This window comes from Phyllobates terribilis, unplaced genomic scaffold (genome assembly GCF_046119375.1).
Source record: "Phyllobates terribilis strain yellow unplaced genomic scaffold, ASM4611937v1 Scaffold_2__4_contigs__length_985480577, whole genome shotgun sequence".
Taxonomy (NCBI): domain Eukaryota; kingdom Metazoa; phylum Chordata; class Amphibia; order Anura; family Dendrobatidae; genus Phyllobates; species Phyllobates terribilis.
In genome coordinates, this window is record NW_027362762.1 from 16976535 (window position 1) to 17553250 (window position 576716).

At 45.3% G+C, this 576716-nt stretch overlaps 6 protein-coding genes across 16 annotated transcripts; 2 read left to right on the forward strand and 4 right to left on the reverse strand.

The window, feature by feature from the left end:
* Positions 1–15163: 15163 nt before the first annotated feature.
* On the forward strand, positions 15164–39957 carry LOC141248968 (ecto-ADP-ribosyltransferase 5-like). Its single transcript, XM_073669513.1, has 5 exons — positions 15164–15249; positions 28851–28941; positions 32592–33306; positions 33600–33644; positions 39667–39957. Exons 2-5 carry the CDS (start codon positions 28876–28878, stop codon positions 39696–39698), a joined length of 858 nt encoding a protein of 285 aa, XP_073525614.1. The 5' UTR covers positions 15164–15249; positions 28851–28875; the 3' UTR covers positions 39699–39957.
* A 16284-nt stretch (positions 39958–56241) lies between these two features.
* LOC141189265 (ecto-ADP-ribosyltransferase 5-like) lies at positions 56242–142173 on the forward strand. 4 transcript variants are annotated; one of them, XM_073661131.1, is made up of 5 exons: positions 56242–56572; positions 131031–131109; positions 135748–136465; positions 141256–141309; positions 141466–142173. In XM_073661131.1, exons 2-5 carry the CDS (start codon positions 131047–131049, stop codon positions 141543–141545), a joined length of 915 nt encoding a protein of 304 aa, XP_073517232.1. In that variant the 5' UTR covers positions 56242–56572; positions 131031–131046; the 3' UTR covers positions 141546–142173. The 4 variants fall into 4 exon arrangements, with proteins under 4 accessions (XP_073517232.1, XP_073517233.1, XP_073517231.1 ...); XM_073661132.1 differs by lacking the exon at positions 56242–56572 and adding an exon at positions 96449–96538; XM_073661130.1 differs by lacking the exon at positions 56242–56572 and adding an exon at positions 120171–120309.
* A 2741-nt stretch (positions 142174–144914) lies between these two features.
* Positions 144915–213858, reverse strand: LOC141189311 (ecto-ADP-ribosyltransferase 5-like). 5 transcript variants are annotated; one of them, XM_073661135.1, is made up of 7 exons: positions 211070–213858; positions 154890–154975; positions 153277–153386; positions 150362–151079; positions 146415–146447; positions 145609–145662; positions 144915–145506 (listed from the first exon to the last, which is right to left on the reverse strand). In XM_073661135.1, the coding sequence occupies exons 2-6, from the start codon at positions 154960–154962 to the stop codon at positions 145655–145657; spliced, it is 942 nt and encodes a 313-aa protein (XP_073517236.1). In that variant the 5' UTR covers positions 154963–154975; positions 211070–213858; the 3' UTR covers positions 144915–145506; positions 145609–145654. The 5 variants fall into 5 exon arrangements, with proteins under 5 accessions (XP_073517236.1, XP_073517234.1, XP_073517235.1 ...); XM_073661133.1 differs by having other exon boundaries at positions 211053–213853; XM_073661134.1 differs by having other exon boundaries at positions 211083–213850.
* A 7199-nt stretch (positions 213859–221057) lies between these two features.
* Positions 221058–260541, reverse strand: LOC141189368 (ecto-ADP-ribosyltransferase 5-like). The gene is made up of 7 exons (XM_073661138.1): positions 260386–260541; positions 239325–239374; positions 234915–235614; positions 229529–229561; positions 223297–223527; positions 223077–223211; positions 221058–221462 (listed from the first exon to the last, which is right to left on the reverse strand). The coding sequence occupies exons 2-7, from the start codon at positions 239370–239372 to the stop codon at positions 221380–221382; spliced, it is 1230 nt and encodes a 409-aa protein (XP_073517239.1). The 5' UTR covers positions 239373–239374; positions 260386–260541; the 3' UTR covers positions 221058–221379.
* Positions 260542–283746: 23205 nt separating this feature from the next.
* Positions 283747–470231, reverse strand: LOC141248978 (ecto-ADP-ribosyltransferase 5-like). 4 transcript variants are annotated; one of them, XM_073669516.1, is made up of 5 exons: positions 470084–470231; positions 468599–468695; positions 327985–328681; positions 325779–325811; positions 283747–284404 (listed from the first exon to the last, which is right to left on the reverse strand). In XM_073669516.1, the coding sequence occupies exons 2-5, from the start codon at positions 468644–468646 to the stop codon at positions 284316–284318; spliced, it is 867 nt and encodes a 288-aa protein (XP_073525617.1). In that variant the 5' UTR covers positions 468647–468695; positions 470084–470231; the 3' UTR covers positions 283747–284315. The 4 variants fall into 4 exon arrangements, with proteins under 4 accessions (XP_073525617.1, XP_073525616.1, XP_073525615.1 ...); XM_073669514.1 differs by lacking the exon at positions 283747–284404 and adding an exon at positions 324492–325589; XM_073669517.1 differs by lacking the exon at positions 283747–284404 and adding an exon at positions 325430–325596.
* Positions 470232–551871: 81640 nt separating this feature from the next.
* On the reverse strand, positions 551872–568936 carry LOC141243585 (ecto-ADP-ribosyltransferase 5-like). The gene is made up of 4 exons (XM_073668935.1): positions 568880–568936; positions 566951–567632; positions 561050–561082; positions 551872–551966 (listed from the first exon to the last, which is right to left on the reverse strand). Exons 1-4 carry the CDS (start codon positions 568934–568936, stop codon positions 551872–551874), a joined length of 867 nt encoding a protein of 288 aa, XP_073525036.1.
* Positions 568937–576716: the final 7780 nt, after the last annotated feature.

Here is a 576716-nt window from a genome sequence, read left to right on the forward strand (position 1 = left end):
CCGATACGGCCGCTCCTGCTGCACTTTCCTATGGCGGATTCTACCTTTCCCACACCCCCCACCCCACTGGCAAGCATGGAGGAATAGGTTTCCTCCTATCAGCTAGCTGCTCCTTCACCCAAATCCCACTGCCGCCCTCCATTACTCTCCCCTCTTTTGAGGTGCACTGTGCGCGCATCTACTCCCCCTCCAACCGGCTGTCATTTACCGGCCCCCAGGATCAACCACCACCTTCTTTGACCACTTCACCATCTGGCTACTTCATTTCCTCTGCTTTGATATCCCCACTATCCTCATGGGTGACTTCAACATCCCCATTGACACTTCCCTCTCAGCTGTCTCTAAGCTTCTATACCTCACTTCCTCCTTCAGCCTTAATCAGTGGTCTTCCACACCCACCCACAAAGACGGCCACACACTGGACCTCATCTTCACCTGCCTCTGTTCCCTATCTAACCTCTCTAACTCACCTCTCCCTCTTTCTGACCACAACCTACTTACATTCTCTATCCTCTCCTCTCCAGGTCTACAATCCCCACTCCACAAACTTGCATATCCTCGCAGAAATCTAAACACCTTGACCTACACTCACTCTCTGAATCCCTTCTCTCTCTTACAGACATAAGTTCATTACATGATGCAGATGTTGCTGCCACTTTATATAACACCACAACAGCTGCTGCTCTCGATTCGGTCGCCCCCCTCACACATACCAAAGCTCACACAATCAACAGACAACCCTGGCACACCAGGATAACTAAAGAACTGCAACGGGCCTCCAGGGTTTCTGACCAAAGATGGAAAAGGTCCCATTCCAATGAGCACTTCATCGCATTCAAACAGTCCCTCACTACCTTCAAGTCCACACTCACTGCAGCAAAACAAACATACTTCTCATCTCTCATATCCTCCCTGTCTCACAACCCTAAACAGCTATTCAACACATTCAATTCTTTCCTTTGTCCCTCAGCACCTCCTCCCTCTCCACTTATTTCAGCCGAAGACTTTGCCTCATTCTTCAAGCAGAAGATTGACACCATCAGACAAAGCTTTTACCTAAAGCCCCAACATACCCTCCCCACACCTACTCGATCCTCCTCCAAAACAAGCTTCTCCACCACGGAAGATCAACTTTCCTCTTTAGTTTCCAAATCACACCTCACCACCTGTAAACTTGACCCAATCCCATCCCACCTCATCCCAAACCTTACCACTATCTTCATCCCACCCCTAGCCCACCTTTTCAACCTGTCATTAACAACTGGTATCTTCCCCTCATGCTTCAAACATGCCTCGATCACACCCATCCTCAAAAAGCCCTCCCTTGACCCATCCCCTCTGAATAGCTATCGCCCCATATCACTTCTCCCCTTTGCCTCAAAACTACTGGAACAACACATCCATTCTGAGTTGTCCTTCCACCTCTCCTCCTGTCCCTCTTTGACCGTTTACAATCTGGCTTCCGACCGCATCATTCTACTGAAACTGCACTGACTAAAGTCACCAACGACCTATTAACCGCCAAATCCAAGCGACCCTACTCTGTCCTCCTCCTCCTGGACCTGTCATCTGCCTTCGACACAGTAGGCCATTCCCTCTTACTACAGATTCTCTCATATCTCTGCATCACAGACTTGGCCCTATCCTGAATCTCCTCATACCTAACAGACAGGACATTCAGTGTCTCCCACTCACGCACCACCTCCTCATCTCGCCCCCTATCTGTCGGTGTCCCCCAAGGTTCAGTTCTAGGACCCCTGCTCTTCTCCATCTACACCTTTGATCTGGGACAGCTCATAGTCTCACGGCTTTCATTATCACCTCTATGCTGATGACAGACAGATCTACCTCTCTGGACCCGATATCTCCTCCCTACTAACCAAAATCCCACAATGTCTGTCCGCTATTTCATCCTTCTCTGCTAGATTTCTAAAACTTAACATGGACAAAACAGAATTCATCTTCTTTCCGCCATCTCATTCAACCCCCCCAACTGACCTATCAATGTCAATGGCTGCCCACTCTCCCCAGTCCCTCAAGCTCTCTGCCTTGGGGTAACCCTGGACTCTGATCTCTCCTTCACACCACATATCCAAGCCCTTTCCACTTACTGCCGACTCCAACTCAGAAATATCTCCCGGATCCGCACATTCCTCAGCAAAGACAATGCAAAAACACCAGTGCACGCCCTCATCATCTCCCGCCTCGACTACTACAACCTCCTGCTCTGTGGCCTCCCTTCCAACACTCTCGCACCTCTCCAATCCATCCTAAACTCTGCTGCCCGACTAATCCACCTGTCCCCCCGCTATTCCCCGGCCTCTCCTCTCTGTCAATCCCTTCACTGGCTCCCTATTGCCCAGAGACTCCAGTTCAAAACCCTAACCATGACATACAAAGCCATTCACAACCTGTCTCCTCCATATATCGGTGACCTAGTCTCCCGGTACTTACCTGCACGCAGCCTCCGATCCTCACAAGATCTCCTTCTCTACTCCCCTCTTATCTCCTCCTCCCACAATCGCATATAAGATTTCTCCCGTGCTTCCCCCCTACTCTGGAACTCTCTACCCCAACATATCAGACTCTCGCCTACCGTGGAAACCTTCAAAAGGAACCTGAAGACCCACCTCTTCCGACAAGCCTACAACCTGCAGCAACCTTCGCTCCACCACACCGCTGCACGACCAACTCTACCCTCACCTACTGTATCCTCACCCATCCCCTGTAGACTGTGAGCCCTCGCGGGCAGGGTCCTCTCTCCACCATACCGCAGCACGACCAGCTCTACCCTCACCTACTGTATCCTCACCCATCCCCTGTAGACTGTGAGCCCTCGCGGGCAGGGTCCTCTCTCCTCCTGTACCAGTCGCCGACTCGTTTTGTTCAAGATTATTGTAATTGTTTTTGCTATGTATATCCCTATTTCACATGTAAAGCGCCATGGAATAAATGGCGCTATAATAATAGTAATAATAATAACTCTCTGAGGGTATTTAAGGACACAGTCAGGAAGTGCTGATTAACAGCACAAAAGTTGAGGATACCTCAGAGTCGTAAAAAGAAAGGTATAATCCCCAAGCAAGGTAAGGATCACCACTGGGTCCTAAAGAGAGAGGAATCGTAACAGGATCAGGGAGATGTTTGTAAAGCCAAATGCACCCACCTTATACAGCTGGACACCGTCTGTCAACCCTGACACACCCGTGACACCTATGTACTATAATATACTTTAATACTACACCCTATGTACAAGAATATAACTACTATAATACTGCTCCCTATGTACAAGAATATAACTACTATAATACTGCCCCCTATGTACAAGAATATAACTACTATAATACTGCTCCCTATGTACAAGAATATAACTACTATAATACTGCCCCCTATGTACAAGAATATAACTACTATAATACTGCCCCCTATGTACAAAATATAACTACTATAATACTGCTCCTATGTACAAGATTATAACTACTATAATACTGCTCCTATGTACAAGAATATAACTACTATAATACTGCCCCCTATGTACAAGAATATAACTACTATAATACTGCTCCCTATGTACAAGAATATAACTACTATAATACTGCCCCTATGTACAAGAATATAACTACTATAATACTGCTCCCTATGTACAAGAATATAACTACAATGATACTGCTCCTATGTACAAGAATATAACTACTATAATACTGCCCCTATGTACAAGAATATAACTACTATAATACTGCCCCCTATGTACAAGAATATAACTACTATAATACTGCCCCCTATGTACAAGAATATAACTACTATAATACTGCTCCCTATGTACAAGAATATAACTACTATAATACTGCCGCTATGTACAAGAATATAACTACTATAATACTGCCCCCTATGTATAAGAATATAACTACTATAATACTGCTCCTATGTACAAGAATATAACTACTATAATACTGCCCCCTATGTATAAGAATATAACTACTATAATACTGCTCCTATGTACAAGAATATAACTACTATAATACTGCCCCCTATGTACAAGAATATAACTACTATAATACTGCTCCCTATGTACAAGAATATAACTACTATAATACTGCCCCCTATGTACAAGAATATAACTACTATAATACTGCCCCCTATGTACAAAATATAACTACTATAATACTGCTCCTATGTACAAGATTATAACTACTATAATACTGCCCCTATGTACAAGATTATAACTACTATAATACTGCTCCTATGTACAAGAATATAACTACTATAATACTGCCCCCTATGTACAAGAATATAACTACTATAATACTGCTCCCTATGTACAAGAATATAACTACTATAATACTGCCCCTATGTACAAGAATATAACTACTATAATACTGCTCCCTATGTACAAGAATATAACTACAATAATACTGCTCCTATGTACAATAATATAACTACTATAATACTGCCCCTATGTACAAGAATATAACTACTATAATACTGCCCCCTATGTACAAGAATATAACTACTATAATACTGCCCCCTATGTACAAGAATATAACTACTATAATACTGCTCCCTATGTACAAGAATATAACTACTATAATACTGCCGCTATGTACAAGAATATAACTACTATAATACTGCCCCCTATGTATAAGAATATAACTACTATAATACTGCTCCTATGTACAAGATTATAACTACTATAATACTGCCCCTATGTACAAGATTATAACTACTATAATACTGCTCCTATGTACAAGAATATAACTACTATAATACTGCCCCCTATGTACAAGAATATAACTACTATAATACTGCTCCCTATGTACAAGAATATAACTACTATAATACTGCCCCTATGTACAAGAATATAACTACTATAATACTGCTCCCTATGTACAAGAATATAACTACAATAATACTGCTCCTATGTACAAGAATATAACTACTATAATACTGCCCCTATGTACAAGAATATAACTACTATAATACTGCCCCCTATGTACAAGAATATAACTACTATAATACTGCCCCCTATGTACAAGAATATAACTACTATAATACTGCCCCCTATGTACAAGAATATAACTACTATAATACTGCCCCCTATGTACAAGAATATAACTACTATAATACTGCTCCTATGTATAAGAATATTACTACTATAATACTGCTCCTATGTACAAGAATATAACTACTATAATACTGCCCCCTATGTACAAGAATATAACTACTATAATACTGCCCCCTATGTACAAGAATATAACTACTATAATACTGCCCCCTATGTACAAGAATATAACTACTATAATACTGCCCCCTATGTACAAGAATATAACTACTATAATACTGCTCCCTATGTACAAGAATATAACTACTATAATACTGCTCCTATGTATAAGAATATAACTACTATAACACTGCCCCCTATGTACAAGAATATAACTACTATAATACTGCCCCTATGTACAAGAATATAACTACTATAATACTGCCCCTATGTATGAGAATATAACTACTATAATACTGCCCCTATGTACAAGATTATAACTACTATAATACTGCCACTATGTACAAGAATATAACTACTATAATACTGCCGCTATGTACAAGAATATAACTACTATAATACTGCTCCTATGCATAAGAATATTACTACTATAACACTGCCCCCTATGTACAAGAATATAACTACTATAATACTGCCCCTATGTACAAGAATATAACTACTATAATACTGCCCCTATGTACAAGAATATAACTACTATAATACTGCCCCCTATGTACAAGAATATAACTACTATAATACTGCCCCCTATGTACAAGAATATAACTACTATAATACTGCCCCCTATGTACAAGAATATAACTACTATAACACTGCCCCCTATGTACAAGAATATAACTACTATAATACTGCTCCTATGTACAAGAATATAACTACTATAACACTGCCCCCTATGTACAAGAATATAACTACTATAATACTGCCCCCTATGTACAAGAATATAACTACTATAATACTGCCCCTATGTACAATAATATACCTACTATAATACTGCTCCTATGTACAAGAATATAACTACTATAATACTGCTCCTATGTACAAGAATATAACTACTATAATACTGCCCCCGTGTACAAGAATATAACTACTATAATACTGCCCCCTATGTACAAGAATATAACTACTATAATACTGCCCCTATGTACAAGAATATAACTGCTATAATACTGCTCCTATGTACAAGAATATAACTACTATAATACTGCCCCCGTGTACAAGAATATAACTACTATAATGATCTTTTTATTTAAAACTGACAACCAAATATTACAGAATAATTACATTAAAATCACAAAATAATAAATATTAAAGAAAATAAATACTGTGCTGTTACATCACTTACACAATAATATTAGATAACGTTGATAAATCCCGCCACATGAATGTTCCTCCAGTTCACATTACCTGAGTTAATCTTTATGTCCTTCTTATACACTGACTTGAGACTTTCCAGGATCTTATACCTGACACTATCACAGGACAGGACCTCCTTATTGATGAGCAGGCAGCACCGTGCACACCACAGATGATAGATGGTCACCACATTTATTACATATAGTGAGCTTCGGTTATACGCCCTGAGCTCAGGCTGGAAGTCTCCGTACAGCAGCTGACCATACGACTGTCCCACCAGGTGCGGTAACTTTAGGGACAAGGACACACACTCCCATACCTGCATACTGAAGGGACACTCTAGAAGCAGATGCTCCATAGTCTCCTGTATACGGGGACACACTAGAAGCAGATGCTCCATAGTCTCCTGTATACGGGGACACTCTTCTCTAGGACAGGATCTGTCTGATACATTCCTGCACTTTAGGTTATCTCTGACGTACATCTTACCATGGAGCCCCAGCCACGCCACATCTCTCATATGAGGGGGAACTCTGGGATCTAGTACGTTTTTTGCAGCCTGTTTTACATCTAGACTTGGGGCGCCCCTCAATTGAACATGAACACTAAACTGAGATGACAGCACGTTCTTATACAACTCCTTCCTACTGAGCTGCCTGACGTCCTCATACAGGATCCTCCATCTAATAACCTTACTTATTACATGGACACCATACCAAGAAACATTATTCTTTAGTCGGCCTGAGATTCTCTTGATGGGGTCCCCTACCGACCACACGGACACAAACTGCTGGATCTGGCTCTTAAACAAACAAGACCATGGCGTCTTCTCTGAATTCTTACAAAAAGAGAAATTCTTCATAAGAAACATGAGATTAAAGAAGAGCTCAGGACAGGGCATGGAGAGACCACCCTCCTTATGGGGGAGATAGACAATGTTTCTCCTGACCACATTCACTCTGTTACCCCACAAGAAGTGAAAGAAGACATTGGTAAGTCTGGGGAGTAACGCATCGGGCACAGGGAACACCACACTGATATAGAGGAAGAGCGGGAGCAGGAAGGTCTTCAGCAGGCGGACCTTCTCCAGATACGTCAGCTTCCAGTGTCTCCAGCTCTGCACCTTCTGCTCACACACCACCAGCTTCTCTTCCCAGTTCACCTTCCCATCATCTACAGCTCCAAACACTACTCCCAAAATCTTTATCTGACCCTGAACTGTTCTGAAGGGCACAGAGAAGACATCACTGTCACCCCCCAACCACAACGCCTCGCTCTTCTCCATGTTCACAGAGGAGTTAGACACATTGGAGAAGGCTGTCATCTCCTGCTGTAGAGCCGTACAGTCTTCTCTAGAAGACACCACCACCGACACGTCATCCGCATAGGCGCAGAACTTTACATCCTCCACTGTACTCTGCAGGCAACACCTCAGCCCTGTGAAACCTCTATGATCCTGCACTTTTCTGAGGAAAGGATCCAGACTAAAGACATACAACAATGGGCTGAGAGGACAGCCCTGCCTCACCCCTGACATGATCCTGAAGGGCTCAGCCAAGTGACCATTAATCAGCGGCAGGCTTACAGCCTCCTTATACACAACCTGCAGCCACTGCACAAACCGCACCGGGAGGCCATAGTGTAACAACACCTGGTACAGGTAGTCATGATGGACTCTATCAAAGGCTTTACTCTGGTCTAAGCCCACAATATACGCCCCCACATTGTGCTGCTTAATGTACGTCACAGCTTCTCTCACCAGCAGCAATGAGTCCTCTATCGTCCGACCCTTCACACCACACGTCTGGTTGGCGATGATCAGCTCACCCGCCACCTCACTCAGCCGATAATACAAGATCTTGGCCAGGATTTTATAGTCAGTGTTTAGCAAAGACAGTGGACGCCAGTTCTTTACATCTTTTAGATTTCCCTTCTTTGCTAAGAGAACCAGAACAGATCTATACTGGGACTGTAGGAGCTTCCCTGCAGAGAGGCAATCATTATAGACCTGCACCAGGTCCGGAGCCAACAAGTCCCTGAACTCTTTGTAAAACTCGCTGGTCAGGCCGTCCAGTCCTGGGCTCTTGTTGGCCTTTAAGGAGTCAATGCTCCTCTTCACCTCATCCTCAGTTATGGGATCGGCCATACTATCTGCCTGCACCAGGTCTAACATTGGTAGGGACACCCCCTTCAGATAAGCTTTAATGTCATCCTTATTAATATGAGCCCCTTTATACAGATCTCTATAATAATCCCCAATGATCCTGTGGACTTTCTCCGGCTCTGACTGCTCCACCCCATTCCCATCTAACAAGCCAGTGATCAGCTTCTTACTAACCCTGTTCTTACAGGCAATAAAGGGATCTGGGTTATGGACGCCCCAACTATCAAACTGTCCCTCCGCCTTGAGAGACTTGAGGCGATCGTACTGCAGCTCCCTCATCCGCTGCTTTATATGGCTGACGCTCCGTCCGTCCACCTCCTCACCACCATTCATCCTGCTGTATAGCCGGCTGAGGTGCAGTCTCAGGGCTGTGTATCTCATATAATCCATATTACTACGTCTCCTGGCTGATCGTATAATAAACTGCTTGATGTCACTCTTCATGATCTCCCACCACTCAGCTGTGTCATCACACATACACTGGGTGGTCCTACGTTCATTATAGAATGTGGTGAAGGCCTCTCTGAACCGAGGATCTTGGACTACAGAGCTGTTCACCTTCCAGTACCCCTTTCCACAGACCACAGCTTGGGCCAGATCCAGCGTCACACTCACCATACAATGGTCCGAATACTCCAGGGGGCTGATCCTGTACTGAGAGCATCTCACCTCCCTCTTTATATACACCCGGTCTATCCTACTGGCATTACCACCCTTATGGTAAGTGTACGTCTTACTGGTATGATGAGACCCATAGGGGTCTACTAGGTGGGCCTGCTGGACTATATTATTAAGGAACGTCTCATCATATCTTAGTTGCTTATGACTGCTGGATCTGTCCACATTACAGGACACATTATTAAAGTCCCCACACAATATAAATACTTTAGATGTAAAGCAATATGGTTTCATGTGGTCAAATAGTTCCCTCCGCTCTTTCCTGGTCTGCGGAGCATAAATGTTTATCGCTCTATAATGGATGGAGTCCAATGTAAAGTCCAGCATCAGACAGCGACCCGGACAGATCTCCAGGACTCTGTCCACCTGGACATTCATGGTATTAAAGAGGACCCCCACACCGTCATTTCTCTCCAGACCGAAGGACCAGTATGACGGCCCAAGTCTCCAGTCTCTCTTGGCTGCATACACATGAGCATTGCTCTTCAGATACGTCTCCTGCAAGAAGAAGACGTCAGCTCTCTCGTCAGATAAACGCTGGTAAATCGCCTGCCGCCGGCTCACAGTCCTCACACTGTTCACATTAATGGAGCTTATTCTCAGCTGCATCCTGATCACTTGGACTTTTTAGTCTTCTTCCTCCTTCCACTGCTGTCACCTGTAGTGCCCCATCTCTTTGTGGACACGGGAGGGTCAGGATCCCCCTCATCAGAGACGTTTTCGAGGACGCATGAAGGACTTTGCTCCATTTGTGACTCTTCATCTTGGTCTTCTCCCAGCACATTGTAACGTCCAGGACTTATCGCCAGCACTGGAGGCTCAGAGGTTTTCTGTACTGTTGTGACTTTTCTGGTGGGATCCACAGATGCATTTTTTCTTTTTACGGTCACAAAGCCTTCCTCATCCACACTGGACAGTGCAGGCGGACTAACTGCTTCCACAGATGTACTGGGCTGATGTTTGGATGGTTTGGTGACAGGCTTTCTGGACACCTTAGGCCTCTCTTTAACAACTGGCGTTTTAGGCCCTACTTTAGTGGCTGATCGAAGCTTAGGTCTTATTATATTGGCTGATGGCGGTTTAGGTCTTTCTTTAGTGGCTGGTGGGCCTTTAGGTGGTTCTTCAGTGGCTGGTGGTCCTAGTAGTGCAGCATCCGTTAGTACCTCAGACTCTGGAGCAGGTTCACTGATACTGTGACTTCTGTCCTCATCCATACCAGCTTCTGGGACATCAGAACCTCTGGTGACATCTTCCTGAATAACTTCTGAGGAGGTCTGGCCATTATATTTATTGGGTTCTGCATGCCGGCAATCCCGGAACGTATGCCCTGGTTCTGAGCACAGATTACAGATGACGGCTCCTGTGCATTTGTCCTTTGTATGACCTGACTGTCCACATAATGAGCATGTGATACGAGAGCAGTTTATGGCGAGATGCCGGCCCCCACATCTATGGCACAGACGTGGCTGACCAGGGTAGTAGCAGATCCCCCTCTCTGAGCCCAGGTAGAAGGAGTGCGGCAGATGTCTGGTCACACCGCTCTCTTGTATCAGCTGGATTTTCAGTGTATATCCTCCATTCCATATCTGCTCCTCATCATAGATCTTGTCAGGATGACTTCTCACTATGCACTGCCGGTTCAGCCAGTGCTGCAGATCCGCCACCGCCACCACCTCAGACTGGAACAGGACAGTGGCCGTTATCTCCTGCGGCTTAGACAGCTGGATACAATGGAGGTGATCCCAGATCTCATCTTCTCTGGTGTCATTATAGATGTTCCAGAACAAATCCAGATCGCACTGGAGCTTAAAGCTGATGTCATAGATCCTGCTGGATGGGATATGGATCAGAGCGTAGACCTCAGACGCATTGAACTTCATGAAGTCTTTTAGGAGAACTTTCCCAATGTAAATTCTGGATGGGATGTTCTCCTCTGGTCCTGTGTATTTTATCCTGACTGCGTTTCTCCTCTGAGGCGGGGGGTTCACTGGTCTGGTGACATTAGAGAACAGTCTCCTGAACTGATGGTCAGCAGATGGGTCAGTGCCGGAGCTTTCACCAGCCGCAGGTGGATCAGTGCTGGAAATCTCCACCGCTGCTGGAGGATTAGTGCTGGAGCTCTCCCTAGCTCCATGATTACTGACACCTCACTGTGCTGCAACAACACCCAGATCTACTACTGATTGCTGCACAGTATTGTCTCTATTCACTGACATGGATGGTTGAGAGTCCATTACCACTGCAGTGTGGTCTCCATCCGCTGACATACATGACATAGAGTCCATCACCACTGATTGCTGCACAGTATTATCTCCAGTCACTGACATGGAGGGTTCAGAGTCCATTATAATATTTGTATTATCTGTTGCAGACAGACATTCACTAGCACCAGTGAGCGGGGTCTCACTCACAGCGCTGAGGGGGGTCTCACTGACAGTATCAGTACAGGGTGCACTTTCTTTCTCACTCTCAGCAGCTGAGCTCACTTCATTGCTGCATAGAGAGGTCACTGCAGTTAACCCCTCGTTTGCTGGCACACTTTCCTCTGCAGCACTTTCTGGTGTCTCGGACCCCTCACATTGTGCCCCTGATATCAGCGCTGCACTTCTCACTGGGCTTCCTTGCTCCACAATGCTGTACACAGTTTTATATTTAATGTCCTTATTCCCAATAAAGCGTTTTCTGCTCACAGTCTGGGCTCTGGATTCTTTTCTTTTCTCTTTAGCCCAAGTCTCCTTTCTGGGCGCAGAGTTTAAACCTTTCTCCAGTTTTTCTTTCCTGATCAGCAGCTCTCGGCTGCAATCATCCAGACACTCGCACTTCATCAGCTTTACCTTAGGATCAGTCTCTTTCTTAATTTCTTCTTTTAGTTTGCTGATTTGCAATTCCAGCTTAAATATACTTTGCCTTGTAACTTTAGCATTTAATCCTCCAATATAACAAGCAGGTTTAGAAGACTCACCAGCCACCATCTCCAGCTTTCCATTACCATCAGGTGCAGGCTGCAGGCCAGACTCCAGACCAGGGGCTTTCCCTGGATCATCAGCCCAGCTCCCCTCCCCTCCACCTGGGTCAGAAGCCTCCGCCCTGCTGAGAGCTCTCAAGCACACGTCTATCCTCTCCTATGGACAAGAATAGAACTACTATAATACTGTCCCCTAGGTACAAGAATATAACTACTATAATACTGCTCCTATATACAAGAATATAACTACTATAATACTGCCCCCGATGTACAAGAATATACTATAATACTGCTCCTATATACAAAAATATAACTACTATAATACTGCTCCTATGTCCAAGAATATAACTACTATAATACTGCCCCTATGTACAAGAATATAACTACTATAATACTGCTGCTATGTACAAGAATATAACTACTATACTACTGCCCCCTATATACAAGAATATAACTACTATAATACTGCCCCTATGTACAAGAATATAACTACTATAATACTGCTCCTATGTACAAGAATATAACTACTATAATACTGCTCCTATGTACAAGAATATAACTACTATAATACTGCCCCTATGTACAAGAATATAACTACTATAATACTGCCCCTATATACAAGAGTATAACTACTATAATACTACCCCTATGTACAAAAATATAACTACTATAATACTGCTCCTATGTACAAGATTATAACTACTATAATACTGCCCCTATGAACAAGAATATAACTACTATAATACTGCCCCCTATGTACAAGAATATAACTACTATAATACTGCTCCTATGTACAAGATTATAACTACTATAATACTGCCCCTATGAACAAGAATATAACTACTATAATACTGCTCCCTATATACAAGAGTATAACTACTATAATACTGCCCCTATGTACAAGAATATAACTACTATAATACTGCTCCTATGTACAAGAATATAACTACTATAATACTGCTCCTATGTACAAGAATATAACTACTATAATACTGCCCCTATGTACAAGAATATAACTACTATAATACTGCCCCTATGTACAAGAATATTACTACTATAATACTGCTCCTTATGTACAAGAATATAACTACTATAATACTGCCCCGATGTACAAGAATATATCTACTATAATACTGCTCCTATGTACAAGAATATAACTACTATAATACTGCTCCCTATGTACAAGAATATAACTACTATAATACTGCCCCTATGTACAAGAATATAACTACTATAATACTGCCCCCTATGTACAAGAATATAACTACTATAATACTGCTCCTATGTACAAGAATATAACTACTATAATACTGCTCCTATGTACAAGAATATAACTACTATAATACTGCTCCCTACATACAAGAATATAACTACTATAATACTGCCCCTATGTACAAGAATATAACTACTATAATACTGCTCCCTACATACAAGAATATAACTACTATAATACTGCTCCTATGTCCAAGAATATAACTACTATAATACTGCTCCTATGTACAAGAATATAACTACTATAATACTGCTCCTATGTACAAGAATATAACTACTATAATACTGCCCCTATGTACAAGAATATAACTACTATAATACTGCCCCTATGTACAAGAATATTACTACTATAATACTGCTCCTTATGTACAAGAATATAACTACTATAATACTGCCCCGATGTACAAGAATATATCTACTATAATACTGCTCCTATGTACAAGAATATAACTACTATAATACTGCTCCCTATGTACAAGAATATAACTACTATAATACTGCCCCTATGTACAAGAATATAACTACTATAATACTGCCCCCTATGTACAAGAATATAACTACTATAATACTGCTCCTATGTACAAGAATATAACTACTATAATACTGCTCCTATGTACAAGAATATAACTACTATAATACTGCTCCCTACATACAAGAATATAACTACTATAATACTGCCCCTATGTACAAGAATATAACTACTATAATACTGCTCCCTATGTACAAGAATATAACTACTATAATACTGCTCCTATGTACAAGAATATAACTACTATAATACTGCCCCCTATGTACAAGAATATAACTACTATAATACTGCTCCCTATGTACAAGAATATAACTACTATAATACTGCTCCCTATGTACAAGAATATAACTATTATAATACTGCCCCCTATGTGCAAGAATATAACTACTATAATACTGCCCCTATGTACAAGAATATAACTACTATAATACTGCTCCCTATGTACAAGAATATAACTACTATAATACTGCTCCTATGTACAAGAATATAACTATTATAATACTGCCCCCTATGTACAAGAATATAACTACTATAATACTGCCCCCTGTGTACAAGAATATAACTACTATAATACTGCTCCCTATGTACAAGAATATAACTACTATAATACTGCTCCCTATGTACGAGAATATAACTACTATAATACTGCCCCCTATGTACAAGAATATAACTACTATAATACTGCTCCCTATGTACAAGAATATAACTACTATAATACTGCCCCTATGTACAAGAATATAACTAATATAATACTGCTCCCTATGTACAAGAATATAACTACTATAATACTGCCCCTATGTACAAGAATATAACTACTATAATACAGCCCCTATGTACAAGAATATAACTACTATAATACTGCTCCTATGTATAAGAATATAACTACTATAATACTGCTCCCTATGTACAAGAATATAACTACTATAATACAGCCCCTATGTACAAGAATATAACTGCTATAATACGGCTCCTATGTACAAGAATATAACTACTATAATACTGCCCCTATATACTAGAATATAACTACTATAATACTGCTCCTATGTATAAGAATATAACTACTATACTGCTCCTATCTTCCCCATATGCCTTATTAGGTAGCAGGTTATGGGTTGTTCTTATTGTGACCCTTCGATGCTGTATATTGTGGTTGATGACAGTCTCATCAGACTGACACTACGGTAGAGAGAGTCACTAGAGTCGCAGGTGATACACTGAAGTCTGCTGCAACTGTAAGTACTATTCACTGCTGTGCTGCTGACTGATCATAGAGGGGAATGACGAAAGCTTCTGTACAGGACCATGTTCACATGTGGTAGTCCCCGGTGTCATGTATATGGAGTGCATCAGGATAGATAATTATATATTTCTATGTATACCTGAGTATATATAAATATACATACATTACACTCATATACTGTATGTTGTATATCTACATAACTGTGCAGGGATGTATATTGTTAGGTATAAGTGTATATATATAGATGTACATGAGGATGATTTTATAAATGTGTATATACAGTGGGTGAAGTATTAACACGTCACCAATTTTCTATGTAAATATAAAGGTGCTATTGACATGGAATTCTCCGCAGATGTCGGCAACAACCCATCCAATCCACACCGGCGAAGAAATCATTAATAAATGTCTATAATTTATGTGTAATAATGAGTGTTAAGGATGGGGGATTTGATGGCAGTTTACAATCCTCCAGCATGTGTGGCCGGATACCTGGCTTATCAGGAGGACTAGCCTTCTCATCTTCATCACCCCTTACACCTCATGAACAAATGTCGTACTGCAACATCTCTTAAATGTTGTGCCTTGTGTCTTGTAATATTGTGTCTTGTGTCTTGTAATATTGCCTGACAAAGGAGCCTCTGTGCTCTGAAAGCTTGCATAGATATTTTTTTTCCTGGTTAGCCAATAAAGGTATCGCTCTGAGAATACTTTTGGGCATAAAAGCATTTACATAGATTTTTCTAGCTATCACGGTACCACAATATAACCTTATAACTTTGCATTGTACATCAGCTTCTAAGAAGAAACTCACACCCCCACCAGCTTAGCTAGTATCCACAAGGGGTCTTCCTGTGTAACTGTTTTGTCAAGTCAGATAACTCCATATTCTTATGAAATCTTATCGTGCATCCTAGCCATACACCGGTTACATTTTCAAGATCTCTGGAATGGGCCGAACGCCTTCCAGGGTCTCGATCCGTTATAGCACCCGGGGGTGGAGAGAAACATGGAAAAGCTAGTACGAGCCAGGTAGCGAAGCCATGCTTGGTCTAAATGTGTAGCAGGGGTCCGGCCGTATCCAATGGTGCTAGGACCGTCCAGTAAGGAGTTATGATCTTTCATAGGTTTTGGGAGCTGTAGCTACAAACCTCCAGGGGAGGGAGATAAGGACCTTCCCGGGGGCAGTAAAGGGTGTGACCAACCAAGGGGATAAGGTCTTGGGTAAGGCCATGTGCTCTCTCTCGGTCATGCTTGCTGTTCTCTTTGAAAGTGGTGGTTGTGTCGAGTAACGTGCTGTGAAGGAATTAGGGACCAGCCGGCAGCCCATGCCCCTGCGGCCCAACACACATATGGTCTAACATCAAACCGGGAATTGACATGATTCATCTGCTTATATCTTTTGTACCACTATTTGTATTCGCATATTTAACCATTGTATACATATTATCATTGTGTATATAGTGTATTGTCTAGTGTGCCCTTAAGGCGATTAAATATACAATTTAACCTTGGGCTTCTCTTTTATCTCGATACACGAATCACACTTCCGCATTCTCAGATTAACCTTACATGCTACCGGGGCTGGTTTCTGACACGCTATAATCCCGTTAACAGACCGGGCTTATATCGAACGAGGAATTGGTGGCAGTTCTACCAGGCTGACCAGGCGCTGTTTCACTGGTACTAGTGAAAGGGGCCTCTCAGCCTGTCAGGGTTGTGGGCGAGTGTGGTGCCACGTCAGTGACTGTGTGGGCCACATTCTCTCACTCTCCATGCCTCCCTGGGCCCGTGTGGACAGGGGATGTCTGTGTTAAGCTGTACCACACTGCATTCCTGGTTCCTGACACCCCTGTCCACAGCAGATATACCTTGAAAAAGACCTTTGGGGCCGAAACGTTGGTTAATTTCTTCTGCTTTGCCATATGGGGTTGAAATAAAAATTCACGTTGCATAATTCTTTGGTGTGCCGAAGTTCTTCCTACATTTATATTTTCACTGAAATGCTGGAGATTTTTATAGAAAAATATTCCTGGCTGTATTGATGCAGACACTATGGGAATCACAAACAAAGAACGGCCTTCATCTTTCAGAGCAGGTTGACAGGCAACCCGTCAACACATCGTGCCTGTCACCCACATGCCTACTCAGCTATATATGTATGACAGGAGACACGTAGAGTATAAATGGCATAAAACAAATTTTTATTTAATACATGATTAAAATCTAATCAACAAAGTCATATAATATCACAGTATATATTATCCGTCACAATACAGAGTGAAATATAACGTGCAAACAGGCCATCACACCCCTAGAAGCAAACACAAAGTATGGACCCTAGTAGATGTTTAGCACGACCGGCGGACCGCTGGTATTTATATTACTCACTAGTGTGTGTAATTGCCACATCATAGAGATCAACAGAGGTTCCGCTTACCGGCTAATATCACAGGGAAACGTAGAGGGGTTAGAATTGGATCATCACCTGGCCAGGAGGGAGCCCCGACGCGCGTTTCGCCGCTGAAGCTGCAGGCTTTCTCAAGAGGCATGCATGGGAATCACGCAGCGGCGGTGACTGATATGTTCCCTTTAAGGTTATTTAAACCTTCGCCATGTGCATTACTATAAAGTCCATCAAAATCCACAGCTTTCTCCATTCACTTCTTTGGCAGTCACGGAAACACCAATTTCCATAGAAGGGAATGGAGCGAGTCTTGCACTCACATCTCCATTCATTGACTGCTCTGCCCGTCCCTCATTGACCCCTCACCTGCAATCCCCCGGGGATGATTGTGATGAAATCCTCTAGTTCTATGACCCGTGTTAATTTCTTGTTCTGATGTATCTGATCCTTAAATAAAAAGGGGAACTTCTCATAAATCTGAATTTAGTAACGCAGTCACCAGAGCGCGTAATAAGGAACGGTTTACTGATCACCCCCTACATCTACACTGCACCACTATGGTGGTCGAGACATCTGACATTAAACATTGTCTTCTAATAGAGACATGCGAGCACTAAAATACTCGGATGCTCGTTACTCGAATCGAGCAATTTCTAATGCTCGGGTGCTCGTTTCGAGTAACGAGTATTATAGGAGTCAATGGGAAATGCTGAATGGAAGGAGGACAGCATGGGGAAGACCCCTGGAAGCATCTCTGGCTCCCAGATCGCTGCTGAGAACAATGCTGTCACACTTTTACTCCACTTTAAGGAGTGACAATAAAACATTCAAAATTGACGAGAAATTGGAGTTTACAGGAAAAAAAATATTAAGAAACATTGTTTCCTGTATAATGACTTGTGTATATAAGGCAAAATGTAAAAAATGTTTTAAAAAAAATGATAATTTAAGTAAACCAAAATTGAATTCTTTATTAAAAAATAGGAAATGTTAGTGTAATTTATGAAGGAAGCAAAAAGTGCCAAAAATTAGTGACTCAGAGGGACTCAGATACACCCTGTAAATTTTTCACTCTTTGTTTCATTGCAGCCATTTGGTAAATTCTAAAAAGTTCATTTTTTTCTCATTAGAGTCCACTCTGCACCCCATCTTCACTGAAAAAAACAGAAATGTAGAAATGTTTGCAAATTTATTAAAAAAGAAAAACTGAAATATCACACGGTCATAAGTATTCAGACCCTTTGCTCAGTATTGAGTAGAAGCCCCTTTTGAGCTAGTACAGCCATGAGTCTTCTTGGGAATGATACAACAAGTTTTTCACTGCTGGATTTGGGGATCCTCTGCCATTCTTCCTTGCGGATCCTCTCCAGTTCCGTCAGGTTGGATGGTGAACGTTGGTGGACGGCCATTTTCAGGTCTCTCCAGAGATGCTCCATTGGGTTTAGGTCAGGGCTCTGGCTGGGCCGGTCAAGAATGGTCACAGAGTTGTTCTGAAGCCACTCCTCTGTTATTTTAGCTGTGTGCTTAGGGTCATTCTCTTGTTGGAAGGTGAACCTTCGGCCAAGTCTGAGGTCCAGAGCACTCTGGAAGAGGTTTTCATCCAGGATATCTCTGTACTTGGCCACATTCATGTTTCCTTCAATTGCAACCAGTCGTTCTGTCCCTGCCGCTGAAAAACACCCTCATAGCATGATGCTGCCACCACCATGTTTCACTGTTGGGATTGTATTGGGCATGTGATGAGCAGTGCCTGGTTTTCTCCACACATACCGCTTGGAATTATCACCAAAAAGTTTTATCTTCGTCTCATCAGACCAGAGAATCTTATTTCTCATAGTCTGGGAGTCCTTCATGTGTTTTTGAGCAAACTCTATGCAGGCTTTCATATGTCTTGCCCTGAGGAGAGGCTTCCGTCGGGCCACTCTGCCATAAAGGCCAGACTGATCGAGGGCTGCAGTGATAGTTGACTTTGTGGAACTTTCTCCCATCGCCCTACTGCATCTCTGGAGCTCAGCCACAGTGATCTTGGGGTTCTTCTTTACCTCTCTCACCAAGGCTCTTCTCCCACAGTTGCTCTGTTTGGCTGGACGGCCAGGTCTAGAAGACTTCTGGTGGTCCCAAGCTTCTTCCATTTAAGGATTATGGAGGCCACTGTGCTCTTAGGAACCTTGAGTAATGCAGACAGTCTTTTGTAACCTTGGACAGATCTGTGCCTTGCCACAATTCTGTCTCTGAGCTCCTTGGGCAGTTCCTTTGAGCTCATGATTCTCATTTGGTCTGACATGCACTGTGAGCTGTGAGGTCTTATATAGACTGGTGTGTGCCTTTCCAAATCAAGTCCTATCAGTTTAATTAAACACAGCTGGACTCCAATGAAGGAGTAGAACCATCTCAAGGAGGATCACAAGGAAATGGACAGCATGTGACTTAAATATGAGTGTCCGAGCAAAGGGTATGAATATTTATGACCATGTGATATTCAGTTTTTCTTTTTTAATAAATTTGCAAAAATTTCTACATTATTGTTTTTTTTTCAGTCAAGATGGGGCGCAGAGTGGACTTTAATGAGAAAAAATGAACTTTTTAGAATTTACCAAATGGCTGCAATGAAACAAAGAGTGAAAAATGTAAAGGGGTCTGAATACTTTCCGTACTCACTGTAAAGGAGAGCCTCATTCATATTCTGCTACAACTGTCATGTAGTGGTACTCCTAGACTCATAAAGGCTATGCATTAAGTGCAAGTCCTGCCAAAAGTACAAGCAGGGTCATCCGTGCACCCTTGAAGGCACCAACTGGAGTGCTTCATTTAAATATTGTAAGCAAAGTGTAGTTGTGGTACTACTACACTCATAAAGGATTTCCAGAAAGTACAAAGCCAGTAAAAAATTCTAAGGAATGTAATACAGTAATCCTCTTCAGGTGTCCGCTTCTCCTCCTTCATCCTTGTGAGGCTGGGGGGACTGCCGCCACCTGCTTCCTGGAGCCCAATTTCCAGGTGCCTGGGCTGTAAGTGACCCGAGTTTGTGTAGCTCCGAAGCCCCTGACATGTAGAAATGAGCGACAGCCCCCTGTGTCAACTGCTCCCGCATAGGAGGTGGGGAACTCCAATGACAGTACGATCTCTCAGGGGTGGTAGTCCCTTCTCGATCCGCCTCGAGGAATCTCTCCCGGGCCCGTTCATTTCTCAGAAAGGGTTCATCCTTCTCCCTTCCTTCTGCCATCACGCACACCTCATACCAGCTATGTTGCCCCTCCATTTTGACGAATGTGACGCTGGTTCCAGCCGTCAGCTCTTGCACCCTTCAAGGCAAGTGTTTAATTTCCACTGCCTGCTGGTTGAACGAGATGTGATGACGGGTCGCAAACTCTTTGATGCATCCCCTTCTCTACTGCCAGTCTTACATAAAGACTTTCCCCTAGGATGCCAACAGTTGGTATCTTGTGACTAGCTGGCCCAATAGCATTTCTCCAGTTCTGCCTGGTCCAGGCTTGCCTACTTCTCTCTTCCGACCAGCCTAGGCCCCGCAGTTCGCTCACTAGTTGCTGGTTCTCCTGTCTGCAGTCCGCAAAAACCCCAGTGGTGAAGGCTGCAGCCTGGGTTCGGGCCTTGGTAGTTCTGGTAAAGGGGCCGGTTCCAGACCACAGGCTCCTGCCACTCCCGATGTCGTGCCAGCTTGGTCTGGCTCCGATGTTGCCATGGCGCCTACTAAGCACGTTACATTGTATGGCTTACTATACTAATTCAATCCAGAAATTTTTTGGAACACTTTTTTGGAGTGTTATATACCAATTAAAAAATACCCCAGAACACTTTATACTGTATGGATGAGCAATATAATGGCGAAAAATTTTTGAAATTTTTTTAGAGGATTGTACACCAACAAAATGTACCCGAGAACACAGAATACTTTGTGGGTGAGCAATATAAAAACAATACATTTTTAAGCAAGTTTTTTGAAGGTTATATACCAACGAAATGTACCACGGAATAGTGTATTGGTGACAAATTTAACCCAGCAAAAATTATTTACACTTTTTTGGAGTGTTATATGCCACAGAAATGAACCACAAACCACGTAATACTGTATGTGGGAGAAATTTAACCCGGCAAAAAATTTTTAACACATTTTTGGAGCTTTACATACCACCAAAATGTGCCAATAACCACGTTAAACTGTATGGACGACAAATCGAATCCAAAAATAAAATGTTGAACATAAATATTTTGTAAGTGTAGTTTTATGTACTTCTACTCTCATAAAGGATTTGAATAAAGTGCAAAGCCAGGCAAAAATTATAAGGAGGGTCATCCATAGACCCCTGAAAGGCAACAACTGGCGGCCCTCATTCAGGTATTGAATATTAAAAACACTTCATGTGTTGCTGTCATCTGGTGGTGTGGGATAATCCAGGCTTTATTCATTTTTATGAGAAAGAGCCTGTCAGCATTCTCTGTTGACAGCCAAAAGCGCCTGTCTGTTATGACCCCCCCCCCCCCCTCCGGCGGCACTAAAAACTCGCTCAGACAAGATGCTAGCAGCAGAGCAGCACAACACCTTCAAGGCATAGAGGGACAGCTCATGTCAGGTGTCCAGCTTTGAGACCCAATAGTTGAAAGTCGCAGCGGAATTAGGGAGCATGCAGGTTTGGTCGGCCAGGTATTGCTTGACCATCTTTGAAAACTTTTCCCTCCTTGTCAAAAATACCTGGTCATCAGGCCCTGGATGCTGGAAGGGTGTCATGAAATTGGCCCAGGCCTTTGGTAGTGAACTCCTGTCTCTGCTGTACTTGGTGTGTGTCTCCCTCGCCTATACTCCTTGGTTGGGCAAAGAAGCTTGCCCCTTGTCTCTAGCATTGTCTGATGGTAATTTTTTCAACATATTTTGCACAATGGCCTTCTGGTATAGCACCATTTTAGAAGACCTCTCCCCCTCAGGAAGAAGAGATGCACAGTTCTCCTTGTGGCATGGGTCTAGCAGGGTGAACAACCAGTACTTTTTTTTGGTCAAGATGAATGTAACGCTAGGATCAAGGGGAAAGGCAGCGGTACATAAAGTTGGCCATATGTGCCAAGCTTCCTACAGCCAACACTTCCCTGTCTCCACCAGGATGACGACTCTCCATCTAATCATCCACCTCCCCCTCCCTCTCTTCCTCCTCATTCCCATCCTTAGCCCATCCACATAGAAGAGACGGGCCGAAGGTTGTGTGGGTACTAGCCTCTGTTGCGCTAGCCACCAGATCCTGTTCCTCCTCCTCTTCTTCAGCCTCCACCTCCTCATTGTTACCCAATCCATGCTGAGCAGATGAGATGAGGCTGGGCTGGGTAGAATCTCTGTCTTATGTCTTCTTCCATCTCCACCTGGTCCACATGCATAGCTTCATGTTTAATTGTGAGTAGTGACTGTATCAGTGGGCAGAGAAGCGGGATCGTTGCGCTGATGATGGTGTCATCACTGCTCACCATCTTTGTGGTGTCCTCAAAGTCTTGGAGAACCGCACAAATGTCAGACATCCATGCCCACTCTTCAGTTGTTATGTGCGGAGGCTGACCAAAATACCGACAGTCATGTTGGAGCTGGTATTCCATAACTGGCCTCTGCTGCTCTCAAAGCCTTGCAAGCATGTGCAATGTGGAGTTCCAGCGCGTGGTCACGTCGCACACCAGTTGGTGAGCTGGCACTTGCATGTGCTGCTGCAGCACTGCCAGAGCGGTGGCAGCTGTAGCCGACTTGTGGAAATGGGCACTGACGGGACGTACCTTCACCAGAAGCTCTGGCAAATATGGGTAGGTTTTCAGAAACCGCTGAACTACCAAGTTGAGCACATGGGCCAAGCATGGTACATGTGTGAGCTTGCCAAGCCTCACAGCCGCCACCAGGTTACAGCCATTATCACACACGACTATGCCTGGTTGGAGGTTCAGCGGGGAGAGCCACAGATCTGTTTAGTCTGTTATTCCTTTAAGTAACTCTGCCGCGGTGTGCGGTTTGTCTCCTAGACAAATTATCTTCAGCAGAGCCTGTTGCCGCTTCACTGAGGCAGTGCTGCAGAGCTTCCAGCTTCCGCTGATGTGGACAACAAGCTCTGAGATAGCACATCGGAAATGGAGGATGAGGAGGAGGAGCAGGGGGTGCAGGAACTGGTGGAGGAGGTGTAGGAAACCCTGATAGAGTTAGGGCCAGCAATTCTTGGCATCAGGACCACTTGTGCTGTGCCAGGGTGGGACCTGGCCCCGCCTTCCACAATGTTCATCCAGTGTGCCATCAGAGAAATGTAGCATCCCTGACCACAAGCGCTTGTCAACGTGCCGATTGTTAAGTGGATAATCCCAGTGAGTGCGTTAGTAAGGGCACCGGTGATTTTCCTGGACACCTGCTGCTACAAGGCAGGGACGCCACACTGAGAGAAAAAATAGCGGCTGGGGACCGAGACTGAGTACCAAGGGACGGCTGCGCCATGAATCTGCGGAAATCATCTGTGTCTACCAGCCTAAATGGCGACGTTTCAACTGCAAACAGCATGCAAATGTGCCTGATTTGCGTTTAGGCCTGTGGGTAGGTGGCTGAAAACTTTCTTTTTCGTTCCAAGGCTTGGTAGGGTCAGCTAAATGCTGTGCTGGGACAAGGATTTGGAAGTGCCTGATGATGATGATGATGCCTCAGAATGTGCAAGGACAGGTGCCGGGAAGGAGGCATCTGTGCCAGTGTCATGGACAGGGGATTGGGAAGCACCTAGCACAGGGGAAGAGGTAGTGGTGTCACCCACTGGCACCTATCGTGGACCCAGGCATTTGGCTCACCGAGTTGGGTGCTTAGATGACATGTGCCTGATCATGCTGGTGGTGGTTAGGCTCTTAATGTTCAGGCCCCTGCTGATCTTGGCATGGCACAGGTTTCAAATGGCCATTTTGTTTGTCTCAGAACTCTCTTTAAAAAAGTCCCAGACTGGGGAACACCTAACTCTTTGACGGAGAAATTCATGAGTGTCGGTGCTCTGCGGAACAGTTTCCGGCCTTCTCCTCTGGTCACCCCACTGACTCTTCAAGAAGTTCTCTTGAAGTTTATTTTTAATAAAAGAAAAAGATTGATCAGATACAGCAGTCAAAGCGTTTTTTGTGCGTTTAATATCACCGTAATGTAACAGAAAGCATGCAAAAGTATATGGATGACAAATTAAATCTAGAAAAATGTTTCAACGCTTTTTTGGAGTGTTGTATACTACCGAAATGTACCACAAAGCACGTAATTCTATAATACAAAAGAACCGGAGTATAAATCCAAATAGAATACATAGGCAATAATACATAATTTAAAGATAATTCATGATAAACCATTCAGATCAGGTGTTAAACAATATATAGTGTCTACAAATACATACAAATCTGGTTTGGGAAGAGCACATCTAAATGAATACAATTTACAAGTGCCAGTGCACACAGTATTAAATCACAGACGCTGCTCAGTCCTAAGTCAGTGCAAAAATATCATATATTATATACATGGACCACAGCAATCACAGAGCAGGCTCTTACCCATAGTGTATCAGTGTGGGACACCACCGCAGCAGCCCCAACGCGCGTTTCGTGTTGGCTTCCTCGGGGGGGCTGTGGCATGCTGTGTGTCAAACCACTATACATAAGGCTCATCCAGGTAAGCTAAATTGCAATCTGCATACATAATTACATCCCCACGCATGTGCAATATTCCTCTTCCTCCATAGCGCTGTTTGTATTTGGCGCATGCGCGGGGCTTGCCGCATCAGGCCTGGCATCACTTCTGGCTTCCAACGCAACATGGTGGGTGGGAAACCCCTGTGACGTCACCAAAGCCCACCGTGTCATGTGATTGTCGCCGCAAGAGATGATGCCGATGATGCCGCGCACCAGGCATGCGCACTCATATTAGATAAGGGCACATTTAAGGGCAAACAAGATTTTTCTACCTTATGCGCTCTATGGTGTCTCACAGCAGTATCTAAGGGACATGGGTAAGTATAGTGATCCATAATAAGTGTCCGAAGACAAAGTGCCAAGTGCTAAATAAAGTGACAGTGAAAACCAATTATACTATCAACTATGACATATTATATGCAAAGTGACAAGCGCAGACATATACAATTAAATAACGTAATACAATAGGTAAATAAATGAAAACAATGATAGTGACTGTGACGATACAGCTTAAAATATTTATCAGCCAGACGTTTAGATTTGTTAATCCAAGAGAAATACATTATTATCTTTGTGTTGACTTCTATTGGTCAGTGAAACAATGAATGTTTGCTAATTATGTTGATTAACCTTTGTGGATCCTGTGGCTCATTGACTCACAAGACAGGAGGACAAACTAAGCAAATTCATAAAATGCTCAAACAATGAGACATGAGGCTGCCCTTTCCCCCCAACCTGTGGATGTATACTTAAAAAGGACATATGCTTCTGTACCAGGGGAGACTTTACAAGGAGATTGGAAAGAGACTTTACAAGGAGAATCAAAGATCAGACTTTCTGAGATCATCAGCTTGGAAGGATGACTTTATCCAAAGAGACACAGATTTGGATTCTACATGATTCTAGCCTAAGAGTATAGAATCACCCTGACTGGAAAGATCCGAATCTGCTCCATTGACCATCAGAGAGACCATGGATACATTTGGGGAGACCAGGTTGGGACGATGAAGTCACCTGGCCCCAAGGATATGTTGTTTGGGGTTGCCAGGAGGGACCCTCCAGTTGCCTGGAATCCATGGAGACATTCAGAGAAGCCAGATTGGGACTAGCCGGTCATCTGGCTCCATTGAAACTCTCGGAGAGGCCAGGGTGGGACTCTCGGGTCTCCTTGCCTTGTACCTCGATGGACTTCTAGCTTCCTAAGCTTGCTGCTTCCTCCTCTCTGTGGGGGCCCGCCCAAAGCAGGGAATCACTGGTTGAGGTAGTTGGCCCTGGAAGTCCCAAAGTCGCAGCTGTTCTATACCAGGCAGGCGGAGAAGGAAGGGTGAGACTGTAATTTTGCACCATCTTGGGTATTTGCTGGGACTGTTCTGTGTATTTATTGTCCGCTTTGTGGGTCAGTAAAGTATTGCCACACTGTTTTACCCGCACCCTGTGTTGTCTGAGTAGCGTTACGCCCACGGAAGACCCCGGGTCTTCACAGTGACAAACTAAATATATATGTCAATTAATTAAATAAATAATATATTACATATATCCCAAACAATACAAGATAGACCCATGTGAAGTATACTGAAGACAGTTGGAAATGCTCTCCCTTATACTATATGACTGTATGATGATTTTGGCAGGAGGATCATTGATGGTGAGTTTCATAAAATGGATAGTGGGGATGTGCCAAATCAAAGAATCAAATATCATGAAAAAAAGCAGATAAAAAGTAACGATACAAAAGACACAAATCAAAAAAATAAATATCATAAGTATGGAGCAAAGCTAAGATGGTGTCATGGCGCCAGGACTGTGATCCACCTGCACTCCCTCTGTGCTAGAAGTGGTTTAACATCTTTGCCTCTTATTCCTGTATGCACCCCATCAATCCCCCAGATCTTCAGCTCGTTAGGATTACGTTTCTGATGCAACCTGAACATTTTGTGCCGCCATTATGTCCCTAACAGCCGTCATCAGTGGCACTTGTCAGAGATGTTTAGTTAGTTTAGGGTCAGTCCTGAGCACCGACCAGTGTTTTTGAAAAATTCCAGACATAGTATCCGACTGATGGTGATATGTGGATATAAATCTTATAGCATTATCACCGGATGTCTTTTTGTGGGATGATAGGAGATCATTCCTACTATTTTTCTGGCTCTTGTATATCCTTTCCTGATATTTCTCTTGCTATAACCTCGCTCCCTGAATCTGTCCCCAATGTCCACCGCCTGGTTTTCATATCATTTATCCAATGTACTGTACATATCGTCCGAGCGCGGAGGAATTGACCAACGGGAACAACTTATTGCTGAATTAAGATGTGCAGAAGAGACATGTAACACCGCGTTGACCAAAGTCTCCTTCCGGAATAGATCAGTATGAATTGATCCATCATTTTGTACACTTCATTTAATGTCCAAAAAAATGACCTCTCCCGAGGGTGACTTATACATGTGAGCCTTATAATGGAGTCATCACAGTTCAATCCTGACATAAAAATGTTCAAATCATGGGCGGAGCTCTGACAAAAAAAGAAAACATCATCAATATAATGAAACCATCCAAGGATTTGGGGAGCGACATGTCCGTCATCCCAAAAAAATGCTCCTTTCCCAATGAGCTAAAAACAAATTTGCATAAGGAGGTGCGCATGCCGTTCCCATGGCGGTGCCATGCTTCTGCAAAAAGAAACGATCCATAAATGTAAAAATATTATGTATCAAGATGAACACCAACAACTGCAACACAAGGCGCCCCAAGTCAGCTGGACTCCAAATAAAATTGGGTCGCCTTCAATCCGTCCTTATGACGGATACTAGTGTATAATGATTCAACATCTGCTGTTACCAGCAGCATGTCTGATTCTAAGTGAGTCCCGTCCGGGTGTCTCAGGACGTCCGTCGTGTCCCTGACATAAGAGGGCAACGTTTCAACCGGTGGGCTTAGATAATGCTCAATGAATTTACGTATAGGGTCGCATAGCTGAGGATTCTCCACACTGCTGAGAATTCTGCACACAATGCAGGCATGTTCTCAGCTATACAGCACCGGATAGTCAGTCTCCCTCTTCCTCTGGCAGCTTACAGTATATTACTTCTTACTTCCCTTAAATCTTGTCAGCTATACTGCCACATAATGCACCAGTTCTAGGCTGAAACAATCTTCTACTTCCTCTGGTACCAGACAATATTGACTCTTCTTAGTTCCCCTGCCATGTACTGCTGAAGCTGTGGACATAATCAGTCTCCCTCTCCTTCTGGCAGCTGACAGTATAGTTTCATCTTACTTGCCTTGCAGAAGTTCTATCTTACTTGCCCTCAAAACAAACAGCATTGAGGATGGAAAGTCAAAAAGTCTAAAAGTCCCAAAACTTAAAAATCAAGTTGGCATTTACCTTCCAACTCCTCCGTGTTTGCAGTAATGGAAACTATCAGTAAGGAGGCAGATATGTATTCCTTATGGGAGTGGTTATAGTGACATCTTCCCTGTGATATTATTTTTGATCTTTTTTATTTAATCAGATCTTTGAAGATTTCCGCCGTCAGCATGAGCCATCAGGTGGTGCGCAGTGTCACCGTCCTCTTTGCCTTTGCCATGATGGTCACATTTCTGGTAAGTTCTTAAGTGCTTTACTCTTCTTGTTCTTGTCTGTAAGAAATCAGAAGGTCCTGCCCAACCATCTATATCCAGGCCTGGTAGATATCAAGACCGTTCTGCTATTTAGTCCTTCATGATGGCCACATAAAACATCTGGTGGTAAATGTACCGCAGGGGACGCCCTTGTGGCTACAGAGAGGTTGGTTACATCCCACATTTAATTGTATGGCCTGGACCCACAAAGAGCTTCTCCTCTCCAAGGAGGTGACAACCAGGGTGACACTTTGCTTGAATTTATACCGGTGGCCAAAGCCTTTCAGTTTTTGTGGTAGGAGATGTTTTTTATCGAGCCCATTGTGGGAAGAAGGAAGACTCTATTGAAGGACAATTAGCAGATGTAAGACGGGCTTAAAATGTGGAATAAGTGGGAGCGCTACGGGTCAGATATTCACCCCTTTACATTAGTGCAGACCTAAATGGTTAGACGGATAACCTACTCTGGGATGGCAGAAGGAATCTGGTGTACACAGGTAACAATGAAAAGTCCTCTCTCCCGTAGAGGCAATGCGCCTAGTGGTTTCATCAATCATACGTAGGGCAGCGACTTAGTTTGAATAGAAGTAACAGTTTGACAGTAACAACGCAGGCTGACGGTGACGATAGTAGTCAGGCACATTCCCAGTCTTCATCCTCACTCCTCAGCAGCTTCTCTCTCTTTATTATCTCACTTTTCATTGGCGTGTCTCTTATCTTGGCACACTCTTCAGCAGTTTATCTCTCTTCTGGAACACTTCTCAGTAGCTCTTCTCTCTCTTTTTGCTCACTCATCAGTACCTTCTCTTTCTTCTAGAGTACCCCTCATAAATGCTTTTCACTCCTTGTAACACTTCTCAGCTGCTTCTCTCTTGTGACATACTCCTCTGCAGATTCTCTCTTTTCCGACATACACCTCTGAAGTCTTCTAACTTTTCTGATGTTTTCCTCATCAGCTTTTATCTCTTTTTGCTTACACCTCATCAGCCCCTCTCTCTTCTTTCTCACTCATCATCAGCCCCTCTCTCTTCTTGCTCACTCATCATCAGCCCCTCTCTCTTCTTGCTCACTCATCATCAGCCCCTCTCTCTTCTTGCTCACTCATCATCAGCCCCTCTCTCTTCTTGCTCACTCATCATCAGCCCCTCTCTCTTCTTGCTCACTCCTCATCAGTCCATCTCTCTTCTTGCTCACTCATCATCAGTCCATCTCTCTTCTTGCTCACTCCTCATCCGCCCCTCTCTTTTCTTGCTCACTCCTCATCAGTCCATCTCTCTTCTTGCTCACTCCTCATCAGCCCCTCTCTCTTCTTGCTCACGCCTCATCAGTCCATCTCTCTTCTTGCTCACTTCTCATCCGCCCCTCTCTCTTTTTGCTCACTCCTCATCATCAGTCCCTCTCTCTTCTGGCTCACTCCTCATCAGCTACTCTCTCGTCTTGCTCACTCCTCAGCAGCTTCTCTCTTCTATAATGCTCCTCGGCAGCTTAGCACACGGTCTTCCGTGGGGATAATACTACTCAAACAACAAAGGGTGAGGATAAAACACGGTGGCAATACTTTAATGAACCACCATATGGACAATAAACACATAGAACAGTCCCAGCAAATACCCAAGTTGGTACAGCCTTACAAAGTCTCCCCCTTCCGCTGGCCCACCTGGGATAGAGCAGCTGTGACTTTGTGACTTCCAGGGCCAACTACCTCAACCAGTGGCCCCCGGCTTCTGGTGGGCCCCCACAGAGAGAAGGTAGCGGAAAGCTTAGGAAGCTAGCAGTCCATTGAAGTAAAAGGTAAGGAGACCCCACAGAGAGAAGGTAGCGGCAAGCTTAGGAAGCTAACAGTCTATCGAGGTACAAGGCAAGGAGACCCGAGGGTCCCACCCTGGCCTCTCTGAGAGTTTCCATGAAGCCAGATGACCGACTGGTTCTAATCTGGCTTCTCCGAATGTCTCCATGGGTTCCAGGTGACCGGAGGGTCCCACCTGGCAACCCCAAACAACATATCCATGGGGCCAGGTGACTTCATTGTCCCAACCCAGTCTCCCCAAATGTATCCATGTTCTCTCTGATGGTCAATGGAGCAGATCTGTATCTTTCCAGTCAGGGCCATTCACCCTTAGGCTGGAATCATGTGGAATCCAAATCTGTATCTCTTTGGCTAAAGCCATGCTTCCAAGCTGATGGTCTAAGAGATTCTGATCTTTGAGTCTCCTTGTCAAGTCTCTTGCCAATTTCTGTTTCAAATCTCTGCTTGCTACAGAGGCACATGTCCCTTAAAATAGTTACAGTTGTCCTTTCAAGTGCACATTCACAGGTAAGAGGCTAGGGAGGGCATTACTCACAGGTCTCAGGTTTCATTGTTTGAGCTAATATATTTACATAGTTGGTATAAGAGGGGGCTCTTGTAAATAAACATCTAGCTAGCTTAATAAAATAAATTAACAAACACCATTGTTTCCAAACGAAGAGAAGTCAACATTCAGTTTTATACAAATAGTATGACCTTCTTGACCAGCCACAGAAATACACATACATTTACAAGTCAACATAAACACAATAGTGTATTTCTCTTGGATTAACAAACGTATCGTCTGTCTGATTAAGATTATAAGCTGTATCGTCACACACACACTCTAAGTCTGGTCACAGTCTTACTCAATAATCTCTTTCTGCCAGCAATATCCTGTAATTGTTTACAGTGCAGTTTTGTAGCTTAATATTACAGTTACCACATAGATAGTTTTGTGCATCAGCCAACAGATTTCCTCTTGTGTGGCTGCTCCACACCCCTCGTACGTAACTAATTTTTACTCTCTGTCAGATAGTGAGTGTTACTCTCCCCTACTTTCTAGTTAGCTATTACTCAGTATTTTCTACTAGGCTCCACAGCTTCTCCTTCTGCCTGTGGCTCTGTCTGTATATCTCTATGTAGCTTTACTAATGGGAAATTAAACCTTTTAGGCTACTTGCAATTCTCCCAGGAGGCTTAGACGCATGTATGGCGCTGACCTCATTGACTCATGATTTACCATATGACCAGCAATTCTTTTTTTACTGCTTAGAGAAATGATAAAGCCCATGGTTACGGCCACCCACTAGGAGTTGATATAGGTAAATCCTGCTTTATTTTGCTTTACTGGGCTTCACGAAAGGTTGAAGGAGGATAGATTTAAGGAGTGATGTTGACAAGCCTCTTAAATAATTAGGATAGGGCAATTTAATTGATGAAATTGTTTTCCATCCGCGGGGACAAGGAAAGACTTAATATTGCAAACAATAGGCAAGAGAATGTGTGATTATTCACTCGGGGAGGCACCTGTCTCACTCTCCGGCCACGTTATCCCTCTCGTTAACGGTGAGCTGGTGTTTCTGCACCCAGGACAGCAATCAGGGATGCCTGAAAATGTTCACACTTCTTTCCACCTGTTAGTGGCGCTGTTTCTTGCTTGACTAATGCCACCCCTTCACTTTCTGCTGTTGAAGATCTTTATCTTTATACAGTAACTTTATTACACTTCCTTCTCTTCTTCTTCTTTAGCTACTTGATGTGGTCTTGGTCGTAGGTTTCTTCTCGGCTTCACGAACTCATAGAGCTTTACCCGTTTTCCGTACTGATTTTCACATTTTTACAGGAAGATGCTGTGGTTGAAACATTGGACCTGGCCGAACAAGCTTTCGATGACCAATACTTGGGGTGCACAAGGGAAATGGAAAGAAAACTTGAAGAAAATAATGTTCTTGATGCCGAAAACAGGAAAAACGAGAAATTTAAGGAAGCTTGGGAAGCCGCCAAAATCTTTTGGATATTGAGGAAGAACAATCTAAAGGCCAAACTTCCTCCAGGATTTAAAGATAATCATGGGATCGCCCTACTGGCCTACACAGGCTTCATGAGAAAAGACTTTAACGACGCGGTGAAAACAGCAGGAAGGTCCTACAGCAGTTACAAGGACAACTTTGACTTCAAGTGGCTCCACTTTTACATCACCTCGGCTCTTCATCTGCTGTCTGAGAGTCATCGTCACACTCATGAAAAGGTCTACGGCGGAATCGATGAAGATATCGTGGTGCAACCAAATAGGAGAAGCTTCGTCAAGTTTGGCCACTTCTTCTATACATCGTTATGTGAGAGGAAAGCAAAAGTCATGGGCAATAAGTCATTATTAATCTTCTTTAATTATACCGGGGTCAATATTGAAGACTTTGCTTTCAATTCCTGCGAACAAGAGGTCCTGATTCCGGGATACGAGGTGTTCAGTCTTTCTCCGGTGATTGAGCGAAAAAAGTATTTCGAGATGAAATCTTCAAAAACATTCTGCAGCAATTTCAACTGTGCATACATTACCGGTAGGTGCGGCCTTTTTATAGGTCTTAAAGGGGTTGTCTTCTTTAGAACACCCAAAGTCAGATACCTTCTTAGGACCTTCTTTAATTCAGGACCTCCATCTAGCATCTCTATCTCGTGAGGACCTGTGCATTACAAAAATTATCATAGACCCTCAATATAGACCCTCAATATAGACCCTCAATATAGACCCTCAATATAGACTGTGAAAGGAACGATGGGGAAGCAGCAGACACGTGCATAATGATGTAGCCGTTTGCTATTCTGCTGATGTTTCTTGGTCTTATTTCTTTAGGAGAGAAATCCGTTCTATCCGTCCAGGAATGTATCACCGATGCAGGTAAGAGACCGATCGCTAAAAACAATTGAAACTAAGCAAAAACATGGCAACTTTAAAGGAAAAGAGGGAGAGATATATTTTTTTAATATTAACCTCTTCACCCCCAGGCGATTTTCTCTTTTTTTCTTTTTCTTTTTGTTTTTTCCTTCTCTTCTTCCAAGAGCCCATAACTTTTTTTTTTACATTACTGTCAATATGGCCGTGTGAGGGCTCGTTTTTTTAGGTGGGACAAGTGCTACTTTTGAATAACACCATTCATTTTACCATATACTGTACTGGGAAAAAAAATCCAAATGTGTTGAAATTGCAAAAAAAAAAGTGCAATTTCACAATTCAATATATAAATACATATATATTTTTATCTACCATGTTCACTATATGGTAAAACTAATGCGGTAATAAGATTCCCCGGGTCAGTACGAGTACGCAGAGACCAAACATGTATAGTTTTTTTTATTTAGGTGATTTAAAAAAATGTGGAAATTTGTAAAAAAAAAATTATATATTTTTGCTTTTGTCGTAATTTTCGTAACGTTTTCAGTTTTTGGGGTCTGGGGCCGGGCGAGGGATTATTTTTTGCGCTCTGGGCTGATGATACTATTTGGAGGTAGATAGGATGTTTTGATTTACAGGGAGGAAAAGTCTGACCTTGTGAACTGCTTAGTGGAAAGAGCTGGCGGTTCCAGCAGCACAGTGTATTTAAGGAGAATCAGTTACCTCTTCTGAGGTGTCTGTCTTAATAAATTTGTTCGGCGAATGATCGCCAGTTTCAAATTCGGCACGAATATGGCACATTCGGATTCGTGTTCGGGTTATCGAGCTTTTGCGCAAAAATCGGCAAAAGTCGGCCCCGAACATGAACATCCCTGGTTTCCCACACTGTCATCTGCGTGACAGTGCGGGAATCAGGGCCTGTGACCAGCGGTAAAAAGCTTACCGCCGGTGACAGGCGCCACCTGATGGGGCTACTACCCCCATCATCCGGAGCCTGCTGTCTCAGCACTGCCCAATGGCCGCTGATGGGAGAAGTAATCTCTCGTTCTCATCAGCGTGCTCGCGCGGTGAAAGTACAAAAAAAAAAAAAAGGGAAAATAAATATTTAAATAAAAATAATCACTTACCTGCACCTTGACGCCAATGTTCTCATCCCCTGTAAAAAAGAAAAAAACACCATATACTCACCTGTGGCCGTGTCTGTATTGAAAAACGTTGTAAACCTTTACTATGCGGTTAGTAATGGGGGCGACTTATAGATGCATCTCCATCACTAACCTGAACCCCCGACCCCATTACCCCACTCGTCACTGCTACACCGCAGTGGGAAGAGCAGAGGATAAGCGCCAGATTTGGGGCATCTTATGGATGCGCCGTTTCTGAGTCCGCTGAGGGCTGGTGTTATTAGCCTTGGAGGGGGCTAGTATCCATGGCCCCTTCCCTGGCTATTAATATCAGCCCAGAGCTGTCTGTTTAGCCTTTGCTGCTTAGATTTTTAGGGGGACCCTATGTCAAATTGTTGGGGTCTCCCTGTAATTTAACCAGTAAAGGCTGAGCAAATAGCTGTGAGCTGTTATTAATAGCCAGGGAACATGTTTGGCTAATTGCGGCAAAAACGCAGGCAATAACATCCATCAAAATCGCAGTAAAATCTCAGCAAAAAACTCAATATGTGAACATAGCCCTATTCTGCAAAAAAACATACAAAGCATCTTGATGCTTTTTTATGATCTTTGTTTTTGCCGCGATTTTGATGCATTTTATTGCCTGCGTTTTTGCCACTGTTTTTCCGCAATTTTACCACAATTAGATGCATGTTGTTGCCTCCGTTTTTGCAGCAGTTTTACCGCGATTTTGATGCATTTTATTGCCTATATTGTTGCCGCGGTTTTACCGTGATTTTACCGCAATTTTGATGCATTTTATTGGCTGTATTTTTGTCGTTGTTTTACTGTGATTTTACCATGATTTGATGCATGTTATTGCCCTGCATTTTTGCCGCGGTTTTACTGCGTTTTTGATGCGTTTTATTGCCTGTGTTTTTGCTGCAGTTTTACTGTGATTTTACCATGATTTGATCCATGTTATTGCCTGCATTTTTGCTGTGGTTTTACCACGATTTTACCGTGATTTTGATGCATTTTATTGCCTGTGTTTTTCCCACGGTTTTGCCGCTGTTTCACTGCGATTTTACCGCTATTTTAGAGTATGTGCACATGATCGATATTCGCTGTGGATTGGATTCAGCGCACTTGCACTAAGTGCAAACGGCAGCGTCCAGATCTTACACAATAGTGGATGGGATTTCAAGAAATCCCATGTCCACTATGCGTCTCCGTGCACCTGCGGATCACCCTCGAAAACTGACATGCAGCGCGTCTTTCCAGACCGCAGCATGTCAATTTCTCCTGCGGAGATGCACTGTAATGTATAGGATGCAGTGAATCCGCACGGTTCAATAAACACATGCGGATTCACCGACGTGCAGCGCTTTGGATTCAGCCTAAAGTATGCAAAGCGCTGCCAATATCGACCGTGTGCACATAGCCTTAGCGCGATTTTGATGCGTTTTTTCAGTGCATTCAATGCACAGAGAATTGACATGCTGAAGATTATTTTCTATTTTGGCTTTTGGTGCATTTTTGCTGCGTTTTTCACCCATTGAATGCACTGAAAAAAATGCAGGCAGAAAACTCTGCAAAAACGCACAGAGAATTGACATGCTGATGATTATTTTCTGCACCAAATCTGCAAGTCAAAAAATACTTAACGTGTCCATGACACATTTCTCATTCACTTTGCTGCAGAGTTTCTGGTGCATTTTTTGCATGCGTTTTTGCACAGCAATGAATGGTTTTTGGAGCTAAACAAAGATATTTGAAAAAAGAAACGTGGGACATCGCTTTAAGGGTATGTTCACACCATCAGGAGCCGCTGCGGGTTTGACGCTGTGTGCTTATGCAACGTCAAACCCGCAGCGTCCAGATGTTACAGCATAGTGGATGGGATTTGTAGAAATCCCATGTCCACTATGCGTTCATCTGTGCCTGCGGGTCACCCACGGACACGGACATGCATCGCGTCTTTCCAGACTGCACCTTTTCAATTTCTCTTGCGGAGTCGCTAGTTTCTGCAAGAGAAATCTGATCAGTACAATGTATTGAATGCGGTGAATCCGCATGGTTCAATGAACACATGAAATTTACCTGTGTTCAATAGAACGCAGTGATTTGGACACAGCATAAAGAATACTGCGTCCAAAACACTGCTCGTCCGGATCGTGTGCACATACCCTAACCCTTGGATTACATCGGACCAGGGGTGAGTATTTTCGCTGCGTCCGAAACGCTGTGTTCTAATGCTGCACTTGATTCGTCAGTACATGTGGAACCACCGCATGTAATGACATTTCAATCGGTCAAAATCTCCGCTACAGAAATTGACATGCTGCAGGTGAGTTTACGCAGCATAAAAAAAACAAACACAGTGGACATGGGATTTCTTATAAATGAAATAAAATGAAGAATTAAATAAAAAAAATGGCATGGGCTTTTCATAACCAGCAGAGGGAAAGCCGACTGCTGGGGGTTGATATTAGGAGTCGGGGAAGGGACCATTAGCCAAAGATGTTCCCTGGTTATTAATAACAGCTCACAGCTGTTTGCTTAGCCTTTACTGGCTAAATTACAGGGGGACCCCAGAAAAAAAATGATGTAGAGTCCCCCTATAAAATCTAACCAGCAAAGGCTAAGCAGACAGCTGTGAGCTGATATTAACAGCCAGGGAAGGGGCCATGGATCCTGGCCCCCTCTAAGGCTAATAACATCAGCCTTCAACGGACCCAGAAACAGTGCATCCATAAGATGCGCCAATTCTGGTGCTTAGTCTCCGCTCTTCCCACTGCCGTGTAGCGTTGGCGAGTGGGGTAATAGGGCTGGGGTTCATGTCACACCTTGTATTGGCGGCTGACGTGAAGCCCAGGTTAGTAATGGAGAGGCGTCTATAAGACGCTCCCATTACTAACCGCATAGTAAAGGTTTATGACATTTTTCAACAAAGACATGGCCAGAATAAAGTATTTTATTGAAATAAAATTCCACACGGTTTTAATAATTTTTTTTGTTACTCTCTTAGTCCCCGACGCCCTTGTTCTCCTGTTAAAAATAAAAATAAAAAACAACCATATCCCTCACCTGTCCGCCGTCGTAACGTAATCCAGATTGTCCCACGGCGATCCGGTTCACTTTTACAGCAGGAACATCAGCAATCACTGATGTGACTGCTATAGAAGACAGCACTGTACACTGACAGGAGTGTAATTACTCCTGTCAGTGTATAGTGCTGCGCTGCAAGGGTGAGGTTACCGGAGTGCAACTGATGATCATCTGAGAGCTCCGGGGATCTCACTTACATTAGTGCTGTATGGGAAAATTCCCACACTGTACTAATGCCTTAAGTGAGATCACCGGAGCTCTCAGCTGATCATCAGCTGTTTGCACTCCGGTGAGTAAGAAGTAATCTCCCATCAGCGGCGCTTGGGCAGTGGGTGTACTGTGACAGCAGACGCTGGATGATGGGGGTAGTAGCCCCATCAGCCCGCACCTTTTTACCGCTGGTGACTGTCACTGTTGCGGGGAACACGCTGACAGTTATTACCGCCGATCACAGGCCTTGATTCTCACGCTGTCACGCACATGACAGTGTAGGAAACCAGGGATGTTATTTATTCGCTGAATATCAAAATATTCGCTCATCTCTAGTTATGTCTCCACCGACATCTGACCCCCAGGTCTCTTCTACACGTCCCCACACTTGGTGCATACTGGTCGACCTCACTTGGCTATGTATACAGGTTTTTCTTCACCTCTTCCCACAAGTGTTGGATTGGGTTGAGGTTTGGGGACTGCGGGGGCCGATCCAGCACCTCTACTTCATTGTCAATGAACCATTTCTTCAGCAATCTCGTCGTATGCTTCGGGTCATTGTCCTGCTGGAACACTATGTCGTACTTTTCATACTCCTAGTACTCGAGTGTACGAAGTAACTCATCTTGTAAGATACTCACATATAGCTCAGCATCGAGACCATCAATTCTGGTCAAGTATCCAACTGTGGATATGAAACAACCCAATATCATCAGGCTTCTTCCACCGAACTTGACAGTTCCTTCAATTTCTCTATCCGTTGCCCCTTTTTCCCTTGCTTATTCTTGACCCATTTGCACCCATCAGAGCCTCGTCTATTGACTTTTGTCTCATTGCTCCAAATCACCTGTTTCCAATCTTCAACCATCCACTTTTCGTCCATTTTTGCAAACTCGAGCTGACACTTCTTATGACTATATTGAAGTCGAGCCTTCTTCATCTTTTTTGGGGCCTCCATTCCAGCCTTGTGTAACGTGTGTCGCATGGTGCTCACATGGACGTCTATGATCTCACTATTACGAAGCATACGAGCCTCCTCCGCTGCCGTGTTTGTGGCACCATAACTGATAGACCTTGTGACGAGCCGACTTGTTGAGTCCGATATCTTGCCTGGACGTCCACTTCTTGGCTTTTGAATGAATGGATGGATGGACTTCTTTTCATATTCTTCCAGCTGTCATGACCTCACATGATTCAGTTTGGCAATTTTCTTGGCCGAGAGACCGCTATCGATGAGCTGGATGATGGTTCTTCTCTTTTCTTGGGAAATCTTCTTCATGGCGGCTCCTCAATTCAAACCAGTGACCTCTCACTTGGGAATCAACCTTATTAGACACTGAGCTATTAGGAAATGTGAGAACAGGTTGCAGTTTGCAGTATAAAAGGAAGAAAAAGATTTTTCCACCTCCAGGAGCAAAACAGTAGAAATGCAGAGACAGGACGAGAATCTGCAGAATTAATCATATGCTGAATAGCTGCAAGTCACATTTATTACAGGATCAATTACAAGTTTACTACATTTAAGGCACCAAAGACTTAACATTTACTCAGTTTTTATGTCTGGACACCTGGGGATAATCATTTGCATACTTTTATTTTCACAGATCCCCACGGGAGGAGACACGGTCTGAAGTAATCAAGCATCTACTTGTGGTTACACAAAGATATATATATATATATATATATATATATATATATATATATATATATTACTCATCAACTTTACCGGCTTTATAATACATTAAAGACAAGAGAATCTGAGTCCAAGAGTGAGAATATATCCGCTACATCATTCAGAAGAAATAAAAATACGTGATGTAGTACTGCCCCCTATGTACAAGAATATAACTCCTATAATACTGCTCCTATGTGCAAGAATATAACTCCTATAATACTGCCCCCTATGTACAAGAATATAACTCCTATAATACTGCTCCTATGTGCAAGAATATAACTCCTATGATACTGCTCCTATGTACAAGAATATAACTACTATAATACTGCCCCTATGTACAAGAATATAACTACTATAATACTGCCCCCTATGTACAAGAATATAACTACTATAATACTGCTCCTATGTACAAGAATATAACTACTATAATACTGCTCCCTATGTACAAGAATATAACTACAGTAATACTGCTCCCTATGTACAAGAATATAACTACTATAATACTGCCCCTATGTACAAGAATATAACTACTATAATACTGCCCCTATGTACAAGAATATAACTACTATAATACTGCCCCCTATGTACAAGAATATAACTGCTATAATACTGCCCTCTATGTACAAGATTATAACTACTATAATACTGCCCCCTATGTACAAGAATATAACTACTATAATACTGCCCCCTATGTACAAGAATATAACTACTATAATACTGCTCCTATGTACAAGAATATAACTACTATAATACTGCCCCTATGTACAAGAATATAACTACTATAATACTGCCCCCTATGTACAAGAATATAACTGCTATAATACTGCCCTCTATGTACAAGATTATAACTACTATAATACTGCCCCCTATGTACAAGAATATAACTACTATAATACTGCTCCTATGTACAAGATTATAACTACTATAATACTGCTCCTATGTACAAGAATATATCTACTATAATACTGCTCCTATATACAAGAATATAACAACTATAATACTGCCCCCTATGTACAAGAATATAACTACTATAATACTGCCCCTATGTACAAGAATATAACTGCTATAATACTGGCCCCTATGTACAAGAATATAACTACTATAATACTGCCCCCTATGTACAAGCATATAACTACTATAATACTGCCCCCTATGTACAAGAATATAACTGCTATAATTATGCCCCTATGTATAAGAATATAACTACTATAATACTGCCCCTATGTATAAGAATATAACTACTATAATACTGCCCCTATGTACAAGAATATAACTGCTATAATACTGCCCCTATGTATAAGAATATAACTACTATAATACTGCCCCCTATGTACAAGAATATAACTACTATAATACTGCCCCCTATGTACAAGAATATAACTACTATAATACTGCTCCTATGTGCAAGAATATAACTACTATACTACTGCCCCCTATGTACAAGAATATAACTACTATAATACTGCTCCTATGTACAAGAATATAACTACTATAATACTGCTCCTATGTACAAGAATATAACTACTATAATACTGCCCCCTATGTACAAGAATATAACTACTATAATACTGCTCCTATGTACAAGAATATAACTACTATAATACAGGTCCTATGTACAAAAATATAACTACTATAATACAGGTCCTATGTACAAGAATATAACTACTATAATACTGCCCCCTATGTACAAGAATATAACTACTATAATACTGCTCCTATGTGCAAGAATATAACTACTATAATACTGCCCCCTATGTACAAGAATATAACTACTATAATACTGCTCCTATGTACAAGAATATAACTACTATAATACTGCTCATATGTACAAGAATATAACTACTATAATACTGCTCCTATGTACAGGAATATAACTACTATAATACTGCTCCCTATGTACAAGAATATAACTACTATAATACTGCCCCTATGTACAAGAATATAACTACTATAATACTGCTCCTATGTACAAGAATATAACTACTATAATACTGCCCCTATGTACAAGAATATAACTACTATAATACTGCTCCTATGTACAAGAATATAACTACTATAATACTGCTCCTATGTACAAGAATATAACTACTATAATACTGCCCCTATGTACAAGAATATAACTACTATAATACTGCTCCTATGTACAAGAATATAACTATTATAATACTGCCCCTATGTACAAGAATATAACTACTATAATACTGCTCCTATATACAAGAATATAACTATTATAATACTGCCCCTATGTATAAGAGTGCAGAGATTCTTGCATTTTTGTATCTTCCCGTAGTTTTAGTATATGTGACGGAGGGGCTTCTTGTAGTTACTCCTTTTTCCTCTTTAAGTGGCTGAACAATATATAACACATAAAAAACTTACTTTCTTGAATCTTCATATAAAATGATATAAGCGGGGCGGTCGCAGGGTTCTATGTTACGACTGAGATCATCCAGCCACTGTTCTGCGTTTATAATGTTTACTAGATGGTGGCCCGATTCTAATGCATCGGGTATTCTAGAATAGGTATGCGGCCGACAGGGCGCAATCAGCAGAGCGGTGTTTAAATTTGGCGCCAAAATCGCTGATTGGTCACTTTTGCCGGCCTCGACCAATCTCCAAAACGGTGTTAAAATTTGGCGGCTATATCGCAGATTGGTCACGGCCGGCGGTCGCGACTAATCAGCAGAGCGGGGTTTAAATTTGGCGCCAATAATGCTGATTGGTTGCGGCCGGCGGTCGCAACCAATCAGAAGAGCGTTATTTAAATTTGGCGCCAATAATGGTGATTGGTCACGGCCGGGACCAATCAGCAGAGCGGTGTTTAAATTTGGCGCCAATAATGCTGATTATTTGCGACTGGTAAACGCGACCAATCAGCATAGCGGTGTTTAAATTTGGCGCCAATATCGCTGATTGGTCGCAGCCGGCCACCGCGACAAATCAGTAGAGCTATGTTTAAATTTGGAGCCAAAATCGCTGATTGCTCGAGGCCGGCAACCGCGACCAGTCAGCAAAGCGGTGTTAAAATTTGGCGCCTATATCGCAGATTGGTCACGGCCAGCGGTCGCGACTAATCAGCAGAGCGGCGTTTAAATTTGGCGCCAATAATACTGATTGGTCACGGCCAGCGAACGCGACCAATCAGCAGAGCGGGGTTTAAATTTGGCACCTATATCGCAGATTGGTCACGGCCGGCGGTCGCGACCAATCAGCAGAGCGGTGTTTACATTTGGCGCCAAAATCGCTGATTGGTCGCGGCCGGCAACTGTGACCAATCAGCAAAGCGGTGTTGAAATTTGGCGACTATATTGCTGATTGGTCACGGCCGATGGTCGCGACTAATCAACAGAGCGGGGTTTAAATTTTGCGCCAATAATGCTGATTGGTCACGTTCGCTGGCCGTGACCAATCAGCGGAGCGGGGTTTAAATTTTGCGCCAATAATGCTGATTGGTCACGTTCGCTGGCCGTGACCAATCAGCGGAGCGGGGTTTAAATTTTGTGGCAATAATGGTGATTGGTCACGGCCGGCAATTTGGCGCCAACAATGCTGATTAGTCGCGGCCGGCAACCGCGACCAATCAGCAGAGCGGGGTTTAAATTTGGCGCCAATAATGCTGATTGGTCGCAATCACCGGCCGCGACCAATCATCAGAGCGGTGTTTAAATTTGGCACCAAAATCGCTGATTGGTCGCGGCTGGCAACCGCGACCAATCAGCAGAGCGGGGTTTAAATTTGGCGCCAATACTGCTGATTGGTCATGGCCGGCAACCGCAACCAATTAGCAGAGCGGTGTTTAAATTTTGCGCCAATATTGCTGATTGGTCGCGGACGGCAACTGTGACCAATCAGCAGAGCGGGGTTTAAATATGGCTCCAATACTGCTGATTGGTCGCGGTTGCCGGCCGCAACCAATTAGCAGAGCGGGGTTTAAATTTGGCGCCAATCTCGCTGATTGGTCGCGGCTGGAGTCCGCGACCAATCAGCAGAGCGTTGTTTAAATTTGGCGCCAATCTCGCTGATTGGACGCGTCTAGCGTCCGCGACCAATCAGCAGAGCGTTGTTTAAATTTGGCGCCAAGCTCACTGATTGGTCGCGGCTGGCGTCCGCGACCAATCATCACAGTAGTGTTTAAATGTGGCGGCAAGATCGGTGATTGGTCGCGGCCGCTATTTAAGTGTGGCGCCCAAATCGGTGATTGGTCGCGGGCAGCGGCCGCGACCAATCAGCTGAGCGGTGTTTAACTTTAGCGCCAAGATCACTGATTGGTCGCGTGCGGAGAGCGCGACCAATCAGCGAATCGTATTGGTGAGGAGAGGGGAGCGGAATCGTATTACTGAGGACCGGGGAGCGCCGCTGCCTGTGCGGATACTTCTGCTGCGAGAAGCCGGGACATGAGCGACTGCTCGCAGCAGAAGTATCCGGACCCGCAGCGCCGCTCCCCGGTCCTCCCTTCACACCCTAGCCGCTGATGTCCCCACAGTATCCGCATGGTGTTACTAAGGTCCGGACATTTGTGTTAAAAATCGCTGATTGGTCGCTGGCGCTGCCCGGGACCAATCACCGATTTGGGCGCCAAATTTAAATATCGTCCGCGACCAATCACCGATCTTGGCTCCACATTTAAACACCGCTGTGCTGATTGGTCGCCGAAGCTGGGCGCGACCAATTATCGATTTTGGTGCCACATTTAAATATCGTCCGCGCCCAATCAGTACAGCAGTGTTTAAATGTGGAGCCAAGATCGGTGATTGGTCGCGGCCGATATTTAAATTTGGCGCCAAAATCGGTGATTGGTCGCGGGCAGCGTCCACGACCAATCAGCACAGTCACAGTAGTGTTTAACTTTTGCGGCAAGATCAGTGATTGGTCGCGGGCCAAGACCGCGACCAATCACCAATTTGTGCGGCACATTTAAATAGCGGCCGCGACCAATTAGATGTCAGCGCCGCTCCCCGGTCCTCCCTCGACACGCTGCCCGCGACCAATCACCGATTTGGGCGCCAAATTTAAATATCGGCCGCGACCAATCACCGATCTTGGCTCCACATTTAAACACCGCTGTGCTGATTGGTCGCGGACGCTATTTAAATGTGGCGCCAAAATCGATGATTGGTCGCGCCCAGCGACCAATCAGCACAACGGCGTTTAAATTTGCTGCCCATCTCACTGATTGGTCGCGGTGGCCGGCCGCGAATAATCAGCAGAGCGGCGTTTAAATTTGCCGCCCATCTCGCTGATTGGTCACGGCCGGCCACCGCGACCAATCAGAAGAGCGGCGTTTAAATTTGCCGCCCATCTCGCTGATTGGTCGCGGTCGTGGGCCCGGGAGCGGCGCTGCTTTTGCGGCTCCGTATTAGCGAGGACCGGGGAGCGGCGCTGCCTGTGCGGCTCCTTCTGCTGCGAGAAGCCGGGAGAGGAGCGGCTACTCGCAGCAGAAGCATCCCGACCGGCGGCGCCGCTCCCCGGTCCTCCGTTCACACTTGCTGTCGGGAGATCAGCGGGCCAAGCCGCTGATCTTCCGACGTTAGCCGCATGGAGGTCAGCGGCGCCGGTCGGGGTAGCTGTGCTGCTAGCGCCGCTCATCTCCCCGCTGCATCGCCGCTGACCTCCGTCCGGCAGATGAGCCGCTAACAGCCGCCATCTTTTTTCAGAAATCCCGCGGCGCTGATTGGCCGCTGCCGGACCAATGAGCGATGCGGGATTTCCTGGACAGACAGACGGGATAAGACAATTATATATATAGATATGAAGATTCAGGAAGATACGTTTTTTATTCGTTATATGTTTCTTTATCTTCTTTGAATGTTTCTTCGGTGGAGCGATTAGACTGCGGCGGCTTTTGAATATACGACATCATGGTTCCATTTTCCATTGAGACTTCTATCTTCTCTTGCAGTGGGTATATCTGCCTAAATGTATATTCATATAGTGAGAATCAGTATATAGGGGGCGCTCCGCCCGGCTGTACATGTCTCTATACCATGAGGGAGGGGCCCAGACTTCTCTGACTTTATTATATTCTGCTCTGCACTTTCTTACTTTTTGATAAATATAAAATATGTTTTTCTTTAGTTTTCCAGTGACACACGACTGATGCTTTATACTGCAGCTGCTTTCTTCTTGTATTACACATTGTTTGCTGTTATGAAATAAAGTTTTATACCCATGATGTGGATGTTTACAGGATTTTGTGTGTGGGGGGTATTACATGTTTGGGGTTTTTTTTGGATTGTTAGCGGGGTCCCGTATCAGAAGATTGCACGTGCCCCTGGGTATTTGCTCGGAGTTCAGCTTTCCATTTGCTTTCCCAGCTGCAGTCTATGACTTCGCACCCCCCGTAGACCTCACTTATTAGGGTGTGGGGGACCTCATTCTCCACTTGTCTGGCCTCTTTAATTTGATGTAACTCTCTACACCTCAGATAATTAGGAGCGCAGGGAACCATTTGTCCCGCAACCGCTTGTCCCATCCCAATATTAAATTTCATGTTGCCCTCGAGGTCGTGTTTGCAGCGCTGCTCTGGAACTCTGTTCGCTGCGTCACAGTCAGTACACACTACTTGGCAGAGGCACTCACGTCAGTTTTACTAGTCATCTGGCTAACTAACCTGAAGAGTTCAAAAATTACCCCCAAATTAGTTCACCATAACATGCCCCATGTGCGACGCCAACCTGTGTCCTATCTCTTCAGACCTCTCCTCCTCTAACAGCAGATTTACATGAAATTTACACAATTAGGCAAATAAATAGTAGTCTAGATGCACATCCGTATATGTATTCATAGACACAAGCACATACGCTATATACTCCACACACATTACACACATACAGTGCAGACATACACCGTCCGTGCAGGTCACTTGGGCACTGCCTCCATCACGCAGCAGTGGCCATTACTCATCCCATAAATGAGAAGAAAACATCAGCAGAATGAGGAGGAGGAGGCGGAGGACACCCAGCAGACAGCGAGCCCCCTGCGGACTGGCTGATCTGCTCTCAGCCCGCCTTGTGGACAGCTTGCCCCTCCCTCCTGATCCCGATTGAACACTAGTTACAACAGCAGGAGGAAGCGCTGGCTGTTGTAATGTAAAAGAAGGACCTGAGGTTAGAGAGCAAAGTTCCAGGCTGCAGAAATAATCTGACAAAAAATAAATGGCCACAGCTTTGTTTATATCCTCATGGCTACAGTTATCTTTGTAGGAGACAGAGAATGCAGTAAATGCTCATACAGCCCCCACCATACAGCAGCCACAGGGCGGCATGCTACGGATGGACTTCTACCAAAGCCAGGATACTACAGGGGCACCAATGACCCTACTGAAGACCCTCACTTTGGTGCTTATCCACTGTGTCCCTCCCCATAGTAAATTACCAGCGGACAGACTTCTAAAAAGGAAACCCCCCGCTAAAGACCACGCAATGAAAGGTAGCCAATAAGTTTCATAGTGGGGATAGTGTCAAAGCTGACTCTCCAGAAACATGGAATCCAGGGAGGAGACCAGTAACCAACCAGGAAAGAGGTGGCATAAGGCAGAGTGTCATAGGTGTAATTGTAAAATCTATAAAGCCATCTCATAGTTCTCATAGTTAATTATAACTTGGAAAGGGAACAAAAGCTAGCACTCTAAGACACTCCACATAAGCCCGGAACAGCGGAGACCCCCCGCATGTCAATAGGTAATTAAAGTGGGTTATCTGATGGACTGCAGACAGAAACCCAAAGCACAGCTTGCAGAAGAATTTGGGAGGTGACAGATTCATGGCTTGCCTATATTCAGAGAACTGCAAGCAGACTGTTTGAGTCCGGACTCCAGTTATGAATATTGGGGTTTTTGTGAACAGCCTAGGTTCTACAGTATTGGGAGACATATTTTCAGCGCCATGACAAATGAAACATTTATTTACATCACTGTGTGGTCTGTGCAAGAGCGCCAAATTAATATCGGATAGAGGGTTAACATTATATATGCCATGTTTCCTATCTATGGAAAATTAAAATCATGATAGGAAATATGGCATAAATATCCCCCACCTAGGACCTCCAGGGGCAAAGATATCCTGAAATTTGGGGATCCCATAATTTTCTAAAGACCTAGCCACATCCCACAACCAGCCCCCATATGAGCTCACTGAGGAGAGTTATGTGGGCATAACCTTTATCTAAAAAAAAAATCAGAGTTTAATAATAATAATGTTTATATAGCGCCAACATAATCCACAGCGCTTTACAAACATTATCATCACTATCCCCATTGGGGCTCACAATCTACATTCCCTATCAGTATGTCTTTTGGAGTGTGGGAGGAAACCCATGCAAATACGGGGAGAACGTACAAACTCCTTGCAGATGTTGTCCTTGGTGGGATTTGAACCCAGGACTCCAGCACTGCAAGGCTGCAATTCTAACCACTGAGCCACCATGCTGAGAGTTTGAGTTTTTGTCTTTGTCAGTCCTGGAAGACACAGTTCACTGTGGTTCTGTACCATTTCCCTAAAAGGAGTTCTTCCCTCCACTACGATCTACGCCATTTCCGTGACACAGGTTTAGTACTTTTCTTTTGTTATTAATTTTTATTTTATGTAATTGTATATATTGTATTGTTTTTGTTCACATTTTGTAACATCTTTGTATAGTTTTTATAAACACTGCCTTTCTTTCCGAATTAAATATATCAATGTAATAGCTCTGTTCCTCTTGCTCTGTAAACCGCAGCCCTGAAGCCATATGCTACCTGTAACAAGTGTCCAATCGGCCTGTATAAACGATTGGTTGTGTCAGCAAGTTCCTTTTTTTTATTGTGGAGCTGGCAGTGACCATACAGGGCTATATATACTGTATATATTCCATGCTTTGAAATTGGATGAGTATATACTATACACTCACTGTGAGTTCTCCAATAACCAGCCTAGTGGTAAAAACAGACGCGGCCTCGTCCATCACTTGTCAGTCAATTGCGTAATTGCCCTGATGATTGGAGGCGGAGGAGTGTTGGTTCTTGACAAATTGGTACAAGCTGGGAGGTCTGTAGGATACCCCTGGTTCAGTAATTCCTGACACAGAGTGTTCAAGAACATCGATGGATCTGTATCAGGAACTGGTAGACTTTGCCACTCACATAGTTTACAGGTGAAACATCTTTATTTTACATGCATCGTCATAAAAACTTGTGATAAAAACCATTTCACATTCATTGTTAGAGTCCTGAGTAGAAAATCTTACTACTCACCCCCACTTCTAGTTATCTTTGATGGTGGCACGTAGATACTTTAACTATGCTATGTTTGTGTGACTGTCTTCTACTGGAAATATACTGATATATACCTGATGACGGCGATGGACCATCCTTGAAACACATAGTCCATTAAAATTTTCATCCTACCAGGATCCGGCTTGTCTCCTCCTTGCAACGCCCGGATGATACCGCTCTTTTCCATTCCATTGTATGTCTTCTACTGGCATGAAACAGTAACCTCTATTCTCCAAGTACGTTCCAAGGAGTTTGGTCATATATGCAAATGTTGATCACATGAAGTCTTATGACCTAGCGGCAAATGGTCAAGTTGCCAAACAGGAGTTTTTGTGAAGGCTAAGAGGCAACAGATTTGAACAGAGTTGTAAAATTGATTTACAGCAACGAGCTAACACCAGTGACACTGTTTTTGTATTTATGACAGTCTGCTGGCAAGCACTTCAACAGCACTCCCTTCCGACAGACATAGTTTATTTGTGTACTTCACAGAGCAGCATAGCAAAAATCCACAGTGCTAGCCATGGTGCCTTTTCACTGTCAACTCTTCAGTATGGCAACATGCATGTTACAGTCACGCTGCCGCTCATCCTGATCACTGAATGTGAATACTACAATTAGCATTATCTTCAGACTGGGGAACGCAGCAGTCCACTGTCTCTATTGGTCCCTGGAGTCTTGTGATGGCAGGTGCATCTGTGACCATAACATAACTAATGTCCCCTGTGGCAGAGAAGTCAACAGCAATCACCAACAATCCCAATTTTGTCAGGACAGTCCGGTGAACTGGAGATAAAAGGGTATGAATCAGGTAAGAATGGTCATCAATCATCATTCTACTTGAAATCATCCTACCAGCAAAATAGGTGTAATGCTTACCCTAAGGGCTGTTTCACACGTCCATGTGCCTGGTGCGTGTGGTGCCAGTTTCCACATTTACTGGAGACACTGATACACAAAGACCCATTCAAATCTATGTGTCTGTGCACATGTCAGTGTGTTTCCACGGACCATGTATCCATGTGCTCCACACACTGACATGTCTGTTTACACGCTGCACAGTCCTCAAAATGTCCCACACTGAACATACGGATGACATCTGTGTGTCATCAGTGTGACATGTACCGGCGCCTGGGAATCAGTGTACAGTTAGCGCTGTTCCCAAGCGCCGGGTGCTGAACGCTGACCTCATCATTGTCCCTTGCTTGTGCAGTAATCAGCATGAGCAAGGGACAATGTTGGGAGTAGTAGTGTCTGCTCCTGCAGTGTCCATGTGTAAAAATAAGAATAAAATAATAAAATCCATATACTCACCTGTCCGGTCTGGAGATGTCCCCTGCTGTAATCCTCTGACTGCTGACACCGAGGAGGCGGGGAGAATGACTTGCTCCAGTGAGCAGGCCACGGAGCTGCGCTGAGCTCAGGAGCAGTGTCCTGTCACTCAGTGAGCTCCGCTCAGGACAGGGCCCCGCTTGCTGGAGCGACTCATTCTCCCCGGCATGAGCAGTCAGATGGATTACAGCAGGGGACATCTTTGGACAAGTGAGTATAAGGATTTTATTATTTTATTCTTATTTTTAAACATGGAAACTGCGGGAGCAGACTACTACTCCCAACATTGTCCCTTTCTCGTGCTGATCACAGTGCGATCAAGGGACAATGATGAGGGAAGCGTTCAGCACCCGGCACTTGGGAACAGCGCTAACTGTACACTGATTCCCAGGCGCTGGTACGTGTGCTCCTGATGTGGCACACGGGCGGCACACAGTTGCTACACATGGACACGGATATCTCTGGTATGGGTTTTTCCAGTACTGGAAAAATCAGGATGTGTGATACTGGCCTAAAAGGAAACGTCATACACCTAAAAACAACGACTCACTCTACAGTGCGTTTCTCCACCTCAAGCCGTAAAATAGCTTCATAGATGTAAAATGGCAAAATGTTATGGCCAATCGACTGAGAGAAGCCAAAAAATTCTGACCTGGACAGCTCGGGTCATATTTCTGGGAAAGCTAACCCACCGGGGCACGATACTTATTGTGACATTACCCGGCTGAAATGGAAGGCCAAAAAAATGATGAAAGAGGAGAAAAATTGAGAGAAAGAGACAAGAAAAAGATTCCAAAAAGTTCTCTACCTACTGGTCCAAATTGTGGAGGGCGCAGACCACTAAATACTGTGGCCCCGATTAATCAAGGTCGGCGTTTTTCACGGGGTGAGGCGTGAAGTGGTGTGAGCCTCCGTTGGACTGGGGTAGATTTGTGGCATAAGGTATGCCACCGCTCCTCTTGAATTTGATGAGCGGGGAGTCACGAGGGTCACGATCCTCCATCCTGCTCCTGTCCCAGTTCCACCAGCATTGTCAGAGGTGGCCAAGCATGACGTGAAAATGCCATAAGTCACAATTTTATTTTGTAGCCTGCGTTGTGAGACATTTTGGATCTTTTAAAGCTTTTTACATGAGTTTTTCGGCATAAAAGTATTAATGAATTAGAACCAATGTGTCTTAGGATACATGTGGCAGAGGGGTCTTTTGGCATCTGAAGGCTCCAGGTTTGGGGGATGCAACAATGTGACTGTAAATCCTAATAAGATAAGATAAGATATACTTTATTTATCCCGGAGGAAATTGCGGTATCACAGCAGCAGAACACAGATCTCGAACATGACACATATGATAACATAACATTTGGAATGCTTTAGACATTGCTTTTCAGACATTTGTTAAACACCCCCATAGCTGTTGGAACAAACGATCTTCTGTATTTTTCCTTTTTACACCTTAGTTGTATTAGGCGATTGCTGAATGTGCTCTTCTGTTTCGCAAACAGTTCATAAAGCGGGTGTGTGTTGTTGCCCATTATAGCTCTGCACTTCTTCTTAATCCTATCCTCTACCACCTCTTCAAAAGTCCCAAGCTGTAGGCCCACTGTCGCGCTAGCCTTCTTTATAAGTTTGTTGAGCTTGTTGGCGTCAGCAACACGCACACTGTTACCCCAGCAAATTATTGCCGCAAAGGTGGCACTAGCCACAATGGATTGGTAGAACACCTCAAGCATTTTGCCACACACATTAAAAGACCTTAACTTCCTTAGGAAGTACAATCTACTCATCCCCTTCTTGTAGACCTTCTCCATGTGGCACTTCCAGTCTAGCTTGCTATCCAGGTAAACCCCCAAATATTTGAAACTGTCCACCATCTCCACATCCTGACCGTCAATGGTAACAGGTAGGCATACCTTCTTGCACCTTCCATAGCTCATCACCAACTCCCTGGTTTTCTTAACATTTAGTTCTAGATGGTTAGCCTGGCACCATACTACAAAGTCCGCAACCACCCTTCTATATTCCTCTTCATCCCGGTCCTTCCCAATACCGCCAACTATCACAGAGTCATCCGAGTACTTCTGGAGGTGACAACGGTCTGATTTATACTGAAAGTCAGCTGTGTACAATGTAAAGAGGAATGGCGACAGCACTGTTCCTTTCGGGGCTCCGACACTGCTCAGTACACTATCTGATGTAGCCGTCCCCCACCTAACAAACTGTGGCCTATCCGACAGGTAGTCAATTATCCAATTCACAAGTCCCTCATCCACCGCCATTTTAATCAACTTTCCACGCAGTAAGAGTGGCTGTAATGTGTTGAACGCACTAGAGAAATCAAAGAACAAAGCACGCACAGTGGTTCCATCATTGTCCAAAAAGGAATGTACTGTTTGTAGCAGAGACTCTACAGCATCGTCCACCCCCAGTCCCTGCCGGTACGCAAACTGAAGAGCATCAGTATGCGCCATCACCCTCGGACACAAGTGAGCAAGTACTATTCTCTCCAAGGACTTCATCGCATGCGATGTTAAGGCCACCGGTCTATAGTCCCCCGGGGAAGCCGGGAAGGTAGTCTTGGGAACCGGCACCAGGCAGGAAGTCTTCCATAGCACTGGTACTCTCTTTGATTGTAAGCTCTGGTTAAAGAGATGCTGGAAGACAGTACACAACTGATTTGCACACACTCTGAGGACATGTGGACTGAGACCGTCAGGCCCTGCTGCTTTGCCAATGGCCAGCTTACTAAACTGGTCCCTCACGTCATTTTTGGAGACCGAGAAATGATCTATTTCACCCCCTGTTAATTTAGCTAGTTGTTCCCCGGCCTCCTCCCCCTTCCCTGCTGCTACCGCACCTTTATTGCTGAATCTATTGAAGAACTCATTCATTTCATTAGACATTCTAAGTCCACCACCCCCCTGCTCCGACCTTGCCTTAAACCCAGTCACTAGCTTCATTCCAGCCCACACCTCTCTGGAGCTTTTTTGTGCAAATTGATTTTCTAATTTAACTCTGAATGCCTCACGGGCAATCTTAATTTTCCCCTTTAGGTCTCGCTGTATAATTTTCAATGCCTCCTTGTCCTTCCTTTTAAAAGCCAGTTTTTTCATGTTTAGTAAATGTTTCAACTCTTTTGTAATCCATGGCTTATTGTTTGCATAACACCGAATCTCTTGAACAGGTACTACTATGTCCATACAGAAGTTGATGTAATCAGTAACTCTGCCAGTAATCTCATTAACATCACAATTCTCTTTCATGGTACACAACACCTCCCAGTCTGTACAATCAAAGCAGTCTTGTAACGCCTCCTCTGCAGCTGGACACCACTTCCTTATCTTTTTAATTGTCAATGGTTGTTTGCGGACGTCTGGTTGGTAAGCAGGAGACAATAGTATGAGGTTGTGGTCAGATTTCCCCAGGGGAGGTAATGCAGCCGATGAATAAGCATTCTTAACATTAGCAAAGAGGAGATCCAGTGTGTTGTTGTCCCGTGTAGGACATTTGACATATTGATAGAACTTTGGTATTGCAGATGAGATCTTTACTCGATTGAAATCCCCAGAAATTACAGTTAGAGAGTTTGGGTGTTTAGTCTGAAGCCGGGCCATCACCCCTGACAACACATCCCCAGCAGCCTCTGGGTTCGCAGATGGTGGTATATACATCACAACTACAATAACAAGAGTGAATTCTCTAGGCAGATAGTAAGGCCTGAGGCCCACTGCTAACAGTTCAATATTTGGACAGCAATGTTTCTCCTTAACAGTTACATGCCCCTGATTGCACCATCTGTTGTTAATGTAGAGTATCACTCCTCCACCTTTTTTCTTGCCGCATCTAACTCTCTCTCTATCAGCCCGAACCATTTGAAACCCTGGTACCGAGACACATGAATCTGGGACCTCCTCATGCAGCCAGGTTTCTGTAAAGCACATGAGACTGCATTCCCTAAACTCCTTCTGGGTCTTACTCAGAGCCAGCAGTTCATCCGACTTATTTCCCAGCGATCGTACGTTACCCATGATAAAGGATGGGATCACTGGTTTAAACCTTCTCCTCCAGGACTTGATCTTCTTGCCTGCTCTGCAGCCTCTGAAAGGTCTCCTTATTTCCCGTGGAACATTCAGTATTGCCACTGCTGGAGAAGACTTTATCCTGCGCAGTTCCAGAAGACGATCCCTAGAATACACTGCTCGTTTAGCAACAGACCTAGGGTCCACCATCCCGTCATTGTTTCCACCCGTCACACCAGTCCTCTCCATGGCAGATCGTATGCAGTGACCTCCACCATTCACATATGGCTGTATCCCTGTCACAGGCTGTGGCTAGCAGCATGCATCCTTCAGTAGCATTAGCGGAGATGGTCCGTATTGCGTGCCCCAGAGTGTCTGTACCTGCAGGAGACTTGTAAGTGGTGGAAGAAGATCCAGGTGCAGATCTCGTGCTGTGTGCCCAGCAGCAGTTGATAGTGTGGGAAGTGTTGTATCTTCCATCCACAATATACGAGTATACAGGAACGTTGCAATCCAAAGAAGGTAATAAAATAATAAAATAAAATAACTGTAACAAAACTGTAACTGAAATAAAGTAGAAGCTTCTGCTGCTGCAATGGGCTGCCAGTAGTCCGGCGCCGTATTGTCTCCACAATCTAGCAGAGAGGCAGACAGGCATGTCCACACCCTCCGGAGTCAGAAAGTGAATGTTATGTATGTAATATGTAAATACTCGGGTGGAAAAACACCTTTTAGGTGATCAGGACTATCAACCAGTGGTGCAAATGTGGCGCCCCTGCGGGTTCAGTCGCCACAGAGGTACTGCATCTCACCAAGAGGTGTGGTACCCCACTCTCAGGTAAGGATGGAGTACTGCCCGGGACCCACACACCCGCATCCAACACACTCCACCTCAGTAGGGAAGGGCGAGATTGCTCCTAAGGGAGAGCACAGTCCCTGGTCCCTAGCTGGAAGGTGGAACCATATAGTGGGTGTGGGTGGAGGAAGCAGATCAGGGGAGCACCGTCAGTGTAGTAGTATAAAAGAGAGGGTGGAAGGTTCTAGAGAGAGTTCAGTCAGAGGAGAGAGAGTTGGGAGTAGGAGCTCTGCTCAGGAGAGAGAGGAGAGCGGGCCTGGTTAAAGAGGTCCAGGAGAGAGAGGACAGGAGCAGAGGGAAGGCTCCAGAATCAGTGGGGATCCCAGGGGCATGGCGAGTGCAGGAAGCCATCCGTGCGCCCGAATCTACACGGACGTGGAGGGATCAGGCCGCAGAGGGGACCGGCCCCTAAACTAGTGGAGAATAATCAGGCTCAGCTAGATAACCGGAGGCTGCTGTATTTTCAAGGTGCAGTAGCCAACCACCACGATTATATCACCGAAAAGGTGGCCGCATAGGGTCCAGGGGACTGCAGGTCGCCCGACAAGATCCGAGGCTACCGGCTTGGGACACTGCTTGTGAGGCGCAGGGCAGGAGGGTGAGAGCCAGCGCAGGAAGACAACCGAGGAAGGCACATAGAACGGGGTCTCGCTTAAGTACTCCTGAGGTACTTGAGAGATTGCTGGATCCCTTCCCTGGTGAACGCAGGTCGACGTGGGAGGTTACACACTGGCCCTGGTATCCTGGAGAATTGAACAACTGTGAGTAAACCTTGAAGAGTGCACCCCACTGTGTCCTGAAATTATTATCTGCGCCATCCCCTGCACTACACTGCACAGCAACATCTACCTCATTAATCATCACTATCCTGCCCTGGAGCTAAGCTCTATGTGTGGAGAGCTGAACCAACTCTGCTGCATCACCATCAGCTCCAGAGGATCTGCTCCGCAGCGGCGGCCCCATATAGCCACATACCACAGGCAGTGTCACGAACATTATCTCTAAAAACTTTATTCCCCTTTTACTTTCCTCTTTTATTGACCGCCCTGGGTCACGGACCGGGTCACTGCCACCGTGACATCCCCCCAGCATCGACCGGCCCGGCTACAGAGTACCCCACGGCCCAGGGGGCGCGTCACAAACACATTAGACAACCAGTTTCCTGCACAGACTGTCCAACCACAGGCGGCAGTTTAGCGCCGTCACCCATGCGTCTCGGGGAGCAGCAGGGTTGTGGAAGTGGCTATTGCTGTGACCCAGCAAGTTACATCATAGTGACTGAGTCAGATCAGACGTGAGCAGCAGCAGAGACGACCGCGCTCCACCGGGAGGAAAGAGGGGAAAGTCATCAGCGTCCTGTGCACCGAAGTCTGCTGCATCTGTAAGTCTCATCCACTGCTGCACTGTGTGACCCTACAGTCAGGACTGTAATATATGGGGGATGTTATAGGGCTGGGAGAGACTTGTAATGCACACTATGTACTGTAAATATATGGCACACACCACATACAGTATATACACTGTATATCCACAGACGTATATTGTCACGGGCTCTGGTGTAAATCTTCATCATCTGTCCAGTTTGTGCAAATGAGCGATCATTGTCACCTTGTAGACCCCGTCCGTCTTAGCGTTAATGTATTCGGGGGTCTTTGGTTTACGTGGCTGCAGCCTTAGTGCACTATGCACCACATAGACATATCACCAGGATATCCCATAACTACCAGAGGGACACATGGACGTCCTCTGGGGGCTCCAATCTCCAGGGGGGTCCCATGATCTCTGTACACAGCCATGGAGAGGTGTCTGTGCACCAGGAGGACCAGGGGTCCGGAATGAAGGGTGACGGGTGAGAAATATTAAGAAAAAAAAAAGTTTTATTTCCTCTGGAACTTTCTCGGTTCTCTTGTTGAGATTTTACTAAAACAGAAACATCAGAATCAGAAATATTACAAGATATCACACGGAGGGGCTTCAGGGGCCTGGTAACAAATCTCCATACGGAAGAAATCCTCAAATCATATCTAAACACCTAGAGACATCCCCCAGCAGGGGGCGTACATGGAAATCATGGCGCCCCAGAGCAGACGTCCTAATGTCCCCTTCCCCCCAAAAAATAATATTCATCCGGGTCAAAGAAGAACAGATCTCACAAAGTAACTTTACCCCTATTAAAGTCCCTTAGTGTTCACTATGCACTAAAATACCCCATTCATGGCCCCATAAAGTATGACGCCAACAAGTCTGCCCCTCAAACACAGTAAGATACCCCCACGGTGGATACACCCACAGTGTCCCCTTCACAAAGTATGGTAACCCTACAATGACCCCAATACAGTGTGATGGCCCCGACACAGCCCTAAACAGTATAGTGGCCCCCACAACTCTCCACACAACACTGTATAATGGCCCCCCACATTATAATGGCCCCCACTAACCCTCCATACAGTATAGTGGCCCCCACAACCCTCCACACAACACTGTATAATGGCCCCCCACATTATAATGGCCCCCACTAACCCTCCATACAGTATAGTGGCCCCCACAACCCTCCACACAACACTGTATAATGGCCCCCCACATTATAATGGCCCCCACTAACCCTCCATACAGTATAGTGGCCCCCACAACCCTCCACACAACACTGTATAATGGCCCCCCACATTATAATGGCCCCCACTAACCCTCCATACAGTATAATGATCCCACACAGCCCTCCAAGCAGTATAATGGGCCTAACATAGCTCTCCAAACAATATTATTGGCCCCCACATAGCCCCCCAAATAGTATGATGGCCCCCCACAATGAACTAAGGTAAGAAAAATACTTACCTTTTCCCGTTGCCCCGCTACTCCGATCACTGCAGCATGTATCTCTGTACACAGGGAGCTCCCCCTAGTGGTGGCTGCAGTCAGAATCTTATCATGTTTCTCTGTATACAGGGAGCTCCCCCTAGTGGTGGCTGCAGACAGAATCTTATCACGTATCTCTGTACACAGGGAGCTCCCCCTAGTGGTGACTGCAGACAGGATATTATCATGTATCTCTGTATACAATGAGCTCCCCCTAGTGGTGGCTGCAGACAGAATCTTATCATGTATCTCTGTATACAGGGAGCCCCCCTAGTGGTGACTGCAGACAGGATCTTATCATGTATCTCTGTATGCAGGGAGCTCCCCCTAGTGGTGGCTGCAGACAGAATCTTATGTATCTCTGTATACAGGGAGCTCCCCCTAGTGGTGGCTGAAGACCGAATATTATCATGTATCTCTGTATACAGGGAGCTCCCCCTAGTGGTGACTGCAGACAGAATCTTATCATGTATCTCTATATACAGGGAGCTCCCCCTAGTGGTGACTGCAGACAGAATCTTATCATGTATCTCTGTATACAGGGAGCTCCCCCTAGTGGTGACTGCAGACAGAATCTTATCATGTATCTCTGTATACAGGGAGCTCCCCCTAGTGGTGGCTGCAGACAGAATCTTATCATGTATCTTTGTATACAGGAAGCTCCCCCTAGTGGTGACTGCAGACAGGATCTTATCATGTATCTCTGTATACAGGGAGCTCCCCCTAGTGGTGACTGCAGACAGAATCTTATCATGTATCTCTGTATACAGGGAGCTCCCCCTAGTGGTGGCTGCAGACAGAATCTCATCATGTACCTCTGTATACAGGGAGCTCCTCCTAGTGGTGGCTGCAGACAGAATCTTATCATGTATCTCTGCATACAGGGAGCTCCCCCTAGTGGTGGCTGCAGACAGAATCTTATCATGTATCTCTGTATACAGGGAGCTCCCCCTAGTGGTGGCTGCAGACAGAATCTTATCATGTATCTTTGTATACAGGAAGCTCCCCCTAGTGGTGACTGCAGACAGGATCTTATCATGTATCTCTGTATACAGGGAGCTCCCCCTAGTGGTGACTGCAGACAGAATCTTATCATGTATCTCTGTATACAGGGAGCTCCCCCTAGTGGTGGCTGCAGACAGAATCTCATCATGTACCTCTGTATACAGGGAGCTCCTCCTAGTGGTGGCTGCAGACAGAATCTTATCATGTATCTCTGCATACAGGGAGCTCCCCCTAGTGGTGGCTGCAGACAGAACCTTATCATGTATCTCTGTATACAGGTAGCTCCTCCTAGTGGTGGCTGCAGACAGGATCTTATCATGTATCTCTGCATACAGGGAGCTCCCCCTAGTGATGGCTGCAGACAGAATCTTATCATGTATCTCTAAATGTGAGGTTATTTCTTGTAGGATTAAAATTGTGCTGCTTTTGATTGACAAAGGCCCTGATCCACCAGGAGTGGTAATTTTCTCCTTGGTCTTGATAAGGGGGGAAAGTGCAGTTAGGAGCTCCTGATTCATGAGGAGATGCAATGCCTCTACATGAATATGGTGTTTCTGACAAGTGGCATGCGGCACTCCAGAAATGTTACTCCTGTCCCTTACTGGAATGAGATTTCTGGCGCGGGGAACATCTATACCATGAACGCCATTAATTAGACAAGATGTGGCGCCCCAGATGTGTCCCCGTCTCAACCTTTTTAGCGGAGCTGAGAGACGCTGGCGTGAAATTGTCAAAACTCGAAGTTGCACCAAAGGTTTGTGACTTTTCTAAGACAATTTATGGCAGAAATTTTGGCAAGTTTGCTTAGATGAATCGGGCACAAGAGTTGAAATTGCCGCGAACCCCATTGTGACCAGGGCGTCCTTATAAATGCTCTATCCAAACCAAACTGGCGGAAAGTTGTTTTCCACGGCCCTCAATAAATGTGTAGCCTGCAGTATGGGGGGACAGACCCTCCACTGAGTCCTTGGGTATTGCAGCTCCTCTAATGACGGGGACGGGGTTAGGGGTAAAGAAGACATTTGTGCAAAAAGTGAAGGTTCAGAGCAAGCAGCCACAGAACTGCAGACATGTAGCAAGCAGGGGGTGTCAGCTGTCATCTGACTGCAGCAGCGGACCATCATCCGACCATGACCGACGTGAGCCTCAATGGGGTGGATGAGCCTGTAGAAGGTCTTATAGTCCCCGTTAACCCCTCACCCCCTGGTACGATGCTAGTGAAATCGCTGTAAGAGGACGTTCTGTGACCTGCGTTACATTCCGGTTCTGATAAATCCATCGTTACATAGTGACGCCGTCACCGGCATGTACAATGTCCTATGTTGATATGTCAGATCTTTACAGATGACATCATAATGAATTGTATTTTTAAAGGGAAGTGATTCAAAGGTTTATGATTTTCTATATTTGAGATTGCGAGATCTTATTCTATTTACTCACGACTTCAAAATACTTTAATAACCAACATAAGAGCAGAATGACGCAATGAGATGACTGTCGGCCGAGCGTCTGTCCGGGATCCGCCGCTTCACTAACAGCCGTCACGTCTGAACGTTCCTTAAAATAAACATAAACATAAACAGTCCGGACTCCAAGTCACAGATTATAATCATAAGAAAGTGCGAAGAAACATCACAAGCAAACGATGAAATATGTCAGAAAACAAATCATCATTTATAAAGGTTCACTCATCAAATCACATACCCAACAATATTATATATACAAATGATTGACAGCACGCGAATATCTCCTACATGATGAGCAGCATTATAGGAGTTATATTCTTGTACATAGGGGGCAGTATTATAGTAGTTATATTCTTGTACATAGGGGGCAGTATTATAGTAGTTATATTCTTGTAAATAGGAGCAGTATTATAGTAGTTATATTCTTGTACATAGGGGGCAGTATTATAGTAGTTATATTCTTGTACATAGGGGGCAGTATTATAGTAGTTATATTCTTGTAAATAGGAGCAGTATTATAGTAGTTATATTCTTGTACATAGGGGGCAGTATTATAGTAGTTATATTCTTGTACATAGGGGCAGTATTATAGTAGTTATATTCTTGTACATAGGGGGCAGTATTATAGTAGTTATATTCTTGTACATAGGGGGCAGTATTATAGTAGTTATATTCTTGTAAATAGGAGCAGTATTATAGTAGTTATATTCTTGTACATAGGGGGCAGTATTATAGTAGTTATATTCTTGTACATAGGAGCAGTATTATAGTAGTTATATTCTCGTACATAGGGGGCAGTGTTATAGTAGTTATATTCTTGTACATAGGGGCAGTGTTATAGTAGTTATAATCTTGTACATAGGGGCAGTATTATAGGAGTTATATTCTTGTACATAGGGGCAGTATTATAGTAGTTATATTCTTGTACATAGGGAGCAGTATTATAGTAGTTATAATCTTGTACATAGGGGGCAGTATTATAGTAGTTATAATCTTGTACATAGGGGGCAGTATTATAGTAGTTATAATCTTGTACATAGGGGGCAGTATTATAGTAGTTATATTCTTGTACATAGGGGGCAGTATTATAGTAGTTATATTCTTGTACATAGGGAGCAGTATTATAGTAGTTATATTCTTGTACATAGGGAGCAGTATTATAGTAGTTATATTCTTGTACATAGGGGCAGTATTATAGTAGTTATATTCTTGTACATAGGGGGCAGTATTATAGTAGTTATATTCTCGTACATAGGGGACAGTGTTATAGTAGTTATATTCTTGTACATAGGGGCAGTGTTATAGTAGTTATAATCTTGTACATAGGGGCAGTATTATAGGAGTTATATTCTTGTACATAGGGGGCAGTGTTATAGTAGTTATATTCTTGTACATAGGGAGCAGTATTATAGTAGTTATAATCTTGTACATAGGGGGCAGTACTATAGTAGTTATAATCTTGTACATAGGGGGCAGTATTATAGTAGTTATATTCTTGTACATAGGGGGCAGTATTATAGTAGTTATATTCTTGTACATAGGGGGCAATATTATAGTAGTTATATTCTTGTACATAGGGAGCAGTATTATAGTAGTTATATTCTTGTACATAGGGAGCAGTATTATAGTAGTTATATTCTTGTACATAGGGGCAGTATTATAGTAGTTATATTCTTGTACATAGGGAGCAGTATTATAGTAGTTATATTCTTGTACATAGGGGGCAGTATTATAGTAGTTATATTCTTGTACATAGGAGCAGTATTATAGTAGTTATATTCTTGTACATAGGGAGCAGTATTATAGTAGTTATATTCTTGTACATAGGGAGCAGTATTATAGTAGTTATATTCTTGTACATAAGGAGCAGTATTATAGTAGTTATATTCTTGTACATAGGGAGCAGTTTTATAGTAGTTATATTCTTGTACATAGGGGGCAGTATTATAGTAGTTATATTCTTGTACATAGGAGCAGTATTATAGTAGTTATATTCTTGTACATAGGGGCAGTATTATAATAGTTATATTCTTGTACATAGTGGGCAGTATTATAGTAGTTATATTCTTGTACATAGGGAGCAGTATTACAGTAGTTATATTCTTGTACATAGGGAGCAGTATTATAGTAGTTATATTCTTGTACATAGGGAGCAGTTTTATAGTAGTTATATTCTTGTACATAGGGGGCAGTATTATAGTAGTTATATTCTTGTACATAGGGAGCAGTATTACAGTAGTTATATTCTTGTACATAGGGGGCAGTATTATAGTAGTTATATTCTTGTACATAGGGGGCAGTATTATAGTAGTTATATTCTTGTACATAGGGGCAGTATTACAGTAGTTATATTCTTGTACATAGGGGGCAGTATTATAGTAGTTATATTCTTGTACATAGGAGCAGTATTATAGTAGTTATATTCTTGTACATAGGGAGCAGTATTATAGTAGTTATATTCTTGTACATAGGGAGCAGTATTATAGTAGTTATATTCTTGTACATAGGGAGCAGTATTATAGTAGTTATATTCTTGTACATAGGGGGCAGTATTATAGTAGTTATATTCTTGTACATAGGGAGCAGTATTATAGTAGTTATATTCTTGTACATAGGGAGCAGTTTTATAGTAGTTATATTCTTGTACATAGGGAGCAGTTTTATAGTAGTTATATTCTTGTACATAGGGGGCAGTATTATAGTAGTTATATTCTTGTACATAGGGGGCAGTATTATAGTAGTTATATTCTTGTACATAGGGGGCAGTATTATAGTAGTTATATTCTTGTACATAGGGGGCAGTATTATAGTAGTTATATTCTTGTACATAGGGAGCAGTATTATAGTAGTTATATTCTTGTACATAGGGAGCAGTATTATAGTAGTTATATTCTTGTACATAGGGGCAGTATTACAGTAGTTATATTCTTGTACATAGTGGGCAGTATTACAGTAGTTATATTCTTGTACATAGGGGGCAGTATTATAGTAGTTATATTCTTGTACATAGGGGGCAGTATTATAGTAGTTATATTCTTGTACATAGGGGGCAGTATTATAGTAGTTATATTCTTCTACATAGGAGCAGTATTATAGTAGTTATATTCTTGTACATAGGGGGCAGTATTATAGTAGTTATATTCTTGTACATAGGGAGAAGTATTATAGTAGTTATATTCTTGTACATAGGGGGCAGTATTATAGTAGTTATATTCTTGTACATAGGAGGCAGTATTATAGTAGTTATATTCTTGTATATAGGAGCAGTATTATAGTAGTTATATTCTTGTACAAAGGGAGCAGTATTATAGTAGTTATATTCTTGTACATAGGGAGCAGTATTATAGTAGTTATATTCTTGTACATAGGGAGCAGTATTATAGTAGTTATATTCTTGTACATAGGGAGCAGTTTTATAGTAGTTATATTCTTGTACATAGGGGGCAGTATTATAGTAGTTATATTCTTGTACATAGGGGGCAGCATTATAGTAGTTATATTCTTGTACATAGGAGCAGTATTATAGTAGTTATATTCTTGTACATAGGGGCAGTATTATAGTAGTTATATTCTTGTACATAGTGGGCAGTATTACAGTAGTTATATTCTTGTACATAGGAGCAGTATTATAGTAGTTATATTCTTGTACAAAGGGAGCAGTATTATAGTAGTTATATTCTTGTACATAGGGGGCAGCATTATAGTAGTTATATTCTTGTACATAGGAGCAGTATTATAGTACTTATATTCTTGTACATAGGGGCAGTATTATAGTAGTTATATTCTTGTACATAGTGGGCAGTATTACAGTAGTTATATTCTTGTACATAGGAGCAGTATTATAGTAGTTATATTCTTGTACAAAGGGAGCAGTATTATAGTAGTTATATTCTTGTACATAGGGAGCAGTATTATAGTAGTTATATTCTTGTACATAGGGAGCAGTATTATAGTAGTTATATTCTTGTACATAGGGAGCAGTTTTATAGTAGTTATATTCTTGTACATAGGGGGCAGTATTATAGTAGTTATATTCTTGTACATAGGGGGCAGCATTATAGTAGTTATATTCTTGTACATAGGAGCAGTATTATAGTAGTTATATTCTTGTACATAGGGGGCAGTATTATAGTAGTTATATTCTTGTACATAGGGGCAGTATTATAGTAGTTATATTCTTGTACATAGGGGGCAGTATTATAGTAGTTATATTCTTGTACATAGGGGGCAGTATTATAGTAGTTATATTCTTGTACATAGGGGGCAGTATTATAGTAGTTATATTCTTGTACATAGGGGGCAGTATTATAGTAGTTATATTCTTGTACATAGGGAGCAGTATTACAGTAGTTATATTCTTGTACATAGGGGCAGTATTACAGTAGTTATATTCTTGTACATAGGGGGCAGTATTATAGTAGTTATATTCTTGTACATAGGGGGCAGTATTATAGTAGTTATATTCTTGTACACAGGGGGCAGTATTATAGTAGATATATTCTTGTATATAGGGGGCAGTATTATAGCAGTTATATTCTTGTACATAGGGGCAGTATTATAGTAGTTATATTCTTGTACATAGGGGGCAGTATTATAGTAGTTATATTCTTGTACATAGGGGGCAGTATTATAGTAGTTATATTCTTGTACATAGGGAGCAGTATTTCAGTAGTTATATTCTTGTACATAGGGGCAGTATTACAGTAGTTATATTCTTGTACATAGGGGCAGTATTACAGTAGTTATATTCTTGTACATAGGGGGCAGTATTATAGTAGTTATATTCTTGTACATAGGGGGCAGTATTATAGTAGTTATATTCTTGTACATAGGGGGCAGTATTATAGTAGTTATATTCTTCTACATAGGAGCAGCATTATAGTAGTTATATTCTTGTACATAGGAGCAGTATTATAGTAGTTATATTCTTGTACATAGGGGCAGTATTATAGTAGTTATATTCTTGTACATAGTGGGCAGTATTACAGTAGTTATATTCTTGTACATAGGAGCAGTATTATAGTAGTTATATTCTTGTACATAGGGAGCAGTATTATAGTAGTTATATTCTTGTACATAGGGGGCAGTATTATAGTAGTTATATTCTTGTACATAGGGGGCAGTATTATAGTACTATATATTCTTGTACATAGGGGACAGTATTATAGTAGTTATATTCTTGTACATAGGGGGCAGTATTATAGTAGTTATATTCTTGTACATAGGGGGCAGTATTATAGTAGTTATATTCTTCTACATAGGGGCAGTATTATAGTAGTTATATTCTTGTACATAGGGGGCAGTATTATAGTAGTTATATTCTTGTACATAGGGGGCAGTATTATAGTAGTTATATTCTTCTACATAGGGGCAGTATTATAGTAGTTATATTCTTATATATAGGAGCAGTATTATAGTAGTTATATTCTTGTATATAGGAGCAGTATTATAGTAGTTATAGTCCTGTACATAGGGGGCAGTATTATAGTAGTTATATTCTTGTACATAGGAGCAGTATTATAGTAGTTATATTCTTATATATAGGAGCAGTATTATAGTAGTTATATTCTTGTACATAGGAGCAGTATTATAGTAGTTATATTCTTGTACATAGGGAGCAGTATTATAGTAGTTATATTCTTGTACATAGGGAGCAGTATTATAGTAGTTATATTCTTGTACATAAGGAGCAGTATTATAGTAGTTATATTCTTGTACATAGGGAGCAGTTTTATAGTAGTTATATTCTTGTACATAGGGGGCAGTATTATAGTAGTTATATTCTTGTACATAGGAGCAGTATTATAGTAGTTATATTCTTGTACATAGGGGCAGTATTATAATAGTTATATTCTTGTACATAGTGGGCAGTATTATAGTAGTTATATTCTTGTACATAGGGAGCAGTATTACAGTAGTTATATTCTTGTACATAGGGAGCAGTATTATAGTAGTTATATTCTTGTACATAGGGAGCAGTTTTATAGTAGTTATATTCTTGTACATAGGGGGCAGTATTATAGTAGTTATATTCTTGTACATAGGGAGCAGTATTACAGTAGTTATATTCTTGTACATAGGGGGCAGTATTATAGTAGTTATATTCTTGTACATAGGGGGCAGTATTATAGTAGTTATATTCTTGTACATAGGGGCAGTATTACAGTAGTTATATTCTTGTACATAGGGGGCAGTATTATAGTAGTTATATTCTTGTACATAGGAGCAGTATTATAGTAGTTATATTCTTGTACATAGGGAGCAGTATTATAGTAGTTATATTCTTGTACATAGGGAGCAGTATTATAGTAGTTATATTCTTGTACATAGGGAGCAGTATTATAGTAGTTATATTCTTGTACATAGGGGGCAGTATTATAGTAGTTATATTCTTGTACATAGGGAGCAGTATTATAGTAGTTATATTCTTGTACATAGGGAGCAGTTTTATAGTAGTTATATTCTTGTACATAGGGAGCAGTTTTATAGTAGTTATATTCTTGTACATAGGGGGCAGTATTATAGTAGTTATATTCTTGTACATAGGGGGCAGTATTATAGTAGTTATATTCTTGTACATAGGGGGCAGTATTATAGTAGTTATATTCTTGTACATAGGGGGCAGTATTATAGTAGTTATATTCTTGTACATAGGGAGCAGTATTATAGTAGTTATATTCTTGTACATAGGGAGCAGTATTATAGTAGTTATATTCTTGTACATAGGGGCAGTATTACAGTAGTTATATTCTTGTACATAGTGGGCAGTATTACAGTAGTTATATTCTTGTACATAGGGGGCAGTATTATAGTAGTTATATTCTTGTACATAGGAGGCAGTATTATAGTAGTTATATTCTTGTATATAGGAGCAGTATTATAGTAGTTATATTCTTGTACAAAGGGAGCAGTATTATAGTAGTTATATTCTTGTACATAGGGAGCAGTATTATAGTAGTTATATTCTTGTACATAGGGAGCAGTATTATAGTAGTTATATTCTTGTACATAGGGAGCAGTTTTATAGTAGTTATATTCTTGTACAGAGGGGGCAGTATTATAGTAGTTATATTCTTGTACATAGGGGGCAGCATTATAGTAGTTATATTCTTGTACATAGGAGCAGTATTATAGTAGTTATATTCTTGTACATAGGGGCAGTATTATAGTAGTTATATTCTTGTACATAGTGGGCAGTATTACAGTAGTTATATTCTTGTACATAGGAGCAGTATTATAGTAGTTATATTCTTGTACAAAGGGAGCAGTATTATAGTAGTTATATTCTTGTACATAGGGGGCAGCATTATAGTAGTTATATTCTTGTACATAGGAGCAGTATTATAGTACTTATATTCTTGTACATAGGGGCAGTATTATAGTAGTTATATTCTTGTACATAGTGGGCAGTATTACAGTAGTTATATTCTTGTACATAGGAGCAGTATTATAGTAGTTATATTCTTGTACAAAGGGAGCAGTATTATAGTAGTTATATTCTTGTACATAGGGAGCAGTATTATAGTAGTTATATTCTTGTACATAGGGAGCAGTATTATAGTAGTTATATTCTTGTACATAGGGAGCAGTTTTATAGTAGTTATATTCTTGTACATAGGGGGCAGTATTATAGTAGTTATATTCTTGTACATAGGGGGCAGCATTATAGTAGTTATATTCTTGTACATAGGAGCAGTATTATAGTAGTTATATTCTTGTACATAGGGGGCAGTATTATAGTAGTTATATTCTTGTACATAGGGGCAGTATTATAGTAGTTATATTCTTGTACATAGGGGGCAGTATTATAGTAGTTATATTCTTGTACATAGGGGGCAGTATTATAGTAGTTATATTCTTGTACATAGGGGGCAGTATTATAGTAGTTATATTCTTGTACATAGGGGGCAGTATTATAGTAGTTATATTCTTGTACATAGGGAGCAGTATTACAGTAGTTATATTCTTGTACATAGGGGCAGTATTACAGTAGTTATATTCTTGTACATAGGGGGCAGTATTATAGTAGTTATATTCTTGTACATAGGGGGCAGTATTATAGTAGTTATATTCTTGTACACAGGGGGCAGTATTATAGTAGATATATTCTTGTATATAGGGGGCAGTATTATAGCAGTTATATTCTTGTACATAGGGGCAGTATTATAGTAGTTATATTCTTGTACATAGGGGGCAGTATTATAGTAGTTATATTCTTGTACATAGGGGGCAGTATTATAGTAGTTATATTCTTGTACATAGGGAGCAGTATTTCAGTAGTTATATTCTTGTACATAGGGGCAGTATTACAGTAGTTATATTCTTGTACATAGGGGCAGTATTACAGTAGTTATATTCTTGTACATAGGGGGCAGTATTATAGTAGTTATATTCTTGTACATAGGGGGCAGTATTATAGTAGTTATATTCTTGTACATAGGGGGCAGTATTATAGTAGTTATATTCTTCTACATAGGAGCAGCATTATAGTAGTTATATTCTTGTACATAGGAGCAGTATTATAGTAGTTATATTCTTGTACATAGGGGCAGTATTATAGTAGTTATATTCTTGTACATAGTGGGCAGTATTACAGTAGTTATATTCTTGTACATAGGAGCAGTATTATAGTAGTTATATTCTTGTACATAGGGAGCAGTATTATAGTAGTTATATTCTTGTACATAGGGGGCAGTATTATAGTAGTTATATTCTTGTACATAGGGGGCAGTATTATAGTACTATATATTCTTGTACATAGGGGACAGTATTATAGTAGTTATATTCTTGTACATAGGGGGCAGTATTATAGTAGTTATATTCTTGTACATAGGGGGCAGTATTATAGTAGTTATATTCTTCTACATAGGGGCAGTATTATAGTAGTTATATTCTTGTACATAGGGGGCAGTATTATAGTAGTTATATTCTTGTACATAGGGGGCAGTATTATAGTAGTTATATTCTTCTACATAGGGGCAGTATTATAGTAGTTATATTCTTATATATAGGAGCAGTATTATAGTAGTTATATTCTTGTATATAGGAGCAGTATTATAGTAGTTATAGTCCTGTACATAGGGGGCAGTATTATAGTAGTTATATTCTTGTACATAGGAGCAGTATTATAGTAGTTATATTCTTATATATAGGAACAGTATTATAGTAGTTATATTCTTATATATAGGAGCAGTATTATAGGAGTTATATTCGTATATATAGGAGCAGTATTACAGTAGTTATATTCTTGTACATAGGGGCAGTATTATAGTAGTTATATTCTTCTACATAGGGGCAGTATTATAGTAGTTATATGCTTGTACATAGGGTGCAGTATTATAGTAGTTATATTCTTGTACATAGGGGGCAGTATTATAGTAGTTATATTCTTGTACATAGGAGCAGTATTATAGTAGTTATATTCTTGTACATAGGGAGCAGTATTACAGTAGTTATATTCTTGTACATAGGGGCAGTATTACAGTAGTTATATTCTTGTACATAGGGGGCAGTATTATAGTAGTTATATTCTTGTACATAGGGGGCAGTATTATAGTAGTTATATTCTTGTACACAGGGGGCAGTATTATAGTAGATATATTCTTGTATATAGGGGGCAGTATTATAGCAGTTATATTCTTGTACATAGGGGCAGTATTATAGTAGTTATATTCTTGTACATAGGGGGCAGTATTATAGTAGTTATATTCTTGTACATAGGGGGCAGTATTATAGTAGTTATATTCTTGTACATAGGGAGCAGTATTTCAGTAGTTATATTCTTGTACATAGGGGCAGTATTACAGTAGTTATATTCTTGTACATAGGGGCAGTATTACAGTAGTTATATTCTTGTACATAGGGGGCAGTATTATAGTAGTTATATTCTTGTACATAGGGGGCAGTATTATAGTAGTTATATTCTTGTACATAGGGGGCAGTATTATAGTAGTTATATTCTTCTACATAGGAGCAGCATTATAGTAGTTATATTCTTGTACATAGGAGCAGTATTATAGTAGTTATATTCTTGTACATAGGGGCAGTATTATAGTAGTTATATTCTTGTACATAGTGGGCAGTATTACAGTAGTTATATTCTTGTACATAGGAGCAGTATTATAGTAGTTATATTCTTGTACATAGGGAGCAGTATTATAGTAGTTATATTCTTGTACATAGGGGGCAGTATTATAGTAGTTATATTCTTGTACATAGGGGGCAGTATTATAGTACTATATATTCTTGTACATAGGGGACAGTATTATAGTAGTTATATTCTTGTACATAGGGGGCAGTATTATAGTAGTTATATTCTTGTACATAGGGGGCAGTATTATAGTAGTTATATTCTTCTACATAGGGGCAGTATTATAGTAGTTATATTCTTGTACATAGGGGGCAGTATTATAGTAGTTATATTCTTGTACATAGGGGGCAGTATTATAGTAGTTATATTCTTCTACATAGGGGCAGTATTATAGTAGTTATATTCTTATATATAGGAGCAGTATTATAGTAGTTATATTCTTGTATATAGGAGCAGTATTATAGTAGTTATAGTCCTGTACATAGGGGGCAGTATTATAGTAGTTATATTCTTGTACATAGGAGCAGTATTATAGTAGTTATATTCTTATATATAGGAGCAGTATTATAGTAGTTATATTCTTATATATAGGAGCAGTATTATAGGAGTTATATTCGTATATATAGGAGCAGTATTACAGTAGTTATATTCTTGTACATAGGGGCAGTATTATAGTAGTTATATTCTTCTACATAGGGGCAGTATTATAGTAGTTATATGCTTGTACATAGGGTGCAGTATTATAGTAGTTATATTCTTGTACATAGGGGGCAGTATTATAGTAGTTATATTCTTGTACATAGGAGCAGTATTATAGTAGTTATATTCTTGTACATAGGAGCAGTATTATAGTAGTTATATTCTTATATATAGGAGCAGTATTATAGTAGTTATATTCTTGTACATAGGGGTAGTATTATAGTAGCTATATTCTTGTACATAGGGGCAGTATTATAGTAGTTATATTCTTGTACATAGGGGGCAGTATTATAGTAGTTATATTCTTCTACATAGGAGCAGCATTATAGTAGTTATATTCTTGTACATAGGAGCAGTATTATAGTAGTTATATTCTTGTACATAGGGGCAGTATTATAGTAGTTATATTCTTGTACATAGTGGGCAGTATTACAGTAGTTATATTCTTGTACATAGGAGCAGTATTATAGTAGTTATATTCTTGTACATAGGGAGCAGTATTATAGTAGTTATATTCTTGTACATAGGGGGCAGTATTATAGTAGTTATATTCTTGTACATAGGGGGCAGTATTATAGTACTATATATTCTTGTACATAGGGGACAGTATTATAGTAGTTATATTCTTGTACATAGGGGGCAGTATTATAGTAGTTATATTCTTGTACATAGGGGGCAGTATTATAGTAGTTATATTCTTCTACATAGGGGCAGTATTATAGTAGTTATATTCTTGTACATAGGGGGCAGTATTATAGTAGTTATATTCTTGTACATAGGGGGCAGTATTATAGTAGTTATATTCTTCTACATAGGGGCAGTATTATAGTAGTTATATTCTTATATATAGGAGCAGTATTATAGTAGTTATATTCTTGTATATAGGAGCAGTATTATAGTAGTTATAGTCCTGTACATAGGGGGCAGTATTATAGTAGTTATATTCTTGTACATAGGAGCAGTATTATAGTAGTTATATTCTTATATATAGGAGCAGTATTATAGTAGTTATATTCTTGTATATAGGAGCAGTATTATAGTAGTTATAGTCCTGTACATAGGGGGCAGTATTATAGTAGTTATATTCTTGTACATAGGAGCAGTATTATAGTAGTTATATTCTTATATATAGGAGCAGTATTATAGTAGTTATATTCTTATATATAGGAGCAGTATTATAGGAGTTATATTCGTATATATAGGAGCAGTATTACAGTAGTTATATTCTTGTACATAGGGGCAGTATTATAGTAGTTATATTCTTCTACATAGGGGCAGTATTATAGTAGTTATATGCTTGTACATAGGGTGCAGTATTATAGTAGTTATATTCTTGTACATAGGGGGCAGTATTATAGTAGTTATATTCTTGTACATAGGAGCAGTATTATAGTAGTTATATTCTTGTACATAGGAGCAGTATTATAGTAGTTATATTCTTATATATAGGAGCAGTATTATAGTAGTTATATTCTTGTACATAGGGGTAGTATTATAGTAGCTATATTCTTGTACATAGGGGCAGTATTATAGTAGTTATATTGTTGTACATAGGCGGCAGTATTATAGTAGTTATATTCTTGTACATAGGGGCCAGTATTATAGTAGTTATATTCTTGTACATAGAAGCAGTATTATAGTAGTTATATTCTTGTACATAGGCGGCAGTATTATAGTAGTTATATTCTTGTACATAGGGGCAGTATTATAGTAGTTATATTCTTGTACATAGGCGGCAGTATTATAGTAGTTATATTCTTGTACATAGGGGGCAGTATTATAGTAGTTATGTTCTTGTACATAGGGGGCAGTATTATAGTAGTTATATTCTTGTACATAGGAGGCAGTATTATAGTAGTTATATTCTTGTACATAGGGAACAGTATTATAGTAGTTATATTCTTGTATATAGGGGCAGTATTATAGTAGTTATATTCTTGTACATAGGGGGCAGTATTATAGTAGTTATATTCTTGTACATAGGGGCAGTATTATAGTAGAAATATTCTTCTACATAGGGAGCAGTATTATAGTAGTTATAATCTTGTACATAGGGGGCAGTATTATAGTAGTTATATTCTTGTACATAGGGGGCAGTATTATAGTAGTTATATTCTTGTACATAGGGGGCAGTATTATAGTAGTTATATTCTTGTACATAGGGGTAGTATTATAGTAGCTATATTCTTGTACATAGGGGTAGTATTATAGTAGCTATATTCTTGTACATAGTGGGCAGTATTATAGTAGTTCTATTCTTGTACATAGAAGCAGTATTATAGTAGTTATATTCTTGTACTTAGGCGGCAGTATTATAGTAGTTATATTCTTGTACATAGGCGGCAGTATTATAGTAGTTATATTCTTGTACATAGGGGGCAGTATTATAGTAGTTATATTCTTGTACATAGGGGGCAGTATTATAGTAGTTATATTCTTGTACATAGGGGCAGTATTATAGTAGTTATATTCTTGTACATAGGGAGAAGCATCATAGTAGTTATATTCTTGTATATAAGAGCAGTATTATAGTAGTTATATTCTTGTACATAGGAGCAGTATTATAGTAGTTATATTCTTGTACATAGGGGCAGTATTATAGTAGTTATATTCTTGTACATAGGAGCAGTATTATAGTAGTTATATTCTTGTACATAGGTGCAGTATTATAGTAGTTATATTCTTGTACATAGGAGGCATTATAGTAGTTATATTCTTGTACATAGGTGCAGTATTATAGTAGTTATATTCTTGTACATAGGAGCAGTATTATAGTAGTTATATTCTCGTACATAGGGGATGCATTATAGTAGTTATATTCTTGTACATAGGGGGCAGTATTATAGTAGTTATATTCTTGTACATAGGAGGCAGTATTATAGTAGTTATATTCTTGTACATAGGGGGCAGTATTATAGTAGTTATATTCTTGTACATAGGGGGCAGTATTATAGGAGTTATATTCTTGTACATAGGGGGCAGTATTATAGGAGTTATATTCTTGTACATAGGGGCAGTATTATAGTAGTTATATTCTTGTACATAGGGTGCAGTATTATAGTAGTTATATTCTTGTACATAGGGGGCAGTATTATAGTAGTTATATTCTTGTACATAGGGGCAGTATTATAGTAGCTATATTCTTGTACATAGGGAGCAGTATTATAGTAGTTATATTCTTGTACATAGGGGGCAGTATTATAGTAGTTATATTCTTGTACATAGGGGCAGTATTATTGTAGTTATATTCTTGTACATAGGGGCAGTATTATAGTAGTTATATTCTTGTACATAGGGGGCCGTATTATAGTAGTTATATTCTTGTACATAGGGAGCAGTATTATAGTAGTTATATTCTTGTACATAGGGAGCAGTATTATAGTAGTTATATTCTTGTACATAGGAGCAGTATTATAGTAGTTATATTCTTGTACATAGGCGGCAGTATTATAGTAGTTATATTCTTGTACATAGGGGGCAGTATTATAGTAGTTATGTTCTTGTACATAGGGGGCAGTATTATAGTAGTTATGTTCTTGTACATAGGGGGCAGTATTATAGTAGTTATATTCTTGTACATATGGGGCAGTATTATAGTAGTTATATTCTTGTACATAGGAGCAGTATTATAGTAGTTATATTCTTGTACATAGGGGCAGTATTATAGTAGTTATATTCTTGTACATAGGGAGCAGTATTATAGTAGTTATATTCTTGTACATAGGGAGCAGTATTATAGTAGTTATATTCTTGTACATAGGATCAGTATTATTGTAGTTATATTCTTGTACATAGGGGGCAGTATTATAGTAGTTATATTCTTGTACATATGGGGCAGTATTATAGTAGTTATATTCTTGTACATAGGAGCAGTATTATAGTAGTTATATTCTTGTACATAGGGGGCAGTATTATAGTAGTTATATTCTTGTACATAGGGAGCAGTATTATAGTAGTTATATTCTTGTACATAGGGAGCAGTATTATAGTAGTTATATTCTTGTACATAGGATCAGTATTATTGTAGTTATATTCTTGTACATAGGGGGCAGTATTATAGTAGTTATATTCTTGTACATAGGGAGCAGTATTATAGTAGTTATATTCTTGTACATAGGGAGCAGTATTATAGTAGTTATATTCTTGTACATAGGAGCAGTATTATAGTAGTTATATTCTTATATATAAGGGGCAGTATTATAGTAGTTATATTCTTGTACATAGGGGGCAGTATTATAGTAGTTATATTCTTGTACATAGGGGGCAGTATTATAGTAGTTATATTCTTGTACATAGGAGCAGTATTATAGTAGTTATATTCTTATATATAAGGGGCAGTATTATAGTAGTTATATTCTTTTACATAGGGGGCAGTATTATAGGAGTTATATTCTTGTACATAGGGGCAGTATTATAGTAGTTATATTCTTGTACATAGGAGCAGTAATATAGTAGTTATATTCTTGTTCATAGGAGCAGTATTATATTAGTTATATTCTTGTACATAGGGGGCAGTATTATAGTAGTTATATTCTTGTACATAGGGGGCAGTATTATAGTAGTTATATTCTTATATATAAGGGGCAGTAATATAGTAGTTATATTCTTTTACATAGGGGGCAGTATTATAGTAGTTATATTCTTGTACATAGGGGACAGTATTATAGTAGTTATATTCTTATACATAGGGGGCAGTATTATAGGAGTTATATTCTTGTACATAGGGAGCAGTATTATAGTAGTTATATTCTTGAACATAGGGGCAGTATTATAGTAGTTATATTCTTGTACATAGGGAGAAGTATTATAGTAGTTATATTCTTGTACATAAGAGCAGTATTATAGTAGTTATATTCTTGTACATAGGAGCAGTATTATAGTAGTTATATTCTTGTACATAGGGGCAGTATTGTAGTAGTTATATTCTTGTTGTAGCGCCGGCATCCCTGCCCTCTGCTAGGCAGGGACGCTGTTCCCCTCACCTCTCTGCTCCGTGCCCGGCATCCTCCTCCCGCTCTGCTGGCAGCGCGCGCTCCTTCCCGGCCACTGTGCTTAGGGCGCGCGCGCTCTCCCTCCCTCTTAAAGGGGCCGCGCGCGCCGTCCTAAGGAGTCCCCGGCCAATGGCCGGAGGACTTCACCATATATAAGGCACCTCCTCCAAAATGGAGGTGCCCGAGCAATGTTGTTGCACTGTTCACTACTCTGCTTCAGCCCTCAGGTCCCGTTGCCAGATACCTGCCAGATTCCTGCCAGCTTGCTGTCTTGTTCCTGCCTGATATTCTGCTACCTGCCTGCTAGCCTGAGGTCCGACGGTCTGCCTTACTACTCCTGTCAGTCTGTCTATGGACCAGCTTGCCCGCTCACCTGAGAGCGCACATCTGCTACCTGCCTGCTAGCCTACCTGGAGGCTCTGCCGTCACGTGCTGTGACCACCTGCCTGTCCAGTGACTCCTGCCCGCTCACCTGGGAGCGCTCATCTGCTGCCTGTCTGCTAGCCTACCTGGAGGCTCTGCCATCACGTGCTGTGACCACCCGCCTGTCCAGAGACTTCTGCCCGCTCACCTGGGAGCGCTCATCTGCCGCCTGTCTGTTGGTCTTCCTGGAGGCTCCGCCGTCACATGCTGTGACCACCCGTTTATCCAGAGACTCTCGCCTGCTCACCTGGGAGCTCACGTCTACCATCAGCCGCCACAGGTCGTACCAACCCTTTACCCAGAGACTGCCCCGGTCACTTGCCGTGACCATCTGCCCGTTCACCCAGAGACTGCCCCGGTCACTTGCCGTGACCATCTGCCCGTTCATCCAGAGACTGCCCCGGTCACTTGCCGTGACCTCCTGCCCGTTCTTCTAGAGACTGTCCCGGTCACCTGCTGTGACTGCCTGCCTGGTCGCCACCCGCTCCCTTACAAGGACCGCCCCCTTGTATAGTAGCTCAGAGGTTCCGCCTCCCAGACCCGTTACAGTTTGCTCGGGCAATGGAACCCGGTGGCACCCAAGCTCCCTCGCTCTCGGACCTGTGTCATGAACTGTCCTGTCAGAGGTCCCAAGAGGAGTCCATCCTGGGTCACCTGCGGAATGTCAATTCTCGCCTGGACACTCTGACTTCTCCGCCAGCAACCTCCGCCAGTGCCATGACTCGCAATCCGGCAGCTCCGCTGTCCACTAATACCATGATATCCTACCCCGGACCCCGGCTTTCTGCACCTCCTCGCTTCGGAGGCGACTCCGCCCAGGCTCGGGGCTTCATAAATCAGTGCACCCTGCACTTTGAACTCCTGTCCCACCAGTTTAACTCCGACCGGGCCAAAATTGCCTTCATCATGTCCCATCTCACCGGGGAGGCCCTGGCCTGGCTAAATCCTCTATGGGAGAGAGGAGACCCCTTGGTGTCCGACTTGCCTGCCTTTCTCATGGCTTTCCGGAAAGTCTTCGACGAACCCGGACGGAAGACCTCATCCGCATCATCACTGCTACGCCTCCGTCAGGGAAGTCTCACCGTGGGACAATATGCCATACGGTTCCGTACCCTTGCCTCGGAGCTGGCCTGGGATAACGACGCTCTGGTATCCGTCTTCTGGGAGGGTCTGTCCGGCCGTATTAAAGATGAACTTGCCGGTCGGGACATTCCTACCACTCTCGATGACCTAATAACTCTTGCCACCCGGATTGACCTACGGTTCCAGGAGCGTGCCAAAGAGGTCACCCGTGAGAGGAGGTTTCCACGTCTAGCTCCTACTTTTCAGAAATCCGTCTCTCCCCAGGTACACTCTCCTGAGCCTATGCAGGTCGACCAGACCAAGATGGTCAAAACCCGTCAGGACTTACGCCGTGCCGAGGGGAGCTGCTTCTACTGTGGCAGTAAGGAGCACCGGATCCGTGCCTGCCCGGAGAGGTCGGGAAACGCCTGTGTCTAGGTTCGCTCAGAGAGGTCGACCTAGACAAGAACAAATCCTCTCCATCTCTGCTGCTGTCAGTCTCAATCGTCTGCGGGGAGAACCGTTATTTCGAACTAGCCCAACTTGACTCTGGAGCAGCCGGGAATCTTATTTCACAGTCCCTGGTAGAGAAATACCGCATCCCCACCAAACCTCTGGCTGTACCCTTGTCTGTTGCTGCCGTGGATGGGGGTCTCTTACCACGCCCCATCCAACTCATCACCGAATCCATTACTCTGCAGGTGGGAATGCTGCATTCTGAGAGTATCTCCTTTCATGTTCTGCCTGGACTCTCTCACGCCCTCTTGCTAGGTCTACCTTGGCTCCAGAGACATGCACCCGTGCTTGACTGGCAGACTGGAGAAGTCCTTCGCTGGGGACAGGACTGCCATAAGACCTGTCTGGTTCCCGTCCATCCTTCTCCTACCCCAGCTAATCTACCTGGACTTCCGATTCCTTATTGGTCTTATGCTGATGTCTTTAATAAAAAGGAGGCAGAGACACTACCCCCTCATAGACCATACGACTGCCCTATCGACCTGTTACCTGGTACTACTCCTCCCCGTGGGCGTATTTATCCATTATCCGCTGCTGAGACCCGGTCGATGTCCGAATATATTGAGGAGAATCTGGCCAGGGGATTCATCCGGAAATCTACCTCCCCGGCGGGAGCAGGCTTCTTTTTCGTCAAAAAGAAGGACGGCTCTCTCCGTCCCTGTATAGACTATAGAGGCCTTAACCAGATCACGGTGAAGAATAAGTACCCCCTTCAGCTCATTCCGGAGTTATTTGATCGTCTGAGGGGGGCTAGAATCTTCACCAAACTGGACCTCCGTGGGGCGTACAACCTGGTTCGTATCCGTCAGGGGGATGAATGGAAGACGGCATTCAACACCCGGGACGGCCACTATGAATATCTGGTAATGCCCTTTGGTCTCTGTAACGCTCCTGCCGTCTTTCAAGAGTTGGTCAATGACATCTTCCGGGACCTTCTCTACTCCTGCGTAGTGGTGTACCTGGACGACATCTTGGTCTTCTCTCCGGATCTCCAGACTCACCGGAGGGACGTTCGTCAGGTCCTGCTCAGGCTCAGGCAGAATCACCTCTTCGCTAAATACGAGAAGTGCCTCTTTGAGCAGACCTCGCTTCCGTTTTTGGGCTACATTATTTCTCAGACCGGCCTACGAATGGATCCAGAGAAACTGTCTGCCATCGAGAAATGGCCTCGACCGGAGGGGTTGAAGGCCATTCAGCGGTTCCTGGGCTTCGCCAACTACTACCGCCTCTTCATACCGCACTTCTCTTCCCGGACTGCCCCAATTTCCGCGCTCACCCGTAAGGGTACTAATCCCAAAGAGTGGCCGCCCGAAGCAGAGGAGGCCTTTCTTTCCTTAAAACAGGCCTTCTCTTCCACCCCGGTGCTGCATCGCCCGGACGGCAACAAGCAGTTCTTCCTGGAAGTTGACGCCTCCTCCTCTGGAGCCGGAGCGGTACTTACTCAAAAATCATCTTCCGGGAGGATGGTAACTTGCGGCTTCTTCTCTAAACTCTTCTCCTCCTCAGAGCGCAATTATTCCATAGGAGACCGAGAGTTATTGGCCATCAAACTGGCATTGGAGGAGTGGCGTTACCTGCTCGAGGGGGCTCTTCACCCGGTAATAATTTACACTGACCACAAGAACTTGGCTTACCTCCAGCATGCCCAGAGACTTAACCCGCGCCAAGCCCGGTGGTCCTTGTTTTTTGCTCGCTTTGATTTTGTTCTTCATTTTCGCCCGGCTGACAAAAACGTCAAGGCGGACGCCTTGTCTCGATCCTTTCTGGTGTCTGATCTCGAGGAAGATCCGAAACACATCATCGATCCCGCCAGAGTAATGCAGGTGGCTCCCGTGAGTCTAAATCGTCTCCCTCCCGGAAAGACGTTCATATCAGTACCTGATCGGGAGAAGATCCTTCACTGGGGGTCACTCGTCTAAACTGGCTGGCCACGCCGGTCAGAAAAAGACCCTCCAGCTTATTACCCGGCACTACTGGTGGCCTACCCTGCACAAGGACGTAATAGACTTTGTTTCTGCCTGTGTGTCCTGCGCCCGCAACAAGGTTCCGAGACATCTGCCAGCCGGTCGCCTCCTTCCGCTTTCTGTACCTGCTGCCCCCTGGCAGCATATAGCAATGGACTTTATAACTGACCTCCCAGTCTCTGCCGGTTGTACGGTCAATTGGGTGGTCGCTGACCGCTTCTCCAAGATGGCTCATTTCGTTCCCCTGCCAGGCCTCCCGTCTGCACCCGAGCTAGCTAAAGACTTTATTCGTCACATCTTTCGTCTTCATGGCCTGCCCCTCCACATCGTGTCGGATCGTGGGGTACAGTTCACCTCACGCTTCTGGAGAGCCACTTGTAAACTGCTAGACATCACCCTGGACTTCTCTTCCGCTTACCACCCACAGTCCAATGGTCAAGTGGAACGGATCAATCAGAACCTGACCAGTTACCTACGGCACTTCGTTAATGCCCATCATTCAGACTGGGTGGATCTCCTACCATGGGCCGAGTTCTCTTATAACAATCACGAGAGCGAATCCTCCTCCAAATCCCCGTTTTTTGTAGTCTTCGGTCAGCATCCTCGGATTCCTTTTCCTGTCTCCACCTCTGTGGACAACCCGGCTGCGGAATCTCTCGTTAGCAAATTTTCCTCCATTTGGGAGAGTACCCGATCCGCACTCCTTCAGTCGTCCGAACGGATGAAAAGACACGCTGACAAAAAACGCCTGGATCCTCCACAATTTCGTCCTGGAGATAAAGTCTGGCTCTCATCTAAATATGTCCGACTCAAAATACCTTCTTACAAGTTAGGGCCTCGGTTCATCGGTCCTCTGGAGGTCATCAGTCAGATCAACCCGGTGGCCTATAAATTGAAACTCCCGGCCAACTTACGGATCCCTAACTCCTTCCATGTATCTCTCCTCAAACCTGTGGTACTTAACTCTTTTTCCAAGTCTACAGGTACGCCTCCTGCTCCGGTTTCTGCTGAGGACGAGTTTGAGGTAGAGAACATTCTTGCCACCAAAAGGGTAAGAGGAAAGACCTTTTTTCTAGTAGATTGGAAGGGGTTTGGTCCTGAGGAGAGAACGTGGGAGCCCCGGGAGAACATCCATGCCCCGCTCATCCTTGCTAAATTTCTGTCTGGCCTAAAAAAGGGGGGGCCTAAAGGGGGGGTACTGTAGCGCCGGCGTCCCTGCCCTCTGCTAGGCAGGGACGCTGTTCCCCTCACCTCTCTGCTCCGTGCCCGGCGTCCTCCTCCCGCTCTGCTGGCAGCGCGCGCTCCTTCCCGGCCACTGTGCTTAGGGCGCGCGCGCGCTCTCCCTCCCTCTTAAAGGGGCCGCGCGCGCCGTCCTAAGGAGTCCCTGGCCAATGGCCGGAGGACTTCACCATATATAAGGCACCTCCTCCAAAATGGAGGTGCCCAAGCAATGTTGTTGCACTGTTCACAACTCTGCTTCAGCCCTCAGGTCCCGTTGCCAGTTACCTGCCAGATACCTGCCAGATTCCTGCCAGCTTGCTGTCTTATTCCTGCCTGATATTCTGCTACCTGCCTGCTAGCCTGAGGTCCGACGGTCTGCCTTACTACTCCTGTCAGTCTGTCTAAGGACCAGCTTGCCCGCTCACCTGGGAGCGCACATCAACTACCTGCCTGCTTGCCTGAGGTCCGACGGTCTGCCTTCCAACTCTTGTCAGTCTGTCTATGGACCAGCTTGCCCGCTCACCTGAGAGCGCACATCTGCTACCTGCCTGCTAGCCTACCTGGAGGCTCTGCCGTCACGTGCTGTGACCACCTGCCTGTCCAGAGACTTCTGCCCGCTCACCTGGGAGCGCTCATCTGCCGCCTGTCTGTTGGTCTTCCTGGAGGCTCCGCCGTCACATGCTGTGACCACCCGTTTATCCAGAGACTCTCGCCTGCTCACCTGGGAGCTCACGTCTACCATCAGCCGCCACAGGTCGTACCAACCCTTTACCCAGAGACTGCCCCGGTCACTTGCCGTGACCATCTGCCCGTTCACCCAGAGACTGCCCCGGTCACTTGCCGTGACCATCTGCCCGTTCACCCAGAGACTGCCCCGGTCACTTGCCGTGACCATCTGCCCGTTCATCCAGAGACTGCCCCGGTCACTTGCCGTGACCTCCTGCCCGTTCTTCTAGAGACTGTCCCGGTCACCTGCTGTGACTGCCTGCCTGGTCGCCACCCGCTCCCTTACAAGGACCGCCCCCTTGTATAGTAGCTCAGAGGTTCCGCCTCCCAGACCCGTTACACTTGTACATAGGAGCAGTATTATAGTAGTTATAATCTTGTACATAGGGAGCAGTATTATAGTAGTTATATTCTTGCACATAGGGGGCAGTATTATAGTAGTTATATTCTTGTACATAGGAGCAGTATTATAGTAGTTATATTCTTGTACATAGAGGCAGTATTATAGTAGTTATATTCTTGTACATAGGTGCAGTATTATAGTAGTTATATTCTTGTACATAGGAGCAGTATTATAGGAGTTATATTCTCGTACATAGGGGAAGTATTATAGTAGTTATATTCTTGTATATAGGGGGCAGTATTATAGTAGTTATATTCTTGTACATAGGAGGCAGTATTATAGTAGTTATATTCTTGTACATAGGAGGCAGTATTATAGTAGTTATATTCTTGTACATAGGGGGCAGTATTTTAGTAGTTATATTCTTGTACATAGGGGGCAGTATTATAGGAGTTATATTCTTGTACATAGGGGGCAGTATTATAGTAGTTATATTCTTGTACATAGGGGGCAGTATTATAGGAGTTATATTCTTGTACATAGGGGGCAATTTTTATTATAAAAACCAAACAAATACAAAAGATTAACAAAATTCCTGCAGTAATACAAAACTAGATTCACTTGAATTGTACATACATTCGTTACATCTCTAGATTATACAGATAAAGTCAATATAAAGAGTCCACACCTGTGGTTGGAAAAATGAAAAATAAACACTTTGTAAAAGGAAACCATCATATTTCAGCACAGTTACACATCGTTCCATAACTTTACACTTTTCTGACTCTTCCTAATTTCTCATGATTTTATCTGGGCTTGGACATTGTCTGGGTGACAGCTCATAGATCTGAGTCGGAGTCATCCTGTCCACCACCGGTCTCCATACCAGTCTCTACCTGAGTGCCCACAGGTAAGGGCTTCCGCTTTGGCGGGGGACAGTCCTCTACATCCCTATCACACTCTGCGTCTATTTTTTTAAGTTCATCCTCAAAATCCCCGTTAGACAGAACATCAAACCTATTAGACACGACCATTACTCCTGCAGAACTCTGGACCTTCCTCCTGGCACTCTGGCTAGTGTCATGCTCCTCCTCAGGTTTACGGGAGGTCTTGTCCTTTTTCTTCCTTTTACTCAGATTATTGCTATTTCCTTCAGATACAGATGGTAATACTGAAGTAGCGCCTTCCTGTGACTGCTGCTCCTGAGGGACGACCTCCATGCTCCCCTGTGCCCCCGCTGAGCACGGCAGCTCTGGTGGTACCTGAGTGGACCCCTGGTGGACCTCTGACAATAAAGCCTCCTCCTCCAGAATCTCTGCCCCTGCCACCAAATCCTCATCAGGAAAGTCCTTACAGATGTTGTGCCAGGCGTCTGGACAGTCCCGGTGAGGGTGGCCGATCTTACCACAGAGGTTGCACCTGATGTTCTGACAGTCTGCAGCTACATGGCCGACTTCCCCGCACAGGCTGCACTTCACCACTGTACAGGTATTCGCCAGGTGACCCGCCTTGCCACATTTGAAGTGACGCGCCCCTGGGCCTGTGTCGTGCTGCGATGCGCACGCGGGAGCTTACCCGGAGCCGGATCTCTTGAGGGTTGTAGTCTCGTGGCGGCGACCCGGTCCGTGCCCAGGGAGTCAAACTGAGCGGCGATGTACTAGCAGTAGATGGTTGGTGACTACGCCACCCGTTGAATACAGCTATGGAGCTGCCGCTGCAGGGCAGACCGCTGAGGCCGGTGGGAGGATAGTGCAGCGTGGATGGTATAACCCCCAACGGGAGGGGTATGGCCTCAGGGCAGCCGACGTGGATGATGGGGGTAGCAGGAACCACTCAGAGACGGTGCGGTGTAGTTCAGGGTCTTTACTGGTGACAAAGAAAGACCCTCCCGGAGTACTTGCTAGTGATAGGGGCCTGGTCAGTCCTTGAGCAGATGGGATTTCCCCTGGCCAGGCGGAGTTGTAGGCCTTCCCAACTAACTGTACTCTTCTGGCTACCTTGCTAGAGGCGGGAATAAGTAGCCCACGTCCCTGAGTGTACCGTGTGGTGCTCACCCGTATGGCCGGTGACTCGGGGCCTTCTAATGGCTTCCGCTCCACGATGGCGGTGCTGGTCCCACGCGTGTGACCGTGCCTTCGGGCTTCTGGGCCAGAGGACCTGAAATCCTCTGCCGGACGGTTTCTGCTGCTGGGTAGGAGTTAGTCCCCACAGCCTCGGACTCCGGGTCCGGTTAGAAATCTCCTCAGTCAGGGCGAGCTCTGCAGCTGCCAGCCCCTGACTCGTTGTAACACTGCTCCCCACAGAGCTCCTGATGTTTCTTGCTATGCTGCTTCTCTTCTCTACTCTTGTTCTGTCTTCTTTCTCACTCACTCTGCCTCAGCCCCGGGTTTATATAGGGGAAGTCCTTCCCCTCCCAAGACTGGGCAGGAGGTGTGGCATGCACAGGATCCCTGACCAAAGGACCTCCCACCTGCTCTCAGACGTAATATCTCTATCACTGTGGCAACCAGACCCCTGGGGTGTCACATTCCCCCCTAGTGAAATTTAGTACTCCGGGACTAAACATATTTTTTTTTTTTTTTTTTTTTTTAGAAAAACATAACAAGGTATAACAATAACAATACAATAAGAAAAACACATAAGATGGTTACGGCGTGTCCGCAACCGGGTGCAGTTTTGAAAAGCAAGGTGTCCATTTCACCAAAACAGGGAGACGTAACCAGGTAGGGGCCTGTCCTGCCCCGAGTCCTTAACAGTCTTTAGTCCATCCTGGGTTACGCTCCAACTATGTACAAGGATTCCCGGTAAATCCACCAAGGACTCCTAAAAAGAACTAGAAACACAAAATTATACACAAGCAACTATAAACAAGTAAACATTATAAGATAGCTTAAACATTTAGATCCTCCAACGTGCGGGTAGCTGGCCTCTAGTGGCCCTAGTGGACCTACGGAGCTGACTGTCTGGCCCTGAACTACAGGGTGTAGGAGCTGTCAAGGGTAAACTGGGCAGCTGTCTATGGGCCCTCTGGCTCACTAGGGGTATGGCAGGCTCACTATAAGCAGAGGGTTGATTTTCCGGGTCTGCTTGTGTAGAGTCTTCTGCCTCCTGGACTGGCTGTTCTTCCTGCTCTACCGGTTGCTCCGTAGGTTCTTGGGATGATGGTTGGAGGAAGGTGAGTACGGGTACCACAACTGCACCATTGACTTGAGTCCAAGACCGAGGGAAGTCCCCGAGCACGGTACTAACCATATCTTCCCTTTCCTCTACGGGTCGATGGTCTTCTTGTTCCTCTTCAGGGTTCCTCAGTTGTTCGGGACACTTCTTCAGGTGGTCCCGGGATACAATGGCTGTGGTTTCCCCTCCGTCTTTACTGATGGTACAGACCTTCGGGTTTTCGTGGCTTGAGGGCAGTATGGTGTACGGGTCCTTCTCCCACTGGTCGTCCAACTTGTGGAGCCGTCTCTTCCTCTTCAAGACCTGCTCTCCGGGTACCAGGGAAACAGCGGGAGCATACTGGTTGTAAGTTTTCTCTTGTCTTTCCCTAGCCTGACAGAGACTTCGCTCCACGCTCTCCTGTACTCTCCGGTACTGCTGCTGCCTCTCTGTGTCCCAGTCTGTTTCTGGTGAAGTGTCCTCGGGTGTCAGGACTCCCATTTCCAGGTCAACAGGTAACTTACCAGGTCTTGCCCTCATTAGGTAAGCCGGGGTACAGTTGGTGGACCCTACCGGAATGTGGTTGTATAGGTCCACCAGATCGGGCAACTTTTCAGGCCACAGACTGCGTTCTTCCAGGGGCAACGTTTTTAGAAGATCCATTACCACCTGGTTCATTTTTTCACAAAGTCCATTAGTCTGTGGATGGTAGGGTGTCGTCCTTATCTTCCGGCAGCCATACAGATTGCAGAATTCCTGGAAGACCTCCGCTTCAAAGGCAGGTCCCTGGTCCGTCAGCACTTGGTCCGGGTACCCGTGTGGACGGCAAAAGTGCTGCTGGAAGGCTCTAGCTGCTGTTTGAGCCGTTAAGTCCTTGACGGGGACGACAACCAGAAACCGGGAGTAATGATCCACAATGGTTAACGCGTAGACGTAGCCACTTCTGCTTGGGGTCAGTTTTACATGATCCAAGGCTACCAGTTCCAACGGTTGCCGGGTGACGATGGACTGCAGGGGAGTCTTCTGGCTGGCGCGGTCCTTCCTTCTCAGGTTGCACGGGCCACAGTCTCTGCACCACTTCTCAATGGTTCCCCTCATGCCTACCCAGTGGAATCGCTCGCGCAGCAGGAACTCCAGCTTCTTCCACCCGAAGTGTCCAGCTCCGTCGTGGTATGCCTCCATCACCATGGCTGCGTCTCTTCGTGGCACCACTACTTGCCAGAGTAATTCATGCGTCCGGGAGTTAACCATTCTGCGGCACAACTTCCCTTTGTAAAGGAACAGTCGACTCTTCTCTGCCCATAGTTGTTTGGCTTCCTCCGGAGCGTCTGGTTCAAGGCGAGCCTCCGGCCGAGTCAGCATCTCCTTCACCAGTCGGACGGCAGGGTCGCTGTCTTGCGTTTCCGCCCAGTTGTAGTGAGGTAAGGGGTTCAACGTAGCAGCCTGCTTACTCCTTACCCGGTGGGAATACTGGATAGTCCCATGACGGTGGAACGCAGGGAGTTCAATTTCCTCCAGTCCCTCCGGATCTTCTCCTTCGTCCGGCAGGTTGGGCATCCTGGACAGGGCGTCCGCGTTAGTATTGGAGCGCCCTGCCCGGTATTTGATTATGAACTCGTAGTTGGACAGACGGGCCATCCACCTCTGCTCCAGGGCACCGAGTCTTGCCGTGTCCAGGTGTGTCAACGGGTTGTTATCCGTGTACACGGTGAACCGGGAAGAAGCAAGGTAATGCTTAAAGCACTCAGTGACTGCCCATACCACGGCCAGGAACTCTAGCTTAAATGAGCTATAATTCTCGGGGTTCCTTTCGGTGGGTCGCAGTTTTCGGCTGGCGTAGGCGATTACTCGTTCTTTCCCCTGCTGGATCTGGGACAGTACGGCTCCTAGCCCGATGTTACTGGCGTCGGTGTAGAGGATGAAGGGCTGGCTATAATCAGGGTACGCCAAGATTTCATCCCCCGTGAGGGCCATCTTCAGCTGGCGGAAGGACTCTTCTTCTAGCTCTTCCCATTTGAAGGGCGGCTTCTGGTTCTTGGCCTTCCGGGACTGGCCTATCAGGAGGTCCTGCATAGGCGCTGCCTTTTTGGTGAAACCGGGAATAAACCTTCGGTAGTAGCCTACCAACCCGAGGAACTGCCGCACTTCTTTTACGCTGGAGGGGCTTGGCCATCCCTTAATTGCGGTGATCTTATCGGGGTCGGGAGCCACTCCATCAGCGCTCACCACGTGTCCCAGGTACTGCACCTTTGGTTTCAGGAGGTGACACTTGGAGGGTTTCACCTTTAGGCCGTAACTTGCCAGAGCTTCGAACACCTCCGCCAGGTGTTTCAGGTGGTCCTCATAAGTTTTGGAGTATACGATGACATCGTCCAGGTACAACAGGACCGTCTCGAAGTTTCTGTGGCCCAGACAGCACTCCATTAATCGTTGGAAGGTTCCTGGGGCGTTGCAGAGTCCGAACGGCATGCAGGTGAACTCGCTAAGTCCCATCGGGGTGGTGAATGCGGTCTTCTCCCGGTCCGCCTCTGCTACAGGAACCTGCCAGTACCCGCTAGTGAGATCCAAGGTAGAGAAGAAGTTAGCAGACCTTAAAGCAGCCAATGACTCCTCTATCCTTGGTAAGGGGTACGCATCCTTGTGTGTGATACGGTTGATTTTCCGGTAATCTACACACATCCTCATGGTGTTGTCTTTCTTTTTGACTAAAACTAGCGGGGCTGCCCAGGGGCTACAGCTATCCCGGATTACCCCAGCCTCCTTCATGTCTCTAAGCATCCCCTTGGCGTGCTGGTAATGTGCAGGGGGTACGGGTCAATACCTCTCTTTTATGGGAGGATGATCTCCCGTGGGGATGCGGTGTTCTACCCCCTTGACTCGCCCGAAGTCTAACGGGTGTTTACTAAACACTCTCTCATACTCTTGAACCACCCGGTAGACTCCCTGTTTCTGGTGGGAGGGAGTGGAGTCAGTTCCCAAGTGTAGTTGCTGACACCAATCCTCCATTACTTTCTTAGAGCCGTTACCTTCCTCCGGGTGAGATGGAGGCAAGGGTTCCACAGACTGTATAGAGTTTTGGTTGATGGTATATAATTTTGCTAGCGTGGCATACCGGGGCAGGTACACTTCCCTCTCCCCGATATTGATTATGCGAACGGGCACCCTCCCATGGCGTACATTGACCACCCCCCGTGCTGTCAAAATGGTGGGCCTACTGTCTGAGTAAACTGGTTCTACCATTGCCTGGTAATCTCTACCTCTCAGACCAATAGCTGCCCGGCACCAAATCATCATTTCACTTTTTGGGGGCATGGCAATAGGGAAAGGGTCACACATTCTTACGCTACCAATCTCACCGCCGGAGAGTTCCACCTGTTGCCGTCGCATCAGTGCCTGGATCTCTTTCTGGAGCACTCGCTGCTCGCCGGAGCTGGCGTTCTTGGCAACCTGCTGTAGAAGGAAAATCACCTCTGCAAGACAATTCTCAATTACATTAGTTCCTAGAGTTATTTTTGGGTGGCTCTCATGTTTGTCAATGTCTACAATGATCAGTCCCTGTGCTGCCAGTTCGACTCTACCGATTTTGATGGTCACCTCTTTAAATCCGATTTGTGGCACGGGCTGGCCATTGCTGGCGATGATACTCAAGTCGTCGTCAGGGTAGCGGGTAATATCCGAGTCATTCCAGTACTGCTTAAAGAGCACGTACGGGATGGTGGTGACCTGTGACCCGGTGTCCAGTAGGGCACTCATGGGAATGCCATCCAGTACCACAGGCAAGACTGGACGTCCTCCCACATATCTGTCGCGCCAGTTCGATGGGCCTGGTGATCTTTTTCCTGGGGGTTGGCCCTCTACCCCAGGTTGTGCCCGTTTAAAGAACAGTACCTTTCCATATGTCCGGGTTGATTGCAGCGGCGGCAGATGGGTCGTCCGTCCTCGCTGTATCGGTCACTGGGTCTTCCTCTGGCCGGTGGGGTCCTCCTTGGTCGACGCCACGGGATGTCCTCCGGTCCGGATGCCAGCTGGATCTTCCCTGGGGTGGAAACCTGTAAAGACTGCACAGTTCGGGTTAGCGCAGCAACGCTCTTAGCTAGCTCTTGGACCTGATGGCGTAGGTCTGGAGCCGGGTCATTGTCCAAAGCCTGCGCATCAGCTCCCACAGGCCCTGCCGACAAGGGCGCCGCCTCCTGGTGGTAAGTGATAGCTGGGCGCCTGTGGGTCACAACGCCACCCGGTGCCGGTTCTCGGAGCACCCGGATGGCTCTGTCCTTGAACTGTGCAAAGTCTAGATGGGGATCCTGTAAGGCCATTGCCCGCAATTGGGTTCGGTGGGCATTGCAATATAAACCCTCTATAAATTGTTCAGTCAACAGCCTGTCCTCGTTTCCCACCCCATCAGGGTCGGTCTGCTTTATGGCCCTCAGGGCCTCTTGTAGGTTTAGTGCATAGTCCCTTATACTCTCATGCGCTCGCTGCTTGCACCCGTAGAATCTAAGCTTAATCTCGGCTGAGGTGCGGGTATCAAAGGTGTCCTTCAGCCGGGTTAGTATCCCTGCGACAGTCTTCCTCCCAGGTGGCCAGGATTTTACTTCCCTTTTGGCTGCCCCCGTTAGTTGGGCCACCAGGATGCTCACTTTTTGCTCTTCTGTGAGGGGGTACACCTGGAAGAGGCTATCCAGCTTTTCTCTAAAGTCATGCAGGGTATGTGACTCCCCTGAGTACTGGGGTAGCCAAGCTGCTCCCGGGATATAGGGCATGGTGAAGGGCATAACTGCAGCAGCGGTGGCGCTGGCGGGGGTTGAGGCAGTGAAGCTCTCCTCCGTATCCGACATCTTCCTCCCCCCTAGTGGACCGTGGCCTACCATGCGATGATCCTGTTCCGTAGGCCGCGGCTCCGCAGTGGATCGTCAGGGTTGAGGACCTTCCGTCGCGCTCCGGTGACGTCGGCGTCTGCTGGGCTCCTTCCAGGACCTTACGCAACGTCCGGACGTGAGGCGGGGCTTCAGTTCTCGCGCGCTTTCGGAGTCCACGCCCCTCTTCTTCCCGCGCGGCGTCCTCAAGATGGCGTCCAATGGCGGGAAAACTCCACGGATGGCGGGAAGAAGGTCGAAGATGGCGCCGGATGGCGGGAAGAAGGTAGAAGATGGCGCCGGATGGCGGGAAACCTCCACGGATAGCGGGAATCTTCACCACTGGTAAGTTTGAACAGTCTTTGCTTTTCAGGCACGCAGTACCCGGTGGTTGCGGGCACGAGATCCTGCCGACTACGCCAAAGTTGACGCGCCCCTGGGCCTGTGTCGCGCTGCGATGCGCACGCGGGAGCTTACCCGGAGCCGGATCTCTTGAGGGTTGTAGTCTCGTGGCGGCGACCCGGTCCGTGCCCAGGGAGTCAAACTGAGCGGCGATGTACTAGCAGTAGATGGTTGGTGACTACGCCACCCGTTGAATGCAGCTATGGAGCTGCCGCTGCAGGGCAGACCGCTGAGGCCGGTGGGAGGATAGTGCAGCGTGGATGGTATAACCCCCAACGGGAGGGGTATGGCCTCAGGGCAGCCGACGTGGATGATGGGGGTAGCAGGAACCACTCAGAGACGGTGCGGTGTAGTTCAGGGTCTTTACTGGTGACAAAGAAAGACCCTCCCGGAGTACTTGCTAGTGATAGGGGCCTGGTCAGTCCTTGAGCAGATGGGATTTCCCCTGGCCAGGCGGAGTTGTAGGCCTTCCCAACTAACTGTACTCTTCTGGCTACCTTGCTAGAGGCGGGAATAAGTAGCCCACGTCCCTGAGTGTACCGTGTGGTGCTCACCCGTATGGCCGGTGACTCGGGGCCTTCTAATGGCTTCCGCTCCACGATGGCGGTGCTGGTCCCACGCGTGTGACCGTGCCTTCGGGCTTCTGGGCCAGAGGACCTGAAATCCTCTGCCGGACGGTTTCTGCTGCTGGGTAGGAGTTAGTCCCCACAGCCTCGGACTCCGGGTCCGGTTAGAAATCTCCTCAGTCAGGGCGAGCTCTGCAGCTGCCAGCCCCTGACTCGTTGTAACACTGCTCCCCACAGAGCTCCTGATGTTTCTTGCTATGCTGCTTCTCTTCTCTACTCTTGTTCTGTCTTCTTTCTCACTCACTCTGCCTCAGCCCCGGGTTTATATAGGGGAAGTCCTTCCCCTCCCAAGACTGGGCAGGAGGTGTGGCATGCACAGGATCCCTGACCAAAGGACCTCCCACCTGCTCTCAGACGTAATATCTCTATCACTGTGGCAACCAGACCCCTGGGGTGTCACAGAAGCACTTTCGGGGCTGGCCGGGATAGAAACATACACCCTTCTCCCTCCCAATAAAGAAGGAGTTGGGTAGGTGGGCAGTGATGTTATTACACTGGCGCAGCTTCACCAGGACCTTCCACCCACCCGTCCAGATGCCATCGTTATCTCTGCTTCTGGTGAGGTCAGAGACGAGGTCGCAATGCCTCCGGAGCCACACCACAATGTCCTGCGGGGGAACAGACTCATTCCAGAAGATGACATTAACCGTAACCGTATCTGGCTTAGAGATGGGAATAAAACTGAACTTACTCCAGCCCTCAGCGTCTCTGAACTTGGGGAAATTGGCCCAGAATCTGTCCAGATCAGACATGAGCTTAAAGCTGACATCATATCCCTGTCTGTCTGGTAGATTAATTACCGCCCAGATGTTAACTGGCGCAAACCCCATCTGCTGGCACAGGAGCTCCCTGACCACAAACCTCCTGTCGGGCAGATCCTCCTTGGCACCTCTGTGCCTGAAACGCACGACGTTCCTCCGTTTAAACGCCTGGCCGGTATAATTAGCGCCAGAGGTAAAGGACGGAGCGCCACGGCTCCAGGCATTACTGGGGGGAACTTGCGGGGTCACACTGGGCTAACTGACAGGGTGAGGGTCTGCTGCAGGGGGACCTTGTGTGCTTGGAATCAAAGGAGGAAAATCACAGACATTATCATGCACATTGTTATCATCAACATCAATGTCATTATCATACTGCGCCATGTCCACCACAGATTCTGTGCTCCCTCCAGCCCCCGACCCCACAGATACAGTATGATTATCCCCAGCATGAGAGCCCTGCTGGGCACCAACAGAAACTAATGACACGTGTCCACTGTCCGGCTGCTGTGCTGGGCATCCTGGGACTTGTAGTACCACCATTGTACCCTGCACTCCATGCTCCTGCTTGGAACCTGCCGCAGGCTGTTGCGGCTCCTGGTGCAGTCCCTTTTGGAACAAGAAGCTTGCGGGTTGCAGCACTGGCCGCACCGGCTTCTGGGGCCCACCTGGGACAATATCTGGCTGAGAATCAGCAGAGTACGGCAGATTGAACATAAACGGTTTCTGGTTCCTGTAAGTCTCTGCCAGGGGCCCCATCCTCTCAAACACACAGTCTATGTCCTTCACCACATTTGCCAGCTCTACCCCCATTGAGTTCAGCTTCCGGTCATACACGGTGTGATCCCCGGGATCCTCAGCCTTTACTTTATATACACAGTCTATTGATACCTGTATTAGCTGCTTCTGCTGCTGTAACACACCCAACCTCTCCACCAGTCCTGGGATGTCCTCTGCAATCTGCAGCCCTGCTGCACATGGAGTCTCCTGGGATCCTGCCTTCAGCGAGCTCTCTGGCTGCTTGGACCTAGATGCCTCCTTGGTTTTCACCACCGTTGGTTTCGTGGCTCCAGGCTCCACAGCACTATTACTGCAGCCACCTGACTGCGACCTCGTGCGTCCAGAGCGCGCCATGCTGGTCACCACGTGCTTCTGCTGCAGGTTCTTCTGGAGGGTCTGTCTCTCCAGAGATGTCCTCCTCTGCCGGCTTGGAGTGAGCTGCACACCTGAGGCTGGTGATGGGATCTGCCTCACCTCCTGGCCAACAAGCTGCTTTCCTCCATTCAGCTTCCCAGCAGTAGATTCCTTCTGGATCTTTCCTAATTGCACTTCACTCTGCTTGCCTTGGCTGGCCGACTGCTTTACTGCGACCTTCTTACATACGACCATGGCTTTTCCTTCTTCCTTTACTTTACTCACTTTGACAACTTCATCTTTCTTCTTGCTGCTGCTGTTACTTCCATTCGGAGCTTTCTTCTCCTCAGAGATCGCTTTGGGATTTGCATCCACATTAGAAAGAGCTTGGGAGTTTCCTCCCAGTGTAGGCCTGGAAGCCTGGGCCTTGCTTGGAGAGCTTACCCGCCCAGGGAGGCCCCTCCCCGATCTTGCTCCAGACATCAGGAGAACCACTGACACACGTCCTCACAGCTAGGAGGCAGTATTATAGTAGTTATATTCTTGTACATAGGGTGCAGTATTATAGTAGTTATATTCTTGTACATAGGGGGCAGTATTATAGTAGTTATATTCTTGTACATAGGGGCAGTATTATAGTAGTTATATTCTTGTACATAGGGGGCAGTATTATAGTAGCTATATTCTTGTACATAGGGGGCAGTATTATAGTAGTTATATTCTTGTACATAGGGAGCAGTATTATAGTAGCTATATTCTTGTACATAGGGAGCAGTATTATAGTAGTTATATTCTTGTATATAGGGGGCAGTATTATAGTAGTTATATTCTTGTACATAGGGAGCAGTATTATAGTAGCTATATTCTTGTACATAGGGAGCAGTATTATAGTAGCTATATTCTTGTACATAGGGAGCAGTATTATAGTAGTTATATTCTTGTACATAGGGGGCAGTATTATAGTAGTTATATTCTTGTACATAGGGGGCAGTGTTATAGTAGTTATATTCTTGTACATAGGGGGCAGTATTATAGTAGTTATATTCTTGTACATAGGAGCAGTATTATAGTAGTTATATTCTTGTACATAGGGGCAGTATTATAGTAGTTATATTCTTGTACATAGGGGCAGTATTATAGTAGTTATATTCTTGTACATAGGGAGCAGTATTATAGTAGCTATATTCTTGTACATAGGGAGCAGTATTATAGTAGTTATATTCTTGTACATAGGGAGCAGTATTATAGTAGCTATATTCTTGTACATAGGGAGCAGTATTATAGTAGTTATATTCTTGTACATAGGGAGCAGTATTATAGTAGTTATATTCTTGTACATAGGGGGCAGTATTATAGTAGTTATATTCTTGTACATAGGGAGCAGTATTATAGTAGCTATATTCTTGTACATAGGGAGCAGTATTATAGTAGCTATATTCTTGTACATAGGGAGCAGTATTATAGTAGTTATATTCTTGTACATAGGGGGCAGTATTATAGTAGTTATATTCTTGTACATAGGGGGCAGTGTTATAGTAGTTATATTCTTGTACATAGGGGGCAGTATTATAGTAGTTATATTCTTGTACATAGGAGCAGTATTATAGTAGTTATATTCTTGTACATAGGGAGCAGTATTATAGTAGCTATATTCTTGTACATAGGGAGCAGTATTATAGTAGTTATATTCTTGTACATAGGGGGCAGTATTATAGTAGTTATATTCTTGTACATAGGGGGCAGTGTTATAGTAGTTATATTCTTGTACATAGGGGGCAGTATTATAGTAGTTATATTCTTGTACATAGGAGCAGTATTATAGTAGTTATATTCTTGTACATAGGGGCAGTATTATAGTAGTTATATTCTTGTACATAGGGGCAGTATTATAGTAGTTATATTCTTGTACATAGGAGCAGTATTATAGTAGTTATATTCTTGTACATAGGGGCCGTATTATAGTAGTTATATTCTTGTACATAGGATCAGTATTATTGTAGTTATATTCTTGTACATAAGGGGCAGTATTATAGTAGTTATATTCTTATATATAAGGGGCAGTATTATAGTAGTTATATTCTTGTACATAGGGGGCAGTATTATAGTAGTTATATTCTTGTACATAGGAGCAGTATTATAGTAGTTATATTCTTGTACATAGGGGCAGTATTATAGTAGTTATATTCTTGTACATAGGGGCAGTATTATAGTAGTTATATTCTTGTACATAGGAGCAGTATTATAGTAGTTATATTCTTGTACATAGGGGCCGTATTATAGTAGTTATATTCTTGTACATAGGATCAGTATTATTGTAGTTATATTCTTGTACATAGGGGGCAGTATTATAGTAGTTATATTCTTATATATAAGGGGCAGTATTATAGTAGTTATATTCTTGTACATAGGGGGCAGTATTATAGTAGTTATATTCTTGTACATAGGGGGCAGTATTATAGTAGTTATATTCTTGTACATAGGAGCAGTATTATAGTAGTTATATTCTTGTACATAGGGGGCAGTATTATAGTAGTTATATTCTTGTACATAGGGGCAGTATTATAGTAGTTATATTCTTGTACATAGGGGCAGTATTATAGTAGTTATATTCTTGTACATAGGGGGCAGTATTATAGTAGTTATATTCTTGTACATAGGGGCAGTATTATAGTAGTTATATTCTTGTACATAGGGGGCAGTATTATAGTAGTTATATTCTTGTACATAGGAGCAGTATTATAGTAGTTATATTCTTGTACATAGGGGGCAGTATTATAGTAGTTATATTTTTGTACATAGGAGCAGTATTATAGTAGTTATATTCTTATATATAAGGGGCAGTATTATAGTAGTTATATTCTTATATATAAGGGGCAGTATTATAGTAGTTCTATTCTTGTCCATAGGAGAGGATAGACGTGTGCTTGAGAGCTCTCAGCAGGGCGGAGGCTTCTGACCCAGGTGGAGGGGAGGGGAGCTGGGCTGATGATCCAGGGAAAGCCCCTGGTCTGGAGTCTGGCCTGCACCTGATGGTAATGGAAAGCTGGAGATGGTGGCTGGTGAGTCTTCTAAACCTGCTTGTTATGTTGGAGGATTAAATGCTAAAGTAACAAGGGAAAGTATATTTAAGCTGGAATAGCAAATCAGCAAACTAAAAGAAGAAATTAAGAAAGAGACTGATCCTAAGGTAAAGCTGATGAAGTGCGAGTGTCTGGATGATTGCAGCCGAGAGCTGCTGATCAGGAAAGAAAAACTGGAGAAAGGTTTAATCTCTGCGCCCAGAAAGGAGACTTGGGCTAAAGAGAAAAGAAAAGAATCCAGAGCCCAGACTGTGAGCAGAGAACGCTTCATAGGGAATAAGGACATTAAATATAAAGCTGTGTACAGCATTGTGGAGCAAGGAAGCCCAGTGAGAAGTGCAGCGCTGATATCAGGGGCACAATGTGAGGGGTCCGAGACACCAGAAAGTGCTGCAGAGGAAAGTGTGCCAGCAAACGAGGGGTTAACTGCAGTGACCTCTCTATGCAGCAATGAAGTGAGCTCAGCTGCTGAGAGTGAGAAAGAAAGTGCACCCTGTACTGATACTGTGAGTGAGACCCCCCTCAGCGCTGTGAGTGAGACCCCGCTCACTGGTGCTAGTGAATGTCTGTCTGCAACAGATAATACAAATATTATAATGGACTCTGAGCCCTCCATGTCAGTGACTGGAGACAATACTGTGCAGCAATCAGTGGTGATGGACTCTATGTCATGTGTGTCAGTGGATGGAGACCACACTGCAGGGGTAATGGACTCTGAGCCCTCCATGTCAGTGACTGGAGATAATACTGTGCAGCAATCAGTGGTGATGGACTCAATGTCATGTATGTCAGTGGATGGAGACCACACTGCAGGGGTAATGGACTCTGAGCCCTCCATGTCAGTGACTGGAGATAATACTGTGCAGCAATCAGTGGTGATGGACTCTATGTCATGTATGTCAGCGGATGGAGACCACACTGCAGTGGTAATGGACTCTCAACCCTCCATGTCAGTGAATAGAGACAATACTGTGCAGCAATCAGTAGTAGATCTGGGTGTTGTTGCAGCACAGTCAGGTGTCAGTAATCATGGAGCTAGGGAGAGCTCCAGCACTAATCCTCCAGCAGTGGTGGAGATCTCCAGCACTGATCCACCTGCGGCTGGTGAAAGCTCCGGCACTGACCCATCTGCGGCTGGTGAAAGCTCCGGCACTGACCCATCTGCTGACCATCAGTTCAGGAGACTGTTCTCTAATGTCACCAGACCAGTGAACCCCCCGCCTCAGAGGAGAAACGCAGTCAGGATAAAATACACAGGACCAGAGGAGAACATCCCATCCAGAATTTACATTGGGAAAGTTCTCCTAAAAGACTTCATGAAGTTCAATGCGTCTGAGATCTACGCTCTGATCCATATCCCATCCAGCAGGATCTATGACATCAGCTTTAAGCTCCAGTGCGATCTGGATTTGTTCTGGAACATCTATAATGACACCAGAGAAGATGAGATCTGGGATCACCTCCATTGTATCCAGCTGTCTAAGCCGCAGGAGATAACGGCCACTGTCCTGTTCCAGTCTGAGGTGGTGGCGGTGGCGGATCTGCAGCACTGGCTGAACCGGCAGTGCATAGTGAGAAGTCATCCTGACAAGATCTATGATGAGGAGCAGATATGGAATGGAGGATATACACTGAAAATCCAGCTGATACAAGAGAGCGGTGTGACCAGATATCTGCCGCACTCCTTCTACCTGGGCTCAGAGAGGGGGATCTGCTACTACCCTGGTCAGCCACGTCTGTGCCATAGATGTGGGGGCCGGCATCTCGCCATAAACTGCTCTCGTATCACATGCTCATTATGTGGACAGTCAGGTCATACAAAGGACAAATGCACAGGACCCGTCATCTGTAATCTGTGCTCAGAACCAGGGCATACGTTCCGGGATTGCCGGCATGCAGAACACAATAAATATAATGGCCAGACCTCCTCAGAAGTTATTCAGGAAGATGTCACCAGAGGTTCTGATGTCCCAGAAGCTGGTATAGATGAGGACAGAAGTCACAGTATCAGTGAACCTGCTCCAGAGTCTGAGGTACTAACGGATGCTGCACTACTAGGACCACCAGCCACTGAAGAACCACCTAAAGGCCCACCAGCCACTAAAGAAAGACCTAAACCGCCATCAGCCAATATAATAAGACCTAAGCTTCGATCAGCCACTAAAGTAGGGCCTAAAATGCCAGTTGTTAAAGAGAGGCCTAAGGTGTCCAGAAAGCCTGTCACCAAACCATCCAAACATCAGCCCAGTACATCTGTGGAAGCAGTTAGTCCGCCTGCACTGTCCAGTGTGGATGAGGAAGGCTTTGTGACCGTAAAAAGAAAAAATGCATCTGTGGATCCCACCAGAAAAGTCACAACAGTACAGAAAACCTCTGAGCCTCCAGTGCTGGCGATAAGTCCTGGACGTTACAATGTGCTGGGAGAAGACCAAGATGAAGAGGCACAAATGGAGCAAAGTCCTTCATGCGTCCTCGAAAACGTCTCTAATGAGGGGGATCCTGACCCTCCCGTGTCCACAAAGAGATGGGGCACTACAGGTGACAGCAGTGGAAGGAGGAAGATGACCAAAAAGTCTAAGTGATCAGGATGCGGCTGAGTATAAACTCCATTAATGTGAACAGTGTGAGGACTGCGAGCCGGCGGCAGGCGATTTACCAGCGTCTGTCTGACGAGAGAGCTGACGTCTTCTTCTTGCAGGAGACGTATTTGAAGAGCAATGCTCATGTGTATGCAGCCAAGAGAGACTGGAGACTTGGGCCGTCATACTGGTCCTTCGGCCTGGAGAGAAATGACGGTGTGGGGGTCCTCTTTAATACCATGAATGTCCAGGTGGACAGAGTCCTGGAGATCTGTCCGGGTCGCTGTCTGATGCTGGACTTTACATTGGACTCCATCCATTATAGAGCGATAAACATTTATGCTCCGCAAACCAGGAAAGAGCGGAGGGAACTATTTGACCACATGAAACCATATTGCTTTACATCTAAAGTATTTATATTGTGTGGGGACTTTAATAATGTGTCCTGTAATGTGGACAGCTCCAGCAGTCATAAGCAACTAAGATATGATGAGACGTTCCTTAATAATATAGTCCAGCAGGCCCACCTAGTAGACCCCTATGGGTCTCATCATACCAGTAAGACGTACACTTACCATAAGGGTGGTAATGCCAGTAGGATAGACCGGGTGTATATAAAGAGGGAGGTGAGATGCTCTCAGTACAGGATCAGCCCCCTGGAGTATTCGGACCATTGTATGGTGAGTGTGACGCTGGATCTGGCCCAAGCTGTGGTCTGTGGAAAGGGGTACTGGAAGGTGAACAGCTCTGTGGTCCAAGATCCTCGGTTCAGAGAGGCCTTCACCACATTCTATAATGAACGTAGGACCACCCAGTGTATGTGTGATGACACAGCTGAGTGGTGGGAGATCATGAAGAGTGACATCAAGCAGTTTATTATACGAGCAGCCAGGAGACGTAGTAATATGGATTATATGAGATACACAGCCCTGAGACTGCACCTCAGCCGGCTATACAGCAGGATGAATGGTGGTGAGGAGGTGGACGGACGGAGCGTCAGCCATATAAAGCAGCGGATGAGGGAGCTGCAGTACGATCGCCTCAAGTCTCTCAAGGCGGAGGGACAGTTTGATAGTTGGGGCGTCCATAACCCAGATCCCTTTATTGCCTGTAAGAACAGGGTTAGTAAGAAGCTGATCACTGGCTTGTTAGATGAGAATGGGGTGGAGCAGTCAGAGCCGGAGAAAGTCCACAGGATCATTGGGGATTATTATAGAGATCTGTATAAAGGGGCTCATATTAATAAGGATGACATTAAAGCTTATCTGAAGGGGGTGTCCCTACCAACGTTAGACCTGGTGCAGGCAGATAGTATGGCCGATCCCATAACTGAGGGTGAGGTGAAGAGGAGCATTGACTCCTTAAAGGCCAACAAGAGCCCAGGACTGGACGGCCTGACCAGCGAGTTTTACAAAGAGTTCAGGGACTTGTTGGCTCCGGACCTGGTGCAGGTCTATAATGATTGCCTCTCTGCAGGGAAGCTCCTACAGTCCCAGTATAGATCTGTTCTGGTTCTCTTAGCAAAGAAGGGAAATCTAAAAGATGTAAAGAACTGGCGTCCACTGTCTTTGCTAAACACTGACTATAAAATCCTGGCCAAGATCTTGTATTATCGGCTGAGTGAGGTGGCGGGTGAGCTGATCATCGCCAACCAGACGTGTGGTGTGAAGGGTCGGACGATAGAGGACTCATTGCTGCTGGTGAGAGAAGCTGTGACATACATTAAGCAGCACAATGTGGGGGCGTATATTGTGGGCTTAGACCAGAGTAAAGCCTTTGATAGAGTCCATCATGACTACTTGTACCAGGTGTTGTTACACTATGGCCTCCCGGTGCGGTTTGTGCAGTGGCTGCAGGTTGTGTATAAGGAGGCTGTAAGCCTGCCGCTGATTAATGGTCACTTGGCCGAGCCCTTCAGGATCATGTCAGGGGTGAGGCAGGGCTGTCTTCTCAGCCCATTGTTGTATGTCTTTAGTCTGGATCCTTTCCTCAGAAAAGTGCAGGATCATAGAGGTTTCACAGGGCTGAGGTGTTGCCTGCAGAGTACAGTGGAGGATGTAAAGTTCTGCGCCTATGCGGATGACGTGTCGGTGGTGGTGTCTTCTAGAGATGACTGTGCAGCTCTACAGCAGGAGATGACAGCCTTCTCCAATGTGTCTAACTCCTCTGTGAACATGGAGAAGAGTGAGGCGTTGTGGTTGGGGGGTGACAGTGATGTCTTCTCTGTGCCCTTCAGAACAGTTCAGGGTCAGATAAAGATTTTGGAAGTAGTGTTTGGAGCTGTAGATGATGGGAAGGTGAACTGGGAGGAGAAGCTGGTGGTGTGTGAGCAGAAGGTGCAGAGCTGGAGACACTGGAAGCTGACGTATCTGGAGAAGGTCCGCCTGCTGAAGACCTTCTTGCTCCCGCTCTTCCTCTATATCAGTGTGGTGTTCCCGGTGCCCGATGTGTTACTCCCCAGACTTACCAATGTCTTCTTTCACTTCTTGTGGGGTAACAGAGTGAATGTGGTCAGGAGAAACATTGTCTATCTCCCCCATAAGGAGGGTGGTCTCTCCATGCCCTGTCCTGAGCTCTTCTTTAATCTCATGTTTCTTATGAAGAATTTCTCTTTTTGTAAGAATTCAGAGAAGACGCCATGGTCTTGTTTGTTTAAGAGCCAGATCCAGCAGTTTGTGTTCGTGTGGTCGGTAGGGGACCCCATCAAGAGAATCTCAGGCCGACTAAAGAATAATGTTTCTTGGTATGGTGTCCATGTAATAAGTAAGGTTATTAGATGGAGGATCCTGTATGAGGACGTCAGGCAGCTCAGTAGGAAGGAGTTGTATAAGAACGTGCTGTCATCTCACTTTAGTGTCCATGTTCAATTGAGGGGCGCCCCAAGTCTAGATGTAAAACAGGCTGCAAAAAACGTACTAGATCCCAGAGTTCCCCCTCATATGAGAGACGTGGCGTGGCTGGGGCTCCATGGTAAGATGTACGTCAGAGATAACCTAAAGTGCAGGAATGCATCAGACAGATCCTGTCCTAGAGAAGAGTGTCCCCGTATACAGGAGACTATGGAGCATCTGCTTCTAGAGTGTCCCTTCAGTATGCAGGTATGGGAGTGTGTGTCCTTGTCCCTAAAGTTACCGCACCTGGTGGGACAGTCGTATGGTCAGCTGCTGTACGGAGACTTCCAGCCTGAGCTCAGGGCGTATAACCGAAGCTCACTATATGTAATAAATGTGGTGACCATCTATCATCTGTGGTGTGCACGGTGCTGCCTGCTCATCAATAAGGAGGTCCTGTCCTGTGATAGTGTCAGGTATAAGATCCTGGAAAGTCTCAAGTCAGTGTATAAGAAGGACATAAAGATGAACTCAGGTAATGTGAACTGGAGGAACATTCATGTGGCGGGATTTATCAACGTTATCTAATATTATTGTGTAAGTGATGTAACAACACAGTATTTATTTTCTTTAATATTTATTATTTTGTGATTTTAATGTAATTATTCTGTAATATTTGGTTGTCAGTTTTAAATAAAAAGATCATTATAGTAGTTATATTCTTGTACATAGGGAGCAGTATTATAGTAGTTATATTCTTGTATATAGGGGCAGTATTATAGTAGTTATATTCTTGTACATAGGAGCAGTATTATAGTAGTTATATTCTTGTACATAGGGGCAGTATTATAGTAGTTATATTCTTGTACATAGGAGCAGTATTATAGTAGTTATATTCTTGTACATAGGGAGCAGTTTTATAGTAGTTATATTCTTGTACATAGGGGGCAGTATTATAGTAGTTATATTCTTCTACATAGGGGTAGTATTATAGTAGTTATATTCTTGTACATAGGGGTAGTATTATAGTAGCTATATTCTTGTACATAGGGGGCAGTATTATAGTAGTTATATTCTTGTACATAGAAGCGGTATTATAGTAGTTATATTCTTGTACATAGAAGCAGTATTATAGTAGTTATATTCTTGTACATAGGGGCAGTATTATAGTAGTTATATTCTTGTACATAGGGGGCAGTATTATAGTAGTTATATTCTTGTACATAGGGGGCAGTATTATAGTAGTTATATTCTTGTACATAGGGAGCAGTATTATAGTAGTTATATTCTTGTATATAGGGGCAGTATTATAGTAGTTATATTCTTGTACATAGGAGCAGTATTATAGTAGTTATATTCTTGTACATAAGAGCAGTATTATAGTAGTTATATTCTTGTACATAGGGGCAGTATTATAGTAGTTATATTCTTGTACATAGGAGCAGTATTATAGTAGTTATATTCTTGTACATAGGAGCAGTATTATAGTAGTTATATTCTTGTACATAGGGAGCAGTATTATAGTAGTTATATTCTTGTACATAGGGGGCAGTATTATAGTAGTTATATTCTTCTACATAGGGGTAGTATTATAGTAGTTATATTCTTGTACATAGGGGTAGTATTATAGTAGCTATATTCTTGTACATAGGGGGCAGTATTATAGTAGTTATATTCTTGTACATAGAAGCAGTATTATAGTAGTTATATTCTTGTACATAGAAGCAATATTATAGTAGTTATATTCTTGTACATAGGGGCAGTATTATAGTAGTTATATTCTTGTACATAGGGGGCAGTATTATAGTAGTTATATTCTTGTACATAGGGGGCAGTATTATAGTAGTTATATTCTTGTACATAGGGAGCAGTATTATAGTAGTTATATTCTTGTATATAGGGGCAGTATTATAGTAGTTATATTCTTGTACATAGGGGGCAGTATTATAGTAGTTATATTCTTGTACATAGGGGCAGTATTATAGTAGTTATATTCTTGTACATAGGGAGCAGTATTATATTAGTCATATTCTTGTACATGGGGGGCAGTATTATAGTAGTTATATTCTTGTACATAGGAGCAGTATTATAGTAGTTGTATTATAGTAGTTATATTCTTGTACATAGGGGGCAGTATTATAGGAGTTATATTCTTGTACATAGGGGGCAGTATTATAGGAGTTATATTCTTGTACATAGGGGTAGTATTATAGTAGTTATATTCTTGTACATAGGGGGCAGTATTATAGTAGTTATATTCTTGTACATAGGGGGCAGTATTATAGTAGTTATATTCTTGTACATAGGGGCAGTATTAGAGTAGTTATATTCTTCTACATAGGGGTAGTATTATAGTAGTTATATTCTTGTACATAGGGGTAGTATTATAGTAGCTATATTCTTGTACATAGGGGGCAGTATTATAGTAGTTATATTCTTGTACATAGAAGCGGTATTATAGTAGTTATATTCTTGTACATAGAAGCAGTATTATAGTAGTTATATTCTTGTACATAGGGGCAGTATTATAGTAGTTATATTCTTGTACATAGGGGGCAGTATTATAGTAGTTATATTCTTGTACATAGGGGGCAGTATTATAGTAGTTATATTCTTGTACATAGGGAGCAGTATTATAGTAGTTATATTCTTGTATATAGGGGCAGTATTATAGTAGTTATATTCTTGTACATAGGAGCAGTATTATAGTAGTTATATTCTTGTACATAAGAGCAGTATTATAGTAGTTATATTCTTGTACATAGGGGCAGTATTATAGTAGTTATATTCTTGTACATAGGAGCAGTATTATAGTAGTTATATTCTTGTACATAGGAGCAGTATTATAGTAGTTATATTCTTGTACATAGGGAGCAGTATTCTAGTAGTTATATTCTTGTACATAGGGGGCAGTATTATAGTAGTTATATTCTTCTACATAGGGGTAGTATTATAGTAGTTATATTCTTGTACATAGGGGTAGTATTATAGTAGCTATATTCTTGTACATAGGGGGCAGTATTATAGTAGTTATATTCTTGTACATAGAAGCAGTATTATAGTAGTTATATTCTTGTACATAGAAGCAATATTATAGTAGTTATATTCTTGTACATAGGGGCAGTATTATAGTAGTTATATTCTTGTACATAGGGGGCAGTATTATAGTAGTTATATTCTTGTACATAGGGGGCAGTATTATAGTAGTTATATTCTTGTACATAGGGAGCAGTATTATAGTAGTTATATTCTTGTATATAGGGGCAGTATTATAGTAGTTATATTCTTGTACATAGGGGGCAGTATTATAGTAGTTATATTCTTGTACATAGGGGCAGTATTATAGTAGTTATATTCTTGTACATAGGGAGCAGTATTATATTAGTCATATTCTTGTACATGGGGGGCAGTATTATAGTAGTTATATTCTTGTACATAGGAGCAGTATTATAGTAGTTGTATTATAGTAGTTATATTCTTGTACATAGGGGGCAGTATTATAGGAGTTATATTCTTGTACATAGGGGGCAGTATTATAGGAGTTATATTCTTGTACATAGGGGTAGTATTATAGTAGTTATATTCTTGTACATAGGGGGCAGTATTATAGTAGTTATATTCTTGTACATAGGGGGCAGTATTATAGTAGTTATATTCTTGTACATAGGGGCAGTATTAGAGTAGTTATATTCTTGTACATAGGGAGCAGTATTATAGTAGTTATATTCTTGTACATAGGGGGCAGTATTATAGTAGTTATATTCTTGTACATAGGGGCAGTGTCATAGTAGTTATATTCTTGTACATAGGGGGCAGTATTATAGTAGTTATATTCTTGTACATAGGAGCAGTATTATCGTAGTTATATTCTTGTACATAGGGGCAGTATTATAGTAGTTATATTCTTGTACATAGGGAGCAGTATTATAGTAGTTATATTCTTGTATATAGGGAGCAGTATTATAGTAGTTATATTCTTGTACATAGGAGCAGTATTATAGTAGTTATATTCTTGTACATAGGGGCAGTATTATAGTAGTTATATTCTTGTACATAGGGAGCAGTATTATAGTAGTTATATTCTTGTATATAGGGAGCAGTATTATAGTAGTTATATTCTTGTACATAGGAGCAGTATTATAGTAGTTATATTCTTGTACATAGGGGCAGTATTATAGTAGTTATATTCTTGTACATAGGAGCAGTATAATAGTAGTTATATTCTTGTACATAGGAGCAGTATTATAGTAGTTATATTCTTGTACATAGGGGGCAGTATTATAGTAGTTATATTCTTGTACATAGGGAGCAGTTTTATAGTAGTTATATTCTTGTACATAGGGGGCAGTATTATAGTAGTTATATTCTTGTACATAGGGGGCAGTATTATAGTAGTTATATTCTTGTACATAGGGGCAGTATTATAGTAGTTATATTCTTGTACATGGGGGGCAGTATTATAGTAGTTATATTCTTGTACATAGGAGCAGTATTATAGTAGTTATATTATATATAAGGGGCAGTATTATAGTAGTTATATTCTTGTACATAGGGGGCAGTATTATAGGAGTTATATTCTTATACATAGGGGGCAGTATTATAGGAGTTATATTCTTGTACATAGGGGTAGTATTATAGTAGTTATATTCTTGTACATAGGGTGCAGTATTATAGTAGTTATATTCTTGTACATAGGGGGCAGTATTATAGTAGTTATATTCTTGTACTTAGGCGGCAGTATTATAGTAGTTATATTCTTGCACATAGGGGCAGTATTATAGTAGTTATATTCTTGTACATAGGCGGCAGTATTATAGTAGTTATATTCTTGTACATAGAGGACAGTATTATAGTAGTTATATTCTTGTACATAGGGGGCAGTATTATAGTAGTTATATTCTTGTACATAGGGGCAGTATTATACTAGTTATATTCTTGTACATAGGGGGCAGTATTATAGTAGTTATATTCTTGTACATAGGGAGCAGTATTATAGTAGTTATATTCTTGTATATAGGGGCAGTATTATAGTAGCTATATTCTTGTACATAGGGAGCAGTATTATAGTAGTTATATTCTTGTACATAGGGGTCCGTATTATAGTAGTTATATTCTTGTACATAGGGAGCAGTATTATAGTAGTTATATTCTTGTACATAGGGAGCAGTATTATAGTAGTTATATTCTTGTACATAGGAGCAGTATTATAGTAGTTATATTCTTATATATAAGGGGCAGTATTATAGTAGTTATATTCTTGTACATAGGGGGCAGTATTATAGTAGTTATATTCTTGTACATAGGGGGCAGTATTATAGTAGTTATATTCTTGTACATAGGGGGCAGTATTATAGTAGTTATATTCTTGTACATAGGAGCAGTATTATAGTAGTTATATTCTTGTACATAGGGGGCAGTATTATAGTAGTTATATTCTTGTACATAGGGAGCAGTATTATAGTAGTTATATTCTTGTACATAGGGAGCAGTATTATAGTAGTTATATTCTTGTACATAGGATCAGTATTATTGTAGTTATATTCTTGTACATAGGGGGCAGTATTATAGTAGTTATATTCTTGTACATAGGGAGCAGTATTATAGTAGTTATATTCTTGTACATAGGGAGCAGTATTATAGTAGTTATATTCTTGTACATAGGAGCAGTATTATAGTAGTTATATTCTTATATATAAGGGGCAGTATTATAGTAGTTATATTCTTGTACATAGGAGGCAGTATTATAGTAGTTATATTCTTGTACATAGGTGCAGTATTATAGTAGTTATATTCTTGTACATAGGAGCAGTATTATAGTTGTTATATTCTCGTACATAGGGGAAGTATTATAGTAGTTATATTCTTGTACATAGGGGGCAGTATTATAGTAGTCATATTCTTGTACATAGGAGGCAGTATTATAGTAGTTATATTCTTGTACATAGGGGGCAGTATTATAGGAGTTATATTCTTGTACATAGGGGCAGTATTATAGTAGTTATATTCTTGTACATAGGGTGCAGTATTATAGTAGTTATATTCTTGTACATAGGGGGCAGTATTATAGTAGCTATATTCTTGTACATAGGGGCAGTATTATAGTAGCTATATTCTTGTACATAGGGAGCAGTATTATAGTAGTTATATTCTTGTACATAGGGGGCAGTATTATAGTAGTTATATTCTTGTACATAGGGGGCAGTGTTATAGTAGTTATATTCTTGTACATAGGGGGCAGTATTATAGTAGTTATATTCCTGTACATAGGAGCAGTATTATAGTAGTTATATTCTTGTACATAGGGGCAGTATTATAGTAGTTATATTCTTGTACATAGGGGCAGTATTATAGTAGTTATATTCTTGTACATAGGGAGCAGTGTTATAGTAGTTATATTCTTGTACATAGGGAGCAGTGTTATAGTAGTTATATTCTTGTACATAGGAGCAGTATTATAGTAGTTATATTATATATAAGGGGCAGTATTATAGTAGTTATATTCTTATATATAAGGGGCAGTATTATAGTATTTATATTCTTGTACATAGGGGGCAGTATTATAGTAGTTATATTCTTGTACATAGGGGGCAGTATTATAGTAGTTATATTCTTGTACATAGGGGGCAGTATTATAGTAGTTATATTCTTGTACATAGGGGGCAGTATTATAGTAGTTATATTCTTGTACATAGGATCAGTATTATTGTAGTTATATTCTTGTACATAGGGAGCAGTGTTATAGTAGTTATATTCTTGTACATAGGGAGCAGTATTATAGTAGTTATATTCTTGTACATAGGGAGCAGTATTATAGTAGTTATATTCTTGTACATAGGAGCAGTATTATAGTAGTTATATTCTTATATATAAGGGGCAGTATTATAGTAGTTATATTCTTGTACATAGGGGGCAGTATTATAGTAGTTATATTCTTGTACATAGGGAGCAGTATTACAGTAGTTATATTCTTTTACATAGGGGGCAGTATTATAGTAGTTATATTCTTGTACATAGGGGGCAGTGTTATAGTAGTTATATTCTTGTACATAGGGGGCAGTATTATAGTAGTTATATTCTTGTACATAGGAGCAGAATTATAGTAGTTATATTCTTGTACATAGGGGCAGTATTATAGTAGTTATATTCTTGTACATAGGGGCAGTATTATAGTAGTTATATTCTTGTACATAGGGGTCCGTATCATAGTAGTTATATTCTTGTACATAAGGGTCCGTATTATAGTAGTTATATTCTTGTACATAGGGAGCAGTATTATAGTAGTTATATTCTTGTACATAGGAGCAGTATTATAGTAGTTATATTCTTATATATAAGGGGCAGTATTATAGTAGTTATATTCTTGTACATAGGGGGCAGTATTATAGTAGTTATATTCTTGTACATAGGGGGCAGTATTATAGTAGTTATATTCTTGTACATAGGGGGCAGTATTATAGTAGTTATATTCTTGTACATAGGAGCAGTATTATAGTAGTTATATTCTTGTACATAGGGGGCAGTATTATAGTAGTTATATTCTTGTACATAGGGAGCAGTATTATAGTAGTTATATTCTTGTACATAGGGAGCAGTATTATAGTAGTTATATTCTTGTACATAGGGAGCAGTATTATAGTAGTTATATTCTTGTACATAGGGGGCAGTATTATAGTAGTTATATTCTTGTACATAGGGAGCAGTGTTATAGTAGTTATATTCTTGTACATAGGGAGCAGTATTATAGTAGTTATATTCTTGTACATAGGGAGCAGTATTATAGTAGTTATATTCTTGTACATAGGAGCAGTATTATAGTAGTTATATTCTTATATATAAGGGGCAGTATTATAGTAGTTATATTCTTGTACATAGGGGGCAGTATTATAGGAGTTATATTCTTGTACATAGGGGGCAGTATTATAGGAGTTATATTCTTGTATATAGGGGCAGTATTATAGTAGTTATATTCTTGTACATAGGGTGCAGTATTATAATAGTTATATTCTTGTACATAGGGGGCAGTATTATAGGAGTTATATTCTTGTACATAGGGGGCAGTATTATAGGAGTTATATTCTTGTATATAGGGGCAGTATTATAGTAGTTATATTCTTGTACATAGGGTGCAGTATTATAGTAGTTATATTCTTGTACATAGGGGGCAGTATTATAGGAGTTATATTCTTGTACATAGGGGGCAGTATTATAGGAGTTATATTCTTGTATATAGGGGCAGTATTATAGTAGTTATATTCTTGTACATAGGGTGCAGTATTATAGTAGTTATATTCTTGTACATAGGGGGCAGTATTATAGTAGTTATATTCTTGTACATAGGGGCAGTATTATAGTAGTTATATTCTTGTACATAGGGAGCAGTATTATAGTAGTTATATTCTTGTACATAGGGGGCAGTATTATAGTAGTTATATTCTTGTACATAGGGGGCAGTATTATAGTAGTTATATTCTTGTACATAGGGGGCAGTGTTATAGTAGTTATATTCTTGTACATAGGGGGCAGTATTATAGTAGTTATATTCTTGTACATAGGCGCAGTATTATAGTAGTTATATTCTTTTACATAGGGGCAGTATTATAGTAGTTATATTCTTGTACATATGGGGCCGTATTACAGTAGTTATATTCTTGTACATAGGGAGCAGTATTATAGTAGTTATATTGTTGCACATAGGGAGCAGTAATATAGTAGTTATATTCTTGTACATAGGAGCAGTATTATAGTAGTTATTTTCTTATATATAAGGGGCAGTATTATAGTAGTTATATTCTTGTACATAGGGGGCAGTATTATAGTAGTTATATTCTTGTACATAGGGGGCAGTATTATAGTAGTTATATTCTTGTACATAGGAGCAGTATTATAGTAGTTATATTCTTGTACATAGGGGGCAGTATTATAGTAGTTATATTCTTGTACATAGGGAGCAGTATTATAGTAGCTATATTCTTGTACATAGGGAGCAGTATTATAGTAGTTATATTCTTGTACATATGGAGCAGTATTATAGTAGTTATATTCTTGTACATATGGAGCAGTATTATAGTAGTTATATTCTTGTACATAGGAGCAGTATTATAGTAGTTATATTCTTATATATAAGGGGCAGTATTATAGTAGTTTTATTCTTGTACATAGGGGGCAGTATTATCGTAGTTATATTCTTGTACATAGGGGGCAGTATTATAGTAGTTATATTCTTGTACATAGGAGCAGTATTATAGTAGTCATATTCTTGTACATAGGGGGCAGTATTATAGTAGTTATATTCTTGTACATAGGGAGCAGTATTATAGTAGGTATATTCTTGTACATAGGGAGCAGTATTATAGTAGTTATATTCTTGTACATAGGGAGCAGTATTATAGTAGTTATATTCCTGTACATAGGGGGCAGTATTATAGTAGTTATATTCTTGTACATAGGGGGCAGTATTATAGTATTTCTATTCTTGTACATAGGAGCAGTATTATAGTAGTTATATTCTTATATATAAGGGGCAGTATTATAGTAGTTATATTCTTGTACATAGGATCAGTATTATTGTAGTTATATTCTTGTACATAGGGGGCAGTATTATAGTAGTTATATTCTTGTACATAGGGGGTAGTATTATAGTAGTAATATTCTTGTACATAGGAGCAGTATTATAGTAGTTATATTCTTATATATAAGGAGCAGTATTATAGTAGTTATATTCTTGTACATAGGATCAGTATTATTGTAGTTATATTCTTGTACATAGGGGCAGTATTATAGCAGTTATATTCTTGTACATAGGGAGCAGTGTTATAGTAGTTATATTCTTGTACATAGGGAGCAGTATTATAGTAGTTATACTCTTGTATATAGGAGCAGTATTATGGTAGTTATATTCTTATATATAAGGGGCAGTATTATAGTAGTTATATTCTTGTACATAGGAGCAGTATTATAGTAGTTATATATATTCTTGTACATACGGGGCAGTATTATAGTAGTTATATTCTTGTACATAGGAGCAGTATTATAGTAGCTATATTCTTATATATAAGGGGCAGTATTATAGTAGTTATATTCTTGTACATAGGGGCAGTATTATAGTAGTTATTTTCTTGTACATAGGGGCAGTATTATAGTAGTTATATTCTTGTACATAGTGGGCAGTATTACAGTAGTTATATTCTTGCACATAGGAGCAGTATTATAGTAGTAATATTCTTGTACATAGGGAGCAGTATTATAGTAGTTATATTCTTGTACATAGGGGGCAGTATTATAGTAGTTATATTCTTGTACATAGGGGGCAGTATTATAGTAGTTATATTCTTGTACATAGGGGTCAGTATTATAGTAGTTATATTCTTCTACATAGGGGAAGTATTTTAGTAGTTATATTCTTGTACATATGGGTAGTATTATAGTAGCTATATTCTTGTACATAGGGGGCAGTATTATAGTAGTTATATTTTTGTACATAGGGGCAGTATTATAGTAGTTATATTCTTGTACATAGAAGCAGTATTATAGTAGTTATATTCTTGTACATAGGCGGCAGTATTATAGTAGTTATATTCTTGTACATAGGGGCAGTATTATAGTAGTTATATTCTTGTACATAGGGGTAGTATTATAGTAGTTATATTCTTGTACATAGGGGCAGTATTATAGTAGCTATATTCTTGTACATAGGGGCAGTATTATAGTAGCTATATTCTTGTACATAGGGGCAGTATTATAGTAGTTATATTCTTGTACATAGAAGCAGCATTATAGTAGTTATATTCTTGTACATAGGGGCAGTATTATAGTAGTTATATTCTTGTACATAGGAGGCAGTATTATTGTAGTTATATTCTTGTACATAGGAGCAGTATTATAGTAGTTATATTCTCGTACATAGGGGAAGTATTATAGTAGTTATATTCTTGTACATAGGGGGCAGTATTATAGTAGTTATATTCTTGTACATAGGAGGCAGTATTATAGTAGTTATATTCTTGTAGATAGGGGGCAGTATTATAGTAGTTATATTCTTGTACATAGGGGGCAGTATTATAGGAGTTATATTCTTGTACATATTGGGCAGTATTATAGGAGTTATATTCTTGTACATAGGGGCAGTATTATAGGAGTTATATTCTTGTACATAGGGGGCAGTATTATAGGAGTTATATTCTTGTACATAGGATGCAGTATTATAGTAGTTATATTCTTGTACATAGGGTGCAGTATTATAGTAGTTATATTCTTGTACATAGGGGGCAGTATTATAGTAGTTATATTCTTGTACATAGGGAGCAGTATTATAGTAGTTATATTCTTGTACATAGGGGGCAGTATTATAGTAGTTATATTCTTGTACATAGGGGGCAGTATTATAGTAGTTATATTCTTGTACATAGGGGGCAGTATTATAGTAGTTATATTCTTGTACATAGGGGGCAGTATTATAGTAGTTATATTCTTGTACATAGGAGCAGTATTATAGTAGTTATATTCTTGTACATAGGGGCAGTATTATAGTAGTTATATTCTTGTACATAGGGGGCAGTATTATAGTAGTTATATTCTTGTACATAGGAGGCAGTATTATAGTAGTTATATTCTTGTAGATAGGGGGCAGTATTATAGTAGTTATATTCTTGTACATAGGGGGCAGTATTATAGGAGTTATATTCTTGTACATAGGGAACAGTATTATAGTAGTTATATTCTTGTACATAGGAGCAGTATTATAGTAGTTATATTCTCGTACATAGGGGAAGTATTATAGTAGTTATATTCTTGTACATAGGGGGCAGTATTATAGTAGTTATATTCTTGTACATAGGAGGCAGTATTATAGTAGTTATATTCTTGTAGATAGGGGGCAGTATTATAGTAGTTATATTCTTGTACATAGGGGGCAGTATTATAGGAGTTATATTCTTGTACATAGGAGCAGTATTATAGTAGTTATATTCTTATATATAAGGGGCAGTATTATAGTAGTTATATTCTTGTACATAGGGGGCAGTATTATAGTAGTTATATTCTTGTACATAGGGGCAGTATTATAGTAGTTATATTCTTGTACATAGGGGCAGTATTATAGTAGTTATATTCTTGTACATAGGAGCAGTATTATAGTAGTTATATTCTTGTACATAGGGGGCAGTATTATAGTAGCTATATTCTTGTACATAGGGAGCAGTATTATAGTAGTTATATTCTTGTACATAGGGAGCAGTATTATAGTAGTTATATTCTTGTACATAGGATCAGTATTATAGTAGTTATATTCTTATACATAGGGAGCAGTATTATAGTAGTTATATTCTTGTACATAGGGGCAGTATTATAGTAGTTATATTCTTGTACATAGGGAGCAGTATTATAGTAGTTATATTCTTGTACATAGGGAGCAGTATTATAGTAGTTATATTCTTGTACATAGGGAGCAGTATTATAGTAGTTATATTCTTGTACATAGGAGCAGTATTATAGTAGTTATATTCTTATATATAAGGGGCAGTATTATAGTAGTTATATTCTTGTACATTGGGGGCAGTATTATAGGAGTTATATTCTTGTACATAGGGGCAGTATTATAGTAGTTATATTCTTGTACATAGGGAGCAGTATTATAGTAGTTATATTCTTGCACATAGGGAGCAGTATTATAGTAGTTATATTCTTGCACATAGGGAGCAGTATTATAGTAGTTATATTCTTGTACATAGGAGCAGTATTATAGCAGTTATATTCTTGTACATAAGAGCAGTATTATAGTAGTTATATTCTTGTACATAGGGGGCCGTATTATAGTAGTTATATTCTTGTACATAGGGGGCCGCATTATAGTAGTTATATTCTTGTACATAGGGAGCAGTATTATAGTAGTTATATTCTTGTACATATGGAGCAGTATTATAGTAGTTATATTCTTGTACATAGGAGCAGTATTATAGTAGTTATATTCTTATATATAAGGGTCAGTATTATAGTAGTTATATTCTTGTACATAGGGGGCAGTATTATAGTAGTTATATTCTTGTACATAGGGGGCAGTATTATAGTAGTTATATTCTTGTACATAGGGGGCAGTATTATAGTAGTTATATTCTTGTACATAGGAGCAGTATTATAGTAGTTTTATTCCTGTACATAGGGGGCAGTATTATAGTAGTTATATTCTTGTACATAGGGGGCAGTATTATAGTAGTTATATTCTTGTACATAGGAGCACTATTATAGTAGTTATATTCTTATATATAAGGGGCAGTATTATAGTAGTTATATTCTTGTACATAGGGGGCAGTATTATAGTAGTTATATTCTTGTACATAGGGGGCAGTATTATAGTAGTTATATTCTTGTACATAGGAGCAGTATTATAGTAGTTATATATATTCTTGTACATAGGGGGCAGTATTATAGTAGTTATATTCTTGTACATAGGAGCAGTATTATAGTAGTTATATTCTTATATATAAGGGGCAGTATTATAGTAGTTATATTCTTGTACATAGGGCAGTATTATAGTAGTTATATTCTTGTACATAGGGAGCAGTATTATAGTAGTTATATTCTTGTACATAGGGAGCAGTATTATAGTAGTTATAGTCTTGTACATAGGGGCAGTATTATAGTAGTTATATTCTTGTACATAGGGAGCATTATTATAGTAGTTATATTCTTGTACATAGGAGCAGTATTATAGTAGTTATATTCTTGTACATAGGGAGCAGTATTATAGTAGTTATATTCTTGTACATAGGAGCAGTATTATAGTAGTTATATTCTTATATATAAGGGGCAGTATTATAGTAGTTATATTCTTGTACATAGGGGGCAGTATTATAGTAGTTATATTCTTGTACATAGGGGGCAGTATTATAGTAGTTATATTCTTGTACATAGGAGCAGTATTATAGCAGTTATATATATTCTTGCACATAGGGGACAGTATTATAGTAGTTATATTCTTGTACATAGGGAGCAGTATTATAGTAGCTATATTCTTGTACATAAGGAGCAGTATTATAGTAGCTATATTCTTGTACATAGGGGGCAGTATAATAGCAGTTATATTCTTGTACATAGGGAGGAGTATTATAGTAGTTATATTCTTGTACATATAGGGCAGTATTATAGTAGTTATATTCTTGTACATAGGAGCAGTATTATAGTAGTTTTATTCCTGTACATAGGGGGCAGTATTATAGTAGTTATATTCTTGTACATAGGGGGCAGTATTATAGTAGTTATATTCTTGTACATAGGAGCACTATTATAGTAGTTATATTCTTATATATAAGGGGCAGTATTATAGTAGTTATATTCTTGTACATAGGGGGCAGTATTATAGTAGTTATATTCTTGTACATAGGAGCAGTATTATAGTAGTTATATTCTTATATATAAGGGGCAGTATTATAGTAGTTATATTCTTGTACATAGGGGGCAGTATTATAGTAGTTATATTCTTGTACATAGGGGGCAGTATTATAGTAGTTATATTCTTTTACATAGGAGCAGTATTATAGCAGTTATATATATTCTTGTACATAGGGGACAGTATTATAGTAGTTATATTCTTGTACATAGGGAGCAGTATTATAGTAGCTATATTCTTGTACATAAGGAGCAGTATTATAGTAGCTATATTCTTGTACATAGGGGGCAGTATAATAGCAGTTATATTCTTGTACATAGGGAGGAGTATTATAGTAGTTATATTCTTGTACATAGGGGGCAGTATTATAGTAGTTATATTCTTGTACATAGGAGCAGTATTATAGTAGTTTTATTCCTGTACATAGGGGGCAGTATTATAGTAGTTATATTCTTGTACATAGGGGGCAGTATTATAGTAGTTATATTCTTGTACATAGGAGCACTATTATAGTAGTTATATTCTTATATATAAGGGGCAGTATTATAGTAGTTATATTCTTGTACATAGGGGGCAGTATTATAGTAGTTATATTCTTGTACATAGGGGGCAGTATTATAGTAGTTATATTCTTGTACATAGGAGCAGTATTATAGTAGTTATATATATTCTTGTACATAGGGAGCATTATTATAGTAGTTATAGTCTTGTACATAGGGGCAGTATTATAGTAGTTATATTCTTGTACATAGGGAGCAGTATTATAGTAGTTATAGTCTTGTACATAGGGGCAGTATTATAGTAGTTATATTCTTGTACATAGGAAGCAGTATTATAGTAGTTATATTCTTATACATAGGGAGCAGTATTATAGTAGTTATATTCTTGTACATAGGAGCAGTATTATAGTAGTTATAGTCTTGTACATAGGGGCAGTATTATAGTAGTTATATTCTTGTACATAGGGAGCAGTATTATAGTAGTTATATTCTTGTACATAGGGAGCAGTATTATAGTAGTTATATTCTTGTACATAGGAGCAGTATTATAGTAGTTATATTCTTATATATAAGGGGCAGTATTATAGTAGTTATATTCTTGTACATAGGGGCAGTATTATAGTAGTTATATTCTTGTACATAGGGGGCAGTATTATAGTAGTTATATTCTTGTACATAGGAGCAGTATTATAGCAGTTATATATATTCTTGTACATAGGGGACAGTATTATAGTAGTTATATTCTTGTACATAGGGAGCAGTATTATAGTAGCTATATTCTTGTACATAAGGAGCAGTATTATAGTAGCTATATTCTTGTACATAGGGGGCAGTATAATAGCAGTTATATTCTTGTACATAGGGAGGAGTATTATAGTAGTTATATTCTTGTACATAGGGGACAGTATTATAGTAGTTATATTCTTGTACATAGGGGGCAGTATTATAGTAGTTATATTCTTGTACATAGAGGACAGTATTATAGTAGTTATATTCTTGTACATAGGAGCAGTATTATAGTAGTTATATTCTTGTACATAGGGGGCAGTATTATAGTAGTTATATTCTTGTACATAGGGGGAATTATTATAGTAGTTATATTCTTGTACATAGGAGCAGTATTATAGTAGTTATATTCTTGTACATAGGAGCAGTATTATAGTAGTTATATTCTTATATATAAGGGGCAGTATTATAGTAGTTATATTCTTGTAGATTGGGAGCAGTATTATAGTAGTTATATTCTTGTACATAGGATCAGTATTATTGTAGTGATATTCTTGTACATAGGGGGCAGTGTTATAGTAGTTATATTATTGTACATAGGGGGCAGTATTATAGTAGTCATATTCTTACAAAGTACAGACCAAAAGTTTGGACACACCTTCTCATTTAAAGACTTTTCTGTATTTTCCTGACTATGAAAATTGTACATTCACACTGAAGGCATCAAAACTATGAATTACCACATGTGGAATTATATACTTAACAAAAAAGTGTGAAACAACTGAATTATGTCTTATATTCTAGGTTTTTCACAGTAGCCATCTTTTAGCTTTGATGACTGCTTTGCACACTCTTGGCATTCTCTTGATGAGCTTCAAGAGGTAGTCACCGGAAATGGTCTTCCAACAATCTTGAAAGAGTTCCCAGAGATGCTTAGTGTTCTGCACACGCCCGGACTGACTGGCGTGTGCCTGATTAGTGATCCCACTGTGCCATGAATCAGAAAGTGCCTGGAGGGGCGTAACTAAGTATCAACCCGATCTGACCCAGGTTGCACGCCGGCTACTACGCCGTGCACCAGGGAGGAACCGAGCAGAGGGACCAGGTGCCACTCCAGGTCAGACCCCGGACACGGCTGTTGACCCACACCGGGGAATACAGGAACAGGCAGGTTAGAGCACAGGCTGGGGTAGGGTCCAGTACAGACTAGGAAACGGGTTCAGAGCCGCAGATGCGATAATCAAGCAGAGTAAAGCGAAAACGCAGGTGCGGTGGACAAGGCTGAGCAGAGCGAAACTGCAGGTGAGGTGGACAAGGCTGAGCAGAGCGAAACCGCAGGTGCGGTGGACAAGGCAGAGCAAAGCGAAACCGCAGGTGCGGTGGACAAGGCTGAGCAGAGCAAAACCGCAGAAGCGGTGGACAAGGCTGAGAAGAGCGAAACCGCAGGCGCGGTGGACAAAGCAGAGCAGAGTGAAACCGCAGATGCGGTGGACAAGGCTGAGCAGAGCGAAACCGCAGATGCGGTGGACAAGGCTGAGCAGAGCGAAACCACAGATGCGGTGGACAAGGCTGAGCAGAGCAAAACCGCAGATGCGGTGGACAAGGCTGAGCAGAGCAAAACCGCAGATGCGGTGGACAAGGCTGAGCAGAGCGAAACCACAGATGCGGTGGACAAGGCTGAGCAGAGCAAAACCGCAGGCTCGGTGGACAAAGCAGAGCGAAACCGCAGGCGCGGTGGACAAAGTAGAGCAGGCAGGAACCACCGGAGCGGTAAGTAAGGCAGAGCAAAGATAAACCGCCAAAGCGGTGAGCAATGCAGAGCAGAGGGGACAGGGCTCTGTTCACACGGAACAGACTGGAAGGGAAAGGCAGAACCAGATACACACGAGGTACTTGCAAAGAAGTAGCGAGTGGACTCCAAACTCACAAACAGAAGTACAGCAACAATGAGTAGGAGATAGGTGCAGGTTCAGACTCTGCAGAAAAAGAGAGGAAACGGACATAGAGACAAAACAGGTAACAGGTTAAGAGACAGTTCAGACAGGAACTGTTACTGCAACGAAATACAAGAACGAGCCTAGATATAGACAAGCGCTGGTTCAGACACTGCAGAAATAGGGAAGATACGGACATAAAGACAAAACAGGTAAGAGGCTTGGAGACAGTTCAGACAGGAACTGTTACTGCTGCGAAATACAGGAACGAGCCTGGGTATGCAGACCCCAGAAAGGCGGGACGAACAGGCTAGGAGCGTGTTCAGACTGGCCTGGAAATACAGCCTCCAGGAAGGCGGACAGACAGGCAAGAAAACACAGATAACAGATCCAGGTATGCGGCCCCTAGAAGGCGGGACGAACAGGCTAGGGGCGTGTTCAGACTGGCCTGGAAATACAGCCTCCAGGAAGGCGGACAGACAACAGGCTAGGAGATAGTTCAGACAGGACCTGGCACTTCAGAGGAAAGAAACCCACTGAATGAACAAGTTGTTCAGGCACCAGCTTCCATGTGAAGCTGGTGTAAATATCCAGTGACAGACAGCAATAGGCTGAGGACGCATTACGGGTGTGCCCACAGCAGCTACAAGCAACAGGAAGTAACCGGGCCGCCGCCCTAAGCAGTCAGAACAGAGACAAACAGACAGCATGAATAGAAGCCAGGCTAGCAGACTGGACTGAAGATCAAGCTTGCGATCTTGCATGGTGAGAGATGGTGCACCATGCAAGCCCGCCACCAGGTATGTTACAGTACCCCCCCCCCCCCTTACGCCTTCTCTTCTTCAAGCCTGCAAGAGTGTTCCGCAGAGAATTGGGGGGCCAATCCTTCTCTTCAAGAGGATTACCACTTCTGTCCACTAGAGGAAACTAAACTGGTCTCATCATCTTGGTAACTAGGATGCTTCCTCCCATTAAGCCATCCTCCGCAACGGATGAAGTGGGTGAAGTACCAGGTACAGGGTGTAAGAAAGTCTCAGTCCATTTGTTATCAGGTAGCACCCTGGAGGGTTCAGGAGACAACTGGAGGTCCTCCGCCTGGTAGAAAGGGTGCAGAGACTCGGGGGTAATCACTGCTTCGGGGTACACTTGGTCAAGCTCACTGGACGAAGTGAGCGAGGTATCAGGTACAGGGTGAAGGAAAGTCTCTCTCCATTTATTATCAGGTAGCACCCCGGAGGATTCAGGAGGCAACTGGAGGTCCTCTGCCTGGTTGGAGGGGTGCAGAGACTTGGGGGTATCCACTGACTCGATGGACACAAGGCCAAATTTATTAGAGATTTAGGGTCCATGCTTTGGGACCATCCTCAAACTGGTTTCAGAGATGACATGTCTGTGAGGCGGGACGGTACCTGAAGCCAGATCATTGGTACAATCGTCGAGACTGTGTGGGGACATTGCCTCCGCTTCTCTTCCTTCGGAGACTTCAGCGCACAGCGAGTCAGCGACTAGCAGATCTGGTGAAGAAGAAGAAGACATTGCTGACTGTCCTGAAGATATGGGGACTGGACACCCCTTGTACCTTAGCAGTCCCCCAGGATACACCATGCAGGATCTCCAGACCTGAGCGGGCACTAGATCTCTCGGCTCTGGACGACTTGTGGGTAAACCAGTCAGCATCTGAAAGGAAAGCTTCTTCAAATGTAATGCTCCAATCTGGAGCTTAATTTGTACAGACATCTTTTGACTGTTTCTGAGTAGCGCTCGTCCTTCTGCTGACAATGCCCAAACCGGCTTCTGGAGTTTTCGGATGGGAATCAGACACTGACTCTTCATGGCTTTAAGCCCGAAACTTCCGATTAATCCGAGACTTTTACTTGCCACGGAGACAGTCATGGTCATCTGTGGAGAGGAAACACTAACGCCCAGGGCAGCCTCTCCTACAGGCCTCATGTCTTGGGATTCTCCAACCTTCATAGATTCCATGCGGGTAGCTGCTTCCACAGGCTGGGAAACAGGAGGTCTTTGGGAGGACAGAACCTGGCGTGATGGCTTGCCTCTACGCCTAGCACGTCTGGACTGCCTCTTGAGGTTGGGAAGAGAAGTATTCTGTGGAGCGTAGTCATCCTGTGAGAATTCTGGTTGGGCAGTAGTCTCTTCAGGCTGGAGAACTGGTGAGTTACCCACACACATTACCCATCGGGGCTGCTCCGGGATATTGGGAAGGGAAGCTTTAGCAGAGGTTTCAGGATTGGGGTCTCCAAAGACCATTAGAAAGGCCACCAGGAAGGCCTGCAGGTCAAGGACGATAGGATCCCATGCTTCCCATAGGGGGGTGATCCATTTCAAGGCATCACCCGCTAGGTAGGATAACATAAATGCCACTTTAGACCAATCGGTAGGAAAATAGAGAGGGTAGAACTTGAAATGCAGCATGCATTGCTCCACAAACGTACGACTTTGTTTATGATCCCCATAGTACCGTGGTGGATCCGCAGGAATGAGTGCTGCTAGATCCATTTGGGCTGGTGCATAAATCGCCTGGGTGATAGCTTGAGAAAAAAATTTTTTTCTTGGTACACATATTCGCCAGACAAGGATTCAAAATGTCTCTGAGAGCGAAAGGCCATGGGGCTCAACGGGAGCCATGGCCTGAGCAAACTGTTATGCACACGCCCGGACTGACTGGCGTGTGCGTGATTAGTGATCCCACTGTGCCATGAATCAGAGAGTGCCTGGAGGGGCGTAACTAAGTATCAACCCGATCCGACCCAGGTCGCACGCCGGCTACTATGCCGTGCACCAGGGAGGAACCGAGCAGAGGGACCAGGTGCCACTCCAGGTCAGACCCCGGACACGGCTGTTGACTCACACCGGGGAATACAGGAACAGGCAGGTTAGAGCACAGGCTGGGGTAGGGTCCAGTACAGACTGGGAGACGGGTTCAGAGCCGCGGATGCGTTAATCAAGCAGAGTAAAGCGAAACCGCAGGTGCGGTGGACAAGGCTGAGCAGAGCGAAACCGCAGGTGCGGATTGACAATGCTGAGCAGAGCGAAACCGCAGGTGCGGTGGACAAGGCTGAGCAGAGCAAAACTGCAGGTGCGATGGACAATGCTGAGCAGAGCGAAACCGCAGGTGCGGATTGACAATGCTGAGCAGAGCGAAACCGCAGGTGCGGTGGACAAAGCAGAGCAGAGCGAAACCGCAGGTGCGGTGGACAAAGCAGAGCAGAGCGAAACCGCAGGCGCGGTGGACAAAGCAGAGCAGAGCGAAACTGCAGATGCGGTGGACAAGGCTGAGCAGAGCGAAACCACAGAAGCGGTGGACAAGGCAGCAGAGCAGAGCGAAACCGCAGATGCGGTGGACAAAGCAGAGCAGAGCGAAACCGCAGGCGCGATGGACAAAGTAGAGCAGAGCGAAACTGCAGATGCGGTGGACAAGGTTGAGCAGAGCGAAACCGCAGATGCGGTGGACAAGGCAGAGCAGAGCGAAACCGCAGATGCGGTGGACAAGGCAGAGCAGAGCGAAACCGCAGATGCGGTGGACAAGGCTGAGCAGAGCGAAACCGCAGATGCGGTGGACAAGGCTGAGCAGAGCGAAACCGCAGATGCGGTGGACAAGGCTGAGCAGAGCGAAACCACAGATGCGGTGGACAAGGCAGAGCAGAGCAAAACCGCAGGCACGGTGGACAAAGCAGAGTGAAACCGCAGGCGCGGTGGACAAAGTAGAGCAGGCAGGAACCGCCGGAGCTGTAAGTAAGGCAGAGCAAAGATAAACCGTCAAAGCGATGAGCAAGGCAGAGCAGAGGGGACAGGGCTCTGTTCACACGGAACAGACTGGAAGGGAAAGGCAGAACCAGATACACACGAGGTACTTGCAAAGAAGTAGCGAGTGGACTCCAAACTCACAAACAGAAGTACAGCGACAACGAGTAGAAGATAGGTGCAGGTTCAGACTCTGAAGAAAAAGAGAGAATACGGACATAGAGACAAAACAGGTAACAGGTTAAGAGACAGTTCAGACAGGAACTGTTACTGCAATGAAATACAAGAACGAGCCTAGGTATAGCCAAGTGCTGGTTCAGACACTGCAGAAAAAGGGAAGATACGGACATAAAGACAAAACAGGTAAGAGGCTAGGAGACAGTTCAGACAGGTACTGTTACTGCTGTGAAATACAGGAACGAGCCTGGGTATGCGGACCCCAGAAAGGCGGGACGAACAAGCTAGGAGCGTGTTCAGACTGGCCTAGAAATACAGCCTCCAGGAAGGCGGACAGACAGGCAAGAAAACACAGATAACAGATCTAGGTATGCGGCCCCTAGAAGGTGGGACGAACAGGCCTCCAGGAAGGCGGACAGACAACAGGCTAGGAGATAGTTCAGACAGGACCTGGCACTTCAGAGTAAAGAAACCCACTGAAGGAACAAGTTGCTCAGGCACCAGCTTCCATGTGAAGCTGGTTTAAATATCCAGTGACAGACTGCAATAGGCTGAGGATGCATTAGGGGTGTGCCCACAGCAGCTACAAGAAACTGTTAGAACCTTGCTCTTAAGTTTTTTTTCCTTTGCTGGTCACATGACCTTGTTGGCCTAATTAATCCTGCTCCGCCCTTCTGGCTTTGCTGGACTTCATTGTATAACTACTTTCTAGCTAGCCTGTGCTCTGTATCTAACTCTGTTAGTTTGCTTGGTCTACGGACCTCTATGTTCTATATATTTTGTTTGTTCGTCTGTCTGCTACTATTTCTGTTAGGAGGTGTCCCATTTTCCTCCCAGTCCTTAGTACTTGTAGGGATTCCTTCCCCACATCTATAGGTCTCCGTACAGACTAGCTTAGGACTTTAGCAGGTCTGATCGCAGGATCAGGTTCCCTGTTACATCGTAGGGATTCAGCTGAGTTCTATCGTAGGGACAGATCTCCTCTCTTTCCTTAGCTCTGGTAGCAGAACATAACAGAAACAGGAAGTAACCGGGCCGCCGCCCTAAGCAGCCAGAACAGAGACAAACAGACAGCATGAATAGAAGCCAGGCTAGCAGACTGGACTGAAGATCAAGTTTGCGATCTTGCATGGTGAGAGATGGTGCACCATGCAAGCCCGCCACCAGGTATGTTACAGTACCCCCCGCCCCCCTTACGCCTTCTCTTCTTCAAGCCTGCAAGAGTGTTCCGCAGAGAATTGGGGGGCCAATCCTTCTCTTCAAGAGGATTACCACTTCTGTCCACTAGAGGAAACGAAACTGGTCTCATCATCTTGGTAACTAGGATGCTTCCTCCCATCAAGCCATCCTCCGCAACGGATGAAGTGGGTGAAGTACCAGGTACAGGGTGTAAGAAAGTCTCAGTCCATTTGTTATCAGGTAGCACCCTGGAGGGTTCAGGAGACAACTGGAGGTCCTCCTCCTGGTAGAAGCACTTGTTGGCCCTTTTGCCTTCACTCTGCGGTCCAGCTCACCCCAAACCATCTCGATTGGGTTCAGGTCTGGTGTCTGTGGAGGCCAGGTCATCTCGCATAGCACCCCATCACTCTCCTTCTTGGTCAAATAGCCCTTACACAGCCTGGAGGTGTGTTTGGGGTCATTGTCCTGTTGAAAAATAAATGATGGTCCAACTAAATGCAAACCGGATGGAATAGCATGCCGCTGCAAGATGCTGTGGTAGCCATGCTGGTTCAATATGCCTTCAATTTTGAATAAATCCCCAACAGTGTCACCAGCAAAGCCCCCCCACACCATCACACCTCCTCCTCCATGCTTCACGGTGGGAACCAGGCATGTAGAGTCCATCCGTTCACCTTTTCTGCGTCGCACAAAGACACGGTGGTTGGAACCAAAGATCTCAAATTTGGACTCATCAGACCAAAGCACAGATTTCCACTGGTCTAACTAATGTCCATTCCTTGTGTTCTTTAGCCCAAACAAGTCTCTTCTGCTTGTTGCCTGTCCTTAGCAGTGGTTTCCTAGCAGCTATTTTACCATGAAGGCCTGCTGCACAAAGTCTCCTCTTAACAGTTGTTGTAGAGATGTGTCTGCTGCTAGAACTCTGTGTGGCATTGACCTGGTCTCTAATCTGAGCTGCTGTTAACCTGTGATTTCTGAGGCTGGTGACTCGGATAAACTTATCCTCAGAAGCAGAGGTGACTCTTGGTCTTCCTTTCCTGGGGCGGTCCTCATGTGACCCGGTTTCTTTGTAGCGCTTGATGGTTTTTGCAACTGCACTTGGGGACACTTTCAAAGTTTTCCCAATTTTTCGCACTGACTGACCTTCATTTCTTAAAGTAATGATGGCCACTCATTTTTCTTTACTTAGCTGCTTTTTTCTTGCCATAATACAAATTCTAACAGTCTATTCAGTAGGACTATCGGCTGTGTATCCACCAGACTTCTGCACAACACAAATGATGGTCCCAACCCCATTTATAAGGCAAGAAATCCCACTTATTAAACCTGACAGGGCACACCTGTGAAGTGAAGACCATTTCCGGTGACTACCTCTTGAAGCTCATCAAGAGAATGCCAAGAGTGCAAAGCAGTCATCAAAGCAAAAGGTGGCTACTGTGAAGAACCTAGAATATAAGACATATTTTCAGTTGTTTCACACTTTTTTGTTAAGTATATAATTCCACATGTGGTAATTCATAGTTTTGATGCCTTCAGTGTGAATGTACAATTTTCAAAGTCATGAAAATACAGAAAAATCTTTAAATGAGAAGGTGTGTCCAAACATTTGGTCTGTACTGTACATAGGGGCAGTATTATAGTAGTTATATTCTTGTACATAGGGGCAGTATTGTAGTAGTTATATTCTTGTACATAGGAGCAGTATTATAGTAGTTATATTCTTGTACATAGGGAGCAGTATTATAGTAGTTATATTCTTGTACATAGGGAGCAGTATTATAGTAGTTATATTCTTGTACATAGGTGCAGTATTATAGTAGTTATATTCTTGTACATAGGGAGCAGTATTATAGTAGTTATATTCTTGTACATAGGGAGCAGTATTATAGTAGTTATATTCTTGTACATAGGTGCAGTATTATAGTAGTTATATTCTTGTACATAGGGAGCAGTATTATAGTAGTTATATTCTTGTACATAGGGAGCAGTATTATAGTAGTTATATTCTTGTACATAGGTGCAGTATTATAGTAGTTATATTCTTGTACATAGGGAGCAGTATTATAGTAGTTATATTCTTGTACATAGGTGCAGTATTATAGTAGTTATATTCTTGTACATAGGGGCAGTATTATAGTAGTTATATTCTTGTACATAGGTGCAGTATTATAGTAGTTATATTCTTGTACATAGGGAGCAGTATTATAGTAGTTATATTCTTGTACATAGGTGCAGTATTATAGTAGTTATATTCTTGTACATAGGGGCAGTATTATAGTAGTTATATTCTTGTACATAGGGGCAGTATTATAGTAGTTATATTCTTGTACATAGGAGCAGTATTATAGTAGTTATATTCTTGTACATAGGGGCAGTATTATAGTAGTTATATTCTTGTACATAGGGGCAGTATTATAGTAGTTATATTCTTGTACATAGGGGGCAGTATTATAGTAGTTATAATGTTGTACATAGGGGGCAGTATTATAGTAGTTATAATCTTGTACATAGGGGGCAGTATTATGGTAGTTATATTCTTGTACATAGGGGGCAGTATTATAGTAGTTATATTCTTGTACATAGGAGCAGTATTATAGTAGTTATATTCTTGTACATAGGGGGCAGTATTATAGTAATATTCTTGTACATAGGAGCAGTATTATAGTTGTTATATTCTTGTACATAGGGGGCAGTATTATAGTAGTTATATTCTTGTACATAGGGGGCAGTATTATAGTAGTTATATTCTTCTATATAGGGGGCAGTATTATAGTAGTTATATTCTTGTACATAGGGATCAGTATTATAGTAGTTATATTCTTGTACATAGGGGGCAGTATTATAGTAGTTATATTCTTGTACATAGGAGCAGTATTATAGCAGTTATATTCTTGTACATAGGGGCAGTATTATAGTAGTTATATTCTTGTATATAGGAGCAGTATTATAGTAGTTATATTCTTGTACATAGGGGGCAGTATTATAGTAGTTATATTCTTGTACATAGGGGGCAGTATTATAGTAGTTATATTCTTATACATAGGGGACAGTATTATAGTAGTTATATTCTTGTACATAGGGGCAGTATTATAGTAGTTATATTCTTGTACATAGGGGGCAGTATTATAGTAGTTATATTCTTGTACATAGGAGCAGTATTATAGTAGTTATATTCTTGTACATAGGGACAGTATTATACTAGTTATATTCTTGTACATAGGAGCAGTATTATAGTAGTTATATTCTTGTATATAGGGGGCAGTATTATAGGAGTTATATTCTTGTACATAGGGGCAGTATTATAGTAGTTATCTTCTTGTACATAGGGGCAGTATTATACTAGTTATATTCTTGTACATAGGAGCAGTATTATAGTAGTTATATTCTTGTACATAGGGGGCAGTATTATAGTAGTTATATTCTTGTACATAGGAGCAGTATTATAGTAGTTATATTCTTGTACATAGGAGCAGTATTATAGTAGTTATATTCTTGTATATAGGAGCAGTATTATAGTAGTTATATTCTTGTATATAGGAGCAGTATTATAGTAGTTATATTCTTGTACATAGGGGCAGTATTATAGTAGTTATATTCTTGTACATAGGAGCAGTATTATAGTAGTTATATTCTTGTACATAGGGGGCAGTATTATAGTAGTTATATTCTTGTACATAGGAGCAGTATTATAGTAGTTTTATTCTTGTATATAGGAGCAGTATTATAGTAGTTATATTCTTGTACATAGGAGCAGTATTATAGTAGTTATATTCTTGTATATAGGAGCAGTATTATAGTAGTTATATTCTTGTATATAGGAGCAGTATTATAGTAGTTATATTCTTGTACATAGGGGTCAGTATTATAGTAGTTATATTCTTGTACATAGGGAGCAGTATTATAGTAGTTTTATTCTTGTATATAGGAGCAGTATTATAGTAGTTATATTCTTGTACATAGGAGCAGTATTATAGTAGTTATATTCTTGTATATAGGAGCAGTATTATAGTAGTTATATTCTTGTATATAGGAGCAGTATTATAGTAGTTATATTCTTGTACATAGGGGTCAGTATTATAGTAGTTATATTCTTGTACATAGGGAGCAGTATTATAGTAGTTATATTCTTGTACATAGGAGCAGTATTATAGTAGTTATATTCTTGTACATAGGGGGCAGTATTATAGTAGTTATATTCTTGTACATAGGGGCAGTATTATAGTAGTTATATTCTTGTACATAGGGGGCAGTATTATAGTAGTTATATTCTTGTACATAGGGGCAGTATTATAGTAGTTATATTCTTGTACATGGGGAGCAGTATTATAGTAGTTATATTCTTGTACATAGGGAGCAGTATTATAGTAGTTATATTCTTGTACATAGGGGCAGTTTTATAGTAGTTATATTCTTGTACATAGGAGCAGTATTATAGTAGTTATATTCTTGTACATAGAGTCAGTATTATAGTAGTTATATTCTTGTACATAGTGGGCAGTATTATAGTAGTTATATTCTTGTACATAGGGGGCAGTATTATAGTAGTTATATTCTTGTACATAGGAGCAGTATTATAGTAGTTATATTCTTGTACATAGGAGCAGTATTATAGTAGTTATATTCTTGTACATAGAGTCAGTATTATAGTAGTTATATTCTTGTACATAGTGGGCAGTATTATAGTAGTTATATTCTTGTACATAGGGGGCAGTATTATAGTAGTTATATTCTTGTACATAGGGGGCAGTATTATAGCAGTTATATTCTTGTATATAGGGGCAGTATTATAGTAGTAATATTATTGTATATAGGAGCAGTATTATAGTAGTTATATTCTTGTACATAGGGGGCAGTATTATAGTAGTTATATTCTTGTACATAGGGGCAGTATTATAGTAGTTATATTCTTGTACATAGGAGCCGTATTATAGTAGTTATATTCTTGTACATAGGGGGCAGTATTATAGTAGTTATATTCTTGTACATAGGGGGCAGTATTATAGTAGTTATATTCTTGTACATGGGGAGCAGTATTATAGTAGTTATATTCTTGTACATAGGGGGCAGTATTATAGTAGTTATATTCTTGTACATAGGAGCAGTATTATAGTAGTTATATTCTTGTACATAGCGGCAGTATTATAGTAGTTATATTCTTGTATATAGGGGCAGTATTATAGTAGTAATATTATTGTATATAGGAGCAGTATTATAGTAGTTATATTCTTGTATATAGGCGGCAGTATTATAGTAGTTATATTCTTGTACATAGGGGGCAGTATTATAGTAGTTATATTCTTGTACATAGGGGCAGTATTATAGTAGTAATATTATTGTATATAGGAGCAGTATTATAGTAGTTATATTCATGTACATAGGGGGCAGTATTATAGTAGTTATATTCTTGTACATAGGAGCAGTATTATAGTAGTTATATTCTTGTACATAGTGGGCAGTATTATAGTAGTTATATTCTTGTACATAGGGGGCAGTATTATAGTAGTTATATTCTTGTACATAGGGGGCAGTATTATAGCAGTTATATTCTTGTATATAGGGACAGTATTATAGTAGTAATATTATTGTATATAGGAGCAGTATTATAGTAGTTATATTCTTGTACATAGGGGCCGTATTATAGTAGTTATATTCTTGTACATAGGAGCCGTATTATGGTAGTTATATTCTTGTACATAGGGGGCAGTATTATAGTAGTTATATTCTTGTACATAGGGGCAGTATTATAGTAGTTATATTCTTGTACATAGGAGCCGTATTATAGTAGTTATATTCTTGTACATAGGAGCCGTATTATAGTAGTTATATTCTTGTATATAGGGGCAGTATTATAGTAGTAATATTATTGTATATAGGAGCAGTATTATAGTAGTTATATTCTTGTACATAGGGGCAGTATTATAGTAGTTTTATTCTTCTATATAGGGGGCAGTATTATAGTAGTTATATTCTTGTACATAGGAGCAGTATTATAGTAGTTATATTCATGTACATAGGGGCAGTATTATAGTAGTTATATTCTTGTATATAGGGAGCAGTATTATAGTAGTTATATTCTTGTACATAGAAGCAATATTATAGTAGTTATATTCTTGTACATAGGGGGCAATATTATAGTAGTTATATTCATGTACATAGGGGGCAGTATTATAGTAGTTATATTCTTGTGTATAGGGGGCAGTATTATAGTAGTAAATAATATGTGCAAACATGAAGTTTTCTTCTTGATACGACATTTAGGAAACTTCGTTTGTTGCGATGAATAAGTATCAGGATTGAAACATATAATGATTTTTTCTGCTTACAGCAGTGGTTACAGTTACTTCTTCTGATGTTATTGTTCATATTGATGATAATTATCTTTTTTTTTGATCGGATCTCTTAGGTTTGCGTCAGTCAGGATGAGCCATCGGGTGGGCAGTGTGACCGTCCTCTTCGTCTTCGCCATGATGGTTACATTTCAGGTAGGTCTTGTGCTTTTAGGAACAGAACATGAAGGACTTTGTATAAATGGTTTCCTTCTCATTGACCTTCCTTATCTGTAGACGAATGTATAAAGTAAGACCCCGCTCTTTCTATGAGTTATACAACTAATGTATCACCCTTCACTGGAAGCACAAACGAGGGATATGGGCATCTGTTTTTCACCGTTTCATTAGTAGAACAGTGAAGACGTACTGGGACATTGAGAAGAGACCAACCTCCGAAATAATTAAGTATCGAGTAAAGACTGGAATAAAGTCGATGGCTCCTTACCCCGACTCTTTTACCAGCCCACAACTCCTTTACTCCATGGCACAAGTCAACTCACATTACGATTTCAGAAAGCTGAAACAAGACTGGATAGAGATGATAGTAGACACGGAGGACTATAAACACCCTCAGTCTACTTTGTCCCCTCCCCAGTCCTTCCAGTAAGTTCCAGATATAAGTCAGAAAACAATGCAGATATACCATATTGCAACATTCAGTCTTATGAACGACTTATTGTTTATCTCAACTTTATAAAGTTCCTTTAGAAACATCAGGAACCATAATTTCCCGTTGTTGTAGTCACACTGGTCTTTGTATCTGCAGTTCTCGAGATCCCTCAGCTTCTTCTTTTCCTCTTCTTCTTGGAATCAAAATACTTGGGTATTTCATCTTTGTCCTAATCTGACGGCCATATAATATACAGTGGGTACGGAAAGTATTCAGACCCCTTTACATTTTTCACTCTTTGTTTCATTGCAGCCATTTGGTAAATTCTATAAAGTTCATTTTTTTCTCCTTACAGTACACTCTGCACCCCATCTGGACTGAAAAAAAAACAAATGTAGAAATTTTTGCAAATTTATTAAAAAAAAAGAAAAACTGAAATCTCACATGGTCATAAGTATTCAGACCCTTTGCTCAGTATTGAGTAGAAGCCCCTTTTGAGCTAGTACAGCCATGAGCCTTCTTGGGAATGATGCAACAAGTTCTTCACCCCTGGATTTGGGGGTCCTCTGCCATTCTTCCTTGCAGATCCTCTCCAGTGCCGTCAGGTTGGATGGTGAACGTTGGTGGACGGCCATTTTCAGGTTTCTCCAGAGATGCTCAATTGGGTTTAGGTCAGGGCTCTGGCTGGGCCAGTCAAGAATGGTCACAGAGTTGTTCTGAAGTCCCTCCTCTGTTATTTTAGCTGTGTGCTTAGGATCATTGTCTTGTTGGAAGGTGAACCTTCGGCCAAGTCTGAGGTCCAGAGCACTCTGGAAGAGGTTTTCATCCAGAATATCTCTGTACTTGGCCACATTCATGTTTCCTTCAATTGCAACCAGTCATCCTGTCCCTGCAGCTGAAAAACACCCCAATAGCATGATGCTGCCACCACCATGTTTCACTGTTGGGATTGTATTGGGCAGGAGATGAGCAGTGCCTGGTTTTCTCCACACATACCGCTTAGAATTATAACCAAAAAGTTCTATCCTCGTCTCATCAGACCAGAGAATCTTATTTCTCATAGTCTGGGAGTCCTTCATGTGTTTTTGAGCAAACTCTATGCGGGCTTTCATATATCTTGCACTGAGGAGAGGCTTCCATAGGACCACTCTGCCATAAAGGCCCAACTCGTGGAGGGCTGCAGTGATAGTTGAATTTTGGAACTTTCTCCCATCTCCCTACTGCATCTCTGGAGCTCAGCCACAGTGATCTTGGGGTTCTTCTTTACCTTTCTCACCAAATCTCTTCTCCCACGATTGCTCAGTTTGGCTGGACGGCCAGGTCTAGGAAGACTTCTGGTGGTCCCAAACTTCTTCTATTTAAGGATTATGGACGCAACTGTGCTCTTAGGAACCTTGAGTAATGCAGAAATTCTTCTGTAACCTTGGCCAGATCTGTGCCTTACCACAATTCTGTCTCTGAGCTCCTTGGGCAGTTCCTTTGAGCTCATGATTGTCATTTGGTCTGACATGCACTGTGAGCTGTGAGGTCTTATATAGACAGGTGTGTGCCTTTCCAAATCAAGTCCTATCAGTTTAATTAACCACAGCTGGACTCCAATGAAGGAGTAGAACCATCTCAAGGAGGATCACAAGGAAATGGACAGCATGTGACTTAAATATCAGTGTCTGAGCAAAGGGTCTGAATACTTATGACCATGTGATATTTCAGTTTTTCTTTTTTCATAAATTTGCAAAAATTTCTACATTTCTGTTTTTTTTTCAGTGAAGATGGGGTGCAGAGTGGACTTTAATGTGAAAAAAAAAAGAACTTTTTAGAATTTACCAAATGGCTGCAATGAAACAAAGAGTGAAAAATTGAAAGTGGTCTGAATACTTTCCGTACCCACTGTATATCCGTGCGGTCTCTGCCCAAACAGAGTACAGTCCTTTCCCACCAGTCTCGGTATCACTTTCAGCCTGAGCTCAAGCAGCTCCAAACAGAAGTGTTCAACTCCGGCCACAGTTCTCACTGAATAGGCTGCAGCTTCCACACGGTTCTCTGCAGCTCCAACACACAGACTGCTCAACTTTCCTAGCTGACCCGTACAGTCTCCATTCAGAGAGAGACCCTGGGATGTCTCTCTCCCAGCTACAGCTCACATTTTTGGCTGGTCCCTCACCAGCAGCACACTCGACTCTGCTCAACATCCAGCATCCAATGTAGTGCTAGGATTTAACCTTATTCTACATGGTTTTGCTACATAGCTCCCCTCTGCCTGAAGCCAGCCTTGCGCACTGCTCTGCAGACACACGGCCTCACGCACTGCTCTGCAGACACACGGCCTCACGCACTGCTCTGCAGACACATGGCCTCACACACTGCTCTGCAGACACACGGCCTCACGCACTGCTCTGCAGACTCACGGCCTCATACACTGCTCTACAGACACATGGCCTCACGCACTGCTCTGCAGACACACGGCCTCACGCACCGCTCTGCAGACACATGGCCTCACGCACCGCTCAGCAGACACACGGCCTCACGCACCGCTCTGCAGACACACGTCCTCATGCTCCGCTCTGCAGACACACGGTCTCACGCACCGCTCTGCAGACACACGGCCTCACGCACTGCTCTGCAGACTCACGGCCTCACACACTGCTCTACAGACACATGGCCTCACGCACCGCTCTGCAGACACACGGCCTCACGCTCCGCTCTGCAGACACACGGCCTCACGCACCGCTCTGCAGACAGACTCAACAGACTCATTGGGATTTACCTGCGTGATGGGACGCAGCGTTTTGGAGGCAGGAAGAATACTCTGCTGTATCCTGATCATAGACTAAGTCCCAGAATAAAGGAAAGTCGTGATCAATAACAATAGCAAGTCCTGACCTCTCCCACTTGGTGGACAGGGAACCACCGTCTGCGCATGTCCACCTGGGCCATGGGATAGTTCTTGGTGTCGCAATGGATACACCTTACCCCCACCCTCTTCCCTGGGGTTAGTACATGCGGCAGTGTGGTCCCTACCAGGGTCACCAGACTCCCTGAGTCCTGAAGTCCCATCACTTGGACCCCGTTAACTCTCACCTGGTATTCCTGAGGCCCCTTGCCAGGATGAGGAACAGCACTGCAAATGGGGAAGACGAAGTAGCAGCAGCGCCGGCCTACGCTGCAGTCCATCGGTTCTGGGACTTGGTCAGTTCCGCCATCTCTCTGTACCGTGGTGCTATGTGAACCTCCCCCTTGCATTGTGGATCCTGGTTCTCCTTAGCCGCACCAGCAACGCCGTGACACCACAGCAATGTCACCTTCCAGGAGTCTGCTCCTCCATGCTTCAGACTGTGCTCACAATGCTGCCGCTGCCTTTACCCAGGATATTCAGTTTTTACACTGCATCGCTCGTGCTCGCTGGGACTTCACACCCGCATCTCATCCACCAATTGTAGGGATTCACGCTCTCAGATAGGCAGTGGGTAGTGTTCACACAGGCAATGTGGTTTGGTCTAAACAGGTGTAGTTTTATTGCTTTCATAAAACTCCAAGGAATTAAAAATAAAACCAGCCTCTTCCCAACACAAAAGTATCACAGCAAATAAGCAGTTTATTCAGCAGCACATATGTCAGGGTGGGCTCCGCCCAACAGAGTACTGTCTCCCACCAGTCTCATTATCCCCTTCATCCTGAGCTCAAGCAGCTTCCAGCGCTAAGCAGAAGTGTTCAACTCCAGGCACAGTTCACATTGAACAGGCTGCAGCTTCCACAAGGTTCTCTGCAGCTCCAACACACAGACTGCCCTGCTTTCCTAGCTGACCCGTGCAGTCTCCATCCAAAGAGAGACCCGACTTCTCTGTCTCCCAGCTATAGCTCACATTATTACTGGTCACTCACCAGCAGCACACTCGACTCTGCTTAACATCCATCAAACTGACACTCCTAGTGAACATGGGCCCTGATTCTTAGTTAAATTTAGGTTCATCTAATTAAGATGCAGTGCTAGGGTTTAACCCTGTACTACCTGACTTTTCTATGTTGTGTTCTTAGGTTTCCAATTCAACTATAGAACTTTTTTGGGTTTTCTCCTCAGTCTTCTTCAGCTGCTTGATGTGGTTGTGATCGTAGGTTGCTTCTGGTCTGCACAGATTCATAGAGCCTCAGTCATTTTCTTTACTGGTGTTCATGTTTTTTTCCAGAAAGATGTTGTGGTTGAAACCTTGGACCTGCTAGAGCAAGCATTCGATGACCAATATTTGGGATGCAAAAGGGAAATGGAAAGAAAACTGGTAAAAAACAATGTACTTGAATCTGAGATCAGCAAAAGTAAGAAATTGAAAAGAGCCTGGGAAGAAGCCAATCAAATATGGATGCTCAAGAAGAACGAATTAAGGGACAAACTTCCTCTTAGTTTTAAAGATGATCACGGAATCGCTCTCCTGACCTACACAGGTTTCATCAGAGAAGACTTCAACAACGCGGTGAAATTGGCAGGACAGTCCTATACCAGTTATATGGATGACTTTGGCTTCAAGTGGCTCCACTTTTATGTCACCTCGGCTCTTCAGCTCCTGTCTGAGAGTGAGCTGTTCAAGCAGAACACAATCTACAGTGGAATCGATGAGAATATCGAGGTGCCACCAAATGGAAGCATCAATGTCAAGTTTGGCCACTTCTTATATACATCGTTAGATGAGAATGAAGCAACAGTCATGGGCAATGAGTCATTGTTAATCATCAGAGAATATCCTGGGGTCAGTGTAGAAGACTTTTCTCAATTCTCCTTTGAACGAGAGGTCCTGGTCCCGGGGTATGAGGTGTTCACTCTCTCGCTAGCAACTGTTGGATCGAACTTCAATTTCGAGCTTGAAACGACAAGAAGATTCTGCAGCAATTTTAACTGTGCCTACATTAATGGTGGGTACTGCCTTCAGCACTGCTGCTTTGTCACTACATCATGGTTGTTATCTGGTAATGCACAACAGCTCCCTTTAACTTCAGTAGGTGTTCAGCTGCAGTACCCGAGACCGGTCACTACACATAAGCTGTGTTACTTTTAGTGGCTGCCAGACTAGGAAACGGCTTCTCCGCTTTAGTGCTGCGTGTGGGACCACTAATATTCTCAGGCTTGGACTGGCCCACCGTAGAACAGGAGAATCCTCCGGTAGGCCGCTGTGAAGGAGTGCTAATGAGCAATGCTATTATACTTAATTCACAATTTGCAGAAAAAAGGTAGAATCTAATCATTCATTAAACAAGCTATCCAAACCAATATTACATAGAAGCAAAAGTAAATTTGTGGACCAGGTCAGGTTATTTTTGCATGTAGCTGCACAGTCGGTCCCAAGAATCAATGTTACTGGTGGGCCGGTGCCAACCCAGCCTAACACTGCCTATATTTAATATTAATCATCAATATCTAAGCTTTGGATAAAACCTTTAATATTCCATAATTCTTATGGTGAAGGCCAAGAAGAACTGAAGTGAACATCTAGGGTTCTTGGCGGTTGTAACACTGGTAATCCGCTCACGAAATGTGCTGGGCGCAATGTTGGATATTTCTCTTGTTTTGGGACCAATAATATGGATCAGCCATATCTATAATTTATAAGATGAATTCTGCTACAATATATGGACCATGCCCCGATTCATTAAGAATTATATATTACACACCAGTCCACTGTCCTAAAAGTGGGAGCATCTGTCCAGAGCTGGCGTCAAATACCAAAACTTTCAACATTCTTGGAAAATTTGAGTTGCACCAAAATTTGGTGATATTTCAAGCAGTTTTATGCCAAAATCATGTCAAACAGTGCCTGATGAAAAGACCCCTTAGCCTTCAAAGTAAAATCTAGGTATGTACAACCCCTGGCAAAAAATTCTTGAATCACCGGGCTCGGAGGATGTGCATTCAGTTGTTTAATGTTGTTGAAAAAAAGCAGATCACAGACATGGCACAAAACTAAAGTAATTTCAAATGGCAACTTTATGGCTTTAAGAAACACTAAAATAAATCAAGATTAAAAATGTGGTACTCAGTAAGGGTAATTTTTTTCAGACCAAGCAGAGGGAAAAAATTATGGAATCACTCAATTCTGAGGAAAAAATTCTGGAATCACCCTGTAAATTTTCATTTCCAAAACTAACACCCGCATCAAATTAGATCTGCTTACACTCTCGCCCGGACTAACTGGCATGAGCGTGGTTAGTGATCCCACGGGACCATGAACCGAGGAGTGCCTGGAGGGGCGTGACTAAGTATCAACTCGGTCCGACCAAGGTCGCAAGGCGGCTCAGTCGACTCCGTGAACCAGGGAGGAACTGAGCAGAGGGACCAGGTGCTACTCCAGGTCAGACCCCTGTCACAGCTGTTGACCCACACTGGGGAATGCAGGAACGGGCAGGCACAGCCGGTATGCAGACAGGTAAGTACTGGCAGGCACGGCTGGTATGCAGACAGGTGGGTGCTGGCAGGCACGGCTGGTATGCAGACAGGCGGTTGCTGGCAGGCACAGCTGGTATGCTGACTGGCAGATACTGGCTGGTACGAACGCAGGCTGGATAGGGACCAGTACAGACTGGGATACAGGAACAGAGCTGCAGGAGCGGTGGACTAGCAGAGCGCAGGCGCGGAGGACAAGCGGAGCAGAGCAGAGCGAAACCGCAGGTGCGGTGGACAAGCAGAGCAGAGCGAAACCGCAGATGCGGTGAACAAGCAGAGCGAAACCGCAGATGCGTTGAACAAGCAGAGCAAAACCGCAGGTGCGGTAGACAAGCAGAGCAGAGCGAAACCGCAGGTGCGGTGGACAAGCAGAGCAGAGCGAAACCGCAGGTGCGGTGGACAAGCAGAGCAGAGCGAAACCGCAGGTGCGATGAACAAGCAGAGCAGAGCGAAACCACAGATGCGGTGAACAAGCAGAGCAGAGCGAAACCGCAGGTGCGGTGAACGAGCAGAGCGAAACCGCAGGTGCGGTAAACAAGCAGAGCAGAGCGAAACCACAGGTTCGGTGAACAAGCAGAGCAGAGCGAAACCACAGGTGCGTTAGACAAGCAGAGCAGAGCGAAACCGCAGGTGCGGTGGACAAGCAGAGCAGAGCAAAACAGCAGGTGCGGTGGACAAGCAGGGCAGAGCGAAACCGTAGGTGCAGTGGACAAGCAGAGCAGAACAGAGCAGAAGGTGCAGGCAGACAGGACAGGGCTCTGTTCACATGGAACAGGCTGGAAAATAAAGGAAGATGGTTACAACGCAGGAGGTAGATACGGAGGCAGGGAAACGGGACAAGCAGAACCAGATACACACAAGGTACTTACTATGAAGTAGTGAGTGGACACAAAACTCACAAACAGAAGTACAGAGATAACGAGTTGGAGTTAGGTGCAGGTTCAGACACTGCAGGAAAGGGGAAGGTACGGACATAGAGACAAATAGGTAATGGACTAGGGCACAGTTCAGACAGGAACTGAACCTGGAGCAAGATACAGGAACGAGCCTGGGAACTCAGCCCCCAGGGTGGCGGAAACAGACTAGAAGTCACAGATACAGGTAACGGGCCTGGGTATACAGCCCCCAGGGTGTCGGAACAGACGAGAAGTCATAGATACAGGTAACAGGCCTGGGTATACAGCCCCCAGGGTGGCGGAACAAACTAGAAGTCATAGGTACAGGTAACAGGCCTGGGTATACAGCCCCCAGGGTGGCAGAACAGACTAGAAGTCACAGATACAGGTAATGGGCCTGGGTATACAGCCCCCAGGGTGGCTTAAACAGACAAGAGACAGGACCTGGCAACTCAGTTGCACAGAACACACTGAAACAAAGTGTTGCTCAGGCCCCTTCTACTGGGTGGAGGGGGTTTAAGTATCCAGTGACTCACAACAATAGGCTGGGGACGCATTAGGAGTGCCACACTGTAACTATAAGAATCAGGCAGTAACCGCGCGGCCGCCCTAAGCAATCAGACAAGAGACACAGCAGGTACTGGAGCAAAGTGTGAAGCCTGGACTGATAGGTAAGATGGCGGTCTTGCATGGTGGGAGGTGGTAAGCCATGTCAGCACACCGCCAGGGATGTTACACAAACAACATGGGAAGGTTGTTAAAGGCAAACATACTGGTAGACCAAGGAAGACATCAAAGCGTCAAGACCGGAAACTTAAAGCAACATGTCTCCAAAACAGGAAATGCACAACAAAACAAATGAGGAATGAATGGGAGGAGACTGGAGTCAATGTCTGTGACCGAACTGTAAGAAACTGCCTAAAGGAAATGGGATTTACATACAGAAAAGCTAAACATAAGCCATCATTAACACCTAAACAGAAAAAAACAAGGTTACAATGGGCTGAGGAAAAGCAATCGTGGACTGTGGATGACTGGATGAAAGTCATATTCAGTGATGAATCGCGAATCTGCATTGGGCAAGGTGATGATGCTGGAACTTTTGTTTGGTGCCGTTCCAATGAGATTTATAAAGATGACTGCATGAAGAGAACAAGCAAATTTCCACAGTCATTGATGATATGGGGCTGCATGTCAGGTAAAGGCACTGGGGAGATGGCTGTCATTACATCTTCAATAAATGCCCGAGTTTACATTGATACTTTGGACAGTTTTCTTATCCCATCAATTGAAAGGATGTTTGGGGATGATGACATCATTTCTCAAGATGATAATGCATCCTGCCATAGAGCAAAAACTGTGAAAACATTCCTTGAAAGAAGACACATAAGGTCAATGTCATGGCCTGCGAATAGTCTGCATCTCAATCCAATTGAAATTCTTTGGTGGAAGTTGAAGAAAATGGTCCATGACAAGGCTCCAACCTGCAAAGCTGATCTGGCAACAGCAATCAGAGACAGTTGGAGCCAGATTGATGAAGAGTACTGTTTGTCACTCATTAAGTCCATGCCTCAGAGACTGCAAGCTGTTATTAAAGCCAGAGGTGGTGCAACAAAATACGAGTGATGTATTGGAGTGTTCTTTTGTGTGTTTGTTTTTCATGATTCCTTAATTTTTTCCTCAGAATTGAGTGATTCCATAATTTTTTCCCTCTGCTTGGTCTGAAAAAAAAATACCCTTACTGAGTACCACATTTTTAATCTTGATTTCTTTTAGTGTTTCTTAAAGCCATAAAGTTGCCATTTGAAATGACTTTAGTTTTGTGCCATGTCTGTGATCTGCTTTTTTTTCAACAACATTAAACAACTGAATGAACATCCTCCGAGCCCGGTGATTCCATAATTTTTGCCAGGGTTTCTAGTAACGCCAAATAACCAAACTCTGTTGCTAGAAGCCAAGAGCGAGGAAGTTTAGGGAGTAAGGAGAACATTCATTCAAAATTCTGACTAATCACTCTACTATTTTGGCATCTTGGGGTTTCGTTCGGGATTCCAGAACCTCAGGTGATGACAATGAAGTGTGACATCATCATCACAGGATGTTCCGCAGGGGATGGATCGGCCATCGCGGGAGGGAATGTGGGAATTTCTAGCCTAACGCTGAGTCCGGGGCTGTGAGGAGCTCGCACACAATCCGGCAATGGGGAACTAATTGTGCAATGCAATAATGCTGGATGGTAAAAGATCAGAACAACAACTGTAACTAAGGAAATTAATGAAGTGCAAATATCGGAGCCTCCGATTGTCCGCAGCGTTCAGCTCTCAGTGGATTCTGTCCATCTCTGAATGTTTTCTGTTTCTTTTCTCTAGGAGAGAACTCCAAAATATCTGTCCAATCTGTCCACAAATGTATGAGCGCTGCAGGTAAGAGGCAACACAACTAAATGCACGACAGATGAAGACAATTATATAACAGTTTTCTTTATGTAATAGCTCTAGTCCTTTCCCATCTTGTTTTGACCTTTTCTATATGTCAGGACACCTGCAACTAATCATTTGCATATACATTTATTTCTGCAGCTTCCGCCGACAGGATGCACGGCCTCGTCTACATTGGTCTTCTCATCTTTATCCTTCTGGTTGTGGTTACTCCTTTGTAATTCATCATTCATTACAAGATGCTACCGTCATACACATGAACAAGCACCAACAGTGTATCATACTTATACGCAATAATTAGAAATAAGAGTCTACAGGCTGCAATGAAATCTGAAACGGAGAACACAAGACTCCAAAAGCAGGAATATACAGGAATATAACTATAATACTGCCCCCTATGTACAAGAATATAACTACTATTATACTGCTCCTATGTACAAGAATATAACTACTATAATACTGCCCCCTATGTACAAGAATATAACTACTATAATACTGCTCCTATATACAAGAATATAACTACTATAATACTGCCCCTATGTACAAGAATATAACTACTATAATACTGCCCCCTATATACAAGAATATAACTACTATAATACTGCCCCTATGTACAAGAATATAACTACTATAATACTGCTCCTATGTAGAAGAATATAACTACTATAATACTGTCCCCTATGTACAAGAATATAACTACTATAATACTGCTCCTATGTACAAGAATATAACTACTATAATACTGCCCCTATGTACAAGAATATAACTACTATAATACTGCTCCTATGTACAAGAATATAACTACTATAATACTGCTCCTATGTACAAGAATATAACTACTATAATACTGCCCCCTATATACAAGAATATAACTACTATAATACTGCTGCTATGTACAAGAATATAACTACTATAATACTGCTCCTATATACAAGAATATAACTACTATAATACTGCCCCTATGTACAAGAATATAACTACTATAATACTGCCCCTATGTACAAGAATATAACTACTATAATACTGCCCCTATGTACAAGAATATAACTACTATAATACTGCCCCCTATATAGAAGAATATAACTACTATAATACAGCCCCTATGTACAAGAATATAACTACTATAATACTGCCCCCTATGTACAAGAATATAACTACTATAATACTGCCCCCTATATACAAGAATATAACTACTATAATACTGCCCCTTATGTACAAGAATATAACTACTATAATACAGCCCCTATGTACAAGAATATAACTACTATAATACTGCCCCCTATATACAAGAATATAACTACTATAATACTGCCCCCTATGTACAAGAATATAACTACTATAATATTGCCCCCTATGTACAAGAATATAACTACTATAATACTGCCCCCTATGTACAAGAATATAACTGCTATAATACTGCTCCTATGTACAAGAATATAACTACTATAATACTGCCCCCTATATACAAGAATATAACTACTATAATACTGCCCCCTATGTACAAGAATATAACTACTATAATACTGCCCCTTGTGTACAAGAATACAACTACTATAATACTGCCCCCTATATACAAGAATATAACTACTATAATACTGCCCCCTATGTACAAGAATATAACTACTATAATATTGCCCCCTATGTACAAGAATATGACTACTATAACACTGCTCCTATGTACAAGAATATAACTGCTATAATACTGCCCCCTATGTACAAGAATATAACTACTATAATACTGCCCCCTATGTACAAGAATATAACTACTATAATACTGCCCCTATATACAAGAATATAACTACTATAATACTGCCCCCTATGTACAAGAATATAACTACTATAATACTGCCCCTATATACAAGAATATAACTACTATAATACTGCCCCTATGTGCAGGAATATAACTACTATAATACTGTCCCTATGTACAAGAATATAACTACTATAATACTGTCCCTATGTACAAGAATATAACTACTATAATACTGCTCCTTCCGTATCACATACAACCCCTATATGCTCAGTCACTCTAGGTATAGGGTGTATGATGGAGGCCTGAGTGGATTTTTTTCCTGGTTTCTGTTTTATTTTTAGTACTGGGTTCAGTTTTGTTGGAATGATGGAGAATCAATTTAGATGTATATTTATATTATGTGAGCAAGTTTAACGTGATGCTCCAACTTAATATTCTGGCCTCCTAGAGCTTAGGTGTCTGTGATCATGGATCTTACTGATACCGAAAACAGAAAGCTCCGAACTCCCGCCACAGATTTAGATGATTTTGTTCCATGTTGGAGGAGCTTATATGTTTGTTGTTTTTTTTTTATTTTGTTTTGAGCTTCTCATAAAAATGTTTTATAAAAAGATCCAAAAAATAAAATATATTTTGGTAATGACTTATGCTTTATACTTCAGCTGCTTTCTAGTTGTTGTATACATTGTCCTTATTAAAAAAGGTTCTTTTTTACGAACGATTCTGATTTCTTTGAGGTGTCTGAGGCTTATTATTCATTGTGTCTAATGTCCAAATGTTGAAAGACAGTAGGTGAAGGTGGTAGTGTACACTGAGGGCGACTCTTCCGGACTCTTCCCTGGCACATCTCACACTTTTTCTTAGTTTCGCCCTCTCCACACAGTTATCATTTGCATTATTTTTCCTATGTATTTGCATTTAAATATATCTGTTTGAGATATTTTTATTGCTTGCAACTTTATATCAATAGAATTTCTTATAAATTGTTAATATTTTCAGAAATCCATAAAGAGAGTAAAAAAAAAAAAACAGCTGGATCAAAAAAGTGATATCTTATGACTAATCCCTATTATTATGGGTATTACTAAGACACTCAGAAAAAGAGAAGAAAAAGTAGGGGTTGGGTACACACCCATTGCGGTTCCACTTCCTGCATAATGATACTGGAATTCAATGATAAACACATTAATATCATTGAAACTGTGATCAAGGGGATGCAGAAAAGTAAGGAAGAAACAATATCACAAATGTATCAATATCAAACTCTTTCTATCCTGAGGTTCTTTCATATTATGTGATGTATTTGAAAGATATGTCAATCAATGATATAATATCATAGGTCCTGATATGAGAGCTAAAAAGCTGTCCTATAGAGAAATAAAACATGTTCTCATCTCATCATATATTTTTCCCAATATGCTAAAATATCATGAAAAACATTTACTTTATGGTGCACAAGTTCACAGATCTAGACTAACAGCTACTGAGCAAAGGGTGTAACCACTGCACTGCATAGGGTTAATAATAATAATCTTTTTATTTATATAGCGCTTTACAAATTCAGACAATTTACAGACATTATGGGCACTATATAATAAAAATGATAATAATAATATAGCGCCAAGATATTCCTCAGCACTTTACAAATCAGAAGTTAGCTGAGAATTAGTCAGTGAGTTCCCCCTGAAGGAGAGTATGTAGCTCTTTTATCTCTCTTTTTCTGAGCCTCTCACCTGATTTATGACCACAGACCACATCAAAGCTGAATAAGTCGGGAAATAAAAAGCCTGTAAAAAACAAACGGAGCCAGATATTTAATAAAACCAAATTACAAAAATTATTTTTAAGCCCAAATGTATTCATTATGGAAACAAAATATAATCAACATCTTTCCACATCTCCAGAGACATTTACATTTTATTATTATTACTATTGTCACCATCAGCTTCCACAGCTCATCAGCTTCCACAGCTCATCAGCTTCCACAGCTCTGTATATAATTTAACATAGTGCTTACACTATGAGGCGGAAAGTGAGCTCTTCTTCACAGAAATCACCAGGGGACCGTCTTGTGACAGTAATAGCACCCATCCCTGCACCGGACCGGCACTAGTGGTCAGTGACGGAGCCCCGGATGCTCCTGGTGCTGCGCACCATGCTCCCATCTCTGCACAGTATGGGGGGCCTCCAGCCTCAGATGGAAGAACAGTTGGTCCTCTATAATCTGAGAGCTGTCAGGGTGACTATATCTTTAATGATCCAGGCTAATTCTTGCTCCCTGGGTCCCAGTTTCCTCCTGTTCTCTGGAGGTCATGGTGGATCTGCTCCTCCACCGTCTGATCTCCTGGGTTCAGTGGAGTCTCCTCTGCTCTGAGGTCACGTATGAAAGATCCTGGAGAAAACTCTGCCTGAGCCGACACTTCAGGGAACTGGAACAAAGTGACAAAATAAATCTATAGATCTGTAATATTTTTATACCATCCAGCATATAGATACAATATATACAAATACTGTTATATACAGATACTGACCATCATATACATAATCCGCTGTGAGCCAAGCTCTGGAATCGATCCATCAAGTTTCTGAAAACAGATAACAAGCATTTGATACACTGCCCAAATAATAGTGCCATACCGTGCAGACAAAGTGTCATAATTCTACCATAGAGCGCATATATGCAGTGTGTATAGAACTGTGCCATAACGTGCAGAAAAATACTGCCATAGAACACATACATACAGTGTGCATAGAATTGTGCTATATCATGCAGTGTCATAATACTGCCATAGAGCGCATACATACAGTGTGTATAGAATTGTGCTATATCATGCAAAGTGTCATAATACTGCCATAGAGCGCATATATGCAGTGTGTATAGAATAATGCCATAACGTGCTGACAAAGTGTTATAATTCTACCATAGAGCACATACGTACAGTGTGTATAGAATTGTGCCATATCATGCAGTTATAATTCTGCCAGAGAGTGCATACATACAGTGTATATAGAATAGTGCCATAACGTACAGAAAAAAGTGTCATAATACTGCCATAGAGCACATACATAGTGTGTATAGAATTGTGCTATATCATACAGTGTCATAATACTGCCATAGAGCGCATACATACAGTGTGTGTATAGAATAGTGCCATACTGTGCAGACAAAGTGTCCTACCGGGCTTAGATACTGTTATATAGTCCCTCATATAGTAGATCTCTACTTTTCTCATGTACTAGATTTATACAGTGCAGATATAGTAGATCTATACAGTGCGCATGTAATACACCTATATAGATTGTATATAGAGTAGATTTATAAAGATGAGTTTCTTACCAGATCTGCACACCGGGAAATCTCTCTTCTCGTCTGAAAGACAAAATTCACAATGAGCGGGAAACATTCACGTGTTCTCCGTAAGAGTTCTGAATCTGTGGTCTCTCCTGTCCGCTCTCTGGGTTACTGTCACAAGCGTCGGCCTTATTATTATTATTTATGCTACTCATTTATACAGCAGCATTAATTCCGCAGCACTTTACAGACATCATCACTGTCCCCATCGGGGCTCACAATCTAGATTCCCTATCGTTCGATGGAGTGTGGGAGGAAACCGGAGAACCCGGAGGAAACCCAGGCAAACACGGGGAGAACATACAAACTCCTGGCAGATGTCGTCCTTTATGGGATTTGAAACCAGCATCCCAGCGCTGCAAGTCTTCAGTGCTAACCACTGATCCACCATACAGTGCTAAGTTACAGTGCTAACCTATACACAGCGGGAGGCCTAGCGGCACCATCTATACACAGCGGGAGGCCTCACGGCGCCATCTATACACAGCAGGAGGCCTCACGGCACCATCTATACACAGCGAGGGCTGCGCGGCGCCATCTATACACAGCGGGAAGCTGCACGGCGCCATCTATACACAGCAGGAGGCCGCACGGCGCCATCTATACACAGCAGGAGGCCGCACGGCACCATCTATACACAGCGGGAGGCCTCACGGCGCCATCTATACACAGCGGGAGGCCTCACGGCGCCATCTATACACAGCAGGAGGCCGCACGGCACCATCTATACACAGCGGGAGGCCTCACGGCGCCATCTATACACAGCGGGAGGCCTAGCGGCGCCATTTATACACAGCGGGAGGCCTCATGGCGCCATCTATACACAGCAGGAGGCTGCACGGCGACATCTATACACAGCGGGAGGCTGCACGGCGCCATCTATACACAGCAGGAGGCTGCATGGCACCATCTATACACAGCGGGAGGCCTCACGGCGCCATCTATACACAGTGGGAGGCCTCACGGCGGCATCTATACACAGCGGGTGGCTGCACGGCGCCATCTATACACAGCGGGAGGCTGCACGGTGCCATCTATACACAGCGGGAGGCCTCATGGCGCCATCTATACACAGCGGGAGGCCGCTCAATGCCATCTATACACAGCAGGGGGCCGCACAATGTCATCTATACACAGCGGGAGGCCGCACGGCGCCATCTATACACAGCAGGGGGCCGCACGCTGCCATCTATACACAGCGGGAGGCCGCACAATGCCATCTATACACAGCAGGGGGCCGCACGATGCCAGCTATACACAGCGGGAGCCTGCACAGCGCCATCTGTACACAGCAGGAGGCCGCACGGCGCCATCTACACACAGCGGGAGGCTGCACGGCACCATCTATACACAGCGGGAGGCCGCACGGCACCTCCCCCTCCAGAGACAGCAAGAGGCCGCACGGCGCCATCTATACTCAGCAGCAGGCCGCACGCAGTCACGCACGCACACAAATATATACAGACATATACATACACGCATAAACACATTTGAAACACAAAAATACTTATAAACAGACATCACACAATGATATCTGCCTACACACACACACACACACACACACACACACATACACGCACACACTCACTCTCACACATACACACACACACACACACACACTCACACTCACACTCACCATCCCCCGGCTCTGCTCCAGTGGTCCTGCTCCCGGCTCCAGTGGTCCTGCTCTTTTCCGATGCAGCACTGCAGGCCGGGTGCGCACTGCGTGACGTCACAGCTATGAGACACGGCGGCGCACAGGGCCGTGTCTCCTAGCAGTGACGCAGCCGGGCCAGCACACAGGGAAGTTAACTGCTGCAGTGCTAGCCCGGCCGAAGAAGAAGCAGCGGCCGTGCGCCGCTGCTGGGGTAGCGGTCCGGGGGCCCCCTCGCCACTGTCTGCCCGACAATAATGAGGACAATCTGGCCATAGACACCCCGGAGCCCCAGGCCCCCTGGAGGTTCGGGGCTCCGGGCGATAGCCCAGATCGTCCTCATTATAATCCGCCTATGGTGCTAACCACTGAGCCACCGGGCTGAACCTTGACATGTGTTTGATGGTGCACCAAATGTTATGAAATTTGTGTATTTTTGCCATTTCTTGCTATATTTCTGTGATCATGACACAGCACTGTGGCTGATGATAATGACGTCACCGGCTGTGAAATCAGAGTGGGAGTCAAGTTCTATAGAAAGTGTGAGTTGTAGTCAGTAGAAATGTACGGACTTCAATGATGGCTTAAATAAATATATCGTATGTGTCATAGAGAAAGATTAAAATCCATTAGGCATCTCCAGGGAGGGGGCATTCACATCCCCCTAACACAGAACATCAGGGACAAAGAGATTACACTCCTTGAAGTAGAATTACAGTTAACATATGTGGTAAAGGAAATTAGTGATAGCTAAGAAGTGACAAAACCAAGGCAGCATGGTGGCTCAGTGGTTAGCACTGTCCGGTGGCTCAGTGGTTAGCATTGTTGCTTTGCAGCACTGGGGTCCCGGATTCAAATCCCACCAGAACAACATCTGCAAAGAGTTTGTATGTTCTCCCCGTGTTTGCATTCGTTTCCTCCGGGTTCTCCGGTTTCCTCCCACACTCCAAAGACATACTGATAGGGAATGTAGATTGTGAGCCCCAATGGGGACAGTGCCGATAATGTCTGTAAAGCGCTGTGGAATTAATGTACAATAATTAAATAAACTAATTAAAATTCCTCTTAAAGCTAGAGGCTCCTTCTTAAAGCCCAGATGCTTGAAACAGGATATCTAGTGTGGGAAACAGACACAGAGTATAAGGTTTGTAGAGTGAAAAGGCAGAAGCTGCAATGATGAAAGAATCTGTTGTAGACAGCTGTCTCCGATGGTCAGATATGAATATTGGGGTTTGTATCGATCTGATATTGATGGGCCATACATTTTCAACTTCAGGACTAATGGGGGAAGAATATGCATATTTTTTCATAACTGTGAGACATGCCAATCATCCCCAAATTAATAGTGACCAGATCACTGACAACAGCAATGCCACATTTCCTATCTTTGAAAAGTTAAAATCACGATAAAAATATAACGTTGATATCGAACTCCTCTGATTGTCAAGAGTGAAGATATCGTGAATGTTGGGAATATCATAACTTTTGGAAACTGAAGCCACATCCCATGACCAGCCCTGTTATGATTCATTAAAGGTAAGTGTGTGCGTTTAACTCAGGAGATAATGAAAAGCACGAACTGGGTCTGGATTATTGTCAGTCCCTGGAGGTGCAGCTAACTGCGGTTCTGTCCATTTTCTTCTGGAGTGCCCCCCTCCATGAATCTGAAGACATAGCTGTCAGGTTGAGTACATTTCTTTCGTTATTGCTTTTTATTTTATGTAACTGTATATTCTGTATTGTTTGTCCCCTTTGTAATATATTTTGTATATTTTTAGAAACACTGCCTATCGTAAGTGTATATACTATGCGTTCACTGTTAGTTCTCCAATAACTGGCCTAGTAGTGGAAACAGCCTGCGGCCTCCTCCGTTACTCGTCAGTCGATTGCGTAATTTTCCTGACGATAGGGGGCAGCAGAGGGCTGTTTATGACAAAAAGGTAACAGCAGGGTGGTTTAGTGCAACCACCCGACTGTGATAATTTGACAGTTTGGAAAAATGTTGTGGTCAGAGTCAGAAGTGTTGCTCGGCGGACTGGAGATCATGTTTAGTAGAAGCTTTCTCTGGAGCCATATAAATCCCCATATAAGGTGGGAAGGTCTCCAGAATGGCAGATACAAGGTAAGTTATTCTCTTTAAAAGATGTAGAGGCCATGCGATTGGTCAAAAGTTGATCAAAGTTTTGCTTCAAGATACTATACAGTGGACAACCACAGTACCTTCTCTCTATGATGGACACACACGGATACATCTTTATAAATGGACTTGGACACTTACCTCCTAAGTACGTGCAGTTGAAGTGACTGCACATCTCACACATAGTGTCCAAAATATAAACATTCCCGCTTTTCTCCACAAATCGGAATTTCTCAGCCACCGGGATCAGAACTTCCTGCTCCTTGGGGAAAAAGGAGATTCGGTGGATGTCGACTCCAAAGCAGGTTGTCATCTCAAAGAACAGTCCCCCGGAATATTCTTTGGCTACTTCTATATTCCGAGAGGAAGAAGTGAATCTCCCGAACCTCAGGTCCACCTCCTCTGACACCTGCAGAGAGATATCTGTGCCCCTGTAGACTTTATAGGTCTTGGTTAGTCTTTTTGAGTTCTTCCTCAGCACCTGCAAGGCTCGGGTCAAGTAGAAGTGTAGAGCCTTATAATGGAAGTCCTCCATGTAGTGCAGTCTAGACCTTCCAGCCCCGGTCACATTCTCGTTGAGTTCTTTATAGATTGGGCTTCCCTCCGGCCAGTCTGTGGTGTAGACGATGATGGCTATCCCAAACTCATCCATAAAGCCACTAGGAAGACGAACTGAGCTCTTCATCTTATTCCACTGCACTGCCGCTCGTTCCCATGCCAAACCAAAGGCCAAGTTGAAGGACTGTTCCCAAGTTAAAATTTTTGGCATGAGATCCTTCTCATATTGATCAGAGCATCCGATGTACTGGTCATCAAATGAGTTTGGGCTGAAGTCCAGAATCTGTTGCTTACACTTCATCTAAAATGAACAAGAAGGAGATGACATGTGAAGACATATTTACTAGAGAGAAAGACTATAGAGAATGGAGGTCACAGCACAGAGGAGGCCATACTTTGAAAAATAGCGGGCATGATAAAGGAGAATAGAAGTCAAAGCATGAAGAGTGGAGGTCACAGCATGGACAGCAGAGTCCATATTATGGAAAATAGCATGAATTGAGACTAGAGGCTAAAGTTTGGAGATTGCAGGAGAATGAAGACTGAAGGTCGTAGTATGGAGAGTGGATTTCATGGTACGTAGAGTGGATGTCATGATATGGAGAGTGGATGTCATTGTATGGAGAGCGGAAGTCATAGTATGAAGAATGGAGGTCATAGTATGGAGAGTGGATGTCAGGATATGGAGAGTGGAGGTTATAGCACGGAGAGTGGAGGTCATGGTATGGAGAGTGGATGACATGGTATGGAGAGTGGAGGTCATGGTACGGAGAGTGGATGTCATGGTATGGAGAGTGGAGGTTATAGCACGGAGAGTGGAGGTCATGGTATGGAGAGTGGAGGTCATGGTATGGAGTGTGGATGTCATGGTATGGAGAGTGGATGTCATGGTATGGAGAGTGGATGTCATGGTATGGAGAGTGGAGGTGATGGTATGGAGAGTGGATGTCATAGTATGGAGAGTGGAGGCTATAGCACGGAGTGGAGGTCATGGTATGGAGAGTGGAGGTCATAGTATGGAGAGTGGATGTCATGGCATGGAGAGTGGATGTCATGGTATGTAGAGTGGAGGTTATAGCACGGAGAGTGGAGGTTATGGTATGGAGAATGGAGGTCATGGTATAGAGAGTGGATGTCATGGCATGGAGAGTGGATGTCATGGTATGGAGAGTGGAGGTTATAGCACGGAGAGTGGAGGTCATGGTATGGAGAGTGGAGGTCATAGTATGGAGAGTGGATGTCATGATATAGAGAGTGGAGGTCATAGTACGGAAAGTGGAGGTCATGGTATGGAGAGTGGATGTCATGGCATGGAGAGTGGATGTCATGGTATGGAGAGGGGAGGTTATAGCACAGAGAGTGGAGGTCATGGTATGGAGAGTGGAGGTCATGATATGGAGAGTGGAGGTCATGGTATGGAGAGTGGATGTCATGATATGGAGAGTGGAGGTTATAGCACGGAGTGTGGAGGTCATGGTATGGAGAGTGGATGTCATGGTATGGAGAGTGGATGTCATGGTATGAAGAATGGAGGTCATAGTATGGAGAGTGGATGTCATGATATGGAGAGTGGATGTCATGGTATGGAGAGTGGAGGTTATAGCACGGAGTATGGAGGTCATGGTATGGAGAGTGGAGGTCATAGTATGGAGAGTGGATGTCATGATATGGAGAGTGGAGGTCATAGCACGGAAAGTGGAGGTCATGGTATGGAGAGTGGAGGTCATAGTATGGAGACTGGAGGTCATAACATGGAGAATGGAGCTCATAGCATTCCGACTTTAGACCATGGAAAGGAAAAGAGAGTACATAGCATGGAGAGTACAGAAAACAACATTGAAAATAGAAGCCAAAGAATGTACCTTGGAGACTAAAGCATGGAGATAGGAGACCATATCATGGAGAGTGGAGGCCACAGCATGGGAAATAGAAGTCATTGCATGAATAACCGAGGCTGAAGTATAGGGAATGGAAGTCAAAGCATGGAAAGTGGAGCCCATATCACGGAGAGTGGAGGCCACAGTTATGTCAACTACTATCCACCTTTCCTATGTGTGGTGCCAATAGGGGGCAGCATCTTTGAAATGCTCGTCTCTGAAACAGTGTGTAGTAGATCTTAGGTGAATATATAATCCCGGGCAGGATCATTTCCCCCGTCCTGACTGGGCTGTATTTACCTCCATGTTAATGCAGCACCCAGAGCTCCTTCCGTGTCCCATGCTGTACATCATAGATAGGACAATGCTCAGTAAGCTAATTGAGGTGATGTAACGGTGCGCTGAATTCTTGGCCACACCGAGGGTGCACTGAAGCCCCATCATTGACATATGAAATACATTTTTTTGCCAATTAAACCACTAGAAGCTCTAGTGCAGGTATGGATTGTGTAGGGGCTGAGTCCTGTATACGCCTTAATTTTGTACTTTGGCTGTAGACTTCTGATACCTTGGACTAATCTCATACAAGTTGTCCCCATGACAGGTCAGACATTACTTTACCGGTGTCAGGAAGTTGAACTTTTCCGCTGTTGTTTGTCTTCCTGCGTTTTTCTTGTTTTTCTTCCAACTTGTTTGTCCAGAAATCTGGTTTCCGTCTTCTTCATAACTATCTGCAGGATGAGATCAGGACACGGCTGGTGCTACAACATTCAACGTGTGATGCCGGCCATAATACCACCCTACAGCCAAGGGGAGAACTAGAACGTCTGGGCCCCACAGCAAGCGTTGGATCGGGGCCCCTCTGAGCATTAATATTTAACTGTTATGGGAGATATAATTTATCGGACACAAAGACAAAGCCAGGCATCTGACAACAATGCCTCCCATGCCCTGCAGATGTACACAATGTCCTGACCCTGACTGGTGCCCTCTGTGCCAGCCTGCCTCCACCAGCTTCATATCATGGACCCTATAGCAATCTCTATGGCTGATTAAATGGTCCTTAAAGGAGTTCTCCAAAAATGAGATAAAATGGCATGCATGGTATAATTCAAACTGCAGCCCCTCCTAGTCAGGTGTCAGAACGGCTGCAGACTGATGACATACAGCTCCCGAGACGTGTGCGTCACCTGAAAAGAGCTATATCACACATATACTGTAAAGTAGGGGGTGCTGAAGCGGAAAACAACGAGAAAGGCAATAGCGCCGAAACGCGCGTCGGGGAAGTATGCATCGTGCAGGTTCTCAGTCTCCCACCTAGGTAATTATGCTTGACTTTTGATTATGTGAGACAGTAAGGATAGGGATGTTCACCCCCGAGATATGGCTGTTTACAATATACAGACGTTTTTTCATGGTGTCCCTTCACATTTGCTATAGTCTCCTAAGTATTTGACCATGGGGAAGAAGGTAGTTGTGAGACGAGATACCTGCATCTCATGTGTTACCTGCCTGTTTTTATCTGTGTTTTAATCATTTGTATGTTGATTTGATACTCATTTGTCTCCCTGGACATTCTGCTCTATTTTCTACTTTGTATGTAAAGAATCTTTTTTGAATAAAGTTTATACATGTTTTTCACATTATGGCCATGTGATCGTTGTTTTCTGCTTCGGCACCCCCTAGTTTATAGTTTTTCAACGATTGGCCACCTATATATCTAGTGAGTGGGTTGCAGCATGGATGGTCCATGCTTACTCCATTTGATACATATATTTATATTGTGCAACTCTAAACTCTGCTCTAATTCACATCTTTGCACACATATACTGTGTCAGGAGCATGGCTGTGATATGTGAAGAAATATGTTTCAACCCACGAGGAGATCTTAAGCTTCATTCTCCTCCTCTGACAGTCTGGCAGCTTTATAGCAGTGCACGAGGACTGACGGCACCCCACTAAAAAGCAAAGAAACATTGAGGAGGATGAAGCTGGAGATGACCCCTCAGTGAGGTGTGCTCAGTTAGGAAGAGATATATTTCTCCACATATCACATCCATCCTCCAACCGGTGACTGAGGTAAGATACCGCTCAGGCCTCGGGAGCTGTATGTCTTCAGTCTGCAGCCCGTACTGACACATGACTTGGGGGGGCTGCAGTTTAATAATATCAGGGACTATTTCATCTCATCGACCATAGAAACAAATGGTAAAAGATACTGAACGCAGACTCACCTGTAGAGATCCCTGCAAAGTCCAGACACAAAGACACGGAGGCGACAAACAGAACGTTCATCGTGTAATACATTCTACAGAGACATCTATGGAGACAAATAATCAAAATAATCTACGAACTCACAACCTGAGAATCCAGGAGAAACATCTCTAATACAACAAAGAGATTCTGTATCAGGTCTGGAGAGATTAGGAGATTAGGGACGAGATGTATGGAGAGGTTATAGTGCCATCAAAAAGTTTCATACCCGTGAACCTTTCCACATTTTTTCACCTTACACCCACAAACTTAAATGTATTTTATTGGGATTTTATGTGATACAACACAAAGTAACAAGTATTTGTGACGTGTAAAGGAAATGACAAGAGGCTTTCTAAGTACTTTACAAATAAAAAATTGTGACTTACATTAGTATTCAGCCCCCTGTAGTCTGATGCTCCTAAAAAAATCCAGAGTGACTATTAACCTCCAGAAGTCACATAATTGGTACATTGTGTTCACCTGGGTGTGATTTCTCCTCTGTATAACTACAGCTGTTCTGTGAAGGCCTCAGATGTTTATGTGAGAACATTAGAGATCAAACAGGATCATGAAAACCAAGGAGCCCACCAGACAGGTCAGGGATAAAGCTCAAAATCAAGGAGCCCACCAGACAGGTCAGGGATAAAGCTCAAAATCAAGGAGCCCACCAGACAGGTCAGGGATAAAGCTCAAAACCAATGAGCCCACCAGACAGGTCAGGGATAAAGCTGAAAACCAAGGAGCCCACCAGACAGGTCAGGGATAAAGTTGTGGGGAAGAGGAAAGCAGGGTTAGGTTATAGAAAATAGCTCAAGCCCTGAACATCTCATGGAGCACTGTTCAATCCATCATCCAAAAATGCAAGGCGTATTGCACAGTTGCAAACCTACCAAGGCATGGCCGTCCACCTAACCTGACATCCCAAGCAAGGAGAGCACTAATTAGAGAAGAAGCCAAGAGGCCCATGGTCACTGGAGGAGCTGCAGATCCACAGCTCAGGGGGGGGAATCTGTCCACAGGACAACTATTAGTTGTATACTCCACAAATCTGGCTTTTATGGAAGAGTGGAGAGTAGAAAGACATTTTTGAAAGCCATAAGAAGTCCTGTTTGCAGTTTCCAAAAAGCCATGTAGGGGACACAGCAAGGATGTGGAGGAAGAAGGGGCTCTGGTGAGAGGAGATCAAATCAGAACTTTTTGGGCTAAATGCAAAACACTATGTTTGCCGGAAGCCTAACACTGCACATGACACTGAAATCACCATCCCCTCCATCACACATGGTGGTGGCAGCATTCCTGCTGTGGGGAGGCTTTTCTTCATCAGGGGTCAGAGGTGATGAGAAGATGGATGGAGCTAAATACAGAACAATCCTGGAGGGAAACCTGTTAGAAGCTGCAGAAGACCTGAGACCGGGGTGTAGGTTCACCTTCCAGCAGGACAACGACCCTCAACATCCTGCAGAGCCACAATGGAGGGTTTAGATCAGAGCATATTCCTGTGTGTGAACGGTGCAGTCACAGTTCAGACCCAAATCCCAGAGAATCTGTGACAAGACAGGAAAATCACTGATCACAGACGTCTCCATCTGATCACTGAGCGAGAGCGAGGGGGCAAAGCTGGAGAGACAGACCCCAAAAGACTGCAGAGAAAGCTGGAGAGACAGACCCTAAAAGACTGCAGAGAAAGCTGTGAGAGACAGACCCTAAAAGACAGGACCAGAGAAAGGTGGAGAGACAGACCCCAAAAGACTGTAGCAGAGAAAGGTGGGAGAGACAGACCCCAAAAGACTGCAGCAGAGAAAGGTGGGAGAGACAGACCCCAAAAGACTGCAACAGTAATTACAGTGAGAGGTGGTCCTACAAAGTGTTCACTCAGGTTAAGTGCACACTGAGCGTTTTTTTCCACGCGGAAATGCACCAAAAACGCTATGTAATCCGTCTGCCAGCTAATGCAATGGCAATCCTGATGCCATTGCATTAAAATACACAGCATGTCCATTTTTTATAGTGTTTCTGCAGCGAAAAAACGCTCAAAGACTGATACCCAGGCCGGGGAAGAAGACTACCTCTCCCATCATCCGACCGCTGCTCCCGCTGATAACAGCGATAGTGACGCGACTGAGGGGAGCAGTAGTCTCCTCAGCCGGCGTCTGTGTGCGGTGAAAAAAAAATAGCAAAAATCAATATTAAAGTAAAAAACACCTTTTTCCTTACATGTCCGGCGTCCCGCCATCCTTCTGATGTCCCCCGGCGATGTGATCATCCCGGCGGACGGCAGTACACTGCCGGGAGTGTGCTTGCTCCCGGCAGTGTACATCACTGCGGTGCCGGATGAGGTCACTCGAGTTCATCAGCTGGAGATCAGCTGAGAGCTCCGGGACCTCAGTTTACGGCACCGTTTCTGCATGGGAACGTTCTCACAAATGTTCCCACGTACCACTGATGCAGTACGAGGTCACCGGGGCTGATCAGCTGATGAACCCAAGTGACCTCACTCCTGCAGCCAAGCAATGTACACTGATAGGAGTGATTTTACACTGCTGTCAGTTTACATTGCTGACTTCTACAGCAGTCCCATCAGTGATTGATGTGGCTGCTGTAGAAGTGACCCGGATCGCCAAGGAACAATCTGGATTACATCATGATGGCGGACAGGTGAGGGATATGGTTGTTTTTCATTTCTGTTTTTTTTCAGGAGACGAGGGTGTCGGAGATTGAGAGCACAATAAAAAAAATATTAAAACCATGTGTCATTTTATTTCAATTAAATACTTTATTCTGCCCGTGTCTTTATTGAAAAAGCATTGAAAACTTTACTATGGGGTTAGTAATGGGGGCGTCTTATAGATGTCAACTGCCAATACAAGGCTGACATGAAGCCCAACCCCATTACCTCACTCGCCACCGCTACACCGCAGTGGGAAGAGCGGAGGCTAAGCACCAGATTTGGCGCAACTTATGGATGCTCCATTTCTGGGTCCGCTGAAGGGTGATATTATTTGCGAAGGGGGCTAGTATCCATGGCCCCTTCCCTGGCTATTAATTTCAGCCCGCAGCTGTCTGTTTAGCCTTTTCTGGTTAGATTTTATAGGGGGACCCTACGTCAATTTTTTTCTGGGGTCCCCCTGTAATCTAGCCAATAAAGGCTAAGCTAACAGATGTGGGCTGTTATTAATAACCAGGGAACATTTTTGGCTAATGGCCTCTTCCCCAGCTACCAATATCAGCTTCCAGCAGTCGGCTTTCCCTCTGCTGGTTATAAAAATGACACAGGAGCCCACGCCATTTTTTTTTTTTACATTTTTTAGGCTATGTGCCCATGATCCGAATGTAGCAGCGCTTTGAACACGGCATGTTTTTGCTGCGTCCAAAACGCTGTGTTCTATTGAACGCAGGTAAATCCACATGTGTTCACTTAACCATGTGGATTTACCACAGTCAATACAATCTAGTGGTCAGATTTATGTTGCGGAGGCTAGCGACTCTGCTAGAGAATTTGACATGTTGCGGTCCTGAAAGACACGCTGCATGTCAGTGCCATGGGTGATCCGCAGCCTCAGATGCACGCATAGCGGACATGGGATTTCTAGAGACCCCATCCACTATGCTGTAACATCCGCTGCGGGTTCAACGCTGAATAAACATGCATATTCAAACCCGCAGCAGCTCCTGACCGTGGCCACGTACCCAACCACGCTAGTCTCCGCTGCAGATTTTGACCGTTTGAAATGTCATTATATGCTGTGGATCCGCATGTATTGACAACAAAAGTGCGGCATTAGAACACAGCGTTTTGGACGCAGCGAAAATGTGCTTCCAAAGTGCTGCTTGTTGCTGTTCGTGGGGACGTAGTGGCTAACGAAACAGCTGTGAGCTGTTATTAATGGCCAGGGAACATGTTTGCCTAATGGCACCTTCCTAGGCTAAAAATAGCAGCTCTCAGCTGACCCAGAAACGACTTGAATGGAAATGCTAATGAGACTGGGTGTATGGGATTAGCTGATACCTAGCCCTTTTGTTTGGTGATGACAAGGTGTCAATCAGACCCTTTCATTACTAAAAGCTAGTTAAAGTAAAGTAAAGCGATAAATAAACACACACACCAGTGTTATCACTTTATTTGAAATACAACAGACACATTCTTTAATCATATAAATTAACCAATATACTCACCCCAGGTCTGATGGTAATCCAAAGGTTGAAGCAATGTCCCACGTTTCTTTTTTCAAATATCTTTATTTAGGACCAAAAAGAATTCATTGATGTCCAAAAATGCATCCAAAAAACGCATTGAAAAATGCATCCAAAAAACGCATTAAAAAATGCATAAAAAAACGCATAAAAAATGGCCAAAATCGTGGCAAAATGCACACTTTTTTCCGCAGCATTTTTCCTGCCAAGATATGTAGAAACGCTGCAGAAATTTCTGCATTCAAATCCTGAACGTGCGCACATAGCCTCACGGGGGCTGAATACAAATGCACCTCACAATTTTCAGATTTATATTTGTAAAATATTTAGTAAACATTGTATCATTCCCTTTACACTTCACAAATACTTGTTACTTTGTATTTGTGTCATATAAAATCCAAATAAAATACATTTAAGTTTGTGGTTATAATGTGAAACAATGTGGAAAAGTTCAGGAGTTGTGAACACTTTTACAAGGCGCTGTATTCACTGGAGATTATGTGTGGGGCATTGTGTCAGTCGGGCTCCTCCTCTGCGATCCTCACTGTTCTGACTCCGGGTTTGTAGGAATCACTTGATAATGTGGGGATGTTGTTGCTGGATCAGCTCTGGTGACTTTGATGATCGGGGTATATATGTGTATATCTATATACAGGATCTGGGTATATATGTGTATATCTATATACAGGATCTGGGTATATATGTGTATATCTATATACAGGATCTGGGTATATATGTGTATATCTATATACAGGATCTGGGTATATATGTGTATATCTATATACAGGATCTGGGTATATATGTGTATATCTATATACGGGATCTGGGTATATATGTGTATATCTATATACAGGATCTGCGTATATATGTGTATATCTATATACAGGATCTGGGTATATATGTGTATATCTATATACAGGATCTGGGTATATATGTGTATATCTATATACAGGATCTGGGTATATATGTGTATATCTATATACAGGATCTGGGTATATATGTGTATATCTATATACGGGATCTGGGTATATATGTGTATATCTATATACAGGATCTGGGTATATATGTGTATATCTATATACAGGATCTGGGTATATATGTGTATATCTATATACAGGATCTGGGTATATATGTGTATATCTATATACAGGATCTGGGTATATATGTGTATATCTATATACAGGATCTGGGTATATATGTGTATATCTATATACAGGATCTGGGTATATATGAGTATATCTATATACAGGATCTGGGTATATATGTGTATATCTATATACGGGATCTGGGTATATATGTGTATATCTATATACGGGATCTGGGTATATATGTGTATATCTATATACGGGATCTGGGTATATATGTGTATATCTATATATGGGATCTGGGTATATATGTGTATATCTATATACGGGATCTGGGTATATATGTGTATATCTATATATGGGATCTGGGTATATATGTGTATATCTATATATGGGATCTGGGTATATATGTGTATATCTATATATGGGATCTGGGTATATATGTGTTTATCTATATACGGGATCAGGGTATATATGTGTATATCTATATACAGGATCAGGGTATATGTGTATATCTATATACAGGATCTGGGTCTATATGCGTATATCTATATACAGGATCTGGGTATATATGTGTATATCTATATACAGGATCTGGGTATATATGTGTATATCTATATACAGGATCTGGGTATATATGGGTATATCTATATACAGGATCTGGGTATATATGTGTATATCTATATACAGGATCTGGGTATATATGTGTATATCTATATACAGGATCTGGGTATATATGTGTATATCTATATACAGGATCTGGGTATATATGTGTATATCTATATACAGGATCTGGGTATATATGTGTATATCTATATACAGGATCTGGGTATATATGTGTATATCTATATACAGGATCTGGGTATATATGAGTATATCTATATACGGGATCTGGGTATATATGTGTATATCTATATACGGGATCTGGGTATATATGTGTATATCTATATACGGGATCTGGGTATATATGTGTATATCTAAATACGGGATCTGGGTATATATGTGTATATCTATATATGGGATCTGGGTATATATGTGTATATCTATATACGGGATCTGGGTATATATGTGTATATCTATATATGGGATCTGGGTATATATGTGTATATCTATATACGGGATCTGGGTATATATGTGTATATCTATATATGGGATCTGGGTATATATGTGTATATCTATATATGGGATCTGGGTATATATGTGTATATCTATATACGGGATCTGGGTATATATGTGTATATCTATATACGGGATCTGGGTATATATGTGTATATCTATATACGGGATCTGGGTATATATGTGTATATCTATATACGGGATCTGGGTATATATGTGTATATCTATATACGGGATCTGGGTATATATGTGTATATCTATATACGGGATCTGGGTATATATGTGTATATCTATATACGGGATCTGGGTATATATGTGTATATCTATATACGGGATCTGGGTATATATGTGTATATCTATATACGGGATCTGGGTATATATGTGTATATCTATATACGGGATCTGGGTATATATGTGTATATCTATATACGGGATCTGGGTATATATGTGTATATCTATATACGGGATCTGGGTATATATGTGTATATCTATATATGGGATCTGGGTATATATGTGTATATCTATATATGGGATCTGGGTATATATGTGTATATCTATATACGGGATCTGGGTATATATGTGTATATCTATATACGGGATCTGGGTATATATGTGTATATCTATATACGGGATCTGGGTATATATGTGTATATCTATATACGGGATCTGGGTATATATGTGTATATCTATATACGGGATCTGGGTATATATGTGTATATCTATATACGGGATCTGGGTATATATGTGTATATCTATATACGGGATCTGGGTATATATGTGTATATCTATATACGGGATCTGGGTATATATGTGTATATCTATATACGGGATCTGGGTATATATGTGTATATCTATATATGGGATCTGGGTATATATGTGTATATCTATATATGGGATCTGGGCAGGGTCGGTCTGGGCTGGCGGGATACCGGGAAATTTCCCGGTGGGCCCCGCCCCCTGCTGCAGAGTAGAGGGGGGAGAAGAGAACAAAAAAAAATCCTGCGGTTTTAAGGGGCACGGGCCCTTTAAAAGCGCAGGCACAGTGTATGCAGGGACGCTTGCACGCAGCGTTCATTACCTGAACCACCGCGGCGCACGTCCCAGTGAAGCAGCTGAAGCTGCGTGTCTCCCTTCGCCGGCCGGCGTATGATGTCATCGTCATGCGCCTGCTGTGAAGGAGGCGCGCAACTCAGGAGAAGGAGGACACCGCACGGGATCGCAGGAAGGTAAGAGGTGTGTGTGTGTAATGGTCTGGACACACAAGGCGGGGGCCAGCAGGACACACAAGGCGGGGGCCAGCAGGACACACAAAGGGGGGGCCCAGCTGGACAGACACACAAGGGGGGTAGCCCTGGCTGGACACGCAAGGGGGGGAGCCCTGGCTGGACACGCAAGGGGGGGAGCCTTGGCTGGACACGCAAGGGGGGGGCCCTGGCTGGACACGCAAGTGGGGGAGCCTTGGCTGGACACGCAAGGGGGGGAGCCTTGGCTGGACACGCAAGGGGGGGGCCCTGGCTGGACACGCAAGGGGGGGAGCCTTGGCTGGACACGCAAGGGGGGAACCCTGGCTGGACACGCAAGGGAGGGGAGCCCTGGCTGGACACACAAGGGGGAACCAAGGTGGACCCAGGCAACGGGGGGTGGGCAGGATGGGTATATGGGGGGCAGGCTGGACACATGGAGGCCAGGATGGATATATGGGGGGCAGGATGGATATATGGGGGGCTAGGATGAATATGTGGGGGGGGCGGGCTCGATACACATGGGCTAGCATAAATATATGGAGGGGCACGCTGGATATATGGGGGGTGTCAGGATGGATATATGCAGGGGGTAAGGGCAGTATGGATATATGAGGGGAGAGGCTGGACACATGGAGGCCAGGATGAATATGTAGAGGGCAGGCTGGACACATGGAGGATATATGGGGGGGACATATGGGGGCGCAGGCTGGAAACATGGAGGCAAGGATGGATATGTGGGGGGGCAGACTGGCACATGGGAGGGCTAGGATGGGTATATGGGAGGGGGCAGGCTCGATACACATGTGCTAGGATAAATATATGGAGGGGTCACACTAGACAAATGGTGGCCAGAAGGGACATATGGGGGTGCCTGGCTAGACAAGGGACTTAATTACTGTTTGGGAGCCAGATTGAGGAACATACTTTATTAGTTTATGGTGACCAGTGGGGAACATTATTACTTTAGATTCCAATTATTATTACATTATTACTTCTGTAATATAATTTACTTTTTAGGAAATTGTTTTCCATGGGATGGGACAATAGAGGGCTCCTGTTACTGTGCAGGACGGCACTATGTTGCTTTTTTTCTTCAACTGGTGTAGTGTAGAGGTCGGGGGGGGAAAGTGGGAATATTCTCTAGAAGAGATCAGTTATTGATAACTGTGTGTTATTTTCTGCAGAGATGATTCCTGGCTGGAAGAAGTGATGGCTGTCTGTGCTAGATGAAGAAGAAAAGCGAAGATGAAGGACTTCACCTAGAGACGTCACTGGTGAGTCCGTGTGTTACATGTACACTTACACTACACACGTGGTCAAAATTGTTGGTCCCCCTCGTTTAATGAAAGAAAAACCCACAATGGTCACAGAAATAACTTCAATCTGATAAATTACAAATTTTTGAAAATGAAGAGATGAAGGTCAGACATTGATTTTCTGCTTCCACAGAATTTAAAAAAAAATTAACCTCATGAAATCGGCCTGGACAGAAATGATGGTTCTTCTTCTTCTTATCTTAATATTTTGTTGAACCTTTTGAGGCAATCACTGCGATCAGACGATTCCTGTAACTGTCAATGAGACTTCAGCACCTCTCGACAGGTATTTTGGAGACTCCTCATGAGTAAACTGCTCCAGTTGCCTCGTGTTTGAAGGTTGCCTTTTCCAGAATGTTTCAGCTCTTTCCAAAGATGCTCCATAGGATTTAGGTCAGGGCTCATAGAAGCCACTTCAGAATAGTCCAATGTTTTCCTCTTAGCCATTCTTGGGTGTTTTTAGCTGTGTGTGTTTTGGGTCATTATCCTGTTGCAAGACCTGCGACTGAGACCAAGCTTTCTGACACTGGGCAGCACATTTCTCTCTAGAATCCCTTGATAGTCTTGAGATTTCATTGTACCCTGCACAGATTCAAGACACCCTGTACCAGATGCAGCAAACCAGCCCTAGAACATAACAGAGCCTCCACCATGTTTCACAGTAGGGACAGTGTTCTTTTCTTGATATGCTTCATTTTTCCATCTGTGAACATAGAGCTGATGTGCCTTGCCAAAAACTTCAATTTTTGTCTCATCTGTCCATAGTACATTCTCCCAGAAGCTTTGTGGCTTGTCAACATGTAGTTTGGCAAATTCCAGTCTGGCTTTTTTACTATTTTTTTTTTCAACAATGGTGTTCTCCTTGGTCGTCTTACATGAAGTTCACTTTGGATCAAACAACGGTGGATAGTACGATCTGACACTGATGTTCCTTGAGCTTGAAGTTCACCTTTAATCTCTTTAGAAGTTATTCTGGGCTCTTTTGTTACCATTCATATTATCCGTCTCTTTGATTTGTCATCAATTTTCCTCCTGCACCCACGTCCAGGGAGGTTGGCTACAGTCCCATGGATCTTAAATTTCTGAATAATATGTGCACCTGTAGTCACAGAAACATCAAGCTGCTTGGAGATGGTCTTATAACCTTTACCTTTTAACATGCTTTTCTATAATTTTCTTTCTAATCTCCTGAGACAGCTCTTTCCTTTGCTTCTTCTGGTCCATGTTGAGTGTGGTACACACCATGTCACCAAACAACACAGTGAGTATCTGGAGCCCTATATACAGCACAGTGAGTATCTGTAGCTCTATATACAGCACAGTGAGTATCTGTAGCTCTATATACAAGCACAGTGAGTATCTGTAGCCCTATATACAGGCACAGTGAGTATCTGTAGCCCTATATACAGGCACAGTGAGTATCTGTAGCTCTATATACAGCACAGTGAGTATCTGTAGCTCTATATACAGGCACAGTGAGTATCTGTAGCCCTATATACAGGCACAGTGAGTATCTGTAGCTCTATATACAGCACAGTGAGTATCTGTAGCTCTATATACAAGCACAGTGAGTATCTGTAGCCCTATATACAAGCACAGTGAGTATCTGTAGCCCTATATACAGGCACAGTGAGTATCTGTAACCCTATATACAGGCACAGTGAATATCTGTAACCCTATATACAGGCACAGTGAGTATCTGTAACCCTATATACAGGCACAGTGAGTATCTGTAGCCCTATATACAGGCACAGTGAGTATCTGCAGCCCTATATATAGCACAGTGAGTATCTGTAGCCCTATATACAGCACAGTGAGTATCTGTAACCCTATATACAGGCACAGTGAATATCTGTAACCCTATATACAGGCACAGTGAGTATCTGCAGCCCTATATATAGCACAGTGAGTATCTGTAACCCTATATACAGGCACAGTGAGTATCTGGAGCCCTATATACAGGCACAGTGAGTATCTGTAACCCTATATACAGGCACAGTGAATATCTGTAACCCTATATACAGGCACAGTGAGTATCTGTAGCCCTATATACAGGCACAGTGAGTATCTGCAGCCCTATATATAGCACAGTGAGTATCTGTAGTCCTATATACAGGCCCACTGACTGATTACAAGATTGTAGACACCTGTGATGCTAATTAGTGGACACAACTTTATTTAACATGTCCCTTTTGTCACATTATTTTCAGGGGTACCATCATTTCTGTCCAGGCCGATTTCATGAGTTAAATTTTTTTTTTAAATTCAGTGGAAGCAGAAAAGCAATGTCTGACTTTCATTTGTTCATTTTCATAGATTTTTAATTTATTATTACTTTTGTCAGATTCAAGTTATTTCTGTGACCATTGTGGGTTTTTCTTTCATTAAACGAGGGGTACCAACAATTCTGACCTCGTGTGTATATAGTATATACAGAACTCCTGTGTATGTCACTGGTGATCACTATATTATGTATACACTATATACAGAGCTTCTGTGTATAATGTCACTTGTGACCACTGTATTACCTGTGCACTATATACAGAGCTCCAGTGTATAATGTCACTGGTGATCACTGTATTACCTGTACACTGACACTATATACAGAGCTCCTGTGTATAATGTCACTGGTGATCCCTGTATTACCTGTACACTATACACTATATACAGAGCTCCTGTGTATAATGTCACTGGTGACCACTGTATTACCTGTACACTATATACAGAGCTCCTGTGTATAATGTCACTGGTGACCACTGTATTATCTGTACACTATATACAGAGCTCCTGTGTATAATGTCACTGGTGACCACTGTATTACCTGTGCAATATATACAGAGCTCCTGTGTATAATGTCACTGGTGACCACTGTATTACCTGTGCACTATACACTATGTACAGAGCTCCTGTGTATAATGTCACTGGTGACCACTGTATTACCTGTGCACTATACACTATGTACAGAGCTCCTGTGTATAATGTCACTGGTGACCACTGTATTACCTGTACACTATATACAGAGCTCCTGTGTATAATGTCACTGGTGACCACTGTAATACCTGTACACTAAATACAGAGATCCAGTGTATAATGTCACTGGTGATCACTGTATTACCTGTACACTGACACTCTATACAGAGCTCCTGTGTATAATGTCACTGGTGAACCCTGTATTACCTGTACACTGACACTATATACTGAGCTCCAGTGTATAATGTCACTGGTGGTCACTGTATTACCTGTACACTGTACACTATATACAGAGCTCCTGTGTATAATGTCACTGGTGATCCCTGTATTACCTGTACACTGACACTATATACAGAGCTCCTGTGTATAATGTCACTGGTGATCCCTGTATTACCTGTACACTGACACTATATACAGAGCTCCTGTGTATAATGTCACTGGTGGTAATAACAGTGTTGTTAGTATTGTGGTTTGTATTCATGATCAGTATTGTAGTATTTGGTCACTTTGGGGTGGTAATATGTGGTCTGGTCATGGTGTGGCCGTATTTGTTCCTTGTATGTAGTATTATTCGGTCACTATGTGGTGGTAATATGTGATCTAGTCATGGTGTGGCGATATTTGTCTCTTTTGTATGTGGTATTATTGGTGTTGATATAGTGGACTGTGTTGTGTATGGCAGTCATTTTGTTCTTGCTGATATTAACTAGGAAAATATTTTTTTCCATTAGGCCACAGCCCCACCATCAGTATTCGGTCAGTATTTTTTCTCAGGAGTAGCTGCCAAAACCAGGAGTGGGTGATAAATATGTAGCACCCTGAGGATTCGGCTGCTACAGGGGTATTGCACCTCAACCCAGAGGTGTGATATTCCACTCCCGGGTAAGGATGGAGTGTGGAACTGAGCCCAGAAAGCTGCATGCACTATACACATCCCATTTCCGAGGAGCAGACCAACGGTACTCCCACTTAGAAATGTGCAGGTACGACCGAGTCTGTTCCTGGCTGGAGTGGGAGGGGGGTGGAACATCCCAGTAGTGTAGGGGCAGATAGGGGGAGCAGCCTGGGTAAAGATAGGAGCTCATTGGGTGCTGGTCACCTGAGCTCACACATAGAGGGTGTATATAAGGTGGGCACCATCAAAGATCAGGGTCAGTCAGTCTTTGCAGAGGAGTCAGTCTGTCAGAGCAAGAAGCAGAGAAGCCCCAGAGAGAGAGAGAGTGGAGCAGAGAAGGAAAGACCCAGAGGAGACAAAGAGAGGACTCTGAGAACCCAAATTCAATCCCCGGGTGAAGAGTCGGCAATAGGGTACCGGATCCCAAACTGGTGGGGGCAAAAGCACACCCTAGCCAGAGACCGGAGGCCGTGGGCAGCGTCTGCCACGGCCACCCACCACATCCACCCCGAAGGCAAACCACGTGGAGGGTCAGGGAACCCAAGGCCAAGGGTGTCCCAACAGAAGGCCCGAGGGAGCTGGACCTAGGTGGATCACTAGTGGGGACGGCCAGAGGAAAGGACAGAAGGAGAGCTCAGGGTCACGCTCCGGACTTGTTTGGGGGTTTGCTGAATCCAGGACCTGGTGGACGCAGCACGGCTCGGGTGGTCACTTGAAGCTGGAGTGACCGGAACATCAGCAGTGAGTAAATACCCTAAACTGCACAACCCGACTCTGTCTTCATTTAACATCTATGCTGCACCACCACAACCCCCATCCTCTGCACCTGACCCCCTGAGGCTATACCCCACCCGTTGGGGGTTATACTATCAAAAGCTGCACCAACACCATCAGCCTCAGCGGACCCTGCTGCAGCGGCGGCCATAGTGACCGCAATACAACGGGTGGCGTAGTCGACATTAAGAACTTAATAACATCTGTAGGACTGCCACATACTCTGAGCTTGACACCCTGGGCACGGACCGGGTCACAGCCACTCGGAAGACTACAACTCCCATCTGATCCGGCTCCGGATATTCCCCTAAAGAATATGGCCCAGGGGGTGCGTCAACTTTGGCGTAGTCGGCAGGATTACGTGCCCGCAACAACCGGGTACTGCGTGCCTGAAGAAAAGAACGAGTTTACCTCAAAAAGAAGTCTCCTGCCGGTTCCGGAGGGTCCCCGCCATCGGACTCCATCACAGGTCGATTCCAGCCGGTTGTCCGCCATTAACAGCGTTTTCCCGCCATCTGCAGAGTTTCCCGCCACTGGGAGACGATTCCCGCCATTTCCAAAGGTTTCCCGCCTTGGAAGAGCGGACGCCATTATGGGCGTGCCAGAGGGTGGCAAGAGGCCACCTCCCATCGTGGGCCAGGACCGAAAATGGCGCCAAAAGTGGAAACCGCCCCCACCAACAGAGACTGTGATGCTAGAGGTGTCTGTCAGCGTGAAAGAACTGCCCCTGGAGCTGACAATCACCAAGTGGCCCCGGGACCGCCCTCGAAGTGGGAGGACTGAGAACAAGAGAGCAAAGATGGGTGTCGCTTGGAGCAGTCTGGAGCGAGCGCACCCGGAGGCAAGACGCCTGGAGAAGAGTATCGGAGGAGCTTACCCGGAGATGGCGAGAAAGCAGAGCAGCACCGGCCCGTTGGCCAGGAGCCTGCTAGAAACAGAGGAGGGAGAGCAGAGCAGCACCGGCCCGCTGGCCAGGAGCCTGCTGGAGACAACAGAAGGAGAGCAGAGCAGCACCGACCCGTTGGTCAGGAGCCTGCTGGAAGCAACGACCCCACTAGGCCTAGTGGAGGTCCTAGCACAGCTTCCCCGAGACCGGGAGTGTGCACAGACCGCTCTGGAGGGCCTCGCAAGGAGGATGGCCCGGGTGCAGCGAGAGACGTTGGCGGAGTGGAGCCGTGAGATGGCCCAGCAGACCGAGACCTGTCAGCGGAGCACGCCACCCGAGACGAGGAGACAGACCGCCTCTGAGGATGGCGCGGGAGGACTGAAGGCCGGAGACGGCGCCGAGAAGGGAGCCGAACGAAGGGAGGCAGGTAAAGGGGACGTCTATACCCCAAACCGGGAAACCGCGTACCTGCCCCAGCTCCCCGTCGCAGAGCCCGAAGTCTATCCTGCCGTGCCCGTCGCTGCAACGTCACCGCCGCAGACTAGGCCTCAAACGGGAGCCGCGACCCCTGTGACGTCACACGCCTCGACCCCGAGCGTGACCAAGCAGGAAGTACCACCAGCCTGGTCGCAAGGCCTAGTACCCCCGGGCGCCGCAATACCAACAGCGCCCCCTACCTCCGCGGAGCCACCGGCCTGGTCGCAGGGCCAAGTAGCCCAGGGCGCCGCCGTCCTTACGGTGCCCTTCACCTTCCAGATACCCCAGGCCTGGCCGCAAGGCCCGGGCAACCCGGGCGCTAACACCACCGCGCCCATAAGACCAAGAGTGCCGCATCTGGGAGAGGACCTGTTTATCCAACACACGTGCCCGGATGGGCAGCCTTTCATCTGGCCCCAGGAATATCATGAACTGGAACGGCAGAGGAAGGCTGGGGCCATGTGTGCACCCCTGATCCCGGCTCCAAAGCCCGTAAAGAGGATCTCGCCCCCGCTAGAAGAGACCCAGTTTGAGTGGGACCCCACCGGAGAAGATCTCATGGGGTTCACTCAGGAGACTCGGGCAGCTGCAGCGGAGCGTGCTGAGTGCTGCCGCCAACAACTCGAGGTCTTCGAGAAGGAGCGGAGAGAGAGGCGGGTCCGGGAACAACAAGCCCAGATAAGGAGCGCGGAGCAGAAGAGCCGGGCCAGGAGGAGTCCCCGTGCAGCTCATGGTCCCCCTTCCACCGGGACTGTGATCAAGTTTAATATGCAGCACGGGTGGGGCTTCATCCGAGACCACCGCACCCCAGGCGACGTCTTCGTGACCAGGAGAGACGTTGAGTCCCACCTACCGGAGGGACACAGAGGTCGTGACCTTTACATCGGGGACGAGGTCACCTTTACCCGGCACAAGTGTGCCAAAGGACCCTACGCCCTCCATGTGCATCGCCTGACGGAGGAAGAGCTGCGGTGTGAGGAAGAGCAAGAGGACCCGGACGGGTCTGAAGATAAAGGTAACCACAAAGAAAGAGCAGGAGGACGTCGTCGTTGAGTACGGCAGAGTAGAAGCTGTATATAGTTACCCGTAGGGGTACCAAAGAAACTGTTGCTAATATAGTCCCCGTTGGGACCAGCAAGTGTGAACTGTTTACCCGTTTATCCCTTAAATCCCACTGACCGAGGACTGAGAGCGGTCATTCCTCCCTAATGCCTGGCCGAGGACTGAGAGCGGCCATATCCCTTGTATATAGTTGCGCTTCCTAAAGCGCCCCCTACCGGTTTTATAGGAAACTGTTGTTTTTACTACAAGAGAGACTGTTGCACTTTTCCCGGGCACACGTTGCACAGTGTCTGGAGGAGGAACTAGAAGCAAGAAAAGTCTACAAGAATGTTTTATATGAAAAGTTTTATTGATATATATATATAATGTGTTATATGATGTTTTATATGTTTATGCAAAAATTGTATGTTTTGGTGTTTCATATCTTACAGCCCGAGGACGTGCTGTGGTTTACCAGGGGGGAATGTAGCACCCTGAGGATTCGGCTGCTACAGGGGTATTGCACCTCAACCCAGAGGTGTGATATTCCACTCCCGGGTAAGGATGGAGTGTGGAACTGAGCCCAGAAAGCTGCATGCACTACACACATCCCATTTCCGAGGAGCAGACCAACGGTACTCCCACTTAGAAATGTGCAGGTACGACCGAGTCTGTTCCTGGCTGGAGTGGGAGGGGGGTGGTACATCCCAGTAGTGTAGGGGCAGATAGGGGGAGCAGCCTGGGTAAAGTTAGGAGCTCATTGGGTGCTGGTCACCTGAGCTCACACATAGAGGGTGTATATAAGGTGGGCACCATCAAAGATCAGGGTCAGTCAGTCTTTGCAGAGGAGTCAGTCTGTCAGAGCAAGAAGCAGAGAAGCCCCAGAGAGAGAGAGAGTGGAGCAGAGAAGGAAAGACCCAGAGGAGACAAAGAGAGGACTCTGAGAACCCAAATTCAATCCCCGGGTGAAGAGTCGGCAATAGGGTACCGGATCCCAAACTGGTGGGGGCAAAAGCACACCCTAGCCAGAGACCGGAGGCCGTGGGCAGCGTCTGCCACGGCCACCCACCACATCCACCCCGAAGGCATACCACGTGGAGGGTCAGGGAACCCAAGGCCAAGGGTGTCCCAACAGAAGGCCCGAGGGAGCTGGACCTAGGTGGATCACTAGTGGGGACGGCCAGAGGAAAGGACAGAAGGAGAGCTCAGGGTCACGCTCCGGACTTGTTTGGGGGTTTGCTGAATCCAGGACCTGGTGGACGCAGCACGGCTCGGGTGGTCACTTGAAGCTGGAGTGACCGGAACATCAGCAGTGAGTAAATACCCTAAACTGCACAACCCGACTCTGTCTTCATTTAACATCTATGCTGCACCACCACAACCCCCATCCTCTGCACCTGACCCCCTGAGGCTATACCCCACCCGTTGGGGGTTATACTATCAAAAGCTGCACCAACACCATCAGCCTCAGCGGACCCTGCTGCAGCGGCGGCCATAGTGACCGCAATACAACGGGTGGCGTAGTCGACATTAAGAACTTAATAACATCTGTAGGACTGCCACATACTCTGAGCTTGACACCCTGGGCACGGACCGGGTCACAGCCACTCGGAAGACTACAACTCCCATCTGATCCGGCTCCGGATATTCCCCTAAAGAATATGGCCCAGGGGGTGCGTCAAATACAGAATTGGTGACTTGTTTCTATTATACCTTTTCTCTGATTGTTCCTCACCTGGTTTTGGCTCCTGAGAAAAAACACTGACCGAATACTGATAGTGTGGCCGCAGCCTTAGAGATTAAATACTTGGACCAGAGCGGCAGAGATGCACTTACAGGGGTTCTCTGGTGAAAACAAGTAATCACCTCTCCACAGGATCAGTGATGATATTGATTGGTGGGGGTCTGACTGCTGGGACACAATCAGCAGAATGTGGAGCTTTTCTCCCCATTAGACTGGAGCGACATGTGAGATGCGACCACTGATCCAGTCATTCCCTCAGTGACTGTGAGCGCTGCTCTTTTTTGGAAGCTGCATTTTAAAATGGGGATAAGTGTCCTGTCAGGGATGAAACTTCCCCATTCTTCTGATAGGCGCGTTTTCCAATGTTCGGACCCAAACGATCAATAAGTGATCACCGATCCTGTGGATCCCATGGATCGGTGATAACTTGTTTTAACCAAAGAAGCCCTTTAATGCAAACTACCGTAATTGTACATCCCAGTTATAGTGTCGCACAGTAGATGTGCAGGAGCCGCCAGTCAATGCTCCACTATAACAGGGAGAGCGGATAACAGATATTTGCATATGGCTGTAGGTGGGCCCCTAGAGTCAGTTCTCCCTGTGGGCCCCAGACACCCCAGTCCGACCCTGGATCTGGGTATATATGTGTATATCTATATACGGGATCAGGGTATATATGTGTATATCTACAGTACAGACCAAAAGTTTGGACACACCTTCTCATTTAAAGATTTTTCTGTATTTTCATGACTTTGAAAATTGTACATTCACACTGAAGGCATCAAAACTATGAATTACCACATGTGGAATTATATACTTAACAAAAAAGTGTGAAACAACTGAAAATATGTCTTATATTCTAGGTTCTTCACAGTAGCCACCTTTTGCTTTGATGACTGCTTTGCACACTCTTGGCATTCTCTTGATGAGCTTCAAGAGGTATTCACCGGAAATGGTCTTCCAACAATCTTGAAGGAGTTCCCAGAGATGCTTAGCACTTGTTGGCCCTTTTGCCTTCACTCTTTGGTCCAGCTCACCCCAAACCATCTCGATTGGGTTCAGGTCTGGTGACTGTGGAGGCCAGGTCATCTGGCGTAGCCCCCCATCACTCTCCTTCTTGGTCAAATAGCCCTTACACAGCCTGGAGGTGTGTTTGGGGTCATTGTCCTGTTGAAAAATAAATGATGGTCCAACTAAACGCAAAATGGATGGAATAGCATGCCGCTGCAAGATGCTGTGGTAGTCATGCTGGTTCAGTATGCCTTCAATTTTGAATAAATCCCCAACAATGTCACCAGCAAAGAACCCCCACACCATCACACCTCCTCCTCCATGCTTCACGGTGGGAACCAGGCATGTAGAGTCCATCCCTTCACCTTTTCTGTGTCGCACAAAGACACGGTGGTTGGAACCAAAGATCTCAAATTTGGACTCATCAGACCAAAGCACAGATTTCCATTGGTCTAATGTCCATTCCTTGTGTTCTTTAGCCCAAACAAGTCTCTTCTGCTTGTTGCCTGTCCTTAGCAGTGGTTTCCTAGCAGCTATTTTACCATGAAGACCTGCTGCACAAAGTCTCCTCTTAACAGTTGTTGTAGAGATGTGTCTGCTGCTAGAACTCTGTGTGGCAATGACCTGGTCTCTAATCTGAGCTGCTGTTAACCTGCGATTTCTGAGGCTGGTGACTCGGATAAACTTATCCTCAGAAGCAGAGGTGACTCTTGGTCTTCCTTTCCTGGGGCGGTCCTCATGTGACCCGGTTTCTTTGTAGCTCTTGATGGTTTTTGCAACTGCACTTGGGGACACTTTCAAAGTTTGCCCAATTTTTCGGACTGACCGACCTTCATTTCCTAAAGTAATGATGGCCACTCGTTTTTCTTTACTTAGCTGCTTTTTTCTTGCCATAATACAAAATCTAACAGTATATTCAGGAGGACTATCAGCTGTGTATCCACCAGACTTCTGCACAACACAACTGATGGTCCCAACCCCATTTATAAGGCAAGAAATCCCACTTATTAAACCTGACAGGGCACACCTGTCAAGTGAAAACCATTTCGGGTGACTACCTCTTGAAGCTCATCAACAGAATGCCAAGAGTGTGCAAAGCAGTCATCAAAGCAAAAGGTGGCTACTGTGAAGAACCTAGAATATAAGACATATTTTCAGTTGTTTCACACTTTTTTGTTAAGTATATAATTCCACATGTGGTAATTCATAGTTTTGATGCCTTCAGTGTGAATGTACAATTTTCAAAGTCATGAAAATACAGAAAAATCTTTAAATGAGAAGGTGTGTCCAAACTTTTGGTCTGTACTGTATATACGGGATCAGGGTATATATGTGTATATCTATATACAGGATCTGGGTATATATGTGTATATCTATATACAGGATCTGGGTATATATGTGTATATCTATATACAGGATCTGGGTATATATGTGTATATCTATATACAGGATCTGGGTATATATGTGTATATCTATATACAGGATCTGGGTATATATGTGTATATCTATATACAGGATCTGGGTATATATGTGTATATCTATATACAGGATCTGGGTATATATGTGTATATCTATATACAGGATCTGGGTATATATGTGTATATCTATATACAGGATCTGGGTATATATGTGTATATCTATATACGGGATCTGGGTATATATGTGTATATCTATATATGGGATCGGGGTATATATGTGTATATCTATATACAGGATCTCGGTATATATGTGTATATCTATATACGGGATGGGTGTATATATGTGTTTATCTATAAACAGGATCTGGGTATATATGCGTATATCTATATACGGGATCGAGGTATATATGTGTATATCTATATACGGGATCAGGGTATATATGTGTATATCTATATACAGGATCTGGGTATATATGTGTATATCTATATACGGGATCTGGGTACATATGTGTATATCTATATACGGGATCAGGGTATATATGTGTATATCTATATACGGGATCTGGGTATATATGTGTATATCTATATACAGGATCTGGGTATATATGTGTATATCTATATACGGGATCAGGGTATATATGTGTATATCTATATACAGGATCTGGGTATATATGTGTATATCTATATACGGGATCAGGGTATATATGTGTATATCTATATACAGGATCTGGGTATATATGTGTATATCTATATACGGGATCTGGGTATATATGGGTATATCTATATACAGGATCTGGGTATATATCTGTATATCAATATACAGGATCTGGGTATATATGTGTATATCTATATACAGGATCTGGGTATATATGTGTATATCAATATACAGGATCTGGGTATATATGTGTATATCTATATACGGGATCTGGGTATATATGTGTATATCTATATACAGGATCTGGGAATATATGTGTATATCTATATACGGGATCAGGGTATATATGTGTATATCTATATACAGGATCTGGGTATATATGTGTATATCTATATACGGGATCAGGGTATATATGTGTATATATATATACAGGATCTGGGTATATATGTGTATATCTATATACGGGATCGAGGTATATATGTGTATATCTATATACGGGATCGGGGTATATATGTGTATATCTATATACAGGATCTCGGTATATATGTGTATATCTATATACGGGATGGGTGTATATATGTGTTTATCTATAAACAGGATCTGGGTATATATGGGTATATCTATATACGGGATCGAGGTATATATGTGTATATCTATATACGGGATCAAGGTATATATGTGTATATCTATATACGGGATCTGGGTATATATGTGTATATCTATATACAGGATCTGGGTATATATGTGTATATCTATATACAGGATCTGGGTATATATGTGTATATCTATATACAGGATCTGGGTATATATGTGTATATCTATATACGGGATCTGGGTATATATCTGTATATCAATATACAGGATCTGGGTATATATGTGTATATCTATATACAGGATCTGGGTATATATGTGTATATCAATATACAGGATCTGGGTATATATGTGTATATCAATATACAGGATCTGGGTATATATGTGTATATCTATATACAGGATCTGGGTATATATGTGTATATCTATATACGGGATTGGGGTATATATGTGTATATCTATATACAGGATCTGGGTATATATGTGTATATCTATATACAGGATCTCGGTATATATGTGTATATCTATATACAGGATCTCGATATATATGTGTTTATCTATAAACAGGATCTGGGTATATATGCGTATATCTATATACGGGATCGAGGTATATATGCGTATATCTATATACGGGATCAGGGTATATATGTGTATATTTATATACAGGATCTGGGTATATATGTGTATATCTATATACGGGATTGAGGTATATATGTGTATATCTAGATACGGGATCTGGGTATATATGTGTATATCTATATACAGGATCTGGGTATATATGTGTATATCTATATACGGGATCTCGGTATATATGTGTATATCTATATACGGGATGGGTGTATATATGTGTTTATCTATAAACAGGATCAGGGTATATATGCGTATATCTATATACGGGATCAAGGTATATATGTGTATATATACGGGATCAGGGTATATATGTGTTTATCTATAAACAGGATCAGGGTATATATGCGTATATCTATATACGGGATCGAGGTATATATGTGTATATCTATATACGGAATCAGGGTATATATGTGTATATCTATATACAGGATCTGGGTATATATGTGTATATCTATATACGGGATCGAGATATATATGTGTATATCTATATACAGGATCTGGGTATATATGTGTATATATATATATATACAGGATCTGGGTATATATGTGTATATCTATATACAGGATCTGGGTATATATGTGTATATCTATATACAGGATCTGGGTATATATGTGTATATCTATATACGGGATCGAGATATATATGTGTATATCTATATACGGGATCAGGGTATATATGTGTATATCTATATACGGGATCTGGGTATATATGTGTATATCTATATACAGGATCTGGGTATATATGTGTATATCTATATACAGGATCGAGGTATATATGTGTATATATATATACGGGATCAGGGTATATATGTGTATATCTATATAAAGGATCTGGGTCTATATGCGTATATCTATATACAGGATCTGGGTATATATGTGTTTATCTATATACGGGATCTGGGTATATATGCGTATATCTATATACGGGATCTGGGTATATATGCGTATATCTATATACAGGATCTGGGTATATATGTGTATATCTATATACGGGATCTGGGTATATATGTGTATATCTATATACAGGATCTGGGTATATATGTGTATATCTATATACGGGATCTGGGTATATATGTGTATATCTATATACAGGATCTGGGTATATATGTGTATATCTATATATGGGATCTGGGTATATATGTGTATATCTATATACGGGATCAGGGTATATATGTTTATATCTATATACAGGATCAGGGTATATGTGTATATCTATATACGGGATCTGGGTATATATGCGTATATCTATATACGGGATCGAGGTATATATGCGTATATCTATATACGGGATCGAGGTATATATGTGTATATCTATATACGGGATCAGGGTATATATGTGTATATCTATATACAGGATCTGGGTATATATGTGTATATCTATATACGGGATCGAGGTATATATGTGTATATCTATATACGGGATCAGGGTATATATGTGTATATCTATATACAGGATCTGGGTATATATGTGTATATCTATACACAGGATCTGGGTATATATGTGTATATCTATATACGGGATCTGGGTATATATGTGTATATCTATATACGGGATCGGGGTATATATGTGTATATCTATATACAGGATCTCGGTATATATGTGTATATCTATATACGGGATGGGTGTATATATGTGTTTATCTATAAACAGGATCTGGGTATATATGCGTATATCTATATACGGGATCGAGGTATATATGTGTATATCTATATACGGGATCAGGGTATATATGTGTATATCTATATACAGGATCTGGGTATATATGTGTATATCTATATACGGGATCTGGGTATATATGTGTATATCTATATACGGGATCAGGGTATATATGTGTATATCTATATACGGGATCTGGGTATATATGTGTATATCTATATACAGGATCTGGGTATATATGTGTATATCTATATACGGGATCAGGGTATATATGTGTATATCTACAGTACAGACCAAAAGTTTGGACACACCTTCTCATTTAAAGATTTTTCTGTATTTTCTTGACTATGAAAATTGTACATTCACACTGAAGGCATCAAAACTATGAATTACCACATGTGGAATTATATACTTAACAAAAAAGTGTGAAACAACTGAAAATATGTCTTATATTTTAGGTTCTTCACAGTAGCCACCTTTTGCTTTGATGACTGCTTTGCACATTCTTGGCATTCTCTTGATGAGCTTCAAGAGGTAGCCACCGGAAATGGTCTTCCAACAATCTTGAAGGAGTTCCCAGAGATGCTTAGCACTTGTTGGCCCTTTTGCCTTCACTCTTTGGTCCAGCTCACCCCAAACCATCTCGATTGGGTTCAGGTCTGGTGACTGTGGAGGCCAGGTCATCTGGCGTAGCCCCCCATCACTCTCCTTCTTGGTCAAATATCCCTTACACAGCCTGGAGGTGTTTGGGGTCATTGCCCTGTTGAAAAATAAATGATGGTCCAACTAAACGCAAACCGGATGGAATAGCATGCCGCTGCAAGATGCTGTGGTAGCCATGTTAGTTCAGTATGCCTTCAATTTTGAATAAATTCCCAACAGTGTCACCAGCAAAGCACCCCCCACACCATCACACCTCCTCCTCCATGCTTCACGGAGGGAACCAGGCATGTAGAGTCCATCCGTTCACCTTTTCTGCGTCGCACAAAGACACGGTGGTTGGAACCAAAGATCTCAAATTTGGACTCATCAGACTAAAGCACAGATTTCCACTGGTCTAATGTCCATTCCTTGTGTTCTTTAGCCCAAACAAGTCTCTTCTGCTTGTTGCCTGTCCTTAGCAGTGGTTTCCTAGCAGCTATTTTACCATGAAGACCTGCTGCACAAAGTCTCCTCTTAACAGTTGTTGTAGAGATGTGTCTGCTGCTAGAACTCTGTGTGGCATTGACCTGGTCTCTAATCTGAGCTGCTGTTAACCTGCGATTTCTGAGGCTGGTGACTCGGATAAACTTATCCTCAGAAGCAGAGGTGACTCTTGGTCTTCCTTTCCTGGGGCGGTCCTCATGTGAGCCAGTTTCTTTGTAGCGCTTGATGGTTTTTGCAACTGCACTTGGGGACACTTTCAAAGTTTTCCCAATTTTTCGGACTGACTGATCTTCATTTCTTAAAGTAATGATGGCCACTCGTTTTTCTTTACTTAGCTGCTTTTTTCTTGCCATAATACAAATTCTAACAGTCTATTCAGTAGGACTATCAGCTGTGTATCCCACCTGACTTCTGCACAACACAACTGATGGTCCCAACACCATTTATAAGGCAAGAAATCCCACTTATTAAACCTGACAGGGCACACCTGTGAAGTGAAAACCATTTCCGGTGACTACCTCTTGAAGCTCATCAACAGAATGCCAAGAGTGTGCACAGCAGTCATCAAAGCAAAAGGTGGCTACTGTGAAGAACCTAGAATATAAGACATATTTTCAGTTGTTTCACACTTTTTTGTTAAGTATATAATTCCACATGTGGTAATTCATAGTTTTGATGCCTTCAGTGTGAATGTACAATTTTCAAAGTCATGAAAATACAGAAAAATCTTTAAATGAGAAGGTGTGTCCAAACTTTTGGTCTGTACTGTATATACAGGATCTGGGTATATATGTGTATATCTATATACGGGAACAGGGTATATATGTGTATATCTATATACAGGATCTGGGTATATATGTGTATATCTATATACGGGATCTGGGTATATATGGGTATATCTATATACAGGATCTGGGTATATATCTGTATATCAATATACAGGATCTGGGTATATATGTGTATATTTATATACAGGATCTGGGTATATATGTGTATATCAATATACAGGATCTGGGTATATATGTGTATATCTATATACGGGATCTGTGTATATATTGTAACATACCTGGCGGCGTCCTTGCATAGTGGTCCATCTCCCACTGTGCAGGAGCGCGCACTTGATCTCCTGTCCAGAATGTCTCTCTGGCTTCCCTCCATGCTGTCTGTTTGTGTCTGTCTCTGCTGCTTAAGGGCGGCGCCCGATCACTTCCTGCTTTTTGTACCTGCTGTGGGTCACACCCCTTGTGCGTCCTCAGCCTATTGCTGTCTGACACTTGGTATATAGCTCAGCAGCTCCCTTCTATCCCTGCCTGAGCATAGTGTTTCCTTCAGTGTGTGCTTGCACTCTGAAGGTGCCAGGTCCCGTCTTTGTTTCCTTGTCTGCCTTTCCTGGAGGCTGTATTTCCAGGCCTGTCTGAACTTAGTCCTGTATGTCTCCTGCTTTGCGGTATCAGCTCCCGTGTCTGAACTGTGTCCTGTATGTCTCCTGCTTTGCGGTATCAGCTCCCGTGTCTGAACTGAGTCCTGTATGTCTCCTGCTTTGCGGTATTAGTTCCCGTGTCTGAACTGAGTCCTTTCTGTGTATCTTGTCTGTCCTGTCTGAACACACTCCTAGCCTGTTCCTCCCGCCTTCTAGGGGCCGATTACCTAGACCCGCTCCTGTATCTTGTCTGTCCTGTCTGAACACGCTCCTTGCCTGTTCATCCCGCCTCTCTGGGGGCAGTATTCCCAGACCCGCTCCTGTATCCCGCTGCAGTGTCGGTCTCCTCCGTACACTCAGTTCCAGTCTGAACTCTCTCCTATCCTTTACCTGTTTTGCCTCTATGTCCGTTCCCTTCCTTTTCTGCAGAGTCTGAACTCGTACCTAACTCCTGCCTGTTGTCTCTGTACTCCCGTTTGTGAGTTTGTGGTCCACTCGCTACTTCACTGCAAGTACCCTGTGGGTGTCTGGCTCTGTCTTTCCCTTCCTGTCTGTTCCGTGTGAACAGAGTCCTGTCCTGCCCTGCTTCTGCCCGCTGCTCCGGCAGTCCTGTCCTGCCCTGCTTCTGCCTGCTGCTCCGGCAGTCCTGTCCTGCCCTGCTTCTGCCCGCTGCTCCGGCAGTCCTGTCCTGCCCTGCTTCTGCCCGCTGCTCCGGCAGTCCTGTCCTGCCCTGCCTGTACCCCTCTGCCTGTAATGTTCCTGAGTCCCAGTGTGTACTGGGCCCTATCCCGCCTGTGTTCCTACCTGCTAGTGCCTCCCTGTCTGCACTCTAGCTGTGCTTGCCTGTACCCCCCCTGCCTGCTTACCCGCCTGCCTGCATACCAGTCGTGCCTGCCTATACCCACCAGTCTGTGTGCCAGCCTACCAGTCTGTTCCTGTATTCCCCTGTGTGGGTCAACAGCCGTGTCCGGGGTCTGTCCTGGAGTAGCACCTGGTCCCTCTGCTCGGTTCCTCCTTGGTGCACTGGCGTCGTATGCCGTCGTGCGACCCTGGTCGGATCGGGTGAATACCTAGTTACGCCCCTCCAGGCATTCACTCTCCGGCACGGTCCAGTGGAATCACTACCAATCACACGCACACGCCGCTTAGCCCGGGCGTGTGCATAACAGCATGCTCAGGCCATGGTTCCCGTTGAGCCCCACGGCCTTCGCCCTCTGAGAAGTTTTCCAGCGAATATATGCATTAAAATAAATAAATAAATTTTTTTTCTCTTAGCTGAGTTCCAGGCGAAATTACGCACCGTCCAGATGGATCTATCAGCTCTCGTTCCTGCGGATCCGCCACGTTACTATGGGGATCCAAGACAGTGTCGTGCATTTGTGGAGCAATGCATGCTACACTTTAAGGCCTACCCTCTCTATTTTCCTTCCGATTGGGCTAAAGTGGCCTTTATTATGTCTTACCTGGTGGGTGATGCCTTGGAATGGATCAACCCCCTATATGAAACACAGGATCCGATCCTCCGGGACCTAATGGCCTTCCTGGTGGCCTTTCTAATGGTCTTCGATGATCCTAACCCGGAGGCTCCTGCTGAAGCTTCACCTCCCAATATCCCGGAGCAGCCCCGATGGGTAATGTGTGTGGGTAGCGCAATAGTCCTCCAGCTCAATGAGACTACTGCCCACCCAGAATCCTCACAGGGTGACTACGCTTTCCGGAATACTTCTCTCAACCTCAAGAGGCAGTCCAGATGTGCTAGACTTAGAGGCAAGCCGTCACGCCAGGGTCTGTCCTCCCTGAGACCTCCTGACCCCAACCTTGAAGTCCCTACTGAAGCTTCATCTCCCTGTATCCCGGAGAAACCCCAATGGGTAATGTGCGTGGGTAGTGCACCAGTTCTCCTGCCCGAAGAGACTTCTGCCCATCCAGACTCCACACAGGAGAACTTCCTGCACCCGGCATCAGATGCTTCTCTCTCTTTAACCGGTGTGCATGTCCAAGGATGCTCCAAAGCTGTGGTTACCTCTGAGTCTGTGCACCTCTACTAACTGGCGGAGGATCCCCTGTTGCCTCCTGAATCCTCCGGGATACCACTCGATGACAAATGGAGAGAGACTTCTCTACACCCGGTACTCAATACTTTGTCCGCTTCGTCCTGTGAGCCTGACAATGGGTACCCCAAAGTGGTAGTTACTCCCGAGTCTCTACACCCCTCCGACCAGGCGGAGGACCTCCAGTTGTGTTCAGAACCCTTCGGGGTGCCACCTGGTGGTGAATGGACAGAGACTTTCCTATACTCGGTACCCGATACCTCGCCTGCTTCCTCCAGTGAGTCCAACCTAGTGTACTCCGAAGCAGAGGTTACTCCCGAGTCTCTACACCCCTCCGACCAGGCGGAGGACCTCCAGTTGTGTTCAGAACCCTTCGGGGTGCCACCTGGTGGTGAATGGACAGAGACTTTCCTATACTCGGTACCCGATACCTCGCCTGCTTCCTCCAGTGAGTCCGACCTAGTGTACTCTGAAGCAGTTGTTTTCTCTGAGCCTCTGCACTCTTCTGACCCGGCGGAGGACCTCCAGTTGTTTCCTGAATCCTCCGGGGTACCACCAGATAACAAAGAGACAGTGACTTTTCCTCATTATGTACCTGATAACCCGTCTATTTTTTCCTGTGAGCTTGACAAGATGTACCTCGAAGCAGAGATTACCCTCAAGTCTCTGTCCCCCTCCAACCCAGTGAACGACTGGTCCTCGAATTCCCTGCGGAAGATTCTGGCAGGCCTGAAGAAGAGGGGGCGTAAGGGGGGAGGTACTGTAACATACCTGGCGGCGTCCTTGCATAGTGGTCCATCTCCCACTGTGCAGGAGCGCGCACTTGATCTCCTGTCCAGAATGTCTCTCTGGCTTCCCTCCATGCTGTCTGTTTATGTCTGTCTCTGCTGCTTAAGGGCGGCGCCCGATCACTTCCTGCTTTTTGTACCTGCTGTGGGTCACACCCCTTGTGCGTCCTCAGCCTATTGCTGTCTGACACTTGGTATATAGCTCAGCAGCTCCCTTCTATCCCTGCCTGAGCATAGTGTTTCCTTCAGTGTGTGCTTGCACTCTGAAGGTGCCAGGTCCCGTCTTTGTTTCCTTGTCTGCCTTTCCTGGAGGCTGTATTTCCAGGCCTGTCTGAACTTAGTCCTGTATGTCTCCTGCTTTGCGGTATCAGCTCCCGTGTCTGAACTGAGTCCTGTATGTCTCCTGCTTTGCGGTATTAGTTCCCGTGTCTGAACTGAGTCCTTTCTGTGTATCTTGTCTGTCCTGTCTGAACACGCTCCTAGCCTGTTCCTCCCGCCTTCTAGGGGCCGATTACCTAGACCCGCTCCTGTATCTTGTCTGTCCTGTCTGAACACGCTCCTTGCCTGTTCGTCCCGCCTCTCTGGGGGCAGTATTCCCAGACCCGCTCCTGTATCCCGCTGCAGTGTCGGTCTCCTCCGTACACTCAGTTCCAGTCTGAACTCTCTCCTATCCTTTACCTGTTTTGCCTCTATGTCCGTTCCCTTCCTTTTTCTGCAGAGTCTGAACTCGTACCTAACTCCTGCCTGTTGTCTCTGTACTCCCGTTTGTGAGTTTGTGGTCCACTCGCTACTTCACTGCAAGTACCCTGTGGGTGTCTGGCTCTGTCTTTCCCTTCCTGTCTGTTCCGTGTGAACAGAGTCCTGTCCTGCCCTGCTTCTGCCCGCTGCTCCGGCAGTCCTGTCCTGCCCTGCTTCTGCCCGCTGCTCCGGCAGTCCTGTCCTGCCCTGCTTCTGCCCGCTGCTCCGGCAGTCCTGTCCTGCCCTGCTTCTGCCCGCTGCTCCGGCAGTCCTGTCCTGCCCTGCCTGTACCCCTCTGCCTGTAATGTTCCTGAGTCCCAGTGTGTACTGGGCCCTATCCCGCCTGTGTTCCTACCTGCTAGTGCCTCCCTGTCTGCACTCTAGCTGTGCTTGCCTGTACCCCCCCTGCCTGCTTACCCGCCTGCCTGCATACCAGTCGTGCCTGCCTATACCCACCAGTCTGTGTGCCAGCCTACCAGTCTGTTCCTGTATTCCCCTGTGTGGGTCAACAGCCGTGTCCGGGGTCTGTCCTGGAGTAGCACCTGGTCCCTCTGCTCGGTTCCTCCTTGGTGCACTGGCGTCGTATGCCGTCGTGCGACCCTGGTCGGATCGGGTGAATACCTAGTTACGCCCCTCCAGGCATTCACTCTCCGGCACGGTCCAGTGGAATCACTACCAATCACACGCACACGCCGCTTAGCCCGGGCGTGTGCATAACATATATGTGTATATCTATATACGGGATCAGGGTATATATGTGTATAAATATATACAGGATCTGGGTATATATGTGTATATCTATATACGGGATCAGGGTATATATGTGTATATCTATATACGGGATCGAGGTATATATGTGTATATCTATATACGGGATCGGGGTATATATGTGTATATCTATATACAGGATCTCGGTATATATGTGTATATCTATATACGGGATCGAGGTATATATGTGTATATCTATATACGGGATCAAGGTATATATGTGTATATCTATATACGGGATCTGGGTATATATGTGTATATCTATATACGGGATCTGGGTATATATGTGTATATCTATATACAGGATCTGGGTATATATGTGTATATCTATATACAGGATCTGGGTATATATGTGTATATCTATATACAGGATCTGGGTATATATGTGTATATCTATATACGGGATCTGGGTATATATCTGTATATCAATATACAGGATCTGGGTATATATGTGTATATCTATATACAGGATCTGGGTATATATGTGTATATCAATATACAGGATCTGGGTATATATGTGTATATCAATATACAGGATCTGGGTATATATGTGTATATCTATATACAGGATCTGGGTATATATGTGTATATCTATATACGGGATCGGGGTATATATGTGTATATCTATATACAGGATCTGGGTATATATGTGTATATCTATATACAGGATCTCGGTATATATGTGTATATCTATATACAGGATCTCAATATATATGTGTTTATCTATAAACAGGATCTGGGTATATATGCGTATATCTATATACGGGATCGAGGTATATATGCGTATATCTATATATGGGATCGAGGTATATATGCGTATATCTATATACGGGATCAGGGTATATATGTGTATATCTATATATAGGATCTGGGTATATATGTGTATATCTATATACGGGATTGAGGTATATATGTGTATATCTAGATACGGGATCTGGGTATATATGTGTATATCTATATACAGGATCTGGGTATATATGTGTATATCTATATACGGGATCTCGGTATATATGTGTATATCTATATACGGGATGGGTGTATATATGTGTTTATCTATAAACAGGATCAGGGTATATATGCGTATATCTATATACGGGATCAAGGTATATATGTGTATATATACGGGATCAGGGTATATATGTGTTTATCTATAAACAGGATCAGGGTATACATGCGTATATCTATATACGGGATCGAGGTATATATGTGTATATCTATATACGGGATCAGGGTATATATGTGTATATCTATATACAGGATCTGGGTATATATGTGTATATCTATATACGGGATCGAGATATATATGTGTATATCTATATACAGGATCTGGGTATATATGTGTATATATATATATATATATATATATATATACAGGATCTGGGTATATATGTGTATATCTATATACAGGATCTGGGTATATATGTGTATATCTATATACAGGATCTGGGTATATATGTGTATATCTATATACAGGATCGAGGTATATATGTGTATATATATATACGGGATCAGGGTATATATGTGTATATCTATATACAGGATCTGGGTCTATATGCGTATATCTATATACAGGATCTGGGTATATATGTGTTTATCTATATACGGGATCTGGGTATATATGCGTATATCTATATACGGGATCTGGGTATATATGCGTATATCTATATACAGGATCTGGGTATATATGTGTATATCTATATACGGGATCTGGGTATATATGTGTATATCTATATACAGGATCTGGGTATATATGTGTATATCTATATACAGGATCTGGGTATATATGTGTATATATATATACGGGATCTGGGTATATATGTGTATATCTATATACAGGATCTGGGTATATATGTGTATATCTATATATGGGATCTGGGTATATATGTGTATATCTATATACGGGATCAGGGTATATATGTTTATATCTATATACAGGATCAGGGTATATGTGTATATCTATATACGGGATCTGGGTATATATGCGTATATCTATATACGGGATCGAGGTATATATGCGTATATCTATATACGGGATCGAGGTATATATGTGTATATCTATATACGGGATCAGGGTATATATGTGTATATCTATATACAGGATCTGGGTATATATGTGTATATCTATATACGGGATCGAGGTATATATGTGTATATCTATATACGGGATCAGGGTATATATGTGTATATTTATATACAGGATCTGGGTATATATGTGTATATCTATACACAGGATCTGGGTATATATGTGTATATCTATATACGGGATCTGGGTATATATGTGTATATCTATATACGGGATCGGGGTATATATGTGTATATCTATATACAGGATCTCGGTATATATGTGTATATCTATATACGGGATGGGTGTATACATGTGTTTATCTATAAACAGGATCTGGGTATATATGCGTATATCTATATACGGGATCGAGGTATAAATGTGTATATCTATATACGGGATCAGGGTATATATGTGTATATCTATATACAGGATCTGGGTATATATGTGTATATCTATATACAGGATCTGGGTATATATGTGTATATCTATATACGGGATCAGGGTATATATGTGTATATCTATATACAGGATCTGGGTATATATGTGTATATCTATATACGGGATCTGGGTATATATGGGTATATCTATATACAGGATCTGGGTATATATCTGTATATCAATATACAGGATCTGGGTATATATGTGTATATCTATATACAGGATCTGGGTATATATGTGTATATCAATATACAGGATCTGGGTATATATGTGTATATCTATATACGGGATCTGGGTATATATGTGTATATCTATATACAGGATCTGGGAATATATGTGTATATCTATATACGGGATCAGGGTATATATGTGTATATCTATATACAGGATCTGGGTATATATGTGTATATCTATATACGGGATCAGGGTATATATGTGTATATATATATATACAGGATCTGGGTATATATGTTTATATCTATATACGGGATCAGGGTATATATGTGTATATTTATATACGGGATCGAGGTATATATGTGTATATCTATATACGGGATCGGGGTATATATGTGTATATCTATATACAGGATCTCGGTATATATGTGTATATCTATATACGGGATTGGTGTATATATGTGTTTATCTATAAACAGGATCTGAGTATATATGGGTATATCTATATACGGGATCGAGGTATATATGTGTATATCTATATACGGGATCAAGGTATATATGTGTATATCTATATACGGGATCTGGGTATATATGTGTATATCTATATACGGGATCTGGGTATATATGTGTATATCTATATACAGGATCTGGGTATATATGTGTATATCTATATACAGGATCTGGGTATATATGTGTATATCTATATACAGGATCTGGGTATATATGTGTATATCTATATACGGGATCTGGGTATATATCTGTATATCAATATACAGGATCTGGGTATATATGTGTATATCTATATACAGGATCTGGGTATATATGTGTATATCAATATACAGGATCTGGGTATATATGTGTATATCAATATAAAGGATCTGGGTATATATGTGTATATCTATATACAGGATCTGGGTATATATGTGTATATCTATATACGGGATCAGGGTATATATGTGTATATCTATATACAGGATCTGGGTATATATGTGTATATCTATATACAGGATCTCGGTATATATGTGTATATCTATATACAGGATCTGGGTATATATGTGTATATCTATATACAGGATCTCGATATATATGTGTTTATCTATAAACAGGATCTGGGTATATATGCGTATATCTATATACGGGATCGAGGTATATATGCGTATATCTATATACGGGATCGAGGTATATATGCGTATATCTATATACGGGATCAGGGTATAAATGTGTATATCTATATACAGGATCTGGGTATATATGTGTATATCTATATACGGGATTGAGGTATATATGTGTATATCTAGATACGGGATCTGGGTATATATGTGTATATCTATATACAGGATCTGGGTATATATGTGTATATCTATATACGGGATCTCGGTATATATGTGTATATCTATATACGGGATGGGTGTATATATGTGTTTATCTATAAACAGGATCAGGGTATATATGCATATATCTATAAACGGGATCAAGGTATATATGTGTATATATACGGGATCAGGGTATATATGTGTTTATCTATAAACAGGATCAGGGTATATATGCATATATCTATATACGGGATCGAGGTATATATGTGTATATCTATATACGGGATCAGGGTATATATGTGTATATCTATATACAGGATCTGGGTATATATGTGTATATCTATATACGGGATCGAGATATATATGTGTATATCTATATACAGGATCTGGGTATATATGTGTATATATATATATATATATATACAGGATCTGGGTATATATGTGTATATATATATATATATATATACAGGATCTGGGTATATATGTGTATATCTATATACAGGATCTGGGTATATATGTGTATATCTATATACGGGATCGAGATATATATGTGTATATCTATATACGGGATCAGGGTATATATGTGTATATCTATATACGGGATCTGGGTATATATGTGTATATCTATATACAGGATCTGGGTATATATGTGTATATCTATATACAGGATCGAGGTATATATGTGTATATATATATACAGGATCAGGGTATATATGTGTATATCTATATACAGGATCTGGGTCTATATGCGTATATCTATATACAGGATCTGGGTATATATGTGTTTATCTATATACGGGATCTGGGTATATATGCGTATATCAATATACGGATTCTGGGTATATATGCGTATATCTATATACAGGATCTGGGTATATATGTGTATATCTATATACGGGATCTGGGTATATATGTGTATATCTATATACAGGATCTGGGTATATATGTGTATATCTATATACAGGATCTGGGTATATATGTGTATATCTATATACGGGATCTGGGTATATATGTGTATATCTATATACAGGATCTGGGTATATATGTGTATATCTATATATGGGATCTGGCTATATATGTGTATATCTATATACGGAATCAGGGTATATATGTTTATATCTATATACAGGATCAGGGTATATGTGTATATCTATATACGGGATCTGGGTATATATGCGTATATCTATATACGGGATCGAGGTATATATGCGTATATCTATATACGGGATCGAGGTATATATGTGTATATCTATATACGGGATCAGGGTATATATGTGTATATCTATATACAGGATCTGGGTATATATGTGTATATCTATATACGGGATCGAGGTATATATGTGTATATCTATATACGGGATCAGGGTATATATGTGTATATCTATATACAGGATCTGGGTATATATGTGTATATCTATATACAGGATCTGGGTATATATGTGTATATCTATATACGGGATGGGTGTATATATGTGTTTATCTATAAACAGGATCTGGGTATATATGCGTATATCTATATACGGGATCGAGGTATATATGTGTATATCTATATACGGGATCAGGGTATATATGTGTATATCTATATACAGGATCTGGGTATATATGTGTATATCTATATACGGGATCTCGGTATATATGTGTATATCTACATACGGGATGGGTGTATATATGTGTTTATCTATAAACAGGATCTGGGTATATATGTGTATATCTATATACAGGATCTCGGTATATATGTGTATATCTACATACGGGATCTGGGTATATATGTGTTTATCTATAAACAGGATCTCGGTTTATATGTGTATATCTATATACGGGATCTGGGTATATATGTGTATATCTATATACAGGATCTGGGTATATATGTGTATATATATATATATATACAGGATCTGGGTATATATGTGTATATCTATATACAGGATCTGGGTATATATGTGTATATCTATATACAGGATCTGGGTATATATGTGTATATCTATATACGGGATCGAGATATATATGTGTATATCTATATACGGGATCAGGGTATATATGTGTATATCTATATACGGGATCTGGGTATATATGTGTATATCTATATACAGGATCTGGGTATATATGTGTATATCTATATACAGGATCGAGGTATATATGTGTATATATATATACGGGATCAGGGTATATATGTGTATATCTATATACAGGATCTGGGTCTATATGCGTATATCTATATACAGGATCTGGGTATATATGTGTTTATCTATATACGGGATCTGGGCATATATGCGTATATCTATATACGGGATCTGGGTATATATGCGTATATCTATATACAGGATCTGGGTATATATGTGTATATCTATATACGGGATCTGGGTATATATGTGCATATCTATATACAGGATCTGGGTATATATGTGTATATCTATATACAGGATCTGGGTATATATGTGTATATCTATATACGGGATCTGGGTATATATGTGTATATCTATATACAGGATCTGGGTATATATGTGTATATCTATATATGGGATCTGGGTATATATGTGTATATCTATATACGGGATCAGGGTATATATGTTTATATCTATATACAGGATCAGGGTATATGTGTATATCTATATACGGGATCTGGGTATATATGCGTATATCTATATACGGGATCGAGGTATATATGCGTATATCTATATACGGGATCGAGGTATATATGTGTATATCTATATACGGGATCAGGGTATATATGTGTATATCTATATACAGGATCTGGGTATATATGTGTATATCTATATACGGGATCGAGGTATATATGTGTATATCTATATACGGGATCAGGGTATATATGTGTATATCTATATACAGGATCTGGTTATATATGTGTATATCTATATACAGGATCTGGGTATATATGTGTATATCTATATACGGGATGGGTGTATATATGTGTTTATCTATAAACAGGATCTGGGTATATATGCGTATATCTATATACGGGATTGAGGTATATATGTGTATATCTATATACGGGATCAGGGTATATATGTGTATATCTGTATACAGGATCTGGGTATATATGTGTATATCTATATACGGGATCTCGGTATATATGTGTATATCTACATACGGGATGGGTGTATATATGTGTTTATCTATAAACAGGATCTGGGTATATATGTGTATATCTATATACAGGATCTCGGTATATATGTGTATATCTACATACGGGATCTGGGTATATATGTGTTTATCTATAAACAGGATCTCGGTTTATATGTGTATATCTATATACGGGATCGGGGTATATATGTGTATATCTATATACAGGATCTGGGTATATATGTGTATATCTATATACAGGATCTCGGTATATATGTGTTTATCTGTAAACAGGATCTGGGTATATATGTGTATATCTATATACGGGATCAGGGTATATATGTGTATATCTATATACAGGATCTGGGTATATATGTGTATATCTATATACAGGATCAGGGTATATATGTGTATATCTATATACGGGATCAGGTATATATGTGTATATCTATATACGGGATCAGGGTATATATGTGTATATCTATATACAGGATCTGGGTATATATGTGTATATCTATATACAGGATCTGGGTATATATGTGTATATCTATATACGGGATCAGGGTATATATGTGTATATCTATATACAGGATCTGGGTATATATGTGTATATCTATATACGGGATCTGGGTATATATGTGTATATCTATATACAGGATCTGGGTATATATGTGTATATCTATATACGGGATCAGGGTATATATGTGTATATCTATATACAGGATCTGGGTATATATGTGTATATCTATATACGGGATCGAGGTATATATGTGTATATCTATATACGGGATCAGGGTATATATGTGTATATTTATATACAGGATCTGGGTATATATGTGTATATCTATATACAGGATCTGGGTATATATGTGTATATCTATATACGGGATCTGGGTATATATGTGTATATCTATATACAGGATCTGGGTATATATGTGTATATCTATATACAGGATCAGGGTATATATGTGTATATCTATATACAGGATCTGGGTATATATGTGTATATCTATATACAGGATCTGGGTATATATGTGTATATCTATATACAAGATCTGGGTATATATGTGTATATCTATATACAGGATCAGGGTATATATGTGTATATCTATATACAGGATCTGGGTATATATGTTTATATCTATATACAGGATCTGGGTATATATGCGTATATCTATATACGGGATCGAGGTATATATGTGTATATCTATATACGGGATCTGGGTATATATGTGTATATCTATATACAGGATCTGGGTATATATGTGTATATCTATATACGGGATCGAGGTATATATGTGTATATCTATATACGGGATCAGGGTATATATGTGTATATCTATATACAGGATCAGGGTATATGTGTATATCTATATACAGGATCTGGGTCTATATGCGTATATCTATATACAGGATCTGGGTATATATGTGTTTATCTATATACAGGATCTGGGTATATGTGTATATCTATATACGGGATCTGGGTATATATGCGTATATCTATATACAGGATCTGGGTATATATGCGTATATCTATATATGGGATCTGGGTATATATGTGTATATCTATATACAGGATCTGTGTATATATGTGTATATCTATATACAGGATCTGGGTATATATGTGTATATCTATATACGGGATCATGGTATATATGTGTATATCTATATACAGGATCTGGGTATATATGTGTATATCTATATACAGGATCTGGGTATATATGTGTATATCTATATATGGGATCTGGGTATATATGTGTATATCTATATACGGGATCTGGGTATATATGTGTATATCTATATACGGGATTGAGGTATGTGTATATCTATATACAGGATCTGGGTATATATGTGTATATCTACATACAGGATCTGGGTATATATGTGTATATCTATATACGGGATCAGGGTGTATATATATATATATATATATATATATATACAGTACAGACCAAAAGTTTGGACACACCTTCTCATTTAAAGATTTTTCTGTATTTTCATGACTATGAAAATTGTACATTCACACTGAAGGCATCAAAACTATGAATTACCACATGTGGAATTATATACTTAACAAAAAAGTGTGAAACAACTGAAAATATGTCTTATATTCTAGGGTCTTCACAGTAGCCACCTTTTGCTTTGATGACTGCTTTGCACACTCTTGGCATTCTCTTGATGAGCTTCAAGAGGTAGTCACCGGAAATGGTCTTCCAACAATCTTGAAGGAGTTCCCAGAGATGCTTAGCACTTGTTGGCCCTTTTGCCTTCACTCTGCGGTCCAGCTCACCCCAAACCATCTCGATTGGGTTCAGGTCTGGTGACTGTGGAGGCCAGGTCATCTGGCGTAGCACCCCATCACTCTCCTTCTTGGTCAAATAGCCCTTACACAGCCTGGAGGTGAGTTTGGGGTCATTGTCCTGTTAAAAAATAAATGATGGTCCAACTAAACGCAAACCGGATGGAATAGCATGCCGCTGCAAGATGCTGTGGTAGCCATGCTGGTTCAGTATGCCTTCAATTATGAATAAATCCTCAACAGTGTCACCAGCAAAGCCCCCCCACACCATCTCACCTCCTCCTCCATGCTTCACGGTGGGAACCAGGCATGTAGAGTCCATCCGTTCACCTTTTCTGCGTCGCACAAAGAAACGGTGGTTGGAACCAAAGATCTCACATCTGGACTCATCAGACCAAAGCACAGATTTCCACTGGTCTAATGTCCATTCCTTGTGTTCTTTAGCCCAAACAAGTCTCTTCTGCTTGTTGCCTGTCCTTAGCAGTGGTTTCCTAGCAGCTATTTTACCATGAAGGCCTGCTTCGTATAGATGGCCTAATACAATGAGTCCCACACACTGCTAGAAGCCCAAATATTTTTTCAGAGCTAGATGCAGATAAAAATTATTTTTAATTTGCAACCTGGTGGAGGTTAGTATAGATGGACTAATAGACTAAGTCCCACACACCGCTACAAGCCCAAATATTTTTTCAGAGCTAGATGCAGATAAAAACACAGTCATGGCTTCGATGTTCACTTGGAGATACTCCTGTACCATCGTTTCTAGGCGTTGACTATGTGTCAGACTTCTTGTCTCCTGTGGCCTTGCATAGGATGGTCTAAAAAAGAGGTGAAACGATTCCACAAAATTGATGTTACCAGCAGATACGGTGTTACTGTTACGGTTTGAGTGCTGAACACTTGACGGTCCCACGGTTGGCAAGTTAGAACTGTGAGATTCACTACGTGCACCACTGGTATTTTGTGGAAAAGCACATGTAAGATTCTGCAACAGCGTCTGCAGATACTCCTGCATGCATGAATCCCTTTCTATGGCAGGAATTATTTCAGCAAATTTACTTTTGTACCGGGGATCTAAGAGTGTGGCAACCCAGTAGTCGGGATTACTTCGAATTCTGGCAATCCGAGGGTCATGTTGCAGGTAGTGCAGCAAGAAGGCACTCATGTGTGTTGTGCATCCAGGAGGACCAAGTCCTTGTTGTGTTGGTAGCGAGGTAAGAATCATGCTTCCTTCCTCTGCCCTCTCCCCCCAACCTCGCACAACAGAAATGTGATCAAGGTCTCCCTCATCTGATGAGTCTTCCATGCCCATCGCCAGTTCGTCCTCCACTTCTTCCTCGGCTCCTGCACCTTCCTCACTAGTTTGGCTGCTACCATGCGCCCTGGTTAATCCCTCTCCCCCACCCTCCCATGCCTGCCACCTTGGTGCTGCCGACCATCTGGACCTTGGAGATGTTAGCCCTTCCGCATACGACTCCTCCTCTACTTCCTCCACCTCCTCTTGTCCCACCACCTGACTCTGAATTCTGTTTAATGTGTGCTCCAGCATGTAAATCACCGGAATAGTCATGCTGATAATGGCATCGTCGTCAGCACTAAACATCTTTGTCGCCATTTCAAAACTGTGCAGTAGGGTGTGTGGCGCCCCTGAGGGTTCAGTCGCCACAGAGTTACTGCATCTCACTCAGAGGTGTGGTATCTCACCCTCAGGTAAGGAAGAAGTATGGCTCGGGACCCTAACACCTGCATCCAACACATACTCGCAGTGGGGGTAGGGCGAGATTGCTCCTAAGGGAGAGCACAGTCCCAGGTCCCTAGCTGGCGGGAGGGTCCTATGTAGTGGGTACTTAGGGGAGTAGCTTAGGGGAGCACATGACAGGGAGAGTATAAATAGGAAGCCATCTTAGAAAGAGCAAGCCAGTCAGAGGAGGAGAAGTGACAGGAGCAGAGGCTCTGCATGACCTGAGCTCCGGAGGCGGGCCTAGCCTGGGAGGCCCAGGACTGAAGGAGAGAAGAGAGGAGTGGGAGCAGGAAGGCTCCAGGAACCGAAGGGACCCTAGGGGTACGGGCCGCAGGCACACCTTTCTTTGAGAAGTAGTGCCGACTGGGCATCTGGTACTGGGGCACTGCGACGGACATAAGGTATCAAAAATCCTCTGTGTCCACCAGGCGGAAAGGCAGCATTTCTGCAGCCAACAGCTTGCAGATGGTGAAATTCAACCTCTTAGCTTTCTCATGGCTAGGAGGAAATGGTCTTTTACTTTTCCACATCTGAGGGACCGAGGGCTGGCTGTTGTGCTTAGACGGGGTTGAGTAGGGTGTCCCCGGCAAACTGCCGGTCTGTGAGGAAGATGCAGGCGGACATGTTAGGTTGCCTTGATCCAAAGGTGGTGCTATCGATGTTGGAGAGCGCTCAACACCAGCAGGTGTTTCCACTTCCAAATGAACTGACGACCTGCCAATCAAACTGGCTGTTGCGGGTAAAGAGGTGGCAGGTCTGCATCCAAAAACATGTGTGACTGCTGTCCCCCCAGTCACAGAGGATGAAGAGGCCGCGGATGCACAAGATGGGGCAGACGGTGGTTGGCCCGGCCCGCTAGGCCGCATTGTAGCACAGTGAGCTTTCCACTGCAACTTATGCTTCATATCCATGTGACGGTACATGCATGAAGTACTCAAACTATGTATTTTTTGGCCTCTACTTAGCTTTTGGTGACAAATATTACAGATAACACGAGTTGGGTCATCTTTATCGATCTGAAAAAATGCCCAGGCTATGCAAGGCTTAGAACCCATGTGACCTGAAGAGCCACCACGACTTGTGGTCAGAGGCAGAGTTGTGGTTGAGGATGCAGTTGTTGACGTGCTTCCAGTACTCCGTCTGTCCAGGAAGGCGCAACCTAACCTCATCGTCAATAGCATCTGTGACGCCCCGCTGTGCTTGGTATCACAGATCCTAGAAGAGTGCATTGATGGAATCCTCCACAAGAGGCCCCCATAAACATTCACACATCTCAACCTTCCACCTCAGACCAGCAGAGGGAGCCCGTTAGGGATATAAATAGGGAAGGTGGAGCTAGGCAGTTCAGTTCCTCTGAAGAGTTCCTGCAGTAGAGAAGCCTAAGAGAGGTCAGTCTGCAGTGGAGCTCAGTCTAGTCTAGAGAACTCAGTTAATAGTTCAGCAGTGGAGCACGAGGCTCCTGCTAGCTAGATTCAGGGAGCCCAGTAAGAGCTTAAGGTGTGCCGGTGCCATAAGATCGGTGAAGCGTGGCAAGCTGCCGTTAGTGTGTATAGCCTAGTGAGGGCCCGAGTAGGCCGAAGGCGAGTGGCGAGTTAGTACATAAGGGGCAGAGGAGCTTAACCAGCTCACCCCGAAGCATTTACCGGACACCGGATCCGAGCTTACCGGGATCTCTATGACCCAGTAAGGCATAACCGGAATCCCTGGAGAACTACAAGTCCCAGGATCGCTAAGGTGCTGATACGTAACAGAGCCAGGAGACGCTTAGGCCCCGCATACTGGGAGCGTGAACTCCAAGACAAGGCCCTACCACAAGGTCAGCCAGCGCAGGACAGAGACAAAGTTAGACCTAGATCCAGGCAGGTCAGAAACTTATTAAGCAGAGGCAAGAAACAGGAGGCCCTACACCCGCTCATTGGGGAGGATCCTGATATGCACCCTTCACTCTATAGTGCTCCGGGATGTGCCTGAATTTCCACCAGTAAAAGGTACTGAAGTGACTACCGTGTCCGTTCCTGTTCTTGCTCTGACCCAGCTGGGTCTCGCCTGTCCTGCATTCCCCCTGCATACGCTTTTCTGAGGCCTAGCTCCACCTGTGGGGAGCTATACCATCGAGCTGCCTTATCACCGGCCTCAGTGGACTGCGGCAGTGCTGGTGCTTCTCACCAGAAACCACAGGTGGCGTCACAAACTCTTATAAAATTAACAATTATCCACCCTTTTAAAGAGTGACCCCAGGGTACGGGCCTGGGAGCCGACCACCGCGACATCCCCAAGGCCAGGCAAAGGCCCGGGTACCGAGTCATCCCCATCCCCTGGGCTTGTCACATCCTCCTCCACCTCCTCTGCTGACCTTATCGACTGGCTGACTGTGGGTTGACAGTAAGTGGGATCTCCAACCTCGTCATCATCACCCTGTGTGTTCTCACACCCGTCGTCCTCAGAGCCAACCTCTTCCTGCCCTGACCGAAAAGTCAAGTTGTCGCTCCAATCAGGTATTTGAGTCTCATCATCGTCTTCATCATTGTTTCCACCAACAGGAGTTACAGTTTTGGAATGAGGGTCTACATTATGGTCAGAACCTTTTGCGTCTGGTCCTGGATCCGACTCATAAAGATTCTGGGCATCAGTGCAGATCATTTCCTCGTCTGGATTCACAGAAGCGCTGGAGTCGACCTCTGATTCCCAGGCTATAGTATGAGTAAACAGCTCTGCAGACTCAACCATCTGTTCTACCTCATACTCAGACGGGCAGCTGGAGACATGGGAGATGTGAGGAAGCAAGTGCGATTGGGGTGACACCTCTGAGGACTGGAGTATTTGTGATGTTGAAGTTGAGGTGGAGGAGAGCCCACTTGAAGGAGCACTTGATATCCGTTGAAGCACCTGCTGTTTTTGTGCCTCATCTGGAATTTGTAGCGATTGGCGTGGCCGTAAGAAAGGGATCTTATCACATTGTCCGCTAAAAGAAGTAGACATTTTAGTTTGGCTGGAAGATGGTCTTTCTTCTGCAGATGTTACTCCCCCCCCACCGTGGGGGGGCTTGACCCACCAGCGGACAGGCACCAGTATTGGGAGAGGGGGGCTGGCCGTCAGGGTTCACCGCGGCTCTGGCACAAACCCGGCGACACGGAGGTGGCACGGGCAGGAGCGGACTGAACGTGTCGGCTTCTCACTTTTTGGATTTTAGAAGGGCATGACATGCCTATATCTGTGTCTCCCCCTCCTTTTACTCCTCCACCTCTTTTCTTTTCGCATGACTATATGTACTTGTCACTTTTCCATGTGTTAGTTGTGTCTTCTGAGCAGTTTGTCAGGTTTTGGACACCTTTGAAGGTGTTTTCTATGTGTTTCTATGTGTTTTTGTTCGCCTGCCATTGGTTTTAACGGTGTTCGAAGGTGTTCGACGAACCGAACCGAACTCGAACACTACGGGGGTGGCTCAACACTACCTAGAATATAAGACATATTTTCAGTTGTTTCACACTTTTTTGTTAAGTATATAATTCCACATGTGGTAATTCATAGTTTTGATGCCTTCAGTGTGAATGTACAATTTTCATAGTAATGAAAATACAGAAAAATCTTTAAATGAGAAGGTGTGTCCAAACTTTTGGTCTGTACTGTATGTGTATATCTATATACAGGATCTGGGTATATATGTGTATATCTATATACAGGATCTGGGTATATATGTGTATATCTATATACGGGATCTGGGTATATATGTGTATATCTATATACAGGATCTGGGTATATATGTGTATATCTATATACAGGATCTGGGTATATATGTGTATATCTATATACAGGATCTGGGTATATATGTGTATATCTATATACAGGATCTGGGTATATATGTGTATATCTATATACAGGATCTGGGTATATATGTGTATATCTATATACAGGATCTGGGTATATATGTGTATATCTATATACAGGATCTGGGTATATATGTGTATATCTATATACGGGATCTGGGTATATATGTGTATATCTATATATGGGATCTGGGTATATATGTGTATATCTATATATGGGATCTAGGTATATATGTGTATATCTATATACGGGATCTGGGTATATATGTGTATATCTATATACGGGATCAGGGTATATATGTGTATATCTATATACAGGATCTGGGTATATATGTGTATATCTATATACGGGATCTGGGTATATATGTGTATATCTATATACAGGATCTGGGTATATATGTGTATATCTATATACGGGATCTGGGTATATATGTGTATATCTATATATGGGATCTGGGTATATATGTGTATATCTATATATGGGATCTAGGTATATATGTGTATATCTATATACGGGATCTGGGTATATATGTGTATATCTATATACGGGATCTGGGTATATATGTGTATATCTATATACGGGATCAGGGTATATATGTGTATATCTATATACGGGATCTGGGTATATATGTGTATATCTATATACGGGATCTGGGTATATATGTGTATATCTATATACGGGATCTGGGTATATATGTGTATATCTATATACGGGATCTGGGTATATATGTGTATATCTATATACGGGATCTGGGTATATATGTGTATATCTATATATGGGATCTGGGTATATATGTGTATATCTATATACGGGATCAGGGTATATATGTGTATATCTATATACGGGATCTGGGTATATATGTGTATATCTATATACGGGATCAGAGTATATATGTGTATATCTATATACGGGATCTGGGTATATATGTGTATATCTATATACGGGATCTGGGTATATATGTGTATATCTATATACGGGATCTGGGTATATATGTGTATATCTATATACGGGATCAGGGTATATATGTGTATATCTATATACGGGATCTGGGTAGATATGTGTATATCTATATACAGGATCTGGGTATATATGTGTATATCTATATACGGGATCTGGGTATATATGTGTATATCTATATACGGGATCTGGGTATATATGTGTATATCTATATACGGGATCTGGGTATATATGTGTATATCTATATACGGGATCTGGGTATATATGTGTATATCTATATACGGGATCTGGGTATATATGTGTATATCTATATACGGGATCAGGGTATATATGTGTATATCTATATACAGGATCTGGGTATATATGTGTATATCTATATACAGGATCTGGGTATATATGTGTATATCTATATACGGGATCTGGGTATATATGTGTATATCTATATACGGGATCTGGGTATATATGTGTATATCTATATACGGGATCTGGGTATATATGTGTATATCTATATACGGGATCTGGGTATATATGTGTATATCTATATACGGGATCTGGGTATATATGTGTATATCTATATACGGGATCTGGGTATATATGTGTATATCTATATACGGGATCTGGGTATATATGTGTATATCTATATACAGGATCTGGGTATATATGTGTATATCTATATACAGGATCTGGGTATATATGTGTATATCTATATACAGGATCTGGGTATATATGTGTATATCTATATACAGGATCTGGGTATATATGTGTATATCTATATACAGGATCTGGGTATATATGCGTATATCTATATACGGGATCGAGGTATATATGTGTATATCTATATACAGGATCTGGGTATATATGTGTATATCTATATACGGGATCTGGGTATATATGTGTATATCTATATACGGGATCTGGGTATATATGTGTATATCTATATACAGGATCTGGGTATATATGTGTATATCTATATACAGGATCTGGGTATATATGTGTATATCTATATACAGGATCTGGGTATATATGTGTTTATCTATATACAGGATCTGGGTATATATGTGTATATCTATATACAGGATCTGGGTATATATGCGTATATCTATATACGGGATCGAGGTATATATGTGTATATCTATATACAGGATCTGGGTATATATGTGTATATCTTTATACAGGATCTGGGTATATATGTGTATATCTATATACAGGATCTGGGGATATATGTGTATATCTATATACAGGATCTGGGGATATATGTGTATATCTATATACGGGATCAGGGTACAGTTATATGAAAAAGTTTGGGCACCCCTATTAATCTTAAGCTTAATGTTTTATATAAATTGGTGTTTTTGCAACAGCTATTTCAGTTTGATATATGTAATAACTGTTGGACACAGTAATGTTTCTGCCTTGAAATGAGGTTTATTGTACTAACAGAAAATGTGCAATCTGCATTCAAACAAAATTTGACAGGTGCATAAGTATGGGCACCTCACCAGAAAAGTGACATTAATATTTAGTAGATCCTCCTTTTGCAAAAATAACAGCCTCTAGTCGCTTCCTGTAGCTTTTAATGATTTCCTGGATCCTGGATGAAGGTATTTTTGACCATTCCTCTTTACAAAACAATTCCAGTTCAGTTAAGTTTGATGGTTGCCGAGCATGGACAGCCCTCTTCAAATGATCCCACAGATGTTCAATGATATCCAGGTCTGGGGACTGGGACGGCCATTCCAGAACATTGTAATTGTTCTTCTGCATGAATGCCTGAGTAGATTTGGAGCGGTGTTTTGGATCATTGTCTTGCTGAAAGATCCATTCCCTGCATAACTTCAACTTTGTCACTGATTCTTGAACATTATTGTCAAGAATCTGCTGATACTGAGTGGAATCCATGCGTCCCTCAACTTTAACAAGATTCCCGGTGCCGGCATTGGCCACATAGCCCTAAAGCATGATGGAACCTCCACCAAATTTTACTGTGGGTAGCAAGTGTTTTTCTTGGAATGCTGTGTTTTTTTGCCGCCATGCATAACGCCTTTTTGTATGACCAAACAACTCAATCTTGGTTTCATCAGTCCACAGGACCTTCTTCCAAAAAGAAATTGGCTTCTCCAAATGTGCTTTTGCATACCTCAGCCGACTCTGTTTGTGGCGTGCTTGCAGAAACGACTTATTTCGCATCACTCTCTCATACAGCTTCTCCTTGTGCAAAGTGCGTTGTATAGTTGACAGATGCACAGTGACACCATCTGCAGCAAGTTGATGCTGCAGCTCTCTGGAGGTGGTCTGAGGATTGTCCTTGACTGATCTCACCATTCTTCTTCTCTGCCTTTCTGATGTTTTTCTTGGCCTGACACTTCTGGCCTTAACAAGAACTGTCCCTGTGTTCTTCCATTTCCTTACTATGTTCCTCACAGTGGAAACTGACAGGTTAAATCTCTGAGACAGCTTTTTGTATCCTTCCCCTGAACAACTATGTTGAATAATCTTTGTTTTCAGATCATTTGACAGTTGTTTTGAGGAGCCCATGATGCCACTCTTCAGAGGAGATTCAAACAGGAGAACAACTTGCAAGTGGCCACTTTAAGTAGCTTTTCTCATGATTGCATACACCTGGCTATGAAGTTCAAAGCTCAATGAGGTTACAAAACCCAAAAAAGTGCTTTAGTAAGTCAGTAAAAAGTAGGTAGGAGTACTTAAAACAAGAAAATGATAAGGGTGCCCATACTTATGCACCTGTCAAATTTTGTTTGAATGCAGATTGCACATTTTCTGTTAGTACAATAAAACTCATTTCAAGGCAGAAACATTACTGTGTGCAACAGTTATTACATATATCAAACTGAAATAGCTGTTGCAAAAACACCAATTTTTAAAAAACATTAAGCTTAAGATTAATAGGGGTGCCAAAACTTTTTCATATAACTGTATATATGTGTATATCTATATACAGGATCAGGGTATATATGTGTATATCTATATACGGGATCAGGGTATATATGTGTATATCTATATACGGGATCAGGGTATATATGTGTATATCTATATACGGGATCGAGGTATATATGTGTATATCTATATACGGGATCGAGGTATATATGTGTATATCTATATACAGGATCTGGGTATATATGTGTATATCTATATACGGGATCAGGGTATATATGTGTATATCTATATTCGGGATCAGAGTATATATGTGTATATCTATATACGGGATCAGGGTATATATGTGTATATCTATATATGGGATCTGGGTGTATATGTGTATATCTATATTTGGGATCTGGGTATATATGTGTATATCTATATTCGGGATCAGGGTATATATGTGTATATCTATATACGGGATCTGGGTATATATGTGTATATCTATATACGGGATCAGGGTATATATGTGTATATCTATATATGGGATCTGGGTATATATGTGTATATCTATATACAGGATCTGGGTATATATGTGTATATCTGTATACGGGATCTGGGTATATATGTGTATATCTATATTCGGGATCAGGGTATATATGTGTATATCTAAATTGGGGCTCAGGGTATATATGTGTATATCTATATACGGGATGTGGGTATATATGTGTATATCTATATTCGGGATCAGGGTATATATGTGTATATCTATGTACAGGATCAGGGTATATATGTGTATATATCTATATATGGGATCTGGGTATATATGTGTATATCTATATACAGGATCTGGGTATATATGTGTATATCTATATACGGGATCAGGGTATATATGTGTATATCTATGTACAGGATCAGGGTATATATGTGTATATCTATATACAGGATCTGGGTATATATGTGTATATCTATATACAGGATCTGGGTATATATGTGTATTTCTATATACAGGATCTGGGTATATATGTGTATATCTATATACGGGATCTGGGTATATATGTGTATATCTACAGTACAGACCAAAAGTTTGGACACACCTTCTCATTTAAAGATTTTTCTGTATTTTCATGACTATGAAAATTGTACATTCACACTGAAGGCATCAAAACTATGAATTACCACATGTGGAATTATATACTTAACAAAAAAGTGTGAAACATCTGAAAATATGTCTTATATTCTAGGGTCTTCACAGTAGCCACCTTTTGCTTTGATGACTGCTTTGCACACTCTTGGCATTCTCTTGATGAGCTTCAAGAGGTAGTCACCGGAAATGGTCTTCCAACAATCTTGAAGGAGTTCCCAGAGATGCTTAGCACTTGTTGGCCCTTTTGCCTTCACTCTGCGGTCTAGCTCACCCCAAACCATCTCGATTGGGTTCAGGTCTGGTGACTGTGGAGGCCAGGTCATCTGGCGTAGACCCCCATCACTCTCCTTCTTGGTCAAATAGCCCTTACACAGCCTGGAGGTGTTTGGGGTCATTGTCCTGTTGAAAAATAAATAATGGTCCAACTAAACGCAAACTGGATAGAATAGCATGCCACTGCAAGATGCTGTGGTAGCCATGCTGGTTCAGTATGCCTTCAATTTTGAATAAATCCCCAACAGTGTCACCAGCAAAGCCCCCCCCACACCATCACACCTCCTCCTCCATGCTTCACGGTGGGAACCAGGCATGTAGAGTCCATCCGTTCACCTTTTCTGCGTCGCACAAAGACACGGTGGTTGGAACCAAAGATCTCAAATTTGGACTCATCAGACCAAAGCACAGATTTCCACTGGTCTAATGTCCATTCCTTGTGTTCTTTAGCCCAAACAAGTCTCTTCTGCTTGTTGCCTGTCCTTAGCAGTGGTTTCCTAGCAGCTATTTTACCATGATGGCCTGCTGCACAAAGTCTCCTTCTTAACAGTTGTTGTAGAGATGTGTCTGCTGCTAGAACTCTGTGTGGCATTGACCTGGTCTCTAATCTGAGCTGCTGTTAACCTGCGATTTCTGAGGCTGGTGACTCGGATAAACTTATCCTCAGAAGCAGAGGTGACTCTTGGTCTTCCTTTCCTGGGGCGGTCTTTATGTGACCCAGTTTCTTTGTAGCGCTTGATAGTTTTTGCAACTGCACTTGGGGACACTTTCAAAGTTGTCCCAATTTTTCGGACTGACTGACCTTCATTTAATAAAGTAATGACGACCACTCATTTTTTTTTACTTAGCTGCTTTTTTCTTGCCATAAAACAAATTCTAACAGTCTATTCAGTAGGACTATCAGCTGTGTATCCACCAGACTTCTGAACAACACAACTGATGGTCCCAACCCCATTTATAAGGCAAGAAATCCCACTTATTAAACCTGACAGGGCACACCTGTGACGTGAAAACCATTTCCGGTGACTACCTCTTGAAGCTCATCAAGAGAATGCCAAGAGTGTGCAAAGCAGTCATCAAAGCAAAAGGTGGCTACTGTGAAGAACCTAGAATATAAGACATATTTTCAGTTGTTTCACACTTTTTTGTTAAGTATATAATTCCACATGTGGTAATTCATAGTTTTGATGCCTTCAGTGTGAATGTACAATTTTCATAGTCAAGAAAATACCAAAAAATCTTTAAATGAGAAGGTGTGTCCAAACTTTTGGTCTGTACTGTATATATGGGATCTGGGTATATATGTGTATATCTATATACGGGATCTGGGTATATATGTGTATATCTATATACGGGATCTGGGTATATATGTGTATATCTATGTACAGGATCAGGGTATATATGTGTATATCTATATACGGGATCTGGGTATATATGTGTATATCTATATACAGGATCTGGGTATATATGTGTATATCTATATACAGGATCTGGGTATATATGTGTATATCTATATACAGGATCTGGGTATATATGTGTATATCTATATACAGGATCTGGGTATATATGTGTATATCTATATACAGGATCTGGGTATATATGTGTATATCTATATACGGGATCTGGGTATATATGTGTTTATCTATATACGGGATCTGGGTATATATGTGTATATCTATATACAGGATCTGGATATATATGTGTATATCTATATACGGGATCTGGGTATATATGTGTATATCTATATACGGGATCAGGGTATATATGTGTATATCTAAATTGGGGCTCAGGGTATATATGTGTATATCTATATACGGGATGTGGGTATATATGTGTATATCTATATTCGGGATCAGGGTATATATGTGTATATCTATGTACAGGATCAGGGTATATATGTGTATATATCTATATATGGGATCTGGGTATATATGTGTATATCTATATACAGGATCTGGGTATATATGTGTATATCTATATACGGGATCAGGGTATATATGTGTATATCTATGTACAGGATCAGGGTATATATGTGTATATCTATATACAGGATCTGGGTATATATGTGTATATCTATATACAGGATCTGGGTATATATGTGTATTTCTATATACAGGATCTGGGTATATATGTGTATATCTATATACGGGATCTGGGTATATATGTGTATATCTACAGTACAGACCAAAAGTTTGGACACACCTTCTCATTTAAAGATTTTTCTGTATTTTCATGACTATGAAAATTGTACATTCACACTGAAGGCATCAAAACTATGAATTACCACATGTGGAATTATATACTTAACAAAAAAGTGTGAAACATCTGAAAATATGTCTTATATTCTAGGGTCTTCACAGTAGCCACCTTTTGCTTTGATGACTGCTTTGCACACTCTTGGCATTCTCTTGATGAGCTTCAAGAGGTAGTCACCGGAAATGGTCTTCCAACAATCTTGAAGGAGTTCCCAGAGATGCTTAGCACTTGTTGGCCCTTTTGCCTTCACTCTGCGGTCTAGCTCACCCCAAACCATCTCGATTGGGTTCAGGTCTGGTGACTGTGGAGGCCAGGTCATCTGGCGTAGACCCCCATCACTCTCCTTCTTGGTCAAATAGCCCTTACACAGCCTGAAGGTGTTTGGGGTCATTGTCCTGTTGAAAAATAAATAATGGTCCAACTAAACGCAAACTGGATAGAATAGCATGCCACTGCAAGATGCTGTGGTAGCCATGCTGGTTCAGTATGCCTTCAATTTTGAATAAATCCCCAACAGTGTCACCAGCAAAGCCCCCCCCACACCATCACACCTCCTCCTCCATGCTTCACGGTGGGAACCAGGCATGTAGAGTCCATCCGTTCACCTTTTCTGCGTCGCACAAAGACACGGTGGTTGGAACCAAAGATCTCAAATTTGGACTCATCAGACCAAAGCACAGATTTCCACTGGTCTAATGTCCATTCCTTGTGTTCTTTAGCCCAAACAAGTCTCTTCTGCTTGTTGCCTGTCCTTAGCAGTGGTTTCCTAGCAGCTATTTTACCATGAAGGCCTGCTGCACAAAGTCTCCTCTTAACAGTTGTTGTAGAGATGTGTCTGCTGCTAGAACTCTGTGTGGCATTGACCTGGTCTCTAATCTGAGCTGCTGTTAACCTGCGATTTCTGAGGCTGGTGACTCGGATAAACTTATCCTCAGAAGCAGAGGTGACTCTTGGTCTTCCTTTCCTGGGGCGGTCTTTATGTGACCCAGTTTCTTTGTAGCGCTTGATAGTTTTTGCAACTGCACTTGGGGACACTTTCAAAGTTGTCCCAATTTTTCGGACTGACTGACCTTCATTTAATAAAGTAATGACGACCACTCATTTTTTTTTACTTAGCTGCTTTTTTCTTGCCATAAAACAAATTCTAACAGTCTATTCAGTAGGACTATCAGCTGTGTATCCACCAGACTTCTGAACAACACAACTGATGGTCCCAACCCCATTTATAAGGCAAGAAATCCCACTTATTAAACCTGACAGGGCACACCTGTGACGTGAAAACCATTTCCGGTGACTACCTCTTGAAGCTCATCAAGAGAATGCCAAGAGTGTGCAAAGCAGTCATCAAAGCAAAAGGTGGCTACTGTGAAGAACCTAGAATATAAGACATATTTTCAGTTGTTTCACACTTTTTTGTTAAGTATATAATTCCACATGTGGTAATTCATAGTTTTGATGCCTTCAGTGTGAATGTACAATTTTCATAGTCAAGAAAATACCAAAAAATCTTTAAATGAGAAGGTGTGTCCAAACTTTTGGTCTGTACTGTATATATGGGATCTGGGTATATATGTGTATATCTATATACGGGATCTGGGTATATATGTGTATATCTATATACGGGATCTGGGTATATATGTGTATATCTATGTACAGGATCAGGGTATATATGTGTATATCTATATACGGGATCTGGGTATATATGTGTATATCTATATACAGGATCTGGGTATATATGTGTATATCTATATACAGGATCTGGGTATATATGTGTATATCTATATACAGGATCTGGGTATATATGTGTATATCTATATACAGGATCTGGGTATATATGTGTATATCTATATACAGGATCTGGGTATATATGTGTATATCTATATACGGGATCTGGGTATATATGTGTTTATCTATATACGGGATCTGGGTATATATGTGTATATCTATATACAGGATCTGGATATATATGTGTATATCTATATACGGGATCTGGGTATATATGTGTATATCTATATACGGGATCTGGGTATATATGTGTATATCTATATACGGGATCTGGGTATATATGTGTATATCTATATACAGGATCTGGGTATATATGTGTATATCTATATACAAGATCTGGGTATATATGTGTATATCTATATACGGGATCTGGGTATATATGTGTATATCTATATACAGGATCTGGGTATATATGTGTATATCTATATACGGGATCTGGGTATGTATGTGTTTATCTATATACGGGATCTGGGTATATATGTGTATATCTATATACGGGATCTGGGTATATATGTGTTTATCTATATACGGGATCTGGGTATATATGTGTTTATCTATATACGGGATCTGGGTATATATGTGTATATCTATATACAGGATCTGGGTATATATGTTTATATCTATATACAGGATCTGGGTATATATGTGTATATCTATATACGGGATCTGGGTATATATGTGTTTATCTATATACGGGATCTGGGTATGTATGTGTATATCTATATACAGGATCTGGGTATATATGTGTATATCTATATACGGGATCTGGGTATATATGTGTATATCTATATACGGGATCTGGGTATATATGTGTATATCTATATACAGGATCTGGGTATATATGTGTATATCTATATACGGGATCTGGGTATATATGTGTTTATCTATATATGGGATCTGGGTATATATGTGTATATCTATGTACAGGATCAGGGTATATATGTGTATATCTATATACGGGATCTGGGTATATATGTGTTTATCTATATACGGGATCTGGGTATATATGTGTATATCTATATACGGGATCTGGGTATATATGTGTATATCTATATACGGGATCTGGGTATATATGTGTTTATCTATATATGGGATCTGGGTATATATGTGTATATCTATGTACAGGATCAGGGTATATATGTGTATATCTATATACAGGATCTGGGTATATATGTGTTTATCTATATACGGGATCTGGGTATATATGTGTATATCTATATACAGGATCAGGGTATATATGTGTATATATCTATATATGGGGTGCATGCTGCACATTGTCTGCTGATGTGCTCTGACATTACCGCTGCCCCCGTGTCACCTCCTCCTCTTACGGTCAGATGGGGGCGCTATATCCGCTGCTCCTGTGGATTCGGTGGCTTCTGGTCTCGTTCCGAGTCGTTTTCTTGTACAGAAGTTTCTTTCTTCCGGTTTTACAGCTCAGAGGAAGTGGAGTTTTGGCAGGAGTTACAGTAACTTATTTAACTCTTTCACGTCCTCCCTCGGTGTGAGCAGCAGATTACTAAGCAGAGATCGGAAGCTGCTGTCACCGGCTGTCAGTGACATCCGCGGCAGCCATGTCCGGGCCTCCTGCTCTTGTTACACAGCGGGTCGGTTCCCCTTGGGGCGATATATCTTGTAATATATGGTAGTGACTGTCTACTATGTAGGTCAGCCCAGAATGACAGCGCTGTTTCCTTGATTGTTAGATGTATGGAGAATCTGCCCAGCTCAGCCCGACAGGCACTGTTGGTGGTCCTCCGATGGACCTGGAGAAGGGGCTTACAGAATTCCAGGTGGAATATTTCTGTTGGGCTGGAATCCCACCATGACCAGTCTGGGTATGTGTGAGGACACCAGACTGGAAGATTTTTAGCCAGACCCTCATGGGCAGCTTCAGATGTTAGAGTTTCCTTTTGATGGCCTAGAAGGCTTTGCAGGACTTGTCTTTCAGGATCTCTATGGCTTGTTTGAAGCTCCCTCACTGATGGATTTTCAGGCCCAGGTTGGTGTATTTGTCCGTTCTTGTAACTGGGCAATTGTTTAGCGCAACTGAACGATGAAAGCCTGATCTTGTCTTATTCCTCTTGAACACCATGATGTTGGTTTTCTTTGGTTTGATCAGTAGCTCCCATGTGGATATGAATTTCTCCAGGATTTGCAGGTTGTCTTGGAGGCCTTTCTTGGTTGGTGACAGCAGCAGTTGGTCATATGCATGTGACGCGCCCCCTGGACCGTGGGGTACTCGGTGCCGGGCCGGTAGATGCTGGGGAATGTCACAGTGGCGGTGACCCGGTCCGTGACCCAGGGCGGTCAATAAAAGGGGTTATGGATAGGGGATTTATAGTGTTTTTATCCTGTTCGTGACGCCAAGTATGACGCCACCTGTGGTATGCAGCTATATGGAGCCGCCGCTGCGGAGCAGTCCTCTGGAGCTGATGTTACTGCAGCAGGGATGGTGTGGATCTCCACAGGTAGAGCTCAGCTCCAGGGCAGTGTGATGGTATAGGTTGATATAGGTGATGCTGGGCGTTGTAGTGCAGGGGTTGATGGCGCAGATATTAATCACAGAGACAGTGGGGTGCAGTCTTCCAAGTTTACTCACAGTTATTAAGTTCCTCAGGTTACAGGTTCCGGACTACAACTTCCCACGTCGCGCTGCGTTCACCAGGCAGGGGTTCAGCAATCCCTCAGGTAGTTCAAGAGTGCCTGACAGGACCCCGTTCTATGTTCCTTCCTCGGTCGTCTTCCTGCGCTGGCTCTCACCCTCCTGCCCTGCGCCTCGCAATCAGTGTCCCAATCCGGTAGCCTCGGGTCTTGTCGGGCGACCTGCAGTCCCCTGGACCCTATGTGGCCACCTTCTCAGCGATATAATTGCGGATGTAGCCACTGCACCTTACAAGTACAGCAGCCTCCGGTTCTAGCTGAGCCTTGTAGTTCTCCACTAGTTTAGGGGTCGGTCTCCTCTACGGCTCGATCCCTCCACCGCCTGGCAGATTCGGGCGTACGGGTGGCCACCAGCACTGCCCGTACCCCTGGGATCCCTTCTGTTCCTGGAGCCTTTCTCCTGCTCCCTCTCCTCTCTCAGTCCTGGGCCTCTCACTAGGCCCGCCTCCCGAGCAGAGCTCCTGCAGAGCCTCTGCTCCCCTCACTTTCCTCCTCTGACTGGCTTCTCTGACTGGCTTGTCTTTCTAAGATGGCTCCCCTCTTTATACAGCTACTGAAGTGCTCCCCTGATCTACGTCCTCCACCCACACCCACTACATGGTTCCCCCTCACTTGGTTCCCTCCCTCTCCAGCCAGGGACCAGGGACTGTGCTCTCCCGTAGGAGCAATCTCGTCCTTCCCTCTGAAGTGGAGTGTAATGGATGCACGTGTTAGGGTCCTGGGCAGTACCCCATCCTTACCTGAGAGTGAGATACCACACCTCTGGGTGAGATGCAGTACCTCTGTGGCGACTGAACCCGCAGGGGCGCCACACATGCAGCAGAAATTTCACCAGATGCCGGGGATGATTCCAGAGCAGTGGCCACTTATTGATGTCATGGAGGGTGAGACTTGATGCCGAGAGGATTCCAGAGCAATGGCCAGCTCATTTGTGTAAATGATGGAGAGTGTTGGACTTAGGCTGAAGTCTGACTCTGCGGCTTTGCTGGACATCAGCCATTCTTCTCTCCTTCACCCTCAAGCTGCAGCTGTTCTCAGTGTAGGAGCTTTTGATGACATCATATGTCTTTCCTCCTATTCCACTCTCCAGCAGTTTCAGGAACAGGCCCGGGTGCCACACTTGAGTTGAGGACCTTCTCAAGCTCCACAAAATAGGCATATATCTTCCCACGCTTTGTGTTGTGCATGAGGCTCGGAATAAGGCTGTCCAGGGTGTACATGTGGTCGGTGGTGCGGTGGTTCGGCATGGACCTTGCTTGGCTTTTGCTGAGGACGTTGTGTTTGGTGAGGAAGCTGAGGTTCCTCTTGTACAGGATCATGGTGAACAGTTTTTCAAGGTTGCGGCTGACACATATGCCTCTGTAGTTGGACGGGTCGTAACTGTCCCCACTCTTGTGGATGAGTGAGATGAGGCCTTTGTTCCAAGTATGAACAAAGTAGCCAGCGCTCAGCACAATGTTAAACTGTTTAGTCATTGCAGCTTGTATCTCGGGGGGCCTGTATCTCGGGGGGCCTGTATCTCTGGGGGCCTATATCTCTGGTGGGCTGTATCTCCGGGGGCCTGTATCTCTGGGGATCTGTATCTCTGGGGATCTGTATCTCCGGTGGGCTGTATCTCTGGGGGCCTGCATCTCTGGGGGCCTGCATCTCTGGGGGCCTGCATCTCTGGGGGCCTGTATCTCTGGGGGCCTGTATCTCTGGGGGCCTGTATCTCTGGGGCCTGTATCTCTGGGACCTGTATCTCTGGGGTTTTGTATCTCTGGGGATCTGTATCTCTGGTGGGCTGTATCTCTGGGGTCTGCATATGTGGGGGTCTGTTTCTCTTGGGGTCTGTATCTCTGGGGGTCTGTATCTCTGGTGGGCAGTATTTCTGGGAGTCTCTATCTCTGGGAGTCTGTATCTCTGGGGACCTGTATCTCTGGGGGTCTGTATTTCTAAGAGCCTGCATCTCTGGGGGTCTGTATCTCTGGTGGACTGTATCTCTGTGGTTCTGTATCTCTGGTGGGCTGTATATCTGGGGGTCTGTATCTTTGGGGGGTCTGTATCTTTGGGGGGTCTGTATCTTTGGTGGGCTATATCTCTGGGGGGGCTGTATCTCTGGGAGTCTGTATCTCTGGGAGTCTGTATCTCTGGGGACCTGTATCTCTGGGGGCCTGTATCTCTGGGGGCCTGCATCTCTGGGGGCCTGCATCTCTGGGGGCCTGTATCTCTGGGGGCCTGTATCTCTGGTGAGCTATATCTCTGGGGGTCTGTATCTCTGGGAGCCTGTATCTCTGGGGGTCTGTATCTCTGGGGGTCTGTATCTCTGGGAGCCTGTATCTCTGGGGGCCTGTATCTCTGGGGGCCTGCATCTCTGGGGGCCTGCATCTCTGGGGGCCTGCATCTCTGGGGGCCTGTATCTCTGGGGGCCTGTATCTCTGGGGGTATCTATCTCTGGGGGCCTGTATCTCTGGGGGCCTGTATCTCTGGGGGCCTGTATCTCTGGGGGCCTGCATCTCTGGGGCCTGTATCTCTGGGGTTTTGTATCTCTGGGGTTTTGTATCTCTGGGGTTTTGTATCTCTGGAGATCTGTATCTCTGGTGGGCTGCATCTCTGGGGGTCTGCATATGTGGGGGTCTGTTTCTCTTGGGGTCTGTATCTCTGGGGGTCTGTATCTCTGGGGGGCTGTATCTCTGGGGGGCTGTATTTTTGAGGGCCTGTTTCTCTGGGGGTCTGCATCTCTGGGGGTCTGTATTTCTAGGAGCCTGCATCTCTGGGGGTCTGTATCTCTGGTGGACTGTGTCTCTGTGGTTCTGTGTCTCTGTGGTTCTGTGTCTCTGGGGGTCTGTATCTCTGGGGGTCTGTATCTTTGGGGGGTCTGTATCTTTGGGGGGGTCTGTATCTTTGGGGGGGGTCTGTATCTTTGGTGGGCTATATCTCTGGGGGGCTGTATCTCTGGGGACCTGTATCTCTGGGGGCCTGTATCTCTGGGGACCTGTATCTCTGGGGGCCTGTATCTCTGGTGAGCTATATCTCTGGGGGTCTGTATCTCTGGGGGCCTGTATCTCTGGGGGCCTGTATCTCTGGTGGGCTGTATCTCTGGTGGGCTGTATAACCGGTGGGCTGTATCTCTGGGGGTCTGTATCTCTGGTGGGCTGTATATCTGGTGGGCTGTATCTCTGGGGGTCTGTTTATCTTGTGGGCTGTATCTCTGGGGGTCTGTTTCTCTGGGGGTCTGTATCTCTGGTGATCTGTATCTCTGGTGATCTGTATCTCTGGGGGTCTGTTTCTCTGATGGGCTGTATCTCTGGGGGGCTGTATCTCTGGTGGGCTGTATTTTTGAGGGCCTGTTTCTCTGGTGGGCTGTATCTCTGGTGGGGTGTATCTCTGGGAGACTGTATCTCTGGTGAGCTGTATAACCGGTGGGCTGTATCTCTGGGGGTCTGTATCTCTGGTGGGCTGTATATCTGGTGGGCTGTATATCTCTGTGGGTCTCTTTATCTGGTGGGCTGTATCTCTGGGGGTCTGTATCTCTGGGGGTCTGTATCTCTGGGGGCCTGTATCTCTGGGGGGCTGTATCTCTGGGGGTCTGCATATGTGGGGGTCTGTTTCTCTTGGGGTCTGTATCTCTGGAGGTCTGTATCTCTGGTGGGCAGTATTTCTGGGAGTCTCTATCTCTGGGAGTCTGTATCTCTGGGGACCTGTATCTCTGGGGGTCTGTATTTCTAGGAGCCTGCATCTCTGGGGGTCTGTATCTCTGGTGGACTGTATCTCTGTGGTTCTGTATCTCTGGTGGCCTGTATATCTGGGGGTCTGTATCTTTGGGGGGTCTGTATCTTTGGGGGGTCTGTATCTTTGGTGGGCTATATCTCTGGGGGGGCTGTATCTCTGGGAGTCTGTATCTCTGGGGGCCTGCATCTCTGGGGGCCTGCATCTCTGGGGGCCTGTATCTCTGGGGGCCTGTATCTCTGGTGAGCTATATCTCTGGGGGTCTGTATCTCTGGGAGCCTGTATCTCTGGGGGTCTGTATCTCTGGGGGTCTGTATCTCTGGGAGCCTGTATCTCTGGGGGCCTGTATCTCTGGGGGCCTGCATCTCTGGGGGCCTGCATCTCTGGGGGCCTGCATCTCTGGGGGCCTGTATCTCTGGGGGCCTGTATCTCTGGGGGTATCTATCTCTGGGGGCCTGTATCTCTGGGGGCCTGTATCTCTGGGGGCCTGTATCTCTGGGGGCCTGCATCTCTGGGGCCTGTATCTCTGGGGTTTTGTATCTCTGCGGTTTTGTATCTTTGGAGATCTGTATCTCTGGTGGGCTGTATCTCTGGGGGTCTGCATATGTGGGGGTCTGTTTCTCTTGGGGTCTGTATCTCTGGGGGTCTGTATCTCTGGGGGTCTGCATCTCTGGTGGTCTGTATTTCTAGGAGCCTGCATCTCTGGGGGTCTGTATCTCTGGTGGACTGTGTCTCTGTGGTTCTGTGTCTCTGTGGTTCTGTGTCTCTGGGGGTCTGTATCTCTGGGGGTCTGTATCTTTGGGGGGTCTGTATCTTTGGGGGGTCTGTATCTTTGGGGGGGGTCTGTATCTTTGGGGGGGTCTGTATCTTTGGTGGGCTATATCTCTGGGGGGCTGTATCTCTGGGGACCTGTATCTCTGGGGGCCTGTATCTCTGGGGACCTGTATCTCTGGGGGCCTGTATCTCTGGTGAGCTATATCTCTGGGGGTCTGTATCTCTGGGGGCCTGTATCTCTGGGGGCCTGTATCTCTGGTGGGCTGTATCTCTGGTGGGCTGTATAACCGGTGGGCTGTATCTCTGGGGGTCTGTATCTCTGGTGGGCTGTATATCTGGTGGGCTGTATCTCTGGGGGTCTGTCAATCTGGTGGGCTGTATCTCTGGGGGTCTGTTTCTCTGGGGGTCTGTATCTCTGGTGATCTGTATCTCTGGTGATCTGTATCTCTGGTGATCTGTATCTCTGGGGGTCTGTTTCTCTGATGGGCTGTATCTCTGGGGGGCTGTATCTCTGGTGGGCTGTATTTTTGAGGGCCTGTTTCTCTGGTGGGCTGTATCTCTGGTGGGCTGTATCTCTGGGAGACTGTATCTCTGGTGGGCTGTATAACCGGTGGGCTGTATCTCTGGGGGTCTGTATCTCTGGTGGGCTGTATATCTGGTGGGCTGTATATCTCTGTGGGTCTCTTTATCTGGTGGGCTGTATCTCTGGGGGTCTGTATCTCTGGGGGTCTGTATCTCTGGGGGCCTGTATCTCTGGGGGCCTGTATCTCTGGGGGGCTGTATCTCTGGGGGGCTGTATCTCTGGGGGTCTGTTTCTCTTGGGGTCTGTATCTCTGGGGGTCTGTATCTCTGGTGGGCAGTATTTCTGGGAGTCTCTATCTCTGGGAGTCTGTATCTCTGGGGACCTGTATCTCTGGGGGTCTGTATTTCTAGGAGCCTGCATCTCTGGGGGTCTGTATCTCTGGTGGACTGTATCTCTGTGGTTCTGTGTCTCTGGGGGTCTGTATCTCTGGGGGTCTGTATCTCTGGTGGGCTGTATATCTGGGGGTCTGTATCTTTGGGGGGTCTGTATCTTTGGTGGGCTATATCTCTGGGGGGGCTGTATCTCTGGGGGCCTGTATCTCTGGGGGCCTGTATCTCTGGGGACCTGTATCTCTGGGGGCCTGCATCTCTGGGGGCCTGCATCTCTGGGGGCCTGTATCTCTGGGGGTCTGTATCTCTGGGGGTCTCTATCTCTGGGGGCCTGTATCTCTGGGGGCCTGTATCTCTGGGGGCCTGTATCTCTGGGGTTTTGTATCTCTGGAGATCTGTATCTCTGGTGGGCTGTATCTCTGGGGGTCTGCATATGTGGGGGTCTGTTTCTCTTGGGGTCTGTATCTCTGGGGGTCTGTATCTCTGTTGGGCAGTATTTCTGGGAGTCTCTATCTCTGGGGGTCTGCATCTCTGGGGGTCTGTATTTCTAGGAGCCTGCATCTCTGGGGGTCTGTATCTCTGGTGGACTGTATCTCTGTGGTTCTGTGTCTCTGTGGTTCTGTGTCTCTGTGGTTCTGTGTCTCTGGGGGTCTGTATCTTTGGGGGGTCTGTATCTTTGGGGGGTCTGTATCTTTGGGGGGGGTCTGTATCTTTGGTGGGCTATATCTCTGGGGGGCTGTATCTCTGGGGGCCTGTATCTCTGGGGGCCTGTATCTCTGGGGACCTGTATCTCTGGGGGCCTTTATCTCTGGTGAGCTATATCTCTGGGGGTCTGTATCTCTGGGAGCCTGTATCTCTGGGGGCCTGTATCTCTGGGGGCCTGTATCTCTGGTGGGCTGTATAACCGGTGGGCTGTATCTCTGGGGGGCTGTATATCTGGTGGGCTGTATCTCTGGTGGGCTGTATCTCTGGGGGTCTGTTTCTCTGGGGGTCTGTTTCTCTGGGGGTCTGTATCTCTGGGGGTCTGTATCTCTGGGGGACTGTATCTCTGGTGATCTGTATCTCTGGTGATCTGTATCTCTGGGGGGCTGTATCTCTGGGGGGCTGTATCTCTGGGGGGCTGTATCTCTGGGGGTCTGTTTCTCTGATGGGCTGTATCTCTGGGGGGCTGTATCTCTGGGGGTATCTATCTCTGGGGGCCTGTATCTCTGGGGGCCTGTATCTCTGGGGGCCTGTATCTCTGGGGTTTTGTATCTCTGGGGTTTTGTATCTCTGGAGATCTGTATCTCTGGTGGGCTGTATCTCTGGGGGTCTGCATATGTGGGGGTCTGTATCTCTTGGGGTCTGTATCTCTGGGGGTCTGTATCTCTGTTGGGCAGTATTTCTGGGAGTCTCTATCTCTGGGGGTCTGCATCTCTGGGGGTCTGTATTTCTAGGAGCCTGCATCTCTGGGGGTCTGTATCTCTGGTGGACTGTATCTCTGTGGTTCTGTGTCTCTGTGGTTCTGTGTCTCTGTGGGTCTGTATCTCTGGGGGTCTGTATCTTTGGGGGGTCTGTATCTTTGGGGGGGGGTCTGTATCTTTGGTGGGCTATATCTCTGGGGGGCTGTATCTCTGGGGGCCTGTATCTCTGGGGGCCTGTATCTCTGGGGACCTGTATCTCTGGGGGCCTGTATCTCTGGTGAGCTATATCTCTGGGGGTCTGTATCTCTGGGAGCCTGTATCTCTGGGGGCCTGTATCTCTGGGGGCCTGTATCTCTGGTGGGCTGTATAACCGGTGGGCTGTATCTCTGGGGGTCTGTATCTCTGGTGGGCTGTATATCTGGTGGGCTGTATCTCTGGGGGTCTGTTTATCTGGTGGGCTGTATCTCTGGGGTCTGTTTCTCTGGGGGTCTGTTTCTCTGGGGGTCTGTATCTCTGGGGGTCTGTATCTCTGGGGGGCTGTATCTCTGGGGGGCTGTATCTCTGGTGATCTGTATCTCTGGGGGGCTGTATCTCTGGGGGGCTGTATCTCTGGGGGGCTGTATCTCTGGGGGTCTGTTTCTCTGATGGGCTGTATCTCTGGGGGGCTGTATTTTTGAGGGCCTGTTTCTCTGGGGGGCTGTATCTCTGGGGGGCTGTATCTCTGGGGGGGCTGTATCTCTGGGGGGCTGTATCTCTGATGGGCTGTATCTCTGGGGGGCTGTATCTCTGGTGGGCTGTATTTTTGAGGGCCTGTTTCTCTGGTGGGCTGTATCTCAGGGGGCCTGTATCTCTGGTGGGCTGTATCTCTGGTGGGCTGTATTTTTGAGGGCCTGTTTCTCTGGTGAGCTGTATCTCAGGGGGCCTGTATCTCTGGTGGGCTGTATAACCGGTGGGCTGTATCTCTGGGGGTCTGTATCTCTGGTGGGCTGTATATCTGGTGGGCTGTATATCTCTGTGGGTCTCTTTATCTGGTGGGCTGTATCTCTGGGGGTCTGTATCTCTGGGGGTCTGTATCTCTGGTGGGCTGTATATCTGGTGGGCTGTATATCTCTGTGGGTCTCTTTATCTGGTGGGCTGTATCTCTGGGGGTCTGTATCTCTGATGGGCTGTATCTCTGGGGGTCTGTATCTCTGGGAGCCTGTATCTCTGGGGGTCTGTTTATCTGGTGGGCTGTATCTTTGGGGGTTTGTTTCTCTGGTGGGCTGTATCTCAGGGGGTCCGTATTTCAGCATTTCTTGTGTGATTCCATCCAGGCCACTGGCTTTTCTATATCTGTTTGGTCCTGGATTCTGATGAGAGGAAAGAAGTCTTCAGATTGCTCTAGGTTGTCCTCAGTCCCTTGTGCCATGATGGTCCATTGTTGTACAGGTATCTCGTTATGGCTACAGTCCTGTAATTTCCACAAAAACTAGAAAAAACAAGTTTAATAACAGTTTACTATAAACTTATCTGTAAGTAGTCATGAGGGTGGAGCCTGTCCTCCGCATAGTCTGACTGCTGAGCCTCCTCCTTGCTTGTGCATGACATCCTGATCCAGCTCTAATGCCACCTGATGAAGCCGATGTACTGACCTCGGCTCCATCTGCTCATGCACAGGATATAATTGCACAGAGCCTGAGTCATTTTTGAAGTTTTTATCTAAGTTATGCTGCATTTGCCAAAATGCACAAGTCATCGCCCCATTACTGTCCTTAATAAAAGATTGGTGGCCTAAATCTTCCTAACAAACAAGGAAATATCCTAGGGGTCTCTAGAGCCGAAAAAAATAATAGCAACAAGAAAAGAAACAATCTAGAAAAACTTTATTAATGTGACAAAATCGACTTAGAAAAAAAAATCTAAGGACGTCACTGACATTGTAAAGGTGATGGGATTCTCTACTGCCCTGCCAGGGCCTTTCACACACTGATGACAATGTTTAGCAGGACAATTCCCTGAGTAATGACATGAAAAGAGGACGATGGAGGCAGATGGAGTCCGGCACAAGGGGCTGAAGGACCTAGCAGCTCTTACAATAAAAATCTTCTGTATAACATAGAGAAATCGGAGCAGGTGAAGTCGGGTGACCAGTGCAATATACGAATGATCGTCCCGAAGTTTAAAGATTTCACATACAAAGTTTATAGACCAGAAAAGTAGCGCTGGTGACTGCAAACGCGATAACACAAGTGTAGAGAAACTGGAGAGAGGCTGCAAAGAAAAGAGGAAAAATAATGATTCTGGCTGTGACCTCAGCAGAACGTCAGGATCAAAGGTCACAGTATAACCCCGCTGAACGCAACTAATATACAACTAATATAACAAGTGATTTCTCCAAATTTACCAATGAATGCCACATTTAATGGCTATGGCAGAATTATTCACCCCTTCTTGACCAGCGTCTTTAGTATTTAGTAAAGCCCATCTGACTGTTACAGTCTGCTGTCCCTCTGGCTGTTATAACCTGGTGTTTCTATGGCTATTATAATCTGCTGTCCTTCAGGCTGTTATGACTTGCTGCTCCTCTTGCTGTTACAACCTGCTGTCTCTTTGCCTATTAAGACCTGCTGCCCTTTTGAAGGTTACAACCGGCTGTGTTTGGCTGTTAAGTTCTACTTCCCCTGTGGCAGGTATGATCAGCTATGTTTTTGGCTGTTATGACTGGTTGTCCCATTTGCTATTATGACTGGTTGTCCCATTTGCTATTATGACTGGTTGTCCCATTTGCTATTATGACTGGTTGTCCCATTTGCTATTATGACTGGTTGTCCCATTTGCTATTATGACTGGTTGTCCCATTTGCTATTATGACTGGTTTTCCCATTTGCTATTATGACTGGTAGTCCCATTAGCTATTATGACTGGTAGTCCCATTAGCTATTATGACTGGTTGTCCCATTTGCTGTTATGACTGGTTTTCCCATTTGCTGTTATGACTGGTTTTCCCATTTGCTGTTATGACTGGTTGTCCCATTTGCTGTTATGACTGGTTGTCCCATTTGCTGTTATGACTGGTTGTCCCATTTGCTGTTATGACTGGTAGTCCCATTTGCTGTTATGACTGGTAGTCCCATTTGCTGTTATGACTGGTAGTCCCATTTGCTGTTATGACTGGTAGTCCCTATTGCTGTTATGACTGGTAGTCCCATTTGCTGTTATGACTGGTTGTCCCATTTGCTGTTATGACTGGTTGTCCCATTTGCTGTTATGACTGGTTGTCCCATTTGCTGTTATGACTGGTTGTCCCATTTGTTGTTATGACTGGTAGTCCCATTTGCTGTTATGACTGGTAGTCCCATTTGCTGTTATGACTGGTAGTCCCATTTGCTGTTATGACTGGTTGTCCCATTTGCTGTTATGACTGGTTGTCCCATTTGCTATTATGACTGGTTGTCCCATTTGCTGTTATGACTGGTTGTCCCATTTGCTGTTATTACCTGCTTTCTCTCTAGCTGTTAAGACCTGATGTGCCTCTGGATGTTATGACATGCTGTCCTTCTGGCTGTTGTGACCTGCTGCAGACACAATGCACAGCCGGACATAAGCTTGCAGAAGTGTTCCTGCCCAGCTGTCATGACCAATGGCCTTCATGTCACTAAGTAATAAGTCTGGGTACTATAGAGGCTGGTTATCAACCCGTTAAGGTGAAACTGCAGCAGTTAGTGGCATTTTGTAGCGAATTTGGACAAACCATTTCTTCAGTTCCTTGGCAAATTTTACTAATATCCCGAATTTACAATTTGTGGGGCGGGAGGGGGGGGTCATTTTCATTGCAGTTGACTATCACCGGCAGCTCTTGTATCATCCTGCGCTCCGGATTCTTACCTCGCTGATTGGACAGATCTTTCTTTATCTCTTCGAAGATCGACTGATGGATAGTTACCAGTCGGATCACTTTCCCCTCGTTCTTCATCACCACCTGAAGCTGATTCCCAATAGAAAGAGTAACGTCCCTCAGATCTGAGAAGATACAATGCAACAAACATCCATCTCTAGATATTGGTATCGTTGCGACCCACAGTGACGCATGAGCAGGCGGAGTTACCCTTTATCCGGGCGGACAGTTTTTTGAGAGAGTGGTAGAGCGTGGTTTTATTTCCATGATCAGAAAAGTGATGTAAAATGGTTTCCATGTCGGTGTGATACTCGTCCCAGTACAGGTGATTCTGGCTGATCCGTTCCTCCAGGACTCTCATCCTCTGCTCCAGCTCCTCACTCTCAGATGCATCCAACGGCTCACTCCCATCTAGTGATTCTTCAATTGTTTGACTTGTGGCTTCACAAAAGACATCATGTAAAAAAATAGAGATTTACTAGAAATGTGAAAAATTTCGAAAACCAGGACCATTTTATTCTAATTATCTTCAATAGAGACAATATCCTATCTACAGTCACCACTAGGTGGAGCTCTCTGTATACAGAGCTAAAAGATAAAATTCTGTCTGCACTCACCACTAGGGGGAGCTCCATGTATACAGAGATACCTGATAAGATTCTGTCTGCTGCCACCACTAGGGGGAGCTCCCTGTATACAGAGATACATGATAAGATTCTGTCTGCAGCCACCACTAGAGGGAGCTCCCTGTATACAGAGATACATGATAAGATTCTGTCTGCAGCCACCACTAGGGAGAGCTCCCTGCATTCAGAGATACATGATAATATTCTGCTGTCTGCTGTCACCACTAGCGGGAGCTCCCTGTATACAGAGATACCTGATAAGATCCTGTCTGCAGCGACCACTAGGGGGAGCTCCCTGTATACAGAGATACATGATAAGATCCTGTCTGCAGTTACCACTAGGGGGAGCTCCCTGTATACAGAGATACATGATAAGATACTGTCTGCGGTTACCACTAGGGGGAGCTCCCTGTATACAGAGATACATGATAAGATTCTGTCTGCAGCCACCACTAGGGGGAGCTCCCTGTATACAGAGATACATGATAAGATTCAGTCTGCAGCCACCTCTAGGGGGAGCTCCCTGTATACAGAGATATATGGTAAGATCCTGTCTGTAGTTACCACTAGGGGGAGCTCCCTGTATACAGAGATGCCTGATAAGATCCTGTCTGCAGCCACCACTAGGGGGAGCTCTCTGTATACAGAGATACATGATAATATTCTGTCTGCAGCCACCACTAGGGGGAGCTCCCTGTATACAGAGATACATGATAAGATCCTGTCTGCAGCCACCACCAGGGGGAGCTCCCTGTATACAGAGATACATGATAAGACCCAGTCTGCAGCCACCACTAGGGGGAGTTCCCTGTATACAGAGATACATTGCAAGAGACTGTCTGCAGCCACCACTAGGGGGAGCTCCCTGTATACAGAGATGCATGATAATATTCTGTCTGCAGCCATCACTAGGGGGAGCTCCCTGTATATAGAGATACACGATAGGATTCTGTGTGCACCCACCACTAGGGGGAGCTCCCTGTATACAGAGATATAGGATAAGATCCTGTCTGCAGCCACCACTAGGGGGAGCTCCCTGTATACAGAGATACATGATAAGATCCTGTCTGCAGCCACCACTAGGGGGAGCTCCCTGTATACAGAGATACATGATAAGATTCTGTCTGCAGCCACCACTAGGGGGAGCTCCCTGTATACAGAGATACAGGATAAGACTCTGTCTGCAGTCACCACTAGTGGGAGCTATCTGTATACAGAGATACATGATAAGATTCTGTCTGCAGCCACCACTAGGGGGAGCTCCCTGTATACAGAGATACATGATAAGATCCTGTCTGCACTCACCACTAGGGGGAGCTCCCTGTATATAGAGATACATGATAAGATTCTGTCTGCAGCCACCACTAGGGGGGCTCCCTGTATACAGAGATACATGGTAAGATTCTGTCTGCAGCCACCACTAGGGGGAGCTCCCTCTATACAGAGATACATGATAAGATTCTGTCTGCAGCCACCACTAGGGGGAGCTCCCTGTGTACAGAGATACATGATAAGATTCTGTCTGCAGCCACCACTAGGGGGAGCCCCCTGTATACAGAGATACATGATAAGATCCTGTCTATAGTTACCACTAGGGGGAGCTCCCTGTATACAGAGATACATGATAAGATCCTGTCTGCAGCCACCACTAGGGGGAGTTCCCTGTATACAGAGATACATTGCAAGCGACTGTCTGCAGCCACCACTAGGGGGAGCTCCCTGTATACAGAAATACATGATAAGATTCTGTCTGCAGCCATCACTAGGGGGAGCTCCCTGTATATACAGATACATGATAGGATTCTGTGTGCACCCACCACTAGGGGGAGCTCCCTGTATACAGAGATATATGATAAGATTCGGTCTGCAGCCACCACTAGGGGGAGCTCCCTGTATACAGAGATACATGATAAGATCCTGTCTGCAGCCACCACTAGGGGGAGCTCCCTGTATACAGAGATACATGATAAGATTCTGTCTCCAGCCACCACTAGGGGGAGCTCCCTGTATACAGAGATACATGATAAGATTCTGTCTCCAGCCACCACTAGGGGGAGCTCCCTGTATACAGAGATGCATGATAATATTCTGTCTGCAGCCATCACTAGGGGGAGCTCCCTGTATATAGAGATACACGATAGGATTCTGTGTGCACCCACCACTAGGGGGAGCTCCCTGTATACAGAGATATAGGATAAGATCCTGTCTGCAGCCACCACTAGGGGGAGCTCCCTGTATACAGAGATACATGATAAGATCCTGTCTGCAGCCACCACTAGGGGGAGCTCCCTGTATACAGAGATACATGATAAGATTCTGTCTGCAGCCACCACTAGGGGGAACTCCCTGTATACAGAGGTGTATGATAAAATTCTGTCACACAACAAACACGCTCATCCATGAGACCTAGCTTCCTGTCCCACTTTGCATGGGGGCGCGGGACACCTTTCTTGAAGCCAGAAGAGTGCGAACAGGTGATCGGTTGGATGGCAGATAATGCTTCCTGTATGTTTCCCAGCACCACCTTGTCTTCCATGCGGTCCAGTCTCACTAGCCAAGAGTCTGGGCCACATAATCCTCACCCTGATCCTCCTTCCTCCCACCATGTCGAGTCCCAGGACACAAGTGATCCCACATTCGGAAACTCTGAGCTGCTCTTTACCTTTCCATTTATTGATTCTGGCCTCTTGCCCTGCATGTTTCAAGAGGGACATGAGGAGATCAGGTGTAGTGATGCCCAAATATTTGAGCAGCCATGGTCAGAAGAAGACGGCGATGGGGACCAGCAATAAGTGTCTTAAGAGGTAGATGATGACAAGACACATTTGCCAACAAGTGATGTTTAGTCAACAAGTGAAGTCACTGACCCAACATGGGAAGGTGCTATGCAGAGCGAGGCCAGCAGCGCGGGGGGGAGGGATCAGCAGCACCACAACAGGCAGGAAGAGGCAGTGTTGTGGCCAGAGGGAGAAGGCAGGCAACTGTTCCCCAGAGCACCCACATGTGGAAAGCTCCCAGGACAAAGGTTAGGTGAAACTTAGTCTGGCACTTTTTTAAAGAAAGTGCGAACAATAAAAGAATGGTCATTTGCAACCTGTGTGGTACCAAGATCAGAAGGGGCCAACAGCATGCTCAGGCACATGTCATCCAAGCACGCGAATAGGTGGGCCGAATACCTGGGTCCACAATCAGTGTCTGCGGGTGACACCACTGCCTCTTCCTCTGTGCTACGTGCTTGTCAATCCCCTGTCCATGATGCAGGTGCGGATGCCTCCCACCCTGCACTTGCCATTGGACATTCGCAAGCACCATCAGTAACCTGTCCAATTCCTTGTCCCAGCGCAGCGTCCAGCTGTCCCTTCCCCAGGCCTTAGAACGCAAGCGAAAATACCCAGCCACCCACCCACCCACAGGCTCAAACACTAAACGGGCACATTTCCAGGCTGCTTGCCATGGAAATGTTGCCATTTAGACTTGTGGACACTGAGGTTTTAAGCGACCTAATGGGGGCGGCTGTCCCTTGGTAAACGGTCCCCAGCAGCCACTATTTTTCCTGGTGTGCCGTCCCCGCCTTACACAAGTACGCGTCCCATAACATCACCCGTGCCCTGACCAATGCAGTTACTGGTAAGGTCCACTTAGTGACCGACACATGGACAAGTGCTTGTGGCCAGGGACGCTACATTTCCCTGACGGCACACTGTGTGAACCTTGTGGAGGCTGGGACTGAGTCGCACCCTGGCACGGCACACGTGCTTCCGAAGCCGAAGATTGCGGGCTCTAGTTCCATCAGAGTTTCCTCCACCTCTTACACCAGGTCCTACACGCCATCCTCCTCCTCATCGTCTATTTCCGAATTGTTATCTCGCAGCACATCATCCATATCAGTCGCAAGCTGGAAGCACTACAGCACTGCCTCGGCCAAGCGGCAACAGGCTCTGCTGAAGCTAATCTGCTTAGGTGCCAACTGAACACCGCTGCAGAGTTGTGGAAGGGTCTAACAGACCAGACTGGTCTATGGCTCTCGTCCCTGAACCTACAGCCAAGCATGATCGTGTGTGATAATGGCCATAACCTGATGGCGACTCTGAAGCTTGGCAAGCTCACACATGTACCATGCCTGGCCCACATGCTCAAATTAGTGGTTCAGCGGTTTCTGAAAAACTACCCAGATTTGCCTGAGCCACTTGTGGGTGTATACCGCGTGTACCCTTTTCCACAAGTTAGCTACAGCTCCCGCCAGTCTGGCAGTGCTTCAGCAGCGCTTGCAAGTGCCAGCTCACCTACTGGTGTGCGACGTGACCAAGCTCTGGAACTCCACATTACACATGTTGGCAAGGCTTTGTGAGCAGCAGAAGCAAGTGATTGAATACCAGCTGCAACATGCCCGTCAGTATTCCGGTCAGCCTCCGCACATAAGAACCGACTAGTGGGCATGGATGTCTGACATCTGTGAGATTCTACAAAACTTTGCGGAATCAACAAAGATGGTGAGCGGCAATGACACCATAATCAGCGTAACTATCCTTCTGTGTCTGCTCGCTGATCACAATTAAAGATGAAGCTTTGCATATGGAACAGGTGGAGATGGAGGAAGAAAGTAGACAGGGTGATACTACCTAGCCCAGCCTCGTCTCATCTTCTCAGCACAGATTGGGTGATAATGAGGAGGAGGAACAGGAGATGGTTGCCTGTGCTACAGAGTGTACTACCCACACCAGCTTCATCAAATCTGTTCAGCATGGATGGGCTGAAGAGGAGGAGGAGATGGAGAAGATGGAGAGTCATCCTCCTGGTAGGGACAGGGAAGGCTTGGCTGCTGGCAGTCTGTTACACATGGCTTAAATTATGTTCCGCTGCTTTTCCCGTGACTTTCACATTTTACACATTTTGGCGAACAATGATTACTTGTTATTCGCCCTTCTCGACCCACGCTACAAGGAGAACTTTCCATCTCCCCTTCTTGTGGTGGAGAGGGATAGTAAAATGGTGCAATACTAGAAGGCTCTAGTCGAACAATTGGTTCAAAAATTCCCATCTGACAACGCTGGTGGTTGAGGTCACAGTTTCTTTGGCAACCAAGGAGGAGTGACAAGGGAGACACATACCAGGTCCAACAGAGGCAGGTGAAGACCATCAAAGGTCTGGGACAGTTTCATTAGACCCTCCCAGCACCCAAGCCCTGATGCGCGGGGGAGTCTGACAAGGAGGGAAACGTTTTGGAAGATGCTGAAGAAGTACCTTGCTGACCATACCAGCGTCCTCCATGATTCCTCTGTGCCTTACAACTATTGGGTATCCAAGCTGGACACGTGGCATGAAGTGTCTCTCTACGCCTTGGAGGTTCTGGTCTGCCCTGCCGCCAGCGTTTTATCACAGCGGGTTTTTAGCTGATAACCGATAGGCGCATCCGCCTGTCAACTGAAAATGCTGACAGGCTGAATCTTATAAAAATGAACAAGGGCTAGATTGGGCCAGACTTCTCAACAACACTGAATGATAGCAGCGTAACATAAAGCCAATTCAAATGTTGGATCATCAGGCGGCCCTCACTCAAATCTTTATAGGGTCATTTTTCTAAGTTTCTCATTGACTTCCATTATACTCCTTAGTCGAGTTGAGCCCATGGGAGCATCTGATCATCACTAGTTATAATGTATTTTGGGTTGTTTATGGGCCTCTGCTTATCTGACCATAGTGATCTGTCTGAATGAAGGCTTGTCCCAATCACGTGCCCCCCAGCCCTCCATGATTTAAGCATTGATAGCCCATATTAGGTTATTGCTCCAGAGACCCCTTTTAAAATTTCTTCTTACCTGAGCGACATAAAGGGGATTTTCTTTTCTCACCTGAAAATGAAAAAAAAAAAAGTAAATGTACAACTTTTGTTATAATTGTGATCTCATAACCAACCCCCAGATCAGCCTCAGACCCCTCAGTCCTGGGATCAGTTCAGTCCCTTCATCCTTATCGAAGTCATTGGAAGGAAGGTGGTAGATAGACCCTGGTCGCATTTTTCAGTTTTGTAGAAATTCCCATAATGGATCACGGTCAATAGAAGAGATGCAACAAAAATACAGAATTATATCCGGACTCTCGGTACGTTCCTCTCGACCCACAGAGGTGAGTCGCTCTGGGGCTTATTGGGCGCATTCACACTCCATCTACCCTAAGGACAGTTTTTAGTGAGAGTCTTGTATCTGGATTCCATTAAATTCCCCAAATCCTCTAGTCCCTGTCCCAGCATGGTCAGGCTCTTGTGTCACCCCCTCCTCTGGAAACATATTCATTGGCATCTTTTGGAAATCTGATTGTTTGGATTAACAAAGTTCTGACATTGGCAACTCAATATAACTTTTATGGCTCAATAACAGAAGTTTCCCACTCCGTCATCACAGTGTTAAAACTAATCTACATTAGAAAGGCATCGATGCAGAACAACAACTCTCAACATTTTACCTTCGCATTTTTCATCCTTTCGGTCTCAATCATGGCGGCATTAACATAGACCACACGGATTATGGAAGAGGCTGATCTAGAACACTATCCCATAATATATTAGTAACATTGTACAATGTATCATAGAAAAAAAGAAGAACCTCAGATATAAAACCATACAAAAAACAAATAAAAGAGAAGAGATTGCAACAATGTTTCACTACTGGTAGATCAGATGAGGCTGGGAAAGCACTGAAAAAAAATCCAACACGTCTACCAGCTCAATAATAGATGTTTCCGGTCGCCTCCTCGATTTGTAACCTTCTCAATTCCTGCACGACAGGAACTGTTGTATCACCACGGTGCGGCTGAGAATGTTTAGACTGAACACCAATCACCGGCCTGAGGAGTTGTTAGGGTCTGAACACCAATCACCGGCCTGAGGAGTTGTTAGGGTCTGAACACCAATCACCGGCCTGAGGAGTTGTTAGGGTCTGAACACCAATCACAGGCCTGAGGAGTTGTTAGGGTCTGAACACCAATCACCGGCCTGAGGAGTTGTTAAGGTCTGAACACCAATCACAGGCCTGAGGAGTTGTTAAGGTCTGAACACCAATCACAGGCCTGAGGGGTTGTTAGGGTCTGAACACCAATCACCGGCCTGAGGAGTTGTTAGGGTCTGAACACCAATCACCGGCCTGAGGAGTTGTTAGGGTCTGAACACCAATCACCGGCCTGAGGAGTTGTTAGGGTCTGAACACCAATCACCGGCCTGAGGAGTTGTTAGGGTCTGAACACCAATCACCGGCCTGAGGAGATGTTAGGGTCTGAACACCAACCACCGGCCTGAGGAGATGTTAGGGTCTGAACACCAACCACCGGCCTGAGGAGTTGTTAGGGTTTGTGCACACTGTGTCATTTAGTCGCCAGTGCAGTCGCCGAGTTTTCCCAGGTGAAGCCGCTTCAGGATGGTCGTTCTCCAGTGGTGGCTCCACCACCAGCGGCTTTCACTATATAGTGTCAAGTGTTGAGAACCGGCGGCTGAACATTGAGCATCACGTCCTATAACCGCTCCAGAGTTTCCATTCGACATTGCTGCACATTATGGTCGTTTTACGGAGAGATATTTTGCGGCATTTCTTTGAGCTTATTTCGATCCACCCGATAGATGTGCACGTCCCTCACTATGTCCATATAGAGAATGTGTGATGTTCCCCAAACGCCGAATCACCAAATCTTACAAATACTGCAAGTTATCACATAGGAGGCGCTACAATAACTCCATAACCAGTGTTTCCGACCCTCCCTTTTATTCTTGGCTTTTCATTCACAGACTTTGCCCTGAGCTTTTTGTTCCTTTATTGCAGTCTTTAATTATGGCCTCTAATAACCAATCCTGGGGGAAGGACACAAAATAAAACGGTATCTTTCGTGTTGAGGATCTTGTGTGGCCATTTTTAGGACTTAGTGGAATCATTGCGACTATGTCTGTAACAATGTAGACATAATATAGACAATAAATAATAATAATGTGAATAGAAGGCAGAAAAGGAATTGTATAAATGTCGTCATGGGATATGTAAAACCTGCAGATTCAGGTGACAGTTTTGCGTCTTGCGCCAGTGTCACACGATACGGTATTAGCTGATGTGATACATGTAACAATTTGTAGGAGTCGGTGTATGAGGTACCGATTCAGAACAGTAATGACCATCACGCCGGTAATCTGTCAGCAGCTGGAGTTTCCATATTACTGGAATTGAGAGGGTTAACGTGCCTAGTAGAGGAGGCGCCCCTAAACATATTGCACCAACAGACATTTTGGATTTTTCTATGGACCTTTTCCTGCCTCAGATATAGACTCAGTCTAATGTATCAGTAGTGAAACATTGTTGCAATATCTCTCCCTTTAGGCTATGTTCACACGCTGCGTTTTTTGCTGTGTTTTTGCTGCGTTTTTTTAAGGATCAGCAAAAGCTGTGACATTTCAGAAATCTCATCCACACATTGTTGTTTTTTTTTCCTGACTGAATTGGAAAACTGCTGTGCTTTTGAAAACTGCAGCATGTCAATTCTTTCAGCGTTTTTGCAGCAATTTTTTCAGCCGTAAAAAGCAATGAGTGAGCGCAAAAACACAGCAAAAACTAAGCAGAAAACACAGTTTTTGCTGCGTTTTTAGTGAAAAAAAAGCAGATCATTGCATATGCGATGATTAAGGACACAAGTCTGAAAAGCGTTTGCGTTTATATATGAATTCGGGTGAGGTTGTGACCTAAGGTGATATTTTTACATTTTTCTACTAAATAAAGTTCTGCATTTTTATCAAATCCTGAAGCTGGAATAAACATTTGTTCTTTGAAAGTAAACAGTGTCCTACAAACTCCATGTTCTGCCAATGACTTAGGTAAACTATTCCCAACCAATTCACCTCCCCTCCCCCCACTGTTACATTTGTAATTGTGTATTTTTTCTGTTCAGAATAGTCACGATTTTTTCAGGCATAAAAATCTTTTTCCACTAAATAATTTGATCAAATTGCCCTTTTTTCCAAAAATAGTTTTATGTTTTCACATATGTCTTGCATTGGTGACCTGTGATCATGCTTCTGTGGTAGAAGCAACGCTGAACTTTGGGATCCTGAAGAATGCAGCAAAAAACGCAGCAATAATCGCAGAAAAAACTGCTTTTTGTAAGCAGCTTCTTTACTGCCAAGAGAGCAGATTTTGCCTGCAGAAAAAAACGCAGTAAAAATGCAAAATGTGAACATAATCTCATTCTTGCTTTTCTGCTGTCGTTCTGTTTCAAGGATACATTGTACAGTGGGTACGGAAAGTATTCAGTCCCCTTTAAATTTTTCACTCTTTGTTTCATTGCAGCCATTTGATAAATTCTAAAAAGTTCATTTTTTTCTCATTAAAGTCCACTCTGCACCCCATCTTGACTGAAAAAAAACAGAAATGTAGAAATTTTTGCAAATTTATTAAAAAAGAAAAACTGAAATATCACATGGTCATAAGTATTCAGACCCTTTGCTCAGACACTCATATTTAAGTCACATGCTGTCCATTTCCTTGTGATCCTCCTTGAGATGGTTCTACTCCTTCATTGGAGTCCAGCTGTGGTTAATTAAACTGATAGGACTTGATTTGGAAAGGCACGTACCTGTCTATATAAGACCTCACAGCTCACAGTGCATGTCAGACCAAATGAGAATCATGAGCTCAAATGAACTGCCCAAGGAGCTCACAGACAGGATTGTGGCAAGGCACAGATCTGGCCATGGTTACAAAAGAATTTCTGCATTACTCAAGGTTCCTAAGAGCACAGTGGCCTCCATAATCCTTAAATGGAAGAAGTTTGGGACCACCAGAAGTCTTCCTAGACCTGGAAGTCCAGCCAAACTGAGCAATCGTGGGAGAAGAGCCTTGGTGAGAGAGGTAAAGAAGAACCCCAAGATCACTATGGCTGAGCTCCAGAGATGCAGGAGGGAGATGGGAGAAAGTTCCACAAAGTCAACTATCACTGCAGCCCTCCACCAGTCAGGCCTTTATGGCAGAGTGGCCCAACGGAAGCCTCTCCTCAGTGCAAGACATATGAAAGCCCGCATAGAGTTTGCTCAAAAACACATGAAGGACTCCCAGACTATGAGAAATAAGATTCTCTGGTCTGATGAGACGAAGATAGAACTTTTTGGTGATAATTCTAAGCGGTATGTGTGGAGCAAACCAGGCACTGCTCATCACCTGCCCAATACAATCCCAACAGTGAAACATGGTGGTGGCAGCATCATGGTATGGGGGTGTTTTTTCAGCTGCAGGGACAGAACGACTGGTTGCAATTGAAGGAAACATGAATGCGGTCAAGTACAGAGATATCCTGGATGAAAACCTCTTCCAGAGTGCTCTGGACTTGGCCGAAGGTTCACCTTCCAACAAGACAATGACCCTAAGCACACAGCTAAAATAACAAAGGAGTGGCTTCAGAACAACTCTGTGACCATTGTTGACTGGCCCAGCCAGAGCCCTGACCTAAACCCAATTGAGCATCTCTGGAGAGACCTGAAAATGGCCGTCCACCAACGTTCACCATCCAACCTGACGGAACTGGAGAGGATCTGCAAGGAAGAATGGCAGAGGATCCCCAAATCCAGGGGTGAAAAACTTGTTGCATCATTCCCAAGAAGACTCATGGCTGTACTAGCTCAAAAGGGGGCTTCTACTCAATACTGAGCAAAGGGTCTGAATACTTATGACCATGGGATATTTCAGTTTTTCTTTTTTAATACATTTGCAAAAACTTCTACATTTCTGTTTTTTCAGTCAAGATGGGGACAGAGTGGACTTTACTGAGAAAAAAATATGAACTTTTTAGAATTTACCAAATGGCTGCAATGAAACAAAGAGTGAAAAATGTAAAGGGGTCTGAATACTTTCCGTACCCACTATATGTCTTTATATTGTGATCTGGATTGGCCTCACCCAGAATCGGTCCCATTAAGATGATATAGTGAATGCAGCAATGATAAGGATCGATAGGGTGAATCGCGCTGGATAAAATGTTGGGAGTTGTTGTTCTGTATTGCCTCCTTTCTAATAAAATGAAGACGATTTCCCGGAGTGTGGATTCATATTTTTGACCTATATACACCTTGCACTCGATTGACCGTGCTCGTGTCATGGGTGGAGGAATATTCCACAAGTGTGAGGAATCTTTTCATGGCTCTTTCCTCTCTGGACATCACATAACAGAAGGACGGACATTTACCTTCTAGATAGGCGCAGTTGAAGTAGCTGCACATCTCTCCGGTACTTTTCAGAATGTGGAGTGAATTCTGTTTCGTAAGAGACAGAAACTTTTCTGTTGGAGGAATCAGAACTTCGTCTTTCAATGAATAAAAGGAGAATTTACCAATTTTGGCACCAAAGCAAGATGTGATCTGAAAGAGCGATTCTGTGCCGAAGACCTGTGCCGCCTCAAGGTTCAAAGTGGACGAGGTGAAGGCACCAAACTTGAAGAGCGGCCTTATGTCCTTGGAGCGTAGACTTCCTCTGTAGGTTGTGTAGGTTTCCTCACAGTTGGGTTTTAGTATCTGTAAAGCTCTTGTTAGATAGAAGTGAAGGGCTTTGAAGTGGAACTTCTCCATGTAATCTTTCCGGGAGGCTCCCGCTATGGTGAGGTTTCCATTCAGCTGCTGGTATATGGGGTTTCCTGCTGGATACTTGTTGGAGAAAGTCAGTAGAGCTATCCCATACTCATCCTCAAACCCTTTTGGAAGGTCCAGCTCATTTTTTACATCGTACCACCACTCAGTGGACACGGTCCAGACTTCCTTAAATTGCACATTTTCCTTCTCTTTTTGAAGCACCTTGGGCATGACCTTCTTCAGGAGTTTCTCAGAGCAGCCGATGTATTGGTCATCAAATACATTGGCATCTTGTGACATGTCATAGTTTTTACTGTAAACCTGGATTGGAAGAGAAGAGAAGTGTTACCCAGAGCATTTCCAATGGCGTCATAGAGAACATCACACTGGGTACAGGACTGTGCAAAATTTTTACTTTTTTTTATCAATTAACAAAATGCAAAGAGAATAAACAAAAGAGAAATCTAAATCCCATCAATCATCATTGATGATCCTCTTTCGTCTTCATAAGTTTTTTATTAGGTAGTCTGAAGGGAAACGTTTCACCTTTTATCGAGTGCCAAGCCGGCGTAAGGAGACTTGTAGGCCATCCCATACTCCTCTGGAAATTTCAGAAGGAAGAGAACTTGATTTCTCTTTCCGCCTATTGGACGTAACAATCCCAAAAGTCAATAATGACCCAGTAACAAACTTTGCCACATGACTGAGGATAAGAAGCCAAACCAAACAGTCTGTTTGAAGATACATATTTCGTGTTTGCATGGCCTATAAGTCTCCTTACACCGGCATGGCACTCTTCACAAGGAGAAATGTTTCCCCTTAGAGCAGCAGTCAAAGGCCTCTCATGTACAGTACAGACCAATAGTTTGGACACACCTTCTCATTTAAAGATTTTTCTATATTTTCATGACTGTGAAAATTGTACATTCACACTGAAGGCATCAAAACTATGAATTACCACATGTGGAATTATATACTTAACAAAAAAGTGTGAAACAACTGAAAATATGTCTTATATTCTAGGTTCTTCAAAGTAGCCACCTTTTGCTTTGATGACTGCTTTGCACACTCTTGGCATTCTCTTGATGAGCTTCAAGAGGTAGTCACCGGAAATGGTCTTCACTTCACAGGTGTGCCCTGTCAGGTTTAATAAGTGGGATTTCTTGCCTTATAAATGGGGTTGGGACCATCAGTTGTGTTGTGCAGAAGTCTGGTGGATACACAGCTGATAGTCCTACTGAATAGACTGTTAGAATTTGTATTATGGCAAGAAAAAAGTAGCTAAGTAAAGAAAAACGAGTGGCCATCATTACTTTAAGAAATGAAGGTCAGTCAGTCCGAAAAATTGGGAAAACTTTGAAAGTATCCCCAAGTGCAGTTGCAAAAACCATCAAGAGCTACAAAGAAACTGGCTCACATGAAGACCGCCCCAGGAAAGGAAGACCAAGAATCACCTCTGCTTCTGAGGATAAGTTTAACCGAGTCACCAGCCTCAGAAATCGCAGGTTAACAGCAGCTCAGATTAGAGACCAGGTCAATGCCACACAGAGTTCTAGCAGCAGACACATCTCTACAACAACTGTTAAGAGGAGACTTTGTGCAGCAGGCCTTCATGGTAAAATAGCTGCTAGGAAACCACTGCTAAGGACAGGCAACAAGCAGAAGAGACTTGTTTGGGCTAAAGAACACAAGGAATGGACATTAGACCAATGGAAATCTGTGCTTTGGTCTGATGAGTCCAAATTTGAGATCTTTGGTTCCAACCACCGTGTCTTTGTGCGACGCAGAAAAGGTGATCGGATGGACTCTACATGCCTGGTTCCCACCGTGAAGCATGGAGGAGGAGGTGTGATGATGTGGGGGGGCTTTGCTGGTGACACTGTTGGGGATTTATTCAAAATTGAAGGCATACTGAACCAGCATGGCTACCACAGCATCTTGCAGCGGCATGCTATTCCATCCGGTTTGCGTTTAGTTGGACCATCATTTATTTTTCAACAGGACAATGACCCCAAACACCTCCAGGCTGGGTAAGGGCTACTTGACCAAGAAGGAGAGTGATAGGGGGCTACACCAGATGACCTGGCCTCCACAGTCACCAGACCTGAACCCAATCGAGATGGTTTGGGGTGAGCTGGACCGCAGAGTGAAGGCAAAAGGGCCAACAAGTGCTAAGCATCTCTGGGAACTCCTTCAAGATTGTTGGAAGACCATTTCCGGTGACTACCTCTTGAAGCTCATCAAGAGAATGCCAAGAGTGTGCAAAGCAGTCATCAAAGCAAAAGGTGGCTACTGTGAAGACCCTAGAATATAAGACACATTTTCAGTTGTTTCACACTTTTTTGTTAAGTATATAATTCCACATGTGGTAATTCATAGTTTTGATGCCTTCAGTGTGAATGTACAATTTTCATAGTCATGAAAATACAGAAAAATCTTTAAATGAGAAGGTGTGTCCAAACTTTTGGTCTGTACTGCATGTGTAAATCTATATACGGGATCTGGGTATATATGTGTATATCTATATACAGGATCTGGGTATATATGTGTATTTCTATATACAGGATCTGGGTATATATGTGTATATCTATATACGGGATCAGGGTATATATGTGTATATCTACAGTACAGACCAAAAGTTTGGACACACCTTCTCATTTAAAGATTTTTCTGTATTTTCATGACTATGAAAATTGTACATTCACACTGAAGGCATCAAAACTATGAATTACCACATGTGGAATTATATACTTAACAAAAAAGTGTGAAACATCTGAAAATATGTCTTATATTCTAGGTTCTTCACAGTAGCCACCTTTTGCTTTGATGACTGCTGTGAACACTCTTGGCATTCTCTTGAGGCTGCAAGTGTGATTTAGTTATTGCCAACACCTGTTAGGTGCCACAGGTAAGTTACAGGTGCTGTTAATTACACCAATTACAGAAGCATCACATGATGCATCAAACAGTGCCAATACTTGTGTCCACCCCCTTTTTTAGGTTAGGTGTGGAATTATATCCAATTTGGCTTTAGGACAATTCTTTTTGTGTTTTTTCCTTGCAAGCAAATTAAATGAAGAGAATAATACCAAAGAATTTGTGATTGCAATCATTTTCAGGAAGAAACTGAGTATTATCTGACAGAATTGCAGGGGTGCCAATACTTTTGGCCACCACTGTAGAGATAGCAAAGCATTTGAACAAGCACACAGCTCCGATCAGTGAGAACTGTGATTAGCAGACCTGCTGTGAAAGCTACCAGGCTGGTGATTTATATCGGTATAAAAAGAGGCCTCTGTTAAAGAGGCCTTTAGCTGCTTACAGGTTACCTTGGGTTTCTTTGTGACCTCGCAAACTATTATATGCTTTGTTAGGGTGATCGATCCTTACTGATCGACCACTCGTGTGGAGGGTAATAATGGTCTTGAATTTCCTCCATTTGTACATAACTTGTTTGTCTGTGGATTAGTGGAGTGAAACCACTTTAGAAATTGTTTTGTAACCTTTTCCAACCTGAAGATCATCAACAACTCTTCTTCTAAAGGTTCTCAGAAATGTCCTTTGCTTGTGCCATTATACAATTCCTCAAACATATTGTGAAGATCTGACTTTTATAAATCTCTGTTTTTTAATTAAAACAGGTCGCCCACCCAGACCCGATTGTCATCCCACTGATTTAAAACACCAATCTCGAATTTCACCTTCATCTTATCTGCTAGACAAGAAGGTTCACATCCTTTTGCCGGGCACTGACATGTAATATTGGATCATATTCCATAGATAATAAAAATTACAAAGAATAATATTCTTTACTCATCGGTTTGCTTTGGTTCTTTATCTACTTTTAGGACGGGTGTAAAAATTTGAAGTAGTTTTAGGTGAAAAGTATGAAGAAATCTGGAAAATTCGGAAGGTTTTTAATAAGCACCAATGACTGTAACATGCAGTAAAAATATATGGGGACTTTTATCCATACTATGTAACAATGTAACAAAACCAACATATTGTATCAATACTGTCATTTCTCCTACCTGACAAACAGTAATAAGCCAGATAATGGCACTGGTGAGGAGAAGCATTTCTGGAAGACAAGAAAGAAATAAAATAAATCAATGTTTACATACATTACATTACTGATCCTGAGTTACATCCTGTATTATACTCCAGAGCTGTACTCACTATTCTGCTGGTGCAGTCACTGTGTACATACGTTACATTACTGATCCTGAGTTACATCCTGTATTATACTCCAGAGCTGTACTCACTATTCTGCTGGTGCAGTCACTGTGTACATACATTACATTACTGATCCTGAGTTACATCCTGTATTATACTCCAGAGCTGCACTCACTATTCTGCTGGTGCAGTCACTGTGTACATACATTACATTACTGATCCTGAGTTACATCCTGTATTATACTCCAGAGCTGCACTCACTATTCTGCTGGTGCAGTCACTGTGTACATACATTACATTACTGATCCTGAGTTACATCTTGTATTATACTCCAGAGCTGCACTCACTATTCTGCTGGTGCAGTCACTGTGTACATACATTACATTACTGACCCTGAGTTACATCCTGTATTATACTCCAGAGCTGCACTCACTATTCTGCTGGTGCAGTCACTGTGTACATACATTACATTACTGATCCTGAGTTACATCCTGTATTATACTTCAGAGCTGCACTCACTATTCTGCTGGTGCAGTCACTGTGTACATACATTACATTACTGATCCTGAGTTACATCCTGTATGATACTCCAGAGCTGCACTCACTATTCTGCTGGTGCAGTCACTGTGTACATACATTACATTACTGATCCTGAGTTACATCCTGTATTATACTCCAGAGCTGCACTCACTATTCTGCTGGTGCAGTCACTGTACACACACATTACATTACTGATCCTGAGTTACATCCTGTATTATACTCCAGAGCTGTACTCACTATTCTGCTGGTGCAGTCACTGTGTACATACATTACATTACTGATCATGAGTTACATCCTGTATTATACCCCAGAGCTGCACTCACTATTCTGCTGGTGCAGTCACTGTGTACATACATTACATTACTGACCCTGAGTTACCTCCTGTATTATACTCCAGAGCTGCACTCACTATTCTGCTGGTGCAGTCACTGTGTACATACATTACATTACTGATCCTGAGTTACATCCTGTATTATACTTCAGAGCTGCACTCACTATTCTGCTGGTGCAGTCACTGTGTACATACATTACATTACTGATCCTGAGTTACATCCTGCATTATACTCCAGAGCTGCACTCACTATTCTGTTGGTGCAGTCACTGTGTACATACATTACATTACTGACCCTGAGTTACCTCCTGTATTATACTCCAGAGCTGCACTCACTATTCTGCTGGTGCAGTCACTGTGTACATACATTACATTACTGACCCTGAGTTACTTCCTGTATTATACTCCAGAGCTGCACTCACTATTCTGCTGGTGCAGTCACTGTGTACATACATTACATTACTGATCCTGAGTTACATCCTGTATTATACTCCAGAGCTGCACTCACTATTCTGCTGGTGCAGTCACTGTGTACATACATTACTGATCCTGAGTTACATCCTGTATTATACTCCAGAGCTGCACTCACTATTCTGCTGGTGCAGTCACTGTGTACATACATTACTGACCCTGAGTTACCTCCTGTATTATACTCCAGAGCTGCACTCACTATTCTGCTGGTGCAGTCACTGTGTACATACATTACATTACTGACCCTGAGTTACATCCTGTATTATACTCCAGAGCTGCACTCACTATTCTGTTGGTGAAGTCACTGTATACATACTTTACATTACTGATCCTGAGTTACATCCTGTATTATACCCCAGAGCTGCACTCACTATTCTGCTGGTGCAGTCACTGTGTACATACATTACATTACTGATCCTGAGTTACATCCTGTATTATACCCCAGAGCTGCACTCACTATTCTGCTGGTGCAGTCACTGTGTACATACATTACATTACTGATCCTGAGTTACATCCTGTATTATACTCCAGAGCTGCACTCACTATTCTGCTGGTGCAGTCACTGTGTACATACATTACATTACTGATCCTGAGTTACATCCTGTATTATACCCCAGAGCTGCACTCGCTATTCTGCTGGTGCAGTCACTGTGTACATACATTACATTACTGATCCTGAGTTACATCCTGTATTATACCCCAGAGCTGCGCTCACTATTCTGCTGGTGCAGTCATTGTGTACATACATTACATTACTGATCCTGAGTTACATCCTGTATTATACCCCAGAGCTGCACTCACTATTCTGCTGGTGCAGTCATTGTGTACATACATTACATTACTGATCCTGAGTTACATCCTATATTATACTCCAGAGCTGCACTCACTATTCTGCTGGTGCAGTCACTGTGTACATACATTACATTACTGATCCGGAGTTACATCCTGTATTATACTCCAGAGCTGCACTCACTATTCTGCTGGTGCAGTCACTGTGTACATACATTACATTACTGATCCTGAGTTACATCCTGTATTATACTCCAGAGCTGCACTCACTATTCTGCTGGTGCAGTCACTGTGTACATACATTACATTACTGATCCGGAGTTACATCCTGTATTATACTCCAGAGCTGCACTCACTATTCTGCTGGTGCAGTCACAGTGTACATACATTACATTACTGATCCGGAGTTACCTCCTGTATTATACTCCAGAGCTGCACTCACTATTCTGCTGGTGCAGTCACTGTGTACATACATTACATTACTGATCCGGAGTTACATCCTGTATTATACTCCAGAGCTGCACTCACTATTCTGCTGGTGCAGTCACTGTGTACATACATTACATTACTGATCCGGAGTTACATCCTGTATTATACTCCAGAGCTGCACTCACTATTCTGCTGGTGCAGTCACAGTGTACATACATTACATTACTGATCCGGAGTTACATCCTGTATTATACTCCAGAGCTGCACTCACTATTCTGCTGGTGCAGTCACAGTGTACATACATTACATTACTGATCCGGAGTTACCTCCTGTATTATACCCCAGAGCTGCACTCACTATTCTGCTGGTGCAGTCTCTGTGTACATACATTACATTACTGATCCTGAGTTACCTCCTGTATTATACTCCAGAGCTGCACTCACTATTCTGCTGGTGCAGACACTGTGTACATACATTACATTACTGATCCTGAGTTATATCCTGTATTATACTCCAGAGCTGCACTCACTATTCTGCTGGTGCAGTCACTGTGTACATACATTACATTACTGATCCTGAGTTACATCCTGTATTATACTCCAGAGCTGCACTCACTATTCTGCTGGTGCAGTCACTGTGTACATACATTACATTACTGATCCTGAGTTACATCCTGCATTATATTCCAGAGCTGCACTCACTATTCTGCTGGTGGAGTCACTGTGTACATACATTACATTACTGATCCTCAGTTACATCCTGCATTATACTCCAGAGCTGCACTCACTATTCTGCTGGTGCAGTCACTGTGTACATACATTACATTACTGATCCTGAGTTACCTCCTGTATTATACTCCAGAGCTGCACTCACTATTCTGCTGGTGCAGTCACTGTGTACATACATTACATTACTGATCCTGAGTTACATCCTGTATTATACTCCAGAGCTGCACTCACTATTCTGCTGGTGCAGTCACTGTGTACATACATTACATTACTGATCCTGAGTTACATCCTGCATTATACTCCAGAGCTGCACTCACTATTCTGCTGGTGCAGTCACTGTGTACATACATTACATTACTGATCCTGAGTTACATCCTGCATTATACTCCAGAGCTGCACTCACTATTCTGCTGGAGCAGTCACTGTGTACATACATTACATTACTGATCCTGAGTTACCTCCTGTATTATACTCCAGAGCTGCACTCACTATTCTGCTGGTGCAGTCACTGTGTACATACATTACATTACTGATCCTGAGTTACATCCTGTATTATACTCCAGAGCTGCACTCACTATTCTGCTGGTGGAGTCACTGTGTGCATATATTACATTATTGATCCTGAGTTACATCCTGTATTATACTCCAGAGCTGCACTCACTATTCTGCTGGTGGAGTCACTGTGTGCATATATTACATTACTGATCCTGAGTTACATCTTGTATTATACTCCAGAGCTGCACTCACTATTCTGCTGGTGCAGTCACTGTGTACATACATTACATTACTGATCCTGAGTTGCATCCTGTATTATACCCCAGAGCTGCACTCACTATTCTGCTGGTGCAGTCGCTGTGTACATACATTACATTACTGATCCTGTACTGATCCTGAGTTACATCCTGTATTATACTCCAGAGCTGCACTCACTATTCTGCTGGTGCAGTCACTGTGTACATACATTACATTACTGATCCTGAGTTGCATCCTGTATTATACCCCAGAGCTGCACTCACTATTCTGCTGGTGCAGTCACTGTGTACATACATTACATTACTGATCCTGAGTTGCATCCTGTATTATACCCCAGAGCTGCACTCACTATTCTGCTGGTGCAGTCGCTGTGTACATACATTGCATTACTGATCCTGTACTGATCCTGAGTTACATCCTGTATTATACTCCAGAGCTGCACTCACTATTCTGCTGATGCAGTCACTGTGTACATACATTACATTACTGATCCTGAGTGACCTCCTGTATTATCCTCCAGAGCTGCACTCACTATTCTGCTGGTGCAGTCACTGTGTACATACATTACATTACTGATCCTGAGTTACCTCCTGTATTATACTCCAGAGCTGCACTCACTATTCTGCTGGTGCAGTCACTGTGTACATACATTACATTTACTGATCCTGAGTTACCTCCTGTATTATACTCCAGAGCTGCACTCACTATTCTGCTGGTGCAGTCACTGTGTACATACATTACATTACTGATCCTGAGTTAACTCCTGTATTATACTCCAGAGCTGCACTCACTATTCTGCTGGTGCAGTCACCGTGTACATACATTACATTACTGATCCTGAGTTACCTCCTGTATTATACTCCAGAGCTGCACTCGCTATTCTGCTGGTGCAGTCACTGTGTACATACATTACATTACTGATCCTGAGTTACATCCTGTATTATACTCTAGAGCTGCACTCACTATTCTGCTGGTGCAGTCACTGTGTACATACATTACATTACTGATCCTGAGTTACATCCTGTATTATACTCCAGAGCTGCACTCACTATTCTGCTGGTGCAGTCACTGTGTACATACATTACATTACTGATCCTGAGTTACATCCTGTATTATACTCCAGAGCTGCACTCACTATTCTGCTGGTGCAGTCACTGTGTACATACATTACATTACTGATCCAGAGTTACATTCTGTATTATACTCCAGAGCTGCACTCACTATTCTGCTGGTGCAGTCACTGTGTACATACATTACATTACTGATCCTGAGTTACATCCTGTATTATACTCCAGAGCTGCACTCACTATTCTGCTGGTGCAGTCACTGTGTACATACATTACATTACTGATCCTGAGTTACATCCTGTATTATACCCCAGAGCTGCACTCACTATTCTGCTGGTGCAGTCACTGTGTACATACATTACATTACTGATCCTGAGTTACATCCTGTATTATACCCCAGAGCTGCACTCACTATTCTGCTGGTGCAGTCACTGTGTACATACATTACATTACTGATCCTGAGTTACATCCTGTATTATACTCCAGAGCTGCACTCACTATTCTGCTGGTGCAGTCACTGTGTACATACATTACATTACTGATCCTGAGTTACATCCTGTATTATACCCTAGAGCTGCACTCACTATTCTGCTGGTGCAGTCACTGTGTACATACATTACATTACTGATCCTGAGTTACATCCTGTATTATACCCTAGAGCTGCACTCACTATTCTGCTGGTGCAGTCACTGTGTACATACATTACATTACTGATCCTGAGTTACATCCTGTATTATACCCTAGAGCTGCACTCACTATTCTGCTGGTGCAGTCACTGTGTACATACATTACATTCCTGATCCTGAGTTACATCCTGTATTATACTCCAGAGCTGCACTCACTATTCTGCTGGTGCAGTCACTGTGTACATACATTACATTACTGATCCGGAGTTACATCCTGTATTATACTCCAGAGCTGCACTCACTATTCTGCTGGTGCAGTCTCTGTGTACATACATTACATTACTGATCCTGAGTTACATCCTGTATTATACTCCAGAGCTGCACTCACTATTCTGCTGGTGCAGTCACTGTGTACATACATTACATTACTGATCCGGAGTTACATCCTGTATTATACTCCAGAGCTGCACTCACTATTCTGCTGGTGCAGTCACAGTGTACATACAGTACATTACTGATCCGGAGTTACCTCCTGTATTATACTCCAGAGCTGCACTCACTATTCTGCTGGTGCAGTCACTGTGTACATACATTACATTACTGATCCTGAGTTACATCCTGTATTATACTCCAGAGCTGCACTCACTATTCTGCTGGTGCAGTCACTGTGTACATACATTACATTACTGATCCTGAGTTACATCCTGCATTATACTCCAGAGCTGCACTCACTATTCTGCTGGTGCAGTCACTGTGTACATACATTACATTACTGATCCTGAGTTATCTCCTGTATTATACTCCAGAGCTGCACTCACTATTCTGCTGGTGCAGTCACTGTGTACATACATTACATTACTGATCCTGAGTTGCATCCTGTATTATACCCCAGAGCTGCACTCACTATTCTGCTTGTGCAGTCACTGTGTACATACATTACATTACTGATCCTGAGTTACATCCTGCATTATACTCCAGAGCTGCACTCACTATTCTGCTGGTGCAGTCACTGTGTACATACATTACATTACTGATCCTGAGTGACCTCCTGTATGATCCTCCAGAGCTGCACTCACTATTCTGCTGGTGCAGTCACTGTGTACATACATTACATTACTGATCCTGAGTTACATCCTGTATTATACTCCAGAGCTGCACTCACTATTCTGCTGGTGCAGTCACCGTGTACATACTTTACATCACTGATCCTGAGTTACATCCTGTATTATACTCCAGAGCTGCACTCACTATTCTGCTGGTGCAGTCACTGTGTACATACATTACATTACTGATCCTGAGTTACATCCTGTATTATACTCCAGAGCTGCACTCACTATTCTGCTGGTGCAGTCACTGTGTACATACATTACATTACTGATCCTGAGTTACATCCTGTATTATACTCCAGAGCTGCACTCACTATTCTGCTGGTGCAGTCACTGTGTACATACATTACATTACTGATCCTGAGTTACATCCTGTATTATACTCCAGAGCTGCACTCACTATTCTGCTGGTGCAGTCACTGTGTACATACATTACATTACTAACCCTGAGTTACATCCTGTATTATACTCCAGAGCTGCACTCACTATTCTGCTGGTGCAGTCACTGTGTACATACATTACATTACTGATCCTGAGTTACCTCCTGTATTATACTCCAGAGCTGCACTCACTATTCTGCTGGTGCAGTCACTATGTACATACATTACATTACTGATCCTGAGTTACCTCCTGTATTATACTCCAGAGCTGCACTCACTATTCTGCTGGTGCAGTCACTGTGTACATACATTACATTACTGATCCTGAGTTACATCCTGTATTATACTCCAGAGCTGCACTCACTATTCTGCTGGTGCAGTCACTGTGTACATACATTACATTACTGATCCTGAGTTACATCCTGTATTATACTCCAGAGCTGCACTCACTATTCTGCTGGTGCAGTCACTGTGTACATACATTACATTACTGATCCTGAGTTACATCCTGTATTATACTCCAGAGCTGCACTCACTATTCTGCTGGTGCAGTCACTATGTACATACATTACATTACTGATCCTGAGTTACATCCTGTATTATACTCCAGAGCTGCACTCACTATTCTGCTGGTGCAGTCACCGTGTACATACTTTACATCACTGATCCTGAGTTACATCCTGTATTATACTCCAGAGCTGCACTCACTATTCTGCTGGTGCAGTCACTGTGTACATACATTACATTACTGATCCTGAGTTACATCCTGTATTATACTCCAGAGCTGCACTCACTATTCTGCTGGTGCAGTCACTGTGTACATACATTACATTACTGATCCTGAGTTACCTCCTGTATTATACTCCAGAGCTGCACTCACTATTCTGCTGGTGCAGTCACTATGTACATACATTACATTACTGATCCTGAGTTACCTCCTGTATTATACTCCAGAGCTGCACTCACTATTCTGCTGGTGCAGTCACTGTGTACATACATTACATTACTGATCCTGAGTTACATCCTGTATTATACTCCAGAGCTGCACTCACTATTCTGCTGGTGCAGTCACTGTGTACATACATTACATTACTGATCCTGAGTTACATCCTGTATTATACTCCAGAGCTGCACTCACTATTCTGCTGGTGCAGTCACTGTGTACATACATTACATTACTGATCCTGAGTTACATCCTGTATTATACTCCAGAGCTGCACTCACTATTCTGCTGGTGCAGTCACTGTGTACATACATTACATTACTGATCCTGAGTTACATCCTGTATTATACTCCAGAGCTGCACTCACTATTCTGCTGGTGCAGTCACTGTGTACATACATTACATTACTGATCCTGTACTTATGCTCCTGTTTAGTTGGTGACTTCCGTGGTCCCCTGGACATCTCTGACTGATCAGTAAGGCTTTGATGATTTTCTTGGAGCTTTCACCTTTTCTGTATAAAGTTATTTTCTATCCCAGGTCTTGTGTCATTTCTCTTCCATGTGGTGCCATTGCTGACAGCATGAAATGAGAAGGGGTTTCTTTTTTAAGTATAATTCTCTTATAGTCAGTCACTAGTGATGAGTGAACGTGCTCGCCACATCACTGTACTCGACGAGCTCGGCGCTCGGCGAGTATTTTCGGGTTGCTTGGGCGGGTACTCGGGTCCCTGCCCTGCCTGTTTGACGCTCTTTAGAGAGCCAATGAACATGCAGGGATTGCCTGCCACGCACTGTAATGCTGTAGCCATGCTGGTTGTGGCATTACAGTGATTGGCTGGCCGCACAGTGTCATCGGGTGTATATTAGACCTGGCGCCGCCATGCTCGTCACAGTCTACCCCGGAATCAGACAGTGTAGGGAGAGCTGCTGCTGAGCTAGGGAGAGATTTGCTTCTTTATAGTTAGTACTAGATGGTGGCCCGATTCGAATGCATCGGGTATTCTAGAATATGTATGCGGCCGACGGGGCGCAATTAGCAGAGCGGTGTTTAAATTTTGCGCCAAAATCGCTGATTGGTCGCATTCGGCAACCGCGACCAATCAGCAAAGCGGTGTTTAAATTTGGCGGCAATATTAGTGATTGGTCGCGGGCGGCGGCCGCGACCAATCAGCGAACCATGTTAGTGAGGACTGGAGAGCGTGTTTAAATTGGGCACCAAAATCGCTGATTAGTCACGACCAATCAGCAGAGCGGTGTTTAAATTTGGCGCCAATACTGCTGATTGGTCGAGGCCGCCGGCCTCGACCCATCAGCAGAGCGTTGTTTAAATTTGGCGCCAATCTGGCTGATTGGTCGCGGATGGCGGCAGCGACCAATCAGCAGAGCGGTGTTTAAATTTGGCGCCAAAATCGCTGATTGGTCACGGGCGGCGGCCGCGACCAATCAGCGAACCGTGTTAGTGAGGAATGGAGAGCGTGTTTAAATTTGGCACCAAAATCGCTGATTAGTCGCGGCCGGCAACCAATCAGCAGAGCGTTGTTTAAATTTGGCGCCAATCTCGCTGATTGTTTGTGGCTGACGGCCGCGACCAATCAGCAGAGTGAGGTTTAAATTTGGCGCCAATACTGCTGATTGGTCGCGGCCGGTGACAGCGACCAATCAGCAGAGTGGGGTTTAAATTTTGCGCCAATACTGCTGATTGATCTCAGCCAGCGACCGCGATCAATCAGCAGAGCATTGTTTAAGTTTGGCGCCAATCTCGCTGATTGGACGCGTCTGGCGTCCGCGACCAATGAGCAGAGCGTTGTTTAAATTTGGCGCCAAGCTCGCTGATTGGTCGCGGACGCTATTTAAATGTGGCGCCCAAATCGGTGATTGGTCGCGGGCAGCGGCCGCGACCAATCAGCACAACGGTGTTTAACTTTAGCGCCAAGATCACTGATTGGTCGCGTGCGGAGAGCGCGACCAATCAGCGAATCGTATTGGTGAGGAGCGGGGAGCGGAATCGTATTAGTGAGGACCGGGGAGCGCCGCTGCCTGTGCGGCTACTTCCACTCCGAGAAGCCGGGAGATGAGCGACTGCTCGCAGCAGAAGTGTCCGGACCCGCAGCGCCGCTCCCCGGTCCTCCCTTCACACCCTAGCCGCTGATGTCCCCACAGTATCCGCATGGTGTTACAAAGGTCCGGACATTTGGCGCTGCCCGGGACCAATCACCGATTTGGGCGCCAAATTTAAATATCGGCCGTGACCAATGACCGATCTTGGCTCCACATTTAAACACCGCTGTGCTGATTGGTCACGGCCGATATTTGAATTTGGCGCCCAAATCGGTGATTGGTCGCGGGCAGCGCCAGCGACCAATCAGCGATTTTTATCACAAATGTCCGGACCTTTGTAACACCATGCGAATACTGTGGGGACATCAGAGGCTAGGGTGTGAAGGGAGGACCGAGGAGCGGCGCTGCGAGTCCGGATACTTCTGCTGCGAGCGCCGCTCATGTCCCTGGTTCTTGCAGCGGAAGTATCCGGACAGGCCGGGGAGCGGCGCTGACATCCATGCGGCTAGGGTGTGAAGGGAGGACCGGGGAGCGGCGCTGACATCCAATTGGTCGCGGACGCTATTTAAAATTGCCGCACAAATAGGTGATTGGTCGCTGTCTTGGCCCACGACCAATGACTGATCTTGGCGCCAAAGTTAAACACTATTGTGCTGATTGGTCGCGGACGCTGACCGCGACCAATCACCGATTTGGGCGCCAAATTTAAATATCGGCCGCGACCAATCACCGATTTGGGCGCCGAATTTAAATATCGTCCGCGACCAATCACCGATCTTGGCTCCACATTTAAACACCGCTGTGGTGATTGGTCGCGGCCGATATTTAAATTTGGCGCCCAAATCGGTGATTGGTCACGGGCAGCATCGGCGACTAATCAGCACAATAGTGTTTAAGTTTTGCGCTAAGATCAGTGATTGGTCGGGTCCGAAGACCGCGACCAATCATCGAATCGTCTTGGTGAGCACCGGGGAGAACCCGGGACATAGCGGGCACTCGCAGCAGAAGTATCCCGACCTGCAGCGCCGCTCCCCGGTCCTCCCTTCCGCATGGAGGTCAGCGACGCCGGCGGTCCATCCGCTGCTACCGGCTGGGAGATGAGCGCCTCGCGCCGCTCATCTCCTGGCTGCATCTCCGTCCCGCAGATGGGTTCGGCGGTCGGGTTCCTTCTGCTGTTGCCGGCTGGGAGATGAGCGCCTCTCCGTCCCGCAGATGAGCCGCTAACGGCCGCCATCTTTTTTTAGAAATCCCCCGGTGCTGATTGGCCGCTGCCGGATCAATGAGCGACGCGGGATTTCCTGGACAGACAGACAGAAAGACAGACAGACAGACAGACAGACAGACGGGATAAGACGATTATATATATAGATAGGTGTACCACAACATATATATATCTATATCCATCTGAACTAACAGTCCTTCTGAGGACTAATCCAGCTGTATATAATCAGTGTTAGGCAGGCAGTGTATGTGGCAGACTGCAGAGCATATAGCACAAGAGGGTCCATTGAACGTCCTGTCTGCTGCTGCTGTGATAATTACAGATATTGGTAGACATAGCCCCAGATATCAGGGGCCAGGGCAATTTTTTTTTTTGATCTTACTCCTGGTTATTTGCTTAAAAAGCAATCCAGAGTACACCATTTTTCTGCTCCATTTGCTTGTTCTCACTGCAGAATACAGCCAGATCTGTTCCATATTACAGCGATACAAATCTAGAAATTTAAACTGAACGTGGAAAATATTGGCCTCCTCTTCCATTCTGTTGCAGTGTGTCGGTCAAGCTAGTCACACTAGGTCTCTGTGTAGAATAATATTAGTAAATTACAGGCCTAAAATTTAAAGCCGTGGTTTTCTGTCAGACGTATCACATATAACTGCGTTCCAAAAATCAGCCATTTCTCGTGAATGTGGAAAATATTGTCCTCCATTTAAAATGGGCAAAGTACGTTGCTAGGGACGGGGAAGTGGACGTGATGGTGATGGTGCATGCAGAGGCCGAGGACGTGGCCGTGGGCAAGGTGAAATTGTGCCACAACAAACACCCACATCGTCTCAATCGACCTTCTTGTCCCAATTCCTAGAGGACCGCAGCACACCACTATTGAACACAGAGCAGTGTGGAAAGGTTGTTGGTTGGATAGCAGATAATGCTTCCAGTCACTTAGTCACCACCACCACCCTGTCTTCCACACGGTCAAGTCTCAGTAGCCGTGAGTCTGGACCGCATACTCCTCACCTTGATCCTCCTATCTCCCACCATGCCGAGTGCCTGGAGACAACTGATCCCACACTTGGACACTCAGAAGAGCTGTTCACTTTTCCATTTATAGATTCGGGCCTCTCGCCCAGCCAGCTTCAAGCGGGTCAAGAGGAGAACACGTGTAGCGATGCCCAAATATTGGAGCAGCCACAGTCACATGAAGGCGATGGTGGGAAAGTGTAATTAATGTCGCAAGAGGTGGATGATGATGATGATGAGACACAATTGCCAGAAAGTCAGGAGAACAACCAGGGTGCGGAAGTGGAAGACGAGGTGGTGGATGATCTAGTAACTGACCCAACCTGGCAGGGGGACATACAGAGTGAGGACAGCAGCACACAGGGGGAGGGAGGCAGAGCACCCCAACAGGCAGGAAGAAGCAGTGTGGTGGCCGCAGACAGAAGGCAGGCAACCGTTCACCGTAACACCAACACGAAGGAAGTTGCCAGTACAACTATTAGGTCTTCCCGCGTCTGGTTATTTTTTAAAGACTCTGCCGATAACCGCAAAAAGGCCATTTGCACCACCTGCCAGGCCAGCATCAGCAGGGATGGCAAAACGACCAGCCTGACCACCACCAGCATGATCAGGCACATGACCGCAAAACACCCGACTAAGTGGGCCGAACCCAACAGTGTCTGCAGGTGACACCACTGCTTCTGCTGCTATTATGCGTGCACGCCAATTCCCTGTCCATGGCACATGCCAAGATGCCTCCCGCCCTGCACACGTCATTGCACACTCTCAAATAGCACCATCAGCAAGCACGTCCACGTTCTTGTCCCAGCACAGCGTTCAGTTGTCCTTGGAACACAAGCGCAAATACGCAACTAACGCCCCACAGGCCACACTACTAAATTCACACATTTCGCGAATGCTTGCACTCGAAATGTTGCCATTTAGGCTCGTGGAGATGGAAGCTTTCCGCAACCTGATGGCAGCAGCCGTCCCTTGGTACTCAGTCCCCAGCCGCCACCATTTCTCCCGGTGTGCTGTCCCCGCATTACACGAGCACGTGTCCCACAATATTAAACGTGCCCTCAACAACGCAGTTACTGGGAAAGTCCACCTAACCACGGACACGTGGACAAGTGCTTATGAGCAGGGACGGCACATCTCGCTGACGGCACACAGGGTTAATACAGTGGAAGCCGGGACTCAGTCGGACCCTAGAAAGGAACACGTCCTCCCGATGCCGAGGATTGCGGGCCTGGGTCAATCAGGGTTGCCCCCACATTCTACAGCTCCTGCACCTCCTCCTCTTCAGCATCCATCTCCGAAATGATCACATCACTTGCAAGCTGGAAGCACTGCAGCACTGCCTCGGCCAAGCGGCAACAGGCTGTGCTGAAGCTAATATGCTTAGTTGACAAACCCCACAACGATGAAGAGCTGTGGACAGCTCTGAAAGAGCAGGCAGATCTGTGGCTGACACCACTGACCCTACAGCCAGGCATGGTCGTGTGTGACAATGGCTGGAATCTGGTGGCGGCTTTGAGGCGAGACGAGCTCACACACGTACCATGCCTGGCCCATGTGCTTAACCTCGTGGTTCAGCGGTTTCTCAAGACCTACCTGGATATGCTGGATCTGCTTGTTAAAGTACGCTGCCTGTGTGCCCATTGTAGAAAGTCAGTGACAGCTTGCGCTGCCCTTATCGTGCTTGAGCAGCGTTTGCAGATTCCAGCTCACCGACTGATCTGTGATGTCCTTACGCATTGGAACTCTACATTGCAGATGTTGGGAAGGATTTGTGAGCAGAAGAGGGCAGTTGTTGACTACCATCATCAACAAGGCCGTCAGTATTCAGGTCAGACTCCACACATAAAACCTCAGGAGTAATTATGGATGTCAGACATCTGTATCATCCTCCAAAACTTTGAGGATTCCACCAAGACGGTGAGCGACAATGACATCACAATTAGTGTCACCATCCCGCTTTTCTGTCTTCTGAAACGCTCTCTGCTCACAATCAAAGAGGATGCATTGCAGGTGGAGCATGATGAGATGGAGGAAGGAACCATACAGGGTGATTACACACAGCCCAACCTCATCTCATCTCAACGTGGATTGGGTGACAATGAGGAAGATGAGGAAGAACAGGAGCTAGTTTTCTGCGCTATAGACCGTGCTACCTGCACAACTGTCATACCGTCTGTTCAGCGTGGATGGCCTGAGGACAGGGAGGAGGAGGAGGATGAGGAGGAGAGCATGGTCAGTCGAGTCGTCCTCTTGGTGAGGACACGAAAATCTTGTCTCTTTGCAGTCTGGCACGCACAGCTGAGTTTATGTTACGCTGCCTTTCCCGTGACCCTCGCGTTGTCCAAATTTTGGGTGACAGTCATTACTGGTTGGTGACGCTTCTAGACCGACACTACAGGGAGAACTTTATGTCTCTTACTCCCTTGCAGGACAGGCCTAATAAAATGGTGCAGTATGAGAAGGCCCTTGTTGCGGAATTATTTAAAAAATTCCCATCTAAAAACGCTGGCGGCAGAGGACACAGTTCGCTGGACAACCAAGGTGTACAGGCGAGAGAGACACAAATGCAGTCCAGCAGAGGCAGGGGAACACTGTTAAAGTTCTGGGACATTTTTCTCAGACCCTCCCATCGCACAGGCTCTGAGGCGCGGAGTACTCTCACAAGGAGTGCAACGTTTCGGAAGATGGTGAGAGAGTACGTTGCCGACTGTACCAACGTTCTCCGTGATTCCTCTGTGCCTTATAATTATTGGGTATCCAAGCTGGACACGTGGCATGACCTTGCTCTCTACGCCTTGGAGGTCCTGGACTGCTCTGCCGCCAGCGTTTTGTCAGAGTGGGTTTTTAGTGCCGCCGGTGGAATTATAACCGATAGGCGCATCTGCTTGTCAACTGAAAATGCTGACAGGCTGACTCTTATAAAAATGAACAAGGGCTGAAATGGGCCAGACTTCTCAACACCACCGAATGATAGCAGCATAACATAAACTCAAATACAGTGTCTTTTTTTGGGGAGGTCTAACTCTATTCCCATGCACCTCTGTCTTCACACCCAGACATGGGTATACGCTTCCTGATTTTGTCTATCTGCTCTTGTCCTCCTCTGTCTCCGCATCCTCATCCTCCACCACCATATCACCACCATATGTACCATATCAACATATCTACGTCTCTTGCAAGGGGCATATGAGTTCCTCCAAATTTTTGGCAGCGTTGCTTCACTGCATAGGCAAACAGTATGGGAGACCCACTTCCTAATTATGGGAACATTGTTTTCAGAAGGAACTCTGACCTCTGTGTCTCTTGCAAGGGGCATTGGAGTTCCTCCAAATTTTTAGCAGCCATTGCTTCACTGCATAGGAAAACAGTATGGGAGACCCACTTCCTAATAATGGAAACATTTTTTCAGGAGGCCCTTTGACCTCTACGTCTCTTGCAAGGGGCATTGGAGTTCCTCCAAATTTTTGGCAGCCGTTGCTTCACTGCATAGGCAAACAGTATGGGAGACCCGCTTCTTTCTAATAGGAATATGTCGTTACTGAGGCCCACCTCTATGTGTCTATAAATTGTTAGTGGTGTTTTTCATAAATTTTGGCAGCCGTTGGACTCACTGCATACCCTATAACTGTATAGCAGACGCTCTCCTTTCTAATGGAAACATGTCATTACTCTGGCCCTGCTCTATGTGTCTTTAAACTGTTAGTGTTTTTTTTCCTAAGTTTTGGCAGCCGTTGGACTCACTTCATACGTCTCTTGCAAGGGGCATTGGAGTTCCTCCAAATTTTTGGCAGACATTGCTTCACTTCATAGGCAAACAGTATGGGACACACACTTCCTAATAATGGGAACATTGTTTTCAGGAGGCCCTCTGACCTTGCAGTCACTGCATACGCAATAACAGTATAGGAGACCCACTCATTAATATTGGGAACAACAAAGCATAGCCGGCTGATGGCTCTCTAACAATAGCAAGGGCCGACTACTGGCCCATTAAACATAGTAAGGGCCGCCTGGTGACCTTATAAAAATAGGCTTTGTGACTTTCAGAGTCCCTCCATCATAAATGAAACAGGATGTTTCTGATGATGTGTCACATACCACATGGTCAGATAAGGTTGTAAAATGTTAAAATGACATTTCCTGGAGAATACATTTGTCTTAAAAAATAATGTTAAAAAATAAATAAAAAAAAATTAAAACACAGTAGGATATTTGTTTAGTATAAAAACCAGACTCGCCAATGTAACCTCAATGTAATCACATTGTTCAGCTCCTGCACCTCCTCCTCCATCTCCAAAAGACCACATCAGTCACAAGCTGAAAGCACTGCAGCACTGCCTTGGCCAAGTGGCAACAGGCTGTGCTGAAGATAACATGCTGAATTGACAAACTGTCCACCGCAGCAGAGTTGTTGATAGCTGCAACACAGCAGCCTGATCTGTGTCTCTCACCGCTGAACATACAGCCAGGCATGGTCGTGTGTGACAATGGGCGGAACCTGGTGACGGAGAAATGACAGCCAGAGTAGATACGGTTTCCCTCTATGCCAGTCTTTTCACTGAGCTAAAAAATATGGCTGTGGTGAAATACAACTCCCACTGAGAAGCTGTTTCAGATTGAAAAACATTGTGCCCACCAGAGGATTTGATTCTGAGGGCTCACCTTTCTCCCCCACTCAAGAGCCCCATAGCAGCTGCAAAGTTAGCGCTATCATGAACTCTCCTGATGTAGAAGCCAGGGCACACCACCAAATCCTTTCACTGAGCTAAAGAATATGGCTGTGGTGAAATACAACTCTCACCGACAAGTTGTGGACTGGCTCCATACCGTCCCTGGTCACATTCACTTGACCACATGTTTGTGGTTAGGCGGTCCTTCCCAGTAAGTGCACTGGGGAGGGCACGGGTAATGTTGTAGGACCTGTGCTTGTGGAAAGCAGAGACGATACCGGGAGAAACAGTGGCAGCTGGGGACCGAGTATGGACACACGGCCGCCGCCATGAGGTTGTGGACAGCTTCCACCTCCATGAACCTAAAAGGCCACATTTCAAGTGCAAGCAGCTGTCAAAAATTTGGCAGTATAGTATTGCAACCTGTGGGTGGGTGGCTGGCTGCATACTTGCGCTTGCGTTCCAATTAATGGGGTAGGGACAACTGAACACTGCAGTGGGACAAGGACGTGGACGGTGATTGTTTCAAGTCTGCAATGACAGGTGCATGGCGGGAGGCATCTTCGCATGCGCCAAGGGTCACTTATGATGGGCACACTTTTAGGCAGTGACATGGGAGTCAGAGATGCTTCCAGGGGTCTTCCCCATGCTGTTCCCATGTCTTTTCAGCACTGTATGCATGTGTCTGATGATGTGTCACACACCACATGGCCAGATAAGGTTGTAAAATGTTAAAATGACATTTTCTGGTGACGGTTGAAAGCAATACAAAAGTGCAAAAACGCATCAAAAACCCTACGTGTGAACATAGCCCAAGGTGTGGAGGAGTATTTTTGATTTTGGTTATTTATTTTGCCTTATGTACAAGTCATTACCCTGGAAAGGATGTGCCTTGACATATTTCCCAGGAAAATCCATTTTGGTTTTGTTTTTGTAAGTTTTATTGTGAGTCCGTAAAAGTGGCGTAATACTCTGACCACGTTGTTGACAGCAGTGACCTGGGAGTCAGAAATGCTTCCAGGGGTCTTCCCCATGCTGTTCCCATGTCATTTGAGCACTGTTCCCATTGATTTGGGCAATTTTTAGGCCCTCTGCAGACCGCCGGGGGGAGCCACCTGAAAAATGCTCGAGTTTCCCATAGACTTACACTGGGCTCGTTGCTCGGGCATTTTAGTGCTCGCTCATCACTATCAGTCACACATGTGCTGGACCCTGGGGTAATGAAGAATTACACTTGTATTTTTGTTTATTAGAATTTTGGAGTCTAAGCTTAAGCTTTTCTCCTAAGATTTTCATTGGGGTGTACTCATTTTTGCAACATGGTCTTGAATGAATTTCTTATGAAAATTACTTTTTTAGGGGGGTGCAAAATAACAAATCTTGTTTGCAATGAATTGCCGACATTGGTGGGGGTATTTTGTAGTACGGTATCCCAAAGATATTGTTCATTCTGAAAGGAAAGGTTTTCTGACAAATCTTTTGGGGTGCACTCATTGATGCTGAGCACGATATAAAATATCTGCAAAGAAAAGTCTCAATTGTCCAAAAATTATTTTCTTATAAAATGTATTCTGTTGTATTCATGTAACAAAAAAAACCCTCTAAATATAATGTATCCAGACGACTGTAATAAACTAGAGAATTCATTGAGCAGATTATTGGGTGTGAAATGCGAAAAGTAATACAAGCAAAAGGCAAAAACTGATTGTTTTCCATATTTGCATTGCAAAAAAAATGATATAATGTACACGCCAATTTATAAGGACCCGAAAACAGCACTAAAAAGTAGTCACATTTGCACCTCATAAAACAAAACCTCCTGCAGCCAAAGTCACTGAAAAATAAAATAACAAAAAGTGATGGCTGCTGAAAAGAGGAGATAACATGAGTTAGATTGGCGGCACATTAAGAGTCTTTCTGGCCACTTTTACTGCAGTCGTAAAGCAACTAGCTTTTTTTTTTATCACAAATGTCAGCAGCTGCTCCCCCTAGTGTTTAACACTGAAAACATCAAAACTTTTTACATTATTATTCATATTTTATATTATATAAAAAAAAATATATAAAAAACATGAATAATTTGCAGTTTTTCAAAAGCATTTTTTTCTGACTCCCTTTAAGGGTTTTTTGCAAGAATTTTTCAGTTCAAACCTTGCATTAGGCCTCATGCAGATGTCTGTGTCTTCCATTGAAGTCTATGTTGCTATTTCCATGTCTGTGTTTCTTTGCAGACAGTGTGCACAAAAAGTCAGGTTTGTCCATTTTAAATTTCATGGATTAAAATTACCCAGATACTGTAAGTCTATCAGATGGAGAAAATCAGGAAAAGCACATGGAGGGCAGCAATGTCCAGTCCGTAAACGGCCCATGAGTAACATTGTAATGAGAGCAGAAGATTTGGCATTTACTTACCATAAGTGAAAATCACTGAAAACTAACATTGACCAAACACTGAGGACACTCGGATCCAAAATGCTGAGGACATTCAAATCCACAACAAAAAGGACACTCGGATCCCGAACACTGAGGTCAGTTGGATCCAGAAAGCTGAGGACACTCGGATCCAGAACACTGAGGACACTTGGATCTAGAACACTGAGGACACTCGAATCCAGAACACTGAGGACACTCAGACCCAGAACACTGAGGACACTCGAATCCAGAACACTGAGGACACTCAGACCCAGAACACAAAGGACACTCGGATCAAAAATGTTGAGGAAACTCAGATCAAGAACACTGAGGACACTTGGATCCAGAACACTTGGCGGCACTCAGATCCAGAACATTGAGATCTCTTGGATCCAGAACACTGGACCAAAAATGCTAAGGACATTCAAATCCAGAACACTGAGGACACTTAAATCCAATACACACAGGACACTCAGATCTAAAATGATGAGGACACTCAGATCAAGAACGCTGAGGACACTCAAATCCAAATCACTGGTAACACTCAGATTCAGAACACAGAGGACACTTGGATCATGAACTCTGGGGGACACTCAGATGCAGAACGCTGAGGACAGTTGGATCATGAACTCTGGGGGACACTCAGATGCAGAACGCTGAGGACAGTTGACTCCAAAATGTTGAGAACACTTAGATTCAGAACACTGATGACACTTGGATCCATAACACTGTGGGACACTCGGATCCAAAACATTGAGGACACTCAGATCCAAATCACTCGGGAGTACTTAAATCCAGAACACTGAGGACACTCAGACCCAGAACACAGAGGACACTTGGATCCAGAACACTCGGGGGCACTCAGATCCAGAACGCTCAGGACACCCGGTCTGTATTTTCAGATATATTAATACTAACTGCTGCCTGAATGAGGCCTTATTCTTTTTTTTGTATTTGGAATGGAGCTAAGATGAGAACATTTTTTGGGGGGGAAACATCCTGCGCTCATAGATGAGAAAGAGCGTTGTCTGTCCCCTCACAGCCTCCTCCAGAGGGAAAAACAAAATCAGCCTGACCTCACTGTATACAACTGCCGGAGAGCCTGTACTGTATATACTATGTGTATACAGCATATATATATATACCATGTAACATTCCATTGTATATATATATATTATTTGTATCGTACTATTGTGTCCCTATATGTTTATTACTTTTGAGTATATATACTGTGTACTGTATATATTATTTATATTACTATTTTGTATTATACTTTTGTGCTTTCCCTCTTGCTGGATCCATTTGTACAGTGGATGGTTAATTCTGGTCGGTTCTGATCCATTAGGTCAGATATCCTGGTACTTACCGGGATCCGGGGCGCTGGGGGCTGCAGAGACGGTTTGGACCGGTGGGCACTGAGGAGCGGCGCTCTGTGACTTCTGCTCCTTCTCTTCGGTTCTCGTTCTGCTTCCGCTGACTTTTGGCTGTGACTCTGAGTTTTGTTCCCCTGATCCTCCACAACTTTTGTGCTTTTTTAGCTATTGCAAATGTTTAACCCTTTCTTTCCCGGATATTTCCTGATTATCCAGAAGACAAAAACAGGAATCCGCGATACAATGAAAAGTAAAAGAAGAAGATTTTATTGTAGATTTATAAAAGAAAGGAACAAACACTGGAGGCGAATGGTGAGTGGGAGGATTAGTGCTGCAGGTATATATATATATACACTGTGTTCCAAATTATTATGCAAATAATATTTTCTCAGATTTTCCCAAATTACCTATATGAATTGCAGTCATTGTAATTTTCCAGTCAAATAACTATTCGAGTACAATTGAAAGGTTTTTGTACAAACTGCCTATGATAACAGGATATTTTTAAAAAAATAAAAAACTCAAACTACACTCAAAATGCATGTTCCAAATTATTATGCACAGCAGAGTTTTCAACCTTTTCATTTTAATAAAGAACAAAAAAATGGTCATTTGTGAAATTATAAGCATTAGCAGGTTGTTACACACTGAAATCAAACAGTTTTCTACTCAAAACTTTATTCTAGGTGATGTTACATTTGCACATAGGACCCCTTGTTGGAAAGGAGCTTCTGAACTCTCTCGTCCATTGAATTTGTCAGGTTTTGAATGGTTTCTGCTTCAATTGTTTTGCATGAGGACAGAATACCCTCCCAGAGCTGTTGCTTAGATGTGAACTGCCTCCCGCCATCATAGACACTCCTTTTAATGATGCTCCAGAGGTTCTCAATGGGGTTGAGGTCAGGGGAGCATGGGGGCCACACCATAAGTTTGTCCCCTTTTATGCCCATAGCAGGCAGAGATGCAGATGTGTTATGTGCAGCATGAGACGGGGCATTATCACCGTCCAGACGAACATTTGAGCATTTATGCTAGTAATGGTCAACCCGTACCTCAGGTGGGGTACAAAAAAGTGACCATAAAGGTTGGCAAAGTCGAACTGCCAGCACAAGGACTGATTATTGTTGACATTGATCGCCGAGAAAGTCATCCCATGATAACTTTAGGCACTAATGTCATTGAAAACTGTCTTGCAGAAATAATTGTCAGTTCCAGCCAGCAGCGGGTTCTACAAAGAGAGATCAGAGCCCTGATGAGAAGACAACAGGTAGAACTGTCTGGTGGTGAGATTGGCAGTGAGATTGGCAGTGTTAGGATGAGCGACCCATTCCCCATTGCCATGCCCCCAAGAAGTGAAATGCTGATATGGTGCCGGGCAGCAATCGGTCTCCGGGGTAGAGATTACCAGGCCCTGGTAGAGCCCGTCTACTCTGACAGTAGTCCCACCATTTTGACAGCCAAGGGGGTGGTTGATGTACGCCTTGGGAGAGTGCCAGTCCGCATCCTGAACATTGGGGAAAAAGAAGTCCGGTATGCCACCCTGGCCAAGCTATTTACCGTCAATCAAAATGCTATAAAGACAGTGGAACCCTTACCTCCATCCAACCAGGCGGAGGATAATGGCGCCAAGGGACAGATGGAGGACTGGTGCCAGAAGCTGCATGTGGGCACTGACTCTACCCCTCCACATCAAAAACAAGGAGTATACCAGGTGATCCAGGAGTATGAGAGGGTCTTCAGTAAACACCCGCTCGACTTTGGGCAGGTAAAGGGGGTTCAACACCATATCCCCACGGGAGACCATTCACCCATTAAAGAAAGGTACCGGCCTGTACCGCCAGCACACTACCAAAATGCCAAAGGGATGTTGCGAGAGATGAAGGAGGCTGGGGTGATAAGAGACAGTTTGTAGCCCCTGGGCAGCTCCATTAGTTCTTGTAAAGAAAAAGGATGGCACAATGAGAATGTGTGTAGACTACAGGAAAATTAACCCCATAACACATAAAGATGCCTACCCATTACCCAGGATAGAGGAGTCACTGGCTGCGTTAAAATCTGCTAATTATTTCTCTACTTTGGATCTCACTAGTGGGTATTGGCAGGTTCCTGTAGCAGAGGCGGATAAGGAGAAGACAGCATTCACCACCCCGATGGGCCTCAGCGAGTTCAACTGCATGCCATTCGGGCTCTGCAACGCCCCAGGAACCTTTCAGCGGTTGATGGAGTGCTGTCTAGGGCATAAGAACTTCGAGACCGTCCTGCTGTACCTGGATGACGTCATTGTCTGCTCCAAGACATATGAGGATCATCTGAAGCACGTAGCGGAAGTGTTTGAAGCCCTGGCTGGCTTTGGCCTGAAGGTGAAGCCGTCTAAGTGCCACCTGCTGAAGCCCAAAGTACAGTACTTAGGACATGTGGTAAGCGGTGACGGTGTAGCACCAGACCCCGACAAGGTCACCGTAATCACGGACTGGCCGAGACCTTCCACCATCAAAGTAGTGAGTCAGTTCCTCGGGTTGGTAGGCTACTACCGAAGGAAGGCCAAGAACCAGAAACCACCATTCAAATGGGACAAGCTGGAAGATGAGTTCTTCACCAGGCTGAAGATGGCCCTAACAGGAGACGAGGTCCTGGCCTACCCTGATTATGGACAGTCCTTCATCCTCCACACGGACGCGAGTGTAATGCACACGCCCGGACTGACTGGCGTGTGCGTGTTTATGTAGTGATTCCACTGTGCCATGAACCGGAGAGTGCCTGGAGGGGCGTAACTAAGTATCTGCCCGATCCGACCAAGGTCGCACGACGGCATACGACGCCAGTGCACCAGGGAGGAACTGAGTAGAGGAACCAGGGTCTACTCCAGGTCAGACTCCGGACACGGCTGTTGACCCACACCGGGGAATACAGGAACAGGCAGACTAGAGCACAGGCTGGGTAGGGTCCAGTACAGACTGGGAGACAAATTCGAAACCGCAGACGCGGCGGACAGAGCTGAGCAAAGCGAAAACCGCAGACGCGGCGGACAGAGCTGAGCAAAGCGAAAACCGCAGACGCGGCGGACAGAGCTGAGCAAAGCGAAAACCGCAGACGCGGCGGACAGAGCTGAGCAAAGCGAAAAACCGCAGACGCGGCGGACAGAGCTGAGCAAAGCGAAAACCGCAGACGCGGCGGACAGAGCTGAGCAAAGCGAAAACCGCAGACGCGGCGGACAGAGCTGAGCAAAGCGAAAACCGCAGACGCGGCGGACAGAGCTGAGCAAAGCGAAAACCGCAGACGCGGCGGACAGAGCTGAGCAAAGCGAAAACCGCAGACGCGGTGGACAGAGCTGAGCAAAGCAAAAACCGCAGACGCGGCGGACAGAGCTGAGCAAAGCGAAAACCGCAGACGCGGCGGACAGAGCTGAGCAAAGCGAAAACCGCAGACGCGGCGGACAGAGCTGAGCAAAGCGAAAACCGCAGACGCGGCGGACAGAGCTGAGCAAAGCGAAAACCGCAGACGCGGCGGACAGAGCTGAGCAAAGCGAAAACCGCAGACGCGGCGGACAGAGCTGAGCAAAGCGAAAACCGCAGACGCGGCGGACAGAGCTGAGCAAAGCGAAAACCGCAGACGCAGAGGGAACAGGACTCTGTTCACACGGAACAGACTAGAAGGGAAAGGCAGAACCAGATACCCACAGGGTACTTGCAGAGAAGTAGCGAGTGGACCACAAACTCACAAATGGAAGTACAGTGACAACGAGCAGGAGTTAGGTACGAGTTCAGACTCTGCAGAAAAAGGAAAGGAACGGACATAGAGAAAAAACAGGTAAAAGATAGGAGAGAGTTCAGACTGGTACTGAGTGTACGGAGGAGACCGACACTGCAGCGGGATACAGGAGCGGGTCTGGGAATACGGCCCCCAGAGAGGCGAGACGAACAGGCAAGGAGCGTGTTCAGACTAGCCTGGAAATACAGCCTCCAGGAAGGCGGAACAAACAGGCAAGGAACGAGTACAGACTGCAGGTTAAGATACACAGATAGGACACAGTACAGACATGGGAACAGATACTGCAAGACAGGTAACATAGACAGGACCTGGCATGTCAGAGACAAAAGCCAACTGACAGGGCAAGATGCTCAGGCATGGGTTAATTGGGGCAGCTGTTTAAATAACAGGTGACAGACAGCAATAGGCTGAGGACGCACAAGGGGTGTGCCTGCAGCAGGTACAAAAAGCAGGAAGTGATCGGGCGCCGCCCTTAAGCAGCAGACACTGAAGCAAACAGACAGCATGGAGGGAAGCCAGAGAGACACCCTGGACTGGAGATCAAGTGCGCGTTCTTGCACAGTGGGAGATGGACCACTATGCAAGGACACCGCCAGGTATGTTACAGTACCCCCCCCCTTACGCCCCCTCTTCTTCAGGCCTGCCAGAATGTTCCGCAGGGAATTCGAGGGCCAATCCTTTACTTCAAGGAGATCACTTCCACAGTCCACTGGAGAAACTGGTCTCCTCTGGTTAGCTAGGATGCTACCTCCTATCCAGCCATCCTCAGCAACAGACGAAACAGGTGGAGTACCAGGAACAGCATACAGGGAAGTCTCTCTCCACTTATTATCAGGTAGCACCCCAGAGGGTTCAGGAGACAACTGGAAGTCCTCCGCCGGGTTGAAGGAGTGCAGAGACTCGGGGGTAACCTCTGCTTCGGGGTACATCTTGTCAAACTCACAGGATGAAATGGGCGAGGTATCAGGTACAAGGTGTAGAAAAGTCCCTGTTACCTTGTTATCTGGTGGTACCCAGGAGGATTCAGAAAACAACTGGGGGTCCTCCGCCGGGTCGGAATAGTGCAGAGACTCGGGGGTAACCTCTGCTTCGGAGTACACTAGGTCGGACTCGCTGGATGAAGCGGGCGAGGTATCAGGTACCGAATATAGAAGAGTACCTGTCCATTCGTTATCAGGTAGCACCCCGAAGGGTTCAGGAGACAACTGGAGGTCCTCCGCCTGGTCGGAGGGGTGTAGAGACTCGGGGATAACCTCTGCTTCGAGGTACATCTTGTCAAATTCACAGGAAGAAATAGACGGGTTATCAGGTACAGGGTGAGAAAAAGTCACTGTCTCTTTGTTATCTGGTGGTACCCCGGAGGAGTCAGGAAACAACTGGAGGTCCTCTGCCTGGTCAGAGGGGTGTAGAGACTCATGAGTAACCTCTGCTTCAGAGTACACTAGGTCGGACTCACTGGACGAAGCAAGCGAGGTATCAGATCCAGGATATAGGAAAGTCTCTGTCCATTCACCACCAGGTGGCACCCCGAAGGGTTCTAGAGACAACTGGAGGTCCTCCGCCTGGTCGGAGGGATGTAGAGACTCGGGAGTAACCTCTGCTTCGGAGTACACTAGGTGGGACTCACTGGACGAAGCGAGCAAGGTATCAGGTACAGAGTATAGGAGAGTCTCTGTCCTTTCGCTACCAGGTAGCACCCCGAAGGGCTCAGGAGACAACTGGAGGTCCTCCGCCAGGTCGGAGGGGTGAAGAGACTCATGGGTAACCTCTGCTTCAGAGTACACTAGGTTGGACTCACTGGATGAAGCAGCCGAGATATCAGGTACCGAGTATAGGAAAGTCTCTGTCCATTCGCTACCAGGTAGCACCCAGAAGGGTTCAGGAGACAACTGGAGATCCTCCGCCTGATCGGAGGGGTGTAGAGACTCAGGGGTAACCTCTGCTTTGGAGAACACTAGGTCGAACTCACTGGACGAAGCAGGCGAGGTATCAGGTGCAGGGTATAGGGAAGTCTCTCTCCAATTGTCCTCAAGTGGTATCCCGGGGGATTCAGGAGGCAACAGGGGGTCCTCCGGTGTAAATTCTGGGTGGGCAGCAGTCTCTTCGGGCAGGAGAACTGGTGCACTATCCACGCACATTACCCGTTGGGGCTTCTTCAGGATACAGGGAGATGAAGCTTCAGTACGGACTTCAAGGTTGGGGTCAGGAGGTCTCAGGGAGGACAGACCCTGGCGTGACGGCTTGCCTCTACGTCTAGCACGTCTGGACTGCCTCTTGAGGTTGGGAGAAGTATTCCGGAGAGTGAAGTCACCCTGTGAGGATTCTGGGTGGGCAGTAGTCTCATTGGGCTGAAGGACTATTGCGCTACCCACACACATTACCCATCGGGGCTGCTCGGGGATACTGGGAAGTGAAGCTTCAGCAGGAGCCTCCGGGTTAGGATCATCGAAGACCATTAGAAAGGCCACCAGGAAGGCCATTATGTCTAGGACGATAGGATCCTGTGCGTCCCATAGGGGAATGATCCAATTCAAGGCATCACCCGCTAGGTAAGACATCATGAATCCCACCTTAACCCGATCTGTGGGAAAACATAGAGGGTAGAACTTGAAGTGTAGCATGCATTGCTCCACAAATGCACAACTCTGTCTTGGATCCCCATAGTAACGTGGAGGATCCGCAGGAACGAGAGCTGATAGATCCATCTGGACGGGTGCGTAATTCGCCTGGAACTCAGCTAAGGAAAAAAAAAAAAAAAAAAAAATGTATTTATTTATTTTTAATGCACGTATTCGCTGGAAAACATCTCAGAGAGCGAAGGCCGTGGGGCTCAACGGGAACCATGGCCTGAGCATGCTGTAATGCACACGCCCGGACTGACTGGCGTGTGCGTGTTTATGTAGTGATTCCACTGTGCCATGAACCGGAGAGTGCCTGGAGGGGCGTAACTAAGTATCTGCCTGATCCGACCAAGGTCGCACGACGGCATACGACGCCAGTGCACCAGGGAGGAACTGAGTAGAGGAACCAGGGTCTACTCCAGGTCAGACTCCGGACACGGCTGTTGACCCACACCGGGGAATACAGGAACAGGCAGACTAGAGCACAGGCTGGGTAGGGTCCAGTACAGACTGGGAGACAAATTCGAAACCGCAGACGCGGCGGACAGAGCTGAGCAAAGCGAAAACCGCAGACGCGGCGGACAGAGCTGAGCAAAGCGAAAACCGCAGACGCGGCGGACAGAGCTGAGCAAAGCGAAAACCGCAGATGCGGCGGACAGAGCTGAGCAAAGCGAAAACCGCAGACGCGACGGACAGAGCTGAGCAAAGCGAAAACCGCAGACGCGGCGGACAGAGCTGAGCAAAGCGAAAACCGCAGACGCGGCGGACAGAGCTGAGCAAAGCGAAAACCGCAGACGCGGCGGACAGAGCTGAGCAAAGCGAAAACCGCAGACGCGGCGGACAGAGCTGAGCAAAGCGAAAACCGCAGACGCGGCGGACAGAGCTGAGCAAAGCGAAAACCGCAGACGCGGCGGACAGAGCTGAGCAAAGCGAAAACCGCAGACGCGGCGGACAGAGCTGAGCAAAGCGAAAACCGCAGACGCGGCGGACAGAGCTGAGCAAAGCGAAAACCGCAGACGCGGCGGACAGAGCTGAGCAAAGCGAAAACCGCAGACGCGGCGGACAGAGCTGAGCAAAGCGAAAACCGCAGACGCGGCGGACAGAGCTGAGCAAAGCGAAAACCGCAGACGCGGCGGACAGAGCTGAGCAAAGCGAAAACCGCAGACGCGGCGGACAGAGCTGAGCAAAGCGAAAACCGCAGACGCAGAGGGAACAGGACTCTGTTCACACGGAACAGACTAGAAGGGAAAGGCAGAACCAGATACCCACAGGGTACTTGCAGAGAAGTAGCGAGTGGACCACAAACTCACAAACGGAAGTACAGTGACAACGAGCAGGAGTTAGGTACGAGTTCAGACTCTGCAGAAAAAGGAAAGGAACGGACATAGAGAAAAAACAGGTAAAAGATAGGAGAGAGTTCAGACTGGTACTGAGTGTACGGAGGAGACCGACACTGCAGCGGGATACAGGAGCGGGTCTGGGAATACGGCCCCCAGAGAGGCGAGACGAACAGGCAAGGAGCGTGTTCAGACTAGCCTGGAAATACAGCCTCCAGGAAGGCGGAACAAACAGGCAAGGAACGAGTACAGACTGCAGGTTAAGATACACAGATAGGACACAGTACAGACATGGGAACAGATACTGCAAGACAGGTAACATAGACAGGACCTGGCATGTCAGAGACAAAAGCCAACTGACAGGGCAAGATGCTCAGGCATGGGTTAATTGGGGCAGCTGTTTAAATAACAGGTGACAGACAGCAATAGGCTGAGGACGCACAAGGGGTGTGCCTGCAGCAGGTACAAAAAGCAGGAAGTGATCGGGCGCCGCCCTTAAGCAGCAGACACTGAAGCAAACAGACAGCATGGAGGGAAGCCAGAGAGACACCCTGGACTGGAGATCAAGTGCGCGTTCTTGCACAGTGGGAGATGGACCACTATGCAAGGACGCCGCCAGGTATGTTACAGCGAGCAACGTGGGACTAGGAGCGGTGCTGTCCCAGATCCAGCAAGGCAGAGAAAGGGTGATAGCCTGCGCCAGCAGGAAGCTCCGGCCCACAGAAAGAAACCCAGAAAATTACAGCTCCTTCAAGTTGGAGTTCCTTGCCATCGTCTGGGCTGTGACTGAGCGCTTCAAACATTATCTCTCCTCGGTCAAATTCACTGTGTACACGGATAATAACCCGCTGACACACCTGGACACTGCAATACTTGGTGCCCTGGAACAAAGATGGATGGCCCGACTGTCTAATTACGAATTCACCATCAAGTACCGGGCTGGGCACAAGAATGCAAATGCAGATTGCGCTGTCCAGAATGCCTAACTTGCCAGACGGGGGAGAAGACCCAGAGGAGCTGGAAGAGATAGAAATCCCCGCGTTCCACCGCCATGGGATAAAGCAGTGCTCCCATTGTGTGAAGAACAGGTGCTCTGCCAACAGAGAAGTCACGTTCAATCCATTGCCCCACCATGGATGGGCAGAGACACAAGATAGTGACCTGGCTGTCCGCCTAGTCAAAGAGTTGCTGACACAAGCTGACTCATACCCTGATTCAGATGCTCCAGAAGAGACTAAACAGCTGTGGAAAGAAAAAGGCAAGCTGTTCATCTATGAAGGGAAGCTGTGTCGAAGAACTGTCAACTCCCGGACACATGAGCTGGTCTGACAGGTGGTAGTCCCGAGGCGAGATGCGCGTCTACGGTCCTGGAAGCGTACCACGATGGAGCGGGACATTTTGGATGGAAGAAGCTGGAAGTCCTGCTACGTGAACGGTTCTATTGGGTTGGCATGAGGAAAGCAGTCGAGAGGTGGTGTCGAGAATGCGGACCATGCAACCTGAGAAGAGAAGACCGTGACAGCCAGAGGGCTCCCCTGCAGCCCATCATCACTAAGCAGTCACTCGAACTGGTAGCCCTGGACCATGTGAAGCTATCCCCGAGCAGGTCAGGCTATGTCTACGCTCTCACCATCGTAGACCACTACTCCCGGTTCCTGGTAGCAGTGCCAGTCAAGAACCAAACGGCTCAGAGAGCAGCCAGAGCTTTCCAACAGCACTTCTGCCGCCCGCATGGTTACCCAGAACGTGTTCTAACTGACCAAGGTCCGGCCTTCGAAGCAGAAGTATTCCAGGAGTTATGCAACCTGTACGGCTGTAAGAAGATCAGGACATCGCCTTATCACCCCCAGACCAACGGGATGTGTGAACAGTTGAATCAGGTGGTGATAGACCTACTGAAGACGTTGCCCCTGGAGGAACGCAGCCTGTGGCCAGAAAAGTTGCCGGACCTAGTGGATCTCTACAATCACATCCCAGTGAATTCCACCAACTGCACACCTGCTTACCTGATGAGAGCGAGACCTGGCAAGCTGCCCATCGATCTGGATGTGGGAGTTCTGACACCAGAGGATGCCTCACCAGATGCGGATTGGGATACTGAGCGGCAACAGCAATACCTTAAGGTACAGGAAAGTGTTGAAAGAAGTCTGTCCCAAGCAAGAGAAAGGCAAGAGAGGACTTACAATCAACATGCACCTGCTGCCCCCTTGTCACCTGGAGAGCGAGTCCTTAAGAGGAAAAGGTGACTCCACAAGCTGGATGACCAATGGGAAAAAAAGCCGTACACCATTCTACCATGAAGTCATGATAACACCAAGGTGTACCTCATAAGTAAGGATGGAGGAGAAACGACAGCAACAGTTTCCAGAGACCACCTGAATAAATGTTCCGAGCAGCTACAGCATGCTGAAGAAGGCCAAGATATCCCTCAACCCGCAGAGGAAGTGGAAGAAATGGTCAGCACAGTACTCGGAGAATTTCCCCGGTCATGGACGCAAGTAAATAATGCCATTGTTGTGCCAGTCCTTACATTTCTCCAACCAGCCCCTCAGGGAGCTGTAGAAGTCTCAGTAGAGTTGGAAGAACCATTGGCCCCGGAGCCAGAAGATTCCTCATCAGCAGACCAGGAGAATCTACCCTCTGCTAGTAGCGAGCCTGTCGTACCCACGGTAAGCCAAAGGATCCATAGGAAGCTGCCCAACCTACCAGAGACACCTCCAAACACCTGTAGTGTGGTGAACATTGAACCCACCACACCAGGGGTAGACACCAGGGACCAGGGTAGAGCAGTGACAGATAGTGTACTCCGTAGATCTACCAGAAGTACAAGAGGTCAGCCCCCTGCCCATTGGAGAATTTAAAAATGTAAAGTTTAAAGTAAATGTATGCTGTATATAGTTACCTGTAAGGGTATGCCAGAGACAATGCTATTTTGAAATGTTTTATATGAGTGCATTTAACCTGTGCTTATCCAGTTACCTGAAAAGGTTCCAAAGACTTTTAGGTTATGGACAGTGAATAACCAAGAACCTTCCCTTATAAATAGTTGCACCTGGAAAGTGCCCCTTTGTGCCAGACCACAGAACAAAAACCCGTGGAGGTGGCTGAAGACGTGGTCCAACATCCGGATCATCAATGCCCTGTAGCCACCCCAGGGCCCCCTTGGAGGGTTTGGGACGGGTCCCTCAAACTACATCTTCTTCAGTGGAATGGACACCTGGTTACGGATGATACCGTGACCTAAAATGACAGTAATGCCTGTAAATATGTTCATGTATTGTTATTACTATTGTTTATTATTGTCTGTTATATTTTTGCAAAATATGTTCAGTCCCGGAGTACTGAAATTTACTAGGGGGGAATGTGGCACCCCAGAGGGTCTGGTTGCCACAGTGGTAGTGTGGCACCCCAGGGGTCTGGTTACCACAGTAATAGCAATATTACGTCTGAGAGCAGGTGGGAGGTCTCCTGGTCAGGAACCCTAAGCATGCAACACTTCCTGCCCAGTCCTGGGAGGGGAAGAACTTCCCCTATATAAACTGGGGGCTGAGGCAGGGTTAGAGGAAAAAGAGGAGTCCCAGACAGAGACACAGTCTGGTCTGGAGTGGAGCAGATACAGGGAGAGCAAGATCAGGAGCTCTGTGGGAGCAGTGATAAAAGGGGTCAGAGACTGGAAGCTGTAGAGCTCGTCCTGACTGAAGAGATCTCACCGGACACGGAGTCCGAGGCTGTGGGGACTGATCCATACCCAGCAGCAGAAACCGACCGGCAGGGGATTTCAGGTCCTCTGGCCAAGAAACCCGAAGGCACGGTCACACGCAAGGGGACCAGCACCGCCGGCGTGGAGCGGAGGCTACCAGAAGGCCCCGAGTCACCGGCCATACGGGTGAGCACCACACGGTACACTCAGGGACGTGGGCTACTTCTACCCGCTTCTAGCAAGGTAGCCAGGAAGAGTACAATAGTTGGGGAGGCCTACAACTCCGCCTGGCCAGGGGAGATCCTATCTGCTCACAGACTGACCAGGCCCCGATCGCTAGCCAGTACTCCCGGGAGGGTCTACCTTTGCCACCAGTAAAGACCCTGAACTACACCGCACCGTCTCTGAGTGGTTCCTGGTGCCCGCGTGCAATTCTGCTATCTCCATCATCCACGTCCGCTGCCCTGAGGCCATACCCCTCCCGTTGGGGGTTATACTATCCACGCTGCACAACCGTACCACTGGCCTCAGCGGTCTGCCCTGCAGCGGCGGTTTCATAACCGCATTCAACGGGTGGCGTAGTCGAACTCTATAACATCTTATTCTAAGTTCTGCCACTTGGTTTGACACCCTGGGCACGGACCGGGTCAACGCCACGAGGACTACTACCCCTATCAGATCCGGCTCCGGGTATTCCCCGCATGCGCAACGCTGCCCAACATGGCCCAGGGGGCGCGTCAACTTTGGCGTAGTCGGCAGGATTTCGTGCCCGCAACCACCGGGTACTGCGTGCCTGAAAAAGACTGTTAAACTTACCTGTGGTGAAGATTCCCGCCATCCGACGCCATCTTCTGCCTTCTTCCCGCCATCCGTGGAGTTTTCCCGCCATCCGACGCCATCTTCTGCCTTCTTCCCGCCATCCGTGGAGTTTTCCCGCCATTGGACGCCATCTTGAGGACGCCGCGCGGGAAGAAGAGGGGCGTGGACTCCGAAAGCGCGCGAGAACTGAAGCTCCGCCTCACGTCCAGACGTTGCGTAAGGTCCTGGAAGGAGCCCAGCAGACTCCGACGTCACAGGAGCGCGACGGAAGGTCCTCGACCCTGACGATCCACTGCGGAGCCGCGGCCTACGGAAGAGGATCATCGCAAGGTAGGCCACGGTCCACTAGGGGGGAGGAGGATGTCGGATACAGAGGAGAGCTTCACTGCCACAGCCACCGCCAGCGCCACCGCTCCTGCGGTCATGCCTTTCACTATGCCCTATATCCCGGGGGCAGCCTGGCTACCCCAGTACTCAGGGGAGTCACATACCCTAACTGACTTCAGAGAAAAGCTGGATAGCCTCTTCCAGGTGTACCCCCTCACAGAAGAGCAAAAAGTGAGCATCCTGGTGGCTCAATTAACAGGGGCAGCCCAAAGGGAGGTAAAGTCCTGGCCACTTGGGAGGAGGAGGACTGTCGCAGAGATACTAGCCCGGCTGAAGGACACCTTTGATACCCGTACCTCAGCCGAGATCAAGCTTAGATTCTACGGGTGCAAGCAGCGAGCACATGAGAATATAAGGGACTATGCACTAAACCTACAAGAGGCCCTGAGAGCCATTAAGCAGGCCGACCCTGACGGCCTGGGAAACGAAGACAAGTTGTTGACTGAACAATTTATAGAGGGTCTACATTGCAATGCCCACCGAACCCAGTTGCGAGCAATGGCCTTACAGGACCCTCATCTGGACTTTGCACAGTTCAAGGACAGAGCCATCCGGGTGCTCCGAGAACCGGCACCAGGTGGCGCTGTGACCCACAGACGCCCTACTACCACTTACCACCAGGAGACGACGCCCTTGTCGGCAGGGCCTGTGGGAGCTGATGCGCAGGCTTTAAACAATGACCCAGATACAGACCTGCACCATCAGGTCCAAGAGCTAACTAAAAGCGTTGCTGCGCTAACCCGAACTGTGCAGTCTTTACAGGTTTCTACTCCAGGGAAGATTCAGCTGGCATCCGGACCGGAGGATATCCCGTGGCGACGACCAAGGAGGACCCCACCGGCCAGAGGAAGACCCAGCGACCGATACAACGAGGACGGACAACCCATCTGCCGCCGCTGCAATCAACCCGGACATATGGCAAGGTACTGTCCTTTAAACTGGCACAACCTGGGGTAGAGGGCCAACCCCTAGGAATAAGATCACCAGGCCCATCGAACTGGCGTGACAAATATGTGGGAGGACGTCCAGTCTTGCCTGTGGTACTGGATGGCATTCCTATGAGTGCCCTACTGGACACCGGGTCACAGGTCACCACCATCCCGTACGTGCTCTTCAAGCAGTACTGGAATGACTCGGATATAACTCGCTACCCTGACGACGACTTGAGTATCATCGCCAGCAATGGTCAGCCCGTGCCACAGATCTGATTTAAAGAGGTGACCATTAAAATCGGTAAAGTCGAACTGGCAGCACAGGGACTGATCATTGTGGACATTGACAAGCGCGAGAGTCACCCAAAGATAACTCTAGGAACTAATGTGATTGAAAATTGTCTTGCAGAGGTGATTCTCATTTTACAGCAGGTTGCCAAGAACGCCAGTTCCGGCCAGCAGTGAGTGCTCCAAAAAGAGATCCGGGCACTGATGCGACGGCAACAGGTGGAACTATCTGGTGGTGAGATAGGTAGCGTGAGAATGTGTGACCCGTTCCCTATTGCCATGCCCCCAAAAAGTGAGATGATGATCTGGTGCCGGGCAGCTATTGGTCTAAGAGGTAGAGACTACCAAGCAATGGTAGAACCCATCCACTCAGACAGTAGGCCCACCATTTTGACAGCACGGGGGTGGTCGATGTACGCCATGGGAGGGTGCCCGTTCGCATCATAAATATCGGGGAGAGAGAAGTACACCTGCCCCGGTATGCCATGCTAGCCAAATTGTTCACCATAAACCAGAATTCTGTACAGGCCGTGGAACCCTTGCCTCCATCTCAACCAGAGGAAGGTAACGGCTCTAAGCAACAAATGGAGGACTGGTGTCAGCAACTACATTTGGGTACTGACTCCACTCCCTCACACCAGAAACAGGGAGTCTATCGGGTGGTTCAAGAGTACGAGAGAGTGTTTAGTAAACACCCGTTAGACTTCGGGCGAGTAAAGGGGGTAGAACACCACATCCCCACGGGAGACCATCCTCCCATAAAGGAGAGATACCGACCCGTACCCCCGGCACACTACCAACACGCCAAGGGGATGCTTAGAGACATGAAGGAGGCTGGGGTAATCAGGGACAGCTGTAGCCCCTGGGCAGCTCCACTAGTCTTAGTGAAAAAGAAAGACAACACCATGAGAATGTGTGTAGACTACCGGAAAATCAACCATATCACACACAAAGATGCGTACCCCTTACCAAGGATAGAGGAGTCTTTGGCTGCTTTAAAATCTGCTAACTTCTTCTCCACTTTGGATCTCACTAGCGGGTACTGGCAGGTTCCTGTAGCAGAGGCGGACCGGGAGAAGACCGCATTCACCACCCCGATGGGACTTAGCGAGTTTACCTGCATGCCGTTCGGACTCTGCAACGCACCAGGAACCTTCCAACGATTGATGGATTGCTGTCTGGGACACCGGAACTTTGAGACGGTCCTGCTGTACCTGGATGATGTTATAGTTTATTCCAAAACCTACGAGGACCACCTGAAACACCTGGCGGAAGTGTTTGAAGCCCTGGCAAACTACGGTCTGAAGGTGAAACCGTCGAAGTGTCACCTGCTAAAACCAAAAGTGCAGTACCTGGGACACGTGGTGAGTGCTGACGGAGTGGCTCCCGACCCTGATAAGATCACCGCGATTAAGGAATGGCCAAGACCCTCCAGCGTAAGGGAAGTACGGCAGTTCCTCGGGTTGGTAGGCTACTACCGAAGATTCATTCCCTGTTTCACCAAAAAGGCAGCTCCTATGCAGGACCTCCTGATAGGCCAGTCCAGGAAGGCCAAGAACCAGAAGCCGCCCTTCAGATGGGAGAAGCTGGAGGAAGAGTCCTTCCGCCAGCTGAAGATGGCCCTCACGGGGGATGAAATCCTGGCATACCCTGATTAGAGCCAGCCCTTTATCCTCTACACCGACGCAAGTAACATCGGGCTAGGAGCCGTACTGTCCCAGATCCAGCAGGGGAGAGAACGGGTAATTGCTTACGCCAGCCGAAAACTGCGACCCACCGAAAGAAACCCTGAGAATTACAGCTCATTCAAGCTAGAGTTCCTGGCAGTGGTGTGGGCAGTCACCGAACGCTTTAAGCACTACCTCGCCTCTTCCCGGTTCACCGTGAACATGGATAACAACTCGTTGACACACCTGGACACTGCAAGACTCGGTGCCCTGGAGCAGAGATGGATGGCCCGCCTGTCCAACTATGAATTCACGATCAAATACCGGACAGGACGCTCCAATACCAACGCGGATGCCTTGTCCAGAATGCCAAACCTACCGGACGTAGGGGAAGATCCAGAGGAACTGGAAGAAGTTGAACTCCCCGCGTTCCACCGTCATGGGACTACCCAGTATTCCCACCGTGTAAGGGGTAAGCAATCCGCTACGTTCAACCCCTTACCTCATTACAACTGGGCGGAAACGCAAGACAGTGACCCCGCCGTCCGACTGGTGAAGGAGATGCTGACTCAGCCAGATGCTCGCCTTGACCCAGACGCTCCGGAGGAAACCAAGCAACTGTGGGCTGAGAAGAGTCGACTGTTCCTTTACAAGGGGAAGTTGTGCCGTAGAATGGTTAACTCCCGGACGCATGAACTGATCTGGCAAGTAGTGGTGCCAAGAAGAGACGCGGCTATGGTACTGGAGGCATACCACGACGGGGCTGGGCACTTCGGATGGAAGAAGCTGGAGTTCCTGCTGCGCGGGCGGTTCCACTGGGTAGGCATGAGAGGAACCATCGAGAGGCGGTGCAGAGACTGTGGCCCATGCAACCTAGGAAGGAAGGACCGTGCCAGTCAGAAGACTCCCCTGCAGTCCATCGTCACCAGGCAGCCGTTGGAACTGGTAGCCTTGGATCATGTAAAACTGACCCCCAGCAGAAGTGGCTACGTCTATGCGTTAACGATCGTGGATCACTACTCCCGGTTCTTGGTTGTAGTCCCCGTCAAGGACTTAACGGCTCAAACAGCAGCTAGAGCCTTTCAGCAGCACTTCTGCCGTCCACACGGATACCCAGAGCAGGTGCTGACGGACCAGGGACCTGCCTTTGAAGCGGAAGTCTTCCAGGAGTTCTGCACTCTGTATGGCTGCCGGAAGATAAGAACAACACCCTATCATCCGCAAACCAATGGACTCTGCGAGAAGATGAACCAGGTGGTGATAGACCTTCTGAAAACATTGCCCCTGGAAGAACGCAGTCTGTGGCCTGAGAAACTGCCTGATCTGGTGGACCTATACAACCACATCCCTGTAGGTTCTACCAACTGTACCCCGGCTTACCTAATGAGAGCAAGACCTGGTAAGCTGCCTGTTGATCTGGATATGGGAGTCCTGACACCCGAGGACACTTCACCGGAAGCAGACTGGGACACAGAGAGGCAGCAGTAGTACCGGAAAGTACAGGAGAGCGTTGAGCGAAGTCTCTGTCAAGCAAGAGAAAGACAGGAGAAGACTTATAACCAGTATGCTCCCGCTGTTCCCCTGGTACCTGGAGAGCAGGTCTTGAAAAGGAAGAGACGGCTCCACAAGTTGGACGACCAGTGGGAGAAGGACCTGTACACCGTACTGCCATCAAGCCATGAAAACCCAAAAATCTGCACAATCAGTAAGGATGGAGGAGAAACCACAGCCATTGTCTCCCGAGATCACTTGAAGAAGTGTCCCGAGCAGCTACGAAACCCTGAAGAAGATCAAGAAAACCCTCGACCCGCAGAGGAAAGGGAAGAAATGGTCAGTACTGTACTCGGAGACTTCCCTCGGTCTTGGACACAAGTAAATGGCGCTGTTGTGGTACCCGTCCTCACCTTCCTCCAGCCAGCATCCCAAGTGCCTACGGAAAAACAGGTAGAGCTGGAAGAGCAGCCAGTCCAGGAGGCAGAATACCCCACACAAGCAGACCAGGAGAATCGACCCTCTGCTTATAGTGAGCCTGCCGTGCCCCTAGTGAGCCAAAGAACCCGTAGACAGCTGCCCAGCTTACCTTTGACAGCTCCTACACCCTGTAGCTTAGGACCGGTCAGTAAGCTCCGTAGGTCTACTAGGGCCACTAGAGGCCAGTTGCCAGTACGTTGGAGGATCTAAAGTGTTCAGACTGTTTTATTGGTATTTACCTGTTTACTGTTGCTTGTAAATAATTATGTTTTTCCAGTTAGTTTATAGGTGTCTTTTGTGGATTAACCGGAATTCTTTGTATATATGTTTGGAGCGTAACCCAGGAATGGACTAAGACTGCTAAAGACTCGGGGTAGGACAGACCCCCACCTGGTTACAGCTCCCTGTTCTTTGGTGAAATGGACACCCTTATTGCTTCAAAAACTGCACCCGGTTGCGGACACGCTGTGACTGCCCTAACGTGTTTTCCCTTATTGTATTGTTCCTGTTTATACCCTGTTATGTTTTCAAAAATATGTTTAGTCCCGGAGTACTAAATTTTACTAGGGGGGAATGTGGCACCCCAGGGGTCTGGTTACCACAGTAATAGCAATATTACGTCTGAGAGCAGGTGGGAGGTCTCCTGGTCAGGAACCCTAAGCATGCAACACTTCCTGCCCAGTCCTGGGAGGGGAAGAACTTCCCCTATATAAACTGGGGGCTGAGGCAGGGTTAGAGGAAAAAGAGGAGTCCCAGACAGAGACACAGTCTGGTCTGGAGTGGAGCAGATACAGGGAGAGCAAGATCAGGAGCTCTGTGGGAGCAGTGATAAAAGGGGTCAGAGACTGGAAGCTGTAGAGCTCGTCCTGACTGAAGAGATCTCACCGGACACGGAGTCCGAGGCTGTGGGGACTGATCCATACCCAGCAGCAGAAACCGACCGGCAGGGGATTTCAGGTCCTCTGGCCAAGAAACCCGAAGGCATGGTCACACGCAAGGGGACCAGCACCGCCGGCGTGGAGCGGAGGCTACCAGAAGGCCCCGAGTCACCGGCCATACGGGTGAGCACCACACGGTACACTCAGGGACGTGGGCTACTTCTACCCGCTTCTAGCAAGGTAGCCAGGAAGAGTACAATAGTTGGGGAGGCCTACAACTCCGCCTGGCCAGGGGAGATCCTATCTGCTCACAGACTGACCAGGCCCCGATCGCTAGCCAGTACTCCCGGGAGGGTCTACCTTTGCCACCAGTAAAGACCCTGAACTACACCGCACCGTCTCTGAGTGGTTCCTGGTGCCCGCGTGCAATTCTGCTATCTCCATCATCCACGTCTGCTGCCCTGAGGCCATACCCCTCCCGTTGGGGGTTATACTATCCACGCTGCACAACCGTACCACCGGCCTCAGCGGTCTGCCCTGCAGCGGCGGTTTCATAACCGCATTCAACGGGTGGCGTAGTCGAACTCTATAACATCTTATTCTAAGTTCTGCCACTTGGTTTGACACCCTGGGCACGGACCGGGTCACCGCCACGAGGACTACTACCCCTATCAGATCCGGCTCCGGGTATTCCCCGCATGTGCAACGCTGCCCAACATGGCCCAGGGGGCGCGTCAGTAGTAATACCATGTCTGGGAGCAAAACAGGAGTTTCCTGGTCAGGGAACACACTACATGCAACACCTCCTGCCCCAGACCAGAAAGGGGAGTATCCTGCCCTATATAACTGGATCTGGAGGCGGGGTTAGGGCAGTCTAGTGTGTGGAGTCAAGTAGGACACGAAGGAGTAAAAAGCAAGAGACTGGAGCTGGAGTTAGCTCGTCCTGGAGTCCGAGGCTGTGGGGATTACGTACCCAGCAGCAGATACCGCAGAGCAGGAGATTGCAGGTCTCCTGGCCCATCAGAAGCCCGGAGGCTCAGCCACACTAAAGGACCAGTACCACCACAGAGGAACGAGGAATACACACGGTCCGAGTTGCCAGCACGTTACACTCAGAGACGTGGGCTACAACACAGCTATAAGCGGGATAGCCAAAAAGCATAATAAGAACGGCAGGCCTACAACTCCACCTTGCAAGGGAGACTCTATGCTTCCTACCAGACCGACCAGACCCTTACTACTAGCCCGTTTGGGGCCTGTATAATTGCCACGAGTAAAGACCCTGGGACTGCACTATCTGACTCCGTGTCATTACTGACTACCTACATCATAACCACCATCATCTATACACGCTGCCCTGGAGCTACACTCTTCCTGTGGGGAGTTACACTACGCTAGCTGTTATACCACCAGCTTCAGAGGACTGTTCCGCAGCGTTGGTTCCTATTGATCGCATTCCACAGGTGGCATAGTCGGACATTATAAAAAACCTATACATAAACTACCCTTAGATTGACCACCTGGGTCACGGACCGGGTCACCGCCACGGTGACTACAACCCCCAGCATCTACAGGCCCGGCTCCGGGTACCCCACGGACCAGGGGGCGCACCACTGACCTGGAGTATCGTACTGACCTGGAGGATCGCCCTGACCTGGAGGATCGCGCTGACCTGGAGGATCGCACTGACCTGGAGGATTGCACTGACCTGGATGATGGCGTTGATCTGTAGGATGGCGCTGACCTGGAGGATCGCCCTGACCTGGAGGGTCGCCCTGACCTGGATGATCGCCCTGACCTGGAGGATCGCACTGACCTGGAGGATGGCGCTGACCTGGAGGATCACGCTGACCTGGAGGATCGCGCTGACCTGGAGGATCGCGCTGACCTGGAGGATCGCGCTGACCTGGAGGATCGCGCTGACCTGGAGGATCGCGCTGACCTGGATGATCGCGCTGACCTGGAGGATCGCACTGACCCGGAGGATCGCCTTGACCTGGAGGATCGCCCTGACCTGGAGGATCGCACTGACCTGGAGGATCGCCCTGACCTGGAGGATCGCCCTGACCTGGAGGATCGCGCTGACCTGGAGGATCGCGCTGACCTGGAGGATTGCACTGACCTGGATGATGCCGCTGATCTGGAGGATGGCGCTGACCTGGAGGATCGCCCTGACCTGGAGGGTCGCCCTGACCTGGATGATCGCCCTGACCTGGAGGATCGCACTGACCTGGAGGATCGCGCTGGCCTCGAGGATCGCACTGATCTCAAGGATCGCACTGACCTGGAGGATCGTGCTGACCTGGAGGATCGCACTGACCTGGAGGATCACCCTGACCTGGAGGATCGCGTTGACCTGGAGGATCGCGCTGACCTGGAGGATCGCGCTGACCTGGAGGATTGCACTGACCAGGAGGATCGCACTCACCAGGAGGATCACACTGACCTGGAGGATCGCGCTGATCTGGAGCATCGCGCTGACCTGGAGGATCGCGCTGACCTGGAGGATGGCGCTGACCTGGAGGATGGCGCTGACCTGGAGGGTAGTGCTGACCTGGAGGATGGCGCTGACCTGGAGGATCGCGTTGACCTGGAGGTTCGCACTGAACTGGAGGATCGCATTGTTCTGGAGGATCGAGCTGACCTGGAGGATGGCGCTGACCTGGAGGATCGCGCTGTCCTGGAGGATCGCACTGACCTGGAGGATCGCGCTGACCTGGAGAATGGAGCTGACCTGGAGGATCGCACTGTCCTGTAGGATCGCGTTGACTTGGAGGATCACGCTGACCTGGAGGATCGCGCTGACCTGGAGGATCACACTGACCAGGAGGAGCGCACTGACCTGGAGGATAGCGCTGATCTGGAGGTTCGCGCTGACCTGGAGGATCGCGCTGACCTGGAGGATCGCGCTGACCAGGAGGATCGCACTGACCAGGAGGATCGCACTGACCTGGAGGATCTCGCTGACCTGGAGGATCACACTGACCTGGAGGATCGCACTGACCTGAAGGATCGCACTGACCTGGAGGATCGCACTGACCTGGAGGATCGCACTGACCTGGAGGATCGCACTGACCTGGAGGTTCGTGCTGATCTGGAGGATCGCACTGACCAGGAGGATTGCACTGACCTGGAGGATAATGCTGATCTGGAGGTTAGCGCTGACCTGGAGGTTAGCGCTGACCTGGAGGATCGCGCTGACCTGGGGGATCGCGCTGACCTGGGGGATCGCACTGACCTGGGGGATCGCGCTGACCTGGAGGATCGCGCTGACCAGGAGGATCGCGCTGACCAGGAGGATCGCGCTGATCTGGGGGATCGTACTGACCTGGGGGATGGCGCTGACCTGGAGGATGGCGCTGACCTGGAGGATCGCACTGACCTGGAGGATCGCACTGACCTGGAGGATCGCGCTGACCAGGAGGATCGCACTGACCAGGAGGATCGCACTGACCTGGAGGATCTCGCTGACCTGGAGGATCACACTGACCTGGAGGATCACACTGACCTGGAGGATCGCACTGACCTGAAGGATCGCACTGACCTGAAGGATCGCACTGACCTGGAGGATCGCACTGACCTGGAGGATCGCACTGACCTGGAGGATCGCGCTGACCTGGAGGTTCGTGCTGATCTGGAGGATCGCACTGACCAGGAGGATTGCACTGACCTGGAGGATAATGCTGATCTGGAGGTTAGCGCTGACCTGGAGGTTAGCGCTGACCTGGAGGATCGCACTGACCTGGGGGATCGCGCTGACCTGGGGGATCGCACTGACCTGGGGGATCGCGCTGACCTGGAGGATCGCGCTGACCAGGAGGATCGCGCTGACCAGGAGGATCGCGCTGACCAGGAGGATCGCGCTGACCTGGGGGATCGTACTGACCTGGGGGATGGCGCTGACCTGGAGGATGGCGCTGACCTGGAGGATCGCACTGACCTGGAGGATCGCGCTGACCTGGAGGATGGTGCTGACCTGGAGGATGGCGCTGACCTGGAGGATTGCACTGACCTGGAGGATCGCGCTGACATGGAGGATCGCACTGACCTGGAGGATTGCGCTGACCTGGAGGATCGCGCTGACCTGGAGGATGGCGCTGACCTGGAGGATGGCGCTGACCTGGGGGATGACGCTGTCCTGGGGGATGGCGCTGACCTGGGGCATGGCGCTGACCTCAAGGACCGTGCTGACCTGGAGGATGGCGTTGACCTGGAGGATCGCACAGACCTGGAGGATGGTGCTGACCTGCAGCATCGCGCTGACCTGGAGGATCGCGCTGACATGGAGGATGGCGCTGACCTGGAGGATCGCACTGACCTGGAGGATCGCACTGACCTGGAGGATCGCACTGACCTGGAGGATGGCGCTGACCTGGAGGATCACGCTGACCTGGAGGATCACGCTGACTTGGAGGATGGCGCTGACCTGGAGGATCGCACTGACCTGGAGGATCGCGCTGACCTGGAGGATGGCGCTGACCTGGAGGATGGCGCTGACCTGGAGGATGGCGCTGACCTGGAGGATCACGCTGACCTGGAGGATGGCACTGACCTGGAGGATCACGCTGACCTGGAGGATCACGCTGACCTGGAGTTTAACGCTGACCTGGAGGATGGCGCTGACCTGGAGGATCGCGCTGACCTGGAGGATCGCGCTGACCTGGAGGATCACGCTGACCTGGAGGATCACGCTGACCTGGAGGATGGCGCTGACCTGGAGGATCACGCTGACCTGGAGTTTAACGCTGACCTGGAGGATGGCGCTGACCTGGAGGATCACGCTGACCTGGAGGATCACGCTGACCTGGAGTTTAACGCTGACCTGGAGGATGGCACTCACCTGGAGATTCGCGGTCAGGTCATCTCTACAGCACAAAGAACGCTGAACACAGTTCACCACTTCTCCACTCTTGGAAGTTTTTTTTTAATTGTTTTTCAGTAAATTATATGATAAAGTAAATGATGTCATTCAAAACTACTAATCATTACACAAAAAAACAAAAAACTCAGCCCTCACAATGATGTGGATGTAAAAATAAAAAAGTTAAGTTATTAAAAAAGTTATTTTCCTCCTTCTTGGGAGAAAGAATAAAAAGTGGACGGGGAAAAATGGAAATTGGACTTGTTCTTCAGGGGTTAAGATCAGAAGAGGGGGAAGGTGGCAGAGACATTCTGCTGCTCAGTCTTAGGCCTCGTTCACACCTCAGTTTTTTTCATGTACAAGAAAAAAGTGATTTTGGTCAGAGTTTCTTCTGAGTTTCTTTCGAGTTTTTCTTGTATGTGAAAAAAAAAAAAAGAAAAGTTTCTCCATCTTTTCCTATATAACAGTCTGTGAAATTCGGACCACCCTCTGATGGCATCCAAGTGCTGTCCGGTCTTGTCACTGGCCCATAGACCTGCAATGCTTATTTTCATCTGACACTTCTTGCTGACTGTTTCCAAAAGAGGCCTGAAGTTGTCAGCAAGGATCTGAAGAGCTCAGTTGGGAGGTTTGTCGATTACTTGAAGGGTTTGTGCCAGATACTTGCTGCGTCCAGGTACTAACGGACCAGACGTCACAATGTGAACAAGAGATACAAGAGGACGGTCAATTCACTGACTGATAGCAGTGGTCCTGACTTGCAGAAAGAGAAGAATCCTGGAGCTGTAGAAACATAAAGAGCGAGATAAATGTTAGGTCTGAATGAGGTTTACAGCTTCTGAATCCAAACATTGAAGGTTCATTCATGCAATGTTTGAATTTTCCCCTAATATGGAGCTGTTAGTGTCGGCCCCATATGTTTTTTACCTTCCTCTGGACCACCATGTTAGTCTATAGGTTGCACTTGATAAACTTGTGTCTGCCTTCTCCCCCTAAAAACGATGGCGTCCTCAGATCTACTATCTCTGCTTGCTGTCATTTATTATTATTTATATGGGATCAGACTCGGATCTGAAGCCTTGTTAAATGTTTTTGCATAAAAAATGGCAACAGGATTATGATATCTGCAAGAGCCCCATAATACCCCATAGAGCACCCCGGCCCACTGGCATCTCCCCCCCTACCTGCCCTGACAGAGGACCTGTCACTGGGGGAACAGTGGATAGAGCACCCCGGCCCACTGGCATCTCCTCCCTACCTGCCCTGACAGAGGACCTGTCACTGGGGGAACAGTGGATAGAGCACCCCGGCCCACTGGCATCTCCCCCCTACCTGCCCTGACAGAGGACCTGTCACTGGGGGAACATTGGATAGAGCACCCCGGCCCACTGGCATCTCCTCCCTACCTGCCCTGACAGAGGACCTGTCACTGGGGGAACAGTGGATAGAGCACCCCGGCCCACTGGCATCTCCCCCCTACCTGCCCTGACAGAGGACCTGTCACTGGGGGAACAGTGGATAGAGCACCCCGGCCCACTGGCATCTACCCCCTACCTGCCCTGACAGAGGACCTGTCACTGGGGGAACAGTGGATAGAGCACCCCGGCCCACTGGCATCTACCCCCTACCTGCCCTGACAGAGGACCTGTCACTGGGGGAACAGTGGATAGAGCACCCCGGCCCACTGGCATCTCCCCCCTACCTGCCCTGACAGAGGACCTGTCACTGGGGGAACAGTGGATAAAGCACCCCGGCCCACTGGCATCTCCCCCCTACCTGCCCTGACAGAGGAACTGTCACTGGGGGAACAGTGGATAGAGCACCCCGGCCCACTGGCATCTCCCCCCTACCTGTCCTGACAGAGGACCTGTCTCTGGGGGAACAGTGGATAGAGCACCCCGGCCCACTGGCATCTCCCCCCTACCTGTCCTGACAGAGGACCTGTCACTGGGGGAACAGTGGATAGAGCACCCCGGCCCACTGGCATCTCCCCCCTACCTGTCCTGACAGAGGACCTGTCACTGGGGGAACAGTGGATAGAGCACCCCGGCCCACTGGCATCTCCCCCCTACCTGCCCTGACAGAGGACCTGTCACTGGGGGAACAGTGGATAGAGCACCCCGGCCCACTGGCATCTCCCCCCTATCTGTCCTGACAGAGGACCTGTCACTGGGGGAACAGTGGATAGAGCACCCCGGCCCACTGGCATCTCCTCCCTACCTGTCCTGACAGAGGACCTGTCACTGGGGGAACAGTGGATAGAGCACCCCGGCCCACTGGCATCTCATCCCTACCTGGCCTGACAGAGGACCTGTCACTGGGGGAACAGTGGATAGAGCACCCCGGCACACTGGCATCTCCCCCCTACCTGCCCTGACAGAGGACCTGTCACTGGCGGAAGAGTGGATAGAGCACCCCGGCCCACTGGCATCTCCCCCCTAACTGCCCTGACAGAGGACCTGTCACTGGGGGAACAGTGGATAGAGCACCCCGGCCCACTGGCATCTCCCCCCTACCTGTCCTGACAGAGGACCTGTCACTAGGGAAACAGTGGATAGAGCACCCCGGCCCACTGGCATCTCCCCCCTACCTGCCCTGACAGAGGACTTGTCACTGGCGGAACAGTGGATAGAGCACCCCGGCCCAATGGCATCTCCCCCCTACCTGTCCTGACAGAGGACCTGTCACTGGGAGAACAGTGGATAGAGCACCCCGGCCCACTGGCATCTCCCCCCTATCTGTCCTGACAGAGGACCTGTCACTGGGGGAACAGTGGATAGAGCACCCCGGCCCACTGGCATCTCCTCCCTACCTGCCCTGACAGAGGACCTGTCACTGGGGGAACAGTGGATAGAGCACCCCGGCCCACTGGCATCTCCCCCCTACCTGCCCTGACAGAGGACCTGTCACTGGGGGAACATTGGATAGAGCACCCCGGCCCACTGGCATCTCCTCCCTACCTGCCCTGACAGAGGACCTGTCACTGGGGGAACAGTGGATAGAGCACCCCGGCCCACTGGCATCTCCCCCCTACCTGCCCTGACAGAGGACCTGTCACTGGGGGAACAGTGGATAGAGCACCCCGGCCCACTGGCATCTACCCCCTACCTGCCCTGACAGAGGACCTGTCACTGGGGGAACAGTGGATAGAGCACCCCGGCCCACTGGCATCTACCCCCTACCTGCCCTGACAGAGGACCTGTCACTGGGGGAACAGTGGATAGAGCACCCCGGCCCACTGGCATCTCCCCCCTACCTGCCCTGACAGAGGACCTGTCACTGGGGGAACAGTGGATAAAGCACCCCGGCCCACTGGCATCTCCCCCCTACCTGCCCTGACAGAGGACCTGTCACTGGGGGAACAGTGGATAGAGCACCCCGGCCCACTGGCATCTCCCCCCTACCTGTCCTGACAGAGGACCTGTCTCTGGGGGAACAGTGGATAGAGCACCCCGGCCCACTGGCATCTCCCCCCTACCTGTCCTGACAGAGGACCTGTCACTGGGGGAACAGTGGATAGAGCACCCCGGCCCACTGGCATCTCCCCCCTACCTGTCCTGACAGAGGACCTGTCACTGGGGGAACAGTGGATAGAGCACCCCGGCCCACTGGCATCTCCCCCCTACCTGCCCTGACAGAGGACCTGTCACTGGGGGAACAGTGGATAGAGCACCCCGGCCCACTGGCATCTCCCCCCTATCTGTCCTGACAGAGGACCTGTCACTGGGGGAACAGTGGATAGAGCACCCCGGCCCACTGGCATCTCCTCCCTACCTGTCCTGACAGAGGACCTGTCACTGGGGGAACAGTGGATAGAGCACCCCGGCCCACTGGCATCTCATCCCTACCTGCCCTGACAGAGGACCTGTCACTGGGGGAACAGTGGATAGAGCACCCCGGCCCACTGGCATCTCCTCCCTACCTGTCCTGACAGAGGACCTGTCACTGGGGGAACAGTGGATAGAGCACCCCGGCACACTGGCATCTCCCCCCTACCTGCCCTGACAGAGGACCTGTCACTGGCGGAAGAGTGGATAGAGCACCCCGGCCCACTGGCATCTCCCCCCTAACTGCCCTGACAGAGGACCTGTCACTGGGGGAACAGTGGATAGAGCACCCCGGCCCACTGGCATCTCCCCCCTACCTGCCCTGACAGAGGACCTGTCACTAGGGAAACAGTGGATAGAGCACCCCGGCCCACTGGCATCTCCCCCCTACCTGCCCTGACAGAGGAGCTGTCACTGGGGGAACAGTGGATAGAGCACCCCGGCCCACTGGCATCTCCCCCCTACCTGTCCTGACAGAGGACCTGTCACTGGGGGAAGAGTGGATAGAGCACCCCGGCCCACTGGCATCTCCCCCCTACCTGCCCTGACAGAGGACCTGTCACTGGGGGAACAGTGGATAGAGCACCCCGGCCCACTGGCATCTCCCCCCTACCTGCCCTGACAGAGGACCTGTCACTGGCGGAACAGTGGATAGAGCACCCCGGCCCAATGGCATCTCCCCCCTACCTGTCCTGACAGAGGACCTGTCACTGGGAGAACAGTGGATAGAGCACCCCGGCCCACTGGCATCTCCCCCCTACCTGCCCTGACAGAGGACCTGTCACTGGGGGAACAGTGGATAGAGCACCCCGGCCCACTGGCATCTCCCCCCTACCTGTTCTGACAGAGGACTTGTCACTGGGGGAACAGTGGATAGAGCACCCCGGCCCACTGGCATCTCCCCCCTACCTGCCCTGACAGAGGACCTGTCACTGGGGGAACAGTGGATAGAGCACCCCGGCCCACTGGCATCTCCCCCCTACCTGCCCTGACAGAGGACCTGTCACTGGGGGAACAGTGGATAGAGCACCCCGGCCCACTGGCATCTCCCCCCTACCTGCCCTGACAGAGGACCTGTCACTGGGGGAACAGTGGATAGAGCACCCCAGCCCACTGGCATCTCCCCCCTATCTGTCCTGACAGAGGACCTGTCACTGGGGGAACAGTGGATAGAGCACCCCGGCCCACTGGCATCTCCTCCCTACCTGTCCTGACAGAGGACCTGTCACTGGGGGAACAGTGGATAGAGCACCCCGGCCCACTGGCATCTCATCCCTACCTGGCCTGACAGAGGACCTGTCACTGGGGGAACAGTGGATAGAGCACCCCGGCACACTGGCATCTCCCCCCTACCTTCCCTGACAGAGGACCTGTCACTGGCGGAAGAGTGGATAGAGCACCCCGGCCCACTGGCATCTCCCCCCTAACTGCCCTGACAGAGGACCTGTCACTGGGGGAACAGTGGATAGAGCACCCCGGCCCACTGGCATCTCCCCCCTACCTGTCCTGACAGAGGACCTGTCACTAGGGAAACAGTGGATAGAGCACCCCGGCCCACTGGCATCTCCCCCCTACCTGCCCTGACAGAGGACCTGTCACTGGCGGAACAGTGGATAGAGCACCCCGGCCCAATGGCATCTCCCCCCTACCTGTCCTGACAGAGGACCTGTCACTGGGAGAACAGTGGATAGAGCACCCCGGCCCACTGGCATCTCCCCCCTAATTGTCCTGACAGAGGACCTGTCACTGGGGGAACAGTGGATAGAGCACCCCGGCCCACTGGCATCTCCTCCCTACCTGCCCTGACAGAGGACCTGTCACTGGGGGAACAGTGGATAGAGCACCCCGGCCCACTGGCATCTCCCCCCTACCTGCCCTGACAGAGGACCTGTCACTGGGGGAACATTGGATAGAGCACCCCGGCCCACTGGCATCTCCTCCCTACCTGCCCTGACAGAGGACCTGTCACTGGGGGAACAGTGGATAGAGCACCCCGGCCCACTGGCATCTCCCCCCTACCTGCCCTGACAGAGGACCTGTCACTGGGGGAACAGTGGATAGAGCACCCCGGCCCATTGGCATCTACCCCCTACCTGCCCTGACAGAGGACCTGTCACTGGGGGAACAGTGGATAGAGCACCCCGGCCCACTGGCATCTACCCCCTACCTGCCCTGACAGAGGACCTGTCACTGGGGGAACAGTGGATAGAGCACCCTGGCCCACTGGCATCTCCCCCCTACCTGCCCTGACAGAGGACCTGTCACTGGGGGAACAGTGGATAGAGCACCCCGGCCCACTGGCATCTCCCCCCTACCTGTCCTGACAGAGGACCTGTCTCTGGGGGAACAGTGGATAGAGCACCCCGGCCCACTGGCATCTCCCCCCTACCTGTCCTGACAGAGGACCTGTCTCTGGGGGAACAGTGGATAGAGCACCCCGGCCCACTGGCATCTCCCCCCTACCTGTCCTGACAGAGGACCTGTCACTGGGGGAACAGTGGATAGAGCACCCTGGCCCACTGGCATCTCCCCCCTACCTGCCCTGACAGAGGACCTGTCACTGGGGGAACAGTGGATAAAGAACCCCGGCCCACTGGCATCTCCCCCCTACCTGCCCTGACAGAGGACCTGTCACTGGGGGAACAGTGGATAGAGCACCCCGGCCCACTGGCATCTCCCCCCTACCTGTCCTGACAGAGGACCTGTCTCTGGGGGAACAGTGGATAGAGCACCCCGGCCCACTGGCATCTCCCCCCTACCTGTCCTGACAGAGGACCTGTCACTGGGGGAACAGTGGATAGAGCACCCCGGCCCACTGGCATCTCCCCCCTACCTGTCCTGACAGAGGACCTGTCACTGGGGGAACAGTGGATAGAGCACCCCGGCCCACTGGCATCTCCCCCCTACCTGCCCTGACAGAGGACCTGTCACTGGGGGAACAGTGGATAGAGCACCCCGGCCCACTGGCATCTCCCCCCTATCTGTCCTGACAGAGGACCTGTCACTGGGGGAACAGTGGATAGAGCACCCCGGCCCACTGGCATCTCATCCCTACCTGGCCTGACAGAGGACCTGTCACTGGGGGAACAGTGGATAGAGCACCCCGGCACACTGGTATCTCCCCCCTACCTGCCCTGACAGAGGACCTGTCACTGGCGGAAGAGTGGATAGAGCACCCCGGCCCACTGGCATCTCCCCCCTAACTGCCCTGACAGAGGACCTGTCACTGGGGGAACAGTGGATAGAGCAGCCCGGCCCACTGGCATCTCCCCCCTACCTGTCCTGACAGAGGACCTGTCACTAGGGAAACAGTGGATAGAGCACCCCGGCCCACTGGCATCTCCCCCCTACTTGCCCTGACAGAGGACCTGTCACTGGCAGAACAGTGGATAGAGCACCCCGGCACACTGGCATCTCCCCCCTACCTGCCCTGACAGAGGACCTGTCACTGGGGGAACAGTGGATAGAGCACCCCGGCCCAATGGCATCTCCCCCCTACCTGTCCTGACAGAGGACCTGTCACTGGGAGAACAGTGGATAGAGCACCCCGGCCCACTGGCATCTCCCCCCTACCTGCCCTGACAGAGGACCTGTCACTGGGGGAACAGTGGATAGAGCACCCCGGGCCACTGGCATCTCCCCCCTACCTGTTCTGACAGAGGACTTGTCACTGGGGGAACAGTGGATAGAGCACCCCGGCCCACTGGCATCTCCCCCCTACCTGCCCTGACAGAGGACCTGTCACTGGGGGAACAGTGGATAGAGCACCCCGGCCCACTGGCATCTCCCCCCTACCTGCCCTGACAGAGGACCTGTCACTGGGGGAACAGTGGATAGAGCACCCCGGCCCACTGGCATCTCCTCCCTACTTGTCCTGACAGAGGACCTGTCACTGGGGGAACAGTGGATAGAGCACCCCGGCACACTGGCATCTCCTCCCTACTTGTCCTGACAGAGGACCTGTCACTGGGGGAACAGTGGATAGAGCACCCCGGCCCACTGGCATCTCCTCCCTACTTGTCCTGACACAGGACCTGTCACTGGGGGAACAGTGGATAGAGCACCCCGGCCCACTGGCATCTCCCCCCCTACCTGCCCTGACAGAGGACCTGTCACTGGGGGAAGAGTGGATAGAGCACCCCGGCCCACTGGCATCTCCCCCCTACCTGTCCTGACAGAGGACCTGTCACTGGGGGAACAGTGGATAGAGCACCCCGGCCCACTGGCATCTCCCCCCTACCTGCCCTGACAGAGGACCTGTCACTGGGGGAACAGTGGATAGAGCACCCCGGCCCACTGGCATCTCCCCCCTACCTGCCCTGACAGAGGACCTGTCACTGGGGGAACAGTGGATAGAGCACCCCGGCCCACTGGCATCTCCCCCCTACCTGTCCTGACAGAGGACCTGTCACTGGGGGAACAGTGGATAGAGCACCCCGGCCCACTGGCATCTCCCCCCTACCTGCCCTGACAGAGGATCTGTCACTGGGAGAACAGTGGATAGAGCACCCTGGCCCACAGGCATCTCCTCCCTACCTGCCCTGACAGAGGACCTGTCACTGGGGGAACAGTGGATAGAGCACCCCGGCCCACTGGCATCTCCCCCCTACCTGTCCTGACAGAGGACCTGTCACTGGGGGAACAGTGGATAGAGCACCCTGGCCCACTGGCATCTCCTCCCTACCTGCCCTGACAGAGGACCTGTCACTGGGGGAACAGTGGATAGAGCACCCCGGCCCACTGGCATCTCCCCCCTACCTGCCCTGACAGAGGACCTGTCACTGGGGGAACAGTGGATAAAGCACCCCGGCCCACTGGCATCTCCCCCCATCTGCCCTGACAGAGGACCTGTCACTGGGGGAACAGTGGATAGAGCACCCCGGCCCACTGGCATCTCCCCCTACCTGCCCTGACAGAGGACCTGTCACTGGGAGAACAGTGGATAGAGCACCCCGGCCCACTGGCATCTCCTCCCTACCTGCCCTGACAGAGGACCTGTCACTGGGGGAACAGTGGATAGAGCACCCCGGCCCACTGGCATCTCCCCCCTACCTGCCCTGACAGAGGACCTGTCACTGGGAGAACAGTGGATAGAGCACCCCGGCCCACTGGCATCTCCTCCCTACCTGCCCTGACAGAGGACCTGTCACTGGGGGAACAGTGGATAGAGCACCCCGGCCTACTGGCATCTCCCCCCTACCTTCCCTGACAGAGGACCTGTCACTGGGGGAACAGTGGATAGAGCACCCCGGCCCACTGGCATCTCCCCCCTACCTGCCCTGACAGAGGACCTGTCACTGGGGGAACAGTGGATAGAGCACCCCGGCCCACTGGCATCTCCTCCCTACCTGCCCTGACAGAGGACCTGTCACTGGGGGAACAGTGGATAGAGCACCCCGGCCCACTGGCATCTCCCCCCTACCTGCCCTGAGAGAGGACCTGTCACTGGGGGAACAGTGGATAGAGCACCCCGGCCCACTGGCATCTCCCCCCTATCTGTCCTGACAGAGGACCTGTCACTGGGGGAACAGTGGATAGAGCACCCCGGCCCACTGGCATCTCCTCCCTACCTGCCCTGACAGAGGACCTGTCACTGGGGGAACAGTGGATAGAGCACCCCGGCCCACTGGCATCTCCCCCCTACCTGTCCTGACAGAGGACCTGTCACTGGGGGAACAGTGGATAGAGCACCCCGGCCCACTGGCATCTCCTCCCTACGTGCCCTGACAGAGGACCTGTCACTGGGGGAACAGTGGATAAAGCACCCCGGCCCACTGGCATCTCCTCCCTACCTGCCCTGACAGAGGACCTGTCACTGGGGGAACAGTGGATAGAGCACCCCGGCCCACTGGCATCTCCTCCCTACCTGTCCTGACAAAGGACCTCTCACTGGGAGAACAGTGGATAGAGCACCCTGGCCCACTGGCCTCTCCTCCCTACCTGCCCTGACAGAGGACCTGTCACTGGGGGAACAGTGGATAGAGAACCCCGGCCCACTGGCATCTCCCCACTACCTGCCCTGACAGAGGACCTGTCACTGGGGGAACAGTGGATAGAGCACCCCGGCCCACTGGCATCTCCCCCCCTACCTGCCCTGACAGAGGACCTGTCACTGGGGGAACAGTGGATAGAGCACCCCGGCCCACTGGCATCTCCCCTCTACCTGCCCTGACAGAGGACCTGTCACTGGGGGAACAGTGGATAGAGCACCCCGGCCCACTGGCATCTCCCCCCTACCTGTCCTGACAGAGGACCTGTCACTGGGGGAACAGTGGATAGAGCACCCCGGCCCACTGGCATCTCCCCCCTACCTGCCCTGACAGAGGACCTGTCACTGGGGGAACAGGGGATAGAGCACCCCGGCCCACTGGCATCTCCCCCCTACCTGCCCTGACAGAGGACCTGTCACTGGGAGAACAGTGGATAGAGCACCGTGGCCCACTGGCATCTCCTCCCTACCTGCCCTGACAGAGGACCTGTCACTGGGGGAACAGTGGATAGAGCACCCCGGCCCACTGGCATCTCCGCCCATCTGCCCTGACAGAGGACCTGTCACTGGGAGAACAGTGGATAGAGCACCCCGGCCCACTGGCATCTCCTCCCTACCTGCCCTGACAGAGGACCTGTCACTGGGGGAACAGTGGATAGAGCACCCCGGCCCACCGGCATCTCCCCCCTACCTGTCCTGACAGAGGACCTGTCACTTGGGGAACAGTGGATAGAGCACCCCGGCCCACTGGCATCTCCTCCCTACCTGCCCTGACAGAGGACCTGTCACTGGGGGAACAGTGGATAGAGCACCCCGGCCCACTGGCATCTCCCCCCTACCTGCCCTGACAGAGGACCTGTCACTGGGGGAACAGTGGATAGAGCACCCCGGCCCACTGGCATCTCCCCCCTACCTGCCCTGACAGAGGACCTGTCACTGGGGGAACAGTGGATAGAGTACCCCGGCCCACTGGCATCTCCCCCCTACCTGCCCTGACAGAGGACCGGTCACTGGGGGAACAGTGGATAGAGCACCCCGGCCCACTGGCATCTCCCCCCTACCTGCCCTGACAGAGGACCTGTCACTGGGGGAACAGTGGATAGAGCACCCCGGCCCACTGGCATCTCCTCCCTACCTGCCCTGACAGAGGACCTGTCACTGGGGGAACAGTGGATAGAGCACCCCGGCCCACTGGCATCTCCCCCCTACCTGCCCTGACAGAGGACCTGTCACTGGGGGAACAGTGGATAGAGCACCCCGGCCCACTGGCATCTCCCCCCTACCTGCCCTGACAGGGGACCTGTCACTGGGGGAACAGTGGATAGAGCACCCCGGCCCACTGGCATCTCCCCCCTACCTGCCCTGACAGAGGACCTGTCACTGGGGGAACAGTGGATAGAGCACCCCGGCCCACTGGCATCTCCTCCCTACCTGCCCTGACAGAGGACCTGTCACAGGGGGAACAGTGGATAGAGCACCCCGGCACATTGGCATCTCCCCCCTACCTGCCCTGACAGAGGACCTGTCACTGGGGGAACAGTGGATAGAGCACCCCGGCACATTGGCATCTCCCCCCTACCTGCCCTGACAGAGGACCTGTCACTGGGGGAACAGTGGATAGAGCACCCCGGCCCACTGGCATCTCCCCCCTACCTGCCCTGACAGAGGACCTGTCACTGGGGGAACAGTGGATAGAGCACCCGGCCCTCTGGCATCTCCCCCCTATCTGTCCTAACAGAGGACCTGTCACTGGGGGAACAGTGGATAGAGCACCCCGGCACATTGGCATCTCCCCCCTACCTGCCCTGACAGAGGACCTGTCACTGGGGGAACAGTGGATAGAGCACCCCGGCCCACTGGCATCTCCCCCCTACCTGCCCTGACAGAGGACCTGTCACTGGGGGAACAGTGGATAGAGCACCCCGGCCCACTGGCATCTCCCCCCTACCTGTCCTGACAGAGGACCTGTCACTGGGGGAACAGTGGATAGAGCACCCCGGCCCACTGGCATCTCCCCCCTACCTGCCCTGACAGAGGACCTGTCACTGGGGGAACAGTGGATAGAGCACCCCGGCCCACTGGCATCTCCCCCCTACCTGCCCTGACAGAGGACCTGTCACTGGGGGAACAGTGGATAGAGCACCTCGGCCCACTGGCATCTCCCCCCCTACCTGTCCTGACAGAGGACCTGTCACTGGGGGAACAGTGGATAGAGCACCCCGGCCCACTGGCATCTCCCCCCTACCTGCCCTGACAGAGGACCTGTCACTGGGGGAACAGTGGATAGAGCACCCCGGCCCACTGGCATCTCCCCCCTACCTGCCCTGACAGAGGACCTGTCACTGAGGGAACAGTGGATAGAGCACCCCGGCCCACTGGCATCTCCCCCCTACCTGTCCTGACAGAGGACCTGTCACTGGGGGAACAGTGGATAGAGCACCCCGGCCCACTGGCAACTCCCCCCTACCTGCCCTGACAGAGGACCTGTCACTGGGAGAACAGTGGATAGAGCACCCCGGCCCACTGGCATCTCCCCCCTACCTGCCCTGACAGAGGACCTGTCACTGGGGGAACAGTGGATAGAGCACCCCGGCCCACTGGCATCTCCCCCCTACCTGCCCTGACAGAGGACCTGTCACTGGGGGAACAGTGGATAGAGCACCCCGGCCCACTGGCATCTCCCCCCTACCTGTCCTGACAGAGGACCTGTCACTGGGGGAACAGTGGATAGAGCACCCCGGCCCACTGGCATCTCCCCCCTACCTGCCCTGACAGAGGACCTGTCACTGGCGGAACAGTGGATAGAGCACCCCGGCCCACTGGCATCTACCCCCTACCTGCCCTGACAGAGGACCTGTCACTGGGGGAACAGTGGATAGAGCACCCCGGCCCACTGGCATCTCCCCCCTACCTGCCCTGACAGAGGACCTGTCACTGGGGGAACAGTGGATAGAGCACCCCGGCCCACTGGCATCTCCCCCCTACCTGCCCTGACAGAGGACCTGTCACTGGGGGAACAGTGGATAGAGCACCCCGGCCCACTGGCATCTCCTCCCTACCTGTCCTGACAGAGGACCTGTCACTGGGGGAACAGTGGATAGAGCACCCCGGCCCACTGGCATCTCCCCCCTACCTGCCCTGACAGAGGACCTGTCACTGGGGGAACAGTGGATAGAGCACCCCGGCACACTGGCATCTCCTCCCTACCTGTCCTGACAGAGGACCTGTCACTGGGGGAACAGTGGATAGAGCACCCCGGCCCACTGGCATCTCCCCCCTACCTGCCCTGACAGAGGACCTGTCACTGGCGGAACAGTGGATAGAGCACCCCGGCCCACCGGCATCTACCCCCTACCTGCCCTGACAGAGGACCTGTCACTGGGGGAACAGTGGATAGAGCACCCCGGCCCACTGGCATCTCCCCCCTACCTGCCCTGACAGAGGACCTGTCATTGGGGGAACAGTGGATAGAGCACCCCGGCCCACTGGCATCTCCCCCCTACCTGTCCTGACAGAGGACCTGTCACTGGGGGAACAGTGGATAGAGCACCCCGGCCCACTGGCATCTCCCCCCTACCTGCCCTGACAGAGGACCTGTCACTGGGGGAACAGTGGATAGAGCACCCCGGCCCACTGGCATCTCCTCCCTACCTGCCCTGACAGAGGACCTGTCACTGGGGGAACAGTGGATAGAGCACCCCGGCCCACTGGCATCTCCCCCCTACCTGTCCTGACAGAGGACCTGTCACTGGGGGAACAGTGGATAGAGCACCCCGGCCCACTGGCATCTCCCCCCCTACCTGTCCTGACAGAGGACCTGTCACTGGGGGAACAGTGGATAGAGCACCCCGGCCCACTGGCATCTCCTCCCTACCTGCCCTGTCAGAGGACCTGTCACTGGGGGAACAGTGGATAGAGCACCCCGGCCCACTGGCATCTCCCCCCTACCTGCCCTGACAGAGGACCTTTCACTGGGGGAACAGTGGATAGAGCACCCCGGCCCACTGGCATCTCCCCCCTAACTGCCCTGACAGAGGACCTGTCACTGGGGGAACAGTGCATAGAGCACCCCGGCCCACTGGCATCTCCCCCCTACCTGTCCTGACAGAGGACCTGTCACTGGGGGAACAGTGGATAGAGCACCCCGGCCCACTGGCATCTCCCCCCTACCTGCCCTGACAGAGGACCTGTCACTGGGGGAACAGTGGATAGAGCACCCCGGCCCACTGGCATCTCCTCCCTACCTGCCCTGTCAGAGGACCTGTCACTGGGGGAACAGTGGATAGAGCACCCCGGCCCACTGGCATCTCCCCCCTACCTGCCCTGACAGAGGACCTGTCACTGGGGGAACAGTGGATAGAGCACCCCGGCCCACTGGCATCTCCCCCCTACCTGCCCTGACAGAGGACCTGTCACTGGGGGAACAGTGGATAGAGCACCCCGGCCCACTGGCATCTCCCCCCTACCTGTCCTGACAGAGGACCTGTCACTGGGGGAACAGTGGATAGAGCACCCCGGCCCACTGGCATCTCCCCCCTACCTGCCCTGACAGAGGACCTGTCACTGGGGGAACAGTGGATAGAGCACCCCGGCACACTGGTATCTCCCCCCTACCTGCCCTGACAGAGGACCTGTCACTGGGGGAACAGTGGATAGAGCACCCCGGCCCACTGGCATCTCCCCCCCTACCTGTCCTGACAGAGGACCTGTCACTGGGGGAACAGTGGATAGAGCACCCCGGCCCACTGGCATCTCCACCCTACCTGTCCTGACAGAGGACCTGTCACTGGGAGAACAGTGGATAGAGCACCCCGGCCCACTGGCATCTCCTCCCTACCTGCCCTGACAGAGGACCTGTCACTGGGGGAACAGTGGATAGAGCACCCCGGCCCACTGGCATCTCCCCCCTACCTGTCCTGACAGAGGACCTGTCACTGGGAGAACAGTGGATAGAGCACCCCGGCCCACTGGCATCTCCCCCCTACCTGCCCTGACAGAGGACCTGTCACTGGGGGAACAGTGGATAGAGCACCCCGGCCCACTGGCATCTCCCCCCTACCTGCCCTGACAGAGGACCTGTCACTGGGGGAACAGTGGATAGAGCACCCCGGCCCAATGGCATCTCCTCCCTACCTGCCCTGACAGAGGACCTGTCACTGGGGGAACAGTGGATAGAGCACCCCGGCCCACTGGCATCTCCCCCCTACCTGCCCTGACAGAGGACCTGTCACTGGGGGAACAGTGGATAGAGCACCCCGGCCCACTGGCATCTCCCCCCTACCTGCCCTGACAGAGGACCTGTCACTGGGGGAACAGTGGATAGAGCACCCCGGCCCAATGGCATCTCCTCCCTACCTGCCCTGACAGAGGACCTGTCACTGGGGGAACAGTGGATAGAGCACCCCGGCCCACTGGCATCTCCCCCCTACCTGTCCTGACAGAGGACCTGTCACTGGGAGAACAGTGGATAGAGCACCCCGGCCCACTGGCATCTCCCCCCTACCTGCCCTGACAGAGGACCTGTCACTGGGGGAACAGTGGATAGAGCACCCCGGCCCACTGGCATCTCCCCCCTACCTGCCCTGACAGAGGACCTGTCACTGGGGGAACAGTGGATAGAGCACCCCTTCCCATTGGCATCTCCTCCCTACCTGGCCTGACAGAGGACCTGTCACTGGGGGAACAGTGGATAGAGCACCCCGGCCCATTGGCATCTCCTCCCTACCTGCCCTGACAGAGGACCTGTCACTGGCGGAACAGTGGATAGAGCACCCCGGCCCACTGGCATCTCCTCCCTACCTGCCCTGACAGAGGACCTGTCACTGGGGGAACAGTGGATAGAGCACCGCGGCCCACTGGCATCTCCTCCCTACCTGTCCTGACAGAGGACCTGTCACTGGGGGAACAGTGGATAGAGCATGCCGGCCCACTGGCATCTCCTCCCTACCTGCCCTGACAGAGGAACTGTCACTGGGGGAACAGTGGATAGAGCACCCCGGCCCAATGGCATCTCCCCCCTACCTGCCCTGACAGAGGAACTGTCACTGGGGGAACAGTGGATAGAGCACCCCGGCCCACTGGCATCTCCCCCCTACCTGCCCTGACAGAGGACCTGTCACTGGGGGAACAGTGGATAGAGCACCCCGGCCCACTGGCATCTCCCCCCTACCTGCCCTGACAGATGACCTGTCACTGGGGGAACAGTGGATAGAGTACCCCAGCCCACTGAGATCTCCCCCCTACCTGCCCTGACAGAGGACCTGTCACTGGGGGAACAGTGGATAGAGCACCCCGGCCCACTGGCATCTCCTCCCTACCTGCCCTGACAGAGGACCTGTCACTGGGGGAACAGTGGATAGAGCACCCCGGCCCACTGGCATCTCCCCCCTACCTACCCTGACAGAGGACCTGTCACTGGGGGAACAGTGGATAGAGCACCCCGGCCCACTGGCATCTCCCCCCTACCTACCCTGACAGAGGACCTGTCACTGGGGGAACAGTGGATAGAGCACCCCGGCCCACTGGCGTCTCCCCCCTACCTGCCCTGACAGAGGACCTGTCACTGGGGGAAAAGTGGATAGAGCACCCCGGCCCACTGGCATCTCCCCCCTACCTGCCCTGACAGAGGACCTGTCACTGGGGGAACAGTGGATAGAGCACCCCGGCCCACTGGCATCTCCACCCTACCTGTCCTGACAGAGGACCTGTCACTGGGAGAACAGTGGATAGAGCACCCCGGCCCACTGGCATCTCCTCCCTACCTGCCCTGACAGAGGACCTGTCACTGGGGGAACAGTGGATAGAGCACCCCGGCCCACTGGCATCTCCCCCCTACCTGTCCTGACAGAGGACCTGTCACTGGGAGAACAGTGGATAGAGCACCCCGGCCCACTGGCATCTCCCCACTACCTGCCCTGACAGAGGACCTGTCACTGGGGGAACAGTGGATAGAGCACCCCGGCCCACTGGCATCTCCCCCCTACCTGCCCTGACAGAGGACCTGTCACTGGGGGAACAGTGGATAGAGCACCCCGGCCCATTGGCATCTCCTCCCTACCTGCCCTGACAGAGGACCTGTCACTGGGGGAACAGTGGATAGAGCACCCCGGCCCACTGGCATCTCCCCCCTACCTACCCTGACAGAGGACCTGTCACTGGGGGAACAGTGGATAGAGCACCCCGGCCCACTGGCATCTCCCCCCCTACCTGTCCTGACAGAGGACCTGTCACTGGGGGAACAGTGGATAGAGCACCCCGGCCCACTGGCATCTCCCACCTACCTGCCCTGACAGAGGACCTGTCACTGGGGGAACAGGGGATAGAGCACCCCGGCCCACTGGCATCTCCTCCCTACCTGTCCTGACAGAGGACCTGTCACTGGGGGAACAGTGGATAGAGCACCCCGGCCCACTGGCATCTCCCCCCTACCTGCCCTGACAGAGGACCTGTCACTGGGGGAACAGTGGATAGAGCACCCCGGCCCACTGGCATCTCCCCCCTACCTGCCCTGACAGGGGACCAGTCACTGGGGGAACAGTGGATAGAGCACCCCGGCCCACTGGCATCTCCTCCCTACCTGCCCTGACAGAGGACCTGTCACTGGGGGAACAGTGGATAGAGCACCCCGACACATTGGCATCTCCCCCCTACCTGCCCTGACAGAGGACCTGTCACTGGGGGAACAGTGGATAGAGCACCCTGGCACATTGGCATCTCCCCCCTACCTGCCCTGACAGAGGACCTGTCACTGGGGGAACAGTGGATAGAGCACCCCGGCCCACTGGCATCTCCCCCCTACCTGCCCTGACAGAGGACCTGTCACTGGGGGAACAGTGGATAGAGCACCCGGCCCACTGGCATCTCCCCCCTATCTGTCCTGACAGAGGACCTGTCACTGGGGGAACAGTGGATAGAGCACCCCGGCACATTGGCATCTCCCCCCTACCTGCCCTGACAGAGGACCTGTCACTGGGGGAACAGTGGATAGAGCACCCCGGCCCACTGGCATCTCCCCCCTACCTGCCCTGACAGAGGACCTGTCACTGGGGGAACAGTGGATAGAGCACCCCGGCCCACTGGCATCTCCCCCCTACCTGTCCTGACAGAGGACCTGTCACTGGGGGAACAGTGGATAGAGCAACCCGGCCCACTGGCATCTCCCCCCTACCTGCCCTGACAGAGGACCTGTCACTGGGGGAACAGTGGATAGAGTACCCCGGCCCACTGGCATCTCCCCCCTACCTGCCCTGACAGAGGACCTGTCACTGGGGGAACAGTGGATAGAGCACCCCGGCCCACTGGCATCTCCCCCCCTACCTGTCCTGACAGAGGACCTGTCACTGGGGGAACAGTGGATAGAGCACCCCGGCCCACTGGCATCTCCCCCCTACCTGCCCTGACAGAGGACCTGTCACTGGGGGAACAGTGGATAGAGCACCCCGGCCCACTGGCATCTCCCCCCTACCTGCCCTGACAGAGGACCTGTCACTGAGGGAACAGTGGATAGAGCACCCCGGCCCACTGGCATCTCCCCCCTACCTGTCCTGACAGAGGACCTGTCACTGGGAGAACAGTGGATAGAGCACCCCGGCCCACTGGCATCTCCCCCCTACCTGCCCTGACAGAGGACCTGTCACTGGGGGAACAGTGGATAGAGCACCCCGGCCCACTGGCATCTCCCCCCTACCTGCCCTGACAGAGGACCTGTCACTGGGGGAACAGTGGATAGAGCACCCCGGCCCAATGGCATCTCCTCCCTACCTGCCCTGACAGAGGACCTGTCACTGGGGGAACAGTGGATAGAGCACCCCGGCCCACTGGCATCTCCCCCCTACCTGTCCTGACAGAGGACCTGTCACTGGGAGAACAGTGGATAGAGCACCCCGGCCCACTGGCATCTCCCCCCTACCTGCCCTGACAGAGGACCTGTCACTGGGGGAACAGTGGCTAGAGCACCCCGGCCCACTGGCATCTCCTCCCTACCTGCCCTGACAGAGGACCTGTCACTGGGGGAACAGTGGCTAGAGCACCCCGGCCCACTGGCATCTCCTCCCTACCTGCCCTGACAGAGGACCTGTCACTGGCGGAACAGTGGATAGAGCACCCCGGCCCACTGGCATCTCCTCCCTACCTGCCCTGACAGAGGACCTGTCACTGGGGGAACAGTGGATAGAGCACCGCGGCCCACTGGCATCTCCTCCCTACCTGTCCTGACAGAGGACCTGTCACTGGGGGAACAGTGGATAGAGCATCCCGGCCCACTGGCATCTCCTCCCTACCTGCCCTGACAGAGGACCTGTCACTGGGGGAACAGTGGATAGAGCACCCCGGCCCACTGGCATCTCCCCCCTACCTGCCCTGACAGAGGAACTGTCACTGGGGGAACAGTGGATAGAGCACCCCGGCCCACTGGCATCTCCCCCCTACCTGCCCTGACAGAGGACCTGTCACTGGGGGAACAGTGGATAGAGCACCCCGGCCCACTGGCATCTCCCCCCTACCTGCCCTGACAGATGACCTGTCACTGGGGGAACAGTGGATAGAGTACCCCAGCCCACTGGGATCTCCCCCCTACCTGCCCTGACAGAGGACCTGTCACTGGGGGAACAGTGGATAGAGCACCCCGGCCCACTGGCATCTCCTCCCTACCTGCCCTGACAGAGGACCTGTCACTGGGGGAACAGTGGATAGAGCACCCCGGCCCACTGGCATCTCCCCCCTACCTACCCTGACAGAGGACCTGTCACTGGGGGAACAGTGCATAGAGCACCCCGGCCCACTGGCATCTCCCCCCTACCTGTCCTGACAGAGGACCTGTCACTGGGGGAACAGTGGATAGAGCACCCCGGCCCACTGGCATCTCCCCCCTACCTGCCCTGACAGAGGACCTGTCACTGGGGGAACAGTGGATAGAGCACCCCGGCCCACTGGCATCTCCTCCCTACCTGCCCTGTCAGAGGACCTGTCACTGGGGGAACAGTGGATAGAGCACCCCGGCCCACTGGCATCTCCCCCCTACCTGCCCTGACAGAGGACCTGTCACTGGGGGAACAGTGGATAGAGCACCCCGGCCCACTGGCATCTCCCCCCTACCTGCCCTGACAGAGGACCTGTCACTGGGGGAACAGTGCATAGAGCACCCCGGCGCACTGGCATCTCCCCCCTACCTGTCCTGACAGAGGACCTGTCACTGGGGGAACAGTGGATAGAGCACCCCGGCCCACTGGCATCTGCCCCCTACCTGCCCTGACAGAGGACCTGTCACTGGGGGAACAGTGGATAGAGCACCCCGGCACACTGGTATCTCCCCCCTACCTGCCCTGACAGAGGACCTGTCACTGGGGGAACAGTGGATAGAGCACCCCGGCCCACTGGCATCTCCCCCTTTACCTGTCCTGACAGAGGACCTGTCACTGGGGGAACAGTGGATAGAGCACCCCGGCCCACTGGCATCTCCACCCTACCTGTCCTGACAGAGGACCTGTCACTGGGAGAACAGTGGATAGAGCACCCCGGCCCACTGGCATCTCCTCCCTACCTGCCCTGACAGAGGACCTGTCACTGGGGGAACAGTGGATAGAGCACCCCGGCCCACTGGCATCTCCCCCCTACCTGTCCTGACAGAGGACCTGTCACTGGGAGAACAGTGGATAGAGCACCCCGGCCCACTGGCATCTCCCCCCTACCTGCCCTGACAGAGGACCTGTCACTGGGGGAACAGTGGATAGAGCACCCCGGCCCACTGGCATCTCCCCCCTACCTGCCCTGACAGAGGACCTGTCACTGGGGGAACAGTGGATAGAGCACCCCGGCCCAATGGCATCTCCTCCCTACCTGCCCTGACAGAGGACCTGTCACTGGGGGAACAGTGGATAGAGCACCCCGGCCCACTGGCATCTCCCCCCTACCTGTCCTGACAGAGGACCTGTCACTGGGAGAACAGTGGATAGAGCACCCCGGCCCACTGGCATCTCCCCCCTACCTGCCCTGACAGAGGACCTGTCACTGGGGGAACAGTGGCTAGAGCACCCCGGCCCACTGGCATCTCCTCCCTACCTGCCCTGACAGAGGACCTGTCACTGGGGGAACAGTGGCTAGAGCACCCCGGCCCACTGGCATCTCCTCCCTACCTGCCCTGACAGAGGACCTGTCACTGGCGGAACAGTGGATAGAGCACCCCGGCCCACTGGCATCTCCTCCCTACCTGCCCTGACAGAGGACCTGTCACTGGGGGAACAGTGGATAGAGCACCGCGGCCCACTGGCATCTCCTCCCTACCTGTCCTGACAGAGGACCTGTCACTGGGGGAACAGTGGATAGAGCATCCCGGCCCACTGGCATCTCCTCCCTACCTGCCCTGACAGAGGACCTGTCACTGGGGGAACAGTGGATAGAGCACCCCGGCCCACTGGCATCTCCCCCCTACCTGCCCTGACAGAGGAACTGTCACTGGGGGAACAGTGGATAGAGCACCCCGGCCCACTGGCATCTCCCCCCTACCTGCCCTGACAGAGGACCTGTCACTGGGGGAACAGTGGATAGAGCACCCCGGCCCACTGGCATCTCCCCCCTACCTGCCCTGACAGATGACCTGTCACTGGGGGAACAGTGGATAGAGTACCCCAGCCCACTGGGATCTCCCCCCTACCTGCCCTGACAGAGGACCTGTCACTGGGGGAACAGTGGATAGAGCACCCCGGCCCACTGGCATCTCCTCCCTACCTGCCCTGACAGAGGACCTGTCACTGGGGGAACAGTGGATAGAGCACCCCGGCCCACTGGCATCTCCCCCCTACCTACCCTGACAGAGGACCTGTCACTGGGGGAACAGTGGATAGAGCACCCCGGCCCAATGGCATCTCCTCCCTACCTGCCCTGACAGAGGACCTGTCACTGGGGGAACAGTGGATAGAGCACCCCGGCCCACTGGCATCTCCCCCCTACCTGTCCTGACAGAGGACCTGTCACTGGGAGAACAGTGGATAGAGCACCCCGGCCCACTGGCATCTCCCCCCTACCTGCCCTGACAGAGGACCTGTCACTGGGGGAACAGTGGCTAGAGCACCCCGGCCCACTGGCATCTCCTCCCTACCTGCCCTGACAGAGGACCTGTCACTGGGGGAACAGTGGCTAGAGCACCCCGGCCCACTGGCATCTCCTCCCTACCTGCCCTGACAGAGGACCTGTCACTGGCGGAACAGTGGATAGAGCACCCCGGCCCACTGGCATCTCCTCCCTACCTGCCCTGACAGAGGACCTGTCACTGGGGGAACAGTGGATAGAGCACCGCGGCCCACTGGCATCTCCTCCCTACCTGTCCTGACAGAGGACCTGTCACTGGGGGAACAGTGGATAGAGCATCCCGGCCCACTGGCATCTCCTCCCTACCTGCCCTGACAGAGGACCTGTCACTGGGGGAACAGTGGATAGAGCACCCCGGCCCACTGGCATCTCCCCCCTACCTGCCCTGACAGAGGAACTGTCACTGGGGGAACAGTGGATAGAGCACCCCGGCCCACTGGCATCTCCCCCCTACCTGCCCTGACAGAGGACCTGTCACTGGGGGAACAGTGGATAGAGCACCCCGGCCCACTGGCATCTCCCCCCTACCTGCCCTGACAGATGACCTGTCACTGGGGGAACAGTGGATAGAGTACCCCAGCCCACTGGGATCTCCCCCCTACCTGCCCTGACAGAGGACCTGTCACTGGGGGAACAGTGGATAGAGCACCCCGGCCCACTGGCATCTCCTCCCTACCTGCCCTGACAGAGGACCTGTCACTGGGGGAACAGTGGATAGAGCACCCCGGCCCACTGGCATCTCCCCCCTACCTACCCTGACAGAGGACCTGTCACTGGGGGAACAGTGGATAGAGCACCCCGGCCCACTGGCATCTCCCCCCTACCTACCCTGACAGAGGACCTGTCACTGGGGGAACAGTGGATAGAGCACCCCGGCCCACTGGCATCTCCCCCCTACCTGCCCTGACAGAGGACCTGTCACTGGGGGAAAAGTGGATAGAGCACCCCGGCCCACTGGCATCTCCCCCCTACCTGCCCTGACAGAGGACCTGTCACTGGGGGAACAGTGGATAGAGCACCCCGGCCCACTGGCATCTCCACCCTACCTGTCCTGACAGAGGACCTGTCACTGGGAGAACAGTGGATAGAGCACCCCGGCCCACTGGCATCTCCTCCCTACCTGCCCTGACAGAGGACCTGTCACTGGGGGAACAGTGGATAGAGCACCCCGGCCCACTGGCATCTCCCCCCTACCTGTCCTGACAGAGGACCTGTCACTGGGAGAACAGTGGATAGAGCACCCCGGCCCACTGGCATCTCCCCCCTACCTGCCCTGACAGAGGACCTGTCACTGGGGGAACAGTGGATAGAGCACCCCGGCCCACTGGCATCTCCCCCCTACCTGCCCTGACAGAGGACCTGTCACTGGGGGAACAGTGGATAGAGCACCCCGGCCCATTGGCATCTCCTCCCTACCTGCCCTGACAGAGGACCTGTCACTGGGGGAACAGTGGATAGAGCACCCCGGCCCACTGGCATCTCCCCCCTACCTACCCTGACAGAGGACCTGTCACTGGGGGAACAGTGGATAGAGCACCCCGGCCCACTGGCATCTCCCCCCCTACCTGTCCTGACAGAGGACCTGTCACTGGGGGAACAGTGGATAGAGCACCCCGGCCCACTGGCATCTCCCACCTACCTGCCCTGACAGAGGACCTGTCACTGGGGGAACAGGGGATAGAGCACCCCGGCACACTGGCATCTCCTCCCTACCTGTCCTGACAGAGGACCTGTCACTGGGGGAACAGTGGATAGAGCACCCCGGCACACTGGCATCTCCCCCCTACCTGCCCTGACAGAGGACCTGTCACTGGGGGAACAGTGGATAGAGCACCCCGGCCCACTGGCATCTCCCCCCTATCTGCCCTGAGAGAGGACCTGTCACTGGGGGAACAGTGGATAGAGCACCCCGGCCCACTGGCATCTCCCCCCTACCTGTCCTGACAGAGGACCTGTCACTGGGGGAACAGTGGATAGAGCACCCCGGCCCACTGGCATCTCCCCCCTATCTGCCCTGAGAGAGGACCTGTCACTGGGGGAACAGTGGATAGAGCACCCCGGCCCACTGGCATCTCCTCCCTACCTGCCCTGACAGATGACCTGTCACTGGGGGAACAGTGGATAGAGTACCCCGGCCCACTGGGATCTCCCCCCTACCTACCCTGACAGAGGACCTGTCACTGGGGGAACAGTGGATAGAGCACCCCGGCCCACTGGCATCTCCCCCCTACCTGCCCTGACAGAGGACCTGTCACTGGGGGAACAGTGAATAGAGCACCCCGGCACACTGGTATCTCCCCCCTACCTACCCTGACAGAGGACCTGTCACTGGGGGAACAGTGGATAGAGCACCCCGGCACACTGGCATCTCCCCCCTACCTGCCCTGACAGAGGACCTGTCACTGGGGGAACAGTGGATAGAGCACCCCGGCCCACTGGCATCTCCCCCCTACCTACCCTGACAGAGGACCTGTCACTGGGGGAACAGTGGATAGAGCACCCCGGCCCACTGGCATCTCCTCCCTACCTGCCCTGACAGAGGACCTGTCACTGGGGGAACAGTGGATAGAGCACCCCGGCCCACTGGCATCTCCCCCCTACCTGCCCTGACAGAGGACCTGTCACTGGGGGAACAGTGGATAGAGCACCCCGGCCCACTGGCATCTCCCCCCCTACCTGTCCTGACAGAGGACCTGTCACTGGGGGAACAGTGGATAGAGCACCCTGGCCCACTGGCATCTCCCCCCTACCTGCCCTGACAGAGGACCTGTCACTGGGGGAACAGGGGATAGAGCACCCCGGCCCACTGGCATCTCCCACCTACCTGCCCTGACAGAGGACCTGTCACTGGGGGAACAGTGGATAGAGCACCCCGGCCCACTGGCATCTCCCACCTACCTGCCCTGACAGAGGACCTGTCACTGGGGGAACAGTGGATAGAGCACCCCGGCCCACTGGCATCTTCCCCCCTACCTGTCCTGACAGAGGACCTGTCACTGGGGGAACAGTGGATAGAGCACCCTGGCCCACTGGCATCTCCCCCCTACCTGCCCTGACAGAGGACCTGTCACTGGGGGAACAGGGGATAGAGCACCCCGTCCCACTGGCATCTCCCACCTACCTGCCCTGACAGAGGACCTGTCACTGGGGGAACAGTGGATAGAGCACCCCGGCCCACTGGCATCTCCCACCTACCTGCCCTGACAGAGGACCTGTCACTGGGGGAACAGGGGATAGAGCACCCCGGCCCACTGGCATCTCCTCCCTACCTGTCCTGACAGAGGACCTGTCACTGGGGGAACAGTGGATAGAGCACCCCGGCACACTGGCATCTCCCCCCTACCTGCCCTGACAGAGGACCTGTCACTGGGGGAACAGTGGATAGAGCACCCCGGCCCACTGACATCTCCCCCCTATCTGCCCTGAGAGAGGACCTGTCACTGGGGGAACAGTGGATAGAGCACCCCGGCCCACTGGCATCTCCCCCCTACCTGTCCTGACAGAGGACCTGTCACTGGGGGAACAGTGGATAGAGCACCCCGGCCCACTGGCATCTCCCCCCTATCTGCCCTGAGAGAGGACCTGTCACTGGGGGAACAGTGGATAGAGCACCCCGGCCCACTGGCATCTCCTCCCTACCTGCCCTGACAGAGGACCTGTCACTGGGGGAACAGTGGATAGAGCACCCCGGCCCACTGGCATCTCCCCCCTACCTGTCCTGACAGAGGACCTGTCACTGGGGGAACAGTGGATAGAGCACCCCGGCCCACTGGCATCTCCCCCCTACCTGCCCTGACAGAGGACCTGTCACTGGGGGAACAGTGGATAGAGCACCCCGGCCCACTGGCATCTCCCCCCTACCTGCCCTGACAGAGGACCTGTCACTGGGGGAACAGTGGATAGAGCACCCCGGCCCACTGGCATCTCCCCCCTACCTGCCCTGACAGAGGACCTGTCACTGGGGGAACAGTGGATAGAGCACCCCGGCCCACTGGCATCTCCCCCCTACCTACCCTGACAGAGGACCTGTCACTGGGGGAACAGTGGATAGAGCACCCCGGCCCACTGGCATCTCCCCCCTACCTGCCCTGACAGAGGACCTGTCACTGGGGGAACAGTGGATAGAGCACCCCGGCCCACTGGCATCTCCTCCCTACCTGCCCTGACAGAGGACCTGTCACTGGGGGAACAGTGGATAGAGCACCCCGGCCCACTGGCATCTCCCCCCTACCTGCCCTGACAGAGGACCTGTCACTGGGGGAACAGTGGATAGAGCACCCCGGCCCACTGGCATCTCCCCCCTACCTGCCCTGACAGAGGACCTGTCACTGGGGGAACAGTGGATAGAGCACCCCGGCCCACTGGCATCTCCCCCCTACCTGCCCTGACAGAGGACCTGTCACTGGGGGAACAGTGGATAGAGCACCCCGGCACACTGGCATCTCCCCCCTACCTGCCCTGACAGAGGACCTGTCACTGGGGGAACAGTGGATAGAGCACCCCGGCCCACTGGCATCTCCCCCCTACCTGCCCTGACAGAGGACCTGTCACTCAGTTTTCGCTCTTACTTTATTCTGACTACTCTGTTATTTTCCTTTATTAATTCTGTCATATGGAGATATGGGCCTTTTTTATTTAGGCTCCTCGGGGGCGTGTCTGTAGGCTGCTCTGCATAATTACTCTGTTAGCCACGCCCCTCGATAAAGACCATAAACACTAATTCCTCAGGACCAGAACTTGATGTTTCTTGATCTCCTCCACAATACTGTGACATTGCCGCCTGCTGTACAATTACCGACCCCCTATGAAGCCCCTTTCTAGGTGTAATAACAGACCACCCAGCGGCCCCCAATGCCCCGCTGGTCTTCAGTTGTAGCATCTAGTACGTATAAGCCTTCGTGCACATGACGTCTTTGCTGCGTTTTTCTTCTTTTCCAGCCTTGCAGCATTTCCTTGTACCAGTAAAGTGATTGGACGTCCTGACCGTCGTCTCGTGCTCGCGTTGCTTATTTGTCCTCGCAGATGTGAACAGTGTCCTATCGGCACTAGCTCAGTCCTTCCAGATGTTTTGCAGCATTTTTCATCTATTCTAATGACTGGAAAAAATGCGTCAAAAAAGCGAGTATTTTATGCTATATTTTTGCTGCCAACACTTATTTATTATGCGATGCTCATATAGCGCCATCATATTCTACAGCTCTGCACATGCATCATCATCACTGCCCCCATTGGGGCTCACAATATAAGTTCCTATCAATATGTCTTTGGACTATGGGAGGAAACTGAGGAACCCAAAGGAAACCCAAGCAAGCACGGGAGAACATACAAACTCCTGCAAATGTTATTCTCGATGGGATTTAAACTCAGGATCCCAGCTCTGAAAATAAACAGTGATAATCACTGAGCCACCTTACAGTGCTAACCACTGAGCCATAATACAGTGCTAATCACTGAGCCACCTTACAGTGCTAACCACTGAGGCACCGTACAGTGGTAACTATTAATCCATCATACAGTTATAACCACGGAGCCACCTTACAGTGCTAACCACTGAGCCACCTTACAGTGCTAACCACTGAGCCATCATACAGTGCTAACCACTGAACCACCTTACAGTGCTAACCACTGAGGCACCGTACAGTGCTAACTATTAAGCCATCATACAGTTATAACCACTGAGCCACCATACAGTGCTAACCACTAAGCCATCATACAGTGCTAACCACTGAGCCACCTTACATTGCTAGCCATTGAGCCACCTTACAGTGCTAACCACTGAGCCACCTTACAGTGCTAACCACTGAGCCACCTTACAGTGCTAGCCACTGAGCCACCTTACAGTGCTAGCCACTGAGCCACCTTACAGTGCTAACCACTGAGCCACCTTACATTGCTAACCATTAAGCCACCTTACAGTGCTAACCACTGAGCCACCTTACAGTGCTAACCACTGAGCCACCATACAGTGCTAACCATTGAGCCACCTTACAGTGCTAACCACTGAGCCACCTTACAGTGCTAACCACTGAGCCACCTTACAGTGCTAACCACTGAGCCATCATACAGTGCTAACCACTGAACCACCTTACAATGCTAACCACTGAGGCACTGTACAGTGCTAACTATTAAGCCATCATACAGTTATAACCACTGAGCCACCATACAGTGCTAACCACTGAGCCACCATACAGTGCTAACCACTGAGCCACCTAACAGTGCTAACCACTGAGCCACCTTACATTGCTAACCACTGAGCCACCTTACATTGCTAACCATTGATCCACCTTACAGTGCTAACCACTGAGCCACCTTACAGTGCTAACCACTGAGTCACCTTACAGTGCTAACCATTGAGCCACCTTACAGTGCTAACCACTGAGCCACCTTACATTGCTAACCATTAAGCCACCTTACAATGCTAACCACTGAGCCACCTTACAGTGCTAAGCACTGAGCCACCATACAGTGCTAACCATTGAGCCACTTTACAGTGCTAACCACTGAGCCACCTTACAGTGCTAACCACTGAGCCACCTTACATTGCTAACCACTGAGCCACCATACAGTGCTAACCACTGAGCCACCTTACAGTGCTAACCATTGAGCCACCTTACAGTGACAACCACTGAGCCACCATACAGTGCTAACCACTGAGCCACCATACAGTGCTAACCACTGAGCCACCATACAGTGCTAACCACTGAGCCACCTTACAGTGCTAACCACTGAGCCACCTTACAGTGCTAACCACTGAGCCAACTTACAGTGCTAACCACTGAGCCACCTTACAGTGCTAACCACTGAGCCACCTTACAGTGCTAACCACTGAGCCACCTTACAGTGCTAACCACTGAGCCACCATACAGTGCTAACCATTGAGCCACCTTACAGTGCTAACCACTGAGCCACCTTACAGTGCTAACCACTGAGCCACCTTACAGTGCTAACCACTGAGCCATCATACAGTGCTAACCACTGAACCACCTTACAATGCTAACCACTGAGGCACTGTACAGTGCTAACTATTAAGCCATCATACAGTTATAACCACTGAGCCACCATACAGTGCTAACCACTGAGCCACCATACAGTGCTAACCACTGAGCCACCTAACAGTGCTAACCACTGAGCCACCTTACATTGCTAACCACTGAGCCACCTTACATTGCTAACCATTGATCCACCTTACAGTGCTAACCACTGAGCCACCTTACAGTGCTAACCACTGAGTCACCTTACAGTGCTAACCATTGAGCCACCTTACAGTGCTAACCACTGAGCCACCTTACATTGCTAACCATTAAGCCACCTTACAATGCTAACCACTGAGCCACCTTACAGTGCTAAGCACTGAGCCACCATACAGTGCTAACCATTGAGCCACTTTACAGTGCTAACCACTGAGCCACCTTACAGTGCTAACCACTGAGCCACCTTACATTGCTAACCACTGAGCCACCATACAGTGCTAACCACTGAGCCACCTTACAGTGCTAACCATTGAGCCACCTTACAGTGACAACCACTGAGCCACCATACAGTGCTAACCACTGAGCCACCATACAGTGCTAACCACTGAGCCACCATACAGTGCTAACCACTGAGCCACCTTACAGTGCTAACCACTGAGCCACCTTACAGTGCTAACCACTGAGCCAACTTACAGTGCTAACCACTGAGCCACCTTACAGTGCTAACCACTGAGCCACCATGCTGTCCAACACTTTGGTATTTGCAGACGAAATGTCAGCAACAAATACTTAATGTTTTGCACATAATGTAGAAGTGACGATAAGTTTGTGTCACCAGATGATGACACAGGATCCCATAGACCGGAGGATCGTCCAACCACCGAGCGAAGCAGCCAGTGATCTACCAGGTGACAATCAGGACTGTGCTGCATTCTCTGCTTCTGTAATCACCGGGATCTAATCCTCACTCCTCTATCTGGAAAATATATTTCTGAATCTGAACGTGTCCAAAGAGATCTATGTCCTCCACTCCATGCCTTGCACCTTCCCCCTGCACTCTATGTTCAGCCCCCTGCCACCTGTGCCCTGCACCCTGCAAGCTGTGTCCTGTCCCCTGCCTCCTGTGCCCTGTCCCCTGCCACCTGTGTCCTGTCCCCTGCCACCTGTGCCCTGCACCCTGCCACCTGTGCCCTGCACCCTGCCACCTGTGTCCTGTCCCCTGCCACCTGTGTCCTGTCCCCTGCCACCTGTGCCCTGCACCCTGCCACCTGTGCCCTGTCCCCTGCCACCTGTGCCCTGCACCCTGCCACCTGTGTCCTGTCCCCTGCCTCCTGTGACCTGCACCCTGCCACCTGTGTCCTGTGTCCCCTGCCACCTGTGCCCTGTCTCCTGCCACCTGTGCCCTGCACCCTGCAAGCTGTGTCCTGTCCCCTGCCACCTGTGCCCTGCACCCTGCAAGCTGTGTCCTGTCCCCTGCCACCTGTGCCCTGTCCCCTGCCACCTGTGCCCTGCACCCTGCCACCTGTGCCCTGCACCCTGCAATCTGTGTCCTGTGTCCCCTGTCACCTATACTCTGCACTCTGCTACCTATGTCCTGTCCCCTGCACCCGGCCACCTGTGCCCTGAACCCTGCAAGCTGTGTCCTGTCCCCTGCCACCTGTACTCTGCACTCTGCCAAATGTGCCCTGTCCCCTGCCACCTGTGTCCTGTCCCCTGCCACCTGTGCCCTGCACCCTGCAAGCTGTGTCCTGTCCCCTGCCACCTGTACTCTGCACTCTGCCAAATGTGCCCTGTCCCCTGCCACCTGTGTCCTGTCCCCTGCCTCCTGTGCCCTGCACCCTGCAAGCTGTGTCCTGTCCCCTGCCACCTGTGCCCTGTCCCCTGTCACCTGTGCCCTGCACCCTGCCACCTGTGTCCTGTCCCCTGCCACCTGTGCCCTGCACCCTGCAAGCTGTGTCCTGTCCCCTGCCTCCTGTGCCCTGTCCCCTGCCACCTGTGTCCTGCACCCTGCCACCTGTGTCCTGTCCCCTGCCACCTGTGTCCTGCACCCTGCCACCTGTGTCCTGTCCCCTGCCACCTGCAAGCTGTGTCCTGTCCCCTGCCTCCTGTGCCCTGTCCCCTGCCACCTGTGCCCTGCACCCTGCCACCTGTGTCCTGTCCCCTGCCACCTGTGCCCTGCATCCTGCAATCTGTGTCCTGTGTCCCCTACCACCTATACTCTGCACTCTGCTACCTATGTCCTGTCCCCTGCACCCGGCCACCTGTGCCCTGCACCCTGCAAGCTGTGTCCTGTCCCCTGCCACCTGTACTCTGCACTCTGCCAAATGTGCCCTGTCCCCTGCCACCTGTGCCCTGCACCCTGCAAGCTGTGTCCTGTCCCCTGCCTCCTGTGCCCTGTCCCCTGCCCCCTGTGCCCTGCACCCTGCAAGCTGTGTCCTGTCCCCTGCCACCTGTACTCTGCACTCTGCCAAATGTGCCCTGTCCCCTGCCACCTGTGCCCTGCACCCTGCAAGCTGTGTCCTGTCCCCTGCCACCTGTGCCCTGTCCCCTGCCACCTGTACTCTGCACTCTGCCAAATGTGCCCTGTCCCCTGCCACCTGTGCCCTGCACCCTGCAAGCTGTGTCCTGTCCCCTGCCACCTGTGCCCTGTCCCCTGCCACCTGTACTCTGTACTCTGCCAAATGTGCCCTGTCCCCTGCCACCTGTGCCCTGCACCCTGCAAGCTGTGTCCTGTCCCCTGCCTCCTGTGCCCTGTCCCCTGCCACCTGTGCCCTGCACCCTGCAAGCTGTGTCCTGTCCCCTGCCACCTGTACTCTGCACTCTGCCAAATGTGCCCTGTCCCCTGCCACCTGTGCCCTGCACCCTGCAAGCTGTGTCCTGTCCCCTGCCACCTGTGCCCTGTCCCCTGCCACCTGTACTCTGCACTCTGCCAAATGTGCCCTGTCCCCTGCCACCTGTGCCCTGCACCCTGCAAGCTGTGTCCTGTCCCCTGCCACCTGTGCCCTGTCCCCTGCCACCTGTGCCCTGTCCCCTGCCACCTGTACTCTGCCAAATGTGCCCTGTCCCCTGCCACCTGTGCCCTGCACCCTGCAAGTTGTGTCCTGTCCCCTGCTACCTGTGCCCTGTCCCCTGCCACCTGTGTCCTGCACCCTGTCACTTATGCCCTGTCCCCTGCCACCTATACTCTGCACTCTGCCACCTATGTCCTGTCCCCTGCCACCTGTGCCCTGCACCCTGCCACCTGTGTCCTGTCTCCTGCACCCTGTCCCCTGCCACCTGTGTCCTGCACCCTGCAAGATATGTTCTGTCCCCTGCAACCTGCATCCTGTCCCCTGCCACCTGTGCCCTGCACCCTGCAAGCTGTGTCCTGCACCCTGGCACCTGTGTCCTGTCCCCTGCTACCTGTGACCTGTCCCCTGCCACTTGTGCCTTGCCCCCTGCCACCTGTGCCCTGCACCCTGCAAGCTGTGTCCTGTCCCCTGCCACCTGTGCCCTGCACCCTGCAAGCTGTGTCCTGCACCTTGCAAGTTGTGTCCTGCACCCTGGCAACTGTGTCCTGTCCCCTGCTACCTGTGTCCTGTCCCCTGCCACCTGTGCCCTGCACCCTGCAAGCTGTGACCTGTCCCCTGCCACCTGTGCCCTGCACCCTGCAAGCTGTGTCCTGTCCCCCGCCACCTGTGCCCTGCACCCTGCCACCTGTGTCCTGCACCCTGCCACCTGTGTCCTGCCCCCTGCCACCTATGTCCTGTTCCCTGCCACATGTGTCCTGTCCCCTGCCACCTGCACCCTGCCACCTGTGCCCTGCACTCTATGTTCTGCCCCCTGCCACCTGTGCCCTGCACCCTGCCACCTGTGTCCTGTCCCCTGCCACCTGTGCCCTGCACCCTGCAATCTGTGTCCTGTGTCCCCTGCCACCTATACTCTGCACTCTGCTACCTATGTCCTGTCCCCTGCACCCGGCCACCTGTGCCCTGCACCCTGCAAGCTGTGTCCTGTCCCCTGCCACCTGTACTCTGCACTCTGCCAAATGTGCCCTGTCCCCTGCCACCTGTGCCCTGCACCCTGCAAGCTGTGTCCTGTCCCCCGCCACCTGTGCCCTGCACCCTGCCACCTGTGTCCTGCACCCTGCAAGCTGTGTCCTGCCCCCTGCCACCTATGTCCTGTTCCCTGCCACCTGTGTCCTGTCCCCTGCCACCTGCACCCTGCCACCTGTGCCCTGCACTCTATGTTCTGCCCCTGCCACCTGTGCCCTGCACCCTGCCACCTGTGTCCTGTCCCCTGCCACCTGTGCCCTGCACCCTGCAATCTGTGTCCTGCGTCCCCTGCCACCTATACTCTGCACTCTGCTACCTATGTCCTGTCCCCTGCACCCGGCCACCTGTGCCCTGCACCCTGCAAGTTGTGTCCTGTCCCCTGCCACCTGTACTCTGCACTCTGCCAAATGTGCCCTGTCCCCTGCCACCTGTGCCCTGCACCCTGCAAGCTGTGTCCTGTCCCCTGCCACCTGTGCCCTGTCCCCTGCCACCTGTACTCTGCACTCTGCCAAATGTGCCCTGTCCCCTGCCACCTGTGCCCTGCACCCTGCAAGCTGTGTCCTGTCCCCTGCCACCTCTGCCCTGTCCCCTGCCACCTGTACTCTGCACTCTGCCAAATGTGCCCTGTCCCCTGCCACCTGTGCCCTGCACCCTGCAAGCTGTGTCCTGTCCCCTGCCTCCTGTGCCCTGTCCCCTGCCTCCTGTGCCCTGCACCCTGCAAGCTGTGTCCTGTCCCCTGCCACCTGTACTCTGCACTCTGCCAAATGTGCCCTGTCCCCTGCCACCTGTGCCCTGCACCCTGCAAGCTGTGTCCTGTCCCCTGCCACCTGTGCCCTGTCCCCTGCCACCTGTACTCTGCACTCTGCCAAATGTGCCCTGTCCCCTGCCACCTGTGCCCTGCACCCTGCAAGCTGTGAACTGTCCCCTGCCACCTGCCACCTGTACTCTGCACTCTGCCAAATGTGCCCTGTCCCCTGCCACCTGTGCCCTGCACCCTGCAAGCTGTGTCCTGTCCCCTGCCTCCTGTGCCCTGTCCCCTGCCTCCTGTGCCCTGCACCCTGCAAGCTGTGTCCTGTCCCCTGCCACCTGTACTCTGCACTCTGCCAAATGTGCCCTGTCCCCTGCCACCTGTGCCCTGCACCCTGCAAGCTGTGTCCTGTCCCCTGCCACCTGTGCCCTGTCCCCTGCCACCTGTACTCTGCACTCTGCCAAATGTGCCCTGTCCCCTGCCACCTGTGCCCTGCACCCTGCAAGCTGTGTCCTGTCCCCTGCCACCTGTGCCCTGTCCCCTGCCACCTGTACTCTGCCAAATGTGCCCTGTCCCCTGCCACCTGTGCCCTGCACCCTGCAAGTTGTGTCCTGTCCCCTGCTACCTGTGCCCTGTCCCCTGCCACCTGTGTCCTGCACCCTGCCACCTATGTCCTGTCCCCTGTCACTTATGCCCTGTCCCCTGCCACCTATACTCTGCACTCTGCCACCTATGTCCTGTCCCCTGCACCCGGCCACCTGTGCCCTGCCCCCTGCCACCTGTGTCCTGTCCCCTGCTACCTGTGTCCTGTCCCCTGCCACCTGTGCCCTGCACCCTGCCACCTGGGTCCTGTCTCCTGCACCCTGTCCCCTGCCACCTGTGTCCTGCACCCTGCAAGATATGTTCTGTCCCCTGCAACCTGCGTCCTGTCCCCTGCCACCTGTGCCCTGCACCCTGCAAGCTGTGTCCTGCACCTTGGCACCTGTGTCCTGTCCCCTGCTACCTGTGACCTGTCCCCTGCCACTTGTGCCTTGCCCCCTGCCACCTGTGCCCTGCACCCTGCAAGCTGTGTCCTGTCCCCTGCCACCTGTGCCCTGCACCCTGCAAGCTGTGTCCTGCACCTTGCAAGTTGTGTCCTGCACCCTGGCACCTGTGTCCTGTCCCCTGCTACCTGTGTCCTGTCCCCTGCCACCTGTGCCCTGCACCCTGCAAGCTGTGACCTGTCCCCTGCCACCTGTGCTCTGCACCCTGCAAGCTGTGACCTGTCCCCTGCCACCTGTGCCCTGCACCCTGCAAGCTGTGTCCTGTCCCCCGCCACCTGTGCCCTGCACCCTGCCACCTGTGTCCTGCACCCTGCAAGCTGTGTCCTGCCCCCTGCCACCTATGTCCTGTTCCCTGCCACCTGTGTCCTGTCCCCTGCCACCTGCACCCTGCCACCTGTGCCCTGCACTCTATGTTCTGCCCCCTGCCACCTGTGGCCTGTCCCCTGCACTCTGTGTCCTGTCCCCTGCACTCTGTGTCCTGTCCCCTGCGACCTGTGCCCTGCACCCTGCCACCTGTGTCCTGTCCCCTGCCACCTGTGTCCTGTCCCCTGAGATCTGCTCCATGTCACCTCCTCCCCACAATAGGTGGAGCAGATCTCCTCTCTGCGCTGTGGCTGGTCCCGGCACTGCAGGCACCATGTAGTGGTGTCATTACGCCTGCTGCACCGAGCCTCAGGCGGCAAAAGTAAATAGTGGAGTGGGGAGCTGAGGGCTCCGTGCTTCAAAATTGTACTGTGCCTGTGTCCTAAAGACGTAAGTATAGTTGAAAAAGGGTCATACTGCCGACCCCCTGGGATAGCAGAGCAGTTTCCCAAAACAGGGACTCTGCCACTGGATCCAGGACTGTAGGGAGCCTGCTGAGACCCCAGTATTTGCTGTGCACTCAGCTCCGCTTTGTACCATGGCCAAAGTCTTTAGCCTGGAGGGGCCCTCAGGGTATACACCTGTAGCATGCACTCCCCGAATGTGAGACCCTGCCAAACTCTGGATGGCACCGTCTGATCTACTGGAAGTGTTCCCTGAACTGTGGACTCTGCAGGTTCTATGATTATCCCATCTAGTTGGCCTTGAAACAAGTAGGGAGAAGGTCGGGGACTGTAGGCAGAGTAACAAAAAAGTAGTTGTTACAAGTAAAGCCTGGAATTGGTCTTTATCGTGTAAAAAGAAGCCACGTGGGCAGGTGCGCGTCTTACGTTCAGCCAGGGGCTTCCCTTGGATCTTAAATGATCAGGGGTCCAGGCCCGATGAGATGTCTCACGGTACACCCCCAATTTTACTTCATCATATAAAACAGTTGCAGGGATAACAGGACAAAATATTAGCTACATACTGTTAATACCGCCACACCATGACCATCACATAGTGACTACTTCTATAGAACAAAACTCAATGGCTGCCGATTCATCCAGAATTCTGTCATAAATTGCTTGAAAAAGTCTTAAAAAATTTTGGTGCAGCCCAGAGTTTCACAAAAATATGAGACTTTTGGCGTTTTCACTCCAGGTCCTTGCAGCCAACACTCCCCCAAATGTGCGCCCTCCAGTATTAATGCCCCAACAGTTAAAATCCCCAATGTGCCCCCTTCTGTAATGCCCCTTAGACTATGTTCACACATTGTGTTTTTTAAGCGTTTTTTTTCTGCAGCAAAACCTGATCTCTTGGCAGGAAAGAAGATGCGTCAAAAACGCAGGTTTTGGTGCAATTTTTGGTACGTTTTTCAGGATCTCAAAGTTCAGCTTTGTTTCCACCACAGAAACATGAACACAGGTCACCAATGCAAGATGTATGTGACACCATATTAACCTGAATTTCAAATGTAACAGTTGGGGGAGGTGAATTGTTCAGGAATAGTTTGCCTAAGACACTGGCAGTGCGTTCAATTTGTAGGACACTATTTATTTTTACACTATGGTCTGCCATTCAGTTGCTCAGAAATTGTTCAATTTCACACCTCCCTGGGCCACAGGCATTGTTCAATCTCACACCTAGTTCAGCCAAGGTTTACTGTGGACACATCACTAATTTAATTAAACTGTCTTAAGTCAAACTGCCATCTCAGTGACCAAGACAAGATGATAAAATCACAAAAATAAATGAGTTTCACATACTGTTGTACTTGCTTTTTTTCACTAAAAATGCAGCAAAATCTGATAGCTATGTTCACACTAGGTATTTTTTCAGTTTTTTTTCTACTACCTATTACTTTCAATGGGTGAAAAACGCTGAAAAAATGCAGAAAAAACACTGAAAGAAGTGTGCTCTATTCTGTAAAAATCCATGCAAAGCACAAGATACTGATCAAACAAAAACCAATGTGTGTGCATGAGATTTCTGGAATCTCATAGCCTTTGCTGGTACTGTAAAACGCAGCTGACAATTTGCATAAAAAATGCATAAAAAAATGCAATGTGTGAACATAGCCTTATGGTGCTGCACCCTACAAAAAAAAGGTTAATATTCACCTAATCTGGTCTCACGGTGCAACGAGTTTTCTTCTGCTCTGCATACGAGACACAAGAGCGGCCCGGCACAGGCGGCACAGTACAGTGACATCATAGCCCTGCCTGTGCCGGGACTCCAATGTTTTATAGCTGCAGGTTCATAGAAGCTGCAGTCTACAAGACAGAGAGCTATGGCAGGGAAACTGTTGCTCTTTGCTCTACTACAGGATCGAATTGTATCGGCATCATGTTGACGCCAATACAGTTTATCATCTCTGGCGCAGGTGATGCCAGTGCGTTCACCCTTCAGAAGAGGCGCACACCTACTGTCGTCTTGGGCTTAGGAGACGGGATTGGTTTTCACTGGCTTCACTTATAGTTGTCAGAGTATTAGTGGTGGTTTATCTTTCATGATGGAGGATGAAAGTTAGGCCTAACTCTAACCATATTCTTAAACTTAACTCTAGTCCTTGGAGGTCCCTGAAAATGTGAACATTTTGCAATTTGCCCCCAAGCTTCCCCAAAAAATGCCCAGCACCATTTCACACACTGTTGACGACTTAGAGGGTGGCTAATGTCATCAGGGGCAGCCATGCCGGCTTCCTAATAATGCTTTGCAGCTATCACAGCACATGGTCTAATGCAGCCAATCAAGGAGACCATTATAGCTTGTATAAAAAATGGTGGGTGGCCAAACAGCTACAGCTTTTACAGTGTAGGGAAAGAAGGTTTGAGCACACACCTCATTCCACATTGGGGCAGAAAAGGAAAAAATATATATATTGTGTTGTACTACTGCTCTAGCGTTGAAGCACATAGAAAAAGGGATTGGTAATCTCTGTCTGTAATTAATAATACACAGATACAAGTGATAGGGAGGTGCTGGTCCTGCAGAGTCAGTGTGATTCTGAATTTGGAGGTGCTAGACCTGCAGAGTCAGTGTGACTATGAATAGGAAGGTGCTGGTCCTGCAGAGTCAGTGTGACTGTGAATAGGGAAGTGCTGGTCCTGCAGAGTCAGTGTGACTATGAATACGGAGGTGCTGGTCCTGCAGAGTCAGTGTGACTATGAATACGGAGGTGCTGGTCCTGCAGAGTCAGTATGACTATGAATAGGATGGGGCTGAACCTGTAGAGTCAGTGTGACTCTGAATAAGGAGGTGCTGGTCCTGCAAAGTCAGTGTGACTTGTGACTGTGAATAAGGAGGTGCTGGACCCGGAGAGTCAGTGTGACTGTGAATATTTAAGTTATGGACCAGCAGAGTCAATGTGATTGTGAACTAATTAATCAATGATATACAGTGGGTACGGAAAATATTCAGACCCCTTTAAATTTTTCACTCTTTGTTTCATTGCAGCCATTTGGTAAATTCTAAAAAGTTCATTTTTTTCTCATTAAAGTCCACTCTGCACCCCATCTTGACTGAAAAAAAACAGAAATGTAGAAATTTTTGCAAATTTATTAAAAAAGAAAAACTGAAATATCACGTGGTTTTCTCCACACATACCGCTTAGAATTATCACCAAAAAGTTCTATCTTCGTCTCATCAGACCAGAGAATCTTATTTCTCATAGTCTGGGAGTCCTTCATGTGTTTTTGAGCAAACTCTATGCAGGCTTTCATATATCTTGCACTGAGGAGAGGCTTCCGTCTGGCCACTCTGCCATAAAGGCCCGACTGGTGGAGGGCTGCACTGATAGTTGACTTTGTGGAACTTTCTCCCATCTCCCTACTGCATCTCTGGAGCTCAGCCACAGCGATCTTGGGGTTCTCCTTTACCTCTCTCACCAAGACTCTTCTCCCACGATTGCTCAGTTTGCCTGGACGGCAAGGTCTAGAAGACTTCTGGTGGTCCCAAACGTCTTCCATTTAAGGATTATGGAGGCCATTGTGCTCTTAGGAGCCTTGAGTAATGCAGAAATTCTTTTGTAACCTTGGACAGATCTGTGCCTTGCCACAATTCTGTCTCTGAGCTCCTTGGGCAGTTCCTTTGAGCTCATGATTCTCATTTGGTCTGCCATGCACTGTGAGCTGTGAGGTCTTATATAAACAGGTGTGCGCCTTTCCAAATCAAGTCCTATCAGTTTAATTAAACACAGCTGGACTCCAATGAAGGAGTAGAACCATCTCAAGGAGGATCACAAGGAAATGGACAGCATGTGACTTAAATATGAGTGTCTGAGCAAAGGGTCTGAATACTTATGTCCATGTGATATTTCAGTTTTTCTTTTTTAATAAATTTGCAAAAATTTGTACATTTGTTTTTTTTCAGTGAAGGTGTGGTGCAGAGTGGACTTTACTGAGAAAAAAATGAACTTTTTAGAATTTACCAAATGGCTGCAATGAAGCTACTTTCCGTACCCACTGAACTTCAGAAACAGCACCTGAATAACAGCATTGTTTTATTCTTCACACACTGCAAACAAGGAGGGAAGTTTATTACCCTAATTTTGCTACTAAACCAAAATTCTGAAAGTAAGTCTTGTGTTCACGGAAAGTGGTGTTCTTCCTGGACAGCAAGATGGGCCATCGTTCGTATTGGCTGGCACGACAAGCGATATTGTGCAATGCTTGTAGGTTGACAGGTGTATTGTTACAAGGGATGACTATTGGATAGCCACACTTCTAGACCCTCACTATAAAAGCAAAATAGAGAATTTTTTTATATTTTCCAAAAGGAAGTCCGAATTGGCTTATTATCTGGATTATCTGAGTCACCTGCTCTGCCAAGCTTCCACATGTCTGACCACCCAGCAGACCCTTCTGCATCTCCCGCAGATCCAACGCTCCCCCACCTGTGTCAGCGCTACGGCTAAATCAAGTAGCCGATGCAGCAGCAGAAACAGCTGTAGTATATGATGGAACAGATGTTTTATATGCCGTTGCAACAACCCAGCGCACATGAGAAAACAGAAAAGCACCAGCTGAACAGCCAGGTTTAGTAGCCTAGATTGTATCCTTTCTCAGGCAGATTCCCTGAGCCCCGATCCTCAGCCAAGCAGACCAGGCTATCCACCGCAAGCATGGAAAATCTCACATTTATCATAAGAATTCAGGCATGTATCAGTGCTGACTTTTATTCATCTACAGCTGCAGCTGATGCCAACGATTGAATTGCCAAAACCATCTGCCTGACTGTCCGTCTTCCGCAATACTCTGCTACTGCCAGGGCCGTCGGTCTACGCTCAGCCAGGCAACAACTCCCTGTCTATTGTTTCATCTGTACTGTAGTATTTCTGCTGCCAGAGCTGGCGATGTTGATGAATAGGGATTTCTGTAAAACTGAAGGAGCATTCAGTTCCACCTGAATTTATCTGCATATCTCCACTTTTTCACTTTCAAAACAGCTAGCCTGTTTCTGCTCCCGAAAAAAGGGATAATTTTTAGACAGTTTGATAGAAAGCCTTTTTAATTGTTTAATCATATTGACATTAGTAAACCTATGGCTAATTGCAAAAACAAAAAAACAGATACATTTTTTAACTCCTAGTTGAGAAGCCATTGCTTCTTTACTGTCAAAATAGCACACCTGTTCCTATAATAAAGGGATACATTTTTAACTCCTAGTTGAGAAGCCATTGCTTCTTTACTGTCAAAATAGCACACCTGTTCCTATGATAAAGGGATACATTTTTAACTCCTAGTTGAGAAGCCATTGCTTCTTTACTGTCAAAATAGCACACCTGTTCCTATAATAAAGGGATACATTTTTAACTCCTAGTTGAGAAGCCATTGTTTCTGTACTTTCAAAATAGCACACCTGTTCCTATAATAAAGGGATACATTTTTAACTCCTAGTTGAGAAGCCATTGTTTCTGTACTTTCAAAATAGCACACCTGTTCCTATAATAAAGGGGTTCATTTTTAACTCCTAGTTGAGAAGCCATTGCTTCTGTACTTTCAAAATAGCACACCTGTTCCTATAATAAATTGATACATTTTGGATGGCTTGTAAAAAGCTTTTGCTTCTTCATTTAGGAAAGAAATAAGTTCTCAATATTTCCCAAATAGGGATAATTTTGGCACCTACTGTGTGAAAAAAACACAGCCTCCATTTACACCTCCCGTGTATAACAACCTACAAGGCAGGAGTTTTTTGTACGTATTTTCAAGCAGTCAGAGGAATCTTAGAGTTGCGATTAGTAGTGATTCAATGAAACATTTTCGAAAAATGTGGCGAAGCTGCAAATTTAAATTTTAAACGATCTGCTCTTCTCTAATTATAACGGTAATGTTTTTTGCCTTTTTTTTTACAGCAAGTCTTTGTGTCTTCTTTTGAAAAATGACAAGTGAGAGGAGAGGCAGAGAGGGGTGCGAGAGCACAGTGCAGCCTTTGTCATCTCATTTGCTGCCTATGCAGATGTTGAAGCAGCTCCTGGCTGCTCTAATCATCCAGTTTGCCAGGTGCCTGGTGGGCCCTTTCTGCTCTACGAAGAAGTGAAGTAGTTAGACCAGGTGAAAAATGTGATGCCCCCATAGAATTTGGCTCCCTAGACAACTGCCCAGGTGGCCCCTCCATGATACGTCACTGTCTTTTCATGTGCATTGTTTTAGTCTTTATAAATAATTTGACCCACAAGAAGTTTTGTGTCTTTATTTTGGGGTCGTTTTGGTCTAGGGAGGTCTCTCCGGATGGTTCAGGAGCTCGGCCTCGTCCCGACAGTCTTTGTGGTCTCTGCGCTGTAGACACTTGATTCTGGATATCCTGGCGGATTTGTCCGTGGTTTGTCTTTATTATCGGAAGGGTCGGGGATGGCTTCCTGCAAAGTTACTGTTCCTACTGCTACATGTTTAACCCCAAACTTGCCATGTTTGTATTTTATGGACTCTGCACCTATTTGCTCATTACATGAAAAGGACAGAAAAAAAATGTTATCTCCTTAGACAAACAATGAAAGTTTAGAGAATGACCGCAGCAGAAATCAATGAATTCTGAAAACTTAATGGAAAATGATACAAAGAATAAAATAACGAAAAAAAGAAATTCCATAAAGATTTAGTATAAAGATTCCCGGGATCTTACCAGCGCTGCAGATCGGATCTTTTCGTTTTTCTCCTGTAAATAAAAAATAAATAAGTAACTAAAAATTCTTTCTGTCATTACCCCTTTCTTAATGCCACCAGTTTGCATTTTGTTTTTGCCCTCCCTCCAAGAACCATTTGTTATTTTTCGGTCGCCATCGCCTCGTGAGCGCTTGATTTTTGCGGGACGTCTTGTAGTTTTGAATTCCGTAAATCATTCACTTTACTATATAATGTACTGAACAAGGAAAAAAAAATCCACGTGGGATGAATTGGTGAAAAAAAAAATGCAGTTCCACCAAAGATTTTGGTTTCATCAGGTCCAGGACGAGTTTGTCGATTTTAGTGGCTTAAAAAAAAATTCAGAACTTTGAAAAAAATAGTTTTTGATACCTTTTCTGAGACCCTGTAACTTTTCTTTTCAGGAGTTGGCACTTTATGGGAGCTTGCCCTTTTTGGTGGTGTCTGGCAGGTTTAACAATATTTTTGGGGGTACATACAACACTGTTAAGAGAACTACAATGACTCAAAAAATGATATTTCTGCCATTTCACTTTTATTTTACCAATCGGTTAATTGCTTTTATTTTGGAAGATCGGAATTTCACAGGCTTAGAGATACTAAATATGCTTATTTTATTTTATATTTTTATATTTTATTTTATATTTTTAACTGGTGGGGAGAAGGATGGTGATACAACTTTTTTAATTTTTATGGTCTTTTTTGTTCCCCTTAGGGGACTTGAACCTGTGATCATATCTGTGAGGGTCCACCAGCTACTGAGCTGCTGTGTAAGTTTCTGGGGTCGATATTTGTTTAGGGGTCTGAGGTTTGTATTGAGACATATTTGGAAATGAAATATTGAAAGAAAAGAAACTCCACTGAGATTTGTAGGCTTGTTAAAAGTTAGTCTCAACATGTGACTTCAGGTGCGCGCTGATCCCCAGCTTTCTCTCCTTTGTTGCTGGACCTCGGGCGTTTCTCCGTGAGTGACAGGACATGTCTGCTGCCTTGTCCTGTGGCTGACGGTGCCTTTGAACAAGCAGACACCTTATCTGTGAGCAATCATTACGAAAACTGCTCAGGCTAACAGCCAAAGGTTGGGGTCAGGAACTTGCAATTTTGCAGGACTGATAATGGCTGTTCCAGATTAGGAGCTGACAAGAAGGGGATAGGTGAGTAGCACCATAAAATTGCTCTATAGATATTGTTTGGTTGGAGAAAGGTGGATGGGATCTCTGGAGTTTGCTCATCAGATCCCAGCCCTGAATGTAACTTTTGCAGACGGATAAGCAAGTTTGCAATTGACTTGCTTTTCCAATCTGCTTTTGTTCTCCTGCTATGTGAGCTTTTGTCTTCCCTTGTTTATAGCTTATTGGCAAGGGGACCGGCTACTACTGCTGTCTCCTGGTGGTGGCAGGACCCCTAAGGCACCTAGCTATAAACAATGGAAGACAAAAGCTCACTTAGCCGGAGAATAACAGCAGATAGGAAAAGCAAGTGGATTGCAAACTTGCTTATTGTCATACTGTCTGACTAATGCCTATGTACTGACATGAGAATAACCCCTTGGCCCAACCAGAAACTCCCTCACGTCTCACCGTAATGCCTTGGTCCACGCAGGAACTCCCAATTTTGGGCAGATTTTACATAGGCATCAGGACAGTTCACAACTATGTATTTGGGGGATCTGTTTTTGGTCTAGGGTCTTGGTTCTGACCCCGGCTCTGTATTTATATCAGGGAGGGAACATATTTATTCAGTGTGGTCCGGTATGAGTTATGTATCTATTTTGGGGTCAGACTTGGGTCTTGATGTTGGGGTTCTCTCTGTTTAGTTCACTCTTTGATCTGTTATGAGGTCTGTGGTCTGGGTCTATATTTCGGGTGCAGTTTGGTGTTATTCTATATTTATGTTAGGGATTTTTTGGGAATTTGGTTTAGGGTCTTTATTGATTTCAGGGTGGCATGAAGAATATTGGATAGATTGTGATTATAATCGGGTTGAAGTGGATGATTGAATTAGTTTGAGAAAAAACTGAATTTGACTCCAATTTTCCCAAAAATTTGCAAGACTAAGCAGCCACGAGATGGCCCCATATGGACACAGTATGGAACCTTCACTAGTTAAGTACTCAGGTTGAGGTTCTGATAGTGAGGATTAGGGCATGATTCGTGCCTTCGCCAGCAGGACATGGGGGCACTCACCTCCCAGGTAGGCGCAGTTGTAGTAGCTGCAGTGCTGCCCGCTGCTTCTCAGAACGTAAGAGCTGTCAGATCTTTTGATGGCCGTAAATTTCTCAGTTATGGGAATTAAAACTTCTTCTTCTTTGAAATCAGAGAAGATCTCGATGTCTACCCCGAAGCAGCTGAAGATTGTGAACTGAGTCCTCGTTCCAAACCTCTGAGCAATTTTCCAGTTTAGAGAAGACGATGCGAAGTGGCCGAAGCGTACATCAGGTGTCACGTCCCGGTACGTCATCCAGGAGCCCCGGTAGACCTGGGATCTCTCGTCACAACCAGTACCACCGCCCAGGACTTGTATGGCTCTGGTCAGGTAGTAGTGTAGAGCCTTGAAATGGAACCGGTTCATGTAATGGTCCCGGGAGCGCCCGGCAATGGACACGTTTCGGTTCAGCTGCTGGTATATGGGGAAGGGCTCCTCCATAGTGTACAGGATCACCGCGATCCCATACTCATCCTTAAAGTCCCGCGGGAAGATGCTGTACGGCTTTATCCTCGTCCAGGTCTGTTCTGCTAGAAGCCACATTATGGCAAATTGCTTATATTTCTTCTCATGGTCCAAAATATTCGGCATTTCTCTCTCCATGTGCCGAGTGCAGCCGACGTACTGATCATCAAACGCATCCGTCATGAAGGACAAATCTATCGCCCAACAGGAATTCTGGAAGGAAATAGATGATAAGAGATATTGATAGATTGATAGATAAAAGATAGATATGAGATGAATACTAGATATATAGATAGTACACAGCTGGATACCGGGGTGTAACGACCGGGCCACGGAGAAAAGGGGCCTCCGATGCCTATGTCAGCTGATTATGTGTCTCTGAACGCACATTCGGTTGGAATATATTGTGTAACAGAGACACAGCGGCTCCCTGCACCACAATAGGTTTACAAGTCACAACCTATCAGAGGAAGCTGACAGCGGCGTGCCCGTCACAGGGGCCACATGGCATTATTGCTGTATGTGCCAACATGCCCGCTTACTAGAGAAGAGGAAGAGAACGCTGCTCACCATCACAGCGGGGACAGAGATGAAGAATCCTTTGTTTTTTTTTAATGTGTTGGATAAAAGCGCCGGTACTGGGGACATTATTACAGGATGGGGGACATTATTACAGGATAGAGGATATTATTACAGGATGGGGGACATTATTACAGGATGAGGGACATTATTACAGGATGAGGGACATTATTAAAGGATGGGGGACATTATTACAGGATGGAGGACATTATTACAGGATGGGGGACATTATTACAGGATGGAGGACATTATTACAGGATGTGGGGCATTATTACAGGATGGGGGGCATTATTACAGGATGAGGGACATTATTACAGGATGGGGACATTATTACAGGATGGAGGACATTATTACAGGATGGGGGACATTATTACAGGATGGGGGACATTATTACAGGATGGGGACATTATTACAGGATGGGGGACATTATTACAGGAAGGAGGACATTATTACAGGATGGGGGACATTATTACAGGATGGGGACATTATTACAGGATGGGGGACATTATTACAGGATGGGGACATTATTACAGGGTGGGGATATTATTACAGGATGGGGGACATTATTACAGGAAGGAGGACATTATTACAGGATGGGGGACATTATTACAGGATAGGGGACATTACTACAGGAAGGAGGACATTATTACAGGATGGAGGACATTATTACAGGATTGGGGACATTATTACAGGATGGGGACATTATTACTGGATGGGGGACATTATTACAGGATGGGGGACATTATTACAGGATGGAGGACATTATTACAGGATAGAAGATATTATTACAGGATGGGGGACATTATTACAGAATGGGGACATTATTACAGGATGGGGGACATTATTACAGGATGGGGGACAGTATTACAGGATGAGGGACATTATTACAGGATGGAGGACATTATTACAGGAAAGAGGACATTATTACAGGAAGGAGGACATTATTACAGAACGGGGGACATTATTACAGAACGGGGGACATTATTACAGGATGATGGGCATTATTACAGGAAGGAGGACATTATTACAGGACGGGGACATTATTACAGGAAGGAGGACATTATTTCAGGATGAAGGACATTATTACAGGAAGGAGGACATTATTACAGGATGGGGGACATTATTACAGGATGTACATTATTACAGGATGGGGACATTTTTACAGGATGGGGGACATTATTACAGGATGGGGGACATTATTACAGGATAGAGGACATTATAACAGGATGGGGGACATTCTTACAGGATGGGGGACATTATTACAGGATGGAGGACATTATTACAGGATGGGGACATTATTACAGGATGGGGACATTATTACAGGATGGAGGACATTATTACAGGATGGGGGACATTATTACAGGATGGAGGACATTATTACAGGATGGGGACATTATTACAGGATGGAGGACATTATTACAGGATGGGGACATTATTACAGGAAATAGGACATTATTACAGGATGGGGACATTATTACAGGATGCGGATATTATTACAGGATAGAGGACATTATTACAAGGTAGGGGACATTATTACAGGATAGAGGACATTATTACAGGATGGGGGACATTATTACAGAAAAAAGGACATTACTACAGGATGGAGGACATTATTACAGGATGGGGGACATTATTACTGGATGGGAGACGTTATTACAGGATGGGAGACATTATTACAGGATGGGAGACATTATTACAGGATGGGGGACACTATTACAGGATGGGAGACATTATTACAGGATGGGGGACATTATTACAGGATGGGAGACGTTATTACAGGATGGGAGACGTTATTACAGGATGGGAGACGTTATTACAGGATGGGGGACGTTATTACAGGATGGGGGACATTATTACAGGATGGGGGACATTATTACAGGATGGGGGACATTATTATAGGATGAGAGACATTATTACAGGATGGAGAACATTATTACAGGATGGGGGACATTATTACAGGATGGGAGACATTATTACAGGATGGGAGACGTTATTACAGGATGGGGGACATTATTACAGGATGGGAGACATTATTACAGGATATGGGACATCATTACAGGATGGGGACATTATTACTGGATGGGGGATATTATTACAGGATGGGGGACATTATTACAGGATAGGGGACTTCATTACAGGATGGGGACATTATTACAGGATAGGGACATTATCACAGGATGGGGGCCATTATTACAGGATTGGGAATATTATTACAGAATAGGGGACATCATTACAGAATAGGGGACATTATTACAGGATGGAGGACATTATTACCGGATGGGGGCCATTATTACAGGATTGGGAATATTATTACAGAATAGGGGACATCATTACAGAATGGGGGACATTATTACAGGATGGAGGACATTATTACAGGATGGAGGACATTATTACAGGATAGGGACCTTATTACAGGATGGAGGATATTATTACAGGATGGGGACATTATTACAGGATGAGAGGCAATATTACAGGATGGGGACATTATTATAGGATGGAGGACACTTTTACAGGATGGGGGACATTATTACAGGATGGAGGACACTTTTACAGGATGGGGGATATTATTACAGGATGGAGGACAATACTACAGGATGGAGGACACTTTTACAGAATAGGGGACATTATTACAGGTAGGGGGACATTATTTTAGGATGGAGGATATTATTACAGGATGGATGACGTCATTACTGTATGGGGGCCACAATGAGGAACTAACATTAATAATTCATGGTAACTTGTGGGAGACATGATTACTGTTTGGGGCCAATTGGATTCCAATATTTCTGTATGGGGGCAGAACAGGGGACGCCATATCTGCACAATGGGGGATTGTAATAGTATTCCACATTTTAACCTATACAATGTTAATTTATGGAGCCACAATTTGGGTCATTTCAACTGTATCAAGGCACAAAAGGTGGATACTATTCCTTTTTTGGGGGCAGAAATGATGTATATTATTCTTATGGCCACTAGTAGGACATTACTGTTGTATTTGAGCACAAAGACTGACATTATTACCGTGTGGTTTCATAAAGATGAATTTTAGCATTGCATGGGGGCCACAAAAGGGGACATATGCATAAATACTGTACAGGGGCCACAGAGGTAGCATTTGTACGGTGAGGTGGCCACAAAGAGAGACAAAACTACTAAATATTTTATTTTTGAGGATACTATAACTATGGGGAGAACATAAATGAGCTAATGTTACTGTCCAGGACCCCAGGACATTTGCACTTTTTTTCTTCATCTGGCACAATGTAGAAGTGGGGAAAAAGTGTGGCGGGTGCTGCAGAAGTGACCAGTCATAGATTTAAGTGTCTTACTTTGTGCAGAATTGAGTTGTCTGTCCTGGATGAAGAAGAAAAGTAAAAATGAATAGCTTCAATTGGAGATGTCACCAATTAGTTATTGGATTTACCTATACTATATACTATGTCACTGGTGATCCCTGTATTACCTGTACACTATATACAGAGATCCTGTGCATAATGTCACTGGTGATCACTGTATTACATGTACACTATACACTATATACAGAGCTCATGTGTATAATGTCACTGGTGATCCCTGTATTACCTGTACACTATATACAGAGCTCCTGTGCATAATGTCACTGGTGAACACAGTATTACCTGTACACTATAAACTATATACAGAGCTCCTGTGTATAAAGTCACTGGTTATCACTGTATTACCTGTACAGTATACACTATATGCAGAGCTCCTGTGTACAATGTCACTGGTGATCACTGTATTACCTGTACACTGACACTATATACAGAGCTTCTGTGTATAATGTCACTAGTGATCACTGAATTATCTGTACAGTATACACTATATACAGAGCTCCTGTGTATAATGTCACTGGTGATCACTGTATTACCTGTACACTATACACTATATTCAGAGCTCCTGTGTATAATGTCACTGGTGATCAAAGTATTACATGTACACTATACACTATATACAGAGCTCCTGTGTATAATGTCACTGGTGATCACTGTATTACCTGTACACTGACACTATATACAGAGCTCCTGTGTATAATGTCACTGGTGATCACTGAATTACCTGTACACTATACACTATATACAGAGCTCCTGTGTATAATGTCACTGGTGATCACTGTATTACCTGTACACTATACACTATAAACTATATACAGAGCTCCTGTGTATAATCTCACTGGTGATCACTGTATTAACTGTACACTATACAATATATACAGAGCTCCTGTGTATAATGTCACTGGTGATCACTGTATTACCTGTACACTGACACCACATAAAGAGCTCCTGTGTATAATGTCACTGGTGATCACGGTATTACCTGTACACTGACACTATATACAGAGCTACTGTGTATAATGTCACTGGTGATCACTGTATTACCTATACACTATACACTATATACAGAGTTCCTGTGTATAATGTCACTGGTGATCCCTGTATTACCTGTACACTATATACAGAGCTCCTGTGTGCAATGTCACTGGTGTTCACTGTATTAACTGTACACTATACACTATATACAGAGCTCCTGTGTATAATGTCACTGGTGATCACTGTATTACCTGTACACCATACACTATATACAGAGCTCATGTGTATAATATCACTGGTGATCACGGTATTACCTGTACACTATACACTATATACAGAGCTCCTGTGCATAATGTCACTGGTGATCACTGTATTACCTGTACACTGACACTATATACAGAGCTCCTGTGCATAATGTCACTGGTGATCACTGTATTACCTGTACACTATACACTATATACAGAGTTCCTATGTATAATGTCACTGGTGATCACTGTATTACCTGTACACTATACACTATATACAGAGCTCATGTGTATAATGTCACTGGTGATCATTGTATTACCTGTACACTATATAGAGAGCTCCTGGGTATAATGTCACTGGTGATCACTGTATTACCTGTACACTGACACTATATACAGAGCTCCTGTGTATAATGTCACTGGTGATAACTGTACTACCTTTACACTGACACTATATACAGAGCTCCTGTGTATAATGTCACTGGTAATCCCTGTATTACCTGTACACTGACACTATATACAGAGCTCCTGTGTATAATGTCACTGGGGATCCCTGTACACTATACACTATTTACAGAGCTCCGGTGTATAATGTCACTGGTGATCACTGTATTACCTGTACACTGACACTGTATACAGAGGTCCTGTGTATAATGTCACTGGTGATCAATGTATTACCTGTACACTATACACTATATACAGAGCTCCTGTGTATAATGTCACTGGTGATCACTGTATTACCTGTACACTGACACTATATACAGAGCTCCTGTGTATAATGTGACTAGTGATCACTGTATTAACTGTACACTATACACTATATACAGAGCTCCTGTGTATAATGTCACTGGTGATCCATGTATTACCTGCACACTGACACTATGTACAGAGCTACTGTGCATAATGTCACTGGTGATCACTGTATTACCTGCACACTGACACTATATACAGAGCTCCTGTGTATAATGTCACTGGTGATCCCTGTATTACCTTTACACTGACACTATATACAGAGCTCCTGTGTATAATGTCACTGGTAATCCCTGTATTACCTGTACACTGACACTATATACAGAGCTCCTGTGTATAATGTCACTGGTGATCCCTGTACACTATACACTATTTACAGAGCTCCGGTGTATAATGTCACTGGTGATCACTGTATTACCTGTACACTGACACTGTATACAGAGCTCCTGTGTATAATGTCACTGGTGATCAATGTATTACCAGTGCACTGACTATATACAGAGCTCCTGTGTATAATATCACTAGTGATCACTGTATTACCTGTACACTATACACTATATACAGAGCTCCTGTGTATAATGTCACTGGTGATCCATGTATTACCTGTACACTGACACTATATACAGAGCTCCTGTGTATAATGTCACTGGTGATCACTGTATTACCTGTACACTAAACACTATATACAGAGCTCTTGTGTATAATGTCATTGGTGATCCCTGTATTACCTGTACACTGACACTATATACAGAGTTCCTGGGTATAATGTCACTGGTGATCACTGTAGTACCTGTACACTATACACTATATACAGAGCTCCTGGGTATAATATCACTGGTGATCACTGTATTACCTGTACACTATACACTATATACAGAGCTCCTGTGTATAATGTCACTGGTGATCACTGTATTACCTGTATACTGACACTTTATACAGAGCTCCTGTGTATAATGTCACTGGTGATCCCTGTATTACTTGTACACTATACACTATATACAGAGCTCCTGTGTATAATGTCACCGGTGATAACTGTATTACCTGTACACTATACACTATATACTGAGCTCCTGTGCATAAGGTCACTGGTGATCACTGTATTACCTGTACAATGACACTATATACAGAGCACCTGTGTATAATATCACTGGTGATCACTGTATTACCTGTACAATTACACTATATACAGAGCGCCTGTGTATAATGTCACTGTTGATCTCTGTATTACCAGTACACTGACACTATATACAGAGCTCCTGTGTATAATGTCACTGGTGATCACTGTATTACCTGTACGCTATACACTATATACAGAGCTCCTGTGTATAATGTCACTGGTGATCACTGTATTATCTGTACACTGACACTATATACAGAGCTCCTGTGTATAATGTCACTGGTGATCCCTTTATTACCTGTACACTATACACTATATACAGAGCTCCGGTGTATAATGTCACTGGTTATCCCTGTATTACCTGTACACTAACACTATATACAGAGCTCCTGTGTATAATGTCACTAGTGATCCCTCTTTTACCTTTACACTGACACTATATACAGAGCTCCTGTGTATAATGTCACTGGTAATCCCTGTATTACCTGCACACTGACACTATATACAGAGCTCCTATGTATAATGTCACATGTGATCACTGTATTACCTGTACACTATACACTATATACAGAGCTCCTGTGTATAATGTCACTGGTGATCACTGTATTACCTGTACACTGACACTATATACAGAGCTCCTGTGTATAATGTCACTAGTGATCACTGTATTACCTGTACACTATATACAGAGCTCCTGTGTATAATGTCACTGGTGATCCATGTATTACCTGTACACTGACACTATATACAGAGCTCCTGTGTATAATGTCACTGGTGATCACTGTATTACCTGTACACTAAACACTATATACAGAGCTCCTGTGTATAATGTCATTGGTGATCCCTATATTACCTATACACTGACACTATATACAGAACTCCTGGGTATAATGTCACTGGTGATCACTGTATTACCTGTACACTATACACTATATACAGAGCTCCTGTGTATAATGTCACTGGTGATCACTGTATTACCTGCATACTGACACTTTATACAGAGCTCCTGTGTATAATGTCACTGGTGATCCCTGTATTACTTGTACACTATACACTATATACAGAGCTCCTGTGTATAATGTCACTGGTGATAACTGTATTACCTGTGCACTATACACTATATACTGAGCTCCTGTGTATAAGGTCACTGGTGATCACTGTATTACCTGTACAATGACACTATATACAGAGCACCTGTGTATAATATCACTGGTGATCACTGTATTACCTGTACAATGACACTATATACAGAGCGACTGTGTATAATGTCACTGGTGATCCCTGTATTACCAGTACACTGACACTATATACAGAGCTCCTGTGTATAATGTCACTGGTGATCACTGTATTATCTGTACACTGACACTATATACAGAGCTCCTGTGTATAATGTCACTGGTGATCCCTGTATTACCTGTACACTATACACTATATACAGAGCTCCGGTGTATAATGTCACTGGTTATCCCTGTATTACCTATACACTAACACTATATACAGAGCTCCTGTGTATAATGTCACTGGCAATCCCTGTATTACCTGTACACTGACACTACATACAGAGCTCCTATGTATAATGTCACAGGTGACCACTGTATTACCTGTACACTATACACTATATACAGAGCTCCTGTGTATAATGTCACTGGTGATCACTGTATTACCTGTACTCTGACACTATATACAGAGCTCCTGTGTATAATGTCACTAGTGATCACTGTATTACCTGTGCACTATACGCTATATACAGAGCTCCTGTGTATAATGTCACTGGTAATCCATGTATTACCTGTACAATCAAACTATATACAGAGCTCCTGTTTTTAATGTCACTGGTGATCCCTGTATTACCTGTACACTGACACTATATACAGAGCTCCTGTGTATAATGTCTCTGGTGATCACTGCATTACCTGTACACTGACACTATATAATGAGCTCCTGTGTATAATGTCACCAGTGATCCCTTTATTACCTGTACACTGACACTATATACAGAACTCCTGTGTATAATGTCACTGGTGATCTCTGTATTACCTGTACACTGACACTATATACAGAGCTCCTGTGTATAATGTCACTGATGATCACTGTATTAGCTGTACACTGACGCTATATACAGAGCTCCTGTGTATAATATCACCGGTGATCACTGTATTACCTGCACACAATACACTATATACAGAGCGCCTGTGTATAATATCACTGGTGATCACTGTATTACCTGTACACTATACACTATATACAGAGCTCCTGTGTATATTGTCACTAGTGATCACTGTAATACCTGTACACTATACACTATATACTGAGCTTCTGTTTATAATGTCACTGGTGATCACTGTATTACCTGTACACTGACAATATATACAGAGCTCCTGTGTATAATGTCACTGGTGATCCCTGTATTACCTGTAAACTATATACAGAGCTCCTGTGTATAATGTCACTGGTGATCCCTGTATGTCCTGTACACTGACACCATATACAGAGCTCCTGTGTATAATGTCACCGGTGATCACTGTATTACCTGTACACTATGCAATATATACTGAGCTCCTGTGTATAAGGTCACTGGTGATCACTGTATTACCTGTACAATGACACTATATACAGAGTGCCTGTGTATAATATCACTGGTGATCACTGTATTACCTGTACAATATCACTATATACAGAGCTCCTGTGTATAATGTCACTGGTGATAATTGTATTACCTGTACACTGACATTATATACTGAGCTCCTGTGTATAATATCACCAGTGATCCAAGTATTACCTGTACACTGACACTATAAACAGAGCACCTGTGTATAATATCACTGGTTATCACTGTATTACCTGTTCAATGACACTTTATACAGAGATCCTGTGTATAATGTCACTGGTGATCACTGTATTACCTGTACACTATACACTATATACAGAGCTCCTGTGTATATTGTCACTGGTGATCCCTGTATTACCTGTACACTATACAATATATATAGAGCTCCTGTGTATAATGTTACTGGTGATCACTGTATTACCTGTACACTATACACTATTTACGGAGCTCCTGTGTATAACGTCACTGATGATCACTGTATTACATGTACACTATACACTATATACAGAGCTCCTGTGTATAATGTCACTGGTGATCACTGTAATAACTGTACACTATACACTATATACAGAGCTCCTGTGTATAATGTCACTGGTGATCCCTGTATTACCTGTACACTATACACTACATACAGAGCTCCTGTGTATAATGTCACTGGTGATCCCTGTATTACCTGTACACTATACACTATATACAGAGCTCCTGTGTATATTGTCACTGGTGATCCCTGTATTACCTATACTCTATACACTATATACAGAGCTCGTGTGTGTAATGTCACCGGTGATCACGGTATTACCTGTAAACTATACACTATATACTGAGATCCTGTGTATAAGGTCTCTAGTGATCACTGTATTACCTGTACAATGACAATATATACAGAGCGCCTGTGTATAATATCACTGGTGATCACTGTATTACCTGTACAATGACACTATATACAGAGCCCTGAGTATAATGTCACTGGTGATCCCTGTATTACCTGTACACTGACACTATATACAGAGCTCCTTTGTATAATTTCACTGGTGATCACTGAATTACCTGTACACTATACACTATATACAGAGTTCCTGTGTATAATGTGACTGGTGATCCCTATACTACCTGTACACTATACACTATATACAGAGCTCCTGTGTATAATGTAACCAGTGATTACTGTATTACCTGTACACTATACACTATATACAGAGCTCCTGTGTATAATGTCACTGGTGATCCCTGTATTACCTGTACACTCTACACTATATACAGAGCTCCTGTGTATAATGTCACTGGTGATCCCTGTATTACCTGTACACTATACACAATATACAGAGCTCCTGTGTATAATGTCAATGGTGATCTCTGTATTACCTGTACACTGATACTATATACAGAGCTCCTGTGTATAATGTCACTGGTGATCCCTGTATTACTTGTACACTATACACTATATACAGAGCTCCGGTGTATAATGTCACTGGTGATCCCTGTATTACCTGTACACTGACACTATATACAGAGCTCCTGTGTATAATGTTACTGGTCATCCCTGTATTACCTTTACTCTGACACTATATACAGAGCTTCTGTGTGTAATGTCACTGGTAATCCCTGTATTACCTGTACACTGACACTATATACAGATCTCCTGTGTAAAATGTCACTGGTGATCCCTGTATCACCTGTACACTATACACTATTTACAGAGCTCCGGTGTATAATGTCACTGGTGATCACTGTATTACCTGTACACTGACACTGTATACAGAGCTCCTGTGTATAATGTCACTGGTGATCACTGTATTACCTGTACACTGACACTGTATACAGAGCTCCTGTGTATAATGTCACTGGTGATCAATGTATTACCTGTACACTATACACTATATACAGAGCTCCTGTGTATAATGTCACTGGTAATCACTGTATTACCTATACACTGACACTATATACAGAGCTCCTGTGTTTAATGTCACAAGTGATCACTGTATTACCTGTACACTATACACTATATACAGAGCTCCTGTGTATAATGTCACTGGTGATCCATGTATTACCTGTACGCTGACACTATATACAGAGCTCCTGTGTATAATGTCACTGGTGATCACTGTATTACCTGTACACTATACACTATATACAGAGCTCCTGTGTATAATGTCATTGGTGATCCCTGTATTACCTGTACACTGACACTATATACAGAGCTCCTGGGTATAATGTCACTGGTGATCACTGTATTACCTGTACACTATACACTATATACAGAGCTCCTGTTTATAATGTCACTGGTGATCCCTGTATTACCTGTACACTATACACTATATACAGAGCTCCTGTGTATAATGTCATTGGTGATCACTGTATTACCAGTATACTGACACTATATACAGAGCTCATGTGTATAATGTTACTTGTGATCCCTGTATTGCCTGTACACTATACAATATATACAGAGCTCCTGTGTATAATGTCACTGGTGATCCCTGTATTACCTGTACACTATACACTATATACAGAGCTCCTGTGTATAATGTCATTGGTGATCACTGTATTACCAGTATACTGACACTATATACAGAGCTCCTGTGTATAATGTCACTGGTGATCCCTGTATTACCTGTACACTGACACTATATACAGAGCTCCTGGGTATAATGTCACTGGTGATCCCTGTATTACCTGTACACTATACACTATATACAGAGCTCCTGTGTATAATGTCACTGGTGATCCCTGTATTACCTGTACACTATACACTATATACAGAGCTCCTGTGTATAATGTCACTGGTGATCCCTGTATTACCTGTACACTATAGACTATATACAGAGCTCCTGTGTATATTGTCACCTGTGATCCCTGTATTACCTGTACACTATACACTATATACAGAGCTCGTGTGTGTAATGTCACCGGTGATCACTGTATTACCTGTACACTATACACTATATACTGAGATCCTGTGTATAAGGCATCTAGTGATCACTGTATTACCTGTACAATGAAAATATATACAGAGCGCCTGTGTATAATATCAGTGGTGATCACTGTATTACCTGTACAATGACACTATATACAGAGCGCCTGTGTATAATGTCACTGGTGATCCCTGTATTACCTGTACACTGACACTATATACAGAGCTCCTTTGTATAATGTCAGTGGTGATCACTGTATTACCTGTACAGTATACGCTATATACAGAGCTCCTGTGTATAATGTCACTGGTGATCCCTGTACTACCTGTACACTATACACTATATACAGAGCTCCTGTGTATAATGTCACCAGTGATCACTGTATTACCCGTACACTATACACTATATACAGAGCTCCTGTGTATAATGTCACTGGTGATCCCTGTATTACCTGTACACTATACACTATATACAGAGCTGCTGTGTATAATGTCACTGGTGATCTCTGTATTACCTGTACACTATACACAAAATACAGAGCTCCTGTGTATAATGTCAATGGTGATCTCTGTATTACCTGTACACTGATATTATATACAGAGCTCCTGTGCATAATGTCAATGGTGATCCCTGTATTACCTGTACACTATACACTATATACAGAGCTCCGGTGTATAATGTCACTGGTGATCACTCTATTACCTGTACACTGACACTATATACAGAGCTCCTGTGTATAATGTCACTGGTGATCCCTGTATTACCTTTACACTGACACTATATACAGAGCTTATGTGTGTAATGTCACTGGTAATCCCTGTATTACCTGTACACTGACACTATATACAGATCTCCTGTGTAAAATGTCACTGGTGATCACTGTATTACCTGTACACTATGCACTATTTACAGGGCTCCTGTGTATAATGTCACTGGTGATCACTGTATTACCTGTACACTGACTCTATATACAGAGCTCCTGTGTATAATGTCACTGGTGATCACTGTATTACCTGTACACTGACACTATATACAGAGCTCCTGTGTATAATGTCACTGGTGATCTCTGTATTACATGTACAATGACACTATATACAGAGCTCCTGGGTATAATGTCACTGGTTGTCAGGCAAAATGTATTTTAGGTCCTAGCTTTAAAAAAAAAAGTGAGAGCTGTCTGAAATTTCCACCCCCCCTGTCCATTTGTAAGACATGGAACTGCAGTGCTTGCCCCCACCCTAAGAATTTTTATTACCGTCGTAAACCCTCAGCGCAGAGCAGCTTGTAGTTCAAAGTAGTTATTCCCTCCAAAATTCCCATTGTTTAAAAGCTTGTACATTTAATGTAGAATTTAAAAACGCACATGACGGTCACAAACACAGGGACCACATTTTTTTGAATGCTCACCTTTTTCCCATTATAATAGTATATCTTGCATAACTGAGAAACGACCGGGAACTGGGATAATGGATTCTGAGCTTTTGAGCCTCATAGCGATTTCATATTTGATATCAGTCTTCAAGAATAGTGGTGATGGCCAACATGATGTCTGCATCTTGGATGTGGGACCCCCCCACACCAAGATATGAAATCTGAAGGTTTTTATGTTCTATGCAGCTGGGTGGTTTCACAAAACCGAGCCCCCGTGTGAGGTAAACAATATGGGTGTTTCCTAATCGTTTGGCCCCTTTAGTAAAAACCGGAACGGCCATTTTCCAAGTCATTCCAACCAGGGACGTCAGACGCATGCCCTACACGCTGCGTGAAGGAATCACATCTACTTTCCGGGGAGCCGTTCCCCCCACAAAATCTGAGACCATCACCACTTGGCGCAGGTTTTGCTATCACTAGTGTTGAGCGATACCTTCCGATATCAGGAAATATCGTATCGGATTGGATCGGGCCGATACCCAAAAAGTATCGGATATCGCCGATTCCGATACCGGAAACCAATGCAAGTCAATGGGACACAAATATCGGAATGAAAATAAACCCTTTCTTTCCTTGTAGGTTAATTCTACATGAAGTAAAACAACTAAGAATAATGTAGAATGACATGAAAAGCCGGCAATTCATCAGCGGCATTCACCGGTACCCGACAATTTACAACAGAAAGAATAGAGCTTCACACATAGATTAGATAGATAGAAACATGTCAGTCACATATATATGAAGTACAGTGACAGTGTTGCTTACTGTACTTGTCATTTAGTGTAAAGGATTTATTAAAAAAAATATTAGTGTTTTCGTGCACCGTCTCTTTAAAAAAGCCGGCCGGCAATTCAGCATCTGTACCCGACAATTTATAACAGACAGAATAGAGCTTCACACATAGATTAGATAGATAGAAACATGTCAGTCACATATATAAGAAGTACAGTGACAGTGTTGCTTACAGAACTTGTCATTTAGTGTAAAGGATTTATTTAAAAAAATAATAGTGTTTTCATGCACCGTCTCTTTAAGAAAGCCGGCCGGCAATTCAGCATCTGTACCCGACAATTTAGAATAGAAGGAATAGAGAATCACACATAGATTAGATAGATAGAAACATGTCAGTCACATATATATGAAGTACAGTGACAGTGTTGATTACTGTACTTGTCATTTAGTGTTAAAATAAAGGATTTATTTAAAAAAAAATTGGCGTGGGGTTCCCCTTAATTTTAGGCTCTAGCGGAGGTTAAGCAGACAGCTGGGGCAAATGTTTGAAGCCTGGGAAGGGGGTAATACCCACGGAGCTTCCCAGGCTACTAATATCAGCCCCCAGCTGAATACCTAGCCTTTACTAGCTATTAAAATGGGGGACCCCCCCAAAAAAATGACGTGGGGTCCCCCCTAATTTAATAGCTAGCACAGGCTAGGCAGACAGCTGGGGGCTGATATTAATAGCCCAGGAAGGGTGCCATGAATATTGGCCCCCTCCCAGGCTAGAAACACCAGCCGTCAGCCGCCCCAGAAATGGCGCATCCATAGGATGCGCCAATTCTGGCACTTAGCCTCGCTCTTCCACGCTGCCCTGGTGCGGTGGCAGGGGGTAATAGGGTTGGGGTTGATGTCAGCTTATAATGCCAGCTGACATCAAGCCCAGGTTAGTAATGGAGAGGCGTCTATAAGACACCCCCATTACTAACCCCATAGTCAAAGTTAAAAGAAAACACAAACACCCAGAGTAAAGTCCTTTAATTGAAATAAAGACACAATTCTTTATTGTTCTAAATTAAACCATACTTACCATCACGCCCATTCCAGCTGAAGCCAACGATCTCCTGCAATAAAAGAAAAATAATAAAGCAACCTCATCCTTACCTTTCGATGGTTCCCAGGACAGCTCCAGCTCTGCTACATCGAGATGACAGGCTGGACCGCAGCAGAAAGCTGCCATCCAGCCTGTCATCCCGCAGACACTGAGAAGCGCAGGCATGCTTGCGCTCCTCAGTGTCTCTCTGTGACGTCATCCAGATGAGCCGAGTTCATGTCCAATGAACTCAGCTCACCTCATGCACGTCACTGACAGCGTGGGAAAATTCTCCTGCACTCAGCGCTTCAGCGTGAGAATTCTCCCACGCTGTCAGTGACATACATGAGGTGAGGTCATGTCCAATGAACTCAGCTCACCTCATGCACGTCACTGACAGCGTGGGAAAATTCTCACGCTGAAGTGCTGAGTGCAGGAGAATTTTCCCACGCTGTCAGTGACGTACATGAAGTGAGCGGAGTTCATTGGACATGACCTCGGCTCATCTGGATGCCGTCACAGCCAGACACTGAGGAGCGCAAGCATGCCTGCGCTTCTCAGTGTCTGCGGGATGACAGGCTGGATGGCAGCTTTCTGCTGCGGTCCAGCCTGTCATCTCGATGTAGCAGAGCTGGAGCTGTCCTGGGAACCATCGAAAGGTAAGGATGAGGTTGCTTTATTATTTTACTTTTATTGCAGGAGATCGTTGGCTTCAGCTGGAATGGGCGTGGTGGTAAGTATGGTTTAATTTAGAACAATAAAGAATTGTGTGTTTATTTCAATTAAAGGACTTTTTTCTGGGTGTTTGTGTTTTTTTAAATACTTTACTAGAAATTCATGGTGGTCATGTCTAATATTGGCATGACCCCATGAATTTTGGGCTTAGGGCCAGCTGATAATGCCAAGCTGGCCTTAACCCCTTTATTACCCAGTGAGCCACCGCACCAGGGCCCTGGATGAGTTGGGTACAGCGCCAGAAGATGGCGCTTCTATGAACGCGCCATTTTCTGGGGCGGCTGCGGACTGCAATTTGCAGCGGGGGTGGCCCAGAAAGCTTGGGTCTCCCTGCGCTGCGGATTCCAGCCCCCAGCTGCCTAGTTGTATCTGGCTGGGCACAAAAATAGGGCGAAGCCCCACGCATTTTTTTTTTAAATTATTTCATGAAATTCATGGAATAATTAAGAAAAAAAGGGCTTCCCTATATTGTTGTGTCCGGCTAGGTACAAATAGGCAGCTGGTGGTTGGGGGCAGCCTGTTCCTGCCTGCTGTACCTGGCTGGACACAAATATAGGGCGAAGCCCCACGTCAATTTTTTTTAAAATAAGTCCTTTATTTTAACACTAAATGACATTTGAGGAGTTAATAAAGATGCAGTCCCTAAATTATTATTTATTTTTTAATTAATTTTTCCCAAAACTTTTGACGTGGGCTTCGCCATATTTTTGTATGCCAGCCAGGTACAGCATCCAGCTTCTATGAACGCGCCATTTTCCGGGGTGGCTGCGGACTGCAATTTGTAGCGGGGGGGGCCCAGAAAGCTTGGGCCTCCCTGCGCTGCAGATTCCATCCCCCAGCTGCCTAGTTGTACCTGGCTGGACACAAAAATAGGGAGAAGCTTCACGTATTTTTTTTTTTTAATTATTTCATGAAATTCATGAAATAATTAAGAAAAAAAGGGCTTCCCTATATTGTTGTGTCCAACCAGGTACAAATAGGCTGCTGGTGGTTGGGGGCAGCCCGTTCCTGCCTGCTGTACCTGACTGGACACAAATATAGTGCGAAGCCCCACGTCAATTTTTTTTAAATCATTTCAGGAAATTCATGAAATAATTTAAAAAAAATTATGTGGGGCTTCGCCCTATATTTGTGTCCAGTCAGGTACAGCAGGCAGGAACGGGCTGCCCCCAACCACCAGCAGCCTATTTGTACCTAGCCGGACACAACAATATAGGGAAGCCCTTTTTTTCTGAATTATTCCATGAATTTCATGAATTTAAAAAAAAAAAAACGTGGAGCTTCGCCCTATTTTTGTGTCCAGCCAGGTACAACTAGGCAGCTGGGGGCTGGAATCTGCAGCGCAGGGAGGCCCAAGCTTTCTGGGCCCCACCCGCTGCAAATTGCAGTCCGCAGCCGCCCCGGAAAATGGCGCGTTCATAGAAGCGCCATCTTCTGGCGCTGTACCCAACTCATCCAGGGCCCTGATGCGGTGGCTCACTGGGTAATAAAGGGGTTAGGGCCAGCTTGGCATTATCAGCTGGCCCTAAGCCCGAAATTCATGGGGTCACGCCAATATTAGACATGACCACCATGAATTTCTAGTAAAGTATTTAAAAAAAAACACAAACACCCAGAAAAAAGTCCTTTAATTGAAATAAACACACAATTCTTTATTGTTCTAAATTAAACCATACTTACCATCACGCCCATTCCAGCTGAAGCCAACGATCTCCTGCAATAAAAGAAAAATAATAAAGCAACCTCATCCTTACCTTTCCATGGCTCCCACGACGGCTCCAGCTCTGCTACATCGAGATGACAGGCTGGACCGCAGCAGAACGCTGCCATCCAGCCTGTCATCCCGCAGACACTGAGAAGCGCAGGCATACTTCCACTCCTCAGTGTCTGGCTGTGACGGCATCCAGATGAGCCGACAATGAACTCGGCTCACCTCATGTACGTCACTGACAGCGTGGGAGAATTCTCCTGCACTCAGCGCTTCAGCGTGAGAATTTTCCCACGCTGTCAGTGACGTGCATGAGGTGAGGTCATGTCCCATGAACTCGGCGCACCTCATGCACGTCACTGACAGCGTGGGAGAATTCTCACGCTGAAGCGCTGAGTGCAGGAGAATTTTCCCACGCTGTCAGTGACGTGCATGAGGTGAGCTGAGTTCATTGGACATGACCTCGGCTCATCTGGATGACGTCACAGAAAGACACTGAGGAGCGCAAGCATGCCTGCGCTTCTCAGTGTCCGCGGGATGACAGGCTGGATGGCAGCGTTCTGCTGCGGTCCAGCCTGTCATCTCGATGTAGCAGAGCTGAAGCTGTCCTGGGAACCATGGAAAGGTAAGGATGAGGTTGCTTTATTATTTTACTTTTATTGCAGGAGATCGTTGGCTTCAGCTGGAATGGGTGTGGCGGTAAGTATGGTTTAATTTAGAACAATAAAGAATTGTGTCTTTATTTCAATTAAAGGACTTTTTTCTGGGTGTTGTGTTTTTTTAAATACTTTACTAGAAATTCATGGTGGTCATGTCTAATATTGGCGTGACCCCATGAATTTCGGGCTTAGGGCCAGCTGATAATGCCAAGCTGGCCTTAACCCCTTTATTACCCAGTGAGCCACCGCACCAGGGCCCTGGATGAGTTGGGTACAGCGCCAGAAGATGGCGCTTCTATGAACGCGCCATTTTCCGGGGCGGCTGCGGACTGCAATTTGCAGCGGGTGGGACCCAGAAAGCTTGGGTCTCCCTGCGCTGCAGATTCCAGCCCCCAGCTGCCTAGTTGTACCTGGCTGGACACAAAAATAGGGCGAAGCGCCACACATTTTTTTTTTTAATTATTTCATGAAATTCATGGAATAATTAAGAAAAAAAGGGCTTCCCTATATTGTTGTGTCCGGCTAGGTACAAATAGGCAGCTGGTGGTTGGGGGCAGCCCGTTCCTGCCTGCTGTACCTGGCTGGACACAATTATAGGGCGAAGCCCCACATAATTTTTTTTTAATTATTTCATGAATTTCCTGAAATAATTAAAAAAAAATTGACGTGGGGCTTCACACTATATTTGTGTCCAGCCAGGTACAGCAGGCAGGAACGGGCTGCCCCCAACAACCAGCTGCCTATTTGTACCTAGCCGGACACAACAATATAGGGAAGCCCTTTTTTTCTTAATTATTCCATGAATTTCATGAAATAATTAAAAAAAAAAAAACGTGGAGCTTCTCCCTATTTTTGTGTCCAGCCAGGTACAACTAGGCAGCTGGGGGATGGAATCTGCAGCGCAGGGAGGCCCAAGCTTTTTGCCCTCCCCCCCCCCCCGCTGAAAATTGCAGTCCGCGGCCGCCCCGGAAAATGGCGCGTTCATAGAAGCTGGATGCTGTACCTGGCTGGCATACAAAAATATGGCGAAGCCCACGTCAAAAGTTTTGGGAAAAATTTATTAAAAAATAAATAATAATTTAGGGACTGCATCTTTATTAAGTCCTCAAATGTCATTTAGTGTTAAAATAAAGGATTTATTTAAAAAAAAAATGGCGTGGGATCCCCCATAATTTTAGTCTCTAGCGGAGGTTAAGCAGACGGCTGGGGCAGATGTTTGAAGCCTGGGAAGGGGGTAAAACCCACGGAGCTTCCCAGGCTACTAATATCAGCCCCCAGCTGAATACCTAGCCTTTACTAGCTATTAAAATGGGGGACCCCCCAAAAAAAAATGACGTGGGGTCCCCTCTATTTTAATAGCTAGCAAAGGCTAGGCAGACAGCTGGGGGCTGATATTAATAGCTCAGGAAGGGTGCCATGAATATTGGCCCCCTCCCAGGCTAGAAACACCAGCCGTCAGCCGCCCCAGAAATGGCGCATCCATAGGATGCGCCAATTCTGGCACTTAGCCTCGCTCTTCCACGCTGCCCTGGTGCGGTGGCAGGGGGTAATAGTGGTGGGGTTCATGTCAGCGCCAGCTGCCATGAAGCCCAGGTTAGTAATGATGGCCGTCTATATGACACCCCCATTACTAACCTACAAAGTGTTAAAAAGAAAAAACACACTACACCCAGAAAAAAATAATTTATTTGAAATAAAACACACCATTTTATTTAATTCTTAGTTTACTAAAAAAAAAATAGTTACCTGTCCACGTTCCTGCGCTGATCTCCCATGCACAGCTGTCACATCTGGAGATGGTGACAGCTGTGCATGGCTGCTGTAAGCTCACACTGCCGGGAACACGTCCGCTCCCGGCAGCGGGAGCCACTGACTGAGGTCACCGGAGTGCATTCAGGCAGCGCAGCTCCGGAGACCTCCTTTACGGCAGTGCTGTACCGTGGGAATTTCTCACGATACAGCAGTGCCGTAAAGGAGCTAACCGGAGCAGCGCTGCCTGAACTCCGGTGAACCCTTACGGCCCCGTCATTCTAGCGGCGGCAGCGGTTCAGAGCGGTCACATTCTATGTGGCTGCTCTGAACTGGAGATCTTCGTGGGACACTCGTGGACTACTACGGAGGGGTAAGGATAAGGTTGTGGTTTATTATTTTATATTTTATTACAGGAGATCGATGGCTTCGGGGAATTAGGTGTCTTGGTGAGTATAGGTGTAGTTTTTTATTTTTTACTTTATTTTAGGTGGCGATCGGCGGGGACAGGTAATGTATGAACTAATTTATTGTAGGTAACCACTGGCCACCAATGACATGTATTTAACATTTATTGGGGACACAGTAGGGCAATTTAAATAGCAGGATCAGGCTGATGGGAACTACTGCTCCCATCGAGCTGATCCTGCTGGCAGGAGTGGACGGGGGACAGACATAGGCCGATGGGAGTAGTAGTGTCACATCGGCCTATGTCTGCCCGCACACACACCCGCACACACACACCCGCACACACACCCCGCACACACACACACCCCGCACACACTAATCATGACGGGTCCGGGAGGTGAGGCTGACCTGTGCGGCCGTGGGAAAGTTGATGTGAGTTCATGCAGTCAAGCATGAACTCACATGAACCCTCTGAGGGCACCGCGGCTACTTCAAATGAACAGCTGATCGGCATCACCTGATACCTCAGCTGTTCATTTGAAATAACCGGCGGGAAAGCGCAGCACAGAACGGGAAAGCCGGCGGTGAAGTCTTTTCACTGCCGGCTTCCCCGCCCGGGTCCTTCGCTCCTTGGTGCTGCGCTCCCCGCCCGGTCCTAATTTACGATCGGGATGGGAGGTGGCGAGGGGAGCGGAGGATCGGGGTGGGAGGCTGCGGGGAAGCAGTATGGGGCTGCGTGATTGTTTAAAAGCCGGCGGCTTTTTACCGCGCGCCGGCTTTTAAACAATCAGGAGAATTCTCCCACGCTGGGATGGCATTCTGATGACAAGCTGGATCGCAGCTGAGCGCTGCCATCCAGCTTGTCATCCTTCAGAGACACTGCAGAGCGCAGGCATTATGGGAACTTCCGATTCCGGTATTCGATATTATAAAAGTATCGGAATTAAGTATCGGAATTCCGATACAGTGAATATCGGCCGATACCCGATATTTCAGTATCGGAATGCTCAACACTAGCTATCACTTATCCCTTTTATTTTAATAACTGTTTATGCATATATGTAAATTGTCTCTTTTGTAATATCTTGTATATCTTTTGTAAACACTGCCCCCTTTTGGGAGTAAATCATTATTATTTACCAGTTTCGTTCTTCTTGTCCTATGTCGAGCAAACACGTTCCTCACCCGCTAATTCACGTTACCTACCAGGTACCCGATCCGCCTGTTAAGCGATCGGTGGTGGCAGTATACCAGTATTTATGTGATATTCTGGTTTGAGGGTGGCTGGTCGGAGGTATATATACGTTCCTGGAAGGAACTGGTGGTATATATACCTCCTATCACATCACGTGCCACAATAGTCAACAGAAAATAGAGCAGCTGCACCCGTGCTTATCCTCGGTCAATACCGTGTGTGACTAGCAGGATAAGGGGGCGCCAGAGAGCTGCAAGGTCTGACCCAAAAGTGGGTGCTGTTTCGTGACACTGGTGATCACTGTATTACCTGTACACTGACACTATATACAGAGCTCCTGTGTATAATATCACTGGTGATCACTGTATTACCTGTACAATGACACTACATACAGAGCTCCTGTGTATAATGTCACTGGTGATCCCTGTATTACCTGTACACTATACACTATATACAGAGCTCCTGTGTATAATATCACTGGTGATCACTGTATTACCTGTACAATGACACAATATACAGAGCTCCTTTGTATAATGTCACTGTTGATCACTGTATTACCTGTACACTGACACTATATACAGAGCTCCTGTGTATAATATCACTGGTGATCACTGTATTACCTGTAAAATGACACTATATACAGAGCTCCTGTGTATAATGTCACTGGTGATCCCTGTATTACCTGTACACTATATACAGAGCTCCTGTGTATAATGTCACTGGTGATCACTGTATTACCTGTACACTGACACTACATACAGAGCTCCTGTGTATAATGTCACTGGTGATCACTATATTACCTGTATACTGACACTATATACAGAGCTCCTGTGTATAATGTCACTGGTGATCCCTCTATTACCTGTACACTGACACTATATACAGAGCTCCTGTGTAAATATCACTGGTGATACCTGTATTACCTGAACACTATATACAGAGCTCCTGTGTATAATGTCACTGGTGATCACTGTATTACCTGTACACTGACACTATATACAGAGCTCCTGTGCATAATGTCACTGGTAATCACTATGTTACCTGTATACTGACACTATATACAGAGCTCCTGTGTATAATGTCACTGGTGATCACTATATTACCTGTACACTGACACTATATACAGAGCTCCTGTGTATAATGTCACTGGTGATCACTGTATTACCTGTACACTATACACTATATACAGAGCTCCTGTGTATAATGTCTCTGGTGATCACTGTATTACCTGTACACTGACACTATATAATCAGCTCCTGTGTATAATGTCACCAGTGATCCCTTTATTACCTGTACACTGACACTATATACATAACTCCTGTGTATAATGTCACTGGTGATCCCTGTATTACCTGTACACTGACACTATATACAGAGCTCCTGTGTATAATGTCACTGATGATCACTGTATTAGCTGTACACTGACGCTATATACAGAGCTCCTGTGTATAATGTCACCGCTGATCACTGTATTACCTGTACACAATACACTATATACAGAGCGCCTGTGTATAATATCACTGGTGATCACTGTATTACCTGTACACTATACACTATATACAGAGCTCCTGTGTATATTGTCACTAGTGATCACTGTAATACCTGTACACTATACACTATATACTGAGCTTCTGTTTATAATGTCACTGGTGATCACTGTATTACCTGTACACTGACAAGATATACAGAGCTCCTGTGTATAATGTCACTGGTGATCCCTGTATTACCTGTAAACTATATACAGAGCTCCTGTGTATAATGTCACTGGTGATCCCTGTATGTCCTGTACACTGACACCATATACAGAGCTCCTGTGTATAATGTCACCGGTGATCACTGTATTACCTGTACACTATGCAATATATACTGAGCTCCTGTGTATAAGGTCACTGGTGATCACTGTATTACCTGTACAATGACACTATATACAGAGTGCCTGTGTATAATATCACTGGTGATCACTGTATTACCTGTACAATAACACTATATACAGAGCTCCTGTGTATAATGTCACTGGTGATAATTGTATTACCTGTACACTGACATTATATACTGAGCTCCTGTGTATAATATCACCAGTGATCCCTGTATTACCTGTACACTGACACTATAAACAGAGCACCTGTGTATAATATCACTGGTTATCACTGTATTACCTGTTCAATGACACTACATACAGAGCGCCTGTGTATAATGTCACTGGTGATCCCTGTATTACCTGCACACTGACACTTTATACAGAGATCCTGTGTATAATGTCACTGGTGATCACTGTATTACCTGTACACTATACACTATGTACAGAGCTCCTGTGTATATTGTCACTGGTGATCCCTGTATTACCTGTACACTATACAATATATATAGAGCTCCTGTGTATAATGTTACTGGTGATCACTGTATTACCTGTACACTATACACTATTTACGGAGCTCCTGTGTATAACGTCACTGATGATCACTGTATTACATGTACACTATACACTATATACAGAGCTCCTGTGTATAATGTCACTGGTGATCACTGTAATAACTGTACACTATACACTATATACAGAGCTCCTGTGTATAATGTCACTGGTGATCCCTGTATTACCTGTACACTATACACTACATACAGAGCTCCTGTGTATAATGTCACTGGTGATCCCTGTATTACCTGTACACTATACACTATATACAGAGCTCCTGTGTATATTGTCACTGGTGATTCCTGTATTACCTATACACTATACACTATATACAGAGCTCGTGTGTGTAATGTCACCGGTGATCACGGTATTACCTGTAAACTATACACTATATACTGAGATCCTGTGTATAAGGTCTCTAGTGATCACTGTATTACCTGTACAATGACAATATATACAGAGCGCCTGTGTATAATATCACTGGTGATCACTGTATTACCTGTACAATGACACTATATACAGAGCGCCTGAGTATAATGTCACTGGTGATCCCTGTATTACCTGTACACTGACACTATATACAGAGCTCCTTTGTATAATTTCACTGGTGATCACTGTATTACCTGTACACTATACACTATATACAGAGTTCCTGTGTATAATGTCACTGGTGATCCCTATACTACCTGTACACTATACACTATATACAGCGCTCCTGTGTATAATGTAACCAGTGATTACAGTATTACCTGTACACTATACACTATATACAGAGCTCTTGTGTATAATATCACTGGTGACCCCTGTATTACCTGTACACTCTACACTATATACAGAGCTCCTGTGTATAATGTCACTGGTGATCCCTGTATTACCTGTACACTATACACAATATACAGAGCTCCTGTGTATAATGTCAATGGTGATCTCTGTATTACCTGTACACTGAAACTATATACAGAGCTCCTGTGTATAATGTCACTCGTGATCCCTGTATTACCTGTACACTATACACTATATACAGAGCTCCGGTGTAAAATGTCACTGGTGATCCCTGTATTACCTGTACACTATACACTCTTTACAGGGCTCCTGTGTATAATGTCACTGGTGATCACTGTATTACCTGTTCACTGACTCTATATACAGAGCTCCTGTGTATAATGTCACTGGTGATCACTGTATTACCTGTACACTAACACTATATACAGAGCTCCTGTGTATAATGTCACTGGTGATCTCTGTATTACCTGTACAATGACACTATATACAGAGCTCCTGTGTGTGATATCACTGGTGATCTCTGTATTACATGTACAATGACACTATATACAGAGCTCCTGGGTATAATGTCACTGGTTGTCAGGCAAAATGTATTTTAGGTCCTAGCTTTAAAAAAAAAAGTGAGAGCTGTCTGAAATTTCCACCCCCCCTGTCCATTTGTAAGACATGGAACTGCAGTGCTTGCCCCCACCCTAAGAATTTTTATTACCGTCGTAAACCCTCAGCGCAGAGCAGCTTGTAGTTCAAAGTAGTTATTCCCTCCAAAATTCCCATTGTTTAAAAGCTTGTACATTTAATGTAGAATTTAAAAACGCACATGACGGTCACAAACACAGGGACCACATTTTTTTGAATGCTCACCTTTTTCCCATTATAATAGTATATCTTGCATAACTGAGAAACGACCGGGAACTGGGATAATGGATTCTGAGCTTTTGAGCCTCATAGCGATTTCATATTTGATATCAGTCTTCAAGAATAGTGGTGATGGCCAACATGATGTCTGCATCTTGGATGTGGGACCCCCCCACACCAAGATATGAAATCTGAAGGTTTTTATGTTCTATGCAGCTGGGTGGTTTCACAAAACCGAGCCCCCGTGTGAGGTAAACAATATGGGTGTTTCCTAATCGTTTGGCCCCTTTAGTAAAAACCGGAACGGCCATTTTCCAAGTCATTCCAACCAGGGACGTCAGACGCATGCCCTACACGCTGCGTGAAGGAATCACATCTACTTTCCGGGGAGCCGTTCCCCCCACAAAATCTGAGACCATCACCACTTGGCGCAGGTTTTGCTATCACTTATCCCTTTTATTTTAATAACTGTTTATGCATATATGTAAATTGTCTCTTTTGTAATATCTTGTATATCTTTTGTAAACACTGCCCCCTTTTGGGAGTAAATCATTATTATTTACCAGTTTCGTTCTTCTTGCCCTATGTCGAGCAAACACGTTCCTCACCCGCTAATTCACGATACCTACCAGGTACCCGATCCACCTGTTAAGCGATCGGTGGTGGCAGTATACCAGTATTTATGTGATATTCTGGTTTGAGGGTGGCTGGTCGGAGGTATATATACGATCCTGGAAGGAACTGGTGGTATATATACCTCCTATCACATCACGTGCCACAATAGTCAACAGAAAATAGAGCAGCTGCACCCGTGCTTATCCTCGGTCAATACCGTGTGTGACCAGCAGGATAAGGGGGCGCCAGAGAGCTGCAAGGTCTGACCCAAAAGTGGGTGCTGTTTCGTGACACTGGTGATCACTGTATTACCTGTACACTGACACTATATACAGAGCTCCTGTGTATAATATCACTGGTAATCACTGTATTACCTGTACAATGACACTACATACAGAGCTACTGTGTATAATGTCACTGGTGATCCCTGTATTACCTGTACACTATACACTATATACAGAGCTCCTGTGTATAATATCACTGGTGATCACTGTATTACCTGTACAATGACACAATATACAGAGCTCCTTTGTATAATGTCACTGTTGATCACTGTATTACCTGTACACTGACACTATATACAGAGCTCCTGTGTATAATATCACTGGTGATCACTGTATTACCTGTACAATGACACTATATACAGAGCTCCTGTGTATAATGTCACTGGTGATCCCTGTATTACCTGTACACTATATACAGAGCTCCTGTGTATAATGTCACTGGTGATCACTGTATTACCTGTACACTGACACTACATACAGAGCTCCTGTGTATAATGTCACTGGTGATCACTATATTACCTGTATACTGACACTATATACAGAGCTCCTGTGTATAATGTCACTGGTGATCCCTCTATTACCTGTACACTGACACTATATACAGAGCTCCTGTGTATAATGTCACTGGTGATACCTGTATTACCTGAACACTATATACAGAGCTCCTGTGTATAATGTCACTGGTGATCACTGTATTACCTGTACACTGACACTATATACAGAGCTCCTGTGCATAATGTCACTGGTAATCACTATGTTACCTGTATACTGACACTATATACAGAGCTCCTGTGTATAATGTCACTGGTGATCACTATATTACCTGTACACTGACACTATATACAGAGCTCCTGTGTATAATGTCACTGGTGATCACTGTATTACCTGTACACTATACACTATATACAGAGCTCCTGTGTATAATGTCACTGGTGATCACTGTATTACCTATACACTATAAACTATATACAGAGCTCCTGTGTATAATGTCACTGGTGATCACTGTATTATCTGTACACTATACACTATATACAGAGCTCCTGTGTATAATATCACTGGTGATCAATGTATTACCTGTACACTGACACTATATACAGAGCTCCTGTGTATAATGTCACTGGTGATCACTGTATTACCTGTACACTGACACTATATACAGAGCTCCGGTGTATAATGTCACTGGTGATCACTGTATTACCTGTACACTATACACTATATACAGAGCTCCTGTGTATAATGTCACTGGTGATCACTGTATTATCTGTACACTATACACTATACACAGAGCTCCTGTGTACAATGTCACTGGTGATCCCTGTATTACCCGTACACTATACACTATATACAGAGCTCCTGTGTATAAAGTCACTGGTGATCACTGTATTTCCTGTACACTATACACTATATACAGAGCTCCTGTGTATAATGTCACTGGTGATCACTGTATTACCTGTACACTGACACTATTTACAGAGCTCCTGTGTATAATGTCACTGGTGATCACTGTATTACCTTTACACTGACACTATATACAGAGCTCCTGTGTATAATGTCACTGGTGATCACTGTATTACCTGTACACTGACACTATATACAGAGCTCCTGTGTATAATGTCACTGGTGATCACTGTATTACCTGTACACTGACACTATATACAGAGCTCCTGTGTATAATGTCACTGGTGATCACTGTATTACCTTTACACTGACACTATATACAGCGCTCCTGTGTATAATGTCACTGGTGATCACTGTATTACCTGTACACTATACACTATATATAGAGCTCCTGTGTATAATGTCACTGGTGATCTCTGTATTACCTGTACACTGACACTATATACAGAGCTCCTGTGTATAATGTCACTGGTGATCCCTGTATTACCTGTACACTATACACTATATACAGAGCTCCTGTGTATAATATCACTGGTGATCACTGTATTACCTGTACAATGACACTATATACAGAACTCCTGTGTATAATGTCACTGGTGATCCCTGTATTACCTGCACACTATATACAGAGCTCCTGTGTATAATGTCACTGGTGATCACTGTATTACCTGTACACTGACACTACATACAGAGCTCCTGTGTATAATGTCACTGGTGATCACTATATTACCTGTATACTGACACTATATACAGAGCTCCTGTGTATAATGTCACTGGTGATCCCTCTATTACCTGTACACTGACACTATATACAGAGCTCCTGTGTATAATGTCACTGGTGATCCCTATATTACCTGAACACTATATACAGAGCTCCTGTGTATAATGTCACTGGTGATCACTGTATTACCTGTACACTGACACTATATACAGAGCTCCTGTGCATAATGTCACTGGTAATCACTATATTACCTGTATACTGACACTATATACAGAGCTCCTGTTTATAATGTCACTGGTGATCACTGTATTACCTGTACACTATACACTATATACAGAGCTCCTGTGTATAATGTCACTGGTGATCCCTGTATTACCTGTACACTATACACTATATACAGAGCTCCTGTGTATAATGTCACTGGTGATCACTGTATTATCTGTACACTATACACTATATACAGAGCTCCTGTGTATAATATCACTGGTGATCAATGTTGTTATGCACACGCGCGGACTGACTGGCGTGTGCGGGTGTTGTGGTTCCACTGGACCATGGACCGGAGAGTGCCTGGAGGGGCGTGACTAAGTATCTGGCCGATCCGACCAAGGTGGCACGACGGCATACGACGCCAGTGCACCAGGGAGAAACCGGGAAGAGGGACCAGGTGCTACTCCGGACATGGGGGTTGACCCACACTAGGATTACTGGAACAGGCAGGTTAGGCTGGCACAGACTGGTGGATGTAAGCAAACACGGCAGGTATGCAGATGGGTGGATACAGGCGAGTATGCAGGCAGGGAGGTACTGGCCGAAAGGACGGGCTGGAGCACAGAGAGGTTAAGACCCAGTACAGACTGGGTCACAGAACCGCAGATGCGGTAGACAACCACAGCAGAGAGGGAACGCCCGAAGCGGTGGGCAAGAACAGAGCAGGACGGGGCTGCAGGAGCAGCGAGCACAAGCAGGGCAGGACAGGACTGCCGGAGCAGCGGGCAGAAGCAGGGCAGGGCGGAAACCGCAGAAGCAGTAAGCAAGATAAGAGCAGAGCAAAAACCGCAGGAGCGGCAAGCAAGGCAAGAGCAGAGTGAAAACCGCAAGAGCGGCAAGCTAAGCAGGAGCAGAGTGGACACCGCAGAGCGGTAAACAAGGCAGGAGCAGAGCAGAAACCGCAAGAGCGGCAAGCTAAGCAGGAGCAGAGCGGACACCGCAGAGCGGTAAACAAGGCAGGAGCAGAGTAGAAACCGCAAGAGCGGCAAGCTAAGCAGGAGCAGAGCGGACACCGCAGAGCGGTAAACAAGGCAGGAGCAGAGCAGAAACCGCAAGAGCGGCTAGCTAAGCAGGAGCAGAGCGGACACCGCAGAGCGGTAAACAAGGCAGGAGCAGAGCAGAAACCGCAAGAGCGGCAAGCTAAGCAGGTGCAGAGCGGACACTGCAGAGCGGTAAACAAGGCAGGAGCAGAGCAGAAACCGCAAGGGCGGCAAGCTAAGCAGGAGCAGAGCGGACACTGCAGAGCGGTAAACAAGGCAAGGGGATAGGACTCTGTTCACAAAGAACAGACGGAGAAGGAAAGGCAGAACCAGAAGCACGCACAGTACTTACATAGAAGTAGCGAGCGTACACTAAATTCACAACAGAGGTACAGAGACGACGAGAAGGAATTTAGGAGCGGGTTCAGACTCTGCAGAAAGACGCAGAAAACAGACATAGAGGGAAAAGGGAGACAAGGTTAAAGTAGAAACGAGGCACAGACAACAGGGAACAGAGGAACGGGAACAGAGACAGCAAGGCAGGAACACAAACAGGACTCTGTTCAGACGGGAACAGATACCGCAAGGCAGGAACACAAACAGGACTCTGTTCAGACGGGAACAGATACCGCAAGGCAGGGACACAAACAGGACTCTGTTCAGACGGGAACAGATACCGCAAGGCAGAGACACAAACAGGACTCTGTTCAGACGGGAACAGATACCGCAAGGCACAGACAGGCAGATCTAGGAATACGGCCCCTAGAAGGCGAAAGAACAGGCAAGAGGCGTGTTCACAAGAACAGACCACAGTTCAGACACAGAACTGGAAAACAGGCAGGAAAACAGGATAGGACCTGGCATGTCAGAGACAAAAAGCCAACTGACAAGAAACAATGCTCAGGCGCCATCTTGAGGAAGAAGGTGGTATAAATACCCAAAGATGGACAGCAATAGGCTGAAGGTGCAACAGGGGCGTGTCCGCAGCAGGTACAAGAAACAGGAAGTTCAGCGGGCGTCGCCCTATGCAGCCAAAGTGGAGCAGAGCAGAGCACAAGGAAAGAAGCCAGACCAGGAAGCTGGGCGGGAGATGAAGTTTGCGATCTTGCATGATGAGAGATGGAACACCATGCAAGAACGCCGCCAGGTATGCTACAGTACCCCCCCTCCTTACGCCCCCTCTTCTTCAGGCCTGCAAGGATCTTCCGCAGGGAATTTGGGGGCCAATCCCTCTCTTCAAGGAGAATACTTCTATTGTCCACAGGAGGAGACAAAACTGGTCTTATAATCTGGATGGCTAGGATGCGACTTCCCATCCAGCCATCTTCAGCAACAGATGAAACGGGTGAAGTACCAGAAACAGCACACAAAAAAGTCTCTCTACATTTATTTTTAGGCAGCACCCCAAAAAGTTCAGGAGACAACTGGAGGTCCTCTGCCGGGTTGGAGGGGTGCAGAGACTTGGGGGTAGCCTCTGCTTCGGGGTACATCTTGTCAAGCTCACAGGATGAAATGGGCAAAGTATCAGGTACAAGGTGTAGAGAAGACACTGCCTCTTTGTTATGTGGTGGTACCCCGGAGGATTCAGGAAACAACTGGGGGTCCTCCGCCAGGTTGGAGGGATACCGAGACTCGAGGATAACCTCTGCTTCGGAGTACACAAGGTCAGACTCACTGGAAGAAGCGGGCGAGGTATCAGGTACCGAGTAAAGGAGAGTCTCTGTCCATTCGCTATCAGGTAGCATCCCGGAGGGTTCAGGAGACGACTGGAGGTCCTCCGCCTGGTCGGAGGGGTGTAGAAACTCGGGGGTAACCTCTGCTTCGGAGTACACTAGGTCGGACTCACTGGAAGAAGCGGGCGAGGTATCAGGTACCGAGTAAAGGAGAGTCTCAGTCCATTCGCTATCAGGTAGCACCCCGAAGGGTTCAGGAGACGACTGGAGGTCCTTCGCCTGGTCGGAGGGGTGTAGAGACTCGGGGGTAACCTCTGCTTCGGAGTACACTAGGTCGGACTCACTGGAAGAAGCGGGCGAGGTATCAGGTACAGAGAATAGGAGAGTCTCTGTCCTTTCGCTACCAGGTAGCACCCCGAAGGGTTCTGGAGACAACTGGAGGTCCTCTGCCTGGTCAGAGGGGTGTAGAGACTCGGGAGTAACTACCACTTTGAGGCACCCATTGTCAGGCCCACAGGACTGAGCGGACGAAGTATCGGGTACCGGGTGTATGGAAGTCTCTCTCCAATTGTCATCGAGTGGTATCCCGGAGGATTTAGGAGGCAACAAGGGGTCCTCCGCCAGGTAGTAGAGGTGTACAGACTCGGAGGTAAACACAGCTTCGGAGCATCCTTGGACATGCACACTGGTTAAAGTAGGTGTAGAATCTGATGCCAGGTGCAGGAAGCTCTCCTGTGTGGACTCTGGATGGGTAGCAGTCTCTTCTGGCTGGAGAACTGGTGCACCACCCATGCACATCACCCGCTGGGGCTTCTCCGGGATACAGGAAGATGAAGCTTCAGTAGGGACTTCAAGGTTGGGGTCAGGAGGTCTCAGGGAGGACAGACCCTGGCGTGACGGCTTGCCTCTGCGTCTAGCACGTCTGGACTGCCTCTTGAGGTTGGGAGCAGTATTCCGGAGAGTGTAGTCATCCTGAGTGGATTCAGGGCAAGCAACAGTCTTTTCGGGCAGGAGAACTTGTGCGCTACCTATGCACATTACCCGTCGGGGCTGCTCCGGGATACAGGGAAGTGAAGCTTCACCAGGGGCTTCAGGGTTAGGATCATCGAAAGCCAAAAGGAAGGCCACCAGGAAGGCCTGTAGGTCAAGAACGATAGGATCCTGTGCTTCCCATAGGGGGTTGATCCATTCCAAGGCATCACCCGCTAGGTTGGACATTATAAATCCCACCTTAACCCGATCAGAAGAATAGGCATTAGCATAGAACCGGAACTGCAGCAAGCATTGCCACACAAACGCACGGCATTGTTTTGGATCCCCGTAGTACCGTGGTGGATCCGCGGGAGCAGGTGCAGCTTCAGCAGGGACTCCAGGGTTGGGGTCATCGAAGACCATTAGGAAGGCCACCAGGAAGGCCTGCAGGTCAAGGACGATAGGATCCCAAGCTTCCCATAGGGGGGTGACCCACTTCAAGGCATCCCCCGCTAGGTAGTCAATTATAAATGCCACTTTAGACCAATCAGAAGGAAAAGAAAGAGGGTAGAACTTGAAGTGCAGCATGCATTGATCCACAAATGCACGACTTTGTTTTGGATCCCCATAGTACTGGGGCGGATCCGCAGGAACGGGTGCAGAAAGCTCCATCTGGATGGGTGCGAAATTAGCCTGGAACTCAGCTAGAGAAAAAAAAAAAATTATTTATTTATTTTTAATGCACGTATTAGCTGGAAAACGTCTCAGAGAGCGAAGGCCGTGGGGCTCAACGGGAACCATGGCCTGAGCATGCTGTTATGCACACGCCCGGACTGACTGGCGTGTGCGGGTGTTGTGGTTCCACTGGACCATGGACTGGAGAGTGCCTGGAGGGGCGTGACTAAGTATCTGGCCGATCCGACCAAGGTGGCACGACGGCATACGACGCCAGTGCACCAGGGAGAAACCGGGCAGAGGGACCAGGTGCTACTCCAGGTCAAACTCCGGACACGGGGGTTGACCCACACTAGGATTACTGGAACAGGCAGGTTAGGCTGGCACAGACTGGTGGATGTAAGCAAACACGGCAGGTATGCAGATGGGTGGATACAGGCGAGTATGCAGGCAGGGAGGTACTGGCCGAAAGGACGGGCTGGAGCACAGAGAGGTTAAGACCCAGTACAGACTGGGTCACAGAACCGCAGATGCGGTAGACAACCACAGCAGAGAGGGAACGCCCGAAGCGGTGGGCAAGAACAGAGCAGGACGGGGCTGCAGGAGCAGCGAGCACAAGCAGGACAGGACAGGACTGCCGGAGCAGCGGGCAGAAGCAGGGCAGGGCGGAAACCGCAGAAGCAGTAAGCAAGATAAGAGCAGAGCAGAAACCGCAGGAGCGGCAAGCAAGGCAAGAGCAGAGTGAAAACCGCAAGAGCGGCAAGCTAAGCAGGAGCAGAGCGGACACCGCAGAGCGGTAAACAAGGCAGGAGCAGAGCAGAAACCGCAAGAGCGGCAAGCTAAGCAGGAGCAGAGCGGACACCGCAGAGCGGTAAACAAGGCAGGAGCAGAGTAGAAACCGCAAGAGCGGCAAGCTAAGCAGGAGCAGAGCGGACACCGCAGAGCGGTAAACAAGGCAGGAGCAGGGCAGAAACCGCAAGAGCGGCAAGCTAAGCAGGAGCAGAGCGGACACCGCAGAGCGGTAAACAAGGCAGGAGCAGAGCAGAAACCGCAAGAGCGGCAAGCTAAGCAGGAGCAGAGCGGACACCGCAGAGCGGTAAACAAGGCAGGAGCAGAGCAGAAACCGCAAGAGCGGCAAGCTAAGCAGGAGCAGAGCGGACACCGCAGAGCGGTAAACAAGGCAGGAGCAGAGCAGAAACCGCAAGAGCGGCAAGCTAAGCAGGAGCAGAGCGGACACCGCAGAGCGGTAAACAAGGCAAGGGGATAGGACTCTGTTCACAAAGAACAGACGGAGAAGGAAAGGCAGAACCAGAAGCACGCACAGTACTTACATAGAAGTAGCGAGCGTACACTAAATTCACAACAGAGGTACAGAGACGACGAGAAGGAATTTAGGAGCGGGTTCAGACTCTGCAGAAAGACGCAGAAAACAGACATAGAGGGAAAAGGGAGACAAGGTTAAAGTAGAAACGAGGCACAGACAACAGGGAACAGAGGAACGGGAACAGAGACAGCAAGGCAGGAACACAAACAGGACTCTGTTCAGACGGGAACAGATACCGCAAGGCAGGAACACAAACAGGACTCTGTTCAGACGGGAACAGATGCCGCAAGGCAGAGACACAAACAGGACTCTGTTCAGACGGGAACAGATACCGCAAGGCACAGACAGGCAGATCTAGGAATACGGCCCCTAGAAGGCGAAAGAACAGGCAAGAGGCGTGTTCACAAGAACAGACCACAGTTCAGACACAGAACTGGAAAACAGGCAGGAAAACAGGATAGGACCTGGCATGTCAGAGACAAAAAGCCAACTGACAAGAAACAATGCTCAGGCGCCATCTTGAGGAAGAAGGTGGTATAAATACCCAAAGATGGACAGCAATAGGCTGAAGGTGCAACAGGGGCGTGTCCGCAGCAGGTACAAGAAACAGGAAGTTTAGCGGGCGTCGCCCTATGCAGCCAAAGTGGAGCAGAGCAGAGGACAAGGAAAGAAGCCAGACCAGGAAGCTGGGCGGGAGATGAAGTTTGCGATCTTGCATGATGAGAGATGGAACACCATGCAAGAACGCCGCCAGGTATGCTACAGTACCCCCCCTCCTTACGCCCCCTCTTCTTCAGGCCTGCAAGGATCTTCCGCAGGGAATTTGGGGGCCAATCCCTCTCTTCAAGGAGAATACTTCTATTGTCCACAGGAGGAGACAAAACTGGTCTTATAATCTGGATGGCTAGGATGCGACTTCCCATCCAGCCATCTTCAGCAACAGATGAAACGGGTGAAGTACCAGAAACAGCACACAAAAAAGTCTCTCTACATTTATTTTTAGGCAGCACCCCAAAAAGTTCAGGAGACAACTGGAGGTCCTCTGCCGGGTTGGAGGGGTGCAGAGACTTGGGGGTAGCCTCTGCTTCGGGGTACATCTTGTCAAGCTCACAGGATGAAATGGGCAAAGTATCAGGTACAAGGTGTAGAGAAGACACTGCCTCTTTGTTATGTGGTGGTACCCCGGAGGATTCAGGAAACAACTGGGGGTCCTCCGCCAGGTTGGAGGGATACCGAGACTCGAGGATAACCTCTGCTTCGGAGTACACAAGGTCAGACTCACTGGAAGAAGCGGGCGAGGTATCAGGTACCGAGTAAAGGAGAGTCTCTGTCCATTCGCTATCAGGTAGCATCCCGGAGGGTTCAGGAGACGACTGGAGGTCCTCCGCCTGGTCGGAGGGGTGTAGAAACTCGGGGGTAACCTCTGCTTCGGAGTACACTAGGTCGGACTCACTGGAAGAAGCGGGCGAGGTATCAGGTACCGAGTAAAGGAGAGTCTCAGTCCATTCGCTATCAGGTAGCACCCCGAAGGGTTCAGGAGACGACTGGAGGTCCTTCGCCTGGTCGGAGGGGTGTAGAGACTCGGGGGTAACCTCTGCTTCGGAGTACACTAGGTCGGACTCACTGGAAGAAGCGGGCGAGGTATCAGGTACAGAGAATAGGAGAGTCTCTGTCCTTTCGCTACCAGGTAGCACCCCGAAGGGTTCTGGAGACAACTGGAGGTCCTCTGCCTGGTCAGAGGGGTGTAGAGACTCGGGAGTAACTACCACTTTGAGGCACCCATTGTCAGGCCCACAGGACTGAGCGGACGAAGTATCGGGTACCGGGTGTATGGAAGTCTCTCTCCAATTGTCATCGAGTGGTATCCCGGAGGATTTAGGAGGCAACAAGGGGTCCTCCGCCAGGTAGTAGAGGTGTACAGACTCGGAGGTAAACACAGCTTCGGAGCATCCTTGGACATGCACACTGGTTAAAGTAGGTGTAGAATCTGATGCCAGGTGCAGGAAGCTCTCCTGTGTGGACTCTGGATGGGTAGCAGTCTCTTCTGGCTGGAGAACTGGTGCACCACCCATGCACATCACCCGCTGGGGCTTCTCCGGGATACAGGAAGATGAAGCTTCAGTAGGGACTTCAAGGTTGGGGTCAGGAGGTCTCAGGGAGGACAGACCCTGGCGTGACGGCTTGCCTCTGCGTCTAGCACGTCTGGACTGCCTCTTGAGGTTGGGAGCAGTATTCCGGAGAGTGTAGTCATCCTGAGTGGATTCAGGGCAAGCAACAGTCTTTTCGGGCAGGAGAACTTGTGCGCTACCTATGCACATTACCCGTCGGGGCTGCTCCGGGATACAGGGAAGTGAAGCTTCACCAGGGGCTTCAGGGTTAGGATCATCGAAAGCCAAAAGGAAGGCCACCAGGAAGGCCTGTAGGTCAAGAACGATAGGATCCTGTGCTTCCCATAGGGGGTTGATCCATTCCAAGGCATCACCCGCTAGGTTGGACATTATAAATCCCACCTTAACCCGATCAGAAGAATAGGCATTAGCATAGAACCGGAACTGCAGCAAGCATTGCCACACAAACGCACGGCATTGTTTTGGATCCCCGTAGTACCGTGGTGGATCCGCGGGAGCAGGTGCAGCTTCAGCAGGGACTCCAGGGTTGGGGTCATCGAAGACCATTAGGAAGGCCACCAGGAAGGCCTGCAGGTCAAGGACGATAGGATCCCAAGCTTCCCATAGGGGGGTGACCCACTTCAAGGCATCCCCCGCTAGGTAGTCAATTATAAATGCCACTTTAGACCAATCAGAAGGAAAAGAAAGAGGGTAGAACTTGAAGTGCAGCATGCATTGATCCACAAATGCACGACTTTGTTTTGGATCCCCATAGTACTGGGGCGGATCCGCAGGAACGGGTGCAGAAAGCTCCATCTGGATGGGTGCGAAATTAGCCTGGAACTCAGCTAGAGAAAAAAAAAAAATTATTTATTTATTTTTAATGCACGTATTAGCTGGAAAACGTCTCAGAGAGCGAAGGCCGTGGGGCTCAACGGGAACCATGGCCTGAGCATGCTGTTATGCACACGCCCGGACTGACTGGCGTGTGCGGGTGTTGTGGTTCCACTGGACCATGGACTGGAGAGTGCCTGGAGGGGCGTGACTAAGTATCTGGCCGATCCGACCAAGGTGGCACGACGGCATACGACGCCAGTGCACCAGGGAGAAACCGGGCAGAGGGACCAGGTGCTACTCCAGGTCAAACTCCGGACACGGGGGTTGACCCACACTAGGATTACTGGAACAGGCAGGTTAGGCTGGCACAGACTGGTGGATGTAAGCAAACACGGCAGGTATGCAGATGGGTGGATACAGGCGAGTATGCAGGCAGGGAGGTACTGGCCGAAAGGACGGGCTGGAGCACAGAGAGGTTAAGACCCAGTACAGACTGGGTCACAGAACCGCAGATGCGGTAGACAACCACAGCAGAGAGGGAACGCCCGAAGCGGTGGGCAAGAACAGAGCAGGACGGGGCTGCAGGAGCAGCGAGCACAAGCAGGACAGGACAGGACTGCCGGAGCAGCGGGCAGAAGCAGGGCAGGGCGGAAACCGCAGAAGCAGTAAGCAAGATAAGAGCAGAGCAGAAACCGCAGGAGCGGCAAGCAAGGCAAGAGCAGAGTGAAAACCGCAAGAGCGGCAAGCTAAGCAGGAGCAGAGCGGACACCGCAGAGCGGTAAACAAGGCAGGAGCAGAGCAGAAACCGCAAGAGCGGCAAGCTAAGCAGGAGCAGAGCGGACACCGCAGAGCGGTAAACAAGGCAGGAGCAGAGTAGAAACCGCAAGAGCGGCAAGCTAAGCAGGAGCAGAGCGGACACCGCAGAGCGGTAAACAAGGCAGGAGCAGGGCAGAAACCGCAAGAGCGGCAAGCTAAGCAGGAGCAGAGCGGACACCGCAGAGCGGTAAACAAGGCAGGAGCAGAGCAGAAACCGCAAGAGCGGCAAGCTAAGCAGGAGCAGAGCGGACACCGCAGAGCGGTAAACAAGGCAGGAGCAGAGCAGAAACCGCAAGAGCGGCAAGCTAAGCAGGAGCAGAGCGGACACCGCAGAGCGGTAAACAAGGCAAGGGGATAGGACTCTGTTCACAAAGAACAGACGGAGAAGGAAAGGCAGAACCAGAAGCACGCACAGTACTTACATAGAAGTAGCGAGCGTACACTAAATTCACAACAGAGGTACAGAGACGACGAGAAGGAATTTAGGAGCGGGTTCAGACTCTGCAGAAAGACGCAGAAAACAGACATAGAGGGAAAAGGGAGACAAGGTTAAAGTAGAAACGAGGCACAGACAACAGGGAACAGAGGAACGGGAACAGAGACAGCAAGGCAGGAACACAAACAGGACTCTGTTCAGACGGGAACAGATACCGCAAGGCAGGAACACAAACAGGACTCTGTTCAGACGGGAACAGATGCCGCAAGGCAGAGACACAAACAGGACTCTGTTCAGACGGGAACAGATACCGCAAGGCACAGACAGGCAGATCTAGGAATACGGCCCCTAGAAGGCGAAAGAACAGGCAAGAGGCGTGTTCACAAGAACAGACCACAGTTCAGACACAGAACTGGAAAACAGGCAGGAAAACAGGATAGGACCTGGCATGTCAGAGACAAAAAGCCAACTGACAAGAAACAATGCTCAGGCGCCATCTTGAGGAAGAAGGTGGTATAAATACCCAAAGATGGACAGCAATAGGCTGAAGGTGCAACAGGGGCGTGTCCGCAGCAGGTACAAGAAACAGGAAGTTTAGCGGGCGTCGCCCTATGCAGCCAAAGTGGAGCAGAGCAGAGGACAAGGAAAGAAGCCAGACCAGGAAGCTGGGCGGGAGATGAAGTTTGCGATCTTGCATGATGAGAGATGGAACACCATGCAAGAACGCCGCCAGGTATGCTACAAATGTATTATCTGTACACTGACACTATATACAGAGCTCCTGTGTATAATGTCACTGGTGATCACTGTATTACCTGTACACTGACACTATATACAGAGCTCCGGTGTATAATGTCACTGGTGATCACTGTATTACCTGTACACTATACACTATATACAGAGCTCCTGTGTATAATGTCACTGATGATCACTGTATTACCTATACACTATACACAGAGCTCCTGTGTACAATGTCACTGGTGATCCCTGTATTACCCGTACACTATACACTATATACAGATCTCCTGTGTATAATGTCACTAGTGATCACTGTATTTCCTGTACACTATACACTATATACAGAGCTCCTGTGTATAGTGTCACTGGTGATCACTGTATTACCTGTACACTGACACTATATACAGAGCTCCTGTGTATAATGTCACTGGTGATCACTGTATTACCTGTACACTGACACTATATACAGAGCTCCTGTGTATAATGTCACTGGTGATCACTGTATTACCTTTACACTGACACTATATACAGAGCTCCTGTGTATAATGTCACTGGTGATCACTGTATTATCTGCTCACTGCCAGTATATACAGAGCTCCTACTTATAATGTCACTGGTGAACACTGTATTACCTGTACACTGACACTATATACAGAGCTCCTGTGTATAATGTCACTGGTGAACACTGTATTACCTGTACACTATATACAGAGCTCCTGTGTATAATGTCAGTGGTGATCACTGTATTACCTGTGCACTATATACAGAGCTCCTGTATATAATGTCTCTGGTGATCACTGTTTTACCTGAACACTGACACTATATACAGAGCTCCTGTGTATAATATCAGTGGTGATCACTGTATTACCTGTACACTATACACATATACAGAGCTCCTGTTTATAATGTCACTGGTGATCCCTGTATTACCTGTACACTATCCACAGAGCTCCTGTGTATAATGTCACTGGTGATCTCTGTATTACCTGTACACTGACACTATATGCAGAGTTCCTGTGTATAATGTCACTGGTGATCACTGTATTATCTGTACACAATACACTATATACAGAGCTCCTGTGTATAATGTCACTGGTGATCCCTGTGTTACCTGTACACTATACACTATATACAGAGCTCCTGTGTATAATGTCAATGGTGATCTCTGTATTACCTGTACACTGACACTATATACAGAGCTACTGTGTATAATGTCAGTGGTGATCCCTGTATTACCTGTACACTATACACTATATACAGAGCTCCTGTGTATAATATCACTGGTGATCACTGTATTACCTGTACAATGACACTATATACAGAGCTCCTGTGTATAATGTCACTGGTGATCCCTGTATTACCTGTACACTATATACAGAGTTCCTGTGTATAATGTCACTGGTGATCACTGTATTACCTGTACACTGACACTACATACAGAGCTCCTGTGTATAATGTCACTGGGGATCACTATATTACCTGTATACTGACACTATATACAGAGCTCCTGTGTATAATGTCACTGGTGATCCCTCTATTACCTGTACACTGACACTATATACAGAGCTCCTGTGTATAATGTCACTGGTGATCCCTGTATTACCTGAACACTATATACAGAGCTCCTGTGTATAATGTCACTGGTGATCACTGTATTACCTGTACACTGACACTATATACAGAGCTCCTGTGTATAATGTCACCGGTGATCACTGTATTACCTGTACACTATACACTATACACAGAGCTCCTGTGTACAATGTCACTGGTGATCCCTGTATTACCCGTACACTATACACTATATACAGAGCTCCTGTGTATAATGTCACTGGTGATCACTGTATTTCCTGTACACTATACACTATATACAGAGCTCCTGTGTATAATGTCACTGGTGATCACTGTATTACCTGTACACTGACATAATATACAGAGCTCCTGTGTATAATGTCACTGGTGATCACTGTATTACCTGTACACTGACACTATATACAGAGCTCCTGTGTATAATGTCACTGGTGATCACTGTATTATCTGCACACTGCCAGTATATACAGAGCTCCTATGTATAATGTCACCGGTGAACACTGTATTACCTGTACAATGACACTATATACAGAGCTCCTGTTTATAATGTCACTGGTGAACACTGTATTACCTGTACACTATATACAGAGCTCCTGTGTATAATGTCAGTGGTGATCACTGTATTACCTGTGCACTATATACAGAGCTCCTGTATATAATGTCTCTGGTGATCACTGTTTTACCTGTACACTGACACTATATACAGAGCTCCTGTGTATAATATCACTGGTGATCACTGTATTACCTGTACACTATACACATATACAGAGCTCCTGTTTATAATGTCACTAGTGATCCCTGTATTACCTATACACTATCCACAGGGCTCCTGTGTATAATGTCACTGGTGATCACTGTATTACCTGTACACTGACACTATATGCAGAGCTCCTGTTTATAATGTCACTGGTGATCACTGTATTTTCTGTACACTATACACTATATACAGAGCTCCTGTGTATAATGTCACTGGTGACCACTGTATTACCTGTACACTATATTCAGAGCTCCTGTGTATAATGTCACTGGTGATCACTGTATTACCTGTACACTATACACTATATACAGAGCTCCTGTGTATAATGTCACTGGTGATCACTGTATTACCTGTACACTGACACTATATACAGAACGCCTCTGTATAATGTCACTGGTGATCCCTGTATTACCTGTACACTGACACTATATACAGAGCTCCTGTGTATAATGTCACTGGTGATCACTGTATTACCTGTACACTGACACTATATACAGAGCTCATGTGTATAATGTCACTGGTGATCACTGTATTACCTGTACACTGACTCTATATACAGAGCTCCTGTGTATAATGTCACTGGTGATCACTGTATTACCTGTACAATGACACTATATACAGAGCTCCTGTGTGTGATATCACTGGTGATCTCTGTATTACATGTACAATGACACTATATACAGAGCTCCTGGGTATAATGTCACTGGTTGTCAGGCAAAATGTATTTTAGGTCGTACCTTTAAAAAAAAAATGACAGCTGTCTGAAATTTCCACCCCCCCCTCTCCATTTGTAAGACATAGAACTGCAGTGCTTGCCCCCACCCTAAGAATTTTTATTACCGTCGTAAACCCTCAGCGCAGAGCAGCTTCTAGTTCAAAATAGTTATTCCCTCCAAAATTCCCATTGTTTAAAAGCTTGTACAGTTAATGTAGAATTTAAAAATGCACATGACGGTCACAAACACAGGGACTACATTTTCTGGAATGCTCCCCTTTTTCCCATTATAATAGTATATCTTGCATAACTGAGAAACGACCGGGAACTGGGATAATGGATTCTGAGCTTTTGAGCGTCATAGCGATTTCATATTTGATATCAATCTTCAAGAATAGTGGTGACGGCCAACATGATGTCTGCATCTTGGATGTGGGACCCCCCCACACCAAGATATGAAATCTGAAGGTTTTTATGTTCTATGCAGCTGGGTGGTTTCACAAAACCGAGCCCTCGTGTGAGGTAAACAATATGGGTGTTTCCTAATCGTTTGGCCCCTTTAGTAAAAACCAAAACGGCCATTTTCCAAGTCATTCCAACCGGGGACGTCAGACGCATGCCCTACACGCTGCGTGAAGGAATCACATCTACTTTCCGGGGAGCCGTTCCCCCCACAAAATCTGAGACCATCACCACTTGGTGCAGGTTTTGCTATCACTTATCCCTTTTATTTTAATAACTGTTTATGCATATATGTAAATTGTCTCTTTTGTAATATCTTGTATATCTTTTGTAAACACTGCCCCCTTTTGGGAGTAAATCATTATTATTTACCAGTTTCGTTCTTCTTGTCCTATGTCGAGCAAACACGTTCCTCACCCGCTAATTCACGTTACCTACCAGGTACCCGATCCGCCTGTTAAGCGATCGGTGGTGGCAGTATACCAGTATTTATGTGATATTCTGATTTGAGGGTGGCTGGTCGGAGGTATATATATGTTCCTGGAAGGAACTGGTGGTATATATACCTCCTATCACATCGCGTGCCACAATAGTCGACAGAAAATAGAGCAGCTGCACCCGTGCTTATCCTCGGTCAATACCGTGTGTGACCAGCAGGATAAGGGGGCGCCAGAGAGCTGCAAGGTCTGACCCAAAAGTGGGTGGTGTTTCGTGACACTGGTGATCATTGTATTACCTGTACACTGACACTATATACTGAGCTCCAGTGTATAATATCACTGGTGATCACTGTATTACCTGTAAAATGACACTAGATACAGAGCTCCTGTGCATAATGTCACTGGTAATCACTATGTTACCTGTATACTGACACTATATACAGAGCTCCTGCGTATAATGTCACTGGTGATCACTATGTTACCTGTACACTGACACTATATACAGAGCTCCTGTGTATAATGTCACTGGTGATCCCTGTATTACCTGTACACTATACACTATATACAGAGCTCCTGTGTATAATGTCACTGGTGATCCCTGTATTACCTGTACACTATACACTATATACAGAGCTCCTGTGCATAATGTCACTGGTGATCACTGTATTACCTGTACACTATACACTATATACAGAGCTCCTGTGTATAATATCACTGGTGATCACTGTATTACCTGTACAATGACACAATATACAGAGCTCCTCTGTATAATGTCACTGTTGATCACTGTATTACCTGTACACTGACACTATATACAGAGCTCCTGTGTATAATATCACTGGTGATCACTGTATTACCTGTACAATGACACTATATACAGAGCTCCTGTGTACAATGTCACTGGTGATCAAAGTATTACCTGTACACTATATGCAGAGCTCCTGTGTATAATGTCACTGGTGATCACTGTATTACCTGTACACTGACACTACATACAGAGCTCCTGTGTATAATGTCACTGGTGATCACTATATTACCTGTATACTGACACTATATACAGAGCTCCTGTGTATAATGTCACTGGTGATCCCTCTATTACCTGTACACTGACACTATATACAGAGCTCCTGTGTATAATGTCACTGGTGATCCCTGTATTACCTGAACACTATATAGAGAGCTCCTGTGCATAATGTCACTGGTGATCACTGTATTACCTGTACACTGACACTATATACAGAGCTCCTGTGCATAATGTCACTGGTAATCACTATATTACCTGTATACTGACACTATATACAGAGCTCCTGTGCATAATGTCACTGGTAATCACTATATTACCTGTATACTGACACTCTATACAGAGCTCCTGCGTATGTCACTGGTGATCACTATATTACCTGTACACTGACACTATATACAGAGCTCCTGTGTATAATGTCACTGGTGATCACTGTATTACCTGTACACTATACACTATATACAGAGCTCCTGTGTATAATGCCACTGGTGATCCCTGTATTACCTGTACACTATACACTATATACAGAGCTTCTGTGTATAATGTCACTGGTGATCACTGTATTATCTGTACACTATACACTATATACAGAGCTCCTGTGTATATCACTGGTCATCACTGTATTACCTGTACACTGACACTATATACAGAGCTCCTGTGTATAATGTCACTGGTGATCAATGTATTACCTGTACACTGACACTATATACAGAGCTCCGGTGTATAATGTCACTGGTGATCACTGTATTACCTGTACACTATACACTATATACAGAGCTCCTGTGTATAATGTCATTGGTGATCACTGTATTACTTGTACACTATACACTATACACAGAGCTCCTGTGTACAATGTCACTGGTGATCCCTGTATTACCCGTACACTATACACTATATACAGAGCTCCTGTGTATAATGTCACTGGTGATCACTGTATTTCCTGTACACTATACACTATATACAGAGCTCCTGTGTATAATGTCACTGGTGATCACTGTATTACCTGTACACTGACACTATATACAGAGCTCCTGTGTATAATGTCACTGGTGATCACTGTATTACCTTTACACTGACACTATATACAGAACTCCTGTGTATAATGTCACTGGTGATCACTGTATTATCTGCACACTGCCAGTATATACAGAGCTCCTATGTATAATGACACTGGTGAACACTGTATTACCTGTACACTGACACTATATACAGAGCTCCTGTGTATAATGTCAGTGGTGATCACTGTATTACCTGTGCACTATATACAGAGCTCCTGTATATAATGTCTCTGGTGATCACTGTTTTACCTGTACACTGACACTATATACAGAGCTCCTGTGTATAATATCACTGGTGATCACTGTATTACCTGTACACTATACACATATACAGAGCTCCTGTTTATAATGTCACTGGTGATCTCTGTATTACCTGTACACTTTCCACAGAGCTCCAGTGTATAATGTCACTGGTGATCACTGTATTATCTGTACACTGACTCTATATGCAGAGCTCCTGTGTATAATGTCACTGGTGATCACTGTATTATCTGTACACTATACACTATATACAGAGCTCCTGTGTATAATGTCACTGGTGATCCCTGTATTACCTGTACACAATACACTATATACAGAGCTCCTGTGTATAATGTCAATGGTGATCTCTGTATTACCTGTACACTGACACTATATACAGAGCTCATGTGTATAATGTCACTGGTGATCCCTGTATTACCTGTACACTATACACTATATACAGAGCTCCGGTGTATAATGTCACTGGTGATCCCTGTATTACCTGTACACTGACACTATATACAGAGCTCCTGTGTATAATGTCACTGGTGATCCCTGTATTACCTTTACACTGACACTATATACAGAGCTTCTGTGTATAATTTCACTGGTAATCCCTGTATTACCTGTACACTGACAATATATACAGAACTCCTGTGTATAATGTCACTGGTGATCCCTGTATTACCTGTACACTGACACTATTTGCAGAGCTCCGGTGTATAATGTCACTGTAGATCACTGTATTACCTGTACACTGACACTGTACACAGAGCTCCTGTGTATAATGTCACTGGTGATCACTGTATTTTCTGTACACTATACACTATATGCAGAGCTCCTGTGTATAATGTCACTGGTGACCACTGTATTACCTGTACACTATATTCAGAGCTCCTGTGTATAATGTCACTGGTGATCACTGTATTACCTGTACACTATACACTATATACAGAGCTCCTGTGTATAATGTCACTGGTGATCACTGTATTACCTGTACACTAACACTATATACAGAACGCCTCTGTATAATGTCACTGGTGATCCCTGTATTACCTGTACACTGACACTATATACAGAGCTCCTGTGTATAATGTCACTGGTGATCCCTGTATTACCTGTACACTGACACTATATACAGAGCTCATGTGTATAATGTCACTGGTGATCACTGTATTACCTGTACACTGACACTATATACAGGGCTCCTGTGTATAATGTCACTGGTGATCACTGTATTACCTGTACACTGACTCTATATACAGAGCTCCTGTGTATAATGTCACTGGTGATCACTGTATTACCTGTACAATGACACTATATACAGAGCTCCTGTGTGTGATATCACTGGTGATCTGTGTATTACATGTACAATGACACTATATACAGAGCTCCTGGGTATAATGTCACTGGTTGTCAGACAAAATGTATTTTAGGTCGTACCTTTAAAAAAAAAATGAGAGCTGTCTGAAATTTCCACCCCCCCTGTCCATTTGTAAGACATAGAACTGCAGTGCTTGCCCCCACCCTAAGAATTTTTATTACCGTCGTAAACCCTCAGCGCAGAGCAGCTTCTAGTTCAAAATAGTTATTCCCTCCAAAATTCCCATTGTTTAAAAGCTTGTACAGTTAATGTAGAATTTAAAAACGCACATGACGGTCACAAACACAGGGACCACATTTTCTGGAATGCTCACCTTTTTCCCATTATAATAGTATATCTTGCATAACTGAGAAACGACCGGGAACTGGGATAATGGATTCTGAGCTTTTGAGCGTCATAGCGATTTCATATTTGATATCAATCTTCAAGAATAGTGGTGACGGCCAACATGATGTCTGCATCTTGGATGTGGGACCCCCCCACACCAAGATATGAAATCTGAAGGTTTTTATGTTCTATGCAGCTGGGTGGTTTCACAAAACCGAGCCCTCGTGTGAGGTAAACAATATGGGTGTTTCCTAATCGTTTGGCCCCTTTAGTAAAAACCGGAACGGCCATTTTCCAAGTCATTCCAACCAAGGACGTCAGACGCATGCCCTACACGCTGCGTCGAGGAATCACATCTACTTTCCGGGGAGCCGTTCCCCCCACAAAATCTGAGACCATCACCACTTGGTGCAGGTTTTGCTATCACTTATCCCTTTTATTTTAATAACTGTTTATGCATATATGTAAATTGTCTCTTTTGTAATATCTTGTATATCTTTTGTAAACACTGCCCCCTTTTGGGAGTAAATCATTATTATTTACCAGTTTCGTTCTTCTTGTCCTATGTCGAGCAAACACGTTCCTCACCCGCTAATTCACGTTACCTACCAGGTACCCGATCCGCCTGTTAAGCAATCGGTGGTTGCAGTATACCAGCATTTATGTGATATTCTGGTTTGAGGGTGGCTGGTCGGAGGTATATATATGTTCCTGGAAGGAACTGGTGGTATATATACCTCCTATCACATCGCGTGCCACAATAGTCGATAGAAAATAGAGCAGCTGCACCCGTGCTTATCCTCGGTCAATACCGTGTGTGACCAGCAGGATAAGGGGGCGCCAGAGAGCTGCAAGGTCTGACCCAAAAGTGGGTGCTGTTTCGTGACACTGGTGATCATTGTATTACCTGTACACTGACACTATATACAGAGCTCCAGTGTATAATATCACTGGTGATCACTGTATTACCTGTACAATGACATTAGATACAGAGCTCCTGTGTATAATGTCACTGGTGATCCCTGTATTACCTGTACACTATACACTATATACAGAGCTCCTGTGTATAATATCACTGGTGATCACTGTATTACCTGTACAATGACACAATATACAGAGCTCCTCTGTATAATGTCACTGTTGATCACTGTATTACCTGTACACTGACACTATATACAGAGCTCCTGTGTATAATATCACTGGTGATCACTGTATTACCTGTACAATGACACTATATACAGAGCTCCTGTGTACAATGTCACTGGTGATCCCTGTATTACCTGTACACTATATGCAGAGCTCCTGTGTATAATGTCACTGGTGATCACTGTATTACCTGTACACTGACACTACATACAGAGCTCCTGTGTACAATGTCACTGGTGATCACTATATTACCTGTATACTGACACTATATACAGAGCCCCTGTGTATAATGTCACTGGTGATCCCTCTATTACCTGTACACTGACACTATATACAGAGCTCCTGTGTATAATGTCACTGCTGATCCCTGTATTACCTGAACACTATATACAGAGCTCCTGTGCATAATGTCACTGGTGATCACTGTATTACCTGTACACTGACACTATATACAGAGCTCCTGTGCATAATGTCACTGGTAATCACTATATTACCTGTATACTGACACTATATACAGAGCTCCTGCGTATAATGTCACTGGTGATCACTATATTACCTGTACACTGACACTATATACAGAGCTCCTGTGTATAATGTCACTGGTGATCACTGTATTACCTGTACACTATACACTATATACAGAGCTCCTGTGTATAATGTCACTGGTGATCCCTGTATTACCTGTACACTATACACTATATACAGAGCTCCTGTGTATAATGTCACTGGTGATCACTGTATTTCCTGTACACTATACACTATATACAGAGCTCCTGTGTATAATGTCACTGGTGATCACTGTATTACCTGTATACTGACACTATATACAGAGCTCCTGTGTATAATGTCACTGGTGATCACTGTATTACCTGTGCACTATATACAGAGCTCCTGTATATAATGTCTCTGGTGATCACTGTTTTACCTGTACACTGACACTATATACAGAGCTCCTGTGTATAATATCACTGGTGATCACTGTATTACCTGTACACTATACACATATACAGAGCTCCTGTTTATAATGTCACTGGTGATCCCTGTATTACCTGTACACTATCCACAGAGCTCCTGTGTATAATGTCACTGGTGATCACTGTATTACCTGTACACTGACTCTATATGCAGAGCTCCTGTGTATAATGTCACTGGTGATCACTGTATTATCTGTACACTATACACTATATACAGAGCTCCTGTGTATAATGTCACTGGTGATCCCTGTATTACCTGTACACTGACACTATATACAGAGCTCATGTGTATAATGTCACTGGTGATCACTGTATTACCTGTACACTGACACTATATACAGGGCTCATGTGTATAATGTCACTGGTGATCACTGTATTACCTGTACACTGACTCTATATACAGAGCTCCTGTGTATAATGTCACTGGTGATCACTGTATTACCTGTACCATGACACTATATACAGAGCTCCTGTGTGTGATATCACTGGTGATCTGTGTATTACATGTACAAGGACACTATATACAGAGCTCCTGGGTATAATGTCACTGGTTGTCAGGCAAAATGTATTTTAGGTCGTACCTTTAAAAAAAAATGAGAGCTGTCTGAAATTTCCACCCCCCCCTGTCCATTTGTAAGACATAGAACTGCAGTGCTTGCCCCCACCCTAAGAATTTTTATTACCGTCGTAAACCCTCAGCGCAGAGCAGCTTCTAGTTCAAAATAGTTATTCCCTCCAAAATTCCCATTGTTTAAAAGCTTGTACAGTTAATGTAGAATTTAAAAACGCACATGACGGTCACAAACACAGGGACCACATTTTCTGGAATGCTCACCTTTTTCCCATTATAATAGTATATCTTGCATAACTGAGAAACGACCGGGAACTGGGATAATGGATTCTGAGCTTTTGAGCGTCATAGCGATTTCATATTTGATATCAATCTTCAAGAATAGTGATGTCTGCATCTTGGATGTGGGACCCCCCCACACCAAGATATGAAATCTGAAGGTTTTTATGTTCTATGCAGCTGGGTGGTTTCACAAAACCGAGCCCTCGTGTGAGGTAAACAATATGGGTGTTTCCTAATCGTTTGGCCCCTTTAGTAAAAACCGGAACGGCCATTTTCCAAGTCATTCCAACCAGGGACGTCAGACGCATGCCCACTGTAACGGGTCTGGGAGGCGGAACCTCTGGGCTACTATACAAGGGAGCGGTCCTTGTAAGGGAGCGGGTGGCGACCAGGCAGGCAGTCACAGCAGGTGACCGGGACAGTCTCTGGGTGTACGGGCAGGAGGTCACGGCAAGTGATCAGGGCAGTCTCTGGAAGAACGGGCTGGAGGTCACGGCAAGTGACCGGGGCAGTCTCTGGAAGAATGGGCTGGAGGTCACGGCAAGTGACCGGGGCAGTCTCTAGGTAAAGGGTAGGTACGACCTGTGATGGCTGAACCTCCAGGTAGGCTAGCAAGGCAGATGGAGGATGTGTGCTCCCAGGTGAGCAAGCGAGAGTCTCTGGAATAGCAGGTGGTCACAGCACGTGACGGCGGAGCCTCCAGGTAGGCAAGCAGGCAGGTAGCGGAGAAGCGCTCCCAGGTGAGCGGGCAAGAGTCTGGAATAGCTGGTGGTCACAGCACGTGACAGCGGAGCCTCCGGGCAGGCAAGCAGGCAGGTAGCGGAGAAGCGCTCCCAGGTGAGCGGGCAAGCTGGTCCATAGACAGACTGACCGGAGTTGTAAGGCAGACCGTCGGACCTCAGGCAAGCAGGCAGGTAGCTGATGTGCGCTCCCAGGTAAGCGGGCAAGTTGGTCCTTAGACAGACTGACCGGAGTTGTAAGGCAGACCGTCGGACCTCAGGCAGGCAGGCAGGTAACAGGAAATCAGGCAGGATTAGGACAGCAAGCTGGCAGGAATCTGGCAGGTAACTGGCAAGTAACTGGCAACGGGACCTGAGGGCTGAAGCAGAGTAGAACGGTGCAACAACATTGCTCGGGCACCTCCATTTTGGAGGAGGTGCCTTATATATGGTAAAGTCCTCCGGCCATTGGCCGGGGACTCCTTAGGACGGCGCGCGCGGCCCCTTTAAGAGGGAGGGAGGGCGCGCGCGCGCGCCCTAAGCACAGTGGCCGGGAAGGAGCGCGCGCTGCCAGCAGAGCGGGAGAGGGACACCGGGCACGGAGCAGAGCGGTGAGGGGAACAGCGTCCCTGCCTAGCAGAGGGCAGGGACGCCGGCACTACAGTACCCCCCCCCTTTAGGCCCCCCCTTTTTTAGGCCAGATAGAAATTTAGCTAGGATGAGAGGGGCATGGATGTTCTCCCGGGGCTCCCACGTTCTCTCCTCAGGACCAAACCCCTTCCAATCTACCAGAAAAAAGGTCTTTCCTCTTACCCTTTTGGTGGCAAGAATGTTCTCTACCTCAAACTCGTCCTCAGCAGAAACCGGAGCAGGAGGCGTACCTGTAGACTTGGAAAAAGAGTTAAGCACCACGGGTTTGAGGAGAGATACATGGAAGGAGTTAGGGATCCGTAAGTTGGCCGGGAGTTTCAATTTATAGGCCACCGGGTTGATCTGACTGATGATCTCCAGAGGACCGATGAACCGAGGCCCTAACTTGTAAGAAGGTATCTTGAGTCGAACATATTTAGATGAGAGCCAGACTTTATCTCCTGGACGAAATTGTGGAGGATCCAGGCGTTTTTTGTCAGCGTGTCTTTTCATACGCTCGGATGACAGAAGGAGTGCGGACCGGGTACTCTCCCCTATGGAGGAAAATTTGCTAACGAGAGATTCCGCAGCCGGGTTGTCCACAGAGGTGGAGACAGGAAAAGGAATCCGAGGATGCTGACCAAAGACTACAAAAAACGGGGATTTGGAGGAGGATTCGCTCTCGTGATTATTATAAGAGAACTCGGCCCATGGTAGGAGATCCACCCAGTCAGAATGGTGGGCATTAACGAAGTGCCGGAGGTAAATGGTCAGGTTCTGATTGATCCGCTCCACTTGACCATTGGACTGTGGGTGGTAAGCGGAAGAGAAGTCCAGGGTGACGTCTAGTAGTTTACAAGTGGCTCTCCAGAAACGTGAGGTGAACTGTACCCCACGATCCGACACGATGTGGAGGGGCAGGCCATGAAGACGGAAGATGTGGCGGATAAAGTCTTTAGCCAGCTCGGGTGCAGACGGAAGGCCTGGCAGGGGAATAAAGTGAGCCATCTTGGAAAAGCGGTCAGCGACCACCCAAATGACCGTACAACCGGCAGAGACGGGGAGATCAGTTATAAAGTCCATTGCTATATGCTGCCAGGGGGCAGCAGGTACAGGAAGCGGAAGGAGGCGTCCGGCTGGCAGATGTCTCGGGACTTTGTTGCGGGCGCAGGACACACAGGCAGAAACAAAGTCTATTATGTCCTTGTGCAGGGTAGGCCACCAATAGTGCCGGGCAATAAGCTGGAGGGTCTTTTTCTGACCGGCGTGGCCAGCTAGTTTAGACGAATGGCCCCAGTGTAGGATCTTCTCCCGATCAGGTACTGAAACAAACGTCTTACCGAGAGGGAGACGATTTAGACTCACGGGAGCCACCTGCATTACTCTGGCGGGATCGATGATATGTTTAGGTTCTTCCTCGAGATCGGACACCAGAAAGGATCGGGACAAGGCGTCTGCTTTGACGTTTTTGTCAGCCGGGCGAAAATGAAGAACAAAATCAAAGCGAGCAAAAAACAAGGACCACCGGGCTTGGCGCGGGTTAAGTCTCTGGGCATGCTGGAGGTAAGCCAAGTTCTTGTGGTCAGTGTAAATTATTACCGGATGAAGAGCCCCCTCGAGTAGGTAACGCCACTCCTCCAACGCCAGCTTGATGGCCAATAACTCTCGGTCTCCTATGGAATAGTTGCGCTCAGAAGAGGAGAAGAGTTTGGAGAAGAAGCCACAAGTTACCATTCTCCCGGAAGATGATTTTTGAGTAAGTACCGCTCCGGCTCCAGAGGAGGAGGCGTCAACTTCCAGGAAGAACTGCTTGTTGCCGTCCGGGCGATGCAGCACCGGGGCGGAAGAGAAGGCCTGTATTAGGGAAAGAAAGGCCTCCTCTGCTTCGGGCGGCCACTCTTTGGGATTAGTACCCTTACGGGTGAGCGCCGAAATTGGGGCAGTCCGGGAAGAGAAGTGCGGGATGAAGAGGCGGTAATAGTTGGCGAAGCCCAGGAACCGTTGAATAGCCTTCAACCCCTCTGGTCGGGGCCATTTCTCGATGGCAGACAGTTTCTCAGGATCCATTTGTAGGCCGGTCTGAGAGATAATGTAGCCCAGAAACGGAAGCGAGGTCTGCTCAAAGAGGCACTTCTCATATTTAGCGTAGAGATGGTTCTGCCTGAGCCTGAGCAGGACCTGACGAACATCCCTCCGGTGAGTCTGGAGATCCGGAGAGAAGACCAAGATGTCGTCCAGGTACACCACTACGCAGGAGTAGAGAAGGTCCCGGAAGATGTCATTGACCAACTCTTGAAAGACGGCAGGAGCGTTACAGAGGCCAAAGGGCATTACCAGATATTCATAGTGGCCGTCCCGGGTATTGAATGCCGTCTTCCATTCATCCCCCTGACGGATACGAACCAGGTTGTACGACCCACGGAGGTCCAGTTTGGTGAAGATTCTAGCCCCCCTCAGACGATCAAATAACTCCGGAATGAGCGGAAGGGGGTACTTATTCTTCACCGTGATCTGGTTAAGGCCTCTATAGTCTATACAGGGACGGAGAGAGCCGTCCTTCTTTTTGACGAAAAAGAAGCCTGCTCCCGCCGGGGAGGTAGATTTCCGGATGAATCCCCTGGCCAGATTCTCCTCAATATATTCGGACATCGACCGGGTCTCAGCAGCGGATAATGGATAAATACGCCCACGGGGAGGAGAAGTACCAGGTAACAGGTCGATAGGGCAGTCGTATGGTCTATGAGGGGGTAGTGTCTCTGCCTCCTTTTTATTAAAGACATCAGCATAAGACCAATAAGGAATCGGAAGTCCAGGTAGATTAGCTGGGGTAGGAGAAGGACGGACGGGATGAACGGGAACCAGACAGGTCTTATGGCAGCCCTGTCCCCAGCGAAGGACTTCTCCGGTCTGCCAGTCAAGAACGGGTGCATGTTTCTGGAGCCAAGGTAGGCCTAGCAAGAGGGCGTGAGAGAGTCCAGGCAGAACATGGAAGGAGATACTTTCAGAATGCAGCATTCCCACCTGCAGAGTAATGGATTCGGTGATGAGTTGGATGGGGCGTGGTAAGAGCCCCCCATCCACGGCAGCAACAGACAAGGGTACAGCCAGAGGTTTGGTGGGGATGCGGTATTTCTCTACCAGGGACTGTGAAATAAGATTCCCGGCTGCTCCAGAGTCCAGTTGGGCTAGTTCGAAATAACGGTTCTCCCCGTAGACGATTGAAACTGACAACAGCAGGGATGGAGAGGATTTATTCTTGTCTAGGTGGACCTCTCTGAGCGAACCTAGACACAGGCGTTTCCCGACCTCTCCGGGCAGGCACGGATCCGGTGCTCCTTACTGCCACAGTAGAAGCAGGTCCCCTCGGCACGGCGTAAGTCCTGACGGGTCTTGACAATCTTGGTCTGGTCGACCTGCATAGGCTCAGGAGGGTGTACCTGGTTAGAGACAGAAGGAGTGACGGGTTTCTGAAAAGTAGGAGCTAGACGTGGTAACCTCCTCTCACGGGTGACCTCTCTGGCACGCTCCTGGAACCGTAGGTCAATCCGGGTGGCAAGAGTTATTAAGTCATCGAGAGTGGTAGGAATGTCCCGACCGGCAAGTTCATCTTTAATACGGCCGGACAGACCCTCCCAGAAGACGGAAACCAGAGCGTCGTTATCCCAGGCCAGCTCCGAGGCAAGGGTACGGAACCGTATGGCATATTGGCCCACGGTGAGACTTTCCTGACGGAGGCGTAGCAACGATGATGCGGATGAGGTCTTCCGTCCGGGTTCGTCGAAGACTTTCCGGAAAGCCGTGAGAAAAGCAGGCAAGTTGGACACCAGGGGGTCTCCTCTCTCCCATAGAGGATTTAGCCAGGCCAGGGCCTCCCCGGTGAGATGGGACATGATGAATGCAATTTTGGCTCGGTCGGAGTTAAACTGGTGGGACAATAGTTCAAAGTGCAGGGTGCACTGGTTTATGAAGCCCCTAGCTTGAGCGGGGTCGCCTCCGAAGCGTGGAGGTGTAGAAAGCCGGGGTCCGGGGCAGGATGCCATGGTATTGGTGGGCAGCGGCGCTGCCGGGCTGCGAGTCATGACACTAGCGGTGGTTGCTGGTGGAGCAGTCAGAGTGTCCAGGAAAGAGTTGACATTCCGCAGATGACTCAGGATGGACTCCTGTTGGGACCTCTGACGGGACAGTTCATGACGTAGGTCCGAAAGCGAGAGAGCTTGGGTGCCACCGGGTTCCGGTGCCCGAGCAAACTGTAACGGGTCTGGGAGGCGGAACCTCTGGGCTACTATACAAGGGAGCGGTCCTTGTAAGGGAGCGGGTGGCGACCAGGCAGGCAGTCACAGCAGGTGACCGGGACAGTCTCTGGGTGTACGGGCAGGAGGTCACGGCAAGTGATCAGGGCAGTCTCTGGAAGAACGGGCTGGAGGTCACGGCAAGTGACCGGGGCAGTCTCTGGAAGAACGGGCTGGAGGTCACGGCAAGTGACCGGGGCAGTCTCTAGGTAAAGGGTAGGTACGACCTGTGATGGCTGAACCTCCAGGTAGGCTAGCAAGGCAGATGGAGGATGTGTGCTCCCAGGTGAGCAAGCGAGAGTCTCTGGAATAGCAGGTGGTCACAGCACGTGACGGCGGAGCCTCCAGGTAGGCAAGCAGGCAGGTAGCGGAGAAGCGCTCCCAGGTGAGCGGGCAAGAGTCTGGAATAGCTGGTGGTCACAGCACGTGACAGCGGAGCCTCCGGGCAGGCAAGCAGGCAGGTAGCGGAGAAGCGCTCCCAGGTGAGCGGGCAAGCTGGTCCATAGACAGACTGACCGGAGTTGTAAGGCAGACCGTCGGACCTCAGGCAAGCAGGCAGGTAGCTGATGTGCGCTCCCAGGTGAGCGGGCAAGTTGGTCCTTAGACAGACTGACCGGAGTTGTAAGGCAGACCGTCGGACCTCAGGCAGGCAGGCAGGTAACAGGAAATCAGGCAGGATTAGGATAGCAAGCTGGCAGGAATCTGGCAGGTAACTGGCAAGTAACTGGCAACGGGACCTGAGGGCTGAAGCAGAGTAGAACGGTGCAACAACATTGCTCGGGCACCTCCATTTTGGAGGGGGTGCCTTATATATGGTAAAGTCCTCCGGCCATTGGCCGGGGACTCCTTAGGACGGCGCGCGCGGCCCCTTTAAGAGGGAGGGAGGGCGCGCGCGCGCGCCCTAAGCACAGTGGCCGGGAAGGAGCGCGCGCTGCCAGCAGAGCGGGAGAGGGGCGCCGGGCACGGAGCAGAGCGGTGAGGGGAACAGCGTCCCTGCCTAGCAGAGGGCAGGGACGCCGGCACTACACCCTACACGCTGCGTGAAGGAATCACATCTACTTTCCGGGGAGCCGTTCCCCCCACAAAATCTGAGACCATCACCACTTGGTGCAGGTTTTGCTATCACTTATCACTTTTATTTTAATAACTGTTTATGCATATATGTAAATTGTCTCTTTTGTAATATCTTGTATATCTTTTGTAAACACTGCCCCCTTTTGGGAGTAAATCATTATTATTTACCAGTTTCGTTCTTCTTGTCCTATGTCGAGCAAACACGTTCCTCACCCGCTAATTCACGTTACCTACCAGGTACCCGATCCGCCTGTTAAGCAATCGGTGGTTGCAGTATACCAGTATTTATGTGATATTCTGGTTTGAGGGTGGCTGGTCGGAGGTATATATATGTTCCTGGAAGGAACTGGTGGTATATATACCTCCTATCACATCGCGTGCCACAATAGTCGACAGAAAATAGAGCAGCTGCACCCGTGCTTATCCTCGGTCAATACCGTGTGTGACCAGCAGGATAAGGGGGCGCCAGAGAGCTGCAAGGTCTGACCCAAAAGTGGGTGCTGTTTCGTGACACTGGTGATCATTGTATTACCTGTACACTGACACTATATACAGAGCTCCAGTGTATAATATCACTGGTGATCACTGTATTACCTGTACAATGACACTAGATACAGAGCTCCTGTGTATAATGTCACTGGTGATCCCTGTATTACCTGTACACTATACACTATATACAGAGCTCCTGTGTATAATATCACTGGTGATCACTGTATTACCTGTACAATGACACAATATACAGAGCTCCTCTGTATAATGTCACTGTTGATCACTGTATTACCTGTACACTGACACTATATACAGAGCTCCTGTGTATAATATCACTGGTGATCACTGTATTACCTGTACAATGACACTATATACAGAGCTCCTGTGTACAATGTCACTGGTGATCCATGTATTACCTGTACACTATATGCAGAGCTCCTGTGTATAATGTCACTGGTGATCACTGTATTACCTGTACACTGACACTACATACAGAGCTCCTGTGTATAATGTCACTGGTGATCACTATATTACCTGTATACTGACACTATATACAGAGCTCCTGTGTATAATGTCACTGGTGATCCCTCTATTACCTGTACACTGACACTATATACAGAGCTCCTGTGTATAATGTCACTGCTGATCCCTGTATTATCTGAACACTATATACAGAGCTCCTGTGCATAATGTCACTGGTGATCACTGTATTACCTGTACACTGACACTATATACAGAGCTCCTGTGCATAATGTCACTGGTAATCACTATATTACCTGTATACTGACACTATATACAGAGCTCCTGCGTATAATGTCACTGGTGATCACTATATTACCTGTACACTGACACTATATACAGAGCTCCTGTGTATAATGTCACTGGTGATCACTGTATTACCTGTACACTATACACTATATACAGAGCTCCTGTGTATAATGTCACTGGTGATCCCTGTATTACCTGTACACTATACACTATATACAGAGCTCCTGTGTATAATGTCACTGGTGATCACTGTATTTCCTGTACACTATACACTATATACAGAGCTCCTGTGTATAATGTCACTGGTGATCACTGTATTACCTGTACACTGACACTATATACAGAGCTCCTGTGTATAATGTCACTGGTGATCACTGTATTACCTTTACACTGACACTATATACAGAGCTCCTGTGTATAATGTCACTGGTGATCACTGTATTATCTGCACACTGCCAGTATATACAGAGCTCCTATGTATAATGACACTGGTGAATACTGTATTACCTGTACACTGACACTATATACAGAGCTCCTGTGTATAATGTCAGTGGTGATAACTGTATTACCTGTGCACTATATACAGAGCTCCTGTATATAATGTCTCTGGTGATCTCTGTTTTACCTGTACACTGACACTATATACAGAGCTCCTGTGTATAATATCACTGGTGATCACTGTATTACCTGTACACTATACACATATACAGAGCTCCTGTTTATAATGTCACTGGTGATCCCTGTATTACCTGTACACTATCCACAGAGCTCCTGTGTATAATGTCACTGGTGATCACTGTATTACCTGTACACTGACTCTATATGCAGAGCTCCTGTGTATAATGTCACTGGTGATCACTGTATTATCTGTACACTATACACTATATACAGAGCTACTGTGTATAATGTCACTGGTGATCCCTGTATTACCTGTACACTGACACTATATACAGAGCTCCTGTGTATAATGTCACTGGTGATCCCTCTATTACCTGTACACTGACACTATATACAGAGCTCCTGTGTATAATGTCACTGGTGATCCCTCTATTACCTCTACACTGACACTATATACAGAGCTCCTGTGTATAATGTCACTGCTGATCCCTGTATTACCTGAACACTATATACAGAGCTCCTGTGCATAATGTCACTGGTGATCACTGTATTACCTGTACACTGACACTATATACAGAGCTCCTGTGTATAATATCACTGGTGATCACTGTATTACCTGTACAATGACACTATATACAGAGCTCCTGTGTACAATGTCACTGGTGATCCATGTATTACCTGTACACTATATGCAGAGCTCCTGTGTATAATGTCACTGGTGATCACTGTATTACCTGTACACTGACACTACATACAGAGCTCCTGTGTATAATGTCACTGGTGATCACTATATTACCTGTATACTGACACTATATACAGAGCTCCTGTGTATAATGTCACTGGTGATCCCTCTATTACCTGTACACTGACACTATATACAGAGCTCCTGTGTATAATGTCACTGCTGATCCCTGTATTATCTGAACACTATATACAGAGCTCCTGTGCATAATGTCACTGGTGATCACTGTATTACCTGTACACTGACACTATATACAGAGCTCCTGTGCATAATGTCACTGGTAATCACTATATTACCTGTATACTGACACTATATACAGAGCTCCTGCGTATAATGTCACTGGTGATCACTATATTACCTGTACACTGACACTATATACAGAGCTCCTGTGTATAATGTCACTGGTGATCACTGTATTACCTGTACACTATACACTATATACAGAGCTCCTGTGTATAATGTCACTGGTGATCCCTGTATTACCTGTACACTATACACTATATACAGAGCTCCTGTGTATAATGTCACTGGTGATCACTGTATTTCCTGTACACTATACACTATATACAGAGCTCCTGTGTATAATGTCACTGGTGATCACTGTATTACCTGTACACTGACACTATATACAGAGCTCCTGTGTATAATGTCACTGGTGATCACTGTATTACCTTTACACTGACACTATATACAGAGCTCCTGTGTATAATGTCACTGGTGATCACTGTATTATCTGCACACTGCCAGTATATACAGAGCTCCTATGTATAATGACACTGGTGAATACTGTATTACCTGTACACTGACACTATATACAGAGCTCCTGTGTATAATGTCAGTGGTGATAACTGTATTACCTGTGCACTATATACAGAGCTCCTGTATATAATGTCTCTGGTGATCTCTGTTTTACCTGTACACTGACACTATATACAGAGCTCCTGTGTATAATATCACTGGTGATCACTGTATTACCTGTACACTATACACATATACAGAGCTCCTGTTTATAATGTCACTGGTGATCCCTGTATTACCTGTACACTATCCACAGAGCTCCTGTGTATAATGTCACTGGTGATCACTGTATTACCTGTACACTGACTCTATATGCAGAGCTCCTGTGTATAATGTCACTGGTGATCACTGTATTATCTGTACACTATACACTATATACAGAGCTACTGTGTATAATGTCACTGGTGATCCCTGTATTACCTGTACACTGACACTATATACAGAGCTCCTGTGTATAATGTCACTGGTGATCCCTCTATTACCTGTACACTGACACTATATACAGAGCTCCTGTGTATAATGTCACTGGTGATCCCTCTATTACCTCTACACTGACACTATATACAGAGCTCCTGTGTATAATGTCACTGCTGATCCCTGTATTACCTGAACACTATATACAGAGCTCCTGTGCATAATGTCACTGGTGATCACTGTATTACCTGTACACTGACACTATATACAGAGCTCCTGTGCATAATGTCACTGGTAATCACTATATTACCTGTATACTGACACTATATACAGAGCTCCTGCGTATAATGTCACTGGTGATCACTATATTACCTGTACACTGACACTATATACAGAGCTCCTGTGTATAATGTCACTGGTGATCACTGTATTACCTGTACACTATACACTATATACAGAGCTCCTGTGTATAATGTCACTGGTGATCCCTGTATTACCTGTACACTATACACTATATACAGAGCTCCTGTGTATAATGTCACTGGTGATCACTGTATTTCCTGTACACTATACACTATATACAGAGCTCCTGTGTATAATGTCACTGGTGATCACTGTATTACCTGTACACTGACACTATATACAGAGCTCCTGTGTATAATGTCACTGGTGATCACTGTATTACCTTTACACTGACACTATATACAGAGCTCCTGTGTATAATGTCACTGGTGATCACTGTATTATCTGCACACTGCCAGTATATACAGAGCTCCTATGTATAATGACAATGGTGAATACTGTATTACCTGTACACTGACACTATATACAGAGCTCCTGTGTATAATGTCAGTGGTGATCACTGTATTACCTGTGCACTATATACAGAGCTCCTGTATATAATGTCTCTGGTGATCACTGTTTTACCTGTACACTGACACTATATACAGAGCTCCTGTGTATAATATCACTGGTGATCACTGTATTACCTGTACACTATACACATATACAGAGCTCCTGTTTATAATGTCACTGGTGATCCCTGTATTACCTGTACACTATCCACAGAGCTCCTGTGTATAATGTCACTGGTGATCACTGTATTACCTGTACACTGACTCTATATGCAGAGCTCCTGTGTATAATGTCACTGGTGATCACTGTATTATCTGTACACTATACACTATATACAGAGCTCCTGTGTATAATGTCACTGGTGATCCCTGTATTACATGTACACTGACACTATATACAGAGCTCCTGTGTATAATGTCACTGGTGATCCCTGTATTACCTGTACACTGACACTATATACAGAGCTCATGTGTATAATGTCACTGGTGATCACTGTATTACCTGTACACTGACACTATATACAGGGCTCCTGTGTATAATGTCACTGGTGATCACTGTATTACCTGTACACTGACTCTATATACAGAGCTCCTGTGTATAATGTCACTGGTGATCACTGTATTACCTGTACAATGACACTATATACAGAGCTCCTGTGTGTGATATCACTGGTGATGTCTGTATTACATGTACAATGACACTATATACAGAGCTCCTGGGTATAATGTCACTGGTTGTCAGGCAAAATGTATTTTAGGTCGTACCTTTAAAAAAAAAATGAGAGCTGTCTGAAATTTCCACCCCCCCGTGTCCATTTGTAAGACATAGAACTGCAGTGCTTGCCCCCACCCTAAGAATTTTTATTACCGTCGTAAACCCTCAGCGCAGAGCAGCTTCTAGTTCAAAATAGTTATTCCCTCCAAAATTCCCATTGTTTAAAAGCTTGTACAGTTAATGTAGAATTTAAAAACGCACATGATGGTCACAAACACAGGGACCACATTTTCTGGAATGCTCACCTTTTTCCCATTATAATAGTATATCTTGCATAACTGAGAAACGACCGGGAACTGGGATAATGGATTCTGAGCTTTTGAGCGTCATAGCGATTTCATATTTGATATCAATCTTCAAGAATAGTGGTGACGGCCAACATGATGTCTGCATCTTGGATGTGGGACCCCCCCACACCAAGATATGAAATCTGAAGGTTTTTATGTTCTATGCAGCTGGGTGGTTTCACAAAACCGAGCCCTCGTGTGAGGTAAACAATATGGGTGTTTCCTAATCGTTTGGCCCCTTTAGTAAAAACCGGAACGGCCATTTTCCAAGTCATTCCAACCAGGGACGTCAGACGCATGCCCTACACGCTGTGTGAAGGAATCACATCTACTTTCCGGGGAGCCGTTCCCCCCACAAAATCTGAGACCATCACCACTTGGTGCAGGTTTTGCTATCACTTATCCCTTTTATTTTAATAACTGTTTATGCATATATGTAAATTGTCTCTTTTGTAATATCTTGTATATCTTTTGTAAACACTGCCCCCTTTTGGGAGTAAATCATTATTATTTACCAGTTTCGTTCTTCTTGTCCTATGTCGAGCAAATACGTTCCTCACCCGCTAATTCACGTTACCTACCAGGTACCCGATCCGCCTGTTAAGCGATCGGTGGTGGCAGTATACCAGTATTTATGTGATATTCTGGTTTGAGGGTGGCTGGTCGGAGGTATATATATGTTCCTGGAAGGAACTGGTGGTATATATACCTCCTATCACATCGCGTGCCACAATAGTCGACAGAAAATAGAGCAGCTGCACCCGTGCTTATCCTCGGTCAATACCGTGTGTGACCAGCAGGATAAGGGGGCGCCAGAGAGCTGCAAGGTCTGACCCAAAAGTGGGTGCTGTTTCGTGACACTGGTGATCATTGTATTACCTGTACACTGACACTATATACAGAGCTCCAGTGTATAATATCACTGGTGATCACTGTATTACCTGTACAATGACACTAGATACAGAGCTCCTGTGTATAATGTCACTGGTGATCCCTGTATTACCTGTACACTATACACTATATACAGAGCTCCTGTGTATAATATCACTGATGATCACTGTATTACCTGTACAATGACACAATATACAGAGCTCCTCTGTATAATGTCACTGTTGATCACTGTATTATCTGTACACTGACACTATATACAGAGCTCCTGTGTATAATATCACTGGTGATCACTGTATTACCTGTACAATGACACTATATACAGAGCTCCTGTGTACAATGTCACTGGTGATCCCTGTATTACCTGTACACTATATGCAGAGCTCCTGTGTATAATGTCACTGGTGATCACTGTATTACCTGTACACTGACACTACATACAGAGCTCCTGTGTATAATGTCACTGGTGATCACAATATTACCTGTATACTGACACTATATACAGAGCTACTGTGTATAATGTCACTGGTGATCCCTCTATTACCTGTACACTGACACTATATACAGAACTCCTGTGTATAATGTCACTGGTGATCCCTGTATTACCTGAACACTATATACAGAGCTCCTGTGCATAATGTCACTGGTGATCACTGTATTACCTGTACACTGACACTATATACAGAGCTCCTGTGCATAATGTCACTGGTAATCATTATATTACCTGTATACTGGCACTATATACAGAGCTCCTGCGTATAATGTCACTGGTGATCACTATATTACCTGTACACTGACACTATATACAGAGCTCCTGTGTATAATGTCACTGGTGATCACTGTATTACCTATACACTATACACTATATACAGAGCTCCTGTGTATAATGTCAGTGGTGATCCCTGTATTACCTGTACACTATACACTATATACAGAGCTCCTGTGTATAATGTCACTGGTGATCACTGTATTTCCTGTACACTATACACTATATACAGAGCTCCTGTGTATTATGTCACTGGTGATCACTGTATTACCTGTACACTGACACTATATACAGAGATTCTGTGTATAATGGCTCTGGTGATCACTGTATTACCTTTACACTGACACTATATACAGAGCTTCTGTGTATAATTTCACTTTTAATCCCTGTATTACCTGTACACTGACAATATATACAGATCTCCTGTGTATAATGTCACTGGTGATCCCTGTATTACCTGTACACTGACACTATTTGCAGAGCTCCAGTGTATAATGTCACTGTAGATCACTGTATTACCTGTACACTGACATTGTACACAGAGCTCCTGTGTATAATGTCAGTGGTGATCAATGTATTACCTGTACACTATACACTATATACAGAGCTCCTGTGTATAATGTCACTGGTGATCAATATATTACCTGTATACTGACATTATATACAGAGCTCCTGTGTATAATGTCACTGGTGATCACTATATTACCTGTACACTGACACTATATACAGAGCTCCTGTGTATAATGTCACTGGTGATCACTGTATTACCTGTACACTATACACTATATACAGAGCTCCTGTGTATAATGTCACTGGTGATCCCTGTATTACCTGTACACTATACACTATATACAGAGCTCCTGTGTATAATGTCACTGGTGATCACTGTATTACCTGTACACTATACACTATATACTGAGCTCCTGTGTATAAGGTCACTGGTGATCACTGTATTACCTGTACAATGACACTATATACAGAGCACCTGTGTATAATATCACTAGTGATCACTGTATTACCTGTACAATGACACTATATACAGAGCGCCTGTGTATAATGTCACTGTTGATCCCTGTATTACCAGTACACTGACACTATATACAGAGCTCCTGTGTATAATTTCACTGGTGATCACTGTATTACCTGTACGCTATACACTATATACAGAGCTCCTGTGTATAATGTCACTGGTGATCACTGTATTATCTGTACACTGACACTATATACAGAGCTCCTGTGTATAATGTCACTGGTGATCCCTCTATTACCTGTACACTATACACAGAGCTCCGGTGTGTAATGTCACTGGATATCCCTGTATTACCTGTACACTAACACTATATACAGAGCTCCTGTGTATAATGTCACTAGTGATCCCTGTATTACCTTTACACTGACACTATATACAGAGCTCCTGTGTATAATGTCACTGGTAATCCCTGTATTACCTGTACACTATACACTATATACAGAGCTCCTGTGTATAATGTCACTGGTGATCACTGTATTACCTGTACACTGACACTATATACAGAGCTCCTGTGTATAATGTCACTAGTGATCACTGTATTACCTGTACACTATATACAGAGCTCCTGTGTATAATGTCACTGGTGATCCATGTATTACCTGTACACTGACACTATATACAGAGCTCCTGTGTATAATGTCACTGGTGATCACTGTATTACCTGTACACTAAACACTATATACAGAGCTCCTGTGTATAATGTCATTGGTGATCCCTGTATTACCTGTACACTGACACTATATACAGAACTCCTGGGTATAATGTCACTGGTGATCACTGTATTACCTGTACACTATACACTATATACAGAGCTCCTGTGTATAATGTCACTGGTGATCACTGTATTACCTGCATACTGACACTTTATACAGAGCTCCTGTGTATAATGTCACTGGTGATCCCTGTATTACTTGTACACTATACACTATATACAGAGCTCCTATGTATAATGTCACCGGTGATAACTGTATTACCTGTACAATGACACTATATACAGAGCACCTGTGTATAATATCACTGGTGATCACTGTATTACCTGTACAATGACACTATATACAGAGCGACTGTGTATAATGTCACTGGTGATCCCTGTATTACCAGTACACTGACACTATATACAGAGCTCCTGTGTATAATGTCACTTGTGATCACTGTATTATCTGTACACTGTCACTATATACAGAGCTCCTGTGTATAATGTCACTGGTGATCCCTGTATTACCTGTACACTATACACTATATACAGTGCTCCGGTGTATAATGTCACTGGTTATCCCTGTATTACCTGTACACTAACACTATATACAGAGCTCCTGTGTATAATGTCACTAGTGATCCCTGTATTACCTTTACACTGACACTATATACAGAGCTCCTGTGTATAATGTCACTGGTAATCCCTGTATTACCTGTACACTGACACTATATACAGAGCTCCTATGTATAATGTCACAGGTGATCACTGTATTACCTGTACACTATACACTATATACAGAGCTCCAGTGTATAATGTCACTGGTGATCACTGTATTACCTGTACTCTGACACAATATACAGAGCTCCTGTGTATAATGTCACTAGTGATCACTGTATTACCTGTACACTATACGCTAAATACAGAGCTCCTGTGTATAATGTCACTGGTAATCCATGTATTACCTGTACAATCAAACTATATACAGAGCTCCTGTTTTTAATGTCACTGGTGATCCCTGTATTACCTGTACTCTGACACTATATACAGAGCTCCTGTGTATAATGTCTCTGGTGATCACTGTATTACCTGTACACTGACACTATATAATGAGCTCCTGTGTATAATGTCACCAGTGATCCCTTTATTACCTGTACACTGACACTATATACAGAACTCCTGTGTATAATGTCACTGGTGATCCCTGTATTACCTGTACACTGACACTATATACAGAGCTCCTGTGTATAATGTCACTGATGATCACTGTATTACCTGCACACTGACGCTATATACAGAGCTCCTGTGTAGAATGTCACCGGTGATCACTGTATTACCTGTACACAATACACTATATACAGAGCGCCTGTGTATAATATCACTGGTGATCACTGTATTAGCTGTACACTATACACTATATACAGAGCTCCTGTGTATATTGTCACTGATGATCACTGTAATACCTGTACACTATACACTATATACTGAGCTACTGTTTATAATGTCACTGGTGATCACTGTATTACCTGTACACTGACAATATATACAGAGCTCCTGTGTATAATGTCACTGGTGATCCCTGTATTACCTGTAAACTATATACAGAGCTCCTGTGGATAATGTCACTGGTGATCCCTGTATTTCCTGTACACTGACACCATATACAGAGCTCCTGTGTATAATGTCACCGGTGATCACTGTATTACCTGTACACTATGCAATATATACTGAGCTCCTGTGTATAATGTCACTGGTGATCACTGTATTACCTGTACAATGACACTATATACGGAGCTCCGGTGTATAATGTCACTGGTGATCATTGTATTACCTGTACACTGACACTATATACTGAGCTCCTGTGTATAATATCACCAGTGATCCCTGTATTACCTGTACACTGACACTATAAACAGAGCACCTATGTATAATATCACTGGTTATCACTGTATTACCTGTTCAATGACACTACATACAGAGCGCCTGTGTATAATGTCACTGGTGATCCCTGTATTACCTGTACACTGACATTTTATACAGAGATCCTGTTTATAATGTCACTGGTGATCACTGTATTATCTGTACACTATACACTATATACAGAGCTCCTGTGTATATTGTCACTGGTGATCCCTGTATTACCTGTACACTATACAATATATATAGAGCTCCTGTGTATAATGTTACTGGTGATCACTGTATTACCTGTACACTATACACTATTTACGGAGCTCCTGTGTATAACGTCACTGATGATCACTGTATTACATGTACACTATACACTATATACAAAGCTCCTGTGTATAATGTCACTGGTGATCACTGTAATAACTGTACACTATACACTATATACAGAGCTCCTGTGTATAATGTCACTGGTGATCCCTGTATTACCTGTACACTATACACTATATACAGAGCTCGTGTGTGTAATGTCACCGGTGATCACGGTATTACCTGTACACTATACACTATATACTGAGATCCTGTGTATAAGGTCTCTAGTGATCACTGTATTACCTGTACAATGACAATATATACAGAGCGCCTGTGTATAATATCACTGGTGATCACTGTATTACCTGTACAATGACACTATATACAGAGCGCCTGAGTATAATGTCACTGGTGATCCCTGTATTACCTGTACACTGACACTATATACAGAGCTCCTTTGTATAATTTCACTGGTGATCACTGTATTACCTGTACACTATACACTATATACAGAGCTCCTGTGTATTATGTCACTGGTGATCCCTATACTACCTGTACACTATACACTATATATAGAGCTCCTGTGTATAATGTAACCAGTGATTACTGTATTACCTGTACACTATACACTATATACAGAGCTCCTGTGTATAATGTCACTGGTGATCCCTGTATTACCTGTACACTATACACTATATACAGAGCTCCTGTGTATAATGTCACTGGTGATCCCTGTATTACCTGTACACTATACACAATATACAGAGCTCCTGTGTATAATGTCAATGGTGATCTCTGTATTACCTGTACACTGATACTATATACAGAGCTCCTGTGCATAATGTCACTGGTGATCCCTGTATTACCTGTACACTATACACTATATACAGAGCTCCGGTGTATAATGTCACTGGTGATCTCTGTATTACCTGTACACTGACACTATATACAGAGCTCCTGTGTATAATGTCACTGGTCATCCCTGTATTACCTTTACTCTGACACTATATACAGAGCTTCTGTGTGTAATGTCACTGGTAATCCTTGTATTACCTGTACACTGACACTATATACAGATCTCCTGTGTAAAATGTCACTGGTGATCCCTGTATTACCTGTACACTATACACTATTTACAGAGCTCCGGTGTATAATGTCACTGGTGATCACTGTATTACTTGTACACTGACACTGTATACAGAGCTCCTGTGTATAATGTCACTGGTGATCAATGTATTACCTGTACACTATACACTATATACAGAGCTCGTGTGTATAATGTCACTGGTGATCACTGTATTACCTGTACACTGACACTATATACAGAGCTCCTGTGTATAATGTCACAAGTGATCACTGTATTACCTGTACACTATACACTATATACAGAGCTCCTGTGTATAATGTCACTGGTGATCACTGTATTACCTGTACACTATACACTATATACAGAGCTCCTGTGTATAATGTCATTGGTGATCCCTGTATTACCTGTACACTGAAACTATATACAGAGCTCCTGGGTATAATGTCACTGGTGATCACTGTATTACCTGTACACTATACACTATATGCAGAGCTACTGTGTATAATGTCACTGGTGATCCCTGTATTACCTGTACACTATACACTATATACAGAGCTCCTGTGTATAATGTCATTGGTGATTACTGTATTACCAGTAAACTGACACTATATACAGAGCTCCTGTGTATAATGTCACTGGTGATCCCTGTATTACCTGTACACTATACACTATATACAGAGCTCCTGTCTATAATGTCATTGGTGATCACTGTATTACCAGTATACTGACACTATATACAGAGCTCCTGTGTATAATGTCACTGGTGATCCCTGTATTACCTGTACACTGACACTATATACAGAGCTCCTGGGTATAATGTCACTGGTGATCCCTGTATTACCTGTACACTATACACTATATAGAGAGCTCCTGTGTATAATATCACTGGTGATCCCTGTATTACCTGTACACTATACACTATATACAGAGCTCCTCTGTATAATGTCACTGGTGATCCCTGTATTACCTGTACACTATACACTATATACAGAGCTCGTGTGTGTAATGTCACCGGTGATCACTGTATTACCTGTACACTATACACTATATACTGAGATCCTGTGTATAAGGCCTCTAGTGATCACTGTATTACCTGTACAATGAAAATATATACAGAGCGCCTGTGTATAATATCACTGGTGATCACTGTATTACCTGTACAATGACACTATATACAGAGCGCCTGTGTATAATGTCACTGGTGATCCCTGTATTACCTGTACACTGACACTATATACAGAGCTCCTTTGTATAATGTCAGTGGTGATCACTGTATTACCTGTACACTATACACTATATACAGAGCTCCTGTGTATAATGTCACTGGTGATCCCTGTACTACCTGTACACTATACACTATATACAGAGCTCCTGTGTATAATGTCACCAGTGATCACTGTATTACCCGTATACTATACACTATATACAGAGCTTATGTGTGTAATGTCACTGGTAATCCCTGTATTACCTGTACACTGACACTATATACAGATCTCCTGTGTAAAATGTCACTGGTGATCCCTGTATTACCTGTACACTGACACTATATACAGAGCTCCTTTGTATAATGTCAGTGGTGATCACTGTATTACCTGTACACTATACACTATATACAGAGCTCCTGTGTATAATGTCACTGGTGATCCCTGTACTACCTGTACACTATACACTATATACAGAGCTCCTGTGTATAATGTCACCGGTGATCACTGTATTACCCGTATACTATACACTATATACAGAGCTCCTGTGTATAATGTCACTGGTGATCCCTGTATTACCTATACACTATACACTTTCTACAGAGCTGCTGTGTATAATGTCACTGGTGATCCCTGTATTACCTGTACACTATACACAATATACAGAGCTCCTGTGTATAATGTCAATGGTGATCTCTGTATTACCTGAACACTGATATTATATACAGAGCTCCTGTGCATAATGTCAATGGTGATCCCTGTATTACCTGTACACTATACACTATATACAGAGCTCCGGTGTATAATGTCACTGGTGATCACTCTATTACCTGTACACTGACACTATATACAGAGCTCCTGTGTATAATGTCACTGGTGATCCCTGTATTACCTTTACACTGACACTATATACAGAGCTTATGTGTGTAATGTCACTGGTAATCCCTGTATTACCTGTACACTGACACTATATACAGATCTCCTGTGTAAAATGTCACTGGTGATCCCTGTATTACCTGTACACTATACACTATTTACAGGGCTCCTGTGTATAATGTCACTGGTGATCACTGTATTACCTGTACACTGACTCTATATACAGAGCTCCTGTGTATAATGTCACTGGTGATCACTGTATTACCTGTACACTGACACTATATACAGAGCTCCTGTGTATAATTTCACTGGTGATCACTGTATTACCTATACACTGACACTATATACAGAGCTCCTGTGTGTGATATCACTGGTGATCTCTGTATTACATGTACAATGACACTATAGACAGAGCTCCTGGGTATAATGTCACTGGTTGTCAGGCAAAATGTATTTTAGGTCCTAGCTTTAAAAAAAAAAAAGAGAGCTGTCTGAAATTTCCACCCCCCCATCCATTTGTAAGACATGTAACTGCAGTGCTTGCCCCCACCCTAAGAATTTTTATTACCGTCGTAAACCCTCAGCGCAGAGCAGCTTGTAGTTCAAAGTAGTTATTCCCTCCAAAATTCCCATTGTTTAAAAGCTTGTACATTTAATGTAGAATTTAAAAACGCACATGACGGTCACAAACACAGGGACCACATTTTTTTGAATGCTCACCTTTTTCCCATTATAATAGTATATCTTGCATAACTGAGAAACGACCGGGAACTGGGATAATGGATTCTGAGCTTTTGAGCCTCAAAGCGATTTCATATTTGATATCAGTCTTCAAGAATAGTGGTGACGGCCAACATGATGTCTGCATCTTGGATGTGGGACCCCCCACACCAAGATATGAAATCTGAAGGTTTTTATGTTCTATGCAGCTGGGTGGTTTCACAAAACCGAGCCCCCGTGTGAGGTAAACAATATGGGTGTTTCCTAATCGTTTGGCCCCTTTAGTAAAAACCGGAACGGCCATTTTCCAAGTCATTCCAACCAGGGACGTCAGACGCATGCCCTACACGCTGCGTGAAGGAATCACATCTACTTTCTGGGGAGCCGTTCCCCCCACAAAATCTGAGACCATCACCACTTGGCGCAGGTTTTGCTATCACTTATCTCTTTTATTTTAATAACTGTTTATGCATATATGTAAATTGTCTCTTTTGTAATATCTTGTATATCTTTTGTAAACACTGCCCCCTTTTGGGAGTAAATCATTATTATTTACCAGTTTCGTTCTTCTTGTCCTATGTCGAGCAAACACGTTCCTCACCCGCTAATTCACGTTACCTACCAGGTACCCGATCCGCCTGTTAAGCGATCGGTGGTGGCAGTATACCAGTATTTATGTGATATTCTGGTTTGAGGGTGGCTGGTCGGAGGTATATATACGTTCCTGGAAGGAACTGGTGGTATATATACCTTCTATCACATCACGTGCCACAATAGTCAACAGAAAATAGAGCAGCTGCACCCGTGCTTATCCTCGGTCAATACCGTGTGTGACCAGCAGGATAAGGGGGCGCCAGAGAGCTGCAAGGTCTGACCCAAAAGTGGGTGCTGTTTCGTGACACTGGTGATCACTGTATTACCTGTACACTGACACTATATACAGAGCTCCTGTGTATAATATCACTGGTTATCACTGTATTACCTGTACAATGACCCTACATACAGAGCTCCTGTGTATAATGTCACTGGTGATCCCTGTATTACCTGTACACTATACACTATATACAGAGCTCCTGTGTATAATATCACTGGTGATCACTGTATTACCTGTACAATGACACAATATACAGAGCTCCTTTGTATAATGTCACTGTTGATCACTGTCTTACCTGTACACTGACACTATATGCAGAGCTCCTGTGTATAATATCACTGGTGATCACTGTATTACCTGTACAATGACACTATATACAGAGCTCCTGTGTATAATGTCACTGGTGATCCCTGTATTACCTGTACACTATATACAGAGCTCCTGTGTATAATGTCACTGGTGATCACTGTATTACCTGTACACTGACACTACATACAGGGCTCCTGTGTATAATGTCACTGGTGATCCCTATATTACCTGTACACTGACACTATATACAGAGCTCCAGTGTATAATGTCACTGGTGATACCTGTATTACCTGAACACTATATACAGAGCTCCTGTGTATGTCACTGGTGATCACTGTATTACCTGTACACTGACACTATATACAGAGCTCCTGTGCATAATGTCACTGGTAATCACTATATTACCTGTATACTGACACTATATACAGAGCTCCTGTGTATAATGTCACTGGTGATCACTATATTACCTGTACACTGACACTATATACAGAGCTCCTGTGTATAATGTCACTGGTGATCCCTGTGTTACCTGTACACTATACACTATATATAGAGCTCCTGTGTATAATGTCAATGGTGATCTCTATATTACCTGTACACTGACACTATATACAGAGCTCCTGTGTATAATGTCACTGGTGATCCCTGTATTACCTGTACACTATACACTATATACAGAGCTCCTGTGTATAATATCACTGGTGATCACTGTATTACCTGTACAATGACACTATATACAGAGCTCCTGTGTATAATGTCACTGGTGTTCCCTGTATTACCTGTACACTATATACAGAGCTCCTGTGTATAATGTCACTGGTGATCACTGTATTACCTGTACACTGACACTACATACAGAGCTCCTGTGTATAATGTCACTGGTGATCACTATATTACCTGTATACTGACACTATATACAGAGCTCCTGTGTATAATGTCACTGGTGATCCCTCTATTACCTGTACACTGACAGTATATACAGAGCTCCTGTGTATAATGTCACTGGTGATCCCTGTATTACCTGAACACTATATACAGAGCTCCTGTGTATAATGTCACTGGTGATCAATGTATTACCTGTACACTGACAATATATACAGAGCTCCTGTGCATAATGTCACTGGTAATCACTATATTACCTGTATACTGACACTATATACAGAGCTCCTGTGTATAATGTCACCGGTGATCACTGTATTATCTGTACACTATACACTATATACAGAGCTCCTGTGTATAATGTCACTGGTGATCCCTGTATTACCTGTACACTATACACTATATACAGAGCTCCTGTGTATAATGTCACTGGTGATCACTGTATTATCTGTACACTATACACTATATACAGAGCTCCTGTGTATAATATATCTGGTGATCAATGTATTATCTGTACACTGACACTATATACAGAGCTCCTGTGTATAAGGTCACTGGTGATCACTGTTACCTGTACACTGACACTATATACAGAGCTCTGGTGTATAATGTCACTGGTGATCACTGTATTACCTGTACACTATACACTATACACAGAGCTCCTGTGTACAATGTCACTGGTGATCCCTGTATTACCCGTACACTATACACTATATACAGATCTCCTGTGTATAATGTCACTGGTGATCACTGTATTTCCTGTACACTATACACTATATACAGAGCTCCTGTGTATAATGTCACTGGTGATCACTGTATTACCTGTACACTGACACTATATACAGAGCTCCTGTGTATAATGTAACTGGTGATCACTGTATTATCTGCTCACTGCCAGTATATACAGAGCTCCTATGTATAATGTCACTGGTGAACACTGTATTACCTGTACATTGACACTATATACAGAGCTCCTGTGTATAATGTCACTGGTGAACACTGTATTACCTGTACACTATATAGAGAGCTCCTGTGTATAATGTCAGTGGTGATCACTGTATTACCTGTGCACTATATACAGAGCTCCTGTATATAATGTCTCTGGTGATCACCGTTTTACCTGTACACTGACACTATATACAGAGCTCCTGTGTATAATATCACTGGTGATCACTGTATTACCTGTACACTATACACAGAGCTCCTGTGTATAATGTCACTGGTGATCCCTGTATTACCTGTACACTATCCACAGAGCTCCTGTGTATAATGTCGCTGGTGATCACTGTATTACCTGTACACTGACACTATATGCAGAGCTCCTGTGTATAATGTCACTGGTGATCACTGTATTATCTGTACACTATACACTATATACAGAGCTCCTGTGTATAATGTCACTGGTGATCCCTGTGTTACCTGTACACTATACACTATATACAGAGCTCCTGTGTATAATGTCAATGGTGATCTCTGTATTACCTGTACACTGACACTATATACAGAGCTCCTGTGTATAATGTCAGTGGTGATCCCTGTATTACCTGTACACTATACACTATATACAGAGCTCCTGTGTATAATATCACTGGTGATCACTGTATTACCTGTACAATGACACTATATACAGAGCTCCTGTGTATAATGTCACTGGTGATCCCTGTATTACCTGCACACTATATACTGAGTTCCAGTGTATAATGTCACTGGTGATCACTGTATTACCTGTACACTGACACTACATACAGAGCTCCTGTGTATAATGTCACTGGGGATCACTATATTACCTGTATCCTGACACTATATACAGAGCTCCTGTGTATAATGTCACTGGTGATCCCTCTATTACCTGTACACTGACACTATATACAGAGCTCCTGTGTATAATGTCACTGGTCATCCCTGTATTACCTGAACACTATATACAGAGCTCCTGTGTATAATGTCACTGGTGATCACTGTATTACCTGGACTCTGACACTATATACAGAGCTCCGGTGTATAATGTCACTGGTGATCACTGTATTACCTGTACACTATACACTATATACAAAGCTCCTGTGTATAATGGCACTGGTGATCACTGTATTACATGTACACTATACACTATACACAGAGCTCCTGTGTACAATGTCACTGGTGATCCCTGTATTACCCGTACACTATACACTATATACAGAGCTCCTGTGTATAATGTCACTGGTGATCACTGTATTTCCTGTACACTATACACTATATACAGAGCTCCTGTGTATAATGTCACTGGTGATCCCTGTATTACCTGTACACTGACACTATATACAGAGCTCCTGTGTATGTCACTGGTGATCACTGTATTACCTGTACACTGACACTATATACAGAGCTCCTGTGTATAATGTCACTGGTGATCACTGTATTACCTTTACACTGACACGATATACAGAGCTCCTGTGTATAATGTCACTGGTGATCACTGTATTATCTGCACACTGCCAGTATATACAGAGCTCTTATGTATAATGTCACTGGTGAACACTGTATTACCTGTACACTGACACTATATACAGAGCTCCTGTGTATAATGTCACTTGTGAACACTGTATTACCTGTGCACTATATACAGAGCTCCTGTATATAATGTCTCTGGTGATCGCTGTTTTACCTGTACACTGACACTATATACAGAGCTCCTGTGTATAATATCACTGGTGATCACTGTATTACCTGTACACTATACACATATACAGAGCTCCTGTTTATAATGTCACTAGTGATCCCTGTATTACCTGAACACTATCCACAGGGCTCCTGTGTATAATGTCACTGGTGATCACTGTATTACCTGTACACTGACACTATATGCAGAGCTCCTGTTTATAATGTCACTGGTGATCACTGTATTTTCTGTACACTATACACTATATGCAGAGCTCATGTGTATAGTGTCACTGGTGACCACTGTATTACCTGTACACTATATTCAGAGCTCCTGTGTATAATGTCACTGGTGATCACTGTATTACCTGTACACTATACACTATATACAGAGCTCCTGTGTATAATGTCACTGGTGATCCCTGTATTACCTGTACACTGACACTATATACAGAGCTCCTGTGTATAATGTCACTGGTGATCCCTGTATTACCTGTACACTGACACTATATACAGAGCTCATGTGTATAATGTCACTGGTGTTCACTGTATTACCTGTACACTGACACTATATACAGGGCTCCTGTGTATAATGTCACTGGTGATCACTTTATTACCTGTACACTGACTCTATATACAGAGCTCCTGTGTATAATGTCACTGGTGATCACTGTTTTACCTGTACAATGACACTACATACAGAGCTCCTGTGTGTGATATCACTGGTGATCTCTGTATTACATGTACAATGACACTATATACAGAGGTCCAGGGTATAATGTCACTGGTTGTCAGGCAAAATGTATTTTAGGTCCTTGCTTTAAAAAAAAATGAGAGCTGTCTGAAATTTCCACCCCCCCTGTCCATTTGTAAAACATGGAACTGCAGTGCTTGCCCCCACCCTAAGAATTTTTATTACCGTCGTAAACCCTCAGCGCAGAGCAGCTTCTAGTTCAAAATAGTTTTTCCCTCCAAAATTCCCATTGTTTAAAAGCTTGTACAGTTAATGTAGAATTTAAAAACGCACATGACGGTCACAAACACAGGGACCACATTTTCTGGAATGCTCACCTTTTTCCCATTATAATAGTATATCTTGCATAACTGAGAAACGACCGGGAACTGGGATAATGGATTCTGAACTTTTGAGCGTCATAGCGATTTCATATTTGATATCAATCTTCAAGAATAGTGGTGACGGCCAACATGATGTCTGCATCTTGGATGTGGGACCCCCCCACACCAACATATGAAATCTGAAGGTTTTTATGTTCTATGCAGCTGGGTGGTTTCACAAAACCGAGCCCCCGTGTGAGGTAAACAATATGGGTGTTTCCTAATCGTTTGGCCCCTTTAGTAAAAACCGGAACGGCCATTTTCCAAGTCATTTCAACCAGGGACGTCAGACGCATGCCCTACACGCTGCGTGAAGGAATCACATCTACTTTCCGGGGAGCCGTTCCCCCCACAAAATCTGAGACCATCACCACTTGGTGCAGGTTTTGCTATCACTTATCCCTTTTATTTTAATAACTGTTTATGCATATATGTAAATTGTCTCTTTTGTAATATCTTGTATATCTTTTGTAAACACTGCCCCCTTTTGGGAGTAAATCATTATTATTTACCAGTTTCGTTCTTCTTGTCCTATGTCGAGCAAACACGTTCCTCACCCGCTAATTCACGTTACCTACCAGGTACCCGATCCGCCTGTTAAGCGATCGGTGGTGGCAGTATACCAGTATTTATGTGATATTCTGGTTTGAGGGTGGCTGGTCGGAGGTATATATATGTTCCTGGAAGGAACTGGTGGTATATATACCTCCTATCACATCGCGTGCCACAATAGTCGACAGAAAATAGACCAGCTGGACCCGTGCTTATCCTCGGTCAATACCGTGTGTGACCAGCAGGATAAGGGGGCGCCAGAGAGCTGCAAGGTCTGACCCAAAAGTGGGTGCTGTTTCGTGACACTGGTGATCATTGTATTACCTGTACACTGACACTATATACAGAGCTCCAGTGTATAATATCACTGGTGATCACTGTATTACCTGTACAATGACAATAGATACAGAGCTCCTGTGTATAATGTCACTGGTGATCCCTGTATTACCTGTACACTATACACTATATACAGAGCTCCTGTGTATAATATCACTGGTGATCACTGTATTACCTGTACAATGACACAATATACAGAGCTCCTCTGTATAATGTCACTGTTGATCACTGTATTACCTGTACACTGACACTATATACAGAGCTCCTGTGTATAATATCACTGGTGATCACTGTATTACCTGTACAATGACACTATATACAGAGCTCCTGTGTACAATGTCACTGGTGATCCCTGTATTACCTGTACACTATATGCAGAGCTCCTGTGTATAATGTCACTGGTGATCACTGTATTACCTGTACACTGACACTACATACAGAGCTCCTGTGTATAATGTCACTAGTGATCACTATATTACCTGTATACTGACACTATATACAGAGCTCCTGTGTATAATGTCACTGGTGATCCCTCTATTACCTGTACACTGACACTATATACAGAGCTCCTGTGTATAATGTCACTGGTGATCCCTGTAATACCTGAACACTATATACAGAGCTCCTGTGCATAATGTCACTGGTGATCACTGTATTACCTGTACACTGACACTATATACAGAGCTCCTGTGCATAATGTCACTGGTAATCACTATATTACCTGTATACTGACACTATATACAGAGCTCCTGCGTATAATGTCACTAGTGATCACTATATTACCTGTACACTGACACTATATACAGAGCTCCTGTGTATAATGTCACTGGTGATCCCTGTATTACCTGTACACTATACACTATATACAGAGCTCCTGTGTATAATGTCACTGGTGATCACTGTATTATCTGTACACTATACACTATATACAGAGCTCCTGTGTATAATATCACTGGTGATCACTGTATTACCTGTACACTGACACTATATACAGAGCTCCTGTGTATAATGTCACTGGTGATCAATGTATTACCTGTACACTGACACTATATACAGAGCTCCGGTGTATAATGTCACTTGTGATCACTGTATTACCTGTACACTATACACTATATACAGAGCTCCTGTGTATAATGTCACTGGTGATCTCTGTATTACCTGTACACTATACACTATACACAGAGCTCCTGTGTACAATGTCACTGGTGATCCCTGTATTACCCGTACACTATACACTATATACAGAGCTCCTGTGTATAATGTCACTGGTGATCACTGTATTTCCTGTACACTATACACTATATACAGAGCTTCTGTGTATAATGTCACTGGTGATCACTGTATTACCTGTACACTGACACTATATACAGAGCTCCTCTATATAATGTCACTGGTGATCACTGTATTACCTTTACACTGACACTATATACAGAGCTCCTGTGTATAATGTCACTGGTGATCACTGTATTATCTGCACACTGCCAGTATATACAGAGCTCCTATGTATAATGTCACTGGTGAACACTGTATTACCTGTACACTGACACTATATACAGAGCTCCTGTGTATAATGTCACTGGTGAACACTGTATTACCTGTACACTATATACAGAGCTCCTGTGTATAATGTCAGTGGTGATCACTGTATTACCTGTGCACTATATACAGAGCTCCTGTATATAATGTCTCTGGTGATCACTTTTTTACCTGTACACTGACACTATATACAGAGGTCCTGTGTATAATATCACTGGTGATCACTGTATTACCTGTACACTATACACATATACAGAGCTCCTGTTTATAATGTCACTGGTGATCCGTGTATTACCTATACACTATCCACAGAGCTCCTGTGTATAATGTCACTGGTGATCACTGTATTAGCTGTACACTGACACTATATACAGAGCTCCTGTGCATAATGTCACTGGTAATCACTATATTACCTGTATACTGACACTATATACAGAGCTCCTGCGTATAATGTCACTAGTGATCACTATATTACCTGTACACTGACACTATATACAGAGCTCCTGTGTATAATGTCACTGGTGATCCCTGTATTACCTGTACACTATACACTATATACAGAGCTCCTGTGTATAATGTCACTGGTGATCACTGTATTATCTGTACACTATACACTATATACAGAGCTCCTGTGTATAATATCACTGGTGATCACTGTATTACCTGTACACTGACACTATATACAGAGCTCCTGTGTATAATGTCACTGGTGATCAATGTATTACCTGTACACTGACACTATATACAGAGCTCCGGTGTATAATGTCACTTGTGATCACTGTATTACCTGTACACTATACACTATATACAGAGCTCCTGTGTATAATGTCACTGGTGATCTCTGTATTACCTGTACACTATACACTATACACAGAGCTCCTGTGTACAATGTCACTGGTGATCCCTGTATTACCCGTACACTATACACTATATACAGAGCTCCTGTGTATAATGTCACTGGTGATCACTGTATTTCCTGTACACTATACACTATATACAGAGCTTCTGTGTATAATGTCACTGGTGATCACTGTATTACCTGTACACTGACACTATATACAGAGCTCCTCTGTATAATGTCACTGGTGATCACTGTATTACCTTTACACTGACACTATATACAGAGCTCCTGTGTATAATGTCACTGGTGATCACTGTATTATCTGCACACTGCCAGTATATACAGAGCTCCTATGTATAATGTCACTGGTGAACACTGTATTACCTGTACACTGACACTATATACAGAGCTCCTGTGTATAATGTCACTGGTGAACACTGTATTACCTGTACACTATATACAGAGCTCCTGTGTATAATGTCAGTGGTGATCACTGTATTACCTGTGCACTATATACAGAGCTCCTGTATATAATGTCTCTGGTGATCACTTTTTTACCTGTACACTGACACTATATACAGAGCTCCTGTGTATGTCACTGGTGATCACTGTATTACCTGTACACTGACACTATATACAGAGCTCCTGTGTATAATGTCACTGGTGATCACTGTATTACCTTTACACTGACACGATATACAGAGCTCCTGTGTATAATGTCACTGGTGATCACTGTATTATCTGCACACTGCCAGTATATACAGAGCTCTTATGTATAATGTCACTGGTGAACACTGTATTACCTGTACACTGACACTATATACAGAGCTCCTGTGTATAATGTCACTTGTGAACACTGTATTACCTGTGCACTATATACAGAGCTCCTGTATATAATGTCTCTGGTGATCGCTGTTTTACCTGTACACTGACACTATATACAGAGCTCCTGTGTATAATATCACTGGTGATCACTGTATTACCTGTACACTATACACATATACAGAGCTCCTGTTTATAATGTCACTAGTGATCCCTGTATTACCTGAACACTATCCACAGGGCTCCTGTGTATAATGTCACTGGTGATCACTGTATTACCTGTACACTGACACTATATGCAGAGCTCCTGTTTATAATGTCACTGGTGATCACTGTATTTTCTGTACACTATACACTATATGCAGAGCTCATGTGTATAGTGTCACTGGTGACCACTGTATTACCTGTACACTATATTCAGAGCTCCTGTGTATAATGTCACTGGTGATCACTGTATTACCTGTACACTATACACTATATACAGAGCTCCTGTGTATAATGTCACTGGTGATCCCTGTATTACCTGTACACTGACACTATATACAGAGCTCCTGTGTATAATGTCACTGGTGATCCCTGTATTACCTGTACACTGACACTATATACAGAGCTCATGTGTATAATGTCACTGGTGTTCACTGTATTACCTGTACACTGACACTATATACAGGGCTCCTGTGTATAATGTCACTGGTGATCACTTTATTACCTGTACACTGACTCTATATACAGAGCTCCTGTGTATAATGTCACTGGTGATCACTGTTTTACCTGTACAATGACACTACATACAGAGCTCCTGTGTGTGATATCACTGGTGATCTCTGTATTACATGTACAATGACACTATATACAGAGGTCCAGGGTATAATGTCACTGGTTGTCAGGCAAAATGTATTTTAGGTCCTTGCTTTAAAAAAAAATGAGAGCTGTCTGAAATTTCCACCCACCCTGTCCATTTGTAAAACATGGAACTGCAGTGCTTGCCCCCACCCTAAGAATTTTTATTACCGTCGTAAACCCTCAGCGCAGAGCAGCTTCTAGTTCAAAATAGTTTTTCCCTCCAAAATTCCCATTGTTTAAAAGCTTGTACAGTTAATGTAGAATTTAAAAACGCACATGACGGTCACAAACACAGGGACCACATTTTCTGGAATGCTCACCTTTTTCCCATTATAATAGTATATCTTGCATAACTGAGAAACGACCGGGAACTGGGATAATGGATTCTGAACTTTTGAGCGTCATAGCGATTTCATATTTGATATCAATCTTCAAGAATAGTGGTGACGGCCAACATGATGTCTGCATCTTGGATGTGGGACCCCCCCACACCAACATATGAAATCTGAAGGTTTTTATGTTCTATGCAGCTGGGTGGTTTCACAAAACCGAGCCCCCGTGTGAGGTAAACAATATGGGTGTTTCCTAATCGTTTGGCCCCTTTAGTAAAAACCGGAACGGCCATTTTCCAAGTCATTTCAACCAGGGACGTCAGACGCATGCCCTACACGCTGCGTGAAGGAATCACATCTACTTTCCGGGGAGCCGTTCCCCCCACAAAATCTGAGACCATCACCACTTGGTGCAGGTTTTGCTATCACTTATCCCTTTTATTTTAATAACTGTTTATGCATATATGTAAATTGTCTCTTTTGTAATATCTTGTATATCTTTTGTAAACACTGCCCCCTTTTGGGAGTAAATCATTATTATTTACCAGTTTCGTTCTTCTTGTCCTATGTCGAGCAAACACGTTCCTCACCCGCTAATTCACGTTACCTACCAGGTACCCGATCCGCCTGTTAAGCGATCGGTGGTGGCAGTATACCAGTATTTATGTGATATTCTGGTTTGAGGGTGGCTGGTCGGAGGTATATATATGTTCCTGGAAGGAACTGGTGGTATATATACCTCCTATCACATCGCGTGCCACAATAGTCGACAGAAAATAGACCAGCTGGACCCGTGCTTATCCTCGGTCAATACCGTGTGTGACCAGCAGGATAAGGGGGCGCCAGAGAGCTGCAAGGTCTGACCCAAAAGTGGGTGCTGTTTCGTGACACTGGTGATCATTGTATTACCTGTACACTGACACTATATACAGAGCTCCAGTGTATAATATCACTGGTGATCACTGTATTACCTGTACAATGACAATAGATACAGAGCTCCTGTGTATAATGTCACTGGTGATCCCTGTATTACCTGTACACTATACACTATATACAGAGCTCCTGTGTATAATATCACTGGTGATCACTGTATTACCTGTACAATGACACAATATACAGAGCTCCTCTGTATAATGTCACTGTTGATCACTGTATTACCTGTACACTGACACTATATACAGAGCTCCTGTGTATAATATCACTGGTGATCACTGTATTACCTGTACAATGACACTATATACAGAGCTCCTGTGTACAATGTCACTGGTGATCCCTGTATTACCTGTACACTATATGCAGAGCTCCTGTGTATAATGTCACTGGTGATCACTGTATTACCTGTACACTGACACTACATACAGAGCTCCTGTGTATAATGTCACTAGTGATCACTATATTACCTGTATACTGACACTATATACAGAGCTCCTGTGTATAATGTCACTGGTGATCCCTCTATTACCTGTACACTGACACTATATACAGAGCTCCTGTGTATAATGTCACTGGTGATCCCTGTAATACCTGAACACTATATACAGAGCTCCTGTGCATAATGTCACTGGTGATCACTGTATTACCTGTACACTGACACTATATACAGAGCTCCTGTGCATAATGTCACTGGTAATCACTATATTACCTGTATACTGACACTATATACAGAGCTCCTGCGTATAATGTCACTAGTGATCACTATATTACCTGTACACTGACACTATATACAGAGCTCCTGTGTATAATGTCACTGGTGATCCCTGTATTACCTGTACACTATACACTATATACAGAGCTCCTGTGTATAATGTCACTGGTGATCACTGTATTATCTGTACACTATACACTATATACAGAGCTCCTGTGTATAATATCACTGGTGATCACTGTATTACCTGTACACTGACACTATATACAGAGCTCCTGTGTATAATGTCACTGGTGATCAATGTATTACCTGTACACTGACACTATATACAGAGCTCCGGTGTATAATGTCACTTGTGATCACTGTATTACCTGTACACTATACACTATATACAGAGCTCCTGTGTATAATGTCACTGGTGATCTCTGTATTACCTGTACACTATACACTATACACAGAGCTCCTGTGTACAATGTCACTGGTGATCCCTGTATTACCCGTACACTATACACTATATACAGAGCTCCTGTGTATAATGTCACTGGTGATCACTGTATTTCCTGTACACTATACACTATATACAGAGCTTCTGTGTATAATGTCACTGGTGATCACTGTATTACCTGTACACTGACACTATATACAGAGCTCCTCTATATAATGTCACTGGTGATCACTGTATTACCTTTACACTGACACTATATACAGAGCTCCTGTGTATAATGTCACTGGTGATCACTGTATTATCTGCACACTGCCAGTATATACAGAGCTCCTATGTATAATGTCACTGGTGAACACTGTATTACCTGTACACTGACACTATATACAGAGCTCCTGTGTATAATGTCACTGGTGAACACTGTATTACCTGTACACTATATACAGAGCTCCTGTGTATAATGTCAGTGGTGATCACTGTATTACCTGTGCACTATATACAGAGCTCCTGTATATAATGTCTCTGGTGATCACTTTTTTACCTGTACACTGACACTATATACAGAGCTCCTGTGTATAATATCACTGGTGATCACTGTATTACCTGTACACTATACACATATACAGAGCTCCTGTTTATAATGTCACTGGTGATCCGTGTATTACCTATACACTATCCACAGAGCTCCTGTGTATAATGTCACTGGTGATCACTGTATTAGCTGTACACTGACACTATATACAGAGCTCCTGTGCATAATGTCACTGGTAATCACTATATTACCTGTATACTGACACTATATACAGAGCTCCTGCGTATAATGTCACTAGTGATCACTATATTACCTGTACACTGACACTATATACAGAGCTCCTGTGTATAATGTCACTGGTGATCCCTGTATTACCTGTACACTATACACTATATACAGAGCTCCTGTGTATAATGTCACTGGTGATCACTGTATTATCTGTACACTATACACTATATACAGAGCTCCTGTGTATAATATCACTGGTGATCACTGTATTACCTGTACACTGACACTATATACAGAGCTCCTGTGTATAATGTCACTGGTGATCAATGTATTACCTGTACACTGACACTATATACAGAGCTCCGGTGTATAATGTCACTTGTGATCACTGTATTACCTGTACACTATACACTATATACAGAGCTCCTGTGTATAATGTCACTGGTGATCTCTGTATTACCTGTACACTATACACTATACACAGAGCTCCTGTGTACAATGTCACTGGTGATCCCTGTATTACCCGTACACTATACACTATATACAGAGCTCCTGTGTATAATGTCACTGGTGATCACTGTATTTCCTGTACACTATACACTATATACAGAGCTTCTGTGTATAATGTCACTGGTGATCACTGTATTACCTGTACACTGACACTATATACAGAGCTCCTCTGTATAATGTCACTGGTGATCACTGTATTACCTTTACACTGACACTATACAGAGCTCCTGTGTATAATGTCACTGGTGATCACTGTATTATCTGCACACTGCCAGTATATACAGAGCTCCTATGTATAATGTCACTGGTGAACACTGTATTACCTGTACACTGACACTATATACAGAGCTCCTGTGTATAATGTCACTGGTGAACACTGTATTACCTGTACACTATATACAGAGCTCCTGTGTATAATGTCAGTGGTGATCACTGTATTACCTGTGCACTATATACAGAGCTCCTGTATATAATGTCTCTGGTGATCACTTTTTTACCTGTACACTGACACTATATACAGAGCTCCTGTGTATAATATCACTGGTGATCACTGTATTACCTGTACACTATACACATATACAGAGCTCCTGTTTATAATGTCACTGGTGATCCGTGTATTACCTGTACACTATAGACAGAGCTCCTGTGTATAATGTCACTGGTGATCCCTGTATTAGCTGTACACTGACACTATATGCAGAGCTCCTGTGTATAATGTCACTGGTGATCACTGTATTATCTGTACACTATATACTATATACAGAGCTCCTGTGTATAATGTCACTGGTGATCCCTGTATTACCTGTACACTATACTCCATAAACAGAGCTCCTGTGTATAATGTCACTGGTGATCACTTTATTATCTGTACACTATACACAGAGCTCCTGTGTATATCACTGGTGATCACTGTATTACCTCTACACTGACACTATATACAGAGCTCATGTGTATAATGTCACTGGTGATCACTGTATTACCTGTACACTGACACTATCTACAGAGCTACTGTGTATAATGTCACTGGTGATCACTGTATTACCTGTACACTATACACTATATACAGAGCTCCTGTGTATAATGTCACTGGTGATCACTGTATTACCCGTACGCTATACACTATATACAGAGCTCCTGTGTATAATGTCTCTGGTGATCCCTGTATTACCAGTACACTATACACTATATACAGAGCTCCTGTGTATAATGTCACTGGTGATCACTGTATTTACTGTACATTATACACTATATACAGAGTTCCTGTCTATAATGTCACTGGTGATCACTGTATTACCTGTACACTGACACTATATACAGAGCTCCTGTGTATAATGTCACTGGTGATCACTGTATTACCTGTACACTGACACTATATACAGAGCTCTTGTGTATAATGTCACTGGTGATCACTGTATTATCTGCACACTGCCAGTATATACAGAGCTCCTGTGTATATTGTCACTGGTGAACACTGTATTACCTGTACACTGACACTATATACAGAGCTCCTGTGTATAATGTCATTGGTGAACACTGTATTACCTGTACACTATATACAGAGCTCCTGTGTATAATGTCACTGGTGATCACTGAATTACCTGTGCACTATATACAGAGCTCCTGTGTATAATGTCACTGGTGATCACTGTATTACCTGTACACTGACACTATATACAGAGCTCCTGTGTATAATGTCACTGGTGATCACTGTATTACCTGTACACTGACACTATATACAGAACGCCTTTGTATAATGTCACTGGTGATCCCTGTATTACCTGTACACTGACACTATATACAGAGCTCCTGTGTATAATGTCACTGGTGATCCCTGTATTACCTGTACACTGACACTATATACAGAGCTCATGTGTATAATGTCACTGTAGATCACTGTATTACCTGTACACTGACACTATATACAGGGCTCCTGTGTATAATGTCACTGGTGATCACTGTATTACCTGTACACTGACTCTATATACAGAGCTCCTGTGTATAATGTCACTGGTGATCAATGTATTACCTGTACACTGACACTATATACAGAGCTCCTGTGTATAATGTCACTGGTGATCACTGTATTACCTGTACAATGACACTATATACAGAGCTCCTGTGTGTGATATCACTGGTGATCTCTGTATTACATGTACAATGACACTATATACAGAGCTCCTGGGTATAATGTCACTGGTTGTCAGGCAAAATGTATTTTAGGTCCTACCTTTAAAAAAAAAATGAGAGCTGTCTGAAATTTCCACCCCCCCTGTCCATTTGTAAGACTTAGAACTGCAGTGCTTGCCCCCACCCTAAGAATTTTTATTACCGTCTTAAACCCTCAGCGCAGAGCAGCTTCTAGTTCAAAATAGTTATTCCCTCCAAAATTCCCTTTGTTTAAAAGCTTGTACAGTTAATGTAGAATTTAAAAACGCACATGACGGTCACAAACACAGGGACCACATTTTTTGGAATGCTCACCTTTTTCCCATTATAATAGTATATCTTGCATAACTGAGAAACGACCGGGAACTGAGATAATGGATTCTGAGCTTTTGAGCGTCATAGCGATTTCATATTTGATATCAATCTTCAAGAATAGTGGTGACGGCCAACATGATGTCTGCATCTTGGATGTGGGACCCCCCCACACCAAGATATGAAATCTAAAGGTTTTTATGTTCTATGCAGCTGGGTGGTTTCACAAAACCGAGCCCCCGTGTGAGGTAAACAATATGGGTGTTTCCTAATCGTTTGGCCCCTTTAGTAAAAACCGGAACGGCCATTTTCCAAGTCATTCCAACCAGGGACGTCAGACGCATGCCCTACACGCTGCGTGAAGGAATCACATCTACTTTCCGGGGAGCCGTTCCCCCCACAAAATCTGAGACCATCACCACTTGGTGCAGGTTTTGCTATCACTTATCCCTTTTATTTTAATAACTGTTTATGCATATATGTAAATTGTCTCTTTTGTAATATCTTGTATATCTTTTGTAAACACTGCCCCCTTTTGGGAGTAAATCATTATTATTTACCAGTTTCGTTCTTCTTGTCCTATGTCGAGCAAACACGTTCCTCACCCGCTAATTCACGTTACCTACCAGGTACCCGATCCGCCTGTTAAGCGATCGGTGGTGGCAGTATACCAGTATTTATGTGATATTCTGGTTTGAGGGTGGCTGGTCGGAGGTATATATATGTTCCTGGAAGGAACTGGTGGTATATATACCTCCTATCACATCGCGTGCCACAATAGTCGACTGAAAATAGAGCAGCTGCACCCGTGCTTATCCTCGGTCAATACCGTGTGTGACCAGCAGGATAAGGGGGCGCCAGAGAGCTGCAAGGTCTGACCCAAAAGTGGGTGGTGTTTCGTGACACTGGTGATCATTGTATTACCTGTACACTGACACTATATACAGAGCTCCAGTGTATAATATCACTGGTGATCACTGTATTACCTGTACAATGACACTAGATACAGAGCTCCTGTGTATAATGTCACTGGTGATCACTGTATTACCTGTACACTATACACTATATACAGAGGTCCTGTGTATAATATCACTGGTGATCACTGTATTACCTGTACAATGACACAATATACAGAGCTCCTCTGTATAATGTCACTGTTGATCACTGTATCACCTGTACACTGACACTATATACAGAGCTCCTGTGTATAATATCACTGGTGATCACTGTATTACCTGTACAATGACACTATATACAGAGCTCCTGTGTACAATGTCACTGGTGATCCCTGTATTACCTGTACACTATATGCAGAGCTCCTGTGTATAATGTCACTGGTGATCACTGTATTACCTGTACACTGACACTACATACAGAGCTCCTGTGTATAATGTCACTAGTGATCACTATATTACCTGTATACTGATACTATATACAGAGCTCCTGTGTATAATGTCACTGGTGATCCCTCTATTACCTGTACACTGACACTATATACAGAGCTCCTGTGTATAATGTCACTGGTGATCCCTGTAATACCTGAACACTATATACAGAGATCCTGTGCATAATGTCACTGGTGATCACTGTATTACCTGTACACTGACACTATATACAGAGCTCCTGTGCATAATGTCACTGGTAATCACTATATTACCTGTATACTGACACTATATACAGAGCTCCTGCGTATAATGTCACTAGTGATCACTATATTACCTGTACACTGACACTATATACAGAGCTCCTGTGTATAATGTCACTGGTGATCCCTGTATTACCTGTACACTATACACTATATACAGAGCTCCTGTGTATAATGTCACTGGTGATCACTGTATTATCTGTACACTATACACTATATACAGAGCTCCTGTGTATAATATCACTGGTGATCACTGTATTACCTGTACACTGACACTATATACAGAGCTCCTGTGTATAATGTCACTGGTGATCAATGTATTACCTGTACACTGACACTATATACAGAGCTCCGGTGTATAATGTCACTTGTGATCACTGTATTACCTGTACACTATACACTATATACAGAGCTCCTGTGTATAATGTCACTGGTGATCACTGTATTACCTGTACACTATACACTATACACAGAGCTCCTGTGTACAATGTCACTGGTGATCCCTGTATTACCCGTACACTATACACTATATACAGAGCTCCTGTGTATAATGTCACTGGTGATCACTGTATTTCCTGTACACTATACACTATATACAGAGCTTCTGTGTATAATGTCACTGGTGATCACTGTATTACCTGTACACTGACACTATATACAGAGCTCCTGTGTATAATGTCACTGGTGATCACTGTATTACCTTTACACTGACACTATATACAGAGCTCCTGTGTATAATGTCACTGGTGATCACTGTATTATCTGAACACTGCCAGTATATACAGAGCTCCTATGTATAATGTCACTGGTGAACACTGTATTACCTGTACACTGACACTATATACAGAGCTCCTGTGTATAATGTCACTGGTGAACACTGTATTACCTGTACACTATATACAGAGCTCCTGTGTATAATGTCATTGGTGATCACTGTATTACCTGTGCACTATATACAGAGCTCCTGTATATAATGTCTCTGGTGATCACTTTTTTACCTGTACACTGACACTATATACAGAGCTCCTGTGTATAATATCACTGGTGATCACCGTATTACCTGTACACTATACACATATACAGAGCTCCTGTTTATAATGTCACTGGTGATCCCTGTATTACCTGTACACTATCCACAGAGCTCCTGTGTATAATGTCACTGGTGATCACTGTATTAGCTGTACACTGACACTATATGCAGAGCTCCTGTGTATAATGTCACTGGTGATCACTGTATTATCTGTACACTATATACTATATACAGAGCTCCTGTGTATAATGTCACTGGTGATCCCTGTATTACCTGTACACTATACACCGTAAACAGAGCTCCTGTGTATAATGTCACTGGTGATCACTTTATTATCTGTACACTATACACTATATACAGAGCTCCTGTGTATAATATCACTGGTGATCACTGTATTACCTGTAGACTGACACTATATACAGAGCTCATGTGTATAATGTCACTGGTGATCACTGTATTACCTGTACACTGACACTATCTACAGAGCTCCTGTGTATAATGTCACTGGTGATCACTGTATTACCTGTACACTATACACTATATACAGAGCTCCTGTGTATAATGTCACTGGTGATCACTGTATTACCCGTACGCTATACACTATATACAGAGCTCCTGTGTATAATGTCTCTGGTGATCCCTGTATTACCAGTACACTATACACTATATACAGAGCTCCTGTGTATAATGTCACTGGTGATCACTGTATTTACTGTACATTATACACTATATACAGAGCTCCTGTCTATAATGTCACTGGTGATCACTGTATTACCTGTACACTGACACTATATACAGAGCTCCTGTGTATAATGTCACTGGTGATCACTGTATTACCTGTACACTGACACTATATACAGAGCTCTTGTGTATAATGTCACTGGTGATCACTGTATTATCTGCACACTGCCAGTATATACAGAGCTCCTGTGTATATTGTCACTGGTGAACACTGTATTACCTGTACACTGACACTATATACAGAGCTCCTGTGTATAATGTCACTGGTGAACACTGTATTACCTGTACACTATATACAGAGCTCCTGTGTATAATGTCACTGGTGATCACTGAATTACCTGTGCACTATATACAGAGCTCCTGTGTATAATGTCACTGGTGATCACTGTATTACCTGTACACTGACACTATATACAGAGCTCCTGTGTATAATGTCACTGGTGATCACTGTATTACCTGTACACTGACACTATATACAGAACGCCTTTGTATAATGTCACTGGTGATCCCTGTATTACCTGTACACTGACACTATATACAGAGCTCCTGTGTATAATGTCACTGGTGATCCCTGTATTACCTGTACACTGACACTATATACAGAGCTCATGTGTATAATGTCACTGTAGATCACTGTATTACCTGTACACTGACACTATATACAGGGCTCCTGTGTATAATGTCACTGGTGATCACTGTATTACCTGTACACTGACTCTATATACAGAGCTCCTGTGTATAATGTCACTGGTGATCAATGTATTACCTGTACACTGACACTATATACAGAGCTCCTGTGTGTGATATCACTGGTGATCTCTGTATTACATGTACAATGACACTATATACAGAGCTCCTGGGTATAATGTCACTGGTTGTCAGGCAAAATGTATTTTAGGTCCTACCTTTAAAAAAAAAATGAGAGCTGTCTGAAATTTCCACCCCCCCCTGTCCATTTGTAAGACATAGAACTGCAGTGCTTGCCCCACCCTAAGAATTTTTATTACCGTCGTAAACCCTCAGCGCAGAGCAGCTTCTAGTTCAAAATAGTTATTCCCTCCAAAATTCCCTTTGTTTAAAAGCTTGTACAGTTAATGTAGAATTTAAAAACGCACATGACGGTCACAAACACAGGGACCACATTTTTTGGAATGCTCACCTTTTTCCCATTATAATAGTATATCTTGCATAACTGAGAAACGACCGGGAACTGAGATAATGGATTCTGAGCTTTGGAGCGTCATAGCGATTTCATATTTGATATCAATCTTCAAGAATAGTGGTGACGGCCAACATGATGTCTGCATCTTGGATGTGGGACCCCCCCACACCAAGATATGAAATCTGAAGGTTTTTATGTTCTATGCAGCTGGGTGGTTTCACAAAACCGAGCCCCCGTGTGAGGTAAACAATATGGGTGTTTCCTAATCGTTTGGCCCCTTTAGTAAAAACCGGAACGGCCATTTTCCAAGTCATTCCAACCAGGGACATCAGACGCATGCCCTACACGCTGCGTGAAGGAATCACATCTACTTTCCGGGGAGCCGTTCCTCCCACAAAATCTGAGACCATCACCACTTGGTGCAGGTTTTGCTATCACTTATCCCTTTTATTTTAATAACTGTTTATGCATATATGTAAATTGTCTCTTTTGTAATATCTTGTATATCTTTTGTAAACACTGCCCCCTTTTGGGAGTAAATCATTATTATTTACCAGTTTCGTTCTTCTTGTCCTATGTCGAGCAAACACGTTCCTCACCCGCTAATTCACGTTACCTACCAGGTACCCGATCCGCCTGTTAAGCGATCGGTGGTGGCAGTATACCAGTATTTATGTGATATTCTGGTTTGAGGGTGGCTGGTCGGAGGTATAAATATGTTCCTGGAAGGAACTGGTGGTATATATACCTCCTATCACATCGCGTGCCACAATAGTCGACAGAAAATAGAGCAGCTGCACCCGTGCTTATCCTCGGTCAATACCGTGTGTGACCAGCAGGATAAGGGGGCGCCAGAGAGCTGCAAGGTCTGACCCAAAAGTGGGTGCTGTTTCGTGACACTGGTGATCATTGTATTACCTGTACACTGACACTATATACAGAGCTCCAGTGTATAATATCACTGGTGATCACTGTATTACCTGTACAATGACACTACATACAGAGCTCCTGTGTATAATATCACTGGTGATCCTGTATTACCTGTACACTATACACTATATACAGAGCTCCTGTGTATAATATCACTGGTGATCACTGTATTACCTGTACAATGACACAATATACAGAGCTCCTCTGTATAATGTCACTGTTGATCACTGTATTACCTGTACACTGACACTATATACAGAGCTCCTGTGTATAATATCACTGGTGATCACTGTATTACCTGTACAATGACACTATATATAGAGCTCCTGGGTACAATGTCACTGGTGATCCCTGTATTACCTGTACAGTATATGCAGAGCTCCTGTGTATAATGTCACTGGTGATCACTGTATTACCTGTACACTGACACTACATACAGAGCTCCTGTGTATAATGTCACTGGTGATCACTATATTACCTGTATACTGACACTATATACAGAGCTCCTGTGTATAATGTCACTGGTGATCCCTCTATTACCTGTAAACTGACACTATATAAAGAGCTCCTGTGTATAATGTCACTGGTGATCCCTGTATTACCTGAACACTATATACAGAGCTCCTGTGTATAATGTCACTGGTGATCACTGTATTACCTGTACACTGACACTATATACAGAGCTTCTGTGCATAATGTCACTGGTAATCACTATATTTCCTGTATACTGACACTATATACAGAGCTCCTGCGTATAATGTCACTGGTGATCACTATATTACCTGTACACTGACACTATATACAGAGCTCCTGTGTATAATGTCACTGGTGATCACTGTATTACCTGTACACTATACACTATATACAGAGCTCCTGTGTATAATGTCACTGGTGATCCCTGTATTACCTGTACACTATACACTATATACAGAGCTCCTGTGTATAATGTCACTGGTGATCACTGTATTATCTGTACACTATACACTATATACAGAGCTCCTGTGTATAATATCACTGGTGATCACTGTATTACCTGTACACTGACACTATATACAGAGCTCCTGTGTATAATGTCACTGGTGATCACTGTATTTCCTGTACACTATACACTATATACAGAGCTCCTGTGTATAATGTCACTGGTGATCACTGTATTACCTGTACACTGACACTATATACAGAGCTCCTGTGTATAATGTCACTGGTGATCACTGTATTACCTTTACACTGACACTATATACAGAGCTCCGGTGTATAATGTCACTGGTGATCACTGTATTACCTGTACACTATACAATATATACAGAGCTCCTGTGTATAATGTCATTGGTGATCACTGTACTACCTGTACACTATACACTATACACAGAGCTCCTGTGTACAATGTCACTGGTGATCCCTGTATTACCCGTACACTATACACTATATACAGAGCTCCTGTGTATAATGTCACTGGTGATCACTGTATTTCCTGTACACTATACACTATATACAGAGCTCCTGTGTATAATGTCACTGGTGATCACTGTATTACCTGTACACTGACACTATATACAGAGCTCCTGTGTATAATGTCACTGGTGATCACTGTATTACCTTTACACTGACACTATATACAGAGCTCCTGTGTATAATGTCACTGGTGATCACTGTATTATCTGCACACTGCCAGTATATACAGAGCTCCTATGTATAATGACACTGGTAAACACTGTATTACCTGTACACTGACACTATATACAGAGCTCCTGTGTATAATGTCACTGGTAAACACTGTATTACCTGTACACTATAAACAGAGCTCCTGTGTATAATGTCAGTGGTGATCATTGTATTACCTGTGCACTATATATAGAGCTCCTGTATATAATGTCTCTGGTGATCACTGTTTTAGCTGTACACTGACACTATATACAGAGCTCCTGTGTATAATATCACTGGTGATCACTGTATTACCTGTACACTATACACATATACAGAGCTCCTGTTTATAATGTCACTGGTGATCCCTGTATTACCTGTACACTATCTACAGAGCTCCTATGTATAATGTCACTGGTGATCACTGTAATACCTGTACACTGACTCTATATGCAGAGCTCCTGTGTATAATGTCACTGGTGATCACTGTATTATCTGTACACTATACACTATATACAGAGCTCAAGTGTATAATGTCACTGGTGATCCCTGTATTACCTGTACACTATACACTATATACAGAGCTCCTGTGTATAATGTCAATGGTGATCTCTGTATTACCTGTACACTGACACTATATACAGAGCTCATGTGTATAATGTCACTGGTGATCCCTGTATTACCTGTACACTATACACTATATACAGAGCTCCGGTGTATAATGTCACTGGTGATCCCTGTATTACCTGTACACTGACACTATAAACAGAGCTCCAGTGTATAATATCACTGGTGATCACTGTATTACCTGTACAATGACACTACATACAGAGCTCCTGTGTATAATATCACTGGTGATCCCTGTATTACCTGTACACTATACACTATATACAGAGCTCCTGTGTATAATATCATTGGTGATCACTGTATTACCTGTACAATGACACAATATACAGAGCTCCTCTGTTTAATGTCACTGTTGATCACTGTATTACCTGTACACTGACACTATATACAGAGCTCCTGTGTATAATATCACTGGTGATCACTGTATTACCTGTACAATGACACTATATATAGAGCTCCTGGGTACAATGTCACTGGTGATCCCTGTATTACCTGTACAGTATATGCAGAGCTCCTGTGTATAATGTAACTGGTGATCACTGTATTACCTGTACATGACACTACATACAGAGCTCCTGTGTATAATGTCACTGGTGATCACTATATTACCTGTATACTGACACTATATACAGAGCTCCTGTGTATAATGTCACTGGTGATCCCTCTATTACCTGTACACTGACACTATATACAGAGCTCCTGTGTATAATGTCACTGGTGATCCTTGTATTACCTGAACACTATATACAGAGCTCCTGTGTATAATGTCACTGGTGATCACTGTATTACCTGTACACTGAAACTATATACAGAGCTTCTGTGCATAATGTCACTGGTAATCACTATATTTCCTGTATACTGACACTATATACAGAGCTCCTGCGTATAATGTCACTGGTGATCACTATATTACCTGTACACTGACACTATATATAGAGCTCCTGTGTATAATGTCACTGGTGATCACTGTATTACCTGTACACTATACACTATATACAGAGCTCCTGTGTATAATGTCACTGGTGATCCCTGTATTACCTGTACACTATACACTATATACAGAGCTCCTGTGTATAATGTCACTGGTGATCACTGTATTATCTGTACACTATACACTATATACAGAGCTCCTGTGTATAATATCACTGGTGATCACCGTATTACCTGTACACTGACACTATATACAGAGCTCCTGTGTATAATGTCACTGGTGATCACTGTATTTCCTGTACACTATACACTATATACAGAGCTCCTGTGTATAATGTCACTGGTGATCACTGTATTACCTGTACACTATACACTATATACAGAGCTCCTGGGTATAATGTCACTGGTGATCACTGTATTACCTTTACACTGACACTATATACAGAGCTCCGGTGTATAATGTCACTGGTGATCACTGTATTACCTGTACACTATACACTATATACAGAGCTCCTGTGTATAATGTCACTGGTGATCACTGTAATACCTGTACACTATACACTATACACAGAGCTCCTGTGTACAATGTCACTGGTGATCCCTGTATTACCCGTACACTATACACTATATACAGAGCTCCTGTGTATAATGTCACTGGTGATCACTGTATTTCCTGTACACTATACACTATATACAGAGCTCCTGTGTATAATGTCACTGGTGATCACTGTATTACCTGTACACTGACACTATATACAGAGCTCCTGTGTATAATGTCACTGGTAATCACTGTATTACCTTTACACTGACACTATATACAGAGCTCCTGTGTATAATGTCACTGGTGATCACTGTATTATCTGCACACTGCCAGTATATACAGAGCTCCTATGTATAATGACACTGGTAAACACTGTATTACCTGTACACTGACACTATATACAGAGCTCCTGTGTATAATGTCACTGGTGTACACTGTATTACCTGTACACTATAAACAGAGCTCCTGTGTATAATGTCAGTGGTGATCATTGTATTACCTGTGCACTATATATAGAGCTCCTGTATATAATGTCTCTGGTGATAACTGTTTTAGCTGTACACTGACACTATATACAGAGCTCCTGTGTATAATATCACTGGTGATCACTGTATTACCTGTACACTATACACATATACAGAGCTCCTGTTTATAATGTCACTGGTGATCCCTGTATTACCTGTACACTATCCACAGAGCTCCTGTGTATAATGTCACTGGTGATCACTGTAATACCTGTACACTGACTCTATATGCAGAGCTCCTGTGTATAATGTCACTGGTGATCACTGTATTATCTGTACACTATACACTATATACAGAGCTCCTGTGTATAATGTCACTGGTGATCCCTGTATTACCTGTACACTATACACTATATACAGAGCTCCTGTGTATAATGTCAATGGTGATCTCTGTATTACCTGTACACTGACACTATATACAGAGCTCATGTGTATAATGTCACTGGTGATCCCTGTATTACCTGTACACTATACATATATACAGAGCTCCGGTGTATAATGTCACTGGTGATCACTATATTACCTGTACACTGACACTATATACAGAGCTCCTGTGTATAATGTCACTGGTGATCAATGTATTACCTGTACACTATACACTATATACAGAGCTCCTGTGTATAATGTCACTGGTGATCCCTGTATTACCTTTACACTGACACTATATACAGAGCTTCTGTGTATAATTTCACTGGTAATCCCTGTATTACCTGTACACTGACAATATATACAGATCTTCTGTGTATAATGTCACTGGTGATCCCTGTATTACCTGTACACTGACACTATTTGCAGAGCTCCGGTGTATAATGTCACTGTAGATCACTGTATTACCTGTACACTGACACTGTATACAGAGCTCCTGTGTATAATGTCACTGGTGATCAATGTATTACCTGTACACTATACACTATATACAGAGCTCCTGTGTATAATGTCACTGGTGATCACTGTATTACCTGTACACTGACACTATATACAGAGCTCCTGTGTATAATGTCACTGGTGATCACTGTATTACCTGTACACTATACACCATATACAGAGCTCCTGTGCATAATGTCACTGGTAATCACTATATTACCTGTATACTGACATTATATACAGAGCTCCTGTGTATAATGTCACTGGTGATCACTATATTACCTGTACACTGACACTATATACAGAGCTCCTGTGTATAATGTCACTGGTGATCAATGTATTACCTGTACACTATACACTATATACAGAGCTCCTGTGTATAATGTCACTGGTGATCACTGTATTATCGGTACACTATACACTATATACAGAGCTCCTGTGTATAATATCACTGGTGATCACTGTATTACCTGTACACTGACACTATATACAGAGCTCCTGTGTATAATGTCACTGGAGATCACTGTATTACCTGTACACTGACACTATATACAGAGCTCCGGTATATAATGTCACTGGTGATCACTGTATTACCTGTACACTATACACTATATACAGAGATCCTGTGTATAATGTCACTGGTGATCACTGTATTACCTGTACACTATACACTATACACAGAGCTCCTGTGTACAATGTCACTGGTGATCCCTGTATTACTCGTACACTATACACTATATACAGAGCTCCTGTGTATAATGTCACTGGTGATCACTGTATTTCCTGTACACTATACACTATATACAGAGCTCCTGTGTATAATGTCACTGGTGATCACTGTATTACCTGTACACTGACACTATATACAGAGCTCCTGTGTATAATGTCACTGGTGATCACTGTATTACCTTTACACTGACACTATATACAGAGCTCCTGTGTATAATGTCACTGGAGATCACTGTATTATCTGCACACTGCCAGTATATACAGAGCTCCTATGTATAATGTCACTGGTGAACACTGTATTACCTGTACACTGACACTATATACAGAGCTCCTGTGTATAATGTCACTGGTGAACACTGTATTACCTGTACACTATATACAGAGCTAATGTGTATAATGTCAGTGGTGATCACTGTATTACCTGTGCACTATATTCAGAGCTCCTGTATATAATGTCTCTGGTGATCACTGTTTTACCTGTACACTGACACTATATACAGAGCTCCTGTGTATAATATCACTGGTGATCACTGTATTACCTGTACACTATACACATATACAGAGCTCCTGTTTATAATGTCACTGGTGATCCCTGTATTACCTGTACACTATTCACAGAGCTCCTGTGTATAATGTCACTGGTGATCACTGTATTACCTGTACACTGACACTATATGCAGAGCTCCTGTGTATGTCACTGGTGATCACTGTATTATCTGTACACTATACACTATATACAGAGCTCCTGTGTATAATGTCACTGGTGATCACTGTATTATCTGTACACTATACACTATATACAGAGCTCCTGTGTATAATATCACTGGTGATCACTGTAATACCTGTACACTGACACTATATACAGAGCTCATGTGTATAATGTCACTGGTGATCACTGTATTACCTGTACACTGACACTATCTACAGAGCTCCTGTGTATAATGTCACTGGTGATCACTGTATTACCTGTACACTATACACTATATACAGAGCTCCTGTGTATAATGTCACTGGTGTTCACTGTATTACCTGTACACTATACACTATATACAGAGCTCCTGTGTATAATGTCTCTGGTGATCCCTGTATTACCTGTACACTATACACTATATACAGAGCTCCTGTGTATAATGTCACTGGTGATCACTGTATTTTCTGTACACTATACACTATATACAGAGCTCCTGTCTATAATGTCACTGGTGATCACTGTATTACCTGTACACTGACACTATATACAGAGCTCCTGTGTATAATGTCACTGGTGATCACTGTATTACCTGTACTCTGACACTATATACAGAGCTCTTGTGTATAATGTCACTGGTGATCACTGTATTACCTGTACACTGACACTATATACAGAGCTCCTGTGTATAATGTCACTGGTGATCACTGTATTATCTGCACACTGCCAGTATATACAGAGCTCCTGTGTATATTGTCACTGGTGAACACTGTATTACCTGTACACTGACACTATATACAGAGCTCCTGTGTATAATGTCACTGGTGAACACTGTATTACCTGTACACTATATACAGATCTCCTGTGTATAATGTCACTGGTGATCACTGTATTACCTGTGCACTATATACAGAGCTCCTGTGTATAATGTCACTGGTGATCACTGTATTACCTGTACACTGACACTATATACAGAGCTACTGGGTATATTGTCACTGGTGACCACTGTTTTACCTGTACACTGACACTATACACAGATCTCCTGTGTATAATATCACTGGTGATCACTGTATTACCTGTACACTATACACATATGCAGAGCTCCTGTTTATAATGTCACTGGTGATCCCTGTATTACCTGTACACTATATACTATATACAGAGCTCCTGTGTATAATGTTACTGGTGATCACTGTATTACCTGTACACTGACACTATATACAGAGCTCCTGTGTATAATGTCACTGGTGATGCCTGTATTACCTGTACACTATACATTACATACAGAGCTCCTGTGTATAGTGTTACTGGAGATCACTGTATTACCTGTACACTATACACTATATACAGAGCTCCTGTGTATAATGTCACTGGTGTTCACTGTATTACCTGTACACTATACACTATATACAGAGCTCCTGTGTATAATGTCTCTGTGGTCCCTGTATTACCTGTACACTATACACTATATACAGAGCTCCTGTGTATAATGTCACTGGTGATCACTGTATTTACTGTACACTATACACTATATACAGAGCTCCTGTCTATAATGTCACTGGTGATCACTGTATTACTTGTACACTGACACTATATACAGAGCTCCTGTGTATAATGTCACTGGTGATCACTGTATTACCTGTACTCTGACACTATATACAGAGCTCTTGTGTATAATGTCACTGGTGATCACTGTATTATCTGTACACTGACACTATATACAGAGCTCCTGTGTATAATGTCACTGGTGATCACTGTATTATCTGCACACTGCCAGTATATACAGAGCCCCTGTGTATATTGTCACTGATGGACACTGTATTACCTGTACACTGACACTATATACAGAGCTCCTGTGTATAATGTCACTGGTGAACACTTTATTACCTGTACAGTATATACAGAGCTCCTGTGTATGTCACTGGTGATCACTGTATTACCTGTGCACTATATACAGAGCTCCTGTGTATAATGTCACTGGTGATCACTGTATTACCTGTACACTGACACTATATACAGAGCTACTGTGTATAATGTCACTGGTGACCACTGTTTTACCTGTACACTGACACTATACACAGATCTCCTGTGTATAATATCACTGGTGATCACTGTATTACCTGTACACTATACACATATGCAGAGCTCCTGTTTATAATGTCACTGGTGATCCCTGTATTACCTTTACACTATACACTATATACAGAGCTCCTGTGTATAATGTTACTGGTGATCACTGTATTACCTGTACACTGACACTATATACAGAGCTCCTGTGTATAATGTCACTGGTGATCCCTGTATTACCTGTACACTATACACTACATAAACAGCTCATGTGTATAGTGTTACTGGAGATCACTGTATTACCTGTACACTATACACTATATACAGGGCTCCTGTGTATAATGTCACTTGTGATCACTGTATTACCTGTACACTATATACAGAGATACTGTGTATAATGTCACTGGTGATCCCTGTATTACCTGTACACTGACACTATATACAGAGCTCCTGTGTATAATGTCACTGATAATCTCTACATTACCTGTACACTATACACTATATACAGAGCTCCTGTGTATAATGTCACTGGTGATCACTGTATTACCTGTACACTGACACTATATATAGAGCTCCTGTGTATAATATCACTGGTGATCACTCTATTACCTGTACACTATACACTATATACAGAGCTCGTGTGTATATGTCACTGGTGATCCCTGTATTACCTGTATACTGACACTATATACAGAGCTCCTGTGTATAATGTCACTGGTGATCACTGTATTACATGTATACTATACACTATATACAGAGCTCCTGTGTATAATGTCACTGGTGATCCCTGTATTCCCTGTACACTATACACTATGTACAGAGCTCCTGTGTATAATTTTTCTGGTAAACCCTGCATTATTTGTACACTATATACTATATGCAGAACTCATCTGCTATATTGTCACCAAATATCACTGTATTGCCTGTATACTTACACTATATTCTGTATATAGAGCTTCTGTGTGCAGAGTCACATGTGATCACAGTATTATCAGTACACTTACACTATAGGCTATATACAGAGCTTCTGTATATGTCACTTGTGATCCCTGTATTACCTGTACACTGACACTATATACACAGCTCCTGTGTATAATGTCACTGGTGATCCCTGTATTACCTGTACACTGACACTATATACAGAGCTCATGTGTATAATGTCACTGGTGATCACTGTATTACCTGTACACTGAAACTATATACAGGGCTCCTGTGTATAATGTCACTGGTGATCACTCTATTACCTGTACACTGACTCTATATACAGAGCTCCTATGTATAATGTCACTGGTGATCACTGTATTATCTGTACACTATACACTATATATAGAGCTCTTGAGTATAATGTCACCGGTGATCACTGTTTTGCCTGTACAGTCATGGCCAAAAGTATTGAGAATGAGACAAATAGTAATTTTTCCAAAGTTTACTGCTTCATTTTTTGCAATGGCAATTTGCATATACTCCTGAATGTCAAAGAGTGATCAGCTTAACAGCAATTACTGTACTTGCAAAGTCAATATTTGCCCAGAAAATGAACTTTAACCCCCAAAACACATTTCAACATCATTGCAGTCCTGCCTTAAAAGGAGCAGATAACATCGTTTTAGTGATTGATCCATTAACACAGGTGTGGGTGTTGATGAGGACAGGGCTGGCGATCAATCAGTCATGATTAAGTAAGAATGACATCACTGTGTAACATACCTGGCGGCGTCCTTGCATAGTGGTCCATCTCCCACTGTGCAAGAGCGCGCACTTGATCTCCAGTCCAGGGTGTCTCTCTGGCTTCCCTCCATGCTTTCTGTTTGCTTCTGTGTCTGCTGCTTATGGGCGGCGCCCGGTCACTTCCTGCTTTTTGTACCTGCTGCAGGCACACCCTTTGTGCGTCCTCAGCCTATTGCTGTCTGTCACCTGGTATTTAAACCAGCTGCCCCATTAACCCATGCCTGAGCATCTTGCCCTGTCAGTTGGCTTTTGTCTCTGACATGCCAGGTCCTGTCTATGTTACCTGTCTTGCAGTATCTGTTCCCATGTCTGTACTGTGTCCTATCTGTGTACCTTAACCTGCAGTCTGTACTCGTTCCTTGCCTGTTCGTTCTGCCTTCCTGGAGGCTGTACTTCCAGGCCAGTCTGAACACGCTCCTTGCCTGTTCGTCCCGCCTCTCTGGGGGCCGTATTCCCAGACCCGCTCCTGTATCCCGCTGCAGTGTCGGTCTCCTCCGTACACTCAGTTCCAGTCTGAACTCTCTCCTATCTTTTACCTGTTTTTTCTCTATGTCCGTTCCTTTCCTTTTTCTGCAGAGTCTGAACTCGTACCTACTCCTGCTCGTTGTCACTGTACTTCCGTTTGTGAGTTTGTGGTCCACTCGCTACTTCTCTGCAAGTACCCTGTGGGTATCTGGTTCTGCCTTTCCCTTCTAGTCTGTTCCGTGTGAACAGAGCCCTGTTCCTTCCGCGTCTGCGGTTTTTGCTTTGCTCTGCTCTGTCCACCGTGTCTGCGGTTTTCGCTTTGCTCAGCTCTGTCCGCCGCGTCTGCGGTTTTCGCTTTGCTCAGCTCTGTCCGCCGCGTCTGCGGTTTTCGCCTTGCTCAGCTCTGTCCGCCGCGTCTGCGGTTTTCGCTTTGCTCAGCTCTGTCCGCCGCGTCTGCGGTTTTCGCTTTGCTCAGCTCTGTCCGCCGCGTCTGCGGTTTTCGCTTTGCTCAGCTCTGTCCGCCGCGTCTGCGGTTTTCGCTTTGCTCAGCTCTGTTCGCCGCGTCTGCGGTTTTCGCTTTGCTCAGCTCTGTCCGCCGCGTCTGCGGTTTTCGCTTTGCTCAGCTCTGTCCGCCGCGTCTGCGGTTTTCGCTTTTCTCAGCTCTGTCCGCCGCGTCTGCGGTTTTCGCTTTGCTCAGCTCTGTCCGCCGCGTCTGCGGTTTTCGCGTTGCTCAGCTCTGTCCGCCGCGTCTGCGGTTTTCGCTTTGCTCAGCACTGTCCGCCTCGTCTGCGGTTTTCGCTTTGCTCAGCTCTGTCCGCCGCGTCTGCAGTTTTCGCTTTGCTCAGCTCTGTACGCCGCGTCTGCGGTTTTCGCTTTGCTCAGCTCTGTCTGCCGCGTCTGCGGTTTTGAATTTGTCCCCCAGTCTGTACTGGACCCTACCCAGCCTGTGCTCTAGTCTGCCTGTTTCTGTATTCCCCGGTGTGGGTCAACAGCCGTGTCCGGAGTCTGACCTGGAGTAGACCCTGGTTCCTCTGCTCGGTTCCTCCCTGGTGCACTGGCGTCGTATGCCATCGTGCGACCTTGGTCGGATCGGGCAGATACTTAGTTACGCCCCTCCAGGCACTCTCCGGTTCATGGCACAGTGGAATCACTACATAAACACGCACACGCCAGTCAGTCCGGGCGTGTGCATAACACACTGGACACTTTAAAAGGAGGCTGGTTCTTGGTATCATTGTTTCTCTTCAGTTAACCATGGTTATCTCTAAAGAAACACGTGCAGCCATCATTGCACTGCACAAAAATGGCCTAACAGGGAAGAGTATCGCAGCTACAAAGATTGCACCTCAGTCAACAATCTATCGCATCATCAAGAACTTTAAGGAGAGAGCTTCCATTGTTGTCAAAAAGGCTCCAGGGCGCCCAAGAAAGACCAGCAAGTGCCAGGACCATATCTTAAAACTGTTTCAGCTGTGGGATCGGACTACCAGCAGTGCCGAGCTTGCTCAGGAATGGCAGCAGGCTGGTGTGAGGGCTTCTGCACGCACTGTGAGGCGGAGACTCTTTGAGCAAGGGCTGGTTTCAAGGAGGGCAGCAAAGAAGCCACTTCTCTCCAGAAAAAACATCAGGGACCGACTGATATTCTGCAAAAGGTACAGGGAGTGGACTGCTGAGGACTGGGGCAAAGTCATTTTCTCTGATGAATCCCCTTTTCGATTGTTTGGGACATCTGGAAAACAGCTTATTCGGAGAAGAAGAGGTGAGCGCTACCACCAGTCTTGTCTCATGCCAATTGTAAAGCATCCTGAAACCATTCATGTGTGGGGTTGCTTCTCAGCCAAGGGAATCGGCTCACTCACAGTCTTGCCTAAAAACACAGCCATGAATAAAGAATGGTACCAGAATGTCCTCCAAGATCAACTTCTCCCAACCGTCCAAGAGCAGTTTGGCGCCCAACAATGCCTTTTCCAGCATGATGGAGCACCTTGCCATAAAGCAAAGGTGATAACTAAATGGCTCATGGAACAAAACATAGAGATTTTGGGTCCATGGCCTGGAAACTCCCCAGATCTTAATCCCATTGAGAACTTGTGGTCAATCATCAAGAGACGGGTGGACAAACAAAAACCAACAAATTCTGGCAAAATGCAAGCATTGATTATGCAATAATGGACTGCTATCAGTCAGGATTTGGTCCAAAAGTTGATTGAGAGCATGCCAGGGAGAATTACAGAGGTCTTGAAGAAGAAGGGGCAACACTGCAAATATTGACTTGCTGCATTAACTCATTCTAACTGTCAATATAACCTATTGGTACTCATAATATGATTGCAGATATATTTCTGTATGTGATATAAACATCAGAAAAACACTAATAAAAACCAGAGGCTAGTAGATCATGTGAAAATATAATTTTGGTGTCATTCTCAAAACTTTTGGCCATGACTGTACACTTACACTATATACTTCTCATGCAAGGTGTGAGTAAAACACAGAGGGGAAAGGGAAAGGAAGCCCAGACACTAGGGAAAGGGGGAAGAGGTGACCTCCTAATCTGGACTAGCATCACCCTGTCTCCCCCTAATGTACCTATACAACCTCCGCAGCTGTCGCCGATCACGTGCCTCGCCCTACTATCCTTGGCATAAGGCTAACGCTGGGGGTGGAAGGAGATGAGCACTAGTCAACCTCCGCTAGCACTCTAAAGAAAAAAGGGGAAGACAACACAGGGAAATAATAACTTAGCTTTAGAAGAACTCCAACAGGTCACACGGCCTCAAGACTCCAAAGAGGAAGTGATGCTGCTTCAGCCAAGCTCCAAGTAGGAATGAATATAACTGGTGACGCCCACCTAGACACACCAGATATATATGCACCCAGACTAAAGGGAGGTAGTCGCTGGGTTCTAAACACAGCTTCCTATCTAGGCAGCTGTCTGCATTGCCAAACGTGGAGATCTCCTGCAAACAATTGCAGGGCGACTGTCTGTCACCTCTGACACACCTGTGACAATACTATCTACCGAGCTCCTGAGTATAATGTCACCAGTGATCACTGTATTACCTTTACACTATACACTATATACAGAGCTGCTGTGTATAATGTCACTGGTGATCCCTGTATTACCTGTACACTATACACTATATACAGAGCTCCTGTATATAATGTCACTGGTGATCACTGTATTACCTGTACACTATACACTATATACAGAGCTCCTGAGTATAATGTCACCAGTGATCACTGTATTACCTTTACACTATATACTATATCCAGTGGTGCTGATTATAATGTCACCAGAGATTACGGTATTACTTATGCACTTACATTATACACTATATACTGAGCTCCTGTGAATAATGTCACAAGTGAAAGCGGTATTATCTGTACACTTACAGTTTGTGCTAGATATAGAGCTCTAGTATTTATTGTCACTGGTAATCTCTATACTACTTGTACACTATATAATGTATACAGAGCTCATCTACTATATTGTCACCGGTGATCACTGTATTAGCTGTACACTTACACTATATACTGTATACAGAGCCCCTGTGTATAATGTCACAGGTGATCACAGTATTATCTGTACACTGACACTATATACAGAGCTCCTGTGTATAATGTCACTGGTGATCACTGTATTACCTGTACACTGACACTATATATAGAGCTCCTCTGTATAATATCACTGGTGATCACTGTATTACCTGTACACTATACACTATATACAGAGCTCCTGTGTATAATGTCACTGGTGATCCCTGTATTACCTGTACACTGACACTATATACAGAGCTCCTGTGTATAATGTCACTGGTGATCCCTGTATTACCTGTACACTATACACTATATACAGAGCTCCTGTGTATAATGTCACCGGTGATCCCTGTATTACCTGTACACTGACACTATATACAGAGCTCCTGTGTATAATGTCACTGGTGATCACTGTATTACCGGTACACTGACACTATATACAGAGCTCCTGTGTATAATGTCACTGGTGATCACTGTATTACCTGTACACTATACACTATATACAGAGCTCCTGTGTATAATGTCACTGGTGATCCCTGTATTACCTGTACACTATACACTATATACAGAGCTCCTGTGTATAATGTCACTGGTGATCACTGTATTATCTGTACACTATACACTATATACAGAGCTCCTGTGTATAATATCACTGGTGATCACTGTATTACCTGTACACTGACACTATACACAGAGCTCCTGTGTATAATGTCACTGGTGATCACTGTATTACCTGTACACTATACACTATATACAGAGCTCCTGTGTATAATGTCACTGGTGATACCTGTATTACCTGTACACTATACACTATATACAGAGCTCCTGTGTATAATGTCACTGGTGATCACTGTATTATCTGTACACTATACACTATATACAGAGCTCCTGTGTATAATATCACTTGTGATCACTGTATTGCCTGTACACTATACACTATATACAGAGCTCCTGTGTATAATGTCACTGGTGATACCTGTATTACCTGTACACTATACACTATATACAGAGCTCCTGTGTATAATGTCACTGGTGATCACTGTATTATCTGTACACTATACACTATATACAGAGCTCCTGTGTATAATGTCACTGGTGATCACTGTATTACCTATTCACTGACACTATATACAGAGCTCCTGTGTATAATGTCACTGGTGATCACTGTATTACCTGTACACTGACACTATATACAGAGCTCCGGTGTATAATGTCACTGGTGATCACTGTATTACCTGTACACTATACACTATATACAGAGCTCCTGTGTATAATGTCACTGGTGATCACTGTATTACCTGTACACTATACACAATACACAGAGCTCCTGTGTACAATGTCACTGGTGATCCCTGTATTACCCGTACACTATACACTATATACAGAGCTCCTGTGTATAATGTTAATGGTGATCACTGCATTTCCTGTACACTATACACTATATACAGAGCTCCTGTGTATAATGTCACTGGTGATCACTGTATTACCTGTACACTGACACTATATACAGAGCTCCGGTGTATAATGTCACTAGTGATCACTGTATTACCTGTACACTATACACTATATACAGAGCTCCTGTGTATAATGTCACTGGTGATCCCTGTATTACCTGTACACTATACACTATATACAGAGCTCCTGTGTATAATGTCACTGGTGATCACTGTATTACCTGTACACTATACACTATATACAGAGCTCCTGTGTATAATGTCACTGGTGATCACTGTATTATCTGTACACTATACACTATATACAGAGCTCCTGTGTATAATATCACTTGTGATCACTGTATTACCTGTACAATGACACTATATACAGAGCTCCTGTGTATAATGTCACTGGTGATCACTGTATTACCTGTACACTGACACTATATACAGAGCTCCGGTGTATAATGTCACTGGTGATCACTGTATTACCTGTACACTATACACTATATACAGAGCTCAAGTGTATAATGTCACTGGTGATCACTGTATTACCTGTACACTATACACTATACACAGAGCTCCTGTGTACAATGTCACTGGTGATCCCTGTATTACCCGTAAACTATACACTATATACAGAGCTCCTGTGTATAATGTCACTGGTGATCACTGTATTTCCTGTACACTATACACTATATACAGAGCTCCTGTGTATAATGTCACTGGTGATCACTGTATTACCTGTACACTGACACTATATACAGAGCTCCTGTGTATAATGTCACTGGTGATCACTGTATTACCTGTACACTGACACTATATACAGAGCTCCTGTGTATAATGTTACTGTTGATCACTGTATTACCTTTACACTGACACTATATACAGAGCTCCTGTGTATAATGTCACTGGTGATCACTGTATTATCTGCACACTGCCAGTATATACAGAGCTCCTATGTATAATGTCACTGGTGAACACTGTATTACCTGTACACTGACACTATATACAGAGCTCCTGTGTATAATGTCACTGGTGAACACTGTATTACCTGTACACTATATACAGAGCTCCTGTGTATAATGTCAGTGGTGATCACTGTATTACCTGTGCACTATATACAGAGCTCCTGTATATAATGTCTCTGGTGATCACTGTTTTACCTGTACACTGACACTATATACAGAGCTCCTGTGTATAATATCAGTGGTGATCCCTGTATTACCTGTACACTATACACATATACAGAGCTCCTGTTTATAATGTCACTGGTGATCCCTGTATTACCTGTACACTATCCACAGAGCTCCTGTGTATAATGTCACTGGTGATCACTGTATTACCTGTACACTGACACTATATGCAGAGCTCCTGTGTATAATGTCACTGGTGATCACTGTATTATCTGTACACTATACACTATATACAGAGCTCCTGTGTATAATGTCATTCGTGATCCCTGTATTACCTGTACACTATACACTATATACAGAGCTCCTGTGTATAATGTCACTGGTGATCACTGTATTATCTGTACAGTATACACTATATACAGAGCTCCTGTGTATAATATCACTGGTGATCACTGTATTACCTGTACACTGACACTATAAAGAGCTCATGTGTATAATGTCACTGGTGATCACTGTATTACCTGTACACTGACACTATCTACAGAGCTCCTGTGTATAATGTCACTGGTGATCACTGTATTACCTGTACACTATACACTATATACAGAGCTCCTGTGTATAATGTCACTGGTGATCACTGTATTACCTGTACACTATACACTATATACAGAGCTCCTGTGTATAATGTCACTGGTGATCCCTGTATTATCTGTACACTATACACTATATACAGAGCTCCTGTGTATAATGTCACTGGTGATCACTGTATTACCTGTACACTGACACTATATACAGAGCTCCGGTGTATAATGTCACTGGTGATCACTGTATTACCTGTACACTATACACTATATACAGAGCTCCTGTGTATAATGTCACTGGTGATCACTGTATTACCTGTACACTATACATTATACACAGAGGTCCTGTGTACAATGTCACTGGTGATCCCTGTATTACCCGTACACTATACACTATATACAAAGCTCCTGTGTATAATGTCACTGGTGATCACTGTATTTCCTGTACACTATACACTATATACAGAGCTCCTGTGTATAATGTCACTGGTGATCACTGTATTACCTGTACACTGACACTATATACAGAGCTCCTGTGTATAATGTCACTGGTGATCACTGTATTACCTGTACACTGACACTATATACAGAGCTCCTGTGTATAATGTCACTGTTGATCACTGTATTACCTTTACACTGACACTATATACAGAGCTCCTGTGTATAATGTCACTGGTGATCACTGTATTATCTGCAAACTGCCAGTATATACAGAGCTCCTATGTATAATGTCACTGGTGAACACTGTATTACCTGTATACTGACACTATATACAGAGCTCCTGTGTATAATGTCACTGGTGAACACTGTATTACTTGTACACTATATACAGAGCTCCTGTGTATAATGTCAGTGGTGATCACTGTATTACCTGTGCACTATATACAGAGCTCCTGTATATAATGTCTCTGGTGATCACTGTTTTACCTGTACACTGACACTATATACAGAGCTCCTGTGTATAATATCAGGGGTGATCACTGTATTACCTGTACACTATACACATATACAGAGCTCCTGTTTATAATGTCACTGATGATCTCTGTATTACCTGTACACTATCCACAGAGCTCCTGTGTATAATGTCACTGGTGATCACTGTATTACCTGTACACTGACACTATATGCAGAGCTCCTGTGTATAATGTCACTGGTGATCACTGTATTATCTGTACACTATACACTATATACAGAGCTCCTGTGTGTAATGTCACTCGTGATCCCTGTATTACCTGTACACTATACACTATATACAGAGCTCCTGTGTATAATGTCACTGGTGATCACTGTATTATCTGTACAGTATACAATATATACAGAGCTCCTGTGTATAATATCACTGGTGATTACTGTATTACCTGTACACTGACACTATATACAGAGCTCATGTGTATAATGTCACTGGTGATCACTGTATTACCTGTACACTGACACTATCTATAGAGCTCCTGTGTATAATGTCACTGGTGATCACTGTATTACCTGTACACTATACACTATTTACAGAGCTCCTGTGTATAATGTCACTGGTGATCCCTGTATTATCTGTACACTATACACTATATACAGAGCTCCTGTGTATAATGTCACTGGTGATCACTGTATTTCCTGTACACTATACACTATATACAGAGCTCCTGTCTATAATGTCACTGGTGATCACTGTATTACCTGTACACTGACACTATATACAGAGATCCTGTGTATAATGTCACTGGTGATCACTGTATTACCTGTACTCTGACACTATATACAGAGCTCCTGTGTATAATGTCACTGGTGATCACTGTATTACCTGTACACTGACACTATATACAGAGCTCCTGTGTATAATGTCACTGGTGATCACTGTATTATCTGCACACTGCCAGTATATACAGAGCTCCTGTGTATAATGTCACTGGTGAACACTGTATTACCTGTACACTGACACTATATACAGAGCTCCTGTGTATAATGTCACTGGTGAACACTGTATTACCTGTACACTATATACAGAGCTCCTGTGTATAATGTCACTGGTGATCACTGTATTACCTGTACACTGACACTATATACAGAGCTCCTGTGTATAATGTCACTGGTGAGCACTATTTTACCTGTACACTGACACTATACACAGATCTCCTGTGTATAATATCACTGGTGATTACTGTATTACCTGTACACTATACACATATACCGAGCTCCTGTTTATAATGTCACTGGTGATCCCTGTATTACCTGTACACTATACACTATATACAGAGCTCCTGTGTATAATGTTACTGTTGATCACTGTATTACCTGTACACTGACACTATATACAGAGCTCCTGTGTATAATGTCACTGGTGATCACTGTATTTCCTGTACACTATACACTATATACAGAGCTCCTGTCTATGTCACTGGTGATCACTGTATTATCTGTACACTGACACTATATACAGAGCTCCTGTGTATAATGTCACTGGTGATCACTGTATTACCTTTACTCTGACACTATATACAGAGCTCCTGTGTATAATGTCACTGGTGATCACTGTATTACCTGTACACTGACACTATATACAGAGCTCCTGTGTATAATGTCACTGGTGATCACTGTATTATCTGCACACTGCCAGTATATACAGAGCTCCTGTGTATAATGTCACTGGTGAACACTGTATTACCTGTACTCTATATACAGAGCTCCTGTGTATAATGTCACTGGTGATCACTGTATTACCTGTGCACTATATACATAGCTCCTGTGTATAATGTCACTGGTGATCACTGTATTACCTGTACACTGACACTATATACAGAGCTCCTGTGTATAATGTCACTGGTGAGCACTATTTTACCTGTACACTGACACTATACACAGATCTCCTGTGTATAATATCACTAGTGATCACTGTATTACCTGTACACTATACACATATACAGAGCTCCTGTGTATAATGTCACTGGTGATCCCTGTATTACCTGTACACTGACACTATATACAGAGCTCATGTGTATAATGTCACTGGTGATCCCTGTATTACCTGTACACTATACACTATATACAGAGCTCCTGTGTATTATATCACTGGTGATCACTGTATTACCTGTACACTGACTCTATATACAGAGCTCCTGTGTATAATGTCACTGGTGATCACTGTATTATCTGTACACTATACACTATATATAGAGCTCTTGAGTATAATGTCACCGGTGATCACTGTTTTGCCTGTACACTTACACTATATACTTCTCACGCAAGGTGTGAGTAAAACACAGAGGGGAAAGGGAAAGGAAGCCCAGACACTAGGGAAAGGGGGAAGAGGTGACCTCCTAATCTGGACTAGCATCACCCTGTCTCTCCCTAATGTACCTATACAACCTCCGCAGCTGTCGCCGATCACGTGCCTCGCCCTACTATCCTTGGCATAAGGCTAACGCTGAGGGTGGAAGGAGATGAGCACTAGTCAACCTCCACTAGCACTCTAAAGAAAAAAGGGGAAGACAACACAGGGAAATAATAACTTAGCTTTAGAAGAACTCCAACAGGGCACACGGCCTCAAGACTCCAAAGAGGAAGTGATGCTGCTTCAGCCAAGTTCCAAGTAGGAATGAATATAACTGGTGACGCCCACCTAGACACACCAGGTATATATGCACTCAGACTAAAGGGAGGTAGTCGCTGGGTTCTAAACACAGCTTCCTATCTAGGCAGCTTTCTGCATTGCCAAATGTGGAGATCTCCTGCAAACAATTGCAGGGCGACTGTCTGTCACCTCTGACACACCTGTGACAATACTATCTACCGAGCTCCTGAGTATAATGTCACCAGTGATCACTGTATTACCTTTACACTATACACTATATACAGAGCTCCTGTATATAATGTCACTGGTGATCACTGTATTACCTGTACACTATACACTATATACAGAGCTCCTGAGTATAATGTCACCAGTGATCACTGTATTACCTTTACACTATATACTATATCCAGTGGTGCTGATTATAATGTCACCAGAGATTACTGTATTACTTATGCACTTACATTATACACTATATACTGAGCTCCTGTGAATAATGTCACAAGTGACCGCGGTATTATCTGTACACTTACAGTTTGTGCTAGATATAGAGCTCTAGTATTTATTGTCACTGGTAATCTCTATACTACTTGTACACTATATAATGTATACAGAGCTCATCTACTATATTGTCACCGGTGATCACTGTATTAGCTGTACACTTACACTATATACTGTATACAGAGCCCCTGTGTATAATGTCACAGGTGATCACAGTATTATCTGTACACTGACACTATATACAGAGCTCCTGTGTATAATGTCACTGGTGATCACTGTATTACCTGTACACTGACACTATATACAGAGCTCCTGTGTATAATGTCACTGGTGATCACTGTATTACCTGTACACTGACACTATATACAGAGCTCCTGTGTATAATGTCACTGGTGATCACTGTATTACCTGTACACTGACACTATATACAGAGCTCCTGTGTATAATGTCACTGGTGATCACTGTATTACCTGTACAATGACTCTAGTGGGTGGAGATAAGGGGAGGGGGAAAAATAATAAATTACTGATAGGAGTTTGTTATAAGTCTCCAAAAATAATGGAAGTAGCGGAGAATATCCTCGTAAAGCAAATAGATGAAGCAGTGACTCAAGGAGAAGTCATTATTATGGGAGACTTCAACTACCCTGAAATACATTGGGGGACAGAAACAAGCAAAGGAAATAGGTTTTTGACTACTATGAGAGACAATTACCTTTCACAACTGGTTCAGGACCCAACAAGAAGGGGGGCACTGCTAGACCTAATATTAACCAATAGGCCAGACTGCATATCAAATATACGAGTTGGGGGTCACTTGGGTAATAGTGATCACAAAATAATACGTTTCCATGTAACCTTTAATAAGATGTGTAGTAGAGGGGTTACAAGGACACTAAACTTGAGGAAGGCAAATTTCCAACGGTTGAGAGATGATCTTAGTGCAATAAACTGGGACGATATCCTGAGACATAAAACTACACAAAGCAAATGGGAGACATTTATTAGCATCCTGAATAGGACCTGTGCACAATATATACCCTATGGGAATAAACATGCTAGAAATAGGAGGAAACCACTATGGCTAAATAGAGCTGTAAGGGGCGCAATAAGTGACAAAAAGAAAGCATTTAGAGAACTAAAACAAGTAGGTAGTGATGAGGCATTAAATAAATATAGAAAATTAAATAAATTATGTAAAAACCAAATCAAGGTAGCAAAGATTGAGGCAGAGAGAATCATTGCCAGAGAAAGTAAAAATAACCCCAAAATATTCTTTAACTACATAAATAGTAAAAAACTAAAAAATGATAGTGTTGGCCCCCTTAAAAAAAGTCTGGGTGAAATGGTGGATGAGGATGAGGAAAAAGCCAATATGCTAAATGATTTTTTTCAACCGTATTTACACAAGAAAATCGCATGACAGAAAACATGATTAGTGATAACAAAAATTCTCCAGTAAATGTCACTTGCTTAACCCAGCAGGAAGTACGGCGGCGTCTAAAAATCACTAAAGTTGACAAATCCCCAGGCCCGGATGGGATACACCCGCGAGTACTGCAGGAATTAAGTAACGTCATAGATAGACCATTATTTTTAATCTTTAAAGATTCCATAATAACAGGGTCTGTACCACAGGACTGGCGTATAGCAAATGTGGTGCCAATATTCAAAAAGGGGACAAAAACTGAACTTGGAAATTATAGGCCAGTAAGCTTAACCTCTACTGTGGGTAAAATACTGGAGGGTTTCCTAAGAGATGCTATACTAGAGTATCTGAAGAAGAAGAACCTCATGACCCAATATCAACATGGGTTTACGAGGGACCGTTCCTGTCAGACTAATCTGATCAGTTTTTATGAGGAGGCAAGTTCTGGACTGGACCAAGGAAATGTAGTGGATGTTGTGTATATGGACTTTTCAAAAGCTTTTGATCCGGTTCCACACAAAAGGTTGATACATAAAATGAGAACAATGGGGATAGGGGAAAATATATGTATGTGGGTTAAGAATTGGCTCAGTGATAGGAAACAAAGGGTGGTTATTAATCGAAAACACTCAGACTGGGTCTCAGTTAACAGTGGGGTACCACAGGGGTCAGTATTGGGCCCCCTTCTTTTAAACATATTTATTAATGACCTTGTAGGGGGCACACAGAGTAATATTTCAATATTTGCAGATGACACTAAACTCTGCAGGGTAATCAATACAGAGGGGGACAATTTTATATTACAGGAGGATCTATGTAAACTAGAAGCTTGGGCTGATAAATGGCAAATGAGTTTTAATGGGGATAAATGTAAGGTAATGCACTTGGGCAGAGGAAATAAAATGTATAATTATATGCTTAATTGTAAAACACTGAGCAAAACTGTAACTGAAAAAGGCCTGGGTGTATTGGTGGACGACAAGCTCACGTTTAGTGGCCAGTGTCAGGCAGCTGCTGCCAAGGCAAACAAAATAATGGGATGCATTAAAAGAAGCATAGATGCTGATGACGAGAACATAATTTTACCTCTATACAAGTCATTAGTGCGACAACACTTAGAATACTGTGTACAGTTCTGGTCTCCGGTGTATAAGAAAGACATAGCTGAACTAGAGCGGGTGCAGAGAAGAGCGACCAAGGTTATTAGAGGACTGGGGGGTCTGCAATACCAAGACAGGTTATTAGAGGACTGGGGAGTCTGCAATACCAAGACAGGTTATTAGAGGACTGGGGAGTCTGCCATACCAAGACAGGTTATTAGAGGACTGGGGAGTCTGCAATACCAAGACAGGTTATTAGAGGACTGGGGAGTCTGCAATACCAAGACAGGTTATTAGAGGACTGGGGAGTCTGCAATACCAAGACAGGTTATTAGAGGACTGGGGAGTCTGCCATACCAAGACAGGTTATTAGAGGACTGGGGAGTCTGCAATACCAAGACAGGTTATTAGAGGACTGGGGAGTCTGCAATACCAAGACAGGTTATTAGAGGACTGGGGAGTCTGCAATACCAAGACAGGTTATTAGAGGACTGGGGAGTCTGCAATACCAAGACAGGTTATTAGAGGACTGGGGAGTCTGCCATACCAAGACAGGTTATTAGAGGACTGGGGAGTCTGCAATACCAAGACAGGTTATTACACTTGGGGTTATTTACTGTGGAAAAAGAAGGCTTAGGGGTGATCTTATTACTATGTACAAGTATATGAGGGGACAGTACAAAGACTTTTCTACTGATCTTTTTACTCTGAGGCCAGAGACGGGGACAAGGGGGCATCTTCTACGTCTGGAGGAAAGAAGGTTTAATCATAATCACAGACGCGGATTCTTTACTGTAAGAGCAGTGAGACTATGGAACTCTCTGCCGCATGATGTTGTAATGAGTGATTCACTGTTAAAATTTAAGAAGGGCGTGGATGTCTTTCTTGAAAAGTATAATATTACAGGTTATATATACTAGATTCCTTGATAGGGCGTTGATCCAGGGAACTAGTCTGATTGTCGTATGGAGTCGGGAAGGAATTTTTTTCCCCAATGTGGAGCTTAGTGTTTGCCACATGGTTTTTTTTTGCCTTCCTCTGGATCAACAAGTTAGGCTATGGGTTGAACTAGATGGACTTAGCCTTCCTTCAACCTTAAAAACTATGTTACTATATACAGAGCTCCTGTGTATAATGTCACTGGTGATCACTGTATTACCTGTACACTATATACAGAGCTCCTGTGTATAATGTCACTGGTGATCACTGTATTATCTGTACACTATACACTATATACAGAGCTCCTGTGTATAATGTCACTGGTGATCACTGTATTACCTGTACACTGACACTATATACAGAGCTCCTGTGTATAATGTCACTGGTGATCCCTGTATTACCTGTATACTGACACTATATACTGAGCGCTTGTGTATAATGTCACTGGTGATCACTGTATTACCTGTACACTGACACTATATACAGAGCTCCTGTGTATGTAACTGGTGACATTATACATAGGAGCTTTGTATACAGTTTATAGTGTAAAGGTACTTCAGCGATCACTGGTGACATTAAATACAGGAGCTCAGTATATAATATATAATGTAAAGGTAATACAGGGATCACACACAGGAGCTCTGTATATAGTGTCATTGTACAGGTAATATAGTGATCACCAGTGACATTATACACAGGAGCTCTGTATATAGTGTCACTGTACAAGTAATTCAGGGATCACCAGTGACATTATATACAGGTGCTCAAAATATAGCATATAGTTTAAGTGTGCAGATAATACTGTGATCACCTGTGACATTATACACATGATCTCTGTATACAGTAAATAGTGTAAAGGTAATACAGTGATCACCGGTGAGATTATATACACGGGCTCTGTATATAGAGTCAGTGTACAGGTAATACAGGGATCACCAGTGACCTTATACACAGGAGCTCTGTATATAGTGTCAGTGTACAGGTAATACAGGGATCACCAGTGACCTTATACACAGGAGCTCTGTATATAGTATATATTGTACGCATAATGCAGCGATCAATAGTGACATTATACACAGGAGCTCTGTATATAATGTCAGTGTACAGGTAATACAGTGATCACTAGTGAAATTATACACATGAGCTCTGTATATAGTGTACAGGTAATACAGGGATCACCAGTGACATTATACACAGGAGCTCTGTATATAGTGTATAGTGTACAGGTAATACAGGGATCACCAGTGACATTATACACAGGAGCTCTGTATATAGTGATATAGTGTCAGTATACAGGTAATGCAGTGATCACCAGAGACATTATACACTGGAGCTCTGTATATAGTGATATAGTGTCAGTATACAGGTAATACAGTGATCACCAGTGACATTATACACAGGAGCTCTGTATATAGTGTCAGTATACAGGTAATACAGGGATCACCAGTGACATTATACACAGGAGCTCTGTATATAGTGTATAGTGTACAGGTAATACAGTGATCGCCAGTGACATTATACACAGAAGCTCTGTATACAGTGTACAGGTAATACAGGGATCACCAGCGACATTATGCACAGGAGCTCTGTATATAGTGTATAGGTAATACAGTGATCACCAGTGACATTATACACAGGAGCTCTGTATATAGTGTACAGGTAATATAGTGATCACCAGTGACATTATACACAGGAGCTCTGTATATAGTGTACAGGTAATACAGTGATCACCAGTGACATTATACACAGGAGCTCTGTATATAGTGTACAGGTAATACAGTGATCACCAGTGACATTATACACAGGAGCTCTATATATAGTGTACAGGTAATACAGGGATCACCAGTGACATTATACACAGGAGCTCTGTGTATAGTGTCAGTGTACAGGTAATACAGTGATCACCAGTGACATTATACACAGGACCTCTGTATATAGTGTACAGGTAATACAGTGATCACCAGTGACATTATACATAGGAGCTCTGTATATAGTGTACAGGTAATACAGAGATCACCAGTGACATTATACACAGGAGCTCGGTATATAGTGTATAGTGTACAGGTAATACAGTGATCACCAGTGACATTATACACAGGAGCTCTGTATATAGTGTCAGTGTACAGGTAATACAGTGATCACCAGTGACATTATACACTGGAGCTCTGTATATAGTGATATAGTGTCAGTATACAGGTAATGAAGGGATCACAAGAGACATTATACACAGGAGCTCTGTATATAGTGTCAGTGTACAGGTAATTCCGGGATCACCAGTGTTATTATACACAGGAGCTCTGTATACAGTGTATGGTGTACAGGTAATACAATGATCACCAGTGACATTATACACAGGAGCTCTGTATATAGTGTCAGTGTACAGGTAATACAGGGATCACCAGTGACATTATACACAGGAGCTCTGTATATAGTGTCAGTGTACAGGTAATACAGTGATCACCAGTGACATTATACACAGGAGCTCTGTATATAGTGTACAGGTAATACAATGATCATTAGTGACATTATACAGGAGCTCTGTATATAGTGTAATGGCTCTAATGATCACTGTGTTCGTTGTACACGATGCACTATATACAGAGCTCCTGTGTATAATGTGACTGGTGATCACTGTATTACCTATACTATGTACAGATCTACTGTGTATAATGTTCCCATTGATAGCTTTATAACCTGTACACTGTATATTATATACAGAGCTCCTGTGTATAATGGCACTGGTCATCACTTTAATACATGTACACTTTAATATACACTATATACAGAGCTCCTGTGTATAATTTTAGCAGTGATCATTGTATTACCTGTATGCTTACATTATATACTGTATACAGAGCTCCTGTGTATAATATCACTGATGATCACTGTACTACTTGTACACTATATACAGAGCTCCTGTGTATAATGTCACTGGTGATCACTGTATTACCTGTACACTGACACTATATACAGAGCTCCTGTGTATAATGTCACTGTTGATCACTGTATTACCTGTACACTGACACTATATACAGAGCTCCTGTGTATAATATCACTGGTGATCGCTGTATTACCTGTACACTATATACAGAGCTCCTGTGTATAATGTCACTGGTGATCACTGTATTACCTGTACACTGACACTATATACAGAGCTCTTGTGTATAATGTCACTGGTGATCACTGTATTACCTGTACACTATACACTATATACAGAGCTCCTGTGTATAATATCGCTGGTGATCACTTTATTACCTGTACACTATACACTATATACAGAACTCCTGTGTATAATGTCACTGGTGATCACTGTATTACCTGTACACTGACACTATATACAGAGCTCCTGTGTATAATATCACTGGTGATCGCTGTATTACCTGTACACTGTATACAGAGCTCCTGTGTATAACGTCACTGGTGATCACTGTATTACCTGTACACTGACACTATATACAGAGTTCCTGTGTATAATGTCACTGGTGATCACTGTATTACCTGTACACTATATACTATATACAGAGCTCCTGTGTATAATGTCACTGGTGATCACTGTATTACCTGTACACTATACACTATATACAGAGCTCCTGTGTATAATATCACTGGTGATCACTGTATTACTTGTACACTATATACTGTATACAGAGCTCCTGTGTATAATGTCCCCTGTGATCACTGTATTACCTGTACACTATATACTATATACAGAGTTCCTGTGTATAATGTCACTGGTGATCACTGTATTACCTGTACACTATATACTATATACAGAGCTCCTGTGTATAATGTCACTGGTGATCACTGTATTACCTGTACACTATATACAGAGCTCCTGTGTATAATATCACTGGTGATCACTGTATTATCTGTACACTATATACTGTATACAGAGCTCCTGTGTATAATGTCCCCTGTGATCACTGTATTACCTGTACACTATATACTGTATACTGAGCTCCTGTGTATAATGTCACTGGTGATCCCTGTATTACCTGTACACTATATACTGTATACAGAGCTCCTGTGTATAATGTCACTGGTGATCCCTGTGTTACCTGTACACTATATACTGTATACAGAGCTCCTGTGTATAATTTTAGCGGTGATCATTGTATTACCTGTATGCTTACACTATATACTGTATACAGAGCCCCTGTGATCACTGTATTACCTGTACACTATATATTATATACAGAGCTCCTGTATATAATGCTACTGGTGATCACAGTATTACCTTTATACTTACACTATAGACTACGTGTATATACAGAGATCTTGTGTATAATGTCATTGGTGGTAATTTTAGTGTGGTGGTTTTTGATAAGGGTCAGTATGGTGGTATCATTTGGTATGTGGAGATAATATGTGGTCGGGTCATGGTGTGGTGGTATTTGTCCCTCGTATGTGGCATTATTAGTATGTTTGTCTTAGAATAATTGATTTTCTTCAGTAACAATATGGCGTTATCTTCAGACAGTGTGGTAATAACATACGGTCATTGAGTGGCGGTATTTATCAATTTTATATGGTTTATTATAGGTATATTAATTTTGGGTTGGTGGACTTGTTCAGTAACAATATGGTGATATCTTATTTGGTAACTGAATGACGACTATTTAGAATTATTATTGAGAAATTGATCTTATTACTGGTAGACGCCATACTAAATAAGGAAGGAGTCACTGACTTTGGTGGCCCCTCCCTGGGCCGTGGCGATTGGTGACCCCCCTTCGCTGCCCCTTACTGACCAGTGATCCTGAAGTCCCCGGAAGGGTCCAATGAAGCAGCCCGGTCCTGTTTCCCGTTCTTACCCGTCCGCCGCAGCTGCACAGCTTCAGAATGCTCATCAGGCCACGCACCTCGGCGCAGGGAAGTGAGCAGTTGCGGTAACACGGCGGGCGCGCGCTGACTCGGGGGAGTGGGCATCCATGGTGGTCCATCGGGCACACGCTGGCAGAGGAGTGCAATCAGATGCGGCAGGGCGGCGGGCGCACGCCAGCATAGGGTTAACAGATTCGGCTCTGTGATCGCGCGCCGGTGCAGGGGAGCGGGTGCGCGACTCCTCTAGGCCGGAGAGGCATGCTGGGGGAGACGGAGCTGGAGGGCAGGCAGCGCTCGATGCGCATGAGCCAGGCGCGTGCCCGCCGTACGTGACGCCACAGGCCGCGCCCCCCAGTCCAGGAGAGGAGGCTGCGGCTCATGCGGCGGCGGACCCTGCGCCTCACTCACAGCTGGCGCAGGGCTCCGCTGCGCTATTAGATGAATGGGGGCTGTCTTTGGTGTCGGCGTCGGGCGCAGCGTGGCCTCAGGACTCGTGCCCACCGCCGGCTCTGGAGACAGCACAAAGTCCATCATTCCCCATCCCCCTGAGCACTCCCGTCATGCATCCCGCCGAGGGGCGCCCTGGAGAGCGGAGGTCCAGCCGGCACTTCCGCCCTCCAGAGCGCTTTAGGCACAGCACCCCGCAGCCACACAGAAGCTGCCGGCCACACATTAATCAACACACAGCAGGGGCTGTGGCAGAGCAGAGCTCCGGACAGGAATCCTCTGCCGGGGGCTGTGCTCTGCCTCCCCCCCAAACACCCCCCCCTCCCCGCAGAAAAGCCACTAATAACAATAAAAGAAGAGGTTCCCAAAACAGAACACGTGACACTACACAACCAGGCGACATGGCTGCCCCTGTAATCACCGCAGCCCATCCAGCTCCCAGTCACAGTATCAATACCCCCTTGATGGACAGTATGCGGAGCTTAAATACTTCAGCGCCCATCCTCGCCTCCTCCATATACCCCTATAATAGCGCAGCGACGCACGCGCTTGGCACTGCTATAGCATCGCCCTTCAGCTGGCCACAAATAGCACCGCCACATCCCGGCAGGACACATGTATACTGTGCAGAACCCCACATACACCCTCAGGGACACAGAGACTCCAGGCGTACTCGCTGTAGTTCCACCGGCGAAGGAAGCGGTGTCACAAGCAAAGCGGAGATCGGCATCCCACAGGAGGGGTCACAGGTCAAGGTCCTCAAGGTGGCGCTCACCATCCTCCGCATCAGAGACGTCGAGCGCATCGTCGAGCCCCAAAATCCGCTTGCACCGATCCCGTCCTCCGGGGGACAGAAATGATACAATGGCACCCTCCAGAGCTTACAGCCTGCACGATGCATCGATTTCACGCAGGTCTACGAGCAGAGGCACGCCGCTCACCCCGAGCAAGACTGGTGTCGGAGTCCCTCCTCCAGCCGCAGGAATGGGTGAGTGCAATATAACTGAAATGGGAAATAGTAACACCAACTTAATAGCGGCCCTTAAGGCCCTATTCGAACAACTATCCGCGCCATCAGGCGCTATACATAATTCTACTAAAACAACTCCACCATTAGCCAGCGTACACAAGGACGCACTCTTTTGCGGGATTAGCCCATTGGGTTCATACATAGACGAGGAAACCAGAATTAAAATATGGAATAATGACTACATCGACATTTGGTCCCTAGTATCCACGGACCAACATACTATAGACAAAGAGAGAAGGATAGCTGACCGACCATTCGACAGAAACAGACAAAAGGTCGCAAAGACAATGAGCAACTGGTTACAGGCGTTTTCTGTGCTGGGTTGCATCATGGGCCAAAAGCATCCGGAGCGCTGCTCAGAACTATTTATATACCATGATACAGTGTATAACTCGTACAAAGCCCACGGCGGATCAGCATGGTGGCTCTACGATGAAGAGTCCCGGAGGCGGTTGGCCCTACAACCACAGCTGGCCTGGGGGGTTAAAGCCACAGATGTATGGTTGCGACTAATGCTGTCACAGAAACACCATCCCTTTCCAACAACGGCTACTGGACAACCGGCAACAGCAGGCCAAAATTCAGTGGTCATACGTAGACCAGGGGCCTGCTGGCAGTACAATGAGGGACACTGTCGTTTCTACGCCTTATGCAGATACAAGCATGAATGTTCAGCATGTGGAGGAGCCCACCCCGCGGCAAGATGTTCTCGCAAGCAAATTATCAATTAAACTCCCACAGTCAGAATCCAAGGACCCCGGTGAGTGTAAACGTGATGGGCCCCTGGCTAGACCAATATCCTAAGAAAGACGCAGCAGGGCAGTTACGTTTTGGTTTCACATACGGTTTTTTCATCCCTTTCAAACTTAATAAATAGCCCACCTTTGCAAATAACCTTAAATCTGCAAAAGAGCACCCCCAAATACTTAGGCAAAAAATACAAAAAGAAGTTGCCCTAGGCAGAGTAGCGGGTCCTTTCCCAACACCACCAATCAGTAACCTAAGAGTTTCCCCTCTGGGAATAATCCCCAAAAAAGAGCCAGGTTCATTCCGTCTTATCCATCATTTATCTTACCCAAAAGGAGAGTCTGTGAATGACGGTATTACGTCTGAAGACGCCTCGATGTCCTACGCGTCGTTCGACAGAGCAGTAATGTTAGTACGCGATGCAGGGCCTGGAGTGCTGCTCGCTAAATTCGACATAGAATCCACCTTTCGCCTACTTCCGGTACACCCAGACTGCTACCACCTGCTGGGATGCCAAGTGGACAATGAATACTTCTACGACACTTGCCTCCCAATGGGTTGTTCAATATCTTGTTATTACTTTGAGCTATTCAGTTCCTTCCTAGAATGGGTGCTGAGGTACGAAACCGGCAGTAGGTCCATCACACATTACCTAGATGACTTCCTATTCGTCGGACCCAAAGACTCAAAGCAATGCCAATCATTACTCAACGCATTCACAAACATCTCGCGACGGTTCGGAGTCCCATTATGCCCTACAAAGACCATAGGCCCCACAACAAAGCAGTCCTTCTTAGGCATCGAAATCGACACCACGGCAAGGTTGTTCCGCCTCCCAACAGAAAAAATACAAAAAACATTACACCTGATCTAGGTTTTTTGCGCAGTATGGAAAGTAACACTACAACAGATGCAAGTGTTACTAGGGCTCCTCGTGTTTGCGAGCCGGGTGATGCCAGTTGGAAGATTTTTTTCTCGCCGTTTATCCCTTGCAACAAAAAGTGCATTAAAACCGAGTCATAGAATCAGAATCAGCAGGCGGCTTCGGGCGGACTTAGAGGTGTGGAAAAACTTCTTACAATCATTCAACGGTCACACGTTATTTATGTCAGCAGAACAGTCCAACATTCAACTAAGATTATTCACCGGGGCGGCAGAAGCGGGCGGATATGCAGCGATACTAGATAACCAGTGGTGCACAGGCTTATGGCCTCCGTATTGGTTGGAACAAGGGTTAACAAAAAACCACACACTACTAGAAATCTTTCCAATAGTGGTAGCCATAGAAATATGGGTCACGTACCTAGCGAACAAAAATATATATGATTCATGACAACTAACACCAGCCTAGCGCATTGCATAAACAAGATGGCATCATCGTCTCTCCCAGTGCTAGGCCTACTACGCCGGCTAGCATTCCTGTGCCTAAAACACAATGTATGGGTCCGCGCTAGCCACTATGCTGAGGGGTCTAACGCTGCTGCTAACGCTTTATCACAATTCAATTGGCAGATTTTCACAGAGCTCTTCCACAACGCCCACCCATCGGGCAACAGTTGCCCACCCTCCCTATGGGATCTAGTGGCGAATAGTTGATGCCATTAATCAGAGCGTCAGTTGCCCCGTCAACGTGGCAAGCATACGGTAAGGCATGGGAACAGTGGACACGGCTAGTAGCAGGCAGACGGGTTGACCAATGTGAACAAGCCAGATTACAAGTCACCATAGAATTTCTCCACCAGCTAATGATGAGGGGCATATCAGGAGCGTCAGCGCAGCGGTGTCTGACCGGAGTAGCATTTCACTTCCAACTACTGAATTGGGGAGATGTGACAAAGAGATTCATCATCAGACAATCCATAAAAGGGTGGAAAAGGGGTCAGCCAAGTCAGGAGTGTAGACGTCCCGTCCCGTGTCACTAAAACTGATTTCTCACATCATATCCCTAACACCATTAACATGACACTCACAATTTGAAGCAACACTACTGTCTACTGCATTTGTGATCGCCTTCTTCGGGGCGCTATGCATGAGCGAATTAGTCCCTCAATCCAAAATTACCACCAGTGGAGGCTTATTACACCAGGACGTAGTCATAGCCAATAATGCAATACGTCTACGCATACGCCAATCGAAAACGGTTCCAGCGGGCAGGGGCACTTGGGTACTTCTACAGCCCACAAACGGTACACTGAGTCGGGTAACAATAGTAAAAACATATCTAACCATCAGATCACAAAGTAATTTCTTCCTATCACACATTGATGGAACGCCATTATCAAGATACCAGTTCCAACCTATATTTAATAAATGCATAACATCGGGAGGGAACCACCCTAAAGATTACGGGACACACTCATTCCGCATAGGCGCGGCCACGGAAGCAGCAAGAGCAGGACTGTCAGAAACTTCAGAGGATAGGGAGATGGCGATCCACGTGTTTGGCGAGATACATAAGACCGGACTTGTTATCCTAACGTGGTTTGTTTCTTTTACAGGTGACGCTAAGCCAACAGTGTGGGTGATAGGCCACTCGTATATATATTGGCCAGAAAAAAGGGCGAAAGTCTGCCCAGGCGGGAGGAAATTAGAGTTTCATAACACATATTTCAACTGGAGAGGTATTAGAGGCCTGCTATGGCCACAGGTACTAATGGAGGTGATTGAGATAGGGAGAGAGGTGACAGGTCCGGTCATATTAGTGATATGTGGTGCCCCTGAGGGTTCGGTCGCCACAGAGGTACTGCATCTCATCCAGAGGTGTGGTATCTCACTCTCAGGTAAGGAAGGAGTATGGCTCGGGACCCTAACACCCGCATTCACTACACCACATTTCTGGGGGACAGGGCGAGATTGCTCCTATGGGAGAGCACAGTCCCTGATCCCTGGCTGGAGTGGGGGGAACCACCTAGAGAGGGGGAACCATGTAGTGGAGGAAGTAGATCCTGGGAGCACTTGAGTAGGAGCAGTATAAAATAGAGACACCATCTTAGATCAGAGTTCAGTTCAGTCAGAGGAGGAGAAGTGACAGGAGCAGAGGCTCTGTATGAGCTCTGCTCCAGAGGCGGGCCTAGCCTGTGAGGCCCAAGTCTGAGAGGAGAGGGACCAGGACGGCTCCAGGAATGAGGAGTGAAGGGACCCTAGGGGTACGGGCTGTGCAGCAAGCCACCCGTATGCCCGCTGCTATCAGGAGGTAGAGGGGTCAGGCCAGATAAGGGGTACCGGTCCCTCAACTAGTGCAGAACTGCAAGGCTCAACTAGAAACCGGAGGCTGCAGCACTTTATGTACCGTTAGCCAAAAGTCCACACCAGTCTCACTAAGAAGGTGGCCACATAGGACCCAGGGGACGGAACCTACGTCGCCCGCCAAGACCCGCGGGTACCAGATTGGAGTCACTAGGTGTGAGGTGCAGGGAGAAGGCCAGGGAGAGGAGACAGAAGGGGTCCTGCTAAATACTCTGGAGCTACCTGGGGGTGGACTGAGCCCCTCACTGAGTAAACACAGGACGACGGGGGAAGTCGTGATCTGCAGTGATGACTTGGCATGAAACAACTGTGAGTAAAGTACCTGAGACTGCATCCCATTGACTCCGTGTTTATTACTGACTCCCTGCACAATAACCACCATCATCCACACGCACTGCCCTGAAGCTACACTCTTCCTGTGGGGAGTTATACCACCCGTGTTGCCAAACCACCAGCTTCAGAGGACTGTTCCGCAGCAGCGGCCTCATTAGCCGCACCCCACAGGTGGCGTTGTCGGACATTATATATAACCTATACACAGATACTACCCTTGGATTGACCGCCCTGGGTCACGGACCCTCTCACCGCCACTGTGACTACAACCCCCAGCGTCTACCGGCCCGGCTCCGGGTACCCCACGGGCCAGGGGGCGCGTCAGATACATGCCGGGGGAAATGACCTCGGTCATTACAAGAGCGCATAACTAATGGCAATAATGAAGCTAGACACTGAGCGCTTCAGAGAATTTTTCTCAAAACTAACGATAGTATGGTCGGAGATGGTGCCGAGAGCGGTATGGCAAGGTGCGCGAGACATCACGGCCATTGAACGGACAAGGCGGGTAATAAATATTCGGATGGCAAAATTTAGAAGAGACAGAGGCAGTGTAGTGATACGACACCGACAACTGGAAGGAGATAAAGCAGGCCTCATACGGCCCGACGGTGTTCACTTAATGGATATTGGACTGGACATATTCCTGTCAGGACTCCAGGACGGAGTGGAACAAGCGTTAAGAGTGATGGGTGGGGGTCAGAGTCCTGCATACGAGTACGCAGGATCCTCCATGGCCTGGAAATAGAAAGGACATGTTGGAGAGTTACACTTGTTGGCCAACTTGCCGGAGTGGAGACCCAGGGCATGCTGCAACAAAAATAAAATGCCTTTCTAATGGAATGAGTATAAAGAGTTAATAAAGCTGTGACCGATCCTCGCCCATCCAGTTGTAAGACTTACATGATTGTATTGTCAAGGAAAGGGGGGCTGAGCGTCGGGGTTTGGTTGGGGGTCCCCACAGTCTGTGTTTTCTGTGAGATTTATATATTTCATCTGTAGTTTTTCTTTTTTTTTTTTAAGAGTAAAAGGCAAAAATAAATGACTTTATAGGATCTAGAGCGCTGCACAGGGCCGTACATCTGACCAACATGCTGTAAGGGTCCCGGGTCCATATTTTTTTTACTGAGGCTAGAAAAATAGATAGAACAAAAAAATGAAGCAATACCAGAAAAAGTGCAGGGAGAGGCGTCGGCCCACCGATCTATGGTACATGAAGACGCAGAGGCACTGCGCAGCTCCATAGGAGATTCCCTGCAAAGAACTGCTGGATTTATTGGCCAATGTGAACAGGCGGCAATGTTTTGGCTCGAGAGCACGAGAGGCTTTGTCAAGCAAATTCAGAGTTTATAGAGAGATCACATTCGTGTAATCAGGCGGTAATCACACAAGATGGAGATCCCGGCAGTAATGGTCGGGGGTTCAGTGATAGAGGGTCTTGCTGGGTGACACTTTGCAGCCCCCGGCCGGATCCTCAACCTGCTTTGTTTCTGCTCCATTTGTTAAATATTTTTTTGGATTACTAGATGGATCGTAAATGAATAAATGTAACGTGTTGTATATTATAAGCATCAAACAGCAGACGTTTCTGTAGGGATCTGTGCACACAGTAACGTCCTCACAGGCTGGACTCCTGCTAGTTATAAAAATAAAGCCATTTACAGAAATACTCCCCAGCAAGAAACACTGGGCCGATTCATCAAAGCTTCAGAGTTCTGGAGGAAAAGCTTTGAAAAGTCACAAAATGTCATCACAAGGTGGACGGAGGCGCTCGCAACGTGTCACACGCCTCATTGTGGTCAGACGCTGGTGGCGAAGTGTCATTACCAGGAGCTAACAGAAGAGGGCGCTGCAGTCCGATAGCTCCAATCCCACCTACTGTGGAGCTGGATGTGGCCCCCTGACCTTCCGGACCCCTGCACGGCCGCACAGAATACCCCAATGACATGGCCGCCCCGAGCATTACGTCTCCATCAGCTGACGCCTGTCTAATCAGAAGAACGACTGTGTGCGGGCGATGCCGGGCCCAACATCCGAGGATAGATAATAGATAGATGATAGATAGATGATAGATGATAGATAGATAATAGATAGATAATAGATAGATGATAGATGATAGATAATAGATAGATGATAGATAGATAATAGATAGATGATAGATGATAGATAGATGATAGATGATAGATAGATGATAGATAATAGATAGATGATAGATAGATGATAGATAGATGATAGATAGATGATAGATAATAGATAGATAATAGATGATAGATAATAGATAGATGATAGATAGATAATAGATAGATAATAGATAGATGATAGATAATAGATAGATAATAGATAGATAGATAGATAATAGATAGATGATAGATAGATGATAGATAATAGATAGATAATAGATAGATGATATATAATAGATAGATAATAGAGAGATGATAGATAATAGATAGATAATAGATGGATAATAGATGATAGATAATAGATAGATGATAGATAATAGATAGATGATAGATAGATGATAGATAGATGATAGATAGATAATAGATAGATGATAGATAGATGATAGATAATAGATAGATGATAGATAATAGATAGATAATAGATAGATGATAGATAGATGATAGATAGATAATAGATAGATAATAGATAGATAATAGATAATAGATAGATAATAGATAGATAATAGATAGATAGATAATAGATAGATAATAGATATATATAGTAGATAGATGATAGATAATAGATAATAGATAATAGATGGATAATAGATAGATAATAGATAGATGATAAATGATAGATAATAGATAATAGATAATAGATAATAGATAGATAATAGATAGATGATAGATGATAGATAGATGATAGATGATAGATAATAGATAGATAATAGATAGATAATAGATAGATGATAGATGATAGATAGATGATAGATAGATAATAGATAGATAGATAATAGATAATAGATAGATAATAGATAATAGATATATAGATAGATGATAGATAGATGATAGATAATAGACAGATGATAGATAATAGATAGATAATAGATAGATGATAGATAATAGATAGATAAAATAGATAATAGATAGATAATAGATAGATAAAATAGATAATAGATAGATAATAGATAGATAAAATAGATAATAGATAGATAATAGATAGATAATAGATAGATAAAATAGATAATTGACAGATAATAGATAGAGATAGATGATAGATAGATAATAGATAGATAATAGATAGATAATAGATAATAGATGGATAATATATAGATGATAGATAGATAATAGATAGATGATAGATAATAGATAGATAATAGATAGATGATAGATAATAGATAGATAATAGATAGATAATAGATAGATGATAGATAGATAGATAATAGATAGATAATAGATAATAGATAGATGATAGATAGATGATAGATAATAGATAGATAATAGATAGATAATAGATAGATGATAGATAATAGATAGATAATAGATGATAGATAATAGATAGATGATAGATAGATAATAGATAGATAATAGATAATAGATAGATGATAGATAGATAGATGATAGATAATAGATAGATAATAGATAGATAATAGATAGATAATAGATAGATGATAGATAGATAGATAATAGATAGATAATAGATAGATAATAAATAGATGATAGATAGATGATAGATGATAGATAATAGATAGATAATAGATAGATGATATATAATAGATAGATAATAGATAGATGATAGATAATAGATAGATAATAGATGGATAATAGATAGATAGATAATAGATAGATGATAGATAGATGATAGATAGATGATAGATAATAGATAGATAATAGATAGATAATAGCTAGATGATAGATAGATGATAGATAATAGATAGATGATAGATAATAGATAGATAATAGATAGATGATAGATAGATGATAGATAGATAATAGATAGATAATAGATAGATAATAGATATATATAGTAGATACATGATAGATAATAGATAATAGATAGATAATAGATGGATAATAGATAGATAGATAATAGATAGATGATAGATGATAGATAGATGATAGATGATAGATAATAGATAGATAATAGATAATAGATAGATAATAGATAGATGATAGATGATAGATAGATGATAGATGATAGATAATAGATAGATAATAGATAGATAATAGATAGATGATAGATAGATGATAGATAGATAATAGATAGATAGATAATAGATAGATGATAGATAATAGATAGATAATAGATAATAGATAGATAATAGATAATAGATATATAGATAGATGATAGATAGATGATAGATAATAGACAGATGATAGATAATAGATAGATAATAGATAGATGATAGATAATAGATAGATAAAATAGATAATAGATAGATAATAGATAGATAAAATAGATAATAGATAGATAATAGATAGATAATAGATAGATAAAATAGATAATAGATAGATAATAGATAGAGATAGATGATAGATAGATAGTAGATAGATAATAGATAATAGATAGATAATAGATAATAGATAGATAATAGACAGATGATAGATAATAGATAGATAATAGATAATATATAGATAATAGACAGATGATAGATAGATGATAGATATATAGATAATAGATAGATAATAGATAGATGATAGATAGATGATAGATAGATGATAGATAATAGATAGATAATAGATAGATAGATAGATAATAGATAGATAATAGATAGATGATAGATAGATGATAGATAGATGATAGATAAATAGATAATAGATAGATGATAGATAATAGATAGATAATAAATATCAGATAGATAATAGATAGATGATAGATAATAGATAGATGATAGATAGATAATAGATAGATGATAATAGATAGATAATAGATAGATGATAGATAGATGATAGATAATAGATAGATAATAGATAGATAATAGATAGATGATAGATAATAGATAGATAATAGATAGATGATAGATAATAGATAGATGATAGATAGATAATAGATAGATAATAGATAATAGATAGATGATAGATAGATAGATGATAGATAATAGATAGATAATAGATAGATAATAGATAGATAATAGATAGATGATAGATAGATAGATAATAGATAGATAATAGATAGATAATAAATAGATGATAGATAGATGATAGATGATAGATAATAGATAGATAATAGATAGATGATATATAATAGATAGATAATAGATAGATGATAGATAATAGATAGATAATAGATGGATAATAGATAGATAGATAATAGATAGATGATAGATAGATGATAGATAGATGATAGATAATAGATAGATAATAGATAGATAATAGCTAGATGATAGATAGATGATAGATAATAGATAGATGATAGATAATAGATAGATAATAGATAGATGATAGATAGATGATAGATAGATAATAGATAGATAATAGATAGATAATAGATATATATAGTAGATACATGATAGATAATAGATAATAGATAGATAATAGATGGATAATAGATAGATAGATAATAGATAGATGATAGATGATAGATAGATGATAGATGATAGATAATAGATAGATAATAGATAATAGATAGATAATAGATAGATGATAGATGATAGATAGATGATAGATGATAGATAATAGATAGATAATAGATAGATAATAGATAGATGATAGATAGATGATAGATAGATAATAGATAGATAGATAATAGATAGATGATAGATAATAGATAGATAATAGATAATAGATAGATAATAGATAATAGATATATAGATAGATGATAGATAGATGATAGATAATAGACAGATGATAGATAATAGATAGATAATAGATAGATGATAGATAATAGATAGATAAAATAGATAATAGATAGATAATAGATAGATAAAATAGATAATAGATAGATAATAGATAGATAATAGATAGATAAAATAGATAATAGATAGATAATAGATAGAGATAGATGATAGATAGATAGTAGATAGATAATAGATAATAGATAGATAATAGATAATAGATAGATAATAGACAGATGATAGATAATAGATAGATAATAGATAATATATAGATAATAGACAGATGATAGATAGATGATAGATATATAGATAATAGATAGATAATAGATAGATGATAGATAGATGATAGATAGATGATAGATAATAGATAGATAATAGATAGATAGATAGATAATAGATAGATAATAGATAGATGATAGATAGATGATAGATAGATGATAGATAAATAGATAATAGATAGATGATAGATAATAGATAGATAATAAATATCAGATAGATAATAGATAGATGATAGATAATAGATAGATGATAGATAGATAATAGATAGATGATAATAGATAGATAATAGATAGATGATAGATAGATGATAGATAATAGATAGATAATAGATAGATAATAGATAGATGATAGATAATAGATAGATAATAGATAGATGATAGATAATAGATAGATGATAGATAGATAATAGATAGATAATAGATAATAGATAGATGATAGATAGATAGATGATAGATAATAGATAGATAATAGATAGATAATAGATAGATAATAGATAGATGATAGATAGATAGATAATAGATAGATAATAGATAGATAATAAATAGATGATAGATAGATGATAGATGATAGATAATAGATAGATAATAGATAGATGATATATAATAGATAGATAATAGATAGATGATAGATAATAGATAGATAATAGATGGATAATAGATAGATAGATAATAGATAGATGATAGATAGATGATAGATAGATGATAGATAATAGATAGATAATAGATAGATAATAGCTAGATGATAGATAGATGATAGATAATAGATAGATGATAGATAATAGATAGATAATAGATAGATGATAGATAGATGATAGATAGATAATAGATAGATAATAGATAGATAATAGATATATATAGTAGATACATGATAGATAATAGATAATAGATAGATAATAGATGGATAATAGATAGATAGATAATAGATAGATGATAGATGATAGATAGATGATAGATGATAGATAATAGATAGATAATAGATAATAGATAGATAATAGATAGATGATAGATGATAGATAGATGATAGATGATAGATGATAGATAATAGATAGATAATAGATAGATAATAGATAGATGATAGATAGATGATAGATAGATAATAGATAGATAGATAATAGATAGATGATAGATAATAGATAGATAATAGATAATAGATAGATAATAGATAATAGATATATAGATAGATGATAGATAGATGATAGATAATAGACAGATGATAGATAATAGATAGATAATAGATAGATGATAGATAATAGATAGATAAAATAGATAATAGATAGATAATAGATAGATAAAATAGATAATAGATAGATAATAGATAGATAATAGATAGATAAAATAGATAATAGATAGATAATAGATAGAGATAGATGATAGATAGATAGTAGATAGATAATAGATAATAGATAGATAATAGATAATAGATAGATAATAGACAGATGATAGATAATAGATAGATAATAGATAATATATAGATAATAGACAGATGATAGATAGATGATAGATATATAGATAATAGATAGATAATAGATAGATGATAGATAGATGATAGATAATAGATAGATAATAGATAGATAGATAATAGATAGATAATAGATAGATGATAGATAGATGATAGATAGATGATAGATAAATAGATAATAGATAGATGATAGATAATAGATAGATAATAAATATCAGATAGATAATAGATAGATGATAGATAATAGATAGATGATAGATAGATAATAGATAGATGATAATAGATAGATAATAGATAGATGATAGAGAGATAATAGATAGATAATTGATAATATATAGATAATAGACAGATGATAGATAGATGATAGATATATAGATAATAGATAGATGATAGATAGATGATAGATAGATGATAGATGATAGATAGATGATAGATAGATGATAGATAATAGATAGATAATAGATAGATAGATAATAGATAAATAGATAGATGATAGATAGATGATAGATAGATGATAGATAGATGATAGATAAATAGATAATAGATAGATGATAGATAATAGATAGATAATAAATATCAGATAGATAATAGATAGATGATAGATAATAGATAGATGATAGATAGATAATAGATAGATGATAATAGATAGATAATAGATAGATGATAGAGAGATAATAGATAGATAATTGATAATAGATAGATAATAGATAGATGATAGATAGATGATAGATAGATAATAGATGATAGATAATAGATAGATGATAGATAGATAATAGATAGATAATAGACAGATGATAGATAATAGATAATAGATAGATAATAGATAGATGATAGATAATAGATAGATGATAGATAGATGATAGATAATAGATGATAGATAGATAATAGATAGATAATAGATAATAGATAGATAGATAATAGATAGATAATAGATAATAGATGATAGATAGATAATAGATAGATAGATAATAGATAGATGATAGATAGATGATAGATAATAGATAGATGATAGATAATAGATAGATAATAGATAGATGATAGATAATAGATAGATGATAGATAGATAATAGATAGATGATAGATAGATGATAGATAGATAATAGATGATAGATAATAGATAGATGATAGATAGATAATAGATAGATAATAGACAGATGATAGATAATAGATAGATAATAGATAGATGATAGATAATAGATAGATGATAGATAGATAATAAATAGATGATAGATAATAGATAGATAATAGATAGATAGATAATAGATAGATGATAGAGAGATAATAGATAGATAATAGATAATAGATAGATAGATGATAGATGATAGATAATAGATAGATAATAGATGATAGATAATAGACAGATGATAGATAATAGATAGATAATAGATAGATGATAGATAGTAGATAGATAATAGATAGATAATAGATAGATGATAGATAATAGATAGATAGATGATAGATAATAGATAATATATATGTATATAATAGATAGATGATAGATATATATATAATAGATGGATACCCCTGGCAGTGAGCACAGGTAGAGGGCAGTGATGGCCGCCCGGATCATTCTCTTCTCCAGGATTACACAGCGGCGTCTCGTCAGTTTTCTTATCAAACTGAAAATAAAGCAGAAGCAGACAGATGATGCGATATACCGGGGAGGGTCAGTGGTTAATAGAAACATACGTCTCCGGTGGTCTACGATGGCTCAGCGGTTAATGCATGCGTCCCTGGTGGGCTACAGTGTCTTTTTACAAACTAGCTAATACATAGATCGCTGGTGGTATAGAAGGACGGTGATGGAAGTTGGTTTAGTAGTTAACACATCCATGGTGGTATATTTTATGAATATTAACCACTAAGCCATGTTACATAGATATACTGTACAGATATCTAACGTGACTTAGTGGTTAATATATATATATATATATATACTGATGGCTTAGTAGAAATATATACACCTCTGGTGGTCTACAATGGAAGAGCACTTGATACATACAGCCCTGATACTACAGAATGACTTAGTGGTTAATACACACATCCTTGGAAGTTTAGAGGGGCTTAGTGGTTAACTAGTTCCAGAATGCCCATAGACTGTAAACATCCGGGTGGTCCGCACTTTATTCTGCACTAATGGTCCCGAAAAAGGTAAGGAGGAGTAATCTGCCCTCAGGAGATTGCGCACCTGCAGGAGCGGGGAGCGGTCTGCCAGACACAGCCGGACTCCGCAGAGATGGGAGATTGTCACCTCTGCCTTCCTGACTGCTGTATACACTACACTACGCAAACGCTGCGTATAAAGCAGAGGGAGCAGAAACATGGCCTCCTCCTCCTCCGGGCACAGTGACTGTGTGATCTCCGGGTGCAAGGAGGGAGCAGGAACCGCGGGGTCCTAGAAGATTGCGGCTAATCTACAGGGAAATCCGCCACACAAAGGATGTATCAATATGTAAAAGACCTTATGGGGGGCACGGAGTGTAAAATAAATGAAAAAAAAAGCAAAAAAAGAACAACAAAAATGTATCCAATACATAAAAATAAAAGAAAGAGGTGCATTATTACAAATGTTTTCATCCATCCTTTGTGGTCTCAAAAAAAGACCCCGAAGTTCATTTTTTTCTTGACGTTTTTCCCCCGATATCAGCAAATAAAAAATAGAATAAGATTAAAATAAACTTCACAAACAAAAGAGGCAAAATGTATCTGAATATTCCAACCGGAGCATTATCTTTAGAGTTATTAAAAGTGCGATAAACCCTGAAGATGGTCAGGAACGGGGGAAGGTGGTCAGTAATTCCTGGGGGTCTGGAGAGGTTTAGTGGTTAATATTTACATTCCTGGTGGTCTCGGATATTAGAGGGGTTAGCGTTGATATCCAATGTCCGTCCAAGTTCTCCTTTAGGGCAGAGACCTCCATCATCCACATGAAGACTTTTTTAGGATGAAAGTCTTACAATTCTGTGACCCCCGTTTTCCCATCTGCAGTAAAGATTGAGGGTCTCACCTGATTCATCAAGGGCGCCGGTCTCATAGCAGATGGGCAGTAGTGGGATGGAGTCTATAGGATGCGCTCAGTGAGCCCCACTACAGATCGGAGTCAAATGCTCCATTGTTCTTAAAGGTTACTCTGAATATAGAAGGAACAACAATGGGATTCTGGGACGCAGATAAGAATGTGGGGAATGTGGCGGCAAACACTCATCCCATTATCTGCCGCACAGTGTCACTTATTATCTGCACACTAGGGGGCGCCATGGACCAGTGTACAAATACACGACCACAGCACCCTGCGCAATCCAGAGCCGCCATACACTGCGATCAATGGTATCAACACACGGGCAATGTCGCCACCGCGACTTCACACCAGGATCGGAGGCAATTTTTAAGTCACTTTTTTGAAACGTGACTTCTTTTCTCTTCCTTTGTGATCTGAAATTTATCAAAATGTCACAGGGTGAATTTTGTGGAAAATTAAAGAAATAAGGGAACTTGTAACCTGCGTCAAAGAAAAACCGTCTGATGGTCCGACCAGATAGAGGAGAAGACTGATGACGTCAAAGATCAAGAAATGTCCGAAAAAAAGCTTCCATTTCAGCATCCAAAAAGTACAGTCTAATATAATATCAAATTATTGTACACAAGGTAAAGGCAAAAGGGAAAAGTAAATTATATCACAGAATAGCGGCTTGTAGGTTACATCACATTGCCTTATTACTATTACCAGAATACAAGTGAATGAAGAAAAGAGAAATGTAAATCCAATCAGTATCTGGTGACCGCCCGTCGCCTCCATCATCAGTATCTGGTGACCGCCCGTCACCTCCATCATCAGTATCTGGTGACCGCCCGTCGCCTCCATCATCAGTATCTGGTGACCGCCCGTCACCTCCATCATCAGTATCTGGTGACCGCCCGTCACCTCCATCATCAGTATCTGGTGACCGCCCGTCGCCTCCATCATCAGTATCTGGTGACCGCCCGTCGCCTCCATCATCAGTATCTGGTGACCACCCGTCACCTCCATCATCAGTATCTGGTGACCGCATTCCACCTCCATCGTCAGTATCTGGTGACCGCCCGTCGCCTCCATCATCAGTATCTGGTGACCGCATTCCACCTCCATCATCAGTATCTGGTGACCGCCCGTCACCTCCATCATCAGTATCTGGTAACTGCCCGTCACCTCCATCATCAGTATCTGGTGACCGCCCGTCACCTCCATCATCAGTATCTGGTGACCGCCAGTCGCCTCCATCATCAGTATCTGGTGACCGCCCGTCGCCTCCATCATCAGTATCTGGTGACCGCCCGTCGCCTCCATCATCAGTATCTGGTGACCGCATTCCACCTCCATCATCAGTATCTGGTGACCGCCCGTCACCTCCATCATCAGTATCTGGTGACCGCCCGTCGCCTCCATCATCAGTATCTGGTGACCGCCCGTCGCCTCCATCATCAGTATCTGGTGACCGCATTCCACCTCCATCGTCAGTATCTGGTGATCAGATTCCACCTCCATCATCAGCATCTGGTGATCAGATTCCACCTCCATCATCAGTATCTGGTGACCGCCAGTCGCCTCCATCATCAGTATCTGGTGACCGCCCGTCGCCTCCATCATCAGTATCTGGTGACCGCATTCCACCTCCATCATCAGTATCTGGTGACCGCCCATCACCTCCATCATCAGTATCTGGTGACTGCCCGTCACCTCCATCATCAGTATCTGGTGACCGCCCATCACCTCCATCATCAGTATCTGGTAACCGCCCGTCACCTCCATCATCAGCATCTGGTGACCGCCCGTCACCTCCATCTTCAGCATCTGGTGACCGCCCGTCGCCTCCATCATCAGTATCTGGTGACCGCCCGTCGCCTCCATCATCAGTATCTGGTGACCGCCCGTCGCCTCCATCATCAGTATCTGGTGACCGCCCATCGCCTCCATCATCAGTATCTGGTGACCACATTCCACCTCCATCATCAGTATCTGGTGACCGCCCGTCACCTCCATCATCAGTATCTGGTGACCGCATTCCACCTCCATCATCAGTATCTGGTGACCGCCCGTCACCTCCATCATCAGTATCTGGTGACCGCATTCCACCTCCATCATCAGTATCTGGTGACCGCCCGTCACCTCCATCATCAGTATCTGGTAACTGCCCGTCACCTCCATCATCAGTATCTGGTGACCGCCCGTCACCTCCATCATCAGTATCTGGTGACCGCCAGTCGCCTCCATCATCAGTATCTGGTGACCGCCCGTCGCCTCCATCATCAGTATCTGGTGACCGCCCGTCGCCTCCATCATCAGTATCTGGTGACCGCATTCCACCTCCATCATCAGTATCTGGTGACCGCCCGTCACCTCCATCATCAGTATCTGGTGACCGCCCGTCGCCTCCATCATCAGTATCTGGTGACCGCCCGTCGCCTCCATCATCAGTATCTGGTGACCGCATTCCACCTCCATCGTCAGTATCTGGTGATCAGATTCCACCTCCATCATCAGCATCTGGTGATCAGATTCCACCTCCATCATCAGTATCTGGTGACCGCCAGTCGCCTCCATCATCAGTATCTGGTGACCGCCCGTCGCCTCCATCATCAGTATCTGGTGACCGCATTCCACCTCCATCATCAGTATCTGGTGACCGCCCATCACCTCCATCATCAGTATCTGGTGACTGCCCGTCACCTCCATCATCAGTATCTGGTGACCGCCCATCACCTCCATCATCAGTATCTGGTAACCGCCCGTCACCTCCATCATCAGCATCTGGTGACCGCCCGTCACCTCCATCATCAGCATCTGGTGACCGCCCGTCGCCTCCATCATCAGTATCTGGTGACCGCCCGTCGCCTCCATCATCAGTATCTGGTGACCGCCCGTCGCCTCCATCATCAGTATCTGGTGACCGCCCATCGCCTCCATCATCAGTATCTGGTGACCACATTCCACCTCCATCATCAGTATCTGGTGACCGCCCGTCACCTCCATCATCAGTATCTGGTGACCGCATTCCACCTCCATCATCAGTATCTGGTGACCGCCCGTCACCTTCATCATCAGTATCTGGTGACCGCCCGTCGCCTCCATCATCAGTATCTGGTGACCGCCTGTTGCCTCCATCATCAGTATCTGGTGACCGCCCGTCACCTCCATCATCAGTATCTGGTGACCGCATTCCACCTCCATCGTCTGTATCTGGTGATCAGATTCCACCTCCATCATCAGTATCTGGTGATCAGATTCCACCTCCATCATCAGTATCTGGTGACCGCCAGTCGCCTCCATCATCAGTATCTGGTGACCGCCCGTTGCCTCCATCATCAGTATCTGGTGACCGCCCGTCACCTCCATCATCAGTATCTGGTGACCGCATTCCACCTCCATCGTCAGTATCTGGTGATCAGATTCCACCTCCATCATCAGTATCTGGTGATCAGATTCCACCTCCATCATCAGTATCTGGTGACCGCCCGTCACCTCAATCATCAGTATCTGGTGACCGCATTCCACCTCCATCATCAGTATCTGGTGACCGCCCATCACCTCCATCATCAGTATCTGGTGACTGCCCGTCACCTCCATCATCAGTATCTGGTGACATCCCATCACCTCCATCATCAGTATCTGGTAACCGCCCGTCACCTCCATCATCAGCATCTGGTGACCGCCCGTCGCCTCCATCATCAGTATCTGGTGACCGCCCGTCGCCTCCATCATCAGTATCTGGTGACCGCCCATCGCCTCCATCATCAGTATCTGGTGACCGCATTCCACCTCCATCATCAGTATCTGGTGACCGCCCGTCACCTCCATCATCAGTATCTGGTGACCGCCAGTCGCCTCCATCATCAGTATCTGGTGACCGCATTCCACCTCCATCATCAGTATCTGGTGACCGCCCCTCACCTCCATCATCAGTATCTGGTGACCGCCCGTCGCCTCCATCATCAGTATCTGGTGACCGCCCGTTGCCTCCATCATCAGTATCTGGTGACCACCCGTCACCTCCATCATCAGTATCTGGTGACCGCATTCCACCTCCATCGTCAGTATCTGGTGACCACATTCCACCTGCATCATCAGTATCTGGTGACCGCCAGTCACCTCCATCATCAGTATCTGGTGACCGCCCGTCGCCTCCATCATCAGTATCTGGTGACCGCATTCCACCTCCATCATCAGTATCTGGTGACCGCCCATCACCTCCATCATCAGTATCTGGTAACCGCCCGTCACCTCCATCATCAGCATCTGGTGACCGCCCGTCGCCTCCATCATCAGTATCTGGTGACCGCCCGTCGCCTCCATCATCAGTATCTGGTGACCGCCCATCGCCTCCATCATCAGTATCTGGTGACCGCGTTCCACCTCCATCATCAGTATCTGGTGACCGCCCGTCACCTCCATCATCAGTATCTGGTGACCGCCAGTCGCCTCCATCATCAGTATCTGGTGACCGCATTTCACCTCCATCATCAGTATCTGGTGACCGCCCGTCACCTCCATCATCAGTATCTGGTGACCGCCCGTCGCCTCCATCATCAGTATCTGGTGACCGCCCGTTGCCTCCATCATCCGTATCTGGTGACCGCCCGTCACCTCCATCATCAGTATCTGGTGACCGCATTCCACCTCCATCGTCAGTATCTGGTGACCACATTCCACCTCCATCATCAGTATCTGGTGACCGCCCGTCACCTCCATCATCAGTATCTGGTGACTGCCCATCACCTCCATCGTCAGCATCTGATGACCGCTCGTCGCCTCCATCCTCAGTATCTGGCGACTGCCCGTCACCTCCATCATCAGTATCTGGTGACCGCCTGCAGCCTCCATCATCAGTATCTGGTGACTGCCCATCGCCTCCATCGTCAGCATCTGGTGACCGCCCATCACCTCCATCATCAGTATCTGGTGACCGCATTCCACCTCCATCGTCAGTATCTGGTGACCACATTCCACCTCCATCATCAGTATCTGGTGACCGCCCGTCACCTCCGTCATCAGTATCTGGTGACTGCCCGTCACCTCCATCGTCAGCATCTGATGACCTCTCGTCGCCTCCATCCTCAGTATCTGGTGACTGCATTCCACCTCCATCATCAGTATCTGGTGACCGCCCATCACCTCTATCATCAGTATCTGGTGACCGCCTGCCGCCTCCATCATCAGTATCTGGTGACTGCCCGTTGCCTCCATCGTCAGCATCTCGTGACCGCTCGTCGCCTCCATCATCAGTATCTGGTGACTGCCCGTCGCCTCCATCGTCAGCATCTGGTGACCGCTCGTCGCCTCCATCCTCAGTATCTGGTGACTGCATTCCACCTCCATCGTCAGTATCTGGTGACCGCATTCCACCTCCATCGTCAGTATCTGGTGACCACATTCCACCTCCATCATCAGTATCTGGTGACCGCCCGTCGCCTCCATCATCAGTATCTGGTGACCGCCCGTCACCTCCATCATCAGTATCTGGTGACTGCCTGCCGCCTCCATCATCAGTATCTGGTGACCACATTCCACCTCCATCATCAGTATCTGGTGACCGCCCGTCACCTCCATCATCAGTATCTGGTGACCGCATTCCACCTCCATCGTCAGTATCTGGTGACCACATTCCACCTCCATCATCAGTATCTGGTGACCGCCCGTCACCTCCGTCATCAGTATCTGGTGACTGCCCGTCACCTCCATCGTCAGCATCTGATGACCTCTCGTCGCCTCCATCCTCAGTATCTGGTGACTGCATTCCACCTCCATCATCAGTATCTGGTGACCGCCCATCACCTCTATCATCAGTATCTGGTGACCGCCTGCCGCCTCCATCATCAGTATCTGGTGACTGCCCGTTGCCTCCATCGTCAGCATCTCGTGACCGCTCGTCGCCTCCATCATCAGTATCTGGTGACTGCCCGTCGCCTCCATCGTCAGCATCTGGTGACCGCTCGTCGCCTCCATCCTCAGTATCTGGTGACTGCATTCCACCTCCATCGTCAGTATCTGGTGACCGCATTCCACCTCCATCGTCAGTATCTGGTGACCACATTCCACCTCCATTATCAGTATCTGGTGACCGCCCGTCGCCTCCATCATCAGTATCTGGTGACCGCCCGTCACCTCCATCATCAGTATCTGGTGACCGCCTGCCGCCTCCATCATCAGTATCTGGTGACTGCCCGTCGCCTACATCGTCAGCATCTCGTGACCGCTCGTCGCCTCCATCATCTGTATCTGGTGACTGCCTGTCACCTCCATCATCAGTATCTGGTGACCGCTCGTCGCCTCCATCATCAGTATCTGGTGACCGCCCGTCACCTCCATCATCAGTATCTGGTGACCGCCCGTCGCCTCCATCATCAGTATCTGGTGACAGCCCGTCGCCTCCATCATCAGTATCTGGTGACCGCCCGTCGCCTCCATCATCAGTATCTGGTGACCGCCCGTCGCCTCCATCATCAGTATCTGGTGACCGCCCGTCGCCTCCATCATCAGTATCTGGTGACCGCCCGTCGCCTCCATCATCTGTATCTGGTGACCGCCCGTCGCCTCCATCATCAGTATCTGGTGACCGCCCGTCGCCTCCATCATCAGTATCTGGTGACTGCCCGTCGCCTCCATCATCAGTATCTGGTGACCGCCCGTCGCCTCCATCATCTGTATCTGGTGACCGCCCGTCGCCTCCATCATCAGTATCTGGTGACCGCCCGTCGCCTCCATCATCAGTATCTGGTGACCGCCCGTCGCCTCCATCATCTGTATCTGGTGACCGCCCGTCGCCTCCATCATCAGTATCTGGTGACCGCCCGTCGCCTCCATCATCAGTATCTGGTGACCGCCCGTCGCCTCCATCATCTGTATCTGGTGACCGCCCGTCGCCTCCATCATCAGTATCTGGTGACCGCCCGTCGCCTCCATCATCAGTATCTGGTGACCGCCCGTCGCCTCCATCATCAGTATCTGGTGACTGCCCGTCGCCTCCATCATCAGTATCTGGTGACCGCCCGTCGCCTCCATCATCTGTATCTGGTGACCGCCCGTCGCCTCCATCATCAGTATCTGGTGACCGCCCGTCGCCTCCATCATCAGTATCTGGTGACCGCCCGTCGCCTCCATCATCTGTATCTGGTGACCGCCCGTCGCCTCCATCATCAGTATCTGGTGATCGCCCGTCGCCTCCATCATCAGTATCTGGTGACCGCCCTCATCACTTCTTCTCGACATTTGTACACTGGTTATGGAGGATCTCTGCAGGGGGTTGTTCTAAACATCTTGGAGAATGGACCCCAGATCTTCTGTGTTTGAGGCTTGTGCCTTCTGTCTCTTCATGTGATCCCAGACAGACGGGATGATGGCAGATCAGGGCTCCGGATCATCACCCCCAGGACTCCTCTCTCTTAATGACATTGACTGTATATTGGGAGAATAAATCTGGAACCAATCAGACGCCTCCTGATAGTATTACATGATGGGTAAGGATCTCAATAATTTTCTTCGGCCGACCACTGCGTCTCCGGTTCTCACTGTTGGCAATATCTTGGCATCTTAAATGCTGAGATATGCATGCAGATATTTATTCATCATGTAAAACCATCAGGGAGGCGTCTGATTTATAGTGTTGAATGCCAGCATTCACTTTCATTCACTTTGCCATACAGTATCATGTAAAAACAGAGAAAAAATTATAAGTGTTGTGATGGATCAGCTCTCGGGTAGGCGCAGGTTCACACAGGAATGCAGTCCGCAGGTTCCAATACAAACTGGTGGTTTATTAAAGGTCCATAAACCAACCAGGAAAACAAAACATAACAGCCTCTCTCTAGCACAAAGGGTATAACAGAAGAAAACTCAAAATAACCAGTCCATGCAGCGCGGCCTCAGCCGTTTAAACAAGGTGCTTTTCTCTGCCTCCTGCAGAGTCTGAGCAGCACATACAAGGTCTGCTCACCTTGCCCAACACACACAGCCCACTGAGACAGGCGCCGCTGCCTTAAATCAGGTCTTCCAAGACCTGGACTGGAGGTAAGTGAGCAGCTGTTCCCCCCCAGCTCTTTCAGCTGCTCGTAAAACCCGGCCCTGTAATCCAGGCCCATTAAATCCCTCTCAGCACTATGTGTGCTGGAACCTGCTTCTCTGGGTCCTACATCACCGAAGCTTGGTACTTTTGGGGACACATACTTCCCGTCGATGACCTGCCTGGCAGCAACCTTACATACTCTCCCCGCCCAAAGTCGGGGAGCTTGTCACCTTCTGCCACCATACAATAGACCCTTGACAGGGCATTAGCATTCCCATATTGTTTCCCAGGCCTATGCTCTACCTGGAAACTAAAATCTTGCAGGGCTAGGAACCACCTAGTTACTCGGGCATTGTTCCTCTTTTCTCGCATCCACCTCATTGGGGCATGGTCCGACATTAACCTGAATCTTCTACCTAACAGGTAATACCTCAGAGTGTCCAATGCCACTTGATGGCCAAACATTCTTTTTACACTATGGAGTAGTTCTTCTCACAAGTGGAGAGTTTCCGACTGAGGTATATTACAGGGTGTTCTTCTCCGTTAATCTCCTGGGACAAGACTGCTCCCAGCCCGACATCCGATGCATCCGTCTGAACCACAAACTCTTTGGAGAAGTTGGGCGCCACCAAGACTGGCTGTTTACAGAGGGCCAGTTTCAATTCCTGGAAGGCCGCTTCAGCTTCTGAGGACCACTTGGCCATGGCCGACTTCGTCCCTTTCAGAAGATCTGTCAGCGGGGCTGCTGTCAGGTTAAAGTTAGGGACAAATCTTCAATAGTAGCCCACGATGCCTAGAAATGCCCTGACCTGCTTCTTCGAGAGGGGCTGTGGCCAGGTCAAGATTGCCTCGATCTTATTTATTTGTGGTTTTATTTCCCCTCTACCAACCACGTACCATAGGTACTTGGCTTCCTCCATCCCCATGGCACATTTCTTCAGGTTGATGGTAAAGCTCGCCTTCCTTAGGGCATCAATTATGGCTTGAACTTTTCCAAGATGATTTTCCCAGTCCTGGCTGAATTTGACGATGTCATCTAGGTAGGCCGCTGCATACTTTTTGTGGATATCACAAGATGGGTGGTTTTACCAGGTAGTCTACTACTTCTTCCAATACCTCCTGGTGGTCTGCTGTCCAGAGAATGGGCTATTGGGATGAAACGACGTTGTTTCTTTTAAGCCCGGTCCTACCTGTGTTCTCCTTTTTCTCCGTGGGAGTTGTTGACTGTCATCCCCCCCAAGAGGAGGTCTAGCGGGGCGGCAATCCTGGAGAAGTTCCGAATGTAAGTACGATAGTAGGAGAGGAATCCGAAGATCTGCCTCAACTCCCCGATGGTAGAGGGACGCTTGTCTTTTAAGGCCAGTACCGGAGGGATTTCTGCTGGGTCCATGGTATATCCTTCTCCGGACACAATTTTCCCTAGAAATCGGACTTGCCTTTTGAACAGTTCACACTTCTTTGGGGTCAACTTAACTCCGCGTTGTTGATACCGCTGTAATACGGTCCTCACGTGTTCAACATGCTCGCGGAAGGCTTTGCTGTGTACCACATTCTCATCCAACTTCAGACCAAAATCCAGCGAGTGAGGAGACTCCAGCGATGTGGTGTAATTAAAATTTCCATTTATTTGAAGAATGATAGTTCCATAAAAAATGCACTTACAAAAAGAGCCAATTCACACCATGTGGGCAAACAGAGTAAAAAAACCACTACGCGTTTCGGCTTAGAAAAGCCTTAATCATGGTACATACATTGGAATGCAAGCAGGGTATAAATACAATAGAACAGCAAACTGACAAAGGAAGTCCAATCAGTTAACTAATTAATTCTTGTGACGTTCAGGTGTTACATCTTCGTTTCCAAGTTGGAGACAGGCTTTTTTCTTTTTGTGGTTATTTAATGCTACAGACGTTATAATAAAAGTCCTGACATTGAAGTTTCTGGCAAGAAAATGGAAACAAATTAGCTGATCAGTGTAGATTCTGCATGTTGGAAACAGTAATAAGTATAGGAAACACAATATATACCAATGAAATATATGAATGTATAGCTGATGCTACTATACGGTCTTTTTCTGAACTGCAAAAAACTATTCTATTGAGAGAAATGGGTGCTGATTCCCTGCCAGTGAGTCAGCCAGATAAAGTGTTTTTTAAAACCAAAAAATCTAATTATTATCCCCTACAGTCCAGACCACAGGTACTGGATCATTTTCAAGATGAGGTGGAAGAGGAACTTACCAAGATGGATAATCAAAGAGAAACATCGACCTATAGTAATCTTACAAGAAAAGAAAAACTAGCATTGAAAGATATAAAAAACAACACTAATATCGTAGGTCTCCATGCTCCTCTGAAATTCTGCTGGAGCTGATCTGAGCCCAAACGGTATGTGGATCCACTCATATAATCCCCACAGTGTGATGAATGCTGTCAAGGGTCTACTGGACTCTTTAACAAACCCTTGGTGGTATGCCTTACCCTGATCGAGGACAGAGAACCAGGTGCTTCCTGATAGTCTTTCCAGCATATCTTGAATCTTTTGGCATTGGGTGTCGATCAGGTACTGACTTTCGGTTTAGTTCCTGGTAATCACAACAGAGTCTCAATGTACCATCCTTCTTCCTAACACAGACAATAGGAGAAGAATAAGACGACTTCGACTTTTGGACCCAACCTCTGTTGATTAGATCTTGTAAATACTCTTTTACTTCATGGTGTAATGGTTTCGGCACAGACATGTAACTTCTGGTTACTGGGGCCGTGTGTTTCAAACTGATTTTCAATTGCAATGATGGGATATATTGCAATATATCAGAGTCATCTTTGGAGAACGCATGACACTCTTCTCTCAGCATCTGTTTTGCTACCGCTCAATCTTCAGCACACAAGTGTTCCAGGGGCACTGGGGGATCCCAGGACCCTGAGGTGGGTCGTGCAATTTTCTCCCCTGGGCAACTTCTGTTCCATGGTGGGGAGACTGAATTCATGGTAGACCCCTGGGCGGGTTTCATACTGGCTGCATATACCGTTTTAACGGTTTCGATGTGACCTAACACAGTCTTTGGATCCAGTCTAATTTTGGTATTCATCACCGGTACTGTCACTTGAGCAAACCCACCTGTAGGAATCATAAGCACAGTCTCACCATGAACTAGGCCTTCCGGAAGTTCTGAGGAGTCTTTTGGCACGAACAGTCTTTTCTGGGCTTTTCTTCCCGGTTCTACCCGGACTCCACACCTCACACCCACCATTTGGTTTGCAGGGATGATGGTTGGGTGCCGGCCTACCTTGACTTCTTTTAGGTCCATTGTATTCTGTGCTTACTTGACTCTATGAATCACATTTTCCGCCACGGCGCTGGGTATGGCAAGCGATGTGGCAATTGCATCCACCACCAGCGTCCCTGACTTGCTTTTCGAGATGACCTCATTGATTACATTATAACCCAGGATAGAATCCTCTGCCACATTCTGATCACTGGTCACGAGAAAAGGTACCAAGAGCTCGATGGTGTTGCTGTTCTTCGTAGCCCTGAGTTGGAAAGTCACTTCTACCCATCCTATGAAAGGGATTTCGGTCTGGTTGATGGCTTTGCCGTGGAGTTCCACTGGTCCTAAGAGTTCTTTTAGCGACCGAAGGCAAGTGTGTGGCAGGTAGCGCCTTCTCCATTCTTCATTTAAAAGGCTCGCTTGGGCTCCTGTGTCCCACAGTGCTTTTACCAAGAGACCATCTAACTGGCACTTTATAAAGCACCTTTCACCGATTAGGCTGATGAGGCTATCTTTACTGACTGAGGAATCTTCTTCCCAGGAGTACATCGTTTGACCTCCGCACTGGGCATTAAGTAACTGGTGCCCCTGTCTCTCTTGCAACTGTTGTAGATGGGAACACACTTGGGGATAGTACTGAAGTAGCTGTTTTACCTCATGCGCCGTTCTGGGGTTTGGTGAGATTTGGATTTGCTTCTGGGGCCTCCTCCTTGTCGTGGTTACCAATGGCCTCACACTGGCAACCTCCTGTCTTTTAACCCAAACGACCGCGACCATTGGCACTCCTTGGCATAATGTCCTTCCTCACCACATCTTAGACAGTGGACACATACCGTACTCTGATTTGATGAATGGCACACTTCACAAGCCGGGTATCTTCTGTTTTGGAATCCACTCCTGGGTCTGAGGGATACAGGTTCTGGCCTGGAACGAATCAACTTTTTCACCTCAATCAACTCGGCTCGCAGTTCTCTTATTACTTCCTCCTAGTCAGCACCGGCAGTCCTCTCTTTTGTTGGTGATTTAAGGTTCCCTCTCGGAGGTGGCATTATTTTCCTGTGAGATGTTAATGAGTCGGTGGAACAATTCTGAAGTACTCTCTTCTTTATAGTGCCCTTTTAAAATAATTTTCAGCTGTGGCAAGGTCAATTGATTCTTCATTTCTAGCATACTACGGAGGTTCAGTCCTGGGCTGATCACTTTCACCACCCCCTCAACGATCTCATCTGGCTGGTAGCCTTTCTATAAGCCTGCATAGATCTGGTGCAACAAGTTCATATAAGACAGTTTCTCTTTCTGTTTACACTCTGCAATCTGTCCCAGGCTCTTGAATTCTTTCCTTATGGTGATTTGTGGTGTTAGAGAGGACTGTCTTCCTGATTTATCTAACCCGAGCAGGCTAAAGGTCCTGTCTGAGTCTGTCACCCGTTCAGAGGTTTTGGTTGATTCCTGCAGGGTTGTTGTTAGGGCTTTGATTTGTTCTTTCAATTCCTGTAGTTCTATCTGCGGACGGAGATTCCCGCTTTTGATAGTTGGAGCCGCCCCTCAATTCTCCGACTTCAACCCAGTTAGAAACTGTGCTAGCTCCTGGAGGAACGTCTCCATGACGTCTTCAGCTTCTTTCTCCCCCAGCTCATCCATTTTTGCATTAATGGCAGCTAACAGTTGCCTGCGGTTGTGTGCTTTAGAAATCTGTTCTTCTGACATCTTTATATGTTCTGCTACTGTTCTCAATTCTTCACAGGTTAACTCAAGAAGCAGCTCACTAATTCTGTCCATTTGTATTTCCACATCCATTGCTGCTGAGTTTTCTTTAGGGCTGGTCCCTTTTAACTGGTGTAGCAGAGTTGAGTTTGAGGTGCTGTGCTGCTGTGTTTTTCCAGACACTTTTCCTCTTCTCCCTCTACACGCTAATTCCCGCTCAGGATTCCCCGTACGGGCCACCAATGTTACACGAACGCTGCTAAGTTCAGATAGAGTGATGTCATGTGTTTGGAAGCTTTGATAGGTTTTGGCAACATCTGAGTTCATTAGAGACACACCTGTGGATGTATTTTAATGCACACCTGAAACACACTGCTTCTTTGTGTAGCATCATGGGAAAGTCTAAAGAAATCAGCCAAGATATCAGGAAGAAAATTGTGGACTTGCACAAGTCTGGCTCATCCTTGGGTACAATTTCAAGATATCTGAAGGTGCCTCGTTCATTTGTAAAAACAATTATACGCAAGTACAAACAAGATGGGAATGTCCAGCCATCATTCCGCTCAGGAAGGAGACGGGTTCTGTGTCCCAGAGATGAACGTGCTTTGGTCCAACATGTGCATATAAATCCAAGGACAAAAGCAAAAAAAAAAGCTGGTAAGATTGTGTCTATCCACAGTGAAACGAGTACTGTATCAACATGGGCTGAAAGGCCACTCTGCCAGGAATAAGCCATTACTCCAATAGAAACATAAAAAAAGTCAGATTAATGTTTGCAAATACGCACAGAAACAAAGACCTTAATTTTTGGAGACATGTCCTGTGGTCTGATGAAACTAAAATTGAACTTTTTGGGCATAATGACCATCGTTACGTTTTGAGGAAAAAGGGAGAAGCTTGGAAGCCTAAGAACACCATCCCAACTGTGAAACACGGATGGTGGCAGCATCATGTTGTGGGGTTGTTTTGCTGCAGGAGGGACTGGTGCACTTCACAAAATAGATGGCATCATAAGAAAAGAAGATTATGTGGCAATACTGAAGCAACATCTCAAGACATCAGCCAGGAAGTTAAAGCTTGGGCAGAAATGGGTCTTCCAAACGGACAATGACCCAAAGCATACTGTCAAAATGGTAACAAAGTGGCTTAAGGATAACAAAGTCAATATTTTGGAGCGGCGATCACAAAGGCCTGATCTCAATCCTATTGAAAATTTATGGGAAAAGCTGAAAAGGCTGCGAGCAAGACGACCTACACACCTGGATCAGTGACACCAGTTTTGTCAGGAGGAATCGGCCCAAATTCCCACCAACTATTGTGAGAAGCTGTGGACGGAGATCCCAAACGTGTGACCCAAGTCATTCAGATTAAGGGCAATGGCACCAAATACTAATGAAATGGATGGAAACTTCTGACTTTGCAGTAAGTAATAAAAATGCCTTAAAACATTTTCTCTCTCATTATTCTGGCATTTGGCAAATATTAAACATTATGGTAAAATCCTAATTGTCCTAAAACGGGAAAGGTTTATTCTGATTTCATGTCAGATATTGAGAAAAATATGCAGATGTGTCTTTATATATAGTGGATGGAAACTTCTGGTTTCAACTCTATATACCAGGATCGGGAAGATACAGCGGTGACCAAAATTTTTGCATTTTCTTTAAAAGTGTGATTCCTTCTGTCTGGTTGTTGCCATTTTTCTGGTGATTTTGGTAAACTGGAAGCAACTGTTTGTCAGCTATAAGGAGAAAAATTGATTGTGACATTGTTTTATCCCTTTATGTGTTAGTTTTCAACATTTGCTGGGACAAATGTTTTGCATATTTTGATATTTTGTCATGGGTAGTCGAATTTTGCCTATTTTTTTTGTGTGTGTTTTTAAGTTAAATCATGGAAAAGACAAAGCCAAATTTCTCACCAGATGTCAGGAAGTTGATTATTCTGAGAGTGACATCAGGCAAAAGCGAAAAAGAGTTAGCTCAATGGAAAGAGACAGATTGCTGTATGGTGTTGTGGTCGGATGAATCCAAGTTCAATCTGTTTGGGAGTGATGGCAGCACTATATATACCGCCCAACTAGAAAACATAATGATGTAAGGTACCAAACACCTACAGTGAAGCATGGTGGAGGCAATGTCATGGTTTGGGGCTGCTTTTCTTCATCTGCTATTGGCCCTATGCACAGAATTGATGGAGATATGAATACTACCATGCACAATGATATACTGGAGAATGTAATGCTGCCACATGGTAAAACTAAAGTAGACGGGGGATGGAAATTCCAGCAAGACAGTGATCCTAAGCACACATACAATTTAGTCAAAAATTGTTTAGCAAAGAAAAATGATTGCCAGTTGCAATGGCCGAGCCAGTCACCTGATGTAAACCCTTTAGAGCACCTTTGGGAGGAGTTAGGGCCACGAGTTGAGGCCCGCACCCAGAGCAATAAAGATGAATTGTTTGCAGATTTGCAAATGGAGCAAGATCCCTCAAGATGTCTTGGATACCTGAGTGGCTTCAATGCCCCGTTGGTGCAGTGCAGGAATTAAAGGAAGAGGTTATGCTACAAAATATTAAGTTATGGCATTGTAAGCAATGAATTACTCTCTATGTTGTGATCAATAAATAGTAAATGCAAAACTTTTGACCGTCAGTTTTCTTTAATTAAATGATCATACCTACGGGTGCATCTCAATAAATTAGAATATCATCAAAAAGTTAATTTATTTCAGTTCTTCAATACAAAAAGTGAAACTCATATATAGAGTCATTACACACAGAGGGATCTATTATATAGAGTCATTACACACAGAGGGATCTATTATATAGAGTCATTACACACAGAGGGATCTATTATATAGAGTCATTACACACAGAGGGATCTATTATATAGAGTCATTACACACAGAGGGATCTATTATATAGAGTCATTACACACAGAGGGATCTATTATATAGAGTCATTACACGCAGAGGGATCTATTATATAGAGTCATTACACGCAGAGGGATCTATTATATAGAGTCATTACACGCAGAGGGATCTATTATATAGAGTCATTACACACAGAGTGATGTATTATATAGAGTCATCACACACAGAGGGATCTATTATATAGAGTCATTACACACAGAGGGATCTATTATATAGAGTCATTACACACAGAGGGGTCTATTATATAGAGTCATTACACACAGAGCGATCTATTATATAGAGTCATTACACACAGAGGGATCTATTATATAGAGTCATTACACACAGAGGGATCTATTATATAGAGTCATTACACACAGAGGGATCTATTATATAGAGTCATTACACACAGAGGGATCTATTATATAGAGTCATTACACACAGAGGGATCTATTATATACAGTCATTACACACAGAGTGATCTATTATATAGAGTCATTACACACAGAGGGATCTATTATATAGAGTTATTACACACAGAGGGATCTATTATATAGAGTCATTACACACAGAGGGATCTATTATATAGAGTCATTACACACAGAGCGATCTATTATATAGAGTCATTACACACAGAGGGATCTATTATATAGAGTCATTACACACAGAGGGATCTATTATATAGAGTCATTACACACAGAGTGATCTATTATATAGAGTCATTACACACAGAGGGATCTATTATATAGAGTCATTACACACAGAGGGATCTATTATATACAGTCATTAGACACAGAGTGATCTATTATATAGAGTCATTACACGCAGAGGGATCTATTATATAGAGTCATTACACACAGAGCGATCTATTATATAGAGTCATTACACACAGAGGGATCTATTATATAGAGTCATTACACGCAGAGTGATCTATTATATAGAGTCATTACACACAGAGTGATCTATTATATAGAGTCATTACACACAGAGGGATCTATTATATAGAGTCATTACACACAGAGGGATCTATTATATAGAGTCATTACACGCAGAGGGATCTATTATATAGAGTCATTACACACAGAGTGATCTATTATATAGAGTCATTACACACAGAGGGATCTATTATATAGAGTCATTACACGCAGAGGGATCTATTATATAGAGTTATTACACGCAGAGGGATCTATTATATAGAGTCATTACACACAGAGGGATCTATTATATAGAGTCATTACACACAGAGTGATCTATTATATAGAGTCATTACACACAGAGTGATCTATTATATAGAGTTATTACACACAGAGGGATCTATTATACAGAGTCATTACACACAGAGTGATCTATTATATAGAGTCATTACACGCAGAGGGATCTATTATATAGAGTCATTACACGCAGAGGGATCTATTATATAGAGTCATTACACGCAGAGGGATCTATTATATAGAGTCATTACACGCAGAGTGATCTATTATATAGTCATTACACACAGAGGGATCTATTATATAGAGTCATTACAGGCAGAGTGATCTATTATATAGAGTCATTACACACAGAGTGATCTATTATATAGAGTCATTACACACAGAGTGATCTATTATATAGAGTCATTACACAGAGAGTGATCTATTATATAGAGTCATTACACAGAGGGATCTATTATATAGAGTCATTACACAGAGAGTGATCTATTATATAGAGTCATTACACGCAGAGGGATCTATTATATAGAGTCATTACACACAGAGGGATCTATTATATAGTCATTACACACAGAGGGATCTATTATATAGAGTCATTACACACAGAGGTATCTATTATATAGAGTCATTACACACAGAGGGATCTATTATATAGAGTCATTACACACAGAGGGATCTATTATATAGAGTCATTACACACAGAGGGATCTATTATATAGAGTCATTACACACAGAGGGATCTATTATATAGAGTCATTACACACAGGGGGATCTATTATATAGAGTCATTACACACAGGGGGATCTATTATATAGAGTCATTACACACAGAGGGATCTATTATATAGAGTCATTACACGCAGAGGGATCTATTATATAGAGTCATTACACACAGAGTGATCTATTATATAGAGTCATTACACACAGAGGGATCTATTATATAGAGTCATTACACACAGAGCGATCTATTATATAGAGTCATTACACACAGAGGGATCTATTATATAGAGTCATTACACACAGAGGGATCTATTATATACAGTCATTACACACAGAGTGATCTATTATATAGAGTCATTACACACAGAGGGATCTATTATATAGAGTCATTACACACAGAGGGATCTATTATATAGAGTCATTACACACAGAGGGATCTATTATATAGAGTCATTACACACAGAGCGATCTATTATATAGAGTCATTACACACAGAGGGATCTATTATATAGAGTCATTACACACAGAGGGATCTATTATATAGAGTCATTACACACAGAGCGATCTATTATATAGAGTCATTACACACAGAGGGATCTATTATATAGAGTCATTACACACAGAGGGATCTATTATATACAGTCATTACACACAGAGTGATCTATTATATAGAGTCATTACACGCAGAGGGATCTATTATATAGAGTCATTACACACAGAGCGATCTATTATATAGAGTCATTACACACAGAGGGATCTATTATATAGAGTCATTACACGCAGAGTGATCTATTATATAGAGTCATTACACACAGAGTGATCTATTATATAGAGTCATTACACACAGAGGGATCTATTATATAGAGTCATTACACACAGAGGGATATATTATATAGAGTCATTACACGCAGAGGGATCTATTATATAGAGTCATTACACACAGAGTGATCTATTATATAGAGTCATTACACGCAGAGGGATCTATTATATAGAGTCATTACACACAGAGGGATCTATTATATAGAGTCATTACACACAGAGTGATCTATTATATAGAGTCATTACACGCAGAGGGATCTATTATAAAGAGTCATTACATGCAGAGTGATCTATTATATAGTCATTACACACAGAGGGATCTATTATATAGAGTCATTACACGCAGAGTGATCTATTATATAGAGTCATTACACACAGAGGGATCTATTATATAGAGTCATTACTAGAGATGAGCGTTGTTCTACTCGAACTGTTCGCCAATCTCAAATTCGAGCTGTTTTGGGCGGTGTTCGAGCCGGTCGGCGAACACGAACAATTTGAGAAAAATCCGGCTGTTCGAGGTTATGTTCGATAACTGTTCGTGCACCAAAATCATAACTGGATTTTTTCTCAGTAATGATGAAAATTAATGTTAATCCGCAGTTTGAGTGTACAGCGGGGCGGGGGGAGGGCAGGGGATGGATCTCTGCAGGAACAATGAAGATCTCCATTTTTTTTTCTCTTTCCCGCATTTACAGTGGGGAGGTGCAATCTGTCAGCCTATCAGCAGCGCACACACGGAGCGAAGTGCTTTTTTTCACACAAGCAAGGGCATGTGTGATTGGCAGTGTATGTCACATGTCCTTGCCCTATAAGACCAAGCCATTTTCCCCGTCGCCACCATTTTCTCACTGCTGCAGCTGCGTGTTAGACGGCACCGCTGTTGCTGTGTGCGCTATACCTTGTTAATTTCAAGCCAATTTTCGCACAAATCTACAGATAGCTTGGGAGTAGGGAATAGTTGTGATTGCAGTCCTTTTAAGGACTAGGTTACAGCATTTCCTACGACTTTTATCAGGCAGGTCTGTGCTCTTAAATAGATAGATTGTGGGAGTAAAGACTAATTGTAATTGCAGTCCTTTTCAGGACTAGGTTACATCAGTTCCTATCAGTTTTTGCCAGGCAGGTCTGTGCCAGTGCTGTGCAAGTTTTTTTCACAGCATTTGGCTGAATCTAGCAAAGCTAATCCTTTTTGGCCTATTGCAGAGTGTGTTAGTCAGTGGAGTAGCCTATCTGTGTTGCAAGATATAACACCTGTGTATAGAATACCAATTTTTTTACTGCACCTAGTGAAGTAAAATCTTTTGGGCATAGCATCATTCTATTAGTCCATCTATACTGACCTCCATCAGGTTGCAAATTAAAAATAATTTTTTTCTTCATTTAGCTCTGAAAAAATATTTGGGCTTCTAGCAGTGTGTGGGACTTGTTCTATTAGTCCATCTATACTGACCTCCATCAGGTTGCAAATTGAATATAATTTTTTTCTGCATCTAACCCAGCCAATAGTTTTGGCCTAATACCACAGTTTGGCCACTCAGCTCTGCTCAGTTACCATCCATTGTTTTTTTGTGCAAACAACTCCAGAGTTGTGAATTAGTTAACCACCAAAATGAGTGGAAAAAGGCCTGCTGCTGGTGGAAAGGGGAATAGGCGTGTTGGGAAGGGGAAAAAAGGTTGTGTCCGTGGGGTAGGTGCAGAAGAAAGACCATCTTCCAGCCAAACTAAAATGTCTACTTCTTTTAGCGGACAATGTGATAAGATCCCTTTCTTACGGCCACGCCAATCGCTACAAATTCCAGATGAGGCACAAAAACAGCAGGTGCTTCAACGGATATCAAGTGCTCCTTTAAGTGGGCTCTCCTCCACATCAACTTCAACATCACAAATACTCCAGTCCTCAAAGGTGTCACCCAAATCGCACTTGCTTCCTCACAGCTCCCAAATCTCCAGCTGCCCGTCTGAGTATGGGGTACAACAGATGGTTGAGTCTGCAGAGCTGTTTACTCATACTATAGCCTGGGAATCAGAGGTCGACTCCAGCGCTTCTGTGAATCCAGACGAGGAAATGATCTGCACTGATGCCCAGAATCTTTATGAGTCGGATCCAGGACCAGACGCAGAAGGTTCTGACCATAATGTAGACCCTCATTCCCAAACTGTAACTCCTGTTGGTGGAGACAATGAGGAAGACGATGATAAGACTCAAATACCTGATTGGAGCGACAACTTTAGTTTTTTGTCAGGGCAGGAACAGGTTGGCTCTGAGGACGACTGGTGTGATAACGCACAGGGTGATGATGATGAGGTCGGAGATCCCACTTACTGTCAACCCACAGTCAGCCAAGAGATGAGGTCAGCAGAGGAGGTGGAGGAAGATGCTAGTGACGACGAGGTCAGGTTGCGCCTTCCTGGACAGAGACGTAGTACTGGAAGCACGTCAACAACTGCATCCTCAAACACAACTCTGCCTCTCACCACAAGTCGTGGTGGCTCTTCAGGTCGCATGGGTGCTAAGCCTTGCATAGCCTGGGCATTTTTTCAGATCGATAAAGATGACCCAACTCGTGTTATCTGTAACATTTGTCAGCAAAAGCTAAGTAGAGGCCAAAAAATACATAGTTTGAGTACTTCATGCATGAACCGGCACATGGACATGAAGCATAAGTTGCAGTGGGAAGCTCACTGTGCTACAATGCGGTCTAGCCGGCCGGGCCAACCACCGTCTGCCATATCTTGTGCATCCGCGGCCTCTTCATCCTCTGTGACTGGGGGGACAGCAGTCACACCTGTTTTGGGGCGCAGACCTGCCACCTCTTTACCCGCAACAGCCAGCGTGATTGGCAGGTCATCATTTTCTTTGGAGGTGGTAACACCAGCTGGTCTTGAGCGCTGTCCGACATCGATAGCACCACCTTTGGATCAAGGCAACCTAACATGTCCGCCTGCATCTTCCTCACAGACCGGCAGTTTGCCGGGGACACCCTTATCAACCCCGTCTAAGCACAATAGCCAGCCCTCGGTCCCTCAGATGTGGACAAGTAAAAGACCATTTCCTCCTAGCCATGAGAAAGCTAAGAGGTTGAATTTCACCATCTGCAAGCTCTTGGCTACAGAAATGCTGCCTTTCCGCCTGGTGGACACAGAGGATTTTCGAGACCTTATGTCCGTCGCAGTGCCCCAGTACCAGATGCCCAGTCGGCACTACTTCTCAAAGAAAGGTGTGCCTGCGCTCCACCAGCATGTCGCACACAACATCACCGCTTCTTTGAGAAACTCTGTGTGTGACAGGGTGCATTTCACCACAGACACTTGGACGAGTAGGCATGGACAGGGGCGTTACATGTCGCTGACTGGGCACTGGGTAACTATGGTGACAGCAGGACAAGGGGCTGCTGTCCAAGTCTTGCCGTCCCCACGAGTTGTGCGTCAATCCTCTTTATGTCATTTTTCCTCCACTGCTTCTGCCTCCTCAACCTCCTCTCGGTCTTCCACCTGCACCCAAAGCCTGTCTGGTCATGCCACAAGCTTTCTAACTGCGCAGAAGGGATCCTGCACACCTCCTTACTATGCTGGCAGTAGGGCTCAACGTCATCAGGCGGTTTTTACATTGAAATGTCTGGGAAATGTGAGTCACACAGCTGAGGAGTTGTGGTCAGCTCTGGAGAACCAATTTCATGAATGGTTGTCTCCACTGGACCTGAAACCAGGGAAGGCCGTGTGCGACAATGCTGCAAACCTGGGTGCGGCCCTTCGCCGGGGCAATGTCACACACGTGCCTTGTATGGCTCACGTGTTGAACCTGGTTGTCCAGCAATTTTTAGCCCACTATCCCAGACTAGATGGCCTTCTGCAGAGGGCACGGTCGCTGTGTGCTCACTTCCGCCGTTCGCATCCCGCAGCTCAGCGACTTACATCTCTACAGAAGTCGTTGGGCCTGCCACTTCACCGGCTAAAATGCGATGTGCCTACCCGGTGGAATTCAACTCTGCACATGTTGCAGCGACTGTGGCAGCACCGACAAGCCCTGGTGCAATACGTTCTGACGTATAGCCTGGGCCAACGAGATTCAGAGGTGGGGCAAATCACGCTGGAGGAGTGGTCTCAGATCAGGGACCTATGCACCCTTCTGCACAGTTTTGAAATGGCGACGAAGATGTTTAGTGCTGACGATGCCATTATCAGCATGACTATTCCGGTGATTTACATGCTGGAGCACATGTTAAACAGAATTCGGAGTCAGGTGGTGGCACAAGAGGAGGTGGAGGAAGTAGAGGAGGAGGAGTTGTATGCGGAAGGGCTAACATCTGCAAGGTCCAGACGGTCGGCAGCACCAAGGCGGCAGGCATGTGAGGGTGGGGGAGATGATTTTACCAGGGCGCATGGTAGCAGCCAAACTAGTGAGGAAGGTGCAGGAGCCCAGGAAGAAGTGGAGGACGAACTGATGGAAGACTCATCAGATGAGGGAGACCTTGATCACATTTCTGTTGTGCGAGGTTGGGGGGAGAGGACAGAGGAAGGAAGCATGATTGCTACCTCGCCACCAACACAACAGGGACTTGGTGCTCCTGGATGCGCAACACACATGAGTGCCTTCTTGCTGCACTACCTGCAACATGACCCTCGAATTGTGAGAATTAGAAATAATCCTGACTACTGGGTTGCCACACTGTTAGATCCCCGGTACAAAAGTAAATTTGCAGAAATTATTCCTGCCATAGAAAGGGATGCACGCATGCAGGAGTATCAGCAGAGACTGTTGCAGAATCTTACATGTGCTTTTCCACAAAATACCAGTGGTGCACGTAGTGAATCTCACAGTTCCAACTTGCCAACCGTGGGACCGTCAAGTGTTCAGCACTCAAACCGTAACAGAACCACAGTATCTGCTGGTAACATCAATTTTGCGGAATCATTTCACCACTTTTTTAGCCCATCCTTTGCAAGGCCACAGGAGACAAGAAGTCTGACACATAGTCAACGCCTAGAGACGATGGTACAGGAGTATCTCCAAGTAAACATTGAAGCCACGACTGTGTCACTGGACCCTTGCTCTTTTTGGGCTTCCAATCTGGATAAATGGCCGGAGCTAGCCACTTACGCCTTGGAGATCTTGTCATGCCCCGCAGCCAGCGTTCTGTCTGAACGTGTGTTCAGCGCTGCTGGTGGTGTGCTGACAGATAAGCGCACGCGGCTCTCCACTGATAATGTAGACAGACTCACGTTCATAAAGATGAACAAATCATGGATCCGAAATGACTTTTCTACCCCTGTGTCATCCTGGGGAGAGTAAAAGCTTGATGATTGGTTAAAATCACCCTACCAACCGTTTTAAGCTTTCAAATTACTAATCATGTTTATCTGTATCTTGACTGGAAAATAATTTGGGCTTTGTAGCAGTGTGCAGCACTGATCCTATTAGGCCATCTATAATAAGCTTCACCAGATTTAAAATTAAAAATAATTTTTAGCTGCATCTAGCCCGGAAAATAATTTTGGGGCTCCGAGATGCGCAAGACACATAATGCCTTCTTGCTGCACTACCTGCAGCATGACCCTCATATTGTCAGAATTCGAAGTAATCATGACTACTGGGTTGCCACACTCTTAGATCCCCCAAACTTTTCGATGAACCTTTTCATTTTAATAAAGACCAAAAAAATGGTCATTTTTGAAATTATAAGCATTAGCAGGTTGTTAGAAACTGAAATCAAACAGTTTTCAACTCAAAACTTTATTCTAGGTGATGTTACATTTGCACATAGGACCCCTTGTTCGAAAGGAGCTTCTGAACTCTCTCGTCCATTGAATTTGTCAGGTTTTGGATGGTTTCTGCTTCAATTGTTTTGCATGAGGACAGAATACCCTCCCAGAGCTGTTGCTTAGATGTGAACTGCCTCCCGCCATCATAGACACTCCTTTTAATGATGCTCCAAAGGTTCTGAATGGGGTAGAGGTCAGGGGAGCATGGGGGTCACACCATAAGTTTGTCCCCTTTTATGCCCATATCAGCCAGAGATGCAGATGTTTTATGTGCAGCATGAGATGGTGCATTATCATGCAGAAAAATGATCTTGCTGTGAAATACACGGTTCTTCTTCTTGAACCATGGCAGGAAGTGCTGTTTGAGAAAATCCACATACATTATGGAGTTCATCTTTAGCGCCTTCAGGGATCCTAAAGGGGCCGACAATCTCTCTCCCCATGATTCCAGCCCAAAACATTACTCCACCTCCTCCTTGTTGGCGCTGTAGCCGTGTTTGCGTGGGGTGTCCATCAACCAGCCATCCTCCACTCCATCCATCTGGACCATCGAGCGCTGCACGGCACTCATCCGTGAACAAAACAGTTTTGAAATCAGTCTTCATGTAATGTTTGGCCCACTGGAGCCGTTTCTGCTTGTGTGAAGTGGATAGAGGAGGTCGACAGGATGGCGTATGCACAGCTGCAAACCTCTGAAGGACCCTGCATCTTGTTGTTCGGGGGACGTTGGAGGCACAAGCAGCTTCAAAAACTTGTCTGCTGCTATGACAAGGCTTTTTTGCCGCTGCTCTTTCAACCTGACGTAATTGCCTGTAGGAAAGAGTCCTCAATTTGCCCTTATCAGCACGCACACGTGTGTACTGTGAATCAGCTACATACTTCTTGATTGCCAAGACACTTCATCCTGATCATCGCACAATGTTGATTGTAGTCATACCTTGACCTAAACACTCCACAATTTGTTGCTTCTCAGCAGCCGACACATCCTTTTTCTTTCCCATTTTGGCAGAAAATGTAGGCTGCTTAATAATGTGAGAGAGCCTTCTTAAGTAGTCTTGCCTTTCATTGGACACACCTGACAAACTAATTAGCACAGGTGTCTGCAATTGCTTACAGTGATATAAAGAGCCCTGACACACATCACCATCAATGAGTTTAACTGACAAACAAACAAATTCTTCCCTTATCACTCCTAAACACTTTTTGCATAATAATTTGGAACGCAGTGTACATGTGCTTTTCCACAAAACACCAGTGGTTCACGTAGTGAATCTTACAGTTCTAACTTGCCAACCGTGGTCTGTATGGAATTGTTCAATAAAGGGCCCAAAATTAAGATAACATAGATGGGAGAGGTCTCTATGAATAGGAATTCCTAAGTATTTGATACCCTGTGAGGGCCAGGCAAAGGGAAAGTTGGACTGGATGGAATCCTATATGGATTTAGGGAGGGAGACATCGAGGGCCTCAGACTTCGCTGCATTGATTTTAAAATTTTACCATGTAACAAAGTGATCTATTTCAGCCATAACAGCAGGGATGGATATATGTGATTGAGTGATATATACTAGGACATCATCAGCAAATAGAGAGCACTTGTACTCGGTGCCTCCCACCTCAATCCACCTAATATTGGGGTTATGGCGAATTGATGAGAGCAGGTGCTCCGTCACTAGGATGTATAAGAGAGGGGACAGAGGACATCCCTGCCTTGTCCCATTGGTGATTGTGAAAGGTGATGAAAATGTTCTGACGCACCCCCTGGGCCTTGGGACACCCGGAGCCGGACCCTTTTTGGTGGATGCTGGTGGTTGTAGTCTTCGTGGCGGCGATCCGGTTCCGTGGCTCAGGGCGGTCAAACCAGTGGCGGAACTATTTATGTGGTTTTGATGTTTAAATGTCCGACTACGCCACCCGTGGATTGCGGTCAGAGTGAACCGCCGCTACAGGGCAGACCGCTAAGGCTGGTGTTGTGGGTGCAGCAGAGCGTAGCATAACTCCCCACGGGAGGAGTATAGCCTCAGGGCAGTGTATGCGGAGGATGGGGGTGATGGTGCAGGGCAGCAGCAGTAACGACACGGAGTCAGTGATGCAGTTCAGGGCCTTTACTCACAGTTCTTATTATCCAGACCACGTCTGCAGGTAACGGCTGCCCACGTCGTACTGTGCTCACCAGGTGAGGGGCTCAGACAACTCCCAGATAACTTTGGAGCGCTTCACAGGACCCCCTTTGTGTGTCCTTTGTCTGGCCTTTCTTACCAACACTTCTGTCCGGCTGCCTCGAGCCTCCTCTTGGTAAACTTGGCGCCAGTTTCCCTGACCCTATGTGGTGCCTTCCTAGCGGGTGGAGCAAGGGGCTGCGCCACATAAAATGTCAGAGCCTCCGGTTTCTAGCTGAGGGTCGTTTCCTGCCTCCACTAGTTCGGGGACCGGTCTCCCCCTTTGGCCTGACCCCTCCACGCAGGTGGATTCGGGCGTGCGGTGGCGACTCGCCCGTCCGCACCCCTGGGATCCCTTCATTCCTCATTCCTGGAGCCTTCTCCGCTCCTCTTCCTTCCTTCTCCCTCTTGCAGGCCTGGGCCTCTGTTACTAGGCCCGCCTCCGGAGCAGAGCTCATGCAGAGCCCCTGCTCCCTGCCACTTCTGCTCAGACTTCTCTGCACTGAACTAAGATGGTGCCCACCTTTTATACTCCCTTCTCAATGCACCCAGGAACTGCTTCCTCCCTGCTCCTGCACTGCAGGGTTCCCCTTCCTCAGTGTTCCCTCCCCCCACTCCAGCCAGGGACAGGGACTGTCGTGCCCATCTCAGGGGCATATTGGTCGCCCTGCCCCACGGCAATGTGGTGTAATGCATGCAGGTGTCGGGTCCTGATCCACACTCCATCCTTACCTGAGAGTGAGATATCACACCTCTGGGTGAGGTGCAATACGTCTGTAGCAACCGAGCCCTCGGTGCTACAGTTCCATTTATCTTCAGCCTAGGTGACGTATTGTGATACAGGGCCGTGATTTTGGCTATAAAAGGGTCCCCTAGACCCCTACCCCAAGCTTTTTAAGAGAATCATATATGGCGTGCCAGGAGACTCTATGGAATGCTTTCTCAGCATCCAACGAGAGTATCTACTTACAAATTTTTAACTGCATCTAGCCCAGGAAATACTTTGTGCCTAGTAGCAGTGTCTGCTAGTCAGCGGATTATCCCGGCTGTTAAGCAAGCTACACCACCTGTAGTTTGGACACTTAATTTTTTCAAAGGAAATGCTTCGGGACCACGGGATACTTAGCGAAGAGCATCAGGAGGCACCCCAAGGCATAGGGGCTGGGACTGGCACTAGGATGCCTTGCGGTGGACAGCCGAGCTCGATCCTTATAAAAGCTTTTTAACTGCAGCAGCTTTAGTGGACGCTACTGGAGCTGGAATTACGCGGCTGCTGGCATGAGACTTGCCCTCCAATAGATCCTTGTAAATGGATTTAAAGTGTATTCATTTAAATTAGAGGGACAATTTAAATTAAAAAGCTTAGAGCTGCCTCCACCACAGGGGGGCTCTCTCGACCCACCAGCGGACAGGCACCAGTATTGGGAGAGGGGGGCTGGCCGTCAGGGTTCACCGCGGCTCTGGCACAAACCCGGCGACACGGAGGTGGCACGGGCAGGAGCGGACTGGCCGTCTCGGCTTCTCACTTTTTGGATTTTAGAAGGGCATGACATGCCTATATCTGTGTCTCCCCCTCCTTTTACTCCTCCACCTCTTTTCTTTTCGCATGACTATATGTACTTGTCACTTTTCCATGTGTTAGTTGTGTCTTCTGAGCAGTTTGTCAGCTTTTGGACACCTTTGAAGGTGTTTTCTATGTGTTTCTATGTGTTTTTGTTTGCCTGCCATTGGTTTTAACGGTGTTCGAAGGTGTTCGACGAACCGAACCGAACTCGAACACTACGGGGGTGGCTCAACACTAGTCATTACACACAGAGGGATCTATTATATAGAATCATTACACACAGAGTGATCTATTATATAGAGTCATTAGACACAGAGGGATCTATTATATAGAGTCATTACACACAGAGGGATCTATTATATAGAGTCATTACACGCAGAGGGATCTATTATATAGAGTCATTACACACAGAGGATCTATTATATAGAGTCATTACACGCAGAGCGATCTATTATATAGAGTCATTGCACGCAGAGCGATCTATTATATAGAGTCATTACACACAGAGGGATCTATTATATAGAGTCATTACACGCAAAGCGATCTATTATATAGAGTCATTACACGCAGAGCGATCTATTATATAGAGTCATTACACGCAGAGGGATCTATTATATAGAGTCATTACACACAGAGGGATCTATTATATAGAGTCATTACACACAGAGGGATCTATTATATAGAGTCATTACACGCAGAGGGATCTATTATATAGAGTCATTACACGCAGAGTGATCTATTATATAGAGTCATTACACGCAGATGGATCTATTATGTAGAGTCATTACACACAGAGCGATCTATTATATAGAGTCATTACACGCAGAGGGATCTATTATATAGGGTTAATACACGCAGAGGGATCTATTATATAGAGTCATTACACACAGAGGGATCTATTATATAAGGTCATTACACACAGAGGGATCTATTATATAGAGTCATTACACACAGAGTGATCTATTATATAGAGTCATTACACACAGAGGGATCTATTATATAGAGTCATTACACACAGAGGGATCTATTACATAGAGTCATTACACGCAGAGGGATCTATTATATAGAGTCATTACGCGCAGAGGGATCTATTATATAGAGTCATTACACGCAGAGTGATCTATTATATAGAGTCATTACACGCAGAGGGATCTATTATATAGAGTCATTACACACAGAGGGATCTATTATATAGTCATTACACGCAGACCGATCTATTATATAGAGTCATTACACACAGAGGGATCTATTATATAGAGTCATTACACGCAGAGGGATCTATTATATAGAGTTATTACACACAGAGGGATCTATTATATAGAGTCATTACACGCAGAGGGATCTATTATATAGAGTCATTACACACAGAGGGATCTATTATATAGAGTCATTACACGCAGACCGATCTATTATATAGAGTCATTACACACAGAGGGATCTATTATATAGAGTCATTACACACAGAGGGATCTATTATAAGATAAGATATACTTTATTTATCCCGGAGGAAATTGCGGATTCATTACACACTGTGATCTATTATGTAGAGTCATTACACACAGAGTGATCTATTATATAGAGTCATTACACACAGAGGGATCTATTATATAGAGTCATTACACGCAGAGGGATCTATTATATAGGGTCAATACACACAGAGGGATCTATTTCTTACAGCCAATGAAAACACAAAAGTCATTATCTCAGTAAATTAGAATACTTTATAACAACAGCTTAAAAATGTTTTTATAATCTGAAGTGTCTGGTCAGTAAATGCCTCAATACTTGGTCGGGCTCCTTCTGCATCAATGCGGCAATGTGGCATGGAGGGATCAGCCTGTAGCATGGAGGGATCAGCCTGTGGCATGGAGGGATCAGCCTGTGGCATGGAGGCGATCAGCCGGTGGCATGGAGGGATCAGCCTGTGGCATGGAGGGATCAGCCTGTGGCATGGAGGGATCAGCCTGTGGTATGGAGGGATCAGCCTGTGGCATGGAGGGATCAGCCTGTGGCATGGAGGGATCAGCCTGTGGCATGGAGGGATCAGCCTGTGGCTGCTGAGGGGTTATGGAAGCCCAGGTGGCTTTGATAGCCGCCTTCAGCTCGTCTGCATTGTTGGGTCTGGGGTCTCATCTTCCTCTTGACAATACCCCATAGATTCTCTATAATAGATTCTCTATGGGGTTAAGGTCAGGCGAGTTTGCGGCCAATCAAGCACAGTGATACTGTTGTGTGTAAACCAGGTATTTGTACTTTAGGCCGTGTGGACAGGGGCCAAGTCCTGCTGGGGAATGACATTTCCATCTCCAGAAAGCTTTTTAAGGTGCTTTTTAAACTGTAGTACAGAAATGCTTTGATTTTACTCTTAATGAAGCATCTGCAGTTTTTTTAGGCTCCACTTAGAAGCGTCTGAAGACGCTGCTGAACTCTGCGGTAGTGATGAGCGAGCGAGTATTTTCGGCGTGCTCGACATGTATGTTAGTGCCGCCGTGGCTCAAACGTAGATGCTGAGTGTTACGCGGACACCGCTAGGTTCAGAGTTCAGATAGGGCGAGACGGGTTTCATGAATTCTTTGGAATCCTGAGGGAACTATTACTCAGGGCGACCATAGGTTGTAGCTTCTCTCAGGCACACAATAGATTCAGACCAGACACATCTGACAAGAGTCTTTTTCAACAGTTTAACAGTGGAATTGAATCTGAAGCACAGCCAGTGCAATTCAGGGATATTACAGCAATAATCTTCTTTACAGTACAGTCTGAGTTTCTTGAGCAACCGGCTCCTGTAACAATACAGTAGTTTCTTCACAAGGCACAGTATTACAGTCTCTTCAGTAGCATAATTCAGCATAGATTAGATCTCTTAGCAGCACACTTCTATGCATTCACAACCACAGGCTTTTCCTTTACAAGGACACAATAGTATACAGCATTTTTTATCCTGCATGGAGATGGAGGGGGGAGGGTTTAATGAGGGAGATGATCCCTGTGACACAATTCATTCCAGTCCTTATCTTCCTGCCCAATAATACTCTGCACTATTAGTTCAGGGAGTTTATCTGACCTGTGTTTAGTTTCTCTCCTGATCCGAATCCTGTTCAGTTGCAGTTCCTGTGACTGTGTTAACCCCTCTAGTTGTTGGATGCTTCTGAAGCACAACACTTCCTGTCTCCTGTGCTTGTGTTATTTGTAACAGTTGCTGGATGCTTTTGAAGCAACAGCACTACTTCTGCATGTCACACTCTTCCCTCCTTTTTGAATATCGTCCTTGAGATTCGTCTTAATTGGTCAATCTGACCAATTCTGAGACAGTGGTGAAAATTAGATAGCTTTTTATACAAATGGGCATTGTCAGATTGGCATAACATTTATAAAAATTGATAACAACTAGTGATGAGTGAGCACTAAAATGCTCGGGTACTCGGTGCTCGGGTCGAGCACATTGGAATACTTGGGTGGTCGACCCGAGCAACGAGCCCAATGTAAGTCTATGGGAAACTAGAGCATTTTTCTGGCGGTCCCCCCCCCGGCGGTCTACAAAAGGTCAAAAATTGCCAAAATCGATGGGAACAGTGCTCAATTAAACGTCAGGCAGGCTGAATATATAGGCAGACAGGCAGGCAGGCAGGGTATATAGGAGGGTGCATGAAAAACATAGCAGGGCACTTGGAACACACTAGTGCCCTACGATTTTCATGCACCCGTCTCTTTAAAAAAGCCGCGCGGAAATTCAGCAGCGGCACACACCGGTACCCGACAATTTAGAACAGAAAGAATAGAGCATCACACATAGATTAGATAGATAGAAACATGTCAGTCACATATATAATAAGTACAGTGACAGTGTTGGTTACTGTACTTGTCATTTAGTGTTAAGATAAAGGATTTATTAAAAAAAAAATTGGCGTGGGGTCCCCGTAATTTTAGTCTCTAGCAGAGGTTAAGCAGGCGGCTGGGGCAGATGTTTGAAGCCTGGGAAGGGGGTAATACCCACGGAGCTTCCCAGACTACTAATATCAGCCCCCAGCTGAATACCTAGCCTTTGCTAGCTATTAAAATGGGGGAGCCCCCCAAAAAATGACGTTAGGTCCCCCCTATTTTAATAGCTAGCAAAGGCTAGGCAGACAGCTGGGGGCTGATATTAATAGCCCAGGAAGGGTGCCATGAATATTGGCCCCCTCCCAGGCTAGAAACACCAGCCACCAGCCGCCCCAGAAATGGTGCATCCATAGAATGTGCCAATTCTGGCACTTAGCCTCGCTCTTCCCACTGCCCTGTAGCGGTGGCAGTGGGGTAATAGGGTTGGGATTGATGTCAGCTTATAATGCCAGCTGACATCAAGCCCAGGTTAGTAATGGAGAGGGCGTCTATACGACACCCCCATTACTAGCCCCATAGTCAAAGTTAAAAAAAACACAAACACCCAGAATAAAGTCCTTTAATTGAAATAAAGACACATTCCTTTAATGTTCTAAATTAAACCATACTTACCATCACGCCCATTCCAGCTGAAGCCAACGATCTCCTGCAATAAAAATAAAATAATAAACCAACCTCATCCTTACCTTTCCATTGTTCCCAGGACGGCTTCAGCTCTGCTACATTGACATGACAGGCTGGAGCGCAGCAGAACGCTGCCATCCTGCTTGCCATGCCATTGACACTGACAAGCATGCCTGCGCTCCACAGTGTCTCTGAAGGATGACAAGCTGGATGGTAGCGCTCTGCTGCGATCCAGCCTGTCATCTCAATGCCATCCCAGCGTGGGAGAATTCTCTTGCTCAAGCGGTGAGTGCAGGAGAATTCTCCCACGCTGTCAGTGACGTGCATGAGGTGAGCTGAGTTCATTGGACATGCTGTCTGCCTAGCCTTTGCTAGCTATTAAAATAGGGGGGACCCCACGTCATTTTTTTGGGGGGGTCCCCCATTTTAATAGCTAGTAAAGGCTAAGTATTCAGCTGGGGGCTGATATTAGTAGCCTGGGAAGCTCCGTGGGTATTACCCCCTTCCCAGGCTTCAAACATCTGCCCCAGCCGTCTGCTTAACCTCTGCTAGAGACTAAAATTACGGGGAACCCCACACCAATTTTTTTTTTAATAAATCCTTTATTTTAACACTAAATGACAAGTACAGTAACCAACAGTGTCACTGTACTTATTATATATGTGACTGACATGTTTCTATCTATCTAATCTATGTGTGATGCTCTATTCTTTCTGTTCTAAATTGTCGGGTACCGGTGTATGCCGCTGCTGAATTGCCGGCTTTTCATGTTTCACTGTGAGCACTGTTCCCATCGATTTGGGAAATCACTGTAATGCCACAACCACCCTGGCTGTGGCATTACAGTGAGTGGCAGACAATCGCTCCATGATTGGTGCTCTAAATAGCGCCAGACATGCAGGACGAGACCCAAGCTCCCGCCCGAGCATCGCGCAAGTACTCGGCGAGCTCCGAGCATGTCGAGTACTGAGATGCTCGGGCAAGTACCGAGCAGTGGCGAGCATGCTCGCTCATCACTAATAACAACCTATTCTTACGACCTTTTTCTTGTAGGACACCTGTAAGAAATAAACATATAACACAATGAAAACAGTCATCATCTCTTCAATTGGAGGTTTTCATTCTTCTTCAACCAGCTCTCTCTCACTAAGCTTTAACAGTTCTTTGTTTCTACAAAGTCTTTTAAGTAAAATCAAAGCGTGAAAACAAGTCTTTCCCCCAGGCAACATCTTCCATACTGCCTCTCGGAGGTGAATACCACTCCAGTGGGCTTACCTGGTCCGTAGGCAGAGATACCTGTTTCCAGTTGACAGTCCTTAGCACTTGACTCGGTTCACCTAGTGTCTCATACGTCAGCATCATGGGCATCCTCACTTCTCGAGTCAACATCCTCCTGGTGGGTTGTTCCTCAGATACAGCAGGTTCTCCAGTTACAGGAGTTTCTTCTGCCCCACTCATTTCTCGTACTTCCTCAGATGATCTTGGAACTGCCTCTGTAAGTTCCTGTACTTCTCTTGAATTGTTCTTTTCTACCTGGTCTGGTAATTCTCCTACTCCTAAGTATCGATCGGTCTCTTCAGTGACCGGTATTCGATCATCAGATCTGAATTGGACTTCATCTGTACTCCTTGGTACAAACTCTGGAGCCTCGGAACTTAGTTCACTCTCCTGAGGATGGTACATCCCTCTCCTTGGCGGTCCGAGAAATACAACGGTGTGCTCTTCCTCATCAGAATTTTCAAGGTCACTATCCATCTTCGGAGCTTCAGTCTGTGGAGGTCCCTTAGTCGATCTCGGTCGATGTCGGTCTGCTACTGGGAAGTCTTGTTGTGGTGGGAGATAATCACAGGGAAATAATAAATTCCGATGGACTATTCTGTTTTTTTTGTCCCCTCTTTTCAATCGGATTTCATACACTGAACTGTCATCAGCTTTCCTCTTTACGACCACATACACCTTGTCTTCCCAGTACGAACGAAGTTTTCCTGAACCACCTTTCTCACGTACATTTTTGACTATCACCCGGCTTCCCGGTGCCAATTCTGCTCCATAACATTTTCGATCATAGTACTCCTTACTCTGTCCTTGTGTAACCACTTTGGATCCTATGTTGTCTGCCTCTGCGATCCGTTCCTTCCATTTCTGAACATACTCTGGATACGTTCTGTAAGTCTCTGACACCGGAGTATCGAACATGATGTCGATTGGCAGTCTTGGCGATTGTCCATACAATAGGAAAAAGGATGAGTAACCCGTTGCATCGCTCTTTGTACAGTTATAGGCATGTACCCCGTTTGACAGAGAACTCTTCCAGTCTTTCTTCTCAGCATCTGTTAAAGTGCGCAACATCGACAATAATGTCAGGTTAAAACGTTCCACTTGTCCATTACCCTCTGGGTGATAGGGCGTTGTGTGGGATCTCTGAATTCTGAAGCACTTTCCTATATTGGCAAAGAGCTGGTTCTCAAATTCTCTTCCTTGGTTGTGGTGTAACCTCGTAGGGAACCCAAACCTTAAAGCAAAATCATTGAAGATTTTCTCTGCCGCTGTTCGATCAGCTTTATTTGTGGTGGCATATGCTTGGGCAAATCAAGTAAAATGGTCCATCACCACCAATATGTATTCATAACCACCCTTGCACGTCTCGAGATGTAGAAAGTCTATTGAGACTATCTCAAACGGATACGTAGTTTGGATGTTGCCCATAGGTGCCCGGGTTGATGTGTTGGGACGTTTATCTTTCAGACACCCACACTCCATGTGGTCATGTACCTCTCAATATCTCTCTGCATGTACGGCCAGAAGAAACGTTCACGGATCAAGTTGGTTGTCCTTTCCACTCCCAGATGTAACATGTTTTCATGGAGTTCTTTGAAGACCAACCTACAGAATACTCTTGGTAGTACCAACTGCCGGTTTTGTCCTCCTTTATGATACAGGATACCATCCTTACTGAGTGTCAGAGCGACACCAGCAGGATCATACAATATCCCACCACTGCCACCAATTTGTCAGGGCGACACCGGCAGCATCATACAATATCCCACCGCTGCCACCAATTTGTCAGGGCGACACCGGCATGGTCATACAATATCCCACCGCTGCCACCAATTTGTCAGGACGACACCGACAGGATCATACAATATTCCACCGCTGCCACCAATTTGTCAGGGCAACACCGGCAGGATCATACAACATCCCACCGCTGCCACCAATTTGTCAGGGAATCCCACCCACACACCGTCAGGATGACACTGGGGAGATCACACAATATCTCACCGTGCCGTCACGCTGTCCGTATTTCTTCCGGAGTCGCGAGCATGTGATCCAGACTACTCTCTACGTAGGTATCGGTAAGTAACCAGTGAGCATATGGCTCAACACCCTGGGTTCCACAGCCTGGAATCCATGTATAACGCCCTCCGTACAGTCACTGTCAGCTTCACGATAGCCCAATTATTAATACTCTCTGCCACCACCGGCCGAGTTTGAAATATCATACAGGCCTGGCCAGACGCCTGCGTTTTGGTAGCGTATATGGCTTCGGGGAAGGGAACGATTACAGAACAAAAGAAACAGAACTATTAAATTTTATATTTAATCCAAAAGGGAGGAAGTGTTTAGGAAAAATGTATACATAAGTGTGGCACCCCAGGGGTCTGGTTTCCACAGTAATAGCAATATTACGTCTGAGAGCAGGTGGGAGGTCTCCTGGTCAGGAATCCTAAGCATGCCACACCTCCTGCCCAGTCCTGGGAGGGGAAGAACTTCCCCTATATAAACTGGGGCTGAGGCAGGGTTAGAGAGGAGAGAAAGAGAAGAAGAGGAGTCCCAGACAGAGACACAGTCTGGTCTGGAGTGAGGCAGCTATAGGGAAAGAGAGATCAGGAGCTCTGTGGGAGCCGTGCTAAAAGAGGTCAGGGGCTGGAAGCTGTAGAGCTCGCCCTGATTGAAGAGTTCTCACCGGACCCGGAGTCCGAGGCTGTGGGGACTAATCCTTACCCAGCAGCAGAAACCGACCGGCAGGGGATTTCAGGTCCTCTGGCCAAGAAACCCGAAGGCACGGTCACACGCAAGGGACCAGCACCGCCGTCGTGAAGCGGAAGCTACCAGAAGGCCCCGAGTCACCGGCCATACGGGTGAGCACCACACGGTACACTCAGGGACGTGGGCTACTTTTACCCGCCTCTAGCAAGGTAGCCAGAAGAGTACAATTAGTTGGGGAGGCCTACAACTCCGCCTGGCCAGGGGAGATCCCATCTGCTCACGGACTGACCAGGCCCCGATCGCTAGCCAGTACTCCGGGAGGGTCTATCTTTGCCACCAGTAAAGACCCTGAATTACACCGCACCGTCTCTGAGTGTTTCATCATCCACGTCCGCTGCCCTGAGGCCATACCCCTCCCGTTGGGGGTTATACCATCCACGCTGCACGACCGTACCACCGGCCTCAGCGGTCTGCCCTGCAGCGGCGGTCTCATGACCGCATTCAACGGGTGGCGTAGTCGAACAACAATATAACATCTTATGCCAAGCACCGCCACTTAGTTTGACTCCCTGGGCACGGACCGGGTCACCGCCACGAGACTACTACCCCTATCGGATCCGGCTCCGGGTAGGCCCCCGCGTGCGAAACGCCATTCAGCACAGGCCCAGGGGCGCGTCACCTTTTGGCGTAGACGGCAGGATTACGTGCCCGCAACCACCGGGTACTGCGTGCCTGAAAAAGACTTTTGAACTTACCTGTGGTGAAGATTCCCGCCATCCGACGCCATCTTCTGCCTTCTTCCCGCCATCCGTGGAGTTTTCCCGCCATTGGACGCCATCTTGAGGACGCCGCGCGGGAAGAAGAGGGGCGTGGACTCCGAAAGCGCGCGAGAACTGAAGCTCCGCCTCACGTCCGGACGTTGCGTAAGGTCCTGGAAGGAGCCCAGCAGACGCCGACGTCACAGGAGCGCGACAGAAGGTCCTCAACCCTGACGATCCACTGCGGAGCCGCGGCCTACAGAAGAGGATCATCGCAAGGTAGGCCACGGTCCACTAGGGGGGAGGAGGATGTCGGATACGGAGGAGAGCTTCACCGCCACAGCCGCCGCCAGCGCCACCGCTGCTGCGGTCATGCCTTTCACCATTCCCTATATCCCGGGGGCAGCCTGGCTACCCCAGTACTCAGGGGAGTCACATACCCTAAATGACTTCAGAGAAAGGCTGGATAGCCTCTTCCAGGTGTATCCCCTCACAGAAGAGCAAAAAGTGAGCATCCTGGTGGCTCAATTAACAGGGGCAGCCCAAAGGGAGGTAAAGTCCTGGCCACTTGGGAGGAGGAGGACTGTCGCAGAGATACTAGCCCGGCTGAAGGACACCTTTGATACCCGTACCTCAGCCGAGATCAAGCTTAGATTCTACGGGTGCAAGCAGCGAGCACATGAGAATATAAGGGACTATGCACTAAACTTACAAGAGGCCCTGAGAGCCATTAAGCAGACCGACCCTGACGGCGTGGGAAACGAAGACAAGTTGTTGACTGAACAATTTATAGAGGGTCTACATTGCAATGCCCACCGAACCCAGTTGCGGGCAATGGCCTTACAGGACCCTCATCTGGACTTTGCACAGTTCAAGGACAGAGCCATCCGGGTGCTCCGAGAACCGGCACCAGGTGGCGCTGTGACCCACAGATGCCCTACTACCACTTACCACCAGGAGACGGCGCCCTTGTCGGCAGGGCCTGTGGGGGCTGATGCGCAGGCTTTAAACAATGACTCGGCTACAGACCTGCACCATCAGGTCCAAGAGCTAACTAAAAGCGTTGCTGCGCTAACCCGAACTGTGCAGTCTTTACAGGTTTCTACTCCAGGGAAGATCCAGCTGGCATCCGGACCGGAGGATATCCCGTGGCGACGACCAAGGAGGACCGCACCGGCCAGAGGAAGACACAGCGACCGATACAACGAGGACGGACAACCCATCTGCCGCCGCTGCAATCAACCCGGACATATGGCAAGGTACTGTCCTTTAAACTGGCACAACCTGGGGTAGAGGGCCAACCCCTAGGAATAAGATCACCAGGCCCATCGAACTGGCGTGACAAATATGTGGGAGGACGTCCAGTCTTACCCGTGGTACTGGATGGCATTCCTATGAGTGCCCTACTGGACACCGGGTCACAGGTCACCACCATCCCGTACGTGCTCTTCAAGCAGTACTGGAATGACTCGGATATAACCCGCTACCCTGACGACGACCCTGACGACGACTTGAGTATCATCGCCAGCAATGGTCAGCCCGTTCCACAGATCGGATTTAAAGAGGGGACCATTAAAATCGGTAAAGTCGAACTGGCAGCACAGGGACTGATCATTGTGGACATTGACAAGCGCGAGAGTCACCCAAAGATAACTCTAGGAACTAATGTGATTGAAAATTGTCTTGCAGAGGTGATTCTCATTTTACAGCAGGTTGCCAAGAACGCCAGCTCCGGCCAGCAGCGAGTGCTCCAAAAAGAGATCCGGGCACTGATGCGACGGCAACAGGTGGAACTCTCCGGTGGTGAGATTGGTAGCGTGAGAATGTGTGACCCTTTCCCTATTGCCATGCCCCAGAAAAGTGAAATGATGATTTGGTGCCGGGCAGCTATTGGTCTGAGAGGTAGAGACTACCAGGCAATGGTAGAACCAGTCTACTCAGACAGTAGGCCCACCATTTTGACGGCACGGGGGGTGGTTGATGTACGCCATGGGAGGGTGCCCGTTCGCATAATAAATATTGGGAAGAGGGAAGTGTACCTGCCCCGATATGCTACGCTAGCCAAATTGTATACCATCAACCAAAATTCTGTACAGACCGTGGAACCCTTGCCTCCATCTCATCCAGAGGAAGGTAACGGCTCTAAGAAACCAATGGAGGACTGGTGTCGGCAACTACATTTGGGTACTGACTCCACTCCCTCACACCAGAAACAGGGAGTATATCGGGTGGTTCAAGAGTACGAGAGAGTGTTTAGTAAACACCCGTTAGACTTCGGGCGAGTAAAGGGGGTAGAACACCACATCCCCACGGGAGACCATCCTCCCATAAAGGAGAGATACCGACCCGTACCCCCTGCACACTACCAACACGCCAAGGGGAAGTTGTGCCGCAGAATGGTTAACTCCCGGACGCATGAACTGATCTGGCAAGTAGTGGTGCCAAGAAGAGACGCGGCTATGGTACTGGAGGCATACCATGACGGAGCTGGGCACTTCGGATGGAAGAAGCTGGAGTTCCTGCTGCGCGGGCGGTTCCACTGGGTAGGCATGAGAGGAACCATCGAGAGGTGGTGCAGAGACTGTGGCCCATGCAACCTAAGAAGGAAGGACCGTGCCAGCCAGAAGACTCCCCTGCAGTCCATCGTCACCAGGCAGCCGTTGGAACTGGTAGCCTTGGATCATGTAAAACTGACCCCCAGCAGAAGTGGCTACGTCTATGCGTTAACCATCGTGGATCACTATTCCCGGTTCTTGGTTGTAGTCCCCGTCAAGGACTTAACGGCTCAAACAGCAGCTAGAGCCTTCCAGCAGCACTTCTGCCGTCCACACGGATACCCAGAGCAGGTGCTGACGGACCAAGGACCTGCCTTTGAAGCGGAAGTCTTCCAGGAGTTCTGCACTCTGTATGGCTGCCGGAAGATAAGAACAACACCCTATCATCCGCAAACCAATGGACTCTGCGAGAAGATGAACCAGGTGGTGATAGACCTTCTGAAAACGTTGCCCCTGGAAGAACGCAGTCTGTGGCCTGAGAAACTGCCTGATCTGGTGGACCTATACAACCACATCCCTGTAGGCTCTACCAACTGTACCCCGGCTTACCTAATGAGAGCAAGACCTGGTAAGCTGCCTGTTGATCTGGATATGGGAGTCCTGACACCCGAGGACACTTCACCAGAAGCAGACTGGGACACAGAGAGGCAGCAGCAGTACCGGAAAGTACAGGAGAGCGTTGAGCGAAGTCTCTGTCAAGCAAGAGAAAGACAGGAGAAGACTTACAACCAGTATGCTCCCGCTGTTCCCCTGGTACCTGGAGAGCAGGTCTTGAAAAGGAAGAGACGGCTCCACAAGTTGGACGACCAGTGGGAGAAGGACCCGTACACCGTACTGCCCTCAAGCCATGAGAACCCAAAAGTCTGCACAATCAGTAAGGACGGAGGAGAAACCACAGCCATTGTTTCCCGAGATCACCTGAAGAAGTGTCCCGAGCAGCTACGAAACCCTGAAGAAGATCAAAAAAGCCCTCGACCCGCAGAGGAAAGGGAAGAGATGGTCAGTATTGTACTCGGAGACTTCCCTCGGTCTTGGACACAAGTGAATGGCGCTGTTGTGGTACCCGTCCTCACCTTCCTCCAGCCGGCATCCCAAGTGCCTACGGAAAAACAGGTAGAGCTGGAAGAGCAGCCGGTCCAGGAGGCAGAAGACCCCACACAAGCAGACCAGGAGAATCGACCCTCTGCTTATAGTGAGCCTGCCGTGCCCCTAGTGAGCCAAAGAACTCGTAGACAGCTGCCCAGCTTACCTTTGACAGCTCCTACACCCTGTAGCTTAGGACCAGTCAGTCAGCTCCGTAGGTCTACTAGGGCCACTAAAGGCCAGTTGCCCGTACGTTGGAGGATCTAAAGTGTTTAGACTGTTTTATTTGTATATACCTGTTTATAGTTGCTTGTAAATAATTATGTATTTCTAGTTATTTTATAGGTGTCTTTTATGGATTATCCGGAATCCTTTGTATATATGTTTGGAGCGTAACCCAGGAAAGGACTAAGACTGTTAAAGACTCGGGGTAGGACAGACCCCTACCTGGTTACGGCTCCCTGTTCTTCGGTGAAATGGACACCCTTGTTTTCTTCAAAAAAACTGCACCCGGTTGCGGACACGCCGTGACCATCCTAATGTGGTTTTCTTTATTGTACTGTTTCTGTTTATAACTTGTTATGTTAAAAAAAAAAAATATGTTTAGTCCCGGAGTACTAAATTTTACTAGGGGGGAATGTGGCACCCCAGGGGTCTGGTTTCCACAGTAATAGCAATATTACGTCTGAGAGCAGGTGGGAGGTCTCCTGGTCAGGAATCCTAAGCATGCCACACCTCCTGCCCAGTCCTGGGAGGGGAAGAACTTCCCCTATATAAACTGGGGCTGAGGCAGGGTTAGAGAGGAGAGAAAGAGAAGAAGAGGAGTCCCAGACAGAGACACAGTCTGGTCTGGAGTGAGGCAGCTATAGGGAAAGAGAGATCAGGAGCTCTGTGGGAGCCGTGCTAAAAGAGGTCAGGGGCTGGAAGCTGTAGAGCTCGCCCTGATTGAAGAGTTCTCACCGGACCCGGAGTCCGAGGCTGTGGGGACTAATCATTACCCAGCAGCAGAAACCGACCGGCAGGGGATTTCAGGTCCTCTGGCCAAGAAACCCGAAGGCACGGTCACACGCAAGGGACCAGCACCGCCGTCGTGAAGCGGAAGCTACCAGAAGGCCCTGAGTCACTGGCCATACGGGTGAGCACCACACGGTACACTCAGGGACGTGGGCTACTTTTACCCGCCTCTAGCAAGGTAGCCAGAAGAGTACAATTAGTTGGGGAGGCCTACAACTCCGCCTGGCCAGGGGAGATCCCATCTGCTCACGGACTGACCAGGCCCCGATCGCTAGCCAGTACTCCGGGAAGGTCTATCTTTGCCACCAGTAAAGACCCTGAATTACACCGCACCGTCTCTGAGTGTTTCATCATCCACGTCCGCTGCCCTGAGGCCATACCCCTCCCGTTGGGGGTTATACCATCCACGCTGCACGACCGTACCACCGGCCTCAGCGGTCTGCCCTGCAGCGGCAGTCTCATGACCGCATTCAACGGGTGGCGTAGTCGAACAATATAACATCTTATGCCAAGCACCGCCACTTAGTTTGACTCCCTGGGCACGGACCGGGTCACCGCCACGAGACTACTACCCCTATCGGATCCGGGTAGGCCCCCGCGTGCGAAACGCCATTCACCACAGGCCCAGGGGCGCGTCATAAGGATGTTACAAAGGGGACATTAAAATACATACGCAGTTACATAAAATAAACAGGAAGAAAGAGAAGATAACTTACTTACACTATACGATCGCGGAGACGATTCAATATAGGTGGAGGAGGGGCTCTCCAGATTATGCTGTTATTGAACAGGACCCGTTGCTTATAATTCTTATTCCCCCCTGGCAATGAGTGCTCCTGTCTTCTCCATAGATTCTCGTATACCTAAGGGGAGATCTGGCCACACGCCCCTGGTGGTGACATCATGTGGGCCGGTCTCCAGCCTGTACATTCTTATTAAAAACACTAACTTCTGCGATAACTCATCGCTCGTTGATCGCAGAAGCTTGCAAACTACGCTGTTTTTTCCCTTATGATTTTATCTTTATTTAGATATCACATAGCTGCAGTCTGCCATTCTGGTGTTTTTGCGCTACAGCTTCCTGATTTTGGTTACAGCCCTGGAAAAAGAAAAACTCACCTATACATTCCTGGGCTGATTTGGTCACTACACATATGGGTCCCGTTACTGTCAGACCTATGGAACTCACAAGATTTCATATTTCATATCCGAGTCAGTGCATCTAGAAATTTTCCTTTGAGGCTTGGGAAGCAGCTTCAACAGTTACACGCAAATTAGTGCAAGCCTGCGTTTTAATTACCTCCTGAGTCTTTCAGAGACAAGATGCTTGCTTCTTAACGAAGTTATAACACTCCTTGCCTGGCATAGTTTGCTCAAACTATTTACCAGGCGTGGGCTAATTGGGGCTTTTGTGCTGAGCAGAAGGGGAATAAGGGAGGGGGGTGAACATCTATGTCAGGCAGATATGGACGAATATTTCCCTGATATTAATATTTTATAATATTCCTGACACTGAGGTAGAGCTTCGTCCATTCTTTAACTAAAACAGATACTGCTGGTGACTCATTATCTCTCTCCAGTTTACTTGGAAACCGATTTTCGTCCACATATAGTAGTATTCTACCAATTATCTGATCTTCCCGTTGTGTTCTATGGATTTTTCCTTTTGGTAGTTGTTGAATGGACAGGGGGTGATCTTGTTCTCTTGCTTTTATGGTTGTTTCCACCGTCAATGGACACCACAATGCTCTCAATTGTTTCCAGACTAACTTCCTCCGAGCATTTTTGCATGAACTCCTCAGGCTCTTGTGGCATTCTCGACAATCCGTCAGCATCCGAATTGCATTTTCCTGTCCTGTACTTGATGCTGAAATTTAAGTCAGTTGCTAGTTCAGCAACCATCTCTGACCCATTGCGTTCAGCTTGGCTCTAGTGAGGACATTGGTCAAAGGGTTGTTGTCAGTGTATACCTCAAACTCTTTGCTGTAGTAGAGATAATCTCTAAATCATTCACAGGTAGCCCATTTCAATGCCAGGAACTCCAATTTTCCAGAATGTAAATGGTAATTCTTCTCGGCGTCTGTCAACGTTCTAGAACCGTAACCGATGACTCTCAATTTTCCATCTTGATGCTGATACAGGGCATCTCCCAGTCCAACTTGAGAAGTGTCACATTGAAGAACAAATGGTAAGTTGAAATTATTATATCCCAAGATAGGTGGTTTTACCAGGTAGTCTACTAGTTATTCCAATACCTCCTGGTGGTCTGCTGTCCAGAGAATGGGCTGTTGGGACGAAACTGCGTTGTTTCTTTTAAGCCCACCTGCATTCTTCTTTTTCTCTGTGGGAGTTGTTGACTCTGTTGTCCCCTCCAAGAGGAGGTATAGCAGCAATCCTGGAGAAGTTCCAAACGTAAGTGCGATAGTAGGAGAGGAATCCTAAGATCTGCCTCAACTCCGCGACAGTAGAAGGCCGCTTGTCTTTTAAGGCCAGTACCGCAGCGATTTCTGCTGGGTCCATGGTATATTCTTCTCCGGAAACAATTTTCGCTAGAACCTAGAAATTCCTGTCATACACACCACCCCTCTTTATTGCTTTGTTGTCTGAGATGCCCAATTTTTCATCAATTTTATTTTTAAAGGATTTCCAATAAAGATTTTGTGAATTTTTAATTACTCTGGTGTGTTGAGCTGGTTCCAACTCTAATTTCCAAAGCTCCATAGACCCCAGTATCGTTGATGGAGTCTGTCGTCACCTTTCCTAAAAAAATAATATAAATACAAAATCTAAATGTGTCAGGAAAACCTGCAATCAGATAATGTTCTGCGCAATAAATCTAAATCATACAGTCATATAGTCACTGAGTAACATATTTTCCCTTTACTATTACTGAACAAAATAAATTATAAGAAGCCCAATATTGCAATATTACCACATGCAAGACAAATAATACCGCCACATCATGCCCTGAAGTTTTTCATTTTCACTTTTGTTCTTTATCCGGCGCAGACCGCTATGACTTCTTCCAGCCAGAACTTCTCTATCCAAATGTAACACATAGATGTCTATAGCTGATCACTTCTACATCACCCTTTCCACTATTCCCTATTTCTACAGTAACAGTACTCCCCTTTAGCCCCACAATGACAGTTTTCACAAAAATAAAACTCAATACAGTAATGATATTCCCCTATGTTTCACCCGTACAGTATTAATGCTCAAGGCCTATTTATGCCCAAATACAGTAGAATTGCCCCCATATCAGCACACATACAGTAGTTTTTCCCACCTACTATGCCCCAATAAAGTTGTGATGCCCCTCTTTGTAGCCACGATATAGTTGTGATAATGCTCCTTGTGGACCCATAATTTAACAACGTTTCCCATGTGGACTCCATGTAGTAATAATGTCCCTCATGTGGCCCTCATATAGTAAACGTGTTGCCCGATGTGACCTCAGAGATTAACAATGTCCCCTCATTTGGCCTCATAGATTAATAGTTAGTAGTCCTCATACATTAATATTGTCTCCCTATGTGGCCCCCATATAGTAATAATGTCCCCCTATGTAGCCCCCATACATTAATATTGTCTCCTTATGTGGCCCCCATATAGTAATAATGTCCCCATATGTAGCCCCCATACATTAATATTGTCTCCTTATGTGGCCCCCATATAGTAATAATGTCCCCATATGTAGCCCCCATACATTAATATTGTCTCCCTATGTGGCCCCCATATAGTAATAATGTCCCCCTATGTAGCCCCCATACATTAATATTGTCTCCCTTTGTGGCCCCATATAGTAATAATGTCCCCTTATGTAACCCCCATACATTAATATTGTCTCCTTATGTGGCCCCCATATAGTAATAATGTCCCCCTATGTAGCCCCCTCTACATTAATATTGTCTCCCTATGTGGCCCCCATATATTAATAATGTCCCCCTATGTAGCCCCCATACATTAATATTGTCTCCCTATGTGGCCCCCATATACTAATAATGTCCCCCTATGTAGCTCCCATACATTAATATTGTCTCCCTATGTGGCCCCCATATGGTAATAATGTCCCCCTATGTAGCCCCCATACATTAATATTGTCTCCCTATGTGGCCCCCATATAGTAATAATGTCCCCCTATGTAACCCCCATACATTAATATTGTCTCCCTATGTGGCCCCCATATAGTAATAATATCCCCCTATGTAGCCCCCATACATTAATATTGTCTCCTTATGTGGCCCCCATATAGTAATAATATCCCCCTATGTAACCCCCATACATTAATATTGTCTCCCTATGTGGCCCCCATATAGTAATAATGTCCCCCTATGTAGCCCCAATACATTAATATTGTCTCCCTATGTGGCCCCCATATAGTAATAATGTCCCACTATGTAGCCCCCATACATTAATATTGTCTCCTTATGTGGCCCCCATATAGTAATAATGTCCCCCTATGTAACCCCTATACATTAATATTGTCTCCCTTTGTGGCCTCCACATAATAATAATGCCCCCCTATGTAGCCCCCATACATTAATATTGTCTCCCTATGTGGCCCCATATAGTAATAATGTCCCCCTATGTAACCCCTATACATTAATATTGTCTCCCTTTGTGGCCCCCATATGGTAATAATGTCCCCTTATGTTACCCCTATACATTAATATTGTCTCCTTATGTGGCCCCCATATAGTAACAATGTCCCCCTATGTAACCCCCATACATTAATATTGTCTCACTTTGTGGCCCCCATATAGTAACAATGTCCCCCTATGTAACCCCCATACATTAATATTGTCTCCCATTGTGGCCCCCATATGGTAAAAATATCCCCCTATGTAACCCCTATACATTAATATTGTCTCCCTTTGTGGCCCCCATATAGTAACAATGTCCCCTTATGTAACCCCCATACATTAATATTGTCTCCCTTTGTGGCCCCCATATGGTAATAATATCCCCCTATGTAACCCCTATACATTAATATTGTCTCCCTTTGTGGCCCCCATATAGTAACAATGTCCCCTTATGTAACCCCCATACATTAATATTGTCTCCCTTTGTGGCCCCCATATAGTAACAATGTCCCCTTATGTAACCCCCATACATTAATATTGTCTCCCTATGTGGCCCCCATATAGTAACAATGTCCCCCTATGTAACCCACATACATTAATATTGTCTCCCTATGTGGCCCCCATATAGTAATAATGTCCCCCTATGTAGCCCCCATACATTAATATTGTCTCCCTATGTGGCCCCCATATAGTAATAATGTCCCCCTATGTAGCCCCCATACATTAATATTGTCTCCTTATGTGGCCCCCATATAGTAATAATGTCCCCCTATGTAGCCCCCATACATTAATATTGTCTCACTTTGTGGCCCCCATATAGTAATAATGTCCCCCTATGTAACTCCCATACATTAATATTGTCTCACTTTGTGGCCCCCATATAGTAATAATGTCCCCCTATGTAGCCCCCATACATCAATATTGTCTCCCTATGTGGCCCCCATATAGTAATAATGTCCACCTATGTAACCCCCATACATTAATATTGTCTCACTTTGTGGCCCCCATATAGTAATAATGTCCCCCTATGTAACCCCCATACATTATTATTGTCTCCCTATGTGGCCCCCATATAGTAATAATGTCCCCCTATGTAGTCCCCATACATTAATATTGTCTCACTTTGTGGCCCCCATATAGTAATAATGTCCCCCTATGTAGCCCCCATACATTAATATTGTCTCCCTATGTGGCCCCCATATGGTAATAATGTCTCCCTATGTAGCCCCCATACATTAATATTGTCTCCCTATGTGGCCCCCATATGGTAATAATGTCCCCCTATGTAGCCCCCATACATTAATATTGTCTCCCTTTGTGGCCCCCATATAGTAATAATGTCCCCCTATGAAGCCCCCATACATTAATATTGTCTCCTTATGTGGCCTCCACATAATAATAATGTCCCCCTATGTAACCCCCATACATTAATATTGTCTCCCTTTGTGGCCCCCATATAGTAATAATGTCCCCCTATGTAACCCCCATACATTAATATTGTCTCCTTATGTGGCCTCCACATAATAATAATGTCCCCCTATGTAACCCCCATACATTCATAATGTCTCTCTATGTGGCCCCCATATGGTAATAATGTCCCCCTATGTAGCCCCCATACATTAATATTGTCTCCCTATGTGGCCCCCATATAGTAATAATGTCCCCTTATGTAGCCCCCATACATTAATATTGTCTCCCTATGTGGCCCGCATATAGTAATAATGTCCCCCTATGCAGCCCCCATACATTAATATTGTCTCCCTATGTGGCCCCATATAGTAATAATGTCCCCCTATGTAACCCCCATACATTAATATTGTCTCCCTATGTGGCCCCCATATGGTAATAATGTCCCCCTATGTAGCCCCCATACATTAATATTGTCTCCCTATGTGGCCCCCATATGGTAATAATGTCCCCCTATGTAACCCCCATACATTAATATTGTCTCCCTATGTGGCCCCCATATGGTAATTATGTCCCCCTATGTAACCCCCATACATTAATATTGTCTCCCTATGTGGCCCCCATATGGTAATAATGTCCCCCTATGTAACCCCCATACATTAATATTGTCTCCCTATGTGGCCCCATATAGTAATAATGTCCCCCTATGTAGCCCCAATACATTAATATTGTCTCCCTATGTGGCCCCCATATAGTAATAATGTCCCCCTATGTAGCCCCCATACATTAATATTGTCTCCCTATGTGGCCCCCATATAGTAACAATGTCCCCCTATGTAACCCCCATACATTAATATTGTCTCCTTATGTGGCCCCCATATGGTAATAATGTCCCCCTATGTAGCCCCCATACATTAATATTGTCTCCCTATGTGGCCCCCATATGGTAATAATGTCCTCCTATGAAGCCCCCATACATTAATATTGTCTCCCTTTGTGGCCCCCATATAGTAATAGTGTCCCCCTATGTAACTCCCATACATAAATATTGTCTCCCTATGTGGCCCCCATATGGTAATAATGTCCCCCTATGTAGCCCCCATACATTAATATTGTCTCCCTATGTGGCCCCCATATGGTAATAATGTCCCCCTATGAAGCCCCCATACATTAATATTGTCTCCCTTTGTGGCCCCCATATAGTAATAATGTCCCCCTATGTAACCCCCATACATTAATATTGTCTCCCTATGTGGCCCCCATATAGTAATAATGTCCCCCTATGTAGCCCCCATACATTAATATTGTCTCCCTATGTGGCCCCCATGTAGTAATAATGTCCCCCTATGTAGCCCCCATACATTAATATTGTCTCCTTATGTGGCCCCCATATAGTAATAATGTCCCCCTATGTAACTCCCATACATTAATATTGTCTCCCTATGTGGCCCCCATATAGTAATAATGTCCCCCTATGTAGTCCCCATCCATTAATACTGTCTCCCTATGTGGCCCCCATATAGTAATAATGTCCCCCTATGTAGCCCCCATACATTAATATTGTCTCCTTATGTGGCCCCCATATAGAAACAATGTCCCCCTATGTAGCCCCCATACATTAATATTGTCTCCCTATGTGGCCCCCATATAGTAATAATGTCCCCCTATGTAACCCCTATACATTAATATTGTCTCCTTATGTGGCCCCCATATAGTAACAATGTCCCCCTATGTAACCCCCATACATTAATATTGTCTCCTTATGTGGCCCCCATATAGTAACAATGTCCCCCTATGTAGCCCCCATACATTAATATTGTCTCCCTTTGTGGCCCCCATATAGTAATAATGTCCCCCTATGAAGCCCCCATACATTCATATTGTCTCCCTATGTGGCCCCCATATAGTAATAATGTCCCCCTATGTAGTCCCCATACATTAATATTGTCTCCCTATGTGGCCCCCATATAGTAATAATGTCCCCCTATGTAGCCCCCATACATTAATATTGTCTCCCTATGTGGCCCCCATATAGTAATAATGTCCCCCTATGTAGCCCCCATACATTAATATTGTCTCCCTATGTGGCCCCCATATAGTAATAATGTCCCCCTATGTAACCCCTATACATTAATATTGTCTCCTTATGTGGCCCCCATATAGTAACAATGTCCCCCTATGTAGCCCCCATACATTAATATTGTCTCCCTTTGTGGCCCCCATATAGTAATAATGTCCCCCTATGAAGCCCCCATACATTCATATTGTCTCCCTATGTGGCCCCCATATAGTAATAATGTCCCCCTATGTAGTCCCCATACATTAATATTGTCTCCCTATGTGGCCCCCATATAGTAATAATATCCCCCTATGTAGCCCCCATACATTAATATTGTCTCCTTATGTGGCCCCCATATAGTAACAATGTCCCCCTATGTAACCCCCATACATTAATATTGTCTCCTTATGTGGCCCCCATATAGTAACAATGTCCCCCTATGTAGCCCCCATACATTAATATTGTCTCCCTTTGTGGCCCCCATATAGTAATAATGTCCCCCTATGAAGCCCCCATACATTCATATTGTCTCCCTATGTGGCCCCCATATAGTAATAATGTCCCCCTATGTAGTCCCCATACATTAATATTGTCTCCCTATGTGGCCCCCATATAGTAATAATATCCCCCTATGTAACCCCCATACATTAATATTGTCTCCCTATGTGGCCCCCATATAGTAATAATATCCCCCTATGTAGTCCCCATACATTAATATTGTCTCCCTATGTGGCCCCCATATAGTAATAATGTCCCCCTATGTAACCCCCATACATTAATATTGTCTCCCTATGTGGCCCCCATATAGTAACAATGTCCCCCTATGTAACCCCCATACATTAATATTGTCTCCTTATGTGGCCCCCATATAGTAACAATGTCCCCCTATGTAGCCCCCATACATTAATATTGTCTCCCTTTGTGGCCCCCATATAGTAATAATGTCCCCCTATGAAGCCCCCATACATTCATATTGTCTCCCTATGTGGCCCCCATATAGTAATAATGTCCCCCTATGTAGTCCCCATACATTAATATTGTCTCCCTATGTGGCCCCCATATAGTAATAATATCCCCCTATGTAGCCCCCATACATTAATATTGTCTCCTTATGTGGCCCCCATATAGTAACAATGTCCCCCTATGTAACCCCCATACATTAATATTGTCTCCTTATGTGGCCTCCACATAATAATAATGTCCCCCTATGTAACCCCCATACATTAATATTGTCTCCCTTTGTGGCCCCCATATAGTAATAATGTCCCCCTATGTAACCCCCATACATTAATATTGTCTCCTTATGTGGCCTCCACATAATAATAATGTCCCCCTATGTAACCCCCATACATTCATAATGTCTCTCTATGTGGCCCCCATATGGTAATAATGTCCCCCTATGTAGCCCCCATACATTAATATTGTCTCCCTATGTGGCCCCCATATAGTAATAATGTCCCCTTATGTAGCCCCCATACATTAATATTGTCTCCCTATGTGGCCCGCATATAGTAATAATGTCCCCCTATGCAGCCCCCATACATTAATATTGTCTCCCTATGTGGCCCCATATAGTAATAATGTCCCCCTATGTAACCCCCATACATTAATATTGTCTCCCTATGTGGCCCCCATATGGTAATAATGTCCCCCTATGTAGCCCCCATACATTAATATTGTCTCCCTATGTGGCCCCCATATGGTAATAATGTCCCCCTATGTAACCCCCATACATTAATATTGTCTCCCTATGTGGCCCCCATATGGTAATTATGTCCCCCTATGTAACCCCCATACATTAATATTGTCTCCCTATGTGGCCCCCATATGGTAATAATGTCCCCCTATGTAACCCCCATACATTAATATTGTCTCCCTATGTGGCCCCATATAGTAATAATGTCCCCCTATGTAGCCCCAATACATTAATATTGTCTCCCTATGTGGCCCCCATATAGTAATAATGTCCCCCTATGTAGCCCCCATACATTAATATTGTCTCCCTATGTGGCCCCCATATAGTAACAATGTCCCCCTATGTAACCCCCATACATTAATATTGTCTCCTTATGTGGCCCCCATATGGTAATAATGTCCCCCTATGTAGCCCCCATACATTAATATTGTCTCCCTATGTGGCCCCCATATGGTAATAATGTCCTCCTATGAAGCCCCCATACATTAATATTGTCTCCCTTTGTGGCCCCCATATAGTAATAGTGTCCCCCTATGTAACTCCCATACATAAATATTGTCTCCCTATGTGGCCCCCATATGGTAATAATGTCCCCCTATGTAGCCCCCATACATTAATATTGTCTCCCTATGTGGCCCCCATATGGTAATAATGTCCCCCTATGAAGCCCCCATACATTAATATTGTCTCCCTTTGTGGCCCCCATATAGTAATAATGTCCCCCTATGTAACCCCCATACATTAATATTGTCTCCCTATGTGGCCCCCATATAGTAATAATGTCCCCCTATGTAGCCCCCATACATTAATATTGTCTCCCTATGTGGCCCCCATGTAGTAATAATGTCCCCCTATGTAGCCCCCATACATTAATATTGTCTCCTTATGTGGCCCCCATATAGTAATAATGTCCCCCTATGTAACTCCCATACATTAATATTGTCTCCCTATGTGGCCCCCATATAGTAATAATGTCCCCCTATGTAGTCCCCATCCATTAATACTGTCTCCCTATGTGGCCCCCATATAGTAATAATGTCCCCCTATGTAGCCCCCATACATTAATATTGTCTCCTTATGTGGCCCCCATATAGAAACAATGTCCCCCTATGTAGCCCCCATACATTAATATTGTCTCCCTATGTGGCCCCCATATAGTAATAATGTCCCCCTATGTAACCCCTATACATTAATATTGTCTCCTTATGTGGCCCCCATATAGTAACAATGTCCCCCTATGTAACCCCCATACATTAATATTGTCTCCTTATGTGGCCCCCATATAGTAACAATGTCCCCCTATGTAGCCCCCATACATTAATATTGTCTCCCTTTGTGGCCCCCATATAGTAATAATGTCCCCCTATGAAGCCCCCATACATTCATATTGTCTCCCTATGTGGCCCCCATATAGTAATAATGTCCCCCTATGTAGTCCCCATACATTAATATTGTCTCCCTATGTGGCCCCCATATAGTAATAATGTCCCCCTATGTAGCCCCCATACATTAATATTGTCTCCCTATGTGGCCCCCATATAGTAATAATGTCCCCCTATGTAGCCCCCATACATTAATATTGTCTCCCTATGTGGCCCCCATATAGTAATAATGTCCCCCTATGTAACCCCTATACATTAATATTGTCTCCTTATGTGGCCCCCATATAGTAACAATGTCCCCCTATGTAGCCCCCATACATTAATATTGTCTCCCTTTGTGGCCCCCATATAGTAATAATGTCCCCCTATGAAGCCCCCATACATTCATATTGTCTCCCTATGTGGCCCCCATATAGTAATAATGTCCCCCTATGTAGTCCCCATACATTAATATTGTCTCCCTATGTGGCCCCCATATAGTAATAATATCCCCCTATGTAGCCCCCATACATTAATATTGTCTCCTTATGTGGCCCCCATATAGTAACAATGTCCCCCTATGTAACCCCCATACATTAATATTGTCTCCTTATGTGGCCCCCATATAGTAACAATGTCCCCCTATGTAGCCCCCATACATTAATATTGTCTCCCTTTGTGGCCCCCATATAGTAATAATGTCCCCCTATGAAGCCCCCATACATTCATATTGTCTCCCTATGTGGCCCCCATATAGTAATAATGTCCCCCTATGTAGTCCCCATACATTAATATTGTCTCCCTATGTGGCCCCCATATAGTAATAATATCCCCCTATGTAACCCCCATACATTAATATTGTCTCCCTATGTGGCCCCCATATAGTAATAATATCCCCCTATGTAGTCCCCATACATTAATATTGTCTCCCTATGTGGCCCCCATATAGTAATAATGTCCCCCTATGTAACCCCCATACATTAATATTGTCTCCCTATGTGGCCCCCATATAGTAACAATGTCCCCCTATGTAACCCCCATACATTAATATTGTCTCCTTATGTGGCCCCCATATAGTAACAATGTCCCCCTATGTAGCCCCCATACATTAATATTGTCTCCCTTTGTGGCCCCCATATAGTAATAATGTCCCCCTATGAAGCCCCCATACATTCATATTGTCTCCCTATGTGGCCCCCATATAGTAATAATGTCCCCCTATGTAGTCCCCATACATTAATATTGTCTCCCTATGTGGCCCCCATATAGTAATAATATCCCCCTATGTAGCCCCCATACATTAATATTGTCTCCTTATGTGGCCCCCATATAGTAACAATGTCCCCCTATGTAACCCCCATACATTAATATTGTCTCCTTATGTGGCCCCCATATAGTAACAATGTCCCCCTATGTAGCCCCCATACATTAATATTGTCTCCCTTTGTGGCCCCCATATAGTAATAATGTCCCCCTATGAAGCCCCCATACATTCATATTGTCTCCCTATGTGGCCCCCATATAGTAATAATGTCCCCCTATGTAGTCCCCATACATTAATATTGTCTCCCTATGTGGCCCCCATATAGTAATAATATCCCCCTATGTAACCCCCATACATTAATATTGTCTCCCTATGTGGCCCCCATATAGTAATAATATCCCCCTATGTAGTCCCCATACATTAATATTGTCTCCCTATGTGGCCCCCATATAGTAATAATATCCCCCTATGTAACCCCCATACATTAATATTGTCTCCCTATGTGGCCCCCATATAGTAATAATATCCCCCTATGTGACCCCCATACATTAATATTGTCTCCTTATGTGGCCCCCATATAGTAACAATGTCCCCCTATGTAGCCCCCATACATTAATATTGTCTCCCTATGTGGCCCCCATATAGTAATAATATCCCCCTATGTAACCCCCATACATTAATATTGTCTCCCTATGTGGCCCCCATATAGTAATAATATCCCCCTATGTAACCCCCATACATTAATATTGTCTCCCTATGTGGCCCCCATATAGTAATAATATCCCCCTATGTAACCCCCATACATTAATATTGTCTCCCTATGTGGCCCCCATATAGTAATAATATCCCCCTATGTAACCCCCATACATTAATATTGTCTCCCTATGTGGCCCCCATATAGTAATAATATCCCCCTATGTAACCCCCATACATTAATATTGTCTCCCTATGTGGCCCCCATATAGTAATAATATCCCCCTATGTAACCCCCATACATTAATATTGTCTCCTTATGTGGCCCCCATATAGTAACAATGTCCCCCTATGTAGCCCCCATACATTAATATTGTCTCCCTTTGTGGCCCCCATATAGTAATAATGTCCCCCTATGAAGCCCCCATACATTCATATTGTCTCCCTATGTGGCCCCCATATAGTAATAATGTCCCCCTATGTAGTCCCTATACATTAATATTGTCTCCTTATGTGGCCCCCATATAGTAACAATGTCCCCCTATGTAGCCCCCATACATTAATATTGTCTCCCTATGTGGCCCCCATATGGTAATAATGTCCCCCTATGTAGCCCCCATACATTAATATTGTCTCCCTATGTGGCCCCCATATGGTAATAATGTCCCCCTATGTAGCCCCCATACATTAATATTGTCTCCCTATGTGGCCCCCATATAGTAATAATGTCCCCCTATGTAGCCCCTATACAATAATATTGTCTCCCTATGTGGCCCCCATATAGTAATAATGTCGCCCTATGTAGCCCCCATACATTAATATTGTCTCCTTATGTGGCCCCCATATAGTAATAATGTCCCCCTATGTAGCCCCTATACATTAATATTGTCTCCCTATATGGCCCCCATATAGTAATAATGTCCCCCTATGTAGCCCCCATACATTAATATTGTCTCCCTATGTGGCCCCCATATAGTAATAATGTCCCCCTATGTAGCCCCCATACATTAATATTGTCTCCTTATGTGGCCCCCATATAGTAATAATGTCCCCCTATGTAGCCCCTATACATTAATATTGTCTCCCTATATGGCCCCCATATAGTAATAATGTCCCCCTATGTAGCCCCCATACATTAATATTGTCTCCCTATGTGGCCCCCATATAGTAATAATGTCCCCCTATGTAGCCCCCATACATTAATATTGTCTCCCTATGTGGCCCCCATATAGTAATAATGTCCCCCTATGTAGCCCCCATACATTAATATTGTCTCCTTATGTGGCCCCCATATAGTAATAATGTCCCCCTATGTAGCCCCTATACATTAATATTGTCTCCCTATATGGCCCCCATATAGTAATAATGTCCCCCTATGTAGCCCCCATACATTAATATTGTCTCCTTATGTGGCCCCCATATAGTAATAATGTCCCCCTATGTAGCCCCTATACATTAATATTGTCTCTCTATGTGGCCCCTATATAGTAATAATGTCCCCCTATGTAGCCCCCATACATTAATATTGTCTCCTTATGTGGCCCCCATATAGTAATAATGTCCCCCTATGTAACTCCCATCCATTAATACTGTCTCCCTATGTGGCCCCCATATAGTAATAATGTCCCCCTATGTAGCCCCTATACATTAATATTGTCTCCTTATGTGGCCCCCATATAGAAACAATGTCCCCCTATGTAGCCCCCATACATTAATATTGTCTCCCTATATGGCCCCCATATAGTAATAATGTCCCCCTATGTAACCCCTATACATTAATATTGTCTCCTTATGTGGCCCCCATATAGTAACAATGTCCCCCTATGTAACCCCCATATATTAATATTGTCTCCTTATGTGGTCCCCATATAGTAACAATGTCCCCCTATGTAGCCCCCATACATTAATATTGTCTCCCTATGTGGCCCCCATATAGTAATAATATCCCCCTATGTAGCCCCCATACATTAATATTGTCTCCTTATGTGGCCCCCATATAGTAACAATGTCCCCCTATGTAGCCCCCATACATTAATATTGTCTCCCTATGTGGCCCCCATATGGTAATAATGTCCCCCTATGTAGCCCCCATACATTAATATTGTCTCCCTATGTGGCCCCCATATGGTAATAATGTCCCCCTATGTAGCCCCCATACATTAATATTGTCTCCCTGTGTGGCCCCCATATAGTAACAATGTCCCCTTATGTAGCCCCTATACATTAATATTGTCTCCCTTTGTGGCCCCCATATAGTAACAATGTCCCCTTATGTAACCCCCATACATTAATATTGTCTCCTTATGTGGCCCCCATATAGTAATAATGTCCCCCTATGTAGCCCTCATACATTAATATTGTCTCCCTATGTGGCCCCCATATAGTAATAATGTCCCCCTATGTAGCCCCTATACATTCATATGGTCTCCCTATGTGGCCCCCATATAGTAATAATGTCCCCCTATGTAACCCCCATACATTAATATTGTCTCCTTATGTGGCCCCCATATAGTAACAATGTCCCCTTATGTAGCCCCCATACATTAATATTGTCTCCCTTTGTGGCCCCCATATAGTAGCAATGTCCCATTATGTAACCCCCATACATTAATATTGTCTCCTTATGTGGCCCCCATATGGTAATAATGTCCCCATATGTAACCCCTATACATTAATATTGTCTCCCTTTGTGGCCCCCATATAGTAACAATGTCCCCTTATGTAGCCCCTATACATTAATATTGTCTCCCTTTGTGGCCCCCATATAGTAACAATGTCCCCTTATGTAACCCCCATACATTAATATTGTCTCCCTATGTGGCCCCCATATGGTAATAATGTCCCCCTATGAAGCCCCCATACATTAATACTGTCTCCCTATGTGGCCCCCATATAGTAATAATGTCCCCCTATGTAGCCCCCATACATTAATATTGTCTCCCTATGTGGCCCCCATATGGTAATAATGTTCCCCTATGTAGCCCCCATACATTAATATTGTCTCCCTATGTGACCCCCATATAGTAATAATGTCCCCCTATGTAGCCCCCATACATTAATATTGTCTCCTTATGTGGCCCCCATATAGTAATAATGTCCTCCTATGTAGCCCCCATACATTAATATTGTCTCCCTATGTGGCCCCCATATAGTAATAATGTCCCCCTATGTAGCCCCCATACATTAATATTGTCTCCCTATGTGGCCCCCATATGGTAATAATGTTCCCCTATGTAGCCCCCATACATTAATATTGTCTCCCTATGTGACCCCCATATAGTAATAATGTCCCCCTATGTAGCCCCCATACATTAATATTGTCTCCTTATGTGGCCCCCATATAGTAATAATGTCCTCCTATGTAGCCCCCATACATTAATATTGTCTCCCTTTGTGGCCCCATATAGTAATAATGTCCCCCTATGTAGCCCCCATACATTAATATTGTCTCCCTATGTGGCCCCCATATGGTAATAATGTCCCCCTATGAAGCCCCCATACATTAATATTGTCTCCCTATGTGACCCCCATATAGTAATAATGTCCCCCTATGTAGCCCCCATACATTAATATTGTCTCCTTATGTGGCCCCCATATAGTAATAATGTCCCCCTATGTAGCCCCCATACATTAATATTGTCTCCTTATGTGGCCCCCATATAGTAATAATGTCCCCCTATGTAACTCCCATACATTAATATTGTCTCCCTATGTGGCCCCCATATAGTAATAATGTCCCCCTATGTAGTCCCCATACATTAATATTGTCTCCTTATGTGGCCCCCATATAGTAATAATGTCCTCCTATGTAGCCCCCATACATTAATATTGTCTCCCTTTGTGGCCCCATATAGTAATAATGTCCCCCTATGAAGCCCCCATACATTAATATTGTCTCCCTATGTGGCCCCCATATAGTAATAATGTCCCCCTATGTAGCCCCCATACATTAATATTGTCTCCCTAAGTGGCCCCCATATAGTAATAATGTCCTCCTATGTAGCCCCCATACATTAATATTGTCTCCCTATGTGGCCCCATATAGTGATAATGTCCCCTTATGTAGCCCCCATACATTAATATTGTCTCCCTATGTGGCCCCCATATAGTAATAATGTCCCCCTATGTAGCCCCCATACATTAATATTGTCTCCCTATGTGGCCCCCATATAGTAATAATGTCCCCTTATGTAGCCCCCATACATTAATATTGTCTCCCTATGTGGCCCCCATATAGTAATAATGTCCCCTTATGTAGCCCCGATACATTAATATTGTCTCCCTATGTGGCCCCATATAGTAATAATGTCCCCCTATGTAGCCCCCATACATTAATATTGTCTCCTTATGTGGCCCCCATATAGTAACAATGTCCTCCTATGTAGCCCCCATACATTAATATTGTCTCCCTATGTGGCCCCCATATAGTAATAATGTCCCCTTATGTAGCCCCCATACATTAATATTGTCTCCCTATGTGGCCCCCATATAGTAATAATGTCCCCCTATGTAACCCCTATACATTAATATTGTCTCCCTATGTGGCCCCCATATAGTAATAATGTCCCCTTATGTAGCCCCCATACATTAATATTGTCTCCCTATGTGGCCCCCATATAGTAATAATGTCCTCCTATGTAGCCCCCATACATTAATATTGTCTCCCTTTGTGGCCCCATATAGTAATAATGTCCCCCTATGAAGCCCCCATACATTAATATTGTCTCCCTATGTGTCCCCCATATAGTAATAATGTCCCCCTATGTAACTCCCATACATTAATATTGTCTCCCTATGTGGCCCACATATAGTAATAATGTCCCCCTATGTAGTTCCCATACATTAATATTGTCTCCTTATGTGGCCCCCATATAGTAACAATGTCCCCCTATGTAGCCCCCATACATTAATATTGTCTCCCTTTGTGGCCCCCATATAGTAATAATGTCCCCCTATGAAGCCCCCATACATTAATATTGTCTCCCTATGTGGCCCCATATAGTAACAATGTCCCCCTATGTAACCCCCATACATTAATATTGTCTCCCTATGTGGCCCCCATATAGTAATAATGTCCCCCTATGTAGCCCCCATACATTAATATTGTCTCCTTATGTGGCCCACATATAGTAACAATGTCCCCCTATGTAGCCCCCATACATTAATATTGTCTCCTTATGTGGCCCCCATATAGTAACAATGTCCCCCTATGTAGCCCCCATACATTAATATTGTCTCCCTATGTGGCCCCCATATAGTAATAATGTCCCCTTATGTAGCCCCCATACATTAATATTGTCTCCCTATGTGGCCCCCATATAGTAATAATGTCCCCCTATGAAGCCCCCATACATTAATATTGTCTCCCTATGTGGCCCCATATAGTAACAATGTCCCCCTATGTAACCCCCATACATTAATATTGTCTCCCTTTGTGGCCCCCATATAGTAATAATGTCCCCCTATGTAACCCCCATACATTAATATTGTCTCCCTATGTGGCCCCCATATAGTAATAATGTCCCCCTATGAAGCCCCCATACATTAATATTGTCTCCCTATGTGGCCCCATATAGTAACAATGTCCCCCTATGTAGCCCCTATACATTAATATTGTCTCCTTATGTGGCCCCCATATAGTAATAATGTCCCCCTATGTAACCCCCATACATTAATATTGTCTCCCTATGTGGCCCCCATATAGTAATAATGTCCCCCTATGTAGTCCCCATACATTAATATTGTCTCCCTTTGTGGCCCCCATATAGTAACAATGTCCCCCTATGTAACCCCCATACATTAATATTGTCTCCCTATGTGGCCCCCATATAGTAATAATGTCCCCCTATGTAACCCCCATACATTAATATTGTCTCCCTTTGTGGCCCCCATATAGTAACAATGTCCCCCTATGTAGCCCCCATACATTAATATTGTCTCCCTATGTGGCCCCCATATAGTAATAATGTACCCCTATGTAGCCCCCATACATTAATATTGTCTCCTTATGTGGCCCCCACATAGTAACAATGTCCCCCTATGTAGCCCCCATACATTAATATTGTCTCCTTATGTGGCCCCCATATGGTAATAATGTCCCCCTATGTAACCCCCATACATTAATATTGTCTCCCTTTGTGGCCCCCATATAGTAATAATGTCCCCCTATGTAGTCCCCATACATTAATATTGTCTCCTTATGTGGCCCCCATATAGTAATAATGTCCTCCTATGTAGCCCCCATACATTAATATTGTCTCCCTTTGTGGCCCCATATAGTAATAATGTCCCCCTATGAAGCCCCCATACATTAATATTGTCTCCCTATGTGGCCCCCATATAGTAATAATGTCCCCCTATGTAGCCCCCATACATTAATATTGTCTCCTTATGTGGCCCCCATATAGTAATAATGTCCTCCTATGTAGCCCCCATACATTAATATTGTCTCCCTATGTGGCCCCATATAGTAATAATGTCCCCTTATGTAGCCCCCATACATTAATATTGTCTCCCTAAGTGGCCCCCATATAGTGATAATGTCCCCTTATGTAGCCCCCATACATTAATATTGTCTCCCTATGTGGCCCCCATATAGTAATAATGTCCCCCTATGTAGCCCCCATACATTAATATTGTCTCCCTATGTGGCCCCCATATAGTAATAATGTCCCCCTATGTAACCCCCATACATTAATATTGTCTCCCTATGTAGCCCCCATATAGTAATAATGTCCCCTTATGTAGCCCCGATACATTAATATTGTCTCCCTATGTGGCCCCCATATAGTAATAATGTCCCCCTATGTAGCCCCCATACATTAATATTGTCTCCCTATGTGGCCCCATATAGTAATAATGTCCCCCTATGTAGCCCCCATACATTAATATTGTCTCCTTATGTGGCCCCCATATAGTAACAATGTCCCCCTATGTAGCCCCCATACATTAATATTGTCTCCCTATGTGGCCCCCATATAGTAATAATGTCCCCTTATGTAGCCCCCATACATTAATATTGTCTCCCTATGTGGCCCCCATATAGTAATAATGTCCCCCTATGTAACCCCTATACATTAATATTGTCTCCCTATGTGGCCCCCATATAGTAATAATGTCCCCTTATGTAGCCCCCATACATTAATATTGTCTCCCTATGCGGCCCCCATATAGTAATAATGTCCCCTTATGTAGCCCCCATACATTAATATTGTCTCCCTTTGTGGCCCCATATAGTAATAATGTCCCCCTATGAAGCCCCCATACATTAATATTGTCTCCCTATGTGGCCCCCATATAGTAATAATGTCCCCCTATGTAACTCCCATACATTAATATTGTCTCCCTATGTGGCCCCCATATAGTAATAATGTCCCCCTATGTAGTCCCCATACATTAATATTGTCTCCTTATGTGGCCCCCATATAGTAACAATGTCCCCCTATGTAGCCCCCATACATTAATATTGTCTCCCTTTGTGGCCCCCATATAGTAATAATGTCCCCCTATGAAGCCCCCATACATTAATATTGTCTCCCTATGTGGCCCCATATAGTAACAATGTCCCCCTATGTAACCCCCATACATTAATATTGTCTCCCTATGTGGCCCCCATATAGTAATAATGTCCCCCTATGTAGCCCCCATACATTAATATTGTCTCCTTATGTGGCCCCCATATAGTAACAATGTCCCCCTATGTAGCCCCCATACATTAATATTGTCTCCCTATGTGGCCCTCATATAGTAATAATGTCCCCCTATGTAACCCCCATACATTAATATTGTCTCCCTATGTGGCCCCCATATAGTAACAATCTCCCCCTATGTAGCCCCCATACATTAATATTGTCTCCTTATGTGGCCCCCATATAGTAACAATGTCCCCCTATGTAGCCCCCATACATTAATATTGTCTCCTTATGTGGCCCCCATATAGTAACAATGTCCCCCTATGTAGCCCCCATACATTAATATTGTCTCCCTATGTGGCCCCCATATAGTAATAATGTCCCCCTATGAAGCCCCCATACATTAATATTGTCTCCCTATGTGGCCCCATATAGTAACAATGTCCCCCTATGTAACCCCCATACATTAATATTGTCTCCCTATGTGGCCCCCATATAGTAATAATGTCCCCCTATGTAGCCCCCATACATTAATATTGTCTCCTTATGTGGCCCCCATATAGTAACAATGTCCCCCTATGTAGCCCCCATACATTAATATTGTCTCCCTATGTGGCCCTCATATAGTAATAATGTCCCCCTATGTAACCCCCATACATTAATATTGTCTCCCTATGTGGCCCCATATAGTAACAATGTCCCCCTATGTAGCCCCCATACATTAATATTGTCTCCTTATGTGGCCCCCATATAGTAACAATGTCCCCCTATGTAGCCCCCATACATTAATATTGTCTCCTTATGTGGCCCCCATATAGTAACAATGTCCCCCTATGTAGCCCCCATACATTAATATTGTCTCCCTATGTGGCCCCCATATAGTAATAATGTCCCCTTATGTAGCCCCCATACATTAATATTGTCTCCCTATGTGGCCCCCATATAGTAATAATGTCCCCCTATGAAGCCCCCATACATTAATATTGTCTCCTTATGTGGCCCCATATAGTAATAATGTCCCCCTATGTAACCCCCATACATTAATATTGTCTCCCTTTGTGGCCCCCATATAGTAATAATGTCCCCCTATGTAGCCCCCATACATTAATATTGTCTCCCTTTGTGGCCCCCATATAGTAATAATGTCCCCTTATGTAGCCCCCATACATTAATATTGTCTCCCTATGTGGCCCCATATAGTAACAATGTCCCCCTATGTAGCCCCCATACATTAATATTGTCTCCTTATGTGGCCCCCATATAGTAACAATGTCCCCCTATGTAGCCCCCATACATTAATATTGTCTCCTTATGTGGCCCCCATATAGTAACAATGTCCCCCTATGTAGCCCCCATACATTAATATTGTCTCCCTATGTGGCCCCCATATAGTAATAATGTCCCCTTATGTAGCCCCCATACATTAATATTGTCTCCCTATGTGGCCCCCATATAGTAATAATGTCCCCCTATGAAGCCCCCATACATTAATATTGTCTCCTTATGTGGCCCCATATAGTAATAATGTCCCCCTATGTAACCCCCATACATTAATATTGTCTCCCTTTGTGGCCCCCATATAGTAATAATATCCCCCTATGTAACCCCCATACATTAATATTGTCTCCCTATGTGGCCCCCATATAGTAATAATGTCCCCCTATGTAGCCCCCATACATTAATATTGTCTCCTTATGTGGCCCCCATATAGTAACAATGTCCCCCTATGTAGCCCCCATACATTAATATTGTCTCCCTATGTGGCCCCCATATAGTAATAATGTCCCCTTATGTAGCCCCCATACATTAATATTGTCTCCCTATGTGGCCCCCATATAGTAATAATGTCCCCCTATGAAGCCCCCATACATTAATATTGTCTCCTTATGTGGCCCCCATATAGTAACAATGTCCTCCTATGTAGCCCCCATACATTAATATTGTCTCCTTATGTGGCCCCCATATAGTAATAATGTCCCCCTATGTAGCCCCCATACATTAATATTGTCTCCCTTTGTGGCCCCCATATAGTAATAATGTCCCCCTATGTAGCCCCCATACATTAATATTGTCTCCCTTTGTGGACCCATATAGTAATAATGTCCCCCTATGTAGCCCCCATACATTAATATTGTCTCCTTATGTGGCCCCCATATAGTAACAATGTCCCCCTATGTAGCCCCCATACATTAATATTGTCTCCTTTTGTGGCCCCCATATAGTAATAATGTCCCCCTATGTAGCCCCCATACATTAATATTGTCTCCCTTTGTGGCCCCCATATAGTAACAATGTCCCCCTATGTAGCCCCCATACATTAATATTGTCTCCCTATGTGGCCTCCATATAGTAATAATGTCCCCCTATGTAGCCCCCATACATTAATATTGTCTCCCTATGTGGCCCCCATATAGTAATAATGTCCCCCTATGAAGCCCCCATACATTAATATTGTCTCCTTATGTGGCCCCATATAGTAATAATGTCCCCCTATGTAACCCCCATACATTAATATTGTCTCCCTTTGTGGCCCCCATATAGTAATAATGTCCCCCTATGTAGCCCCCATACATTAATATTGTCTCCCTTTGTGGCCCCCATATAGTAATAATGTCCCCTTATGTAGCCCCCATACATTAATATTGTCTCCCTATGTGGCCCCATATAGTAACAATGTCCCCCTATGTAGCCCCCATACATTAATATTGTCTCCTTATGTGGCCCCCATATAGTAACAATGTCCCCCTATGTAGCCCCCATACATTAATATTGTCTCCTTATGTGGCCCCCATATAGTAACAATGTCCCCCTATGTAGCCCCCATACATTAATATTGTCTCCCTATGTGGCCCCCATATAGTAATAATGTCCCCTTATGTAGCCCCCATACATTAATATTGTCTCCCTAGTGGCCCCCATATAGTAATAATGTCCCCCTATGAAGCCCCCATACATTAATATTGTCTCCTTATGTGGCCCCATATAGTAATAATGTCCCCCTATGTAACCCCCACACATTAATATTGTCTCCCTTTGTGGCCCCCATATAGTAATAATATCCCCCTATGTAACCCCCATACATTAATATTGTCTCCCTATGTGGCCCCCATATAGTAATAATGTCCCCCTATGTAGCCCCCATACATTAATATTGTCTCCTTATGTGGCCCCCATATAGTAACAATGTCCCCCTATGTAGCCCCCATACATTAATATTGTCTCCCTATGTGGCCCCCATATAGTAATAATGTCCCCTTATGTAGCCCCCATACATTAATATTGTCTCCCTATGTGGCCCCATATAGTAATAATGTCCCCCTATGAAGCCCCCATACATTAATATTGTCTCCTTATGTGGCCCCCATATAGTAACAATGTCCCCCTATGTAGCCCCCATACATTAATATTGTCTCCTTATGTGGCCCCCATATAGTAATAATGTCCCCCTATGTAGCCCCCATACATTAATATTGTCTCCCTTTGTGGCCCCCATATAGTAATAATGTCCCCCTATGTAGCCCCCATACATTAATATTGTCTCCCTTTGTGGCCCCCATATAGTAATAATGTCCCCCTATGTAGCCCCCATACATTAATATTGTCTCCTTATGTGGCCCCCATATAGTAACAATGTCCCCCTATGTAGCCCCCATACATTAATATTGTCTCCTTATGTGGCCCCCATATAGTAACAATGTCCCCCTATGTAGCCCCCATACATTAATATTGTCTCCCTATGTGGCCCCCATATGGTAATAATGTCCCCCTATGTAGTCCCCATACATTAATATTGTCTCCCTTTGTGGCCCCCATATAGTAACAATGTCCCCCTATGTAGCCCCCATACATTAATATTGTCTCCCTATGTGGCCCCCATATAGTAATAATGTCCCCCTATGTAACCCCCATACATTAATATTGTCTCCCTATGTGGCCCCCATATAGTAATAATGTCCCCCTATGTAGTCCCCATACATTAATATTGTCTCCCTATGTGGCCCCCATATGGTAATAATGTTCCCCTATGTAGCCCCCATACATTAATATTGTCTCCCTATGTGGCCCCCATACAGTAATAATGTCCCCCTATGTAACCCCCATACATTAATATTGTCTCCCTATGTGGCCCCCATATAGTAATAATGTTCCCCTATGTAGCCCCCATACATTAATATTGTCTCCCTTTGTGGCCCCCATATAGTAACAATGTCCCCCTATGTAACCCCCATACATTAATATTGTCTCCCTATGTGGCCCCCATACAGTAATAATGTCCCCCTATGTAGTCCCCATACATTAATATTGTCTCCCTTTGTGGCCCCCATATAGTAACAATGTCCCCCTATGTAGCCCCCATACATTAATATTGTCTCCTTATGTGGCCCCCATATAGTAACAATGTCCCCTATGTAGTCCCCATACATTAATATTGTCTCCCTATGTGGCCCCCATATAGTAATAATGTCCCCTATGTAGTCCCCATACATTAATATTGTCTCCCTTTGTGGCCCCCATATAGTAACAATGTCCCCCTATGTAACCCCCATACATTAATATTGTCTCCCTATGTGGCCCCCATATAGTAATAATGTCCCCCTATGTAACCCCCATACATTAATATTGTCTCCCTTTGTGGCCCCCATATAGTAACAATGTCCCCCTATGTAGCCCCCATACATTAATATTGTCTCCCTATGTGGCCCCCATATAGTAATAATGTCCCCCTATGTAGCCCCCATACATTAATATTGTCTCCCTATGTGGCCCCCATATGGTAATAATGTTCCCCTATGTAGCCCCCATACATTAATATTGTCTCCTTATGTGGCCCCCATATGGTAATAATGTCCCCCTATGTAGCCCCCATACATTAATATTGTCTCCCTTTGTGGCCCCCATATAGTAATAATGTCCCCCTATGTAACCCCCATACATTAATATTGTCTCCCTTTGTGGCCCCCATATAGTAATAATGTCCCCCTATGTAACCCCCATACATTAATATTGTCTCCCTTTGTGGCCCCCATATAGTAATAATGTCCCCCTATGTAACCCCTATACATTAATATTGTCTCCCTATGTGGCCCCCATATAGTAATAATGTCCCCTTATGTAACCCCCATACATTAATATTGTCTCCCTATGTGGCCCCCATATAGTAATAATGTCCCCTTATGTAGCCCCCATACATTAATATTGTCTCCCTTTGTGGCCCCATATAGTAACAATGTCCCCCTATGTAGCCCCCATACATTAATATTGTCTCCCTTTGTGGCCCCCATATAGTAATAATGTCCCCCTATGTAGCCCCGATACATTAATATTGTCTCCCTTTGTGGCCCCATATAGTAACAATGTCCCCCTATGTAGCCCCCATACATTAATATTGTCTCCCTATGTGGCCCCCATATAGTAACAATGTCCCCCTATGTAGCCCCCATACATTAATATTGTCTCCCTTTGTGGCCCCCATATAGTAATAATGTCCCCCTATGTAACCCCCATACATTAATATTGTCTCCCTTTGTGGCCCCCATATAGTAATAATGTCCCCCTATGTAACCCCCATACATTAATATTGTCTCCCTTTGTGGCCCCCATATAGTAATAATGTCCCCCTATGTAACCCCTATACATTAATATTGTCTCCCTATGTGGCCCCCATATAGTAATAATGTCCCCTTATGTAACCCCCATACATTAATATTGTCTCCCTATGTGGCCCCCATATAGTAATAATGTCCCCTTATGTAGCCCCCATACATTAATATTGTCTCCCTTTGTGGCCCCATATAGTAACAATGTCCCCCTATGTAGCCCCCATACATTAATATTGTCTCCCTATGTGGCCCCCATATAGTAACAATGTCCCCCTATGTAGCCCCCATACATTAATATTGTCTCCCTTTGTGGCCCCCATATAGTAACAATGTCCCCCTATGTAGCCCCCATACATTAATATTGTCTCCCTTTGTGGCCCCCATTGTGCCCCCGTGGTAAATAAGATCTTGCTAGTCAATTGCTTCATTGTGATATAATTCCGTTCCTTCTATCCAGTGCAATAGACGGATACATGAGCCCCGCAATGTGGTAATAGAATATTCCGGGAAGAAATCTGCAAATGTCGCGCCCCCAGGACAATGGGGTACTCGGAGTCTGGGCCGATAGATGCTGGGGGAAAGGGATATGTCACGGTGCTCGGCCCGGTCCGTGGCCCAGGGCAGTCAACTAAAAGGGGGGAAAGTTTATATGGGGTTTATAGTTCGATCGTGACGCCACCTGTGGTTTCTGGTAATTTGTACCAGCGCTGCTGCAGACCTCTGAGGCTGTTGATAAGGCAGCTGGGATGTTTCTGCTCCCCACAGGTGGAGCGGGCCTCAGGGCAGTGTAGAGTTTGATGGTGGGTGGTGATGTTGGGGCTTGTAGTGCAGAGGGAGAGATGGCGCAGCTGAAATAATTGACGGAGGCAGTGCAGTGCAGTCATCCGAGTCTTTACTCACAGTTCTTATGTAAGTTCCTCAGGTTGCACTGTCCAGCTTACAGCCTCCCACGTCGCGCTGTGTTCACCAGATCGGGGGTTCAGCTCTTCCTCAGATGTGTCAGGAGCGCTTGACGGAACCCCACTTTCCTTATGTTCCTTACTAGACCGATTTCTCACGCTGGGTCTTCTCCCTCCTGCCCTGCGCTTCCCCACACACAGTCCCGATCGGGTGCTCTGAAGTCCCTCTGGGCAACCTGGAGTTCCCGGACCTACTTGAACCTCACAGTGACTAAGATGAGACTGTGGCAACTGCACTATAAAAGTCATAAGCCTCCGCTTTTTCCAGCCGACACCTGGAGTAACACGGCTGGTCCAGGGGCCGGTCCCCTTCTTGCGGCCTGATCCCTCTGTCTTCTGACAGATTCGGGGCGTACAGGTGCCGTCCTGCACTCGCCGTACCCCCTGGGATCCCTTCTATAGAACGGAGCCTTTCTCCTCTGCTCCCCTCCTGGGCCCTACTTGTGGAGCAGAGCTCCTGAAGAGACTCTGCTCCCTGACTGACTGTCCTCACTGTCTGACCTTCTTCTGTCCTACCACCCTAAGATGGCTTCCCTTTATATACCTCCTATTATGGTGCTCCCCTCCTCTACATCCCCCACCCACACCCTCTACTGGTTCCCCCCACTCCAGTTAGGGACAGGGCTCAGCAGGAAAACACATTGCATCTTGCCCTTCCAGCCGGCCTAGAGCAGTGTGGTGTTGGATGCAGGTGTTGGGGTCCCGGGCAGCACTCCCTCCTTACCAGAGAGAAGGAGACACCACACCTCTGGATGAGGTGCAGTACCTCTGTGGCGACTGAACCCTCAGGGGCGCCACACAAACATCTGGATGTCAGTGGAGTAATATGATGTTTCTTCTTTTTCTAGGTCTCATGGTCGTGTTGATCACATTTTTTGTCATTCTTGGTCTCAAAAAAATATATAAATTCTGTTGTCAATTCAACAACTGAATGTGAAATTTTGTAATTCTGATCGGAAAATGGAAAACACTGATGAAAAAAAAAGACTCATCTGCATATAAAGACCCCAAGAATATGAGGACTGGAAGATGCTGATGTAAGAATGGGGCTTTCCTGAGACGTTAAGCCTTCGGTGATAGTCCTGATATAGATATCTTATAGGTCATTTCACGGTGATAAACAAATAAAGACATTTAAAAATTTGCTTTGTGTGTGGAGTCAGCGTATTCTGCAGTTCATAAGAGGCTGGGGGCTTTCTGGTGAAGGAGGAGTCATAGTCATGGTCAGGGCCAGCCTCGGTGGTGTGTGACCTATTCTTATACAAAGACACATTGGTTATTTCTCTGAAGGGGGTGGATTTGAATTTGTAATTTATCAAATTTTGAGCATAAATTTAATTTTGAATGTTCTCCAAAGACTTCAATAGCCCAGAAAAGATGTGTTTGGGTTATTGAATTACAGCGGCACTACAACCACAATATCATATAAGAAGCAGCAGCCAAAGATGTGTCCCTTCCAGACCCTGCTTCCCAGACACAGTGACTCTCCCTGGTCCTGCCTCATAGTTGCAGTGACTCTCCCTAGTCCTACCTCATAGTCGCATTGACTTTCCCTAGTCCTGCCTCATAGTTGCAGTGACTCTCCCTTGTCCTGCTTCACAGACACAGTGACCCTCCCTGGTCCTGCCTCATAGTCACAGTGACTCCCCCTAGTCCTGCCAGTCCTGCCTTATAGTCACAGGGACTCCCCTTGTCCTGCCTGATAGTCGAAGTGACTCTTCCTAGTCCTGCTTCACAGACACAGTGACTCTCCCTGGTCCTGCCTAATAGTCGCAGTGACTTTCCCTAGTCCTGCGACATAGTTGCAGTGACTCTCCCTATTCCTGCTTCACAGACACAGTGACTCTCCATAGTCCTGCTTCACAGACACAGTGACAACTCTCCCTGGTCCTGCCTCACAGTCGCAGTGACTCCCCTTGTCCTGCCTGATAGTCGAAGTGACTCTTCCTAGTCCTGCTTCACAGACACAGTGAATCTCCCTGGTCCTGCCTCATAGGCACAGTGACTCTCCCTGGTCCTGCCTCATAGTTACAGTGACTCTCCCTAGTCCTGCTTCACAGACACAGTGACTCTCCATAGTCCTGCTTCACAGACACAGTGACAACTCTCCCTGGTCCTGCCTCATAGTCGCAGTGACTCCCCTTGTCCTGCCTCATAGTTGAAGTGACTCTTCCTAGTCCTGCTTCAAAGACACCGGGAATCTCTCTGGTCCTGCCTCATAGTCACAGTGATGCTCCCTGGTCCTGCCTCATAGTCGCAGTGACTCTCCCTAGTCCTTCCTCATAGTCACAGTGACTCTCCCTAGTTCTGCTTCACACACATACTGACTCTCCCTGGTCCTGCTTCATAGTTGCAGTGATTTCCCCCTAGCCCTTCTTCACAGACACAGTGACTCTCCCTAGTCATGCTTCACAGACCTACTGACTTTACTTAGTCCTGTGTCATAGTTGCAGTGACTCTCCCTAGTCCTGCTTCACAGACACAGTGAGTCTCCCTGGTCCTGCCTCATGGTCGCAGTGACTCTCCTTTGTCCTGCCTCAGAATCGTAGTGACTGTCCCTGGTCCTTCTTCGCAGATACAATGACTCTCCCTAATCCTGACTCATGATCACAGTGACTCTCCCTAGTCCCGATTCACAGACACAGAGACTCTCCCTAGTCCTGCCTCATAGTGCTGGTGAATCTCCTTAATCCTGCCTCATAGTCACAGTGACTCTCCCTAATCCTGCTTCACAGACACAGTGACTCTCCTTCGTCCTGCTTCACAGACACAGTGACGCTCCTTAGTCCTGCCTCATATTAGCAGTGACACTCCCTAGTCCTGCTTCACAGACACAGTGACCCTCCCTTGTCCTGCCTCATAGTTGCAGTGACTCTCCCTGGTCCTGCCTCATAGTCGCAGTGAATCTCCCTAGTCCTACCTTATAGTCGCAGTAGCTCTTCTTAGTCCTACCTTATAGTCACAGTGACTCTCCCTAGTCCTGCCTCATAGTCACAGTAACTTTCCCTGGTTCTTCTTCACAGATACAATGACTCTCCCTAGTCCTGCTTCATAGTCGCAGTAACTCTCCTTCGTCCTGCTTCACAGACCCAGACACTCTCCCTAGTCGTGCCTCATAGTTGTAGTGACTCTCCCTAATCCTGCCATATAGTTGCATTGACTCTACCTAGTCTTGCCTGATAATTGCAGTGACTTTCCCTAATCCTACCTTATAGTCACAGTGACTCTTCCTAGTCCTGCCTCATAGTCGCAGTGACTCTCCCTAGTCCTGCTTCACATACACTATGAATCTCCCTGGTCATGCCTCATAGTCACAATGATGCTACTTAGTCCTGCCTCATAGTCACAGTGACTCTCCCTAGTCCGGCTTCACACACAGTGACTCTCAGTAGTCCTGCTTCACAGACACAGTGACTCTCCCTAGTCCTGCTTCATAGTTGCAGTGATTCCCCCTAGTCCTGATTCACAGACACAGTGGCTCTCCCTTGTCATGCTTCACAGACCCAGTGACTTCCCTTAGTCCTGCCTCATAGTCACAGTGACTCTCCCTAGTCCTGCTTCACAGACACGGTGACTCTCCCTGGTCCTGCTGACGCGCCCCCTGGGACATATTCCTTTTTGAGGGGAATACCCGGCACCGGATCAGATGGGGGGGTTGTAGTCTCCGAGCGGCTGTGACCCGGTCCCGTGCCCAGGGCGTCAAGCTCAGTGTGATGTGGCAGTTCTACAGATGTTACTAAAGTTCTTTTGTGTCGACTACGCCACCCGTTGTGATGCGGTCACTGTGGCCGCCGCTGCAGCAGGGTCCGCTGAGGCTGATGGTGGGTGCGCAGCTTGGTGGGATAACCCCCAACGGGAGGGGTATAGCCTCAGAGGGGACAGGCGCAGAGGATGGGGGTTGTGGTGGTGTAGTGCAGACGGCAGTGAAGACAGAGTCGGGTTGTGCAGTTAAGGGTGTTTACTTACTGCAGATGTTGTACTGGTCACTCCAGCTGCTAGTGACCACCCGAGCCGTGCTGCGTCCACCAGGTCCTGGATCCAGCCAACCCCCAAACAAGTCCGGAGCGTGGCCCTGAGCTCTCCCTCTGTCCTTTCTTCAGCCGTCCCCACCAGTGATCCACCTAGGTCCAGCTCCCTCGGGCCTTCTGTTGGGACACCCTTGGCCCTGGGTTCCCTGACCCTTCATGTGGTGTGCCTTCGGGGTGAATGTGGTGGGTGACCGTGACAGACACTGCCCACGGTCTCCGGTCTCTGGCTGGGGATTGTTTTTACCCCCACCAGCTTGGGTTCCGGTACCCTGATGCTGACTCCTCACCCGGTGCTCTGATTTGGGTTCTTGGGTCCCTTCTCTTCTGTGCTCTGGGTCTTTCTCTTTTCTCCTCTCTCACTCTGGGTCTTGGTCTTTCTTCTCTCCTCTCCTAACTTGTTTTCTGCAGCTGATCCTCTCTGCATCTGACTCTCTGCGTCTGACCCTGATTCTAGTTGGTGCCCACCTTATATACACCCTCTATGTGTGAGCTCAGGTGACCAGCACCCAATGAGCTCCTAACTTTACCCAGGCTGCTCCCCCTATCTGCCCCTACACTACATGGGATGTTCCACCCCCCTCCCACTCCAGCCAGGAACAGACTCGGTCGTACCTGCACATTTCTAAGTGGGAGTACCGTCGGCCTGTTCCTCGGAAATGGGATGTATGTAGTGCATGCAGCCTACCGAGCTCAGTTCCACTCTCCATCCTTACCCGGGAGTGGAATATCACACCTCTGGGTTGAGGTGCAATACCCCTGTAGCAGCCGAATCCTCAGGGTGCTACACTGCCATATGGTCGCAGTGACTCTCCTTTGTCCTGCCTCAGCATCGTAGTGACTCTCCCTGGTCCTTCTTCACAGATACAATCACACTCTCTAATCCTGACTCATGATCGCAGTGACTCTCCCTAGTCCTGATTCACAAACACAGAGACTCTCCCTAGTCCTGCCTCATAGTGGTGGTAACTCTCCTTAGTCCTGCATCATAGTCACAGTGACTCTCACTAGTCCTGCTTCACAGACACAGTGACTCTCCTTAGTCCTGCTTTACAGACACAGTAACACGCCTTAGTCCTGCCTCATAGTCGCAGCGCCGCTCCCTAGTCCTGCTTCACAGACACAGTGACCCTCCCTTGTCCTGCCTCATAATTGCAATGACTCTCCCTATTCCTGCCTTATAGTCACAGTGCCTCTCCCTAGTCCTACCTTATAGTCACAGTGACTATCCCTAGTCCTGCCTCATTGTCGCAGTGATTCTCCCTGGTCCTTCTTCACAGTTACAATGACTCTCCTTAGTCCTGCCTCATAGTTTCAGTGACCCTCCCTAGTCCTACCTCATAGTTGCAGTGACTCTCCCTAGTCTTACCTGATAGTCAGAGTGAATCTCCCTAATCCTCCCTCATAGTAGCAGTAACTCTCCCTAGTCCTACTTCACAGACACAGTGACTCTTCTTAGTCCTGCCTCATAGTCGCAGTGACTCTCCCTGGTCCTTCTTCACAGATACAATGACCCTTTCCCTAGTCCTGCCTTATAGTTGCAGTGACTCACCCTAGTCCTGCTTCACATACACAATGACTCTCCCTGGTCATGCCTCATAGTCACAGTGACTCTCCCTAGTCCTGCTTCACAGACACAGTGACTCTCCCTAGTCATGCTTCACAGACCCAGTGACTTTCCTTAGTGCTGCCTCAGTCACAGTGACTCTTACTTGTCCTGCTTCATAGACACAGCGACTCTGCCTAGTCCTGCCTCATAGTCTCAGTGACTCTCCAAAGTCTTGTTTCACAGACACAGTAACTCTCCCTGGTTCTGCCTCATAGTTGCAGTGACTCTCCCTAATCCTGCCATATAGTTGCAGTGACTCTCCCTAGTCTTGCTTGATAAATGCTGTGACTCTCCTAGTCCTGCTTCACATCCATAATGACTCTCCCTGGTCATGTCTCATAGTCACAATGACGCTCCCTAGTCCTGCCTCATAGTCACAGTGACTCTACCTAGTCCTGCATCACAGACACAGTGACTCTCCCTAGTCATTCTTCACAGACACAGTGACTCCTCCTGGTCCTGCTTCATAGTTGCAGTGACTCCCCCTTGTCCTGCCTCATAGTTGCAGTGACTCTCCCTAGTCCTGCTTCATAGTTGCAGTGACTCCCCTTAGTCCTGCTTCGCAGACACAGTGACTCTCCCTAGTCATGCTTCACAGACCCAGTGACTTTCCTTAGTCCTGCCTCATAGTCGCAGTGACTCTCCCTAGTCCTGCTTCACATACACAATGACTCTCCCTGGTCATGCCTCATAGTCACAATGACGCTCCCCAGTACTGCCTCGCAGTCACAGTGACTCTCCCTAGTCCTGCTTCATAGTTGCAGTGACTCCCCCTAGTCCTGCTTCACAGACACAGTGACTCTCTCTAGTCATGCTTCACAAACCCAGTGACTTTCCTTAGTGCTGCCTCGTAGTCACTGTGACTCTTACTAGTCCTGCTTCATAGACACAGCGCCTAGTTCTGCCTCATAGTCTCAGTGACTCTCCAAAGTCTTGTTTCACAGACACAGTAACTCTCCCTGATTCTGCCTCTTCTTTGCAGTGACTCTCCCTGGTCCTGCCTCATAGTTTCAGTGACTTTCCCTAGTCTTGCCTGATAATTGCAGTGACTCTCCCTAGTCCTGCTTCATAGTCGCAGGAACTCTCCCTAGTCCTGCTTCACAGACACACTAACTCTCCCTGGTCATGCCTCATAGTCGCGGTCAGTCCCACTAGTCCTGCCTCATAGTCGCAGTGACTCTCCCTAGTCCTATTTCGCAGACACAGTGACTCTCCTTTGTCCTGCCTCATAGTCGCAGTGACTATCCCTAGTCCTGCCTCATAGTCACATTGACTCTCCTTACTCCTGCTTCAGACACAGAGACTCTCCCTAGTCCTGCCTCATAGTTGCAGTGACTCTCCCTAATCATGCATTATAGTAGCAGTGACTCTCCCTAGTCTTGCCAGATAATTGCAGTGACTCTCCCTAATCCTACCTTATAGTCACAGTGACTCTCCCTATTCCTGCCTCATAGTCGCATTGACTCTCCTTACTCCTGCTTCAGAAACAGAGACTCTCCCTAGTCCTGCCTCATGGTTGCACTGACTCTTCCTAATCCTGCATTATAGTTGTCTTGACTCTCCCTAGTCTTGCCTGATAATTGCAGTGACTCTCCCTAATCCTACCTTATAGTCACAGTGACTCTCCCTAGTCCTGCCTCATAGTCACATTGACTCTCCTTACTCCTGCTTCAGACACAGAGACTCTTCCTAGTCCTGCCTCATGGTTGCAGTGACTCTTCCTAATCCTGCATTATAGTTGCCGTGACTCTCCCTAGTCTTGCCTGATAATTGCAGTGACTCTCCCTAATCCTACCTTATAGTCACAGTGACTCTCCCTAGTCCTGCTTCATAGTTGCAGAGACTCTCTGTAGTCCTACTTCACATACACAGTGACTCTCCCCGGTCATGCCTCATAGTTGCAATGACGCTCCCTAGTCCTGCCTCATATTCGCAGTGACTCTCCCTAGTCCTGCTTTACACACAGTGACTCTCAGTAGTCGTGCTTGACAGACACAGTGACTCTCCCTGGCCCTGCTTCATAGTTGCAATGACTTTCTCTAGTCCTGCCTCATAGTCAAAGTGACTCTCCCTAGTCCTGCCTCATACTCTCAGTGACTCTCCCTAGTCCTGCCTCATAGTCTCAGTGACTCTCCCTAGTCCTGCTTCATAGTTGCAATGACTCCTCTTAGTCCTGCTTCACAGACACAGAGACTCTCCCTTGTCATGCTTCACAGACCCAGTGGCTTTCCTTAGTCCTGCCCCATAGTCGCAGTGGCTCTCCCTAGTCCTGCTTCATAGACACAGCGACTATGCATAGTCCTGCCTCATAGTCGCAGTGACTCTCCCTACTCCTGCTTCACAGACACAGTGACTCTCTCTGGTTCTGCCTCTTAGTTGCAGTGACCCTCCCTAGTCCTGCCTCATAGTCGCAATGACTCTCTCTGGTCCTTTTTCACGGATAAAATGATGCTCTCTAGTTCTGCCTCTTAGTTGCAGTGACCCTCCCTAGTCCTGCCTCATAGTCGCAGTGACTCCCCCTAGTCCTGCTTCACAGACATAATGTCTCTCCATAGTCCTGACTTATATTCGCAGTGACTCTCCCTAGTCCTGATTCACAGACACAGTGACTCTCCCTAGTCCTGCCTCATAGTCACAATGACTCTCCCTAGTCCTGTCTCATAGTCGCAGTGACTCTCTCTAGTCCTTTTTCACAGATAAAATGACTCTCTATAGTCCTGCCTCATAGTCGCAATGACTCTCCCTACGCCTGCCTCAGTCGCAGTGACTCTCCCTAGTCCAGCTTCACAGACACAGTGACTCTCCCTGATCCTGCCTCATAGTTGCAGTGACTCCCCTTAGTCCTGCCTCATAGTGGCGGTAACTCTCCCTAGTTCTGCCTCATAGTCACAGTGACTCCCCCTAGTCCTGCTTCACAGACACAGTGACTCTCCTTAGTCCTGCTTCACAGACACAGTGGCGCTCCTTAGTCCTCCCTCATAGTCGCAGTGACTCTCCCTAGTCCTGCTTCACAGTCATAGAGCCTCTCCTTAATCCTGCCACATAGACGCAGTGACTCTTCCTAGTCCTGCCTTATAGTTGCAGTGACTTTCTTTAGTCCTGCTTCACAGACACCATGACTCTCCATAGTCCTGCCTCATAGTCGCAGTGACTCTCCCTAGTCCTGCCTCATACTTGCAGTGACTCTTGCTACTCCTGCCTTATAGTCACAGTGATTCTTCCTAGTCCTGCTTCACAGGCACATTGACTCTCCCTAGTCCTGCCTCATAGTCGCAGTGCCTCTCCCTAGTCTTGCCTCATAGTTGAACTTACTCTCCCTAGTCCTCCTTCACAGACACAGTGACTCTCCCTAGTCCTCCTTTACAGACACAGTGACTCTCCCTAGTCATGCTTCACAGACACAGTGACTCTCCTTAGTCCTGCCTCATAGTGGCAATGACTCTCCCTAGTCCTACTTCACAGACACAGTGACTCCCTGGTCCTTCCTCATAGTCTCAATAACTCTCCCTATTCCTGCGTCATAGTTGCAGTGAGTCTCCTTAGTCCTGCTTCACATACACAATGACTCTCCCTAGTCCTGCCTCATACTTGCAGTGACTCTCCCTACTCTTGTCTCATTATCACAGTGACTTTCCCTAGTCCTGCTTCACAGACACAGAGCCTCTCCCTAGTCCCGCCTCATAGTCACAGTGGCTCTCCCTAGTCCTGCTTCACAGGCACAGTAACTCTCCTTAGTACTGCTTCACAGACAAAGTGACGCTCCTTAGTCCTGCCTCTTAGTTGCAGTGACGCTCCCTAGTCCTGCTTCACAGACACAGTGACTCTCCCTGGTCCTGCCTCATAGTCGCAGTGACTCTTCCTAGTCCTGCCTCATATTTGCAGTGATTCTCTCTAGTCTTGCTTCACAGTCACAGAGCCTCTCCCTAATCCTGCCACATAGTCGTAGTGACTCTCCCTAGTCCTGCCGTATAGTTGCAGTGACTCTCTTTAGTCCTGCTTCACAGCCACAATGAATATCCATAGTCCTGCCTCATAGTCACAGTGACTCTCCCTAGTCCTGCTTCACAGACAAAAAAGCCTCTCCCTAGTCCTGCATTATAGTAGCAGTGACTCTCCCTAATCCTGCTTAATAGACACATTGACTCTCCTTGGTCCTGCCTCATAGTCACAGTGACTCTCCATAGTCCAGCCTCATAGTCGCAGTGACTATCAGTTCTGCATCACAGACACAATGACTCTCCATAGTCCTGCCTCATAGTCGCAGTGACTCTCCCTAGTCCTGCCTCATAGTCACAGTGACTCTCCCTAGTCCTGCTTCACAGACACAATGACTCTCCTTACTCCTGCTTCACAGACACAGTGACGCTCCTAAGTCCTGCCTCATAGTCGCAGTGACGCTCCCTACTCCTGCCTCATAGTCTCAGTGCCTCTCCCTAGTCCTGCCTTATAGTAGCAGTGACTCTCCCTTGTCCTGCTTCACAGACACAGTGACTTTCCCTGTTCGTGCTTCATAGACACAGTGGCTCTCATTAGTCCTGCTTCACAGACACAGTGACTCTCCATAGTCCTGCCTCATACTTTCAGTGACTCTCCCTACTCCTGCCTCATAGTCCCAGTGACTCTCCCAAGTCCTGCTTCACAGACACAGAGCTTCACCCTAGTCCTGCCTCATAGTCGCAGTGACTCTTCCTAGTCCTGCCTTATAGTCACAATGACTCTCCCTAGTCCGGCCTCATAGTCGCAGTGACTCTACCTAGCCCTGCCTCAAAGTCGCAGTAACTCTCCTTGGTCCTGCTTCATAGTTACAGTGACTCTCCCTAATCCTGCCTCATAGTTGCAGTGACTCTCCCTAGTCCTTCTTCTCAGACACAGAGACTTTGCAGATACAATCACTCTCTCTGGTCCTGCCTCATAGTTGCAGTGACTCTCCCTAATCCTGCCTCATAGTTGCAGTGACTCTCCCTAGTCCTTCTTCTCAGACACAGAGACTTTCCCTAGTCCTGCCTCATAGTCGCAGTAACTCTTCCTAGTCCTGCTTCATAGTTGCACTGACTCTCTGGTCCTTCTTTGCAGCTACAATAACTCTCTCTGGTCCTGCCTCATAGTTTCAGTGACTCTCCCTAATCCTTCCTCATAGTCGCAGTGACTCTCCCTAGTCCTGCTTCACAGACACAGAGACTTTTCCTAGTCTTGCATCATAGTCGCAGTAATTCTCCCTAGTCCTGCCTTATAGTTGCAGTGACTCTCCCTAGTCCTGCCTCATAATCGCAGTGACTCTCCCTGGTCCTTCTTCACAGATACAATGACTCTCTGGTCCTACCTCATAATTGCAGTGATTCTCCCTAGTCCTGCCTCATAGTTTCAGTGACTCTCCCTGGTCCTGCTTCATAGTCGTAGTGACTCTCCCTAGTCCTGTCTCATAGTCACAGTGACTCTCCCTAGTCCTGATTCACAGACACAGTGACTCTCCCTGGTCTGGCTTCAAGTCGTAATGACTCTCCCTAGTCCTGCCTCATAGTCACAGTGACTCTCCCTGGCCCTTCTGCACACATACAATGACTCTCTCCCTAGTCCTTCCTCACAGTTGCAGTGACTCTCCCTAGTCCTGCCTCTTAGTTGCAGTGACTCTCTGCTTCTGCTTTTATTCTGGCTATGTTAGTTCCTATTGATTAGCTATGTGCTACAAAGTTTTATATGGAAGTCTGCTCGGTTGTGACCCAGGTCATAGGATCCTTCTGCAGTGGGTGAAATGGTGCTGGTCACTTCATGGGTTTCATGCAAAGCGAACAGCATATTGTTCAAAATAACAAGGTTTAGCAAATTCCTAAATGTAAAACAAATTTATATCTATCTATAATATATTGCACATAGAAGATAGGACAACAGGCTGTAATGTCAAAAGCGCTGCAGCCAATCGCTGTACTCAGCAGCTTGTGCTGTTTAGATTAGCAGTGCTGCTGGGCCTGTGATTGGCTGTAGGGGTGTAGTGTGATGACACTGCTGCAGGCTGTAGTCAATCACTAGAGCAGGGGAGGAAATGCAGCACAGGACCAAGGGAGGCTGAGTCTGTCTCCCCATGGATGTTCTCCCAGTAGGACCTGCCACAGACAGGGCTTAATAGGAAATCAGCAAAGTGACAATGCTCTGCAATGCAGAAGTCCTGCAGTTCCCTATGGGAGGATTAAAAAAAATATAGATAATTGTTCTCAAAAAATGTTATAGCATAAGATAACCACACAAAAAAAACAATAGAAAAACTAATAACATCAGAATCACAGAATCAAAATCTTATTTTTCTTTTTTATCACTTTACCCCCCAAAAAAATGGATAAAAAAAGCTCAAAAAGACAAATATACAAAACAGTTCCCTTTAGGAACTCCACAATCTCACAGAAAAAAACTCACACAGCTCCGAAAAATAGAAAACAGTTACAAGTGCGTCTCAGAACGTGACAACAACATGATGATGATTATTTTGTGTTTTTATAAAAGTAGCAAAACATAAAGAAGCGACATAATGTTTCTACCGCCACGATCAGACCGACCTGTGGAATAAACTTATCATGTGATGTCAGGGGTTTTTTTTCCATTACACCTAACAAAGGAGTTTTTTTTTGCAGTTTTTCAGTAGATTATCTGGTAAAGTGAATGGTGTCATTAACAACTACTACTCGTCTCGCTAAAAACGTGCCCTCACATGGCGACGTCGACGGAGGAATAAAAAATCTAAGGCTCCTAGGGGGAGGGAATAGCAAACAAGCAAAAATGGCCGTGGCAGGAAGGAGTTAAAATCTGTGAGTATAAAGGGTTTCATCTTCCAGTTGTAGAATATTCCGGCGCGCGTCGGGGCTCAGGCGTCATCTTCTGTCAGCAGAGCAATCAAAATACTGAGGATGAGTCCGGAGAGGAAGAGCCGAGGGCCGGAGTCGGAGTCCAGAAATGTTCCTGGAGAAAGAATATAAAAGATCAATAGACTAAGATTGACATCTGTGTATACAAGCATATACAGTATATACAGTGGTGTAACGTGTGGGGGGATATAGGGGCAACTAATTCTATCAGGGTGCAAAATGTCCTCCCACTATTGTTGCCCACCCCGCGAAGAAGGAACTAGATGATTAACATAGTCAGGCTGCATTGACATCTTGGTCAGTGCCACATGTTCCTATGCAGAGCAAAACAGTCAGAATGAGCTCATCAATGGCTGCTGCGCTCTGCATAGGCAGTAACTGAGATAACAATTCTCTCAGTATCATGAAGTCAGATTTGATATTTCAGTCGCTGCCTATGCAGAGCGCAGCAAACAATGACAAACTAAGGTTAGGGTTGCACAAGTTATCTGATTATGCCAATTTTGTCCAAATTTCTAGGAGGTGGAAAAAAAAAAAAAGATTATTCACCTCCACTGTATTCAGCCCATGAAAATTGGACTGCAATCGGATGTAATCCGAGTGCAGTCCGATTTTTTCCACTGACACATAGAATTGAATGGGTGAGTGCCATCTTGGGGGTGAATTGTGTATGCTGCGATTTTTTTCCTTGGATCAGCTCGGTCCAAAGAACAAAATCAGACGTGCACAGCCCCATAGAATAACATAGTGATGCGTACTATCTGTCAAAACAATATATTTAACGGTCGTGTGCATGAGCACATTCAGGATATCTGAAGTTTTTGTAAAATTTGAGAATTTAATTCTCAAATAAATTCACTCATCTCTACAAACTCATCTTGTCCGATGTGCTCTGCATAGGCAGTAACTGAGGTGGCAAAGGCTATATATTGCTCTCCCACTGCTCACCTACTCTCCGCAGGAGAGACAGAGACCACTAATGTTACACACACGCTGCTAAGTTCAGATAGGGCGAGACGGGTTTCATGAATTCTTTGGAATGCTGGGGGAACCGTTACTCAGGGCGAACATAGGCTGCAGCTTCTCACAGGCACACGATAGATTCAATTGCTGACCAGACACATCTGACAAGAGTCTTTTTCAACAGTTTAACAGTGGAATTTAATCTGAAGCACGACCAGTGCAATCCAGGGATATTACAACAACAATGTTCATTACAGTACAGTCTTCACAGTCTTGAGCAGCTCCAGTAACAACACAGTAATTTCTTCACAAGGCACAGTATTACAGTCTCTTCAGTAGCATAATTCAGCATAGATTAGATCTCTTAGCAGCACACTTCTATGCATACACATCCACAGGTTTTTCCTTCACAAGGACACAATAGTACACAGCATTCTTTATCCTGCATTCAGATGGAGGGGGGGGGTATTCCTTCCAGTCCTTATCTTCCTGCCTGATAATACTCTGCACTGTTAGTTCAGGAAGTTTATCTGACCTGTGTTTAGTTTCTGTCCTGATCTGAATCCTGTTCCCTTGCCTTCTGTCAGATACAGATAACACACCACCTCTCTCTTTGGCTTCAGCCAGACTACAATAATAAGTTTCCCACAATCCACCTGGTGCACTGCTAAAACACTCCCTGTCTCCTGTGACTGTGTTAACGCCTCTAGTTGCTGGATGCTTCTGGAGCACAACACTTCCTGTCTCCTGTGCTTGTGTTATTTGTAACAGTTGCTGGATGCTTTTGAAGCAACAGCACTACTTCTGCATGTCACACTCGTCCCTCCTTTTTGAATGTCGTCCTCGACATTCATCTTAATTGGTCAATCTGACCAATTCTGAGACAGTGGTGAAAGTTGAGTAACTTTATATACAAATTGGCATAACATTTCTAAACATTTATAACAATCTATTCTACAGTTCTGGGGCACAAAATACTTTTCTTTCCGGGGCGCTGGTAACCCACGTCACTGAGCGTGTATACAAACATCCATTCTGATCTGATTCTATCCGTTCAGTCATGTCCGACCCTAAGATACTTTGTAGACCGTTTCTCTCCTGATTCCCAGTTTTCCAAGGCTTTAATCATGTGCTTAATGTTCATCTCCATGTTATTCTTGATAGTGTCCAGTCATTGGGTCTTTAGTCGCCTGTTTCCTTTTACCACTGACCATTAAAAGTAGTATCTCCTTTTCTAGTGAATTTGCTCTCATCACGTGCCCAGAAAAGGTCACCCTCTGTTTGGTAATCTTTCTTTCGAGGGTTTATACAGTGGGGAAAATAAGAATTTGATACACTGCCGATTTTGCAAATTTTCCCACCCACAAAAAATGGAGAGGTCTGTAATTTTTATCGTAGGTACATTTCACATGTGAGAGACAGAATTTAAAAAAAAATCCATAAAATAACATTGTAGGATTTTTACATAATTAATTAGCATTTTATTGAATGAAATAAGTATTTGATCACCGATCAACCAGCAAGAATTCTGCCTCTCACAGACCTGTTAGTGTTTCTTTAAGAAGCCCTTCTACTCTGCACTCATTACCTGTATTAATTGCACCTGTTTGAACTTGTTACCTGTATAAAAGGCACCTGTCCACACACTCAATCACACTCCAACCTCTCCAGCATGGCCAAGACCAAAGAGCTGTCTAAGGACACCAGGGACAAAATTGTAGACCTGCACAAGGCTGGGATGAGCTACAGGACAATAGGCAAACAGCTTGGTGAGAGGCAACAACTGCTTGCGCAATTATTAGAAAATGAAAGAAACACAAGACGGCTGTCAATCTTCCTCAGGCTGGGGCTCTATGCAAGATCTCGCCTCGTGGGGTAAGGATGATTCTGAGAAAGGTCAGGAATCAGCCCAGAACTACACGGGAGGACCTGGTCAATGACCTGAAGAGAGCTGGTAACACACTATGTAGTAACTATGTTAGTAACACACTATGCCGTCATGGATTAAAATCCTGCAGGGCACACAAGGTCCCCCTGCTCACGCCAGCACATGTCCAGGGCCATTTGAAGTTCGCCAATGACAATCTGGATGAGCCAGAGGAGGAATGGGAGAAGATCATATGGCCAGATGAGACCAAAATAGAACTTATTGTTATAAACTCCACTCTCCGTGTTTGGAGGAAGAAGAAGGATGCGTACAACCCCAAGAACACTGTCCCAACCTTGAAGCATGGTGGTGGAAACAGTACCGTATTGAAAGGAGGATGGATGGGATCATGTATCGCTAGATTTTGGCCAATTACCTCCTTTCCTCAGTAAGGGCATGGAAGTTGGGTAGTGGCTGGGTCTTCCAGCATAACAATCACCCGGAACACAAAGCCAGGGTAACTAAAGAGTGGCTCTATAAGAAGCATTTCAAGGTCCTGGAGTGACCTAACCAGTCTCCAGACATGAACCCAATAGAAAATCTTTGGAGGAAGCTGAAACTCAATGTTGCCCAGCGACAGCCCCGAAACCTGAAAGATCTGGAGAAGATCTGTAGGAAGGAGGGGGCCAAAATCCCTGCTGCAGTGTGTGCAAACTGGGTCAAGAGCTACAGGAAACGTCTGACCTCTGTAATTGCAAACAAAGGTTTCTGCACCAAATATTAAGTTCTGTTTTTCTATTGTATCAAATACTTATTTCATGCAATAAAATGCAAATTAATTATGTAAAAATCATACAATGGGATTTTCTGGATTATTTTTAGATTCTGTCTCTCACAGGTGAAGTGACCTGTGATACAATTTACAGACCTCTCCATTCTGTGTAGGTGGGAAAACGTGCAAAATTGGCAGTGTATCTGTAATGAGTAATGACCCAAAAGGGGCCATTACAAACATTTCTGCATTCATATGAGCGCATGGCACACAGTGTTAACATAGTGGAAGCCGGGACCCAGTCGGACCTTGGGACGGAATACGTCCCCCCGACGCCAAGGATTGCGGGCCCTAGGTCAATCAGGGTTGCCCCCACGGTCTACAGCTCCTGCACCTCAGCCTCCTCCTCCTCTTCAACCTCCATCTCCGAAATGACCACATCAGTCACAAGCTGGAAGCACTGCAGCACTGCCTCGGCAAAGCGGCAACAGGCCTATCTGTGGCTCACACCGCTGAACCTACAGCCAGGCATGGTCGTGTGTGACAATGGCCGGAACCTGGTGGCGGCTCTGAGGCGAGGCGAGCTCACACACGTACCATGCCTGGCCCATGTGCTTAACCTCATGGTTCAGCGGTTTCTCAAATCCTACCCGGAGCTGCCGGATCTGCTTGTTAAAGTACACCACCTGTGTACCCATTTTAGAAAGTCAGATACAGCTTCCGCCGCCCTTGCCATATTTCAGCAGCATTTGCAGCTTCTGGCTCACAGACTGGTATGTGATGTCCCCACGCGTTGGAACTCTACACTGCAGATGTTGGGAAGGATTTGTGAGCAGAAGAGGGCAGTTGTTGAGTACCAGCATCAACAAAGCCGTCGGTATTCAGTTCAGACTCCACACATAAGACCTCAGGAGTGGACATGGATGTCAGACATATGTACCATCCTCCAAAACTTTGAGGACTCCACCAAGATGGTGAGCAGTGATGATGCCATAATTAGCGTCACCATCCCACTTCTCTGTCTTCTGAAACGCTCTCTGCTCACAATCAAAGAGGATGCATTGCAGGCGAAGCACGATGAGATGGAACAAGGAACCATACAGGGTGATTACACACAGCCAAGCCTCATCTCATCCCAACGTGGATTGGGTGACAATGAGGAAGAGGAGGAGGAGGAGGAAGGAAAGGAGCTAGTTTCGTGCACTATAGAAGGTACTACCTGCACAGCCGTCATACCGTCTGTTCAGCGTGGATGGCCTGAGGACAGAGAGGAGGAGGAGGAGGAGAGCATGGTCAGTCATCCTCTTGGTGAGGACACGGAAGTCTTGCCTGTTAGTAGTCTGGCACGCATGGCTGAGTTTATGTTACGCTGCCTTTCCCATGACCCTCGCGTTCTCAAAATTTTGGGTGACAGTCTTTACTGGTTAGTGACACTTCTAGACCCCCGCTACAAGGAGAACTTTATATCTCTTATTCCTGAGGCGGACAGGTCTACAAAAATGGGGCAGTACCAGAAGGCCCTTGTTGCGGAACTATTAAAAAAATTCCCATCTGAAAACGCTGGCGGCAGAGGGCACATTTCGTTGGACAACCAAGAAGTACAGGCGAGAGAGACACAACTCCAATCCAGCAGAGGCAGGGGAACACTGTCAAAGTTCTGGGAGAGTTTTCTCAGACCCTCCCATCGCACAGGCCCTGAGGTGCGGGGTACTCTCACAAGGAGTGCAAAGTTTGGGATGATGCTGAGGGAGTACCTTGCCGACTGTACCAACATCCTCCGTGATTCCGCTGTGCCTTATAATTATTGGGTATCCAAGCTGGACACGTGGAATGAACTGTCTCTCTATGCCTTGGAGGTCCTGGCCTGCCCTGCCACTAGCGTTTTATCAGAGCGGGTTTTTAGTGCCGCTGGTGGAATTATAACTGATAAGCGCATCCGCCTGTCAACTGAAAATGCTGACAGGCTGACTCTTATGAAAATGCACAAGGGCTGTGTAACATACCTGGCGGCGTTCTTGCATAGGGCACCATCTCCCACTATGCAAGATCGCAAACTTGATCATCAGTCCAGTCTGCTAGCCTGGCTTCTTTCCATGCTGTCTGCTTGCCTCTGTTCTGGCTGCTTAGGGCGGCGGCCCGGTCACTTCCTGTTTATTGTAGCTGCTGTGGGCACACCCCTAATGCGTCCTCAGCCTATTGCTGTCAGTCACTGGATATTTAAGCCAGCTTCACCTGGAAGCTGATGCCTGAGCAACTTTATCATTCAGTGTGCTCCTTGACTCTGAATGTGCCAGGTCCTGTTCTGTTTCTCCTGCCTGTCTGCCTTCCTGGAGGCTGTATTTCCAGGCCTGTCTGAACACGCTCCTAGCCTGTTCGTCCCGCCTTCTAGGGGCCGCATACCTAGATCCATTATCTGTGTTTCTTGCCTGTCTGTCCGCCTTCCTGGAGGTTGTATTTCCAGGCCAGTCTGAACACGCTTCTAGCCAGTTCGTCCCGCCCTCTGGGGGCCGCATACCCAGACTCGCTCCTGTATCTCGCTGCAGTGTCAGTTCTTGTCTGAACACTTAGTTCCTGTCTGAACACTCTCCTAGCCTGTTTCCTGTTTTTCTCTATGTCCTTACCTTCCCTTTTTCTGCAGAGTCTGAACCTGCACCTAACTCCTACTCGTTTTCGCTGTACTTCCATTTGTGAGTTTAGAGTCCACTCGCTACTTCATTGCAAGTATCTTGTGTGTATCTGGTTCTGCTTTTCCTTTCCACTCTGTTCCGTGTGAACAGAGCCCTGTCCCCTCTGCTCTGCCTTGCTCACCGCTCCGGCGGTTCTTGCCTGCTCTGCCTTGCTCACCGCTCCGGCGGTTCTTGCCTGCTCTGCCTTGCTCACCGCTCCGGCGGTTCTTGCCTGCTCTGCCTTGCTCACTGCTCCGGCGGTTTCTGCCCGCTCTGCCTTGCTCACCGCTCCGATGGTTTCTTGCCTGCTGTGCCTTGCTCACCGCTCTGGCGGTTTCTGCCCGCTCTGCCTTGCTCACTGCTCTGGCGGTTTCTCTCTGCTCTGCCTTGCTCACCGCTCCGGCGGTTCCTGCCTGCTCTGCCTTGCTCACTGCTCCGGCGGTTCTCGCTCTGCTCGGCCTTTGCTCGCCGCTCAAGGCGGCCTCGCTCTGCTCTGCCTTTGCTCACTGCTCCAGGCGGTCTCGCTCTGCTCTGCCTTTGCTCACCGCTCCAGGCGGCCTCGCTCTGCTCTGCCTTTGCTCACCTCTCCAGGCGGTCTCACTCTGCCCTGCCTTTGCTCACCACTCCAGGCGGTCTCTCTCTGCTCTGCTCTTGCATTATACTGTATGGAGGACTATGTGGGGCCCATTATACTGTATGGAGGACTATGTGGGGCCATTATACTGTATGGAGGACTATGTGGGGCCATTATACTGTATGGGGAGGACTATGTGGGACCATTATACTGTATGGTGGACTATGTGGGGCCTATGATACTGTATGGAGAACTATGTGGGGCCCATTATACTGTATGGAGGACTATGTGGGGCCCATTATACTGTATGGAGGACTATGTGGGGCCCATTATACTGTATGGAGGACTATGTGGGGCCCATTATACTGTATGGAGGACTACGTGGGGCCATTATACTGTATGGAGGACTATGTGGGGCCATTATACTGTATGGAGGACTATGTGGGGCCCATTATACTGTATGGAGGACTATGTGGGGCCCATTATACTGTATGGAGGACTATGTGGGGCCCATTATACTGTATGGAGGACTATGTGGGGCCAATATTCTGTATGGAGGACTATGTGGGGCCATTATTCTCTATGGAGGACTATGTGGGGCCCATTATACTGTATGGAGGACTATGTGGGTCCATTATTCTGTATGGAGGACTATGTGGGGCCCATTATACTGTATGGAGGACTATGTGGAGCCATTATACTGTATGGAGGACTATGTGGGGCCATTATACTGTATGGAGGACTATGTGGGGCCATTATACTGTATGGAGGACTATGTGGGGCCCATTATACTGTATGGAGGACTATGTGGGGCCTATTATACTGTATGGAGAACTATGTGGGGCCCATTATACTGTATGGAGGACTATGTGGGGCCCATTATACTGTATGGAGGACTATGTGGGGCCCATTATACTGCATGGAGGACTATGTGGGGCCATTATACTGTATGGAGGACTGTATGGGGCCATTTTACTGTATGGAGGACTATGTGGGGGGCCCCTTATACTGTATGGAGGACTATGTGGGGCCATTATACTGTATGGAGGACTATGTGGGGCCCATTATACTGTATGGAGGACTATGTGGGGCCCATTATACTGTATGGAGGACTATGTGGGGTCAATATTCTGTATGGAGGACTATGTGGGGCCATTATTCTCTATGGAGGACTATGTGGGGCCCATTATACTGTATGGAGGACTATGTGGGTCCATTATTCTGTATGGAGGACTATGTGGGGCCCATTATACTGTATGGAGGACTATGTGGAGCCATTATACTGTATGGAGGACTATGTGGGGCCATTATACTGTATGGAGGACTATGTGGGGCCATTATACTGTATGGAGGACTATGTGGGGCCCATTATACTGTATGGAGGACTATGTGGGGCCTATTATACTGTATGGAGAACTATGTGGGGCCCATTATACTGTATGGAGGACTATGTGGGGCCCATTATACTGTATGGAGGACTATGTGGGGCCCATTATACTGCATGGAGGACTATGTGGGGCCATTATACTGTATGGAGGACTGTATGGGGCCATTTTACTGTATGGAGGACTATGTGGGGGGCCCCTTATACTGTATGGAGGACTATGTGGGGCCCATTATACTGTATGGAGGACTGTGTGGGGCCATTATACTGTATGGAGGACTGTGTGGGGCCATTATACTGTATGGAGGACTATACTGTCCGGTTTGCACTGTGCGCTGTGAGGATTCGCCGGTTTCGGAGCGGTTGTAGAATTTACAATAGATATCGCTCATGTAATGTAAGAAGTGACATCTTTGGATTGTACTATATCTATATTTCTCTGCGGTATCTGTGCATCATGAATCGTGGTATGACTGAGACTCTTTCCCCCGGGGCCCATGAAAACCTGGAGCCGGTCCTGCCTATATGACCTTTCTACTAAATGTACTCTAGGAACATTCAGTGCGGCTGTATCCTTCTGTATTCTTCTATGCAGTGATTTCATCTATTGTCATCCAATATTAGTGACCAGGAGGCCATTGGGCATGAGGACTGGGTTAAGATTCCTCTTTAACTCTGTCAGAAGTTGATGTCTATGCATCACATCTGCAACAGGTCGTAACAGCTAAAGGTGCAGCAGGTTATAACAGCCAGAGAAGCAGGAAGTCATAACAGACAGGTGACAGCCAGATTATCTGCCGGTTGTAACAGTTAGATGGGCTCTACTAAGCACTAAAGACACTGGCCATGAAGGGGTGAATAATCCTGAGACTGCAGTAGTCAGTTAAAGTGGGATTTTGTCCAGAATTTGGAGAACCTCTTGTTCTATTAGTTCAAAAGCTAACAACTTACCAGAAGTGCACAAAGGATTCTTCATTCTTTCTCCTAGAAAACCAGAAAGAATTTTCAGAAGAAATATTTTGATTAAATACATTTCAACTAAGAAATGTTAAAAAAAAAAAAGTATTTTTTTTTTGCCATGTGAGAAGCAATAACTTTCCAAAAATTTATATTTTATGCCACGACATTATTATAATTTCTGGTTCACAAAATGTTACGGTCTGTATTCTTTTTTGTACTTGATTTAGAACAAAATGTTCATAGACCCCAGCGAAGGGGGAGATTTTCTTCCATCTACTGGATGCATTTCAGTTATTGGCTAATAAAATAAGAGATGATGAGTCCCAAAATATTTCAGAATAGGCACATTTGTATTGTGTCTCCTATCGGGAGACTCCTCTGTCCTCCTCCTGCAGACTTCTCTGTCCTCCTCCTGCAGACTTCTCTGTCCTCCTCCTGCAGACTTCTCTGTCCTCCTCCTGCAGACTCCTCTGCCCTCCTCCTGCAGACTTTTCTGTCCTCCTCCTGCAGACTTCTCTGTCCTCCTCCTGCAGACTCCTCTGTCCTCCTCCTGCAGACTTCTCTGTCCTCCTCCTGCAGACTTCTCTGTCCACCTCCTGCAGACTCCTCTGTCCTCCTCCTGCAGACTCCTCTGTCCTCCTCCTGCAGACTCCTCTGTCCTCCTCCTGCAGACTTCTCTGTCCTCCTCCTGCAGACTTCTCTGTCCTCCTCCTGCAGACTCCTCTGTCCTCCCTCTAGACTCCAATTCCCCCCCTCCAGTCTCAAGTATTCTCGCTAAACACTTATCTGCAGACTCCTTTATTGCCTCCAGACACTTCCCTCCAGTTTCCTCTGTCCAGTACAAACCTCTCTGTCCTCCTCCACTCTCCAGTATTCTCCAGACTCCTTTGCCCCTTCTCTAGATTTCATTTTCCTGCTCTCCAATCTCCACTGTCCTCTCCAGAATCTTCAATTTCCTCAAAACACCACCCAGATTCTTCTATCAATTACAGACTCCTCTGTCCTCATCCAGATTCCTCTGCTCCCTCCAGATGTCTCTGTCCTGCTCTAGACTATAGATTCCACTGTCCCTCTCTCTATTCAACTCTGTCTCCTCCAGACACTTCCTGATTCCTGTCTTCTCTTCACACTTGGCTCTTGACTCTTCTGTTCCCCTCTGATTCTTCTATTCCTCGAATCCTCCCTTGTAGACCCCATTCTCCTGTCCAACTTTAGACTCCAATGTTACCCACAAAGACTCCTCTCCACCCTCCTTCAGACACCTCTGTTCTTGTCAAAGACTTACACTGGGTACGGAAAGTATTCAGACCCCTTTAAATTTTTCCCTCTTTGTTTCATTGCAGCCATTTGGTAAATTCTAAAAAGTTCATTTTTTTTCTCATTAAAGTCCACTCTGCACCCCATCTGGACTAAAAAAAAACAGAAATGTAGAAATTTTTGCAAATTTATTAAAAAAGAAAAACTGAAATATCACATGGTCATAAGTATTCAGACCCTTTGCTCAGAAACTCATATTTAAGTCACATGCTGTCCATTTCCCTGTGATCCTCCTTGAGATGGTTCTACTCCTTCATTGGAGTCCAGCTGTGTTTCATTAAACTGATAGGACTTGATTTGGAAAGGCACACACCAGTCTATATAAGACCTCACAGCTCACAGTACATGTCAGACCAAATAAGAATCATGAGCACAAAGGAACTGCCCAAGGAGCTCAGAGACAGAATTGTGGCAAGGCACAGATCTGGGCAAGGTTACAAAAGAATTTCTGCATTACTCAAGGCTCCTAAGAGCACAGTGGCCTCCATAATCCTTAAATGGAAGAAGTTTGGGACCACTAGAAGTCTTCCTAGACCTGTCCGTCCAGCTAAACTGAGCAATCGTGGGAGAAGAGCCTTGGTGAGAGAGGTAAAGAAGAACCCCAAGATCACTGTGGCTGAGCTCCAGAGATGCAGTAGGGAGATGGGAGAAAGTTCCACAAAGTCAACTTTCACTGCAGCCCTCCACCAGTCGGGCCTTTATGGCAGAGTGGCCAGACGGAAGCCTCTCCTCAGTGCAAGATATATGAAAGCCCACATTGAGTTTGCTCAAAAACACATGAAGGACTCCCAGACTGCGAGAAATAAAATTTTCTGGTCTGATGAGACGAAGATAGAACTTTTTGGTGATAATTCTAAGCGGTATGTGTGGAGAAAACCAGGCACTGCTGATCACCTGTCCAATACAATCCCAACAGTGAAACATGGTGGTGGCAGCATCATGCTATGGGGGTGTTTTTCAGCTGCAGGGACAGGACGAATGGTTGCAGTTGAAGGAAACATGAATGCGGCCAAGTACAGAGATATCCTGGATGAAAACCTCTTCCAGAGTGCTCTGGACCTCAGACTTGGCCGAAGGTTCACCTTCCAACAAGACAATGACCCTAAGCACACAGCTAAAATAACAAAGGAGTGGCTTCAGAACAACTCTGTGACCATTCTTGACTGGCCCAGCCAGAGCCCTGACCTAAACCCAAGTGAGCATCTCTGGAGAGACCTGAAAATGGCCGTCCACCAACGTTCACCATCCAACCTGACGGAACTGGAGAGGATCCGCAAGGAAGAATCGCCGAAGACCCCCATATCCAGCAGTGAAAAACTTGTATCATTCCCAAGAAGACTCATGGCTGTACTAGCTCAAAAGGGGCTTCTACACAATACTGAGCAAAGGGTCTGAATACTTATGACCATGTGAGATTTCAGTTTTTCTTTTTTAATAAATTTGCAAAAATTTCTACATTTCTGTTTTTTTTCAGTGAAGATGGGGTGCAGAGTGTACTTTACTGAGAAAAAAATATGAACTTTTTAGAATTTACCAAATGGCTGCAATGAAACAAAGAGTGAAAAATGTAAAGGGGTCTGAATACTTTCCGTACCCACTGTATAGTGAGGGTGGGGTCTGAATACTTTTCATACCCACTCTATCTGTCCTCTCAAGATGTCTCTGTCTAACTCTAGACTCTAATGTTTCTCTTCATGCTCCTTTGTCCTTCTCCGGACTCCTCTATTCTCATCCATGTTAATCACCTGTCATGGCTCTAGTACTGGGCTTTGGCATGTGCGGCATCCTCTCTACTACTCCACCCAGGTTTATTTTCGGTAACACGGCAAGCATCTCTGAGGTCATCACCCAAGGCCTTTTAAGGCCAGCTCAGGCATCAATATGTGCCGGAGTATTCAAAAAAGTCTGCTTCCACATGCATTTATAGAAGTTAGCTTCATCTGCCTCAAGACTCTGCTCCGGCCGACTGACTTATTATCTTTCCAACATCTCTTGAGTCTTAACTTCTATTTCCTGGCTCCAACCTGTAAATCCTCCCCTAGGTCTGCAGAATAAAATTAATAGTAACTGGCTCATTTCGGTTACAAGTTCCCAATTGCATACGTCCCTGCTATTAACCCTATTCCTGCTGCAAGTTCAAGATCAGTTTTACGTCTGCTGTTCCTGTGTGTGACTTGCCTCCCTCCAAACTCGTATGTCCTCCTCCAAACTCCCCGGGGCAGGACATGTAGATAATATATTATGTTGTAAAGACAGGTTGTAATAAATGTCTCACCTGTCACCATCAGCGCTTCATTATTATATCCATGACCAGAATTGCACACAGGGTTTTTTTCTCTTCTCTCCTACAAATACACAGATAATTGTATTACACATTTGCATTACAAAAAAAAAAAAAGTAAAAAACGGTTAAACCTCTGGAGAGGACGCAGAACAGCTAGATCATAATCAAAGTGCGCATAAAGTAATTCGAGAACTTCTCCAGATGCAGCACAATGAATCTGGTATAAAACGAAGGCAAAAAGGTAGAAAAAAAAATCAGTTCAAAAGTTCAATCAATTCTTTATTGATTTTTATCTAATAATAATAAAAAAAAACCTACAAATACCATCAGGCTCTTCGTAAACTCATTGTCACTGGTTTCAGAAGGTCCTAATATAGTGCCAATGAAGAGGCCCAGAGGAGTCTGGATGGGGACAGAAGAATATAAAGGGAATGAAATCAAAACCATCTTCTGATATGTCTTAGGTTTCTGAAAGGCTCCGCAGACTTTTATCAAACACGCTTTGTTTTACTGGATGTTTCTTTTACCTTCTTGCTATTGCAGTCAGTTTTTGTGCTTTTTTTTCCTTTTTTGATCCTCGCCTTCTGAGAACCAGAACATTTTAGGGTGCCACCATTTAACCACTTAGGCGCTGCAGTAGTTATTGTCTGTAGCATCCAAGAAGCTGAACAGCCGGGATAAAACTCATGTCCGGACCCAACTGATGCCATCAGGTTTCAAAACCATATGTTATAGCTGACACCAGCTGCAGATGGCCAGAAGCTGAGCCTGTGGCATCCTCAGAAAGGAATGTAAAGGAGAGACAGAGAAGCCAAATAAAAAGCTTGATGAAGGCCCTGGAACAGGAGAGGGGCTTAGTTATTAAATCATAGCCTCTGGGAATTCAGAGGCAGCCGGTGGTTGTAAGGAAGCCGCAGTGTTTGTAGGAAAAAGAGCAGCAGTGATGGCAAGAAAGGAACCTGGATAGCAGCAGATTGGGTTTTGCACACCCTAAAACCTTCCTTGGTGCCCTAAAATTGGGACAGAAGGGGACTCAGCTGTACGGAGCCAGGAGTCTGGACAGGTACTGCTGTGGATTAGTGGGGACCCTGAGACAGTAAAGGATGGGACTGAGGCAAAGTGTAGACCAGATGTCGGGAGCCGAGATCTCAATCTGCACATGCACCGCCTCCGGTGGCCATTTTCCTGAATTCCACCGCAGTGAAAACAATAGGAAGTACGGGGACTCCGCCAACATTTTCGTAAAGCCTGTTACCCGCACCGCCGCACACACCTTCCTCCCAGCCCGAGGCCCACCGCATCGCCCCACTCCTGCCGCCACCAGCTTCCTGCAGCAGCCACCCGGCCTCCTGGGACTTTGCTCCACCACAGCTGTCCACCCCCCCGTAAGGTACATTTGGACTATAAGATGCACCCCAATTTTCCCCACCAAATTTAAGGGGGAAAAGTGCATTTCATAATCCGAAAAATGTAGTATATTCTGCAATATTTCGGTATTGCCGTATATAGAAAAAAATCAATGTGACCTATGAAACCAGCCAGAGAAACACCATTATATCAGGGGTAGGGATATTCAACAGATCACAGCACTCATGGCCACCCATTGGCACCACATGATCGCGTCTCATGGGCACCAATGAGCGCATGGAATGGTGCTCCCCATAGCCACCAGCTACACATACCGCTGTCACAGACTAACACTGTTCATTTAGTGGTTAACAGCATTAGGCAGAGCTCGGCTTCACCCGTGGCTGTTAGAGAAGATGTCAGATGATGACTAAATAACACAGCCATTATGAAATATGCGGGCTCAGCTCCTGAGCCTGCAACATGGACAGGGAGACGACATAGGAAGTAAAACTACATCATATGTTGGGAAGGGTTTTTCCAGCAGCAATTAGAGTCAGATCCTCTCACTGCTGTTAGAGGTGGCTGTCGTCTAAGTAACAAAGATCTTGAGCTTCATATACCTGAGACTTCACTATGATGGATATAGAGGTTGTGGGGTGGTAAGGGGTTAAAGCCGGAACGAAGAATCTTAGGACGCTTTTCTGGGACTGTCCTCTGTCCTCAGGGTCGTCCATCAATGCCAGATCCGTGCTTTGTCCTTTTCTCTGTTTGCCGGCGGTTGTGTTGTCTATCGTAGCTCATTCGTGTTCAGAACCATTCAAGTCAATGGGAGCAAGTCATAATATCAGCCATCGGACCCCCACTGTCCTGATATTGATGACCTATCCTATGGGAAGCCCCTTATTACACCAGTGACCTAATAATACTCATATCACACTCACCTCCTAGGTATGCACAGTTGAAGTAGCTGCACAGTTCACCCGAACTTTCCAGAGTATAAGAATTTCCATCTTTTTTTATGTTACTAAATGTTTCTGCCACCGGAATCAGGACTTCCTGTTCCTCAAACGCTGATAGATCATCAATGTCTACACCAAAGCAGGTGGTGATGGTGAAGAATGATGAAGAACCAAACGATTCTGCTATAAATCTTTTCTTAGATGAAGATGCAAACTGCCCGAATCGGAGCTCTGAAGACACGGTGTAACTCTGCGTACTGCCCCTGAAGACCGTGAGACCCCTGGCACAGCCCCCGCTCAGCACCTGTAACGCGCGGGTCAGGTAGAAGTGAAGAGCTTTAAAGTGGAAATGTTGCATGTAATAATCCCGGGACCGTCCAGCGATGGAGATGTTACCATTCAGCTGCTTGTAGATGGGGTACGGGGACTCCATCGTGTACAAAACCACCGCCACCCCGTATTCATCCTTAAAGGAGCTCGGGAGATTTAATGTGCCTCTCTTCCAGTTTTTGGTCGCTTTCTTCCACATTTCATCAAACTGGTTGTACTTTCTTTCTTCTTCCAGAATTTTTGCCATTTCACTCTCCATTTTGTCTTCACAACAAATATATTGATCGTCAAATGCATTGGGCATCATGTTCAGGTCCAGGACCTGACCGCAGCGCTGGAAGAGAAAATGCTTGGGATATGACATCTAATGGGCAGATTTACATCATTAACTTAGACTAGACAGTCCTAAAATACGTCCTTTCCAAAGTCCCACACAAACGAGTTGATAGCATCACCCACACAGCCAATTTTTCCATTGAGGTGTGCGATGGAGCAACAGTCAGGGACCTGAAATAAAAGGGTATGTGCTTGTCAGTGTTAGAACTGGGGGTTAGTGATGAGCGAGCATGCTCGTTACTCGAGATTTACGAGCATGCTCAGGTGTTTTCCCAGTATCTTCGGTGTGCTCCAGTGTTATGTTTTAGTCACTGCCGTGTGCATGATTTGCGACTGTTTGACAGCTTTAATACATGTGAGTAATGCCTGTTTCTTAGGCATTCCTCACATGTATTAAAGCTGTCAAACAGTTGCAAATCATGAGCACAGAGTGACTAAAACATAACACCCGAGCACACTGAAGATACTTGGAGAGCACCCGAGCATTCTCGCCGAAAGGGTTAACGGAACATACTCGCTCATCACTACTGGGGATCTTTGGGCCCTAGGAGAATATTCTGAGGGTCCTCTCTGCATCAAACAAGGGTTCATCCATCATCTTATAGTTTCATAGATTTAAGGTTGACGGTAGACTTAAGTCCATCGAGTTCAACCTATGGCTTAACGTTGATTGAGAGGAAGGTAAAATCCCCATGAGACAGACACTAATAGCTCCAAACTCCATACAGCAATCAGACTAGTTCTCTGGATCAATGCCCATCACAGAAGCTAGTGCCTATAACCTGTAATATTATATTTATCAGGAAAGTCATCCAGAACCTTCTTGGACTTTAATAGTGAATCAACCACTACAATATCATATGGCAGAGAGATCCATAGTCTCACTGCTCTTACAATAAAGAATCTGCCTCCGTGTTCATGATTAAACCTTCTTTCCTCTAGACGTACCTACGATCCTGCTTGTTGGAATATCATCAATAACATCTAATAGGTTATTTCTGAATCTTCCCGTAAGGAATAATAAACCCTATTGGGGAATGATGGCTCCAGTGTCACCTAAAAATGGGGTTGTCTTCTGCTGGAACTTTGGGAGCCATTCCTGTGTCAGAGCCTAGACCCCTATAGGATCCTTGACTATTTTGGTGGGCCATCTTAACCTGGTGTTTCATTGGATCCCAAGACCAGATGTGAAAGTGAATATTTTGCTTGAGAACTCACAATTTTTTATGCACACTGGATAGTTACCTGTGTAGAGTGGAAGAGATGGAGAACACACACAAGCACTGCAAATTCTCTGATCATCTTGACCTGTGAAGAGAATTCAGAAAGTCCCGTGTCAGCTTATGTTGTCCTAAAAACTTCTAGCCTTCATTTAGTCAATATGCAGTGAGTTCTGGGAAAGACACACAGACCTCACATCCAACCTATATTACTGGGAGAGACACACGGATCTCACATCCAGCCTATATTACTGGGAGAGAAACACAGACCTCACATCAAGCCTATAGTACTGGGAGAGACACACAGACCTCACATCCAGCCTATATTACTGGGAGAGAAACACAGACCACACATCCAGCCTGTTATGCACACGCCCGGACTGGCTGGCGTGTGCGTGATTAGTGATCCCACTGTACCATGAACCGGGGAGTGCCTGGAGGGGCGTAACTAAGTATCAACCTGATCCGACCAAGGTCGCACGGCGGCTCAGTCGACTCCGTGCACCAAGGAGGAACCGAGCAGAGGGACCAGGTGCTACTCCTAGGTCAGACCCCGGACACGGCTGTTGACCCACACCGGGGAATGCAGGAACAGGCAGGTTAGGCTTGCTCACTGACAGGTGGGTATTGGCAGGCACGACTGGTATGCAGACAGGTGGGTACTGGTAAGCATGACTGGTATGCAGACAGGGGGGTACTTGCAAGCACGGCTGGAGTGCAGACAGGGAGGCACTAGCAGGTTGGAGCACAGGCTGGATAGGGTCCAGTACAGACTAGGATTCAGGAACAGAACCGCAGATGCGGTAGACAAGTAGAGCAGAGAGGAACCGCTGGAGCGGTGGGCAAGGCAGAGCAGAGAGGTACTGCTGGAGCGGTGAGCAAGACAGAACAGAGAGGTAACGCCAGAGCGGTGAGCAAGGCAGAACAGAGAGGTACCGCCGGAGCGGTGAGCAAGCAGAGCAGGGCGAATCCGCAGGTGCGGTGAGCAAGGCAGAGCAGAGCGAAACCGCCGGAGCGGTGAGCAAGGCAGAGCAGGGAGGAACCGCCGGAGCGGTGAGCAAGGCAGAGCAGAGCGAAACCGCCGGAGCGGTGGGCAAGGCAGAGCAGAGAGGAACCGCTGGAGCGGTCAGCAAGGCAGAGCAGGGAGGAACCGCCGGAGCGGTGAGCAAGGCAGAGCAGAGAGGAACCGCCGGAGCGGTGAGCAAGGCAGAGCAGAGAGAAACCGCCGGAGCGGTGAGCAAGGCAGAGCAGAGAGGAAAGGGCTCTGTTCACATGGAACAGAATGGAAGGGACAAGCAGAACCAGAAACACACAAGGTACTTGCAATGAAGTAGCGAGTGGACTCTAAACTCACAAACAGAAGTACAGAGACAGCGAGTTGGAGTTAGGTGCAGGTTCAAACACTGCAGGAAAAGGGAAGGTATGGACATAGAGACAAACAGGCTAGGAGAGTGTTCAGACAGGAACTGATACTGCAACAAGATACAGGAGCAAGTCTGGGTATACGGCCCCCAGAATGGCGGACAAACAGGCTAGGAGAGTGTTCAGACAGGAACTGATACTGCAACGAGATACAGGAGCGAGTCTGGGCATACGGCCCGCAGAAAGGCGGAAACAGGCTAGAAGACACAGATAACAGGTCTGGGAATACAGCCCCCAGAATGGTGGGACAGGCAAAAAACAGAACAGGACCTGGCAACTTCAGAGTAGGAGCACACTGAAATTAGTGTTGCTCAGGCATCTCCCACAGGGTGGAGTGGGTTTAAATATCCAGTGACTCACAGCAATAGGTTGGGGACGCATTAGGAGTGTGCCCACAGCAGCTATAAGAAACAGGAAGTAACTGGGCCGCCGCCCTAAGCAGTCAGACCAGAGGCAAGCATACAATATGAACAGGAGCAAGGCTTGCAGACTGGCCTGAAGGGTAAGATTGCGATCTTGCATAGTGGGAGGTGGTGCACTATGCAAGCACGCCGCCAGGGATGTTACACAGCCTATGACACGCCCCCGGGGCCGTGGGGTACTCGGCAGCCGGGCCTTCTGTTAGATGGCTTGGGGAATATCAGGGTGGCTGGCCTGGTCCGTGGCCCAGGGCGGTAAACTGAAAGGGGGGGGGGAGTTTATATTTATAGGGGTTTTAGGATAGTTCATGACGCAACCTGTGGTGTCTGGTGCTGCGACAGTCCTCTGGGGCAGGTGTTAGGGCAGCTTGGGATGGAACGGCTCCCCACAGGTGGAGCAGGCCTCAGGGCAGCGTAGAAGGAATATTGGATGTCAGTGCAGGGGAGAGACGGCAGGATGGTCCCGGAGGAAGGACGGACACTCACACGGGGGTAAGCTTCAGTACCTTTACTGGTGATGCTGCTGGCACGGTCCAGGGTACTCTAGGTGAAGGGCACACTTCTGGACTCTCCCCAGTGAGTAGGTATAGGGCCTCCTGATCCGTGGCTTATTGCTCTAAGCTTCTGGCCTGCCTGGAGCCGGGCCTAGCTTGATGACTCTCTCTCTTTCTCTGCACCTACTGACCTGGTGGTAGGGCCTTCTCTTTGGAGATCACTCTCCCTGGACGCAGGGGCCTCCGTGACTCCTAGCCCTGATGCTTTAGTCAGTGTTTGGTGAACCTGGGACCTGTAGTTCTCCAGGGGTTCCGGTGGTTACTACTGGGTGTAAGGAGTCCCTGTAGGCGCGGACCCAGTGTCCGGTATAGACAAATCGGGGCGAGCTTACTATGCTCCTCTGCCCCCTTAGCTCCACACTCCTTCTCCTCTCGCCTTCGGCCACACTCGGGGCCATCACTACTTGGCAGCTGGCGTGCTGCGCCTGCACCGCTCTCTGAGCGTCGGCACGCTCCTGCACTACTACCACTGCTCCCACTCCTCTTACTCTTCCTCTGAGCAGGAACTCTGTTCTTTTTCTGCCTAACTCCACCCTCCAGTATATATATCCCTATCCGGGCTCCCTCTGCTGGTCTGAGGTGGTAGGGTGGAGGTGTGTGAATGTGCTGAGGGCCTCTTGTGGAGAAGTCCATCCATGCATCCTTCTGGGTTCTGTGGCACCTATGCGCAGCAGGGCGCCACATTCCCCCCTAGCAAAACTCAGTACTCCTGGACTGAAGCAATTTTCAAAACATATTAACAATAACTCTTCCCTTTATGGGAGGCACATCTCTTGAACGTTACAGGTGTAAAAACATAGAAATATATACAAATATAGAGCGTCATCAGAGTCTTACAAGTTAATGGTGTGCATTTCAACGGTGAAAGAGCATGAGGCACATGAGGGACCCGCCTGAAAACCCTCAACGTAGGCCCTGGGCGTGCCTACAGGGCATTGGTGATCCAGATGCTGGACCACGTCTTCGGTCACGCCAAACGGGTTTTTGTTCTGAGGTCGCCTAAAGGGGCACTCCAGGGAGTGCAATATGTACAAGTAAGCAGTTTTTGGGCTGCACACAGTCCTCAGCCACAGAGTTCTTTATATACCCTTACGGGTAACTAGAGGCAACAAGAAAAGTGTCCATACCACTTAAATTGTCCATAGTAAGGCAAAACACAAGTTAAGAAATACATACACGGAAATACACAATATTATACCCCAGGGGCAACTATTTACATTGTCAGTGGTTTTACTATTCACTATACCTGACAGGGGCCTGGCCTCTCATACTGCGTGTTGACCTACGTAGTACTGGGATGCTTGAGGCACTGGTGTCTGTACTACCAGCTATTCTGTCAGTTCTGTGTGTTGGAGGGCTGCAGGGTTGCCTTAACCTCTCTACGGGACTGGCAAGTGTACCATTGGCTGGGCCTTCTTGCTTTGCTCCAATCGGGGATCCTTCTTGAGCAGGCTCTTCCGGAGCACTTACAGGTTCTACTTGCTGTGGAGGGTCTTCTGGCTGTTGAAAGAAGTGGATCACAGGTATTATCACTGCTCCTCCTAGTTGGGGCCAATATGCCGGGAAATCTCCTAATTCAGTACGTATTACTGCTTCTTTAGGCTCCTCCGGTACGATGAGAGGCACTTCTTCTTGGGGCTTTAGCAGGTCTGGACACAACTTCAGATGGTCTCTAGATACCGTTGCAGTCGTTCTTCCTCCGTCCTTGGTGATTAAACAGGTCTTCTTGTTATCAAATCTTGAATTTAGCACAGTGTAGGGTTCCCTCTCCCACTGGTCATCAAGTTTGTGGCTTCTTCTTTCTTTTTAGTACTACCTCTCCAGGTGCTAAGGGTTCTGCTGGTGCACCCCTGTTGTACTGTGCTTCCTGCTTGTCTCTTACCCTATTCAGACTGTCTTCGACACAGGCCTGTACTGCTCCTGTCGAGTCGTATCCCAGTCCTCAGTGGACATATCTGCTTCGGGTTCTACTACACCAAGCTCCAGGTCCATGGGCAACTTTCCGGGTCTTGCTCGCATGAGATATGCTGGAGTACAATTGGTGGAACTCACAGGTATGTGATTATATAAATCTACCAGGTCAGGTAGCAGGTCTGGCCACTGATTTCTCTCCACCAGTGGTAAGGTCTTAAGCAGGTCGATGACGATGTTATTCATCTTTTTACATAACCCATTGGTTTGGGGGTGGTACGGTGTAGTCCGGATCTTCTTACACCCGTACAGATGGCAGAACTCCTTGAACAATTCGGCTTCGAAGGCAGTGCCTTGATCTGTCAGCACCTGCTCCAGGTATCCGTGGGGCCTGCAGAAGTACACCTGAAACGTCTTTGCCGCAGTTTCTGCCGTCAGATCCTTGACGGGGGCGACCACCAGGAACCGGGAGTAGTGATCCACCATGATCAGGGCATAGGAATATCCTGACCTGCTGGGCGACAGCTTGACATGATCCAGGGCCACGATCTCTAATGGTCGAGTTGTCTTGATGGGTTGCAAGGGTGCCTTCTGGCTGCTGTAGTCTTTTCTTCTGAGGCTACAGGGTCCACAGTCCCGGCACCATCTCTCTATGGAACTACGCATTCCAACCCAGTAAAACCGACCCTTGAGCAGGGTTTCTAAGCCTCCAACACCATCTGGATGTCTGTCCTGGGCACTACGATCTGCCAGACCATCTCATGGGTCCTCGGGTTGATGTACCTTCGGCACAGCTTCTCTCTATAGATGAACAGCCGGCTTCTCTCATTCCACAGTTGCTTGGCTTGTGGAGAAGCGTCCTTCTCCAGGGAGGAACCTTCTTGGGTTATCAGTTCTTTAATACGGCTGACATCCGAGTCGCTGTCCTGGGTCTCCTTCCAGCTGTGGTGAGGCAAAGGGTTTAGCATCTTACCGCGATACCTCCTGAAGGCTCGTTGCTCGTGGACCATTCCATTCCGGTGAAAGGCAGGTAGCTCAATTTCCTCCAGGTCATCCACTTCTTCTTCAGTGTCCGACTGGTGAGGCATCCTGGACAGGGCATCGGCGTTGGCGTTCTTGCGGCCTGCCCGGTACTTAATGGTGAACTGGTAGTTTGACAGCCGAGCCATCCATCGTTGTTCCATGGCTCCTAACTTGGCTGTTTCTAGATGAGTCAAGGGGTTGTTATCGGTGTAAGCAGTGAACTTACTGGAGGCTAGGTAGTGCTTGAACCGTTCAGTGATGGCCCAGACCAGGGCCAGGAACTCCAACTTGAAGCTGCTATAGTTCTCTGGATTCCTCTCGGTCGGGCGGAGCTTCCTACTTGCATAGGCGATCACCTTCTCTCAGCCATTCTGCTTCTGACTCAACACAGCTCCTAATCCCTCGTTGCTGGCATCAGTGTACAGCAGGAGCGGTTGGCTGTAGTCAGGGTAGGCTAGGATCTCTTCGCCGGTCAGGATCTCCTTCATCACTGCAAAGGCTTCAGCTTGCTCCTTACCCCACTGGAACGGGGGGTTTCTGCCTCTCCCGGACTGTCCTACCAGGAGATCTTGCAAAGGCGCCGCTTTCTTGGTGTAGTCCTTCACAAACCGCCGGTAATACCCGACTAGTCTCAGGAACTGACGTACCTCCTTGAGGCTCTTCGTCTCCGGACATTTCTGGATGGCAGTGACCGTTATGAACTGCTACAAACACTAAGGAAAGATAGGGAAACTGTCCCTACAATAGGATTAAGCTGATTCCCTACGATGCAGCGGGGGACCTGTTCCTTGTGAACAGACCTGCCTAAGTCCTCGGTTAGTCTGAACGCAGACCTATAGATATAAGGGAGGGGTCCCTACAAGAACTAAGGACTGGGATATAGTTGGACACCTCCTAGCAGAAATTGTAGCAGAGCAAAGACAAACAGACAAACAGAAGTACTAGTGGTCAAAAGACCAAGCAAACTACAGAGTAAGGTACAAGGCACCTGGCTAGCTTCAGAGTAAATGTAACACTGAAGTCCAGCAAGGCCAGGAGGGCGGAGCTGGATTAAATAGGCAAAAAGTCATGTGACCAGCAAAAAAGAAAAAACTAACAGGAGGGTTCTAACAGTACCCCCTCTTCTATGAGGATCCTCCGGATCCTCCAGGCCCAGGTCTATCAGGAAACCTCCTGTGAAACGCTCCGACAAGTCTAGGAACAGAGACATCATCCGCCCTTACCCAGGAGTTATCCTCGGGACCGAAACTTTCCAAGCGACGAGATACTGCAATCTCCCTCTATGCCATCTAAAATTAAGAATGCGAGAAATTTCATATTCACCCTCTTCCTCCACCGGAGGAACAGAGACAGTGGCGTCCCTATCAGAAACATCAGCTTTTTTCAATAAGGAAACATGAAACACCGGATTGATCTTCCAGGAGGTAGGGACCTCCAACCTAACAGCAGATTGGTTAACTACCTGAAGCACCTTAAACGGACCCACAAACTTCGGGCCCAATTTCTTAGAAGGAATCCTCAACCGCAGATTCCTAGAGGACAACCAAACCATGTCACCAACAGTAAACAAAACCTCTTGACGTTTCCTGTCAAAGTACCTCTTGGATTTTTTGTTAGCCTCTTGAAGGTTACGACGTACATCAGTCCAAACTCTCTCCAAATCACCGGAAAAATTCTCCTCCTCAGGCACAGCCGATACCAATTTGGAGAATGACCCAAACGACGGATGTCTCCCAGTACAACAAAAAAAAGGAGAACACCCAGCAGAAGAGGATGTATGGTTGTTAAGAGCAAATTCAGCAAGCGGCAGAAACTCAGACCACCCCTCTTGATTGTCTGCCACAAAACAACGCAAAAACTGTTCAACATCCTGGTTCTTTCTTTTAGTCTGTCCATTAGACTCAGGATGATACCCAGATGAAAATGACAAATGGACTCCCAACCTGTCACAAAAGGCACGCCAAAAACGAGCCACGAACTGAGGTCCCCTATCGGAAACAATGTCAGTAGGAACGCCATGGAGCCTGACAATTTCTTTAACAAAAGCCTTAGCGAGTGCCTTGGCGCAGGGCAGTTTAATGAAAGGAACCAAGTGACACATCTTGCTAAAACGGTCGACGACCACCCAGATGACAGTGAAACCCTCAGAGGCAGGAAGGTCAGTAATAAAATCCATAGCAAGATGCGTCCAAGGAGCACTAGGAACCTCCAGAGGGCAAAGCAACCCTGCAGCAGGAGTATGTGAAGACTTAGATCTAGCACACACCGTACATTGACGGACCCACTTAATGACTTCCTTCTGCCATCCAGGCCACCAAAAACTGCGACCTACCAGTCTCTTAGTCTCCGAAATTCCTGGATGACCTGTCAACCGAGACTCATGACACTCAACAAACAAATCTCTCCTAAAGGTCCTAGGCACAAACAACCTCCCATGGGGAGTGTTAGATGGGGCATCCTCCTGGGCTTTCAGAATCCCATCTTCCAAAACGGAGTCCAATGCTGCTATCACAACACCTTCCTGTAAAATGCT

Excerpts from the sequence above, each read along its gene's own strand:
- LOC141248968 (XM_073669513.1), top strand. The coding sequence starts at position 28,876 with ATGAGCCATCAGGTGGTGCGCAGTGTCACCGTCCTCTTTGCCTTTGCC. Across the intron at positions 28,942-32,591 it reads CCATGATGGTCACATTTCTG|GAAGATGCTGTGGTTGAAAC; the intron begins GTAAGTTCTTAA and ends ACATTTTTACAG. Across the intron at positions 33,645-39,666 it reads GGAATGTATCACCGATGCAG|ATCCCCACGGGAGGAGACAC; the intron begins GTAAGAGACCGA and ends TTATTTTCACAG.
- LOC141189265 (XM_073661130.1), top strand. The coding sequence starts at position 120,272 with ATGGTGAGAGATGGTGCACCATGCAAGCCCGCCACCAG. Across the intron at positions 120,310-131,030 it reads CCATGCAAGCCCGCCACCAG|GTTTGCGTCAGTCAGGATGA; the intron begins GTATGTTACAGT and ends CGGATCTCTTAG. Across the intron at positions 141,310-141,465 it reads CAAATGTATGAGCGCTGCAG|CTTCCGCCGACAGGATGCAC; the intron begins GTAAGAGGCAAC and ends TTATTTCTGCAG.
- LOC141189311 (XM_073661135.1), bottom strand. The coding sequence starts at position 154,962 with ATGTATTACACGATGAACGTTCTGTTTGTCGCCTCCGTGTCTTTGTGT. Across the intron at positions 153,387-154,889 it reads CTTTGCAGGGATCTCTACAG|ATAGTTATGAAGAAGACGGA; the intron begins GTGAGTCTGCGT and ends CTCATCCTGCAG. Across the intron at positions 146,448-150,361 it reads CAACTGCACGTACTTAGGAG|ACGAGAAGAGAGATTTCCCG; the intron begins GTAAGTGTCCAA and ends TTTGTCTTTCAG.
- LOC141189368 (XM_073661138.1), bottom strand. The coding sequence starts at position 239,372 with ATGCTTCTCCTCACCAGTGCCATTATCTGGCTTATTACTGTTTGTCAG. Across the intron at positions 223,528-229,528 it reads ATCCCCTTTATGTCGCTCAG|CCACAAGTCAAACAATTGAA; the intron begins GTAAGAAGAAAT and ends TCTTTTGTGAAG. Across the intron at positions 223,212-223,296 it reads ACTGTCCGCCCGGATAAAGG|ATCTGAGGGACGTTACTCTT; the intron begins GTAACTCCGCCT and ends GTATCTTCTCAG.
- LOC141248978 (XM_073669514.1), bottom strand. The coding sequence starts at position 468,646 with ATGATCCGGGCGGCCATCACTGCCCTCTACCTGTGCTCACTGCCAGGG. Across the intron at positions 328,682-468,598 it reads ACCTGTGCTCACTGCCAGGG|AATTCCTGTTGGGCGATAGA; the intron begins GTATCCATCTAT and ends ATTTCCTTCCAG. Across the intron at positions 325,812-327,984 it reads CAACTGCGCCTACCTGGGAG|GAGAAAAACGAAAAGATCCG; the intron begins GTGAGTGCCCCC and ends TTTTATTTACAG.
- LOC141243585 (XM_073668935.1), bottom strand. The coding sequence starts at position 568,936 with ATGATCAGAGAATTTGCAGTGCTTGTGTGTGTTCTCCATCTCTTCCAC. Across the intron at positions 567,633-568,879 it reads ATCTCTTCCACTCTACACAG|CGCTGCGGTCAGGTCCTGGA; the intron begins GTAACTATCCAG and ends TTTCTCTTCCAG. Across the intron at positions 551,967-561,049 it reads GAATCCTTTGTGCACTTCTG|GAACATTTCTGGACTCCGAC; the intron begins GTAAGTTGTTAG and ends TTCTTTCTCCAG.